The sequence below is a fragment of the Muntiacus reevesi genome, chromosome 9 (assembly GCF_963930625.1).
Source record: "Muntiacus reevesi chromosome 9, mMunRee1.1, whole genome shotgun sequence".
NCBI lineage: Eukaryota > Metazoa > Chordata > Mammalia > Artiodactyla > Cervidae > Muntiacus > Muntiacus reevesi.
In genome coordinates, this window is record NC_089257.1 from 74,349,122 (window position 1) to 74,855,491 (window position 506,370).

The 506,370-nt window shown below is 37.9% G+C and overlaps 1 protein-coding gene and 1 pseudogene across 1 annotated transcript; one reads left to right on the forward strand and one right to left on the reverse strand.

Moving 5' to 3' along the window:
* Positions 1-37,872: 37,872 nt before the first annotated feature.
* Positions 37,873-442,684, reverse strand: GUCY1A2 (guanylate cyclase 1 soluble subunit alpha 2). The gene is made up of 8 exons (XM_065945273.1): positions 442,385-442,684; positions 393,262-393,323; positions 364,181-364,302; positions 300,367-301,082; positions 164,347-164,832; positions 123,024-123,167; positions 88,885-89,039; positions 37,873-38,080 (listed from the first exon to the last, which is right to left on the reverse strand). The coding sequence occupies exons 1-8, from the start codon at positions 442,682-442,684 to the stop codon at positions 37,873-37,875; spliced, it is 2,193 nt and encodes a 730-aa protein (XP_065801345.1).
* On the forward strand, positions 156,245-156,632 carry LOC136174792 (large ribosomal subunit protein P1 pseudogene; annotated as a pseudogene).
* Positions 442,685-506,370: the final 63,686 nt, after the last annotated feature.

Here is a 506,370-nt window from a genome sequence, read left to right on the forward strand (position 1 = left end):
AAATGTTTTTGTGGTATCTTGCTGTATCTCACTGTACACAGTTTGTTGAACCCAGGGTAGGCAAGGTGTGAGCTAAGAGGCTGGGAGAAATTGTGGGGAGCCATAGGAACTGCAGACACTTTATTGTCTCCTGGATGGCACAGCAGCCTTGACAGCATTCTTTTCTGGCTGACGCAGCAGCCATCACGTCATGTCACGTCACGTCACGTCACGTCACATCATATCACATCACATCATATCGCATCTTGTAATATAACAGCATAGCATAATATAGCATAATGTAGCCATAACACAAACTTCTCGCCTGGCTAACACAGCAGCTGTAACAGCAGCCACAACATAACCTAATCATAACATAGCCCCAAAGCAGTCTAACCTTTTGGCTTTCCAGGTGAAGCTTGTATATGCTTAGAGAAATGCAGTAGCCCCTGGCCAAGCAAGTATCTCATGATGCACATGCACAATACTGTAAGTGATCGCAGCTGTTACGTAATCATTATTTACAAAATGTGAAGCAAGAGTGAGAGGCTGTGGGGCAAAAAGCCTGACCAAACCATCTTGATTAATTTACTCTTTTCCTACATATGGCAAATGCAAAGATGCGTTCCCCTAGAAAGGTCTTCTGTTTGCTTCTCAGGTGCTTAGGATGCAGCCAGTCTGAGATGACACAAAAATAATTCTTCCTTTAAGGTTATTCATTCAATCCATGTAGTCAGTTTGGCTTGCACACCTGCATTATAACCATAATGTAGTTATAATTGCTCAAAGGAGATTTTTATTTCCTCTTGCAATCAATACCAAAGAATGAAACAGATGGTTTTGTTATTTTCTGGGTAATAAGATCCAGCAGGGGGAAGAAACCACATTTTAGTTTATCCTTACATTAAAAGGTATATATAGCTCTTTGCAGTTTGAGTTCATGGAGCAAAGGCAAGGCCCTGGATTCAAATTCTGCTAACGAAAATCATGGCATCTGGTCCTATCACTCCATGGTAAATAGATGGAGACACAATGGAAACAGTGACAGACTTTATTTTCTTGGGCTCCAAAATCAATGCAGATGGTGACTGCAGCCTTGAAATTAAAGGATGCTTGCTCCTTGGAAGAAAAGCAATGCCAAAACTAGACAGTGTATTAAAAAGCAGAGACATAACTTTGCCCTCAAATGTCCATATAGTCAAAGCTATGGTTTTTCCAGTAGTTATGTATGGATGTGAGACTTGGATGATAAAGAAGGCTGAGCATCAAAGAATTGATGCTTTTGAACTGTGGTATTGGAGAAGACTCTTGAGAGTCCCTTGGACTGCAAGGAGATCAAACCAGTCAATCCTAAAGGAAATCAATCCTGAATATTCATTGGAAGGACTGATGCTGAAACTGAAACTCCAGTACTTTGGCCACCAGATGCAAGGAGCTAACTCATTAGAAAAGACCATGATGCTGATTATGAAAGAGCATGAAAGATTAAAGGCAGGAGGAGAAGGGGAAGACAGAGGATGAGATGGTTGAATGGCATCACCAATTTGAGGGACATGAGTTTGAGCAAGCTCTGGGAGTTGGTGATGGATGAGGAAACCTGGCATGCTTCAGTCCATGGGGTCGCAAAGAGTCAGACCTGACTGAGTGACTGAAACTGAACTGAATGATTTGTTGTTATTGTTCATTTACTAAATTGTGTCTGACTTTTTCTGACCCCATGGATTGAAGCACGCCAGGCTTACCTGTCCTTCACTACCTCCCAGAGTTTGTTCAAATTCATGTCCATAGAGTCGGTGATGCTATCAAAACATCTCATCCTCTGCCACCCAATTCTCCTTTTGCCTTCAATCTTTCCCAGAATTGGGTCTTTTCCAATGAGTCAGCTCTTTGCATCAGATGGCCAAAGTATTGGTGTTTCAGCTTCAGTATCAGTTCTTCCAATGAATATTCAGGGTCGATTTCCCTTAAGATTGACTGGTTTGATCTCCTTGCAGTCTAAGCAACTCTCCAGAGTTTTCTCCAGCAGCACAATTCAAAAGCATCAGTTATTTGGTGCTCTGCCTTCTTTATTGTCCATCTCTCATATCATTACATGACTATTGGGAAAACAAAAACTTTGACTACAGGGATCTTGGTCAGCAAAGTCTTGTCTTTGCTTTTAATATGCTTTCTAGGTTTGTCATAGGTTTCCTTTCAAGGAGGAAGTGACTTTTAATTTTGTGGCTGCAGTCACCATCTACAGTGATTTTAGAGCCCAAGAAAATAAAGTCTGTCACTGCTTCTACTTTTTCTATCCTATTTGCAATGAAGTGATGGGACTAGATCTTAATTTTTTGAATGTTGACTTTTAAGCTCTTTAATTATACAAATCTTCAGCTCACAAATGTTCAGTTTCACTGGGCATAGCAAAGTGTTCAATAGGAAATTTGGCTCTATTTCAGAATATAATTTATTTCATATGCATGTATGAATATTGTTATATATAAAATGTGTAAATATAGTACAAATAAAATAGCACTATTTTTTAGCTTTTCAGGAGAAGGCCCAGGTACATAAACTGCCATATTTCCAGAAGTTGAACAAGTCATTTTTCTTTAGTATCTAGGGTAAAAGTTCTCTTTATATGAACTGGTAATATTGATTTCCATCATGGTCATTAATCACTTCAATATTTGGATTTATATACATTTTACACTGTACTTTTAAACTATGCTTTTTTATTATCATTTCCTATTTCTTTGATCTATGTTCCTTTAGTCCTTCTTCTCTCTTTTACTTTTTATATTTGATAGTTTTACAACTTATTTTCATTGCTATTGAATTTACCTTTAAATTTGAACAGACATAATTAATATAGAAAGTCTAGTGTCAAGCAACACACATCTTCCTCTCAAACAATATAACATCATTTACTCCCATCTTATGTCATTACTTCTTATATTCTTTCACCTTGATTTTTCAAAAGTCTTGAATTAGCATTATAATTCATATCTATTTATATAGCAAATATTTTTTGGATTTATTAACATATATATTTTTATCTTTGCTCCTTATTCTTTTTATATCTCAGAAAGTCTTTCTGAAATCCTTTCATTTAACATTATATATATATATATATATATATTTCCATTTATTTTTATTAGTTGGAGGCTAATTACTTTACAATATTGTAGTGGTTTTTGTCATACATTGACATGAATCAGCCATGGATTTACATGTATTCCCCATCCCGATCACCCCTCGCACCTCCCTCTCTACCCGATCCCTCTGGGTCTTCCCGATGTACCAGGCCTGAGCACTTGTCTCATGCATCCAACCTGGGCTGGTGATCTGTTTCACCCTAGATAATATACATGTTTCGATGCTGCTCTCTTGAAACATCCCACCCTCGCCTTCTCCCACAGAATACACAAGTCTGTTCTATATATCTGTGTCTCCTTTTCTGTTTTGCATATAGGGTTATCATTACCATCTTTCTAAATTCCATATATATGTATTAGTATACTGTATTGGTCTTTATCTTTCTGACTTACTTCACTCTGTATAATGGGCTCCAGTTTCATCCATTTCATTAGAATTGATTCAAATGAATTCTTTTTAATGGCTGAGTAATATTCCATGGTGTATATGTACCACAGCTTCCTTATCCATTCATCTGCTGATGGGCATCTAGGTTGTTTCCATGTCCTGGCTATTATAAACAGTGCTGTGATGAACATTGGGGTGCATGTATCTCTTTCAGATCTGGCTTCCTCAGTGTGCATGCCCAGAAGTGGTATTGCTGGGTCATATGGTAGTTCTATTTCCAGTTTTTTAAGAAATCTCCACACTGTTCTCCATAGCGGCTGTACTAGTTTGCATTCCCACCAACAGTGTAAGAGGGTTCCCTTTTCTCCACACCCTCTCCAGCATTTATTGCTTGTAGACTTTTGGATAGCAGCCATCCTGACTGGTGTGTAATGGTACCTCATTGTGGTTTTGATTTGCATTTCTCTGATAATGAGTGATGTTGAACATCTTTTCATGTGTTTGTTAGCCATCTGTATGCCTTCTTTGGAGAAATGTCTGTTTAGTTCTTTGGCCCATTTTTTGATTGGGTCATTTATTTTTCTGGAATTGAGCTTCAGGAGTTGCTTGTATATTTTTGAGATTAATCCTTTGTCTGTTGCTTCGTTTGCTGTTATTTTCTCCTAATCTGAGGGCTGTCTTTTCACCTTACTTATAGTTTCCTTTGTTGTGCAGAAGCTTTTGTTTCATTAGGTCCCATTTGTTTATTTTTGCTTTTATTTCCAATATTCTGGGAGGTGGGTCATAGAGGATCCTGCTGTGATTTATGTCAGAGAATGTTTTGCCTATGTTCTCCTCTAGGAGTTTTATAGTATCTGGTCTTACATTTAGATCTTTAATCCATTTTGAGTTTATTTTTGTGTATGGTGTTAGAAAGTGTTCTAGTTTCATTCTTTTACAAGTGGTTGACCAGTTTTCCCAGCACCACTTGTTAAAGAGGTTGTCTTTTATCCATTGTATATCCTTGCCTCCTTTGTCAAAGATAAGGTGTCCACAGGTTGATGGATTTATCTCTGGGCTTTCTATTCTGATCCATTGATCTATATTTCTGTCTTTGTGCCAGTACCATACTGTCTTGATGACTGTGGCTTTGTAGTATAGTCTGAAGTCAGGCAGGTTGATTCCTCCAGTTCTATTCTTCTTTCTCAAGATTACTTTGGCTATTCGAGGTTTCTTGTATTTCCATACAAATTGTGAAATTATTTGTTCTAGTTCTGTGAAAAATACCTTTGGTAGCTTGATAGGGATTGTGTTGAATCTATAGCTTGCTTTGGGTAGTATAATCATTTTGACAATATTGATTCTTCCAATCCACGAACACGGTATTTTTCTCCATCTGTTTGTGTCCTCTTTGATTTCTTTCATCAGTGTTTTATAGTTTTCTATGTATAGGTCTTTTGTTTCTTTAGGTAGATATACTCCTAAGTATTTTATTCTTTTTGTTGCAATAGTGAATGGTATTGTTTCCTTAATTTCTCTTTATGTTTTCTCATTTTTATTGTATAGGAATGCAAGGGATTTCTGTGTGTTAATTTTATATCCTGCAACTTTACTATATTCGCATTTAACATTATATTTTGAAGTCCCTCTTCTGATACGTTCATATGCCCTAATTCTTGAATTCTAAAGTCACAGTCTTCTTCACATTAAATATGCTTTTTTATGACTTATGTTATGACTGTAGAGAAATGTGGTATCTGTCTAATTTTTTTCCACTGTAAGAAATATTTTTCCTTAGGTTGCTTTTAAATTATGCTCTTGTGTAAGATTGTTCCATTCTATTAACTGAGATCAATAATGCCCACCTTTTCCTCCCCCTGCCATTGTTTATTTGCTTTTTCTTGGTGACAATTTCCCCCCTTCCTCTATGTTATACAATTTTAGATTTGGCAATGCTTTATTGATAAGGATTAATTTATTCTGGGTTGCAGGAACTGCAGAGATGTTTTGTATTTTCTTTTGATAGGCATACAAGGAGTCTCATCAGTGCAGCAGTACAGGAACATTTTTTATAGTGGTATAATTAAAAAAATCTTGTGATCTGTATTTATCAGTTCTTAGGAGAAAATTTTGTCCCATGTGAATAATACTGAGACAGAAAAACGTCCAACATTCAACTTTAAAGCAGAAGGTGGAGCATTTTTTTTTTTTATTCACTTTTTTTTACTGACAGTGCAATCCCATGTGATTGCTGGCTTTATCCTTAGAGTATCCAATTCCCTGTGGCCTATCCTTATATGCCTATTGGGTGTTAAACAGCTAAAGTCCCTTGTTTAATGAGAGCCTCTTTGCTTACTCTTATTCCCCTTCCTCATACCACCATAGGCTTTCTGCACCCTTGTAGGCAGACAGGGTAGTGGGTCTCCAGATGAAGAGAGTCAGACATGACATCATTTTTGATGTAAAATAAGCCATTTTGGTCTAAACCCTTTGTGACCTAAATGAAAAAAAGTGTTAGTTGCTCAGTCCTGTCTAACTCTTTGTGACTCCGTGGACTGTAGCCTGCCAGGTCCTCTGTCCATGGAATTCTCCAGGCAGAAATACTGGAGTGGGTAGCTACTTCCTTCTGCAGGGGATCCTCCTGACCCAGGATCAAACCCAGGTCTCCCACACTGCAGGCAGATTCTTTACTGTCTGAGCCACCAGGGAAGCCCTAAGCCTGACTACAAATGCCTGCTCTTGAACAGGTTTTGGTAATTAATGATCTTAAGGGAACACAGGAATGTAAGAACAGAGAAAAAGCAGTCAAACAATAGTGCAATGGAAAAGCAGAGTCCCTGGTGGTTCAGTTGGTAAAGAAGCCTTCTGCAATGCAGGAGACCCAGGTTCAATCCCTGGATTGGGAAGACCCCCTGGAGAAGGAAATGGTAACCCAGTGTTCTGGGTCTCCAGTATTCTTGCTGGAGAATCCCATGGACCTGACAGAGGAACCTGACAGGCTATACTCCATGGGGTCGCAAGGAGTCAGACATGACTGAGTGACTAAACAGCAAAGCACAATTTAGTTCCTCCTCAAGGGATATACCTAATAATATATCTTTAAGTTTGACAGGAACTAAGGCCCCTATCCACCTGCATGATGGAATAATGATGACCTTCCTAATGTCAATCAACTAAGACTTGGGCTTGGTCAACCTTTGTCTTAGTTCTATACTGAATTCTCCTCTGCTCAAGTCTCTTCATAAATATGCATGTACCCTTAGATTAAAACTTCTCCAATTTTGCTGTTTGGGAAGACTGCTTTGAGAGAGATCCCTGGTGTTCTTCTTACTTGATGTAAGTAACAATCAATCATTTCTTCTCCCAGTCTTTGGCTCAGTTATATCTATTGGTCAAATGACTAAGAGGTGAACCCAGCTTTTGGGTAGCAGAATCAACTCAAATGTTTCTTTTATTTTCTAGTTCATCTTTTTGCTTTTCCATCAAATTATCAATTTTGCTCTTCATTTCCAGCTCTTTTTTAGAGGGATGTTTTCAGGTTTTCTCCTCTATCACAGTGCTAGAGATATAGGTTTTCTCCCAATATTTTTCTGTAGAATTCCTACTTACCCTTCAGATCTCAGCTCATAAGTTACATCTTCAGTGATGTATGTTTTCATCCCTATCACATGCTATCACAGAACATTGTAAGGTTTCCACTTCATATTTTTTGCAATTTCTATTTATATATTGTACAACTCTAATTAATCTTTGTGTCACCTATAATCCATTAAGTTGACTAAAAATTTTGTTTCTTCATCATGGTCCCAGAAACTACCACAGATCCAGGCATAACATTTATGTTCAGCAAATATTTGAATGGGACCTAGCACAGAGTTCAGATTCACTAATAATCATAGCCCTTTTCCACCTGGAAACTTTAAAATAGAATTTTCTCATATGCAAAAAAGTTAATAGGCTCATCCTTTAGAAGTCCCCCCCCCCCCCGAGTATAAAGATGTACAAGAATTAGACAGCAAGATTGAAGGTGATTTGTATGTTTCTGCTGTACAATTCCATATGGGGTCACTGAGATTATGTGGGTTTGAGTTATCCTGTTTTATGGTAGAGGGGGTGGATTAGGTGACCACTTAAATCTTTCCTACCTATGAAACTCAATCAGTTGCACACAACCAGTGAGAACAGCAAAGGTTCTTTGAGGATTTCTTTCTCCCTTAACTGGCTGAAAAGATTATTCTATATTTAAAAGTGTTACCCAGTCAGTATCAGGTATTTAAACCACTTCTTACTCTCTCACATTAGCATTAATAAGCTCAGAGTTAATTATCATAATGAAGCATATTGATAATGAAGTGCTTCACCTGCAACACTGAAAAAGAAAAAGACTTCTGGCCCTATAGGCGGACAGTTGTTCCCACAAGTTCAGAATTCTCATTGAATATAGACCTACTTCCGGAAGGAGAATGCATCATTCCTTGTGAAAGATGAGGAGTGGAAGGAAAAGAGAGAATCTTCAAACATCTATTTAAGATTTTATTATCTCTTTACACAGTAGTTTCTACCCTAAAGGTGTTGCCCTCAATGTGGTTAATATTTTTAAAAAGGTATGATTTAGCAGTGATATTAAACCTTTCATTACATTTTGTCTGCTCACAGAACTGATTTTAAGCATACACAGAGCAGAAAGATACCTGCATGATATGATATAGAGGCCATCAGAAATAATCCCTTCATACTGAAGTGTTAATCTCTTTGCTGAGGAATGCATGCATTTCCTTCATTAGTTTCTTCACATGGTGATAAGTAACTATTTATGACCCTCTTCCTTTTTATGAACCATACAGTAAAAGAGATTTATTTACAACCCTCTCTCTTTGATATGGGTCACCTTCTGTTTCCTTGATAATTTGTAAGTCTGGACTTCTGATTTTTATCTTTGCTGAAAATAGCTACCTTGTAAAACAGTATATATACCCACAATATGTTGAATAAAACACCTTTGCTCCATCAGAGGTTGGGTCCCTGTGTCTTTCTCTCCTTCTTTCTCAGGCTAATTCTTTGGAGTGCGGAAGCCCACTGAACTCACTTTCTTGCCCAGGCTTCTAAGACCCTCTCGAGAAGGCGCATTGTACCTTCACCCCCTCAAGAGGGCGCCCGGTGCCTACGTGAAGCTGTGCAAGCTCTGTGTCAAGAGCTTTATTGGTTTTCTGCGTAAACCAAGGATTATCAGCCTCTTTCTCTCTCTCTTTTACTTTCTTATCATCGACTCCGGACCCCCAGGTTCTGGTCCATTAAAGGACCTCAACAGTTTCCACAAGGGAAGCCATTCTAAGGACCAAGTCAATGCACAAAGAAGGGTAAAGTCACATATAAATACAGTCTGTGTTTACCACACCTGATGCCAGAATTTTTAATTTTATGAATCAATGTTTTCTTTACAATTTTTAATATTAATTAATTAATTTTATTTTTGGTTGTGCTGGGTCTTTAGTGCTACACACATGCTTTCTCTAGGTGTGGCAGGTGGAGCTACTCTCTAGCTGTGGTGTGTGGGCTTTCTCTTGTTGCAGAGCACAGCTCTGGAGATACAGGCTTCAGTAGTTGTGGTTCTTGGGCTTAGTTGCCTTGTAGCATGTGGAATCTTCCCAGACCAAGGATCGAACCCATGTCCTCTGCATTGGCTGATATATTCTCAACCACTGGACCACCAGGGAAGTCTGGTTTCTTTACATTCAAAGCCCACTGAAGTTGAATTTTCTATTTGCCAGTATGCCCATCTAAAGAAACAAGGCTTGCTTTTTAATTATTGGTTAACTAAATCTGCTCTGTTATTACTGTTATTTCAGTCATACTCCACAGTGGCAGAAAAGGTACTGGGGAGTAGATAGGGAAATTTTCATAAAGGAACCAATTCAAGAGGTCACTCTAAGGAATGAATAATGTCCTTGGGGCAAGGGATAACTATCCTTCATGGTACCAATGATTCTACATGCAGGGCAGCAAAGAAGACGTAGACATAAAGAACAGACTTTTGGACTCAGTGGGAGAAGGAAAAGGTGGGATGATCTGATAGAATAGCATTAAACATATTCATTAACATATGTAAAATAGATGACTGGTGCAAGTTCAATGCATGAAGTGGGGCACCCAAACCGGTTCTCTGGGACAACCCAAAAGGATAGGGTGGGGAGGGAGGCGGGAGAGGGCTTCAGGATGAGGGAGACACATGTATACCTGTGGTTGATTCATGCTGAGGTATGGCTGAAACCATCACAATATTGTGAATTAATTATCCTCCCCTAAAATAAATAAAAAATCTATTCCTGAAAATAAAATATATAAAAAAAGGAAAAAACTCTTGCCAACATTACCTCTCAATATAGCTAAACTAAATTATCTGTTAATCTCCAAATTAAAAAGTTTTTCAAACAGTTGACTTAGATACATGAAAAACTTTTCCTTTTCTAAGATGTTTTATGAGCAAAGTTTTTACAGACAGGAGTTATACCAGGACCAGTGCTTATGAAGCATTTGTCTACATAAGAGATAATCACACAGGCAATATCAATAAGGGCAAGAACTAAGATGCTTTTGGTGAGGTTGAAGAAATATCTAAACCAGTTACTTTAGGATTTGGTAGCAGCAAACACATGTTGTATGTTATATTGAATTATGTCACTGATTTTATCTTATGTAACCTCATCTATATAAACTGAGCAACATTTTAAAAATTCAAGTCCTCTTTCTAGAGTTTTAACATGGCTTTATAGGTAAAATAGAGGAGGGCATCCCTTCCTGCAATTGGGTGTAAAATTCACCAACTAAGATTTGGAGGACCAGCTATCACATGGTCTTCATTAGAACAGCTCTTTCAGCTTTGGCTTTTTGCATTTCTTCCTATAAGAGCTCATACTTATGCTCTGGAGCCAGATTGGGGAGAACAAACCATATTGTTTTCTCAGTTTCTAGTTTTCATCAGTCTTTTCTCTTAGAACTGTGAAAGTATCTCTTGCCATGTCAATAAACAAAAAATTATTAACAGCCATCAGTGATTTCTGGTCTCCAAATGTGAATGAGAGTTCCCAATACTGATCCAGCAGGTGCTGCCGCCCCCCCATGGTGATTGATGACAAGCTGGGGAATGCAAGAAGCAGCCATCTGTCACTTTTTAAGGTGTAGAAAGAAACAGGATTGGCCCCAGATAGCTGAGGTCCTTATGAAAGGAATGAATTGAGTGAGCCCAAAGGCTTGCATCTTTCCATACAGAGAATGTTAATTCCTCAACTTGATACCTGACCTTTTATAGTCAGATTGTCAGTTCCCTTTGTTGCATATCTGTATGTAGCCTGACTTCCCCTCTGGCCTCCTCTGAGCAGTTTTCTCAGAGCTACTGGGATACTGTCTCCTGGACTCAAGAGTCCTAAACATTCCCACCAAATAAAATAACTCTCTACTTTCAGGTTGTGTATATTTTTTTAGTTGCCAGAACCCATGTACTGTGTATATTTTTAGTATATGTAGTATATCTTTACCCATTTTTAGTATATAAATAAATTTCTTCATATAAGTCAACTCTTGCAAATAGATAGGTTCATTTATACAATGACTTCTTAAGCTTATAAGTAATAATCTGTGGCCTATTTACCCTAATTGGGGTACTAGACATTTATACAGCAGAAATGCATTAATATATTAGAACCAAGACTATAGTGAGATGATGACTGAGCTGCACCTATATTCTGATGAATATACTACCAGTTATTTACTACTAACCAACATTTATTTAGTTATATATCATATGAATAAATTTTAGAGGTTATAATTTACAGACAGCCAGTATTGTAAACTAAGCCTTTGAAAGGAGATGTAATTGGTCTAGTCCTGCATAGTTCATTCTTTTCACATCAACTATAATAAGTTTCATGAGGAATCCTGAGATGGTGATCACCTGAATTTCTGTTCTCAAAAGATATTTGCACATAATTCACTTAAAATCATCAGAGTCCCTTGCATTCATTTGTAATTTAAAAACATGTGATTTTAAATTGCCCCTCAAGAATGCTACTTTGAGACTCAAAGGCTTGTTAATCATAAATATATCATCAGAGTGAGGTAGAAATTGCTAGGCAGTCAGTGTAGGACTCTGAGACCTCAGTCTTTAGCTCAATAAACATCTCATTCTAGTAACCTAAAGATACACCCTTTGTTCCAGTTTCCTGACCTTCAGAGGAATGTATCCCTGGTCTGGTAGGTTACAAAATGCTCAGATCCAGGACTGGAAACCATTAACTCCAGGCCCTCTAATCTATAAGAAAAACAATGGGTAGACCAACAACTTTTGACCCATATCTGGTCATTTGCAAAAGAGGTCATAATGAAATGGGAATATGAGCTCCATCCACGAAGCTGAAGAATGAACTCCACAAACATGGAGACACTCACACAGGCACAGTCTGACTTCAGAGAATAGTACAGTGCTCCCAGCATAGACACTAAGAGGAAGGAAAAGTGTCCTGAAACCACAGGAATCACAACAGTTCATATCTTTACCAATATTGACCTGTTCATTGTGGGTTGGCTCAGGGGTCCCTGACCAATGAGTTTAAAAATCAGCATGTCCAGCTTTTAAATTTTGTGACTTTCTTTGATTTTCCAGTCCTTGGATTTCCCTAAGACTTTGAGTCTCCAGCACCTGACCTTTTCTCATGATCTCAGGCCATTGTTCAAGAACAAAATGTATATTTTTAAAGTTAATGGCCCACCTGGTGTTCTTCCCCTTGATGAGTTGGATACCAGTTACTGATTGTTCTGTCATGGATTCAAGTGTTTTATGGCTTCCGGGCCAGGGAGGCATCCCTCTGAATGTCAAGGAAGAGGAACAGTAAGTGCTGCTATAGTTTACTGGAGCACTGGAGTGAGACACTTGCATGAAAAAATAGGTGGATATTGGAACTGAATTTTTAGGAGGAGAAACCCAGGCTTTAATTCCTACACGGATTACCTAGTGACTTTCTATCTGAATAAGATAGGATCATGGTATGGTGATTCAAAGCCTGAGGAGACTTAGAAACTGGGGATCCAAAGAAGCCATAAAAATGGCAAGTTAAGCATTTTAAACTGATTGGTTAGAAATGACATATGTTAAGGACAGCAGCCAAACAAAAATGTACAGGTCAATACTTGTAAGGATATAAACTGCTGTAAGTTCCACCTTTTCAGGGCACTTTACCCCCTCTCAGTGTCTATGCTGAGAGCTTTGTACTTTGTAAATTCTATTTTCTTGCTACTGTTAAGTGTTTGTGTGTTCATGAAGTTCATTCTTCGACTCCATGAACAAGAAGCCAGATTCCCATTTCAAAAGAACATTTGAAATGTAAGCCATTACCTCCTTTAAGGTGAAAACATCAGATAAATTACATACTAAGATAAGGAAATTTATAGCTTCTAAAACAGATTTTTCTTGTTATAACAAAGAGACATACTGTTCTTCTCATGTTGCGATTTAGCAAAAAGGATGGGAAAAAAAGTTTTCTTTCCTTTAGTGGAAATCTATGCTGAGAGAAGCAAAATTGTCAAACTGAATAGGAATGTTTTCTTAGTGTTTCCACTAATCACACAGCTGGGATTGGACCCAGGTCTGTATGTTAACAAGTCCAAACTTGCTCTGCTCACCACATGAGGGTTTAAGACAAGCAGGGGACTTTATTTGGGGAGCTAGCTGACTGAGAAGATGGCAGGTTGGCACCTCAAAATAACCATCCTGTCAGGGTCTGGATGCCAGGTTCTTTTGTAGAGTTAGAGAGAAAGAAGCAATGAGGAACTAAAGTCAAAAGGCAGAAGAGAGAGAGAGAGAGACAGTGGGGAAGTAAATTGAAAGGGTCTTCAGTCTTACAAAATATAACCAAGGGAGTGGCCAGCCTTTGGAAGAGGTGTGTTAATCTCTTCTTTACAAAGATGGGCCGCATCAGATTATCTCCCTATGAGCTGAAAAAGGCACTTTAGTTTACAGTCAGACAGAGGGGAAGAGGCAATCTATTAAGTATGATTATAATAAAAAAAGCAATGAAAAGCAAGTCAAAAAAACAGTTTCCAACATGGAGTCAGAATTGGTTTCCTCTCTGCAACAGGCATAATTCCAAGTATCGCATACTAAAAATCACTTGTGCTTACTTCTTTGCATATATGTTTCACTTCAGTCCTGTCCAACTCTTTGTGATCCCAGGGACTGTATTCCGCCAGGCTCCTCTGTCCATCGGATTCGCCAGGCAAGAATACTGGAGTTGGTTGCCATGCCCTCTTCCAGGGTATCTTCCAACCCATGTCTTATGCCTCCTGCATTGCCAGATGGGTTCTCTACCACAGGTGCTGAGGTAGAAATTTGTAGGCAGTCAGCATAGGACTCTGAGACTTCTATATTGTTTTCAATAAAACATCTCACTCCATTAACCTAAAACTATATCCTTTGTCCCAAATTCCTGGAATGTGTCCTTGGTCTGATAAATTATCAGCACTTAGATCCCAGAAAGGGCAATAGTTAACTTCTGTTCTATATGCCTGGTGGAGAAACAACTATGAGCATTAATCTTTAGGCTGGTCCATTGTAAAATGGCCAAGGGGCATGAAAGGGTGGCAACTTAATCCGAGGATCAAGAGAAGCCGTAAAGGTGTTAAGCTAAACACTGTGACCTTTAAACGGATTGGTTAGAAATAACATATTTTAAAGACAGGAGCCAACCAAAAATGTACAGATCAATACCAGTAAGTGTATGTGCTGTGCCTTGCTTAGTTGCTCGGTCATATCTGACTCTGTTAGCCCATGGACTGTAGCCCACCACACTCCTCTGTCCATACTGCTGTAGGTTGAGAGCTCTGTACTTTTCTTTTCTCTAAAATAAATCCTATTCACAAATATGTGAGTATTTTCTTTTCTCTAAAATAAATGCTATTCACAAATATGTGAATATTTGCATGTTCATGAGGTTCATTCTTTAGCTTCATGAACAAGAACTCAGATTCCCTCTTCAGGGCCACCTGGGAAGCCAAGTCTTTCTGTAATAATAATAATAATTAATAATAATAAAGCTGTTATGTTTCCATAATAAACTTCACATAAAAGGCTTAAATTTAGATCTAAATTTAGTAAAGTGCTTCTATATAACTTCTCTATTTTGAAAATTGAAATCTCATGGACATTGTCTTTTCATAATGGAAAATGTCTTGGGCTTAGCTTGAAGTCCAAAACTAAAAATACAAAAGTGTGTATAACTTGAACAGTACTGAGATGATTAGGGATTTCTTACCTCCCTTGTTCTTCCAGTCATTGTAATTCTATTTAACATAATGTAGAAGCCCCCTTTTGGCACTTTGTATATTCCAGGTTTTCCTTTCAGCTAGATCATTAGTCCCTTTTTACATGCCTGGCGCATATGCATTCCTTCTGAGGTATGTATGTTATTTTCGTCTTTTTATTAGATCACGGAAATGATGATATTTTGCAGTGGATCCTTTCTTGATTATCAGAGTCCACTCAACCGAAATCTGGGAACCTTATGGGAATCTGTGATCTGGTCAGTTGATGTCATTGGGGGATTTGCTTGAAGATATTAATCATTGATTTGTTTAGAGTATCTCTTTCTATGTGAATTAGAGAAATAAGATAACCCCATAGTTAATATCAAAAGCATGATTTCTCAAATAGTTCAGCTGTTTTAAATAGAGAAACAGTCTTAACCTTGAGATGATTAAGTTTTCCCCAAATAAAGTAATAAGCAATGTCAATCTAAAAAAAATTATTGTGGCAGAAATAGATAACTGTTCATCAAAATTTGTAGATACAAATTGGAGTGCATTCCCCATCCTATCTTGCTGTTAAGTGTAACTGTGTAATTGAGTTCATAGGCAGGAGTGTAAATGAAAGTCATGTATGCAGTTACAATGGCTAGCCTATAAAGTCCTACCAGACAAAGCGACCACCTGGGTCCCTGAATAACAGCAAGAAGCAGATTTAATATGACCTAGAACCTCTTCACACTGATATATGCAATACACAATTATGCTGATCAACCGTGGGCTGATAATGGCCCAACAAACCAGTATTCATGTCAATTGTTTCATGGCTGGGGATGACACACCTCGTGCCATCTTATCTCAAAAACCCATGTTGTGGGAGAGGGGCCTGGCGAAACTCTCTGGGCCTTGAGGTTTCTCCCTTATCTGGTTAATAACTTTCTAACAGACATAAAACACCCTGCCAAAAACTAGCAAGGGGCACTCTTTCTGTTCCCTTCTGATGTCTATGTTAGAAGCTTTCCCTATCTCTATTATACTTTAATAAAATCTTGCTACACAAAAGGTTCCAAGTAGTCAAGCCTCGTCTGTGACCCCAGATGGAAATCCTCTCCTCCGGAGGTCACGAATCCTGGCATAGCACACAGCTTGCAGCAGCGACCTTTCATCTTGGGGTCTTGTCTGGGATCTTCAACACAAGGTTAGGACGCTTGAAGCTCTAGTTCTTTGCTCTCCCAGTAAACACGTTTCCTTTTGGGCTTTACTAACTCCACAGTGTGCCTGTCTGTGTAAATGCAGCATGAACGAGACATGGAATTGGCCAGGAAATGAGCACTGAGTCCTGCTTTGCAGTTTTGCGGTGCCTCATAATGACTGATGGAGAAGGCAAAGGCAACCCTCCGGTACTCTTGCCTGGAAAATCCCATGGATGGAGGAACCTGGTAGGCTGCAGTCCATGGGGTCTCTAAGAGTCTGACACGACGGAGGGACTTCACTTTCACGTTTCACTTTCAGGCATTGGAGAAGGAAATGGCAACCCACTCCAGTGTTCTTGCCTGGAGAATCCCAGGGACGGGGGAGCCTTGTGGGCTGCTGTCTATGGGGTCACACAGGGTCGGACACGACTGAAGTGACTTAGCAGCAGCAGCAACAGCAGCATAATGACTGAAAGCAGCCCCAAGGGGAGCCTTGTCGGGGGTTTATACCGACCTGCCAATGCCAAGAGGCACTCAACATCTCTGCAAGGGGAGTGGCCAGAAATGGGCAAAGTGTGTGGACCAAATTTCCTTTTCTCAGTCACCTTTTCCTGGTCTCATTGACCACTTCATAACTGCCTGAGGAATTAGAACTACTAACCAAACCTGTCGGATCACAGACTTTCAAGGGACTTGTGATCCATGCTGTTGTTTTATCATGCATTACGGACAAGAGCATGTTTGTAGTTAGGTGGAGTTCTAGCTCCAAGAACGTCTCTCAGGCTAGAAGTTGCTCTCCTGGCTGCCTGCCTCAGGGGCTAGCGACCTGAATGTGTCTTTATCTTGGCTGTGCCTCCGATCTATGTGGATAGGAGCACTGCTGGTGACCATGAGATTTTTGAGGACACAGGTTGGGAGTCCAGGATCTGGTCAGATTGGAAGTGCAATGGCCCAGACTGGGACCATAACACAGCTAAAGGAAGATGGGATGAGTCATTTTTGTCAGATGTACTCTTGAAGGACTCAGGCAAGCATGTGCTAAAACTTCAAACTATGCCAAATTGGCAAACATAGAGCAGGAAGAGAGGGAAGCACCTGGTAAATTCCTAGATAGACTTTGAGAAGCCCTTCACAGATTCACTGAGCTTGATCCCCAAAATGAAGAGGGGAAAATGATCTTAAAGGATACGATTTCTCACTCAGTCAGCTCCAGATATCCACCGTAAGGTACTAAAACAGGCATATGAACCAAATCAGTCTTCAGATAGTCTGTTGCGACTAGCTCAGTTTATTATGGCAGGAAATATGAGGAGAGGAAGGAAAGGCAGAGGAAGACCAAGGAACAGACTGAAATCCTAATAATGGTGGTCAGAACTGTTCTGAGGCAGTCTGAAAAAAGTGCCCAGAGGGACCCAGGTGGAAAGGGAAGAATTTGCTATAACTGTTGAAAGGAGGGGCACCTCAAGTGGGATTATGCTCAGGCTTCTAAGCCACCCCCGGGTCCATGTCTGGTCTGCAAAGGACCACACTGAGGGAGAGACTGCCCCTAGAGGTGTAGGCCCCAGGGATTGGACTCTCAAGACAATCAGGACTGAAGGTGCCTGGGGGTCCCCACACAAGCTTCTGTTCCTAATTATACCTGAGGAACCCCAGTATTAATAACTGTGGGAGGCCAATCAGTCAATTTCCTTTTGGACACTGGGGCTACTTATTCTGTGATTAGGGAAGCCCCTGGTATACTTTCTCCCCGATCCACTACTGTAAGGGGCTGAGCCAGACGTTAGCATTTCAGTTGTCCTCTAAGCTGCAGCTGGACTCTGTGCTGTTTTCACACGAGTTTCTGATCATGACAGAGTGTCCCTCATCCCTTTTAGGGAGGGATATACTGAACAAGTCATTGCCTCTGTTTTCATGAATACAGAGGCTCCGCTTTCTCTCCCATGAACTGAACAAAATGTAAATCCTAGAGTGTGGGTTGATGGAAAAACTGTGGGTTGAGCACAAAATGCTATTTCTGTTTTTGTCAAGCTCAAAAACCCACACATATTTCCACATAAAAAGCAGTATCTTCTAAAACCCGAGGTTAAGGAAGGGTTAAAACCTATCATTGAAACTTCAAAGGAACAGGGGCTATTTAATTCTTTGTGAGGAGGCTTAAAAATAGCTGTGAAAATAAGAGAAGTGAAAAGCAAAGGAGAAAAGGAAAGATATACCTATTTGAATGCAGAGTTCCAAAGAATAGCAAGGAGAGATAAGAAAGCCTTCCTCAGTGATCAGTGCAAAGAAATAGATAGAGGAAAACAATAGACTGGGAAAGAATAGAGATTTCTTCAAGAAAATTAGAGATACCAAAGGAACATTTCATGCAAAGATGGGCTCAATAAAGGACAGAAATGGTATGGACCTAACAGAAGCAAAAGATAATTAAGAAGAGGTGGCAAGAGTACACAGAAGAACTATACAGAAAAGATCTTCACAATGAGATAATCATGATGGTGTGATCACTCACCTAGAGCCAGAAATCCTGGAATGCGAAGTCAAGTGGGCCTTAGGAAGCATCACTTTGAGAAAAGCTAGTGGAGGTGATGGAATTCCAGTTGAGCTATTTCAAATCCTAAAGGATAATGCTACGAAAGTGTTGCACTCAATATGCCCACAAATTTGGAAAACTCAGCAGTGGCCACAGGACTGGAAAAGGTCAGTTTTCACCCCAATCCCAAAGAAAGGCAATGCCAAAAAATGCTCAAACTACCACACAATTGCACTCATCTCCCACGCTAGTAAAGTAATACTCAAAATTCTCCAAGCCAGGCTTCAGCAATATGTGAACTGTGAACTTCCAGATGTTCAAGCTGATTTTAGAAAAGGCAGAGATACCAGAGATCAAATTGCCAACATCTTCTGGATCACCGAAAAAGCAAGAGAGTTCCAGAAAAACATCTATTTCTGCTTTATTGGCTATGCCAAAGCCTTTGACTGTGTGGATCACAATAAACTGTGGAAAATTCTGAAAGAGGTGGGAATACAAGACCACTGACCTGCCTCTCGAGAAACCTGTATGCAGGTCAGGAAGCAACAGTTAGAACTGGACATGGAACAACAGACTGGTTCCAAATAGGAAAAGGAGTACGTCAAAGCTGTATATTGTCACCCTGCTTATTTAACTTACATGCAGAGTACATCATGAGAAACGCTGGGCTGGAGGAAGCACAAGCTGGAATCAAGATTGCCGGGAGAAATATCAATAACCTTAGATATGCAGATGACACCACCCTTAGGCAGAAAGTGAAGAGGGACTAAAGAGCCTCTTGATGAAAGTGAAAGAGGAGAGTGAAAAAATTGGCTTAAAGCTCAACATTCAGAAAGCTAAGATCACGCACGGCATCCAGTCCCATCATTTCATAGCAAATAGATGGGGAAATAATGAAAACAGTGACTCTATTTTTTTTGGAGCCAAAATGACTGCATATGGTGGTTGCAGCCATTAAATTAAAAGAGGCTTGCTCCTTGGAAGAAAAGTTATGACCAACCTAGACAGCATATTAAAAAGCAGAGACATTACTTTGCCAACAAATGTCCATCTAGTCATGCCTATGGTTTTTCCAGTGGTCATGTATGGGTGTTAGAGTTGGACTATAAAGAAAGCTGAGCACCAAAGAATTGATACTTTTGAACTGTGGTGTTAGAGAAGACTCTTGAGAGTCCCTTGGACTGCAAGGAGATCCAACCAGTCCATCCTAAAGGAGATCATTCCTGAGTGTTCTTTGGAAGGACTGATGTTGAAGCTGAAACCCCAATACTTTGGCCACCTGATGTGAAGAACTGACTCATTGGAAAAGACCCTGATGCTGGGAAAGATTGAAGACGGGAGGAGAAGCGGATAACAGAGGATGAGATGATTGGCTGGCATCACTGACTCGATGGACATGAGTTTGAGCAAGGTCTGGGAGTTGGTAATGGACAGGGAGGCGTGGTGTGCTGCAGTCCACGGGATCACAGACAGTCAGACACTACTGAGTGACTGAACTGAACTGAATCACATTTGAAGGGGTGAGGGCCTCGAGAGAATTAAGCCTAAACTAAAACATCCCCTACCTACAACTTTAAGACCATTGAGAGGATTTGGGGGCATCACAAGCTCCTGTCGCATCAGATTCCAGGTTATGGGGAATTTGCCCAGCCTTTATATAAACTTATAACTGAAACTCAACAAGCTCAGGCCAACAAACTGGTTTGGTCTCTAGATACTCAAAAGGCTTTTAAGGCTCTTCAAACTGTTCTGTAAACTCCCACTTTGGGCTTGCCCATAAGGTCAGAGTTTGTTTTTCACTGAAAGAAAAGTTATGGCCTGGGGAGTTATGGCACAACCCTGAGGGTCTCACCAACAACCTATAGGATACATGAGTAGAGAATTAGACTTAGTGGTATAAGGCTAGCCACACTGTCTAAGAGTATTTTTTGCTATTGCTTTACTAGTACTGTAAGCTCTTAAGGTTCTTAATGGGCCTGAAAGTCTATATGGGCCTGCTTCTGTTGACTCCAAAATTCCTGAGTCTGCCATTTGAGTTTGATCCTTAAGGCCTTCCTGTCCTGGGCTCATTCCTCCACTGCATTCCATAATCAGTCTAATTGCTGGGTCTGTGGAGCACACCCTTCCTTATTGATTGAAGGCTTCCCATCATGGCCGTTTCCACTTCAGGGACAGGACTTTCTCCGTCTGCAACTACCTTCACCAACAATTATATGTGATGCCTCTTCTTTATCTAGTGACATCTAACAATCCTAAAATGGACTGCTGTTACAATTTTTACCTTAACAGTGGACATAATGTGACTTTTTACTTTGATTATACTTTGTCTTGGTTTAATGACTCTTTTGCTACACATAAGAAGACAGACAGATCTAGAGCTATGGTTTTTTACCTGACGTTTATCAAATATCGGATGAGGTCATATGGCTAACTCCTGAAAAGGGATGCCTAATGTCTACCCCATATGCTGGGAACAAATAGAGTCATCCTCAGAAGTTAGCTGACAACTCAGTTATAATGACTGGAAACAATTGGGGGTTTTGCCTCAAGAAATATGCAATGTAATCATTTCTGTGCTTTCTAACCCCAGTTCAGGTCCTCTTTTTGCCTGGCCAGGCACTGATTGGGACTGGATCCTTCAGTCACATTGGCTTGCTCCAAAAGGGACCTACTGGATATGTGGGGCTCTTACCTAAGGGCGTGGCTTCCCACTGACTGGATAGAAGATGCACCCTAGGTCTAGCTTTTACTCATGGCTTCACATTTTCAGAGCCTCCGGAGAAGCCTGCTAATTTGCCACACCTTAGAATTCATTGAATAAGGTCTATATTTCACTGGTATGGTTATTTGGCTGCAATATTTGTTCCCTCCCTGGGAACTATAGACATTATGCTAAGAGTTGATGCTCTAACTACTCAACAAGCCGTACAAGATTCTCAAAAAGCTATTTCAGCCCTTAATGCTGGACAAATACAAATTAGAAAGGTGGTTTTACAAAACAGATTGGCCTTAGATATTCTAACAGCCACACAAGGAGGAACTTGTGCCATTATTCATACCCAATGTTGTACATATATACCAGATAGCAGCACTAATATTACTCACTTTACTAAACACATTAACACAATGATTCAGGCTATGGATGATCCTGAAGCCTCAGCTGCTTCACTTTGGGAGACGTTAACTAGTTCCACATGGTGGAAAACGATCTTAATTGCAATAATTCTGATTTTCCTGCTTTTGCTGTTTACTCCCTGCATCTGTAACTGTGTAGCTGGGTTTGTTTCCAGCTGCATGAAGGCTTTTAAGTTGTCCAAACTCCAACAAGTAACACAGTTCTTCCAACTACTAATTAAGACCTCTGGATCAGAGACCCTAAATATGAGGGTTAGGAGAATATGTTGCCTCATCAATTTAGGAATGACACCCCTTATCAGCTCAGAGGCAGTTATGGAATGAGAAAGCCGCCCCTTTCCCTAGACAACATAATTCTCCTAAAAGAAAAGGGTGGAATGAGAGGATAAGAGGTAGGAAGGCCAGAGGTCCCCAAGGAGTAGGAGGAAGTAAACTGCAAGCGGAAGACTTTTTTTGTTTTTTGAAGACTTTTTTTCCCCTTCTCTGTTGATGAAACCAGTTCTGCCTAAGATTAAGTTTTTTTTTCTTTTCTCAAACCTTGGGCTGATAATGGCTCAACAAACCAGTATTCATGTCAATTGTTTTATGGCCTGGAACGACACACCTTGTGCCATCCTATCTCAAAAATGCACATTGTGGGAGGGGGGCCTGGTGAAACTTCCTCAGCCTTGAGGTGCCTCTTTTATCTGATTAATAGCTTTCTAACAGACATAAAACACCCTGCTAAAAACTAGCAAGAGGGCTTTGCTCAGAGTAATGTCCATTGTGTCACTGATACTATATAGCCATCTCATCCCCTGCCACTCCCTTCTCATTTTGCCTTCAATCTTTCCCAGCATCAAGGCTTTTTTCCATTGAGTCAGCTCTTCACATTAAGTGGCCAAAGTACTGGAGCTTCAGCTTCAGCATTAGTCCTTCCAATGAATATTCAGGGTTGATTTCCTTTAGGATTGACTAGTTCTATCTCTTTGCAATCCTAGGGACTCTCAAGAGTCTTCTGCAGCACCACAATTCAAAAGTGCCAATTCTTTGGCACTCAGTCTTTTTTATGGACCAACTCTCACATCTGTACTTGATTACTGGAAAAACCATAGCTTTGACTATAGGAACCTTTGTCAGCAAAGTGATGTCTCTACTTCTCTATATACTAAAGAACCCAAAACCTTACCTCAGTGAATCACTGAGTTTCTTCCCTTCCTCATTTTTTTTCTTTAAAGACTGTCATGGTTGAGCAGAGTCCTTGGAGTTGATTTCTGGAAATGAGTTCACCATCTCCCCAAGTTGCAGACTTTTCTGATTAAAGCATCTTTCCTTTCTACTGACACTTGCTCCTTGAATTATTGGATTCTGAGTGGCAAGCAGCCAAATAAGAATTTGGTAACATGGAGAGCCAGAATACTGTGTATTGGCTTCTTCTTGCATTTAATAAAGTACCAAGAGAAGAAGTCAAGTTTAGGACAGAACTGTGTGGTTTGCACACAAAATTTGGAGAGGCTAATAACTTATGCACTCAAAAACAAAAACAAAAACAAAACAAAAAAAGAGAAGAAAAATAGAAAAAAGAAAAAAGGAGATAGATTGGAAAAGAGTAAGAAAAAGACAAGACTGAAACAAGCATTGGAGACCCATTAAACTCCTCAGTTTACAAAGTCCTGTGGCAAAGATCAAATTAAGAGTACTGCCTTCCCTCTCAAGCCTTCTCTCCAGTACTGCGGACATTGAAGTTCTGGAAGATATTTAATAATTAAGGAGAGTTTTCATATTATAAAATAATTAAAAATTGGTCTTGCCTGATGTTGTGTCAGTAGCATCATCTTTAGTCATAATGATAACACATTGTGAACACTCCATTCACTCATTTACTGGTTCCCCATTCTTTATTATTCATTCATATTCTAAGTCATTGTCAGTCATGGTATGAAAAAATACACTAAGAACGATCTATAGTCTTGTCTGTTTTGGTATTGTTTATTGATTTAAATATTTTATAAGCGACAGTTTTGACTTATAAGGTAAATAAATGTTTGGTTTAAACAGAGAGTTTTGCAATGAATTATGTAAATATAACACACAACTGTTAATTCTACTTTGTTTTATAAGAATCCCAAGTTTTTAATCACTGATTTTTCATATACAAATTTATCTTATTTTTCAGTCTGTAAATACAAAGACATTTTACATAATGAAATATACTATTTACATCATGCACGATTTAGAATAACAATAAATAAGCACAATCAAATGAATAAAAAGTGGTGTTACATCAGAAGCAAAGACATTTATAATCCTATAAGTGCTTACATACTTTTACACACACTAATATTCTTAAACTTCTATGAAATGAGACATATTTTATCTCCTCAATCAGAAAGCTTCTCTAAACTTATACTATTGAGTAAAGAAAAATATCTTAAAATATAATATGAAACATCAAACAAACTTTTAAAATTAATGCTACATGTTTAAGGGATGCAATCATCTTTAAAAATAAAAAATAGCTTGACATTTCAAAACACATGTAATTTAACCATGCCCTATGAATATATTAGTATATATCTTAGTATTATTTTATGACATTGTAATTTAAGTTTGTGATAACTAGATTTTTAAAAGTAATGATTTACAAATTATAATTTGATAATAAAAAAAGCAAATGGAAAATACTATTTACATTACAGGTCAAAGCAAAAATTTAGACACATGAAATTATAGCAAATGAATTGGACAAAATATTAAAATAATTCTGTTATCTGGTTAAGTAAAACCTACCCCATGCAGAGGAACTGAATGAAGGCCTAGCACAGTATACTCATGTGATTTTATTAAGTGGGTTGGGGAAACCTGTTTATATTTATATAGCATTTGAATGTTTGATAGCAATGCATTGGCTACTTACATGTTAAAATGAGCAGGCAGATTTTTGTTTGTTTTTGTTTTTATCTAAATACTGTTAGGGAAATGAAAACCTTTGGCTTGGTAAAATGGGAATTCACAGTTGAAGTGTCAGAATTCAGGTAGATTGATTGATAAATGAAGAATGATATGTATTATTTCTGAAATACACTTAATTGTCTATGGCCATACCACCCTGAACATGCCCGATCTCTTCTGAAATGCACTTAATTGATAAATTTTAAAAGCTTAATGAGACAGCTTTGTCACTTGATTACCAAAATTGTAATGTGATTAAAGGCAGTTATAAAATTACAGTTTGTCCAAGGAAAACTTTTCAGGAATTTTTTTTTTTTAAAGAAAAAAAGCTGCTAATTCAACTCTAAGAAAATCAGAAAGTCGTTTTGCCCATGAGCTGTTTTTCTATTTGAACTTAACCTGACTTTCCTAGTAGTAATAAGCTGCCATTATTATGTGAATCAATTTCCACATAGTTGAAATAATTTTTGCTTATCTCTAAATAATAAAAGGAGACAATGACTAGTAGTTGTTATTTTTGCCAGTCTGGGCCTTCAATATAAATTTAGCAGGAGGCAACAAAATAGAGGGAGGAAATGGGACTGTAGCTCACAGCTGTTCAAATGTCATCTTATATTTCATCTGTTTTCCTCAATCATATTTCTTCCATTTTTACATTTATTACTGAAAACATTTCTCTCAACAAATAAAAATGACAAAGATACTGAAGGTCATATTTCTTAAAAGAAAAAAAAGTAAGTATTAAGGTCTATCATTTCAAGACAAAGGTTTTCTTAACACTGAAAAATATAGGAAGAAAGAACTTCGCATTTTCATAGATGTCAATTTATATGGAAGCTGCCTATTTTTTCACAATTTCAAATGAATATCAATGTGGAATAAATAAAAATTGACTGACATAGAAATTCTTCCCTTTGAAGTTCTAAATTTTCTGATTTTTTCATATCCTTTCCTTTGACAGACTACCTGATTTGTTATAGTAGAAGATCCCTGAGGTGTTCAACAAAGTTCAAATGTGAAATAAGTACCAAAATTCAAAGGTATTTGACTTACTGAAGCAAATCTTTCCAGAGAGAAAACATAGCTATATCATTTCTACATAGTTTGCTGTTAATGAACACAAACAAATGTGTCACATAGAAAACTTATTAAAGAGCTTGAAATGTATATTAATACACAACAAAAAATTAATAAAATTTTCAGTTTTGAGATTAAATATTCTTTAAATCTTGTTCAAGACTTGTTCAAATTATTGTGGTATTAGGGATATGTAAAATAGAAGTGCATACTCTTCTGTCTTTCTCATTATTCCTTTAAATGAGACACTTCACTTCTTTTCCTTTATGAATCATATTATCTGCTAGAAATTATTGAATTTCCCCTGGAAAAAAATGGTTTTAGATTGGGATTTGTAAACGATTGATCCCTCAATATAGCTACCATAAAATGATCCAACCTGTGTTTTTGTACCTAAGATTATGGTAATTTATTAATTCTAGTGAATAACTCAAAACTATGATTATAAACAACTATCTGAATACATGCCAAAGTTTAAAGGAATAGAGCTAAGGAATTTGCAATACATATTATGTTACTTTTTCGATACAGTACACATGAAATTGATAGAAAACATTTTCAAACCCTCAAAAAAGAACCCAAACACCACATTATGTCAAAGTGAGTTACAGAAGGGTATACAGGAAGCAACACAGTATATCAGTCATCTCTAGACAAAGAGCCAATAAAATCAAGTAATACCTGGGAAGTAGTTTTTGAAAAAAAATTCCCTATAGATAGAAGAAGCTTCTTTTCTATTTTTATCTTTAGCAGTGTGGTACCCAAGAAAAGATTTACCATTTGAAAATAAGAGGATTTTTTCAAATTAAGATGTTTATAGGAGGAGATTGCCCAAAAAGGGTGACCCTGATATTTCTTGAAATCGTGTTTAAATTCAGTAAAAGAAGAGCATTTTAAAAAGAAAACAAAAACTCATGTTTCTCTTAACTGATGAAATGTTTACAGAAGCCAAGGTCTCAACTGTCTCAATCATTTCTATACCCAAGTGATCTATATTTGAATAGTCACCTTTTCTTCCCTACCTCATGAATTCACAAAGTGTTCAATCATGTGAAAGTGAAAAAGCAATCTCAACCATAGTAATAAAATACTATTTTTTCTCCTACTTTATAAGAAAAAGAAAAAAAGGAAGGAAGGAAGGGGTGAGAGGGAGAGGGAGAGACAAAAGGGAGCAAAGGAGGGAGGGAGAGATGGAAAAGAGATGCTGAGAATGCTGACAAACCTAACAGCCTAAATATTTTCTGCACATAATACCTATAGATGTAGCCTATTCATTTTACACTCAACAATAATCTTACTCAGAAGTAACATCAAACTTTATTCAAGTTATAGCCACACTTGATATTTGGACTCTTGCATGGTTTCTTATTAACATAAAGACTATGCTAATATTATATTAGATCATAATGCAAGTATTGATGAAAGACATAGTACCAAATATTCCCAAATTCTGCACTGATGGGCACATATGAAACAAGATTTTTTGCTTCTTTAAGTCTTTTTATTCCAATTAGCATATTTCCTATTTCTTGATCAAAATTTTGACATGCTGAATTTTATGATATTGTTATGTATTAGTAGTGTGCTAAAAATAAACTATAATCAGTTAGCCTTCCCATCTATTTTCAACTTTCTTCTAAGTTAAGAGGGTAGAGCTATTTAGACAATTCAATGTAGGCAAAGTGATTTTTGTCTCTTGTAATCTTCTGTGTAGGTGTCTCTTTTTTTTTGGTTGCAGTCCAGTTGAAGTAAAATGGGATACTTCCTATAGTCAGATATTCATTTGCATTTTAGTAGGAGAAATTTTCTTTAGACAGGAAAAAAAAGTATTTTAAGGATTAAAAGAAAAAGCAATGAGTACCAACTATTTCAGGTCACTGAATTGCATAACAAATGAAAGGGATGGATTTTATAATTGTCTGGTAACATACTTGAAACAAATTAAAAGGATAAGGATAATAATTTTGGCCACCATTCACTAGTAATTATCATTGCACAAAAAGAGCAAAAATAATTTTTAAAAAATTCCTTGAATTATTGTCGATAATTATACTCATCCAGTTTATCTATACCCGCTTTGCTAGAATGAGATCTAACATAACAAATTTCTTATTCTTGATAATACTTTCTAGTCAAATAATACAAAAACAATTTATCTGAGACTTCAATTCCAGGTTAGGCTCTCATTTTAACCAGGTAATTTATATCAATAAAATTTGGAGGGGGGGGGTTTCATGTTGATAACATCTGGCCACTCCAACATGGAATTTTATTTAACTATGGAGATTTGAACTAAAAACAAAGCTTAAAAAGTTGGGGGGGCAGATTTTAAATTATTTTACAGAAATAATTGGTGCAGATCATCCTAGTCTCAGGTATTATGTATCATCCCATACTCTCTCACCAGCCTTAAACGATAGTGATACTGATCATAAAGGAAAGCTTCTTGGGAGTCAATAAAAACAGAATTGTTCTAGGAATTGAGATTTTATTAAGTATAGAAATGCATACCTTCTTGTTAGTCAGAAGACATATAGAATAATATATTTATTGTTCAAAAATTTTGAACATAAATTAGTTTTCATTTAGGTTTTATCCTGAGAAGTTGAGATACTTTGTTCTAGATCCATATATAGATGAATGGGAATACAGTATACTTGAATGTTATCCTCAACCCTCATATTATTAAAAACAGTTTATTATTTTAAGTAAAATAATGTTGCCAAATTTGCAAACCATAGCTCATTGCCAAAATTAATAACTTTGTCTTATTTATGATATCTTCTACATCTTTGTTGCAACAAATGGAAAACATGGAGAAAAATATCAAAATGTAATTTATAATTCTTTGTTTTCTTTTTCTTTCTCAGTGCTGAATCACTTGATAGCTTTAGAAAGCTTTCAAAAATCTTTAGCATTCTGAAATTTTGCTATAAGTAACTTGGCTTTCAAGACAGCAACTTTTTGTCCTAAATTATTTTTCTAACAGAGGGAGCTCAACCTGGTGCTCTGTGACAACCTAGAGGGGTGGGATGGGGGCTTGGTGGGAGGGAGATTCAAAAAGTAGAGAATATATGTGAACTTATGGCTGATTAGTGTTGTTGTTCAGCAGAAACCAACACAATATTGTAAAATAATTCTTCTTCACTTAAACATAACTTTAAAAAACAGTCTAATAATTCTGATTAAAAATTGGTCATGTTTGCTTCTTCCTTTTAAAATTTCAGTTCTAAAGAAACTCTGCTTGAATTAACTACCCACATATAAAGTGAAACATCTTTGAATGATGTTTATAGACTATCTAACCCATTTAATTTTAAAAGACTGAGAGTACATCTTCATCTCTCCTTCAGAACATCATCAAATGCTGTAGGTAATTGTCTCCCCAGTTCCAGGTCTCCGGAGCATCCCAGAATAAGATGGAAAGGCCTGGTGTCATAAAGTCTTTTATTTCCTCTAAAGTTGAACACCTGCTTTGCTTGCAGCTAAAGCTCAATTTGGAAGCAATGTGAAGAAGAATACGGAATATAGTATAGCTCCCCCAAGCCATTTTATAGATGTATGCTACACAGAATAAATATTTCCTAATCTTTGTGATTAGATTTTCCAGTTAGGGAATGATATAACTTCTATAACGTCAGAACAACAACAACAAAAATGAAGTACAAAATCAAATTGTATTCTTCTTTCTGACTGTTAGCTCAGCCAGGCTTGTTATAAAAGGGAAAATTATGTTTTGTTTTTTAGTATTGCTTGAACACAGATAGTCTTTTGTGCTAATTTTCACAGGCTTTCTGTGATATACCTCTGACCTGATCTGACCTGGTATTTGTTCTGTGCTCCTTAAGTTCCGACATTCTGACATTTCATTGATCTTAATCATTGTAACCAAAACTAGCTCTATCTACCACCTTCAGAGTCTCTATATATAGCTTTGCGAGTTTCTAATTCCAGTTTCACAGATGTGTGCCCCTGCTAAGAGGTTGTTACTACCTCTGAAGAAAACTGAAAATAGCTCATGATGGATATTTTTCTATTTTCTTTTTAAAATAAAAATGAGCAAATCATTTGGCTTTCACTAAAACACATGTGTCTATTATGAAAACTGCCTCCTTTTAGGAGTATGTACACCTTCATAAAGAAAGAAGTTCAATCTCTAACCAACCTCATCTAAAGCTCCTGCTCATCCCACCCTTCCATCTGTCCCCGTGTCCTGAGTCTGATGCCAGGCAGCAAAATGGGAAGAACTGTCTTTAAAAATCAAGGAGGTATGAGGAAACAATTTTGCAGAATTCTGATTTTTATCCCAAATACATTACTGTTCTACTTATTAATTACACTTAATAGCCCACAGTAAAAATTCATTTAGTAGAATCCCTTCTTTATCTCCAACTAGCCAAAAGGCCACAGAGGAAGATTAAATATAAACCAATTCCTTTATTTAAAAAATATATATCAAAAGAGTTAGAAACAAGCTGCTACTTAAGCTCATCATTTAGTTTTTCTTGTCTCTTCTGCTTTCAAATAATTAGCAATAGTACTTAAGTCTAACATTAAGAGTGGTCTGATCAGCAACTACATGAATTAACTGAGGAAATAAATTCACTGTAATTTTTCGTGGACTCAAATATTTTTATTATTTATTATCAAAAGTTTGCTTATTAAGGTGTAAGCTTCCAATGATATACAGAAAGATGATCATCAAATGCTTTCTCAGTAGAAAAAAATAAAAAAAAGAAAAAATAAACAACTTTTTCAGTGACTCAACACACCCTGTTTAATTTTTATAGGGAAATTTTATAAACTGTGTGTAGGAGGATGTTAATTTGAGCTTTGATGTTGGTAGTTGAAAGGTAAAATACTAGCAAGTTCACTCATGATTCTAATTGTGTTCAGATTCAAGATTATAAGGGAGTTTATCCATCTAGACGAAAATAGAAGCTGTAATCTCATGGACAGAGGAGCCTGGCAGGTTACAGTCCACGGGGTCATAAAGAGTCAGACATGACTTAGCGACTAAACGACAATCTCATTTAGAGGCTTAGACATGGATTCTGACCTTATATGATTTTGCTAAATAATAATCAGATGATTAGAAGTACCTCGGTGTACCATAAATTTACCTGTTACTTTTAATTGTAATCCTGATACATGATTCTAAATGAGGGAGAAGCAATTTAACTACTAAAGGACTGATTATTATTAACCATGCTATATCTGATTAAAATTATATTTTAAGAAAATAGAAATATGAATTAATCATTTTGAAGCCTGTGCGCTTTAGTGTAATCGTCAAATGCAAAGTAGAGAATATTTTAGATATAATTACACAATAATTTTCAGATATTTAAAAATTATACTACAGATGAATTTCAATCAATCACATTCTGAAAGCCAAAATATTGTACCTACTAAACATTCAGTATCACAGAAAACAGTGAAAATGACTCTTTAATCTTTCATTTTATCAGACAGACCTTATAAAACAAACAGTTGAATTAATTAGCTTATCCCAAGGTGTATCTATATTTTTGCCAAGCCTACGCTCTCAATTCATCCAATCCATTCTATACTTTTGCTCATTTATCTATACTTAAATATTTCTATTTAATATATACTATAAAGATTTGAAAATCTGGGCAACAAAACATTCACAATGCTTTCAGAGGAATAGAAATCATATTATAATAGGTATCAATAATCAGAAACAATCTGATCAGAATATATCAATTACTTCATAGCATGTGTGCAAATGAAGGACTTATGAGAGAGATTAAGCATGTTACCTGCTCAGATAATTTTTTATCTATCCCTTGCTGCTCATTTTGCTGTAGTAGAATGGTGAATATCATTTAAAAGTCCACACCACTTATATTATTGCTTATGTAAGACATGTCTCTATTTCCCTAAACTTGCATAGGAGTGCAAGTTTCATACATCATCATCATAATGGCTTAGATTATTGCTTAAAGGTTGTTGTTATAAAATATTGCTAGGAAATAATTTTTAGATGAATGTATGATTCAGTGTGAAAAGTGCAGAGTGAGACTAAGCATCAAGTTGGTGATGTTTTAGAACATAAAAATCAAAGCACTCAGAAGTAAGGCTGTTACTTTGACATTTACTTCTCTGTCCAAACATTCATAGTTCATATCTTGGTGGTAAGTGTCAGCAAATATTGTGATGTTTTCTGCACAGCTCTGGCAGTTTCTAAGAAAATCTTACTGTGTCTAGAATGCCTAATTGTGAGCAATATTCGTCCCTCATGCTTATCAGTATTGACTTAAGTCTGTAATAAATTTGAAGACTTATGCTCAAAAGGTGGACTATAAATTTGAAACCAAAGCTGAAAAATTAAAACTTGTGAAAGAAATAATGCTATGAAGCCTGAAGCATTTGCTTTTCAAAATAACTACAAATAAAATAATATATTTCTATCTCAGTCAGCTTGTATTTATTCCTAGTAACTGGGATTATTTGAATATTCTTCAATGATCCCCAAATCTGGCTGTATATTAGCATAACCTAGAGTGATTTTCTAAATACAGATTCCTAGGCCTTCACCTGAAACCTACTGAATACTGAATCCAAATCTTAAAGGTAAAGCCCAGTAATTTGTGTCCCTAAAATTTCCTCAGGTCTTCCTTCATCGCTCAGTTGGTACAGAATCTGCCCTCAATGCAGGAGACCTGGGTTCGATTCCTGGGTGGGGAAGATCCCCTGGAGAAGGAAATGGCAGCCCACTCCAGTACTCTTGCCTGGAGAATCCCAAGGACAGAGGAGCCTGGCAGACTACAGTCTATGGGGTCACAAGAGTTGGACATGACTTAGTGACTAAACTACCACTACTGCTAAAAAGCTTCCTAAGGCAGTCAGATACTGCCAAGCTGATGAGTTGAAACACTGAACAGGATCATTTCTTAGTAAGGATGGAACTGGCAATGAGGCACATGGCTGAAGCTGTGGTCTGTGAGTCACAGCACAATAGAAATAAAGACATAAACTTTACTTCTCTACATCCCAAGTCCTTCCAAAATGCCATTCCTTTTAATCATGTAATATCTACATTCAGGGCACACAAATGCACATTGTTTATTACTTTATAAAACTAAAACTATTCTATAACATAAGATTAGCTGTGATTCTCCCTGCTTAGAAATGTACCAATGACTTTTTAATGAAAGGAAGAAGAAAGAAAAGAAGGAGCAATGACTTTTATGAAAGGAAAAAGGAACTTTCATGAAAAGAAAAAAGGAACAAAAGAAGGAAGTAAACAGAAAGGTAACATAATACTCAGGCTTCAACTTTTTGAATCAAGTGTAAGGAATTTTGCACACTGTCTCAAAATGCTCTGACAAAATTTATGTTATTCAGTATATAATATCAGTGTCTGTTCTTCATTCAAGACCATGAGGAGCATGAAATTGAGTCCACAGCCGCAGTCAGTTTATCCATTTAACAATAAAATTTGTTCAATCATGTTAACACAATTTATGTACATGTTAAGTCAGCTAGTTGTAAATTAAGTGTATTCATATCAAGAGCAACTCTTAAAGAATCATCATCCAGAACGTAGTATGTTAAACTTTAATAATTAAGCCTCTCATGCATTGTGTTCTTCAGGTTACATCTAATAAGATATGCTCATAGAAGCCTCTGAAATGACATATAAATTTTGTAGCTGAATATTTGTTATTGTTTTTCAGTCACCAAGTTGCGTCCGACTCTCTGTTACCCCCGTGAACTGTGGCATGCCAGGCTTTCCTGTCCTTCGTTATCTCCCTGGGTTTGCTCAAACTCATGTCTGTTGAGTTAGTGATGCATCCAACCATCTCATCCTCTCTTGCCCCTTCTCTTCTTGTCCTCAATCTTTCCCAGCATCAGGGTATAATCTGAGAGAAATACCCAGACTATAATACAGGGTTTAGGTCTTAGACTTGAATTTATAGGTATTGTTGGCTGAGAGACATCTGATGCCACCCAGAGCCTATTCAGAGCCATGTGTAATTCATTCTGCAGGAACATTTATTGAAATTGCACAAAGTGCTTAGAGCCAGATTGTATTTTGAAGAGAGCAGAGAAAGAAGCTACAGGTATAAGCAATGCTCCAGCTCAACTAAGAATGGTTAGTTCACTTGAGATGCACTTTGTTACTTGGGTCTGGAGTTTTGTGTATCTTCCAATCTGCCTAAAATAGGCATCTGCAACTCTTTCTATGGCCATGTTAGGTTCAGTGGTACAGAAAAATGAGGTTTGATGGAGCCAAACTTGACTTGGTATGATGGTTTCCAATGACAGCATGGAGTAAGAGAGGATCTGGGCATGGGTTAAGTTGTGCTGAAAATGCAGACAAACAGAAACCTAAAAATAGAAGTTTTACTGTCTTCTCTAATAATCCACAAACTTGTCTTGAGTGAGTTAGGAATACAAGGAATCTTCAATAAATATATTTAAGGATGTTCATAATCTTGAGCTCCCTCTTTATACCTCATGATATCAAATATGCCACTTCAATTGAGATCAGTATGATTCTGTAGAAAAAGACAGCCTGGCAGTTTTCCAAATTCTCTGTGATTTTGCGTTCTCTATTCATCAATGTAATTTTGCTTTATTGCTATAACTCTTTGGAGGAATTTGCCAAATTAAGACTTGTGAATGAGATTTTGCTTAAGTTGTTGTTCTATTTTGCTCCTGGAGAGACACACAACTTTGCACTTTGACAATAAAACGCTATGCTCCTGCTACTATTGTTACTAGATAAGAAAAGTGTGAGATCTTGAGAGTACATACTTGAAGCACTGGATCCCCCATAAACCGCCTCTCAAGCCTTAGGCCATCAGTGCCTATCTCAGAGTGTATGACCGCTGGATTTCACACATAATCAGACATTAAAAGGGAAATCAAAAAATATTTCAAGGCCAATTTTAGACAGCTGGACTAAACTGTCATCTAGAAGTTGTTTCTTCCTTCCCATCTCTACTCAACACTACACAGTCAAGAGTCCCAACTATATGTGTTCCTCAGGCATTGAGTATTATTCTTTTTATTATGGCTGTTCCTTATTTATTAAGGTTCACAGAGCACAAACTGTGCAGTATGTTTTGGGTACCTATGGGGGGTTTCTGGCTTTGTTATATAACTCATTCATTTGTAAACAATGACATTCTCGCCATTAAAATCATATTGATGCCAACATGAAGGTTTGGTACTGCTGGCTAGTCATAAAGTAACGTCTTCAAATCAGTTGCTTGAAAGAATACTGAAACAGAGGACTATAAGTGCCATTTTTTCCCTTAAGGTATCCCCTTTAGAGTGGGTAAAGCCATTTCCCCAATTTAATACCACTTGATTTCTAAAGGGATATTCATTTAAATCCCTTCCAATCTGTCACACTAAAACACGTGATGGATGTAATAGTTTGTCCATGCAAATACTGTATAGATATTTGTCAAATGAAATACCAAATGCCACCCATTATTACAATCACAATTGCTAATGGAGGATACATGTATTGTACTCTATAGGACAGATAAAAATATAATGCTTTTTCACAGCCTCTAAATTCTATGATTGCAGCTAGAATGAATTGCCATTTTATACCATGTTTTGCAAATACATATAGGAAGAGTGTAGCTATAATAAGTCAGCTGTACTAGGTTGGAAAAATGGTAATAGATCAGAATATTGCTTCAGACTATATCTTCAAAGATATATATTGTATGAAAAATGTAGTTTACATCCTGTTTGTGATATTGATTAGATCTCTGGAATATTCTTCATTGTGACATTTGTGACAATGTAAATAGCTACTTTTCTCTAAGTAAAATCATATAAACTAAGAAAGGGCTTGTTATTCTTCTGACAAATTGAATATATATACAATTCTTATCCCAAGCCCTATCAGCAACTACTAGATAATGATAGATTGTCAAGGATGCTTTTAAAATATGCTTCCCACAGATAGTTTTAAGTATAGAGAAAATAACCATATGTTTAGAATAGTTGCTTAGACATATCTTTACAAAAAGCAGAGAAATAGATTGGATGATTCCTGGAAGTCCCTTTCAGCCTTATGGTCACAAAACACATTGGTTATGATTAAAATACTTACAATTTACTATTTCACAATATGCTTTAAGTGACTGTGCAGAATAAGCATAAATGACTTCAGTGAGTTTGGTTCTTCCCCATGCTCCTGCGTTATAAGAAGACCATTGGCATAGCTAAGGCATTTCCTAGTCTCAGCAGGAGGATTAAAGTGCTCCCAGAGCCTATTCTTTCCACACTGACTGTAAACTTGCCCTCTATTCCCTATGGAAGAAGTGAGTTAATCTTCGAGCCCACTAAAGAAATTCTATTGAGTAATTATTCGAATGAGAGCACCTTATCCTCTGCCTCCACAGGCTCCTATAAACACTCTGGCCGTCTTGCTCAGATGTGGTTAAAAAGAGAGATCTAGATCCAAGGAATGGAGGGACAGGCATGGATTCAGAGAGCTCAGGATCTAGGTCCTATTTCCACATGAAAAGTGTTACACTAGTGTCCTCTTATGCTCCAAGGAGAGACAGAGTTCAATAATTATAAAAATGATAACCATTATAACAAATATTTTGCATATCTTAAAGTATTTTCTAGCTGTATACTTAGGGAACTTGAAAACACTAATCCTCACAGACTACATTGGACACTAATTAATATATTCCTTAACTGAGTTATGCAAGAACCAAATCATAATGCAGTCAAAACCTAAACAGAAAAATGTGTTTTATTCAGTAGACAGAAGCTACCAGTGTATATACCCACTGGAGTAAGAAATTAGCCACCACAAGGTTTCAAGGAAACAATACTTTCCAACTAATTAGACTGAAGAGAAACTTAGTTTTTATATATGAACCAAATTAGGAAAATTCTGGATACATTGTGTTCCTAATTTCAGGGTGAGTCTGTAATAATATCTTCATGCATTGTTAATCAGAACATGCAATGGAAGCCTATCTGTAACTACTGTGACTACTTAGTATGAAGGTTAGGCATAATTCAGTGTCAATGAAGGTGATTCACGGAATTAAAAAGTCACATCAAATAAAGTACAGAGGAACATTAAAAAATCTCAAATTCATAAAGCACATTTTCCCTTGTTTTTATTATGCAAGAATAAACAACATCCTTGGCAAAATAACCTACACTTCTTTCTCACTAATGCCAGTGTTTAGTAATTTATCCCCAAGTGTGGCAGTTAGCCTTTAGGAAGCATACATTGAAGAAGGTGACAGGGCAAGGGGGAAAGACTTGCATGTCTTTTAGTAGGATGCTATTTGTTATAATTTAACATATTGTAAAAACTGTGTATATTTAGAAGTGCTAAGTTGAAAGGGTCCAGTGTAGCAAAGCATTTTATTTTCACTGATATTTCTTAGAAAATAGCAAAAAGATCTTTAATCTTGGTTACAGATACATACGTTTGCTATTAGGAAATTCCATTTCCTTTGGATTCTGTGCTACATTAATCAAATCTAAAAGATATAATTACTAAGTAGATATACAATGCTTTCTCAGCATCTGAAATTCTAGGTTATGTCTAAGTTTAAGTGAAACTATATTTAACTTATAAGTTAGAATTATATAATGTATCAACTATACAATAGCATATTCTGAAAAATCTAATAGTGCTGCATGAAATAATATAGAGGTATGTATAAAAATAGGTAATATCCCTAAAATATTTTGCAGTTACAGTTTTTCCTGCTGGGAAGTTTACCACACTGCCAAGATATATGTATGAAATGTTTGCTCAGAAAAACAAAATTAGAAAATATTCCTCTCATACCAACTCACTAAATGTAGGAATATATAATCAAAACTGGCTTTCAAAAGCAATACAAATATATAAAGATACCTATATGTGTGACAAACAAGAAAACATGGACTGTTGATTAGTTCTGAATGGGCCCCACATTTGTAATTAATTAAAATACATATATATGTATTATACATATATAATATATATATGACCAAAATCACTCATAAGAACGAATACATTGCCCCCTTGCTCTCCAGGGTTTTGTTGACCGTCATCACCCATCTTTTTCCAGGATTATTGCCTGACATAACAGAAATTCCACTGTTTGTTCTCAACAAAGCAGTGAAAGAGAAATATCTCTCTTCATTCTCCTGTCATGACCCATGTTCTGGGCTTGTGCTTTTGGAGGAGTCTTTGATCTGCAGCAGGTCTCAGAGGCTTGTCTCCCGGAGGAACATAGTGCCAATGTTGTAGGAAACCTTTTTTATTTTCGATGAAGAAAGAGAAGGCTTTGGCTGCTTAGGACCAGTTCTTACCTCCAGGAAATAGCAGATCCCAGGGATTTCTTTTGGAAAGTTGTCTGGAAGCTCTTCACGGGACCGAGGAATGAATGTGAAACTTTCTTCTCGCTTTAATAATCTAAGAAGAAAATATATAATATGAATGATATAGGCATAAGAGATGGGAAAAACTGGACACAAACTTTAGAGAATCAGGAAGCCTATAAAAGACTGTGTGTGCATATGTGCTCAGTAGTGTCTAACTCTTTGTGACGGCATGGACTGTATTCCCCCGGGCTCTTCTGTCCATGGGATTTTCCAGGCAAGAATACTGTAGTGGGTTGCCATTTCCTCCTGCAGGGTGTCTTCCCAACCCAGAGATGGAACCGGTGTCTCCTGCATTGGAAGGCAGATTCTGTACTACTGAGCCACCTGGGAAGCTCAATAATAATAAATTAAAAAAGCAAAGTTGCTCCTGGTACTACTTGAAAATATTTGTTCAAAGTTGATTTGATTTTTCTCTCTAAACAAAAGGCTAAAGAAACTGCATAATACACACTTTTATTCAAACATGCAAGATTTACCCTTCTGTTTTAAAAATCTGCCTAAATTCTGGAACATTCCTTCAATGTTTTATAGACTCTGAGTAAGCTTTAAATCCTATGTGTCATTCACATAAATCAAGTTTAAAAACTTTGTAGAACAGTCATAACTCAATGTATGTGTGCTATCTGGTTACTATTGTCTAGCAATACATATTTTGTAAACTTATTAGCATTTATTTGTCAAACAGATTTACTCTTCCAGTCATACAGACAATTTTCTAGTATACTAATATTGGAGATTTATTCTTGTCCAGTTCTAGGAAAGGTTCAGTTTAATAACCATACATAGAAAAGTGTCCTAGCATTTCAATTTTTAAAACTATTTATTTATTTATTTGGCTGCATTTAGTGGGTCTTGGTTGCAGCACACAGGATCTTCACTGTGTCATGAAGGATATTTCCTTGTGGTATGTGGACTCTCTAGTCGTGACATTCGAGCTCCAAAGGAAATGGGCCCAATAGTTGCAGCTCATAGGCTCATTTGCTTCAGGGCATGTGGGATCTTAGTTCCTCAACAAGAGATCAAATCTACATCCCCTGCATCATAGGCAGATTCATAACAACTGGACCACCAGGGAAGTCCCCAGCAATTCAATTTAATTCAACAACTCTTTTTTTTCCCATTTATTTTTATTAGTTGGAGGCTAATTACTTTACAATATTGCAGTGGTTTTTGCCATACATTGACATGAATCAGCCATGGATTTACATGTATTCCCCATCCCGATCCCCCCTTCCACCTTCCTCTCTACCCGATCCCTCTGGGTCTTCCCAGTGCACCAGGCCGGAGCACTTGTCTCATGTATCCAACCTGGGCTGGTGATCTGTTTCACCATAGATAATATACATGTTTCGATGCTGTTCTCTCAAAACATCCCACCCTCGCCTTCTCCCACAGAGTCCAAAAGTCTGTGCTGTATATCTGTGTCTTTTTTTCTGTTTTGCATGTAGGGTTATCGTTACCATCTTTCTACATTCCATATATATGTGTTAGTATACTGTATTGGTCTTTATCTTTCTGGCTTACTTCACTCTGTATAATGGGCTCCAGTTTCATCCATCTCATTAGAACTGATTCAAATGAATTCTTTTTAATGGCTGAGTAATATTCCATGGTGTATATGTACCACAGCTTCCTTATCCATTTGTCTGCTGATGGGCATCTAGGTTGCTTCCATGTCCTGGCTATTATAAACAGTGCTGAGATGAACAACTCTTATAGGTTGCTAATTATTGCCCTAGAAAAGTATCCTAGATACTCTTGTGAATATAATGATAGGCAGAACACAACAATCTAAGAAGCTTAAAGTTTTGTCAACAGACACAGACACAGAGAAAAAAAAAAAAAAACAGAAAGTAAAAACTGAATAAGCAAAGAAAAGTCACAGTAATATAAAAGTGATATAACACAATAGACTAGGGACTTCCCTGGTGGTTCAGTGGTTAAAGATCCAACTTCCAATGCAGAAGACACAGGTTTGATCCCTGCTTGGGAAACTAAGATTCTGCATGCCGTGGGGAAACTAAACCTGCACGCCACAACTTCTGAGTCTGCATGCCTCAAGTAGAGAGCCTGCTCACTGCAAATGCTGAGCCCATGACCCTGAAGCCAATACCACAGTGAGAGATAGGCCCATGTGCTGCAACGAAGAGCCTGCATGTCATGGAGATCCTGAGTGTCTCAGCTAAGACTCAACACAGCCTACAAATATATAATATATATATACACACACACACATACACACACATATGGGATTCCCTTGTAGCTTGGGTGGTAAAGAATCTACCTGCAGTGCAGGAGACTCCAGTTCAATCCCTGGGTTGGGAAGATCTCCTGGAAAAGCGAATGGCTACCCACTCCAGTATTCTTGCCTGGAGAATTCCATGGACAGAGGAGGCTGGTGGGTTACAGTCCATGGTGTCATAAAGAGTCAGACATGAATGAGTGACTAACACACACACACACACACACACACACACATCAATTAATTAGCTAAAAATGACCAAAAGGCTAGATGCCATAAAAAAAGGTGAATCCACAAAGGTGTGGAAGTTCAGAGAGCATTTACAGTGGGAGGGCTATTAAACTTTCATGAATGAAATGGTATTTAAAGATGGGCAGAACTTCAACAAATGAATGTAGGGAGCAACATAATCAAAGATTTAGACACAAGAAAATTATGATCAGGATCAACATGTTCTAATCATCGGATTTTATTTTAGAATGACATAAGAGTGAGAGTTAAAGCTGAAGCAGTAGGTTAAGACAAACTTTGAAGTCTGAAACTTTAGACTCTATTTGGAGGCACAGTAGAGCTACACCTATCACCTTTTCCCTAGAAACAACTCATTTTCCTAAGACATGTAAATGTTAACAGGAGATTGAATTTATGCAGGATAAGAGATAGGTTGAGAAGAAAAGAACTATTGTGACAGAGAGAAGGCAAAGTCAAAAAAGCAGGTAGTGCAAGCAATGTTTGAAAAATGTAAGATCATTACACAACAATAATAATCATCTTTACACTAAAGAGGGAAAAAACATGTCTTCTCAAATATTCTTAATGGATAAAAATATTATTTGAAAATAGTAGTAGGCAGTATTAAGAATTCTTAAAATGTGAGCAATCTATATTTACTTTTAGGAATGGCAGTTGAAGTATTTTGTCTTATAAAAGTTATTTTAAAAATATTTTATTCTTATTTGTTCAATTTATTTATTTAATTTGATTTTTATTTCATATTGGGTATAGTTGATTTACAATGATACATTAATTTTAGGTGTATAACAAAGTGGTTCTTTTTCAGATTCTTTTCCCACATAGGTTATTATAGACTATTGAGTAAAATTTCCTGTGCTATAAGTAGGTCCTTGTTGATTATCTATTTTATATAAGTGGTGTATACATGTTAATCTTAAAACTCCTAATTTACCACTCTGCCTCATCATTCTCCTTTGGTAACTATAAGATTGTTTTTGAAGTCTCTGATTCTGTTTCTGTTTTGTAGATAAATTCATTTGTATCTTTTTAGAGTCCACATAGAAGGGATAGCATATGATATTTGTCTTTCTCTGCCAACTTCATTTTGTGATAATCTCTAGGTTCACCCTTGTTGCAGCAATTAGCAGTATTTCATTCTTTTGTATGGCTCAGTAACATTGCATTGCATATATTTACCACATTTTCTTTATCTATTCATCTGTCAATGGACATTTAGGTTGTTTCCATGTCTTGGCTATTGTAAACCGTGGTGCTTGTATCTTTTGAATTATGGTTTTCTCCAAATATATATTTAGGAGTAAGGCAGTGTTGGCACTGGAAGTAGAATCCAGACCTGTTAATTACTAATCAAGCTTAGTCGTACAATAAATAATAAAACTACACTAAGATATTTTTTCTTAAATAGTGTTCAGTTCAGTTCAGCTCAGTCGCTCAGTCGTGTCCAGCTCTTTGCGACCCCATAAACGGCAGCACACCAGGCCTCCCTGTCCATCACCAACTTCTGAAGTCCACCCAAATCCATGTCCATCTAATCAGTGATGACATCCAACCATATCAATCTTCTGTCATCCCCTTCTCCTCCTGCCCTCAATCTTTCCCAGCATCAGGGTCTTTTTAAAGGAGTCAGCTCTTTGCATCAGGTGGCCAAAGTATTGGAGTTTCAGCTTTAGCATCAGTCCTTCCAATGAACACCCAGGACGGATCTCCTTTAGGATGGACTGGTTGGATCTCCTTGCAGTCCAAGGGACTCTCAAGAGTCTTTTCCGACACCACAGTTCAAAAGGATCAATTCTTCTGCACTCAGCTTTCTTTATAGTCCAACTCTCACATCCATACATGACCAATGGAAAAACCAGAGCCTTGACTAGACGGACCTTTGTTGGAAAAGTAATGTGTCTGCTTTTTAATATGCTGTCTAGGTTAGTCATAACTTTCCTTCCAAGGAGTAAGCATCTTTTAATTTCATGGCTGCAATCACCATATACAGTCATTTTGGAGCCCAGAAAAATAAAGTCAGTCACTGTTTCCACTGTTTCCCCATCTATTTCCCATGAAGTGATGGGACTGGATGCCATGATTTTAGTTTTCTGAATGTTGAGCTTTAAGCCAACTTTTTCACTCTCCTCTTTCACTTTCATCAAGAGGCTCTTTAGTTCTTCTTCACTTTCTGCCTAAGGGTGGTGTCATCTGCATATCTGAGGTTATTGATATTTCTCCCGGCAATCTTGATTTCAGCTTGTGCTTCCTCCAGCCCACCATTTCTCATGATGTACTCTGCATATAAGTTAAATAAGTAGGGTGACAGTATAGAGCCTTGACGTACTCCTTTTCCTATTTGGAACCACTCTGTAGTTCCATGTCCATTTCTAACTGTTGCTTCCTGACCTGCATACAGGTTTCTCAGGAGGCAGGTCAGGTGGTCCAGTATCCCCATCTCTTTCAGAATTTTCCACAGTTTATTGTGATCCACGCAGTCAAAGGCTTTGGCATAGTCAATAAAGCAGACATAGATGTTTCTCTGGAACTCTCTTGCTTTTTCAATGATCCAGTGGATGTTGGCAATTTGATCTCTGGTTCCTCTGCCTTTTCTAAAACCAGTTTGAATACCTGGAAGTTCATGGTTCATGTGTTGCTGAAGCCTGGCTTGGAGAATTTTAAGCATTACTTTACTAGCGTGTGAGATGAGTGCAACTGTGTGGTAGTTTGAGCATTCTTTGGGATTGCCTTTCTTTGGGATTGGAATGAAAACTGACGTTTTCCAGTCCTGTGGCCACTGTTGCATCTTCCAAATTTGCTGGCATATTGAGTGCAGCTCTTTCACAGCATCATCTTTCAGGATTTGAAATAGCTCAGCTGGAATTCCATCACCTCCACTAGCTTTGTTTGTAGTGATGCTTCCTAAGGGCCACTTGACTTCACATTCCAGGATGTCTGGTTCTAGGTGAGTGATCACACCATCGTGCTTATCTGGGTTGTGAAGATCTTTTTTGTACAGTTTTTTTGTGTATTCTTGCCACCTCTTCTTAATATCTTCTGCTTCTGTTAGGTCCCTACCATTTCTGTCCTTTATTGAGCCCCTCTTTGCATGAAATGTCCCCTTGGTCTCTCTAATTTTCTTGACGAGATCTCTAATCTTTCCCATTTTATTGTTTTCCTAGAGTTCTTATTGAGGTATAATTGACATACAGCACTGTATAATTTTAAGGTGAACAGCTGAACTTACTTACAAAATAAAATAGCTACCACAGTTTAGTGACCATCTAAGTTTAGTGAACATCTTATGCATACATGCTCAGTCGCTTCAGTTGTGTCCGACTCTTTGTAGTCCTAAGGATTGTAGCCCACCAGGCTTCTCTGTCCATGGGATTCTCCAGGCAAGAATACTACAGTAATCCTCTGCCCTCCTCCAGGGGATCTTCTGGACCCAGGGATCAAACCTGCAGTTCCTGCATTGCAGGAAGATTCTTTATCATGAGCCACTGGGGAAGCCCAGTGAACATATCATAAACATACAAAATTAGAGAAAAAAGAAATCCCTTTGATGAGAACTGAGGGTTTACTCTTAACAACTTTCAAATATAACATACAGGCCTGTTAATTACATTTTTTTGGTATTGCATCTTACATCCTCTGTACTTATTTTTCTTATAACTCTTAGTTTATACATTTTGACTGCATTCATCCCATTCCTGCTCCCTCCAACCCCTTCTGGTAACCACAAATCTGATCTCTTTTTCTATGTTTGTCTAGTTTTGAAGTATAGTAGACCTACAATATACTATTTTGGCTTCTGCTATACACAGTAGTGATTTGATATTCTATATACATTTCAAAATAATCACCATGATAAGTCTAGTTACCATATGTCATCATATAAATATATTACATAATTATTGAATTATATGCCCACATATATATATGCCCACACTGTACATTTGATAATCATAACTCATTTATTGTGTAATGAGAACTTTGGGCCTCTTAATCTTCTTCAACTATTTATCCTGCCCCCACATCTTCCTCTCTGGTAGCTATCTGTTTATTCACAGTATCCATAATGATGTTTTTGTTTGTTATGTTTGGCCATTTGTTTTGTTTTTTAGATTCCACATAAAACTGAAATCATGCAGTATTTTCATTTTCCTGTCTGACTTATTTCACATAGCATGATACCATCTAGAGCCATCCATGTTGTCCCAAATGACAGAATTTCATTATTTTTTATAGCTGAGTAATATTCCATTGTATGCATATATCATATCTTTTTTATCCATTCATCTATCGATTGACACTTAGTTTGCGTTCATATTTTTGTCATTTTTATAAAGCTGCAAAGAACATAGCGGTGCATATATCTTTTCTTGTTAGTGTTTTTGTTTTCTTTGTATGAACATCCAGGAGTGGAATTTGTGCGTCATATGACAGTTCTGCTTTTAATTTCTTTTTCATTTTTAATTGTAAAGTAGGATACTTGCTTTACAATACTGTGATGGTTTTTGCCATACATCATCATGAATCAGCCACAGGTACACACATGTTCCCTCCCTCTTGTATCCCCCTCCTACCTCCCTCTCCCACCCCACTCCCTCCCTCTCCCTGTGTCATGCAGCAAGCTCCCACTGGCCATCTGTTTTACGTATGGTAATTTGTATGTTTCAGTGTTATTCTCTCATATCATCCCACCCCCTCCTTCCTCCATTGTGTCCAAAAGTCTTCCTTTATTTCTGTGTCACCTTTGCTGCCCTGCACGTGGGATCAGTACTATCATTCTAGATTCCATGTGTATGCATTAATACATGATATTTGTCTTTCTCTTTCTGACTTACTTTGCTCTGTGCTATAGGCGCTAGATTCATTCACCTCATTAGAACCGACTCAAATGTATTCCTGTTTACAGTTGAGTAATAGTAAGAGTTGACTCATTGGAAAAGACCCTGATGCTGGGAGGGATTGAGGGCAGGAGGAGAAGGAGACGACAGAGGATGAGATGGCTGGATGGCATCACTGACTCGATGTGCATGAGTTTGAGTAAACTCCGGGAGTTTGTGATGGACAGGGAGGCGTGGCGTGCTGCGATTCATGGGGTCGCAAAGAGTCGGACACGACTGAGCGACTGAACTGACCTGAACTGAATAGTCCATTGTGTCTGTGTATCAAAATTGCCTCATGCATTCATTTGTTGATGGACATCTAGGTTGCTTTCATGTCCCAGCTATTAATAGTGTTCCAATGAACACTGGGGAACACGTGTCTTTTTCAACTATGATTTCCTCAGGCTCTATGCCCAGTAGTGGGATTGCTGGGTCATATGGAGTTGTTGTTTGTTTTTTTTTTTTTACAATGCAATTTTTTTTTAATTATTATTTTTTTATTTTTCAGTGGGTTTTGTCATACATTGATATGAATCAGCCATAGAGTTACACGTATTCCCCATCCCGATCCCCCCTCCCACCTCCCTCTCCACCCGACTCCTCTGGGTCTTCCCAGCCCACCAGGCCCGAGCACTTGACTCATGCCTCCCACCTGGGCTGGTGATCTGTTTCACCATAGATAATATACATGCTGTTCTTTCGAAACATCCCACCCTCACCTTCTCCCACGGAGTTCAAAAGTCTGTTCTGTACTTCTGTGTCTCTTTTTCTGTTTTGCATACAGGGTTATCGTTACCATCTTTCTAAATTCCATATATATGTGTTAGTATACTGTATTGGTCTTTATCTTTCTGGCTTACTTCACTCTGTATAATGGGCTCCAGTTTCATCCATCTCATTAGAACTGATTCAAATAAATTCTTTTTAACGGCTGAGTAATATTCCATGGTGTATATGTACCACAGCTTCCTTATCCATTCATCTGCTGATGGGCATCTAGGTTGCTTCCATGTCCTGGCTATTATAAACAGTGCTGTGATGAACATTGGGGTGCACGTTTCTCTTTCAGATCTGGAGTTTTATGCCTAGTTTTTAAAGGAATATCCATACTGTTCTTCATAGTGGCTGCATCAATTTGCATTCCACCAACAGTGTAAGAGGGTTCCCTTTCTCACCACACTCTCTCCAGCATTTATTGTCTGTATATTTTTAAATGATGGTCATTCTGACTGGTGTGAAGTGATACCTTATTGTAGTTTTGATTTGAATTTCTCTAATACAGAGTGATGTTGAGAATCTTTTCACTTGTTTATCAACCATCTTCATGTCTTTGGATAAATATCTGTTTAGGTCTTCTGCACACTTTCTGATTGTGTTGTTTATTTTTCTTGTATTGAGATGGATGATCTACTTGTATACTTTGGAGTTAATTCTATGTTTGTTGTTTCATTTGCTATTATTTTCTCCCATTCTGAGGATTGATTTCACCTTTCCCACAGTTACCTTTGTGTGAAAAACCTTTTTAGTAGGTCCTTTTGTTTTTATTTCCATTACTCTAGGAGTTGGGTCATACAGACTCTTGCTGTGATTTATGTCAGAGAGTATTCTGCCTAGGTTTTATAGTTTCTGGTCTTACATTTAGGTCTTTAATCCATTTTGCATTTATTTTTGTGTATGGCATTGGGACATGTTCTAATTTCATTCTTTTACACTTAGCTCACCAGTTTTCCCAGCACAAATTGTTGAAGAGACTGTCTTTTCTCTTTTTATATTTTTGCCTCCTTTGTAAATGATAAGGTGTCCATAGCTGCATGGATTTACCTCTGGATTTTCTATCTTGTTCCATTGGTCTATATTTATGTTTCTGTGCCAGTATCATACTGTCTTGATAACTGTAGCTTTGTAGTATAGTCTGAAGTCAGGAAGGTTGATTGGAAAAAGTCAGTTTCCATTCCAGTCCCAAAGAAGGGCAATGCCAAAGAATATTCAAACTATCATATAATTGCACTCACTTCACATGCTTATAAGGTTATGCTCAAAATCTTTTAAGCTAGACTTCAACATATGTGAACCAAGAATGTACAGTCTGGATTTAGAAAAAGCAGAAGGGCCAGAGATCAAATTGCCAACTTTCATTGGATCATAGAAAAAGCAAGGAAGTAACAGAAAAACATCTACTTCTGCTTCATTGACTAATTTAAAGTCTTTTACTATGGGGATCACAACAAATTGTGGAAAATTCTTAAAAGATGGGAATACCAAACCATCTTACCTGTCTCCAGAGAAACATGTGTGCAGGTCAAGAAGCAATAGTTGGAACCAGACATGGAACAATGGACTGTTTCAAAATTGGGAAAGGAGTATGACTGAGTTGTACACTGTCACTCTGCTTATCTAACTTATATGCAGTATACATCATGTGAAGTGCTAGGCTGGATGAATCACAAGCTGAATCAAGATTGCCAGGAGAAATATCAACAATCTCAGTTAGGCAGATGATACCACTCTAATGGCAGAAAGTAAAGGAGGCTAAAGAGCTTCTTGCTGAGGGTGAAAGAGGAGAGTGAAAAAGCTGGCTTGAAACTCAACATTAAAAAAACTAAGATCATGGCATTTGGTTCCGTCACTTCATAACAAACAGAATGGGGAAAAGTGGAAGGAGTTACAGATTTTATTTTTGGGGGGCTCCAGAATCACTGTAGATGGTGACTGCAGCCAAGACATTAAAAGATATTTGTTCTTTGTAAAGAAAGCTATGACAAACATAGAAATCATGTTTAAAGGAGAAGACAAAAAAAAAAAAAAAGAAGACATCCTTTTCCTGACAAAGGCTTCTATAGTTGAAGCTATAGTCTCTCCAATAATTATGTACAGATTTGAGAGTTGGCACATAAAGAAGACTGAGTGCCAAAGAACGGATGCTTTTGAATTGTAGTGTTGGAGAAGACTCTTGAGATTTTCTTGAACAGCAAGGAGCTCAAAGCAGTCAACCCTAAATGAAATCAACCCTGAATATTCATTGGAAGGACTGATGCTGAAACTGAAGCTCCAATACTTTGGCCACCTTATGTGAACAGCTGACTCTTTGGAAAAGATCATGATGTTGGGAAAGATTGAAGGCAAAAGGAAAAAAGAGACAACGGAGAAAGAGATGGCTAGATAGCACTGACAATGGAAATGCATTTGAGCCAAGTCCAGGATATAAAGAAGGACAGGGAACCCTTGCATGCTGGAGTCCACGGAGTCAAAAAGTGTCAGATATGACTTAGTGACTGAACAAAAACAAAGTTTAAAGATGACTTCTCAAAAAATGGGCCAAAGAACTAAACAGACATTTCTTCAAAGAAGACATACAGATGGCTAACAAACACATAAAAAGATGCTCAACATCACTCATCATCAGAGAAATGCAAATCAAAACCACAATGAGGTACCATTACACGCCAGTCAGGATGGCTGCTATCCAAAAGTCTACAAGCAATAAATGCTGGAGAGGGTGTGGAGAAAAGGGAACCCTCTTACACTGTTGGTGGGAGTGCAAACTAGTACAGCCACTATGGAAAATAGTGTGGAGATTTCTTAAAAAACTGGAAATAGAACTGCCATATGACCCAGCAATACCACTTCTGGGCATACACACTGAGGAAACCAGATCTGAAAGAGACACATGCACCCCAATGTTCATCACAGCACCGTTTATAATAGCCAGGACATGGAAGCAACCTAGATGCCCATCAGCAGATGAATGGATAAGGAAGCTGTGGTACATATACACCATGGAATATTACTCAGCCGTTAAAAAGAATTCATTTGAATCAGTTCTAATGAGATGGATGAAACTGGAGCCCATTATACAGAGTGAAGTAAGCCAGAAAGATAAAGAACATTACAGCATACTAACACATGTATATGGAATTTAGAAAGATGGTAATGATAACCCTATATGCAAAACAGAAAAAGAGACACAGAAGTACAGAACAGACTTTTGAACTCTGTGGGAGAAGGCGAGGGTGGGATGTTACGAAAGAACAGCATGTATATTATCTATGGTGAAACAGATCACCAGCCCAGGTGGGAGGCATGAGTCAAGTGCTCGGGCCTGGTGGGCTGGGAAGACCCAGAGGAGTCGGGTGGAGAGGGAGGTGGGAGGGGGGATCGGGATGGGGAATACGTGTAACTCTATGGCTGATTCATATCAATGTATGACAAAACCCACTGAAAAAAAATAAAAAAAATAAAGATGACCTCTCATAATATATTCTATTTTCTTACCTTTTAAAATGCATTCTCATAATAAAAATTATGGTCTTTTTTGAAATTAAAGTTCTTTATTTTGTGAGGAATTGAAACATACTTATTTACTTAATATAGCAATCTAATATATTAATATTGCAATATAAAATTTTCCTAATTCCTTTAAAGAGCAATGTGATAAAGGATAAAAAGTGATAAACAGAAATTGACTTGGAAAAGTTTGATTACCTGCCAAATCTTGAATTTTGAAAGAAAAAAATAAGTTCACATGGCATTATTATTTTTAAAATTTAGTAAAAATGACATTACAATACATAGAATGGCTATGTGATTTTGCCTGGTTAGCTCTGTTCCTCATTTCTTTAAAGATATTCATATGTTAGAAAATTTCCTTCTGTTCCCACAACCTCAGTCTTAGCTCAAGCCTGGAACTGTAATATTGTCTTCTCATAGTTATATTTCCTCTAGTTTTCCCTATTCCCTCCATGTGAAACATTACCTCTAAATAAGTTTTTCTTTCATCATGTTGCTTGCAGACTCAAAAGTATGCAATGGATCTCTAATAGCATATATATAAGTTGAAAATAAAATAAATTCTCAACCTCACTAGATATACTTTATATTGGAATAATTTTAGATTTAGAGAAATAGTGAAAGGATAGTATAATGAGTTCTCCTATACTATTTACTGTTTTCCTAGTGTTAACATTCTACATAACTCTGGTATTTATTTGTCATAACTAAGAAATCAATTATAGTAGGTTGTTAATATTAACTAAACTGAAGTTTTTATTTAGATTTCACTGCTCTTCCACTAACATCCTTTTTCTTTTCCATGATTTAGTGCACAATTTTTGGAAATAATATAGACCTACTGATTTTTTTCTAACTCATGAGGAAACAGAAGATAAGATTATTCACATGTCTTACCTAGGGTCATAAACTAATTAGAGGCAGAAAACTAAGGTGAATTTGAATTTCCTGATATTGATATGTTTTAATTTACCCATTCATTTATTTAATCAGTCAGAAACCATTAAGGAATCTTCCAAACTATGGGTCACTTTGGAAATCTAATGTATAAGAAAAAAAACATTTTTCTAGAAAAGTACACACAATAGTGTTGTATCACTGATTGTGCTCGGGACGCTGATTGTCTTTTTGTATCTCACTGTGTGTACTATTCACCGCAGGCAGGGTTGGCAAGGTGTGAGCTAAGAGGCTGGAAGAAGACTTGAGGAGCTATAGAAACTGCAGACATTTTATTCTAAGCCAGCCATGACACAGCCTCTCTCCTGGCTGACGCAGCAGCCGTAGCAGCAGCCGCAACATAACCTCATGTAACCATTCGCATGATGCCGCTGCAATGTAGTCCCGATGCAGCAACAGCCAGGGCTTTCATGGTGAAGCTCATACAAGCATACCACACAGAGTAGCCCATGACCAAGTGAGTACGTGACATGCATGGGCAGTGTTATAAGGGATCTCAGCTGTTACACAACCATGCAAAGTCATTGTTACAGAACATGGGGCAAGAGGGCAAGAGAGCATGGGGCGACAGCCTGACTGGCACCATCCTGATAACTTCCCCACAAGTATGCTTAGAAAATATGTCAGGGAACTCATAAACATGCTAACTTTAATATTTACCTAAATAGTATACCATCGCTCAATACCTTAACAATACTGTATTTATCTATGTTCTACTTTAGATATTTAAATCAAATTTCACTTAATTGGCTTCATAGTTAACAAATGCTTAAAAATTTAGCTTAGACTTTTTAGCTTAAATGTGAACATCTAAAAAATTCTAAATAAATAAAGTGTTCGTTATTCATTATTAGTTCCAAAATAAACATTTGCCACCCAGTCACCTACAACAGTGCCATTTTTAGTGAAGAAGAGAAAGATGTGCATTCGATTTCCCTCTTGCTTTAGAGGGAATTATGCTCAATTATTTTAGCAACTGATTTTCACTGCATAGTGATCTAGAAAATATGAAGAATTTAGTTAATCTTGGTATTATTTGTAAAGATATTTATGGCCAATAAAATAGCTATTTTTTGTACTTCATTGAAATTCCTCTTTTGTGTGAAATTAATAGATATCTGCCAAATTAGAACTATTGACATAAAACAGACTCATGTCTTTAAATTCTGCACCCTTAAATAGGTAATTAACTTTGTAGCATTACTGTCATGGGAAAAGAGAAACACCCTTCATACAGAGTAAAGAATGTGTCCTAATATAGCAATATTTCTGCATTCAATCTAGAGCCTTATGATATAGACCAAACCTATGCCAGTCAGTCAAACTATAGTAAGAATGTCAAAATTGCCAGTCCCACTTTTCATTTCCTATCTATGAAAAATTGCTGTTTAGTTGCTAAGTCGTGTCCTACTCTTTTGCGACCCAATGGACTATAGCTCACCAAGCTTCTCTGTCCATGGGATTTCCCAGGGAAGAATACTGGAGTGGACTGCCATTTCCTTCTCCAGGAGATGTTCCATATCCAGGAATTGAACTCATGCATCCTGCACTGCAGGCAGATTCTTTACCACTGAGTCCCCAGGGAAGCACTAGTTAGCCATTATTACATAATACTTACTTATATATTTTTGTATTGATTCTGACAACCATAAGCAATTAGACTTACAGAAGTGAATAGGTAAATATATACAACTGTTACTATAAAAATAACTACAACATTATATTCTTATCCTCAAAGCAAGATAAAAATGTCTTTAAGTAGAATATCCCAATCAATTTTGCTCTATGTGACTTTTATTGACACTTTTAAAAAGATAATGTCAATATTAGTCTTTGCAATTGAAAAAAGATATAATTCTTTCTTTTTTTTCCATTTATTTTTATTAGTTGGAGGCTAAGTACTTTACACTATTGTAGTGGTTTTTGCCATACATTGACATGAATCAGACATGGATTTACATGTGTTCCCCAACCAGAACCCCGCTCCCACCTTCCTCCCCATCCCATCCCTCTGGGCCATCCCGGTGTACCAGCCTCGAGCATCAGCAGACGAATGGATAAGAAAGCTGTGGTACATATACACAATGGAATATTACTTAGCCATTAAAAAGAATACATTTGAATCAGTTCTAATGAGATGGATGAAACTGGAGCCCATTATACAGAGTGAAGTAAGCCAGAAATATAATTATTTCTTTATAAATAAATTAATTAATTATAATTGGAGGCTAATTACAATACTGTGGTAGTTTCTGCATACACCAACATGAATCAGCCACGGGTGCATATGTGTCACCCCATCCTGAACCCCCCCTACCTCCCCCCCAACCCCATCCAGAAATATAATTCTTGAGTCACAGCTTAATTTGTTATTTTGGAAAGAGTATTGCCATTTGTATTTACTAATTATTTTTTATTTTGTAAAATATAGTGTTTACTATCTTTGGTGCCTCTTTGAAGAATAAGATGATCAATAAAGTCACTTAAAAGATTTACAGGACAAGAAAATACCAGCCCAAAGATTAAAAAGAAATAGTCACACACACAAAAAAAATAGTCACTAGTGTAGATGAGCATTGTGATTTTTTAAAAACCAGAATCTATATATACTAGACAGAATTTTCTGAAGCCCTTTGAATGTATTTCCCCTTATTAAGTATCTATACTAAGAAACATAAGTATTTACAATGTAATATCTCATGCTTATGTAATAATAATATTGACAAGGAATAGAAGCAGATTTTATGTGTAGTGGTGCAAACTATTCTAGTATTCTTGCCTGGAAAATTCCATGGACAGAGTAGCCTGGAGGGTTACAGCCCATGAGGTCCCAAAGAGTCAGACAAGACTGAGTGTACACACACACACACACACACACACACACATACAGTAACTATTAACTTTCACATGCAAAGAAAAATATACCAAGTAGGTTAATCGTTCTTGTTTTTCCATGCATATTTCAATATACTAGAAACATGCATTCCTCTAAATTGTAAAGTAAAATTCTGAATATATGCCTATATTCACTGTGATTTTTGTTATATGCATTAAATACACAGTGTTTTAGCATTACAAACACAAAAGATAGTTTTCTGTTTAACATGAAGGCCAAGGCATTCTAATTCTGGTTCACTTAGCCACTACTGCATCCTTTTTAAAAAATTTTTTTTTATTTTTATTAGTTGGAAGCTAATTACTTTGCAATATTGTAGTGGTTTTTGCCATACATTGACATGAATCAGCCATGGATTTACATGTATTCCCCATCCAGATCCCCGCTCCCACCTCCCTCCCATCCCATCCCTCTGGGTCATCCCAGTGCACCAGCCCCGAGCACTTGTCTCACGCATCCAACCTGGACTGGCAATCTGTTTCACACTTGATAATATACATGTTTCGATGCTCTTCTCTCAGGTCATCCCACACTTGCCTTCTCCCACAGAGTCCAAAAGTCTGTTCTATACATCTGTGTCTCTTTTTCTGTCTTGCATATAGGGTTATCATTACCATCTTTCTAAATTCCATATATATGCGTTAGTATACTGTATTGGTGTTTATCTTTCTGGCTTACTTCACTCTGCATAATGCCACTACTATATCCTGCTCCATTGTACATCTCCTGATATGATGAGCTATTTATACATCACTGGTTAGAAGGTAACTTGGTGTGAGCTGAAGAAAGGGTCTCTTACAGTCACTGAAAATAGGCATTTTGAAAAGTCTATAAGTAGATCAATTGTAAAATATGAGAAAAGAAAAATGCTTAAAAGTTAAGGAAATTTTACATAAGTAATTAAACAGTCTTTCTACATTGTTAGTTTGCACTTAGCAAGGAAATACAATTGATTCTGCTAAGGCAAATAATTTGACTATGCATGCCATTTAAAAATTTGCTGAAAATGTCGTTAATATAAGCAATTATTTCAGATTCACAGATCAGCAACATGATGTTAGAGCAATTGCTTGCAAAATGTGGATTATTTAAAAATTTGAATCAATGGGAACAAAGATGAGGGCAAACAGCATCATTCAGAGAGAAATGAAAACATCAAGCATGAAAAATTCAATAAAAATTTCTTTTTGTCTAAAAATGAAACTAGCAATAAAGTGCTCTAGATGAAAAAGAAATTATCCTTGAGCATTATGCAGGCAACAAGATGACTCACACTAAGTCTAAAAAAATAAATACTATGATATAAAAGTTACAGTCTTGATTTCAAAATATTTATTCCTATGTCGAAATGAATATTGAAGTAAACAACATCTAATCATTCCAATTCTAGCAACCTAGAGGAAACTCAATTACTTATATCATGAAATGAAAATAGCTTAAACTTATGTAATGATCATAGTGATCATGTCATGTTCATAGGAACATACTTTGTAATAATTAAAAAGAACCTAAGTGTTCATCAGTATAGGAATAGATGACTGAAAATTGAAACAGCACAGTCAGACCCTGGAAAGTTGAAGCATGATTAAAATGATGAACTAGAGCTATGCATGTCTCAGCAAGTATGGATGCTAAAACATGACATTTTTTAAAGGTCAAATAAAGGTTTATACAGACATAGCATTTATGCAAATTAAAATAAAATTCTGTTGTTTATGGATACATATGAGAAAGTCAGTGTATAAAACACTAGACTTTGAAAGACACCAAATTCATTAGGGTATTTGTCACAAAGAAAGGAAGGAAAAATTTCAAAGGAAATGTCTTTATTTTTATTAAACAAGATTTGAAACAAATATAAAGTCTCAAACCAGTGGTGAAATCATGGCATTATGTTATTTATTTTAAACTTAACACTTTAAAAATATTTATAAAAGGGTTATTTTCATCAAGTATTTAGACATTTCAGGCAAAATGTATTTGGAGTGAATTACTCAGAAAATTATTTCAATTTATCATAATATGCAAACTATACACACTTTCAAAGTCTATGATAATTATGTAATCTTTCTAAAAATAAATGAAAATAAACTTCTCTGAACGAGGGGAGGGGATCAAGATGGTAGTCTTGATCTTGTCTTACTCAAGGGTAAGACATAGAGTTCACCTTCTCTCTCAGAAACATTGAAAATACATCCATAGTGGAATAATTCAGACAGAACAGCTACTGATAGTCAGCAGAAGACTTCACACATCCAGGAAAACAAGAAAACCTCCACATAACTGGGCAGGACAAAAGGAATCAGAAGAGAGCCTGCACCCTAAGGATGGGGCTGTGAAGGAGGAAAGATCCCTGCACCCTGGGAAGTCTTCCCACTAATGGGGATATCAGCCTAAATGGAGGGGGAGCTTCACAGCCTAACAGGAGAGAGCAGCAACAGGATTATGGAAGGTAAAATGAAGAGTACCCTGCACAGAGATTCAGCACTTCTGCCCTTCAGTTCCCAACCTGACAGTACAGGTGGGGACCAAGTGCTGAAGCTCAGGATCTGGAGGTCAGATCCGGAGAAGGACTAAGGTTAGATGTGCAGGAACAGTCTGAAGAGGTCAGGCTGTGGGAACTGAGGGTATGGTCTGAAGAAGCCCGGGGCCTGCCAGCGGGGCAAGCCACCATTATTTAAAAAAAGGCTCACAAAGAGACAGGCAGGGTCACCATTATTAAAAAAAAGGCTCACGAAGAGACAGGCACGACCACTGTGAGTGCTTTTTTTTCCCTGTGAGCACTCCCAGGCAACAAAGCACCACCTATAGGAGCTCTAGGGGCAGGTGTAAGTCACTGCTGCCATCTTAGGCTCCAGAGGCATGCACTGGCTGCCTCTATCAGACTTGTGAGTAGATGCCATGTCCTGCCCTCACTGTCCAAGGACAGTCCATAGCTTCTGCCACTAGAAAATCCATGTGCAGGTGTCAGGACCTGTCTCAGCTGTCCCTGGATGGTATGGATAGATTCCACAACTAAAAAAATCTGTAAACAAGTATCAGAGCTTCCTTCCATAGTCCCAGGACTATGTAGATAGCGCTTGCCACTAGGAAATCCATGAGCAGGAGCCAGGACTTGCCCCCACTGTCTAGGGAAGGGTTGCTGTACCTTCACACTGAATATCAAGGGGATAGTGGCCAGCACATGCTGAGGAAAGAGGCAGCAAGCATTCAAACTTAAAGCAGCCCCTTGACTCTGGAAAAGAGGACAGAGTAGAAGGATCTGAGCTCATCTCCTCTCAGAAAAATGCCAAAATCAAAACTTCTGAATAGCCATCAATAAAAATAACTAGAACTAACCAAAAAGATATTTTACATTAAAAAACTAAGAAGCCACAATGAGATGAAAGGAGGGACACTTTCATGATATGATCAAATCTCATATGCACTGGGTGAGTGACCCATGAACTGGAAAAAAATATCACAGAGGTTCTCCCACAAAATGAGAGCTCTGAGCCCCACGTCAGGCTCCCCAGAGTGTGGCAGCAGGAGGAATAATCTCCAAAGCATCTGGCTTTGAAGGCCAGTAGAAGTAGAGGACAGGAGCTCCACAGGACTGGGAGAAACAGAGAACCTACACTTGGAGGGCAAAAACAAGGTTTCACATACACTGGAATGTGGCAAAAAATAGCAACTCCATAGAGGCCAGGGCTGTATCTTCAAATGAAAATTGGAGGGTATCCTGGAGAGGTGGGGGTTGGCGGTGGCTAACTGGGGGTGGGGGGCGTGAGGGGACAAAGACACTGGTGAAGCAAGTCCCAAAGAAGAGTGATCACTGTCCTAGCACCAAGACCCAGCCCTGGCCACAACCTGCAGGCTCCAGTACTAGAACACCTCAGGGAAAACAACCACAGCAGGATAGGAATATAGGCCTACTTATCAGCAGACAGGGGGCCTGAAGCCACATGGAGCTCACAGCCACCTTTAAACATGTCCATTGACGTAGCCCTGCCCACTAGATCAACCAATGAGTGAGCAGGCACCAGTCCCTCCCAACATAAAGCCAAACAAGTATCAGAACCAACCTCACCCACCAGAGGGCAGATACTAGAAGCAAGAAGAACTATGACCCTCCAGCCAGAAAAATAGGACAATATAAAAAAGCTAGAGAAAATGAGATAGGAAAGAAATAATTTGCAAAGGGACAAGATGAAAACCCATTAAAAACAACTAGATGAAGAGGAAATAGGAAATCTACTGGGAAAGAATTTGGGCTAATGATAGCAAAAATGGTCTAAGATCTTAAAAAATGAATTGAGGCACAGACTGAAAAGTTACAAGGGATATTTAACAAAGGATAGAAGATTAAAGAACAAAAAAACAGATGAACAATATAATCCTGAAATGAAAAATACACTAGAAGAAATCAATAGCAAAATAACTGAGGCAGAAGAATGAATAAATGAGCTGAAAGACAGAATGGCTGAAATCACTGCCATGAACAGAGTAAAGAAAAAAGAAAGAAAAGAAATGAGGACAGTGTCAGAGATCTCTGGGACAACATTAAACACACCAATATTCACATTATAAGGCTCTCAGAAGGAGAAGAGAGAAAGGGTCAGAGAAAATATTTGAAGAGATTGTAGTTGAAAACTTCCCAAACATGGGAAAGGAAAAAAATCACTCAAGTTCAAGAAGTACAGAGAATCCCATACAAGGAAAATCCAAGGAGCAACGTGCCAAGACACCTGTTAATCAAACTGGTAAAAATTGTAGACCAGTTATAAATAAATAAATAAATAAATACAACCAGAGTGACAGATAACACACAGAGAAGGCATGAAGTGGTCCAGAAGCCTCAGTACTCCCTGAGTCATTGTCTGGGTGGTAGAGCAGGTTCTGTGAGTGTGAACTGCCCTGATCTGCACCTGCATGGCCATGGAGGGGACCAAGAAGCACCCAGAGTGCCATTGCTTCTAGGTCCAGATCCCATCCAGGATTTTTTGGGAACCCCCACCCACACTCCAGGCCTTCCACAACCTCCACAGTAATAGCCACAACCACTTTGTATGATTTAAGAGACCTGCACTCCTACTGAGTCCTTTCAATGTCACTGTGGGTAAAGGATGCTAGTGCAAGGCCATGGTTGCCGTTCTTTGGGAGGTATGTGGAATAAGCGTAGGGCACTGCAGTGGGAGAGGTGGAGCTTTTTGATACTGGGGTAAGTAACAATTTCTCTTTTCAAAAAATGGAATGGTTCACATTGACAGTAGGGTGGACCTTTCCTGCTCCCCACCCAGCAGAATTCTCCACCTTTCCTAGGAACAGAAGCCTATTTCTGTACTAGGGCAGGAATTCCTTGATATCAGGAAGGGAAGTCCTTCCCCCAATTTCAGGGACCAGCAAACCTATTTCCTTTTGCTAGGAACTGGGAATTAGTTTGGGATAAGCGTGGGGTCTCTTCTGGCCAATGACAGGTACAGGGATGTTTTGTATCTCAGGATAAAAAGCATCATTAGGAGAGTTTTTGGCTTTCCTTGTCCTTTCTTGTTTGGGGGATATTTGTGTGAGGACATGATACCTGAGCTCTATCAGCCATCTTTTTAGCATGATGAAAGGCCACAGAAATAAAAAGCCAATTCTCTGAGGATGGAAGTTCTGGAAGAAAAAAACCTGGTTTGTGGAGCATCATTGAGCAGCTGAGCACCTTAAACAGTGCACATTGAACAGTGAGTACCTACTTCTGGGCCTTTGTGTGTGTGTAAGAGAGAGAAAAAGCAAACCCCCATATACATAAATCACAGAGTCAGACATGAAAGTCTAGGACATTAAAAAACAGCTGCATATATGGGAAGATTAGGAAGTGAAAATGCATGCCCAGAGAAAGGCTCAGGAAAGACCTGAGGAGATTTAAGCTTATGCTTCAACTGATTCTCAGCACAGAGATTCTACAACAACCAAACAACAACAACTACAAACAATAAGAGAGAACAGAAAACCTTGGGGAAAGTTAAGAATCTGATCTCCAGGTTTAACGTATTATGAGACTCAAATATCTAGTGATTAACAACAAAGTACAACACACACACAGTTACAGAAAAGTACGGCCCATTTAAAGAAAAAATAAATCAACAATAGATCAACTTTGTCCCTGAAAAAGACCTAATGGCATCTCTACTAGACAAAGACTATAAAACAACTGTCTTAAAAATAATCAAACAAATATAGGAAAGATGTGGAGAAAGTCAATAAAACAATGTATAAACAAAATGGAAATATGAAAAAAGAGAAAACCTAAAGATAAAAGAAATTCTGGAATTGAAAATTACAATAACTGAAATGAAAAATTCACTAGAGGGATTCACATACAGATTTAAGCAGGCAGAGAGTCAGTGAACTTGAAGATAGGCCAGTGGAAAATTTCAAATTTGAAGAACAAGAAAAAAAAGGATTGAAGAAAAGCAAACAGAGCCTAAAGAACTTGTAGGAAATTAGTAAGAGGATCATTATACACATTCATGAGAGTCCCTGAAGGCCAACAGACAGAGAAGGGGCAGAGAGGATATCTGAAGTAATAATGACTGAAAGCTTTCCGAATTTGGTGTCAAGACATGAATATACACTTTCAAGAATCTCAGTAAATTCCAAGTAAGATAAATTCAAAGAGATCCACACTGAGACACATTATAATCAAGTTTTCTAAAGGCAGAGGCAAGGAGAGAGTCTTTAAAAACAGCAGGAGTAAAACAAAGAAATCCCTGCCAGTTCAGTGGTTGGGACTCTGCACTTTCACTGCCAAGGGTGTGGGTTTGGTCCCTGGTCAGGAAGCTAGGATCCTGCTGACATGACAACCACCCATCCTCCCAAGAAACACACAAGAAAACAAAGAAACACATGACCCCACTATAAGCTATCTACAAGAGACCCACTTGAAATCCAAAGACACAATGATTCTTTGTGACCCCTTGGACTATATAGCCTGCCATGCTCATCTGTCCATGGAATTTTGCAGGCCAGAACAATGGAGTGGGTTGCCATTCCCTTCTTCAGGGGATCTTTCCAACCCAGAGGCTGAAACTATGTCCTCTGCATTGCAGGCAGGTTCTTTACTTTGTGAGCCATTCAGGGAATCCCTAACCAGGTTGAAAGCAACCAAAAGAAATCAGGAGTGACTGCATTAGTTTCAGACAAAATAGACTTTAAATCAGAAAAGGTTACAAGAGACAAGGGACATCAAATATTAATAAAAGATTTGATTTAGCAAGAAGATATAATAATTATAACATACATGTACCTAATGACAGACTATTAATATTTATAAAACAAACACTTACAGGATTAAAGGGAGAAATAAACAGTCCTAAAATCATAACTGGAGATGTCAATACTCCACTCACAATAATGATAGAACAAGACAAAAGGTAAGTAAGGAAACAGAGGACTTAAACAACACAATAAACCAACTAGAGTTAATAGACATATATGGAACACTACCCTACAACAACAGCATATACATTCTTCTCAACTATATATGTATCATTTTCCAGGATGGACTATATGTTAGGCATAACATTAAATCTCAATAATTTTTTTTACTTTACAGCCATCCATGTGGGATCTAGGTCCCCTGACCAGAAGTTGTGTCCTTTCCACTGCAGTGGAAACATGGCATCTTGACCACAGAATTGCAAGAGAAGTCTCTAAATAGATTTAAAAGTACAGATATCATATGAAGTATCTTTCCTGATCCATGGAATAAAGTCAGAAAGTAATAACAAAAGGAAAATTATAAAATTCACAATATTGTGGAAATCGAACAACACCTTTTTAAACAACTAACAGATTAGAGAAGAAACCACAAGGGAGATTATAGAATACTTAGAGACAAATGCAAATGAAAACACAACATACCAAAATTTTGTGGATGCAGTGAATGTAGTACTAAGAGAAAATACTACAGCAGATTATTTATACATTAAAAAAATTTCACATCAACAACCTAACTTTACAACTTCAGGAACTAGAAAAAGAAAAACAAACTAAACCCAAAGCTAGCAGAAGGAAGTAAATAATACAAATTATGGCAAAGATAAACAAAATAGATAACATGAAAATGATAGATAAAATCATTGAAACCAAAAGTTGGTTCTTAGAAAAGACTAAGAATATTGACAAAGCTTTAATTAGGTGAACTAAGAGAAAAACAGAGAAGACTCAAATTACTAAAATCAGAAATGAGGGAGTTCACTCCAGTCCAATGGTTAGGACTTCATGCTTTCACTGCGGGGGGCACAGGTTTGATCCCTGGATGGGGAACTAGGATCCTATAGATTATGGGGGGTGGCAAAAAATAATAAAATGAAATAAAATAAGAATTACTGCATATTCTACAGAAATGAAAAGCAGATAAGATAGTACTGTAAAAAATTGCACACACAAAAAAATTGGATAATCTAGATGAAATGAATAAATTCTTAGAAACACCAAACCTGGTAAGACTAAATCTTAAGCTAATAGAAAATTTGAATAGACCTGTAACAAGTAAGGACACTAAATCAGTAATCAAAATCTTTCAGCAAGCAGCACTGTTTACAATAGTGAAGACATGGGTACAACCTAAGTTGTATCTATTAAAAGATAAATGGTTTAAGATTATGTGGAACATACATATGATGGAAGAGAACTCAGCCATAAAAAGAATGAAATATTGCCATTTGTAGCAACATGGATGAACCTAGAGAATATCATATTTGGTGAAGTAAGTCATACAGAGAAAGACAAATATTGTATATCACTTATATGTGGAATTTTAAAAATAACACTAATGTATCTGTATACAAAACAGAAATAAAATCACAGACATAGCAAACAAACTTATGGCTACCAAAAGAGAAAGGGTAGGAAGGACTAAATTAGGAATGTGGGATTAAAAGATACAAACTACTATACATATAATAGATAAACAAGGACCTACTGTACAGCATAGGGAACTATATTGAATATTTTATAATAATCTAGTGGAAAATAATCTGAATATATATATGTGTGTGTACATATATACACAGTGAACTTTATGAAAATTTTCAAAATTTTTCTATCAAAGGACACTATCAACAGAATAAAAGGGCAACCCATAGAATGGGATAAAATATTTACAAACCATATATCTGATAAAGGGTTAATATCCAGATAATAGCGAGAACTCTCATAAGTTGATAAAAAAGTAAAACAACAAAAAACACTTCAAAAATGTGCAAAGAACTTGAATAGACATTTCTCCAAAGAAGACAGACAAATTGCCAATAAGCCCATAAAAAGATGCTCAACATCAATAGTCATGAGAGAAGTGCAAAATAAAACTATGAGATAACATTCCACACACATTAGGATGGCTACTATCAAACAAACCCAGAACTATCTCCCAATAAAATGGATAACTTGGAAGGAATGGATAAATTCTTAAAAAAGCATAATCTTCCAAAATTGAACCAGGAAGAAATAGAAAATCTTAACAGACCCATCACAAGCATGGAAATCAAAACAGTAGTCAAAAATCTTCCAACAAAATAAAGCCCAGGACTAGATAGCTTCACAGGTGAATTCTACCAAAAATTTAGAGAAGAGCTAACAGCTATCTTACTCAAACTCTTCCAGAAAATTGCAGAGGAAGATAAGTTGTCAAACTCATTCTATGAGGCCACCATAACCCTAATACCAAAACCAGACAAAGATGCCACAAAAAAGGAAAACTACAGGTCAATAACACTGATGAACATAGATGCAAAAATCCTCAACAAAATTCTAGCAAACAAAATCCAGCAACATATTAAAAAGATCATCCCTTTATCCCAGGGATGCAAGGATTCTTCAATATTCACAAATCAATCAATGTGATACATCAGATTAACAAATTGAAAGATAAAAACCACATGACTATCTCAATAGATGCAGAGAAAGCCTTTGACAAAATTCAACACCTATTCATGATAAAAATCCTCCAGAAAGCAGGCACAAAAGGAACATAACTCAACATAGTAAGAGCCATATATGATAAACCCACAGCAAACATTATCTTTAATGGTGAAAAATTGAGAGCATTTCCTAAAGTCAGGAACAAGACATAGGTGTCCTATCTCACCACTACTATTCAACATAGTTTTGGAAGTTTTAGTAACAACAATCAGAGAAGAAAAACAAAGAAAAGGAATCCAGATTGGAAAAGAAGTAAAACCCTTGCTGTTTGCAGATGACATGATCCTCTACATAGAAAACCCTAAAGACACACACCAGAAAATTATTAGAGCTAATCAATGAATATTTCAAGATAAAAAATTAATATACAGAAATCCATTGCATTCTAATATACTAATGATGAGAAAACAGACAGAAATTAAGGAAACAATCCAATTCACCATTGCAGTGAAAAATAACAAAATACTTAGGAACAAATTTACCTAAAGAAACAAAAGACCTATATATAGAAAGCTATAAAACCTTGGTGAAAGAACTCAAAGATGACACAAATAGATGGAGAAAGGTACCATGTTTATAGATTGGAAGAATCAATATAGTGAAAATGAGTATACTACCTAAAGCAATCTATAGATTCAATGCAATCCCTATCAAGCTACCAACGGTATTTTTCACAGAACTAGAACAAATAATTTCACAATTTGTATGGAAACACAAGAACCCTGGAATAGCCAAAGCAATCTTGAGAAAGAAGAATGGAACTGGAGGAATCAACCTGCCTGACTTCAAGCTATACTATAAAGCCGCAGTCATGAAGACAGTATGGTACTGGCACAAAGACAGAGCAAGGATCAATGGAACAGAATAGAAAGCCCAGAAATAAATCCATGCTCCTATGGACACCTTGTCTTTGATAAAGGACGCAAGAATATACAATGGAGAAAAGACACTCTCTTTAACAAGTAGTGCTGGGAAAACTGGTCAACCACTTGTAAAAGAATGAAATTAGAACACTTTCTAACACCATACACAAAAATAAACTCAAAATGGATTAAAGATCTAAATGTAAGACCAGAAACTATAAAACTCCTAGAGGAGAACATAGGCAAAACACTCTTTGATGTAAATCATAGCAGGATCCTCTATGACTCACCTCCCAGAGTATTGGAAATAAAAGCAAAAATAAACAAATGGGACCTAATTAAACTTAAAAGCTTTTGCACAATGAAGGAAACTAACCAAGGTGAAAAGACAGCCTTTAGAATGGAAAAAATAATAGCAAATGAAGCAACTGAAAAATAATTAATCTCAAAAGTATACAAGCAACTCCTGCAGCTCAGTTCCAGAAAAATAAGTGACCCAATCAAAAAATGGGTCAAAGAACTAAACAAACATTTCTCCAAAGAAGACATACAGATGGCTAACAAACACATGAAAAGATGCTCAACCTCACTCATTATCAGGGAAATTCAAATCAAAACTACAATGAGGTACCACCATCTCACACTGATCAGAATGGCTGCCATCAAGATGCCTACAAACAATAAGTGTTGGAGAGGGTGTGAAGAAAAGGGAACACTCTTACACTGTTGGTGGGAATGCAAACTAGTACAGTGACTATGGAGACAGTGTGGAGATTCCTTTAAAAACTGGAAATAGACCTGCCATACGACCCAGCAATCCCCCTGCTGGGCATACATACTGAGGAAACCAGAATTAAAAGAGACACGTGTACGCCAATGTTCACTGCAGCACTGTTTACAATGACTAGGACATGGAAGCAACCTATATGTCTATCAGCAGATGAATGGATAAGAAAGCTGTGGTACATATACACAGTCGGATATTACTCAGCTATTAAAAAGAATGCATTTGAGTTAGTGCTAATGAGGTGGATGAAACTGGAGCCTATTACACAGAGTGAAGTAAGTCAGAAAGAAAAACATCTATAGAGTATATTACACATACATATGGAATTTAGAAAGATGGTAACGATGACTTTATGTGCTAGACAGCAAAAATGACACAAATGTAAAGAACAAGCTTTTGGACTCTGTGGGAGAAGGCGAGGGTGGGATGATTTGAGAGAATACCATTGAAACATGTATATTACCATATGTGAAACAGATGATCAGTCCAAGTTTGCTGCATGCAACATGGCACTCAAAGCTGTTGCACTGGGATGATCCAGGGGGATAGGATGGGGAGGGAGGTGAGAGGGGGGTTTGGGATGAGGGGGACACATGTACACCCATGGCTGATTCATGTTGATGTATGGCAAAAACCACCACAATATTGTAAAGTAATTAGCCTCCAATTAAAATAAATAAGTAAATAAATAAAACAGAAAACACGTGTTGGTGAGAATGTGGAGCAATTAGAAACCTTGTGCACTACTGATGGGAAATTAAAGTGGCACAGTCACTGGAAGACAGTATAGTGATTCCTAAAAACTTAAAAATAGAATTACCATATGATCCATCAATTGAACTTCTAGATATATGCCCAAAAGAATCAAAAGTAGGGTCTAGAAGAGATACCACTGACAGGTGAATGAATAAGCAAAATATGGTATATGTGTAAAGTGAATAATTATTCAGCTTTAAAGAAGGAAATTCTGCAAGATGCTACAACATGGATAAACCTGGAGGACATCATGTTAAGTAAAATAAGCCTGCCACAAAAAGACAAAAACTGAATAATTCCACTTACACAAAGTACTTATAATCATCAAAATCATAAAAACAGGAAGTAAGATGGTGGTTGCCTGGGGCTAGGTGGAGGGCAAAAAGGCATTTTGGTTTAATGGATATACAGTTTTACAAGATAAAAAGAGTCTTGGATACAGATGGTGGTAATGGTTGCCCAACATTTTGAATGTCTTTAATACCACTGAAATGTATTCTTAATTGTTAAGATGGTAATTTTTATGTGTAATTTCCCACCATAAAAAATGCCCAATGAAAGTGAAGAGAATTAAAAAAAAAAACATACAAGGGAAGCCTAAAAAATCAGAACTTTTTAGTAGAAACTCTGCAGGCCAGAAGAGAGTGACATTATATATATATATATATATAGTTGTAAAGAAGAAAACCTATATTCAAGAATACTCTACCAAGTAAGGCTCTCATTCAGATTCAAAGGAGAAATCAAAACTTCTTCAGATAAAAGCTATCAGAACAAACACATGAAAAGATGCTCAACATAACTCATTATTAGAGAAATGCAAATCAAAACCACAATGAGGTACCATTACACGCCAGTCAGGATGGCTGCTATCCAAAAGTCTACAAGCAATAAATGCTGGAGAGGGTGTGGAGAAAAGGGAACCCTCTTACACTATTGGTGGGAATGCAAACTAGTACAGCCACTATGGAAAACAGTGTGGAGATTTCTTAAAAAACTGTAAATAGAACTGCCATATGACCCAGCAATACCACTTCTGGGCATACACACTGAGGAAACCAGATCTGAAAGAGACACATGCACCCCAATGTTCATCACAGCACTGTTTATAATAGCCAGGACATGGAAGCAACCTAGATGCCCATCAGCAGATGAATGGATAAGGAAGCTGTGGTACATATACACCATGGAATATTACTCAGCCATTAAAAAGAATTCATTTGAATCAGTTTCAATGAGATGGATGAAACTGGAGCCCATTTTACAGAGTGAAGTAAGCCAGAAAGATAAAGAACATTACAGCATACTAAGACATATATATGGAATGTAGAAAGATGGTAACGATAACCCTACATGCAAAACAGAAAAAGAGACACAGAAGTACAGAACAGACTTTTGAACTCTGTGGGAGAAGGTGAGGGTGGGATGTTTCAAAAGAACGGCATGTATATTATCTGTGGTGAAACAGATCACCAGCCCAGGTGGGATGTATGAGACAAGTGCTCGGGCCTGGTGCACTGGGAAGACCCAGAGGAATTGGGTGGAGAGGGAGGTGGGAGGGGGGATTGGGATGGGGAATACGTGTAACTCTATGGCTGATTCATATCAATGTATGACAAAACCCACTGAAATGTTGTGAAGTAATTAGCCTCCAACTAAAAAAAAAAAAAAAAAAGCTTTCAGAATTCAGCACCACCAAACCAGCATTGCAACAAATCCTAAAGGAATTTTGCTAGCCAGAAAAGAAAAAACCACAAGTAGAACCAAGAAAATTATGCATGGGGAAACTTCTTGGGAAAGACAAACATAAAGTATAGGTAGGAATTCATTCATAGACAAATATAACATCAAAAACAGTAGTCATGAGAAGGGGAGAGTATAAATGCAGGAAATGCAGTGTAAACTAAGAGACCAGTAAGTTAAAACAATCTGGTGTGTAGTCTGCTATATCTAAAGTTCATGGGAATTGCAGACTAACAATGTATAATAGACAGACATACACAAAAGAAAAAAAAGCAATCCAAACACATCACTAATACTAGGCATCAAATCACAAGAAAATAAAAAAGGAAAAGAAAAAAGGCCTTTGAAAACCAATTCAAAATAAGAAGCAAAATAGCAATGAGAAAATTCATGTTGACAATTATGTAGAAATGGATCAAATGTTTCAACCAATTGACAGACTGACTGAATGGGTCAAAAAACAAGAACCATATATATTCTATCTAAAAGAGACACACTTCAGATCTTAGGGACACATACAGACTGAAAGTGAGAAGATGGAAAGTGTATTCCATGAACATATAAATCAAAAGAAAGCTGGAATAGCAATATTCATATAAGACAAAATAGACTTTAAGATAAAGAATGTTATACAAGAAAAATAAGGATACTTCATAATGATCCAGGGATGAATCTAGGAAGAAGATATAAGAATTGTAAATATATATGCACCCAACACAGGAACACCTCAATATATAAGGCAAATACTAACAGACATAGAAGAAGAAATCAGTAGTAATAATGTAATAGTGGGGGGCTTTAATACCCCACTTACACCATGGGACAGATCATCAAGAAAGAAAATCAATAAGGAAATACAGGACTTAAATGACACAGAAAAGCAGATAGACTTAGTAGATGTTACAGAACATTCAATATGGACGTAGCTGAATACGCTTTCTTCTCAAGTGCAAACTGGAACATTATCCAAGATAGATCACCTCTGGGACCATAAATCAAGCTTTGGTAAATTTAAGAAAAATAAACCATACAACCAATGGATCACTGAAGGAATAAAAGAAAAATGAAAAAAACATACTTCAAGACAAATGACAACAAAAACATAATAAAACAAAATGTGTTGGATATAGCAAATCAGCTCTAAAGGGGAACTTGCTGGAATAAAATCTTACTTCAGGAAAAAGAAATATCGCAAGTAAAGAAACTAAGCTTATATTGAGAGCCACTAGAGAAAGGAAACAAACAAAACCCAAAGGTAGAAGGAAAGAAATCTAAAGATCAGAGCAGAAATAAATGAAACCGACATGAAGAAAATGATAGCAAAGATCAATGAAATGAAATAATATGAGAAAATATACACAATTGATAAAGTTTCACCAAACTTGACACTGTTAACAGCCTCAGTAGGGAGGCCAGAGGTACCCAAGGGAAGGACGAAATAAACTGCAAGTGGCAGATGTTTTTCTCTTCTCTATTTACAACACCTGGTTCCACCTGAACTAAAGTTTTCTCAAACCTTGAGCTAACCAATGTGCTATTCTTATGGAAATGCTTTTCTTAAACTGTTAATGAAACTATATATTTGCTTTGGAATCCACCTTTCTTCAAATCAGTTCTGCCTAAGATTACCTTTTTTAAATTTTCTTAAACCTTGGGCTGATAATGACTCGATGAACCAGTATTCATGTCAATTATTTTATGGCCAGGGATGACAGACCTTGTGCCATCCTATCTCAAAAATGCATACTGTGGGAGAGGGGCCTGGTGAAACTCCTCTCAGTCTTGAGGTGTCTCTATTATCTGATTAGCAGCTTCATAACAGACATAAAATGCCTTGTTAAAACTTGCAAGAGGGCACTATTTCTGCCCCTTCTGATGTCTATCAGGTTTCCTATCTCTACTTTAATAAAACTTTGCTACACAAAAAGCTCCGAGCAGTCAAGTCTTGTCTCTGGACCCAGATCGAAACCCTCTCCTCCAGAGGTCGTGAATCTCGGCTTCGCACATGGCTCACAGTCACAACATTTCAGACTCATCAGGAAAAAGAGGGAGAAGATTCAAATTAATGAAACTAGAAATGAAAAAGGAGAAATTACAACTGACACCACAGACGTACATAGGATCATAAGAGAATAATGCAAACAACAATAGACCAATAAAATGGACAACCTAGAAGCAATGGACAAATTTTTAGAAAGATACAACCTTCCAACACTGAACCAAGAAGAAAGAGAAAATAAGAACAGATCAAATATATTAATTGAAATTATGATTAAAAATCTTCCAAAAAGAAGTCTAGGACGAGAGGCATCTCAGGTCAATTCTATCAAATATTTGGAGAAAAGTTAACATCCATCCTTACGAAACTCTTCCAAAAAATTGCAGAGGGAGAAACACACCCAAGTTCATTCCAGCAGGCCACCACCACCCTGATACCAAAGCCAGTGATGCCATAAAAAAAGAAAATTACAGGCCAGTATCAATCATAAACATAGATGCAAAAATCCTCAACAAAAGACTAGCAAACAGAATCCAAAAATGCATTAAAAGAATCATATACAATGACCAAGTGTGATTTATCCCAGGGATTCAGACATCTTCAATATTCAAAAATTAATCACTGTGATACACCAAATTAACTAACAAGAATAAAAACATATTATCATCTCAATAGATGCAGAAAAGCTATCGAGATATTTTACAACTATTTAAGGAAAAGTTCCCCAGATAGAGGGAATAAAGGGAACTTAACATAATAGAGATCATATGAGACAAGAGATGGAAATACCAGACCACCTAACCTGCCTCCTGGGAAATCTGTATGCAGGTCAAGAAACAACAGTTAGAACTAGACATGGAACAACAGACTGGTTCCAAACTGGGAAAGGAGGACGTCAAGGCTGTATATTGTCACCCTGCTTATTTAACTTATATGCAGAGTGCATCATGTGAAATGCTGGGCTGAATGAAGCACAAACTGGAATCAAGATTGCTGGGAGAAATATCAATAACCTCAGATACGCAGATAACCCCACCCTTATGGCAGAAAGCAAAGAAGAACTAAAGAGCTCCTTGATGAAAGTGAAAGAGGAGAGTGAAAAAGCTGGCTTAAAACTCAATGTTCAAATAATGAAGATCATGGCATCTGACCCCATCACTTCATGGCAAATAGATGGGAAAACAATGGATACAGTGACAGACTATATTTCTGGGCTCCAAAATCACTACAGATGGTGACTGCAGTCATGAAATCAAAAGATGCTTGTTCCTTGGACGAAGAGCTATTACCAACCTAGACAGCATATTAAAAAGCAGAGACACTACTTGGTCAACAAAGGCCTGTCTAGTCAAAGCTACTGTTTTCCAGTAGTTATGTATGGATGTGAGAGTTGGACTATAAAGACAGCTGAACGCCGAAGAACTGATGCTTTTGAACTGTGGTGTTGGAGAAGACTCTTGAGAGTCCCTTGGACTGCAAGGAAATCAAACCCAGTCAATCCTAAAGGAAATCAGTCCTGAATATTCATTGGAAGGACTGATGCTGAAGCTGAAGCTCCAATACTTTGGCACCTATGTGAAGAACTGACTCATTGGAAAAGATGCTGATGCTGGGAAAGATTGAAGGTAGGAGGAGAAAGGGATGACAGAGGACAAGATGGTTGGATGGCATCACTGACTCGATGGACGTGAGTATGAGCAAGCTCCGGGAGTTGGTGATGGACAGGGAAGCCTGGCGTGCTGCAGTCCATGGGGTTGCAAAGAGTCAGACACAACTGAGCGACTGAACTGAACTGAGACAAGCCCATTGCTAACATCCTTCTCAATCGTGAAATCCTAAAAGCATTCCCTCTAAGATTAAGAACAAGGCAAGTATGTCTATTGTCATCATTTTTATTTAACATAGTTTTGAAAGTCTTAGACACAGCAATCAGAAAAGAAAAAGAAATAGTAGAAATTCAAATTGAAAAAGTAGACATAAAACTGTCACAGTTCTCAGATTTTTGTTGTTGAGTCGCTTAGTTGTGCAGAACTCTTGGCAACACCATGGACTGCAGCACGCCAGGCCTCTGTGTCCTTCACCATCTCCCAGAGATTGCTTAAATTCATGTCCATCGAGTCAGTGATGCCAGCCAACCATCTCATCCTCTGTTGTCCCTGTCTCCGCCTGCCTTCAATCCTTCCCAGCATCAGGGTCTTTTCCAATGAGTTGGCTCTTCTCATCAGGTGGGCAAAGTATTGGAAATTCAGCTTTAGCATCAGTCCTTCAGTGATGGACTGCCACAAGGATGGTGCCATCTGCATATCTGCCATTATTGATAGTTCTCTTGGCAGTTTTGATTATAGTTTGTGATTCATCCAGCCCAACACTTCATATGCTGTGCTCTGCATGTAAGTTAAATAAGTAGGGTGACAATATATATGGTCCTGACATATTCCTTTCCCAACTTGGAACTAGTCTGCTGTTCCATGACTAACTGTTGCTTCTTCTTTTTTTTTTTTTTTTAACTTTTTAAATTATTTTATTTTATTATTTTTTTAATCTTTCTCCCCCATTTATTTTTATTAGTTGGAGGCTAATTACTTTACAATATTGTAGTGGTTTTTGCCACACATTGACATGAATCAGCCATGGATTCTAGCAAACAGAATCCAACTACATATTAAAAAGATCATACATCATGACCAAGTGGGCTTTATCCCAGGAATGCAAGGATTCTTTAATATCTGCAAATCAATCAATGTAATACACCACGTTAACAAATTGAAAGATAAAAACCATATGATTATCTCAATAGATGCAAAAAAAGCCTTTAACTGTTGCTTCTTGACCTGCATATAGTTTTCTCAAGAGGCAGGTAAGGTGGTTTGGTATTCCCATCTCTTTAAGAATTTCCCACAGTTTGTTGTGATCCACACAGTAAAAGGCTTTAGCATACATCGTCAATGAAGCAGAAGTTGATGATTTCCTGGAATTCTGTTGTTTTTTCTATGATCCAATGTATGTTGGCAATTGGATCTCTGGTTCCTCATCTTTTCTAAATCTAGTTTGTACATCTGTAAGTTCTTGGAGGTTCACACACTGTTGAAGCCTAATTTGAAGGATTTTAAGCATGACCTTGCTAGCATGTGAAATGAGAGTAATTGGGTGGTAGATTGAGCATTCTTTGGCATTGCCCTTCTTTGGGATTGGAATGAAAACTGATCTTTTCTAGTCCCATGACCACTGCTGAGTTTTCCAAATTTGCTGGCATATTGAGTGCAGCATTTTAACAGCATCACCTATTAGGATTGAAAAAGTTCACGTGAAATACCATCACTTCCACTAGTTTTCTTTGTAGTGATGCTTCCTGAGGCGCACTTTAAATCTGGCTCTAAATGGGTGATCACACCATCATGGTATCTGGATCAGTAAGGTCTTTTTTGTATAGTTCTTCTGTGTATTCTTGCCACCATTTCTTAATATCTTCTGCTTCTTAAGGTTCATACCATTTCTGTCCTTTTTTGTGTCTATCTTTACATGAAATGTTCCCTTGGCATCTCTAATTTTCTTGACTACATCTCTTGTTATTGTTCCATCAATCAGTCATGTATGATTCTTTGTGACCCATGAACGCCTGCATGCCAGGCCTCCCTGTCCTTCACCATTTCCTGGAGTTGGTTCAAACTTATGTCCATGGAGTCAGTGATGCTATTCAGCCATCTGATTCTCTGCTGTCTCCTTCTCCTCCTGCCTTCAATCTTTCCCAGCATCAGAGTCTCTTCCAATAAGTCAGCTCTTCGCATCAGGTGGCTAAAGTACTGGACCTTCAGCTTCCACATCATTCCTTCCAATGAATGTTCAGGGTTGATTTCCTTCAGGAGTGACTGATTTGATCCCCTTGCTGTCCAAGAGACTCTCAAGAGTCTTCTCCAGCACCACAGTTTGAAGGCATCAGTTCTTCAGTGCTCAGCCTTTCTTATTGTCCATCTCTCACATCCGTACATAAGTACTGGAAAAAACCACAGCTTTGACTACGCGGACCTTTGTAGGTAAAGTAATGTCTCCGCTTTTAATATGATGTCTAGGTTTGTCATTGCTTTTCTTCCCAGGCAAAATCCTCTTCTAATTTCATGGCTGCAGTCTTCGTCCACAGTGGCTTTGAAGTCCAAGAAAATAAAGTCAGTCACTGTTACCATTATCCCCCATCTATTTGCCATGAATTGATGGGACTGGATGCCATGATCTTCATGTTTTGAATGTTGAGTTTTAAGCCATTTTTTCACTCTCCTCTTTCACCTTCATCAAGAGGTTCTTTAGTTCCTCTTCACTTCTGGCATAGAGAAGACATCCCTGGTCCTTCCCATTCTATTGTTTTCCTTTATTTCTTCACGTCGTTCACTTAGGAAGGCTTTCTTATCTCTCCTTGCTCTTCTTTGGAACTCTGCATTCAGACGGGTCTATTTTTCCTTTCCTCCTTTGTCTTCCACTTCTCTTCTTTTTTCTACTATTTGTTAGGTCTCTTCAGCCAACCACTTTTTTTTTTTAAATTTTTTATGTTTTTTAAATATTATTTTATTAGTTGGAGGCCAATCACTTCACAACATTTCAGTGGGTTTTGTCATACATTGACATGAATCAGCCATATAGTTACACGTATTCCCCATCCCGATCCCCCCTCCCACCTCCCTCTCCACCCGACTCCTCAGGGTCCTCCCAGTGCACCAGGCCCGCTTTTGCATTTGTTTTTCTTAGAGATGGTTTTGGTCACTGCCTCCTGTACATGATACTATATACAGAAAAATCTAAAGATGTTACCAGAAAACTACTAGTGCTTATCAATGAATTTGGTAAAGTTGCAGGATAAAAAGTTAAAGCACAGACATCTTTGTCATTTCTGCACACCAACAAAAGATTAGGCTCCCAAGGTGGTTCTGAGGTAAAGAATCTGCCTGCCAGTGCAGAAGCTGCAGGAGACATGTGCTTGAGCCCTGGGTCAGAAGGATTCCCTGGTAAAGGAAATGGCAACCCCCTCCGGTATTCTTGCCTGGAGAATCGCATGGGCAGAGAAGCCTGACAGGCTACAGTCCATGGGGTTGTAAAGAATCAGATAGGACTGGGTGACTGAACACATGCATCAGCAAAAGATCAGAAAGAGAGATTAAGGAAATAACCCCATTTACCATTGCTTCAAAAAGAATAAGATACCTAGGAATAAAGCTATGTTAGCAAACAAAAATCACTACTCTGAAAAGTATAAGATGCTGATAAAATAAATCAGAGATAACATAAGCAGATTTTCTTGGATTGGAAGAATCAATATTTTCAAAATGACTATAGCACCTGATGCAATCTATAAACTTAATGAAATCCTTACCCAAACTCCAATGTCATTTTCCCCAGATCTAGAGGAATTTTTAAAAAATGTTGAAAAAAAGATCCTAAATTGTCAAATCAACCCTGATAAAGGAAAAAAAGGTTGCAGGAATCAGAGTTCTTGAATTCAAACTATACTACAAAGATACAATAATCAAAACAGTATGATACAACACAAAAATGGAAATATGGATGGATGAAATAGGATAGACAGCCCAGAAATAAACTCACAAACCTATGGTAGTTAATCTACAACAAGGGAGGCTAGGATATACAATGGATAAGACAATCTTTCAGTAAATGGTTCTTGGAAAACATAGAAAAATATGAAATTAGAGTATCACCTGATACTGTACAGAAAAATATACTTAAAATGGATTAAAAATTTAAATGTAAAGGCAGATACTATAAAACTCTTAGGGAAAAACATAGATGGAACACTCTTTGACTCTTTGACATAAAATGCAGCAAGATCTTTTCTGATCAATCTCTGACAGCAATGGGCTTTCCTGGTGGCTCAGATGGTAAAGAATCTGCCTGCAATGCGGGAAACCCAGGTTCGATTCCCGGGTTGGGAAGATCCCCTGGAGAAGGGAAAGGCAATCCACTCCAGTAGTTTTTCCTGGAGAATACCATGGACAGAGGAGCCTGAGGGGGCTACAGTCTACTGGGTTGGAAAGAGTTGGACGCTGCTGAGTGATTTTCATTGTGAGAGTAATGAAAATAATGAAAAACAAACAAACAAACAAAAACAAATGGTACCTCATCGAGCTTAAAAGCTTCTGCACCATAAAGGAAACTGTCAACAAAACAAAAATACAACCTACAAAGTAGGGGAAAATATTTGCAAATGATATGACCAAGAAGGGATTAATCTCCAAAATATGCAAACAGCTCATGCAACTCTATGTCAATAAAACAAACAACCCAAACAAAAAATGGGCAGAAAATCTAAAAAGCTTTTGGAAGAAGACATAGAGATGACAAAAGGGCACATGAAGAGATACTCAACACCCCTAATTATCAGAGGAACACAAATTAAAATTATAATGAGTTGTCATCTCACACCTGTCAGAGTGGCCATCATCAAAAAGTCTACAAAGGGCAGAATCAAGTTGGTAGAGTAGGAGGATGAGAAGTTTATATCTCCTCACAATTAAAGCACCTACAAGTCACCTGTGGGTGACCTCAGATATCTAAGGGGATGGGAGGAATCTGCCTGAACTGGTATGACATGAGGAGGATGAATATTTGAGATGTGAAAGTTCCAACACTCTCGAGGGGTGGATGGGGGCAGTGAGGGTTTGCCACGCTGGGAGGTGTCCACCCACAGTGCTGGGATCAACAGGGAAAGGGAGAGACCTTCAGAACACTGGGGAATCAGAGAGGAACACAGTCAGTGTCTCCCCTGCCTGGTCAGGTCCCGGCAACCCTACTGGGGTCCTGGGTGTGACTATCAGCCCTCTGTCCATACAGGTCCTGGGGGCTTGGGAATGATTTGGAGCTGGAAAAATGGAGGCAGGAGAGGACCCAGAACTCCTGAAGGGCAGCAGGGGACTGAGAGTGTTTCCCACACTTAGAGGAGCCACCCTACAGTGTGGGAATCAGTGGGGATGGTGAGAGACCTTCAGGAGATCAGAGGTTGGAAGGGAACACGGCCAGTGTCTCCACTGCCCACTTGGCCCCAGCGAGTCTGCTAGGGACCTGGGCCTGAATCTCTACCTTCTGGGGCCCCTTATGGCCATGTGGGTCCTGAGCTTAAGATTTGCTCCGCCAGGGCCTCTTCCAGCGGAGAGGGCCCCAGGTCTGAGCCCCACCTCTCTTCACTGCCAAGACCTTTTAGGCTTTTATTTATTTATTTATTGCTGTTGTGCTTCTGTTTTGCTTTGGTTTTGTTTCCTTTTTATTTTTTATAATATTTTTTCCATTTCTCTAATTTTATTTTATTTTTCATTGTTGTAGGTCTGCTCCTTTTTGTTTGCTTCCTTTTCTTTTTAGTCACATTGAGTGACTTGTGGGATCTTGGTTCCCAGTCTGGGAGTTGAGCCTGAGCTCCTGTAGTGGGAGTACTGAGTCCAAATGGCTGGACTAACAAAACACCTCAGATCCTAGGGAATATTAATTAGTGTGAGCACTCCCTGAAGACCTCACCTCAGTGCGGGGACTGACTCTACACAATTACCTACAAACTAAAGTGCTGAAAGTCTTAGGAAAAACACCAGCAAGACAGGAACACAGCCCCAGTCATCAAAAGGACTGAATTAAATATATATATGGTACAGACAATGGAGAAAGTAAAAACTTACAAGACCAAATAAATGAAGATGAAATAGGCAACCTGCCTGAAAAATAATTCAGAGTAATGATAGTAAAGATGATCCTAAATCTTGGAAATAGAATGGAGATTGAGAAAATATAAGAAATATTTAATAAGAACCTAGAAGAACTAAAGAACAAACAGTAAAGAATAATACAGTAACTGAAATGAAAAATAAACTAGAAGGAATCAATAACAGAATAACTGAAGCAGAAGAACAAATAAGTGAGCTGGAAAATAAACTGGCAGAAATAACTGCCACAGAGCAGTTAAGCAGATAAAAGAATGAAAAGAAATGAGGACAGACAGTCTCAGAGACTACTGGGACAACACAAAATGCACTGTTGTTTGAATTATGGAGGTCCCAGAAGAAGAGAATGAAGAGATTGGGTCTGAGAAAATATTTGAAGAGATTATAGATGAAAGCTTCCCTAAGATGGGAAAGCAAAAAACTCACCCAACTCCAGGAAGTGCAGATCCCACACAGAACCCAAGGAGAAACAACCAAATAAACATATTAATCAACTGGATAAAAAATTAAGTTCAAAGAAATAATATTAAAAGCATCAAGGGGAAAGCACAAACAACATAAAAATGAATCACCAAAAGGTTAGCAATTTCTCCACAGAAACTCTGCAGGTCAGACGGGAGTAGCATGATATATTTAAAGTGGTGAAAAAGAAAAATCTACAACCAAGATTGCTCCATCCATCTAGGATCTCATTCAGATTCGATGGAGAAATCGAAAGTTTTATAGGCAAGCAAAATCTAAAAGAATTCAGCACCATCAAATCAGTTTTACAACAAATGCTAAAAGAACTTCTCTAGGTGGGAAACACAAGACCCCCCAAAATAAATCTAAAACAATTAAGAAAATGTTAATAAAAACATACATATGGATAATTAGCTTGAATGTAAATGGTTTAAATGCTCTAACTGAAAGACACACTGGCCAAATGAACATAAAAATAAAATCAGTATATATGCTGTCTACATGAGACCCAGTTCAGATCTAGGGACACAAACAGACTGAAAGTGAAGAGATAGAAGAAGGCATTCCATGCAAATGGAAATCAAAAGGAAGCTGGAATATCAATACTCATACCAGACAAAATAGATTACGAAAAGAATGCTGTTACAAGAGTCAAGGAAGAAGATATGACAATTACAAATATTTATGCACACAACATAGGAGTATATCAATACATAAGGAAAACACCAACAGCCATAAAAAGGGAAATCAAGAGTAACACAATAATAGTGGGGGGCTTCATGTCCTACTTACACCAATGGACAGATCATTCAGACAGAAAATAAATAAGGAAACACAAGCCTTAAATAACACAATAGATCAAATAAACTTAATGGATGTTTACAGGGCAATTCACCCAAAAGTGGCAGAATACACATTCTTCTTAGGTGTGCAAAGAACATTCTCCAGGATATATCACATCTTTGGTCAAAAATCAAGTGTTGGTAAATTTAATAAAATTGTGACCATATCAAACATATTTTCTGACCACAATACTATGAGATTAGAAATCAATTACAAGAAACAAAAGTGTTAAAAAACAGAAATATATGGAGGCTAAAAAATACGTTACTAAAAAAAAAATGTTACTAAGTAACCAAAAATCCACTGAGGATAATAAAGAGGAAATTAATAAAATAGAATAAAGTGGCAAATAAAACATGATGACCCAAAACTTTTGAGGCACAGCAAAAGCAATTTTAAAAGGAACGTTTATTTTCAATCTTACCTCAAAAAAAAAAAAAAAAAAAAAAAAACCAAAGAAAAGGAAAGAAAAAAGAAAAATATCAAATTAACAACCTAACTTTACACCTAAAGCAACTAGAGAAAAAAAGAACAAAAACAACATCAACAATAATAATAAAAGCAAAACAACGCCCAAAGTTAGCAGAAATAAATAAATCATAAAGATCAGAGTAGAAATAAATGAAATAGAAATGAATAAAAGGATAAAAAAGACCTAAAATAGTAAATTAAATATATGTAAAAGTTGGTTTCCAAGAAGATTAAGAAAATTGACAAACAGTAGACAAATTCATCAAGAAAAATGAAGACTCAAGTCAGTTAAATTATAAATGAAAAAGAAGTTACAACTGATACCACAGAAATACAAATATCCTATATTTGTATTTATTGGCTAATACAAGCCAATAAAATGGACAAACTCGAAGAAATGGAAAAATTCTTAGAAAGGTACAAACTTAGAAGGTACAAACTTCTAAGACTGAACCAGGAAGAAATAGAAAATATAAATAGACCAATCACAAATAATGAGATTGAAACTCTAATTAAGAGTCTTCCAACAAACTAAAGTCCAAGACCAGATGTCTTCACAGGCAAAATCTATCAACTATTTAGATAAGAGATATCACCTATCCTCAAACTCATCTAAAAAATTGCAGAGGGAGGATCACCCCCAAACTCATTCTATGAGGCCATGATCATCCTGATAGGAAAGTCAGACAAAGATATAACAAAAAAGAGAAAACTACAGGTCAATAACACTGACGAACATAGACACAAAAACCCTCAACAAAATCCTAGGAAATAGAATCCAAAAACACATTAAAAGCATCATATACCATGATCAAATGGGATTTATCCAGTGATTCAAGGATTCTTTAATATATGAAAATCAACCAATGTGATACACCATATTAATAAATTAAAGAATAAAACAATCTGATCATCTCAATAGATGTAAAAAAATCTTTGGGCAAAATTCAACATACGTTTATGATAAAAACTCTCCAGAAATCAGGAATAGAAGGAACCTACTTCAACATAATAAAGGCCATATATGACAACTATAGCAAACATCATGCTCAATGTTGAACAACTGAAAGCATTTCCTCTAAGTTCAGGAACAAGAGAAAGATGTTCACTCTTGCCACTTGTATTCAACATAATTTTGGAAGTCCTAGCCACAGCAATCAGAGGAGAAAAAAGAAACAAAAAGATTACAAATTGTAAAAGAAATAAAACTGGTTTTGTTTGCAGATGACATGAAACTATACACAGAAAATCCTAAAGATGTCACCAGAAAACTACTAAAGCTAATTGGTGAATTGGCTAAAGTTGCAGGATACAATATTAATGCACAGAAATCTCTTGCACTGCTGTACATTAACAAAAGATTAGAAAAAGAAATTAAGGAAACAATCCTTTTACTATTGCATCAAAAAGAATAAAATACTGGGGAATAAACCTATGAGAGGAGGCAAAAGACCTTTACTGAGAAAACTATAAAACACTGATGAAAGAAATCAAAGACAACACAAAGAGATGAAGAGATAACTATGCTCTTGAACTGAAAGAATCAACATTGTTAAAAGGACTATTACTACTCAAAGCAGTATACAGATTTTAGTGTAATCTCTATCAAACTACCAATGGCATTAGAACAAAAAATTTCACAATGTGAATGGAAACATGAGACCCCAAATAGCCAAAGCAATCTTGAGAAAGAAAATGGAGCTGGAGGAATCAGGCTCCATGACTTCGGACTATACTACAAAGTTACAGTAATCAAGATTGTACAGTACTGTCACAAAACAGAAATAGAGATCAATGATACAGGATAGAAAACTCAGAAATAAACCCACATACCTATGCTCACTTAATGTATGACAAAGGAGGCCAAGACTATAGAATGGAGAAAAGACAGTCTTTTCAATAAGTAGTGCTGAGAAAATTGAACAAGTAAGAATGAAATTGGAACACTCCCTAACACCATACCCAAATATAAACGCAAAATAAGTTAAAGACCTAAATGTAAGACTGGACACTAACAAACTCTAGAGGTAAAGAAAGGAAAAACACTTTTCACATAAATCACAGCAAAATCTTTTTGACCACCTCTTGGAGTAATGAAGAAAAACAACGCTCTGGTAATTTTCTGGAAGAGTCTTTAGGGTTTTCTATGTAGAGGATCATGTCATCTGCAAACAGCGAGAGTTTCACTTCTTCTTTTCCTATCTGGATTCCTTTTACGTCTTTTTCTGCTCTGATTGCTGTGGCCAAAACTTTCAACACTATGTTGAATAGTAGTGGTGAGAGTGGGCACCTTTGTCTTGTTCCTGATTTCAGGGGAAATGCTTTCAATTTTTCACCATTGAGGGTGATGCTTGCTGTGGGTTTGTCATATATAGCTTTTATTATGTTGAGGTATGTTCCTTCTATTCCTGCTTTCTGGAGAGTTTTAATCATAAATGAGTGTTGAATTTTGTCAAAGGCTTTCTCTACATCTATTGAGATAATCATATGGTTTTTATCTTTCAATTTGCTAATGTGGTGTATTACATTGATTGATTTGCAGATATTAAAGAATCCTTGCATTCCTGGGATTAAAGCCCACTTGGTCATGGTGTATGATTTTTTTTAATATGTTGTTGGATTCTGTTTGCTAGAATTTTGTTAAGGATTTTTGCATCTATGTTCATCAGTGATATTGGCCTGTAGTTTTCTTTTTTTTGTGGCATCTTTGTCTGGTTTTGGAATTAGGGCGATGGTGGCCTCATAGAATGAGTTTGTGGAAATAAAAGCAAAAATAAACAAATGGGACCTAATGAAACTTAAAAGCTTTTGCACAACAAAGGAAACTATAAGTAAGGTGAAAAGACAGCCCTCAGATTGGGAGAAAATAATAGCAAACGAAGCAACAGACAAAGGATTAATCTCAAAAGTATACAAGCAACACCTGCAGCTCAATTCCAGAAAAATAAATGACCCAGTCAAAAAATGGGTGAAAGAACTAAATAGATACTTCTCCAAAGAAGACATACAGATGGCTAACAAACACATGAAAAGATGCTCAACATCACTCATTATCAGAGAAATGCAAACCAAAACCACAATGAGGGACATGCCAGTCAGGATGGCTGCTATCCAAAAGTCTACAAGCAATAAATGCTGGAGAGGGTGTGGAGAAAAGGGAACCCTCTTACACTGTTGGTGGGAATGCAAACTAGTACAACCACTATGGAAAACAGTGTGGAGATTTCTTAAAAAACTGGAAATAGAACTGCCATATGACCCAGCAATACCACTTCTGGGCATACACATTGAGGAAACCAGATCTGAAAGAGACACATGCACCCCAATGTTCATCGCAGCACTGTTTATAATAGCCAGGACATAGAAGCAACCTAGATGCCCATCAGCAGACAAATGGATAAGGAGGCTGTGGTACATATACACCATGGAATATTACTCAGCCGTTAAAAAGAACTCATTTGAATCAGTTCTAATGAGATGGATGAAACTGGAGCCCATTATACAGAGTGAAGTAAGCCAGAAAGATAAAGAACATTACAGCATACTAAGACATATATATGGAATTTAGAAAGATGGTAACGATAACCCTATATGCAAAGCAGAAAAAGAGACACAGAAGTACAGAACAGACGTTTGAACTCTGTGGGAGAAGGTGAGGGTGGGATGTTTCGAAAGAACAGCATATATATTATCTATAGTGAAACAGATCACCAGCCCAGGTGGGATGTATGAGACAAGTGCTCGGGCCTGGTGCACTGGGAAGACCCAGAGGAATCGGTTGGAAAGGGAGGTGGGAGGGGGGATTGGGATGGGGAATACGTATAACTCTATGGCTGATTCATGTCAATGTATAACAAAACCCACTGAAATGTTGTGAAGTAATTAGCTTCCAACTAATAATAAAAAAAAGAAAAAAGAAAAACAACGCAAAAATAAACAAATTGGACCTAATGAAACTTAAAAGCTTCTACACACCAAAGGAAACCATAAATAAGATAAAAAGACAGAGTTTAGTTATTTTGCAAACAAAATAACTGACAAAGGATTAACCTCCAAAATATGCAAACAGATCATGCAGCTCAATATCAAAAAAACACACAAAAAACTCAATAAAAAAAATGGGCAGAAGACATAAATAGGCGTTTCTACAAAGACGACATACAGATTGTCAGAAGCATGTGAGAAGATGTTCGATATCACTAGTTATTAGAGAAATGCAAATCAAAACTAAGGAAGTATTATCTCACACCATTTAAAATGGTCATCACCAAAAATCTACAAATAGTAATGCTTCCCTGGTGGTTCAGTGTTAAAGAATTCGCCTGCCAGTGCAGGAGACATGGTTTGATCCCTGTTCTGGGAAGATCCCACATGCAACTAAGCTCATGTACCACACTACTGTGTCTGTGACCTAGAGTTCAGGAGCCACAACTACTACGCCCACGTGTCACAACTTCTGAGGCCCATGCCTCCTAGAGCCTGTGCTAGACAGCAAGAGAAGCCCCCTCAATGAGAAGCCCACATACCGCAACTAGAGAAAGTCCATGCACAGCAACTAAGGCCTAGCACAGCCGAAAATAAATTATTTTTCAAAAAAGATATTCTGGAAGGGAATCTCTTAGTTTAAAAGAAAAAAAAAAACTACAAACAATAAATGTTGGAGAAGGTGTGGGAAAAAGGGAACCCTCTTGCCTTCTTAGTGGAAATGTAAACTAATGTACCCACTACAAAGAACAGATGGAAGTTCCTCAGGAAACTAAAAATAAAACTCCTATATGACCCAGAAATCCAATTCTTGGGCATATATCCTGAGAAAACCACAGTGCAAAAAGACACGTGTATAACAGTGTTCGTTGCAGCACTATTTATAATAGCCTGGACATGGTGGCAGCCTAAATGGCCATCAACAGAAGATTGGATAAAGAAGATTTATTACACATATACAATGGAATATTACTCAGCCATTCAAAGGAGCAAAATAGTGCCATTTTCAGAGATGTGGATATACCTAGAAACTGTCATACAGAAAAAATAAGTCAGAGAGAAAAAATATCATACATTAATGCATATATTTGGAATCTAGAAAACTAGTATAGACGAACCTATTTGCAGGGAAGGAATAGAGGTGCAGATGTAGAAAACAGACATGTGGATATAGGTGGAGAAGGAGATGGTGAGATAAATTGGGAGATTAAAAGAGACACATGTGCTTTATCACTTGTAAAATAGAGAGCTAGTGGGAACCTGCTCTGTGGCACAAGGGGCTTAGCTTGGTGATCTGTGATGACCTAGACGGGTAGGATGGGGAGGGAGTGGGCAGGGAGTCCAAGCGGGAGGGGGGTATATATATACCTATAGCTCATTTACTTTGTTGTACAGCAGAAACTAACACAGTGTTGTAAAGCAACTATACTCCAATTAAAAGAATTTGTCCAAAAAATATACAAATAATGCTGGAGAGGGTGTGGAAAAAGGGAACCTTCCTATGCTGTTGGTGAGAATGTAAATTGGTGCAACCACTATGGAGAACAGTATAGAGGTTCAAGCTAAAAATAGAACTACAATATGGACCCATCAATCCCATTCTTGGGCAAATATCCATAGAAAATCATAATCCAAAAGCATACATGTACCCCAATGTTCACTGCAGCAATATTTACAAACAGCCATGTCACTGAAGCAAGCTAAAGTTCATCAATAGAGGAATGAATAAAAATGTGGTACATATGGTATACTTAGATATGGAATCTAGTTTCTAAAAAGATATAAATTAACTTATTTACAAAACAGAAGCAGGCTTACAGATACTGAAAACAAACTTACAGCTATCAAATGGAAACCTGCGGCATGGGGGAATAAATCAGGAACTTGGGATGAACACATACGCTCTACTATATATAAGATAGATAACCAACAAGACACGGGAAACTATCCAATATTCTGTGATAAACTGTATAAGAAAGAATCTAGAAAATGAATATATTTATAAATATAACTGAATCACTTTGCTGTACATCTGAAACTAGCACAACACTGTAAATCAAGTATACTCCAATAAAATTAAAATGTTTAAAATTTTTTTAAAAAACTTGTCTGAAAATTTCAAAATAACCAGTCAATATTGGACACTTTACAGTATTTAATTCAGGAAGTACACCTGGAAATTTCCAGTTCTTAGGAGCTTAATACTTAGCTTTAGTTCACAGATTCCTATTTGCTTTAACTTCAGTTTTATGTTTATATTTCCTCATAGGGAATGTCCCTGAAAAGTCCATCAGGCATTTCACTGTGAGTAAAATGGAAAGGGAAGTATACTCTATACTTGTGGATTCATAAATCACCTATACTGTGTGAAATAGAACAATTATACACAGCTGAAGTGTATACATTGGTATGTATAAAACCAACACAAAGCACTTAGTCACAAACACATCCATAATCTGAAAACCCAGTCAGCTGAGATCATATACTTAAATTTAGTGTTCTAGAACCAAAGTAAATTATTTTTGTATCCAAGGGAAAGGAAAAAAAAAAAAAAAAGGCTTCCCTGATAGTTCAGTTAGTAAAGAATCTGCCTGCAATGCAGGAGACCCCGATGGATTCCTGGGTTGGGAAGATCCGCTGAAGGGATAGGCTACCCACTCCAGTATTCTTGGGCTTCCCGTGAGGCTCAGCTGGTAAGGAATCCATCTGCAATGTGGGAGACCCGGGTTCAATCCCTGGGTTGGGAAGATCCCCTGAGAAGGGAAAGGCTACCCACACCAGTATTCTGGCCTGGAGAATTGAATGGACTCTATAGTCCATGGGGTTGCAAAGAGTCGGACATGACTGAACGACTTTCACTTTCACTTTCAGATGAAAATGGGCTTCTCAGGTGGCCCTAGTGGTAAAGAACCCATCTTCCAATGCAGGAGATGTAAAAGACATGGGTTCGATCCCTGGGTCGGGAGGATCCCCTGGAGGAGGGCATGACCCACTCCAGTCTTCTTGCCTGGAGAATCCCATGGACAGAGGAGCCTGGTAGGCTACAGTCCATAGGGTCGCCAAGAGTCAAACATGACTGAAGTGACTTAGCACGCAGCAGGCAGATAAAAATGGATGTCAACAGTCATTGAGTTCAGCTGCTCTTCTAAAACATGGGAAGACAAATTGAAACATCAAATAGTTTGGGTTCTAGGATCTCAGTAATTAGCTACATTCCCATCAAGGAAATGGGAATGACTACTTCCTTTCAATCACTGGCTTGGTGCCCTTCATAATCTGTTCTCTTTTTTACAACCTTGGAAATCTTTTCAAAGTACAAATCTGGCAAGTCACTCCTATGCTTATAACTCTTCAATGTCTTTCTTTGCTCTTAGGGTTAAGTGGAAACCTCTTAACATGTAACATAGCTTCAGTTGGTCTGATTTCAGTCTGTCTCTTCATCCTGATTTTAGTCTACTCCTCTTACTCTAAAACTGTGTTCAGGGTTTCTTGACCTCAGTACTAGTCTGTCGTAATAAAGTGTTAACTTTTGGTTTGTGGTCTCCTCCATGAACCTGGAAGTCATATTTATGCTGTTTATTGTAACATTAGTGCCTATCATAGTGCTTGGAATATAGTAGGTACTAGACAAGTATTTGTTGAAAAAAAGAAAGGAGGGAAGAACATACAAACAGATAAGAGGAAAAGGGTTGTTTTGAGGATAAACATAAAACTATTTTTATAAAGCATTAGAAATTACAAGATTTGGGACCAGTAGGAGAAAGTATCTTTTACAGTCTACACAGATGGCAGCTCAATGTGTTCATCTATGCCCCATTTATGTTTTTATCAGCAGGAAGTGGTTGGAGGTGGGGCAGATCATAATAGAACAAAATGTTTCTATGCTTGCTATATTTGAAATGATTCAACTTTTTAGACATTATAGATTACCAAGTATCATTACAAACTTCCACCAATGTGATAAAGATTATGAAAATTTAAAGACAGCACCAAAATGCTCAGACTCTGTGTGACTTGTGGGGTTTCCTTTATTGGTTACATGTAAACAAAGCCAGCTACAGCAATGACAGTTAAGCTCAGGGTATGAGCTCCTGGCATGGTTGATCCATTCTTAACACATCATTTTTTAAATAATGGACTTTCTGTAAATCTACACTGACTTATACAAGCAGGAAACATAAATATTAGCTCCATGATGGGAAAAATCATAAGCATGGTAAAAGGATATAAGTTTGGGGATTGATCCTCAGGAATTTTCCTTACCCTGTGGTCTAGAGCACAACGTGTACTTAACTTGAGAAGCTTCAGATCAGTGTTGAAACTTTTGAAGAGATTTAATATGTAAATCTTTGTGACATCATCTATATTATGCCCAAAATTGTATCAGAAAAATTGGGAGAAATTGAAAAGAGGCAATACCCTTATATAAATATCCTAAAATGATATGTAGTTCTTAGGAAACATTTTCTTGCTTTTATAATTATAATTTCTTCCCTTTCTCATGTGCTCCTCAGGAATCAGGAAATATTTATCTTTCATCTAAAAAAACTTAATTTTCTTTTATGTAGATGTGGTACCAAAAGCTTCAAAATATCACCATTTTGTTTCTTATTATAAAGCAACATTTATTATCTATAAATTTAAACTTTCTGCTCCTGGGGTTTTTGCTGTTGTTTTTGTTAGCCTGAGTAAATGTGGTAGCCATGTTAATAAAAAATATCAATGGTGCTATTTCTACTTTACAGTTTTAAGAGTGTGATATCTGAGTCATTTAAACCATGGAACTAGTGAAATAGCTTTTACACCAAAGCTTACTTAACATTGGTCCTCCCTTGTGGCTCAGCTAGTAAAGAATCCGCCTGCAATGTGGGAGACCTGGGTTCGATCCCTGGGTTGGGAAGATCCCCTGGAGAAGGAAAAGCCTACCCACTCCAGTATTCTGGCCTGGAGAATTCCATGCACCATGCACTGTATAGTCCATGGGGTCGCAAAGAGTCGGACATGACTGAGTGACTTAAACACACACACACACACACACATTACTTAACATTTAGCCAAAAGCAATCAGGAGATAGTCATATCATTTTCTTAGTATAGAGATGCTTATCTTACCAATGCATTTATTCACTAATAAATATTTATAGAGGGCTTGTTATGTGCTAAACATTTTTTGTAAGTTTTGGAGATATAATGATGAACACATAAAACCTTCTCTGCCCATATGGAGCTTAACATCTAGTGGGTGAGACGACATCTACCAGGCACAAAATAAAGTTGATTTCAGTTGTCAAAATGTGTGGAGTTGTCAGATATGACCTTTAAGATAGATAAAGTTTGAAGTTTTACTGTGTACCCAGTATATATTTAGAAAGTCTCTATTTATATTCATTATCCAGAAAAATAAAAAGAGACAAATATCTTTTCTATCCAAAGTCAAATGACTTTTATAAATGTGGAGAAACATTTTGAAAGTATAAGAATTTCCAGTGTGATGCAGACTCTTAATATTTTCTCTCCTGTATTTTAAACAGGAATATCTAAGAAGGACAGAGACTGTAGGAAATGACAAATCTGATTTACCTCTCAATCAAGTCAAGTTTTCTGTGTCTTTTCTTAGGGTGCAATTTAAATTTTGTGTCATAATTGCTATCTTTCAGACTGGATGGATCTACTCATTATTATCTTAGAGAATAACAGGATCAAGAAAAAATAGAGTGTCACAAGTGACAGGCTATTAGCATTAGGAAATGGCAAAGAACACTTACTGGTAAGTGGTTGGGCTGACATTGATGCGTCGCGGGTGACTTCCTGATTCAAATTTGCTTGCCAGAGTGACATTATTTCCAAACAGGCAATATCGTGGCATTCTTACCCCAACAACTCCAGCCAGCACAGAGCCTGAGTGAATGCCTATCCTCATCTAAAGAAAAGGAAAAAGACAAAGGGATATGTTTATGTTTTCATTTCATATGCAGTTATTTTAATGAGAGGTTGTTGTTACTGTTGTTCAGTCACTATGTCCTGTCCAACTCTTTGTGCCCCCATGGACTGCAGCATGCCAGTCTTCCCTGTCCTTCAACAGAGTTTGCTCAAACTCATGTCCATTGAGTCAGTGGTGCCATCCAACCATCTCACCCCCTCCTCCTTCCCCTCAATCTTTCCCAGAATCAGGGTCTTTTCCAGTGAGTTGACCCTTTGCATCAGGTGACCAAAGTATTAGAACTTCAGCTTCAGCTTCAGCACCAGTCCCTCCAGTGAATCTGAAAGGGCTGATTTCTTTTAGGGCTGACTGGTTTGACCTTCCTGTCCAAGGGACTCTCAAGAGTGCTCACAAGCACTGCAACTTGAAAGCATCAATTCTTTGGTGCTCAGCATCCTTTATGGTCCAACTCTCACATCCATATATGACTACTGGAAAAGCCATAGCTTTGACTATGCAGACCTTTGTCAGCAAAGTGGTGTCTCTGCTTTATAATACACTGTCTAGGTACTGCTGAACTATTTAACTCCTAGCTTCTCAAAGAGAGGAACTGGGGGTCTTCGTCATTTTTATCAGCCATATCTGGACTATTATACTATCAGTGAACACAGATGTTGTGGAAAAAAATGAATGAATGGATTTATTATAAGAAAAAACACTACATTTAATTTTCTCCATGAATCCAGTTGTCTTTTATGTTAAATCAGGTTTTATTTGTACCTAATATGCTCTAAATGTTCTCCCTCCAGTTATTTTCACATAAAACCTTCCTTTTTCCTTCATAGCATTAAACACAACTATAAATTAAATGTTTATATTTCTTTTTTTTAAATTTTTATATTTCTTTTAATCTGTTCATTTAAAATATTTCCTTTCTATTTTAGATTTCTATTTCTAAGTTTACTAATCTTCTCTTTGAAAAACCTTATCTTTTTCTAATCACATCCAATGCATTTTTCTTTTTAGATATTGTGATTTTCATTTCTTAACATTCAATTTGAACATTAAAAAAATCTTTCAGGTATCAAATTAATTTTTGAACATACAGAATACTAGTAAAATAACTGTTTTAATACTTTTGCCTACTAATTCTAACATAGGCTCCAGTTTTGTGTCAATTTTGATTGACCAATTTTTCTCATTATTATGGTTTATATTTTTCAGTTTTTCTGCTTAGTAATTTTTGGTTAGATATCATGAATTGACTTTGTTGAGTGCTGGGTATTTTTATATTCTTATATATATTTTTGAGTTTGGACCTTGGATGGGGTCAAGGTACTTGGAAACAGTTTTTCTTTTTTCTTCCAAGTTTTGGTTTTTAAAATTTGTTAGGCAAGTCATGAGCTGTTTTTCATGTGGGACTAATTATTTGCCACTACTGAAGGAAGAACCTTCTGAGTATTATACCAAATGCCTATGATTTATGAGGTTTTTCAGTCTTCCTGGTGGGATTAGACATTTTTTTCAAGTCCTGTGTGAGTTCTGGGAATTTTTTCCTAATCTTTTCAGGTGTTTTTCCCCCACTGGGCTAAGGTAGTTTTGTCACATACAAACAATTAGCAGTAATTTAAGGAACATATAGGAGGCCCGTTGGAAGATCTCTGGTAGTCTCTCTGCAACTCTCTTCTTAGCAGTACTCTGTTCATGCATTCTAGCTTTCTTGATCTTCACAGACTCTCAGCTTCAACTCTTCAACTTGGGGAGTTTGTTGAGTTCCTCCTGATTTGTCTTTCCCTGAATAACTTGAACATATCCCCCCAAAATATGCCAGGGAAATCATATATTTCCTCTTATTCTCTTGACTCTCAGACATCACTGCCTTCCATTGCCTAATGTCCAACATCATGAAACTGTTCTTTTGTATATTTTGTCCCTATTTTTAACTGTTGATGGTGGGAGTATAAATGCAGCCCCTGTTTTTCCACATTTGGTGGATGCAGAGATGAGCCATATTTTATTTTAGGAATGCAAGTTACCTTAAAAATTTAGGTCTATTTCTGATGAGAGATTGTCTATTTGGATTTAAAAGTTTAAAAAGGTAATTTTTAGCATAAGCTCCTATGCCTGACACAAAGTGAGGCCAAACAAACCAAAATGTTGCAGTTTGGAGCAGAGAAAGTTTTGTTGCTGAGTGATGCAAGGAGACAGGTAGCTCATGCTCCAAAAAATCTTCAAGGTCCACAAAGTATTTCAGCAAAGTATTTTTAAAAGTCAGGTGAAGGGGTGCGTTGCCAGTTATATGTATTTGATCAGTTCATGTACAGTTCTCTGATTGGCTGATGGTGAGATAACAGGGTCGTGTCGCAACAATTAACATTATCAGTCCTTAGGCACCAGGAGGCACAGGGCTATGAGTCCATGGTCATGAAGTAGCTAACAACTTCCATTTGGTGAGGGGCAGGGGTTCATAATTGTAAAACTCAGGAAATGCATATCAAACAATATTATCTAGGTACCTCAGAGAGACATGCAGGAAGGCCTGTCCCAGGAAAGCTCCATAGGGTCCTGCTCAGTTATATAATGAAAGGTAGTACTCCTTATAAACAAGCATAAAGCACTGTTTTCTAAAATTAGCAAAGCATTTTGACAAAATATTATTATATATTTTGGGGCTTCTATTTGCTTGCAGAGGGTTTATTATATTAAATTAATTTTAGGACTGCCTAAAAATAACCAGACCTTAAATATTGTCAAGTTATTGATAATTAAAGGTTGACAAATAAAGACGTCAGGTTGGACCTATGATCTTTTTAAGTGGAAAGACAGCAGAAATTATCAAACAGGTACATTGTACAACCTCTATATTCTGTGTTTTTAGTCTCAGAAAAAGACTCCGTACCTCACACCCAACTATATTGAAGGGTTATATGGTACCACCTCTGCCTCCTTTCAAAACACCTGAGGCTGTTTCTTGTTTTAAAAGCAAATTATCATAATGATAATTATTATAACAACAAAAAAAAATACTGAAGATTAAAACCCTGGTATTCTTAAGAAAGGTTGATGGAGAAATGGTCATTTTGGAAAACCCTTATCTCTTCAGTCAGTTCAGTTCAGTTCAGTCGCTCAGTCGTGTCCGACTCTGCGACCCCATGAATCACAGCACTCCAGGCCTCCCTGTCCATCACCAACTCTCAGAGTCTAGCCAAACCCATGTCCATCAAGTCGGTGATGCCATCTAGCCATCTCATTTATCTCTTAGAAGACTACTATAAAATATGCACAAGGATATCAACAAACACAAAAATTGCTCAGATTCACTGTTTCTGTCACTATTGTATAATGGAACAGGACTCAGAAAATTATTTACTCTTGGATGTAATGAGATACCATTAAGAACTTACAAGTTTAATCATAAGACTCTATTTATTATTTTATTTTTACTTTTTTTTAAAACAACTTTTTGAGATTTCCTAGTAATTGTTACCTTATAAAGAAGTCACTGATTGCCACATTCAGAATCTGCCAAAAGCATGTAGCAGGTAGGCAAAGGAGAGAGCTACTTTTAGCTGTCAGTGAGGGATTTAGATTCACTTTGGCAAGATTAAACTTTAATTGGTTAACCATCGGTAACATGTGCATCCCTCTGGTCAGTGCGCCCTAGTTAAAGAGGACTGTTCTGCACTAAAGCAGCAGTTGTCACCTGCGGCCGTCTGTGCCCCTCAGCAGACATCTGACAATGTCTGGAGTCTTTTTTTTTCCACAACTGGGATGGAGAACTACCACTGGCATCTTTTCAGTAGAGCTTGGGCTTCCCTTGTGGCTCAGCTAGTAAAGAATCCGCCTGCCATGTAGGAGACCTGGGTTAGATCCCTAGGTTGGGAAGATCTCCTGGAAAAAGGAAAGGCTACTCAGTGAAGTATTGGGGCCTGGAGAATTCCATGAACTGTGTAGTCCATGGGGTAGAAAAGAATCAGACACGACTGAGCAACTTTCACATTCATAGAGATTCCTTGAATACCTTCCTCATGTGAAAGAATTTTCCAGTCCAAAATAGCAATAGTGCTGAGGTTGAGAAACCCTGCATTAGACAGATATACAATACATGCTTTAATAAGATCAATGCTTTGGTGAATAACATTAGACTTCACTTTTTAGAGAAAGTTTATGAAAAAAAATTGTGTTTGCCCTAGGGATTTATTGAAAAACACATAACTTTAAGATCTATCTTGAAGTTAGGATATCTATTACTCAATCTTCCATACTTATATACAATGTATGAAATAATGCAAAACTTAGTGGTATATCAAAATTTCCAATAATCAAAAGGTCCAGCTATTTTCATTATATTCTACTGATTATTTGTCAAGGAACATAAACAACTGCATTTTTAAAAAAATTTTTTTATTAGTTGGAGGCTAATTACTTCACAACATTTCAGTGGGTTATGTCACACATTGACATGAATCAGCCATGGAGTTACATGTATTCCCCATCCTGATCCCCCCTCCCACCTCCCTCTCCACCCGATTCCTCTGGGTCTTCCCAGTGCACCAGGCCCGAGCACTTGTCTAATGCATCCCACCTGGGCTGGTGATCTGTTTCACTATAGACAATATACAAGCTAAACAACTGCATTTTAAGATAATATTTCTTTGAAAACTCTTAAAATGAGAAGACTTACATAGTTCAACCTCATCTAGTCAAAACTGTTCTGATTTAGTTAAGTAGGAATGTTTGGATTGGGAGGACAGCACAGATCCATTAGTCTAGCTCCCTCAGTTTACAAATAAACTAAAGTCAAAAGAAGCACAATGAAAACAACAAATTAGTGGTAGAGCTAGCTATGGACCACAGGTTAGTTGACTCTGGGTTTAGTGCGCTATAAAAAACACACAAACTAAAAAAAAAAAAAAAAAAAAATTCTTGGGCTGTTTTTACAAGGCCTATCAGACCAAAGAATACAGTAAAAAAAAAAAAAAAAAAGATTTAAACTGGTTTGCCTACTTTATATACACAGAGGGGCTAGCACTTTACAATCGAAATTAAAAAAAAAAAAAGTTATACACTCATAAGTCCAGGATCAGAAGACTTCCACCCCTCTTCCATCCTTGTTCATGCTTGGGTGTGTGCTCAGTCGCTTCGGTCATGTCTGACTCTTTGCGACCCTATGGACTGTATCCTGCCAGGCTTCTCCGTCCATAGGAATTCTCCAGGCGAGAATACTGGAGTGGGTTGCCATGCCGTCCTCCAGGGGATCTTTCTGACCCAAGATCAACCTGCATCTCTTATGTCTCCTGCATTTGCAGGTGGGTTCTTCACCACTAGTGCCACCTGGCTTCTCCACACTAAACCTTTCTAAATCTAAACTAAATCTTCTAACTAAATCTAAATCTAATCTTTCTAAATCTATGCCTACTCACCATATCCCCAAAATGCCTAGTGTACCCATTCCTCTGAGTTTTTACTCATGTTAATAGCCTCACCTGAAATGCCATCCAGACGCCTTACTAGATACTTAGGGTATAAAGAAGAACCAAAAATGTATGTACCCTTTCTTCTGGGAGTTTTCATTTGAAGTAAAAGAATAGCTAATTGAAATTAAAGTAAATGCTAAACAACTGAAGTGTTTTTTAAAAGCACTTTTTAAAAAAAGTTTTTTTGTTTTTTTTTTTTAAGAAGGCATTATGTAGGCAGTAGAGGGGTAGGGTTGACCAAGTCAGGACATGAAATTGCCCTTAAATAATCTTTGAGCTTAGTGCTGAAGAAGGAATGATTTTGGCTAGGTGGAGAGGGGTGGAACAGTTGTAGTTAGAGGAGTGGGAGGTAGAATGAAAATAACAGGCAAAGATCCTAACACCTGAAGAGCTTTGGTACATTCCAGCACTGAAGGAAGGCAATTCAATGTGGCTCTTGCTTAAAGAAAAAGTAAGAGAGAGAGACAGGCAATAAAGCTGAGGGAGTATGCCTGGCAGATCATACAGAATAAGATTTCTCAGTCTTAGTTCTATTGACATCTTGTGTCAGATAATTGCTTTAGGGGAGAAGTTGTGTCGTACATTGTAGGACGCTAAGTGTCCCTGGCCTCTATTCATTAGATGCTAGCTGTAGATTGAAAGCAGAGAATATGTTTGGGTAGTTTTGCTGAATAACCTAAAAGGTATAGATGTTATTAGCATCCCCAGTTTCATTATCTACTTAATAGTGGAAAGCATTCTCAAGCCAATAGCACTATGATTTTCTTTGGGCCATTTTCTTTCTCTACTCCAGGTCCGGTAGTAGACCCTAACTGGCAAGTGTGCATCAGGCCTCCAGTGTTAGTAATTCACTTAAATAATGTAACTCATTTAAATAATTAACTTAAAAATTTAAAGTGGCATTTTAAGCAAGGTTATTAACATGAGTAAAAACACAGAGACATGGATATACTAGGCAATTTGAATATGTGGTGAGTAGGCCAGTCAGAAAGATTTAGTGTGGAGAAGCATGAACAAATTTATGTGAGAGCTCCAAGAAGAGACCTGTTTTCCCCAAGATGGTGTGTTACACATTTTAAACAAAACACGGTGTCCCATTTTGGAACTATGATGTTGAGGCTTGGAGCTTCAGGGGACCACCTTATGGAACCTGAGGAGGAAGTCAACATTGAGTAGGCAAACCAAAGGGAACAAAAGAGAAACCAAAGTCATAGCAACCTCAAATTTTTAGTTGTCTCTAGCCTCAGGTGAAGTTAGTCCTACCTCTTAGCTTTTCAGTTATGAGTCAATGCATTCCTTCATTGCTTGTGTCATCTTTTTTATTCTGTCATTTGCAAAACAAGGACTCGAGTCTTTCTGTTCACTAGCTATGTGGTTTTAGTCAAGTTAACTAGCCTATCAAAAGTTATGTGTAAAATAATAATCATAGTATCTTTTCAGAGGCCTGCTGGCAAAATCAAATGGGGTAAACTATAGGACAACAGTAGGCCCTGAAAAAAAAATTTTTCCTTTCCACACTTGATGGTAGCCATTGCAATGCTTATGGTGTGAAGGATGAAGTCACATGCTTATTTATAATTTAGTAAATAGTAGTGGAGAAGACTCTTGAGACCAGTCAAACCTGAATATTCACTGGAAGAACTGATGCTGAAGCTGAAGCTCCAATACTTCGGCCACCTGATGTGAAGAGCCAACTTGTTGGAAAAGACCCTGGTGCTGAGAGAGCTAACTTAGGCAGGTTGATAGGCAGTCTAGGGTCCTTTAAGGAGGAGATGAAGATTCTCCCTCAGGCTTTCCTTAGGCCTTATGTAACAATGTGTCTTGCCTGAGAGAACTGGCTTTTCTTTAGATCTGAAGCTAATGAATACACAGCAGTCATACATTTTACTCATGGAAAATGCTTTTCTTACACATCATTATGCTTTTCTTAGTCTCTGTGTTAATGATTATAATGGCAACAAATCTTGCCTGGGAACCTGTTTCTCAGCAAAATATATCTCATCCAGAAACATGTTGTCCAGAACTCATTCCTTCTGGTTAATCTTGTACTAAAGTTGTCTCAGGATGTATGCCTTGGGAAAGGGTCTGGTGGAACTTTTATGCCCTTGAGACTTTCTTTGTATCTATTCTCAGCAGCCAGTGGAAAATTATAGGATGCACTGCTTAAACTAGTGGGGTGGGTCCTCTCCTACCCCCTTCCTATGCCTTTTACTGGAAGACTGCTCTATCCTTTTTCTCCTTAACGAAACGGTTACAGGAAGCTCTGAGTGACTGAGACAGTGTCTCAGTGAATTCCTCTCCTTTGGAGACCATGAATACTGGCACCATTCACCAGAAACTATCAATGCTGGGAAAGATTGAAGGCAGGTGGAGAAGAGGATGACACGGTTGATGGCATCACAGAATTAATGGACAGGAGTTTGGGTAAACTCTGGGAGATGTGAAGGACAGGGAAGCCTGGTGTGTTGCAGTCCATGGGGTCGCAAAGAGTTGGACATGACTGAGTGACTCAACAACAACAATAAATAGATTTACTAATTCTGGAACGTCCAAGTGAAATTAAAATCATGATTAACATTATGCTCCTGAAATAGTCCTATTTGAGCAAGATGAAATAAATACTCAAATCAAAACAGAAAATACGCAGTAGAAAAAGAAGGAAAATTTCTAGCAGAAAATTGCCAGTTAACTGTTTACTGATGTATGCATTTAAGCAATGGTCCTTTGATTAATGTGACTAAGATTTTAAGCTTTGATGAGTGGCCAAGATGGTGGAGTAGGAAGACTCTGAGGGCACATTTTCTCATGGGCATACCAAAATTACAGAGCAACTTATCCATTGATAAGAAAGACCCTTAATGGAAAAGATCATGTACAACTAGAGTGTCAAGAAGGAGCCACAACAAAACAGGTAGGAAGATCAGACACACAGAATAGTCAAGATCAACACCCCAAGTGGGCAACCCACACATGAGAGGGTTGTTACACGGCACAGGTTCTCCCCAAGGAGTGAGAAGTGTGAGCCTCACTCCAGGCTCCCCAGTCTGGGGGTCTTACACCAGGATGACAAGCCACCAGAATACATGGCTTCAAAGGCTGAAGGGGCTTACTTTTGCAAAAGCCAGAGGGCTACGGAAAATGTAAATGCTACTCTGAAAGGGCACACACAAAATCTCGCACACTCTGGGACCCAGAACAGGATCAGTAATTTGAAAAATGACGGGTTCAGATCCACCTACTGATTATGGAGAGAGGCACGCGACAACTGGGTCTCACCTGAGGGACATAAACAAACACTGTGGCAGCAATTTGGGGGGATTCTATGAGAAAAATGATGGTGCTGGCAAGCACAATTTTGGGACCCTCCCTCTAGCTTCTGTCATTAGGACTCAGCTCTGCCCCTAGCATGTCTGCACTAAGACTCGGATACCACAGGACAAGCAGCTAGCTGGCCAGGGGCAGAGGCCGTCCCAGCAGCAGGACACTGCCTTAAGGCCCCCTGGCCCCCAGCCATCGTGGGGCCCAGTCCCACCACCAGCTGGCAGACAACTACCCCAAGACCACCAGGACCCTGCAGCTAGAGACTCAGACCAAGCTCTTCCGACTGGTGGGCTAACACCAGCCTCAAAATTCTCCTGGGACCAAGCCATACCTCTTCCCACCAGTGGACAGCCACCAGCATCAGGACTACCGTAATCGCACAACTTGCTGTGTCAGGACCTAGCCAATCCACTAGCAGGCTGAATCAGCCCAAGGACCCCTTGGGCCCCAGTCTCATTCACCAGCAGGAGAAAACCAGCTCTGGGACATCCTTGGGCCCCACAATCCCTAGGATCCGGTCCTACCCATTAGCAGACTTACACCAGCTTTGGGGCACCTATGCTGCAGCCAGCTGTGTGAGGAATTGGTCCTGCCCAACACCAGGCTAACACAAGATCCGGAACTTCCAATTCCATAACTACCAATCTTGGAACCAAGCTCCACCCTCCAGTGGGCCAGAACTAACCCTGGGGCCCCCCAGGACCCTGTCACTAGCCACTTTGTGACCTGACCCTGCCTGCCATGGGCTGGTAGCCACTGCAAAAGCAGAGTCCGGCAACTGAGCAGAACAAGGCCAATCATGCCTACCAGACCACATGCAGTAGTCAGTCAGTCACAAGGGAAGAATCTACATGGCCCACAAAGGGGGCACCCCTAGAGCGCAGAGATCTGGTGACCAGAGGGGAGTGGACTGCTGAGACACATAGAAAGTCTCCTACCAAGGCCACTTCCCCAAGGTGGGAAAATGTTATCAACCTACTCAATATTAACACATGGAAATAAAAACAACAATTAGGCAAAATGAGACAGCAGAGGATTATGATCCAAACATAGGCACAAGATAAAGTCCTAGAACTAACAGAAGCTGGATACGCAATCTCCCTTATAAAAAAGGGAACTACTGACCAATATCACTGATGATCATAGATACAAAAATAAAAAAATTTAAAAAATGTTAGCATACAGAATTTAAGAAGAAGACACACCAAAATCAAGCGGGATTTATCCCAGGATGCAATGGATGGCTCAATATCTGCAAATCAATCAATATGATACGCCATATTAACAAATTGAAGAATAAAATCATGTAATCATCTCAGTAGCTGCAGAAAAATTTTTTTGACATAATTCAACATTCATTTATGATGATAAAAATTTTCAACAGAGTGGTTATTGAGGGACTATACCTCAACATAGTAAAGGTCATATATGACAAACACATGGGCTTCCCAGGTGGTACTAGTGGTAAAGAACCTGCTTGCCAGTGCTGGAGATGTAAGAGACACAGGTTTGATCCCTGGGTCGGGAAGATCCCCTGGAACAGGGTATGGCAACCCATGCCAGTATTCTTGCCTGGAGAACCTGATGAACTGAGCCTTGCAGGCTACAATTCACAGGGTCACAGAGTCAGACACTACTGAAGTGACTGAGCAGACACACATGACGAACCCATTATTATACTCAACATTATACTCAACAGTGAAAAGAAGAAAGTATTGCCTCTAAGATTTAGGAATAAGACAAGGATGCCTATTCTTGCCACTTTTATTCAACATACTATTAGAAGTTCTAGCCATAACAATCATTAAGATAAAGAAATAAAAGGATTCCAAATTGGAAAGGAAGATGTGAAACTATTATTGTTTGCAGATGATATGATATTCTACATAGAAAATTCTAAAGATGCCACCAAAACCTATATAGCACTCATCAATGAATTCAGAAAAGCAACAGAAGATAAAATTAATATATGAAAACCTGTTGCATTTGTATGTTCTAAATCACAGTATCAGTGAAATTAAGAAAACAATCCTATATATAATTGCATTCAGTTCAGTTCAGTCTCTCAGTCATGTCCGACTCTTTGCAACCCCATGGACTGCAGAAAGCCAGGCTTTTCTGTCAAGAATAAAATACCTAGGAACAAACCTAATTAAGTACTCAGAAACTATGAGACACTGATGAAAGAAACTGAGGAAGACACACACAGATGGAAAGATACACCATATTCATGGATTGGAGGATTGAAAATTGTCAAAATGATCATATTATCCAAGGCAATTGGATAATGCAGATCAATGCAATTCTTATCAAAACACCAATGGCATTTGTGGAAACACCAAAGGTTCTGAACAGTCAAAATTACTGTGTTGTGTGACAGGAATTTGCATACTGTTGAAGGTCAATTATGGTTTTAAAAAAAACAAAACCCCTCAGAAGCAGATAATTTTTTGTGGTTACCAGTGGTAGGAATTAGAGTAGTGAGAATTGGATGAAGAGAACCAAAAAGTACAAACTTCTAGTTGTAAGACAAATAAGTACTAGAAGGTGTAATGTACAGCATGATCAATATATGATCAATATTGTTAGTATTGCTCTATCTTACAAAAGCTGTTAAGAGACTAAATTTTAAGTGTTCCCATCACAAGGATTTTTTTCTCTGTTTTAAAAATTTATATATATATATGTATATGAGATGTTCACTAAACTTACATGTTCAATAAATCATTACAGCATAATGATTTGACTTATGTGGTATCCTTTATACTTATCAGTGTTGTATGTCAATTATATGTTAAATAAACTGGGAAAAAAGATTTCAAGCTATTGAAAAGTTTTTAATTGTTATAATAGTAAGGAGATTAAAATGATTATTCACATTTTTAGGCAAGATTGAGGAAAACAAGTACTTCATCCTTATACCAGAATTGGTTAACATTTATGTATTATAAAGTTTTATCATTAAATTTTCCTTTACCAATAAAATCAGATTAATAAAACTTCCTTTTACATAGTTTTATCTTACTCTGTTAGTCAAAACAGTATATTTCTGACAAGAAACAGTCAATTAATGTTTTAAGTTCTAATTTCAAAAGCTCAGAATTCTTAGGAACAATGCTATCAACTCACATAATCTATGCAGCTTTCACAATTTCCTCTTGTTTCCCTGATGTGCAAGAAAATGGGGAAATATTCTCTTGTGACATTTTTTCTTTTGTCAGTGGCTTCAGTCTCCAGTCTAGTGACATCAACAAACAGCATTTAGGGCAAAATGTCTTACTGGGTTCATTTTGATTATTACAGAAGTGCCAATCATAGATAAATTTCACTTTATAGGAAGTATTTGACCAAAAAGTGATTCTTATCACTGGTATGGCAACATACAATTTCTATATTTTTAATAGGGAGTATATTACCATGTGAAAAATGACTAGGAGGGCATGCCTAGAATTTATGGTGGATGGAACTGAAAACAATATTAGATACTGCTGGGGAATACAGCAATGTGGCTCAACTTCACCACTGCCTTCTTACAAGACATTAAATAATGCATATGTGGTTATTCAAGTACATGTGATACCTGATAAAAGATTTAAATTTGCCCCAACTTTTAAGAGTATTTTTATTAAGGACAGTAAGCTAAATCTGAAATTTTCTTCATGTATAAAAAATGCTTAAGGAAATGTTTTTCAAAGTATGAAACTGACAAACTAACTGAGATACTTAAGCTAATTATGTAAGTATTTAGAAATTACGAGCATATCATTTCACAGAACATGTTATTTTGTGCTAGAAATACCAACCATTGATAGATCATCTAACAACATAGTGTCATAGTTTAAACACATATGGAAATGCTTTTTATAATAAAGACTACCAGCAAAATTAAAAGATGATAAAGATATTAAAGAAATTTAGAAAGCCATTGACACTATTTTCTATCAGCATTTGACTTTTATTCTGATATGTAAAAGAGAATTAAAAACCCTTTTCTGATAGCCAGTCTTTGATTATCTAACCAGTGATGCTAAGGAAATGTTTCTTCTACTAATCTTATCTAAAATATTAATCAAAATATTCTATGATCTTTTAGTCTATTAAACACATCATCATTATTTAATTGTACAGTTGAAATATATTTCTTACTAATTTCACAAAGGAATCCCTTTGTTAATTTTAAACAAAGTCTGTTAACTGATAAAACTTCAAAGCTCTTAGAAGTTTCTATTTTGAAACTACCACTAGAAAATATTGCTACTGACTTCCTAATTTTCTCCTTTAATTGACAGAAATTCTTTTCTGTCAAAATGCAGACCTTAGTAACAGGCAATCTGGAACAAATTTCCAGTACAAAAGAAATTGTACAATATTGTGGACTCAGAAAAATGATTTAAAAAGCTCAAGTATGTAGAAATATAATCCTTTGAAATGAATAAAGGGATTTAGAAAGAATCCATTATTATGGATTCTTTATGTACACTCCATTATTATGAAGTGTGCATTTATCAATTATGAGCTAATTCATCTAAGCTATCAAACATACATGTATGTATGTATGTATTCATTTATTTGAATTTTATTCTCAAGACCAAGGACTACATTCAACCAACAGAATAACTTTCCTTAAAAAAAATACCCCTTATTTGAGTCATTTTTAATAGTAACCTGAGAGATGCACAGATTTAAAGAACGTAAAATAATCTCTGCTCTGTCATCCCATGAAGGAAATGTGAACCATAAAACGTGGGGCCTTGTCCACCTTTCACCCACACTTTCCCTTTGCTTCCTTTGCTTTCGTATCCCTGTCTCTCTTCCCAAGATTATTACAGGGCAATGCAGTCTCAGACACTTGCTAGGCACTGTGAATTTTAAAAAGAATAAAAGACTATTCTCTTCCTTCAAAGAATATGAAATCTTAAAATGATAAGATGAAAATCTTATTCCTTAAGAAAAAAGGTATATGTGTTCAACAAATATCCAAAATTTCAGATATTAAAATTTCTATTTTACAATTTTATAAATATTAAAAATAAAACCTTCCAATATGTGATTTTCCACTTAGATACTACTTAATAAAAAAAAACTATACCATATGAGAAAGTGGCATATATTATAATGATGTCCATGCTTGCTGTTGATAACTGAATTGCTTCAAGGAAAATTTAGTTCATTTGAGGTCTCAGAAGTTCTGTATCTCAGACAAAAAGTAATGCATTTGATAGAAGTATAAAAAAAGATTTTAAAAATTGAGTTTGAGTATTAAACATTAAAAATTGTTATCATCTTTTGTAAGCCATACCTTTTTTTGGCTAATATTATAAGATTATAGCATAGACACATTACTTCTGAGTTACAGTGTAGAACTCTTAGCTACATATTTTAATGAACTGCTGCTGCTGCTGCTGCAAAGTCACTTCAGTCGTGTCCGACTCTGTGCGACCCCATAGACGGCAGCCCACCAGGCTCACCTGTCCCTGGGATTCTCCAGGCAAGAACACTGGAGTGGGTTGCCATTTCCTTCTCCAATGCATGAAAGTGAAAAGTGAAAGGGAAGTCACTCAGTCGTGTCCAACTCTTACCGACCCCCTGGACTGCAGCCTACCAGGCTCCTCCATCCATGGGATTTGCCAGGTGAGAGTACTGGAGTGGGGTGCTATTGCCTTCTCTGTTTAATGAACTGGGGAACTATAAAATTGCTTTTTGGATCTCCCTTCAAGAGATTTTGATTTAACAAGTCTGAAATAAGGCTTGACATTGGGATTTTTAACCCTCTCTAGGGTTTCCAATGTGCATCCAAAGTTGAGAACCACAAGCATAGAAACATTTTTGTACGTTTCACAGATATTTTTACAAACTATCACAACTGCAGGAGTGAAGTAGTTTACATAGCTCTACCCTTTCCTAGCAAATAGTTTAAGCCAACACTGTGTAAATTCCTCCACAAAGTATACACAGATATATACTGCTTTACAATTTGGGAAATGAAATGTTTTCTGTTCCCAGAAAACACAGTATACCTAGATCCTTCTTAAAAACATTTTAAAAATTATATATATAACTAAAATATTAGGAAATATGACAAATTGTGAATACTCCTTGAAATTTCAGCACATCTGTTTTTGGATGAGTAGAAACCCAGTCTCATCTATACCATTTCATATCGTCTCACATGCTGCAGGAATAAAATAAAAAGTTTAGCAACTGATTTTAGCTAAAATCACTCAAAACTCGAGACTTTTTTTAGTGCTGCTATAGTCCATCTGTCCACTTTTTGTTTTGAGGGTATCTTTTAGTACAAAAAAGATAATCAATGAATTCACTAATCAATGAATCCATGGAATAGACTAAGTCATCCAAATTAACTCTACTTTTAACCTGGACTTTGAGAAAAAAGTTGAAGTTTGAAATGAAAAGTTGTGTATTACTTATTTGTAATTAGTGTACCACTGATCTCATCCAAGGAAACAAAAAAAGAGAGATTAGAAAATTTTCCCCTTCAAAAAGTGAACTTGGTAAATAAAGAGCCCACACAAAGTAGTCGTCAAAGACTAATTCTGTATATGTTGCCTGTGCATACAAGGTCAATTTTAAGGAATCTCTTCACACATGAACTAGAATTGTCAAGTGTGTACTATTTGTTTTGTTTTGACTACATTCCCTCTGACACATGAAATTCAGAACAAGAAGTCTTAGTTTAACCAAACAAACCTCTTTAATGAAAGATGAATTTCTGGTTATTCAGTTCAGTACAGTTCAGTTGCTCAGTCATGTCCGACTCTTTGCGACCCCATGAACTGCAGCATGCCAGGCCTCCCTGTCCATCACCAATGCCCGGAGTTGACCCAAACTCATGCCCATCGAGTCGGTGATGCCATCCAGCCATCTCATCCTCTGTCGTCCCCTTCTCCTCCTGCCCTCAATCTTTCCCAGCCTCGGGGTCTTTTCAAATGAGTCAGCTCTTCCCATCAGGTGGTCAAAGTATTGGAGTTTCAGCTTCAACATCAGTCCTTCCAGTGAACACCCAGGACACTCCTTTAGGATGGACTGGTTGGGTCTCCTTGCAGTTCAAGAGACTCTCAAGAGTCTTCTCCAACACCACAGTTCAAAAGCATCAATTCTTCTGTGATCAGCTTTCTTTATTGTCCAATTCTCACATCCATACATAACCACTGGAAAAACCATAGCCTTGACTAGACGGACCTTTGCTGGCAAAATAATGTCTCTGCTTTTTAATATGCTGTCTAGGTTGCTCATAACTTTCCTTCCAAGGAGTAAGTATCTTTTAACTTTATGGCTGTAATCACCATCTGCAGTGATATTAGAGCCAAAAAAATTAAAGTCAGCCACTGTTTCCACTGTTTACCCATCTATTTGTCATGAAGTGATGGGACCGGATGCCATGATCTTAGTATTCTGAATGTTGAGCTTTAGGCCAACTTTTTCACTCTCCTCTTTCACTTTCATCAAGAGGCTCTTTAGTTCTTCTTCACTTTCTGCCTAAGGGTGGTGTCATCTGCATATCTGAGGTTATTGATATTTCTCCCAGCAATCTTGATTCCAGCTTGTGCTTCCTCCAGCCCAGCGTTTCTCATGATGTACTCTGCATATAAGTTAAATAAAGCAGGGTGACAATATACAGCCTTGAGGTACTCCTTTTCCTATTTGGAAACAGTTTGCTGTTTCATGCCCAGTTCTAACTGTTGCTTCCTGACTTGCATACAGGTTTCTCAAGAGGCAGGTCAGGTGGTCTGGTATGCCCATCTCTTTCAGAATTTTTCACAGTTTATTGTGATCCACACAGTCAAAGGCTTTGGCATAGTCAATAAAGCAGAAATAGATGTTTTTCTGGAATTCTCTTGTTTTTTCGATGATCCAGCGGATGTTGGCAATTTGATCTCTGGTTCCTCTGCCTTTTCTAAAACCAGCTTGAACATCTGGAAGTTCTCAGTTCACATATTGCTGAAGCCTGGCTTGGAGAATTTTGAGCATTACTTTACTAGGGTGTGAGATGAGTGCAATTGTGTGGTAGTCTGAGCATTCTTTGGCATTGTCTTTCTTTGGGATTGGAATGAAAACTGACCTTTTCCAGTCCTGTGGCCACTGTTGCATCTTCCAAATTTGCTGGCATATTGAGTGCAGCTCTTTCACAGCATCATCTTTCAGGATTTGAAATAGCTCAACTGGAATTCCATCACCTCCACTAGCTTTGTTCATAGTGATACTTCGTAAGGCCCACTTGACTTCACATTCCAGGATATCTAGCTCTAGGTGATTGATCACATCATCATGATTATCTGGGTGTGAATATCTTTTATGTACAGTTCTTCTGTGTATTCTTGTACCTCTTCTTAATATTTTCTGCTTCTGTTAGATCCATACCATTTCTGTCCTTTTTTGAGTCCATCTTTGCAAGAAATGTTCCCTTGGTATCTCTAATTTTCTTGAAGAGACCTCTAGCCTTTCCCATTCTATTGTTTTCCTCTATTTCTTTGCATTGATCAATGAAAAAGGCGTCTTATCTTTCCTTGCTATTCTTTGGAACTCTATATTCAAATGTGTATATCTTTCCTTTCCTCCTTTGCTTTTTGCTTCTCTTCTTTTCACAGCTATTTGTAAGGCCTCCTCAGATGGCCATTTTGCTTTTTTGCATTTCTTTTTCTTGTGGATGGTCTTGCTCCCTGTCTCCTGTATGATGTCATGAACCTCCGTCCATAGTTCATCAGCAGTCTGTCTATATGCAGAATATATAGACAAGCTGGGTGAAGCTCAAGCTGGAATCAATATTACTGGGAGAATTATCAACTATATCAGATATGCAGTAAAACTAGTCCAATAGTAGAAAGTGAAGAGGAATTAAAGAACCTCTTGATGTGAGTGAAGGAGTAAAGTGAAAAAGCTTTCTGAAACCTCAACAAGATCATGGCACCAGGCCTAGAACTTGCAAATAGAAGGGGATAAAAGTGGAAAAAGTGGCAGGTTTTCTCTTCTTGGGCTCTAAAATCACTGTGGATTGTGATGGTTGCCATGAAGTTAAAATGCACTTCCTCGTTGAAAAGAAAGCTAAGACTAACAAACCTAGTCAGCATATTTAAAAGGAGACTTCACTTTGCCAACAAAGGTCCATATATTCAAAACTATGGTTTCTCCTATAGTCATGTACAAATGTAAGAGATGAACCATAAGGAAGGCTCTGCCCTGAAGAGTTGATGCTTTGGAATTGTAGTGCTGGAGAAGACTCTTGAGATTCCCTTTGAGCACAAGAAGATCAAACTGGTCAATCTTAAAGGAAATCAGCCCTGAATATTCATTGGAAAGACTGATCCTGAAGCTGAAGCTCTGATACACTGGCCACCTGATGCAAAGAGCCAACTCACTGGAAAAGACCCTGATGGTGGGAAGCATTGAAGGCAAAAGGAGAAGGGTGCAGCAGAGGATGAGATGGTTAGATAGTAACACTGAGTCAATGAACATGAATCCAAAGAAACTCTGGGAGATAGTGAAGGACAGAGTAGAATGGCATGCTGCAGTCCATGGAGCTGCAAAGAATCAGACATGACTTAGCGACTGAATAGCAACAACAAAGTAAAACTCACATTGGCCCATTTGCATGCCATATTTCTGTGTTAGAATGTTATGGATTACTTTAGAGTTATGACTGACCAGAAAGAGTATATACTAAACAAGTTCTTAGTGGACATTGAGTGGTAATGCTGATGGAAAGGAGGGAACTTGTTAGAGAGATATGTGGGTGGCAAGTTGACAAGATTCGGTGACTGGATGCAAAAAAAATTAAAGAGACTTACAAGGAAGGATGCTCAAAATGCTGGATTAGTGTGCTGTGTTCATGAATTGAAATAAGGGGTAAAAGACAAAGTATAAGTTCTCTTTTGGTGGGACTAAGATGGTAGTTAATTTTGGATGGGAGAGTTAAATATGAGTTAAATTTGATTTGGGAGATATCAGCTTTGAATTGGTTGTAGAAACCATGGCTGTGTCAGATTTACCAGTGTGTATAATATGGGGAAAAAAAGAGATGGGTAAATAAGTTTGAAGAAAAGAAATATTTAAAAGATTCACAATCAATCTGAAACAAAGGATCTGAAGATAAGTAGAGTCTGGAATTTTAAAGCAGACAGTAGAGTTTGCAGGTGAGAGCAAAATAGAGGGAACAAACCAGGAATTAGGAGATGCATAAAGAAGTTACGAAGTTTGAGACAATGAAAAAAGAGACCTCAGTAGTAAACTAAACCTGTTAGGACAATAGTCAGCCCCTTAGCAGAACCTAAGGATCTGGGGAAAGAAGAAAGCAGGTAGAAGGACATGCATGTTATGGTGAGGGAAGTCAGGGGCCTGGCCCAATAAGGAGATACCAAATTCAAGAGATGTCCAGAGAGTAGCAGTCCATCTTGTGAGCTTCTCCGCTCACAGTCCTCTGAATCAGACTCATTGAGTCTGGCAAAAATAATCTGTGTGCTTAGTTGCTCAGTCATGTCTGACTCTTGCTACCCCACAGACTGTAATGTGCCAGGCTTCCCTGTCCATGGGATTCTCCAGGCAAGAATACTGGAGTGGGTTGCCATTTCCTTCTCCAGGGGATCTTCCCGACCCAGAAATAGAACCCAAGTCTCCTGCATTGCAGGCAGGAGAAAAATGATCTAGCTACTGGCATTTTCCCACATCAACAAGGTGAGCTTCCCTGGTAGCTCAGCTGGTAAAGAATCTGCCTGCAATGCAAGAGAGCCTGGTTTGATTCCTGAGTCAGGAAGATCCCCTGGAGGAGGGATAGGCTACCCACTCCAGTATTCTTGGTCTTTCCTGGTGGCTCAGATGGTAAAGAATCTGCCTGCAATGTCGGAGACTTGAGTTCAATCCCTGGGAGATATGGGTTCAGTCTCTGGGTTGGGAAGATCCCCTGGAGGAGGGCATGGCAACCCACTCCAGTATTCTTGCCTGGAGAATCCCCATGGACAGAGGAGCCTGGTGGGCTGCAGTCCATGGGGTCGCAAAGAGTCAGACATGACTGAGTGCCTAAGCACAGTCCAGCACAAGGTGAGAATATGCAATGGATGACGTAAGCTTCTCAGTTTGATGGCCTTAATTTCCTGATCCTGGATTGGAAACCACATACATTCTTAATATCAGAAGGGTTTGAAAAAATTTCAATCTACTGAACATAGTATTAAGGTCACCTTTTTGTATTTTCCATTGCCCAGATCATTTCAACATAATTCAACACAAAGAAGAAACCCATAAAATAGAAACAACTCATATTCAGAAACTGAACACTGGAATCACTTAGGAAGAATCCTGTCAATCCTATCTCCTGTTTCTCTTTTTAAATAACTTCTCATCTCCCTTCCTACTGTTTCAACCTTAGCTGGTGGATCTCATTCTCTCCTTGGACTATCACACTAATCTCCTGACTTGTCTATCTATCTGTCTCTAGTCTATTTCTTCTTCAGTCTTCCAATATGTAGTTGCAGATGGTACTTCCTAAAATTTTTTAATACATTCACCTCAATAAGGTTTTCCCCAATTAGAATCTCTCAATGATTCTTAATTTCCTACTGTATAATATCCAGATCTCTTTGTAAGCACTTCATGATCCCTAACGGCCTGGCTCTTAGTCAATATCCCATTTCATCTGACACTTCCAGCTTTATAAATTTTTGCTCTTAAAACACCAGATGACTGTTTCTTTCTAAATTCATGGAATAATTTCCCATTTCTGGGCTTTTGCACTTGCTATTTCTTCTGTTTGTACTGTCTTCCTTACCTAAATCACCTGACAAATTCCTACTTAATCTATTAACTTTCAATATTCACTTCATATTCCCTCTTAACAAACTTCCCTGACACATTGCCTTTTGGTCTCCCACACTTCATCTGCCACAGTGATAGCATATTCTCTGCTATCTTGATATCTTGTACATTTCTTTATTTTAGCATGCAATAATAGACTCTAAATTCTACTGAAGAGGTGAAGTGAAGAGGAAATACCTTTGGAAATCCAAACAAATCTTTGAAAAGCTCTGAATTCACAATGCCACAGCAAAAGTTTTTCTCAAAATGCTTATCTAAGAATGAAATAATGCAACCCACGTGGATGTGCAGATGGTAAACAGTAATCTAAGATCACTGACTAGATCCTTACATTGCAGCATGGTTGATTTAAATGCATCTCTTGGCAAAAACTTTTTTAGTTTGTATCACAGCTCTGAGCTCACTTGTGAATTGTTGATACTGTGAGTGCAAATTTTACAAAATACCAAGGGCCAATATTATAGCACTTTCTCGTTTATGCATTTCTCACCTCCTATAAATCTACATCCTATGAGGGGAGAGACTATGTCTATTCTTTTTTCTGTTAGAAATAGATTTTCAACAAATATTAAAAGAATGAATCATATACCTGAAATTCAGTTACACTATCTAAACAACCACAAAATGTTTATTCCTATCTTTGTAACATGTTTCTATTTTAAAAATCTATGATTGCTAGAGGAAAAGATTTACTTCATTCAATAGTGAGTTATTTCACTTATTTATTCATTCACTCAACAAATATTTGTCAATTTCTTAATATATGCCACACATTGCTCTATGTTTTGAGGACAGTACACAGTAGATGAGGACTCTCCCCCTTTTTTTTTTTTATTAGTTGGAGGCTAATTACTTCACAATATTGTAGTGGTTTTTGTCATACATTGACATGAATCAGCCATGGATTTACATGTATTCCCCATCCCGATTCCCCCTCCAACCTCCCTCTCCACCCGATTCCTCTGGGTCTTCCCAGTGCACCAGGCCCGAGCACTTGTCTCATGCATCCAACCTTGGCTGGTGATCTGTTTCACTATAGATAATATACATGCTGTTCTTTCGAAACATCCCACCCTCACCTTCTCCCTCAGAGTCCAAAAGTCTGTTCTGTACATCTGTGTCTCTTTTTCTGTTTTGCATATAGGGTTATCATTACCATCTTTCTAAATTCCATATATATGTGTTAGTATGCTGTATTGGTCTTTATCTTTCTGGCTTACTTCACTCTGTATAATGGGCTCCAGTTTTATCCATCTCATTAGAACTGATTCAAATGAATTCTTTTTAATGGCTGAGTAATATTCCATGGTGTATATGTACCACAGCTTACTTATCCATTCATCTGCTGATGGGCATCTAGGTTGCTTCCATGTCCTGGCTATTATAAACAGTGCTGCGATGAACATTGGGCTACATGTGTCTCTTTCAGATCTGGATTCCTCAGTGTGTATGCCCAGAAGTGGTATTGCTGGGTCATATGGCAGTTCTATTTCCAGTTTTTCAAGAAATCTCCACACTGTTTTCCATAGTGGCTGTACTAGTTTGCATTCCCGCCAACAGTGTAAGAGGGTTCCCTTTTCTCCACACCCTCTCCAGCATTTATTGCTTGTAGACTTTTGGATAGCAGCCATCCTGACTGGCGTGTAATGGTACCTCATTGTGGTTTTGATTTGCACTTCTCTGATAATGAGTGATGTTGAGCATCTTTTCATGTGTTTGTTAGCCATTTGTATGTCTTCTTTGGAGAAATGTCTGTTTATATCTTTGGCCCATTTTTTGACTGGGTCATTTATTTTTCTGGAATTGAGCTGCAGGTGTTGCTTGTATATTTTTTAGATTAATCCTTTGTCTGTTGCTTCATTTGCTATTATTTTCTCCCAATCTGAGGGCTGTCTTTTCACCTTACTTATAGTTTCCTTTGTTGTGCAAAACCTTTTAATTTTCATTAGGTCCCATTTGTTTATTTTTGCTTTTATTTCCAATATTCTGGGAGGTGGGTCATAGAGGATTCTGCTGTGATTTATGTCGGAGAGTGTTTTGCCTATGTTCTCCTCTAGGAGTTTTATAGTTTCTGGTCTTACATTTAGATCTTTAATCCATTTTGAGTTTATTTCTGTGTATGGTGTTAGAAAGTGTTCTAGTTTCATTCTTTTACAAGTGGTTGACCAGTTTTCCCAGCACCACTTGTTAAAGAGGTTGTCTTTTATCCATTGTATATCCTTGCCTCCTTTGTCAAAGATAAGGTGTCCATAGGTTCATGGATTTATCTCTGGGCTTTCTATTCTGTTCCATTGATCTATATTTCTCTTTGTGCCAGTACCATACTGTCTTGATGACTGGCTTTGTAGTGAGTCTGAAGTCAGGCAGGTTGATTCCTCCAGTTCCACTCTTCTTTCTCAAGATTACTTTGGCTATTCGAGGTTTTTTGTATTTCCATACAAATTGTGAAATTATTTGTTCTAGTTCTGTGAAAAATACCGTTGGTAGCTTGATAGGGATTGCATTGAATCTATAGATTGCTTTGGGTAGAACAGTCATTTTGACAATATTGATTCTTCCAATCCATGAACACAATATGTTTCTCCATCTGTCTGTGTCCTCTTTGACTTCTTTCATCAGTGTTTTATAGTTTTCTATGTATAGGAGGACTCTGCTTTTATGGTGGTTTCATTCTTATGGAGACACACAATAAGCAAATAAATAAAAACCCCACACTACCACACATTTATATTATTTTAAATGTCTCTTTGTTCTTCCTTAAATTTGGTAATGATTTAGATATGGGGGCTGAAGTTAGCCAGGAAGAACTGGTGTGTCCTGCTCTTTACTGCTGCCACTACACGATACAGTCTTAAAGCTCTGCAATTTCAGAATTTGAAGATTTTTCAAATCCTTGTAGTTTTCTTAACCTGTTTGTATAAAAAGCACTGCCAAATGAATACCTAAAATAATTTTTCATTTATGTGGACTGGAGGTATGACTTTGCAAATGAGCAACTTTGCCAGGAAACTGATGAGAGGTATATTTTAAAAGGTCTTAGTCCTATAATAGAGACCATGTCCTAGTTGAGAAAACTGAAGGGAAAAACATACAGCCCTAGAGTGAAAACTGCTCTTTAGAAGTCAGTAAAATCTAATCAGAAACCATTTTCTGCAATGACATGTGTCAGCCTACTACTGAAAAATCAGCAAGGGAAAAAAAAATGATTCCTTCAATGACAAAAAACCTCTTTTTATAAATTCAGAAAATGTCATATCTGACAGAGTTGTCACAATTAATTATGGAAGGCTAGGAAGATTAAAAATATCATGACAGTTTCTCGCAATTACCCTCTCACTTGGAATAATTTCCCCTCTACATGTCCTTCAAGATCCAGCAAAGGGAACCCATCTTTTGTGAACTCCTTTTCTGAACCCTTTTCTCAAAACATTTACTCTTTCCTCAGTTACTAATGTACTTTATAGACAGTTCCACTAATTCAAAGAATACATTGCATTTTAATTATATTTTATAAATGTTCCTCCTCGATTGTAATCTTCTTGAGTCCATGTATATCATAAATCTCCAGAAGCTATCTTTCTGCAGTGAATGGAATAAATAATTATAGTCTATTGTCTATATTTGCATAAGCAAGCATATTATTCTAAAGTGAATTTTTTTTAAAATGTCACTTTTAAAATGGCTAAATAGCATTGCTTAATTAAGTTTACATTTTTATATTTCTATTCTCCAATTTTATGTGGGTAAAATTAACTCCATAAGGCACTTATCTATCTTTATCAAATTTGTTCAGTATGAGGAAATAGAATATTTAATACATTTTAGTGTATCATAAAATATTTTAATTTCAAATATTATAGTTGTCTTTCCATACTGACAGCAACATATTTAGACAATGATGATAATGATGATGAAGTATTCCCTTGAAGGAAAACAAATATGTTATCCCTAACAATAAAATACTTAATGGAATTTGACAGCAAAAAACCATATTGGGAGCAGGAAATTCTTTAAGCTCTATATTTAGGATGAACAACTTGTCTTACTACGGAAAGTAAGAAATGGCAAACAACTGGCTTATTTGTGAACAAGGCAAGTGGATACAGAAATAATTTTTAACTAAACCTAAGTGATAAGGAAGTCCAAGATAAGATAAAAAGACAGTAGAAAATGGATCGGAAGAAAATATGGACTAGATTTTATAATAAAAATATCCTTACTTTCCCTTCCTCACTCATTTGCTACAAAATCATGTGTAGAAAGTTGGTTCCTGAAAGACAAATAACAGAAATGGAAAATTCAGATTTGGAAAAATCAGACAATTACAGTCTAAGATTATTTGCTACACTTTCTCTTAGCACTGTAATGCTTTCTGAAATATTTATTTTTTAGCAAAGTAACTTATAGGCTACCAAACATATTTGAGATCAAGCTTGTCAAAAGGATTTCTTTTCTAAATCAGTGTTTCTTAAACTGCTGGTCTGGGGGCAGGGACTGGGAGGAAGGCTCATGAGGAAGGGGAGATATATATATAAAAAACTGATTTTCACTGATGTATGGCAGAGACCACTGCAACACTGTAAAGCAATTATCCTCCAAAAATACAAATAAGTTGTTGGTCATAATCTTTTAGTGAGTTGTAAGATTTAGCATTGCTTTATTAATATTTTATTTTAATTTTGTATACTTTATATATAAAAATAAACACAAATGTGTGCTCTGTGTCAAATGCATTTGATTTTTTTGGTGTAGTAAAAAAATTGGAAGCTATCATAAGAGCCTCAGTAATTTGACTATGTTTAATGGAAACATTTGAATTCCCTGAGGCAAGATTAACTCAAGGTATAAATGAACTAAATGAATGCTTATAACATGTTGACTGAGGAATATAAGCAATATTTCCTCAGGAATTTAACTCCTCAAATAGTGGTCGAAGCACCACACTCTTTCCCTAAAGTCTCATCATCAGTACTTGTTTTTTTCAGTTTTATGGAACTATAATTGACATATCGTTTATGTTTAAGGTGTACAATGTGTTGACTTGTCAGATCTAAAAATTTGCCTTCAGTATTCATGGATCAATCAACCATGGATGAAAAATATTTGGAAAAATCTAATTTCAGAAAGTTTCAAATGGTGAAACTTGAATTTGCTATGTATCACCAAAATTTTAAAATGCATTTACATTGTATGGTTGCCAGGAGGGGAGGATGGAGGAAGGGACAGTTAGGGAGTTTGGGATGGACATGTACACATTGCTCTATTTTAAATGGATAACCAACATAACCTGCTGTATAGCCCAGGAAACTCTGCTCAATGTTATGCAGCAGCCTGGGTGAAAGAGGAATTACAGGAAAATGGATACATGTATATTTATGGCTGAGTCCCTTTGTTATCCACCTGAGACTTTCACAAAACTGTTCATTAGCTATACTCCAGTACAAAAGAAAAAGTCTAATTAAAAAGATAATATAAAATAAATAATCCAGTGATGATTTAAAGTATATGGGAGGATGTGCATAGGTTATATGCAAATAGTACATAATTTTAATAAGGGAATTGAGCATCCACAGCTTTTATATACAAACTGGGTCTTGGAAATAATCCCCTGCAGATACCCAGGAATAACTGTACTCTCTTGGAACGTTTAAGTATATGATATAGTATTATTAGCTAAAGTCACCATGCTATATATTAGATCTCCATATGTTAATTTTATAACTGTAAGTCTCTACCCTTTGTGCAATATCTGCTCATTTCCATTGATACTTCTTAAAGATTATAAAAAAGACTGCTTCAAATCATTTTAAAGAAATAATTTTATCAAAATAAGATGAATTTTAAGTCTAGTTATGATAGTGGCTATTTTATTAATAGTAGAATGAAGCCACAGAAAGACTGGCTTTGAGGGGATAAGAGATATAGGGCATACATACCATGTCTTCCTAATGAGAGAGCCAGTAAGTTGAGTGATGGGGCCTAGCAAGGGGCACTAACTGGGAAAGGAGGAGGAGCTTGCACAGGAAATATGGTCCTTAAGAGCCAGAAGGAAAGAGTAAGGATACAGGGCCAGGAGAAGGAGGACCTGGCAGTGTGATGCCCAAACCTGAATATTCTAACTTCTGGATACTGAAATGTTTGGCTACAAGTAGTCTGTAGATTATAACTTTACAGCCATAGTGAATAATTTTAGGAATGATAGATAACAATATATTAATCTCCCTCCATATTATTTCCTCTAGACAAATATACCGGAGTTTCCTTTTTATCTGTAAAACAACAGAAAAAAAAGACCAATATCAGTTAATAGGAAATAATATTGCAGAGTGTTTCTCTAATGTGCTTTTTAAATAACGACTTTCTGAAGAACATAAAGTCAGTATATTATTACCCCCAGATAAAAATCAGAGTTATTACGAATCACACAAGTTCACAAACCTAGCAATTACTGGGGCAAAACTAAAATCTGAGTCTTTGCACTCCAAATCCTTTACACTTTGATTGCATTAACCTGCTTTTCCATTTGAGAGCAAACAAACAAAAATTAAAGGTACATTTTGGTTACCTCATAGCTTTGCCTGTGGCCTGCTACAACTTTAGGACATACTAGAATATCCTATAAACCTGTGTAAATTTTTTGCCCTTTGATTATTCATTCTCTTTTACTATTGGTTGAAAAATACTGCATTTCATAGAATCAAAAACTCTGCAAATTATAAAATCCAAGGATTAATTTTAAGTTCGATTAAGAAGAAAAAAACATAAGCAATTGAACCACATATAATGCTCTCATATCTCTTAAAATGTCCTTTAACAATTACTTAGAGTTACTTAGCTAACTGTAAAAATCACATTTTTATGACATTTTCTCTCAGTTCAGCTTAGTTATTCAGTTGTGTCCGACTCTGCGACCCCATGGACTACAGTACGTCAGGCTTCCCTGTCCATCACCAACTCCTGGAGTTTCCTCAAACTCATGTTCATTGAGTCGGTGATGCCATCCAACCACCTCATCCTCTGTTGTCCCCTTCTACTCTATGTAGAGTATATCATGAGAAATGTTGGGCTGGATGAAGCATAAGCTGGAATCAAGATTGCTGTGTGCTGTGTGCTGTGCTTAGTCACTCATTCATTTCTGACTCTTTGCAACCCATGGACTCCTCTGTTCATGGGGATTCTCAAGACAAGAATACTGGGGTGGTTGCCATGCCCTCCTCCAGGGGATCTTCCCAACCCAGGGATCAAACCCAAGTCTCCCACATTGCAGGGCATTCTTGCAACCATCTAAGCCACGAGATTGTGGGGAGAAATATCAATAACCTCAGATATGAAGGTGACATCACCCTTATGGCAGAAAGCAAAGAGGAATTAAACAGTCTCTTGAAGGTGAGAGTGAAAAAGCTGGCTAAAAACTCAGCATTCAATAAATGAAGATCATGGCATCAGATCCCATCACTTAATGGCAAATAAATGGGGAAACAATGGAAATAGTGAGAGACTTTATTTTCTTGGGCCCCAAAATCACTGTGGACAGTGAATACAGCCATGAAATAAAAAGATGGTTGCTCCTTGGAAGAAAAGCTATGCCAAACCTAGACAGTGTAGTAAAAAACAGAGACATTGCTTTGCTGACAAAGATCTGTATAGTCAAAACTATGATTTTCCCAGTAGTCATGTAGAGATGTGAGAGCTGGATGATCAAAAAGGCTGAGTGCCAAAGAATTGATGCTTTTAAACTGTAGTGTTAGAGAAGACTCTTCAGAATCCCTTGGCCAGCAAGGGGATCAAAACCAGTCAGTCCTGGAGGAAATCAACCCTGAATATTCATTGGAAGGACTAATGCTAAAGCTGAAGCCCCAGTAGTTTGGCCACCTGATGTGAAGAATTGACTCATTGGAAAAGACCCTGATGCTGGGAAAGATTGAAGGCAGGAGAAGAAGGGGATGACAGAGGCTGAGAAGGTTGGATGGCATCACTGACTCAATGGACACGAGTTTGAGCAAACTCTGGGGGATGGTGAAGGACAGGGAAGCCTGGAGTGCTGCAATCAATGGGGTCGCAAAGAGTCGGACACAATAGAGTGACTGAACGATGACGATTCTTCCATCACTCGCTTCCTTTGAACAATATTATGTTTCTGACATCCATCCATGTTGATGTTCAGTAACTGAAGTCATTCTTTTTCCTTGCTGTAATAGTATACTGAAGTATAAATGTATCATAGTTTATCCATTCTATTTTTAAATGGATATTTGAGTTATCTCGAGACACTTTGGGGCCTTTATGAAAGTATCACTGAATAATCTTGTGTGTGACTTCTGCTGCATATGCACACCAACTTTCTTGGAGCAAACATTTGAGAGAGGGATTACTGGGTTGTAAGAAAGGCACGAGTTAAATTTTACTAGTTAGTGCCAAGTCAATTGTACCATTTATACTCCCACCAGCTCTGTATGAGACTTCCTGCTACTTCAATTCCTCAGCAATTAAGTCACTGTCAGACCTTCAAAGTTGTGCCAAACTCATATGTAGGAAAGCTACATTATAGTGTTATTAATATATCTAATGTGAATGTTGATGAGGTTAACCAATGATATTTTATTGCTTATATGTATTGCAAAATATCCTAGCTGTGGTTAACTTTTCCTTCTCTTTAGGTGTTCTCTGACAAACAGAAAGGTTTTACTTTTAAAGTAGAAAAATTTATCCATATTTTCTTTTATGATTTGAAAGTTTTGGACTGCCTAGTCTCCAAAAAGTTCTCTACCCTCATTCAAATTTCTGATTATATCATATTATATGCAAATGTCAAATCACTATGTAGGACACCTGAAACTGACATGCTGTATGTTACACTTTAGCAAATAAATCACTGAGTTTATAAATTCCTAATTATAAAGTAATAATTGTATACTACAGCCTATAATATTTAATCCACCTGTAATTGTGCAGACACATGAAGTAGGGAAGTAACTACATATTTATTAAACATGGATAACCAATTGCCCCCCAAAACACTTATTGAATAGGCCATCTTTTCCCTACTGATGACTGTCACTATTGTCTTTTATCATGTCCTCTTTTTCTCTCTTGCACTGCAGTCTCATTGTTGCTCTGTCACTCAGCTGTGTCCAACTCTTTGTGACCCCATGAACTACAGCACGCCGGGCTTCCCTGTCCTTCACCATCTCCCAGAGTTTGCTCAAACTCATGTCCATTGAGTCAGTGATGCCATCCAACCATCTCATCTTCTGTCACCTGCTTCTCCTCTTGCCCTCAGTCTTTATGAGCCTCAGGGTCTTTTCAGATGAGTTGGCTCTTTGCATCAGGTGGCCAAAGTATTGGAGCTTCAGTTTCAGCATCTGTCCTTCCAATGGATATTTAGGGTTGATTTCTTTTAGAATTGACTGGCTTGATCTCCTTGCTGTCTGAGGTACTCTCAAGAGTCTTCTGCCGCACCATAGTTTGAAAGCATCAATTCAGTGCTCAGCCTTCTTTATGGTCCAACTCTCACATCCCTACATAACTAATGGAAAAACCATAGCTTTGATTACACTAACCTTTGTCAACAAAGTAATGTCTCTGCCTTTTAATATGCTGTCTAGGTTTTCATAGATTTTCTTCCAAGGAGCAAACAGTCTCACTAAGATATGCCTAGTTTTGTTAAAAGGTTTTGCATAGCAAAGGAAACCTTGGACAAAATGAAAAGACAATTTATTGAATGAAAGAAAATATTTGCCTATAATATGATTGATAAGCAGTTAATATATAAAATATATAAACAAAATACATAAACAGCTCATACAACTCAATGTCAAAAAATAAACAATTCAATTAAAAATGGGGAGAAAACTTGAACAGATATACTTCCATCAGGCATATGAAAAAAAATGCTCAACATCCCTAGTCATCAGAAAAATGCAAGTTAGAACCACAAGAAAATACCACTTCATACCTGTCAGAAGGGCTCTGATCAAAAAGACCACAATAACAAATGGTGAGGATGTTGAGAAAAGGGACTCTTGTACACTGTTGATGGAAATGTGAATTTGTGTAGCAACTGTGTAAGACAGCTTGGAACCTCCTCAAAAATTATAGAAGTATCATATGACCCACCATTTCAACTCCTGGGTTATAAATAGCTAAAGAAAACCAAAATACTTATTTGAAAGGATATGTGCACCTCAATGTTTATGGCAGCATTATTTACAGTTATGAAGATATGGAAATATTCTAAGGGTTAATCAACAGATTGTGGTATATATATACTACAGAATACTACTCAGAAATAAAAAAAGGAATAAAATTTTGCCATTTGCTACAAAATGGATGGACCCAGAGGATATTATGCTTAGTGAAATAAGTCAGACAGATACCGTATTTCACTTGTATGTGAAATCTAAAAATTAAAACAAATTAGTGAATATAACAAAAAATAAATAGACTCACAGATATAGAAAAAAAAAACTACTGATTACCTGTGGGGAGAAGGAAGAATGGAGGGGAAAAATAGGGATAGGGGAGTAAGAAGTACACACTACTATGTATTAAATAAATAAACTGTAAGAATATAAAGTGGGCTTCCCAGATGGTGCTAGTGGTAAAGAACCTGCCTGCCAACGCAGGAGATATAGAGAAGTGGGTTCTAACCCTGGGTCAGGAAGATCCCTGCCTGGAGGAGGGCATGGCAACGCATTCCAGTATTCTTGCCTGGAGAATCCCATGGACAGAAGAGCCTGGCTGGCTCTGGTCAATAGGGTTGCAAAGAATCTGACATGACTGAAGCAACTTAGCATGCACAAGCATGCGAGGATATATTGTACAGCACAGGGTATATAGCCAATATCTTATAATAACTATAAGTGGAGTATAATCTGTAAAAATTTTGAATCACCATGTCATACACATGAAATAATAAAATATTGCAAATCAACTGTATCTCAAAAAAATATATATATATATATCCCATCATACACATTGCAGATGTGTCATGAAATTAAGTACAAATGAAGTAAAACATTAAAAGTAAACTAAAATACATTTTATTTAAAAAGTAAAATTAACACATTAATGTAAAAAAAAAGATATAGTTTTGAATTCCGATGATTTCTCTTTTGTAGAATTCTTTAAGATTACTGTGTCTGAGACCATATTTGTGTCTTTCAATAATTCCAGAAACTTTTAAAAATATTTTCTCTATTATCTTCATGTGCAGATAATTCCAACTGAACTTATAATGTCTCCTACATATTTTACATTCTTTTATTCATATTTCCTTATTTTTAATTCTCTGGACAAATTTATGGATATTTTCTTTAGCTGTATCTAATCTGCTTCTATGGAGAAGGAAATGGCTCAACTCCAGTGTTCTTGCCTTGAGAATCCCAGGGACGGGGGAGCCTGGTGGGCTGCCGTCTATGGGGTCGCACAGAGTCGGACACGACTGAAGCGACTTTGCAGCAGCAGCAATCTGCTTCTAAACTCGTCTACTGAGAATATTTTTGTTTTGGTTTGCTTGATTTTTTATTTTTGTTTGTTTTGGTGTAGTGTTGATTGCCTAGAAATTCTCTGGTTCATTTTCAAACCTAGCTTTTCCAGCCTTGAATTTTTAAGCTTCTCTTCATTTCTTTAATTATACTAAGGAATGTCATTTAGACTATGTACAACAATTCTGATATCTGATAATAGTCCAGGTCTGTTTTTCTCATCTCCTGTTTCTATTGGTTCTTTCTCTTAGTACTTTGCTTTCCTATGTGAGTGTGTGTTTTTTTTCCCTTTGTTTTATTTTGCTTTGTATTTAATATTAGACACTCATTTTTTAGAGAACTTTATCTATGGAAATTCTTTGAAGAGGGAATTGAGGTTGATTTTCCTCGTGGAGGGATAGTGTTTTCTAGTATCCTGTTATCACTTCTAATGATAGAGTACTCTAATTCACCACTTAAATTTTGTTTATATATACATATATATAACTATCTATATCTATATATCTGTGTTCAGTAATATGCTTAGTAGTTTCCAAAAAGCTACTATTTGTAAACTATTTAACACCACATTTTAATAATTTTATTCAGAAGGGTCACTCAGAATATCTACTTTGCCATAGTGCCAAACTAGAAATATATTCATATTTTGAGGCATTTTCTGTATTTTTTAACCCAGCATTGATGAACTGTTATTAAAGAGATGCCTTGAATTCAAGGTTACTTTGCCAAATACAAATTTTGGTTTATACATATTCATAATAAAAGTATTTCTGGGATCTGTCAGGTGCTTTCAGAAATATGGCTGGGTGACTTAATCCATTCTCAGATGTAAATCCCAAATTGCCGACAGCTATCAACATCAAAAAGAGTACAATACACTGGAAACTACATCTTCCAGCTTTTGATGTTTCCTCAATCTTGGGCTTGTCAAGCACAAATTCGCACTTGCCATTGGCACTTGCCATCTGCCTCTATGAGGATTGAAACGTGTGCTGCTGCAGTTGCCGATTTTCAACACTCCCTGAAGAGTTCAGGGTGGAGAGGAGAAATGAAGCACTCTGTGCTCAGGAAAAAACTGACTGGCAGATCTTCAGATAGCTATATATTTTCAGGAGCTGATTTTATTACCCAATTCTTGTATCTCCTCATACCTAGAAAAGCACTAAATTCCTTCATGGTGATGATTGCTCCTTGCGTCTAGCAGAAATCATCTGCCAAAAAATATGTGCTTGATTGCATGTATTCCCCCTTCACCAAAAATCACATAATACTGACCTTTGCCCCTGCCTATTTAGAACAGTTCCTCAGATCTATTTGAGGTGCTATATCCCAGTCTGCAGTCCTCATTTTGCCTCAAATAAAACTAAACTCACAACTTTCACGTTGTGCATTTTTTTTTTTTTTAAGTCTGCAGGTTCCAACGTTCAAGCTCTGAAACAAAAAACAATTCAAAAGTAACCCTGAGCCCTGAGCTTCATAAGAACACCTGTACACTATCTACAGGAAGTTGTCCAGGTCCTTCAACTTCTCGCTTCTTATTTCTTGCTCTATGGATTATCTCTCAGGACCAATTTTTATCGTCACCCTTCCTTGGTGGGGGTGAACTGGTCACTGACAGCAGGTTCCTTCCTTGGTTTAATCATTTAACTTTTTTCCCCATGGTAATTTATCTTCCTCACACTTTTTCCTATTCTGGGTGGGTCATATTTCATTTGTTCCTTTCCTGGGTTTATAAGTTATCTCTAGTAATCCCTTCTTCTTAAGCAACTGGCTTATCTAGACCTGTAAGCTATAGTAAGTAGAATTCAGAAAGGAATTTCTTGCCTTCTTCAGTTACAGGTGCATTACTATGCAAACAAAATTGTTGAGAGGCTTACCTGAATTGGTCTTCCATCAGGTGTCAACACCTCTTCTGAAAGTTCCATCATCTTCAGGGCCATCAGAGCAATGGGTTTAGCATGGCAAAGGCTTTTTCTATGGAGCCCTGCAGCAACACAGTATGCATCACCTATTGTTTCCACCTGCAGCAATCAGACAGAGTAAATGCAAATGTATGATAATGAAGCAAAATAGAAATATTTAATTATCTGTGATCACAAGTGTTGCTGGAAAATATATCAGCAAAGCACCAATAATTAAACAATTAGAAAACTTGAGTGTAATCATAGCAGAGTCAAATACTAACATCCAGAGCTGTTTGTTCATCAACATTATCACCATAGATGATCATTAAAACGAGAAACAACTAGAATATAAAGTAATTATCCCCAACAAAAATAGGATTGTCACTATTTTGCCTGGAAAATTTCCAAATAATGACATTTTACAAAGACATTCTTATTTCCTCAAACCTTCAAGTAGACTTTCACTGGAAAGTAATTCTCTGCAGTTTTTCCAAAATACTCCACAGCTTTTTAGTATTAAAAGTTTTTAAATTTTAATTGAAGTATAGTTGATTTACAATGTTGTTTTAATTTCAGGTATAACTATGTTTGATATATCTATAATTTATTGTCTAGCCTATTCTTAACTCTTAATAATTCTAACGCTGAACACTTCTTGAATTCATACTCTCTACCATTAATAGCATCAACTGCTTAACACACATTATTTCATTTAATCCTTGCAAATATCCCAAGTGGAAGAATTAGTATTGGTTATATTTGAGAGATTACAAATTGATGCACAGAAACCCCTCTGAAATCTTACAGTTAAAGAGTTAGCAGACACTGTCAAGAGTCTTTCCAGATTCTGTTGTAATTCTTTTTTAAATTTATTTTTTAATTGGAGGAAATTTGCTGTGTAATGTTGTATTGGTTTCTGTCATATGTCAACATGAATCAGCCATAGGCCCATACACATGGATCAGCCAAAGCCCATACACATGGGCTTTCCTGTAGCTCAGATGGTAAAGAATTTGCCTGCAAGGCAGGAGACCTGGATTCCACCCCTGGGTTCGACGATCCCCTGGAGAAGGAAATGGCAACCCACTTCAATATTCTTGCCTGAAGAATCCCATGGACAGGCAAGCCTGATGGGTTACAATCTACAGGGTTGAAAGAGTTGGGCATGACTAAGTGACTAACACTACTATTAGTACTATACATATGTCACTTCCCTCTTGATCCTCCCTTCCATCTTCCACCTCATTCCATCCCTCTAGGTTGTCATAGAGCAACGGTTTGAGCTCCCTGCTTCATATAGCAAATTCCCATTGGCTACCTGTTTTACATACGGTAATGTATATGTTTCAATGCAACTATCTCAATTTGTCCCACCCTCTTTTTCCCATTCTGTGTTCACAAGTGTGTTCTCTATGTTTGCCTCTCTATTGCTGACCTAGGAATAGGTTCATCAGTATCAGTTTTCTAGATTCTGTATATAAGCATTAATATACAATATTTGTTTTTCTCTTTCTGACTTACTTCATTCTGCATAACAGGTTCTAGGTTTATTCACCTCACTAAAAGTGGCTCAGATTTGTTTCTTTTTATAGATGAATGACACTCCATTGTATATATGTATCACAACTTCTTTACCATTCATTTGCCAATTGATATCTAGGTTGTTTCCATATCCTGGCTATCGTAAATAGTACTGCAATGAACACTGGAGTACATGTGACTTTTCCAGTTATGGTTTTGTCAGGGTTTGTACCCAGTAGTGGGATTACTGGGTCATATGGTAGCTTTTCCCCTAGTTTTTAAAGAAAATTCCATACTGTTCTCTATGGTGACTGTATTAATTTACATTCTCAACAGTGTGTTGAGATTCCCTTTTCTCCACATCCTTCCCAGCATTTATTGTTTGTAGATATTTTGATGATGGTCATTCTGACTGGTGTGAGGTGATACCTTGTGTAGCTTTGATTTGCATTTCTCTAGTAATAAGTGATGCTGAGCATCTTTTCATGTGTTTATTAGTCATCTGTAAGTCTTCTTTGGAGAAATGTCTGTTTTAGTCTTCTGCCCATTTTTTGATCAGATTGTTTTTCTGATATTGAGTTGCATGAACTTCTTGTATATTTTAGAGTTTAAATTTTTGTCAGCTATCTCATTTACAATTATTTTCTCCCAATCTGAGGATTGTCTTTCATCTTCTTTATGGTTTCCTTTGCTGTGCAAAAGCATTTAAGTTTAATCATGATCCGTTTGTTTAGTTTTGTTTTTATTTCCATTACTCTAGGCAGCAGCAGCAGGAGGTAGGTCAAAGAAGATCTTTCTATGGCTTGTGTCAAAGAGTGTTCTGTCTAAGTTTTCCTCTAAGAGTTTTATAGTTTATGGCATTACATTTAGGTTTCTAATCCATTGTGAATTTATTTTTGTGTATTGTGTTAGGAAGTGTTCTAATTTCTTTTCTTTTTTTTCTTTTTTTAAATTTTATTTTATTTTTTTCCATTTATTTTTATTAGTTGGAGGCTAATTACAATATTGTAGTGGTTTTTGTCTTTTATTTTTTTATGTATAGCCATTCAGTTTTCCCAACACAATTTATGGAGGAGACTGTCTTTTCTCCATGGGATATTCTTGCCTCCTTTGTCAAAGCCAACATGCTCATATGTGTGTAGGTTTATCTTTGGGCTTTCTACCTTGTTCCATTGGTATATATTTCTTTTTTTTTTTTTGTCAGTACCATACCATCTTGATGACTGTAACTTTGTAGTACAGTCTGAGGACAGGAAGATTGATTCCTCAAGCTCCATTCTTCATTCTCAAGATTGTTTTGGCTATTCAGGGTCTTTTGTGTTTCCATATAACAAATTTATTCATTTTTATGGCTTAGTAATATTCCATTGTATACATATACCACAACTTCTCTATCCATTCATCTGTCAATGGACATCTAGGTTGCTTCCATGTCCTAGCTATTGTAACTAGTGATGCAGTGAACATTGGGGTACATACGTCTTTTAGAATTGTGACTTTCAGGGTATAAGCTCAGTAGTGGGATTGCTGGGTCATATGGTATAATTATTCCTAGTTTTTAAAGGAATCTCCATAATGACTCTATCAGTTTACATTCTGACAAACAATGCAGAAAAGTTCCCTTTTCTCCACCTCCTCTCCAGCAATGACTGTTGGCAGATTATTTGATAATGTCCATCCTGACTGGTGTACTTAATTCTGATTTCAGCATCCTTTGTGATTCTTAAATATTGCAAGTATTTACTCACAGTTAAAACTGCCCAAATTTCAAAGAATATAACATGGTATAAAAGTTAGGAATAACTCATTTCTAGAGGAAAGTTTTCTAATAATCAAGGTAAATAATCAAGGTGACTAAATCCTAAAAAAATCTAATATTTTAATTAGAGCAAAGTGATGAGATATTGTATTAAATGTCCAATTCCAATATCACGTTTTCTGTGAATCACTCCATGGCTCTTCCATTAGTTCTTAGTAGCAAAACTAATCCTTTCTTTTACTTTCAACAACACTTTCCACATCTCTATACTAGAGCTTTCATTATAAGTTTTAATCAATATGCATCAATGCATAATCAATATGTATCCCCAGCTACAAAATAAACTCAAAATGGATTAAGGACCTAAACATAAGGTCCTTAAGAAAAGGATCATGTATTTTTAATGTCTGTACTCATAGTGATCATCAATGTGTCTTAAATATAACTATTTAGTAAATATATACCAAGTGAATACATAAATTTATTATATCTAGCTATTAATATAATTAAAATAGTTCAGCTCAGTTTAGTCACTCAGTCATGTCCAAGTCTTTGTGACCCTATGTACTGCAGCATGTCAGGCTTCCCTGTCCATCTCCAACTCCTGGAGTTTACCCAAACTCATGTCCATTGAGTTGGTGATGCCATCCAACCATCTCATCCTCTGTCATCCCCTTCTCCTCCTGCCTTCAATCTTTCCCAGCATCAGGGTCTTTTCCAGTGAGTCAGTTCTTCGCATCAGGTGGCCAGAGTCTTCAGCTTCAACATCAGTCCTTCCAATGAATATTCAGGACTGATTTCCTTTAGGCTTGACTGGTTGGATCTCCTTGCAGGGACCCTCAAGGATCTTCTCCAACACCACAGTTCAAAAGCACCAATTCTTCAGCACTCAGCTTTCTTTATAGTCCCACTTGCACATCCATACATGACTATTGGAAAAACCATAGCTTTGACTTGTTGGACCTTTGAGAGTAATCAAATCCCTAACTGAAAATGGATACTGAAGACTAGACTCTTAAAGATACAAAATTGATAACAAATATAAAAAAGCAGAGATTAAAAACCTAGATAGACATGAGAGTTTCAAAAATACAATATAAAAAATACAAAACAAAATCTATCCCCCAAATTAAAAAATATATATGCAATTGTTTTTTTTAAAATAGGTTTTTTTTTTGAAAGGTAATAAATAGTAGGCTATAAAAATGAAAGTTAAAGGAGTACTAAAGAACTAAAAGTTTTTAAAAATTGAAAAGCTATGATAGTAAAAATATATCTAGGAATTTCTTTGGATATGCTGTGTGGTGTCAGTTCAGTATCAGTCCCTTGTTCAGGCTTGTACTTGTTCTCAAGATCTATAGTTGCCCCTCAAATGCATAGTCTCAACATTAACTGCAGTTTTAATCTGTTGTATCTGTCACTTCCAGAGAAGTTCACCCTTCTTTGCTTATTTTGACTTCTGTTTGCAAATCTCTTCAGTATCTAATTTCTGCCCTGACACGAGGGGATGAAGGTGGCCACTCATTTAGGCTCACTTGTTCAGTTGTGCTGTGGACAGAGATGGACACTACAAACAAATTCCACTGGCATGTGTGGGGAATGCCCACATTGGATGGACCACACTGGGTTTGCCACTGTCCAAGGCAGCATGCATTTCCTGGGTCCACACTGCTCAGGCTCCAGGGTGCTCTGCAATGGCACTGTCCCACGTGGACCCTGTGTTTCATGTACTTCCCAGGTCTAAGCCGCTCAGGTTCTCGGGTAGTTCTGCAAGGGCACAGGCCCAGATGGGCTGTGGGTTTTGTGCCCTTCCCAGGTCCAAACTGCTCAGGCAACCGGGCGGTTGGCAAGCGCACTGTCCCAGGTGGGCCTTGCATCTTGTGCACTTCCCCAATCCTGGAGGCTCAGTTTCCTGGGTGCGCCATGAGGGCACAGTCCCAGATGTCCCATGCGTCTTCTCTGGGGAGCTAATCTCAGGCTGTGACACTCCTGGCAGATGTGATCCTTCGAGGATCCTATCCCAGGAAGACATCATTATCAACTCACAACCTGCTCACAGTTTGGTGGAAGATGCGGTCTCTGGGACTGATTTTGCAGGAGCCCCTTGCCTTCCGTCTCTGGCTGTTGTGCATCTGCCTCTCTGCCTCTGGGGAGGGAGGGCCCTAAAGAGCAGCTGGCTTGCTCTCCCTTGGTATTCACTAGGGCATGCACAATCCTTTATTCTGTGGATGCGCCAGGAGTCACCATGTTAGAGTCTTCCACAGGAAAGGTCCTTTTTTTGTGTGTGTCTCTGGTGATCCCACAGTTTGGGTTGCTATGGCACATGAGCAATACAGATTATCCTCAGGGTATTCAAAGGTGGTCCTTATGCTAAGGATCAATGATGCAGCCCATACTTCCCTGTTCAGACCCCACTTGCCGTTGGCAGATGCAAGCATCTAAGCCACTTTTATGCAAGTAGTTAAGGTTAGGTGCATGTTCTGTGGTTCCCCTCCCCCCCCCCGGTTTTGTTGCTCTCTGAGATTCCAAAGCTCCCCACAGACATGCCTGTGAGAGGGTTTCCTATTGTGTGGAAACTTACTCCTCCTTCAAACTCCCTCACCAGGATGAGTCTCCATCCCTAAATCTTTTGTCTCTGTTTTTGTCTTTTATATATTGTCCTACCTCCTTTTGAAGAGATCAGGCTGCCTTTCTGGGTGCTGGGTATTCTCTGCCACCATTCAGAAGTCATTTTGTGGAAGGGGCTCAGTATTCAACTGATCTTTTGATGAATTTGTGGGAGAGAAAGTGGTCTATTCCTCCATCTTCTTGGGACCGCCTCTTTTTTTGGGGGACTCTTGCTTTTTCTATGATCCAGTGGATGTTGGCAATTTGATATCTGGTTCTCTGCCTTTTCTAAATGCAGCTTGAATATTTGGAATTTCTCAGTTCACATATTGTTGAAGCCTAGCTTGGAGAATTTTGAGCATTACTTTGCTAGTGTGTGAGATGAGTGAAATTGTGCAGTCGTTTGAGCATTCTTTGACATTGCCTTTCATTGAGATTGGGATGACAACTGACATTTTCCAGTCCTGTGGCCACTGCTGAGTTTTCCAAATTTGCTGGCATATTGAGTACAGCACTTTCACAGCATCATCTTTTAGGATTTGAACTAGCTCAGCTGGAATCCCATTACCTCCACTGACTTTGTTTGTAGTGATGCTTCCTAAGGCCCGCTTGACTTCACACTCCAGGATGTCTGGCTCGAGGTGAGTGGTCACACAATCGTGGTTATCTGGGTCATTAAGACCTTTTTTGTATAGTTCTCTGTGTATTCTTGCCACCTCTTCTTAATATCGTCTGCTTCTTTTGGGTCCATGCTGTTTCTGTCCATTATTGTGCCCATCTTTGAATGAAATGTTCTCTTGGTAGCTAAAATTTTCTTGAAGAAATCTCTAGTCTTTTCCATTCTATTGTTTTCCTCTATATCTCCGCATTGATCACCAAGAAATGATTTCTTATCTCTCCTTGCTATTTCTTTGAACTCTGCATTCATATGGCAAAGCTTTCTCCTTTGCCTTTCACTTCTCTTCTTTTCTCAGCTATTTGTAAGACCTCCTCAGACAACCATTTTGCATATTTGCATTTCTTTTTCTTGGGCATGGTTTTGATCGCTGCCTGCTGTACAATGTTATAAACCTCCAACCATAGTTCTTCAGGCACTCTGTCTATGAGATCTAATCCCTTGAATCTATTTGTCACTCCCACTGTATAATCTCAAGGGATTTGATTTAGGTCATACCTGAATGGTCTAATGGTTTTCCCTACTTTCTTCAATTTAAGTCTGAATTTCCAATAAGGAGTTCATGACCTGAGCCACACTCAGCTCCTGGTCTTGTGTTTACTGACTGTATCGAGCTTCTCTGTCCTAGGCTACAAAGAATATCATCATTCTGATTTCTGTATTGATCATCTAGTGATGTCTATGTGTAGAGTCATCTCTTGTGTTGTTGGAAGAGGGTGTTTACTATCACTAGTGCATTGTCTTGGCAAAACTCTGCTAGCTTTTGCCCTGCTTCATTTTGTACTCCAGGACCAAACTTGCCTGTGACTCCAGGTATCCCTTGACTCCCTTCATTTGCATACCAGTCCCCTATGATGAAAAGGACATCTTTTTTTTTTTTTTTTTTTTTTTTTTTTGGTGTTAGCTCTAGAAGGTCTTGTAGGTCTTCACAGAACTGTTCAACTTCAGCTTCTTCAGCATTAGTGGTTGGGGGCATAGACTAGGATTACTGTGATATTAAATGGTTTGCCTTGGAAATGAACAGAGATCATTTGGTTGCTTTTGAGATTACACTGAAGTACTGCATTTAGGACTCTTTCATTGACTATGAGAGCTACGCCATTTCTTCTGAGGGATTCTTTCCCATAGTAGTAAATATAATGGTCACCTGAATTAAATTTGCCTATTCCATTCCTATTCCGGCAAGCGGCGGCTGTGGTCCAGGACTGACTAGGGCGGTTGGGCGGTGCAGGAGTGGCGAGTGGCAGAGAGGTCACATCCAAGGTCAGGAGCAGCGGCTGCACTTTTCTGGAGCAGACGTGAAGAGATACCCCACGTCCAAGGTAAGAGAAATCCAAGTAAGATGGTAGGCGCTGACAGAGGGCATCAGTGGGCAGCCAGACTCAGCCAGACTGAAATCCCAATCACAGAAAACTAGCCAATCTGATCACATGGAACACAGCCTTCTCTAACTGAATGAAACTAGGCCATGCCACGTGGGGCCACCCAAGATGGACAGGTCATGGTGGAGAGGTCTGACAGAATGTGGTCCACTGGAGAAGGGAATGGCAAACCACTTCAGTATTCTTGCCTTGAGAACCCCATAAACAGTATGAAAAGGCAAAAAGATAGGACACTGAAAGATGAACTCCCCAGGTCAGTAGGTGCCCAATATGCTAATGGAGATCAGTGGAGAAATAACTTCAGAAAGAATGAAGGGATGGAGCCAAAGCAAAAAAGAGAAAACAAACAACAAAAAAAAAACCCAGTTGTGGATGTGACTGGTGATAGAAGTAAGGTCCGATGCTGTAAAGAGCAATAAAGCATAGGAACCAGGAATGTTAGGTCCGTGAATCAAGGTAAACTGGAAGTGGTCAAACAGGAGATGGAAAGAGTGAACGTTGACATTCTAGGAATTAGCGAACTAAAATGGACTGGAATGGGTGAATTTAACTCAGATGGCCATTATATCTACTACTGTGGGCAGGAATCCCTTAGAAGAAATGGAGTAGCCAAAATAGTCAACAAAAGAGTCCAAAATGCAGTACTTGGATGCAATCTCAAAAACGACAGAATGATCTCTGTTCGTTTCCAAGGCAAACCATTCAATATTATGATAATCCTACCCTATGCCCCGACCAGTAATGCTGAAGAAGCTGAATTTGAAGGTCTACAAGACCTTATAGAACTAACACCCAAAAAAGATGCCCTTTTCATTATAGGGAACTGGAATGCAAAAGTAGGAAGTCAAGAAATACCTGGAGTAACAGGCAAATTAGGCCTTGGAGTACAGAGTGAAGCACGGCAAAGGCTAATAGAGTTTGGTCAAGAGAATGCACTGGTCATAGCAAACACCCTTTTCCAACAACACAAGAGAAGACTCTACACATGGACATCACCAGATAGTCAACACTGAAATCAGATTGATTATATTCTTTGCAGCCAAAGATAGAGAAGCGCTAAAGTCAGCAAAAACAAGACCAGGAGGTGACTGTGGCTCAGTTCATGAACTCCATATTGCCAAATGTAGACTTAAACTGAAGAAAGTGGGGGAAAACCACTAAATCATTCAGGCATGATCTAAATCAAATCCCTTATGACTATATAGTAGAAGTGAGAAATAGATTTAGGGGACTAGATCTGACAGACAGAGTGTCTGATGAACTATGGACGGAGGTTCATGACATCATACAGGAGACAGGGAGCAAGACCATCCCCAAGAAAAAGAAATGCAAAAAAGCAAAATGGCTGTCTGAGGAGGGCTTATAAATAGCTGTGAAAAGAAGAGAAGTGAAAAGCAAAGGAAAAAAGGAAAGATATACCCATCTGAAGGCAGAGTTTCAAAGAATAACAAGGAGAGATAAGAAAGCCTTCCTCAGCGATCAATGCAAACAAATAGAGGAAAACAATAGAATGGGAAAGACTAGAGATCTCTTCAAGAAAATCAGAGATACCAAGGGAACATTTCATGCAAAGATGGGCTCAATAAAGGACAGAAATTGTATGGACCTGATAGAAGCAGAAGATATTAAGAAGAGGTGGCAAGAATACACAGAAGAACTATACAAAAAAGATCTTCACAACCCAGTTAATCATGATGGTGTGTTCACTCACCTAGAGCCAGACATCCTGGAATGAGAAGTCAAGTGGGCCTTAGAAAGCATCACTATGAAGAAACCTAGTGGAGGTGATGGTATTCCAGTTGAGCTATTTCAAATCCTAAAAGATGATGTTCTGACAGTGCTGCACTCAATATGCCAGCAAATTTGGAAAACTCAGCAGTGGCCATGGGACTGGAAAAGGTCAGTTTTCATTCCAATCCCAAAGAAAGGCAATCCAAAAGAATGCTCAGACTACTGCACAATTGCACTCATCTCACACGCTAGTAAAGTAATGCTCAAAATTCTCCAAGCCAGGCTTCAGTGATACGTGAACCATGAACGTCCAGATGTTCAAGCTGGTTTTAGAAAAGGCAGAGGAAACAGAGTCCAAATTGCCAACATCCGCTGGATCATCAAAAAGCAAGAGAGTTCCAGAAAAACATCTATTTCTGCTTTAGTGACTATGCCAAAGCCTTTGACTGTGTGGATCACAATAAACTGTGGAAAATTCTGAAAGAGATGAGAATACCAGACAACCTGACCTCCCTCCCTCTTGAGAAACCTCTGTATAGGTCAGGAAGCAACAGTTAGAACTGGACATGAAACAACAGACTGGTTCCAAATAGGAAAAGGAGTATGTCAACGCTGTATACTGTCACCCTGATTATTCAACTTATATGCAGAGCACATTATGAGAAACGCTGAGCTGGATGAAGCACAAGCTGGAATCAAGGTTGCAGGGAAAAATATCCATAACCTCAGATATGCAATTGACACTGCCCTTATGCCAGAAAGTGAAGAAGAACTAAAGAGCTTCTTGATGAAAGTGAAAGAGGAAAATGAAAAAGTTGGCTTAAAGCTCAACATTTAGAAAACTAAGATCTTGGCATCTGGTCCCATCACTTCATGTCAAGTAGATGGGGACACAGTGGAAACAGTTGCTGACTTTATTTTTGGGGGGCTCCAAAATCACTGCAGATGGTGACTGCAGCCATGAAATTAAAAGACGGTTAATCTTGGAAGGAAAGTTATGACTAACCTAGACAGCATATTAAAAAGCAGAGACATTACTTAGCCAACAAAGGTCTGACTATAGTTTTTCCAGTAGTCATGTGTGGATGTGAGAGTTGACTATAAAGAAAGCTGAGTGCTGAAGAATTGATGCTTTTGAACTGTGGTGTTGGAGAAGACTCTTGAGAGTCCCTTGGACTGCAAGGAGATCCAACCAGTCCATCCTAAAGGAGATCAGTCCTGGGTGTTCACTGGAAGGACTGATGTTGAAGTTGAAACTCCAATACTTTGACCACCTGATGCGAAGAGCTGGCTCATTAGAAAAGACCCTGATGCTGGGAAAGATTGAGGGCAGGAGGAGAAGGGGATGACAGAGGATGAGATGGTTGGATGGTATCACTGACTCAATGGACATCAGTTTTCGTAGGCTTTGGGGGTTGGTGATGGAAGGGAGGCCTGGCGTGCTGCAGTTCATGGGGTCGCAGAGTTGGACACGATTGCGCAACTGAAGTGAACTAATTTCAGTCCATTCTAGTTCACTGATTCCTAAATGAAAATGTTCACTCTTACCATCTACTGTTTGATCACTTTCAATTTACCTTGATTCTTTGACCTAATGTTCCAGTTTCCTATGCAATGTTTTTCTTTACAGCATTGTACTTTACTTCCATCACCAGTCACTTCCACAACTGGGCATTTTTTTTTGCTTTGGTTTAGCCTCTTCATTCTTTCTGGAGCTATTTCTCCACTCCAGGACCATATTGGGCACTTACCAACCTGGGGAGTTCATCTTTCAGTACTGGATCTTTTTGCCTTTTCATACTGTTCATGGAGTTCTCAAGGGAAGAATACTGAACTATTAAATATAATTAAAATAACACATAATTATAAAAGATAAACTATAATGCATAATATAATTTTAAAATTATAATTATAAATTTTAAAAACAAAATATAATTAAAATAAGTTATTTCAATCATTTGCTCATTTGCCTCATTTATTTTATAAACACCATGTAGTCTTGTGTACAATGGAGATCTGGATATGATAAAAAATACCTCTAAATTATTGGAGATGCTTCTATTATAAGAAGAATTACAATATGTTCTATTGGGTAAGATTTAATTTTGCTGTTACCATTGTTTAGTCGCTAACTGTGTCCTATTTTTGTGACCCCATAGACTGTAGCTGCCAGGCTCCTCTGTTCATGGGATTTCCCAGGCAAGAATATTGGAATGGGTTGCCATTTCCTTCTCCAGGGAATCTTCTTGACCCTTATTAGGAATAAATAGATTTCATATGAATGCATCCTAACACTTTACCATTAAAAAGCTTTATTGTATTAAATTCTATTACATTTAGAAGAAAATGAAGAAAACACTTATGAATCTCATGAAATAGGGATAGCAAAATTATCACTTGATTTTCAGAGTCATTCAAGAAATATGCATCAAAAAATGATTCAGATATCCTTGGGCCTATCATGAATTTCTGAATCTTCACTTCAAGATCCATATTCTGATGCTAGAAAATGGAAATTAAGACTGTATGATAAGAACAAAGAGATGATGCAATGTGAGTCAGCAAAAGTTTTATCCTAAACACTAAAATATATTTCCACCAAAGAACTGGGGAAGAGTGGCCATTTACCATTTTCCCTTAAAAACTCAATGTCTTTTGCTAACCACCACTTTTATCTCATACCTTAGTATTTCTATACAATTAAAAAACCTAGAATGCTGTTAGTTATATAATTAGAAACTTACTTCTGATTTTCTAATATTAGAACATATAGGCAGTAAATTATTTGTATAAATTGAAATGCTCTCCAGTCATTCTGAACATGCATGTTCCTGGAGTATGATCTCTTCTTGGAGTCTCTATCATCAGCAAACTTATCAGCATCTAAAAGTGTATTTCTAGAATTTGTAACACAGGAATATATAAAGATTAGTTAGGTGTATGTTGTACTTTCTTCTGAGGTATATATCTTGTAATAGTATGGATGAGATAGAGTAATATGTTATCGAATGATATAATAAATAAATCCAATGAGGTGCACAACATAAATATAAGAAATTCACATCAAAGTCAACATGTGATCATGTAAGATTTCATAATATTTAGTTTCCAAATATTTAAAGTCACACTGGCTATCAGAAATAATAGGATCAAGAACTTGGTTTAGGGTAGACATAAAAAACCATACATTCAGATATGAAATTCTCAAAGTTACTCTAAAAAGATTATTTATTTATTTATGGCCTTGCTGGGTCTTCACTGCTGCACACGGGCTTTCTCTAGTTCTGACAAGCAGGGTTTATGCTTCATTGTGGTACTCAGGCTTCTCACTGCAGTGGTTTCTTTTGTTGTGGAGCACAGGCTCTATGTGTGTGTGCTTCAGTAGTTGCTGTCCACAGGCTTAGTTTCATGTGGGATCTTCCTGGAGCAGGGCTCAAACTCATGTCCTTTGCATTAGCAGGTGGATTCTTATTCACCAGGGAAGTTCCACAATCATTCTTAGACACCCATCATAAAGAAAAAAGAATCTAAATGATGTTTTTTTCATCATGCCAACCTAGATTATGCTTCAGTGTCAATACAACCTTCAAATCATAATGCACTAAAATAACAAAGGTTTATTTCTGATTGATGTTACATATTCATGTGGGTTAAAGAATTGGGGTAGAGGAGAGAAATCTGGGGCCACATTTCTTCTCTCCAGGGATAATGCTAACAGAACCTCCTCATCTGAAGTTGGTTGCCATGGCTGAAGAAAAGAGGTTCTGATTGTACACTAGCTCTTAAAGTTTCATCCCAAATGTGACAAAAAAACTTTTCTCATGATTAACTCACAACAGTAAGTTACATGATGACCATTTTTAACATAATGAAGATGGGGAAATCAACCAACCTTGTGCCCGGAGAAGGGTCAGGGATACTTGGTAACTAGTATTAATGAGAGAATGAATGAATATGTAATCTTTCAAAAGTTTTCAAATAAATAGGTGTATGTAAAGTGCAAGTAATACATCCTTGTGATGTTTTTCTCTTCTTGAAAAAACCATACATATCTTTCCTTGAAGATATATTTCACATTTTCACCTGAAAATCTTGAGCGAAACACCTTAGTAATGCAGCTTTCCATTAAAGCTCAATTCTTCTCTCTTTTTCCTTCACATCAGTCAGATCCATACAGGCTCAGCAGAACTGGATACTTGTGAAAATTTTAGTGGATTCTCTTCAAAACAATGTCAAGTTTGCTTTCACAAGGAGCAGGGAAAGTGAAAGAATTACATACCAATTAACTTGCTCTTTAAGCTCTTTTCCTAAGTTAAAGTTAAACAAGTAGACATTATAAACATACCATAGCAGCAACAACAAAAATCTGTCCAAATAGATGACTATGATCTGTATTCCTTTATAATTATCCCAGTCTTTAATAGACACATCTAAAATAGTGCATCTCATTTACTTTCAGGATCCCTAACCTGTTCTTAAATGACATTAAATAAAAATAAAGATGACTAAACTAAGTTTGGAGATGGAAAAGATAGCACTTATGCAAATGTCAGAAAAATCTTACATCCTTCTCTGAACATAAGAGAAGGCTTAAATACTAAAAATATTATATAACAACTGCTCTCCCACACATTATTAAATTTGCTTTTATCAAACTTTAAATTCATCTATCTCAGTATATCTTCTCAACACTTTATAATCAAAGCCCCCACATTATTCCAGAAATAAAGATGATATAAATAAACTTCTTAGATAATATATTACATTATTTTAGCTTTAGATTAATTATTTAAAATAATTTCTTTAGACTTTCTTTTAGAATATCATCCCCGAGAATGTTCAAGTAATATCTGGGAAATTTCATGGAAATTTGGGCACAGTGGGGAGGAGAAAAATGTCATTGGTAATTTGATAGGGATTGCACTGAATCTGAAGATTGCCTTGTGCAGTATAGTAACTTTGACAATATTGATTCTACCAATCCATGAACATGGTGTATCTTTCTATCTGTGTGTTTTCCTTCATCAGCATCTTGTAATTATCAGAGTACAGGTCTTTATATCCTTAGGTAGATTTGTGCTGTGCTGTGCTAAGTCACTTCAGTCATGTCTGACTTTAGCCTTCCAGGCTTCTCTGTCCATGGGATTCTCCAGGCAACAATACTGGGTTTCCATGCCCTCCTCCAGGGGTTCTTTCTGACCCAGATATAGAACCCACGGTTCCTGTGGCTACTGCATTACAGCAAATTCTTCACTGTTGAGTCACTGGAGAAGCTCCAGGTAGATTTATTCCTATTTTATTCTTTTTTATGTCATGATAAATGGAATTTTTCTTGAATTTTCTTTCTTATCTTTCATTATTTGCATACATAAATGCAACAGATTTCTGTGTATTAATTGTGCAGCCTTCAACTTCACCAAAATAAGTGATGAGTTCAAGTAAATTCCTGGTAGCATTTTTAAGATCTTTTATGTATAGTATGTCAGTTGCAAACAGTAACAGTTTACTTCTTTTCAATTTGGATTCCCTTTACTTCTTTTCTTCTCTGACTACTGAAGTTTGGACTTTGAAAGCTATGTTGAGTGACAGTGGTGAGAGTGGACATCCTTGTCTTCTTATTTAGAGGGGATGCTTTCAGCTTTTCACCATTGAGTATAATGTTAGCTGTAGGCCTGTTTTATATATATGGAGTTTTTATTATGTTATGTTCCCTCTAACCCACTCCAGCATTCTTGCCTGGAGAATCCTGGCAGGCTACAGTCCATGGAGTCACAAAGAGTTGGACACGACTAAAGCAACTCAGCATGTATGAATGCATGTTCCCTCTGTGTTCAGTTTCTGAAGAGTTTTTTTTTTTTTTTTTTTTTTCATCATAAATGCTGAGCTTTGTTTTGATTTCCATATATATATAGTATCATTGTCTGGCTTCAGGATAAGGGTGATGGTGGCCTTACAGAATGAATTTGGAAGTTTTCTTTCCTCTGAATTTTTTGGAACAGTTTCAGAAGGATAGTTATTGACTCTTCTCTAAATGTTTGATAGAATTTGCCTGTGAAGCCATCAGGTCCTGGACTTTTGTTTGTCGGGAGTTTTTAAGTCACAGTTTCAGTGCTTGTGATTGGTCTGTTCATATTTTCTATTTTTTCATGGTTCAGTTTTGAGAGATTGCACCTTTCTAAAAATTTGTCCATTTCTTCCATTTGTCCATTTTATTGGTATACAGTTGCTCTTAGTAGTCTCTTATGATCCTTTGTATTTCTGTGGAGTCAGTTATAACTTCTTTTTCATTTCTAATTTTATTTATTTGAGTCCTTTCCTTTTGTTCTTGATGAGTCAGTCTAAAGGTTATAAATTGTATTTACCTTTCCAAAGAACCAGCTTTTAGTTTCACTGACCTTTGGGATTGCTTTCTCTGTCTCTATTTCATTTATTTCTTCTCTGATCGTTATGATTTCTTTCCTTTTTACTAACTTTAAGTTCCGTTTTTTCTTCTCTATTTGTTTTAGGTATAAGTTTAGGTCACCTATTTGAGATTTTTCTTGTTTCCAGAGGTAAGATTGTATTGCTATAAACTTCCCTCTTAAAACTTCTTTTGCTGCATTCCATAGGATTTGGACTTTTGTGTTCTCATTTTCATTTGTCTCGGTATTTTTTTATTTCCTCTTTGATTGCTTCAGTGATTCACTGGTTGTTTAGTAGCATATGGTTTAGCCATCATATGTTTCTGTTTTTTATAGTTTTTTTTCCTTCTAGTTTATTTCTAATTTCATAGCATTGTGATTAGAAAAGATGATATGACTTCAATTTTTTTTAATTGGCTAAGGCTTTCGTTTTGGCCCAGCATGTGTTCAATCCTGGAAAATGTTCCATGTGCACTTGAGAAGAATATGTAGCGAGTTGTTTTTTATTGGAATACTTTACAAATTTCAATTAAGTCCAATTGTTCTAAAGTGTCATTTAAGATCTGTGTTTCCTCATTAATTTTCCCTCTGGATGATCTGTCCATTGATGAAAGTGGGTTGTTAAGATCTCCTACTATTATTGTGTTACTGTTGATTTCTCCTTTTATAGTTTTTAGTCTTTGCCTTAGACACTGAGGTACCTTTATGTTGGGTACATATATATTTATTGTTGTTATATCTTCTGCTTGGATTGAACCCTTGATCATTATGTAGTGTCCTTCTTTGTCTCGTATAACTATCTTTATGTGGATGTCTATTTTGTCTGATATGAGTATTGCTATTGCAGCTTTGTTTTGATTTCCATTTGCGTGAAATACCTTCTCCCATTACATTATTATCAGTATGCAAGTGTCCCTCCATCTAAGGTGGGTCTCTTGCAGACAGCATATATACACATCTTGCTTTTGTATCTACCCAGCCAGTCTATGTCTTTTGGTTGGTGCATATAATCCATTTGTATTTAAGGAAATCCATTTACCTTTAAGGTAGTTTAAGGTAATCATCAATATGCATGATCCTATTATTATTTCTTAATTGTTTTGGGTTTATTTTTTGTAGGTCTTTCCCTCCTCTTTTGTTTCCTTTAGTATTTGTTGTAAAGGTTGTTTGGTGATGCTGAATTCTCTTAACTTTTGCTTTTCTGTTATGTTTTTGATTTATCCATCATATCTGAACAAGATTCTTGTTTGTTAGAGTATTCTTGGTGTAGGTTCTTCTCTTTCATCCCTTTAAATATATTATGCCATTACCTTCTGGTTTATAGAGTTTCTGTTGAGAAATGTGCTGATAAAAGTATGGGAACCCCATTGTATGTTACTTGTCATTTACTCCTTTTTGCTTTTAATATTATATTTTGCCTTTATCTTTTTCCCTCCCAAAATTAAAAAATCCAAGAAACTCCCAAGCTTGATTACTATGTTTTTAGCATCTTCCTCTTTGGGTTTATCATGTCAGGGACTCTCTGCACCTCATGAACTTAATTGACTATTTCCTTTTCCATGTTAGGAAAGTTTTCAGCTATTATTTCTTCAAATATTTTCTTGGGTCCTTTCTCTCTTCTTCTAGGAGCCCTTTAATGTGAATGCTGATGTATTTAATGTTGTCCCAGAGGTCTCTTAGGCTGTCTTCTTTACATTATTTTTTCTGTATTCAGATTTGTGGCAATAATTTCCACCATTCTGTCTTCCAGATCACTAATCTGTTCTTATGCCTAGTAATTCTGCTATTGATCCCTTCTATTATTTGTTCATCTGTTTGTTTCTTTTTAGTTCTTCTAGGTCTTTGGTAAACTTTTCCTGAACTTTAGCCATTCTTTTTCTGAGATAATGGATCATCTTCACTATCATTATTCTGAATTCTTTTTTGGAAGGTCATATATCTCCACTTCACTTAGTTGTTTTTCTGGGGTTTTATCTTGTTCTTTCATCTGAGAGAAATCCTCTGCATTTTCATTTTATTAACTTTCTGTGATTGTAGTTTTCATCAGGAAGCTGTGGGATTGTAGTTCTTCTTGCGTCTTCTGTCTGCTCTCTGGTGGATGAGGCTAAGAGGCTTGTGCAAGCTTACTGATGGGTGGGACTGGCAGTGGCAAAAACTGGGTGCTGCGCTGGTGGGCAGGGTAATGCTCAATAAGACTTTAATACAATTGTCTGCTGATAGATGGGGCTGCTCTCCCTCCTTGTCATTTGCTTGTCCTGAGGCAACCCAGGCCTGGAGTCCATAGGGAAGAGGGCTCATCCAAGGGGCACCACCCAGGACTGCTGCTTTCAAGGTCCCCATCCCCATGGTGGGCCACTGCCAACCGACACCTCCACAGAAGGTCCTCCAACACCAGCAGGTAGGTATGCTACAGTCTCCTGTAGGTCACTGCTCCTTTCCTCTGGGTCTTGGCGTGCACGATGTTTTGCTTGTGTCCTACAAGAGTGGAGTCTCTCCACCAGTCCTGTGGAAGTCCTGCAATCAAACGGCCCTGATCTTCAAAGCCAGGTTCTCTGTAGATTCCTAGTCTTTTTGCCAGATTCTCTCACTGGGAAGCCCGACATTGGGCTCAGAGCCTTTATAATATTAAGAAAACTTCCTTGGTATTGTTGCTGTCTAGCTTGTGGCTTGTCCCCCCTCGCCCCAATGGGTATGTGGTTTGATTTTATAATGATCGCACCCCCCTACCATCTTTCTGCAGCTTCTCTTTTGCCTTTGGGCATGGGTTATCACTTTTTGGTTGGTTCCATGTCCTCCTGTTGATGGTCTTTCAACAGCTAGCTGTGATTTCAGTGCTCTTATAGGGGGAGATGAGTGAATGTCCTTCTACTCTACCATCTTCAACAGGGATGTCTTAGTTGAAGCCCTAAATTCATCCATTTTTTTCATTGAGGTTGAAACTGTCCATTAAGCAAGTCTTTCAAATGCAAAATTTCAGAATCAGCAGAGTAAGAATCACTTAAATAGTACTTATTAAAAATTAGATCTCTAGACCCCATCTAGGTCTGTTAAAATCTAGGTATAAGACGAAGCTATCTGCATAGTAAAGCAATGCTCAAAATTCTTCAAGCTAGGCTTCAACAGTGAACCAAGAACTTCCAGATGTACAAGCTGGATTTAGAAAAGGCAGAAGGAGCAGAGATTAAATTGCCAACATCTGCTGGATCATAGAAAAAGTAAGAGAGTTCCAGAAAAACATCTACTTCTGCTTCATTGATTATGCTAAAGCCTTTGACTGTGTAGATCACAAGAAACTGGAAAATTCTTAAAGAGATGAAAATACCAGACCACCTTACCTGCCTCCTGTGAACCCTATATTCAGGTCAAGAAGCAACAGTTAGAATTGGACATGGCACAATGGACTGGTTCCAAATTTGGAAAGGAGTAAGTCAAGGCTGTATATTGTCACTCTGCTTATTTAACTTACGTGCAGAGCACATCATGCGAAATGCTGGGTTGGAGGAAGCACAAGCTGCAAGAAAAGCTATGGCAAACCTAGACAGCGTATTAAAAAGCAGAGACATTACATTGCCTACAAAGCTCTGTATAGCCAAAGCTATGGTGGTCACGTATGGGTGTGAGAGCTGGACAATAAAAACGACTGAGCGCCAAAGAATTGATGCTTTTAAACTATGGTGCTGGAGAAGACTCTTGAGAGTCCCTTGGACTGCAAGGAGGTCAAACCAGTCAATCCTGGAGGAAATCAATCATGAATATTCAATGGAAGCACTGATGCTAAAGCTGAATGTCCAATACTTTGGCCACCTGATGTGAAGAGCTGACTCACTGGAAAAGACCCTGATGCTGAGAAATTGAAGGCAGTAGGAGAAGGGGATGAAAGAGGATGAGAAGATTGGATGGCATCACTGACTCAGTGGACATGAATTTTAGAAACCTCCAGGAGATGGTGAAGGACAGGAAAGCCTGGAATGCTTCAGTTCATGGTTTCACAAAGAGTCGGACACGACTGAGGACTGAACAACAACTTCTGCATTTTCACGGGGTAGCAGGTAAATTTTATGATTCTCAATGCTGAAGAGTTCTGATGTGTGATGTGAGTTAAAAATATACAAAATCTGCCCAGATTTTTTTTAAAGTGCCAATAAGCCTTTAGAACGGAGGAAAGCAGTCCTATTCTGAACTCCAGCCATTCCCATATAACCCTCCTCTGACTTTCACCCTAATCATGGGTATAAAATCTTCTACAGCTATTTCCTTATTTTTCAGAACTTTAGATTAAAACCCCCAGTTGACCTCTCCCCAACCCTACACACACACACACACACCAAATGCTTTAAGTCATGTGGCATAGTAGGTATCCAATGACCCAAAGTTTGTTATTAAATACATCCAAGTATATTCATTGTGCATAATGGTTTAACAGTTCAAATGAAGACAAGTTTAACTAAGGAGTTACTGATAAAACTACTTCAAAAAACTCCTCATTCGTTAAAAAATCTAATTACACTCATTTTGATTGGTATTTCTGACCCAAATACTACTTCTTTCAAGAATGCCTCTATAGTGCTCAAGTGATACAGCACATTGAAAAAGAGGTCATGGATATAAATAGAACAGTGATTTAGCCTGGAAACTACTCCCAAATGAGGGGAAAAGGGTTCCAAATGCCTACCTAACAATGAAAGCTCTTCTGATAAAACTCTTAGTAGCTCTATTAATGCAAATTCCAGTTACTGCCTAAGAATGACAATCATGTGGAAAACAATATTGCCAAGCCTTAGGTCATTTATCACAAGGGTTATTAAATATCGAGATATGCCAGGATATTATGTATAGATATAGATGGGCTTCCCTGATGGCTCAGTGATAAAGAATCTGCCTACAATGCAGGAGACATGGATTCGGTCCCTGGGTTGGGAAGATCCCTTGGAGAAGGAAATGGCAACCCACTCCAGTACTCTTCCCTGGGAAATTCCATGGACAGAGAAAAAGCCTGGCAGCTTATAGATTATGAGGTTGCTAAAGTGTCAGCCATGACTTAGCAACTAAATAACTATGATAGATATAGATGATAGACAGATAGATAATTTTTTTTCTGGTCAAAATTTTGTTGTAAATCCTCCAGTTAGATGTGGCAACTGAAAATTTCTTTCTGCTACATAGTAGACTCTCCTGTAAGACCTTCAATAATATGGCTCTAATATCCTACCCTTATCCATCACTGTCATCCTAATTTATTCCATGCTTCAATTGATATAAATAACTCAATGTTCTCTGCAAACTTTCTGTACTCCCACCACCTATATTTATATCCAGTTATTTCTCTCCCTGGAATCCACACATTCACTGTTTATAAAATAGTTATTGAGCCTATGATTTTTTAGAAAAAGTTTTCCAGAGATTCCTGATTTATCAGAACTTTAAATGTGTCCCCAGAGAATAGTGAATGTTTGCTGTATTTTCAGTAAATACATAATTAGTGCTAAATCATGTTAGTTGATGTCACAAAAGTGAAAAGCTTCAAGACTTACTACATGGCTGATTCATGTCAACGTATGGCAAAAACCACTACAATATTATAAAGTAACTAGCCTCCAACTAATAAAAATAAATGAAAAAAAACAAAAAAAGACTCACTACAAAGCTCCAGTAATTTGGACAATGTGGTATCAGCAAAAGAATACATAAATAGATAGGTGGAACAGAATAGAGTCCAGAAGCAGACCCCATAAATATAGTTCACTGACTTTGACAAAGGGGCAGAGGAAACACAATGGAGCAAAGAGAGTGCCTTTAACAAATTGTGCTGTAACAACTGGACATCCACAAACAAAAATATGAATCTAGACACCTATCAAAAAAAGTAACTCACAGTGGAGGGTAGATCTAAATGCAAGATAAAATGCTATGCAACTCCTAGAAGATAACATAAGAGAAAAACTAGATGACCTTGGCTATGGTGATGCTTTTTTTTTTTTTTTTTTTTTTTTGATAACACCACCAAATATACAATCTATGAAAAAAAGAACTGATAAACTGGACTATATTAAAACTAAAAATTTCTGTCCTGAGAAAGATAATGTCAAAAGTATTAGAAGACACATCACAGGGAGAAAATATTTGGGAAAATATATCCGATAAAGGATTATTATCTAAAATATTTAAATAGCTCAACAATAAAGAAAAAAAAGCAGTGTAAAAATTAGTCTAAGACCGTAATACACACTTCACAAAGAAGATATATAGATTGCAAATAAACATATTAAAAGATGGTCCATATTATATATCATCAAAGTGAAAGTGAAGTCACTCAGTCATTCCAACTCTTTACAACTCTATCAACTGTAGCCTGCCAGGCTCCACTGTCCATGGGATTTTCCAGGCAAGAATACTGGAGTGGGTTGCCATTATTTTCTCCAGGAGATCTTCCCGACCCAGGGATATATCATCAGGGAAATGCAAATTCAAACACAGTGAGATACCACTATAAACTTATTTGAATGATGAAAATCCTGAACACTGACTGTGTTGCTGGTAAGGATATGGAGCAACAGGAACTCAGTCATTGCTGGTAGAATTAAAAACGGGACAGCTTCTTTCTACTGGGAGAAATATCAATAACCTCAGATATGCAGATGACAGCACCCTTATTGCAGAAAGTGAAAAGGAACTAAACAGCCTTTTGATGAAGGTGAAAGAGGAGAGGGAAAAAGCTGGCTTAAAACTCAACATTCAGAAAACTTAAGATCATGACATCCAGCCCCATCACTTCATGGGAAATAGATGGGATAACAATGGAAACAGTGACAGATTTTATTTTCTTGGGCTCCAAAGTCTCTGTGGACGGTGACTGCAGCTATGCAATTAAAAGACACTTGCTCCTTGGAAGAAAAGCTATGACAAACCTAGACAGTGTATTAAAAAGCAGAGACATTACTTTGCCAATAAAAGTCTGTCTAGTCAAAGCTATGATTTTTCCAGTAGTCATGTACAGATGTGAGAGTTGGACCATAAAGAGGGCCTCAGCACTGAAGAATTGATGCTTTTGAATTATGGTGTTGGAGAAGACTCTTGGACTGCAAGGAGATCAAACTAGTTAATCCTAGAGGAAATCAACCCTGAATATTCATTGGAAGGACTGATGCTAAAGCTGAAGCTCCAATACTTTGGCCACCTGATGCAGAGTTGACTCATTGGAAAAGACCCTGATACTGGGAAAGATTGAAGGCAGGAGAAGAAGGGGATGACAGAGGACAATATGGTTGGATGTCATCACTGACTCAATGGACATGAGTTTGAGCTAAACTGGGAGATGGTGAAGGACAGGAAGTCTGGAGTGCTGCAGTCCATGTGGCTGCAAAAAGTCTGACATGACTGAGTGACTAAGCAACAATAACAGCCTCTTTGGAAGATAGTTCGGTTCTTATACAACTATACAAATTCTTATGACACAATCTTTTCAGCAATTAGTATTTACCCAAAGGAGTTGAAAATATATATCTGTGCAAAAATTTACACATGGAAGCAAACGAGATATCCTTCAGTAGGTGAATAAATAAACAAACTGGTACATTCAGACCATGGAACATTATTAAAGAAATGTTATTGAATCATGACAAGACAGAGGAATCTTAGATACATGCTACTAAGTGAAACAAGTCAATCTGAAAGGTCTACACTTTATATGATTTCAATTATACAACATTCTGCAAAGACAGAATTATGGAGAAAATAAAATTTGGTTGCTGGAGGTTGAGAGATGAATAGATGAAACACAGAGGATTTTCAGGGCAGTGGATATATTCTATACAATACTATAATGATGGATACACATCATTATATATTTGCCCAAATCCATACCCAACTTGGTGATTATGACATGTCAATGGGTTCATCATTGGTCACTCATCATTCTAGTGAGTAATGTTGGTAGTGTAGAAGGCTACGCATGTGTAAAGGTACAGGTATTATGGGAAGTCTCTGTAAAGCTAAAACCACCCTAAAAAATAAAATCTTTTTTTAAGTGAATAGTGTAGACAAATTAGCAAATCAAATGGAAATACTCCACTAAGAATTTGATTTTTAAAAAGATAATCAAACTTCTATAAATCCTACCATCCTCAGATTATCAATGCAAATCCTAGTTTTTATCCCCTTCAATTAAATATGGTTTTAAAAAATAGATTTTTCCCAACCTATCTTTCATGAGTCAAACTTGGCACTTTCTTTAAAATCCATCTCCATGCCATATCTTTTCTGAAAGCATTTGCAGTCCTTCAATAGGATGCCATCGTTGCTTCTTTTAGAACACCAATAAAGCCTGGTTTCTCCGTCTCTTACTCTGCAGTCATTTGTGTTCATACTTTCTCTAATATCATCCTGTCTAGACTGTTAAGCCTAATTTTGAAGGCAGAAATAAGGCCTTAGTTATCTTTTCATTTTAAAAATATTTTTCTATTTTATTTTTTACTATCAAGACCCCTGTTTTCTTGTTTAGACTATTATTTTTATTGAAGCATAATTGCTTTACAATGTTGTATTAGTTTCTGATGTACAACAAGGTGAATCAGCTACATGTGTACACATGTCCCCTTCTTCTTGAATCTCCCTCCGGTCCACACCACCCCTCTAGGTCTTCACAGGGCAATGAGCTGAGCTCCCTGTGCTACACAGCAGCTTCCCAGTCAGTCCAGTTTAGTTCAGTTCAGTCGCTCAGTCGTGTCCGACTCTTCATGACCCCATGGACTGCAGCACACCAGGCCTCCCTGTTCACATTAACTCCTGGAGTCTATTCAAACTCATGTCCACTGAGTCGGTGAGGCCATCTAACCATCTCATCCTCAGTCATCCCCTTCTCCTCCTGCCCTCAATCTTTCCCAGCATCAGGGTCTTTTCAAATGAGTCAGCTCTTCGCATCAGGTGGCCAAAGTCTTAAGAGTTTCAGCTTCAACATCAGTCTTTTCAATGAATATTCAGGACTGAATTCCTTTCAGATGGACTGGTTGGATCTTCTTGCAGTCCAAAGGACTCTCAAGAGTCTTCTCCAACACCACAGTTCAAAAGCATCAATTCTTTGGTGCTCAGCTTTCTTTCTAGTCCAACTTTCACATCCATATATGACTACTGGAAAAACCATAGCCTTGATTAGATGGACCTTTGTTGGCAAAGTAATGTCTCTGCTTTTTAATATGCTGTCTAGGTTGCTCATAACTTTCCTTCGAAGGAGTAAGTATCTTTTAATCTCATGGCTGCAGTCACAATCTGCAGTAATTTTGAAGCCCCCCCAAAATAAAATCTGCCACTGTTTCTACTGTTTCCCAACCTATTTGCCAAGAAGTGATGGAACTGAATGCCTTGATCTTAGTTTTCTGAATGTTGAGTTTTTTTAAGCCAACTTTTCACTCTCCTCTTTCACTTTCATCAAGAGGCTCTTTAGTTCTTCTTCACTTTCTGCCATAAGGGTGGTGTTATCTGCATATCTGAGGTTATTGATATTTCTCCCAGCAATCTTGATTTCAGCTTGTGCTTCATCCAGTCCAGCGTTTCTCATGATGTATTCTGCATATAAGTTAAATAAGCAGAATGACAATATACAGCTTTGACATGTTCCTTTTCCCATTTGGAACCAATCTATTGTTCCATGTCCAGTTGTAACTGTTGCTTCCTAACCTGCATACAGATTTCTCAAGAGGCAGGTCAGGTGGTCTGATATTCTCATCTCATGAAGAATTTTCCACAGTTTGTGGTGATCCACACAATCAAAGGCTTTGGCATGGTCAATAAAACAGAAATAGATGTTTTTCTGGAACTCTCTTGCTTTTTCCATGATTCAGCGAGTGTTGGCAATTTGGATTCTGGTTCTTCTGCCTTTTCTAAAACCAGCTTGACGATCCGGAAGATAACGGTTCACATATTGCTGAAGCCCGGCTTGGAGAATTTTGAGCATTACTTTAGTAGCATGTGAGATGAGTGCAACTGTGTGGTAGTTTGAGTATTCTTTGGCATTGCCTTTCTTTGGGACTGGTATGAAAACTGACCTTATCCAAATCTGTGGCCATTGCTGAGTTTTCCAGATTTGCTGGCATACTGAATGCAGCACTTTCATAGCAACATCTTTTAGGATTTGAAATAGCTCAACTGAAATTTCATCACCTCCACTAGTTCTGTTCTTAGTGATGTTTCCTAAATCCCACTTGACTTCACATTCCAGGATGTCTGGCTCTAGGTAAGTGATCACACCATACTGATTATCTGGGCCATTAAGATCTTTTTTGCATAATTCTTCTGTGTATTCTTGCTACCTCTTCTTAATATTTTCTACTTCTGTTAGGTCCATACCATTTCTGTCTTTTATTGAGCTCATCTTTGCATGAAATATTCCCTTGGTATCTCTAATTTTCTTGAAGAGATCTCTAGTCTTTCCCATTCTATTGTTTTCCTCTATTTCCTTGCATTGATCGCTGAGGAAGGCTTTCTTATCTCTCCTTGCTATTCTTTGAAACTCTGCATTCAGATGGGTATATCTTTCCTTTTCTCCTTTGCTTTTCACTTCTCTTCTTTTCACAGCTATTTGTAAGCCCTCCTCAGACAGCCATTTTGCTTTTTTGCATTTCTCTTTCTTGGGGTGATCTTGATCCCTGTCTCCTGTACAATGTCACGAACCTCCGTCCATAGTTCATCAGGCTCTCTGTCTATCAGATCTAGTCCCTTAAATCTATTTCTCACTTTCACTGTATAATTTCAAGGGATTTGATTTAGGTCGTATCTGAATGGCTTAGTGATTTTCCCCACTTTCTTCAATTTAAGTCTGAATTTGATATCTTTCTTTTTCTTCTTTGCTTTTCACTGCTCTTCTTTTCACAGCTATTTGTAAGGCCTCCTCAGATAGCCATTTTACATTTTTGCATTTCTTTTTCTTGGGGATAGTCTTGATCCCTGTCTCTTGTAGCTCCACCCATCAACAGAAAATTGGATTAAAGATTTACTGAGCATGGCCCCGCCCATCAGAACAAGACCCAGCTTCCCCCTCAGCAGTTTCCCACTAGCTATCTATTTTATGCATGGCACTATATATATGTCCATGCCAATCTCCCAAATTGCCCCATCACCCTTCAAACCCTCTCTGTGTTCACATGTCTGTTCTCTATATCTGTGTCTCTATTCCTGCCCTGCAAATAAGTTCATTTGTACCATTTTTCTAGATTAGTTATATTTTAAGTCCAATAGGGCCTAGCACCTTGCTAACATAGTAGACATGTAGAGAAATATGATTGAGTCAAATTGCATTATAAATGCTTATAGGAAGAGCTAGGTCAATATAGACAATGTGCGAATTACCTTTACAAATCATAGTCATTGTTACATGGCTGTAAAACATTCAGTCAGTACAGTTGAAGCCTACATAATTCCAAAACAAGAACATATTCAGGTGACCAGGTGACTTTCATGAATGATGAAAGAGAAATACTTCCAATATTAAGTAGATAAAACTGACCACTTACTTCAGGATTCCAGCACTGACTCTTGTACCTGTCTAATTAGTTTAGGTAATGCTACCACCATTCTTCAACTGAATTATGGCATTAATATCTTTATGTTCGACTGTTTCCCACCCACCCCTCCCATACTACTGTTGAAATGATTTCTTTTAAAGCAAATCTACTTGGGTCACTCTTGTGTTCAAAATTCTTCGATGTCTTCACCTTGCTTTTATGACTAAGAACATAAACACTGAAATAGCTAAGATACCTACACATTCTACTTCCTACCTACTTCTATACATTTAGCTTGTCTTACTCTTCTTTCTCTTTCATGGAACACTGCCTTTTCACAGCAAAGGGACTTTCTTAACTCTATGAAGCTATGAGCAATGCCACCCAAGGCAGACAGGTCAAGTGGAGAGTTCTGACAAATTGTGGTTCACTGGAGGAGGAAATGGCAAGCCATTCCAGTATTTTTGCCACCAGAAACCCATGAATGGTACAAAAAATCAAAAAGATACAGCAGATACAAAGATATAAAAGACACAAAAAGATACAAAAAGACATCAACAGATGAGCCTCCAGGTTTGAACGTGTCCAATACTCTACTGGGGAAGAGCAGATACAATTACTAATAGCCCAAGAAAGAATGAAGTGGTGGACCAAAGTGGAAATGATGCTCAGTTGTCAATGCATCTGGTGGTGAAAGTAAAATCTGATGCTGTAAAGAACAATACTGCATAGGAACCTGGAATGTTAGGTCCATGAATGTGATCAAGCAGGAAACGGCAAGAGTGAACATCAGATCCTAGGAATCAGTGACTAAAATGGATGGGAAGGGGCAAATTTAATTCAGATGACCATTATATATCTACTACTATGGGCATGAATCCCTTAGAAGAAATGGAGGAGCCCTCACAGACAACAGAAGAGTTTGAATCCAGTACTTTGGTGCAGTTTTAAAAATGACAGAATGATCTCAGTTCATTTCCAAGGGAAATCATTCAACATCACAGTAATCCAGGCTATGCAGCAACAAGTGATGCTGAAGAAGCTAAATTTAACTTGTTCTATGAGACCTACAAGACCTTTTAGTGGTGGTGGTGGTTTAGTCACCAAGTCGTGTCTGACTCTCCTGACTCTATGAACTATAGCCCACCAGGCTCTTCTGTCCATTGGATTTTCCAGGCTGCAGTGGGTTACCATTTTCTTCTTTTCTTCTTCAGGGGATCATCCTGACAAAGGGAACCAAGCTAGGTCTCCTGCACTGCAGACAGATACTTTACCAACTGAGCCACTAGGACTTTCTAGAACTAACACCAAAAAAAAAAAAAAAAAAAGTCCTTTTCATCATAGAGGATTGGAATGCAAAAATAGGGGGCAAGTTTGGACTTGGAATACTAATGAAGCAGACAAAGGCTAACAGAATTTTGCCAAGAGAACACACTGGTCATAGCAAACACCCTCTTCCAACAACACAAGAGATGATTCTACACATGAACATAACCAGATGGTCACTAGGAAAATCAGACTGATTATATTCTTTGCAGGCAAGTTGAAGATACTCTTTACTGTCAGCAAAAACAAGACCTGGAGCTGACTGTGGCTCAGATCATCATCTCCTTTTGGCAAAATTCAGGCTTAAACTAAAGAAAGTGGGGAAAACCACTAGGCCATTCAGGTATGACCTAAATTAATTCCCTTATGATTATACAGTACAAGTGACAAATAAATTCAAGGGATTAGATCTTATAGACAGAGTGTCTGAAGAACAATGGATGGAGGTTTGTAACATTGTACAGGAGATGGTGACCAAAACCATCCCCAAGAAAAAGAAATGCAACAAGGCAAAGGGTTGTCTGAGGAGATCTTACAAATAGCAGCAAGAAAAGAAGAGAAGTGAAAAGAGAAGAGAAGGAGAAAGGAAACAAATACCCATCTAAATGCAGAGTTCCAAACAATGGCAACGAGAGGTAAGAAAACATTCTTAAGTGAACAATGCAAAGAAATAGAAGAAAACAACAGAATGGGAAAGACTTGAGATATCTTCAGAAACGTAGAGACCAAGGGAACATTTCCTGAAAAGATGGGCTCAATAAAGGACAGAAACAGTATGGGCCTAACAGAAGCAGAAGAGATTAAAAAGAGGTGGCAAGAATACACAGAAGACCTATACAAAATGGTCTTAATCACCCAGATAGCCACAATGGTGTGATCACTCACCTAGAGCCAGACATCCTGGAGTGTGAAATCAAGTGGGCCTTAGGAAACATTACCACCAATAAAGACGTGGAAGTGATGAAATTCCAGATGAGCTATTTAAAATACTAAAAGATGATGGCGTCAAGGTGCTGCAATCAATATGTCCAAGCAAATTTGGAAAACCCAGTAGTGGCCACAGGACTGGAAAAGGTCATTTTTCATTCCAATTCTGAAGAAGAGCAATACCAAAGAATGTTCAAGCTACTGCACAACTGCACTCATTTCAGATGCTAGCAAGGTCATGCTCAAAATCCTTCAAGGTGGGTATCAACAGAATGTGAATTGAACTTCCAGATGTACAAGCTGGATTTAGAAAAAGCAGAGGAACCAGAGCTCAAATTGCCAAGATCCACTGGATCATAAAAAAGCAAGGGAATTTCAGAAAATCATCTCCTGTTTCACTGAGTAAATGAAAGTCTTTGACTGTGTGGATCAAAACAAACTGTGGAAAACTCTTAAAGAGATGGGAATACCAGACCACTTTATCTACCTCCTGAGATCTGTATGCAGGTCAAGAAACAACAGGTAGAATTGGACATGGAGCAACAGACTGGTTCCAAATTGGGAAAGGAGTACATCAAAGCTGTGTACTGTCACCCTGCTTATTTAACTTATATACAGAGAACATTATGTGAAATGCCAGGCTGGATGAAGCTCAAGCTGGAGTCAAGATTGCTTGAGGAAATATCAATAACCTCAGATATGCAGATGACATTATCCTAATGGAGAAAGTGAGGAGGCGTTAAAGAGCCTCTTGCTGAAGGTGAAAAAGTGAAACAGCTTAAAACTCAACATTCAAAAAACTAAGATCATGGCATCCATTCCCATCACTTCATTGCAAACAGAAAGGGAGAAGTGGAAGCAATGACAGATTTTATTTTCTTGGTCTCCAAAATCACTGTGGACAGTGACTTTAGCCATGAAAAGAAGCTTGCTCCTTGGAAAGAAAACTATGATAAACCTAGACAGCATATTAAAAATCAGATACATCACTTGTTGACAAAGGTCACAACTATGGTTTTTCTAGCAATCATGTACAAACGTGAGAGTTGGACCATAGAGAAGGTTGAACACCAAAGAATAGATGCTTTCGAACTGTGGTGCTGGAGAAGACTCTGGAGAGTCCCTTGGAAAGCAGGATTTCAAGCCAATCCTAAAGGAAATAAACCTTGAATATTCATTATAAGGACTGATACTGAAGCCGAAGCTCCAATATTTTGTCCACCTGATGTGAAGCATTGACTCATTGGGAAAGACCCTGATGCTGGAAAAGACTGAAGGCAAAAGGAGAAGGCTTCAGCAGAGGATGAGATATTTAGATAGCATCATCAACTCAGTGGACATGAATTTGAGCAAAATTCCAGGACAGAAGAGCCTGGTGTGCTGCAGTCCGTGGGGTCACAAAGATTCACACACGATTCATTGACTGAACACCAACAACAAGACGTAATAGTCCATCTAAAATTATCACAAGATTGTTTTATCATTCACTTACTGTCTGGCAAAAAAAATGCGACATAAATGGTATTTCTAAAGTCACTATATAACTACATGGTCTATTGGTTGGATAAGTGAAGCAATACTGAGTGACATAATGCAGTACTTTGATGGTGAAATGAAAATTGTCCATGAATGGTGGGTGACCAGGAACACTGTTTAGCAACAAAAAAAATGCAGAATGGAATGCCCTTCTCCAAGCAATATTTATCTCTGGGATAATGTGGTTTAAAGATCAGTACTGGACAATGACATCTGTAACCCAGGTTTTGGGCTTACTCTTCTGCACAAGAGGAAGAGACCCCTTGGCTATGAGTTTAAGGGTTTTGAGGTTTTCTGAATAATAATCTAAAAGAGACTTCAGCTTCATATCAACAGAAGCATTGCCATCAAACAACAGAGTCAGCATATCCTTTGCTGCTTTCTGGACTGGCATTAACTTTTCCTCCTGGTGTAACTTTGGTCTGGCATTTTCTTCCAGTACAATCTTGTCTTATCCACATTAAGAACCTGCTTGGGTAAATACACACCTCAATCCATAATTTCTCAAAGCATTTCAGGAATTCCTGAGCAGTCACTATATCTGCACTTTCTTCTTTGCTACTTACTTTTAATTTGTGAAGTTTGGTTCAAGCCTTAAACCAATAAAGCCAGTCATGGCTGGCATTAAAAAATGTTCCCTCTGATTCTTTGCCATGTTTATTCTTCAAGTCTTCATAAAGACTATTAGCTTCCTCTTGAATCAGCATTAAGCTGAGTGGGACTCATTGCCGATGCTTATTCTGCATCTGAGAATTTTCTCCGCATTGAGAATTTTCTCCATCTGCTCCGTCATTCTCAACATCACTGGCACAGAAGACTTTACATGTTCCATGATCTTGTTCTTTAGTATCATGCCAATGGTTCAACAATTCATGTTATAAGAATGAGTGATGTCTACCATCTTTTTTGCCTCACTTCACTCTCTCAATTATTTCACCTGTGTTTCCATTGCTATTGCTTGGCTCTTCTTAGCAGTACCAGCTATATCACCACTGCTATTACATTTGCTTTTACACTTCCAGATACCTTGGGCTTGAAGTAAAGATACCATCCTACTGTACTCTGTATACTACTGTCCAGTACAGTACACAAAAGCACAACCACTTGTAGAGGCACATGCTGGTACAATGTATGCCAGACACATGGACTAACTTACATGACTGGACATGTGAATGCAAATTCCCATCTTTGAAAGTTCACAATTTGAAGATTCATATGTAGGTGATGTACAGTACCAGTGGACAGCTCCTAGGGAGGAATATACAGTGGGATATGCATGGAGACTAAACAAAATATCAGTGGGCCAACAATGAGGTCAAAGAGGAGATCAGAAAATACTTCAAGACAAATGACAATGAAAACACAACTGTACAAAATCTATGGACTTCAGCAAAAGCAGTCCTAAGAGGCAAATTCATAGCAATATAGGACTTCCTCAAGAAACAACCTAACCTACAATCCAAAGGATTAGGAAAATAACAAACAATATTAATTCAGCAGAAATAATAAAGTTCAGTGAGGAAACAAATCAAATGGGGGAAAAAGCACAAAAAATCAATTAAAAATATATAGAATAACAGAAATCACCCAATCAGAAAGCAGAGAGAAAGTTTAAAAAATGAAAGCAGCACATGAGACCTATGGGATAATATAAAGCATGGAATCTACATTTGGTAGGAATCCCAGAAAAAAGAAAAAGAAAATGGAATAAAAAATGACTCCTCTTTCCTCCACTGCCGCTAAGGAGCTCGGTTCTTCCGAGGAAGCTAAGGCCGTTTTGGGGTGAGGCCCTCACTTCATCTGGCAACTAGCACCGCACCCGGCAGCCCCCACCTAGCACTCGCCCGCATCATGGCCTCCGTCTCGGAGCTCGCTTGCATCTACTCTGCCCTCATTCTGCACGACAATGAGGTGATGGTCACGGAGGATAAGATCAAAGCCCTCATTAAAGCAGCCGGTGTAAATGTTGAGCCTTTCTGGCCAGGTTTGTTTGCAAAGGCTTTGGCCAATGTCAACATCGGGAGCCTCATCTGCAATGTGGGGGCTGGTGGACCTGCCCCAGCAGCTGGTGCTGCACCAGCAGGAGGTCCTGCCCCAGCCACCACTGCTGCCCCAGCTGAGGAGAAGAAAGCAGAAGCAAAGAAAGAAGAATCTGAAGATTCTGATGATGACATGGGCTTTGGTCTTTTTGACTAAACCTCTTTAGTAACACATTCAGTAAAAAGCTGAGCTGTTAAAAAAAAAAAATGACCCTAAGTTGGCCATCACCTATATACCAAAACGAGACAAAGATACTACTAAAAAATAAAATATAGCCCAACATTTGAATATAGATGAAAAGAATCCTCAACACAACATTAGCAAACCAAATACAATAACACACAAAAAAGATTATACACCATGATCAAACTCAGTTCACTTCATATCACAAGGATGGCTAAACATATGCAAATCAATAAATGTAGCATACTGCATTAAGAAAAGACAAAAACCACAAGATCATCTCAATAAATACAGAAAAAGCATTTGATAAAATTCAGTATCCATTCATGATAAAAATTGTCACCAAAGTGGGTACTGAGGGAACATATATCAGCATAATAAAAGTCATTTATGACAAACCCACAACCAAAATAATACTCAACACTGAAAAACTAGAAGCCTTCCTGCTATATTCTGGAACAAAATGAGGATGCCACTCCCACCACTTCTATTCAACGTAGTGGTGGATGTCTTAGCCAGAGCAATCAGACAGGGAAAAGAAATAAAAGATAACCAAATGTGAAGGGAAGAGGTAAAAAAATCATGTAGATGACATGATACTCTATATAGAAAACCTGAAAGACTCCACACAGAATTTATTAGAACTGATAAATAATCAATGTAGCATTATTAAAAGTTAATATACAGAAATATTTTGCATTTCTTTGCACTACAATGAAATATTGGGCTTCTCTGACAGCTCGGTTGGTAAAGAATCCACCTGAAATGTAGAAGACCCCGTTTGGACTCCTGCCTTGGGAAGACATGCTGGAGAAGGGATAGGCTAGCCACTCCGGTATTCTTGGGCTTCCCTGTTGGCTCAGCTGGTAAAGACTCTGCCTGCAATGTGAGAGACACGGGTTCGATCCCTGGGTTGGGAAAATCCCCTGGAGAAGGGAACAGCTACCCACCCACTCCAGCATTCTGGCGTGGAGAATTCCATGGACTGTATAGTCCATGGGGTCGCAAAGATTCAGACATGACTGAGCGGCTTTCACTTTCACAAGAACATCAGAAAGAGAAAATTTTTAAAAATTCTTAAAATAAGATAAAAAGTAAAATAGAATATCTGGGAGTAAACCTGGCCAAGGAGGTGAGAAACTGATATGCTGAGAACTATAAAACATATACAAAGGGAACTGAAGGTGACTCAGAGAAATGGAGAGATATCCAATACTCTTGGATTGGAAGGTTTAAGATTATTAAAATGGCCATACTACCCAAAGAAATCTATAGATTTAAAGTGAACCTTATCAAATTACCCATGAAACTTTCACAAAACTAGATCAAATAATCCTAAAATGTATATGCAACCATAAAAGACCCAAGATTGTCAAAACAATACTGAGAAAAAAGAACAAACCTGGATGAAAATCCTTCCAGACTCCAGACAATACTAGAAAGTCACAGTAATCAAAACAATGTAATATAGGTACAAAAACAGATGGATCAATGGAACAGACTAGAGAACCTAGAAATAAACCCACTCAATTAGTCTTCAACAGAGGTTAGAAAATGCAATGGAGAAAAGACAGTCTCTTCAACATGTGGTGTTGGGAAAACTGGCCAGCTACATGTAAATCTGTGAGGTTAGAATATTCTCTCATACTGTATAAAAAATAAATTCAAAATGGTTTAAAATTGTATATATAAGACATGATACCATAAAACTCCTAGAAATGAACATAGGAAAAATGCTCTTCGAGATAAATCATAGCAATATTTTCTTAGATCATTTTTCCAAGACAAAATAAATAGAAACAAAATAAACAAATGAGGCCTAATCAAACTTAAAAGGTTTTGTATAATAGAGGAAACCATAAACAAAACAAAAAGACAGTCTACAGATTGGGAGAAAATATTTGCAAACAATGTAATTGACAAGGTCTTTATTTCCAAATAGATATATAACTCATAGAACTAAATACATATATACATATATGTTGTATATATATAATATACATGCAGTATATCTATTTATACACATATAAACAAACCAGTCAATAAATGCATGGAAGACCTAAATTGATTTCTCCAAAGAAGACATACAGATAACCTCAACATTGCTACTTCTTAGAGAAATGCAAACACTTATTAGAGAAAAGAAATCAAAACTAAAATGAGGTTTTATTACCTTTTACCTGTAAAAATGGACATCATCATACAAATAATAACAGCTGGAGAGACAACAGAAAAAAGAAAACCCTGCTACACTGTTGATGGGAATGTAAATTAGTGCAGCCACTATGGAAAACAGTCTGGAGGTTCCTTCAAAAACTAAAAATAGAGTTATCATATGATTCAGCAATCTCACTCCTGGACATATATCTGGAAGAGAAAGAACTCTAATTCAAAAAGCAATGGACTCCAATACTCAAAAAATGAAAGCTACCCAACTGTCCACCAACAGAGAAGTGGATAAAGAAAATTTGGCTTATATACACAATGGAATACTATCAGTCATCAAAAGAATGAAGTATTAATACTACCATTTGTAGCAACATGGATGGAACTACAGATTGTCTTACTGAGTGAGGTGAGTCAAAGACAAATAATATATGATATCACTTATATGTGGAATCTAAAATAATAATAGAAATGAACTTATTTACAGAACATAAATTGAGTCACATACATATACATACTGCTGCTGCTGCTGCTGCTGCTACTAAGTTGCTTCAGTAGTGTCTGACTCTGTGCAACCCCATAGACGGCATCCCACCAGGCTCCCCCATCCGTGGGATTCTCAAGGCAAGAACATTGGAGTGGGTTGCCATTTCCTTCTCCAATGCATGAAAGTGAAAGGTGAAAGGGAAGTCGCTCAGTTGTGTCTGACTCTTTGCAACCCCATGGACTGCAGCCTACCAGGCTCCTCCGTCCATTGGATTTTCTAGGCAAGAGTGCTGGAGTGGGTTGCCATTGCCTTCTCCGATACATACTAGTATCAGAGATAAACTAAAAACACCTGGCTTGGTTGATACATTCATTTGCTGTGCAAACTATTTTAAGTTTAATTATTCGCTTATTTTCTGCTTTTGTTTCCATTACTCTAGGTCCTGGATCTCAAAAAAACATTGCTGAAATTTATGTCAAACAGTGTTCGATGCTTTTCTGTAGGAGGTTTATAGTATCCTGCCTTACATTTAAGAGCTTAATCCATTTTGAGCTAACTTTTGTGTATGGTGTTAGAGAATGTTCTAATTTTATTCACTTACTAGTAGCTGTCCAGCTTTCCCAGCACCACTTATTAAAGAGACTGCATTTTCTCTATCATATACCCTTGCCTCCCTTGTCATAGATTCATTGACCAAAACTGTTGGAAAATGGGCTATTCTGTTCCACTGAGCGACTGTCTGCTTCTGTGCCAGTCTCATACTCTTTTGATGACTGTAGCTTTGGAGTTATAGTCTGACGTTAGGGAGCTCAATTCCCCCAGCTCTGCTTTTCTTTCTCAAGATTATTTTGGCACATTGAGGTCTTTTGTATCTCTTGACATGAATTTTAAAATCATTTGCTCCAGTTTTGTAAAAAATGTCATTGGCATTTTGACAGGGATTGTTTTAAATCCATAGATTGCCTGCATAGTACAGTCATTTAGACAATACTGATTCTTCCAACTCAAGAACATGATATATTTTTCTATTTCAGTTTCTTTCATCAGTGTTTTTCATCAGTTTTCTGAGTGTGGGCCTTTTACCTCCTCAGGCAGATTTATTCCTAGGTATTTTATTCTTTTTGATGCAATCGTAAATAGGATTACTTCTTTAATTTCTCTTTCTGATATTTAACTGTTAGTGTAGAGAAATGTAGCAGATTTATGTATATTAACTTTGTATAACTTTATCAAATTCATTGATGAACTCTAGTAGTTTTCTAGTGGCCTCTTTAGAATTTTCTATGTATAGTATCATATCATCTGCAGACAGTGAAAGTTTTACTTCTTTTTCAATTTGGATTCCTTTTATTTCTTTTTCTTATATGACTGTTGTGGCCAGAACTTCCAAAAATGTAAAAGTGGTGAGAGTGGACATCTTTGTCTTATCTTGACCTTAAAGGAAATACTTCCGTATTTTCACCATTGAGGACAATGTATAATGTTAGATCTCAGGTTTTCATATGTGGCTTTTATCATGTTGAGGTATGTCCCCTCCTTGCTAATATACTGAACAGGAAGAGATATTTTCAGATGATATGACCAATAAGGGGTTAATATCCAACATATATAAACATCTCATAAAGCTCAACATCAAAAATATGAGCGACTTGATAAAAATGGATGATCAACAAGCACATGAAAAGATGCTCAGTATTGCTAATCAATAGGGAAATGCAAGTCAAAACCACAAGGAGATATCACCTCACAGAGGTCAGAATAGCTATCATTAAAAAGAAAACAAAATATAAAAGTTGGTGAGGATGCAGGGAAAAGGGATCCCTCCTACACTGTTAGTGGGAAAATATTGATAAATTGGTGCAGCCACTCTGCAGGTAAACTGGCACAGCAGTAGCCAATTTTGAGGTTTTTCAAAAAACTAAATATAGAATTACCATATGACCTAGGAATTTCACTCCTGGGTATATATCAGAAAGAAACAAAAAGACTAATACAGAAAGATTCATGAAGCCCCAAGTTCCTAGGAGCATTATTTATTATTTATAATCACCAAGGAATGGAAGCAACCTAAGTGTCCAACAACAGATGAATGGATAAAGATGTGTTTTATGTAGACAATAGAAGACTACTCAGTCATAAAAACAATCAAATTTTCCCATTTGCAATAACGTGAATGGACTTAGCAGGCATTAATCCTAGTGAAATAAGTCAAGCAGAATAGAAAAATACTGTATGATATCACATATTGAATCTTAAAAATACAACAAATGTGTGAATAAAACAGAAAAAAAAGGAGACTTTTCATAGATACAAAGAATAAACTAGTGAACTAGTGGTTTATCAATAGGACGAGTGAAGGGAATAGGGTTGAGGGTAAAAAAGGGTTTCCTGTGGTATGATATAAAATCATGTGTATGAAAATTTTGAAAAATTGTAAAGCACTATAGAATTTAAATAATTTTACATCCAATTTTTTAAAAAATTTAAAAAACTGGCTCTGATATCATTTTACCCTAAAATTTATCACTAAAATTTCATAAGAAAGTTCAGTTTAAGATAATTTGTGAACCAAAATTGCTTGTCTTTTTTTTTTTTTTTACTTTTAAATTTATTCATTTATTTTGGTACCCTCGGCAGTTATCACATTTCTTATCACAAAACCAAACTTATATGTATATTTAAATCAGAGATTTCTATTTTTTACCATAAGACAATATATCTATATTTTTCACACTCATTTAGTTTTACAGACTTAGGGCCACAAAAAAGATAACTACTTTAGCTGAGGAAAAAATGAAAGTGAGTGAAAGTTGCTCCGTGACATCCGACTCTTTTGTGACCCCATGGGCTATACAGTGCATGGAATTCTCCAGCTGAAGGAAACTAGCATGGCAAGTCAATGATTTGGAAGGGAGAGATTGAGGTCGCAGTGCTTGGTGCAGTGATGCACAATTCTGGGAATTCGCTGGCTACCCAGTGATTAATACTCTGTGCTACTACTGCTTCAGGAGTTCAACCCCTGGTTGGGGAATTATGATCCTGCAAGTCAGCTGTCCCCCAAACTAAACAGCGTACAAAGTCTGAAGGAAAAATAGTGCTGGAAATTCAGGACAACCTGCTCTCTTTTCTGGCATTGACAGTGATAGATTCATTATGTCTCTATTTAGCATCAGACATTTGGCTACCTCTACCATAAAGTACATAAAAATAAAATATAAGAAAATTAAAGATAATTTATAAAAACTCTTATTTTATATAACAAAGCAAATCCCTCATACATACATTACACTGAATGTTTACTACTCAGAAGAGGCTTTCTAAAATATTTAACATTGGCTATGTATCATGCATAAGTCACCTCTAGTGGCTCAAGTGGTAAAGAATCTGCCTGCAATGCAGGAGATCAGGTTCAATCTGTGGGTTGGGAAGACCTCTTGAAGAAAGGTTTAATGAAACTAGTGAATACCTTTCCCTAAAGGAGATATACCTTAATGAAAACACCCCCTGGACCATAATATGAAACTAAAATGCAAAACAGGTTCTTTTTGAATCTGCTTATGTGAAGATCATACTATGAAGAGAAGTTTAGCTGATGTAAAAAAGAAAATAAATTCACTAGTTCAACTAGTTTGTTTTTACTAAAAGTAATGGCTGTCCTCCATATTAAAAAAAAATCATACATTATGCAATCCATGCACAATGTAAAGTCACAGTTATACATTAGATGGATGGAAAGCTGAATCACTCAAAATACTGCTATAATTTTATTAAGAAATTAAAACCATAATTGTTTTAAATTATGACACATGACCCAATGTTCATTGCAGCACTATTTACAATAGCCAGAACATGGGAGCAACCTAGATGTCCATCCACAGATGAATGGAAAAGGAGTTGTAGTATGTATATATATATATACAAACAAACACAAAATGGAATATTAGTCATAAAAAGAAACAAATTTGAGTCAATTCTAGTGAGGTGGATGAAACCAGAGCCTTTTATACAGAGTGAAGTAAGTCAGAAAAATAAAAACAAATATCATATATTAACACATATATATGGAATCTAAAAAATGGTACTGATGAACCTATTTGCAGGGCAGAAATAGAGACTCTATAAACAGAGAACAAACACATGGACACAGAGCGGGAAGGAGAGGGTGGGGCACATGGAGAGAGCAGCACTGAAGTACATATACTACATAAAAAATAGAGAGCTAATGAGAAGTTGCTGTTAACACAGGGAGCTGAAGCTAGTGCTCTGGGACAACCTAGAGGGGTGGGATGGAACGGGAAGTGGGAGGGAGATCCAAAGAGGGAGGGAACATATGCATACTATGGCTGATTCATGCTGGTATAAGGCAGAAACCAACATAACATTGTAGAGCAATTATCTGCCATTTAAAAATAAAGAAAAAGAAATTAATGAATAGTTCACCAAATCAGGCTAACAGACGGTGACCTGTACACATTTTCAAAACTCTTCCATCTAGTAACTTGGAAAATTAAGGTGCTTCTACTAAAAATCATTGGCTATTTGGACAATAACTAGAACATTTACATGCATTTTTTTCAGAATGAAAATGATCTCAATTCTCAATGAAGTAGAAAATACTGGTTAACTGTGATTTAGTTAATAATAATGATAATGCAATGACAATGCACTGATAATGATAATGCAATGCATGTTTTAACATAAATTGCTGTTTCAACTACCAATATAAAATTTTTAGTTTATATTGTAATCCTACTCTTTAAGGAAAACTAATTATGTGGTTAAAAGTTGCCTATATTTCGGCAAGTTTATTTTATCTTTTTGATAATAATGAATTTAGAAGACTAGTTCCATAGCATTTTTCCTTTCTGTTCAAATATATAAATCAACTCATAGCAAAAATTCACTCAAAGATCAGAAATACTTGTATTCTGAATATTTCTAAATGAAAATTATCCATCACTTATTCTTGTTTAAATAGAAAAAATATTGTATGCTTGTAATTTAATTAAGATCATAATTTACCACTAAAAATTCTTTTATATAAATAACCAAACCCCATTACCTTATAAATATCCAAAAATCCACACTGGTGGTCGAATCTTGTGTACAGTTCATTCAGCATGCTGATGACCTGCATGGGGGTACACTGGGCACATATGGCCGTGAAGCCAACGATGTCTGAAAACAGCATGGTGACATCATCAAACTTTCTGGCCTGCACTTGCTGCCCTTGCCACAATTGCTGGGCTACATCACCAGGGAAAATGGAATACAGAAGATCCACTGTTTTCTTTTTCTCTTCTTCCAGGGCCTGGTGAGTTCTTTCTAAAGTTGCTTTTAGTTTATCCATCCTCTTCTTCAGCCCATCCTGGGCCTTTGCCTGCTCGCCAACCAAGATGACATCTCGGGTAGCATCATGGATGGGGATGTCCGAGAGATGTAGCCCTCGCCCCATGAGTTCATCCAACTTGTCCACACATGGAGAACCCAAGAACAAAATGGAATTTGATTCCGAGACATGGATCATTTGTCCTTTAACTTCCATCACCTGCAAAATTAACATGGAATTTTAGTCAGCACGCTTCACATAGTAGGTTCACAAAAATTAATCTATTATCAGATGGAGAAGAAGAATAAGAAATTAGCCTTACAGACTTTCTCCATGAAGGCAAATCTAAATGTGATTTGGGGCCAATGTAAGTTATGATTCTAAACAGAAATATTTGTTATTGTTTCCCACTTGGTCACTTTCTTAAGACAATGATCAAATGGAAAGAGAGATCAATGAGAATTGAAACAGAAGACCGTTTTCATTTAAAATGAAAGTGTACCCAGGTGCATCACAAAACTGGTTCACCAACCAGTTCAAAAACTTTCAACCTGCTTAGTAATATTAGAAAATGGATAATTCCACCTGTCAAAATACTAGATTTAATTGTCATTAAAATAAAACTCAGAAAATAAGTCCAAGAGACTAGATGAATCCAAATAATTGTTTAGTCTTATATAAGTCATTTTTTTCATCTGTTGTAGTCCTATTAAAGTATATTGGTTCTTGCACTGACTAGATTAGTTGACAATTCATTTGGTCTTAAAAATAAAAATTTAAGCTAGATTTCATTAATAAGTATTAGCAGAAAATGACTACCAATTAACTAGCATATTCAATATAAGCTAAAAGTAGCCCCCTCCCCCAAGTCAGGATAGTATTAAAGAAACCCAGTTAGTAAGATAAAAAATTTGAATATATAGTAATTTAAATCTATCCCTCCCTTCTGTGCTTTTTGGAGAATTTGGAGAATTGATGTTTAATGAAAAACTTCATGAACACTGGCTCATGCTATCTTAGCTTAACGCCCTAAGGAACACTCAGAGCAGATGAATACCAGCAGGAAGGGAAGGTGGCCTTAAGCTATATTTGTCCAAATATACTCACCTGGATTAAGATAGGATATTTCAGCACATCTCAAGAGGAAGCTAGTTGTAATTACCTGAAGAGAGTGCTAAGTGCTAAATTGCTTCAGTCCTTGTCTGACTCTTTGCGACCCCATGGACTGTAGCCTGCCAGGCTCCTCTGTCCTCTGTCCTGGAGTGGGTTGCCACTTCCTCCTCCAGGGGATCTTCCAGACCCAGGGATCAAACTGATGTCTCCTGTCTCCTGTACTGGCAGGTAGGTTCTTTACCACAAGCTCCACCTGGGAAGCCCTGAAGAAGACTGCCTACAAATTGACCAACTGAGATTGTGTATCAGTTTTATTTATGTCACTTTCCACAACTACATGGAATGTGCTCAATAAATTTATTATTTTTTATCTTCATATCATGAAGTAGTTAGGTTAGTTGATGAAATTGGAGGCATAGAACAAACATAGGGTAAAACTACAGAGATTTTGACTTCTAAGCCCGAAAATATTTTACTTTTTTCCCCCTGCAACATTTACCAAGATCTAGTCTATATAAGGAAAAAATGAATCCTTGCTTCATATCATAAATTTTATGAAACAAAACGTTCATTTTATATACAAAGTCTGCTAATGTTTAGTATTTCATCATTTTATACATAATTTATTCATTGAAGTGTTTATTGAGTGTTTTCTATTTATCAATACTGCCCTGGCTGATAACCATAAAAAGATAATACAAGGTTCCCCTTTTAAAAGATATCACACTATGGAAATGAGAGACCCACAGAATAGAATGAAGAAACACTTCAATTCCCAATTTAAGATGGGCTATCAAAAGACTGCAGGCTATTGTTTGAATACAAAGAAAGCAATTGTCCTGAAAAGTATTTCCAGATTATTTCATATATGCTGGGTATGCTTTTTGGGGGGGTTGTTAATGATACATATTTGTTATACTAATAGAAGTCCAATAAAGAAGATACATGAAATGTACAACCTCATAGCTTGAAAATTAGTACAATCATTTTTTTTTCTTAAGATTTAAGGTAAAAGCAAACCTCTGATGCTCATATAGTTAGACCTCCATCTGGTCTCTTTCTCCTCACATTTCTTTCTAATTATTTTCTTTTTCTTATACATCTTGCTTTTTTCTCACTTCTTCCCTTTGTTCTTTGGACTTACTCTTTTGTTTTCTTTTTCAACATCCTATCTTCATTTACTCTTTATCTCTCCTGCTTGCTTGGCCTTCTTTGTCATCACTGGTTACTTCATTTCCTTGTTGGTTCTTCATTTTTGTTTCTCTTTTTTTCCCTATGTATTAACCTTCACATTTCCTATTATAAATTGACCTTTTTCTTTTCTGCCTTTGCTTCCACCTCTTTTTGTTTAAAATATAAATCAGTATATGTATATAGGCATAAATAATATTATATATTATTTGCTATATGTAAAAAATATTTTTTTCTTTAACTTACAAAGAAGCTAAATGGAATATGTTATATTCCATCTCAAAAAACCCATAAATATATTCCTGATTTTTATATGGCATAGTTCATTTTTTTGAAATTTCTGACAGAATAAAATAATTTCTTTTTTAAATTAATTAATTTATTTTAATTGAAGTATAATTACTTTATAATATTATGATGGTTTTAAAAATATATTAGGACTTCACTGGTGGCTTGGATGGTAAAGTTGGTAAAACCCTATTCAATGCTGTGAATCTTGGCAGTTGAATAAGCAGAATTAAGGAGATTAGAGTAGAGAAGGAACTTTCTATGAAGAGCTGCAGAATCTAGTTTTTATATAGAGGATTGAAATTTTTACACAGAGGATTGTTCCCAATAGATATATCTATAACAATGGAAAATATGGCTAGTGGGACTAAAGAATGACATTTTAAATTGTATTTGATTTTCATTAATTTAAATTAAAATACCTATAGCCACACCTGGCTAATGGACTAAACAGCATACCTCTGAAGTAAAATTTGTGACTCCAATATTTGATTCATCATTTGGTAAAAGTATTATCTCTCATTTGTTTCTGGGCAAGAAACTATTTAATACTTGGACCACATGTTTTTTTCTTTTAACAATGCCATAGAAAGTTTAAAAAAATATTAAGTATAAGAACTTTACTCAGTTCTAAAGATGGAGTTGAGGTTAAGACAGTTATGGTCTCTGCCCTCATGGAGCATATATTCTAACAAAGGGGAAGATATATATATATATTATATTATATATATACATATTAAAAAGGGGAAGATATATATATATTATAACAAAGGGGAAGATATATATATTATAATATATATATAAGATATATAGTATATCTTATATATATATAAGATATATAATATATATATTAAGGAGAAGATATATATATATTATATATATATATATATTAAAAAAAAAGAAATAACAGGTTATGGAGGGCTGTGGGACTCTCTGGCTGTAGAACAATTAGATACTTACTTTAAAAAATACTTATGAGTCATCTCTTAAGAGGCAGAGGTTTCCAAGTATATTCCATATACACGCACTAGCAAAAGGAACAAACAAATTAAAACAAGGCAAACAAACAAAAAGTGAAACCTTGATCTGAACCCCCAACAGGAGCAGAGAGAAACCAGGGTGTCCTGAGAGTCATGTGGAAAGGACACTTTTATTGGAATTCTGAGACTTGGAACACTTGTAAGATTAGAGAGCCTAGTCAGAGATTCTTGACTTGAAGATCCATCCTCAGAGAGAATTAGAGAGATCTTCAGTCAACTGGCACCTAAAAATTTCCTCATCTTAGGCTCTCAAGACTCTCGATATGATTAAGCTCAAGCGATGAACAAAAGCAAATAATGAACACAAGATTTAGAGGACAAAAAACTGAGTGACGGGAATGTCAGCTTCAGAATATACAGCAGCTATTTATTTACAAGTAAAGACACAATTACAGAGAAAGATAAAGGACAGAAATGGCACAGACCTAACAGAAGCAGAAGATATTAAGAAGAGGTGACAAGAATACACAGAAGAACTATCCAAAAAACTCTTAATGACCCAGATAACACCAATGGTGTGATCGCTCACCTAGAGCCAGATATCCTGGAATGCAAAGTCAAGTGGGCCTGCGGAAGCATCACTACGAACAAAGGTGCAGTGGAGGTGACGGAGGTAACGGAATTCCAGGTGAGCTATTTCAAATCATAAAAGATGATGCTGTGAAAGTGCTGTGCTAAATATACCAGCAAATTTGGAAAACTCAGCAGTGGCCATGGGACTGGAAAAGGTCAGTTTTCATTCCAATCCCTAAGAATGCTCAAATTGTGCTCAATGCACAATTGCACTCATCTCACATGCTAGCAAAGTAATGCTCAAAATTATCCAAGCCAAGCTTCAACAGTACATGAACCATGAACTTCCAGATGTTCAAGCTGGATTTAGAAGAGGCAGCGGAACCAGAGATCCAACTGCCAACATTCGTTGGATCATTGAAAAAGCAAGAGAGTTCCAGAAAAACATCTATTTCTGCTTTATTGACTATGCTAAAGCCTTTGGCTGTGTGGATCACAACAAATTGTGGAAAATTCTTCAAGAGATAGTACTACCAGACCACCTTACTTGCCTCCTGAGAAATCTGTATGCAGGTCAGGAGACAACAGTTAGAATTGGTCATGGAACAATGAACTGATTCCAAATTGGGAAAGGAGTACATCAAGGCTGTATATTGTCACCCTGCTTATTTAACTTATGCGGGGTACATCATGCAAAATGCCAGGCTGGTGAAGCACAAGCTGAAATCAAGATTGCTGAGAGAAATATCAATAACTTCAGATATGCAGATGACACCATCATTATGGCAGATAGTGAAGAGGAACTAAAAAGCCTATTGATGAAAGTGAAAGAGGACAGTGAAAAAGTTGACTTAAAACTCAACATTCAAACAACCAAGATCACAGCATCTGGTCCCATCACTTCATGGCAAATAGATGGGGAAACCACGGAAACAGTGACAGACTATTTTCCTGGACTCCAAAGTCACTGCAGATTGTGACTGCAGCCATGAAATTAAAAGACATTTGCTCCTTTTAAATTAAAAGCAAAGCTATGACAAACCTAGACAACATATTAAAAAGCAGAGACATTACTTTGTTGAGGAAGGTCCATATAGTCAAAGCTACGGTTTTTCCAGTAGTCATGTATGGATGTGAGAGTTGGACCATAAAGAAGGCTGAGTACCAAAGAATTGATACTTTCGAATCTGTGATGCTGAGAAGATTCCTGAGAGTCCCTTGGACAAGAAAGAGATCAAACCACTCAATCCTAAAGGAACTCAGCCCTGAATATTCATTGGAAGGACTGATGCTGAAGCTGAAGCTCCAATACTTTGGCCAGCTGGTGTAAAGAGCTGACTCATTAGAAAAGACTCTGATGCTGAGAAAGATTGAAGGCAGCAGGAGAAGGGGGCAACAGAGGATGAGCTGGTTGAATGGCATCACTGACTGGATACACATGAGTTTGAGCAAGCTCTCGGAGCTGGCGGTGGATTGGGAAGCCTGGCAAGCTGTAGTCCATGGGGTTGCAGAGTTGGAAATGACTGAGTGACTGAACTGAACATAGAAAGATTAGCACCAAGAGACTATAAGCAAGGAGTAGGCAGTTAAAAACTCAGAACAGGTCATAATGTAAATGATAGTAGTATTTACCTCAAATAATTGTAATGAAATAATTATATACAGGCCTGTTTACCATGTTGAGTATGATATCTGGCACAAATGAGCCTTTGGTAAGTATTAAGTGACCTTACTGTGGGTTTTGAAACTACCTCAAGCCTCCTATACCAGAACCCCTTGTTGTTGAACTCAGAAACTGATTTTTTTAAAAATAAAGAGTACATGTGATCCTGAAATTTCACTAGACAGGAATTATTGTCTCAAATGTCATCTTACACAATCTAATTGTAAATGAAGTATAAATAAAGAAAATAAGGGATGGAAATGAAAGACAGATTGCATGGAATAACAAGCCAAGTTGGTAAAGGGTAAGGACTTGAACCAGACCTCTTGATATACACAGCCACAGTGTAGACTGTCAGAAAGAATGTTTTGGATAAAACAAAGAGTGAAATATGAAGTTCAGAGATGACTTAAAGCTTGGACAGGAACAAGACCACCAAATTCCCTATGAATATATTAATCAAAGGTAAATCACAAAACTGTTTCAACAAATGTTATAGACAGCTTTGTTTTAACAAATTTATAAATCACTTTCCTTCATATCTGTGGACACATTCAAGATGTAAAAGGATCAATTACATTTTTTCATTGGCATGGTACTACATTTTATGAGAGGAATTATGTAATTTTGTTATACAATTTGGGTATTTGAGTCTCCCATAAATGTTTGCCAAAGGTTTGCTTGACAAATCCTATTTGGAATCCAATAATGTCTCTTAATTGTCCCTTAGTTTTATAACACAATAGCATTTTCAAAATGCTTCCACAGGCATCGCTGCATTTTGTCTTCTTGACAGTGTAAGCTGCACACAGAGTTGCTATAATTGAAGAAGCTAAGGCCAGGGAAGGTTGAGTGAGTGGCCAGAGATCACACAGTTAAGTTAGAGAGCCTTGAACTGCCTGACCCAGTGTTCTTGTCATACATAGTGTAAAGAGCTGAAAGGAGTGAGAGCTTTTGAAACTAAAAACGTTCAGAGTTTAAAGCCTAGTTTCACCACTGGCTGGCTGAGTCACCATAGGTGGATCACATGGCTTCTCAGAGATCTAGTAACATCATCTGCAATGATGGAACATAATGATGGAATAAAGGCAATTTTATAGAACAGCATTAGGATAAGTTTAAATGAAATAATATATATAAAATTTTAGCCTAATACTCACAAAGGCATTCATTCAATTTCTCTCAGTTATTATTGTTACTGTTATTAATCATTATGAAATAAGATAATGATGATTTGGTTGGTGCCAGAGAGATATTACAAATAGGAAATAATAATAATGCAATTATGTTAGAGAAATCATAGTTATAATATAATTTATGAAGCTATATTACATAGGCATGGTTTTCAAATTATTTTCAGTAACAGTGAAAAGCTATAAGCAACTTTCATGTTTATAAATGCATTTCTACTTAAATGTTTTATGATCTGTCAGTTAAAAAAAAAGTTTCACAAACCATACAAAATGCTATAATAATTAAAATAACACAATGAAGGTTGACTTTGAATTGGCAAAATGTCTCAGACATGCATTATCAGAATTTGTCTTGTAAACTTCCCCATGAACATGAACAATGTATAAGAATTCCTTGTCAAGACAATAGCATTTAGCTGAAGAAACATGCCCTGGAAGCTGCCTATCATAGTGGAAAATGTAATAGTTTTTGGAATATGACAAGGGAAGTATTCCAAGATGAGTAAAGGAAAATTCAAATCCCCAGAGAGAAAGAAGAGCATAGCATATTTGGGGCATTTATGAAGGACCGGTATGATTACAACAGAGAGCAAAGGGGGAATGACCAGGGTCTAGTGAGGTCAAGGCCGTGCATCTGAATTGTGATAACTGGAATGTGAACCTACTCCTTATAATTCTCCAGTCCTCTCTACTCTTTCCTCTATTACCATGAGAGCCACATGTCAAAGATGGGGGAAGTGGAAGAAGGAGCCTGGGTTCCAAAGTCTCTTTTGCAGCAAGACTGCTCAGAAGACACCTAACCTGCCCCAGATCTATGATGTGAGCAAGAAATAAATTTTTACATAGTTAATGGACTTGGATTTGAAGATTCTTATAGCAGTTAGCATTATTAATCTTGACTAATATACCAGGTCCTGGTAAAAGATCAGTTTCAGCCATCTCCATCACACATTTGCGATGTGGTCTAGGCTTACACCTACTTCACGCTAGGATCTTGGTGAAAAGAATCCATCATGATTCTTTTCCATTCAACCCAATTACAGTCACCATCATTCCCATTTACAATTCTATGAGACCAGTGAATTAAGGATTGGTCCTGAGATCAACACATAGTTGAATCTTTTAAGTATGAATCCAAAGCTTTGCTTAAAGGACTGGTTGGTTTTATGCTTATCCAACTTGAATCAGCATGAATTGTAACTTCATATGTTTTTTTATCCTATTGAAGCTAAATTACATGTGCATTTTATATTCCAGTAACATGATGTCAAAACTTTTAAAGTATAAGTCATTTTTAAGTATACTATAAATTATTTAAATAGCTTCTTAGATACAAATGTTCACAAACACTGTAGAAGTTAATACATTTATTTGGGGGGGGGGGGATATTAAGGAGATATTCCTCCCAAAACTGAAAATCTTCAGTGTAAGTTATTTATTCCTTTTTGATGTTTATTTTTAAATTTAAATATACCTGATTTAATTATATAGTAAGCCAGCTTGTTTAAGTGTAAGAATGGAAATTGAAAAAAAGTTAAGTGATGTGTCCAAGGTCTATATAGCTAAGGAAACATAGAGATGGGACTATAACATGGGTTTCTCACCTTAGGTATGTATACCCTACATATTTTCCGACATATTTCACTCTCACCATAAAAGGGACTTCTAAAAATTGTAATGAGTACATGTGTTACGGGAAACCTTCAGTAAATTCTTCTGTGTCAGACCTAAGAATCTCTGCACTGTTATATAATGTTTGCATAAATGTTTTCCTGCTTTCAGAAATAAATGGCATGACCAAACTGACCCCACACTTTAAAATGGAAATAGTAATTAAATCTACCTAATAATATTGTTATTAAAATACACGTGGATAAACATTTACAAAGTACTCAGCACAGTCAACAATATATAATAAACAAGTATATGTTTAATTAAAATTGCCTGGCTTTCAGTTGCTATAAGTAGTTTTAGAACTCTATAACTCATCATCTACTATTGTCCTGCAGAAAAGTTAAGCTTTAATGACAATGAATACAGGCTGTATTAGTTTTCTAGGGCTACTGTAATAAATTAACACAGAATGAGTGGTTTGAACACCAGAGGATTATTGTCTTAGTTCTGGAAACTAGAAGCCCAAGATCAAAGGGCCAGGACCTTCCGTCTCCTAACTTTTAGCTGTGGCACCATAAGCATAACATTCACATGCTTCTCTCTCTATGTACATGTCTCTCTCTGTGAACGAATGTTCACATTTTATGAGGACATTAGTAAGAAAGTGGCCAAGGTGGTAGAGTAGAAAGACCCTGGTTCATCTCCCCTCATGAACACACCAAAATCACTATCATCTTCAAAACAATCATCAGTTAAAATGATTGGAAACTGTGAGAAAAAATCTTTTAAAACTAAAGACATAAAGAAAGAACCACAATGAGATGAACAGGAGGGGTGGACTTGAGATATAATCAAATACCATACCCCAAGGGGGGCGACACACAAGTTGGAGAATGATTATATTGCACAGGTTCTCTCACATGAATGAAAGTTCTGAGCCCCACGTTAGACACCCTTGGATAATAGGTCCTGCACCAGGGGGATGATTCCCAGAGCATTTGGCTTTGAATTCCAGTGGAGCTTAATTTTGAGAGTCCCAAAGGACTGAGAGAAATAGAGACTTCACTCTTAAAAGATATATACACAAAATTTCACGCACACTGGGACTTTGGGCAAAAGCAATAATTTAAAAGGAACCTGGACCAGATAGAGCTTCTGGACTTGGAATGTCTCCCAGAGAAACAGTGGGGGAGGCTGTGGCTCATCCAGGGGACATTAGACACTGGTAGAAACCATATTTGGGAGCATTCTACCATATGAGCACTACTACTGGTAGCTGCCATTGTGACTCATTAGAGCCCCGACCTGGCCACGCTGAAAACCCAGCTGCCCTGTAGGCAACTGCTCAGATGCCTTAGGTCAAACAACTAATTGGTCAGGGACACAGTCCTACCCATCAGCAGAAGGGTTCCTAAAGATTTCCTGACCCCACAGCTACCTACAGACATGCCCCTAGATATGGCCCTGACCACCAGAGGATCAAGACCAAGCCCCACCCACCAGTCGGCAGGCACTGGCACTTCCCTCCTAGAATCCTGTATTAGCCACTAGACCAGTCTCACTAACCAAAGAGCAGACATAAGATGCAACAAAACTATGATCTCACAATCTGAGAAACCAGCCCACTCACAGCAGGACAGACCCAACCCTGGGACCAGCTAGACATGGGCCCAGTGCACTAGCAGGCCAGTGAAAACTTCAGAACACCATGGAGCAAATACCAAATTGTCAGGAACCATCACTCACCACCACCAACAATCTCTAATGAGCTCTGTGATCCCTGACTCCAGAGACCAAGTTCTGCCTGCCAGTAGCCCAACACTAGCCCCAAGACCTGGTTTCTCCTGACAGTGGATGAGCAACAACCACAGAAGCTTCAAGATCCTGACTCAGCTCAACAGGGAGTTAGCACCAGCCCTGGGGCTCCACAGGGTTCTGCAGCCAGGCACCTCATGGCCAGGCCCCATTAAACAACGTCCAGCAGCATCCACATGAGGCAGGACCTGGCAACTCACCGGGCTAGGAGCCCGACGACTACTAGACCCCCACATATTTAGCCTGCCACAATAGAAGGATCCACAGTCCTCTCAGGGGAAATCCCTAGAGCATATAACTTGGTGACAAGAGGGGCGTGCACTGTTGGGAAATACAGGACGTCTCCTACTGAAGGCTGTGTTTGCAAGGTTGGGAAAGGTACCAATGTACCACATACATAAATATACAAATGGCAACTTATTAACAACAATAAAAAAGAAGCAGAAGAGAGAGTATCAGATGAAGGAACAAGATCAAGCCCCAGGAGAAAAAGTAAGTGAAGTCAAGAGAGACAACCTATCTGAGCAAGTGTTCAGAGTAATGATCATAAAGATGATCAAAGAACTTGGGAGAAGAATGGATGCACACAGTGAGAAGTTAGATTTAACAAAGAGTTAGGGGAAAAAAAAAACAGATGAAACTAAAATGAAAAATACAATAGAAGGAATCAAAATTAGACTAAATGATACAGAGGAACAGATCAGTGAGTGGAAGAAAAGTAGTGACAATCACTGCCGCTGAAAAGAAAAAGAAAAAAAGAGTATGAAAAGAAATGAGAGCAGTTTAAGAGACCTGTAGGAACATCTAACCCACATTCACATTATGGGGGTCCCAGAGTTCAGCACCAGCAAACAAGCTTTTAACAAACTGAAAACAAAAATTTCCAGGTGAAAACGTCCGTAAATAGAGACAAAAAAATGTGAGTTGAAAAAGTTCACTGGTAAAGGAAAACATACAGTAAAGACAGGAAGTCATCCACACACAAAGTGAGTAGAGAATGAAAAAAGACAAAAGTGTAAAATCATTTATAGCCACAATAAGTAGTTAAGGCATATTCAAAACAATTGTGTGCAAAATATAATTTGAAATTGTCTAAACTATCAAAGTCATCAAAAACAGCAATTGTAAGGAGAGGACAACATGAATGCAAGGTTTTTAAAATGCATTTGAAATTAACAGAACAGTAACTTAATCATGTTTATATATAGATTGTTACACAAAGACCTCATTTCAGCTGCAAACCAAAACTGTATAATAGATATACCTTCCGAAAAAAAAAAAAAATCCAAACCTGACAGTATAGATAGTCAACAAATCAGAAGAGAATAGAACAAAAGAAGAAAAGGGGGAAAAAACCTACAAAAACATATCCAAAACTATTAATAAAATGACAGCAAGGACATACATATTGATAGTTACTTTAAAGGTAAGCCAACTAAATGCTTCAACCATGTCTCCAAAAGACAGAGAATGGCTGAATGGATTAAAAAAAAAAAGACCCACATATATGCTGCCTTGAAGAGAGTCACTTCAGATTTAGAGGCACATACAAACTGAAAGTGAGGGGATGGATGGAGAAAGGTATTCCATGCAAATGGAAACCTATAAAAGCCAAGACAGCAATATGTATACCAGACAAAATAAACTTTAAAATAAAGACTATTACAAGAGACAATGAAGGACACTACCTAACAATCCAGGAATCAATCCATGAAGAAGATATAACAATTGTCAATATAAAGGCACCCAAATACAGAACCTAAATATATAAGGCAAACATTACCAGACAAGAAAGAAAAAACTGAGAGAAACATGATAATAGTAGGGGGCTATAACACTCCACTTTCCAATTTGGTGTATCATCTTCAGTTTCTGTCATCAGTGTTTCATAGTTTTCAGAATATAGGTCTTTCACTTCCTTAGTCAAGTTAATTTCTTTATGTGATTTTAAACAGGATTTCTTTTTTATTTTCTTTCTGTTGATCATTATTAGTATATAGAAATGCAACAGATTCCTGTATAGAATCTTGTATCCTGCAACTTTGCAGAATTCACTTATCAGTTCTAACAATTTTGAGATGGAGATTTTAGGACTTTCATGTAAAGTATTGTATTATCTGGAATAGTGACAATTTTACCTCTTCCCTTTCCATTTGGATACCTTATATTTTGTCTTCCTGTCTGATTGCTGTGGCTAGGAATTCCAATAATATGTTAAATAGAAGTGCCAAGAATGGGCATTCTTGACTTCTTCCTGGCCCACAAATGGGAGGTAGGTAATCCACAAATGGGAGAATAATTACAAATGCATAGGTTCTCCCTAAGGAGCAAGGTTTCTGAGTCCCAGACCAGGAGTCTCACACCAGAAAGATGAGTCCTGAGCAAGTTTGGCTTTGAAGGTGAGTGTCAGTTACTTTCAGGAGCACCAGAGGACTATGGAAAAGAGACGCTCCACTCTTAAAGGACACACACAAAATCTCACACACTTTGGGACCTAGGGTAGAAGCAGTAATTTAACGACAGCCAGGATCATATCCACCTGCTGATCTTGGAGAGTGTCTCAGAGAGTCAGGAAGTGACTGTACCTTATACCCTAAGGACATAGACACTGGTGGCAGCTAGTTTTGGGATCTTGTTTACCATAAAGTCACTGGTGCTGGAAACCATCATTTTGGAAGCATCCCTCTTGCTTATTATCCCTGGAGCCTAGCCCTGCCCATCAACGTGTCTGCCCTGGTAACTGGGACACTGCAGATCAAGCAGCTGGCTGATGGGGAAACAGCACTGCTCAATAGCAGGCCAGCTATGTGAAGACCCCTGAGCCCCTACAACTTCCTTGAGACACAGCCTTGTTCCCCAGAGGGCCCAGGATACAGTCCTGCACACCAGGCCACGAGGAATAGGGTGAGGACCCCAGGGCCCTGCAGGCAAAGACTCCACACACCCATCTGTAGGCACCAGCCCAAGATCCCTAATGGCCCTGGTCTTACCCAGCAGCAGTCCAACATGCCAACTCCAGAATGCCCAGGGGCCTGCAACCAGAGGTTTCCAGGACCTAGTTACCTGCAACAGAGAGCCAGGACTAGCCTAAGAACATGGCCTCATCCACCAGTGGGCTGGCACCAGCCTTGAGACCACTTGGGCTATGACCCCACCAACTAATAGATCAATACCAAATCTGGGACATCTAAAGAACCTCAGGCAGCCACACAGGGACCCAGTCTTACATGTCAGTGGACTGGCACAAACTTCAGGAAACCACAGAACCCACAGCCAACTGTGTCAGGAACCAGACGCACATACAAGAGAGCCGACATCAGCTTTGCAACTTTCAGGACCCTTTAGACAGAAACCAAGTGATATGGATCTACAAACCAGTGATACAGCACTATGCCCAAGATCCCTTGGGACTTATCCCTGATCACAGCCAGGCCAACAACAGCCCTAGAATATGACTCCCATTCCAGGCCATGGCCCAACCCATCAGCAGGCCAATACCAGATCTGAGACACCGTGGACCTTTCAGCCAATGGCCCCAAGATTCAGCACCACTCACCAGTGAACTGACACGAGCTTTGGGACAACCCAGAAACTGTAGCAATCTGTGTCAAGAGCCAAAATTCCCACCAGCAGCCTGACAGTAGATCCAGGACTCCAGGCACCACAACCATCCACCTCAGAATTGATCCAGTTGCCAGTGGCCAGCCCTAGTCCCAGGACCATGCAGGAAGATGCTGCCATCCACCTTGTGAGCTGGCCCCTCCTACCACTGTCTAGCTCTCTACACACAGGGCAGGAGCTGGCAACCTACCAGGGCAGAGATCAGCAATACCTACCCTCCCACCCACAGTAGTCAGCCCCACACAGTGGAAGGACTCGTATAGGCTACATGGGAACTACAGGGCGCTCCTAAAGCATACAGCCCTCATGACCAGAGAACAGCGTGCTGCTAAGATGCACAGGAAATCTGCAACAAGCCACTTTTTTTTTCCATTTATTTTTATTCGTTGGAAGCTAATTACTTTACAATACTGTAGTGGTTTTTGCCACACATTGACATGAATCAGCCATGGATTTACATATGTTCCCCATCCCGATCTCCAAGGAAGTGATGTTGTAAGAAATTTAACCAACGTAGCAAATATATAATATAAAACAGCAAATTAGTCAAAATAAAGTAACAGGTAAATAGGTTCCCAATGAAGGAACAAGATAAAACCGCAGAAGAAGAACTAACTGAAGTGAAGATAAGTGATCTACCCTATAAAGAGTCTAAGGTAATAAACATCAAGGTGTTCAAAGAACTCAGAAGAAGACTGAATAAAATGAGAAAACTTTTAACAGAAAAAAAATAAAGGAAAAACCAAAGATGAAAAATACAGTAATGAAATAAAAAAAAAAAAAACTAGGAGAGAAATAGCTCAGTGAGTTAGAAAACAAGAGTAATGGAAATCACTGAAGTTAAATAGAAAAGAATAAAAATAGAATTTAAAAAATGAGGACAGTTTAAGAAATCTCTAAGACAATGCCAAATGTACTAACATTATAAGGGTCCCAGAAGAAGAGAGAAAGGAGAAGAGAATATATTTGAAGACATAATAGCTGAAAATTTTCCTAACTTATGAAATGCTTTCATAATAGCACCATTAGTGAAAAAAAAATGTGCTGTCTGCCAAGGAAATTCCTAAGAAAGATGCTTATTTGAATGTTTGGTCCTTTACTGAAGATTCCACCTTATTGTAATATTTGTTGTTTAGTTGCTAAGTCATTTGCAACTCTTTGTGACCTGTAGCCCACCAGGCTCTTCTGTCCATGGGATTTCCCAGGCAAGAAAACTGGAGTGGGTAGCCATTTCCTTCTCCAGGGCATCTTCCCAACCCAGGGGTAGAACCTGAGTCCTGCAGGGCAGGCAGAATCCTTACCACTGAGCCACCATGGAAGCCCCCAACCCCTATGGCCATCTCCAAACAGACAAAGCCCTAAAACTTGCCTGTGAGTCACACAGACTGCCAGAAGGGCCAAAGGAGACCTTCTGGAACAAAGTCGGCCCTTGATACATCTTAGTGTTTATTAGTGTTCCTAGATCTGCCCCTCTCCAAGCATCCACATCTGGAATAAATAAGTAGATAAGTTCATTTGTATCTTTATTTTTCTGTTTTTAGATTCCAAGTATGATGACATTATTCTATCTATGTCTGACCTACTTCACTTAGTATGATAATCTGCAGTTCCATCCATGTTGTTGCATGTGGCATTATTCCATTCTTTTTAGTGGCTAAATAATATTCCATTGTATATAAAGACCACACCTTCTTTATCCATTCATCTGTTCCATCTATGTTTTTGCAAATAACATTATTTTCTTTATAATAGATGAGTAATATTCCATTGTTTATATGGAAAACATTTTTATCCATTCATCTGTGGATGGACATTAAGGTTATTTCGATGTCTGGGCTATTGTAAACAGTGTTTCAGTGAACACTGCGGTGCATGTATCTTTTTTTTTTTCATTTATTTTTATTAGTTGGAAGCTAATTACTTTACAATATTGCAGTGGTTTTTGTCATACATTGACATGAATCAGCCATGGATTTACATGTATTCCCCATCCCGATCCCCCTCCCACCTCCCTCTCTACCCGATCCCTCTGAATATGACCCAGCAATCCCATTTCTGGGCATACACACCAAGGAAACCAGATCTGAAAGAGACACGTGCACCCCAATGTTCATTGCAGCACTGTTTATAATAGCCAGGACATGGAAGCAACCTAGATACCCATCAGCAGACAAATGGATAAGGAAGCTGTGGTACATATACACCATGGAATATTACTCAGCCATTAAAAAGAATTCATTTGAATCAGCTCTAATGAGATGGATGAAACTGGAGCCTATTATACAGAGTGAGGTAAGCATGTATCTTTTTAATTATGGTTTTCTCTGGATACATGTCCAAAAGTAGGATTGATGGATCATATGGTATCTTTTAGTTTTTCTTTAAAGGAAACCCCATACTGTTTTCCATAGTGGGTGCATTGATTTTCATTCCTACAAACACTGGAGAAGAATTCCCATTTCTCTACACACTCCCCAGCATTTATTGTTGGAAGACTTTTTTATAGTAGGCATGATGACTGGTGTAGGGTGATTATCTTATAGTTTTGATTTGCATTCGTCTAATAATTTGCAATGCTGAGCATTTTTTCATTTGTCTCTTGGCCATCTGTAGGTCTTCTTATTTTCGAGAAAAGTCTCTTTCAATCTTCTGTTCATTTTTTATTGTGTGGTTTGTTTCTCTTGATACAGAGCAAAATGAGCAATCTGTAAATTATGGAGACTAATCTTTTGTTGGTTGCATCATTGGCAAATATTTACTCCAATTCTGTGAATTGTCTTTTCATTTTGCTTATGGTTTCCTTTGCTGTGTAAAACTTTCAAGTTCAATTAGGTCCCATTTGTTTTGTTTTTATTTCCATTATTTGGGGAGACAGATCAAAATGGATATAGGCAGAAAAGAATGTTCTGCCTATATTTTCCTTTAAGAGATAGTATCTGGTTTTACATTTACATCATTAATCCACGTTGAGTCTTTTTTGTGTGGGATATTAAGGAACATTATAATTTAATTTTTTTACATGCAGCTATCCAGTTTTCGAAGCACTATTTATTCAAGAGGCTATCTTTCCTCCATCTCCAAGTCTCCTCTCCTTTGTTGTAGATTAACTGATCATAGGTCCCTGGGTTTATTTCTGGGCTTTCTATCCTGTCCCATTGATCTACATTTCTCTTTTTGTGCCAGTACAATACTGTTTTGATGACTGTAGCTTTTATTTTTTTTAATTCATTTATTCATAAATTTATATTATTTGGTTGTGACAGGTCCCAGTCACAGCATGAGGGATCCTGGTTGGGTCATGTGGCATCTTTAGCTGCAGTGTGTGGGCTCAGGAGTTGCAGCGCACAGGCACAATTACCCTTTGGAACATGAGATTCCAGTTCCTCCACCAGGGACTGAACACACATCCCTTGCACTGCAAAGTGGACTCCCAACCACTGGACCACCACTGTAGCTTCACAGTATAATTTGAAGTCAAGGAGCCTGATTCCCACACCTCCATTTTTCTCTCTGAAGATTGCTTTGGCTATTTGGGTCTTTTGTGTCTCCACACAAATTTTAAGATTTTTTTCTTCTCGTTTTGCAAAAAATGCTGTTATTTTGAATCTGTATACTGCCTTGGGTAGCTTTCAATCCAAGAATATGGCATATCTTCCATCTGTTTGTGTCACCTTTGATTACTTTCATTAGCATTTTATGGGTTTTAGAGTACAGGTCTTTCGTTCCCTTAGGGAGCTACATTCCTAGATATTTTATTCATTTTAATGCAATGTTAATGAGGTTAACTTCTTTAATTTCTCTTTCTGGTCTTTTGTTGTTAGTGTATAGATTTCTGTCTATTAATTTTGTATCTTGCAACTTTACTGAATTCATTGATGAGTTTTGGTTTTCTGGTAGAATCTTGTATCATATCACTTGTAAACAATAACAGTTTTACTTCTTTTGCAATTTGGATTCCTTTTATGTCTTTGCTTCTATGATTGTCATGGCTAGGACTTCCAAAACTATGTTGAATAAAAGTGGCAAGAGTGGATATACTTTTCTTGTTCTTGATCTTAGAGGAAATGCTTTCAGCTTTTCACCATTGAATATGCTGTTAGCTGAAAGTAGGCTTTGTATAGTATTTATTATGTTGAGGGAGGTTCCCTGAATGCTCATTTTCTGGAGTTTTTAGTCATAAAAGGGCATTGAGTTTTGTCAACAGTTTGCTCTGCAAACTGTTGACATGATCATGTTGAAATGATCATATGGCTTTTAATTCTTCAATTTGTCAATTTGGTGTATGAAACTGATTTATTTGTGAATATCATAAATCCTTCCATCACGGGGATAAATCCCACTTGGTCATGATGTATGATCCTTTTAATGTATTGTTGGATTTATATTGCTAGTATTTTGTTGAGGATTTTTGAGTCTATGTTCATCATTATTATTGGTCTATAATTTTCTTCCCCCAGGGTGTCATTGTCTGGTTTTGGTATCAGGGTGAGGGTTACCTCATAGAATAAGTCTGGGAGTATGCCTTTTAATGCAAGTTTTTAGAAAAGCTTGAGAAGGACAGTCTTCTCTAAATGTTTGATAGAATTCTCATGTGACGCCATCAGTTCCTGGACTTTTGCTTGTTGGGAAGGAAACTTTTAAATCAGTTTCAATTTCAGGATTTGTTATTGGTCTGTTCCTATTTTCTGTTTCTTCCTGGTTCAGTTTTGGGAGATTGTGCCTTTCTACGGGCTTGTCCATTTCTTCCAGGTTGTTCATTTTACTGGCATACAGGGACCTTTAGTAGTCTTTTATGATCCTTTGTATTTCTCTGGTGTCAGTACTAATTTCCCCTTTTGTACTTCTAATTTTATTGATTTGAGCACTCTCCCCTCTTTTCTTAATGACTCTGGATAAAGGTTTATCAATTTTGTTTATCTTTAAAAAAAAAAAAACCAGCTTTTAGTTTCACTGAATTTTCTATTATTTTCTTCACATCTACTTCATTTATTTCTACTTTGATCTTTATGAGTTTGTTCCTTCTGCTAACTTTAAGTTCTGCTTATTCTTTCTCTAGTTGCTTTAGGTATGAGGTTAGGTGGTGCATTTTTTATTTTTCTTGTTTCCTGCTGTAAGACTGTGTTGCTATAAACTCCTCTCTTAGATCTGCTTTTGGTGTGTTGCACAGGTTTTGGATCATCATGCTTTCATTTTCATATGCCTCTATACATTTTTTATTTCTTCAGTGTTGTTTAGTAGCATATTGTTTAGCCTACATGTGTTTGCTTTTTATTTTTTCTTGTAGTTCATTTCTAAGCTCGTAGCTTTGTGGTTGGAAAAAGATGCTTAATATGATTTCAATTTTCTCAAATTTATTGAGGCCTGCTTTGTAGCCCAGCATGCAGTCAGTCCTGGAGAGTGGTTCATGTACACTTCAGGAGAATGTGTATTCTGCTGCTGCTTTTGGATAGAATGTCCTATAAATATCAAATAAAGTTCATCTGGTCTAATGTGGCATTGAAGGCCTTTGTTTCCCTGTTGATATTCTGTCTGGATGACCTGTCCATTGAGGAAGTGGAGTATTAAAGTTCCCCAGTATTACTGTGTCACTGTTGAGTTTTTCCTTTATGGCTTTTATTATTTGCCTTTTATACTGAGGTGCTCCTATTTTGGTTGAATATATATTTACAATTGTTATATAATCCTTTTGGTTTGATGACTTGTGTCCTTCCTAGTCTCTTATAATAGGCTTTATTTTAAAGTCTATTCTTTCTGATATGAATGTTGCTAATCTAGCTTTCTTTTGATTTCCATTTGCATTAAATACACTTTTCTTCCCTTTTCTTTTCCATTTATCTTTATTAGTTGGAGGCTAATTACTTTACAATATTGTAGTGGTTTTCGCCATACATTGACATGAATCAGGTCAACCACTTGTAAAAGAATGAAACTAGAAATATACTTTTCAGCCCCTCACTTTCAGTCTGGATTTGTTCCTAGATCTAATCTGTGTCATTTATACACATATCATATGTGTATATTTTTTATACACATATCTTTTATACACAATACACACAAGCTTTGTTTTTGTACCCAACCAGTCAGTCTAAGTCTGCTGGTTGGAACATTAATATGTTTATGTTTAAGTTAATTATTGATATGTATGTTTTTATCACCATTAATTGTTTTGGAATTGCTTTTGTAGGGTTGTTTCTTCCCTTCGTCTTTTGTTCTCTATTCCTGTTAATTGATGAATAACTTTAGTGCTGTAACTGAATTCTTTTGTCTTTTTTGTGTGTGTATCTGTGTTGATTTTCAAGCATTTGTGATCTCTTACAGTTGCTGGTTTTGATATTGTATTTGTGTGTAGATGATTTCTTACATGACTGTATGTTTTCTTTTACTGATGCACTTTTCCATTTGCAATTTTTCCTGTTTGTAATTGTGGCCTTATCTTTTCTGCTTAAAGGAGTTCCTTTAGCATTTGCTGTAGAGCTATTTGCGTGTTCCTGAAGTCTCTTAGTTTTTGCTTGTTGGTAAAGTCTTTGATTTCTCCATCAAGTCTGAATGAATGCCTTGCTTGTTTAAAGAGGCAGGGATGTAGGTTCTTCTGTTTCATCACTTTAAATATATCATTTCATTCCCTTCTGGTTTGCAGAGATCCTGCTGAGAAATCAGCTAATAACCTTAGAGGAATTCCTTTTTGTATGCTATTTGTTGCATTTCCCTTGTTGCTTTTAATATCTTAAAAAAATGTTTTTTTATTATCGTTTTGGCATGTTCCTCACTGAGTTTATCCTTCCTGGGTTTCTCTGTGCTTCCTAGACTTGAGTGACTGTTTCCTTTTAAATGTTAGGGGAGTTTTCAGATATTATCTCTTTGAATATTTTCTCAGTTCTTTTCTCTCTCTTCTCCTTCTGGGAGACCTATAATGCAAATGTTGATGTATTCAGTATTTATCCCAATGGTCTTTTAGCTGTCTTTACTTCTCTTCAGTATATTCTTTTTATTCTGTTCCATGGCATGGTTTCCACCATTCTGTCTTCCACATCACTTATCCATCTGCCTCAGTTATTGTGCTATTTAATTCCTCCTAGTGTACTTTTAATTTCAGTTATTTTATTGTTCAACTCTGTTCATTAGTTCTTGTAAGTCTATGTTAAACATTCCTAGTATCTTCTCAGTTCTTGCCAAAATTCTCTTTCTGAGATCTTCAATCATCTTCAGTTCAGTTGCTCAGTCATGTCCAAATCTTTGTGACCTCATGGAGGTTGAAAAAAGGCCTGTAGCACTCCAGGCCTTCCTGTCCATCACCAACTTCTGGAGTTTACTCAAACTCATGTCCGATGAGTTGGTGATGCTATCCAACCATCTCATCCTCTATCGTCCCCTTCTCCTCCCACCTTCAATCTTTCCCAGCATCAAGGGCTTTTCAAATGAGTTAGTTCTTCACATCAGGTAGCCAAAGTATTGGAGTTTCAGCTTTAGCATCAGTCCTTCCAATGAATATTCAGGACTGATTTCCTTTAGGATTGACTGGTTGGATCTCCTTGCTGTCCAAGGGACTCTCAAGAGTCTTCTCCAACACCACAGTTCAAAAGCAACAATTCTTCAGTGCTCAACTTTCTTTGTAGTCCAACTCTCACATCTATGCATGACTACTGGAAAAACCATAGCTTTGACTAGACGGACATTTTTTGGCAAAGTAATTCTTTTTTTCTATGGGTTGCCTATCTCCATTTCACTTCTTGGTTTTTCTGGGGTTTCAACTTGTTCATTCATCTGGGATATATTCCTGAGTAATCCCATTTTGTTTGACTTTCTGTGATTGCAGTTTATATTCCGCAGGTTGCAGGACTGTAATTGTAGTTCTTCTTGCTTCTTTGGTCTACTCTCTGGTGAATGAGGCTATCGTAGAGGCTTGTGCAGAACTCTGGAAGGTACTGGTTCCCGCCTACTGTTGGGTGAAGTTGGGTCTTGTCCCTCTGGTTGGCAGTGCTGAGCTCAGGAAGACTTTTAGCTGCTTGTCTGCTAAAGAGTGGGACTGTGCTCCCATACTGTTGGTTGCTTGGCTTGAGGCATCCCAGCACTAGAATCTATAGTCTTGTAGGGTGAGGCTGACGCTGGTCTCTGGGACAGCCAACACCAAAGTTGTTGTTCACTCTCTCATTCATGTCTGACTCTTTGTGACCCCATGGACTGCATAACGCCAGGCTTCCCTGTTCTTCTCCATCTACAGGAGCTTGCTTAAACTCATGTCTGTTGAGTCGGTGATGCCATTCAACCATCTTCTCCTGTCATCTCCTCCTTCTGCCTTCTATCTTTCCCAACATCCGGGTCTTTTCCAATGAGTCGACTCTTAACTTCCAAAGTATTGGAGCTTCAGTGTCAGAAAAAGCACTTCCAATGCATATTGAGGGCTGATTCATCTGAGGATTGACTGGTTTGACCTCCTTGCTGACCAAGGGACTCTCAAGAGTCTTCTCTAACACCACAGTTCAAAAGCATCAATTCTTCAGCGCTCAGCCTTCTTTATGGTCCAACTCTCACATCCATACATGACCACTGGAAAAACCATAGCCTTGACAAGACAGACATTTGTGGACAAAGTAATGTCTCTGCTTTTTAATACGCTGTTTAGGTTGGTCATAACTTTCCTTCCAAGGAGTAGGTGTCTTTTAAATTCATAGCTGCAGTCACCATCTGCAATGATTTTAGAGCCCAGAAAAATAAAGTCAGCCACTGTTTCCCCATCTATTTGCCATGAAGTGATGGGACGGGATACCTGATCTTAATTTCCTAAATGTTGAGCTTTAAGCCAACTTTTTCACTCTCCTCCTTCACTTTCATCAAGAGGCTTTTTAGTTTCTCTTCACTTTCTGCCATAAGGGTGGTGTCATCTGCATATCTGAGGTTATTGATATTTCTCCTGGCAATCTGGATTCCAGCTTGTGCTTCCTCCAGCCCAGCGTTTCTCATTATGTACTCTGCATATAAGTTAAATAAGCAGGGTGACAACATACACCCTTGATGTACTCCTTTTCCTATTTGGAACCAGTCTGTTGTTCCATGTCCAGTTCTGACTGTTGCTTCCTTAACCTGCATACAGGTTTCTCAAGAGGCAGGTCAGATGGTCAGGTATTCCCATATCTTTCAGAATTTTCCACAGTGGATATTGCTAATTTGATCTCTGGTTCCTCTGCCTTTTCTAAATCCAGTTTGTACATCTGAAAGTTCTTGGCTCATATCCTGTTGGAGCCTAGCTTGGAGGATTTTGAGCATGTCCTTACAGCATGTGAAATGAGTGCAATTGTGCAGTAGCTTGAACATTCTTTGGCATTTCCCTTCTTTGGTATTAGAATGAAAACTGACCTTTTCTCCTGTAGTTGTTCAGATTTCTCACCACCATTTTTTGAAGAGACTGTTTTTCCAAAATTGTGTATCTTGCCTCTTCTGCCATAGATTAAGTGACCATAGGTGCATATATTTGGGGGCTTCCCAGGTGACACTAGTGGGAAAGAACCTGCCTGCCAATGCAGAAGTCAAAAGAGATGCAGGTTCAATCCCTAGGATGGGAAGATACCCCAGAAGAGGGCATGGGAACCCACTCCAGTTTTCTTGCTTGGAGAATCCCATGGACAGAGGAGCCTGGTGGGCTACAGCCCATGGGGTTGGTTGCAAAGAATTGCACATGACTGAGTGACTATAACACTTTCACTTTGTGTCTCCATACAAATTTTGAGATTTTTTTTCTAGTTCTGTGAAAAATGCCATTGGTAATTTGATAGGGATTGCATTATATCTGTAGGCTGCAACCAGTCCACTCAAAAATGGACAGAAGACCTAAACACACATTTTTCCAAAGAAGACATACAGACGGCCAATAGGCACACTAAAAGATGTTCTTCATCACTAAGTATTAGAGAAATGCAAATCAAAACTACAATGAAATATCACCTCACACCACCCAGAATGGCTATCAACAATAAATCCACAAATCATAAATGCTGGAGAGGGTGAATTCTACACTGTTGATGACAATGCAAATTAGTATAGACACTATGGAGAACAGTATGGAGGTTCCTTAAAAACCTAAAAATAGAGTTAACATATTATCCTGCAATCTTATTTCTGGGCATTTATCTGGAGAAATACATGATGCTAAAGGATACATGCACCCAAATATTCATTGCAGCACTGTTTGTAATAGCCAAGACATGGAATCAACCTAAATTTTCATCAACAGAAGAATGGATAAAGAAGATGTGGTACATATATATGATGGATTACTATTCAGCCATTCAAAAGAATGAAATAACATCATTTGCAGCAACATGGATGGGTCTAGAGAATGTCATACAGAGGAAAGTAACTCAAAGTGAGGAGAAATATTTTATGACATCCCGAAATGTGGAATCAAAAAAAGAAATGTTACAAACAAACTTACTTACAAAATATAAAGAGACTCACAGATTTAGAGAATGAACTTATGGTTGCCAAGGGTAAGGATAGGGGGAAGGGATAGTTAGGGAATCTGGGATGGACATGTACATATTGCTACATTTAAAATGGATAATCAGCAAGGACCTTGTTGAATTATTTTTTTTTCCATGACAAACTAAAGTTTATATTATACCAGTGGACTGTGTTTAGTCATTCAGTCATGCCTGTAGCCTGCCAGGCTCCTCTGTCCATGGGAATTCTCCAGGCAAGAGTACTGGAGTGGGTTGCCATGCCCTCCTCCAGGGGATCTTCCCAATCCAGGGATCAAACCCAGGTTTCCTACATTGCAGGCAGACTCTTTACTGCCTGAGCCACCAAGAAGGCCCATATATACCAGTAATACAAAGTAATTAAAACTAGCAAAAATTAAGAAATGAACAATCCAAAGAAACAGAGGACAACAATAAAATGGGAAAGACTAGAGATCTCTTAAAGGAAACTGGAGGTATCAAGAGAGCATTTTTTGCAAGGATGGGCATGATCAAGGACAGAAATGGAAAGGATCTAACAGAAGCAGAAGAGATTAAGAAGAGGTGGCATGAATACACAGAAGAACTATACAATTAATGTCTTAATGACCAGGATAACCACAGTGGTGCTGTGACTCACCTAGAGTCAGACATCCAAGGATGTGAAGTCAAGTGGGCCTTAAGAAGTATTACTGCAATCAAAATTAGTGGAGGTGATGGAATTCCTGCTAAACAATTTAAATTACTGTAAGATAATGCCACGAGAGTGCTGCATACAATATGTCAGCAAATTTAGAAAACTCAGCAGTGGCCACAGGATTGGAAAAGGTGAGTTTTCATTCCAGTCTCAAAGAAAGGCAATGCCAAAGAATGTTCAATTACAGTAAAATTGTGTGCAATTCATGTGCTAGTAAGGTTATGCTCTAAAACCTTCAAGGTAGACTTCAGCAGTACTTGAATCAGGAACTTGCAGATGTTCAATCTGGGTTTAGAAAAGGCAGAGGAACCGGGGATCAAATTGCCTACATTTGTTGCATCATAGAGAAAACAAGAGAATTCCAGAAAATACTTCTACTTTATTAAGTATGCTAAAGCCTTTGATGATGTGGATTACAATAAACTGTGGAAAATTCTTAAAGAGATAAGAATATCAAACCACCTTAGTTGTCTCCTGAGAAACTTGTAAGCAGGTCAAGAAGCAACAGTTACAATCAGACATGGAACAATGGACTGATTCAATATTGGGAAGAGAATACATTGTCACCCTGCTTATTTAACTCATATGCAGAGCACATCATGCAAAATGCTGGTCTAGATGAATCACAAGCTAGAATCAGGATTGCTGGGAGAAATAACAACTTCAGATATGCAGATGATAACATTCTAATGACAGAAAGTGAAGAGGAACTAAAGATCCTCTTGATGAGGGTCAAAGCAGACAGTAAAAAAGCTGACTTAAAATTCAACATTCAAAAAATGAAGACCATGGCATGTGGTCCCATCAGTTCATGACAAATAGACGGGGGAAAAGTGGAATCAGTGACAGCATTTATTTTCTTGAGCTCCAAAATCACTGCGGATGATGACTATGGTTATGAAATAAAAAGATGCTTGCTTCTTGGAAGGAAAGCTATGACAAACCTAGACAGCATACGAAAAAGCAGAGACATCACTTTGCCACAAAAGTTCGTATAGTCAAAGCTATGATTTTTTCAGTAGTCATGTACAGATGTGAGAACTGGACCACAAAGAAGGCTGAGCACTGAAGAATTTATGCTTTCAAATTGTTGTGCTGGAGAAGAATCTTTTATATAGCAAGGGGATCAAATCCATCATTCCTAGATGAAAGAAATCCTGAATATTTATTGGAAGGCCTGATGTTGAATCTGAAGTTTGAATACTTTGGTACCTCATGCAAAGAGCTAAATCATTGGAAAAGACCTTGGTTCTGGGAAAGACCAAAGGCAAAAGGTATGGGGACAGTAGAGGATGAGATGATTAGATAGGCTCACCAATTCACTGGACACAGATTTGAGCAAACTTCAGGAGAAAGTGAAGGACAAGGGAGCCTGGCATGCTCCAGTCCAGGGGGGTGGTAAGATGTCCAACATGACTTAGTGACTGAACAACAACAACAATAAAATCATGAGTGGCCCTAATAGACCTATTTACAGAATCCAGAAAAAGGTCAGAACATGCTACACCCAAGTTAGGCAACATATTAGTTGCATTAGCCAAAGCTTAAGGTTGAAATGTTCCTAGAAGAACATGATTAATAGGTAAAATGACTGGAATTTTAAGTTTGGAGAATTAAAAGGTAAGGAAGAGTCACCTTTAAATATCTGGAAAATGGATATATAAAGTGAGGAGTAAAACTAAAGTTAAAGTAATGCAGTTGAAAATATTACCAGTGTATAAATATCAGAGGCAGATCTTAGCAAAATATGTAGGTAGAAATATCTGGCAATAAGCACTATTCAAAAGTATGATTGCTGTTTTGTGAACTCTGAATGTGATCATGGTATCTGGATGACCTGTTTAAGTCTCAGCTCCTCAGAATGGCACATGCAGAGATAAAAATAGCCTTTTGTGGTTTAGTCTTTACCATTTCCTATCATGTCAATCTACTCATAATTCTTTAAATTTTCTGTGTTCTCTTCTTGTCTGTCTTTGAATATTACCTGCTTTACTTGGCATGCTCTTCACTGTTGTTGTTCAAGACATGTCTCAAATGTTATTCCTCAGAATGAATTTTCCAGCTTTCACCACACGTGTCAAGTATCCTACTCCAGTGTTATTATAGCTTGAATATATGCATCTATTTTATTCTTTATTACAGAGTATTGTAGTAGTCTGTTCACTTTATTCTTCTTTCCTACTAGATTGTGGGCTTCGATGGGGAAAAGATGTCTTGATTTTATCTATCACTGGTGTCCAACACAATGCTTGCTAATTAATAGGTGAAAAAAATATGCTGAATAAATTGTGTCAAGTGCATTCCCCTACTGAATAGAATGTTGTGTTTGAAAATCTTTAGGTGATCTTTAAAATCCAATAGAATGTAGCTTTTGCATATATAGTAGGATTGAATACAGAAACCAAATATTCTAGGAATTTATTAATACAGAAATAGTAGGTATAAGTGTTGAGGAATAACATTAGTATGCATTCAGATACCTGATGTTAACTTAAAAGTGGTCTATTTATCCAAAAATAAAATGTTTGAATCTTCCTTTCTTTTGCTTATTCCTATTATTGTCAAATACTTCAAAGCAGGGTAGTTTTGAGTAGTCATATACAGCACGCTGTTGTTGTTGAGTCCCTGAGTTGTGTCTGACTCTGTGACCCCATGGACTACAGCATGTCAGACTTGCCTATAAACCACCGTCTCCTGGCATTTACTCAAGTTCCTGTCTATTGAGTCAGTGATGCTATCTGACCATCTCATCCTCTGCTGCCCTCTTTTCCTGTTGCCTTCAATCTTTCCCAGAATCAGGATCTTTTTCCAATGATTTGGCTCTATGCAGCACCTGGCCAAAATACTGTAGCTTCAGCTTTAGCATCAGTCCTTCCAATGAATATTCAGGGTTGATTTCCTTTAGGACTGACTGGTTTGATTTCCTTGCAGTCCAGGGGACTCTCAAGAGTCTCCTCTAGCACCCAGCCTCCCTATGGTCCAACTGTCAAACCACAGCTTTGTCTATATGGACCTTTGTTGGCAAAGTGATGTCTCTGCTTTTTAATATGCTGTCTAGGTTTGCCATAGCTTTCTTTTCAAGAAGCAAGTGACTTCTAATTTTATGGCTGCAGTCACCAACCACAGTGATTTTAGAGCTCAATAAAAGAAAATCTGTCACTGCTTCCACCACTTTTCCCTCTTCTATTTGCTGTGAAGTGATGGGACCAGATACTATGACCTTAGTTTTTTTAATGTTGAGTTTTAAGCCAGTTTTTTCACCCTCCTCTTCACTCTGGAATAACCATACACTGCACAGATATAGGCAAAGTGAGGGAGATCCAAATTTTATAAATATATATATATATATATATACACACAAAAATTTATATATATATATGAATTTGCTGTACATCTGAAACACTGTAAATCAACTTAACATCAATATAAATAAATACATGAATAAACAAAAAAAAATAGAATTCTATAGCCTTGACACAACTCCCCCAAAATCACAGAAATTTTAACTCCTTATCCAATTAATTATTTACTGTTTCCAGGTAAAAGTAGTAGTAGCAATAAAAACCTCCAGTTAATATGCATTTAAAGTTAATTTTCAGGGGAGACCTTCAAGATGGTAGAAGAATAGAATGGGGAGACTGCCTTCTCCCCCACAAATATATCATAAAAATCATCTGCATGGGGTACAATTTCCACAGAACATCTTCTGAATGCTGGCAAAGGATCCTAGATTTCCAGAAGGCAAACCAACCTCCTTCCAATGAGGTAGTGCAAAAGATAAAGGCAAAATGGAAGGCAAAGGAGCTCAGGACCGGGCCCTCGTCCGGGGGGAGGGAGTCATGAAGAAGGAATACTTTCTGCACACTAGAAAAACCTCACAGGTGGGGCCCATGGGGGTGCTTCAGAAACTCAGAGGGGAGCACAGTGAGACAGATGTTCTGAAAGCAAAATGGAGAAAACTCACCACAGAGATCACACCAAACAGCACTTCCCAACCAAGAAGAGGCTCACACGCTCACGTCCACCCACAGCGAGATGGGGCTGGGTGCAGAGGCTAAGGCTTCTGGGGTCAGTCCTCAGGGAAAGGACCAAAACTGACTGTTGTGAAGGTACTCTGAGCGGTATAATGTGACGCTACAGAAGCAGCCCAAGAAAAACCCTGGGGCCTCCAGAGAAGAAAAAGATCATTCCCACAGGAAGGCTCTAATGCTCTGCTCTAATTCACATGCTCACAGAACAAAGGACCCCGCCCTAATGAATGCTGAAAGGGGGCAAACTTTCTGCAGTCTATGGACCGAAAGGCAGAGAAACAGGTGTGAAGGCCAGAGGTGAAAGGAAGGGGACCGCTATGGTCCCAGTGCCAGTGATCGCAACTACTGCCAAGCTGGGAGTGACTGCAGATCACCACTTACGTCTTCCTGGCGTCCTGAGTGTCTCAGCTCTGCCAAGGGTATCACAACCCTGACCAGCTCTCCTGCGGAAGTGCAGGACTCACCTCAGTCTGGGGGCGACCTCCCACAGAAACTAGCTGCAGTGAGTACTCCCCTCACACCCTGTGGCATCCGCTGTACTGCTCCCCTTCCCAGCAGAACTGAGCAAGGAAGCGGCCTTAGCCCTAGGAAGCGGCCACTTTTGCACTCTCGTGTCTGGGTAGAGAACAGGACACTGTAGAGACTTACGAACAGAGGCAGGCCCAAACCAGAGTGAAATTCCAGGGGCTGCGTAAGCAAACGAAAGAAGGGGAAATGGCCAAGGAAGTAGCAGGTGCAAAGCTTTAATTTCTTGCCGTTAGCCTGAGACTGTGTGCTTCAGGGGAAACTAGACTTTGAGAACAAGTATAAGCTGGAGCAAGGGAAGATCTAAGTCTGATCCAACCCACACCACCTACAACAGGTTTAGAGACCTTCTTGGATATGCTGGAGGACTTTCTGAGTAGGCAAATCTACTGGAGCAGGAAAATGGAAAAATAATTTTGGCATTCCCCTCTCTACCAGTCTATATATATATCCCTTCTTTATTTCCCCATTTCACTGTCCTAATGTGGTTCTTTATTGGTCTTTCAATTATTTTATAACCTACATTTTCCTTTAAAAAACTATTTTAAAATAAAATCCATGTTTTATATTTTTATTTTTGATGTTTTGATTTTGATTTTGTATTTTTGAGAGTTTGATTATTGGTTTGACTGCTCTTTTCCCTATTGACTCCCCTTCTTATCCTTTTCCCCACTTTTTGTCTTCTTTCCCTCTTTCTTCCCCCTATCTAAGGGTGTGAATCTCTATGGGTGTTCCTGACTGCTGAGAACTGTTTCACAATTAGTCTATGGGTTTTCTCTCCTATGCTGTGTGGTCTGTAAAGTCTTGATGGTACAGTTAAGGGGTCAGGCCTGAACCCCAGAGGCAGGAGACGTGACCCAAGGACTTTGGACCACCAGAGAACTCCCAACTCCATGGAACATTAATAGTCTAAGGCCCTCCCAAAGGCCTCCATCTCAACACTAAGACCAAGATCCACCCAAAAGCCAGCAAGTTCCAGTGCCAGGAGCCCCACATCAATCCTTCAAACAGGGACACAACTCTGCAGATTAGCAGAGAGTTGGCTCAAAGCCATACCAAGCCAATGGATATCCCACAACACACCACGGGACGTGGCACTGCCCTCCAGAAAGACAAGACCCAGGCCCATGCATCGGAATGCAGGAACAAGTCCCCCATCCAGGAAGCCTTCACAAGGCGCTGGCTCAACCCCACCCATGAGAGGCAGACTCCACAGTTACGAGGAACTACAACCTTCCAGCATGAAGAAAGGAGACTTCAAACACAGTAAATTAAACAAAATGAAAATACAGAGAAGTATGCAACAGATAAAGGAACATGGTAAAAAAAAAAAAGAGAGATTAAACAAATGAAGAGGAAATAAGCAGTCTAACTGAAAAAGAATCCAGAGTAATGACAATAAAGATTACCCAAAATATTGAAGATAAAATGGAGGCATGGATAAACAGACTGGAGGCACAGATTGAGAAGATGCAAGAAATGTTTAACAAGCACCTAGAAGAATTAAAGAATAAACACTGATGAACAATGCAATAACTGAGATTAAAAATATACTGGAGGGAAGATGGTGGAGGAATAGGATGGGGAAACCACTTTCTCCCCCACTAAAACAACAAAAGATCATTTGAATGTGGAGCAGCTTCTGCAAATCAACTTCTGAATGTTGGCAGAGGACACCAGACACCCAGAAAGGCAACCCAGTCCCTTTGAAAGGATGCAGGACAAAAGATAAAAGACAGAAGGAGAGATAAAGGATTTAAGGACAGAGACCCATCCTGGGGAGGGAGTCATGAAGGAGAAACGTCCACACAATAGGAAATCCTCTCATAGGTTGGGTCAGTGGGAAACTTTGGAAATCTCAGAGGGCAACATTACCAAAAGAAAAAAAAAAATTACCACAGAATTCGTGCAAGCTGCAATTACCAGCAGAGAAGCAGCTCAGATGCTCATGGCCACCAGCTGTAAGTGGGGGCTGGGCACGGAGGCATGGACTACATACACGGTACTCCGTGTAAGGATCAGGCTTGAATGCCCTGAGGACAATCTGAGGGGGCTCATGTGACATAGGAACCCAAACCACTGAAACACCAGAGAAACAAAGAAAAACAAAGGACCTTTCCCGCAGGAAGGCTCTAACACCCCACAGTGACCCCTGGCACCCTCACAGAACAAATGATCACACCATATTGAATACCAAAGGAAAGTAAGCCTGCTGCCTTTTATGACCTCCAGCCATGGAGCCAAAGAGGCAGGTGTGACAGCCAGAGGTGGAAGGCAAGGGGCTGCCTCTCCCGCCAAGCTGTGAGCAGGCTGCCAGTCGTTAACCATGTCTTCACGGGATCCTGGACAGTTCCCATTGGCCAGGAGTGTCACAGCCTGAGGCCAGCTCCCCTGAGAAGACTCAGGGCCCACCTGGGTCAGCAGCGAGTATCTGCTCACCTGAGCAATCATTTCTGCTAACCCTAACCAACATGCTACTGAAGAAATCAAAAAGCAAATCAGTATCTGCCTAGAAACAAATGACAAGAAATCACAACTCAAAATGTTGGGATACAGTAAAAGCAGTGCTAAGAAGGAAGTTTACAGCAATAGAAGCTACCTCAAGAAACAAGAGACACATCAAACAACCTAAACTTACACCTAAAGCAACTAGAAAAAGAAGTACAAAAAAAAGTTAGTAGAAGGAAAGAAATCATAAAGATCAGAGCAGAAATAAAAAATAAATGGAGACTATAGAAAAGAGCAATAAAACTAAAAGTTGGTTCTTTGAGAAGATAAAATGGAAAAACCATTAGCCAAACTCATAAAGAAAATTCAAATCAATAGAATTAGAAATGAAAAAGTTGAAATTACAACAGAAAGCACAAAAATATAAAAGATCATAAGGGACTACTATGAGCAACCATATCACAATAAAATGGACAACCTGGAAGAAATGGACAAATTCTTAGAAAAGTGTTAATTTCCAAAACTGTACAAGGAAGAAATAGGAAATAAGAACAAACAATCACAAAGATGGAAATTGAAACTGTCACCAAAAATCTTCCAACAAACAAAAGCCCAAGGCCAGCTGACTTCACAGGTGAATTCTACCAAAAACTTAGAGAAGAGCTAATACCTATGCAGCTCAAACTCTTTCAGAAAATTGCAGAGGAAGGAAAACTCCCAAATTCATTTTAAGAGGCTACCACCAACCTGGTAACAAAACCAGACAAATATAACACCAAAAAAGAAAACTACAGGCTAGTATCACTGATGAATATAGATGCAAAATCCTCAACAAAATTCTAGAAACAGAATCCAACAACACATGTCAATGTCTGGCAAAAACCACTACAATATTGTAGAGGAATTAGCCTCCAACTAATAAAAATAAATGGGAATAAATAAATAAATAAATAAATAAAAAGATCATACATAATGATCAAGTGGGCTTTATAACCCAGGGATATAGCCAATATACACAAATCAATCACTGTGATACACCATATTAACAAATTGAAATATAAAAATAGTATGATCATCTCAATAGATGCAGAGAAAGTCTTAGAAAAAAATTCAACACCCATTTTTGATAAAAATTCTCCAGAAAGTATTCTTGCCTGGAAAATCCCATGGAGAGAGGAGCCTGGTAGGTTACAATCTATAGCATCACAGAGTCAGACATGACCGGAGTGACTTAAACCAGCACACACTTCAGAAAGTAGGCATAAAAGAAACATACCTCAACATAATAAAAGCCATATATGACAAACCTACAGCAAATATTATTCTCAATGGTGAAAATCTGAAAGCATGTTCACTAAAATCAGGAACAAGACATGGGTGATTCTTGCCTGTATTATTCAACAGAGTTTTGGAAGTCCTAGCCACAGCAATCAAAGTAGAAAAAGAAATAAAAGGAATCTAGATTGGAGAAGAAGAAATAAATCTCTCTCTATTTGCAAATGACACGATTATTTACATAAAAATCCTAAAGATACCACCAGAAAATTACTAGTGCTAATCAATGAATATAACAAAGTCACAGGGTACAAAATTAATACACAGATATCCCTTGCAGTCCTATACACTAACAATGAAAAATCAGAAAGAGAAATTAAGGAAACAATCACATTCACCACTGCCACAGAAAGAATCAAGTACTTTGGAATAAACTTATCTAAAGAGACAAAAGTCCTATATGCAAGAAAACCAAAAGATGCTGATGAAAGAAATTAAAGATGACAGAAACAGATGGAGAGATATACCATGTTCTTGGATTGGAAGAATCAATATTGTGATAATGACTATACTACCCAAAGCATACAGCTGATTCATGTTGATGTTTGACAGAGAAAAAACAAAATTCTTAAAGCAATTATCCTTCAATTAAAAAAATAAATGAATTTTAAAAAAGAAAAAAGAAGCAATCTATAGATTCAACACAATCCCTATGAAACTATCAATGGTGTTTTTCACAGAGCTAGAAATATAATTTCACAATTTGTATGGAAACACAAAAGACCCCCAAAAAAGCCAAACAATCTTGAGAAAGAGGGATGGAGCTGGAGGAATCAACTTTCCCAACTTCAGACAATACTACAAAGCTACAATCATCAAGACAGTATGATACTGTCACAAAACCAGAAATATGGATTACAGGGATAAGATAGAAAGCACAGGGATACATTCATGCACCCATCAGCATCTTATCTTTTTAAAAGGAGGTAAAAATACACAATGGAGAAAAGACAGTATCTCCAATAAATAGTGCTGGGAAAAATGGGCAGCTACATGTAAAAGAATGAAATTAGACTACTTCCTAACACCATACACAAAAGCAAACTAAAAATGGATTATAAACCTAAGTGTAAGACCATAAAATATAAAATTATTAGAGGAAAACATAGGCAGAACACTCTTTGACATAAATCCTCTATGACCTACCTCTTAAGAGGAATGGAAATAAAAATAACAATAAGCAAACGGGACCTAATTAAACTTAATAGCTTTTAATAGCAAATGAAACAACTGACAAAGAAATCATCTCCAAGTTGTATAAGCAGCTCACTATGAGAAAAAGAAACAACCAACTCACAAAGTGGCAGGAGACCTGAACAGACATTTCTCCAAAGAAGACACACAGATGCTAATGAACTCATGAAAAATCAAGGTCAGCTTGCATCTTGTATCTTTTGGGTGTCTCTCCTTGACACTCTTCCACATGCATTCTTCTATTGCTCTTGCTGAGTTAGTTCCTTCATGCTCTCTTAGAACATTGCGCATATATTTACTCTTTCAACAAATAAATGTCTGCTGAGTAACCAGCACTGTATATCTTTAGTATAACCATTATATATACTGCAATTGATGCGTAAAAATCGGTTACTCATAGTGCTAAAGAGAATACAGAGAGTATATTTTCCCATTTCTTTCAGCCTTAACACACTATGTAGATATTAAGTAATTGATTAACCAATTCATTATTGGAAGTCAGCTTTACCTACAGTTCAACTAGATGACACATCCAGCACCCTGTTGTCATAGTTCCTTGACTTCATTTATTTCATTGACCTTCCTCTCTCTACTTACATGGCATCAATTTAGACAGTATTATCCAGAGACAAAGATATCTTTAATCTCAAAATCTGAAAGCTATCCATAAAACTCCTCCAGCTGTCTCTCAACCGCAAAACCTCCACTTAATTGTACAGTCCCTTGATTTCATGCTTTTCCCCAGACACCAAATTCTCACTTGCTTCTTTTCCTTTATTATCCAGCTTGGACCTCATACAAATCTTTTCAATTCCTTTTATTTTCACTATTTAGTCCCAATTTATCTCATCTTTATGTTGTGTCACATCTACCCAATCATTGCAACGAGTTCAAGTTAATTATTTGTTTACAATGCTGGGTGCTACTAGGAGAAGAAAAGGTAGCCTGTGACAGAGATGTGGACTTTTAGCTTATGGCAAGCATCAAGACTAAAGTAAGACATCTCTCCATGCTGAGATATTCTAGGATAGTTACACTGAGCAAAAGCCACAGAATTAGACCCTTCAAGACAGAAGCAATTCCAGCCTTATATTGTCATTATTCCACTAGAGATTTTCCAACGACTGCAATTCATAATGTCATTTTGATCTTTTGCCAGTAGGGCCAGAGTCCTACCTCGTTTTTCATCAGGCTCTGAAGGTTATTACCACAGTGATTCTGTATATCAATCACTTTAAAAGTTGCCTGAGGAGGCTCTCTTTGAAGGGATAAGTGAACAAACAAACAATCGCCTGTGCCTTGCTAGTGTGCCCTGAGTGTAAGCTGTCTAAAAATGTCTTTTAAAGATGCTGAAAATTAAAACTGATTCTGAATGAGAAATCTACTTTTACTGTACAGGCTTTGAATATAAATTTACCAACACATGCTGTCAGAAAAGTAGCACAATTTTTTTATTTCCCTTGTCTTCTGCTTTTTTTTTTTAAAGGGCTGTACTTTTGTTTTATAGCTGACAGGTCTTTCTACCACCATTAGTATAATGATTTAGTAAATATTTAATCATTTCTGGTTGCTGGATAGAATGGTTAAAGCAATTACTTGCTTCTCCTCAAAGAATAGTTAGAAAAGCTCATTTCCTTGGTGTTATATTCTCCTTGATTGTTGGAAAAGCAATTGATTTCCTTTCCAATTTGGCATCATGATATATACTCCTACTTTGGCCCATTCCCTACTTTAAAACAACCTGTTCTTGTAAGATTTACCAAAGACCAGGTAAGCTGTAGATAGTACTAAATGGTTACTCACAACAGCAACAAAAGTTCTCTTCAAAAGCACAACTTACAAGGTTATACTTTAACCCAGTACTCTTCATTAAAAAAAATATTCAAAACTTTCCATTAGATAAAAAGAAATTATGTGCAATGCAGTGTGCCTCTTCTTCACATAATACATATAAATTAAGTGAAAGCTATATTCCATGAATGTTTCTTTACTGTCATACTTCTTGGCTTGCATTTTCTATCTCTTATTCTTTTTGATCATTTAAAGTCATTTAACAATATTCTTGGATAAAATATGCTTTAACTCCTGCCTCTCAGAAGATAATTGCATTTCTGGAAGGCTAGACATAGTATTTTTAGTATTTTTATTTTTTTCTCTAGGATGAGCTTCCATGTGTTCAAAAAGATCCAGAAAGACAAAAGGCTCAGAAAGAAGGCCAAATCAGTCAGCAAGTCATAGACAGAAAGTAAATCACTTGGTCATAACAGATTCTCATAACCTTCTGAAGAGGTATACATAGAATCTTAGCTTCCTAGCCTTGAAACTGTGTAAATACAACCTATGTGGCAAGCGCTCTCAAAATCTGTTTCTACTGTTTCATAGCCTACTTCTGTAACAAGGAAAAATCCAGTACTAACATTTATTATAGGACCTTTGAAACCTGAAGAAATTTTAGAGCAAAGATGAAACATCATTTTATTTTATTCAAGTGCTAACATTTTTTCAAAATTAAAATCTCTTCACATGTCCACAAAACTACTGTACTTCTTCACTGCTGCTATCCAATAAAATTTGTTCATTTTGCAGTATCAGTAACTGATACCTTATACCTGTGATTTTACATATTTGCTGAAAAGTGTCAAAGAAACAGAAGCCTGTATTAAAGTTACTTTAATGTGACAAAGCATATTAATTCTGAGCATTGTGTAACTTATTATCTTCAGAGGACTTTTAATAAGGATTTTATAATTTACAATAGAAAAAGTTACCAAATAAACTAGCTTGCATAAACTTTTATACTAAAAGCACATGTCACATAAATAAAAATCTCTTAATTCCTTAGACCCTCAATGCTATTGGATACATCTTCAACTGTGTGCCACACTTCCCTTGTATTATATACTCTACATATTCTCACCAAATTCATTAATTTTACCTGCCCCAAACTACCTCTTCTATTTGTAATCATCCCAATTATGTAAAAATAAATTGTCACTTGATCTCCATTGCCATTAACTCTACCACTGTTTATTTTGTCCTGTCCTTAAGGACACAATCTATGAATTAATTATCTGTGACCCCCAATTTAATTATCTGTGACCCCATGGAACAGCGACTGTGCGGTGCTGGAGGAGCTGTGAGGAGTCACTCCACATCCAAGGGTAGAGAAGCCCCGGCAAGATGGTAGGAGAGGCAAAATCATATTTAGAATCAAACCCTATATCCACCAGAGACGTTCAATTATCTGTGACCCCCAATTTAATTATCTGTGACCCCATGGAACAGCGGCTGCGCGGTGCTGAAGGAGCTGTGAGGAGCCACTCCACATCCAAGGGCAGAGAAGCCCCGGCAAGATGGTAGGAGAGGCAAAATCATATTTAGAATCAAACCCTATATCCACCAGAGATGTTCAGAGGGATCAAGCATACCTTGTGTGCACTAGGACCCAGAGATCCCACAGAGACTGAGACAGACCTGTGTTTGGGTATCTCCTGAGGAGGTACAGGTCAGCAGTGGATGCTGCGGGGGCAGAGGCTCTGGGTGCAGCAGACCTGGGTGTGGCATAAGCCCTCTTGGAGGAGGTCACCATTGACCCCACCAGAGAGCCACCAGAACTTACAGAGGTCTTGGGAAACAGACTCTGGGAGGGTACAAACAGAACCTTGTGTGCACCAGGACCCAGGAGAGGGAAGTAGTGACTCCACAAGAGACTGGCCCAGACTTGCCCTTGAGTGCCCAGGAGTCTCTGACAGAGGCGTGAGTTGGCGGTGGCCCACTGCAGGGTTGGGGGCACTGAGTGTAGCAGTGCATGCATGGGACCTTTTGAAGGTCTTCATTACCTGCACCATAGTTTGGTCTCATGTCAAATAACAGGGAGGGAACACAGCCCCGCCCTTCAATAGAAAATTGGATTAAAGATTTACTGAGTACGGCCCTGCCTATCAGAACAAGACCTATCAGAACATTTCCCCCTCAGTCAGTCTCTCCCATCAGGAAGCTTCCATAGCCTCTTATCCTTATCCATCAGAGGGCAGACAGACTGAAAACCACAGTCACAGAAAACTAACCCATCTGATCACATGGACCACAGCCTTGTCTAACTCAATGAAACTTTGAGCCTTGTCCTGTAGGGCCACCCAAGACAGACAGGTCATGGTGGACGGTTCTGAGAAAATGTGGTCCACTGGAGAGGGAATGGCAAACCATTTCAGTATTCTTGCCTTGAGAACCACATAAACAGTATTAAAAGGCAAAAAGATAGACACCCATCTACCCAAGTGGGTAGGTGCCCGATATGCTACTAGAGATCGGTGGAGAACTAACTTCAGAAAGAAAGAAGAGGTGGAGCCAACGCAAAAACAACACTCAGTTGTGGATGTGACTGGTGATGGAAGTAAAGTCCGATGCTGTAAAGAGCAATATTGCATAGGAAACTGGAATGTTAGGTCCATGAATCAAGAAACTGGAAGTGGTCAAACAGGAGATGGCAAGAGAGAACACTGACATTTTAGGAATCAGTAAACTAAAATGGACTGGAATGGGTGAATTTAACTCAGATGACTACTATATCTACTACTGTGGACAAGAATCCCTTAGAAGAAATGGAGTAGCCATCATAGTCAACAAAAGAGTCTGAAATGCAGTACTTGGATGCAATCTCAAAAAAACAACAGAAAGATCTCTGTTCATTTCAAAAGCAAACCATTCAATATCACAGTAACCTAAGTCTATGCCCCAACCAATAATGCTGAAGAAGCTGAAGCTGAATGGTTCTATGAAGACCTACAAGAACTTCTAGAACCAACACCAACAAAAGATGTCCTTTTCATTATAGGGGACTGGAATGCAAAAGTAGGAAGTCAAGAAAAACCTGGAGTAACATGCAAATTTGGTCTTGGAGTACAGAATGAAGCAAGCCAAATGCTAATAGAGTTTTCCCAAGAGAACACACTGGTGAAGCAAACACCCTCTTCCAAAAACACAAGAGAAGACTCTACACACAGACATCACCAGATGGTCAATACAGAAATCAGATTGATTACATTCTTTGCAGCCAAAGATGGAGAAGCTCCATACAGAAAGCAAAATCAAGACCAGGAGCTGACTGTGGCTTAGATCATAAACTCCTTATTGCAAAAGTCAGACTTAAATTGAAAAGTAGGGAAAACCACTAGACCCATTCAGGTATGACCTAAATAAAATCCCTTACAACTATACAGTGGAAATGACAAATAGATTCAAGGGATTAGATCTGATAGACTGAGTGCTTGAAGAACAATGGATGGAGGTTCATGACATCATACAGGAAGCAGTGATCAAAACCATCCCAAAGAAAAAGAAATGCAAAAAGGCAAAATGGTTGTCTGAGGATGCCTTATATACAGCTATGAAAAGAAGAGAAGATATACCCATTTAAATGCAGAGTTCCAAAGAATAAAAAGGAAAGGAAAGAAAGCCTTCCTCAGCAATCAACGCAAGGAAATAGAGGAAAATGACAGAATGGGAAGGACTAGAGATCTCTTCAAGAAAATTAGAGATACCAAGGGAACATTTCATGCAAAGATGGGCTCAGTAAAGGACAGAAATGGTATGGACCTAACAGAAGCAGAAGATATTAAGAAGAGGTGGCAAGAATACACGAAGAACTATACAAAAAAGATCTTCGTGATCTAGATAATCACGATGGCATGATCACTCACCTGAAGCCAGACATCCTGGAATGCAAAGTCAAGTTGGCCTTAGGAAGCATCACTATGAACAAAGCTAGTGGAGGTGATGGAATTCCAGTTGAGCTCTTTCAAATCATAAAAGATGATACTGTGAAGGTGCTGCATTCAATGTCCCAGCAAATGTGGAAAACTCGGCAGTGGCCACAGGACTGGAAAAGGTCAGTTTTCATTCCAATCCCAAAGAAAGGCAATGCCAAAGAATGCTCATACTACCACACAATTGCACTCATCTCACACGCTAGTAAAAGTAATGCTCAAAATTCTCTAAGTCAGGCTTCAACAGTATGTGAACCGTGAACTTCCAGATGTTCAAGCTGGATTTAGAAAAGGCAGAGGAACCAGAGATCAAATTGCTAACATCTGCTGGATCATCTAAAAACCAAGAAAGTTCCAGAAAAACATCTACTTCTGCTTTACTGACTATGCTAAAACCATTGATCGTGTGGATTATGATAAACTGTGGAAAATTCTAAAGAGATGGGAATACCAGACCACCTATCTGCCTCCTGACAAACCTATATGCAGGTCAAGAAGCAACAGTTAGAACCAGACATGGAACAACAGACTGGTTCCAAATTGGGAAAGGAGTACATCAAGGCTGTATGTTGTCACCCTGCTTATTTAACTTGTATGCAGAGTCCATCATGAGAAATGCTGGACTGGATGAAGAACAAGCTGGAATCAAGATTGTCAGGAGAAAAATCTATAGCCTCAGATATGCAGATGACATCACCCTTATGGCAAAAAGTGAAGAAGTACTAAAGAACTTCTTGATACAAGTGAAAGAGGAGAGTGAAAAAGTTTGCAAAAAAGTCAGCATTCAGAAAACTAAGATCATGGCATCCGGTCTCATCACTTTATGGCAAATAGATGGGGAAACAGTGTAAATAGTAACAGACTTTATTTTTTGGGTCAGATGGTAACTGCAACCATGAAATTAAAAGACCGTTGCTCCTTAGAAGAAAAGCTATGACCAACCTAGACTGCTTATTAAAAAGCAGAGACATTGCTTTTCCAACAAAGTTCCATCTAGTCAAAGTTATGGTTTTTCCAGTAGTCATGTATGGATGTGAGAGTTGGACTATAAAGAAAGCTGAGCACTGAAGAATTGATGCTTTTGAACTGTGGTGTTGGAGGACTCTTGAGAGTTCCTTGGACAGCAAGGAGATCCAACCAGTCCATCCTAAAGGAAATCAGTCCTGAATATTCATTGGAAGTACCGATGCTCAAGGTGAAACCACAATACTTTGGCCAACTGATGTGAAGAACTGACTCATTTGAAAAGACCCTGATGCTGGGAAAGATTGAAGGCAGGGGAACAGGACAACAAAGGATGGGATGGTTGGATGGCATCACTGACTCAATGGACATGAGTTTGAGCAAGGTCCGGGAGTTGGTGATGGACAGTGAGGCCTGTGGTGCTGCAGTCCATGGGGTCACAAAGAGTTGGACATGAGTGAGCGACCTAACTGAAGTGACCCCCAAATCTACCTCATAGCAATTCAATTCCCCATTTTATGTTTCATGAGTCTTAAATGGATTTGTGAATGGTTAATTAGCAATCTATCCTAGCTAAACAAAATAACTTCTCCTTTGTCATGCTTCTCAATCTTTCTACTTAATAACAATACTAAGAAGACCCTAGAATACAATTTTTTTTTTTTCTGCTGATACTCTTTAAGAATGTTGGTTTTGGCTCTTTGGTTAACTCTTCTTTACTCTTTCCACTTAAAGCTTCTATTCTTTATGTGTGCTGACTTGCTTCAGTCATGTCCGCCTCTTTGAGACCCTATTGACTGAAGCCCACCAGGTTCCTCCGTCTATGGGATTTTCCAGGCAAGAATACTGCAGTGGGTTGCCATTTCCTACTCTAGGGGATATTTCCCACCCAGGCATCAAACCTGTGTCTCTTACGTATTATGTTGCTTCTCTACTCTTTAGGAAATTCAAGATTCTAATTTATTCTATAACTAATATTCACGACCTTACCCATCTACACAAATTTTATAATTTTAGCATTTATATCTATGCTTATGATCCACCTTGAATTAACTTTTGTTTTTTATTTGAGATGAATGTCAAGATTCATTTTCTCCACACATAAATAGCCAATCACAGCAATACTATTTTATTTAACGTTCTTCTGCTCATTAAATTGCTCTGTTGCCATTATAAAAAATATAATATATGTTTGGGCCTATTTCTGATGTCTCAGTTCTGTTTCATTGACCTATTTATCTGTGGAAATTGCTGTAACACACTTTACCAACTACAGCCACTTTATAAGGTATTGAGTCCGGCATATTCTCCAACTTTGTTCTTTTGGTTCAAGATGCTCTTGGCTATTCTAGGCATTCTGTATTTTCATATAAAATTTAGAATCATCTTCTACAAAAAGTAACTGGATTTTGATTGGGATACTATAGATCAATGTGAGGAGACTGGCACCTATTCATTTATTGTTATTTATTTTCACGTTTCAATGGTTTGCTGGTAACATAGACTTGTCCATGGTGATACAGTAAATATTAACTAAAAATTTAAGGATGTTTGACTAATATTAATTCTATCTCTCTGGGCTGTTAATATATTTACAGACATCATCCTAGATATATTAAATTTAACTTTTATAATCATTTCTTGCTTTCAGACTTGCCAACTGAATACTGAAATTACGTTTTTTTTTTTCTTTCTTAATTGAGATAATTCAGCTTTCCCAAGAATATTCACTTATCAAATGCTTCTTTCCAGAAAAGACCAGGAACAATATTTAAGAGGTGATTTAAGGTGATTTGTTCTTTTTGACATTTTGAGTATACAAGCCAAAACCAAATACATAATTTTAAAAGACCATTCCTGATATTCTCTGTAGAGTCAGGAACTAGCATTACACATATGACATAAGTACATTGGCTTCATGGCATTCAGTTGAACTCAATATATTCAAACTCTCACACAATAAAATACAAAGTAGCGTATTTCTTTAAACTTATTCAATATCTGGAAAAGAAGTTTCCAATAAATTCTCTTTGTTTTATTATTTGTATCACATAATATTTCTAAGCTCTAAGCTAAATGTGGCATCTACTGAAATACAAAATTGTAAATTACAACATGAGATATCCACTTTAAGGTGACTTAAGGTTTCTGGTGCAGAATATAAGATATTTGGAAGTTGTCACTTTTCCCTGACAACATGAAAAAAGCTGAACAAACTGAAAAATCAACAGCTCTTCTTAGATCCATGAAGCATGACATCATATGGCAAATTGCTGTTATCAAAATTTAAGAGACAGGTAAATACAGGAAATCATAGCAAACCAGAGAAGAAACTCATAAATTGAAATCTCCACAAGAGCAAGTGCCAGAGTAGGAACATTTGAACTGTACTTGACAAACTGCTGGAGACTCAATCTGTTCAAGTCTGACTGATTAAAAACTATGGGGGTGGGGTATGCAACTCAATCATGGGCAAGGGAAACATTTTGTGAGTTTTACCTTCTGAAGCTTTACTAGTTTCTCACAGCAAATATCAGAGGAAAATCCCCTGGTGCTATTAATTGGTAAGATGAAAAGGAACCATTTTGAAACACACCAGAACATTCTGTTCTTTTCAACAAGGTTGACCCACAGGATAAGATGTTTTACCTGAGCTTAGCCAAAAGAGGTTTTATCAGAGCCTAAATGACCTGGGGAGAAGGGGAATACCCAACTCTAGACAGCTGTAACCTTCCTTGTGGAAAAAAGAGAATGTTTAACTCCAGTGTACTTGAATCATCCTGTCCCTGCTAAGGGTAAAGTCAGGGAGACAGAAACTAAGAATTGTGAATTTCACAGTTCAGAGACACAGGTTCACTAAAAGACTGAGACATAATCATAGGAAGATAGAATGCTTCCTCTCTCATACATTTCCATCACATTACTAAAAGTCTACTTACAGTGGTTCCTTTTATTCAGTATATGATATCTGGATATCAAGGAAAATTACGAGGCATACTAAAAGGCAAAGAAACCATTGTTTGAAGATGCAAAGCAGAAATCATAACTAGACTCAGATATGGCAGAGATTTTGGAATCATCAGGCAAGGGATTTAAAAAAAAACTATGATAAATATGCTGAGTGCTAATGGATAAAGTAGATGTCATGCAAGGCCATTACAGATGGAAATAAATGTAAGCAGAGAGACAGAAATTTCAAGAAAGTATGGAAAAGAAGTGCTAGATCAACAGAACTGTGACATAAATGAAGAATGTCTTTGATGGATTTACCAGTAGCTTTGTTCCGCTTTATCCAAGAGCTGAGATACAGCTACAAACAGTATAAAATACATGTAATTGGAATACCAGAAAGGGAAGAAACAGAAAAAGGGACAGAAGAAATATTGAAACAATAATAACTGAGGATTTATATCAAGACACAGATCCAGGAAGCTTCAGTTCAGTTCAGTTCAGTTGCTTAGTCGTGTCCGACTCTTTGCCACCCCAGGAAGCTTAGATAACACCAAAAGGATGAATGCCAAAAAAGACACTTAGTCATATCAAACTATAAAAAAACAAAGATTAAAGAAAAAATCCTGAAAGAAGCCAGAGAGGGGGAAAAGTTTTACCTGTAAAGAAGAAAAGATAAGAATAAGATTTGACTTCTCTCAGAAACCACACAAGAAAGAAGAAAGGGTTTCCCAGGTGACTTAGATGATATCTGGGTTCAATTCCTAGGTCAGGAAGATTCCCTAGGTCAATTTCTAGGTCAGAGAAGGGAATGACAACCCACTCCAGTATTTTTGCCTGGAGAATTCCATTGACAGAGGAACCTGGCAGTCTATTGTCCATGGGATTCCAACGAGTTGGACATGATTGAGTGACTAATATACACACATTCTCTCAGGAACCATACAAGAAAAAAAGTAGAATAAAATATTTAAAGCACTGAGAGAAAAAAAAAAATCCACTAACCAAGGATTCTGTGCCCTGCAGTGTTATCTTTTAGAAGTGAAGGAAAAATAAAGACTTTCTCTCAGACAAAAACGGGAAACTTATGGCCAGTAAATCAACCCTGTTAAAAGAAATCCTTTAGATAGAAGGCAACAAATATATGTTACAAACTAGGGTCTACATAAAGAAAGGAAAATATTAACAGCAACATGTTTGGTGGCTCAGATGGTATAGCATCTGTCTACAATGCGGGAGGCCTTGGTTTGATCCCTGGGTCAGGAAGATTCCCTGGAGGAGGAAATGGCAACCCACTCCAGTACTCTTGCCTGGAGAATCCCATGGACGGAGGAGCCTGGTGCAGGCCACAGTCCATGGGGTTGCAAAGAGTCGGACATGACTGAGCAACTTCACTATGTATAGGTGAAATAAATAATAGCAGTGACACAAGGAATGAGAGGAAAGAATGAGGAATATTTTGTTATTATAAAGTACTCATATTACCCTTGAAGTAATATAGTGTTATTTGAAAGTGAACTTGGGTTTGTTGTAAAAGCATGTTGTAGACTCTAAAGCAACCATTAACATTTTCTTAAAACAAAAATAACTGCTATACTAAGAGAGATAGTAAAATGGAACCACACAAAATGCCCTATTAAAACAACAAAATGCAGAAAAAGACTGGAAGAAAAATATGAAGAACAATGGCAACAAATAAATAACAGTAATAGATACGGTAAGTATTAATCTAACCATGCTGTGCTTAGTCACTCAGTTGTGTCTGACTCTTTGGGACCCCATGGACTCTAGCCAGCCAGGCTCCTCTGTCTCTGGGGATTCTCCAGGCAAGAATACTGGAGTGGGTTGCCATGCCCTCCTCCAGGGAATTTCCCAATTCAGGGATCGAACTGGGGTCTTCTGCATTGCAGGTGGATTCTTTACTAGCTGGGCTACTGGGGAAGCCCCAGTCTAACCATATCAACAGTCATTTTGAACATCAGTTCACTAATTAAAACACAAACTGTCATAATAGATCAAAAACTAAATCTAACTGTGTGTTGTCTACAAGAAACTCACTTTAAATAGAAACATACTGAAGTAAATGAAGGAAAAACATACTGAGTTAACATTATTCAAAAGACAGTAGGAATAGCTCTATCAATTTCAGACAGAACACTTCATAGCAAGTAAAATGATCAGAGATGAAGAGGGGCATTGCATTGTGATTAAGGGATCAAATCCCTAAGAAGACATAACAATATTTAATAAGCATGCATCTATCAAAAATATGTGAGACAAAAACTAACAGAACAGTAAAGAGAAATAAATGAATCCACTATCATAGTTGGAGATCTCAAATTCCCCTATTAGAAATGGATTAATTCAGCAAGCAGGTTTAGTAGGACATAGTTGAACTCAATAACACTATCAATCAACTAAACTTAATTGATATCAGTTGATTTCTTCATCCAATAACAGCAGAATACATGTTTTTCTTAAGCTCACATGGAACATTCACATTCCAAGCCATAAGACACACCTTAAGAAATTTAAAATAATGAAAACCATATGATGTCAGCTCTCAGACCTCTATGGAATTAAACTAGAAATCAATTTCCAAATCAAATCAACTTGGAAATCTCCAAATGCTTGAAGATTCAACAAAACACTTCTAAATAACCCATGAGACAAATGAAAACTCTTAAGAGAAATTCAAACTAAATGAATATGAAAATGCAACTTATCCAAATTTGTGGGATGTAAATAAAGCAGAGCATAGAGTAAATACACAGTATTGAATACAATGTATATGTTAGAAAGGAAGAAAGATCTATATTTAATAATCTAAGCCTTTACTTTAGGAATCCACAAAATGAGGAGCTTATTAAATCCAGAGTAAGTATAAAAAAATAAATATTGGAGAAAATTTCTAAATAAATAATAAAAACAAAATTGCAAAAAGGAAATCAATAGAGAACAATCAACAAAATCAAAATCTGGTTCTTTGAAATGATCAAAAAATAGACAAGGCTCTATTCAGGCTAACTAAGAAAAAAAAGAGAGAGCATACACATTATTTATATCAGAAATGAAAATGGAAGCATCACACAGATTCCATGGACATTAAAAGGATAATACAGAAATACTATGAAAATTGCTATATGTGCACATTTGATAACTGGTTCATTTCATAATGAATCAGTTCCTTAAACTTCAACTAGAAGAAATATGCAAACTATATGTATTAAAGATATAATGAGTAATCTTTGAAAACAGAAAGCACCAAGCCCAGATAAGTAACTGGCATATCCACCAAACATTTCAAGGAAAAAAAAATTATACCAATTCTCTACACTCTTTCAGGAGACAGAAGTAGAGAGAATACCATCTAATTCATTCTGTGAAGCTGTGGTTCACTAACACCTCAATACCAGAACTACACAAAGACATTACCAGAAAACTGTAGACCAATATCTATCATGTCCACACATGCAAAAATCCTCAACAAAATATTAGCAAATTAAATGGAAGAATGTAGGGCAAGAATTACACACCCCAACCAAGTAAAATTTATAACAGGTTCAACATTTCAAAATCAATTAAAAGGCTACATACAAAGGGAAAAAAAGTTACATGTTCATATCAATAGATGCAAAAAAAAATAATTGACAAAACCCAGTATCATTCCTGATAAAACTCTCAGTAAATGAGAAATGGAGAGGAATTTCCTCAACTTGACAAATAATATGTATAAATCCTACAGCTAACATTGTACTGGTGCAAAAAAAGATTCTTTCTTACTGAGACCAGGAACAAGGGATGCACAGCCCCTACCACCCTCTGTTTCAAGACTGTACTGAAAGTCCGTGCTATATGGAACAGGAGACGAAAAACAAATTAAAAAGTATGTGGATTAGAAATGAAATAAATCTATCTTTTTTCATGGACAAGAAAACTGTCGATGGAGAAAATATAAAAGAACTGACCAAAAATCTCCTGGAACTAATAAGCAATTATAGCAAAGTGGCAGGATACAAGGTTATCTCCCAAAAGCCAAACCCTTCCTTATTTACCAGTAATAAACAAATGGAATTCGAAATTAAAAACACCATACTTACACTGGTACCTAAAAAATGAAATACTTATGTATAGATATTTTTAAAACATACAAGAATATACATGCAAAGTATATATATACATATGTAGTTAAGATTGGTGAGGAAAGCTAAAGAATGTTGATAAAATACGTCAAAATAGAACTAAATAAATGGAGAGATATTGCATGTTTATGAGTAGGATTAATCAATATTGCCAAGATGTCAGTTCCTCCTAACTTGATCTACAGATTCAATGCATTTCCAATCAAAATCCCAGGAAGCTATTGCTGAATACCAACAAAATGATTCTAAAGTTTGTATGGAGAAGGCAAAGGCCCGGAAGAGCCAATACAATACTGAAGGAGACAAAAAACCTTGGAGGATTGACACTATCCAACTTTAAGACTTACTATAAAGCTACAGTAATCAAGATAATAAGGTATAAAAGAAAAAAACAATAATAAATAAACCAAAAACCCAAATAAGTCAGATCAATGAAACAGAATAGACCACTCATAAGTAAATAGACCTCCATAAATATGGTCACTGGTCTTTGACAAAGGTGCAAAGGCAATACAATAGGGAAAAGATAGCCTTTTCAACAAATGGTGCTGGAACACTTGGACAAAAAAAAAAAAAAAAGCCTAGACACAGTTCTTAGAGCCTTCACAGAAATTCATGCAAAGTGGATCATAAAGCTAAATGTAAAATGAAAAACTATCAAACTCCTAGAAGATAAGAAAAAAATCTAGTGACTATGGATTTGACAATGACTTTTTAGATACTACACCAAAGGTATGGCCCATGAAACAAAAAGTTGATAAACTGGACTTCATTATAATTAAAAATTTCTACTCCACAAAAGATACTGTCAAGCCTGGAAGCAAGCAGTAATGAAAGACATATATGATAAAGGGCTGTTATCCAAAACATACAAACAACTTAAAAGTCAACCATAAGGCTACAAATAACCCATATAAAAATTGGCCAAGCCCTTAAGAGACATTTCTTTAATGAAGATGTACAAGTAGCAACTAAGTATATGAAAAGATGATCCATGCCATATATCATCAAGGGGATGCAAATTGAAACTATTGATACAAGGAGATCACCATACACCCATTTGTTGTTTTTTTTTTTTAAATTTTATTTTATTAGCTGGAGTCCAATCACTTCACAACATTTCAGTGGGTTTTGTCATACATTAACACGAATCAGCCATAGAGTTATACGTATTCCCCATCCCGATCCCCCCTCCCACCTCCCTCTCCACCCGACTCCTCTGGGTCCTCCCAGTGCACCAGGCCCGAGCATTTGTTGTTTTTTATTCACTAAATCATGTTTGACTCTTTTGCAACTAACCTAAATCCAGGACACTGACACTAAAAATGCTGGTGAGGATGTTGCACGACAGGAACTCTCACTTATTGCTGGTGGGAATGCAAAATGGCACTATCTCTTTGGAAGACACTTTGGTGGTTTGTTACATAAATAAACATAATCATGACACACACTGATCCTTAAATCACATTCCTTTGTGTCTATCCAAAGAAGTTAAAAACGTATGTTCACACATAAGCCTGCACACGGATGTTTATAGCAGCCTATTTCATAATTGGCAAAATGTAGAAACAACCAAGATGTCCTTCTGCAGGTGAATGGACAATACACTGTAGTATTTTAATTCAGACAATTGAGAGTTAGTAACAAAAAGATATGAATTGTAAAGTCATGACAAGACATGGAGAAACCTTAAAGGCTTATTACTAACTGAAGGATGTCTATCTGAAAAGGCTACATATGGAACAATTCCAGCTGCATGACATTCTGGAAAAAGCAAAAGTATGGAGATAGTAAAAAGAGAAGTGGTTGCCAGGGTTTGGGGGAGTTTGGAGGGAGGGATGAATAAGTAGAGCATAGAGGACATTTAGTACAGTGAAACTACTTTCTATGGTCCTATACTTGAGGATGCATGTTGTTATGAATTTGTTAAAACTTACAGAACATGTAACATCCAGTGAGCCCTAATTAAATCTGTGAATGTCGGCTAATGATGTGTCAAGGTAGGTTCATCAGTTATAACAAATGTACCTCTTTGATGAGGGATGCTGATAATGGGGAAGGCTATGCAAGTGTTGAGGCAGGGAGTATATGGCAAATCACGGTACCTTTGCTTGGTTTTGCTGTGAATTTAAAAATGTTCTGAAAAAAATAATGTGTTAATAAGGAAATACGTCAAGTCATGCATTTAATATTATCAGCACTTTTTTATATGTTATACCTTAACAAATTTAAATGTATCATGCAATATGTATGTAATAAACACTTTGTAATGAAGCCCTCAAAATGAGGCTTTTTTTGAAGAGGATACCAGGAAATATCATTAGAAAATATACAAACAACAAAAAATGTGACTACATGACAAGGAAATTAATCTATACATTGGAATCTTGACTCATTCAAAATGTATTTTTCAATACAATTAAACTTTATTACATTTTCAAAAAGAGTTCGAATGAAACAAAATAATATAGAAGAATATATTGTTGAATATAAAGAGGAAGTGTCCTACATGTGGAAAATTTAGTAGCAGCCTAAAGCATGCTGTTTCCATGGAGCAATAAATAGAAGAAGCATGAGTGAATTTCATTTACTGTAAATTAATTCAGACAATTAAAGGATTTGTGCTTTGTCTACATAATGTCAAATTAACAGTTATAGTTAATTCAAGTAACCAGATGTTTAATCTCTTATATTAAAAACTATATTTTCCTCCCCATAGAATTCAAATACTGTATTTGCAGACAATTCCATAAATACAGAATAACTAGGAGTATTTTTAGGAAAACTTTTAGATAATCTAATAGATCTTCACCCAATAAAAATAATCATGTACCAAACTTTTTATATTAGTAATTCAGGGGGTTCAGGGAGCTCCTGAAATACATCTAAATTAAGAACTTATGTTGGAAATGGTCCCAAGACGGTGGAGGAATAGGAAAAGAGACCACTTTCTCCCCTGCAAATTCATCAAAAGATCATCTGCCTCTGGAGCAACTCCCACAGAACAATGTCTGATCACTGGCATAGGATCCCAGATGCACAGAAAGGCAAAACAATCTCTTTAGAATGAGGTAGGGCAAAGGATAAAGATGAAAAGGGAGACAAAGGATTTTGGGGATGGAAACTCTCTCCTGGGGAGGGAGTCGTGAAGGAGGAGAAGTTTCTACACAATAGGAAACCTTCTCAAAGGCGAGGTCAGTGGGGACTTAAGGAACCTCAAGAGGAAGCATAACAGAAAATTCACAACAGAAATCACGCTGAATGCCAATTACCAGCTGAGAAGCTGCTTACATGTCCACGCCTACCTGAAGCAAGTGGGGGTTGGATGTGGAGGTGTGGGCTGCCTCTTCAGTCCTCAGGGGAAGGACTGGGGTCGAATGCCGTGAGGACACTTTGAGGGAGCTAATGTGACTTAGCACAGACAGATGGGGGAAACTGTGGACTTGACAGAGAAACAAAGGAGCATTCCCACGGAAAGGCCCTAACACTACACTCTGACTCCCGGCCTGCTCACCGAACAAAGGATCGTGCACTAGTGAATACTGAAGGGGAATGATCCAGCTGCCATTTATGGCCCCTGAAACAGAGAGGCAGGTGTGTGACAGCCGGAGGCAGGAGGCAAGGAGTCGCTGCAATCTCAGCCCCAGAGACAGCATCTGGAGCCAAGCTGTGAGTGGACTGCCAGTTGCTACCCATGTTCTCCTGGGATCCTGGATGGCTCAGATCTTCCAAAAGTGTCACAGCCTGAGATCAGCTCCCCTGAGGAGACACAAGGCCCACCTGCAACTGTGCCCTGTGGAGCACTCAGGAGACTGAGCAGCTTGGACCTGGAAGGTTGGAAGGTGCACCCCCCCTCGCCCCCCCCCCCCCCGCCCCCCTTGGCTGGGGCAACTCCCATGTGGTCCTGCCACTGCAAGTGCTCCCCACACATGCCAGCGGCATGTGCAGTGCTCCTACCTCGCCACAGCACAAGTGAGCAAGTGGGCCCGAATAAGTGGCTGCTTTTGCTCCCTTGTGTCAGGACAGAGGTCAGACACTAAAGAGAGACTTGCAACCAGAGGTGGCCAACATGAGCAAAGATAAGGGAGAACTGCCCCATAAATGCAAGGTGCAACAGATTCAAATCCTGCAGTTAAACTGAGACTGTGCACTTTAGGGGCAAGGGGAGACTTCGAAAACAAGTACAACCCAGAGAAGGGAATATCTGAGACTGATCTGACTCCACGCTGCCCACAACAGCTCCAAAGACCTTCCTAGATATATGGGAGGATCTTCTGAGGAGTCAACTAGATTGGAGCAGGAAAAAGAAGGAGCATTCATCTCACAATCACCATATATAATTACACACTCTCCACCTCCTACAAATTTTTTCATTATTATTATTTTTATTTCTATTAATTTTTAAGAATTGTATTTTATTTTCCTTTCTTCCCCCTTTTTATTTTTTCCCCCTCATACTGTCCTAGTATGGTTCTTTATATTTTTTATAGCTTATTTTTTAAAATATAGCCTACTTTTACCTTTCTTAAAAAACACATTATTTTTATTTTTTTTATTTTTTTTTTTTTATTTTTTATTTTTTTTTAATATTATTTTATTAGTTGGAGGCCAATCACTTTACAACATTTCAGTGGGTTTTGTCATACATTGACATGAATCAGCCATATAGTTACATGTATTCCCCATCCCGATCCCCCCTCCCACCTCCCTCCCCACCCGACTCCTCAGGGTCCTCCCAGTGCACCAGGCCCGAGCACCTGACTCATGTATCCCACCTGGGCTGGTGGTCCGTTTCACCATAGATAATATACATGCTGTTCTTTCAAAACATCCCACCCTCACGTTCTCCCACAGAGTTCAAAAGTCTGTTCTGTATTTCTGTGTCTCTTTTTCTGTTTTGCATATAGGGTTATCGCCACCATCTATCTAAATTCCGTATATATGTGTTAGTATACTGTAATGTTCTTTATCTTTCTGACTTACTTCACTCTGTATAATGGGCTCCAGTTTCATCCATCTCATTAGAACTGATTCAAATGAATTCTTTTTAACGGCTGAGTAATATTCCATGGTGTATATGTACCACAGCTTCCTTATCCATTCATCTGCTGATGGGCATCTAGGTTGCTTCCATGCCCTGGCTATTATAAACAGTGCTGCGATGAACATTGGGGTGCACGTGTCTCTTTCAGATCTGGATTCCTCAGTGTGTATGCCCAGAAGTGGTATTGCTGGGTCATATGGCAGTTCTATTTCCAGTTTTTTAAGAAATCTCCACACTGTTTTCCATAGTGGCTGTACTAGTTTGCATTCCCACCAACAGTGTAAGAGGGTTCCCTTTTCTCCACACCCTCTCCAGCATTTATTGCTTGTAGACTTTTGGATAGCAGCCATCCTGACTGGCGTGTAATGGTACCTCATTGTGGTTTTGATTTGCATTTCTCTGATGATGAGTGATGTTGAGCATCTTTTCATGTGTTTGTTAGCCATCTGTATGTCTTCTTTGGAGAAATGTCTGTTTAGTTCTTTGGCCCATTTTTTGATTGGGTCGTTTATTTTTCTGGAATTGAGCTTCAGGAGTTGCTTGTATATTTTTGAGATTAATCCTTTGTCTGTTTCCTCATTTGTTATTATTTTCTCCCAATCTGAGGGCTGTCTTTTCACCTTACTTATAGTTTCCTTTGTTGTGCAAAAGCTTTTAATTTTCATTAGGTCCCATTTGTTTATTTTTGCTTTTATTTCCAATATTCTGGGAGGTGGGTCATAGAAGATCTTGCTGTGATTTATGTCAGAGAGTGTTTTGCCTATGTTCTCCTCTAGGAGTTTTATAGTTTCTGGTCTTACATTTAGATCTTTAATCCATTTTGAGTTTATTTTTGTGTATGGTGTTAGGAAGTGTTCTAGTTTCATTCTTTTACAAGTGGTTAACCAGTTTTCCCAGCACCACTTGTTAAAGAGATTGTCTTTTTTCCATTGTATATCCTTGCCTCCTTTGTCAAAGATAAGCTGTCCATAGGTTCATGGATTTATCTCTGGGCTTTCTATTCTGTTCCATTGATCTATATTTCTGTCTTTGTGCCAGTACCATACTGTCTTGATGACTGTGGCTTTGTAGTAGAGTCTGAAGTCAGGCAGGTTGATTCCTCCAGTTCCATTCTTCTTTCTCAAGATTACTTTGGCTATTCGAGGTTTTTTGTATTTCCATACAAATTGTGAAATTATTTGTTCTAGTTCTGTGAAAAATACCGTTGGTAGCTTGATAGGGATTGCATTGAATCTATAGATTGCTTTGGGTAGAATAGCCATTTTGACAATATTGATTCTTCCAATCCATGAACACGGTATGTTTCTCCAACTGTTTGTGTCCTCTTTGATTTCTTTCATCAGTGTTTTATAGTTTTCTATGTATAGGTCTTTTGTTTCTTTAGGTAGATATACTCCTAAGTATTTTATTCTTTTTGTTGCAATGGTGAATGGTATTGTTTCCTTAATTTCTCTTTCTGTTTTTTCATTGTTAGTGTATAGGAATGCAAGGGATTTCTGTGTGTTAATTTTATATCCTGCAACTTTACTATATTCATTAATTAGCTCTAGTAATTTTCTGGTAAAGGAATCCAGATAGGAAAAGAAGAAGTGAAACTCTCGCTGTTTGCAGATGACATGATCCTCTACATAGAAAACCCTAAAGACTCTACCAAAAAACACATTATTTTTAAAATAAATTCCATATTTTTCTATTTCTGTATTTGATTCTGTGGTTTTATATTGTACTTTTAGGGGCTTCCCAGGTGGTGCTAATGGTAAAGAACCTGCCTACCAATGCAACAGATGTAAGAGACATGACTTTAATTCCTGGGTTTGGAAGATCCCTTGAGAAGGGCATGGCAATCCACTCCAGTATTCTTGCCTGGAGAATCCCATGGACAGAGAAGCCTGGTGGGCTATGGTCCACAGGGTCTCAAGAAGTCAGATACAACTGAAGCAACTGGGCATGTACTTTTGAGAGTCTAATTTTCCTTCTAGGTTTTAAATTTTCACTTGCTGATGTTTTCTTATTAATTTTGTATCTTTAAGAGTTTAATTTTTAGTACCCATTTTCACTTAGGGATTTGATTATTGATCTGATTGCTCTCTTCCCTTTTAACTCTCCCTTTTGTCCTCCTTGTCACCTCTCTGTCCTTCCTCCCTCTTCTCTTCTCTATGTAACATTGCTAATCTCTGTGTGTGTTCCTGGATGTGGAGAGTTGTTTAACCACTAACCTAGGGATTTTTTTCTTCTGTGATGTGTGGACTGAGAAGTCTTGATGCTACTGTAAGAGATTGGTACTGAAACCCAGAGGCAGAAGGCTCAACTGCAAGACTTTGGACCATCAGAGAACTCCTGACCCCAGGGAACATTAATAGACGAAAGATGACCCAAAAGCCTTCATACATATACTAAGATCAACCTCCCCATAAGAGCCAGCAAGCTCAAGTGCAAGACACTATACACTAATCCTCCAATAAAAACAGGAATACAACTCTGAATATTAATAGACAAACTGCCCAAAGTCATACCAAACCCATAGACACCCCAATGAATACAGTAAATTCAATGCTATAAAATTAATATACAAAAAACCCCTGCATCCCTAAGCACTAACAATGAATAATCAGAAAGAGAAATTAAGGAAACAGTCCCATTCACTTTTGTGACAACAACAAAAAAATAAAATACTTAGGAACAAATGTACCTAAAGAGACAAAAGACCAATATACAGAAAACTATAAAACGCTGATGAAAGAAATCAAAGATGACACAAATAGATGGAGAGATATACCATGGTTTTCAATTGGAAGAATCAACATAGTCAAAATGAGTACATTACCCAAAGCAATCTATTGACTCAATGCAATCCTTATCAAACTCTCAATGGTGTTTTTCACAGAACTAGAACAAATAATTTCACAGTTTGTATGGAAACACTAAAGACTATGAATATCTAAAGCAATCTTGAGAAAGAAGAGTGAGACTAGAGGAATAAATCTTCCCAACTTCAGACTACACTACAAAGCTACAGTCATCAGGACAGTGTGGTACTGGCACAAAGAGAGAAATATAGATCAATGGAACAAATTAGAAAGCCAAGAGATAAATACATGCTCCTGTAGACATCTTATCTTTGCCAAATGAGGCAAAAATATACAATGGATAAAAGACAGTCTTCAGTAAGTGGATCTGGGAAAACTGGTTAACTACATGTAAAAGAACAAAATTAGAATACTATCTAACACCATACACAAAAATAAACTTGAAATGGATTAAATACCTAAATGTAAGAGCAGAAACTATAAAACTCTTAGGGGAAAACATAGGCAAAACACTCTCTGACATAAATCACACAAAATCCTCTATGACCCACTTCCCAGAGAAATGGAAATAAAAACAAAATAAACAAACGGGACCTAATTAAACTTAAAAGTTTTTGCACAATGAAGGAAACTATAAGCATGGTAAAAAGACAGCCCTTAGAATGGGAGAAAATAATAGCAAGCAAAACAACTGACAAAGAATTAATCTCCAAAATATACAAGCAGCTCATGCAGCTCAATACCAGAAAAATGAACAACTCAATCAAAAAGTGGGCAGAAGACCTAAACAGACATTTCTTCAAAGAAGACATACAGATGGCAAATAAACACATGAAAAGATGCTTAGCATTGCTCATTATTAGAGAAGTGAAAATCAAAACCACAAGGAAGTATCATCTCACACCATTCAGAAAGACCATCATCAAAAAGTTTACAAATCCTGGAGAGGGAGTTGAGAAAAGGGAATGCAAACTGATACAAACACTATGGAGACCACTATGGAGATTCCTTAAAAAATACTAGGAATAAAACTACCATAAGACCCAACAATCCCACTGTTGGACATATACGCCACGGAAACCCAAGTGAAGAAAACACATGTATCCCAATGTCCACTGCAGCACTATTACAATAGCTAGCACATGGAAGCAACCTAGATGTCCACAGCCAGAGGAATGGATAAGGAAGTTGTGGTACATATACACAATGTAATATTATCCAGTTATAAAAAGGAACATATGTGAGTCAGTTCTAGTGAGGTGGATGAACACAGAGCCTATTATACAGAGTGAAGTAAGTCAGAAAGAGAAAGACAAAGAATCTAGAAAGATGGTACCAATGATCTTACATACAGGGCAGCAAAGGAGACACACACAGAAAGAACAGAGTTTTGGACTCAGTGGGAGGAGAAGGTGGGATGATTTGAGAGTGTAGGACTGAAACGTGTACTTTACCATATGTAAAACAGATGACCAATGGAAGTTTGATGAATGAAGCAGGGCACCCAAAGCTGGAGCTGTGTAACAACCTGGAGGGGTAGGGTGGGGAGGGAGGGGGGAGGAGGGTTCAGGATGAAGAAGACACATGTGTTTCTATGGCCAATTAATATTGATTCATGGCAAAAACCATCACAGTATTATAAAGCAATTATCATCCAATTAAAATAAATTTAAAAAGTAAAGGGCTCACAAAAGTGGTATGAATGAATTCAATCAGGGTTCCATTACATCTCTTGGAGAGGTCGTTAAGACTTTTGTAATAAATGTGGAACAGTTAAAAAAAAAAAAGGAACCTATGATAAATGTAGTCAATTAATGTATGGTATCTGGTAACTGATATAATGTTTTGACAAAAAACCAAGCATAACCGGCTATTAATCTCTTAGCCATAATTGCAAGGCTCAATTTAGCAAAGAAAGTAATAATAAAATATCTATATTCAAATAAAAATATGATATTTCTCATAAATCAAAAGGACGGTGGTGTTTCAATAAAGAATTTATTTTTCGGATAATTTCTGAAAACATTTTATACAGCTCCAGTTTTTTCCTGTATTTTCACACAGCACATTTTAAGAAAATGTATGAAGTTTATTTTCATCAACATTGAAAAAAATCCTTATTTATTCTTACCCTTAATAAAAATACTGTGTAAGTAGTATTTTTCCAAATAGGTATTGTAATCCTTCTAAAAGACAAAACTGGAAATTTTAACATTAAAGAAAATAAATAAATATTCCTAGTGCTATGGAATTTAGGGAGTTTTTAAATAAGAAATGTATAGTTTAGATCAAACAGAAGGAACAGTTAAAGTAAAAGAAAGTACACTCTCTCTTTTCCTTGGATAAACTAGGCCTAAAACGTTCATACTTAAAACATGTCCTCAAACATCCAGGAATTTTAGAAATCATGTCAGGGAATCCATAACATCAAAATTGTTTTCAAAAATAATATCAAGAATTAATTGTGTTTTTCACTGAGTTAACATTGAATAAAACTGCTGGTACCTTAACACGTATCAAGGGAGTGACTCCAAACTCTACCAGATGTCTAGGACTACAATTTTCCATTATAATCATGAGAATATTCACATATATTTTTCTTATGAATCTATGCCTGGCAGAGAGTGTTCAAACATAAAAATTAATCCAACTTTCAACATGTGTCCAATGACATTCTGTCCTAAAATGCTGATTTCATTCAAAATTAATTCCAATTTATTGCATAATATTAAACAGATGTGACAAAAGTCCCAAGCACAGGAGAGTACTAAATAAATAATTAGAACATTCATTGAAATTATAAAAAATTTCCATTACTAATTTCTGAAGCTTTTCACAGCCAGTCAATTTATTCTCTAATCCTGTTTGCTAAGTTGCTTCAGTTGTGTCTGACTCTTTGCAACTCCATGGACTGTAGCCCTCCAGGTTCCTCTGTCCATGGGATTCTTCAGGCAATAATACTGGAGTGGGTTGTCATTTCCTTCTTTAGGGGATCTTCCTGACACCGGGATAGAATGCATGTTTCTTACATCTCCTGTACTGGCAGGTATGTTCTTAACCACAATATCCAGTTGTCTTGGTTCAGTTGTACTTCCTCCCTATTTCAATTCAATCTAACTTTGATCCTTAGCGAACTGTCTCTAGAGGAACAATATAGAATCTCTTTGTATTACATTTCAGCTTACATGATCTATTATGGCAGTATATTGCACCAGAACATAACAGCAAGACCACCAGTAACCCTTTAGGATTTCCCTTGGAGGCCAGTACATTTCTATTTACCCCAAAGTATTTCTCTTGTAAATTTCTCAAAGTCGGTTTGGATTTAATCAGAACCAAAATTCCATTACAGACAAAACCATGAATCTTTCAACAGGATTCATTTTAAACTAGCATATTTGTCAGGCCCTGGTGGAAATTGTAACTAACTCCAAATGCAATAGAGGTTTCTATTCCTAGAGTAGCTAGATTGAAATTGTCATGCTGTGCGCTTAATTGCTCAGTCATGTCCAACTCTTTGCGATCTCATGGACTGTAGCCCGCCAGGCTCCTCTGTCCATGGGGATTCTCCAGTCAAGAATACTGGAGTGAGTTGCCATGCCCTCCTCCAGGGGATCTTCCCAACCCAGGGACTGAACCCAGGTCTCCTGCATTGCAGGTGGATTCTTTACTGTCTAACCCACCAGGAAATTGCTATATGCCACTCAAATGAAGATTTGGGACTTTTCAGACTTATTTTCAGAGAAGTTTTAGGTTCGCTGTTAAACTGGGTGGAAGATAGAAAGATTTTCTTCATGTCTCCTGCCCCATCGATGCGTAGCATAGCATCCCGTGTTATTAGCATCCACTACCATAGTGGTATATTTGTTATAATTGATGAACCTATATTGACACATCATAATAACTCAAGTCCATAGTTTCCATTACCATTCACTCTTAGCATTTTGCATTCTATAGGTTTTGATAAATGCATAATTACATTGGCACTGATTATCATATCATACAAACACTCTAAATACTCTTTGTGCTCTACCTAGTTATCACTCCCTGCACCTCCCACCACCAAGTGTTGGCAACTATTACTCTTTTTATTGTCCCCATAGGTTTGCTTTTTCCAGAATGTCATGCAGCTGGAATTGTTCATTAGGTACCCTTTTCAGATAGACATCCTTCAGTTAGTAATAAGCCTTTAAGGTTTCTACATGTTTTGTCATGACTTTACATTCATATCTTTTTGTTACTAACTCTCAATTGTCTGAATTAAAATACTACAGTGTATTGTCCATTCACCTGGAAAGGACATCTTCGTTGCTTCTACATTTTGCCATTTATGAAAGAGACTGCTATAAACATCTATGTGCAGGCTTATGTGTGAACATACGTTTTCAACTTCTTTGGGTAAACACCAAGGAAAGTGATTGCAGGATCACTGTGTGTCAAGATTATGTTTAGTTTATGTAACAAACCACCAAAGTGTCTTCCAAAGAGATAGTACCATTTTTCATTCCACTAGCAATAGGTAAGAACAGAATTTTTTAAATAAAAATTATTTTTATTGGTACGTCCCTGGAAGTTCAGTGGTTAAGACTTTGCTTTCCAATGCAGTGGGTGAGAGTTGGATTCCTGGTTGAGGAGCTAAATCTTTGTGCCTTGTGGCCAAAAAAATCAAAACACAAAACTGAAACAATATTATAACAAATTCAATAAAACCTTTAAAAATGATCAACCTCAAAAAAAAAAAAAGATTCTGATTATATATTTTATCTAAAGAGCAAAAGAGACAAAAAAATTGCCAAGGGTAGGGAAGGTGCTGGAAAATGACAAAGGGATTTAGGTGAAATGTATTATCTCTATTCCACATTACCATAAAACTAGAGTCTGGTCACTAGTTGAACAATTATAGACAATTGGGTAAAATTGTCTTTAATTTCTTGTAAACATTTTTGTAAGGACATTTAGAACATAGTACACTGTAATTCTCAGATAATAATAAAAAGATGACATAGTTAATGTGAAATTTTTCCTTAGAGAATAAGAAGCATTTTTCTAATTCAGCATTAGGCTCTTTATATTACAAACTCTAGCTAAATAATGGAAACTGAAGTAATCAGAATTATTTTCTTCTTCAAGAAAAAATCATAGAATTTTATAGAATAAAAATATAAAAGGAAACTATCAAGTTACTCATAGCTATTATAGTTTAACCTAAGACTATTTCCAAGCAACCAAATTTAACTGACAGTGAACACAGAGTCAGAACTACTTTAAAAACGCTAAACAAACTATCCCCCATTTGCTCTATACCATCCTCAGAGGAAAACAGAGGAAAACTTTTTCACAATATAGAGTGGAACTCTGCAGGATTTTACCTTTATCTCATCCAAAATGGATGTGAGTAATATCCTGAAAGTGTTTATCACAAGTTTTTACTGCTTTCTTTACCTCCAATGGCAATGACAGCATTTACATTTCTATAATGTTCTCTTAATATTCCATCATGTTGACTAAATAAATGTTTAGAATGTATAATCATGGATTATTTTGTTAATAAACATGTCTACCTGGTAACTCAGAAGTGATCATTGAATTCCTTTGGAAAAGTCTGTCTTAATTATTATTTGAGAAGCACCTTAAAAATCAATTTCAGAATGGCTCAAATTCTTACATAAATTAATTTTGATATGAAGTGTTTTTAAAAAGTGTTTTATATTATGTAATAAATATCTACCTATTTATAGTTCTAATATTATGTTTAAAGCCTGAGGTAGGCATTAAAGTTAAATAAAGATAATTTTTTTTCTATATTTATGACCAAGGCTATCTTTTATATAAGCCCCAAATCTACTACAAATTTAACATATTCAATGTAAGAACGAAGTCTCAAATAGAGATTTGAGAACACATCAGATTACTATGACATATTGCCTTGAGTAAAAAGTGTGCATGATGCCAACTAATATGGAAAATTGGTGCAATTATCTAATTTTCAAGATGACTTTGACTCCTTAAATGGCCCCTCTGACACAAAAAAATTAAGATGTATAAGCAATACTATTTTGGATTCCAGAAGCCCAGCTTATTAAGTGACTCAGGTGTCCTCATTGAATCAGATAGTGAAATTTTATATCCTGATGTCAGAAAAGGTAAGAAATGATACATAAAGCCTATCCAAGATATAAGACATTGAGATGCCTAGAAAAAGAGTTTCCATTATTTCACAAAGTTGTTCATTATGACAGGGTTATGGAGAAAGCATTGGCACCCTACTCCAGCACTCTTGCCTGAAAAATCCCACGGACGGAGGAGCCTGGTAGGCTGCAGTCCATGGAATCGCAAAGAGTCGGACACGACTGAGCAACTTCACTTTCGCTTTTCACTTTCATGCATTGGAGAAGGAAATGGCAACCCACTCCAGTGTTCTTGCCTGGAGAATCCCAGGGATGGGGGAGCCTGGTGGGCTGCCGACTATGGGGTTGTACAGAGTCGGACACGACTGAAGCGACTTAGCAGCAGCAGCAGCAATAGTCAGGAAAGCTAAGGGTCCCCAAGTGGAGGAAATACACTGCAAATGTCAGACTTTTTTTATCCTTCTCTATACAAAATTAAAAGGAGGTTTCTTTTAAAATTCTGTGTTGCCATGATGACACCTGGTTCCCCGAACTTAACTTTTCTCAAACCTTGAGCTAATCAATGCATTTTTCCTATGGGAATGTTTTTCTTAAGCTATGTTAATGAACTATGAATTTACCTTAGAATCTGCCTTTCTTCAAGATTCATGTCAATTGTTTTATGGCATGGGATGACTCACCTTGTGCCAATACTACCTCAAAATGCAAGCTGTGGATGAGGGACCTGGTGCCACTCTCTGAGTTCTGAGACATTTCCTTTCTCTAATTAGCAGCTTGCTAATAGGTATATAACTTCTTGCTAAAAACTAGCAAGGGGGCACTCTTTCTGCCCTCTTGTGATGTCTATGTCAGAAGTTTTTTCTATCTCTTTTATACTTTAATAAAACTTTATTACACAAAAGCTCTGAGCAATCAAGCCTCATCGCTGGATTGAATTCCTCTCCTCTGGAGGCGAAGAATCCCAGTGCTGTTCACAGCTCAGCACAACCTTTCAATTAGGAGTCAGAAAACACAGAAACATATGCCCAATGGCTCATTTACTATAATGTCAAAACATCCTACAAGAAAAATGATTTCTAATGGAAAGCTGACTCATAACTCTCTCCACCAGGGCATTAAATAATAAGGCTATCTTACTCAGCTCAAGCTGCCATAACAAAATACCATAGACTAGATGACTTAAACAATAGAAATTTATTTTCTCATAGTCCTGGAGGATGTAAGTTTGAGATCAGAGTGCCAACATGGCTACCTGTTGGTTAAACTGCTCCTTCTTTCTTGCAGACAGCTGCATTCTTGCCATGTGACTCACATGGCAGAGAGAGCCCTGGTGTCTGCTGCCTGCAGGCCAGAGCAATTTTGTTTTCACTATGTAAGTTCCTTTAGGTGTACTAGTTATGTAACCAAGCTATACTCTCATGCTTATTTAACTTATATGCAGAGTACATCATGAGAAACACTGGGCTGGAAGAAGCATAAGCTGGAATCAAGATTGCCAGGAGAAATATCAATAAACTCAGATATGCAGATGACACCACCCTTATGGCAGAAAGTGAAGAAGAACTAAAGAGCCTCTTGATGAAAGTGAAAGAGGAGACTGAAAAAGTTAGCTTAAAGCTCAACATTCAGAAAATTAAGATCATGGCATCCGGTCCCATCACTTCATGGCAGATAGATGGGGAGGCCTGGCGTGCTGCAGTCCATGGGGTCGCAGAGAGTCGGACATGACTGAGCGACTGAACTGAACTGAACTGAAAAGCAGAAAATGAGGGCATGGAAACAAGGAAAGTTCTCAGCTGTTTGCTAAATATATAACTGTTTGCTAGGAATAGTAGAAAGAAAGAAAGGGACAATTTCCTAATAACATTACAGAAAAGTCATCAAAGAACAGAACATTTATTAAATGGAAAGTACTAAAGCTACATGGCAAGTTTCATACAGTATTGCTTTTAACAAAATGTTGTATCTTGAGGTAACTGTAGATTAATATATGTTTGTTAAAAATAATAGAGATCTCATACAGCATTTACACAGCTTCCCCAACAATAGCATCTTGCAAAATTACAGTACCATATCACAAACTGAATACTGACATTGATGAAATCCACCACCAGTCTTCCACTCACAATCTTCCCATTTGCACTCAGTTATTTGTGTATTTAGTTCTATGCAATTCTATCATATATACATATATATATACAGATATATATGTATGTATGTATGTATGTACCACCACTCAGGATGCAGAATAGTTCCAACCTCACAAGAATTCCTTGTGTTGCCCCTTTATACTAACGTTTGGCCCTCCCTGTATATCCCTTACCCTTAACCCATGGCAAGTACTAAACTATTTATGATTTTTTTCTCACTTCAAAAATTCATATAAATGGAATCATGCAGCATTTTATTTTGGGGATTGTTTTTTTCATTCAGCATAATTCTCTGGAGATTCATCCAAGTTTTGCACTTATCAATATTTTCATCCTATGATATAGACAGACCACAGGTTGTTTCTTTTTTCCATTTCCTCTGTATCTTTTTTAAAATTGACATATAACTGACATATATTACCTTAGTTTCATTATATTAGCTGTACAACATAATTATTTGATATATGTATATATTTTGAAATGATCACAGTAAATCTAGTTAACATTCATCACCACATGTAGTTATACTTGTGATGAAAACTTCTTTTTTAAGTTGGAGTGTAATTGCCTTACAATGTTCTGTTGGTTTCTGCTAAACAACAAAGTGAATCAGACAAAAAAGTATACATATTAATATATCCTTATGCCAGTGCAGGAGATGCAGGTTTGATTCCTGGGTTGGGAAGATCCCCTGGAGAAGAAAATAGCAACCCATTCCAGCATTCTGACTTGGAAATCCCATATACAGAGGAACGTGGCAAGCTATAGTTTATGGGATTGCAGACAGTTGGACACGATTTAACAACTAAACAACAACAACAACATACATATATCCCCTCCCTCTTGAACTTCCATTCTATTTTACCAAACTCAGCCTTATAGGCTGTCACAGAGACGTGGGTTGAGTTAACTGTGTTATACAACAACTTTCCACTAGCTATTTTACATATGATAATACATATGTTTCAAAGCTACTCTCTCAGTGCATCCCACCATCTCCCTCTCCAGTTTTGTCCACAAGTCCCTAAGTCTGGGTCTCTATTTTTGCCCTTCAGATAGATTCATCAGTACCATTCTTCCAGATTCCATATATATGCATTAATATATGATTTTTTTTCTCTCTTTGACTTATTTCACTATGTATAACAAGCTCTATGTTCATCCACCTCATTATAACTGACTTAATTTTTCCCTTTTTTATGGCTGAGTAATAGTCCATTATCTATGTGTACCACAATTTCTTTATTCACTCATCTGTTGATGGATATCTAGCTTGCTTCCATGTCCTGGCAATTGTAAATAGTGCTGGCTTTGAACATTGGAGTACATGTGTCCTTTTGAATTATGGTTTTCTCAAGGTATGAGCTCAGTAGTGGGATTGCTGCCTAATATACAAGCAGCTCATGAAGCTCAATGCTAGAAAAATAACAACTCATTCAAGAAATGGGCAAGAGACCTAATCATACATTTCTCCAAAGAAGACATACAGATGGCCAACAAACACATGAAAAGATGCTCTATATTACTTATTATTAGAGAAACACAAATCAAAGCTATAGTGAAGTATTACCTCACACTGGTAAGAAGAGCCATCATCAAAAAATCTACAAACAATAAATGCTGGAGACAATGTGGAGAAAAAGGAAACCTCTTTCACTGTTGGTGGAAATGTAAATTGGCACAGCCATTAGGTATAACAGTATGGAGGTTCCTTAAAAAACTTAAAACAGAAGTACCACATGACCCAGCAACTCCATTCTTAGGCATATACCCTGAGATATATGGATAATTCAAAAAGACACACGTACCCCAATGTTCATAGCAACACTATTTACAATAGCCAAGACATGGAGGCAGCCTAAATATCCATGGACAGATGAATGGATAAAGAAATTGTAGTACACATGCACAAGGGAATATTACCCAGCCTTAAAAAGGCTTTGAGTCAGTATAATTGAGGTGGACCAAAATTTAATCCTTTGCCCATTAAAGAACACCTGGCTTATTTCCAGCTTTTATCTACTATGAATAAAGTTTTTATGACAATTCCAGTATAGATATTTGTATGAACATAAGTCCTTGTTTCTCTGGGATAATAGTCAAGTGCAAATAGTCAATATTTGCACATTGGGTCATCTGCACATTTATTCCTGTTTAGAAAAAGTGTTCCTTGCTAGAAAGTATTTTTGTTTTTAAAATTGAAAACTAGTTATAATAGAATGTATCTGTGTGAAAGCTAGGTTAGTTTTGGCTCAAGATGCTCACCCATGGCTATGGATGCATAAATGTTAATTGTATATCAAATCTATTCCCCACTTCTTTCCATTCACAGGACTAGATTCCATTTCTCAGTTTTCCTTGCAATTAGCACAAATATGTGACTGCAAAATGTGAATGGAACTTAAATGTACTGTTCCCAGTCCTGGTTCATAAACCTGTCCTGCACAGCACTCCATGATTTCTCCCCCTCACATGGGCTGAAATGGCAAAGACCCAAGAAGCCAGACATTAGATTGAGTCCCTTACTAACTATGTAGAGAAGGGACCCATCCTCTTAATTTGCAACATTTATTACCAGAAATTGTTCCTTGAGAAAGACTTCTGCTTTGCTTGAGCTATTGCATGATGGCCATACAATGTAGACTACCCTAGCTAATATAACTCTGAGGGAAGAACATTTTATCTACACCAAAGTCAGCATAACTTACACCTGCATAACTTATATGCAGAGTACATCATGCAAAATGCTGGACTGGATGAATCACAAGCTGGAATAAAGACTGCCCAGGGAAATATCAATAACTTCAGATATGCAGATGACACCACCCTTATGGCAGAAAGCAAAGAGGAATTAAAGAGTCTCTTGATGAAGGTAAAAGAGGAGAGTGAAAAAGCTGGTTTAAAACTCAACATCCAAAAAATGAAGACAATGGCATCCGCTCCCATCACTTCATGTCATAGATGGAGAAACAATGGAAACAGTGACAGACTATTTTCTTGGGTTCAAAAATCACTGTGGCCGGTGATGGCAACCATGAAATTAAAAGACACTTGCTCCTTGGATGAAAAGCTATGACAAACCTAGACAGCATATTAAAAAGCAGAGATATTACTTTGCTGACAATGGTCTGCATAGTCAAAAGCTATGGGTTTTCCAGTAGTCATATATGGATGTGAGAGATGGACAATTAAAAAGGCTGAGCACCAAAGAAAGGATGCCTTCGAACTGTGGAATTTAGAAAGATGGTAACGATAACCCTATATGGAGAAGACTCTTGAGAGTCCCTTGGACTGCAAGGAGTTCAAATCAGTCAATCCTAAAGGAAATCAACTTTGAATATTCATTGGAAGAACTGATGCTAAAGCTGAAGCTCCAATACTTTGGCCACCTGTTTTGAAGAACTGACTCACTGGAAAAGATCCTGATGCTGGGAAAGATTGAAGACAGAAGGAAAAGTGGACAACAGAGGATGAGATTGTTGGATGACATCATTGACTCAATGGATGTGAGTTTGAGCAAACTCTGGGAGATGGTGAAGGACAGGGAAACCTGGCATGCTGCAGTCTATGGGATTGCAAAAAGACAGACACAACTGAACAACAACTGCAACAATGCCAGTCATCTGGGTATAAAAGTATTAATACCAACAAAATTATTTGATTATGCCTTTGGCTAGCCATAAAAAATGAAACTTCTTCCAAGGCATCCTACTGTTAAGGCATATATCCCTGGCACAAAGATAAGTATTTTTAAATAAACAGAGGGAGGGAAGGGGTAAGGAATGGAGGGAGAGAGGAAATAAAGGGAGAAAAAGAACTCTCAGGGAAAGTGAATATGGTACTGCATGCAAACTGCACAATTAAATAAAGTGTTTACCCAGAGGTAACCTCTATATGAGATAAAAATGCATTACAAAATATTTTATGTTCTTGAAATGGCCACTTCTACCAAAGACTACCAGGAAACTAAGTCCAAAGCAAAAACAAATTCTTGATTATCCAGAAAAATGAGGAACATAAGCTATCTGACAGCCATAGATCATATTAAACCCTATTTTATCCACTTTTTAAAAACCCTTTCTCCAAACATCTGCCATAAAAGTACCTTTTATTTGTCTCTTTTGCTCCTCTAGGAAGACACTAGTTAAAAATGAAATAAACGATAAACAGAAGCAGCAGAAATTGAAGCATGGGATTTAGATAATCCTCCTATTTGATAATCATCCCTTCAATGCCCAAACATTGGTTTGGCATGTAAATTACAATTTGAAAATTCCTAGGGTTATAAGGCTTAAGGGTTTCACAAAATGATAACAAATTGTTTGCAAGAATCTATTTGTTTACCATCAAGAAGAAAAGACCTTATTTTTTTGTACAAATAAGAACTGTTTCAAAAATATTTTTAAATGGTCACTTTAAAGCAAACTATGAAAAGTCATACATAATACATAAAATCAGCTTGAGAATTTAGAGGTTTCTAAAATAAAACTTTGTTACACTATATAATCATTCAGATTATATTTTGGATGACAAAATAACCAAATATTATAATATTTCTGGTACTTCAGTTAACCCTTTGCATCAAATTGCTTACTCTTAAATCTATATAAAGTATTTAGAAGAATTGATATGTTTACTGATAAGAATTAGCCTAAACAGAAATCCAAAACTGCAGGAAATTTGTTTTCCAAAGTCACTGCCTATTCCTGTTTCTTTAAGCTCCAGCAAGCTAGCTGTTAAAAAAAATAAAAATGAATACAAGTCATAGCATATACTTCATATTAACTCATAGGTTCTTATTAATTCATACCTAAATTCCACATCAACATCCATTTTTAAAAATTCAGCTCTCAGTGTAAATCCACCCTGAAAAAGACTGATTTAATTTTCTCAAAAACAGTTCTCATCAAGCTTAGAATACTGCCTCCTACTTAAAAAAATATTTTAAAATACTTGAGCCATACACTGGCTCATTAACCTTCCAACCATTCTGAAATTACATCTGTGGGGAGAAGGCCAAAATTCCATTTAAATTCAAGTCTTTCCCTCTGAACCAGATAGTCACTGTTTAAAAAATATTTTCTGTTAAACCACATGCTGCTGCTGCTAAGTAGCTTCAGTCGTGTCCAACTCTGTGGAACCCCACAGACGGCAGCCCACCAGGCTTCCCCATCCCTGGGATGCTCCAGGCAAGAACACTGGAGTGGGTTGCCATTTCCTTCTCCAATGCATGAAAGTGAAAAGTGAAAGTGAAGTCGCTCAGTCATGTCTGACTCTTCGCGACCCCATGGACTGCAGCCCACTAGGCTCCTCTGTCCATGGGATTTTTCAGGCAAGAGGACTGGAGTGGGTTGCCATTGCCTTCTCCTTTAAACCACATAAATAGCTACAAAGGATAGTGTACAATGTAAACCTCTATTCTAGGATGTTTCTCTATCTATAGTCAGTCATAAACTAAGTTTTCTTCTTAAATTTAAGATATCTGCAATGGGGTGAATCTTTATGTTCTTAATTCTGTGATTCTTTATGTTCAATCATGATGCAGGTTTGGATGTACCTCAGTACAATCTTTCAATGTAATATACTAAATGATTTCTCTAGGCCCTAAAACACTTCAGTTTAGTTCAGATGCTCAGTCGTGTCTGACTCTTTGCAACCCCATGGACTGCGGCAGACCAGGCTTCCCTGTCCATCACCAACACCCAAAGCTTGCTCACACTCATGTCCATCAGGTCAGTGATTCCATCCAAGCGTCTCATCCTCTGTTGTCTCCTTCTCCTCCTGCCTTCAATCTTTCCCAGAGTCAGGGTCTTTTCAAATGAGTCGGTTTTTCACATTAGGTGGCCAAAGCATTAACTTCAGCTTCAGCAGCAGTCCTTCCAATGAACATTCAGGACTGATTTCCTTCAGGAAATCAATGATCTCCTTGCAGTCCAATGGACTCTCAAGACTCTTTACCAACACCACAGTTCAGAAGTATCAATTCTTTGGAACTCAGCACTTTTTATTGTCCAATTCTCACATCCATACATGATTACTGGAAGAAAACCATACCTTCAACTATATGAATCTTTGTCAATAAAAAATGTCTCTGCTGTTTAGGTTTGCAATAGCTTTTCATCCAAGGAGCAAGCGTCTTTTAACTGCATGGCAACAGTCACCATCTGCAGTGATTTTGAAGCTCAAGAAAATAAATTCTGCCACTGTTTCCATTGTTTCCTCATCTATTTGCCATGAAGTGATGGAACCAGTTGCCATTATTTTTGTTTTTAAATGTTGAGTTTTAAGTCAACTTTTTCACTCTCCTCTTTCATTTTCATCACGAGGCTCTTTAGTTCCCCTTCACTTTCTGCCATAAGGGTGGTGTCATCTGCTTATTTGAAGTTATTGATATTTCTCCCAGAAATCTTGATTCCAGCTACTTCTCCATCCAGCCTGGCATTTCGCATGATGTACTCTGCATATAAGTTAAATAAACAAGCAATATACAACCTTGACATACTCTTTCCCCAGTTGGAACCAGTCCATTGTTCCATGTAAGGCTCTAACTCTTGCTTGTTGACCTGCAAACAGATTTCTCAGGAGACAGGCAAGGTAGTCTGGTAGTCCCATCCTTTAAGAATTTTTCACAGTTTGTTGAGATCCACACAGTCAAAGGCTTTGGCGTAGTCAATGAAGCAGAAGTAGATGTTCTTTTGGAATTCTCTTGCTTTTTCTATGATCCAACTCCAGGGTATCTGGCTCTATGTGAGTGATCACACCATTGTGGTTATGTGTGTCAGTAAGATATATTCTGTATAGTTCTTCTGTGTATTCTTGCCACCTCTTCTTAATATCTTCTGCTTCTTTTAGGTCCATACCATTTTTGTCCTTTATTGTGCCCATCTTTGCATGAAATGTCCCCTTGGTATCTCTAACTTTCTTGAAGAGATCTCTAGTCTTTTCCATTCTATTGCCTTCCTCTATTTCTTTTCGCTGATCACTTAGGAAGGCTTTCTCTTTTTTTTTTCCTCTCCATTTTTAAAAATTTTTTTTTATTTTTTTTTTTCAGTGGGTTTTGTCATACATTGATATGAATCAGCCATAGAGTTACACGTATTCCCCATCCTGATCCCCCCTCCCACCTCCCTCTCCACCCGATACCTCTGGGTCTTCCCAGTGCACCAGGCCCAAGCACTTGACTCATGCATCCCACCTGGGCTGGTGGTCTGTTTCACCCTAGATAAAATACATGCTGTTCTTTCGAAACATCCCACCCTCACCTTCTCCCACAGAGTTCAAAAGTCTGTTCTGTACTTCTGCGTCTCTTTTTCTGTTTTGCATATAGGGTTATCGTTACCATCTTTCTAAATTCCATATATATATGTGTTAGTATGCTGTAATGTTATCTTTCTGGCTTACTTCACTCTATATAATGGGCTCCAGTTTCATCCATCTCATTAGAACTGATTCAAATGAATTCTTTTTAATGGCTGAGTAATATTCCATGGTGTATATGTACCACAGCTTCCTTATCCATTCATCTGCTGATGGGCATCTAGGTTGCTTCCATGCCCTGGCTATTATAAACAGTGCTGCGATGAACATTGGGGTGCACGTGTCTCTTTCAGATCTGGATTCCTCAGTGTGTACGCCCAGAAGTGGTATTGCTGGGTCATATGGCAGCTCTATTTCCAGTTTTTAAAGAAATCTCCACACTGTTTTCCATAGTGGCTGTACTAGTTTGCATTCCCACCAACAGTGTAAGAGGGTTCCCTTTTCTCCACACCCTCTCCAGCATTTATTGCATGTAGACTTTTGGATAGCAGCCATCCTGACTGGCGTGTAATGGTACCTCATTGTGGTTTTGATTTGCATTTCTCTGATAATGAGTGATGTTGAGTATTTTTTCATGTGTTTGTTAGCCATCTGTATGTCTTCCTTGGAGAAATGTCTGTTTAGTTCTTTGGCCCATTTTTTGATTGGGTCATTTATTTTTCTGGAATTGAGCTGCAGGAGTTGCTTGTATATTTTTGAGATTAATCCTTTGTCTGTTTCCTCATTTGCTATTATTTTCTTCCAATCTGAGGGCTGTCTTTTCACCTTACTTATAGTTTCCTTTGTTGTGCAAAAGCTTTTAATTTTCATTAGGTCCCATTTGTGGGACCTAGGAAGGCTTTCTTATCTCTCCTTGCTATTCTTTGGAACTCTGCATTCAGATGGGGATATCTTTCCTTTTCTCTTTTCCCTTTTCTTTTCTCAGCTATAACATAGATGAAATATCATACTATGAAGAGAAACAGCATTAATGAAAAAGAAATTGCTGGCTCTGTCCTTTAATGATACTGCTGTTTCTCTGTTTGACTAAAGTTATATCTATACAGCATTAGAATAACCATCTGAGCAGTTACTCAAATTAACTAACAGTTTGATCTACTTGCCTCCAAACAACTTACACTGACTTATACCACTGAATTTTTTATAAAAGACAAATATTTTTACATTATAAAGATACAATCTATTTGCATTTGGCTGACACACTCTGAAAATGTTTGCCAAACCTAGGGTAGGGAACTATAGGTACAAGTGAAATGAAAGATAATAACATTTTAAAAATGAAAAATCTAATAAAACTAAGAATGTTGTACAGATGTTTGGAATTTTCCAACTGTATTTTGAAGGACAAAGAATAAGTCAACGTACATAAGCAGGACCCTATAGGGTCTTCCCAGGACAGACCCACATGTTCTCCACTTACCTGTTGCTTATAGAAAACTTCAGCCTCCTAAGCCTTCCATGTTCCAAAGAATAAATTTAGTCAAAGTGAGAAAATGCAGAAACAATGGAAAACAATCTAAGTAAGAGATCTTTAGTTCATCCTTAAGGAATTAAAGATAATATCGATAATATTCTGAGCCATACCCTTGAACTACTTAGCAGATACTGAAACCTCCAACAAGTGGAAGAAGTTAACTGCATGTTCATTACCACCAGCACCTAGACCAGTTAGAATCAGAAGGCTGATGATACTGACTCACCACCAACCAATCAGAAGAGTACTCCTGAGCTGATCACACACCCCATAACTCTCTCCCTCACCCTGTCTTTAAAAAACTTTCCCTGAGATCCATCAGAAAGTTTGAGTCTTTTGAGGAAAAGCTGGCCACACTCCTTGCTTGGTGTCTTGCACAAAATGATTCACTTTACTTCCTCAGAACCTGGTGTCAATACATTAGATTTACTTCATGCAGGCTAGTGGAAACAAGTTTGATTCAGTAACAACATGGGGACTTCCAGTTTCAGCATTGAATGTAGAGTCTGGAAGTTGCTGCTCCATCTTCCAGAAAGAAAAATGCTAGACAAACTGAAACTCAATGACTTATCTTGGATCAATTGCTCAACTGATTGAATCAATTGCTCAAACTACCTCACAATTATACTCATCTCACACACTAGTAAAGTAATGCTCAAAATTCTCCAAGCCAGGCTTCAACAGTATGTGAACCGTGAACTTCTAGATGTTCAAGCTAGATGTAGAAAAGGCAAAGGAACCAGAGATCAAATTGCCAACATCTGCTGGATCATTGAAAAAGCAAGAGAGTTCCAGAAAAACATCTACTTCTGCTTTATTGACTATGCCAAAGCCTTTGATTGTGTGGACCACAATAAACTGTGGAAAATTCTGAAAGAGATGGGAATACCAGACCACCTGACCTGCCTCTTGAGAAATCTGTATGCAGGTCAGGAAGCAACAGTTAGAACTGGACATGGAACAACAGACTGGTTCCAAATAGGAGAAGGAGTACGTCAAGGCTGTATATTGTCACCCTGCTTATTTAACTTATATGCAGAGCACATCATGAGAAACACTGGGCTGGATGAAGCACAAGCTGGACTCAAGATTGCCGGGGGAAATATGAATAACCTCAGGTATGCAAATGACACCACCCTTATGGCAGAAAACAAAGAGGAACTAAAGAGCCTCTTGATGAAAGCCAAAGAGGAGAGTGAAAAAGTTGGTTTAAAACTCAACATTCAGAAAACTAAGATCATAGCATCTGGTCCCATCACTTCATGGCAAATAGATGGGGAAACAGTGGAAATAGTGAGGCTTTATTTTGGGGGGCTCCAAAATCACTGCAGATGGTGATTGCAGCTATGAAATTAAAAGATGCTTGCTCCTTGGAAGAAAAGTTATGGCCAAACTAGATAGCATATTAAAAAGCAGAGACATTACTTTGCCAACGAAGTTCCATCTAGTCAAAGGTATAGTTTTTCCAGTAGTCATGTACGGATGTGGGAGTTGGACTATAAAGAACGCTCAGCACCAAAGAACGGATGCTTTTGAACTGTGGTGTTGAAGACTCTTGAGAGTCCCTTGGACTGCAAGGAGATCCAACCAGTCCCTCCTAAAGGAGATCAGTCCTGTGTGTTCACTGGAAGGACTGATGTTGAACTGAAACTCCAATAGTTTGGCCACCTGATGCGAAGAACTGACTCATTGGAAAAGACCCTGATTCTGGGAAAGATTGAAGGCAGGAGGAGAAGGCGACTACAGAGGGGTGAGATGGTTGGATGGCATCACCAACTCAATGGACATGAGTTTGAGTAAGCTCTGAGGGTTGGCGATGGACAGGGAGGCCTGGCGTGCTGCAGTCACAAGGAGGTGGACACAACTGAGCTGCTGACCTGAACTAATCTTGGATCAAATTATGCAAACAAGAAGAACAGAATGAAAAACTGGTGTTGACATATTTTAAAAATCAACCTAGAATTCTATGTTGTAATATTTGAAAAATAAAGAAGAAGTATAAACTTTCTCAGACAAACAAAAACTCAGAGAATTCACTACCAGCAAATCTGCCCTTCAGGAAAATTAAAAGCTTTTAACTTTAATCTTTTACAAAACTTAAAAGAAGTTCTTCTGGAACAAAGAAAATGACATAGGTCATAAACTTGCATCTATATGAAGGAAGAGCACTGGGGAAAGAATAAAGATAAAATAAAATCCATTATTTTTCTTATCCTTATCTCTTCTACTAGGTATCTTTATTCAACAAAGTAATAATAGAAATGTCTTGTGTGATAATAGCACATAAATAAGAGAAGTGAATGACAGCAATGGTACAAGGAATAAGGAGGGAAGAATGGGGCATATTCAGCTAAAATACTATTATATATATATATACACATACATACTATTATATATATGCACTATTTATAATACACTAATACATATATATATACACTATTATATATATGTGTATATATATACTATTATATTTATACACTAGGTATGCATGCTAAGTCACTTCAGTTGTGTCCTAATCTTTGCATCCCTATTGACTGTAACCCACCAGGATCCTCTGTCCATGGGATTCTCCAAACAAGAATACTGGAGTGGGTTACCATGATCTCCTTCCTGGCCCAGAGATCAAACCCACGCCTCATGTCTTCTACACTGGCAGGTGGGCTTGTTCCCACTAGAGCCCCCTGGGAAGTCCGTGTTCACTATGTTATAGATTACAGATATATATTATAACATTATATACCAGTCATGAAGCAGCGTGGTGTGTCCTTTGAAAGTGGACTTCAATTAGTTGTAACTATATATTGCAAAATCTACGGTAACCACTAAGGTTAATTTACAACACATGTGAAAAGTGCCATGTTTATGCAATTGACAATTTGTCAATGAGAGGAAAAAGAAAACCTTTGATTGTGTAGCTAGAACACTGCATATCTGTGGGCTTGGTATTAATCCTAGGTAAGGTAAATGCTTACTTAAGAACATGAAGTGAACATAGTGACTGCCTTGCCCCAGATTCAGTAACTACTGAAGCATTTCTAAGTCATTTCTGGAGATCATTGAAAGAAGAGGTTTCTTGTTTCAACCCAATTTTGATATAGATGAACCACGTAAATCAAGTGAAAAAGGGTTATGCCTGATTTAAGATTCCACACTGATGGTATATTTAAAATCTCACATCTATTTGTTGGAAACTCAATTGGGCATTGCAAGCTGAATTCCCTTAAGACACTTTGGACTTATTAACAATGAAAAAGAAAAAGACAACTTTTGGAACCTAACTCAAAATACAGGAGCTTCTATACCGAGCACATTTTTATATATCATGGTTAACATCACTCTTACTGCAAAAATATATGGAGAGCGAAAACCCTCTGTGTGTGTGTGTGTGTGTGTGTGTGTGTGTGTGTGTGTGTGTGTGTGTGTGCAGAGATACTGTCTTCCATTTAGTAGTATTTTAGAATTTTAGTTCATGAAATTAAACTTTAATCTTCTCAAGAACTTCTGGTTTCTACTTTTCTAAAGCTCAGGGTGCTTGTCTAACTCTACCCATTGTTTCTTTTCTTGGCTATTATGAACTCTAGGACGATATGATCATGTTCTCCTGAGATTTTTATCATTTCCATTTTTGCAACCAACCATCCTTGCTAGAAAGAAATATATTCAGAGAATTAATCAATCAATTTCCGTAATTTTTTAGATGTGTTCTAGAAGATGGAATTGTCATCAAAGCAAGTAAAAACATTATATCAAGTCCTCTGCTCTCAGCAAAATGTCAAGAGACTGTCAACTGACATCTGGGAAACTAAGATGCTACATGTATCTTCATTTTGTGCTAATTTAACAATTTCTGTTAGGAAGTTCAGTTCAGTTCGGTTGCTCAGTCGTGTCCAACTCTTTGCGACCCCATGGACCACAGCAGGCCAGGCCTCCCTGTCCATCACCAACTCCCAGAGTTCACCCATTCCCATGTCCATTGAGTTGGTGATGCCATCCAACCATCTCACCCTCTGTCGTCCTCTTCTCCTCCTGTCCTCAATCTTTCCCAGCATCAGGGTCTTTTCAAATGAGTCAGTTCTTCGCATCAGGTGGCCAAAATATTGGAGTTTCAGCTTCAGCATCAGTCCTTCAAGTGAATATTCAGGACTGATTTCCTTTAGGATGGACTGGTTCAATCTCCTTGCAGTCCAAGGGACTCTCAAGAGTCCTCCAACACCACAGTTCAAAAGCATCCGTTCTTTGGTGCTCAGTGTTCTTTATGGTCCGACTCTCACATCCATACATGACTACTGGGAAACCAATAGCTTTGACTAGAGGGACCTTTGCTGGCAAAGTAATGTCTCTGCTTTTTAATATGCTGTCTAGGTTGGTCTTACCTTTTATTTTTAAAAATTTTTATTGGAGTATAATTGATTTACTATGTTAGTTTCTGCTGTACATCCAAGCGAGTCAGCTATATGTATACATATATCCCTTTATTCTGGGACCTCCCTCTCACTGCAACCCCTCTGTCTAACCCATCTAAGTCAGAACAAAGCACAGATCTGAGTTCTCTGTGCTATACTGCAGGCTCCAACTAGCTAGCTATTTTACACATGGTAGTGTATTTATGTCAAACCTAATCTCCCAGTTCAACCCACCTGCCTCGTCCTCCATGTGTTCACACATCCACACTCTACAGCTGCATTTCTATTCCTGCCCGTTGGTTCATCTGTATCATTCTCTCTAGAGTCCTCATAAATGCGCTAATATACAATATTTGTTTTTCTCTTGGGGCTTCCCCAGTAGCTCAGCAGGTAAAGAATCTGCCTGCAATGCAGGAGACCCCAGTTTGATTCCTGGGTTGGGAAGATCCACTGAAGAAAGCATAGGCTACCCCACTCCAGTATTCTGGGGCTTCCTTGCTGGTTCAGCTGGTAAAGAATCTGCCTGCAGTGTGGGAGACCTGGGTTCAATCCCTGGTTTGGGAAGATCCTCTGGAAAAGGGAACAGCTACCCACTCCGGAATTCTGGCCTGGAGAATTCCATGGACTATATAGTCCATGGGGTCACAAAGAGTGGGACATGACTGAGCAACTTTCACTTCTGATTTACTTCACTCTGTATGACAGACTATACGTTCATCCACATCTCGACAAAAGACCCTATTACATTCCTTTTATGTCTGAGCAAAGTATTATTCCATTGCATGTATATACCACATCTTTATACAGTCATCTGCTGACAACTTAGGTTGTTTTCATGTCCTGGGTATTGTAAATAGCACTGCAATGAGCATTGCAGTACATGTGTTTTTTTTGAAGTATGGTTTCTCTCAGGATGTAAGCCCAGGAGTGAAATCACTGGGTCATATGGTAGTTCTATTTTTAGTTCTTTAAGGAACTAATTGTTCTCCATAGTGTCTGCACCAGTTTGTATTCCCACCAACAGTACATGAGGGTTCCCTTTTCTCCATACCCTCTAGCATTTATCATTTTAGATTTTTTGATGATGGCCATTCTGACCAGTGTGAGGTGTTACCTCATAAAACTCTTAGAGGAAAACATAAGAAAAACACTCATTGACATAAAACTACCTATCTTTTATTTTTTTATTTTTATTTTTTTTTTAATATTATTTTATTAGTTGGAGGCCAATCACTTTACAACATTTCAGTGGGTTTTGTCATACATTGACATGAATCAGCCATATAGTTACATGTATTCCCCATCCCGATCCCCCCTCCCACCTCCCTCCCCACCCGACTCCTCAGGGTCCTCCCAGTGCACCAGGCCCGAGCACCTGACTCATGTATCCCACCTGGGCTGGTGGTCCGTTTCACCATAGATAATATACATGCTGTTCTTTCAAAACATCCCACCCTCACGTTCTCCCCCAGAGTTCAAAAGTCTGTTCTGTATTTCTGTGTCTCTTTTTCTGTTTTGCATATAGGGTTATCGCCACCATCTATCTAAATTCCGTATATATGTGTTAGTATACTGTAATGTTCTTTATCTTTCTGACTTACTTCACTCTGTATAATGGGCTCCAGTTTCATCCATCTCATTAGAACTGATTCAAATGAATTCTTTTTAATGGCTGAGTAATATTCCATGGTGTATATGTAGTTCATCGCAGCACTGTTTATAATAGCCAGGACATGGAAGCAACCTAGATGCCCATCAGCAGATGAATGGATAAAACTACCTATCTTTTAAACTCTACCTGTAATGCTTTCATGTTTTGATTGATTGGTTTACATAGAGATCTCCATAACTAATCTTCTATTTCTCTTACATCTGTTTTCTAAGAAAACAGTTTACTCTTCCATTGCATCACAATGCTGCTAAGTATTAGTGATAGTATTCACAGGACTGTAATGTATTAAGCTTCTTATTTCAATTTATTACTAATAAAATATGTATCAATGTATATCTATCACAGACCACAGCAATTGTTCTTGACGACTCTTTCCTGCTGCTTTTTACTGTCAGTTACTGTACAAAGGCATTTTCTTTCTATGTCTTTTGATATTTAGATGTCCAAACTTGCTGAAGCTTCACTTTAACTGCTACCTTAAATTTCATTTAAAAGACCTCACGATTAGATCACTGAGCAGCCTGCTAAACACAATCCTTGCAGTCTCTGTGAGCTGCACTCTATTCCTTTCTAAAGCGGAGTTCCATACGTCAGGAGCCACAGTGTATAAAACGCAGTCCTGGTCCTCAGCACCTCTGTTTGCACCTGACTCTTCTCACAATGCTTCCTTTTCCTTATATAGGCACTGACACGTGACTGATGCAAGAATGAAAATAGATTTAAACATATTTACAGTCTTTTCCTCTATAAATATGATCTGACTTCCTTGAATTATTAGAAATGGTCAGTATCAGTAGAGTCAATGAATCTTAGGACTGTGCACTATTCCAAGCCAAAGCTATATTTCAGGGCCTCGTGGCGCTCAAAAAGAAACCACACACCATTATTAGTACCTCTTCCTTCCAGAGTTGGGAAAATGATCCCTTACAAATGTTAGTACTCATAAAGCCTTCTGTAATTCTGTAACTGAGGGCAGCCAGTATTAGGGCCAAAAACATGATACTACAGGTTATCTGGGAAAATTAGTTCACTGAGCTCCAGTTTCAACATTTGTCAAGGAAAAAAAAAAAAGAATATTTCAAACCTCATAACACTGTGGTTTTATGTGGCAAGAATTAAATTAGTCACAATTTCTGTAGCTACCATTTCCTGGCCCATAGGGTATACTCAGTATATGTTGAATGAACTAAGGGCCTGGCAGGGGGCCATCCTTTAACGATCTCATTCCCTCCATCCCTTTCCTTTTAGTTTATATCACATTCTTCCACTTACCTAACTTTTGTTACAAAGTTGATTCAAACACATGGCTGGTAACTGTCTTGTGTAGGAAGTAATGGCTTACACTTTATGACTGGTCACTCAAAAACCTCCTGTGGTGACCATCCCCACAGTGCCTCGGCTGAATTCAGTCAGATGGCTCCCTGAAAACTGTCTGTTTGCTGCACCTGTTTACCACAGGAATGCTGAACTTCTGTAAACACCAGCTTTATATCAAGGCCACAGCTCCCATATGCTGAATTCTGCTACATGTCCGCAATCATTCCTCCTAGCCACGTAGAAATACAACCTATTTAGGCAGATGTATTTCTCAGAAAGTCACTCACGAAGTTATTCATCACTCTGTCCTGGCAACTGGCTAGGTTCCTGCCCTGTTGACTCCTAAATTCCCACACAGAAGAAATAGTGACAGCAAAGGTCCTGAGATAGGACCCAACTGGGTACATCCAGAGATAGAAGGAAGCTGGACATGGCTGAAGTACAGAGAGCAAAGAGGGAAGACAGAAAACAGTGTGGGTAGAGTCAGATGATACAGAGTATTCTAGGCTCTGGCATGGGGTTTGATGGAATGTACTACTACACCTCCGATGGAGAGTCTTTGAAGGCAGAAATGAGCTAAATTTATTGAATATTTACCACATTCCTGCTACTACTACTCCAAGCACTTTATACCACATATTTAACCTTTCCAACCAATTTGTATATTCGAATGCCCGTTTTACAAATGGAACAAGTACAATGTAGAGAGGTGAAATGACTGCCCAAGCCTAGTAATTAGACCTAGAAACCAAACTTAAGTCTCACTTCCTTGCCTGTGTACCTGCCTCTCTGTCCTAGCTAATTGCTGGATCAGTGGTACAAATATTTGTTCAAAAGACATGGGTACCAATTATGTTACAGCTTGCAATGGTATTCACATTTTTAAAAAGAGGAAGCCAGTGTTGGAAGCAAAAAAATGTTATGGCAATGTTAAAAAAAATCAATAAAAGTTGCCATTTTCTCTTTTTTTAATTGAAGTATAGCTGATTCTCAATATAATATTAGTTTCAGACATATGACATAGTTATTCAGTATTTTTATATGTTATACTCCATTTAAAATCATTATAAAAAAATGGCTATACTTTCCTTGGTGCTTATTTACTTTACACAGTAGTTTGTATCTCTTAATCCCTTAGCCTATCTCCTCCCCCTTTCCTCTCTGTGCTGGTGACCACTAGTTTCTTGTCTATATACATGAGTCTATCTGCTTTATTATTCATTCATTTTATTATTTAGACATCACATGCAAGTACGTTGGAGTACATGAATCCTTTTGAATTATGGTTTTTTTTGAATTACGGTTTTTATTTTTTCTGGACATGTACCCAGAAATAGGATTGCTGATTCACATGGAAGCTGTATTCCTAGGCTGTTTTTAAGGAACCACTATCTTGTTCTCCACTGTGGCTGCACCAACTTGCATTACCACCAAAAGTACAGAAGGGTTCCCCCCTTTCTCCACATCCTCTCTAGCATTTATTTGTAAACATCTTGATGGTAGCCATTCTGATAGGTGTGAAGTGATACCTCATTATACTTTTGACTTGCCTTTCTCTAATAATTAAAAATGTTGATCATCTTTCACATGACTGTTGGCCATCAGTATATCTTATTTGGAGAAAAGTACATTTAGCTCTAGCTGGAAGGATTTTGAGAATTCCTTTGTTAGCATGAGAAATTAGTGCAATTATGTGGCAGTTGGAACATTCTTTGGCACTGTCCTTGTCTGGTATTGGAATGAAAACTAACCTTTTCCAGTCCTGTGGCCACTGCTGAGTTTTTCAAATTTGCTGGTTTATTGAGTGCAGCACTTTATTTATTTAAAAAAAATTTTTTTTATTATTCTTTTATTTAATTTTATTAGTTGGAGGCTAATTACTTTACAACATTGTAGTGGTTTTTGCCATACATTGACATGAATCAGCCATGGATTTACATGTGTTCCCCATCCTGATCCCCCCTCCCCATCCCATCCCTCTGGGTCTTCCCAGTGCACTAGCCTTGAGCACTTGTCTCATGCATCCAACCTGGGCTGGTGATCTGTTTCACCCTTGATAGTATACTTGTTTCAATGCTATTCTCTCAGAAAAGAATTCATTTGAATCAGTTCTAATGAGATGGATAAAACTGGAGCCCATTATACAGAGTGAAGTAAGCCAGAAAGATAAAGACCAATACAGTGTACTAACGCATATATGTGGGATTTAAAAAGATGGTAACAATAACCGTATATGCAAAACAGAAAAAGAGACACAGATGTACAGAACAGACTTTTGAGCGCAGGACTTTAATAGCATCATATTTTAAGATTTGAAATACCTTAGCTGGAATTCCATCACCTCCACTAGCTTTGTTCGTAGTAATGCTTCCTAAGGCCCACTTGACTTCACACTCCAGGATGTCTGGCTCTAGGTGCGTGATCACATCATTGTGGGTATCTGGATCTCAAAATTCTTCAAGCTAGGCTTCAACAGTATGTGAACTGAGAATTTCAAGATGTACAAGCTGGGTTTTGAAAACACAGAGGAATCAGAGATCAAATTGCCAACATACGTTGGATCATAGAAAATGCAAGGGAATTACAGAAAAACATCTACCTCTGCTTTATTGACTATGCTAAAGTCTTTGTGTGGTGGTGGTGGTGGTTTAGTCGCTAAGTCCTGTCCAACTCTTGTGACCCCATGAACTGTAGCCTGCCAGATTCCTCTGTCCATGGGATTTTCCAGGGAAGAATACTGGAGTAGATTGCCATCTCCTTCTCCAGGGGATCTTCCCAACCCAAGAATTGAACCTGGGTCTCCTGCACTGCAGGCAGATTCTTTACTGACTGAGCTATGAGGGAAGCCCATGTGGATCACAACAAACTGTGGAAAATTCTTTAAGAAATGGGAATACCAAAGCACTTTACCTGCCTCCTGAGAAACCTGTATGCAGGTCAAGAAGCAAGAGTTAGAACCTTACATAGAACAACGGACTGGTTCAAAATTGGGAAAGGAGTAGGTCAAGGCTGTATATTGTCACCCTGCTTATTTAACTTATCATGTGAAATGCCAGGCTGGATGAAGCTCAACCTGAAATCAAGATTACTGTGAGAAATATCAATAAACTCAGATATGCAGATGACACCACCCTTGTGGCAAAAAGTGTAAAGGAACTAAAGGACCTCTTGATGAAGGTAAAAGAGGAGAGTGAAAAATTTAGCTTAAAACTCAAACATTCTGTATTGGTCTTTATCTTTCTGGCTTACTTCACTCTGTATAATGGGCTCCAGTTTCATCCATCTCATTAGAACTGATTCAAATGAATTCTTTTTAATGGCTGAGTAATATTTCATGGTCACATATATATGGAATTTAGAAAGATGGTAACAATAACTCTGTATGCAAAACAGAAAAAGAGACACAGATGTACAGAACAGACTTTTGGACTCTGTGGGAGAAGGCGAGGGTGGGATATTTTGAGAGAACAGCATCCAAACATATATATTATCAAGGGTGAAACAGATTACCAGCCCAGGTTGGATGCATGAGACAACTGCTCAGGGCTGGTGCACTGGGAAGACCCAGAGGGATCAGGTGGAGAGGGAGGTGGGAGGGGGGATTGGGATGGGGAATACATGTAAATCCATGGCTGATTCATGACAGTGTATGGCAAAAACCACTACAATATTGTAAAGTAATTAGCCTCCAACTAATAAAAATAAATGGAAAAAAAAAACTCAAACATTCAAAAAACGAAAATCATAGCAACCAGTCTCATCACTTCATGGCAAATAGATGGGGAAACAATGGAAACAGTGACAGAATATATTTTCTTGGGCTCCAGAATCACTGTGGATGATGACTACAGCCATGAAATTAAAAGATGCTTGTTTCTTGGAATAAAAGCTATAACAAACCTAGATAGCATATTTAAAAAGCAGAGACATCACTTTGTCAACAAAGGTCTGTATAGTCAAAGCTATGGTTTTTCCACTAGTCATATATGGATGTGAGATTTGGACCATAAAGAAGGCTTGCTGCTGCTGCTAAGTCACTTCAATCATGTCCGACTCTGTGAGATCCCATAGATGGCAGCCTACCAGGTTCCCCCATCCCTGGGATTCTTCAGGCAAGAATACTGGAGTGGGTTGCCATTTCCTTCTCCAATGCATGAAAATGAAAAGTGAAAGTGAAGTCACTCAATTATGTCCGACTCCTAGTGACCCCATGGACTGCAGCCAACCAGGCTCCTCCGTCCACAGGATTTTCCAGGCAAGAGTACTGGAGTAGGTTGCCATTGCCTTCTCTGTAAAGAAGGCTTAGCACTGAAGAATTGATCTTTTCAAAATATGGTGTTGGAGAAGACTCTTGAGAGTCCCTTGGACTGCAAGGATCAAACCAGTCAATCCTAAAGGAAATCAACCCTGCATATTCACTAGAAGGACTGATGCTGATGGTGAAGCTCCAATACTTTGGCCACCTGGCGTGAAGAGCAGACTTATTGGAAAAGTCCCTGATGTTGGGAAAGATTGAGGGCTAGAGAAGGTCATGACAGAAGATGAGATGGTTGGATGGCATCACTGGTTCAATGGACATGAGTTTGAGCAAACTCTGAGAGATGGAGAAGGACAGGGAAGCCTGGTGTGCTTCAGTCCATTGGGCTGCAAACATTCGGACATGGCCGAGCAACTAAAGAACAATATTTAGGTCTTCTGCCCATTTTTTGATTGAATTGTTTGCTTTTTGATATTAAATTGTATGAGCTGTTTGTATGAACTATTTGGGTATTAACTACTTGTTATCAAAATCATTTGCAAATATTTTCTCCCATTCTGCAGGCTGTCTTCTTATTTTGCTGATTGTTGTCTTTGCAGTTCAAAAACTTGTAAGTTTTAATAGGTCCCATGTAGGGATTTTTTTTTTTTTTTCATTTCTTTTGCCATGGGTGCATCTTGAGGCTTGATCCGTGCATGCTGTCATGTCCAAGTCTTTGTGACCACATGGACTGTAGCCCACCTTGCTCCACTGCCCATGAGATTTTCCAGGCAAAAAATACTGAATAGATTGTTATTTCCTCTCCATGGGATCCTCCAAAGCCAGGGATCGAACCTGCATCTCCTACACTCCTCCATTGGCAAGCAGATTCTTTCCACTTGAGTCAACTATTGCTATGATTTGTGTCAGAGAATGTTTAGCCTATGTTACCTTCTAGGAGTTTCATGTTTCCATGCCTTATATTTAGATCTTTAAACCATTCTGAATTTATTTTTGTATATGATATAAGAGGGTGTTATAATTTCACTGATTTACATGTAACTGTCCAGTGTTCCCAATACCACTTATAAAAGAGAATGCATTTCTCCAATGAATATTCTTAGTTCCTTCCTTATAGATTGATTATAGGAATGTAGGTTAATTTCTGGGCTCTCTTTTGTATTCCATTGCTTGTATCAGTATGCCACTGTTTTGATTACTGTAGATTTGTAATATAGTCTCAAGTCTAGAAGGGTAATACATCCAGCTTTCTTCTTTCCTACATTAATCTTTGGCAATTCTGTGACTTTTATTTTGTTTTGTTTTGTCCTGGGTATAGAAATTGCATGAAATCTGTAGATTGCTTTACCTGCTATGGCTATTTAACAATATTAATTCTTTTAATTTATGAGATTTCTTTCCATCTTTTTAAATCATCCTGTTTTAATTAACAATGTTCTATAGTTTTTAACATAAAGGTCTTTCACCTCCTTGGTTAAGTTTATTACTAGGTATTTTATTTTGTTGATGCAATTTTAAATGGGATTTTTTTTTCTCTTGCTGATATTTCCTTATCAGAAATAGACTAGTGTAAAAAATGCAACTGATTTAGGTTTATTGTATCCTGAAACCTCACTGAATCCATTGTTAGTTCAAATAGACTTCATGTGGAGTCTTTAGGATTCTCTATATGGAGTATCATGTCAGCTGCAAATAAAGTCTTTATTTGAAATTCCCTTCAAATTTGGAAACATTTTATCCCTTTCCTTGTCAGATTGCTATGGCTAGGGTTTCCAATAATGGGTTGAATAGAAGCAGTGAGAATGGGCATCCTTATCTTGTTCCTGAATTTAGCAGGAAGGCATTCAGCTTTTTAGCATTGAGTATAATATTGGCGGTGGTTTTGTCATAAATGACTTTTACTATGTTAAGATATGCTCCCCCAATGCCCTCTTTAGTAAGAGATATTTTATGAATGCATGTTGAATTTTATCAAATGTTTTTCTGTCTGTTGAGATGATCACGTGGAATGTCTTTTGTTTGCTAATTAGGTATATCACATTGATTTCCGTATGTTGAACCATTCTCATGACCAACTTGATCATGGTGTATAATCTCTTTCATATATTGTTGGATTCAGTTTGTTAATATTTTATTAAAGATTTTTATATCTATATTCATCAAAGATATTGATCTGTCATTTTCTTTATTGTCGTCTCTGCCTGGCTTTAATATCAGTGTGATTATGGCTTCATAGAACGAATTTGAGAGTGTACTCCTCTCTTCAATTTTTTTTTTTGGAATAGCCTTTTTTGTGGAAGGTGTGTATCACTATGAACTTCCTTCTTAAAACTACTTTTGTTGCAACCCATAGATTTTTGCAAGATTGTGCTTTCATTTTCATTTTCCTCTGTTTTGAGATATTTACTGATTTCTTTTTTTATTTCATTATTTACCCAGTTTTAAATAACATGTAGGTTTGCATGTATTTGTTCTTTCTCCTTCCCCACCTCTCCCCTCAGTGGTTTATTTCTAGTTTCAAATGGTTGTGATTAGAAAAAAATACCTTTGCTGCCATATTGATCTGATTTCCTGTATGAATAATTTGACCATTAATGTCAGCGGGATATTGATGTTTCTTACTATTATTTACTCTTATTGTTAATTTATCCCTTTATGATTTTTAATATTTGTTTTATATATTTAGGTGATCCTATATTGGGTCCCTTGGAGAAGGAAATGGCAACCCGTTCCAGTACTCTTGCCTGGAGAATCCCAGGGACGGGGGAGCCTGGTGGGCTGCCGTCTATGGGGTTGCACAGAGTCGGACACGACTGACGCGACTTAGCAGCAGCATACTGGGTACCTGTGTGGTAATGAATGTAACCTTCCCTTCTTGTATTGATTCTTTTTATAATGCTCTTCTGTGTCTTTCTTTATGGCCTTTGTTTAAAAGTCTAGTTTAACTGATATGAGTATTGTGACCATTAATTTCTTATCATTTCCATTTTGATAAAATATCTTTCTCCATCTCCTTCAGTCCATGTGTGTGATTGCCACTGACAATGGCAATGCCGACAATGGCAAATGACTCACTCATAGGCAACATATTTAGGTTCTTGTTTTTCATTCACTCTGCCACTCTATGTCTTTTGATCTGAGCATCTACTCCATTGAAATTTAAATAATTATTGATAGGATGTATGTATTGCTGTTTTATTCCTTTTTTTTCCAGTTGTTTTTGCACTTCTTTGTTCATTTCTTCTTTTTCTTTTTCTTTTTGTTGTTTAATGATTTTCTTTTCCAATTTTCTTGAGTTCTGTCTTTGTGCATCCATTGTATATTTTTCATCCGTTGTTAATATGAAGTTCAAATAATTTCGCCCAATATTATATAGCTTCTTTAAGCTGATAGTCATTGAAGTTCAAAGACATTCTAGAAGATATATATTTTTATACTCCCCTCGCCATTTTGTTATTTTTTTCATGTGTTGTTTTAAATGTTCATATATTCTTTTTTACTCTGTATTGTAGTTATAATTGCTTTTTAAAATGTTTTGATTGCTTTTTAATTTATGTATTAGCTTATTTAAGTGATCTTCAATTATTTTATATATTTTTCTTTTCTATAGTTTTTTCCTTTTCCTATTTACTCTAGCATCTTTTTTATATAGAAAGGACCCTTCACTTCTGCTTTGAGGGTAGGATTATTATTGCTGAATTCTTTTAATTTTTGCTTGTCTATGAAATTCTTTCTCTCTCCTTATATTCTAAATGTTAGTTTTGCTGGGTAGAGAATCCTTGCTCACAAGATTTTCCCTTTCAATACTTTAAATATATCATGACGATCCCTTCTAGATTGTGAAGTTTCTGCAGATAAATCTGCTGGTATTCTTATAAGGCTTCCCTTGTAACCGTCTACTGGTTTTTCTCTTGCTGCCTTTATAATTCTCTGTTTAACTTTTACCGTTTTCATTATGTCTTGGTGTGGGTCTCTTTGGTTCGTCTTGTTTGGGCCCTTCTGTGCTTCCAGTACCTGGATATCTGCTTCCATTTTTAAGTTTGGGAGGTTTTCACTCATAATTCTTTCAAATACAGTTTAGATCGCCTTCTCTCTCTGTTCTTTTTCTGTATTATGAATGTTTGGTATGTTTTATCTTATCTCATAGATGTCATATGTTGCTTTCTTCTCTTCTTTTTTTTTCATTTGCCTTTCTGGCTGCTGTTTTGATTGGGTGATTTCCATCACTCTATCTTCCAGATCACCTGTTCATTTTTCTGTGGCATTTATCTGCTACTCATTGCTTCTAGATTCCTTTCATTCTCAGAAATTGAATTATCTTTTTAGTTTCTACTCTGCTCTTACAGTGATCTACATTTCCATGGATAATCTTAATTCAATTAGCACTTTTCTTACCACCTTTTGGAAGTTGGGTTCTGGTAGGTTGGTGAGTTCTGTTTAATTTTCTGTTCTTTCAGAGGATATTCTTTGCTTTTTTAAGTGGAAGTAGCTCCTCTGCATTTTCATTTTACTTAACTTTATCTCTCCATGTGAATTTAGAAAAATCAGTTATCTGTTGTGGTTCTAATATGATATTTTATATCAGAGTGCCCCTGTGTAGACTGTGAGTGTTCACTGATTTTGGCATGATGGTTACTTCTGACGTGGACACCAATCACATCTTCCTTCAGGGTGTGCTGGCCATTATTCCCTTGAAAGGGAATGTGGTTGATGTTGGAGAATCTAGAGCCTGTGCAGGATGTGAAGTGGTACTTTCTCTCTGCTCCCTGGCTGTCACTGCACCGGCACTCCCTAGTTGTTGGATTAGAAGCCCTGAGGATAATAAGGTTTGATCAAGTTCCATTTCCCTGGAGTGTGTTCCCTGGTTCAAAGAAGATGATTGCTGAAGCAAGTGTGTCCCATGTGGTCATGAAATACATCCCCTGTGCAGGCATTTCTTATGTGATTCTTCTCAGAAGGAGCCCGAGGTCACATCCTTCTCTCTGTTGTGTTCCTCCCAGGTCTAGTGCAAGGTTGCCAAGTGGATAGGCTAGGCCTCAGGTTTGGGGCTTTGAGGCTGCAGCTGCCATTGAGATCTGGTTTGCTTTTGTGACAGTCTTCTCCCAGGACCCGTCTGCCCCAGATCTAGCACTATGCTGTGATGTGGAGCAAGGTCGCTCAGTGGGAGTCTCCTGAGCATGTTGACATGGCCATCACTGCCCCACCTGTACCCAAACCCAGGATATCTGGGCTGTTTCTGCATAGTCAGCTGAGTCATCTCCCAGGGCCTCTCCCCAGAATTCAGCTCTTGGCTGCTGTGTGCTCTTCTGGCACTGCCCACGTGTGCACTGACATTGGCTGCCGCTAGCCTCGCCTGCCACCCCATGTGCACACTGCCAATGGCATTTGCGGCTCCATTCAGCCCACACCCTGGGCACCGCAGTCTGTCTCTGTGTAGCTTGATCAATTCTGCTCAATTTTGTGACAGGCTGTTGTGTGGAGTGAGCTGGGCCAAAGTACTCATCCATTTGGTTTGGAGAATCAGCAGCGTGGAAGCTGCCAACGCATGGCGCTCTCTACAATGACTATTGGCAAGGCAGTAACTCACCCCTCACAAATAGAGTCTAGGCTTCTTTAGCCCTTTTGTCCATCTCAGTGGGTCTTCCAGCAGGCAAAGGGGCTTCTTTTCTCCATTCAGGATCTCATGACTGAGATGTGGATTGTGACTTGACCTGCTTACTCCTAAGGGCAAAGTTCTGCCTGGACAGACCTTCTCTTCATTACAGATCCCTCTCAGGGGTGCTGGTCTGAACATGATGCTTTTTATTCTACCACATCTGGTTACATGGAGGTCTTTCTTGGAGTCTCAGTTGTACAGACATTCTTCTGCCAGTTTTTACTTACTTATCTGTGAGAACTGTTCCACGTACAGATGTATTTTTTGAATTTGTTGGGGAAGATGAGATCTATATCCTTCTATTCCATCATTTTAAGGTATTCTCTTTTTTTTTTTATTTATTTATTTATTTTTTTTAATTTTTATTTTTCAGTGGGTTTTGTCATACATTGATATGAATCAGCCATAGAGTTACACGAATTCCCCATCCCGGTCTCCCATCCCACCTCCCTCTCCACCCGATTCCTCTGGATCTTCCCAGCCCAACAGGCCCGAGCACTTGACTCATGCCTCCCACCTGGGCTTAAGGTATTCTCATAATGTGTTTGTCATAGTATTTCCCTATTATATTTCCTCCATTTCCCTTATATTCCTAAACATGTCCTAAAATCCATATTCCAGAGGAATATATAATGCAACAATAACAGAATAAATCTTCAAACATATTTTAATAACTATAGCAATATGCTAAAACTAAGGAGATAAGATTTAACAGTGATAATTTACAAAGATGAAATTCAAAAGCAGAAGAAATGTTTTGAAACAGCTTACTTTAAAATGAAGAGAATTCCAGAAAAAACATCTACATCTGCTTCATTGACTACACTAAAGCCTTTGATTGTGTGGATCACCACTAACTGGAAAATTCTTAAAGAGATTGGAATACCAGACCACCTTACATGCTTCCTGAGAAATCTGTACGCAGGTCAAGAAGGAACAGTTAGTACCGGACATGGTCAACGGGCTGGTTTCAATTTGGGAGAGGAGTACATCAAGGCTGTATATTGTTATTCTGTTTATTTAACTTCTAGGCAGAGTACATCATGCAGAATGCTGGGCTGGATGACGCACAAGCTGGAATTAACATTTATGGGAGAAATATCAATAACCTCAGATATGCAAATGACACCACCCTTATGGCAGAAAGCTAAGAGGAACTTAAGAGCCTCTTGATGAAAGTGAAAGAGAAGAGTGAAATAGCTGGCTTAAAACAACATTCAAAAAATGAAGATCATGGCATCCAGTACCATCACTTCATGGCAAATAGATGGGGAAACAGTGGCAGGTTTTATTTTCTCAGGCTCCAAAATCACTGCAGATGGTGATTCCAGTCATAAAATTAAAAGATACTTGCTCCTTGGAAGAAAAGCTATGATAAACCTAGGCAGCATATTACAAAGCAGAGACATTACTGTGCCAACAAAGGTCCGTCTAGGCAAAGCTATTTTTTTTTCTGATAGTCATGTATGGATGTGAGAGTTGGACTATAAAGAAAGTTGAGCACCAAAGAATTGATGCTTTTGAACTGTGGTGTTGGAGGAGACTCTTGAGTTCCTTGGACTGCAAGGAGATCAAACCAGTCAATCCTAAAGGAAATCAACCCGGCATATTCACTGGAAGGACTGATGCAAAGCTGATACTTTGGCCCCCTGATGCAAAGAACTGATTTATTAGAAAGCCCCTGATGCTGAGAAAGACTGAAGGCAGGAGGAGAAGGGGACAACAGAGGATGAGATGGTTGGATGGCACCACCGACTCAATGGACATGAGTTTAAGCAAGCTCCGCAAGTTGGTGCTGGACAGGGAAGCCTGGCGTGCTGCAGTCCATGGAGTCGCAAAGAGTCGGACACAACTGAGTGACTTCAGAATTATCGAGGCATGGTAATTGACTACTAATTCAACATGAACCCAAAGCATATGCTCCTGAAGAAGAAAAAGCTCACCAGTCACATTAACACAATTCCGGTTTCCACATCAGTCACTCTCAATCCTTTTTGGCCAGATCATATCTAGATTATGATATTTGATTAATGATGTAATGACAAATGAAAACCTGTTAGAGGGCAAGCTGGAAGAAGCAATCTCGGAAAAACATATCACATGGGCAGGAGCTTTAGAAACTAACAAGTCTTTTCAGAAAGAAAGGCTTTAGAGTTATAAACAGCTGCTTTCATGATCTTTCAACAGATAACTTAAGAATAGATCAGACTGTCCACAGTTACCTAGGTTTAATTCACATACACAGAGAAATTTAAGACAGATAGACTGACCCAGAACTTGTCTAGAACTAAACTAATCAGCTTGCAGAAATGTGGAATAATTACTTTACTTTTACCTTTGGAAATAAATGAATAAATCATTAAATCACATCTCACAATTTCAAAAATTTTAATAAATCAGTGTGGATGAAGTAGTATAAATTAATTAGATTTCACTAAAAGTATAAATAAGATTGTATTTCACAGCACTTTTAATCTATTAAAAGAAACTGTACCACATTTAATGGCTCAAATATTTCCAACTGTTTGCTATTTATACCACATAATTACATATGACTCATATACCAATTTGAGCAAAGCCCGGTAAATTGCTTTTGTTAACAATTTGTTAGCAATGCAAGTGAAGAGTAGAACACTACATTATTGCTCTCTTTCACAATACTGAATAAAGTCGTATTCTTTTTTTAATCTGCATTTTATGAGTTCCGCTTACTCAAACAGTCCTTATTGTTTTCACTCTCAAATAATGGTACTTCAGGGTTTCCCAGGTGATGCTCATGGTAAAGAACCTCCCTGCCAACACAGGAGACATAAGATTGTGGGTTTGATATCTGGGTTGGGAAGATACCATGGAGGACAGCATGGCAACTGACTCCAGTATTCTTGCCAGGAGAATCCCATGAGCAGAGGAGCCTGGGGGGCTACAGCCCACAGGGTTGATCAGAATCAGACACAACTGAAATGACTTAGTATGCATGCATGCAAATGGTACTTCAGTGTTTCAATAACTATGAAACATTGAAAGCAATGACATCATCATAATGAAAACAAATGGAGCCTCTGCTTTCTCAGATAATTTTTATCATATTCAGAATTCTATGAGCTTCATTTTAATTTTTCTTTTCAAATTTTATGATCAAGTCATAAACATAACACTTGCTAACGTCAGTGAAATGGACCTTAGGAAGCATCACGATGAACAAACTAACTGGAGATGATGGAATTCCAGCTAAGCTATTTCAGATCTTAAAAGATGATGCTGTTAAAGTGCTGCACTCAATGTGCCAGCAAATTTGGAAAACTCAGCAGTGGCCACAGGACTGGAAATGGTCAGTTTTCATTCCAGTCACAAAGAAGGGCAATGCCAAGAAATGTCAAACTACCACACAATTGTACTCATTTCACATACTGGCAAGGTAATGCCAAAAATCATCCAAGCTAGGCTTCAACAGTATGTGAACCAAGAACTTCCAGATGTACAAGCTGAATTTAGAAAAGGCAGAGGAATCAGAGATCAAGTTGCCAACACTGGTTGGATCATAGAAAAAGGAAGAGAACCTCAGAAAAACATCTACTTCTGCTTCATTGACTACACTAAAGCCTTTAACTATATGGATCACAACAAACTGAGGAAAATTCTTAAAGAGAGAGGAAAACCAGACCACCTTAGCTGCCTCCTGAGAAACCTATATGCAGGTCAAGAAGTAAGAGAACCATAAATGAAACAATGGATTGGTTACAATTTGGGAAGGGACTATGCCAAGGTATATTGTCATCCTGATTATTTAATTCATATGCAGAGTACATCATGCAAAATGCTGGGCTGGATAAAGTACAAGCTGGAATTGAGATTGCCAGGAGAAATATTAATGACCTCAGAAATGCAGATGACACCACCCTTATGCCAGAAAGCTAAGAGGAACTAAAGAGCCTCTTGATGAATGTGAAAGAGGAGAGAAAAAAAGCTGGTTTAAAACTTATCATTCAAGATACTAAGATCATATCATCTGATCCCATCACTTCATGGCAAATAGATGGGGAAACAATGGAAATAGTGACAGAATTTATTTTTTTGGGCTCTAACATCACTAGAGATGGTGACTGCAGCCACAGTTAAAAGACACCTGCTTCTTGGAAGAAAAGCTATGACAAACCTAGACAGCATGTTAAAAAGCAGAGACATTACTTTGCCGACAAAGATCCATCTAGTCAAAGCTATAGTTTTACCAGTAGTCATGTATGAATGTGAGAGTTGGGCCATAAAAAAAGCTGAGCACCAAAGAATTGATGCTTTTGACCTGTGGTGTTGGAGGAGACTCTTGAGAGTCCCTTGGACTGCAAGGAGATCACTTCAATCAATCCTAAAGGAAATCAACCCTGCATATTCACTGGAAGGACTGATGCTGAAGGTGAAGCTCCAATATTTTGGGCACCTGATGTGAAGAACTGACTCATTGGAAGAGACCCTGATTCTGGGAAAGATTGAAGACAGGAGGAGAAGGGGATGACAGAGGCTGAGATGGTTGGATGTCACCACCGATTCAACAGACATTAGTTTGAGCAAGCTACAGGAGACAGTGAAGGAAAGGGAAGCCGGGTGTGCTGCAGTTCATGGGGTCACCAAGAGTTGCACATGATTGAGCTACTTAACAACAAAATGCAGTGAAAGGTATTAGATTATGAGGTCTATTGTTATACAGTCTGCTTTATTCAGTGCATGTGCAGTAAACTCAACTTCTTTTATCCTGAAATATTCCAAGACTAGAAATTGTATCATGATTTCTTCTCTTATTGGACCTGACCAGAAAATCTGGAAGATGTTTCCACACTTCCAACCACAAGGACCATCCTGATATCCTCTCCTCATATATCCAAGGACCCATGCCAGACATAAAATTTTCATGACAAAATGTGATCCAAAAAATCTTCAAAGATAATTGGAAGACAAAAATTCTGTTTTTATTGAGAATATTCACTCTTTTATTAAGAATAGTCCTTAAATATGTTAGGGCTCTTCTTTGACCAATATGATCAGTTCATTCTACTCCTAAATTCCTTCTCTGATTCTTCTATAAAGAACCAATCAGATACTCTCATGACACAATAGTTTTATTTCTAGCTTTTCATTTCTAAAATGAGAATAGCGATTTGACCTTATAGGACTGACAGAATTACTAAATGAGACTTTGCATATAAAGTGTTTAGTCTAAGACCTTGATCATAGTAAGCACTTGATAAACAGTAACTAAGTTAACAAGCAAAAAACAAACCTCTTCTATTTAAGCAGTTGCTACAATGTATTAGATATTTACCACAATTAATTTGTTCTCCTTCACCAGTGTGGGAGCTCACTAACAACAGATGACTCATTTATTATTGAGTTCTTAACATCCACCACCACACAGTCACTAGTACAAAATAGGCTCTCAAGAATTAATGAAGCTATTGAATTTAACAAGAAAATTGTTGTTTCCAATTCCAGGTAGGAGCTTGTCATCAGGTACACACTGACTAAACCCTAAAGAAAAAAAAGAAGCGTTTATTTCATAAAAGTTGAAAAATTAACCCTTAACATTCCTATAATTAGCTTTTTGCATAGGTTGCTTTCTCATAAACATGATTTCGGACAGGCAGGCTGCTAGCAGGCTTCATGCATGCTAAGCTGCTTCAGTCATATCTGACTATTCATGACCCTATGGACTGTAGCCCTTCAGGCTGTCCATGGGATTTTCCAAGCAAGAATACTGGAGTGGGTTGCCATTTCCTCCTTCAGGGGATCTTCCCAACCTAGGGATCAAACCAGTATCTCTTGCATCTTCTGCATTGGCAGGCAGATTCTTTACCTCTAGCGCCACCTAACACAGTGTATAGTGAATCATCTCTGTCGTTTGCTTCCCTGTTTCCTCAACTATAAAATATCTGCTCTCCTACTTTAAAAGGTGATAGTGAAAGAAGAATTTGAATTTATATGTGCCCTTGCAATAAAGGATAAAAATCTTCATCAGTTTGTTCATTTAATCAATGATTGAATGCCTATTTTATGCCAGCCAATGAACGGGGTGCCTAAGAAGTACAAGTAGGTAAGATACAGAATGCATTTTTTTTAAATTGAGGTATACTTGATTTACGATGCCATATTAGTTTCAGATGTATAAAACAGTGATTCAAAATATTTTATACATTATATTGCATTTATAGCTATTATATAGTATTTGTTATGTGTACACTACAATATATCATTGTAGTTTGTGTTGTGTTTCCAGAAGTGGGCTTTAAGAAGCATCACTTCCAGAAGCTTTGGGCCTTAGGAAGCACTACTATAAACAAAGCTATTAGAGGTGATAGAATTCCTGCTGAGCTATTTCAAATCTTAAAGGTGATGCTGTTAAAGTGCCACACTTAATATGCCAGCAAATTTGGAAAGCTCAGCAGTGGTCACAGGACTGGAAAAAGTCAGTTTTCATTCTAATCTCAAAGAAAAACAATGCCAAAGAATGTTCAAAGTACCTACAATTGAACTCACTTCACGTGCTAACAAGGTAATGCTTAAAATCCTTTAAACCAGGCTTCAGCAGTACATGAGCCGAGAACTTCCAGATGTACAAGCTGGATTTAGAAAAGGTAGAGGAACCAGAGATCGAGTTGCGAAAACCTGTTGGATCACAGAAAAAGCAAGGAAATTTCAGAAAAATGTCTACTTCTTTTTCACTGACTGCTAAAGCCTTTGAAGGCGTGGATCACAACAAACTGTGGAAAATTCTTAAAGAGATGGGGATACCAGGCCACTTTACCTGCCTACTAAGACACCTGTATGTAGGTCAAGAAGCAAGAGTTAGAACATTACATGGAACAATGCATTGTTTCCAAAAGTGAATCAGTACACCTTGGGAAAGTCACATGTCAAGGCTGTATACTTTCATCCTTCTTATTTAACATATATGCAGAGTACATCAGGCAAAATGCTGGGCTGGATGAAGCACAAGCTGAAATCAAGATTGCTGGGAGAAATATCAATAACCTCAGATATGCGGATGGCTCCAGCCTGATGGCAGAAAGCAAAGAGGAACTAAAGAGCCTCTTCATAAAAGTGAAAGAGTAGAGTAAATAAGCTGGCTTAAAACTCAACATTCAAAAATTAAGATCATGGCATTCAGTTCCATCATTTCATGACAAATAGATGTGGAAAAACAATGGAAACAGTGACAGACTTTGTTTGCTTAGGCTCCAAAATCACTGCAAATGGTGACAGCAGCCATGAAATTAAAAGACACTTGCTCCTTAGAGGAAATGCTATGACAAACCTAGACAGCATATTAAAAAGCAGAGACATTACTTTGCCAACAAAGGTTCATATATTAATAGCTATGTTTTTTTTTCCAGTAGTCATTTATGGATATGAAAGTTGAATCATAAAGGCTGAGCACCAAAGAATTGATGCTTTCAAACTGTGGTGCTGGAGAAGACTCTTGGGAATCCCTTGGACTGCAAGGAGATCAAACCAGTCAATCCTAAAGAAAGTCAACCCTGAATATTCATTTAAAAGAATGATGCTGTAGCTAAGGCTCCAATACTTCGGCTACCTGATGTGAAGAGCTGACTTAATAGAAAAGACCCTGATGCTGGGAAAGATCGAGGACAGTAGGAGAAGGGGGTGACAGAAGATAAAATGATTGGATGGCATCATCAACTAAACTGAGCAAGCTCCAGGAGATATGAAGGACAGGGAAGCCTGGCGTACTGCAGTCCATGGGGTCGCAAAGAGTCGGACACGACTCAGCGACTGAACAACAAGAGTGTAAATATGTATAAAATAGCATGCATATTATTTCAAAGAATAATAAATTCATGATAGGGAATTGGCCTCTAAAGACACAAAACAGAGTCCAATCATAATGAAACCATTGAAAATAATTGTCACAATTTGCTCTTAAAGATCTTATGATTAGAAGAAATCAAAAGCTATGTTGGCAATGCATCATAGTAGCACAGAAGCTTTTTAAAGTAAAATGCTATAAGAATTTCTTTATAGGCCTTGTTTGCTGAAATTCTAACATTAGAGCTACACTTATTACATTTCTGACAACATAATTGAAAATTATATATGTATATATATTCATGGAGATAGATTTTCTGACACCTTTCCTAAAAGGGAAAGATTTCTGAAGCTGACATTGAATGATCAACAGACAATTATTCATTCAGTCATAATTTTGAGAGATATGGACTTGAAATCTCAGTCCTTTTATGGAGCTGTGCTGAGCTTAGTTGCTCAGTCATGTCTGACTCTTAGCAACCTCATAGACTGTAGCCCACCAGGCTCCTCTGTCCATGGGGATTCTCCAGGCGAGAATACTGAAGTGGGTTGCCATGCCCTCCTCCGGGGGATCTTCCCAACCCAGGAATCAATCCCAGGTCTCCCGCACTGCGGGCAGATTATTTACCATCTGAGCCACCAGGCAAGCCCTTTATGGAGCTGTACATAATATCATAAGCATCCTTAATGCTAACATCACAGATAAGTCTGTCTTCACAAGAAATGTAGTTCTTGACCTCTCCTTCAAAAGAAAACAGTCTGGGGATCAACTTTCTTCCTCTGCTTATTTCCTGCAATAAGATCAGATTTTTCATTTTGACTCCACTAAATCTTCATGAATCACACACACACACACTGTCTTGAGGGGAAAATGAAAACAAACAGAGACTGTCATGTGATTCAAACATAAATACCCTGATTCTTCTCTGAAGAAAATGTGCAAACTCTACTCATTCTCTTACAAAATAAGGAAATTATCTTAAACGTTCTCAAGGGTTCTGGATCATATTTTCAAGTATGATAGAAACAGGTCTATCTAATAGGAAATTAGTCTTAAACTACTAGAAATGTCAAAACTGACTTCATATTTTCCAATAAGCCTGAAGTAAACTCATCAAAGATTCATCTCCTAAAAAGACTTGTTTACTATCTCAGAAATTCCCTAAAGGTCCAATTTCATAGATGCTAAAAAGCATAAATAAATAGCTTTCTTAAAAAGCAATCCTATAAGGTGAGGATATTTCTAAAACAGCCTTTACAATATTTAAGTATTCACAACTGGTCATAAACAACAAATTTTCTTTTCATTTTGAGAAATGGAACATTTTAAAACACAGAACCCAAATATAAGTGGCATTTCAAAGATACTCTATTGAGTAGAATTTTGAATGGCACCATATTCAAGTATATGAAAGAACAGGGATTGCTGAATAGAACTTCAGCTTTTACAATCTATCACATAAATTCTTTTTTAGCTTTTTTCAGATTAAATTTTATCTCCTATAAAAATAAAATGATATAGGAATATTTTTGACACTGTAGCACAGAAAGTCTATAAAATGAGTACTATTCTTACTACCTGAAAATAGCATTATAAAAACAAGGTGATCATGTTATTTACATTTTAAGATTTCTAGGTTTCCTTTAAGAATCTTCAATAAAATATTCAATATCATTTTGAACTTTCAAGTATTGTATAGCTCACTATCTCACAAAGCAGTTCACTCTGTTTTTAATATCACCAATTTTCATAAATTTCCTCTTAATTCTAAACTACATATAAGGCATATGCTAACAAGCATGAAAGGGGAAATTAACAGTAATACAGCAATAGTGGATGTCACCAGAAAATTACTAATCAATGAATACAGTAAAGTTACAAGATATAAAATTAATACATGGAAATCTCTTGCACTTCTATCTACTAACAGTGAAAAATCAGAAAGAGAGACTAAGGAAACAATCCCATTCACCATTGCAATGAAAAGAATAAAATACTTAGGAATAAATTTACCTAAAGAAAAAAAAGGCCTGTATATAGAAAACTATAAAACACTGATGAAAGAAATCAAGGATGACATGAATAGATGGAGAAGTATACCATGTTTGTGAATTGGAAAAACAAACATAGTGAAAATGAGTATACTACCCAAAGCAATCTATAGATACAGTGCAATCCCCCTCGAACTACCAACAATATTTTTGACAGAACTAAAACAAATAATTTCACCATTTGTATGGAAACACAATAAACCTCGAATAGCCAAAGCAATCTTGCAAAAGAAGAATGGAACTAGAGGAACCACCCTTCCTGACTTCAGACTATACTAGTCATCAAGACAGTATGGTACTGACACATAGACAGAAATACAGATCAATGAACAAAGTAGAAAGTCCAGAGATAAATTCACACACCTATAAACACCTTATCTTTGACAAAGCAGGCACAATATACAATGGAGAAAAAACAGTCTCTTTGACAAAGTGGTGCTGGCAAAACTGGTCAACCACGTGTAAAAGAATGAAACTAGAATATTTTCTACCACTACACACAAAGATAAACTGAAAATGGCTTAAATATCTAGATGTAAGACCAGAAACTATAAAACTCTTAGAGGAAAAGGTAGGTAGAACACTCTTCAACATAAATCACAGCCAGGTCCTCTATGACCCACCTCCCAGAGTACTGGGGGAAAATAAATAAATAATTAAACAAATGGGACCTAATTAAACTTAAAATCTTTTGCACAATGAAGGAAACTATAAACGAGGTGAAAAGACAGCCTTCAGAATGGGAGAAAATAGCAAATGAAGCAACTGACAAAGAATTAATCTCCAAAACATACAAGCAGCTCATGCAGCTCAATATCAGAGAAACAAACAACCCAATCAAAGTGGGCTAAAGAACTAAATAGACATTTCTCCAAAGAAGACATATGGATGGCTAATAAAGGCATGAAAAGATGGTCAGCATCATTCATTATTAGAAAAATGCAATCAAAACTATAATGAGGCATCATCTCATGCTGGTCAGAAAATCCTCTTACACTGTTTGGTGGGAATGCAAACTGGTACAGCCACTATGGAGAACAGAGTGGAGATTCCTTTAAAAAACTGGGAATAGAGCTGCTATATGACCAAGAAATCCCACTGCCGGGTATGCACCCCAAGAAACCAGCACTAGAAGACACACCTGTATCCAAATTTTCATTGCAGCACTATTTACAATAGCTATGGCATGTAAGCAACCTAGATGTCCATCGGCAGATGAATGGATAAGGAAGTTGTGGTACCTATACACAATGGAATATTACTCAGCTTTAAAAAGGAACACCTTTGGGTCAGTTCTCATGAGGCAGATGAAATTGGAGCCTACTTTATGGAGTGAAGTAAGTCATAAAGTGAATTAATGTATATTAATGCATATATATGGAATTAAGAAAGATGGCTACCACAATCCTACATGCAGGGCAGCAAAAGAGACACAGATGTAAAGAACAGACTTTTGGACTCTGTAGGAGAAGGTGAGGGTGGGATGATTGGAGAAAATAGCACTGAAAAATGTATATTACCATATGTAAAATAGATGACCAGTGCAAGTTCAATGCATGAAGCAAGCATCCAAAGCCAGTGCTTTGAAACAACCTAGAAGGATAGAATGGGGAGGGAGCTGGAAGGGGCATCAGGATGGGGGGACATATGTATACTTGTGGCTGGTTCATGTTGATGTATGGTATAAACCACTGTAATACTGTTGCTATTGTTTTTGTTGTTCAGTTGCTTAGTCCTATCCGACTATTTGCAATGCATGGACTGCAACATGGCAGGCTTCCTGGTCCTTCAACATCTCCTGGAGCTTGCTCAAACTTATGTCCATCGAGTCAGTGATGCCATCTAACCTTCTCCTCCTGCCTTCAATCTTTCCAAGCATCAGGATCTTCTCTAATGAGTCAGCTCTTTGCATCAGCTGGTCAAAGCACTGGAGTGTCAGCTTCAGCATCAGTCTTTCTGATGAATATTCAGGACTGATTTCCTTTAGAATTGACTGGTTTGATTTCCTTGCAGTCCAATGGACTCGCAAGAATCTTCTCCAACAACACAGTTCAAAAGCATCAACTCTTTGGTGCTCAGTCTTCTTTATGGTCCAGCTCTCACATCCATTCATTATGACTGGAAAAACCATACTTTTGACTAGATGGACCTTTCTGGCAAAGTAATGTCTCTGCTTTTTAATACACTGTCTAGGTTTGTTATAGCTTTTCTTCCAAGGAGTAAGCATCTTTTAATTTTGTGACTTCAGTCATCATTTGCAGTGAATTTGAGCCCAAGAAAATAAAACCTGTCACTGTTTCCATTGTTTCCCCATCTATTTGCCATGAAGTGATGAGACTGGATACCATGATCTGAATTTTTTGAACACTGAGTTTAAAGCCAGCTTTTTTCACTCTCTTCTTTCACCTTCCTCAAGAGGCTCTTTAGTTACTCTTCACTTTCTGCCGTAAGGGTGGTGTCATCTACATATCTGATATTATTAAAATTTCTCTCTGCAATCTTCATTCCAACTTCTACTTCATCCAGCCCAGCATTTCACATAATCTAATTATCCTCCAATTAAAGTAAATTATTTAAAAATAAATTCTAAACCAAATTTACTTCCTTATAAATCTACTCCCTGATCCTGGTTTTTCTGAAACAAAATAGAATAAGTAATATTCCTCTTCTGTTTTGTAGCAATTCAAATATGTGAAAGGAGTCTCCACTTCTTATGAATATTTTTATGCCAGGACTTAATATTTTTCAATATTCCATGCACTGCCCTAAGTACCTTGCATGAAAAAAATCTATTGGTATATAATATACATATAGATATATGTACATTCTTTTAAAACATTAAATAACATTAAGAATTAATGATAACTAAATGTAACAAAGGCAGTAGGGGTTAATAACTAGTAAGAATGAAAAATAAGGATAACAACCAAAAATAATTAAATAAGTTTGGTAGTAAAAAATGAAACAAATAGTAAATGCACTTGAGAAAGTCAGAAGTATGTGACAGTTGTAAGAAGAAAGTGAAGTTGGCATGAAGAGCAAATTTTTAAAAGTCAAGCTGCTTGAAGCCATTCATTTATTAATGACAGAGACAGCATTTGAAATTGGGAATATTTTCTCCAGAGACTGTATTAATTTTTATCATTTAAATTGACTTATTTTAATTATAGGATAATTACAATATTGTGATGGTTATTCCTATACATAAAGATGAACTGGCCATAGGTATACATGTGTCCTCCACACCCTGAACCGCCCCCCACCTCCATCCTGAACATATCTCTCAATGATGTCCCACAGCAGCAGCTTTGGATGCCATGCTTCATGCGTCAATCTCACATTGGTCATTGTTTTACATATGGTAATATTTATGTTTCAATGCTATTCTCTTAAATCATTCCACCCTTTTCTTCTCTCACTGAGTTCAAAAGTCTGTTCTTTACATTTGCGCCTTATTTGCTGCTCTGCATGTAGGATCATCAGTACCATCATTCTAAATTCCATGTATATGTGTTAATATACAGTATTTGTCATTCTCACTGACTTACTTCACCATTTATGTTGTTGTTGTTGTTGTAGCTCAATCACTCAGTTGTGTCTGATTCTTTGCCACCCCATGGATTACAGCATGTCAGGCATCCCTGTCCTTCATCTTTCAGAGTTCGCTCAAACTCATCTCCATTGAGTCGATGATGCCATCCAACTATCTCAGCCTCTGTCATCACTTTCTCCTCCTGCCTTCAATCTTTCCCAGCATCAGGGTCTCTTCCAATGAGTCAACTCTTCACATCAGGTGGCCAAAGTATTGGACTTTCAGCTTCATCATCAGTCCTTCCAGTGGATATTCATGATTAATTTCCTCCATGATTGACTGGAGTGATCTCTTTGCAGTCCAAGGGACTCTCAAGAGTCTTCAATAACACCCCAGGTTCAAAAGCATCAATTCTTCAGTGCTCAGTCGTCTTTATGGTCCCACTCTCACATCCATATATGACTACTGGAAAAGCATAGCTTTGACAATATGGATCTTTGTTGGCAAAGTAATGTCTCTGCTATATGCTGTCTAGGTTTGTCATAGCTTTTCTTCCAAGGAGCAAGCTGGAAAAATTTCATGGCTGCAGTCACCATCTGCAATGAATTTGGAGCTCAGGAAAATAGTCTGTCACTGTTTTCCTTGTGTCCCATCTATTTCCCATGAAGTGATGGGACTGGATGACAAGATCTTCATTTCCTGAATGTTGTTTTAAGCCAGCTTTTTCACTCTCCCCTTTCACTTTCATCAAGAGGCTCTTTAAATACTCGTCATTTTCTGTGATAAAGGTGATGTCATTTTCATATCTTAGAGGTTATTGATATCTCTCTTGGCAATCTTGATTCTGGTGTATGCTTCACCAGACCGGCATTTTGCATGATGTAATCTACATATAAGTCAAATAAGCAGGGAGATGATATACAGTCTTAACGTACCCCTTTCCCAATCTGGAACCAGTCCATCATTCCATATCAGGTTCTAAGTGTTGCTTCTTGACCTGCATACAGGTTTCTCAGGAGGCAGGTCAGGTGGGCTGGCATTACCATCTCTCAGAATTTTCCAGTTTGTTGTGTTCCACACAGTAAAAGGCTCTAGCACAGTAATGAAGCAGAAGTACATGTTTTTCTAGAATTCTTTTGCTTGTTCTATGATCCAACGGATGTCAGCACTGGATCTCTGATTCCTCGGCATTTTCTACATCCAGTTTGAACACCTGGAAGTCCTCGGTTCACGTACTATTGAAGTCTAGCTTGGAGAATTTTGAGCATTACTTTCTAGCATGTGAAATGAGGTTGTCTGAACAATCTTTGGCATTACCTTTCTTTGGTACTGGAATGAAAACCGCCTGTTCTTGTCCTGTGGCCACTGCTAAGTTTTGCAAATTTGCTGGCATATAGAGTGCAACACTTTAACAGCATCATCTTTTAGGATTTGAATATAGCTCAGCTGAAACTCCATCACCTCCACTAGCTTTGGTCATAGTGATGCTTCCTAAGGCCCACTTGTCTTTGCACTCCAGGCTATCTGGCTCTAGGTGAGTGAACACACCATCATGGTTTATCTGTGTTAGTAAGATCTGTTGTGTATACTTCTTCTGTGTATTCCTGCCACCTCTCCTTAGTATCTTCTGCTTCTGTTAGGTCCATATCATTTCTGTCCTTTATTATGTCCATCTTTGCATGAAAAGTTCCCTTGGTATCTCTAATTTTCTTAAAGAGATCTCTAGTCTTTCCCATTATATTGTTTTCCTGTTTCTCTGCACTGATCACTTAGGAATGCTCTCTTATCTCTCCTTGCTATTCTTTGGAACTCTGCATTCAGATGGGTGTATCTTTCTTTTTCTCCTTTGCCTTTCACATCTCTTCTTTTCTCAGCTATCTGTAAGACCGCCTCAGACAACCATTTTGACTTTTACATTTCTTTTTCTTGGGGATGGTTTTGATCACTGCCTCCAGTACAATGTTATGAACCTCCATCCATAGTTCTTCAGGCACTCTCTACCAGAGCTAATCCCTTGAATCTATTTGTCACTTTCATTGTATAATCATAAGGTATTTGATTTAGGTTATACCTAAATGACCTAATGGTTTCCCCTTCTTTCTTCAAATTAAGTCTGATTTTGCAATAAGGAGTTCATAATCGAGGCCACAATCAGCTCCAGGTCTTGTTTTTGCTGACTGTATAGAGCTTTTCTATATTCAACTGCAAAGAATATAATCGACCTGATTTTGGTATTGACCATTTGGCATTGTCCATATGTAGAGTCGTCTCTTGTGTTGTTGAAAGAGCGTGTTTGCTATGACCAGTGCATTCTCTTTGCAAAAGTCTGTATAATAGCCTCTATGTTCATCCACCTCATTATAACTGACTCTAATGCATTCCTTTTTATAGCTGAATAATATTCCATTGTGTGCACCACAACTTCTTTATCCATGCATCTGCCAAAGAAAATCTACATTGCTTCCATGTCCAAGTTATTGTAAATGGTGCTGCAAAGAACATTGTGGTACTAGTGTCTCTCTCAATTCTGGTTTCCTTGTAGGATATGCCCAGCAGTGGGGCTGTTGTTTCATATGGCAGTTCTGTTCCAAATTTTTAAAGGAATTTCCTCACTGTTCTCCATAGTGACTGTACCAGTTGGCATCCCACCAAGAGGGTAAGAAGGTTCCCTTTTCTCCACACCCTCTCCAACATTTATTGTTTGTAGACTTTTTGATGATGGTCATTCTGAACAGTGTGAGATGAAACCTCATTGTGGTTTTGATTTGCATTTCTCTGATAATGTGTGATGTTGAGCATCTTTTCATGTGCTTATTAGCCATCTGAGGTATGCTTTGTAGAAATGTCTGTTTAGGTTTTTTTGCCCACTTTTTGATTGGGTTCCTCATTTTTCTGGTAGTGAGCTACATGTGCTACTTGTATATTTGGAGATTAATTCCTTGTCAGTTGTTCTGCAGGCTTTTTCACCCTGCTTAAAGTTTCCTTTTTTATGCAAAATCTTTTAAGTTTAATTTTGTCCAATTTATTACTTCTTTTATTTCCATTACTCTCAGAGGTGGCTCATAGAGGATTTTGCTTGTTCTCCCTATGTTTCCCTCTAAGAGTTTTGTAGTTTCTGGTCTTACATTTAGGTATTTGAGCCATTTACAGTTTATTTTTGTATATGGTATTAGAAAGTATTCTAGCTTCTTTTACACATGGTTGACCAGTTTTCCCAGCACCACTTGTTAAAGAGACTGTCTTTTGTCCATTGTATATGTTTGCCTCCTTCGTCAAAGATAAGGTGTCCACAGATGTGCGGATTTGTCCCTAACTCTATTCTGTTCTACTGGGCTATATTTCTGTCTTTGTGCCAGTCCCATACTGTCTTGATGACTGTAGCTTTGTAGTATACTCTCAGGTCAAGAAGGTTGATTCCTCCAGTCCCATTCTTCTACCTCAGGATTGCTTTGGTTACTCAGTCTTTTGTGTTTCCATGTTGTGCTTCAATGCTTAGTCATGTCCGACTATTTGCAACCTCATGGACTTCAGCATGCCAGTCTCGTTTGTCCATAGGGATACTCCAGGCAAGAATACTATAGTAGGTTGCCATGCCATACCTCCAGAGGATCTTCCCAACCCAGGGATTGAACCCAGGTCTCCCACTTTGCAAGAGGATCTTTTACTATCTGAGCCACCAGGAAAGCCCAAGAATACTGACAAGGGTAGCCTATCCCTTCTCCAGGTGAACTCCCTTGCCCAGGAATTGAACCAGGGTCTCCTGAATTGCAGGCAGATTCTTTACCAGCTGAGCTATCAGGGAAGCCCTTATGTTTCCATACAAATTGTGAAATTATTTGTTATATTTCTGTGAAAATACTGTTGGTAGCTTGATAGGGATTGCATTGAATCTAGAGATAGCTTTGGGTAGTATGTGTGCTGTGCTTAGTCATGTCCAACTCAGTCAGTCATGTTCAACTTGCTCAGTCATGTCCAGCTCTTTATGACTCCATGGACTATACCCCACCATGCTCCTCTGTTCATGGGAATTCTCCAGGCAAGAATTCTGGAGTGGGTTTCCATACCCTCCTCCAAGGAATCTTCCCAATCCAGAGATTTCACCCAGGTCTCCTGCATTGCAGGCAGATTCTTTACTGCCTGAGTCACCAGGGAAGCCCAAGAATAATGGAGCAGGTTTCCTATCCCCTTTCCAGGTGAACTTACTGACCCAGGACTCAAATCAGGGTCTCCTGCATGGCAGGCAGATTCTTTATCAGCTGAGCTACCAGGGAAGCCCTTGGATAGTATACTCATTTTCATCATATTGATTCTTCCAATCCAAGAACATGACATATTTCTTAATGTTTCTGTTATCTTTGATATATTCAATTAATGTCTTCTATATACAGGTATTTTATTTATTTAGGTAACTTTTATTCCTAAGTGTTTTATTCTTTTTGATGCAATGATGAATGGGATTGTTTCCTTAATTTTTCTGCCTGATTTTTCATTCTTAGCATATAGGAATGCAAAGGATTTCTGTGCATTAATTTTATATACTGAGACTTTACAATATTCATTAATTAGCTCCAGCAATTTTATGGTGGCATCTTCAGGGTTTTCTATGTACAGGATCATGTCATCTACAAACAGTGAGAGGTTTACTTCTTCCTTTCCAGTCTGCATTCCTTTTATTTCTTTTTCTTCTCTGATTGCTCTGGCTATAACTTCCAACTATGTAGAACACTAGTGGTGAGAGTGGGCACCTTTGTCTTGTTCCTGATTTTAGAGGAACACTTTCAATATTTTGCCATTAAGGATCATTTTTCCTGTGGTTTGGAAAAATATGAATTTCATTTGCTGAGATGTGTTCCTTCTGTTCTTACTTTCTAGAGATTTTTTGTCATAAGTAGGTGTTGAATTTTGTCAAAGGCTTCTCTACATCTATTGAAATAATCATAGTTTTTATCTTTCAATTTGTTAATACAGTGTATTGTATTGATTTGCAAATATTGAAGAATCCTTGCAAATCTGGAATAAAGCCCGATTGATCATGATGTATTATATTTTTAATATGTCGTTGGATTCTGTTTGATAGAATATTGTTGAGGATTTTTGCATCTAGGTTCATCAGTTATATTAGCCAATAGGTTTTTTTTTTTGTTTGTTTCATTTTTGTCTGGTTTTGGTATCAGGGTTATGGTGGCTTGTAAAATGAGTTTGGGAGTTTCTTTCCTCTGCAATTTTCTGAAACAGTTTGAGTAGCATGGGTGTTAGTTCTTCTCTAAATTGTTGGTAGAATTGACCTGTGAAGCCATCTGGTTGGTTTGCTGAAAGATTTTTATTACAGTTTCAATTTCCATTCTTGTGATTCAGTTCAGTTCAGTTCAGTCGCTCAGTCATGTCTGACTCCTTGCGACCCCATGAACTGCAGCACATCACCATTCCCTGTCCATCAAAAAATCCCGGAGCTAACTCAGATTCATATCCATTGAGTCAGTGATGCCATCCAACCATCTCATTCTCTGTCATCCCCTTCTCCTCCCACCTTCAATTTTTCCTAGCATCAGGGCCTTTTCAAATGAGTCAGCTTTTCGCATCAGGTGGCCAAAGTACTGGAGTTTCAACTTCAGCTTCAGTCTTTCCAATGAATATTCAGGACTGATTTCCTTTAGGATGGACTGGTTGGATCTCCTTGCTGTGCAAGGGATTCTCAAGAGTATTCCCCAACACCAGAGTTCAAAAGCATCAATTCTTTGGTGCTCAACTTTCTTTATAGTCCAACTCTCACATCCATACATGACTACTGGAAAAACCATAGTCTTGCCTAGATGGACCTTTGTTAGCAAAGTAATGTCTCTGATTTTTAACATGCTGTCTAGGAGGGTCATAATTTTTCTTCCAAGGAGCAAGCGTCTTTTAATTTCACGGCTGTAGTCACCATCTGCAGTGACTTTGGAGACCCCAAAAATGAAAGTCTCTCATTGTTTCCATTGTTTCCCCATCTATTTGCCATGAACTGGTGGGACCAGATGCCATGATCATAGTTTTCTGAATGCTGAGCTTGAAGCAAACTTTTTCACTTTCCTCTTTCACTTTCATCAAGAGGCTCGTTAGTTTTTCTTCACTTACTGCCATAAGTGTGGTGTCATCTGCATAACTCAGGTTATTGACATTTCTCTCTGCAATCATGATTCCAACTTGTGCTTCATCCAGTACAACATTCCTCATGATGTACTGTGCACATAAGTTAAATAATCAGGGTGACAATATACAGCCTTGACGTACTCCTTTCCTGATTTGGAACCAGTCTGTTGTTCCATGTCTGGTTCTAATTGTTGCTTCTTGACCTGCACACAGATTTCTCGGGAGGTAGGTCAGGTGGTCTGGTATTCCCATCCCTTTCAGAATTTTCCACGACTTGTTGTGATCAACATAATAAAAGGCTTTGGCATAGTAAATAAAGCAGAAGTAGATGTTTTTCTGGAACTCTCTTGCTTTTTCAATGATCCAATGGATGTTGGCAAATTGATCTCTGGTTTCTCTGCCTTTTCTGAATCCAGTTTCAACATCTGGAAGTTCTCAGTTCACCTACTGTTGAAGCCTGACCTGGAGAAGAGCATTACCTTGCTAGAATGTGAGATGAGTATAATTATGTGGTAGTTTGAGCATTCTTTCTCATTGCCTTTCCTTGGGATTGGAATGAAAATGGACCTTTTCCAGTCCCGTAACCAGAGCTGAGTTTTCCAAATTTGCTGGGATATTGAGTGCAGCACTTTCCCAGCATCATCTTTCAGGATTTGAAATAGCTCAACTGGAATTCCATCACCCCCATTACCTTTGTTTGCAGAGATGTTTCCTAAGGCCCACTTGACTTCGCATTCCAGGATGTCTGGTTCTTGGTGAGTGATTACACCATCGTGGTTACCTGGTTTGTGAAGATCTTTTTGTGTAGTACTTCAGTGTATTCTTGCCACCTCTTTTTAATATCTTCTGCTTCTGCTAGTTCCATACCATTTCTGTCCTTTATTGTGCTCATCTTTGCATGAAATGTTCCCTTGGTATCTCTAATTTTCTTGAAGAGATCTCTAGTTTTTCCCATTCTATTTTTCTTCACCATTTCTTTTGTTTCCTCTATTTCTATTGTTTTCCTCTATTTCTGACAAAATGTGGTCCACTGGAGAAGGGAATGTTAAACCACTTCCATATTCATGCCTTGGAACCCCATGAACAGTATGAAAAGGCAAAAAGATAGGACATTGAAAGATGAACTCCCCAGGACGGTAGGTGCCCAATATGCTACTGGAGATCAGTGGAGAAATAAGTCCAGAAAGAACAAAGAGATGAAGCCAAAGCAAAAATACCACCCACTTTTGGATATGACTGGTGATGGAAGTAAAGTCCAATGCTGTAAAGAGAAATATTGCATAGGATCCTGGAATATTAGGTTCATGGATCAAGGTAAATTGGACATGGTTCAACAGGAGATAGCAAGACTGAACATCAACATTTTAGCAATCAGCAAACTAAAATGGACTGGAATGGGTGAACTTAACTCAGATGATCATTATATCTACTACTGTGGGAAAGAATCCCTTAAAAGAAATGGAGTAGCCATCATAGCCAAGAAAAGAATCTGAAATGCAGTACTTGGAAGCAATCTCAAAAACAACAGAATGATCTCTGTTTTGAAGGCAAACCATTCAATATCACAGTAGTCCAAGTCTATGCCCCAACCAGTAATGCTGAAGAAGCTGAAGTTGAACAGTTCTATGAAAACCTACAAGACCTTCTAGAACTAACATCCAAAAAAGATGTCCTTTTCATTATAAGGGACTGGAATGCAAAAGTAGGATGTCAAGAAACACCTGGAGTAACAGGCAAATTAGGCCTTGGAGTACAGAACAAAGCAGGGCAAAGGCTAACAGAGTTCTGCCAAGAGAACACACTGGTCATAGCAAACACACTCTTCCAGCAGTACAAGAGAAGATTCTACACATGGACATCACCAGACGGTCAATACAGAAATCAGATTGATTAGGTTCTTTGTAGCCAAAGATAGAGAAACTCTATACAGTCAGCAAAAACAAGTCTGGGACCTGACTGTGACTGAGATCATTAACTCCTTATTGCAAAATTCAGTGTTAAATTGAAGAAAGTCGGGAAAACCACTAGACCATTCAATTATGACCAAAATAAAATCCCTTACAATTATACAGTGGAAGTGACAAATAGATTCAATGGATTAGAGCTGATAGAGAGAGTGCCTGAAGAACCATGGATGGAAGTTCGTGACATTGTACAGGAGGCAGTGATTAAGACCGTCCCCAACAAATAAAAATGCAAAAGGGCAAAATCATTGTCTGAGGAGGTCTCACAAATAATTGAGAAAAGAAGAGAAGCAAAAGGCAAAGGAGAAAGGAAAGATATACCCATTTGAATGCAGAGTTCCAAAGAGTAACAGGGAGAGATAAGAAAGCCTTCCTCGGGATCAATGTGTGTGACTGGTCTGTTCAAATTCTCTATTTCTTCCTGATTCAGTTTGGAAAGTTAAATTTCTTATGAATTTGTCCATTTCTTCCAGGTTGTCCATTTAATTGGCATGTAGCTTATTCATTGTACAGGAGGCAGTGATCAAGACCTTCCCCAAGAAATATTTCTGTATTGTCTTTTGCAGTTTTTCCATTTTCATTTCTATCTTTACTGAGCATTCTCCCTTTTATTCTTGATGAGTCTGCCTAATGATTTGTCTATTTTATCTTCTCAAAGAACAAGTTTTTAGTTTTATTGATCTTTGCTACAGTCTCCTTCATTTCCTTTTGCACTTATTTCTGCTCTGATTTTTATGATTTTTTTTTGGTTCTACTAACTTTGGAGGTTTTTTTTTTTTAATTCTCTTTTTCCAGATGCTTTAGGTGTATGGTTAGGTTGCTTATTTGATGTTTCTCTTGCTTCCTGAGGCAGGCATGTATTGCAATGAACTTCCCTCCTTTTAACACTGCTTTTACTGAATCCCATAGGCTTTGCATTTCTTTTTTTTCATTATCACTTGTTTCTATGATTATTTTGATTTTCTCTTTTACTTCTTCAGTGGTCTATTGATTATTCAGAAGTGTGTTTTTTAGCCTCCTTATGTTTGCTTTTTATAGCTTTTTTTTTGTACCTAACATTTAATATTGCAGCACTGTGATTAGAAAAGATGCTTGAAAAGATCTCAATTTTTAAAAAATTTACCAAGGCTTGATTTATGGCTCAGGATGTGATCTATCCAGAATGTTCCATGTGCACTTGAATAAAAGGTGAAATGCATTATTTTGGGGTGAAATGCTCTGTAGATATCAATTAGGTCCAAGACGTCCAATGTATTATTTAAAGCTTTTGTTTCCTTGTTGATTTTCTGTCTGGATGATCTGTCCATTGGAGTGAGTCGGGTATTAAATTCCCCCACTATTATAGTGGTACTGTCAAATTCCCCTTCAATAGGAGTTAGCATTTGCCTTATGTATTGAGTTGCTCCTACGTTAGGTGCATATATATATTTATAATTCTTATGTATTCTTCTTGGATTGATCCTTTGATTATTATGTAGTGTCCTTTGACTCCTATGATGGTCTTTATTCTATTTTATCTAATGTAAGTATTGCAGTGGTGTGATAAGTTACTTTAGTCATGTCCAACTCTTTGTGACCCCATGGACTGTAGCCTGCCAGGCTTCTCTGTCCATGGGGTTTTCCAGGCAAGAATACTGGAATGGGTTGGCATTTCCTCCTCCAGGGAATCTTCCCAACCCAGGGATTGAACCATCATCTCTTTGTTCTCCTGCTCTGGCAGGCAAGTTCTTTACCACTAGCGCCACCTGGGAAGCCCCATAAGCACTGCTACTCCCACTTTCTTTCGGTCTCCATCTGGACGACATATCTTTTTCCAGCTCCTCACTTCCAGTCTGTATATGTCTCTTTCTCCCCCCCGGCCCCATTTTAGGGAAATTTTCAACTATTATCTCCGCAAATATTTTCTTAAGTTCTTTCATCTTCTTCTTCTGGGGATGCCTATGATTTGAATGTTGGGGTGTTCAACACTGTCCCAGAGGCCTCTGATGTTGTTCTCATTTCTTTTTATTCTCTTTTCTTTTTCCCCTAGGTTTGAGGTGGGTCTCTTGTACACAGCATATATAACGGTCTTGTTTTTCTATCCATTCATTCAGTCTTTGTCTTTTGCTTAGAGCATTTAGCCTATTTATGTTTAATTATTGATATATATGATCTGGTTACCATTTACTTTATTGTTTGGGTTCATTTTCATAAACCTTTTCTCTGTTTCTTGTCTAGACAAGATCCTTTAACATTTATTCAAGAATGGTTTGGTGTTGCTGAATTCTCTTAACTTTTGCTTATCTGTAAAGCTTTTGATTTCTTCTTCAAGTGTGAATGAGATTCTTGCTGGCTACAGTAATCTTGTTTGTAGGTTTTTTCCTTTCAACACTTTAAGTATATCCTGCCATTCCCTTCTGGCCTGCAGAACTTCTCCAGAAAGATAGCTGTTATCCTTGTAGGGATCCCCTTATATGTTACCTGCTGCTTTTCCCTTGCTGCTTTTAATGTTTGTTCTTTGTTTTTAAGTTTTGTTAGTTTGATTAAACGGTGTCCTGGCATATTTCTCCTTGTGTTTATCCTGTATGGAACTCCCTGGGTTTCTTGAACCTGGGTGGCTCTTTCCTTCCCCCATTTTAGGGAAATTTTCAACTACTATCCCCTCAAATATTTTCTTACATTCTTTCCTATTGTTTTCTTCTGGGAATGCCTATGATATAAATACTGGGGTGTTCAACATTGCTCCAAAGGTCTCTAAGGTTGTTCTCATTTCTTTCTTTTTTTTCTTTTTCCACTCTGCTTCATTTATTTCCACTATTTCTATTTTCCAGCTCACTTTTCCTTTCTTCTCCCTCAGTTAACTGTTGGTTCCCTCCAGAGTGCTTTCAATTTTAGTTATTGCATTGTTCATTACTGATTGACTATTCTTTATTTCTTTTAAGTCCTTGTTAAGCATTTCTTAGATCTTCTCAATCCATATCTCTAGTCTACTTAACTGTATCTCCAGTTTGTTTTCAAGATTTTGGATCATCTACCTTATCATAATTCTCAATTATTTTTCAGGTAGACTTCCTACCTCCTCCTCTTTCATTTGGTTTGGTGGGTTTTTATCATGCTGCTTCTCCAACTGGATATTCCTCTCCTTTTTCATTTTGTTTAGTTTGCTGCCTTTGGGGTCTCCTTTCTGCAGGCTAGAGGCTTGTAGTTTCTTAATTGAGGGGTTTGCTCCCTGTAGGTGGGGTTGGACCAGTGGCTTGTGAGGGTTTCCTCATTGAGGGGACTTGTGCCTGTATTCTGGTGGATGGAGCTGGGTCTCTCCTCTAGAGGGCAGTACAATATCCGGTAGTGAGTTTTGGGGTTTCTATGGGTTTTGATGGCTTTGGATAGCCTGTCTCTAATGTTTAGGGTTGTGTTCCTCTTTGGCTATAGGATTAAAGTGGGGTATTTTGCACTGGAGTTTGATGGGTCTTGGGTGGAGTTTGGTCTCATGTAGGTATGGAGGCTTTTGTGTGAGATCTTGTCTATTAACATTCCCTGGGGTCAGGAGTTCTATGATGTTGCAACTATTGAAGTTGAGCCTCCTGCTTCTAGGTTTCAGTACCAATCTCTTACAGTAGCATCAAGACTTCTCTGTCCATATAGCACAGAAGATAAAACACCTAGGTTAGGTTATTGGTGAAATAACTCTCCTCAGCCAAGAATAGCCAAAGAGATTCACAGAGTTATACAGAGAAGAGAAGAGGGAGGAAGGAAAAGGAGGTGGTCAGGAGGTGAAAAGGGAGAGTTAAAAGGGAAGAGAGCAATCAAGCCAGCAATAAAATATCTAATTGAAAATGGTTACTAAAAATTAGATTTTTAAAGATTTAAAATTAATAACAAAAGATAAAAAACCAAAATTAAAACCTTAGAATTAAAGTTAGACTTTCAAAATTACAATATTAAAAAAATAGAATACAGAAGAAAAAATTATGAAATTTATTTAAAAATTAAGGGTTTTTTTTAGAAAGGTAAAAATAGGATATAAAAAATAAAGTTAGAGTAATAAAAATTCATATTAGGATAGTATAAGAGAAGAAACAAAAAGAGGAGGAGAAGAAAGGAAAATAAGAGAAAAATTAAGAATAAAAATTAAAAGAAAATTTAAAAGTAATATAATTTTTAAAAATTAAACAATAATAAGAAAAATTTATTTTTCTTTTTTAATAGGAGGCATGAGAATATATACAGTTGTATGAGATGAATATTCCTGTGATTCCTACATTTTCCTACTCCTGTCGAGTTGTCTACCTAGAAAGTCCTCCAATATATCCGGGAATGTCTCTGGAACTGTTATGGACAGTGTGAAGTCATTTCAAAGTCAGATATTCCCTTGTTCTGGCTTGTAATTATCCTCAAAAACCTAGAGTTGCCCCACAAATGCAGTCTCAGCTTAACTGCAGGAGTTTAATCTCTTGCACCTGCCGCTTCTTGGGCACTTGCCCCTCCTTTTCTCCGCTTAGGTTGGCCTCGTCTCTCCCTTCAGCATCTGATCTCTGCCCTGACACGAGGCTGAAAGCAGCCGCTTTTTCTGACTGACTTGCTCAGCTCTGCTGTGAACAGAGAGGGACACTGCAAACAAACGCTGCGGCTGTGTGTGAGGAGGGCTTGAAGTGGATGGACCACACGGGGGCTGATAATATTCCCCCCCAGCAATTTGAATATGCAATGCACTGTTTTTCTATCTTTTCCTATGTAATATGGGGGCAGAGCCATCTGTCTCTCCCCACTCTTAGGATACTCACCAAGCACTGGGGGACCTCCAGCGGACAAGCTGACAGGAGGAGCCCCCAGGGCAACCAACTATTGGGTCAGGAGAATAGGGAGAGGATGAGGCTGGGGGGCAAGCAAATGAGGGGTTGCTGGGTGAGGGGGAGTGCTTTAGGTGCCAGAGATGGTTTAGCACTGAGAGTGCTTTGGGCGCTGGGAACAGTGTGCCTGCTCGGCTGGGATGGGGTGTGATCCCTGAGGGGATCAGAGGACCCATTGGGGAAGCCTTGTGGTTCCTATTCATTTGGCCCCAGGGAGCCTTCTGGGGCCCCAGAAGCTGGGTCTCTGTGCTCTGGGGCTACCTCTGCCCTCCAGAGCACTCTATACCAGGAGGGAGGGGAGACAGACCATGTCAGCTGGGGAAGGTTACTTCTGGTGGTGAAGGAGACAAGAATCCATCTAGTCTTGCCTCACCCACTCTGACCGGGGGAACCTCCTGGGGTTCCTGGCCTTATCCTGTACAACCCAAAGGTGGAGGCATGACACAGGCCCCTTCTGCAGGGTAGAGCCTGGGACACCTGTTACCCCACCCAAGACCTTTTCTGAAGGCCTGGGTCCTGGTGAGGTAACCACTCCTGCCTAAATCCCACCTCCACTTAAACACTGCCACCTCCTAAGCCCTTGCTCACCTATGCCCTGGCCTTCACAGCCAAGGTTTCTTCTGCCTTTTTGTTTTGTTTTGCCAGTGGAGTTCTGTACTACACTCCAGTGGTGGTTTCATACATATTCTTATTTTTTCCACTACTTCTGCTCATTTTCTGAACTTATTTTATTATTTGTCAATCTTCTTTATTATTCTGCTTTCTCTAATTTTTCTGTTTTTATTTATATATATTTTCTCTTTTTTTCTCTATCTTTGCTATTGGAATACAGCATTATCCTTTGGGGGTTGTTATTTTTTTATCCTTTGTTATTACTCTACTTTTTTTTTTTTTTTCTGTTTTCTCTTTTTTTGTTGTCTCATTTGTTGTCCACATGCCCCACAGCTTTTGGGACCCTGATTCATGGGTCAGAGATCAGTCCTGAGACCCCAAGGCAGGAGTGTTAAGTCCAAACAGATAGAGTAACTGAGTAATATTCCCAGAGAATATTAATCAAAGTGAGGTCCACATCTCAGCACTACCTGATTGTAGCCAACTGCCCAAAAACTCCACTGCAGGAAAACTCAGGCCAAAAACTAGTAAGACAGGAGCACAGACCCACTTGTCAGAAAAAGAAAAAAGAAAAAAACATGTTACAGATGAAAGAGTAAGATTAAAAAATTATAGGATCAAAGAAATGAAGAGAAAATAGGCAACCTATCTGAAAATGAATTTAGAGTAATAATATTAAAGAAGTTTCAAAACATTTAAAATAGATTGGAGAAAATGCAAGAAACATTTAACACATTTAACAAAGATCTAGAAGAAATAAAGAAAAAACAGTGATGAACAACACAGTCACTTAAATTAAAAATACTCTATAAATAATTAAAAGCAGAATATCTGAGGCAGAAGAATGGATAAGTGAACTCAAAGATAGAATGATAGAAATAATTGTTGAGTAGGAGAATAAAGAAAAAGGAATGAAATGAATTGAGAACAGATTTAGAGACCTCTTGGACAATACTGAGTACGTCAACATTCAACTTACAGGGGTCCTAAAAGAAGAAGAGAAAAAGAAAGGGTATGAGAAAACATTTGAGGAGATTATAGTGGAAACCTTGCTTAACATGGGAAAGTAAACAACTGCCCAAGTGCAGGAAGCACAGAGAGTTTCATACAGGATAAATCCAAAGAGAAATATACCAAGATACACATTAATCAAACTAACAAAAATTAAGCAAAAAGAAAAATATTAAAGGCAGCAGGAGAAAAGCAAAAAATAACATAAAAAGGAATCCCCAAAAGACTAACAGCTGATTTTTCAGCAGAAACACTGCAGACCAGAACGGAGTATTAGGATATACTTAAAGAGATAAAAGAGAAAAATCTACAACCAAGATTACTTCACCCAGTAAGGAACTCATTCAGATTTGAAGGTGAAATCAGTAGCTTTACAGACAAGAAAATGCTAGGCTCCACCAAATCAGTCTTAAAAGAAATGTTAAAGGGAACTCCTCTAGCAGGAAACACAAGAGAATAAAAAGTCCTCCACAAAAACAAAAACAAAACCCTGAACAATTAAGAAAACAGTGATAGGAACATACATATAGATAACTACCTTAAATGCAAATGTCTTAAATGCTTTAACCAAAAAACAAAGATTGACTGAATGAATACAGAAACAAGACCTATGCACATGCTGCCTACAAGAGACCTACTTCAGATCTATGGCCACATAGAGACTGAAAGTCAGGGGATGGATAAAAAAATACTCCATGCAAACAGAAATCAAAAGATAGTGGGAACAGCAATGTTCAGACAAAGTAGATTTTAAAATAGAAACTATTACAAGAAATAAGGAGGGTATCATTTAATAATCAGGGGGTTAATCCAAGAAGAAGATATAACAATTATCAATATTTATGTACCCAACATAGGAGTACCTCAGCACATAAAGCAAATGGTAACAACCATAAAAGGGGAAATCAAGAGTAATACAACAATAGTAGGGGACTTCAACATCCCATATACATCAATGAATAGATCATCTGGACAGAAAATTAATAAGGAAACAGAAACTGTAAATCACACATTAGACTAGATGGCCCTAGTTGATATCTTCAGGACATTCCATCCCAAAACAGAGGAATACACTTTTTCCTCAAATGCACATGAAATATTTTCTAGGATAGATCACATCTTGGGTCACAAATCAAGCCTTAGTAAATTCATAAAAACCTGAAATCATATCAAGCATCTTCTCTAAACACAACACTCTGAGACTAGATATCAATGACAGGAAAAAAGAAATGTAAAACAATCCCACAACACATGGAGGCTAAACAATATATTTCTAAGAAACCAAAGAGCATGGAACTTATAAAAAAGGAAATAAACAAAAATTACCTAGAAACAAATGAAAACAAAAATATGATGATCCAAAAACTATGAGATGCAACAAGAGGGACACTTACAGCAATACAAAACTACCTCAGGAAATGAGAAAAACGCCAAATAGACACCTTGACTTTACACCTAAAGCAACTAGAAAAAGAAAAACAAAAATACCAAAGTTAGTAGAAGAAAAGAAATTGTAAAGCTCAGAGCAGCAATAAATAAAAATGAAATGAAGGAAACAACGCAAAGATCAATAAAACTAAAAGCTGGTTCTTTTAGAAGACAAACAAAATAAACAAACCATTAGCCAGACTCAACAAGGAAAAAAAAAAAAAAAGAAGATTCAAATTAGTAAAATTAGAGATGAAAAGAAGAAATTACAAAAGCAATGGAGAAATACAAAGGATCATAAGAGGCTATGAGCTCCTACAGGCCAAAAAAATGGACAACTCGGAAAAAATTGATAAGTTCTTAGAAAAGTACAACATTCCAAAACTGAACCAGGAAGAAACAGCAAACATCAACAACCATTCACATGCACCAAAACTATGATAAAAAAAAATCTTCCATCAAACAAGAGCTCAGGGCCAGATACCTTCACAGGTGAATTCTACCAAAAGTTTAGAGAACTAACACCTATCCAGCTCAAACTTTTCGAGAAAGCTTGCAGAAGAAAGAAAACTCCCAAACTCATTCTAAAAGGCCACCATCACTGTGATACCAAAACAAGGCAAAAATACCACCAAAAGAAAATTATAGGCCATTACCACTGATGAACATGGATACAAAAACCCTCAACAAAATCCTATAATCCAACAACACATAAAAAGCATCATATACCATAATCAACTGGGATTTATCCCAGGGATGCAATGATTCTTCAATATATGTAAATCAATCACTGTGATACACCCTATTAAACTGAAAGATTAAAAACAATATGATCATCTCAATAGATACAGACAAATCTTTGGGCAAAATTCAACACTCATTTATGATACAAACTCTCCAGAAGGTAGGCACAGAAGGAATATACCTCAACATAATAAAGGCCATATCCAACAAACCTATAGCAAACATATTCTCAATGGTGAAAAACTGAAAGCACTTCCTCTAAGATTAGGAACAAGACAAGGGTGTCCACTCTCGCCATTATTATTCAACATAATTTTGGAAGCCCTAGTCATGGCAATCAGAGAAGAAAAAGAAATAAAAGAACCAGATTGAAAAAGAAGTAAAACTCTCCCTGTTTATAGATGATATGATACTCTACATAGAAAACCTAAAGAATCCACCAGAAAATTACTATAGTAAATCAGTTAATATAGTAATGTCACATGATATAAAAGCGATACAAGAAAAATCACTTACATTCTTATACACTAACAATGAAAACTGAAAAAGAGAAGGAAACAATTCTATTCTGCACTGCAACAAAAAGAATAAAATACATAGGACTAAACCTATCTAAAGAGACAGAAGACCTGTATTAAGAAAACTACAAGACATTTATGAAAGAAGTCAAAGACAATACAAACAGATGGAGATATAAACGATGTTCTTGAATTGGAAGAATCAATATTGTGAAAATGACTACACTACCCAAAGCAGTCCATAGAATCAACAAAATCTGAATCAAATTGCTAGTGGTACTGTTCAGAGAATTTGAACAAAAAAATTCACAAATTGTATGGAAACAAAACACAAAACCCCTAATAGCCAAAACAATCTTGAGAAAGAAAAATGGAGCTGGGAGGATCAACCTTCTGGACTTCAGAATTTACTACAAAGCTATATTCATCAAATAGTATGGTACTGGCACAAAAACAGAAATATAGATCAATGGAACAAGATAACAAAGGCCAGAAATAAACTCATGCACCTATGGGCACCTTATCTTGACAAAGCAGTCAAAAATATGAAATGGTGGAAAGACAGCCTCTTCATTAATATTGGTGGAAAAATAGGACAACTACATGTAAAAGAATGAAACTAGAACACTTCCTAACACCATACATGAAAATAAATTAAAAATGGATTAAAGACTTAAGTGAAAGCCCAGAAACTATAAAGATCTTAAAGGAAAACATAGGCAGTATACTCTTTGACTACATGATCCTCTATGACCCATCTGCTAGGGTAATGGAAATAAAAATAAACATATCGGATCAAATTAAACTTAAAGCTTTTTCACAACAAAGGAAACAATAAAAAGATTAAAAGATAACCCTCAGGATGGGAGTAAATAATTGCAAATAAAACTGACAAAGGATTGATCTGCAGAATATATATGCAGGTCATATGGCTCAACTAGGAAAACAAACAGTCCAATGAAAAAAGGGCAAAAGACCCAAAGAGATAATTCTCCAAAAAGACATAGAGATGGGCAAAAGCACATGAAAAGATGCTCAGTATCACCAATTATTAGGGAAATGAAAATAAAAATTAACTGAAGTATGACCTTATACCAGTCAGAATGCCCACCATCAAAAAAATCTACAAAACAATAAATGCTGGAGAGGGTGTGGAGAAAAATGGAACCCTCTTGCATTGTTGGTAGGAATGTAAATTGATACAACCACTAAGAAGTACAGTTTTCCCTACAAAACAAGAACTAAAACTACCATATGATTCAACAACTTCACTACTGGGCATATACCCCAAGGAAATCATGATTGAAAAAGACACATGTACACAAAGGTTAACTGCAGCACCATTTACAATAGGTCAGACATGGATGCAACCTAGATGTCCACTGACAGATAAGTGGATTTAGATGCTGTGATACATATGTACAATGGAATGTTACTCAGCCATAAAAAGGAACACATCTAAGTCATTTCTAATGAGGTGGATGAAGCTAGAGTCTATCACACAGAGTGAAGTAAGACTGAAAGAGAAAAACAGATATCATATATTAATGCATCTATATGGAATCTAGAAAGATGGTACTGATGAACTATTTGCAGAGCTGAAATGGAGACACAGTGGGGGAGGGAGAGGCTGAGACAAACTGAGAGAATAGCACTGAAATATGTACATTGCCATATATGAAAAGATAGCCAATGGGAAACTGAGATCCCTGTATGATCCATGGATCTCAGACCTGGTGCTCTGTGACAACCTAGAGGCGGTGGATTATGTGGGAGGTAGGAGGGAGGTTCAAAGTGGGGAGATGCATATACCTATTGTAGAGTAAAGCTGATGTATGGCAGAAACCAGCACAACACTGAAAGCTTATCCTCCAACTAAATATAAATTAGGGTATATACACTGCAAGGGGTCCAACCAGTCCATCCTAAAGGAGATCAGTCCTGGGTGTTCATTGGAAGGACTGATGTTGAAGCTGAAACTCCAATACTTTGGCCACCTCATGTGAAGAGCTGACTCATTTGAAAAGACCCTGATGCTGGGAAAGATTGAGGGCAGGAGAAGGGGACGACAGAGGATGAAGCAGTTGGATGGTATCACCAACTCAATGGACATGGGTTTGGGTAAACTCCAGCAGTTGGTGATGGACAGGGAGGCCTGGTGTGCTGCAGTTCATGTGGTTGCAAAGAGTTGGACATGACTGAGCGACTGAACTGATATACATAATATATAATTATGATCATTATATACATAATTATTATATTATATATAACAATCACATCAATTATTATAAATAATTGGATTTATAACATGCAGAATACTACTACAAATAGGACAAAGTGGAGGGAGGGGCAATAGGGAACAATGTAAGATTAAAACTGTTATAGTCCACGAGTGCTAGGTCAGCACAAATTTGAAGGGTACTGCAATATTATATGGGCTTCCTCAATGGCTCAGTGAATAAAGAATTCACTTGCCAATACAGGAGACACAGGAGATGTGGGTTTGATCCCTGAGTCAGGAAGATCCTCTACAGCAACCCACTCCAGTATTCTTGCCTGGAGAATCCCATGAACAGAGGAGCCCCGTGGACTACAGTCCATGGGGTCGCAAAGAGTCAGACACAACCGAGCACAATGCATAGATACCTACGTGATATTATATGGGCTTTCCAGGTGGCACCAGTGGTAAGAACCCACCAGGCAATGCAGGAGACACAAGAGACCAGGGTTCGATTCCTCTGTTGAGAAGATGCCCTGGAGGAATGCATGGCAACCCACTCCAGTATTCCTGCATGGAGAAGCCCATGGACAGAGGGGCCTGGCAGGCTATATTCCACAGGATTGCATAGAGTTGGACACAACTGAAGTGATTTAGCATGCATGAACACATGAGATATTATATACTGTAATCTGTAAAGCAACCACTAATAAAATTAAAAAAAAAAAACAGTTAAGAAACTAAAATGGCATTCGAAAAATGTTTAATCCAAAAAGGTATTAAAGAAGGAATATAGGAACAAGAAGATATGAGACATAAAGAAAACAAATTGCAATATGTTAGATAAAATCCAACCAAATCAACAATTACATTAAATGTGAATATGCTACAATCCAATCAAAAGGCAGAGATTATCAGACTGTATAAAAATGTGAAAGTCAACTATAGGAGTCAATAAGAAGTGACACACTTTAGAATAAAAAATAAAGGTCCAAAAGAATAAAAAAAAAATAGAGGTCCAAAGGAAAGGGGTAGAAGAAGACAAACCATACAATGTTAACTGTACATCAAATTTGAAAAGAAGAAATGGTATTAACCCAATGTATTTTATAAAAAGGGTTTTAAAAACAAATACTTCTCAACTAATTTTTTGAGTCCATAGATGTCACAAGAAGAAGTAAAGACTGGAAGGAAGAAAAAGATTCAAAAATAGACTGAAAATGAATAAAGAAACTGTTTGAATTCTTGGATTATATGACCCTCTATGTAAAAAGTCCTAATGAATTGACCCATCCAATTCAATATCAAACTATTCTGAATTTAGGAAGGTCATAAGACTTAAGATCAATATACAAATATAATATATATTCCATTATTATAAGAAAAATAAAATTTCAAAACATCCCATTCATGATAAAATGAAGAATAAAAATAAACAAAAACGTGCAAGAACTGTACACTGAAAACCATAAAACATTTCTTGACAAAGTGAAAGCTCCAAAGGAGTTGAGAAATATTCTCATGGAATGGAAGGCAACATTGTTAAGATAACTACACTTTCCAAACTGATCTATAAATTCAGTACAATCCCTATCAAAATTCCAAATATATTTTATGAATCTAAAGGCAGATCATAAAATTATGTGGAAACACAAGGGATCTAGAATAGTCAAAACAATTTCAAAAAGGAATAAATTTGGAAGACTTAAAATATCTAGTTACAAAACTTATTTTGATACAGTAATCAACACACTGTGCTGTGAGCATGAAGTCAGATATTTTAAAATAGAAAATAGGAAACCTAGAAATATTTTAGTCAATTAATTTTGACAAAGTTACAGAGGCAATTCATTGATGAAATGATAATTTTCTCAAAAACTGGTGAAACAATTTGATGTCTATGTGTAAAAAAAAAAAAAAACAAAAAAACAAAAATTTGGGCACTTATGACATACCCAAAATATACCTCAAAATGGATCTAAAATCTAAATGTAAGAGCTAAGATTATAAAACATTTAGATGGAGAAAATATCTTTGATCCTGAGTTATACAAAAGTTTTATTAGGTAGCATACTAAAAGCATGATCCATAAAAGGAAATAATGTTACCATCAAAATTTAATCTTTTATATTTCAAAGACAGCACTGTTTGAAGTCAACACAATACTTAGAATGTATATTATTTTTAAGAAACTATAATTTAGAAATAGAGAGATAAAAAACACAATTAAATATAGAAAAAATATTGATTATACATTTAACAGAAAAAAATATACCACTAGCTAATAAGCACAAGAAAAGATGCTTAACATCATTAGTCATCAGGAGAATGACTGAACATCATTAGTCATCAGGGAAATGTACATTAAATCCCCTATCACTCAGAATGTGCTAGGATGATTATGATCAAAAAGAGTGATAATATCAAGATCCAGTGAAAATATAAACAAAAATTAAATCTGCATACATTACTAGTGAAATGTGAAATGCCATGGCCTTTTGGGTAAACAGTGTGGCAATTTCTTTAAAAACTAAAACATATACTTACCATATCACATAGCAATTCCTCTCCCAGGAATTGAACTAAAAATAGAAATATATACAACAAAACTCTTGTATTCAAATGTTCATTGCAACATTATTAATAGTAACCAAAATGTGAAAACAATCCAGTGTCCATCAACTCTTAAACAAACTGTGAGTATATCCATACAATGGAATACTATTCAGTACTAAAAGGGAAAAAAATTGCTCATACATGGTACAACATGAATAAACTTCAAAAACATTATGCCAGACCAAAAAAAAAAAAAAAGACTACAATTTTATGATAACATTTATAAGAAACGTGTAGAAAAGGAATCTCTAGAGATGAAAGTAGGCCTGCAGTTGGGAGTTAGAGCAGGGATTGACTGTAAATGGGCACAGGACTTTTGGTGTGATAAAGTATTCTAAAATGGAGTCTTTATCGTAGTTACACAATTAAATACATTTACTAAAAATAATTGTACCATATATTTATAAAAAATGTTAGTGTGACTAGAGAGCACCATTAAAAATCAGGAAGTAGATGACACACTCAAAACAGCTGCTCAAATTTTAATTTACTGAATCTGAAATCTACCAGGTAAATAAAATGATACTGTTAAAAACAAAAGGAACAATTAAAGAAAAGTTCTGAACAATTTTTAACTAAAGGGGCTCATTTCCCATTCATCAGAACCTACATTAGAACTAAATAATATCTGAAAGTAAGAGCACTTTCTTTTGTAAGTTCAAACATGTAGACTTTCTCGCCAACAAAAATAAAAACACAGCAAAATGCATATATTAAGCATGAGGATTACTGTAAGGAATTTATTATTCACCAGGCAATCACCTACCTTGTCCTTTAAATATACAGAATAAGTAACTATACAGTAATATAACATACAGAATAAGTAACTATATAGTAATATAACATCTACTATATAGTAATTTTAACATTACTGGCATTAAAAAGAATCAAGAAAAAATACCAGGATAAGCCTCAGTAATATCTGCAACAGAATTTCAATTTGGAAGTAGTGATATCAAGGCTACAGAGTAAGTGGATGTGGCATTCATCTTTCCCCGAAAAACACATCAAAAATAAATATGTATGTTGACAAATTCTCACTGAAAACTAACTCTAGACTAGCAGAAGGACTCCTGTTTAAACAAAAGTGTAAGGAAAATAAATATGCAATAGAGCAGGAAGGGTAGAGAAGCAATTGAGTTGGGATTTGTGTCTAGGGAGGGGACTCGGATAAAAAGGTCAATTACATGAGTCAACACTCAAGTGAAAACCCTGGTGAGTAAGCATGTGAAGTCACAGGCTGGGCATCCCAGTCCTGGACCTATACGGAGAAGATACACCCCTGAGTCTAGGTGGAGGTCCACTGCAACAAACAGAAAGTTAGGGAAAAGATTGGACTCTGTTCCTGAAGTGTGCACACATGCTAGGTAGTCCTTGAGGCAGGACAGTGATAGGTCTGCTCTGCTGGGGATCCTGTAACTGACTCTCAACATGCCCCAAAATGAACAAAGTGAACACCCTACACTTGCTTATTCCATGTCACAGCATGGTACTAAATCTAGGGTGAGAAGGACCAGAGAAAAGATTTGACCATGGGACATGGAGGCAACCCAGTCCCAAGAAGGAAGTTGGTGCTTACTCAAGCAGTACCTCAGAAGCAGCCCAGATATCTGATGGTGAGCACTAGACCACAGCTAATTCAACACACACCAAGAATCCACCTAGGACCCCACCAGCCCAGGAAAGAAGCTTCACAAGAGAGTGGGGATGATGGAAGCAGAGGGTAATGATTTTCTGTGAGTAACAAAGGAGACTTGCACCAGAGGCTATAGACACCTACACATGCAGTGCATCAGACCTCTGGGCACTATGCAACTCCTCTGATGCAAAAAGTCTCTGGGCAGAGAGAGGGGAAAATATGTACCTAACAGAGCCACAACAAGGCCAACCCTCAAGGCTTCTGCTCCTGGAACTTGAGACAAAACTTCTACCTCTGGCAGGGCAGTGATAGCCACTGAGCAGAGAGGAAGTCCCACTTCACATACAGTGCTATCTCTAGCCACTCTATCTGGATCCCCAACAGTTATTAATAACAAGGTGATAGACACCAGCACACATCTAGGAAAGATGTGATTGTTGTCCATGTCAAGTTCAGTCCTCCAGGCAAAGGTGCACACTTTGCATAGATATGTTTCCATATAAGAAAATACCTTCAAAACTGCAGTAGGTAATTGTTTTAACTAAATTCATAGAAGTAGAGAAAGGTAACTAAAGTTATAAGGCTGAGGAACTACTCTTAATTGAAAGGGCCAGAGTAAACCATTGGAAAAAAATAATGAAACAAACAATTCTTTAGATAAAGAATCTAAAACATTGGTAATAAAAATGTTAACTGCATTAGGGAGAAGAAATGATCTAAACACTGATCATTTCAACAAGGAACTAGAAAATATAAAAAGGCCCAATCATGAATGAATATAATAGCTGAAATAAAAAACATACTACAAGGAACTAAAAGCAGACTAAGTGATACATAAAGAACTGAAGAATTGATGCTTTTGAACTGTGGTGTAGAAGACTCTTGAGAAGCCCTTGGAATGCAATGATATCCAACCAGTCCATCCTAAAGGAAATCAGTGCTGAATATTCATTGGAAGGACTGATGCTGAAACTGAAGCTCCAATACTTTGACCACCTGATGTGAAGAACTGACTCATTAGAAAAGTCCCTGAGGCTGGGAAAGATTGAAGGCAGGAGGAAAAGCGGATGACAGAGGATGAGATGGTTAGATGATATGGAAAACAGAATGATGGAAATCACCCAATCGGAAGAGCAGAGAGAAAATAAATCTCAGAAAAAGAAAATTAAGAGATTTTTAAAACAAAGTTAAGCATTCCAAAATTTGCACTACAGGTGTCCAGAAAGGAAAAAGAGAGGGAAGGGGATTGAAAATGTATTTGGAGAAATTATGACTGAAAGCTTCCCAAACCTATAGAAGGAAATAGATATCCAGGCACAGGAATCACAGAGTTCCAAACATGATGAACCCAAACAGACCTGCACCAAGATATATTATAATTGAAATGACAAAAGTTAAGGAGAGAATTCCAAAGACAGCAAGATAAAAATAAAGATACATAGGAAATATATATATGAAATTAAATATATATATATATATTTATATGAAAGATATAAATGAAACCCTCATAAGGCTTTCAGCTAATTTCTCTACAGAAATTTTACAGATCATAAGGACTATATGTATATGGTCTACAAGAAACTCACTTTGGACCTAAAGATACATATAGACTGAAAATGAGAGGATAGAAACATATATTCCAGGCAAATGGGAAGCAAAAGAAAGCTGGAGTAGCAATCCTCATATCAGACAAAATAGACCTTAAAATAAAGAAAATTTCAAGAGATAAGGGGGGACACTACATAATGATCAAGGGATCAATCCAAGAGGAAGACATAACAATTGTAAATACCTATGCACCCAACACAGGGGCACCTCAATACATAAGACAAACACTAACAGACATAAAAGGAGAAACTGACAGTAACACAATAATAATAGGAGACTTTAACACCCCAACTCACACCAATGGACAGATCATCAAAACAGAAAATTAATAAGGAAACACATGTCTTCAATGATACATTAGATGAGATGGATCTTACTGATATTCTCAGGACATTCCATCCAAATGCAGAAGAATACAGCTTCTTCTCAAGTGCACATGGACATTCTCCAGGATAGACAACATCTTGCATCACAAATCAATCCTTGGTAAATTTAAGAAAATTTTAATTGTATCAAGTATCTTCTCCAACCACAATGATATGAGACTAGATATCAATTACAAGAAAAAAACTGCAAGAAACAGAAACAGATGGAGATTAAACAACATGTTTGTAAATAAGCAACAGGTTACTAAAGAATCAAAAGGGAAATAAAAAAAATTCTAAAAACAAATGACAATGAAAATATGAGAACTCAAATCCTATAGGATGCAGCAAAAGCAGTCCTAAGAGGGAAGTTTATAGCAATACAATCCTACCTCAAGAAACAAGAAAAACATTTGAATAAAAACCTAATTTTACACCTAAAACAACTGGAAAAGAACAAAAAAAAAAAAAAACCCTCAAAATTAGTATAAGGAAAGAAATCATAAAGATCAGAGCAGAAATAAATGAAAAAGAAATGAAAGAAACAATAGTAAAGGTTAATAAGACTAAAAACTGATTCTTTGAGAAGATAAAAAAATTGACAAACCTTTAGCCAGACTCATCAAGAAAAAAAGAGAGAAGAATCAAATCAACAAACTCAGAAATGATAAAGGAGAGGTTATGACAGAAAATGTAGAAACACAAAGGATTGTAAGAGACTATTATGGAAAATTATATCAAACATTTAGAGAAGAGCTAATGCCTATCCTTCTAAAACTCTTTCAAAAAATTGCAGAGGAAGGAACACTTCCAAACTCATTCTATAAGGGCACAATCACCCTGATACCAAAACCAATTCAGAGACAACACACAAAAAAAGAAACCTACATGCCAATATCACTGATGAACATAGATGTAAAAATCATCAACAAAATTTTAGCAAACAGAATTCAACAACACATCAAAAAGCTCATATACCAAGATCAGGTTGGATTTATTCCAGGAATATAAGGATTCTTCATTATATGTAAATCAATCAATGTGATACACCATATTAACAAACTGAAAGATAAAAACCATATGATAATCTCAATAGATGCAGAAGAAGCCTTTGACATTATTCAGTACCAATTTATGATTAAAACTTCAAAAAATGGACAAAGAAGGAACCTTCCTCAACATAGTAAAGGCCATATATGATAAACCTATAGCAAATATTATTCTCAATGGTGAAAAGCTGAAAGCATTGTCCCCAAGATCAGGAACAAGACAAGGGTGTCCACTTTTACCACTATTATTCAACATAGTTCTGGACATCCTAGTTACAGCAATCAGAGAAGAAAAGGAAATAAAAGAAATACAGACCAGAAAAGAAGAAGTAAAACTCTCACTGTTTGCAGATGACATGATACTGTACATAGAAGGCCCTGAATATAGTATCAGAAAATTACTAGAGCTAATCAGTGAATTTAGCAAAGTTTCAGGATACAAAATCAAGACACAGAAATCACTTGCATTTCTATATACTAACAATGAAAAATCCAAAAGAGAAATTAGGGAATCAATCCCATTCACCATTGCAACAAAAAGAATTAAATATCTAGGCATAAATTTATGTAAGGAGACAAAAGGACTGTGCACAGAAAATTATAAGACACTGATGAAAGAATCAAAGACAACATAAACAGATGAAGAGATATTCCATGTTCCTGGGTAGGAAGAATCAATATTGTGAAAATGTCTATACTACCAAAGGCAATCTACAGATTCAATGTGACCCCTATCAAATTACTAATGATACTTTTCACAGAACCAGAACAAAAAATTTCACAATTCATATGGAAACACAAAAGACCCAGAGTAGCTGAAGCAGTCTTGAGAAAGAAGAATGGAGCTGGAGGAATCAACTTTCCTGACTTCAGATTATACTACAAAGCTACAGTCATCAAGACAGTATGGTACTGGCATAAAAACAGAAACATAGACAAATGGAACAAGATGGAAAGTCCAGAAATAAACCCATGCATCTATGGGTAGCTTATTTTTGACAAAGGAGGCAAGAATAAACAATAGGGCAAAGACAACCTCTTCAATTAATGGTGCCGGGAAAACTGAACAACTCTGTGCAAAAGAATGAAATTAGAACACTTCCTAACACCAAACACATAGATGAAATGAATTAAAGACCTAAATGTAAGACCAGAAACTATAAAACTCTTAGAGGAAAACATAGGCAAACACTTGATGACATAAATCAAAGCAAGATCCTCTATGACCCACCTCCTTGAGTGATGAAAATAAAGACCAAAGTAATGGAAATAAATAAAGACTAAGTGAGACCCAATTAAACTTAAAATCTTTTGCACAGCAAAGGAAACTATAAGCAAGATGAAAAGACAACCCTGAGAATGGGAGAAAATAAAAGCAACTGAAACAACTGGCAAAGGATTAATGTCCAAAATATACAAGCAGCTCATACAACTCAATACCAGAAACACAAACAACCCAATCAAAAAGGGAGCAGAAGACCTAAACAGACATTTCACCAAAGAAGACACACAGATGGCTAACAAACTCATGAAAAGATGCTCAACATCACTCATTACTAGAGAAATGCAAATCAAAACTACAATGAGATATCACCTCATACCAGTCAGAATGGCCATCTCAAAAAGTCTACAAACAATAAATGCTGGAGAGGATGTGAAGAAAAGAGAACACTCTTGCATTGTTGGCGGGAATGTAAATTGACACAGCCACTATGGAAGATGGTATGGTGGTGGTGGTTTAGTCACTAAGTCGAGTCCAACTCTTGTGACCCCATGGGCTGTAGCCTGCCAGGCTCCTTTGTCCATGGAATTTTCCAGGCAAGAATACTGGAGTGGGTTGCCATTTCCTTCTCCATGGATCTTCCCGACCCAGGAATCGAACCCAGGTCTCCTGCATTGCAGGTAGATTCTTTACCAGCTGAGCTATGAGGGAAGCCCAGAAGATGGTATGGAGATTCCTTAAAAAGCTAGGAATAAAACCACCATATGACACAGCAATCCCACTCCTAGGCAAATACTCTGAGGAAACCAAAATTGAAAAAGACATGTGTATCCCATTGTTCACTGCAGCACTGTTTACAATACCTAGAACATGGAAGCATCCTAGATGGCCATTGACATGAATGGATAAAGATGTTGTGGTACATAAACACAATGGAATATTACTCAGCCATAAAGGAATGCATTTGAGTCAGTTCTAATGGGGTGAATGAACCTAGAACCTATTATACAAAGTGAAGTGAGTCAGAAAGAGAAAGATAAATATTGTATTCTAATGCATATATACAGAATATAGAAAAATGGTACTGAAGAATTTATTTACAGGGCAGCAATGGTAAAACAGACATAGATAACAGACTCATGGACATGGGGAGAGGGAAGGATAGGGTGAGATGTATGGAAAGAGTAACACGGAATCTCACATTACCATATGTAAAATAGCCAATGGGAATTTGCTGTATGGCTCAGGAAACTCAAACAGGGGGTCTGTATCAACCTAGAGGGGTGGGATAGGGAGTAAAATAGGAAGGAGGTTCAAAAGGGAGGGATATATGTATACCCATGGCTGATTCATGCTGAGGTTTGACAGAAAACAAAATTCTGTGAAGCAATTATCCTTCAATAAAAAAATAAATAAAAAAAAAGAAAGCTAGGGACTTTAAAATAATGATAGTCTGTACATAAAAAAGTAGATTCAAACAACAATCCTATAGAATTTGTAACAGTCTTCTAGTCATTATTAAGACGATAAACCCAAATCATATTTCATGATGATGTTAGGCAGACTTGGTACTTCTCCAAAATTATTCAACCTACTCATCTCCAGTACTTACTTCCACAAGGCAAGAAGAGGAGAATGGATAGGAAGAATGTTATAAGAGGAAAGGAACAATAATTATAACAGTGGTAGAATTAATAATAATGAGCATTTAATTGACACTTAACCCTGAAGCCAAGGCTATAAGAATTTTACATGGATTATATCACTTAATCTTTTCAGATAACTCTCTAAGATAGGCAGCCTAAGTTGTCAGAGAATTATTTAACTTAGTCTTAATAACAGATTGAGCTTTTCCTGGTTGAAAATCAGATTCCCCTTTGCTTCTCTTTGGAAATCTATTAGATCCCTCTCAGTGACATTCTTGCTTCTGGTCATCAACACATGTCTTTAGACCTTATTACTGCAGAATAAAGATATAAATTCTCTGAAACTAAGATGATGACTACCTCACCAAATTGCTCACAGGAGTATTCTACCTCTAGCTATATAGTTAACCCTAACTGACAACACAAAATGACAAAGATCATGGTTTAGCAAAAGCAACACAGTTCACTCTGAAAATGATTTACCATCATTCAGCTGTATGATTAGCTCTTATTTTTTTGTTGCTTTTCTTTTTGATGGAGGGGGGTGGTAGCTAACTGATAGTATGTGCATAGCCAAAACAGTTACATTCCAATGAAAGCCTTCACTGTAGACTAAAGAATAAATATCTTACACTGTTGAAAAATAGCACTTTCTTATAAAAGTCCAATATAAAACTGGAAACTTCAGACAACTATTAACAAGGCCAGCAATTATGGAAAAAATCATGAATCAAGGCCAAATTTATCAATAGGATCATAATTTTTAATTCTGATTTTCTTCTTTTCATGTTTTAGAAAGCTATAATTTTGGCACTAAAATAACTGAAAAACATTACTCATCTGGTTAAGATTCCATGTCATAATTTTATTGACTATAATTTTGTTTGGGCTAACTGTAGCCTCCTGAATGTCTCATTCTAGCAAACCCAGGTGGATAAGTAGAAATGTAAACAGAATAAGAGGACTGCTATCCCTATTTTAAATAAAAATACTGTCTATTGCTGCTTTATTTTTAAACAGCCACTAACATATTTAAATTATAATTGGATTTTCTTAATGAGCAGTTTCTTATTATTGGAACTTGCAGGGGGTCTTGACATTTGAGTCATCATCTTATTGTGTCTATTTCTTACTGTGATATACAAATTAAACAGACATACAAGCCAGATTAAATATAGGGGGGGACTTGAAGCGGTAACTTTAAATTGAATTGACTGTTCTAAAATCTATAAAATATATAAAGCAATCAACATTGACAACAATACATTTTACTTCAAGCACATTTTCAATATTAACTTCAATTTTAAGGCCCAAAATACTTCAAACCCTCCTAGCCAAATATTGTACTTCTAGAAAACAAAACCGCAGCTTTAATATTCCCTAAACTTAAAAAATAGAATAATTCCAGTGTATTCTCTCAAGGAGTGAAAATGTTCTAAAGAAATGCCTCTTTTTCAACACTAAAATTTAATTAAAAGTTTTGATAGTCACTTAATATATTATTCTGCATATTAAGAAAAATTGGATGCAAACCAGAGTTCCTAGGTTGTGAAATTTAGAGCATAACATATTCAAAGTGTAGCTAGTTTTTACTTGTATTTATTTAAGGATAAGGCAAGCAATTCCCACAATGTTGAAGTGAGTCTTACTATTCCTCTCAGAGCTTGACTCAATCAGTGGAAATATTCATGGATTTATAGTATCAGGTCTTTAGTAAATCCTATCATTTTTGTAATTACTATGGCTAGTGATAATAAATGTCAGCTTTTTATATGGTGAAATAGATTAATGAAAGAGGCAGACAGTATGCAAAACAGCTGGGAATAGGTTCAAATCTCTCTACATATATCCAGAAACCAGTAATTTTCTAAATGGCATTCTAGGTTCTCTTGCCTAAATAATTATAAGTACCACCTGCACGTAATATACTAAAAGAATTATGAAATCTCCCAGTTCCTATCACCCATATCAAGTCCATGGCCACTTACCTTGTCTTTATTCTCAGTGCCAGAAGCCTCAGGCTTGGTCCTAATCACAAATGGGGTGGACAGGCGCAGCAGAACCCTTTCGAAGGTGGCATTAACCTTCGGAGAAATGATCTCAAAGCAGTCCTCAAACTTGAGCACTTTGTGAGTGTCACATCGGAGCTGCTTCCTTAGGCCTTCCCCCAGCTGAAGGACTGACATGTGGGGGTCAAACATCAAGTGAAAAGGGAAGGCTCTGCAGAACGTGTTGATGCTAATTCTGAGGTCCGCAGGAACTTGGGATGTCCCGTGTGGAAGGTTCTTCGTGATATTAGCATTTTCACATTGTCTGATAAGGAAAGCAAGGCCATTACAGTTGCCTGGGTTTGAACCATCAGAGCACAGTTTCTCAGCAACCTGGTTCACTTCCACATCCAGCCGATAGATCTTCTTTCCTGCAGCCTTAATCATTCCAAGCATTGCAAACCCCACAATGTGGTGAGGGTGGAAGTAGTGGAGTATAAGAGTACCTTCGGGGAGTTCTTTGCATAGGAAAGATGGTGACTCTAGAGTGGCCTGTTTTCCAAAAGAAGTTCTAATATGTTCCAACAAAGCATCAAAGCCATTAAAAAAGTCCTGCAATGTGCCACCTACAGCTCGAAGGACTCTCTCATTGTCATCAAAGCATATATTAAAGAATTCCTCACCAAATCTTTCTTGGATTTCCTCAAACTTCAAACCTAGAGGTAAATGGAAGCAAATGTTAATAAGATATAATGCAAGTAACTGAATTTATAGCTTTTTAAATGTTTATCAGAAGAGGTAGCTAGTGACCAAAGCAAGAGAAGCAGTCCCCTTGGGTACACAAATTTCCCAAATAGGTTAAGTCACTCATTTTGATTTAGAGAAAGTAAATTTCAGTTCATCTTCTGGATGCTTCTAAGATGTTAAAGAGCATAAACATTTTGTTGTTGCTTGATCTTAAATATACTATTTTTAGAGTAGTTTTAGATACATAGGAAAACTTAGCTGAATATAAATATATGTATAAATACATGTACCCCCTGTTCACTTCCCACACACAACCTATTCCCCTGGAAACTTGATATTGTACACTACAATGGTACATTTGTTACAATCAATGAACCTATATTTATATAACATTATCACCCAAAGTTCATAGTTTACATTAGGATTCACTCTTAATGTTATATATCCTTGAGTTTTGACAAATGTGTAATAATATGTACCCACCATTTCAGTATCATGCAGAGTAGTTTTGCTGCCCTGAAATCCGTTGTGCTCCACCTATGCATTCCTGGATCCCCTCAACCCCTGGAGCATGATCTTTTTAAAGCTGCTAATCTAGCTATTCACTTTCCTTTTCAATATTATATCCCATTTGCTGTAATTGCCATGAATATTATCTTTTACTTAGCAATTTCCCTCACCATTGAAGAATTTTTAAGAGGCTGTTATGTCCATTAAATATAATTTAATTATTATTAATTGTCACAATTCATTTGTTAAATGGGAAATATAACCAGAGGGGGAATCTATGGTACACAAGCAGAGACAAGCATCAGGTTATCTTGCACAAACAGAATTGCTTAAGTTACAATAGTAATGTCAAAGAAAATCCAACAGATCAGCTAGACCCCAGGAAGGAAGAGAAAAAACAAGGAATTAAAACTGTGGAATGATCTTCATTCATTCTTTCATTCACAAAAATGAAAGCAGACAAAACTGGAATAGGAATCTGACCAGATAGAGCTAAAAGTCTTCGCTAAGTTTTCTCAGTTCATACTCATTCCCAGATGCCATGGCAAAAGGAAATCTACCTTTAATAATGGAATTACAATGATAAATAAATACACACAACGCATTATATGGTAATTTCAAGCAGGATCATACGTGATCTATCAATAGTAAGATCCACGCTGAGGAAGAACACTGCACAGATGAGAGCTGAGTTTGTATCATAAATAAACCTTCTATGTAGAGTTACCCTATTGCTTCTCCTTTGACTTTGGCTGAAATCAGTTATGTGTTGTTTACATATACTCATGTTTTGTTTCTTATCTATCTCATCTTATAAGGAGGGCCCAAAAATCTGACAGGAAAAGACAGGTCCCTTTGCCAGTGTCCTGTTAGAATGCAAACCAGTCTATGTTGTCTATGGCTTAGTTTGCTATTCCCTATAAGTTCTCCCCATCCAGAAGTGAGGGGATAAAACAGAGTCAGTAATATCATTATAAAACATAGTCCAAATACATTATATACTTTTGAGAGCTTACTATAGAGTCTAAATATTGTGGGAGCCAAGTTAAGAGGTTGGTTTGACAAAGAAGTTCTTAAAATCAATGTAAAATGAGAAGTAGAAAGTTTAAGCTAAAAACAGCATATTAGTATTTCACATATATTTTAGTGTAATAGATTTGACAGAAGCTGAGAAAGTCACCTACTAGAACAAAAACATCACCACTCATTTCATACTGTCATGTTACAAGACTGAACTTCAAAATATGCTGCATTCACTAACAATAATGCCAGTCAGAATTGATAATAATACCAATTTTCTGTCTAGTTCTCAAGTGTGAAAGAAAGAAAACAAGATAGATGATATTCACTGCAATTTGGCTCCTTCTCCAACTGCTCCATTGAAACTGATTTTGTAATTAGTTAATCCAGTATATCATATTTTGTCCTTATCTTACTCAACTTTGGTTGATTTTTTTCCCCTTTAGTCTGACAGTGTTCATCTTCTCTTCCTCTTAAATCTCTCTTCTCTCTTGGATTATAAACCATTATCTCCTGGTTTGGTTAGTAGCTGTCTGAAATGCCCTTCCCTAAAACTTCTTCCTATATAAAATCCTTACATCATCACCACTATACTGTAATTAAAAAATTCTAACACAAATTAAACTTATGTTCCTTCAATGACAATATTCAGTGTTGCTATTATTTTTTTAAATTATTAATTTCTTCTTGTTGTTCAGTCACTCAGTCGTGTCCGACTCTTTGCGGCCCCATGGACTGCAGCATGCCAGGCTTCCCTGTCCTTCACCATCTCCCGGAGCGTGCTCAAACTCATGTCCATTGAGTTGGCGATGCCATCCAACCATCTTATCCTCTGTCGTCCCCTTCTCTTGCCTTCAATCTTTCCCAACATCAGGGTGTTTTCTAGCAAGTCAACTCTTCTCACTAGGTGGCCAAAGTATTGGAGCTTCAGTTTCAGCATCAGTCCTTTCAATGAGTATTTAGGGTTGATTTCCTTTAGGACTGACTGGTTTGATCTTCTTAATTTAATATTTAATTCTTATTAAACATGAAATTCAGAGTAAATAAAATTCTTATAATCTGACTACATTGCTGAACAACAAAACTCCATGCACCACTGAAAATACCCGAAGGATTTCTTCTATATTTTGAAGACTTGTATCTTAAAAGGACTTAGGGTCTTCACGCACAGGTGAGAAAATGAGAATTTCTTCTAACTTGCATCTTTCATAACAGTAAAAATACTCTCACAATTGTTAAGAACACAGAGAAAATACAGTAAGCTTATGTCCTATTTCCAATGCCATAGTCACCCAAAATCATCCAGAAAATAACAAGTAAGTATAATTCACCAGAGGCAACAATTAAAAAACTGTTTTGTAAGTACAGCAGTCTATGAACTTAAAATTCTTGTTGCTCTAAAAAGCTCTTCTGAACTTAACATACAATGGTTAAGACTCAAATCATAATGTTAAGGCCTACAATTGTGCTAAAGCAACTTGTATAAGTAAAGAAAAATTACATTATTTTGAATACTATATGCAAATACTATACATAGCAATTCTATACAGACCACCATATTAAATAAACTAATAAATATTTGTGGTTTCACACTTGTTAAACTGGGCAAGCTTAGATAAGAAAAAAATTCTTACAATGTGAAGAATCAAAACTAAGGAATGATCACTTCAGCTTTTGCAAATATGCTATGATCCAATGCCCAAGATGTCCACATTAAACATCTCAAAATTTAGAAAGCAGAGAGCAAGTAGTTTAGCTCAGTGTCACATCCAAGATTCCACTCATGATTGATGCAAACCCTCTAATTATAGTAAATCACTTGAAACATAGAGATAATGCTCATCTACTCATATCACAACAAGCTAGAACAGTTTGAAATTTGGGTATATAAAAATACATTCCTTAATGAGGCAAAACTTCAATGAAACTGGTTTCACTAATAGATAAGTTCAAAGAATATTTTTTTTAAAATTTATTTATTTGGCCATGTCAGGTCATAGTTGCAGCACATAGGAGCTTTCATTGCAGCACGTGAGCTCAGCAGTTGCGGCGGGTTTAGCTACCTATCCCATGGCATGTGGGATCAAACATGCATCCCCTACATTGCAAGGCAATTTTTAACCACTGGACCATCAGGGGAGTTTCAAGAATGTTAAATTACTGTTAATTCATTTCTTCGAAACAATGAATAGGCTAAATCTGACATCCTTTAACTATAAATGAAATAGTATGTTCATTCATGGCATGAATTTTCTGTTCTTCATCCAATTTCACATTGTGTACCTCTTGAGGCATACATAACTGCAAACTATCACTAGTATAATGCCAAACACAGGGAGACTAAGCATTCATTCATAGAAACTAAACATTCATCTAGAATCAAGCTACAGTTGTGCCACACCAAAGGATATAAAGACAACAAGACATAGCCTTTTATCTCATGGGCCCCCGCAGATAATTAAGTTACAAACGATTGAACTGTAACGGAGGCACACAGGACCTATCAGTTCAGTTCAGTTCAGTTGCTCAGTCATGTACGACTCTCTGCGACCCCATGAACCACAGCACGCCAGGCCTCCCTGTTCATCACCAACTCCCAGAGTCCACCCAAACCCATGTCTATCGAGTCAGTGATGCCATCAAACCATCCCATCCTCTGTCGTCCCCTTCTCCTCCTGCCCTCAATCTTTCCCAGAATCAGGGTCTTTTCAAATGAGTCAACTCTTCAAATCAGGTGGGCAAAGTACTGGTTTCAGCCTCAACATGAGTCCTTCCAATGAACACCCAGGACTGATCTCCTTTACGATGGACTGGCTGGATCTCCTTGCAGTTCAAGGGATTCCCAAGAGCCTTCTCCAACACCACAGTTCAAAAGCAGCAATTCTTCGGTGCTCAGCTATCTTTATAGTCCAATTCTCACATCCATACGTGACCACTGGAAAAACCATAACCTTGACTAGATGGACCTTTGTTGACAAAGTAATGTCTCTGCTTTTTAATATGCTGTCTAGCTTGGTCATAACTTTCCTTCCAAGGAGTAAACATCTTTTAATTTCATGGCTGCAATCACCATCTGAAATGATTTTGGAGCCCAGAAAAATAGTCAGCCACTGTTTCCACTGGTTCCCCGTCTATTTGGCAAGAAGTGATGGAACTGGATGCCATGATCTTAGTTTTTTGAATGTTGAGCTTTAAGCCAACTTTTTCAGTCTCCTCTTTCACTTTCATCAAGAGGTTCTTTAGTTCTTCACTTTCTGCCATAACGTTGGCGTCATCTGCATATCTGAGGTTATTGATATTTCTCCTGGCAATCTTGATTCCGGTTTGGGCTTCATCCAGGCAAGCATTTCCCATGATGGACTCTACATATAAAAAGTTAAATAAGCAGGGTGACAATATACAGCCTTGACATACTCCTTTTCCTATTTGGAACCAGTCTGTTGTTCCATGTCCAGTTCTAACTGTCGCTTCTTGACATGCATACAGGTTTCTCAAGAGGCAGGTCAGGTGATCTGGTATTCCCATCTCTTTCAGAATTTTCCACAGTTTACTGTGATCCACATAGTCAACAGCTTTGGCATAGTCAATAAGCAGAAATAGATGTTTTTCTGGAATTCTCTTGCTTTTTTGATGATCCAGGGGATGTTGGCAATTTGATTTCTGGTTCCTCTGCCTTTTCTAAAACCAGCTTGAACATCTGGAAGTTCACGGTTCACATATTGCTGAAGCCTGGCTTGGAGAATTTCGAGCATTACTTTACTAGTATGTGAGATGAGTGCAATTGTGTGGTAGTTTGAGTATTCTTTGGCACTGCCTTTCTTGGGATTCAAATGAAAACTGACCTTTACCAGTCCTTTGGCCACTGCTGAGTTTTCCAAATTTGCTGGCATATTGAGTACAGCACTTTCACAGCATCATCTTTCAGGATTTGAAATAGCTCAACTGGAATTCCCTCACTTTCACTAGCTTTGTTTGTAGTGATGCTTCCTAAGGCCCACTTGACTTCACATTCCAGGATGTCAGGCTCTAGGTGAGTGATCACAGCATTGTGATTATCTGGGTCATGAAGATCTCTTTTGTACAGTTCTTCTGTGCATTCTTGCCACCTCTTTTTAATATCTACTGCTTCTGTTAGGTCCATACCATTTCTGTCCTTTATTGAGCTCATCTTTGCATGAAATGTTCCCTTAGTTTCTCAATTTTCTTGAAGAGATCTCTAGTCTTTCCCATTCTATTGTTTTCTTCTATTTCTTTGCATTGATTGCTGAGGAAGGCTTTCTTATCTCTCCTTGCTATTCTTCGGAACTCTGCATTCATTTTTGTTGTTGTTGTTGTATATATTTTTTACTGCAAAGTGTTTTTAACTGGCCTTAATAATTTGCTTTTTATTTTTTTCTTTTCCCAGTTATTTTTTATTAGTTGGAGGCTAATTACTTTACAATATTGTAGTGGTTTTTGCCATACATTGACATGAATCAGTCATGGATTTACATGTGTTCCCCATCCTGAACCCCTCTCCCACCTCCCTCCCCATCCCATCCGTCTGGGTCATCCCAGTGCACCAGCCCCAAGCATTTGTCTCATGCATCCAGCCTGGGCTAGTGATCTGTTTCACCCTAGATAATATACATGTTTCGATGCTGTTCTCTCGAAACATCCCACCCTCGCCTTCTCCCACAGAGTCCAAAAGTCTGTTCTGTACATCTGTCTCTTTTTCTGTTTTGCATATAGGGTTATCGTTACCATCTTTCTAAATTCCATATATATATGTTAGTATACTGTATTGGTCTTTATCTTTCTGGCTTACTTCACTCTGTATAATGGGCTCCAGTTTCATCCATCTCATTAGAACTGATTCAAATGAATTCTTTTTAATGGCTGAGTAATATTCCATGGTGTATATATACCGAAACTTCCTTATCCATTTGTCTGCTGATGGGCATCTAGGTTGCTTCCATGTCCTGGCTATTATAAACAGTGCTGCAATGAACATTGGGGTGCACGTGTCTCTTTCAGATCTGGTTTCCTCGGTGTGTATGCCCAGGAGTGGAATTGCTGGGTCATATGGCAGTTCTATTTCCAGGTTTTTAAGGACTCTCCACACTGTTCTCCATAGTGGCTGTACTAGTTTGCACTCCCACCAACAGTGTAAGAGGGTTCCCTTTTCTCCACACTGTCTCCAGCATTTATTGCTTGTAGACTTTTGGATAGCAGCCATCCTGACTGGCATGTAATGGTACCTCACTGAGGTTTTGATTTGCATTTCTCTGATAATGAGTGATGTTGAGTACCTTTTCATGTGTTTGTTAGCCATCTGTATGTCTTCTTTGGAGAAATGTCTGTTTATATTTTTGGCCCATTTTTTGATTGGGTCATTTATTTTTCTGGAATTGAGCTGCAGGAGTTGCTTGTATATTTTTGAGATTAATCCTTTGTCTGTTTCTTCATTTGCTATTATTTTCTCCCATTCTCAAGGCTGTCTTTTCACTCTGCATTCAAATGGGTATATCTTTCCTTTTCTCCTTTGCTTTTTGCTTCCCTTCTTTTCACAGCTATTTGTAAGGCTTCCTAAGATAGCCATTTTGCTTTTTTGCATTTCTTTTTGCTATGGAAATATGGGAAAAATGAACATCTGACTTTCTCCTCAAGGAGATAAAGTTTGACAGGCAATTTGTAGAAAAAGTAGGTTTTCAGAAGGCCAACAAGGAGGGAACAAGAACTCTAAAAGACAGACGGTAATGAAATATGAATGAAGCAGGTAGGTGGAAGAGTCCAGCCTAGTCAGGAGAGGGCAAGTAGTAAGCGCGAAATGGTTAGGGAAAGGGGTAGTGGAATGAGTTGCTAATTAATTAGCAATGTAGAAGTTAGACTTCAGAGTGAAAAGAGCAGAGTCAAAGATACCAAAGAAATGCTGCAAAGTCTTTAAAAGATTATATTTATTGAATTAGATAGTTCCAGTAAGAATGGAGAAATTAGTGCCAAGTGGTATGCCAAATATTTTTATAGGTTAATACTTTTTAAAACTCCCATCAAGTGGATATTTTTAATGACTCCCATTTTAAAAGTGAGGAATGCTAAGAAACTTGACCAAGTGCATACAATTGTAGGTAACAGACCCAGGTCTCAAAGTGAAGTCTGTCTAATACTAGATGATGTATAATATACTGTGATATTGTACACAATATTAAATGAGTAAAACATTTGCATGGAAGAAAAAAGAAATGCATGTCTTGCTCATTGATATATCATCAATGCCTAGCATTCTGCCTGACTTCTGTTGTTATTGCTCAATCACGAAGTTGGGTCCAACTCTTTGCAAACCCATGGACTGGAGCACACCAGGCTTCCCTGTCCTTCAACATCTCCCAGAGTTTGCTCAAACTTATGTCCATCAAGTCAGTGATGCCATCCAACCATCTCATCCTCTGTCACCTGCTTCTCCCCCTGCCCTCAGCCTTTCCCAGCATCAAGGTCTTTTCCAATGAGTTGGCTTTTCACATCAGGTAGCCAAATTACTGGAGCTTCAGCTTTAGCATCAGTCCTTCCAAAGAATATTCAGGGTTGACCTCCTTTAGGATGACTGATTTCACCTTCTTGCAGTCTAAGGGACTCTCAAGAGTCTTCTCCAGAACCACAATTTGAAAGCATCAATTCTTCAGTGCTCAGCCTTATTTACGGTCCAACGCTCACATCCATACATAACTACTGGAAAAACCACAGCTGTGACTATATGGACTTTTGTTGGCAAAGTAGCATATCTGTTTTTTTCATACACTGTCTAGGTTTGTCATACTTTTTCTTCCAAGGAGCAAGCGTCTTTTAATTTCATGGCTGCAGTCACCATCCATAGTGATCTGTGTATGTGCGTATGTCGTTTCAGTCATATCCAACTTAACAGTCGCCTCAGTTGTGTCTGACTCTTTGTGACCATATGGACTATAGCCTACCAGGCTCCTCTGTCCATGGGCTTCTCCAGGCAAGAATACTGGAGTGGTTTGCCATTTCCTTCAGGGGATCTTCCCGACCCAGGGATCAAACCCATGTCTTCTATGTCTCCTGCATTGGCAGGTAGGTTCTGACCACCAGTGCTACCTGGGAAGCCTGGAAATGATTTTTGGAGCCCAAGAAAATAATATCTGCCACTGTTTCTGCTTTTTCCACATCTATTTGCCATGAAGCAATGGACTGGATGCCATGATCTTAGTTTTTTTAATGTTTCACTTTAAGCCAGATTTTTCACTCTTCTCTTAACCCTCATCAAGAGGCTCTTTAGTTCCTCTTTGCTTTCTGCCATTATGAAGATGATACCACAACTGTATTTCAAGTCCAAGAGATTTAAACATTTTAAGGAAATAACTATCTTCTTAAACAAATTTTCCAGCTTTATTTAGATATATAACATGGTGCAAGTTTAAGGTCTACAAGGTGTTGATTTGATACACTTAAATACTGCAAAATGATTAGCACTGTAGCATTAGTTTGCACCTTTGTCATTTCATATAAGTACAATTTCTTCTTTTTGTGGTGAGAATATTTAAAATCTGCTCTTAACTTTCAATGTATAATGCAAAATTATTAACTATAATCAAAATGCAATGCATTAGATCTCCAAAACTTAGTCATCTTCTAACTGGAACTTAGAATAGTTCCCCATTTCCCCTAGTTCCCCAGTAACCACCATTCTACTGTCTATGAGTTTGGCTTTTTTAGATTCCACATATAAGTGACAGCTTATAGTATTCATCAAGAAAAATTACTTTACCTAGCAAGATGATAAGACATTTGTCAACTATGTTTGAGACCAGATGACACTTTTTAAAGAATATAATTCTATTGCCATGACAATATACAAATAAATAAGTCTTTACATCCCAGAGTTTAAAAGGAAATATCATATATGTCTCAGACATGGCCAACTCTTTGCAACCCCATGGACTATATGGCCCATGGAATTCTCCAGACAAGAATACTGGAGTGGGTAGCCTTTCCCTTCTCCAGGGGATCTTCCCAGCCCAGAGATCGAACCCAGGTCTCCAGCATTGCATGCAGATTTTTTACTATCTGAGCCACCATATAATTAGAGATGCTTGATGCTTGCTCCTTGGAAGAAAAGCTATGACAAATCTCAACAGCATATTAAAAAGCAGAGACATTACTTTCCAACAAAGGTTCATCTACTCAAAGCTATGGTTTTTCCACTGGTCATGTATGGTTGTGAGGGTTGGACTATAGAGAAAGCTGAGCATTGAAGAATTGATGCTTTTGAACTGTGGTACTGGAGAAGACTCTTGTGAGTCCCTTGGACTGCAAGGAGATCAAACCAGTCAATCCTAAAGGAAATTGGTCCTGAATATACACTGTGAGGATTGATGCTGAAGCTGAAACTTCAATACTTTGGCCACCAGATGCAAAGAACTGACTCAATGGAAAAGACCCTGATGCTGGGAAAGACTAAAGGCAGGAGGAGAAGGGGTCAACAGAGGATGAGATGGTTGGATGGCATCACCGATTCGATGGACATGAGTTTGAGCAAGTTTTGGGAGTGGTGATGGAGAGGGTAGCCTGGTGTGCTGCAGTCCATGATGTCTCAGAGTTGGACCCGACTGAGCAACTAAACTGAACTGAACTGACTATATATGTCTAAAAATAACAAAGAAAGACAAAATAAATCTCACTGCCCAAAGTGCAATTTTAAAGAAAATTGTTTTGAATCTGAGCTATCAATATAGTCTCATTTGCACCTTGGTGAGGTGGGATAAAAACTTTTAGCTTGAGTACTTAATATTAAATAAGTAAAACTGTTGGGATAATAGTAAAAAAGAAAGATTCTTATCAATGAAGGGTTAATATAAGGTTATGAAGGGTTAGTTAAATAGAAAATTTCTATTATTTTACGAGAATTTCTTTCTTATTGCATGTGTGGCATCTCTTTCCCTCTCCAAAGAACACAGCATATGTCATATATTTAAGTGTAGTTAAACTAAACTAAATTTTACTGTATATCTACTTAAATTCCTGAAATACAGAGATAAGAAAATCTTTTAAGTTGCAGGAAAGAACAAGCAGTTTTTATTCTCATTTGCAATTCCTGAAGCTACATGATAGTAAAATAATATATATGGAATACTGACAGAATTTAAATCTAATGATTCATTACATAGCCAAGATATCTGACAGAGATTCAGAAATAACTGAGAAAATACTTTAACCAAACAACAAATACAGAAGAGGTATTCTGGTAAAAGAAGATGGAAAAAGTAAAAACATCAAGGAGTAATGAACCCTGCAACACACAATCTGTCAATGACAGCTTTTTTCGTTGTTGCAAATTTGTAATGTAAAATGTAAATATAGATTACTGAAATAGAGAGAAAGTGAAACAACTGACAACCACAAGGTAAATTTTATTGATAATCTGGAACTAAACAACCTCAGCAATACCCAAGATTTGGGAGGTCTCAAAGAAACAAAAGTGAAAGTTGCTCAGTTATGTCCAACTCTTTGCAACTCCATGGACTATACACTCCATGGAATTCTCCAGGCCAGAATACTGCAGTGGGTAGCCTTTCCCTTCTCCAGAGGATCTTCCCATCCCAGAGATCGAACCCAGGTCTCCCACACTGAAGGCAGATTCTTTACCAACTGAGGTATGAGGGAAGCCTGGAAGAAACAATGGGGAAGGGGAAAAAATAAAAAGCACTAATAAAATTCTAAAGGCCTCTTTTAATGGGATCTGGCAACTAGGGAAAAAAAATACATTTTTAGTAGGGAAATTAGTGATATTTTGTTTTTAAAAGATGAAGAAAGCACACGGATCTAACTTTAGTAACAAGAAAGGAAAGTTAACTAGTAATGAAATGGGAAAACAGAACTTTCAAACTACAAAGGTGAAAAAAATATATATTCAACACGATCAAAACACAAAAGTAAGGAAAATTTAAAAAGTAAAATATTAATAAATGATTATCATAAATAAAGACTGAAGAAAGGAAGCCATTATTTATGCATTTCATTAAGTGTAAAAAATGAATATGCCAATCAAATGGTAGAAATTTTCAATCCATTATATAAGAATAACATATATAAAAAAAAGAATTACATATATAAAAAATAACTTTTAAATTAGAGAAAATAAGATGAGTTTAAAAAAAGATTGAAGATAAATGTTAGACAAAAATTTCAAAGAACTAAAAGCAAGCTAGAAATAGTATTAATATCAAGCAAGCTGGAATTAACATTAAAAGTGCTAATCAGGAGCGAGCCATTACACAACAAAAATCACAATTTACAAATAAGACCTAAGAAACATAAACCTGCAAAATCATAGCTAAATATATTAAGCATTAGCAATTAGGAATTGATTGCTAATGAGTATGGGATTTATGAAGTAATAAAAGATTCTAAAATTGATTGATATCAGCTGCACATTTATCTAAAAACCCACTTTAAATGAGTGAATTTTATTATATGTGAATGATATTTCAATATAGGTGCAATACATTTTAAAATTTAAATTTAATCTAATGAAAAAAATCTATAAAACTATAGAGGAAATTTGAGTTGGGTTACAGTGAGAAACACTAATATATCACTCTCAGAATGAAACTGATCTCAGAAAAAGAGCAAAATCATAGAAAAATTAAATAAAAATAAATACAACAAAATATTCAATAAAATAAAAATTTAATAAAAATCATATGTCATTAGTAAACTGTAACAAGCCTTTTACAGAACTAAAAGGATCAAAGATTAAAAAACAGTCATAGATAAATAAATATCAAGAACTATAAAATTGCAAAAAGTATTAGAAAAATGACATTAACATAAATCAAATTCAGTAACAAAGCCAATACATGTACATATATGTATACGTATGTACACAGGTATGCATATTTATAATGTTTGAAGAAATTACAAAAATTGCTGAAGTACTTAGCCACAAAATTTCAATAACATAATTTTAAGTACAATTTGCAGATCACAATTTCTAATAATAATATCAATAACAATAATAAACACATTAAAAAGGTAATCAAAAATCTATTTAGAAGTGAAACACCACCCTTTCTTGAATTAAAAGAAAAAATTGAAATTATAATTTCTAGAAATCAATGAAAAGGAAACTAATTCATTCAAAATTCTATGAGGCAAAACAATCACTGTACTCAAATAAAAATATGTGTCATAAATATTTTCAGCAACAATATAAGTAAATAAAAACTTTCAATTAAGAAAACCAATATTGAGCTTAAAAGATACTTTTCCCTTCCAACTAATAAAAAATAAAGGAAAAAAATAAATAAATAAATTTAGTTATTCAAAAAAATTAGATAAAAACTGAAATTAATAGATTAAAACTAAATTAGGAGTAAGAAAGAAGATATAGTTCCTATTAGGGAAAATAGAGGAATCACAAAAGAACCATACAATGTTCTGCCAACAAACGTTTAAGTGTAATATAAATGGATAATTTTCTAGCAGCACATAAATGACAAAAATTGACCCAAAATGAAATGGGCAACCGGAATTTTGGATAGCCTTTAAAAATGTATAATTCCAAAGTTAACTATTTTCAGGCCATAGGAAACAATTAAAACCACTCAATACTTTTTTATTTAGCCCACATAACCTTAATGCTAAAACTTGATATAGTATACTATTCAGTATACATATACAGTATACTATACAGTATTCATATTCTCTTATGAATATTTGTTATTAATAGTAGCAAATAGAGTCTAACAATCTATAAAAGAATGATGCATTATTACCAAGTAGTACTCATATCACAAATGAAAAAGTAGTTTAATAGTAAATAAGCATAAACTACGGTACCTTTAAAACTGAGAAAATAATACTGTTTTATTAGTAGATTCTGAAAAGTCTGAAACTGAACAGTTCTAATAAAAATTTTAAGCAAAACAGGGATATAAAGAAACCACTCAAATATAATAAATGTTACTATTCAAAAATCAGAAGAACATTCCAAATAAAACCAGAAATGGGCAAATAAGCTTGTTACCACAAGTGTTCTTCAATATCATCTTGGAGATTCTAGCAGATGCTATGAAATATAAGAAACAAAATAATCTGGTTTTGCTAACAAAGAATGTACACTTAGAAAACCTAGAAAGTCTTTTAATTTCAATGCTCTTTCTTGCATTTTTGTCCATTAATATACAATAGAATTTTATAAGAAAAAACACCTACTAGAACTAAGCAAACACTGTTAAGTAACTGAATATAAAATAAATAGAGAAAGAATCAATAGCTTTTTTTATATTAGCAGTAAAGATCAAGAAGTAGAAATGTGGAAACAGCCTATTCAAAGTAGCAATGAAAGCTGTAGAAATCATAAGAATATACTTAATAAGAAAGGCATACAAGTTACCCTACAAAAATTATTAAACCTTAACAGAAAACAGAAACTGAAGAAATAAAAAAAATTCCACATTTCATAATACAAAGACTCAACATTATAAAATTATCAATCCTCTCAAAATAAATATATGAGTTTAATGCATTTCTAATTATAGTCTCAACATGTTTTCTTATTTATACAGTAAATCTTAAAATTACTGATTTGTATAAAAGAATAAATACCTATAGCAGTCAAAAATTCATAAACAGGACTACCAAGGAAGAATCAGATACTGGAATAAATAAAATGCACTATCATAAAAATTTTTATTTCTATAGAAATGAAGATTATTAGGTCAAAAGGAAGAATTGAAAAGCAAATCTGTGTATGTAATTTTTAATATATCAGAAACTAGTATTTTAAATCAATGGAGAAAGAATGGTCAATTTACTAAATGACATTAGCCTTCTAAAAAACTTTAAAAATTAAATACCATCACACAACACTGAAAAAGATGAAATTTTGAGACTAATTAAAAGTCTAATTTTTTTTAAATAACAATAAATATTTTATAGGATAATCTAGGAGGAAATACATATGTCCTAACCAAAACTGGCAAACATATACACATACACAAAGTACATACATATACTGGCAAAAAACAACCCTAAAGATATATGTGATTTTTCATGATAAAAAGTTGTTAAAACTGTCAGAATACTGTATAGAACACAATTTTATTCTAGTAAAAATATAAATGTGTGTGCACGTGTTTGTGTGTGTGGGGGTGTATGAGCGTGTGCACGTATGGGGTCTCTCCCCTGACATTCTTTTGTTGTTGTTGTTGTTGGAGTATGATTGGTTTACAACACTGCATTAGTTTCTGTGGTACAAGGAAGTGAATCAGCTATATGTATACACGTATGCCCTCCCTTTTCGACCTTCTTCCTACACCCTCATCCCACCCATCATCCAGGTCACCACAAAAGCATGTAGCTGAGTTCTCTGTTCTCTAGAGCCATGTCCCACTGGATATTTGTTTTACACATTATAGTGCATATATGTCAACCCTACACTCCTAATTTGTCCCACCATCCCCTTACCACCGTGTGTCCATGTCTGTTCTGTATATCTGCATCTCTATTCCTATCTTAGAAATAGGTTCAACTGTACAGCTTCTCTAGGTTCCACATATGAGTTAAAATATGATATTTTTTCTATTTCTGACATATTTTACTACGTATAACAGACGCTAAGTCCATCCACATCTCTACTAATTGCCCAACTTCATTCTTTTTATGGCTCAGTAATATTCCATTGCATATTTGTATCGCTTCTTCTTTATCCATTAACCTGTTGGCAACAACTTGGGTTGTTTCCATGTCCTGTCTATTATTGTAAGCAGTGCTGCAATGAAGAGTGGGGTACATGTGTCATGCTGAAATATTGTTTTCTTAGGGTATATGCCCAGTAGTGGGATTGCTGGATCATACAGTAGTTATACCTTTAGTTCTTGAGAAACCTCCATGCTACTCTACATGGTATCTGTATCAATTGACATTCACACTAACAATGGAAGAGGGTTCGCTTTTCTCCAGACCCTCTCAAGCAACTATTCTTTACAGATTTTTTTGATGATGACCATTCTGAGAGGTGCAATAGTTTTGACTTGAATTTCTCTAATAATTACTGATGTCAAGCATCTTTGCATGTGTGTATTGGCTATCTGTTCGTATTCTTTGGAGAGTTGCCACGTTAGGTCTTCAAACCATTTTTGGATTGGGATGTTTGATTTTTGATATTGAGTCCCATGTTGCTGTTCAGACACTCAGTTATGTCTGACCCTTTACGACTCCATGGACTGCAGCACACCAGTCTTCCCTGTCCTTCACCATCTCCTGAGTTTGATCAGACTCATGTCCATGGAGTCAGTGATGCCATCCAACATCTGTCTCCTTCTCCTCCTGTCTTCAAACATTTCCGGAATCAGGGTCTTTTCCAATGAGTCAACACTTTGCATCTGGTGGCCAAAGTATTAGAGCTTCAGCTTCAGCATCAATCCTTCCAATGAATATTCAGGACTAATTTCCTTTATGGTTAACTGGTTTGATCTTCCTGTAGTCCAAGGGACACTTAAGAGTCTTCTCCAACACCACAGTTCAAAAGCATCAATACTTTAGCACTCAGCTCTCTTACGGTCCAACTATCAAGTCCATACATGACTACTGAAAACACCATATCTTTGACAATATGGAGTTTTTTTGGTAACACAAAGTCTCTGCTTTTTAATATGCTGCCCAGGCTTGTCATAGCTTTTCTTCAAAGGAGCAAGGGTCTTTTAATTTCAGAGCTGCAGTCACCATCTGCAGTGATTTTGGACATATTCCTTTCCAAATTTTGAACCATGTGAACAAGCAAGAGAGTTCCAAAAAAAAAAATCTATCTCTGCTTTATTGACTATTCCAAGGTCTTTGACTGTGTAGATCACAACAAACTGTGGAAAATTCTTAAAGAGATGGGAATACCAGACTACCTTACCTGCCTCCTGAGAAATATGTATGCAGGTCAAGAAGCAACAGTTTGAAATTGACATGGAACAACAAGACTGGTTCCAAATTGGGAAAGGAGTACGTCAAGGCTGTATATTGTCACCCTACTTATTTAATTTCCATGCAGAGTACATTATGCAAGATGCCAGGCTGGATGAAACACAGGCTGGAATCAAGATTGCCTGGAAAAATATCAATAACCTCAGATACGCAGATGACACCACCCTTACAGTAGAAAGTAAAAAAGAACTGAAGAGCCTCTTAATGAAAGTGAAAGAGTGAAAAAGTTGGCTTAAAAGTGAACATTTAGAAAACTAAGATCATGGCATCCAGTCCCATCAGTTCATGGCAAATAGATGGGGAAACAATGGAAATGGTGACAGAATTTATTCTTTGGGGCTCCAAAATCACTGCAGTTGGTGACTGCAGCCATGAAATTCAAAGATGTTTGCTCCTTGGAAGAAAAGCTATGACCAACCAAGACAGCATATTAAAAAGTAGAGACATTACTTTACCAACAAACGTCTGTCTAGTCAAAGCTATGGTTTTTCCAGTAGTCACATATGGATGTAACAGTTGGACTATAAAGAAAGCTGAGCACCAAAAAGTTGATGCTTTTGAATTGTGGTGTTGGAGAAGACTCTTGAGAGTCCCTTGGACTGCAAGGAGATCAAGCCAGTCAATCCTAAAGGAAATCAGTCCTGAATATTCGCGTTAAGGACTGATGCTAAAGCTGAAACTCCAATACTTTGGCCACCTGATGGGAAGAAATGACTCATTGGAATGTTGCTGTGAAAAATGAAGGCAGGAGGAGAAGGGGACAACAGTTGGATGGCATCACTGACTCGATGGATATGAGTTTGAGTAAGCTCCAGGAGTTGATGATGGACAGGGAAGCCTGGCATGCTGCAGTCCATAAGGTCGCAAAGACTTGGACACAACTGAGTGAACTGAACTGAACTGATCTTGCAAATACTTACACCCAAATTCCTCCAGAAAACTTTCTTTGACACTCATAAGCTGAAATGGATGCCTCCAATTCTTCGATTTCCAGAACACTTCAGACACACAATAGCTACTAGCAGGTCCACACCCTCAACCAGAGAATCTCTTTGAAAATAAACATTATGCCCTTTTGACTATTCATTAATTTATTTTAAAAAACTTATAACACCTGCTCTGTATCAGTCTCAGTGAGCACTGAAGAAACGATGGTGTTCAGAATAGATGTGGATCTTACCCTTATTGAGCTATGTGAAAGATAGTATATCCCAGTAATTGTATATATAATCCAACAACTGTACATAGAAATCACATTATGATAAGTGTTAGGATGATAAGGTACAGAATGTTATGAGAGCATATAACTGGGACCTAATATAATCACTGGGTCAAAGAAAATATCCTTTAAAAGGTGACACACCTGAAAGATATATAAAAGTCAACTAGGCAGCCAAGAAGGAAAAGAAAAGTCATTCCAGACCAAAGGAGCATGTACACAGGCATCTTGGAAGAGAAACTAAGGTGACACTTTTGAGAAACTAAACAAAGACCACAAGGTGGTCCTAATCCCTGGTGCAGCCCCTGTTTCTAGTAACTTTTTTGAATGAACAGATGAACGTATCAGTCAGTTAAACAAACAAGCAAATATGGCTGTGTGTGACTGACCACATCTCTCTATATAATACATACATATCACATAAGATATATATTATGGAATATCTGTGATGAATATAGCTGCTTGTATGGGTGCATGGGCATACATATAGTTTTTCATTGCTATTTTTCATGCCCTCCAATGTTCACTGGCAGGTGTTTTTACATAAGTGTGGGCAAGTTTAACTAAATGACTAATTTAATAGGTGTGAATGCTTCTCATTTGACAAATTCTTGTCCCTTTGCCAAACAGCACAGGTGAGAACGAAGAAATGGACAGACTCAGGGCAGCACATCTACAATCACATGGCCTTATCGGGGCGCTCTGCTATGCTTGCCATCAGAAGCTGCCCACCTTTCAGCACACTTCACAGTGTCCCTTCCTTAGCATCCCGGCATGTTGCTGTGTGAGACACTAGGCCAACAGCCCCACAGCAGTGTGGTACAGTCAGAGAATGCACAAAGATGAGCTCATTAAAAGGAGCGGCAGAAGCATCTGCCTCAGCCCTGTACCCACACCTGGTCCCTGCTTCTGAAATGCACCAGCCACACTGTGAAAGTATGTCAATGTCTCACAGGCTTTCAAATTTCCCCCCAGAGATGTACTCTTGGCATTTCTCATGCCTGCACTTTTCACCAGTCTTTTACTTGGGGGCTAAGAATTTAAGGAAGAGAATTATCATGCAAATGCATGGATTATGATTTCTGCTAATGATAACTGGCCCAGTTCAAATTGGAGGACAGAATGCATGACTGTGTGCTAAGATGCTCAGTCATCTTAGACTCTTTGTGGCCACATGGTCTGTAACCCACCAGGCTCCTCTGTCCATGGAATTTTCTAGGCGAGAATACTGAAAAGGGTAGCCATTGCCTTCTCAAGGAGATCTTCCCAACCCAAGGATCAAACTCAGGTCTCCTGCATTACAGGTGGATTTGTTACCACTGAGTCGCCAGGAAAGCCCAGAAGAGCATAATTTTCACAAGGATGTATCCTAAGAGGGCTTACTCAGAGCTGTTCATCACTGTTAATGACTTTTTACTAGGCTTTTTACAAACACTAAATTGTGATTAACCCTCCTCAACTGCTCCAACAGTCTTAGGAGCTATGCCTCTATTCAATTTGTGCAGAGAGGATTAACTTTTGTGTGTTTTGTTTTGTTTTTTTCTTTTTCTTTTTTTTGAGGATTAACTTTTGGAATAAAAGTTGTGTTGTTGAAAATAAATAAAATTAACAAAAATCTGAATTTTTATAATTTCAAACTGTTTTTCAGTATCACATTTGATTTATTTACCCTGTTCCATTCACATTTTTCATTCCTAATTTCCTTTTGATCACATACATATAAGATGTTATGCTGGGTATGAAAGTAATTTAAGGCTGTGAGAAAAGTATCAATGGCATACATAGGGACTGAACCCATAACCATTGCCTCTTTTGCCTCATAGGTGAGGCCACCCCAGGAATAGTTGAAACTGGCCGAAGCTGCAACTGTTCATATGTGTTACTATGTTAAAGTGAGTCTGACAGGAACACTGAGCTATGTTTGTCATACCACACCTGAAGATATTCTACAAATAGAGCACAGAAGAAAGCCTAAGACATTCAATAATTAATAAAATGGTAATCTTTTAAAATTGGGAGATAAGGAGACAACATACACCTGAGTTCTTCTAATACTGTAATGGAAACTACACTATTTTTCACTTAATGGCTTATTTGACAAAAAGTTATGTTCTTAGGAATTCTCTCACTTTTTTTTTTTGGCCACACTGCCTAACATGCAACCAGAGGTCAACCCGAGCCCTGCTGCAGGGGAAATGCAGAGTCCTAATTACTGGATCACCTACTTCAGTTTTGTAATACTGCTGTGTTCATTTTTCTGTGTCCTCTCCCAATTATTGTACGTACTCATACATTTAGTCCCTGGAGAAGGGAACAGCAACCCACTCCAGTATTCTTGCCTGAAGAATCCCATGGACAGAGGACAGCCTGGTGGGCTACAGTCCATGGGTTGCAAAGAGTCGGACATGACTGAGCGACTTTCACTCACTCACTCAGTCATATATGTATTACAGTGGAATTCATAATATAATAATGTACATGAAACATTTGTGTGGTGTTTTTTCTTTTTGTGTCATATTTCATCTGTAGTAGATGCTGGGAGCATATGAAGCTATCAGCTCCAGGCTGAGTTTTGAGTCACTCAGTCATACATGTATTACAGTGGAATTCATAATATAATAATGTACATGAAACATTTGTGTGGTTTTTTTTCCTTTTGTGTCATATTTCATCTGTAGTAGATGCTGGGAGCATATGAAGCTATCAGCTCCAGGCTGTCTTGAGTCTGGGAACTGCTTTCAACTGAAGAGAACTGCCTGGCCCAATGTCCATCCTTTCCCCAGGTCAGTCTGAATCCAGAAGTTAGTTTGGGAGGTGGCAAGCTGTAATACAAAGGCAAGACATCCTTGCCTCAGTGGGGGACAATTCTGAAGAGATTAGCTGAGACATTTGTTGTGATTGTGCCTTTGCAAAGCAGTTTAACTCCCCTCTCCCCCATTTTACTTTCTTCACAGGGAAATAGTCATAAAACTGCTAAACTTCAAAGACATGCTCTCTTGCATTAAAAAAGGATGACTAAAGGGTAGCATTATGAACCATAAAGGACTATTCTCAGGTATTGAAACCTACTTTGGTTTGTCTTGTTGGGTCATTGATCCTGAGAGCACTATCCAATAGCCTTTCTGAGCATAGGTCTCCATCACAGAGCCTGTTTACTAGGGGAACAGACCTATGATAACATTATAAACATTTTCCTATGCTGAAGAATAATCTTGCCACACAGTTCTCAATGAAACAGTTGTTTAATGCTCTTATAAGCCATTTATCTTATTTTAATTGATCATTTCCTTATAGCTTGATGGTTAGTTGTTGCCAATATTTTGTGAGAATAAAGAGCATTAACTGAAGAGGATGAAGACATTTTTGATGTTCACTATCTCGGAGAGCAAGATCAAACCAGTCAATCCTAAAGGAAATCAACCCTGAATATTCACTGGAAGGACTGATGCTGAAACTGAAGCTCCAATACTTCAGCCACCTGATGCTAAGAGCCAACTCACTCGAAAAGACCCTGATGCTAGGAAACATTGAAAACAAAAGGAGACGGGGGCAACAGAGGATGAGATAGGTGGATTGCATCATCGACTCAATGGACATGAGTTTGAGCAAACTCCAGGAGATGGTGAAGGACAGGGAAGCCTGGCATGCTACAGTCCATGGGGTCACAAAGAGTCAGACATGACTTAGTGACTGAATAACAACTTGTTATTTTAAACTATTTCTTTAAAAAGTCAAGTGTGGGCCATTATTAAGATAATAATAAAAAGGTTTTCTATTGATATGAAAAGTGAAGTAAACTAAAGTGAAAATCGCCCAGTCATGTATGACTCTTTGTGACCCCATGGACTATACAGTTCATGGAATTCTCCAGGCCAGAATACTGGAGTGGGTAGCCTTTCCCTTCTCCAGGGGATCTTCCCAACCCAGGGATCAAAACCAGGTCTCCAGCATTACAGGCGGATTCTTTACCAGCTGAGACACGAGGGAAGCCCATTAATATTCCAGGATTTATAAATCACAGCATTCCAAACATAAATCCAATAGAAAGATAAACCACCAGAATTCTAAGGAACTCAGACATATTATTTTATATATATTGTGTCTTTTATCTAAGACTCAGAATAGGATGCTTGAAAAGCCCAAAGAGAAAGAGTGAATAGAATGGTCTATAATCAACTTCTGCAGCTAATTCTCCTGTAAACTGGGCTGAAGAAATCAGAATCTACACAGTACTAGCACCCAGTATATAGTAAATATTTGTTGAATACAAGTATGTATGAATGAAAAATAAATATTCAGTTTGCTTTAAATTTTAATTTAAATACAGAGAAGCTCATTAATGTGAAAATGTATGTAATGTATAAAATATGGACTACATACTGAGACGCACTGAGCTTTAAGTTCTTAAATTGTTTCCATTCACAAGCAAAATTGATGGTTGTGGTAGCAGTAATAATACATATGGGTATGTAGAAGACAGTAGAGGGACTAAGATGAAAGAGTTAAAGAGGAATAAAATAAAGTTGTAACTGATAAAAGCACGCAAAGTCAACCAAGAAAACAGTAAGCCAAGTTTATTATTGCACCAGGACATATGTCACAAACTCATGGAGAGAAATCTCAGAGACTAGAAGATACTAATGAATATTCAAATTTTAAACTTGGGGTAGATGAGGAATGAGGGTCTGGCATATCTAGTGAGATGCACTGGCAGCACTATAGACACAACACAAGATTTATCCCCTTTCTCTCTTAAAATGCCTCAACAAGAATCATTTCTCAAACCAGGCTGTCTCTTCGATGACTCATGAGCACATCTTGCTCATTGCAACATGTGTCCTGTCACTCACAGCGCCTCTCCTGGTATCCTCAAAAGAGAGCCACCCCCACTGCACAGGCTTAAACAAGCGGACAAAGAGCAGAGGAATCCACTTCTCATGGAGGAGAGGGAGAAAACAGCACATCTTCTAGGAGGCTGGCAATAGGAAACACAGAAGCAGGAGAAAGTAAACTGTACCAAAGGCTTTTAGTTTATTCTAACAGAGTTGCTAATAGCTAATCCTAGAGCCTTACCTAGAAGAGATATAAAACAAAAATGTCTGAATTTGGGTCTTTTCTTTTTCCCACAAACGTCTGTCACTTCTCCAACCCTCTTTAAGTCCTAAAGAAACCAAAAGGTTATATAGGAGATCTTTTATAATATCTCAAAGCAAACAAAAATAGCATCATCCAAAAGGACAACCACATTGAGCACTTGACAGGAAAAATACACTACAAAGCAATAAGATATTGAATTCACATACAGTGAAAAATGCCCTATTCTTTTCAAAGCACTTCTTTACTACACTGCAGAAGAGAGTCATACTTAAACATCAAAACGCATGCTGACTTTTCTCAGTCCATTCCCACACCTTGCCAGAATATTTCTGCTATTTCCTTTCTAACTTCCAGAAGAATATCAAAGGTCAATATAGTTCGTCTGTCCAACTAACAGTGAAACGATTGGCCAGGTGGGCTAGAAGGAAAATAGATATTTGAGATTTTTTTTTAGCCTTGTGACTATGTGAACGTTGCTCTAAGTGCAGATCTCATGAAGTAGGCAGTCTTCTTTTTAATCAATGAGCCAAATGTGAATTCTACTGTCTGCAAAATCTATACTACAGTAACACTTACTACAAACATCTCTGTTTCAGAAGTCAGAACTAACCAAAGACTTATATAAATGAGCCAAAATTGAAGACACACGAAGCCAAGTTCCCATGTGGTAATACCAAGATTTGCTCTAACTCACAAATCCCTCCTATTTGCCTAACATCTACACTAAGGTGAAAGCAGGGACATTTGTTTGTGAAAGGTACTGCTACTTGGATGTTTGCCCCCCATTAGCAATTAGATTCATCCCATCATTTAATTAAAACTTTTGTCCCCCCCAAAAATCAAGATCGTGATTCATAATAGCACGAAAACATAAATTTGAGTGTAGTGCTTGAGGTGAGGGGGAAGAAAGTTAAGGGGACATTAGACATAACTAAGACCTGAGATGATATCCATCTGCCTCATATGTTTGCTTAAGGTCATCATAAGTTTGAAATTTGAGTATAATTCACTTAAATCCTAATTAAAGTTTTAAAGAATTAAATATGTATATGTATCTAAAATAAAACCATTTTATAAAATACTTTGTCTATTACAACAAGAAAAGAAATGAATATATAGTACATGCTGGATGCTCTGACCTGATATTAATTCTAAAGTATGAGCTGTGCTAATGATTTTAACCATTTACAGCTATAGTCACTGGGCTTTCCATCATCTCCTAAATAGTTTGCTTTTAACTTCTATTAACTCAATTTAAAAAAACTAAACAGTTACTTTAGTGTGATATCTTGCTTCAGATGAAGATTCTACTTAGTTAACTTTGTACAAACTACCATATAGAGATGCAGAAAGCACTGCTATTAAATATAGAAACACTTCTTTAACACATTGCAATATTATCTAATGACTCATGACAGACTCATGAACAAATATACACCTTTGATATTTAAAATGTCAGGGAAGCAATAAAAAATCAGAATCTAAAGAAAAGATTATGTCAATGAAGTCATAACATCACTGTTATGACAAAAATGTCATAATGTAATGGTAAGAGAATTATAAGAAGAAAGGAACAGGTCCTAGTATAGATGTCACTCACTGTAGTATCCAAAAATACGTAACTTGAGCAGTAGAAGTAGTCAGTAGTTTTATCATTAAGTCAGGTCATAAGGCCACAAAACTTGAGGAAAATAAAATCTATAGTTGGATATCAATTTGGACATTGATTACATATTAATAGAATTGATGCTTTCATAGATGACATTAGAAATAGCAAAATATACTCAAGTATAAAAATAGACTACAAAAGCTTGTAAACTCATTAATTTTTGTTATTTTAATTTCAGATTTTTTTTTAATTGGGGTTACAACCAAGTAGAAATAGGTCCCTTTGGATCAGTGATCTATTTTAAGACCAGTCCCTTTGAACCAGTCCCAAGAAGGTCCCTTTGGACCAGTTATCTATTTTAAGCATAATTTTATTCATAGCTTTCAGAAATGTTTTATTTTGATCAATTTTAAATTTAGAGGAAAATTGCAAGATTAGTATAAGAGCTTTCATATTCTTTTACCAAGATTTACTGATTTGTTAAAAATTTTACCCCATTTGCTTTATTATACTCGCTCTCAAACACATGAAGACACACAGCATTTGAGAGCAAGTAGCAGACATTATGCCCCTAATGCCGCTAAATACTTCAAAGTGTGTTTTCTTAGAACAAGGATGTTCCCTTACATAAACTCAGTAAAATCACAAAGATGAACAGATTCAACATTGTTGTTGTTCAGCGGCTAAGTCCTGTCCAACTCTTTGCAACCCCATGAACTGAAGCAGGCCAGGCTTCCCTGTGCTTTACTATCTCCCTGAGTTTGCCCAAGCTCATATCCATTTGAGAGAGCTACTTCTTAGGCAGGTTGATAAGGAGTCCGGGGCCCTTAAGGAGGAGAAAAGAGTAAGTGTTTTATTCTATATGTCAGAAGTTTTCTTTTTTCCTTTTTTCTCTGTAATAAAACTTTTGCCACACAAAGCTCTGAGTGACTGAAGCTGTGTCTTTGGTCCTGAAGTGAAATTCCCTCCTTCGGAGATCATGAATCCAACACCATCTACCATAAGTTATCATCTTAGGTGATCATCCAGGATCTTCAAGACAAGCAAGGCAAGGACACTCGGAGCTCTAGCCTCTCTGCCTTCTCAGTATACCCATCTTCTGCTTTACTTTACTAGCTCTATGGTGTGCCTGTGTGTGTGACTGATACAGAGCCTGAGGCATACAAAAACAAGTACAAAAATCTCTTTTTCCTCACTGGCCAATCATCTACCACCTCTTTTGCTATCACACATACTGGTGTGGCAACACTCAGAAGAGACATCTTGGTTCTTTGTTGTTATTTTTGTTGTCCATCCCTTCATGACTCACCACTTGTACTGCGGTCAGGACTATGCCCGGAAGATGGATGCATCCCCTAGGGGTCTTAGCTTGGGAAATATTCCAGAAAACTACTCTGTTACACTCCAGGTGGCATCAGAGAAAAAAGGGCAAATCAAACAGAGGTCTTGATGGTAAGGAACTGGAAACCAATCTGGGATGCATCAGGTCCACCGCTGCCCCACCTCAATGGCAGAATGAGGACAGCTGAGGGGAACGAGCAAAGCGCCTGCACGGGTAAGATCAGACTGAGTCTGACCAGGGAAGGAAAGCTTCAGTGGAAAGTCTGTCTCCACCTCCCCCATCTAGAACAGGGAGGGGACACCCCAGTGGGAAAAAACAAGGGTGCTGGACGTCGCTTTTTTCTCTCTTATAGATGGGAGCTAGCAGTTCCAGAACCCCCTCTGAAATGTATTTTAAAAACTGGGATAAGTTTGATCCCCAGAGCTTAACCTTACTTGGGTATATCTTGGGACAGATGTTGTCCCCTGACTCAAAACCTTGAGTTTTGGGGGAAAGCTGTTGCCTATGGAGATGAGTGACTTGGTAGCAAATCAACAAAAAAGAGGGAAGATGAGATAGGAGACCCTTCCTACTGGGAATCAGGCCATCCCCACAACAGAGCCAGCCTGGGACTATAACAGGGCAAAAGGAAGGTGGGATCAGAGCCACTTTGCCACATGTATTCTTGAAAGACTCAAGCAGATGCATGCTAAGACTTTAAACTATGCTATGTTGGCTGACATAGAACAGGGAGAGAAGGAAGTTCCTGGTAAATTCCTGGATGGACTACAAGAAGCCCTTTGCAGATTCACCAAGATTGATTCCCTAAAGTACAGAGGGAGGAGTGATCTTAAAAGATAGATTTCTCACTCAGATATTCTCTGTAAGTTACTAAAATAGGCTTATGGACCAAATCATTCTTTAGATAAGCTTTCACAACTGGCTCAGACAGTTTATTATGGCAGAGAATAGGAAGAAAAGCAAAAACAAAAAAGACTAGAGAAAGACTGAAGTCTTAGTGATGGCTATCAGAAATATTTCAGATGGCTCTGAAATAGCCTGGAGAAAAACACCCAGAGGGGCACAGGTAAAAAAGGGGTGGGCTTGTTATTAAGGAGGAGCATCTCAAGTAGGGTTGCCCTTAGGTGTCTAAGCCACCCCTGGCTCCATGTCTGGTCTGCAAAGGACCACAGTGGAGAAGAGACTACCCTCAGAGGCATAGGCCCCAGGGGTCATGCTCTCAAGACAATCAGGACTGAAGGTATCCAGTGGTCTCCATACAAGCTCCCATCCTAATCACACCTGAGGAAACCTGGTTATTAATAACTGGGGGGCCAAACAGTTGATTTCTTTTTAGACACTCGGGCAACATGCTCTGTGCTTACTAAAGCCCCTGGCCCACTTTCTCCCCAATCCAATTCCATAATGCAACTGTCTGGATGAGCCAAATTGTATTATCTAATTATCCTGTAAGCTAAAACTGGGACTCTGTGCTGTTTTCACATGAGTTTCTGATCATGCCAGAGTCTCCCCCACCCCTTTTGAAGAGGGGTATACTAAGCAAGGTCCATGCCTCTGTTTTCATGAATTTGGAGCCCTCTTCTTCTCTCCCATTAATCTAACCAAATGTAAATCCTAGAGTGTGGGCTGATGGAAAAACTGTGGTCAAGCAAAAATGCTGTTCCTGTCATTATCAAGCTCAAAGACCCTCACCTACTCCCACACCAAAACAGTATCCACTAACGCTGAAGTTAAAATACATCATTAAACATTTAAAGGAACAAGAGCTATTAATTCTTTGTAACAGTCCACACAACACTCCTATTTGGGGAGTAAAAAAGTCAAATGATAAATGGAGACTGGTTCAAGATTTACAAATAATAAATGAGGCTGTGGTTCCTTACACTCTGTGGTGCCTAATCATTACACTTTATTGTCTAAAATTCCTGAACTAGCCAAATATTTTCCCCCTACCTATGACTTTAAGACAATTGAGAAAATTTTTTGGCTACAGCCTATTGCCACATTTGGATGCCAAGTTACCGGGAATTCGCCCAGCCTTTATATAAACTTGCAAGTGAAACTCAATAGGCCCAAACCAACAAGCTAGTTTGGTCTCCAGAGACTCAAAAGGTTTTTAAGACTCTTCAAACTTCTCCTGCAGGCTCCTGCTTTAAGCCTGCCCACAGGTCAGAGTTTAATGTTTGTTACTGAAAGGAAAGATATGGCCTTCAGAGTGAGGACACAACCCCAAGGACCTCATCAAAAACCTGTAGCGTATCAAACCAAAGAATTAAAAAGGTATGAAAAAAGAGGGGCAAAGATTACTGATAAAGGATGGCTATAGTCCAAGGATGGATGATGGGTGATTCCTGAAAATGCTCAGTGGGAAATTCCTAAAGGTTACATCAGTGTTTTCACTTAGGTATTGAGAATACTTATCAGATGGTTTCTCTCTTATTTGAAGGAAAAAATGTAATGAAAACCTTAAAGAACATTATCAAGAGATGTGAGGTTTGTCAGAAAAACAACCCAAAGACTGAAAAGCTAGTGAAACCTGGGTTACAACAAAGTGGGAAATATCTTGGAGAGGACCAGGAAATTGATTTTACTCATATGCCAAAAGCAAATGGATTTTCTTGCTTACAGGTTTGGGTAGACACCTTTACTGGATGGATTGGGGCTTTTTCCTGCCATACTGAACAGGCTAAGGAGGTTATAAGGGTTTTAATCCATGAAATTATTCCCAGATTTGGGCTTCAGTGGAGACTCCAGAGTCACAATGGCTCTGCCTTTAAAGTTGCTGTAACTCAAGGGGCGCCAAAAGCTCCAGGAACACAATATCACTCACAGAATTCCTGGAGACCCCAATCTTCAGGAAAGGTTCAAAACGCTAATGACATTAAGAGACCTCTGTGCAAGCTAACATAGGAAACATAAGACAGTTGGTTAAAAGTCTTACCCATAGCTTTAAGGAGGGCTCAGATTGCCCCTAAAAAGAAGGGACTGTTTTTATGCACAGTTATTGTCATAGATCCTAAAGCCTTAGAATTAACTAACTATGCGACCCAACTTGCAGCTTTTCAACAGACATTACAGAAACTCTGGGAGCTGACTCCTGACCCAGCCTCTGAGCCAAACAAGCCACTGTTTGAACCAGGAACCGAGGACCTGATAAAGACTTTGGCATCTGGGAGGCAATCTCTCTAACCCCTCTGGGAAGGCCCTTACCAAGTTATCCTTTCTTCTCCAACAGCTATCAAGGTGGCAGGAATTGACTCTGGTATACCACACTTGAGTTAAAAGGTGACACCCTGACACAGACTAAGTAATGTCATTTTTATGTCTTTATTCTCTATGCTTTTTAACTTTTTACTTTTCAGGTGAGCCTGATAACCTATGTGGGCTTGCTTCTGCTGACTCCTAAAATCCTGAGTCTGACCTTTGACCCTCAAGAAAATGCCCTCCTGTCCGGGGCTCATTCCTAGCTGCATTCAACAACTGGTCCAATTGCTGGGTCTGCGGACTGCTCCCCTTCGAAAGTTGAAGGCCTCCCATGGTGGGTGTCACCACTTTATGGAAGGGACTTTATCCAAGTCTTCTACTACCTTTGCCAACAACATCACATGTGATGCTTCTTAATCTGATGACAACTAAGAATCCTAAAATAGACACGTTGTATCTTAACTATGGACATAATGTGACATTTAATTGTAATTATGTTTTTTCTTTTTGCCTTTTTCCCCTACATCTGTAATTGTGTAGCTGGTTTTGTTTCAGCCCTCTGAAGGCTTTTAAGTTACACATGGTTATTAAAGCTCCTAGGGGTGCCACAGCCTCCTCCAACTATTACTTGCGGCCCCTGACTCAGGGACCCTCAATGTGAGAGTAAGGATAGTAGGCTGCCTCAACAATTTAGGAAGCTCACCTAGCCAGCAGGAAGCAGCTACATAAGGAGAGTGCTGCCTCTTTCCCTGGGAGTCATATTCTCCTAAAAAAAAAAAAAAAAAAAACGGAAAATAAGAGAGCTAATTCTTAGGAAAGTTGATAAGGAGTCTGGGGCCCTCACAGAAGATTAAGGGGACTGGGGCCCTCAAGGAGGAGAAACAGACAAATTTTTCTTTTTAATCTTCCTTTGTCATAGTTATATAAGAATTTTTTGTTTTTTCTCTTGAGCTCTGAGTTTCCTGATAGAGGAAAAAATTCTCACAACATAGAAGAGTGCTGAATCTCAAATTTTCTCAGTTAATGTGGAGGTGGGGATCCCAGTTCTCTTGGATGACTGTCTTCCAGTGGCCACATACAAGCATCATTTCATTCTCTCCACTAAGTATATAAGCTCTATTCCATCTGTCATGTGGCCTTTCCATGATCTTCTAAACTGACAGTGCTAGAAGTGCAGAGATCATGTCTGTTTTCAGACAGTTCAGTCGCTCAGTCATGTCTGACACTTTGTGACCCCACGGACTGCAGCATGCCAGGCCTCCCTGTCCATCACCAACTCCTGGAGCTTACTCAAACTTACATCCATCGAGTCTTTGATGCCATCCCACCATCTCATCCTTCGGTGTCCCTTTCTCCTCCTGACTTCAGTCTTTCCCAGCATCAGGGTCTTTGCTAGTGAGTCAGTTCTTCTCATCAAGTGGCCAAAGTATTGGAGCTTCAGCTTCAGCATCAGTCCTACCAATGAACATCCAGGACTGATCTCCCATAGGATGGATTGGTTGGATCTCCTTGGAAGTCCAAGGGACTCTCAAGAGTCTTCTCCAACACCACATTTTAAAAGCATCAATTCTTTGGCACTCAGCTCTCTTTAGACTTCAACTCTTAAATCCATACCTGACTACTGGAAAACCATGTCTTTGACTAGACGGATCTTTCTTGGCAAAGTAATGTCTCTGTTTTTGAATATGCTGTCTAAAATGATCATTTTAGCTTTCCTTCCAAGGAGCAAGCATCTTTTAATTTCAAGGCTGCAGTCACAATCTGCAGTGATTTAGGAGCCCCAAAAAATAAACTCTGACATTTTTTCCATTGTTTCCCAATCTATTTGCCATGAAGTGATGGGACCAGGTGCCATGATCTTAGTTTTCTGAATGCTGACTTTTAAGCCAACTTTTTCACTCTCCTCTTTCACTTGTGTTAAGAAGTTCTTTAGCACTTCTTCACTTTCTGCCATAAGAGTGGTGTCATCTGCATATCTGAGGCTATAGATATTTCTCCTGGTAATCTTCATTCTAGCTTGTGCTTCATCCAGTCAGGCATTTCGGATGATATACTCTGCATAGAAGTTAAATAAGCAGGGTGACAATATGCAGCCTTGATGTACTTCTTTCCTGACTTGGAACCAATCTGTTGTTCCATGTCCAGTTCTAATTGTTGCTTCTTGACCTGCATACAGATTTCTCAGGAAGCAGGTCAGGTGGTCTGGTATTCCCCTCTCTTTAAGAATTTTCCAGTTTGTTGTGATCCACACAGTCAAAGGCTTTAGCAGAGTCAATGAAGCAGAAGTAGATGTTTTTCTGGACCTCTCTTGCTTTTGATGATGATACAACAGGTGTTGGCAATCTGATCTCTGGTTCTTCTGCCTTTTCTAAACCCAGTTGAACATCTGGAAGTTGACAGTTCACGTACTGTTGAAGCCTAGCTTGGAGAATTTTGAGCATTATTTTGCTAGCGAGTGAGATGACTGCAATTGTGCGATGCTTGAACATTCTTGGGCATTGCCTTTCTTTGGGATTGGAATGATAACTGACCTTTTCCAGTCCTGTGGCCACTGCTGAGTTTTCCAAATTTGCTGGCATATTGAGTGCAGCATTCCACAGCATCATATTTCAGGATTTGAAATAGCTCAGCTGGAATTCCATCTCTTCCACTAGCTTTGTTTGAAGTAATGCTTCCTAAGGCCCACTTGACCTCATACTCCAGAATGTCTGGCTCTAAGTGAATGAACACAACATCATGGTTATCTGGTTCATTGAGACTTTTCTTGTATAGTTACTCTGTGTATTCCTGTCACCTCTTCTTAATTTCTTCTGCTTATTTTAGGTCCTTACCATTTCCGTCCTTTGTCGTGCCCATCCTCCATATCTCCAATTTTCTTGAAGAGTCTCTAGTCTTTCCCATTCTGTTGTTTTCTTCTATTTCTTTCCACTGTTCATGTAAGAAGGCCTTCTTATTTCTCCTTGCTATTCTCTGGAACTCTGCATTTAGTTGGGTATGTCTTTCCCTTTCTCCCTTGCTTTTTGTTTCTCTTCTTTTCATAGCTATGTGTAAAGCCTCCTCACACAACCACTTTGCTTTCTTGTGTTTCCTTTTCTTTGCAATGGGTTTGGTCACTGCCTCCTATACAATGCTATAAAGTTCTGCCCATCCCTAGTTCTTCAGGCAGTCTGTCTTCCAGATTTAGTCTCTTGAACCTATTCAATAGACATAAGTGTGCATATATATTTTTTAATTAGTGGTATTGTTTTCTTTGGATAAATATCCAGGAGTGGAATTACTGGATCATATATGGTTGTATTTTTAATTTTTTGAGTACTCACCATACTGTTTTCCATAGTGGCCAAAACAGTTCCAACAGACAATGAAGGTTCCCTTTCCTCCACATCCTCACCAACAATAATTGCTTGTTGTCTATTTGAGGATAGCCATTCTGACAGGTGGGAGGTAATATTTCAATGCTCTTTTGATTTGCATTCACCTGTGATAGTGATGCTGAACATCTTTTCATGTTCCAGCTGGCCATCTATATATCTTCTTTGGAAAAATGTCTATACGGATCCTCTGCACACTTTTCTAATCAGTTGTTTGTTTGTTTGACATTGAATTGCAAGTGTTCTTTGTATGTTTTGGATATTAACCCCTTATCAGATATATCATCTGCAAAGATCTTTCTTATTACATTAAGTGGCCTTTTTGTTTTTCTGATAGTTTCCTTCGCTGTGAAAACACTTTTTAGTTTGATGTAACTTCATGTATTTATGTATATTTTGTTTCCCTTGCCTGAGTAGACATATCCAAAAAAATATTACTAAGACTGATGCCAAAGCACATACTGCCTATATTTTCTTCTAGAAGGTTTATATTTTCAGATTTTAAATTTTAGTCTTTAATCCATTATGAGTTGATTTTTGTCTACAGAATAAGAAAACAGTCCAGACTGATTCCTAGAATATAGCTGTCCAGTTTTTCCAACACCATTGATTGATGAAGCTTTACTTTTCTTGCTGTGTATTCTTTCCTCCTCTGTCATAGTCTAACTGCTCATTAAATGTTGGTGCATTTCTGGGCTGTCTGTTCTGTTCCATTGATGTGTGTATCTGTTTTGCACCAGCCCCACACTGTTTTCATGACTGTTGCCTTGTAGTAGCATTTGAAATCAGACAGTATGATACTTGAACCTTTGTTCTTATTTCCCAGGTTGCTTTGGCTATTCTGGGTCTTAAGGTGTATACTTGCCTATGTGATAGAATCAAAGGCCTGGGTGGGCTTGCCTGGCCCCTCAGCTTCTCCTGGCATGCAGCAGCAGCAACAGTAACTGCAGCAGTGGAAGCAGGGCTACATCATGCAGCAGCAGGCAGCACTCATAGCTGGGCAGGACCAGCCCTGTCTCAGCTCAGCTGGGTCCTGCTGGGCTAGTTGGAGGGAGGCTGCCACCAAGTGCATGAGAGCCAGAGCCCAGCCTGGAAGGTGGCTTTTTCCTTTCCTTTAAATAAATATATTTGTTTTTAATTGGAGGATAATTTTTCTACAATATTGTGCCAATTTCTGTAATACATCAACATGAATCAGCCATTAGTATGCATATGTTTCCTCCCTCTTGAAACTCTCTCCCACTTCCCACCCCAACCCACCCCTCTAGGTTGTCACAGAGGGATGGGACAGGGTGGGGTTGCAGCCCCCTGAGTCACAGAGCAACTTCCCACTGGCTGTCTGTTTTATATGCGGTAATACATATGTTTCAGTGTTGTTCCTTCAACTTGTACCTCCCTCTCCTTCCACACTTAATCCACAAGTCTGTTCTCTATGTGTGCATCAACACTGCTGCCCTGCGAATAGGTTCATGATTACCATCTTTCTAGATTCCACATATATGCACTTAGATAAGATATTTGTTTTTCTCTTTCTAACTTACTTCACTCTTGATAATGGGCTCTAGGTACATCCATTTCTTTAGAGCTGATTCATATGCATTCCTTTTGGTGGCTGAGTAATATTGCATTGTACATACATACTAAAACTTATATATCCATTCATCTGTTGATGGACATCTAGACTGCTTCCATGTCTTAGCTACTGTAAATAGTGCTGCAATGAATATTGGGGTACATGTGTCTTTTTCAACTATGGTTTTCTCGGGGAATATTCCCCATAGTGAGATTGATGGGTCATATGGTAGGTTTGTACAGATGTGAGAGCTGGACCATAAAGAAGGATGAGCACTGAAGAATTGATGCTTTTGAACTGTGGTGTTTGAGAAGACTTTTGAGAGTCCCTTGGACAGCAAGAAGATCAAACCAGTCAATCCTAAAGGAAATCAACCCTGAATATTCATTAGAAAGACTGATGCTGAAGCTGAAGCTCCAATACTTTGGCCACCTGATGTGAAAAACCTACTTATTGGAAAAGACGCTGATGCTGGGAAAGACTGAGGGGAAGAGGACGACAGAGGATGAGATGATTGGATGGCATTATCAACTCAATGTACCTGAGTTTGAGCAAACTTTGGGAGATAGTGAAGGACAGGGAAGCCTGGCATGCTGCAGTCCAAGAGGTCGCAGAGTCAGACACGACGGAGTGACTGAACAACCATAATAATGGTAGTTTTATTCCTAGGTTTTTAAGGACTCTCCATACAGTTCTCCATACTGGCTGTATCAATTTACATTCTCTCCAAGAATGCAAGAGAGTTACCTTTTGTCCAAAGCCTCTCCAGCATTCATTGTAAAACTTTTGAAGATGGCCATTCTGACCAGTGTAAGACAATACTTCATTGTGGTTTTGATTTGTATTTCCCTAATAATGAGTGATATTGAGCATCTTTTCATGTGTTTATTAGCGATTTGTATGTCTTTAGAAAAATGTCTGTTAGGGTTGTCTGCCCACCTTTGATTGTATTTTTTTAATCTGGTATTGAGTTGCATGAGATGCTTGTATATTTTGGAGACTAATCCTTTGTCCAGAGAAGGAAATGGCAACACACTCTAGTATTCTTGCCTAGAGAATCCCGTGGACAGAGGAGCCTGATGGGCTGCTGTCCACAGGGTCACACAGAGTCAGACAGGACTGAAGCGACTTAGCATGCGTGCATGCCTTGGAGAAGGAATGGCAACCCACTCCAGTATTCTTGCTTGGAGAATCCCAGGGATGGAGGAGCCTGGTGGGGTGCCGTCTATGGGGTTGCACAGAATTGGACACGACTGAATCAACTTAGCAGAAGCAGCAGCAATCCTTTGTCAGCTGTTTCATTTGTTACTATCTTTTATCATTCTAGGAGCTGTCTTTTCACCTTGCTTATAGTTTCCTTTGCTGTGAAAAAGCTTTCAAGTTTAATTAGGTCCCATTTGTTTATTTTTGTTTTTATTTCCATTATTCTAGGAGGTGGGTCACAGAGGATATTGCTGTGTTTTATATCAAGGAATGTGCTGCCCATGTTTTCCTCTAAGAGCTTAATAGTTTTTGGCATTGCATTTAATTCTTTAATTTATTTTGAGTTTATTTTTGTGTATGGTGTTAGGAGATTTCATTATTTATATGTAGCTGTTCAGTTTTCCCAGCACCACTATTGAAGAGGCAGATTTTTCTCCACTGTATATACCTTCCTCCTCTGTCAAAGATAAGATACCCATAGGTGTGTGGGTTTATCTCTGGGCTTTCTATCTTGTTCCATTGGTCTATATTCCTGTCTTTGTGCCAGTACCATACTATTTTGATGACTGTAGCTTTGCAGTAGTGTCTGAATTCAAGAAGCCTGATTCCTCCAACTCTGTTTTCCTTTCTCAAGATTGTTTTGGTTATGTGGGGTCTTTTGTGCTTCTATACCTATTGTGAATTTTTTTTTTTTTCTCTAAGTTATGTGAGAAATACTATTTGCAGTTTGATAGGGATAGCATTGGCTCTGTAGATTGCTTTGGGTAGCACAGTCATTTTCAGTACTGATTCTTCCAGTTCAAGAACATGGTCTATCTTTCCATATGTTTGTGTCATTTTTGATTTCTTTCATCAGTGGCTTATAGTTCTCTGCATATGGGTCTTTTGTCTCCTTAGGCAGGTTTACTCCTGGCCTTTTCTTTTTATGTAGAGAGATCTCAATAACATTTCTTATAAGGCTGATTTGATGGTGCTGAACTATTCTAGCTTTTGTCTGTAAAACATTGGTTCTTTCCATAGAATTTGAATGAAAACCTTGCCAGATAATGCATCCTTGGTTTTAGGTGTTTCTCTCCCATCACTTTGACTATATCAAGTCACTCCTTTCTGACCCTCAGAGTTTCTGTTGAAAAGTCACCTGATTGCCTTACAAGTGTTCCCTTACACCTAAAATGTTGCTTTCCCCTTGCTAGCTTTAATATTCTCTCTGTATCTTCAACTTTTGCCATTTCAATTATAATGTGTCTTGGTATTTTCCTCTTTGAGTTGATCATATTTGAGATGCTCTGTGCTTCCTGGGCCTGGATCTACTCTGTCTCATGTTAGGGAAGTTTTCAGCAATTATGACTTCAAATACATTCCCTGATCCTTTACCTGTCTCTTCTCTTTCTCAGACCCCTATAATGCAAATGTTAGTACTATTGATGTTGTTGTAGAAATCTCTTGAATTTTCTCAGTACTTTTTATTCCTCTTTTTTTTTCTTTTCTCTGTTCAGCTTCAGTGATTTCCACTACTCTGCCTTCCAGCTTGCTGATCTGTTCCTCTGTATGATCTAATCTACTCTTGACTCCTCCTAGTGTAATTTTTGTTTTAGTTATTGTATTCTGCAGCTCTGTTTTGTTCTTTATATTTTCTAGCTCTTTATTTTAAATTTCTAACTTTTCACTCTATTTATCCAATCTTCTCCAGAATTCTTCAAATAACTTTACAGTCACTACCTTGAAATCTTTATCAAGTAGACTGCTTATCTTCACTGCACTTCATTCTTCATCTGGTTCTTTCATTTGGAACATATTCCTCTGCTGCTTCATTTTGCCTAACTTGTTGTTCTGACTTCTATGTATTCGGTAGGTTGTTACATTTCCTGACCTTGGAGAATGACCTTGTAAGGGAAGTCTTGTGCTTTCCAGTGGTGCACTCCTTCCTGGTGACCAGAGTTGTAGGTTCTAAGGTACCCCCTGTGTGGGCTGCGTAGGTCTTTCTGTTGGTGCAGGCTGACTGCTACGGGCAATCTGGCAGGCGTGGTTGGATCCCAGTTGGCTTTCTTGCCATGCCTTGTACAGAGGCACTGGCCCCTGGTGGGTGGGGCTGAGTCACAGGTGACCGGCCGCAGAGTCCCTGGTGGTTCAGGGCTGGCATTGGTCAGTGCGTGCGCTGAGCAACATCTTGCATGGGTGGTTGTAGGGACGGGGTTCCCAGACAGAGTGTCAGTCTGCTGATGGCTGGGGCTGATACGGGACACAGCTGACTGTGGGACTCACAGGGTCCTAAACTGGGGTCAGCCTACTGTTACTGATGAGGGTTCGGGCCAGTGCACTACTGTGCGGGGCCAGGTCCTAGGCCGGCTAGTGGGCAGAGCGGGGTCCTGGGGTGGCAGTGAGCTCAGGAGGCCTTAGGGCAGCTGGCCTGCAGGCGGGTGGGGGTGTGTTCCTGCCAGGGTAGCTACTTACCCTGAGGGTAGTACTGGCACTGATAGCCTAGCAGGCAAGGCCAGTTCCCAGTGCTAATAATCCAGAGGACGGATCCCACGTGACAGCACCAGCATCCTCATGGTAAAATAATCTCCAGAAAATGGCTGACAATGATATATTCCCAGGGTAAGCTTCAATTTCCTCCTGCCTTTTCAGCAGTGTCTCTATGATCAGCAGGTGTGTCTGACCCAGGTTCCTTTCAAATAACTGCTTCTGCCCTGGCTCCTAGAAGATATGAGATTTTGTGTGTACCATTTAAGAGTGGAGTCTCTATTTCCCACAGCCCTGTGGGCTTCCTGAAAGTAATCTCTGCTGGCCTTCAAAGACAAACATACTGGGGCTTGTCCTCCTCGTAAGGGCCCCAAGAATGGGGAGTCCAATATAGGGTTTGGACGCCTCACATTTTGGGAAGAATTTTTACAACTATAATTATTCTTTCACTCGTGGGTCGCCAACAAGTATGGGTCTTGTCCATACTACATCTCAGCCCCTCCTACTCATCACGTTATGGTTCCTTCATTATCTTTAATTATAGAAGATCATTTTTGCTAGCCTTCTGGTCTTTCTCATTAATAGTTGTTCAGTAAATAGCTATAACTTTGGTGTGCCTTTGGGAGAAGGAGAGCTCAGGATCATACAAATCTGTAGTCCCTGTTCTAGATACGATGAATCAGAATATCTAGATATACTGTGTACAAGTCTCTATTTTTTCCAGATGATATTTTTTTTCAATTCACTAGAAGAATCTACTCTTCTAGAGTCTAGAGTAGAGAGAGTTACTTCTGGGATTAGAATTCAAAGCAATAATACCAAAAAAAAAAAAAAAAAAAGTCTCTCTCAGGAGGACAAAAGCATAAATTTATAAATGTTAAAATAAATATACATACACTCAAAGTTGGCTTTTCTTCTCTTTTTCTTCATCTAGCTCTGGAAAATGTTCAGTCCTGACCAATATGTATGAGCCAGTAATTATGTCAGCATTCTTGCTTATGAATATAACACTTCTTTGCTTCCTTCAACTGACTGATATACATGCTTCATTGATTTCTTTTCAAATCTACCAACAGTACTCTGCTTACATCAAACATTCCATCTCATATCACCAATGATTCTTCTCTCCTGTGGGGACTCACAGCTAGTTATTCTGACTCCTTTTTTCTACCTGGGAAGGGAAGCCAATTCTTCCTATTTCCAACCATTCTCTAACTCCCAACAATCTACTCCAACCAAGTCTAGACAACAACAGTGGGGAATAAGAGTGTAGAAGCTGCCCAAAAGCACTACATTAAAATTCACATGTATCACAGGGAAAAATTCTAGCTAGTATTTCCACGTCTACATTACCTTTCTTCACACAGGAAAATTGCCATTTCTTGTCATAAAGTTATTTATTGATTTAGAAAAGGAAGAGGAACCAGAGATCAAATTGCCAACATCTGTTGGATCATAGAAAAAAACAGGAGAATTCTAGAAGAATTCATAGGAGAATTCCAGGAAAACATCTACTTTTTTGCTTCTACAATTTGCTTTATTGATTATGCCAAAGCCTTTAATTGTATAGATCACAATAAACTGTGGAAAATTCTTCAAGAAATAGGAATGTGGGAAAAGGCAATGGCAACCCACTCCAGGACTCTTGCCTGGAAAATCCCATGGACAGAGGAGCCTGGCAGGCTGCAATCCATGGGGTCACGAAGGACACGACTGAGCAACTTCACTTTCACTTGTTTCTTTAGTTACCCACCTCTAACATGTGTAAGTTCCTCTCATACAAATTAATGTTGGCTACCCTGGGTCACTTGCTAATGTAAACTTGAATGGAAAGGCAACACCCTTAATCTCATCTTCCCCTCAGAGGAAAAAAAAAAATAAAACAAAGAAATAGGAATGCCAGACTACCTTACCTGCCTCCTGAGATATCTGTGTGCAGGTAAAGAAGCAACAGCTAGAACTGGACATGGAATGCGGGGCTGGTTCCAAATTGGGAAAGGAGTATGTTAAAGCTGTATACTGTCATCCTGCTTATTTAACTTATATGCACAGCACATCATGCAAAATGCCAGTCTGGATGAAGCACAAGCTGGAATCAAGATTTCTGGGAGAAATATCAATAACCTCAGATACTGATGACACCATCAATATGGCAGATGACACCATCCTTATGGCAGAAAGTGAAGAAGAACTAAAAAGCCTCTTGATGAAAGTGAAAGAGAAGAGTGAAAAAGTTGGCTTAAAGCTCAGCATTCAGAAAACTAAGATCATGGCATCAGGTCCCATCACGTTATGGCAAATAGATGGTGAAACAATGGAAACAGTGACAGACTTTATTTTTTCAGGCTCCAAAATCATTGCAGATAGTGACTGCAATCATAAAATTAAAAGATGCTTGTTCCTTGGAAGAAAATCTATGACCAACCTAGACACCATATTAAAAAGCAGAGACATTACTTTGCCAACAAAGATCCATCTAGTCAAGCTATGGTTTTTCTAGTAGTCATGTATGGTTGTAAGAGTTTGACTATAAAGAAAGCTGAGAGCTGAAGAAGTGATGCTTTTGAACTGTGGTGTTGGGGAAGACTCTTGAGAGTTCCTTGGACTGCAAGGAGATCAAACCAGTCAATCCTAAAGGAAATCAGTCCTGACTATCATTGGAAGGACTGATGCTGAAGCTGAAACTCCAATACTTTGGCTACCTGATGCGAAGAAGTGACTCACTGGAAAAGACCCTGATGCTGGGAAATATTGAAGGCAGGGGTAGAAAGGGTCAACAGAGGATGAGATGGTTGGATGGCAACACCAACTGATGGACATGAGTTTGAGCAAGTTCTGCAAGTTGGTGATAGACAGGGAAGCCTGGCATGCTGCAGTTCACAGGGTCACAAACAGTCAGACATGACTGAGCAACTGAACTGAAATGATCATAAAGTTAAGATCAGACTTGGTGGAAAAGCATGATAGGCAATGAATTGGAAGTTTGGGCTCCATCATACTACATTTGAAAGGAATCTCATTTCACTTCAACTACCTACCATTACAGGTAACAGAAATAGGGAAAAAGAACGCCAAAACACCTATAAAAATCATCCACAATACATAATCATAGCTCCCCACATGGAAAATAAACATATGAGGATTTTAACTGAACAGGCTCATTAAAAAAACAAAGAAAAAGATTAATATTTTATTTTTGAAAGATAAGACTGAAGTGAGATAGTAAGGTGGATACACCATATACAACAAGCCTCAATTTGAGCAACATCTTTATTCTGACTCATAAAATTCTATTCACCAAATTAATTTAAATAAATGGTGATAGAAATGCTGTCAAAAACACTTAAAATTGACTGAACATCTAAACTCAAGGTTAATAAGAATGACAATTCAGCATAGAACATAGGGTATTTGAATTTAATCTTACTTAAAATTTTCATTAATTTTCAGAATACTTAAGTAGCAAATTAATAAAATGCATAGTCCAAGTTAGAGATCTATAGTAAGGAATAATAAGAACAGAGAATGTAAGGGGTCAAAAAAAAAATGGTTGACCTAAGTAAAAATTTAATGAATAAAAGGCATAAAATAAAAAGGGGGAAAAAAGGGGTGAAGAAAAGGCTGTATGTTCATTTGAACTAAAATATTCAGAAGGAATGAACACAAACATGTTATTTAAATTTAAAAAGTAAATATGCCAAATCAATGTGATTTTTTTCCATCAGATGGTAATAAAAATGAGTTTGACATAGGAAGTGGTATGGGCCCACAACCACCTTTCATCATACTAAGAAAAGGATGTACTTCTTTCTGACTCAGAGAAAAAACAAAAATTGTTCTTTCACAATAGAAGCAGTAAAGAGGTCAATAAGGAATGCAGCACACTCTTACATCACAGCCTCACAGACTTCCTACCTTCCTCACATGCCCACGCAAAAAGCCTGACTTAACTCTGCTTCCACTTATTCTAAGTTACAGATCATTTTTTTCTAGGTTAGGAATTTTCCAATATTAAATGGAAGTGATACTATTTCCTGAGGAAAGAGCAACAGGAGATTGTTTAAGAGGCTTGCAAAACCTGCTTATGAGAATGAAATGAGTAAAAGAAGTTTCCATTAAGTGAGTGCGACTCACTAGCCACTGATGGTGTTGAAAGGAATTCAAACGGTAGCAATCTGAGGATGAGGGGAGCATAAGCATAATTATAAAGACTGTGAATATCTTATATTTTTAACATCTTCAATAAATAGTATTACAAGTCATATCACTTTGAAGTTCCACCTAAATCCCTCAATAATCATTTTCCACTATCTAAGAGTGGCTGACTCCATTCCCGGGGCTTATTTTTACCAAATCAGAGGGAAATATTCTGCCTATTAGAACTACGGATAATTTCTGGTATGACTTTTAATCATATTATGATTTTCAATAATTTTTAAAACAGTTTAATTCATCCTAAATTCATTCATATAATCTCAGAAAAGCACTCATATTAAAAAGAGAAAAACAAAATTCTCATCTATAGTTTGTATATGTTTAAATTATAAGGAGAGAGTGGGTGTACATGTAGTAGCATGACTAAATTAGCAAAGAAATCTGACAATACCAGTTTCTGGAGAGGATAAGGAGCAAGTGATACAATCATTTTGGAAGACACTGTGGTAGTTTCTTACACAGCTAAACAAAGTGCAACAGTCACATTCTTAGGTACTTACCTAACTGATTCAAAAATATGTCTACATAAAACCCGCAGGTGAATGTTGATAGCAGGCTTATTCATAATCACCAAAGATGGAAGCAACTAGCTGTCTTTCAACCAGTGAATGGATAAGCAAACTGTAGTATATTATTACAATGATATACTATTCAGACAGAAAAAAAGGAAAGAGCTATCAAGCCACACAAAGGCATGTACTAATCCTAAACACACACTGCTAAGCAAAAGAAAAAGAAAAGAAGGTGAAAAGGCTACATGCTATTTGATTCCATTTATATAACATTCTGGAAAAAGCAAAGCTATAGAATGACAAAATGACGGAGGCAGAAAGTATACAAGATGAGTTTGGAGCATCTTATAATATAAGATTGGAAGTCCTCAAAACACACACACACACACACACACACACACACACACACACACACACACACACGCGCGCGCGCGCGCGCGCGCGCAAAATAATGATGGACATATGTCAAAGTACCACAGCAGGCAAATGAAAGCAAGCAGACGAGTATTCTTTAAAACCATCAACACCATCAAAAACAAGGAAAGTCTGAAAAACTGTCACAGCCAAGAGAAGACTAAGGAGACCTAACAACTAAATGTAGTATATCCTGAGTGGGATGCTGGAAAAGAAAAAAACATATATATATACACACACACACACATATATATATATACATACATGGGTAACAACTAAGGATATCTAAATAAAGCATGAAGTTTAGTTAATAATAATGTATCAATACTGGTTCATTAACTGGGACCAAAGCATCACATTCATGAAAGATCTCAATAATAGTGGAAATTGGTGCCAAATGTATGAGAACTTTGTATACTATTGTCATACCTTTCCTGTAAATTTGAATCTGTACTAAAATTAAAAGTTTATAATTTTTAAAAACATAAAGGGAAAAGAAAGTAAAAATCTACTTACAAAAAATATTCAGAAAAGAGCAAGAGATGGTCTGAAGAATTAAGGATGTGTGTGGTTGCCCTCCCACACAAAGAAGAGGTCCAGGACAGAAAGCTACTAGTGATAGGGAAATAATGTATTAGAGATAAAGAAGAGTAATAATATAAATAAACAAATAAAAAAGAAAGGTGACTGTCACATTTTTCCAGTAAGGAATGGAAACTTAGTATGGGAAATTTAGAAGGATAAACGGGAAAAGGTTCATCAAAAGATTCAGAAGAAAATGCTCCCAAGAGAAAAAAAATTATCTAGGGGAGTAAAGAAAGCTATCTACATTTCATCTCAATCATCATATCTTCTAAAACTGGCCTGTATAATTTAAGGATCAATTTTTATTAAAATGTCCTATAATTTTACACATATTGGAGGAAGTGTTCACATTCAGTGATCTCATTCTTTTTCAGGCCTACCTACTACGTCTCATTTCAGAAAAAAGTATGCAAGCAGAGAGCAGAAAACAGAAGTTATTGCTAATATACAGAGAATCACTACTCAAATTTCTATTAATAATAATTAATTGAGGGTGGTGGTGTTGGACAGGTCAAGAGGGTCAGAAGTGGAGGAGTTTCTGAAGAGTCCCAGCGGTGTGATAGATTAAAGATCTGAGAGGGAGGCATCAGTGGCAGGATATGATCTGGGAAGAGATCAATCCCTGAGCCTTTAGAGTAGGAGCACTGACTCCAAAACCCTAGACTACCAGAGAACTAACCCCAGGGAGTATCAAACAGTGAGAACTCACACAAAGGAAACCACTTGAATACAAGACCCAGCATCACCCAACCACCAATAGCACCCTGTGCAGGACGCCTCATCTAAACAACAAACAAAACAAAAATGCAAACCCAATCATCAGCAGACAGGATTACCACCTCACTCAGCCCTGCCCATCAGAGGAAAAGCAAACAAACAAAACCCTAAAATCTCACCTTATATGAAGCTTACAGAAACCACTGGACCAACATTAGGAGGGCAGAAACCAAAAGGAAGAAAAAATTCAACCTTGAAGCCTGGGAAGAGGAGGCCTCAAACACAATAAGTTTAAAAAAAAATAATGAAAAAGCAGAGAATACTACACAAATGAAGGAACAAACTAGGAACACAGAAGGAACCTTCCTCTACATAGTAAAGGCCATATACAATAAGCCTACAACAAATATTATTCTCAATGGTGAAAACCTATAAGCATGCCCCCTAAGATCAGGAACAAGACAAGGGTGTACACTTTCACCGCTATTATTCAACATATTTCTGGAAGTTCTAGCTACAGAAATCAGAGATGAAAAAGAAATAAAAGGGATCCAGATCAGAAAAGAAGTAAAGCTCTCACTGTTTGCAGATGACATGATACTGTACATAGAAGACCCTAAAGATAGAACCAGAAAATTACTAGAGCTAATCAGTGAATTTAGCAAAGTCGTAGGGTACAAAATCAAGACAGAGAAAACACTTGTATTTCTATATACTAACAATGAAATATCAGAAAGAGAAATTAAGGAATCAATCCCATTCACCATTGCAACAAAAAGAATTAAATATCTAGGGATAAACTTACCTGAGGAGGCAAAAGAACTGTACACAGAAAATTATAAGACACTGATGAAAGAAATCAAAGATGACATTAACAGATGAAGAGATAGTCCATGTTCCTGGGTAGGAAGAATCAATATTGTGAAAATGACTATACTACCAAAGGCAGTCTACAGATTCAGTGCGACCCCTATCAAATTACCAATGACATTTTTCACAGAACTAGAACAAAAAATTTCACAATTCATATGGAAACACAAAAGACCCTGAGTAGCCAAAGCAGTCTTGAGAAAGAAGAATGGAGCTGGAGGAATCAACCTTCGTGATTTCAGACTATACTACAAAGCTACAGTCATCAAGACAGTATGGTACTGGCATACAAACAGAAATATAGACCAATGGAACAAGATAGAAGGTCCAGAAATAAACCCATGCACTTATGGGTTCCTTATTTGTGACAAAGGAGGCAAGAATATACAATGAGGCAAAGACAGCCTCTTCAATTAATGGTGCTGGAAAAAGTGGACAGCTGCATGTTAAAGAATGAAATTAGAACACTTGCTAACACCTTACACAAAGGTAAACTCAAAATGGTTTAAAGACCTAAATGTAAGACCAGAAATTATAAATCTCTTAGAGGAAAACACAGGCAAAACCCTCGACATAAATCAAAGCAAGATCCTCTATGACTCACCTCCTAGAGTAATGTAAATAAAAGCCAAAGTAAACAAGTGGAACCCAATTAAACTTAAAAGTTTTTGCACAGCAAAGGAAACTATAAGCAAGGCGAAAAGACAACCCTCAGAATGGGAGAAAATAATAACAACTGAAATAACTGACAAAGGATTAATGTCCAAAATATACAAGCAGCTCATACAACTATTGCCAGAAAAACAAACAACCCAATCAAGAACTGGGGAAAAGACCTAAACAGACATTTCTCTAAAGAAGACTAAAGATGGCTAACAAACACATGAAAAGATGCTCAACATTGCTCATTATTAGAGAAATGCAAATCAAAACCACAATGAGATATCACTTCACACCGGTCAGAATGGGCATCATCAAGAAGTCTACAAACAATAAATACTGGAGAGGGTGTGGCAAAAAGGGAATGCTCTTGCACTGTTGGTGGGAATGTAAATTGATAGAGCCACTAAGGAAGATGGTATGGAGATTTCTTTAAAAACTAGGAATAAAACCACCATATGATCCAGCAATCTCACTCCTAGGCATATTCCCTGAGTAAGCAAATATTTAAAAAGACACATGTATCCCACTGTTCATTGCAGCACTATTTGCAATAGCTAGAAAATGGAAGCAACCTAGATATCCATCGACAGATGAATGGATAAAGAAGTTGTGGTACATATACACAATGGAATATTATTCAGCCATAAAAAGGAATGCATTTAAGTCAGTTCTGATGAGATGGATGAACCAAGAACCTATTATACAGAGTGAAGTAAGTCAGAAAGAGAAAGATAAATATCTTATTGTAACACATATATATGGAATCTAGGAAAATGGTACTGAAGGATCTATTTTCAGGTCAGCGACGGAGAAACAGACATAGAGAATAGATTTATGGACATGGGGAGAGGCAAAGAGAGGGTGAGATGTGTGGAAACAGTAATACAGAAACCTACATTAGCATATGTAAAATAGATAGCCAAAGGGAATTTGCTGTATGGCTCAGGAAACTGAAACAGGGGCTCTGGATCAATCTAGAGGGATGGGGTGGGGAGGGAGATAGGAGGGAGGTTCAAAAGGGAGGGGATATATGCATACCTATGGCTGATTCATGTTGAGGTTTGACAGAACACAACAAAATTCTCTAAAGCAATTATCCTTCAATAAAAAAAAATTACTATTTGAGATACAATAAGAACATTACTAAACTTAACCATTAAAAAAAATCAAAAGCATTGTAAATATAGCCTTTTTCAACCTTTGAGTTAGGCCAATTATGTCTAACATTAAACTAAACTCCCAAGATCAGCTTGATTTTAAACTTGTGGCCGACAGGACCAGCACAGGGTTTGCTACAGCATAACTATGAAACCACATTTGTGTCATGAGCCAAAGACCATCACTCTTAATTTATACTGTCATCACAAGAACTATGAAAAAAATTTTTTTTTTTACTTAGTAATGAACTAAGCAAATGAAAAAACATGACAATTTTCATAATTCAGAGAACTAGAAAATCCATGTAATTAGCATTGGAGGTGTGATGTAAAATGGTCTCAGTCCAATGACCCTTCAAGGTAGCATGAAGCAGGGAAAGTTATGGAATTAGACTGACCAAGGTTTAAATTCTGCTTTTCTGGCTTGTCAGCATTAACTTAATAACAAGTTAATCTCTTAAAATATGTTCCCTTATCTACAAAAGGGAATAATATTTATCGCCCAGTTCTGATGCAAACATTATTTTGTGAATATTCAATAATAAGTGCAAACACTTTAGCATTTGTTATTTATCAGGTAGCTATAAGTATTTTATATAAATTAACTTACTTAATCTTCCTAACAATTCTTGTAGGTATGTAAATATATTATCCCCATTGTACAAATGAGAAATATTTAGTTTGAAAAAATTGAGGAACTTGCTCCAGTTCATACAATGAGCATGTTCTTATAACTATGTAGTCTGACTCTAATCTTTGCTCAAAATTACTACATAATAATATCATTATTAAATCAGTTAACAAAACAGATCTCATTGAAATACTGACATTATTTACTTCTAATTTACTTTTAAAGAAAGAGAAAGCTGATCAGTTACCAAGTTACAGTAATAAGAACTATATTGAACTATATTCAACATCCTATGACTAAGCACATAAAAATACATATAAAACAATATAAAAAAGAATCTGAACCACTTTGCTATACAGCAGTAATTAACACCAGACTGTAAATCAATTATACTACAATAAAAAATAAATTAAATAAAACAACATTGCCTCCCCCAAAAGAACTATATTGGAAGAATTTATATATTGCTATCAATTTTACTTCATCAATAAAAAGATATGTGTTTATTACATCAACTAGTTCTCCAAATTGCTAAATGTGTTAATTATATTCTAATTCACTAAATAACTACATATTTTAGAGTTATTTTAAGAAAACCCTCAGGTAATCTTAATCCTAAAGTAATGCTAAGTAACTCATTAAAGTATTATGACCAACTAAAAGGTCGCTAACTGCACAGTCCAAATCATATTAAAACCAAAAAAAGTGTATACAAGTTAACATACAAGCAATAAACTATTGCTTATATAAAAACAAGTGAAAATTAAAAAGTCTCATGTCAGCTAGTGACTCTGGAATCAGTGGGACTTTATAGGGAATCAGATTTCAGAGTATTTCAGAGTCCCTGATACCATGAAAATATTGTGAGGTACATGCACCAAACGTCATCCTCTGTATCCTCTTCATTACCATGTTCCCAAGAAATCCCAAGAAAACATTACTCAAATACTGACTTTAAATGGCACCAAGTTTTAGAGACAACAAATCCCCACTCTAGCAGAAAATAGAAATAGAAAAAAAAAAATTCAATGAATATTCTTTCACAATTCATGCCCTTCATTAATTATTTTGAGAGAAAATGCACTTAGCAAAGGCAGAATAAAGCCAAACTTTACTATTTTAATAAACTTATTAAGTTACCTTGGATCTCTCATTTCTCATTTCTATTTGATGTCTATCCTACTGAGGAATGGCTATCCTACTCCATCTATGCATCTATATTTTATGGCTCTTGACATTCGACAATGAAACACTCAGAACCCTTATAATAGTATCAAAACCTTTTAAAACTGAGTATCAAAATGTCATGTTGAAAAAAACAAAAATCTCATGTTGTTGTTGCTGTTGTTTCATCTCCAAGTTTCATATGATTCTTTGTGACTCCACGAACTGTAGCCCACCAGGTTCCTCTGTCCATGGATTCTTCAAGCAAGAATACTGGAGTGGGTTGCCATTTCCTTCTCTGAAATTCTCATAATCCTCATTTATTTTAAATTGTACTACACAAAGGGAGTTAAATCATCCTTCTCCCTTTAGTCTCCCTACTCAATTCTGCCTTCCTTTCCTCAACATTACCCAAATCCAAGATACAGGACCAGGTGGCAACATTTCAGCATAAAGTACAGTACAGATCCTTTAATGCTTCATCACAGACACTTCATTATACCAATCAACTGTTACAATTTTCAAGAAAATACTCAGTGCTGTACCTCATAATACTATAAGCACATTTTATACTTAATTTGAGCTAAAAAACGCACATCATGGCTGGAAAGGTTTACATTTTTCAGACAATTAAAATTAGAAGACAGGGAATGGCAGAGGAGTAGGTGGATGTGGAGTACATCTCTTTCCATAAATGCAACCAGGAATACACCTTAAGATGCAGAAGATCTCTCAAAACACCACCGAGAGTGGGCAGGAGTCCCTGAACACAGGTTAGGAATATACAGATCAGTGCAAAACTTGGAAGGACAAAGGAAGGCAGGGAAAAAGAGGAGAGTGAGCAGGACTGGACCCGCACCTGGAGGGTGAGATCCCCAGGGCATCCCCACATCAGGGCAACTGTTTGGACAGAGGAGAAGCATTTGAGGCTGCTGGAAAGTAAAGCAGCTGATCTGTGACAGTCAGAATGGAGAACTACACAGACTATCCTTGGTGCAGCCCTACATACTCTGGACAGGAACACAAGGCCCCTGGAATGCACAGTGGCTAGGAGCTGGAGTATATAGATTGGAGAGCAATCCCAGGGCGAAGTCTACTGTTGCCTGCAGAGAGATGGCCCAAAGGGCCACGAGGGAGGAGACTGCGCCGGGGAATGCCTTTGGAGGAAAACCGAGCAGCCATGGGGGCAAGGTGATGTTGCTGACTCACACAAGGGGGTGGAGCCATCATCACTGAGCCTCTCTCTCCCCATGTAACTCCAGACCTGGTAGCTGGCCGAGAGAGAAAGACATCAGAGAGGGTAGGCCTTTAAATGCCTGATGCACTGAGCAACAGAGAAGGACCCCCGCCAGAGAGGTCATTCGAACACCAGCTGCCAGAGCTAGAAAAAGACTCTAAGAGTCCCATAACATCTGCACCTGAGGCAGCCAGCATACCTGCACACTGACGCTGCCAGAGTCCGTCCTGCAATCCAAGTGGCAATAAAACTCCACACTCAGTCTTCAGTGGGACAGAGCTGCCAGAGGCTAGAAAAAACCCTAAGAGTACCATATCTCATGCTCCCTTGGCCACTGGCTGCCCTGCCTACCTGGCACTGCCAGTCTCTGTGATCCAAGCAGCTGCCCCATCTCCACACCCAGCCCTCACTAGGGCAGACCCAGGTCCTCCAGGGAAGCCTCAGGAGCAAACTCCTGTGGATGACCCACATGCAAGGTGGGGATAAAACCACAACTGAAACCCAGGAGCAGTGTGGCTGAGGAGGAGGGCTGAAAATCTTCCCCAAACCTGTACAAGATGTAGATTAAATCCACATGATTAATTTAGGCAGCCTGTCTATGGAATATACAAAAAGACAATGAGAGTTCCCACAAAAGAAAACACACTGACTCTGGCAGCTGTGGACATTGGAGGCAAAAACATGCAGGAGTAGGGCCAGATTAGAGTCTGAGCTGTCCCCACAATAGGTCAAGAGACTAGGCCCATATTGAAGGACATCCTAGGGAGGCAGAGGTGGACTGTGACTCACAGTGAGGGAAAGGACGCTGACAGCTGAGATACGAGAGAAACATTTATTATTATGCTTATATTTTGATTTGTTCTGAAATTTTTTTTCTCTGATGCTGTGGTTGTTGATTTTATTACTACTATTAACTCTACTTAAAATTTTGAAAGCTTTTTTAATTACAGTTTTTATATCCTTACATATTTTTACTGCTGTGTCTTTTTGAGGGCCTGTTGGGGGGGAGCAGTTCTGTCTTTTTAAAACTTTTTGTTTGGTTGGTTTTGGTTTTCTGTTTTTCTTACTGTTCTTTTCTTGTTTGAGCTAGTCTTTAACACATATAAATCTTCTTTATGTACTTCTATTTAACTTTGCTTTTCTATTATTTTTCTATTCTTGATTTTCTTTTTTTCCCCCACCATGTTTGTTAGCTTATTTTGTTTTATCTGCTTTATTCCCTAGTTGGCACTCTGCATTAGTTTCATTTTATGGTTTGTTGTTTAGTTAGTTTTGTTTTTAATTGGGCAATATCATCTTTTATTTCCTTTGCTCACCAGGTCACTGTCATGTACATTCTTTTCTTTGGACTGCTTTGGTTTTGCTCGTGTATGTGTATGGGTGTGTGTTTATGCTCCTTGTTTTTGTTCTTATTTGTCTGATTTTGTGCTTACTATTTGCCCTGGTTTGCACTTGTTTCTTGCTTTGTTTTCTGTTTTTGTGTGTTTGTTTTAATTCCCTTTAATGCCATAACAAATGGCTTTTGTAATAATAATAAATGTTTTTCTCATATCTCAGCTGTCAGCGTCCTTTCCCTCACTATGAGTCACAGTCCACCTCTGCCTCCCTAGGATGTCTTCCAATCTGGGCCTAGTCTCTTGACCTATTGTAGAGGCAGCTCAGACTCTAATCTGGCCCTACTCCTGCATGTTTTTGCCTCCAATGTCCACAGCTGCCAGAGTTAGTGTGTTTTCTTTTGTGGGAACTCTCATTGTCCTTTTATACATTCCATAGACACAGAGTCTGACTAATTCATCATGTGGATTTAATCTTCATCTTGTATAGCTGTTGGGAAGATATCAGATAACAGGCCTGAACCTTAGGAGTAGGAGCGCTTAGTCCAGGACACTAGACTGCCAGAGAACTCTTGACCACAGGGAGTATTAATTAGTGAGGACTACCACAAAGTCCTCCACATGTATCCAAGACCAAGGATCACTCCCCTGCTGGCAACACACAATGCAGGACCTTCACCCAAACAACAGACAACACAAAAACACAAAGCCAATCATCCTCAGAAAGGCTTCCCAAAGACACATCAAAATATAGGACTCACACACCCCTGACCATCAGGGGGGCGTAAAAAAAAAAAACAAAACCCTCAACTTCTCCCACCAGAACACAGGCACAAGACTCTCCCAACACGAAATCTACTCAAACCACTGGACGAACCTCGCCCATTGAAGGCAGAAACCAAAAGTAATAAGGAATGCGGCCCTAAAGACTGGAAAAAGGAGACCTCAAACACAGTAACTTAGAAAAACGAAAAGACAGAGAAATATTTTGCAAAAGAAAGAACAAGGTAAAAACTCACAAGATCAAATAAACAAAGAGGAAAAAGGCAAACTATCCGATAAAGAATTCAGAGTAAAGATAGCAAAGTGAAAGAAAGTGAAAGTGAAGTCACTCAGTTGTGTCCGTCTCTTTGCCACCCCGTGGACTGTAGCCTACAAGGCTCCTCCATCCATGGGATTCTCCAAGCAAGAATACTGGAGTGGGTTGCTATTTCCTTCTCCAGGGATCTTCCCGACCCAGGAGTCAAACCCCAGTTTCCCACATTGCAGGCAGATGCTTTAACCTCTGAGCCACCGGGGAAGCCCAGAGATAGTAAAGATGATCCAAAACTTTGAAAATAGAATGGAGAAAATGCAAGAATCAATTAACACATTTAACAAGGAAGGAAAAGAAATCAAGCATAAACACATGAACAACCAAATTACTAAAATCAAAAATACTCTAGAAGGAATCGATAGCAGAATAACTGAGGCAGAAGAGAGAAAAAGTGAGCTGGAAGACAAAATGGTGGCTAGAACTGCTGAAGAGCAAAATAAATGAAAGAAAATGAAAAGAGGATAGTCTCAGAAACCTCTGGAACAATATTAAATTGAACTGTATTCAAATTATAGGGGTCTCAGAAGAAGAAGAGAAAAAGAAAGGGTATGAAAATTTTTTTGAAGAGATTATAGTCAAAAACTTCCCTAACACAGGAAAGGAAGTAGTCAAGCCCAAGAACCACAGAGAGTACCACACAGGATGAACCCAAAAAGAAAGACACAAAGGCACATACTAATCAAACTAAGATTAAACACAAAGAAAGAATACTAAAAGCAATGAGAAAAGCAACAAATAAGGGAAGCTCCATGTGATTAACAGCTAATCTTTCAGCAGAAACTCTGAAGGCCAGAAGGGAATGGCAGGATATAGTTAAAGTACTGAAAAGCAAAAATCTGCAGCCAAGATTACTCTAACTGGCAAGGATCTCATTCAAAACTGATGGAGAAATCAAAAGCTTTACTGACAAGCAAATATTAAAAGAATTTAGCACCACCAAATCAGCTTTACAATAAATGTTAAAAGGAATTCTATAGTCAAGAAACTCAAGAGAAGGAAAAGATCTACAAAAATAAACCCAAAACTACTAAGAACATGCCAACAGAAGCATATATATCTATAATTTCTTAAAATGTAAATTGATTAATTTAGTCACCCAGAGTTAGACATTCTAAAGTGCAAACTCAAGAGGGCCTTAAGAAGCACTGCTGTTAAAAAAGCTAGTGCACGCTATAAAATTCCAGCAAAACTATTCAAATCCCTAAAAGATGATGCCATCAAAGTTCTGCAATCATTATGTCAGCAAATCTGAAAGACTCAGCAGTGGCCATAGGATTGAAAAAGGTCAATCCTCATCCCAGTTCCCAAGAAGGGTAGTACCAAAGAATGTGCTAATCATTGAACAACTGCACTCATCTCCCATGCTAGTAAGGTCATGCTTAAAATCTTCCATGTTAGGCTTCAGCAAATATGAACCAAGAACTTCCAGATGTCCAGACTGGTTTAGAAAAGGAAGAGGAACTAGAGATCAAATTGCCAACATTCGCTGGATTATAGAGAAAGCAAGGGAATTTCAGAAAAACATATATCTCTGTTTCACTGACTACACTAAAGCCTTTGTGTGGATCATGACAAACAGTGGAAAGCTCTTAGCGAGATGGGAATACCAGACCATCTTACTTGTCTCCTAAGAGACCTGTATGTGGGTCAAGAACCAACAGTCAGAACCCTGTATGGAACAACTGACTGGTTCAGGATTGAGAAAAGAGTACAAAAGAGCTGTCTTCTGTCACCCTGTTTGTTTAACCTATACGCTGAGCACATCACAAGAAATGCTGGGCTGGATGAGTTACAAGCTGGAACCAAGATAGGTGGAAGAAACATCAACAACCTCAGATATGTGGATGATACTACTGTAATGGCAGAAAGTGAAGAGGAACTAAAGAGCCTCTTGATGAGGGTGAAGGAGGAGAGTAAAAAAGCCAGCTTAAAATTAAATATTTAAAAAACTAAGATCATGGCATACAGTCCCACTCCTGCATGGCAAATAGAAGGGAAAAAGGTGTCAGATTTCCTCTTCTTGGGCTCCAAAATCACTATGGACAGTGACTGCAGCCACGAATTAGAAGATGACTGCTTCTTGGAAGGAAAGCAATAACAAACCTAGACAGTGTGTTGAAAAGCAGAGGCGTTACTCTGCTGACAAAGGTCCATAGGATATGGTCTTCCCAGTGGTCACATGTGGTTGTGAGAGCTGGACCATAAAGAATGCAGAACACCAAAGAATTGATGTCTTCTAACTGTAGTGCTGGAGAAGACTCCAGAAAGTCCCTTGGATAGAAGGAGATCAAACCAGTCAATCTTAAGGGAGATCAACCCCGGATATTTGCTGGAAGGACTGATGCTAAAGCTGTAGCTCTGGTATTTTGGTCACCTGATATGAACAGCTGACTCATTGGAAAAGTCCCTGATGCTGGGAAAGATTGAGGGCAGAAGGAGAAGAGGGCATCAAAGGATTAGATGACTTGACGGCATCACCAACGCAATGAACATGAACTTGAGCAAACTCCAGGAGATGGTGAGGGACAGAGAGGCCTGGCATGCCACAGTACATGGGGTTGCAAAGAGTCAGACATGACTGAACAACAATAACAACGAATTGATTAAACACTCCAAAGAAAAGACACAGATTGGCTGAATTGATACAAAAACAAGACCCATATATATGCTGTCTAAAGAGACTCACTTCGGACCTAGAGACACATACAGACCTAGAGACTGAAGGTGAGACAATGCAAAGAGATACTCCATGCAAATGGAAATCAAAAGAAAGCTGGAGTAGTAATTTTCATATTGGACAAAATAGACCTTAAAATAAAGAATATTATAAGAGATAAGGAAGAACACTACATACTGATCAAGGGATGAAATCAAGAAGATATAACAATTGTAAATATTTACACACTCAATATAGGAGCACCTTAATACATAAGGCACACTAACAGACATAAAAGGGGAAATTGACAGTAACACAACAGTAGCAGGGGACTTTAACACCCCACTTGCACCAATGGACAGATCATCAAAACAGAAAATTAATGACATACAAGCCTTAAACGTCACACTATAACAGATGGACCTCATTGACACTTCAGGACATTCCATCCAAATGCAGAAGAATATACTTTCTTATCAAGTGAAAATGGAACATTCTCCAGGATAGACCACTTCTTGGGTCACAAATCAAGCCTTATTAAATTTAAGAAAATTGAAACCATTACAAGCATCTATTCTGGCCACAATATTATGAGACTAGATATCAATTACAGGAGAAAAAAACTGTAAAAAACAAAAACACATGGAGATTAAATAATATGCTTCAAAATAATAACAGGTTACTGAAGAAATAAAAAGGAAAATAAAAAAATTATTAGAAACAAATGACAAAGTAAACATGATGACTCAAAACCTATGGGATGCAAAAAAAAAGCAGTTCTAAGAGGGAAACTTATGGAAATACAATTTTACCTCAGGAAATAAGAAAAACATCAAATAGAGAACCTAACTTTACACCTAAAACAACTGGAAAAAGAAGAACAAAAAAATCCCCAAAGTTAGTAGAAGGAAATAAATCATAAAGATCAGAGCTGAAATAAATGAAAAAGGAATGAAGGAAATAAGATTAGTAAAACTAAAAGCTGGCTCTTTAAGAAGATAAATAAAATTGACAAACCATTAGCCAGACATCAAGAAAAAAGGGAGAGGAAACAAATCAACAAAATTAGATGAAAGAGGTAAGGTTACAACAGAAAATGCAGAAATATAAAGGATCAAAAGAGACTATTACAAGCAACTATATGCCAACAAAATGGACAATCTAGAAGAAATGGAAAGATTCTTAGAAAAGTTCAACCTTCCAAGATTGAACCAGGAAGAAATAGAAACTATGAACAGGCCAATCACAAGCACTGAAGTCAAAGCTATAATGAAAAATCTGCCTCCCACCAAAAAAAAAAAAAAGAAAAGAAAAAAGTCCAGATGGCTTCACATGTAAATTCTATCAAACACTTTGAGAAGAGTTAATGCCTATGCTTCTGAAACTCTTCTGAGAATTGGAGCGAAAGGAACACTTCCAAACTCATCCCACGAAGACACCATCAACCTGATACCAAAAACAGACAAAGACATCACACACACACACACACACACACACACACACAAAATTATAGGTCAATATTACTGATGAACAGAGATGCAAAAGCTCTCAACAAATTCTAGCAAACAGAACTCAACAACACCTTAAAAAGATCTTACACTATTATCAAGTTGGGTTTATCTCAGGAATGCAAGGATTCTTCAACATATGCAAATGAATCACTGTGATACACCATATTAACAAAGTAAAAGATAAAAACACATGATCATCTTAATAAATGCAGAAATCACTTCTGACAAAATTCAGCACCTATTTATTACAAAAACTCTTCAAAGAAAACTGGGCATAGAAGGAACCTATCTCAACACAATAAAGGCCAGTTATGATAAATCCACAGCAAACATTACTCTCAATTTTGAAAACCTGAAATCATTTCCTTTAAGATCAAGAACAAGCCAAGTGTGCCTACTGTCACCACTATTACTGAACATATTTTTGGAACTACCAGCTGTGGCAATCAGAGAAGAAAAAGAAATAAAAGGAATCCAAATTGGAAAAGGAGAAAAACTCTCACTGTTTACAGACTGCATGATACTATATAGAGAAAACTGTGAAGATACTATCAGAAAATTACTAGAGCTAATTTTGGGGCTTCCCTGGCAGCTCAGCTGGTGAAGAATTCACCTGCAATGCAGGAGACCCCAGTTTGATCCCTCAGTTGGGAAGATCTCCCCACCCCCAACTCCAGTATTCTTGGGCTTCTCTGATGGCTCAGATGGTAAAGAATCTACCTACAAGGTGGGAGACCTGGATTCGATCCCCGGTTTGGGAAGATCCTCTGGAGAAGGGAATGACTACCTACTCCAGTATTCTTGCCTAGAGAATTCCACAGACAGAAAAGTGTGGTAGGCTATGGTCGCAAAGAGTCAGACACGACTGAACAGCTTTACTCACTTCACTAATCAGTGAATTTAGTAAAGTCTCAGGATACAAAATCAACACACAGAAATCACGTGCATTCCTATACCCTAACAACAAAAATCAGAAAGAAAAATTAAGGAATCAATCTTATTTACCATTGTGCAAAAAGAATAAAATATCTAGGAATAAACCTACCTAAGGAGACAAAAGCTGTACACAGAAAACTATGACACTGATGAAAGAAATCAAAGATGACACAAACAGATGGAAAGATATTCCATGTTCCTGGGTTGGAAGAAGTAATATTATGAAAATGATGATACTACCCAATGCAACCTACAAATTCAATGCAATCCTTATCAAATTACAAATGGCATTTTTCACAGAATTAGAATAAAACATTGCACAATTTGTATGGAAAAAACAAAAGACCCTGAATAGCCAAAGCAATCTTGGGAAAGAAGGATGCAAATGGAGGAATTCTTTGACTTCAGACTACACTACAAAGGTACAGTCATCAAGACAGTATGATACTGGCACAAAAACAGAAATATAGACCAATGAAACCAGATAGAAAACCCACAGATAAATCCCCACACCTATGGGAAACTTAATATACAATGAAGAAAAGATTGTCTCTTCAATAAGTGGTTCTGGGAAAACTGAACAGCTATGCAGTAAAAGAATGAAATTAGAACACTTTTTAACACCAAGCAGAAAAATAAACTCAAAATGGATTAAAGACCTAAATGTAAGACTGGAAACTAAAAATACTCTTAGAGGAAAATATGGGCAAAATACTCTATGATATAAATCATGGCAAGATTCTGTATGACCCATCTCCTACAGTAATGGAAATAAAAACAAAAATAAATAAGTGGGGCCTAATTAAACTTAAAAGCTTAGGCAGAGCCATGGAAACTACGAACAAGGTGAAAAGACAATGGGAGAAAGGCAAAAGGCAATGAGAATGGTAGAAAATAACAGCAAATGAAATAACTGACAAAGGATTAATCTCCAAAATATACAAGTAGCTCATGCAACTCAATACCAGACAAACAACCCAATCAAAAAGGGTACAGAAGACCTAAACAGACATTTCTCCAAAGAAGACACACAGATGACTAATAAACACATCAAAAGATGCTCAACATTGTTCATTATTAGAGAAATTCAAACAAAAACTATAATGAGATATCACCTCACACCTGTCAGAATGGCCATCATCAAAAAAATCTACAAACAATAAATGCTGGAGAGGGTGTGAAGAGAAGGCAACCCTCCTGCATTGTTAGTGGGAATGTAAATTGGCACAGCCACTATGGAAGACAGTGTAGAAATTCCTTAAAAAACTAGGAATAAAGCTATCATATGAAAAAAAAAAACGAAACTATCATATGACCCAGCAATCCCACTACTGGGCATATACCCTGAGAAAAGCAGAATCAAAAAAGACACGTACCCCAACATTCATTGCAGCACTATTTACAATAGCTAGAACATGGAAGCAACTTAGATGTCCACTGACAGATGAAAGGATATAGAAGCTATAGTATATAAACACAATGGAATATTACTCAGCCATAAAAAGGAATGCATTTGAGTCCATTCTAATGAGGTGGACAAACTCAGAACCTATTACAGAGTGAACTAAGTCAGAAAAACAAACATCATATATTAATGCATATATATGAAATCTAGATAAATGGTACTGATGAACCTATTTGCAGGGCAGCAGTGGAGACACAGACATAGAAAACAGACTTGTGGACAGGGTAGGGGGAAAGGAGAGGGTGGGACAGATGGGGAGAGTAGCATGGAAACACACACTACCATACATAAAATAGATACCCAGTGGGAATTTGCTCTACAACTCAGGAACTCAAGCTGGGGCCTCTGACAACCTAGAGCGGTGGCATGGCGTGAGAGGTGGGAGGGAGGCTGAAGAGGGAGAGAACATGTATGCCTATGGCTGATTCACGTTGATGTATGGCAGAAACCAATACAATAATACAAAGCAAGTATCCTTCAATCAAAAATAAATTTAGTAAAAAGTAAATAAAATCATACACCTTGGCATGCAAATTATTTACTAAATAAAGCAATACATTTAAGACTTCTAAAAGCCTCCAGTAGGGAGGGCATTGTTCACAACTATCTCTCTTTAAATACCCTTTTTACAGAGTTTAAAGCCTCTTTAGATGACTTTACTATATCACAGTGTATACCAGAGTATCAAAATAAGGACTAGTCTGTACTTTTTTTTTAGCATACTTTTTCCTATATTACTTTGGTATTGACAATCTTTTTTTTCACTTATTTTTATTAGTTGGAAAATAATTACTTTACAATATTGTAGTGCTTTTTGCCATACATTGACATGAATCAGCCATGGATTTACATGTGTTCCCCATCCCGATCCCCCCTCCCACCTCCCTCCCCATCCCATCCCTCTGGGTCTGTCCCTAATTTATAAATAATGAGACAATATAACAACAACTAGCTTCTAAGTCAACAAAGGAAAATCAATGGCAAAAATGTTGATGTCTACAAATAGTTCTTTCCCATTATTGAGGGTATAAACCACTCTGGAAAGTGCACATTTCCAGGGAGTCCTAGGGAAGAAGCAATGGAAAAATGAAAGACAGAGGCATAACTGGTCCTCTGCAACAATCTTTCTCCTTCTCTTCAGGTTTCTAATTTTATACCATGCCAGTCACTAATCTCAAACTTTAACCTGAAGAGCCAGTAAATGGTCAAACTAGAGTTTATACCAAGTCAATAGAGATGGTCATTTTGAAAGGACGAAAAAATTGCTACTCTGATCATATTTTCTGACCTATGACTTTAAAAGTTTTTTATGACATGTGAAATATAAGTACATTCATATGAGTGAACAAACAATTCTAGTCTCTACCGTGTGTGTGTACTAGTCGCTCAGTCTTGTCCAACTCTTTGCAACCCCATGGACTGTAGCCTGCCAGGCTCCTCTGTCCATGGAATTCTCCAGGCAAGAATACAGGAGTGGGTTGCCATGCCTTTCTCCAGGGGATCTTCCTGACCCAGGGATCAAACCCAGGTCTCCTCAATTAGCAAGCAGATTCTTTACCATTTGAGCCACAAAGTAAGACCCAGTCTCTACTATACTCTCTAATAAGTTAAGACAGTGAAAGAAATATATATTCCCCAATTTCAACCCACCAATACTCTAACCAGACTACCCAAAGCTGGTAAATATAAATCATAGATTTGTAAAACTGTCCTCTGGCATCCACAGAGAAGAGTACCAGGAAACAACATTTTTCTTTAGTTGAAACTCTATTTCTCCATGCTAAACTCTCCAACTCAAAACAGGTTCCTTTTCTTTGTGGTGGTTTTCTTTCCAAGGTAATCAGTTCTTACCTTTGCATAATCATCGCACACGAGATTTTAAATGTAATTTCTTAAAAAGGTAAGATCTAAGCAAACCAAGATTAATCCATACTTCAGTGACTTGTTAAAAATAAAGCTTTCATTGAATACAACTAGTAAAGCTGCTATCTTTGTCTTTAGTCTTTATTTCAAGAATTATGAAAGGACATTATTCAAGAGAACAGCTACAGCTTAGGCACATGCCAGCATCTAGTGAACAGGTCACAGTCATTTACAAGATTGTGTTTTATACATTTTGAGAACTACCCATCATTGCTTACAGGGAAAAAAATCAGATTTAATATCTCTGTTTTAGAAAAACCTGAAGGTAATGAAAATCTAAACTCTGTTACATAGCCCCCTTCTAAATTATACTTACTTATTTAAAAACTACCCCTTCCCTAATGTCATCAGGCAGCATACTGCCTATGCTGTTTTCACTCACTAACTTGATCTACCTCATGGCACCTTCTGAAAGGCAACTAAACTGAACCAGGCCTCCAGTATCACCTGTGTGTGTTACGCTCAGTCACTTCAGTCATGTCTGGCTTTTTGCAACGCTATGGACTGTAGCCTGCCAGGCTCTTCTGTCCATGGGATTCTCCAGGCAAGAATACTAGAGAGGGTTGCCATGCCCTCCTCCAGGGGATCTTCCAGGCCAGGGATCAAGCCTGCATCTCTTGTGCCTCCTGCACTGGCAGGCGGGTTCTTTACCACTAGTGCCACCTAGGAAGCCCCAACAGTGTCGGTGACACTGGTGGTTAATGCAACAAATTATCTAATAATCTTGTAGGAATTGTGCACACTTATGTGCAAGTTACAGTTAGAAAGAGTCTTTAGTAATTCTTACATATTCTTCATCTTGTACACCTTTTACTCCCTCTAATAGCAATTCTCAAAGTGGGGAGCATAAGGAAAGGAAAGGAGATGTGAGGTTCAGGCAATCATTTAGAACTGGCAAGTAAAGAGCATTTTTTTCAATATAATAAACATTGCTTGGCCAAGATTCTGATGCATTCCTCATAGTGGGACACCATCTCACCCCATTCATTCAAAAATCACAATGCATCAAAAGTAATTGATATTGCTTATGAGAGAGTCCTAGGAAATACAGAATCAGGAAACTATAAACAGTTCTTGAATGATATTCAACCCCATCCCACTCTCAACCTTTATCTTCTCCAATAATAATGTTTGTCTGGGTAGCATTTCACCCATGTAGTTGCACTAAGATTGATGTAAGTAGATCTTTGACCTTCCTTTCCACTGCCCAATACTGTCTTGGACAAGCCACTTAGAACTATATGCTCCCCTCACAAAACTTTCATATTCTTATGATAATATTTTATGTTTAAGAAAGTTACCCAGGAAGAAAATGTAGTCAATGTGTAGCTGTAGTCCCAGTTTGCCTATTAAAGCTAAGTGTGCCTCTGGAAGTCGCACATGTTTAGAAAACTCTGGTAAACTCATGAGCTGAGGTCACCTGAAATCTGTTTGTAGGAGGGACTCAGATGTCTCCAGGGAAAGCATTTACACTAAAGGGAAAGAAAGGGAAGCAAGTTTTCCCTAGTCTCCAAAACCTGATTCTGAAAGACAGGTGATTCTGAGTTTTGTATGGAGTCAGTCACTAAGATTTGCTGTCCCCCACTACCACTCCCCACCACGCCAAGGATTTCTGTCTGAGTCATAAGGCAAAAAGAAGATGCAAAAAACATCAAAAGAGGTATATTTCCCCCAAAAAACTCTGTAAGATATTAGAGCAAAAGGTACTCCTGCTATGTTATCTACTTTGCATATAATAATATGTAGCTCCCACACACCAAGAACTGCAGATCACAAGACAGTACATCTCACTTACGGTACCTTATGGCCTCATGAATCAGTGCAGCATGAGTAATCCTTACCATGGTGCGAGCGTCTAAAAACAGGCCTCTGTCATAAATATTAGTATTTTCAAATAGACACTCCTCAACAAGTAGGACACAGAGACGTCCATGGATGGCCTGCTTCACTGCCTTGGAGTTGCAGAACCTACTATGAGTACACGTGATCCACCCTCCAGCACCAAGCAGGCTTTCCAGAAATAATGAAATAATAACAATAATTATTTTTCTCAAAGCAAAGGCTTTGAGAAAAGAGGAAGATCTCCAGTTTCAACTGAGCTAGAGCCAGAGAAATATGGATTACAGGAGGCTAATAATACTAACATATGAGTACCTAGAAAAGTTTACCTGGAATGTGTTTTTAAAATAATGTTTTCCAATCTCCAAGTAAATGGCATGCAGGTAATTTTCATTTAAACATCATCAGAAGTATTGAAATTAAATCACTTAAAGACAAGGTCTTGGTCTCAGTTCACTATAGTCTTCAAATCTCCCTTTAGTGAAACTGACACACTCTTTTCCTTTCCTCTTCTCCCCTCACTCATTCTCTCTCAATCTTATAAATATATAGTTACTATACCGAGTACATTAGCAGTACACTGAAGAATTCCTGAGACCTCTTCAATGTCCTCTTTGTTGGAATGGTCTGCATAGGAGCATCTGTTAGAGATATTGTAGAAATTCTTTTCTGTATCCCTATAACTAAGAAGAAAACAAAATTAGCATATGGAGAAATTTTTTAAAGCCTCTGAAAATGCATTCCTATACATACACACAAGCATATGTAGCTTATACTCTTGGCTTGATGATATTTGGAAATCACTGAAGCTTTAAAATACAATTTCTGGCATAACTCACCATTAATATCAGCATAAGGAATGTGGACCTGGAACTGGAAGCAATTATTAATAAGAAAACAATGTGTAAAAAAAAATAGCGGGAACCAGAAAATATATCAGATTGTATAGCTAATGTTTCTTTAACTGAGTTCTCCGCAGCCACTGGCAATTTGTTTCTACAATGAATTTTCCTGGAAAAACAATTACTAACCATGATAATTTGCATTGGCATAACTGTGTTGAAAGTAAACACATCTTAACTTCTATCACAGTCAAGAAGATAGAAGTATGGTGCATGGATAACAAGCAAACAAAGTGTTTGGTATCTGACAGAATTTGAATCACAGTCTTACCTTTATCTGTGAGACTTTGGGCAATTTATCTAATCTCTGTTAGTCTAACTTTCCTCCTTATAAAATGGGAGGTAACTCCTAGATTTATTATGAGGACTGAAAGACAAAATACCTGCATTGACTGAAACTTTTCCAATTTTGTTTGAATTAAAGCTAAGGCGCCAAAGCTGGAGATAATAGTGGTCAGGGTCAAATGCCCTAATGTTCCAAAAGAGTAGCCAAGACCAGACATTGCCTTCAGAAATTAAGAAGTGGCTAAATGTCACTATCACCTCACCACCAGCATACAAAAGCAAAGGAATAGAACAGTTTGAAAGAAAATAATCAGAAGAGTGAGTTATAATAATTAGGAGAGTACAGCTGTTCTCCCCATCACACCCCCATACAAACACAAGTAAAAGAGAGAAGGAGAATGTTCCCTGCAGAAATCCAGTTGGTGAAAGAGGGATCCACTCTGATAGAGACTGAGGGTTAAGTATCTCATCCCTCATTAAATATCTGCTGAGGTAGTGGAATTTCTGAACATCCTGTTATATCTGAATAGAAGAAGGAGATTCCAAAGAGACTTAAGCAGGGAAAATAGAGCCAAACTGGGATTGGTCTACAGTCCTACCATTTGATGAGGTAAAAACACATGAGTTTCTCATGGGTTAGGGAAATGCCACTAAAGAGAGGTTTGCAGGGGGTGTCCCATCCTTACTGCTTTCCCATTCTAGAAGCTGCAGCTAGGGGCAGGGATACCACTAGCAAGACCGTGGAATGAAATCCACAGAGCCAAGAGCCAGGGAATCTGAAGCAGTAAAGGCAGAGCCTGTATACGTATCTCGCTGAGGGCATCACAGCCAAGAGAGGATTATTACAACCACCAGTGAAATAAACAAAGATTCTACTATTTTCCATTTTATTCATGCCTCTCCAGGTGGCTCAGTGGTAAAGAATACAGGAGACACATGTTTGATCCCTGGATATGGAAGATCCCCTGGAGGGGAGCTGGCAACCCACTCCAGTATTCTTGCCTGGAAAATCCCATGAACAAAGGAACCTGGCAGGCTGCAGTCCATAGAGTCACAAAGAATCGGGCATGACTGAGTGACTAAGTATGATATAACACATCAGAAGAGAAAAGGAATCAGAAAGGATTGGCCTAAGGCAGAGGATTCAAAAATACATGACATCACCTCTACATTGGATTCCAAGTTTCTCAGGCCAAGGCCTGACCCAGGCAGAGAGGGACAGAGAATTAGACAGGATATGAGACTGAAGATCTGATTTGGTCTGGAGTGGACTTTATACTCCCTGAAATTACTTGGAAAACAGAGCAATCTTCTCCCAATCTAGTATCAAAGAGGGCTTCTTCTAGCATGTTTGAAATGACTGGAGAGAAAAAGATAAAAGGGCTTAATGTTTGTACACCTCACTAAGATTAGACTCCAAAAATCCAGTTAAGCAAAATGCTTACTACAGTTTCTAGAATGCAGGAATTACTCAGTGAAAGGTGGAATGGGGAGCATAGCCATTAAGTACAGACAAAAGCAGGCTGATTTTTAAATCAAACTTCACCATTTTAATGAGTGGCTTTAAACAGAATATTTATTCTCACAATCTCAATTTCCTCATCTGGAAAAATATATATATATGAACCTAATACAATGATCCTATGAATTAGATTGTTAGTATTAAATAAAATACAAAATACAAAGTACCCATTTGTGTGTGCTTCGTCATGCCCAACTCTTTGTGATCCTATGGAATATAGCCCACAAGTTTCCTTAGCCCATGGGATTTTCCAGGCAAGAATACTGGAGTGGGTTGCCATTTCCTCCTCCAGGGGATCTTCCCAACCCGGGGATTGAACCTGTGCCTCCAGCATTGGCAGGTGGATTTGTTACCACTGAGCCACCTGGGAAGCCAATAAAGCACCCCGTATGTTACTCCAAAAACAGACAGCAATCAATAAGTATTATCTTTTATTTAACTTATTGTTTTTATTCAGTAAGATACATTGTCTATGTAAATACATCAGAAAGAAGCTAGATGACTTTTTAGATAAAATAATTTACAGGCACTAAATCTGACCATGACAAGCTTATGGTATTGATATGATATTAAGTAATATCACTGAAGTTTGTTAAACAAAATAATCAGGGTTAACTCACCCTTACTTTCACTTCTAATATTCTACAGAAACTATTGTAGCTTAATCTTTATTCAAGGGAAGAGAAGAGTTGACTCATTAGAAAAGACCCTGATTCTGAGAAAGACTGAGGGTAGGAAAAGGGGACAAGAGAGGATGAGATGGTTGGATGGCATCATCAACTCAATGGACATGAGTTTGAGCAAACTCCGGGAGATAGTGGAGGACAGGGAAGCCTGGTGTGCTGCAGTCCTTGGGGTCATAAAGAGTCAGACATGATGAATGACTGAAAAACAACAATCCACTATATACATACCTCTGTGTACATACCATTAAGGTACAAAATATTAGTTTATTCACACTTCTCCACTCCCAGCCCCCAACAAAAACTGTTAGTTCTTCTTGTAAATACCAAGCATTTACAAAGATACAATTACATATAATAAAAATAAACAAGATAAATAACAAAATAAAGAAATAATTAAGATAATATAAGCTAATGATAAGCCCTATAAAAAGAGATAATACAAAATAATGTAGTAGAAAATCCTTGGGGTAGAGATTGAGGTAGAGGATTGAGGACTACTTCAGATTGATTGTTATATCTTCCTCAGGATATGAGATTTAAACATAGACATACCTGTATAAAGAATAATCCATGCAAACATTTGAGGATGGAGCATTCCAGGAATATGAAATTGTACGTGCAAAAACCTTGAGGCTAAGCAAACTTGGCATAGTAGAGAAACAAACAGCAGGCTGGAAATGGCTGGAGTCGATGGAAACATGGGAAGTAGAGTACTATGAAATCAGAGAGGTAAGCAGAGGCCCAGATCACAGGAAGAGCTCAGATTTCATTCTATCACAGTACATTATTGTATAGTTTTTAATGGATTTCAAACATGATCCCTGAACCAGTTGCATCAGCAGTATCTGGGAACTCCTTAGAAATATCAATTCTTGAGCCCCAGGGCAATGTGGGAACACTGGATTCGATCCCTGAATCAGAAAGATCCCCTAGAAAAGGAAATGGCAACCCAAGAATTCCATGGACAGGGGACCCTGGCGGGCTGCAGTCCATGAAGTCACAAGGAGTCAGACACGACTGACTGACTAACATTTTCACTTTCAGACATGCTTAATCAGAAACTAGAGGAGTAGAAACCAGAAAACTATTAACAGAGTGGAACCTCTCTCTCAGAGACGATGGTGACAGTGTAGATCAAGAGGTGAAGATTTATTACACTGCATGAATAAATTATTTAAGCACTTATTCTCCCAACTTGAATAAATGAACAAATGAATGAATAAGTTAAGGCATAGAATAAATGTTTAAAGATAAAGTCACTGAAGTACTGAGAGGTTATTTTACTTCCTAACAAGAGCCTCCATCAGCTACTCCCTCCCAATCCTCCATCTGTCTGATCCTTTGAACAGCTGCTCACTGCATTCAAGCCTAGGTCTCACAGACTAAAAAAGCCTTGGAGAGTTCCTCTGGGCTACTGGTATTTTAAAAATTCGTTAAGGAGCAAGATTATACAATCCTAGAGCTCTGATAAATAGCACAGATCCAAAGGCAGAATACCAAAACAGAGAAACAGAAGGATAGGAAGGTTAGCAATTAGAGACTGAACTAAAAGTTAAAAAGAAGATGGTTAGCTCCTACTCTCTGTTATCCACTGTGATTCCTCATCCCAATCCAAGGCACCTAAAAACTGAATTACTTCAGCTGCCTAGACTAGCTTTAGGCAAAGCACAATTTCAGAAATTAGGGAGGGAGATTGGTTCAAGACGATGGAATAGAAGGACATGTGCTCATCTTCTCCTGCAAGAGCACCAAAATAGCTGTTTAACAGCCATTGACAGGAGAATGCTGGAACCTACACACAAAAAAAGATATTCCATATCCAAAAGCAAAGAAGAAGCCACAACCAGATGGTAGGAGGAATGCAAACACAATAAAATCAAACCCTATATTTGCCGACTGGGCAATCAACAATCTCAAGAACAATAATACCAAGGAAGTTCTCCTACTGTTGTGAAGGTTCTGTGCCTCCTATCAGGCTTCCCAGCCTGGGATATCTGGCAAACAGACTGCGAATCCTCAGGGAATCTGACTTTGAAGACGAGTGGGATTTGATTACAGGACTTCCACAGGACTGGGGGAAATAGAGACTCCACTCTTGGAGGGCACGAACAAAACCTTGTGTGCACTAGGACCCAGGAGAAAGGAACAGTGACACAACAGGAGACTGAGCCAGATCAACCTGTGAGTGTCTGAGGACCTCCGGCAGAGGCATGGGCCAGAAGTGGCCTGCCATGGGGACAGGCGCACTGGCAGCAGCAGTCCTGGGAGATGCGTAAGTCCTCACCGAGGTTGCCATGAGTCCTACCATAAAGCCTCCAGAATCCAGAACTGGGTGGCCTCAGGTCAAACAGCTAACAGGGAGGGAGTGCAGCCCCACCTATCGGAAGACAATAGGATTAAAGCTTTATTGAGCAAGGCCCTGCCCACCAGAGAAGGACCCCCACAGTCTTCCCCACAGCCAACCCTCCCATCAGGAAGCTCGCACAAGCCTCTTATCCTCACCCACCAGAGGGCAGACAGAAGAAAGAAGAACTACAAGTCCACAGTCTAAAGAACTAATACCACAACCACAGAAAGCTAACCAAAATGAAAAGAAATAGAATTATGATAGAATTATATGTCCCAGATGAAGGAAAAAGATAAATCCCCAGAAAAACAACTAAATGAGGTGGAGATAGACAACTTTCCAGAAAAAGTATTTAGATTAATGATAGTGAAGATGATCTAGGATCTCTGAAAAAGAGTGGAGAAGATGCAAGAAATGTTTACCAAACATTTCTAAAGAACAAAGAAACAGAGATAAACATTACACTGCTGCTGTTGCTGCTGCTAAGTCACTTCAGTCATGGCCGACTCTGTGCAACCCCATAGACGGCAGCCCACCAGACTCCCCTGTCCCTGGGATTCTCCAGGCAAGACCACTAGAGTTGGTTGCCATTTCCTTCTCCAATGCATGAAAATGAAAAGTGAAAGGGAAGTCGCTCAGTTGTGTCCGACTCTTCGCGACCCCATGGACTGCAGCCTACCAGGCTCCTCCATCCATGGGATTTTCCAGGCAAGAGTACTGGAGTGGGTGGCCATTGCCTTCTCCAAACAATACACTAGAAGGAATCAAAAGCAGAATAACTGAAGCAGAAGAATGGATAATGGACCTGGAGGACAGAATGGTGGAAATCACTGCTACAAAACAGAATATAGAAAAAAGAATGAAAAGAAATGAAGACAGCCTAAGAGAACTCTGGGACATTTAACACACCAACATTCACATTATAAAGGTCCCAGAAGGAGAAGAAAGAGAGAAAGAACCTGAGAAAATAATTGAAGAGATAATAGTTTAAAACTTCCCCAACGTGAGAAAAGAAATAGTTAACCAATTCAAGGAAGGGCAGAGAGTTCCAGGCAGGATAAATCCGAGGAACACAGCAAAACACATAGTAATCAAAGTGACAAAAATTAAATAAAGACAAATTTAGAATATTTAAAAAAAAAAAAAAAAACAAGAGAAAAAGACAAATAACACACAAAAGAAATCCCAGGAGGTTATCTCAAACTGATTTCTCAATGGAAAGTCTACAAGCCAGAAGGGAATGGCATGATATACTCCAAGTGATGAAAGGGAAGAAACTACAACCAAGACTACTCTATCAAACAAGACTCTCAATAAGATTTGATGGAGAAATAAAAGCTTTGCAAACATGCAAAAGTTAATTCAGCACCACTAAAACAGTTCTACAATAAATGCTAAAGGAACTTCCCTAGGCAGTAAACACAAAAGAAGAAAAGGTTCTACAAAAAGTAAACCCAAAACAATTAACAAAATTGTAATAGGATCATACATATCAATAATTTCCTTAAATATAAATGGATTAAATGCACCAACCAAAAGACATAGATTGGCTGGATGGATATAAAAACAAGACCCATATATATGTTGTCTACAAGAGACTCACCTCAGACCTATGCACACTTATAGACTAAAAATAACAGGATGGGAGAAGGTATTTCATGTAAATGGAAATCATAAGAAGGCTGAAGTAGCAATACTCAGATCAGAGAAAATAGACTTTAAAACAAAAACTGTTATAAGAGACAAAGAAGGATACTACATAATAATCAAAGGTTCAATTCAAGAAGAAGATGTAACAATTATAAATATATATGTAACCAACATAGGAGCAACTCAATATTTAAGAAAATACAAATGAACATAAAGGTAGAAATCAACAGTAACACAGTACCAGTGGACGACTTTAATACCCCCACATTCACGAATGGACAGATCATCCAGGCAGAAATCAATAAGGAAATACAGGCCTTAAGTGACACTTTAGACAAGTTGGACTTAGTTGATATGTATAGAACATTCCATCCAAAAGCAGCAGACTACACATTCCTCTCAAGTGCACACGGAACATTCTCCAGGGCTGACCACATGCTGGGCCACAAGGCTAGCCTATGCAATTTTAAGAAAACTGAAATCATATCAAGCATTTTTTCTGATCACAATACTATGAGATTAGAAATAAACTAAAAGAAAAAAAAACTCTAAGATTAAACATGTGTTGGCTAAATATGTTACTAAACAAACAGTGGATCACTGAAGAAATCAAATAAGAATTTAAAAATCCCTAGAGAAAAAAGAGAATGAAAGTCCAACAGTCCAAAATTTACAGGATGCAGCAAAAGTAGTACTAAGAGGGAAGTTTATAGCAATACAATCCTATGGCAAGAAACAAGAAAAATCTCAAATAAACAACCTAACCTTAAATCTGAAACAATTAGAAAAAGAAGAACAAAAATAAAATTAAAAATCAGCAGAAGGAAGGAAATCATAAAGATCAGAGAAAATAAATGAAATAGAAACAAAGAGAACAAAATCAATGAAACTAAAATCTGGTTCTTTGAAAAAATAAACAAAATTGATAAACCTTTAGTTAGACTCAACAAGAAAAAAGGGAGAGGACACTAATCAGTAAAATTAGAAATAAAAAAGGAGAGGTTACAATTGACTCCACAGCAATACAAAAGATTACAAGAGACTACTATAAACAACTGTATGCCAATAAAATGGACAACCTGGAAGAAATAGACAATTCTTAGAAAGTATAGTCTCCCTAGAAGAGGAAGAAATAGAAAATATGGAAGAAATAGAAAATATGAACAGACCAATCACAAGCACTGAAATGGAAACTGTGATTAAAAACCTCCCCCAAAACAAAATTTCAGGATCTGATGGCTTCACAGGCAAATTTTATCAAGTATTTAGATAGTAGGGAACACTGAAAATTTAGATAAGAGGAAACACTGATCCTTCTGAAATTGTTACAAAAAACACACAGAGGAAGGAAAGCTTGCCAACTTATTTTATGAGGCCACCATCACGCTGATAACAAAACCAAACAAAGACACCACAAAAAAAAAAAAAATTTACAGACCAATATCACTGATGAACATAGATGCAAAAATCCTCAACAAAATACTAGCAATTCATATTCAACAGTACATTTAAAAGATCATACACCATGATCAAGTGGGATTCAACCAGGGATGCAAGAATATTTCAACATCCACAAATTAACCCATGTAATACACCTATTAACAAACTGAAGAATAAAAACCATATGATCATCTCAATAGATGCATAAAAAGCTTTTGACGAAATTTAGCACCCATTATGAAAACTCTCCAGAAATTGGGTTGAGGGTATAAACCTCAACACAATAAAGGCTATATATGACAAACCTACAGCTAGCCTACACCATTCATACTCAATGGTGAAAAGCTGAAAGCAATCCCTCTAAGATCAGGAACAAGGATGTCAATCTCACCCCTTTTATTCAACATAGTTTTGGAAGTCCTAGCTACAGCAATGAGAGAAGAAAAAGAAGTAAAGGGAATACAAATTGGAAAAGAATAAGTTAAACTGTCTCTGTTTGCAGATGACATTTTAATATACATAGAAGACCCTAAGGATGCTACCAGAAAACTACTAGAACTCATCAATGAATTCGGTAAAGCTGTAGGTTACAAAATTAATGCACAGAAATCAGTTGCACTTCTATAGACTAACAACAAAAGATCAGAAAGAGGCATTCAAGAAGCAATTCCATTTACCATTACATCAAAAAGAATAAAATATCTAGGAATAAACCGACCTAATCAGAAAAAGACCTGTACTCCAAAAACTGTAAGACGCTGATGAAAGAAACTGAAGAAGTCATAAACAGATGGAAAGATATACCATGGTTTTAGATTGGAATAATCAATATTGTCAAAATGCCTATACTGCCCAAGGCAATCTACAGAGTCAGTGCAATCCCGATCCAATTACCAATAGCATCCAGTATTCTTGCTTGGAGAATTTCATGGACAGAGGAGACTGGTGGGCTACAGTCTATGGGATCGCAAACAGTCGGACACAACTTAGCAACTAACACTTCCACTTTCAGAACCAAAAAAAAAAAATCTCAAAATTTGTATGGGGACACAAAAGACCCAGAATATTCAAAGCAATCCTGAAAAAGAAAAACAGAGCTGGAGGAATCAGGCTCTCTGACTTCAGACTATACTACAGTTATCAAAGCAGTATGGCCCTAGCACAGACAGACATACAGATCAACGGGACAGGACAGAAAGCCCAGAAATAAGCCCTGCACCTGTGGTCAATTACACCATGAGAAAGGAGGCAGGACCACACAATGCTGGAAAGACAGTCTCTTCAGCAAACGGTGCTGGGAAAATTGGACAAGCACATGAAAAAAAATGAAATTAGATCATTCCTTAACCCCATACACAAAAATAAGCCCAAAATGGATTAAAGACCTAAATGTGAGACCAGACACTATAAAACTCCTAGAGGAAAACATAGGTAGGACACTCCCTAACAAAACTCACAACTATATCTTTTTTGATTCACCTCCCAGACTAATGGAAATAAAAGCAAAAATAAACAAAGGGGGCCTACTTAAACTCAAAAGCTTTTGCACAGCAAAGAAAACAATAAACAAAGCAAAAAGACAACCCACAGATTGGGAGAAAATCTTTGCAAATGATTTGACCAATAAGGGATAGGTCTCCAAAATTTACAAACAGCTTACGATGCTTAATAGCATCAAAGCAAACAACCCATTCAAAAAATGGGCAGAAGACCTGAATAGACATTTCTCCAGAGGACAAACACATGGACAATAGGCACACGAAGATAGTCAACATCATTTGTTATTAGGGTTTCCCTGTTGACTCAGATGGTAAAGAATCTGCCTGCAATGTGGGAGACCTGGGTTCAATTTCTGGGTTGGGAAGATCCCCAGCCAATAGAACTGAATGGCCACCCACTCCAGTATACTTGCCTGGAGAATTCCATGGACAGGGGACCCTGGCAGATTACAGTCCACAGGTTTACAAAGAGTCAGACACAACTGAGTGGCTTTCACGCTAGTTATTAGAGAAATGCAAATCAAAACTACAATGAGATATCACCTCACACCAATTAGAATGGCTATCATCAGAAAAATTCACAAACAAATGCTGGATAGGCTGTGCAGAGAAGGAAACCCTCATACACTGTTGATGGGAATGTAAATTGGTACGGTCTCTATGGAGGACAGTAAGGAGGTTCCTTAAAAAACTAAAAGTAGCACTAACACATGACCCTGCATTCCCACTCCTGGGCGTATATCTGGAGAAAAACACGATCCAAAAGGATACATGCACCCCAGTGTTCATTACGCCACTGTTGACAATATCCAAGACATGGAAGAAACCTAAATGTCCACTAAGAGAGTAATGGATAAAGAAGAAGTGGTATGTACATCTGACAGAATATTACTCGGTCGTTAAAAAGAATGAAATAATTCCATCTGCAGCAACATGGAAGTACCTACAGTGTAATACTGAGTGAAGTATGTCAGACAGAGGAGAAATATCACATGACATCCCTTATACGTGGAATCTAAAAAGAAATGATACAAAATGAACTTACTTACAAAACAGAAAGAGACTCACAGACTTAGAAAGCACACTTATGGTCGCCAGAGGGAAGGGATAGTTAGGGACTTTGGGAAGGTCAAGCAGGCACTGCGATCTTTGAAATGGATAACCAACAAAGACCTAATGTATAGCACATGGGGCTCTGTTCAGTGTTATGTGCCAGACCGATGGGAATGGCATTTGGTGGAGAATGGCTACATGGATGTGTATGACTGAGTCCCTTCACTACTCACCTGAAAATACCACGACATTGGTAACCAGCTATACTCTAATACAAAATAAAAGTTTAAAACTTGGGACAAAGAGATTAGGAAAAGCACCTTCACCTCCCCAGAAACATGTGAAATATACTTGCCAGCATTTATTCTCAATTGCCTGATATCCCTTAAACTGGAAGAAACACATTCCTTTTCATGGAGTTACAACTATGTTTCATAAAGAGGAACAACACATATGAGTAAATACATGTTAAATTTAAGTGTTAGTGATCACAGATGCTCTCCATTTTCGTATGGCTAAAGGAACTTGAAAGCAGAAAGATGGACTCTAAAAGGCAAATGGACAGTTCCTCTTATCAAGAAGCTTGCACAAGCCTCTGAGATAATTTCATCCGCTAAAGGTAAGACAGAAGAACCAATAAGAACTACAATCCTGCAGACTCTAGAACAAAAACCACAATAAAAGAAAAGTTAAACAAAATCAAAAGGCAAAAGATTATGTCCCAGATGAAGGAATACGGTAAAACACCAGAAAAATAACTAAATGAAGAGGAGACAGGCAACCTTCCAGAAAAAGAATTCAGAATAATGACAGTAAAGATGATCCAGCATCTCTGAAAAAGAATGGAAGGAAAGATAAAGAAAATGCAAGAAATGCTTAATAAGCATTTAGAACAATTATAAACAAACATGGATGGACAATACACAAAATGAAAAAAAAAATAAACTAGAAGGAATCAATAGCAGAATTAATGATGCAGAAGAATGGATAAGTGACCTGGAAGACAGAATGGTGTAAATCTCTGCCACAATATAGAATAAAGAAAAAAAGAATGGAAAGAACCTAGAGATCTCTGAGACAACATTAAACACATCAAATTTCTAATCATAAGGGTCCAAGAAGGAGAAGGGAAAAAGACCTGAGATGATATTTCAAGAAATAATAGTGAAAATGTCCATAACACAGGGAAAAATCAGTCAATGAAGTCCAGGAAGCTCACTGAGTCCTAGGCAGAATAAAAACAAGCAGGAACAGGCCAAGAATCAAACTGACAAAATTTACACATAAAAAATTAAGAGTAAAAATAGATTAAAACATTAAGAAAAACAAAGATAACATACAAGGAATTCCCATAAGGTTATCAGCTGATTTCTCAGCAGAAACTCCACAAGGCAGAAAGGAAATGGCACAGTATATTTAAAGTGATGAAAGGAAAGAACACAGAACCAAAAATAATCTACCCAGGGAGGCTGTCATTCAGATCTGAGGAGAAAGCAAGAACTTTAAAGACAAGCAAAGTTAAGAGAATTCAGCATCACCAAATGAGCTTTACAACAAGTGTTAAAAGAATTCCTCTCGTCAGAAGACCCACCTCAGGCTTAGGGACACATACAGACTGAAAGTGAAGGGATGGAAAAGGATATTCCATGCAACTGAAAATCAAAAGAAAACTAGAGTAGCAATTCTCATATTAGACAAAATAGACTTTAAAATAAGAATATAACAAGAGGCAAGGAAGGACACTATATGATGATCAAAAGATTAATCCAGGAAGAAGACATAACAATTGTGAATACTTGTGCACCCATCTGAGTAGCACCTCAGTCTCAATATATAAAACAAATACTAATAACCACAAAGGGAGAAATCAACAGTAACTTAATAACAGTACGGAACTTTAACACCCCCATCTTTGTCAATAGATCTGTCAGACAGAAAATTAATAAGGAAACAAGGCCTTAAATAACACATTAGGCCAGATGGCTTAATTGGTATTTACAGAGCATTCCATCCAAAAGCAGCACAATGCACATTCTTCTCAAGGGCACAGAATATTCTCCAAGGTCGACCACAAGGCCAGCCTGTGTAAATTTAAGAAAATTGGGATCATATCAAGCATCTTTTCTGATCACAATACTATCAGATTAGAAATAAACTATGAGAAAAAAAACTATAAAAATACAAAAGAATGGAGGCTACAATATGCCACTGCCACTGCTGCTAAGTCGCATCACTCGTGTCCAACTCTGTGCGACCCCAGAGACGGCAGCCCACCAGGCTCCCCCTGTCCCTGGGATTCTCCAGGCAAGAACATTGGAGTGGGCTGCCATTTCCTTCTCCAATGCATGAAAGTGAAAAGCGAAAGCAAAGTCACTCAGTCGTGTCCGACTCTTAGCGACCCCATGGACTGCAGCCCACCAGGCTCCTCCGTCCATGGGATTTTCCAGGCAAGAGTACTGGAGTGGGGTGCCATTGCCTTCTCTGAAAATATGCTACTAAATAACCAATATATCACTGAAGAAATCAAACAGGAAATCAAAAAATTACTACAGATAAATAAAAATGAGAGTACAATACTCCAAAACCTATGGGATGCAGCAAGATCACTTTTAAGAGGGAAGTTTACAGCAATAAAACCTTACCTCAAGAAGCAAGGAAAATCTCAAGTAAATAATCTAACCTTACCCCAAAAACAACTGGAGAAAGAACAAACAAAATATAAATTTCTCAGGAGGAAAGAAAACATAAAGATCAGAACAGAAGCAAGTGAAACAAAGATAAAGGAAACAATAGCAAAGATCGATGAAATTAAAAGCTGGTTCTTTGAAAACATAAGCAAAATTGATAAACCTTTAGCCTGACTTATCAAGAGAAAAAGGGGAAGAATTCAAATCACTGAAATTAAAAATGAAAAAAAAAATGTTACAACTGATACCACAGAAATACAAAGGATCCTAAGAGACTACTACAAGCAACTGTATGCCAATATAATGGACAATCTGGACGAAACTGACAAATTCTTAGAAAGGTAGTCTCCCAACTGAACTAGGAAGAAATAGAAACTATAAACAGACCAATCACAAAAACTGAAATTGAAACTGAGATTTAAAAACCCCTGGAGGTAAAACCAAGGTGGCAGAGAGAGAAGACAGGGCGTTCCTGCCCCCTCACATCTAGGATACTCAGCAAATTCTGGTGGGGGACCTCAAGCAACCAGGCAGATGGGAGGGACCCCTGAGCAACCAGGTAGGATCCAGAGGGGAGCAAGGGGCAGGGGGTGAAGTGGAGGCTCAACAGGCCTGGCACAGCTGAGGGGAGGCTGAAGGAGGGGGGGCAGTGGTTCAAGCATCAGAAGAGGCATGCTTGCTTCCAGATCAGTGGGGAGGAGGAGGGACCCTCAGAGCAGGAGAACTGGGGGGAACACTCTTGGTGTTCCCCCACCCACTCATCCCTAGGAAGTCTTCTGAGGCCCCGAGCCTGGTCCTCCAACCTCTGGGGCACTCTTTGCCCCAGTAAGGCCTCTGGGCATGAGGGCAGGGAAGGAGAAAGAGCCAAACCAGCTGGGGGAGGGCTCCCCGGGATACCCTTAGGAGGCTCCTTGGGACCTCTGTGGGACCACTCTCCCCAAGGAGCACCCTAAGGCTCCAGGCTGGGATCCTGCCTCACAGGGCCCCTCGGCCTTCCAGGGCCCCTCCACACCCCAGGGCCCTCTCGGCCACGCAGGTTCCCCTCGATCGCCTGGGCCCCCTCCATCCTTCAGGTCCCCTCCACACTCCAGGGCCCCTCCACACTCCAGGGCCCACTCGGCCACGCAGGTTCCCCTCGATCACCTGGGCGCCCTCCATCCTTCCAGGGCCCCTCCACACTCCAGGGCACTCTCAGTCATGCAGGTTCCCCTCGATCGCCTGGGCCCCTCCATCCTTCCAGGGCCCCTCCACACTCCAGGACCCTCTCGGCCACGCAGGTTCCCCTCGATCGCCTGGGCCCCCTCCATCCTTCAGGGCCCCTCCACACTCCAGGACCCTCTCAGTCACGCAGGTTCCCCTTGATCGCCTGGGCGCCCTCCATCCTTCAGGGCGCCCGCCACACATGTAGCTCCTGTGGGTATGAGTGGAGGAACTGGCCAGGTTTACGTGGTGTCAGGGTGCGAAGGAGCCAAGTCAGCTCCTTGGATGGTCCCTCTGGGCTCAAGGAGCAGGGAAACTGCCGGTATTCCCCCAGCCACTTGGCCGTGAGGAGCCTCCTGAGGCCCCAGGCCCTGGCCCTCCATGCCCTGGAGCCAGAGGCATTCTGAAGGACCCACTGATTAGGCTGAGCCTAGATAGGAGTTCATCACCTATCTCCACCCAGGGCCTTTTCTGGGGCATGGAATGAGAACCAGGACTCTGACACCACCTAAATCCAGTCATCACCTAAACCCTTCCCCACCTAAACCCCAGCCCTCAAAAGACAAGGTTTTTCCTTCCTTCTTTTCTTTTGGTGCGAGGGGTTTGTTTTTTGCTAGTGGAGTTTACTTTCACCCTCCACTGGTTGTTTCATAAGCAGTCTTCTTTTTTCTAATTTACCTGCTAGTTTTCTGAATACATTTTACTTTTTATTCTTTGTTATTGTTCTGCTCCCTTTTATTTTTTAAATACTATTATGTTCTTTCTTCTTTGCTACTGGAGTTCAGTTTTATCCTCCACTGCTTGTTTCATATAGTTTCCTGATTTTTTTCTCATACATTTGTTAGTTTTCTAAATGTATTTTTTTTTCTTCTTTATTATTGTTCTGTTTCTTTTGTTGTTATTGTTGTTGCTGCACTCTGCACCTAGCAGGATCCCAGCTCTTAGGCCAGAGATCAGGCTTGAGCTCCTATTGTAGGAGACATTAATCGAAAGTACTGGAGTAACAGATAAAGTCAAGCCCCGGGAAATATGAATCAAAGTGAAGTATCCCAGAGGTCCATATCTCAACACCAAGACCCAGCTCCACCCAACAGCCTGCACATCCCATTGCTGGAACCCTGAGGTCAAACTCTTGGGGAACAGAGTCCCACCCATCAAAAAACAGAGGCAACAAAAAAATGTTACAGGTGGAAAAGCAAGGTAAAAGCCTACAATACCAAATAAATGAATAGAAAATAGGCAGCCTATCTCAAAAAGTATTTAGAGTAATGATAGCAAACAAGTTCAAAATAAAGTTCAAGTAAAAACCTTCAAAATAAAATGGATAAACTGCAAGAAGCATTTAATGAGGATCTAGAAGAACTAAAGAAAAAACAGTGACAAACAACACAATAACTGAAATTAAAAACACTCTAGAAGGAATCAAGGACAGAATAACTGAGGTAGAAGAACCAATAACTGAGCTGGAAGATACAATGATGTGAATAATGGCCAAGGAGCAAGATAAAGAAAAAAGAATGTAAAGAATTGAGAACAATCTCAGAAAATTCTGCAACAATACTAATCACAGAAACATTTGAATTATAGAGGTACAGAAGAAGAAGAAAAAGGGTTGGAGATACTATTTGAAGAGATTATAGTAAAAAAGTTCACTAATATGGGAAAGGAAATACCACCAAAGAATAGCAAGTACATAGAGTCCCATGCAGTAGAAACACAACAAGACACATATTAATCAAACTAACAAAAAACAAATACAAAGGAAAAATATTAAAAGCAGCAAGGGAAAAGCAAAAAACAAATACAAGGGAATCCCCATAAGGCTATCAGTTGACTTTTCAGAAAAAACCCTGCAGGCCAGAAGGGAGTAGCAAGATAAATTTAAAGTGAGAAGAGGGAAAAATCTACAATCAAGATTGTTCTACCCACCAATGGATCTCATTAAGATTTGATGGAGAAATCAAAAACTTTACAGACAAGCAAAATTTAAGAGAATTCAGCGCAGCAAACCAGCTTTACAACAAATGCTACAGAAACTTCTCTAGGAAGGAAACACAACAGAAGCAAAAGACCCACAAAAACAAACCCCAAACAATTAAGAAAATAGCAATAGGAACATACACATCATAATTACCTTAACTGTAAATGAATTAAAAGCCCCAACCAACAGACACAGACTGGCTGAATAGAAAAGCAAGACCCGTGTATATGCTGCCTTCTTCTTGTTGCTGTTCAACCGCTAAGCCACGTCCAGCTCTTTTCCATTCCATGGACTGTAGCATGCCAGTATCCCCAAGTGACTCTCAAGAGTCTTTTCCAGCACCACAGTTTGAAAGCATCAATTCTTTGGCACTCAGGCTTCTTTAAGGACCAGTTCTCACAACTGTATGTGACTATCAGAAAAACCATAGCTGTGACTATATGAACAGTCGTCAGCAAAATGTTGATGTTGTTCAATTATTAAGTCATGTCCACCTCTTTGTGACCACATGAAAGCAGCACACCAGATTTTCCTGTCCTCTGATATCTCCCAGAATTTGTGCAAATCCATGTGCATTGAGTCAGTGATGCTTACTAACCTTCTCATCCTTTGCCATCCCATTCTCCTTTTGCCTTTAATCTTTCCCAGCATCACGGTATTTTCCAATTAGTTTGCTCTTTGCATCAGGTGGCAAAAGTTTGGGAACTTCAGCTTCAGTATCAGCCCTTCCAAGGACTATTCAGGGTTGATTTAATTTAGTTTTGACTCGTTTGATCTCCTTGTAGCCCAAGGTACTCTCAAGAGTCTTCTCAGAACCACAATTTGAACATATCAATCCTTCAGCATGCAACCTTTTTTAAGGTCCAACTCTCACATCCATACATGACTACTGGAAAAACCATAGCTTTGACTAGACAGACCTTTGTTGGCAAAGTGATGTCTCTGCTTTTTAATATGCTGTCTAGGTTTGTCAGAGCTTTCCTTCAAAGGAACAAGCATCTTTTAATTCCATGGCTGCAGTCACCATAAACAGTGTTTTTGGAGCCCAACAAAATAAAATCTCTCACTGCTTCCACTTTTTCCCCTTCTATTTGCCATAAAGTGATGGGACTGGATGCCCATGATCTTAGTATTTTTAATGTTGAGTTTCAAGGCAGCTTTTCACTCTTCTCTTTCACATTCATCAACAGACTCTTTAGTTCCTCTTAATTTTCTGCCATGAGTGGTATCATCTGCATATCTGAGGTTGTTCTCCCAGCAACCTTGATTCCAGCTTGTGATTCATCCAGCATAGAATTTTGCATGATGGCCTCTTCATATAAGTTAAATAAGCAGGGTGACAATACACGGCCTTTTCATAGTCCTCTCCTAATGCTGAACCAGTCAATTGTTCTATGTTCAGTTTTAACTGTTGCTTCTTGACTGCATACAGGTTTTTCAAGAGAGATAAGGTGGTCTGGTATTCCCATCACTTTAATAATTTCCCACAATTTGTTGTGATCCACACAAAGACTTTGGTGTACAGTCAGTGAAACAGCAGTAGATGTTTTTCTGGAACTCCTTTGCTTTCCCCATGATCTAACAAATGTTGGCAATCTGATCTCTCGTTCCTCTGCCTTTTCTAAATCCAGCTATTACATCTGGAAGTTCTCAGTTCATGTACTGCTGAAGCTTAACTTGAAGGATTTTGAGCATAACCTTGCCAGCATGTGAAATAAGTGCAATTGTATGGCAGTTTGAACATTCTTTGGCACTGCCCTCCTTTGGGACTGGAATGAAAACTGTCTCCAGTTCTGCAGCCACTGCTGAGTTTTCCAAACTTGCTGATATACTGAGTGCAGCACTTTAATAACGTGATATTTTAGGACTTTAAATAGCTTAGCTGGAATTCCATCACCTCCACTAGCTTTGTTCATAGCAATGTTTCCTAAGGCCCACTTGATTTCACAATCCAGCACGAGTGGCTCTAGGTGAATGACCACATCATTGTGGTTATTCAGGACACTAAGACTTTCCTTGTATAGTTTTACTGTGTATTCTTGTCACCTCTTCTTAATCTCTTTTGCTTCTGTTAGGTCATTACCGTTTCTGTCCTATATCATGCCCATCCTTGCAAGAAATATTCCCTTGGTATCTCCAATTTTCTTGAAAATATTTCTAGTTAATTTCCATTCTATTGTTTTTGTCTATTTCTTTGCATTGTTCATTTAAGAAAGTGTTTTTATCTCCCCTTGCTATTCTCTGGAACGCAGCACTCAACTGGATATATCTTTTCCTTTCTTCCTTGCCTTTCTCTTCTCTTCTTTCTTCAGCTATCTGTAAACCTCCTCAGACAACCACTTTGCTTTCTTGTACTTTTTTTTTTTCTTTCAGATGGTTTTGGCCACTGCTTCCTATACAATGTTATAAACTTCTGCCCACAGTGCTTTAGGCACTCTGTCTACCAGATCTAATCTCTTGAATCTATTTGTCACTTTCACTGTATAATCATAAGGGGTTTGATTTAGGTCATACCTGAATGGCCTAGTGGGTTTTCCTACATTCTTCAATTTAAGCCTGGATTTTGAAATAAGGTGCTCATGATCCAAGACATAGTCAGCTCAGGATCTTGTTTTTACAGATTGTAGAGAGCTTCTTCATCTTTGTCTGCAAAGAACATAATCAGTCTGATTTTGGTATTGACCATCTGGTGATGTCCATGTATAGAGTCATCTGTTGGGTTGTTGCAAAAGGCATTTGCTATGACCAGCATGTTCTCTTAACCAAACTCTGTTAGCCTTTGTCCTGCTTAATTTTGTACTCCAAGGTCAAACTTGCCTGTTACTTCAAGTATCTCTTGACTTCCTACTTTAGCATTCCAGTGCCCTATGATGAAAAGGACACTGTTTCTTGGTATTAGTTCTAGAAGGTGTTGTCGGTCTTCAAAGACCTGGTCAACTTCAGCTTCTTTGATATCAGTAGTTAGGGCACAGACTTGGATTACTGTCATGTCGAATGATTTGCCTTGGAATTGAACAAAGATTACTCTTTCATTTTTGAGATTACAAACAAGTACTGCATTTCAGACTCTTTTGTTGATGATGAAGGCTACTCCGTTTCTTCTAAGGGATTCCTGCCTGCAGTAGTAGATGTAACGGTCATCTGATTTAAATTCTCCCATTCCCATCCACTTTAGTTCACTGATTCCTAATATGTCTATGTTCAATCTTACCATCTCCTGCTTGACTACATCCATTTACCTTAACTCATTTGACTGAGCTACAAAGCCCCTTCATAGCAACAAAGTTGAGATTCATGAAGGGGATATGCTGCCTACTAGAGATCTACTTAAGATCCAGGGACACACTCAGACTGAAAGTGAGGTGATGGAGAAAGATATTCCATGAAAATGGAAATCAAAAGAAAATTGGAGTAGCAATGCTCATACCAGTCAAAATATTCTTTAAAATAAAAATTTGTTTCAATAGATAAGGAATGGTACTACACAACAATCTAGGGATTAATTCAAGAATATAACAATCCTAAGTATGTATGCAACTAACATAAAAGCACCTCAATACTTAAGCAAATGATAAAAATCATCAACGGAGAAATTAACTTAAACACAAAAATAGTGGAGGGCTTTAATACCCCACTTACACCGATGAACAGATATCCAGACAGAAAATAAATAAGGAGACACAAGCATCGAATGACACAATAGACCAGATAGATTCAATTGATAAGATATTCCACACAAAAGTGGCAAAATACACTTTCTTCTTAAGTACCCATGGAACATGCTCCAGGATAGAAGAAATCTTGGGTCACATATCAAGCCTAGGAAAAATTAAGGAAATTGAAACTTATCAAGCATATTTTCCAACCATAATGCTACGGTTGGAAAAAAAAGTTGTTAAAACAAAACACATGGAGACTAAAAAGTATGCTGCTAAATAACCAAATGATCACTACAAAAATTAAAGAAATGGTAAATATATAGAAACAAATGGTAATGAAAACACAATGAATCAAAACCTACTGGATGCCTCAAAAGCAGTTCTAAGAGTAAAGTTTATAGCCATTCATTGCCACCTCAAGAAACAAAAAAAAAACCCTGAAATAACAAACTAACATTACACCTAAATTATCAACTAGAGAAAAAAGAACAAAGAAAACTCAAAATCAGTAGAATTAAAGTATAAATATTAGAGCAGAAATAAATGAAATAGAAAAGAAGAAAACAATAGCAAAGACCAGTAAAGGCAAAAGTTGGTTCTTTGAGAAGATAAATGATAGAACTTTAGCCCGAATCCTCAAGAAAAAAAAGGGAGAGGACACAGACTAATAAAATTAGAAATGAACAAGGAGAAATTACAACTTACACTGTAGAAATACAAAGGCTCATAAGAGACTACTATAAGCAATGATATGCCAATAAAATGGGTAACCTGAAAGAAATGGACAAATTTTTGGAAAAGTACAACCTTCCAAGACTGACTCAGAAAGAATCAGAAAATGTAAACAGCCTAATTACAAGTAATGAAATTGAAACTGTAAATAAAAAATCTTCCAACAAACAAAAGTGCAGGACCAGATGACTTCAAAGGTGAATTCTATCAAACATTTAGAGGAGAGTTAACACTGACCCTTCTAAAACTTTTCCAGAAAATTGCAGAGGGAGGAACACTCCCAAATTCATTATACAAGGCCACCATCACCCTGTCACCAAAATCAGACAAGGATATTAGAAAAAAAGAAAATTATAGACCAATATCAGTGGTGAACATGGAGCCAAAATCCCTCAACAAAATATTAGTAAACAGAATCCAGCAACACATTAAAAGGATTACACACCACAAGCAAGTTGGATTTGTCCCAGAATGCAAGAATTCTTCAATATACACAAATCAATGTGATGCACCATATTAACAAATAAAGAATAAAAAATCATATGATAATCACAATGGGTACAGAAAAAGCTTTAAAAAATTCAACACCCATTTATAATAAAAACTCTCCAGAAAATGGGCATAGAGGGAACATCCCTTAATATAATAAAGGCCATATACAACAAACTCACAGTAAATATCATACTCAACTTTGAAAAACAGAAATCATTTCCCCTAAGATTAGGAACAAGACAAGAACCACTCTTATTACTCTTATTCAATATAGTTTTGGAAGTCCTCACCACAGCAATCATAGTAAAAGAAATGAAAGAAATATAAATTCTAAAGGAAGAAGTATAACGATCACTTTTGCAGATGCTGCTGCTGCTAAGTTGCTTCAGTCATGTGTGACTCTTTGCGACTCCACAGACAGCAGCCCACCAGGCTCCGCCGTCCCTGGGATTCTCCAGGCAAGAACACTGGAGTGGGTTGCCATTTCCTTTTCCAATTCATGAAAGTGAAAAGTGAGAGTGAAGTCATTCAGTCGTGTCCAACTCTTCATGACTCCATGGACTGCAGCCTACCAGGCTCCTCCGTCCATGGGATTTTCCAGACAAGAGTACTGGAGTGGGTTGCCATTGTCTTCTCCGGTTTGCAGATGACATATTACTATACATAGAAAATCCCAAAGATTCTACCAAAAAACTACTGGTCCTAACCAGTGAATTTGATAAAGTTGCACTATACAAAATTAATCCATAGAAACCTCTTGCATTCCTATACACTAACAACAAAAGAGAAAAAAAAATCTATTTTCCATTGCAGCAACAACAAATACCTAGGAATAAATCTTATTTTTTTGTTGTTACAATGGGATAAAGCTGGGGCTTCCCGGGTGGTTCAGATGATAAAGAATCTGCTGTCAGTGCAGGAGACCCAGATTTGATCTCTGGGTCAGGAAGACCCCCTGGAAAAAGGCATGGCTATCTATCCACTCCAGTAGTCTTGCCTGGAGAATTTCATGGAGAAAGGAGCCTGGCAGACCACAGTCCATGGGGTTGCAAAGAGTTGGACATGACTGAGGGACTAACACTTCACTTTTCACTTTCAGGGATAAATCTACCAAAGGAAGCAAAAGACCTATACTCAGAAAACTATAAAACATAGATGAAAGAAACCAAAGAGAAAACAGATGAAAAATATACAGTGTTCTTGAATTGGAAGAATGAATATAATACCCAAAGCAATCTATAGAATCAATGCAATTCCTATCAAACTGCCAATGGCATTCCTCACAGAAATAGAACAAAAAAATTAACAATTTATATGGAAACACAAAAGACCCAGAAGAGTCAAAGTATCTTGAAAAAGAAAAATTGAGCTGAATGCATCAGCTTCCCTGTCTTCAAACTATGCTGAAAAGCTACAGTAATCAAAGCTGTATGATACTGACACAAAAGCAGAAATAAAAACCAATGGTACAGGATAGAAAGCCCAAAGATAAACCTATACATCTATGGCCAACTAATCTATGACAAAGGTGACAAGAATATACAATGGAGAAAAGGCAGCCTCTGGAGTAAGTGGTGCTGGGAAATCTGGACAGCAGTAATGTAAAATGATGAAATTAGAACATTACCTAACACCATGCACAAAATAAGCTCAAAATGGACTAAAGACATAAATTAAGACTGGACACTATAAAACTCTTAGAGGTAAACATACAGAAAACACTCTTTGACATAAACCAGAGCAAGATCTTTTTTTGACCCACCTCCTGAAATGATGAAAATGAAAACAAAAATAAACAATTGGGAACTAATTAAACTTAAAACCTTTTGCACAGCAAATAAAATAATGAACAAGACAAAAAGACAACACTTAGAATGGGAGAAAATATTTGCAAATGAAACAACAAAGGATTAATCTCCAAAATATACAAACAGCTTATAGAGCTCAATATCAAAAAAATATCCAATCAAAACTGGGTGGAAGATCTAAAGAGGCATAACTCAAAGAAGATATACAGATGGCAAAGAGGCCCAAGAAAAGATGCTCAACATCACTAATTATTAGAGAAATATAAATCAAAACTACAAAGAGATATCACCTTTCCACAGTCAAAATGGCTGTCATCAAAAAATTTACAAATAACTGCCAGAGAGGGTACAGAAAGAAGGGAACTCTCCCTTACACACTGACTGTAAATTGGTACAGCCACTATGGAGACAGTATGGAGGTTCCTTAGGAAACTGAAAATACAGCCACCATATGATCTTGTTATCCCACTCCTGGGATAAACACAGTCTGAAAGGATACAAACACCCCAATGTTCAACGCAGCACTGTTTACAATAGGGTGTCAGCAAATGGTGACAAATGATTACATGGAAGAAACCTAGAAATCCACTGAGAGAGGAATGGATAAAGAAGATGTCGTACATGTATACAATGGAATATTACTCAGCCATTAAAAGAATGAAATAAACGCAACATGGGTGCACCTTGATTATCATACTGACTGTCAAATAGAGAAGGAGAAATATATCTATGATATCTCTTGTATGTGGAACCTCAGAAGAAACAATACAAATGAACTTATTTACAAAACAGACTTTGAGAACAAATGTATGGTTCCCAGCAGGGGCAGGATGGGAGGAGGGATAGTTGGGTGAGAAGGGGTACATGTATATCTATGGCTGAGTCCCTTTGCTATCCACCTGAAACTGTCACAATATTGTTATTCAGCTATAACCCAATATAAAAGAAAAAATTAAAATAAGTAAATAAAAGGCAAAGAGGGTACTAGACAAGGAAATCATGACCCTTTTGTCTTCAGCAATATGAGCACAAAAAAAGATAGTGAGTAAAGGTGCTTCAAATTCTCAGAGGGTAGTCAACGCTTAAGCAAAAATATGCTACCAGGTCTTAGAACCAATAGGACATTAATATACCTCTTTATATGGAAATCCTATACCCTGCCTGTTTTTTAAATTCTGTGGCTGCACGGAACAGAACTAGGGAAGGACCATTTAGGCAATACACAGATTGAAGGGAGAGTTGAGGGAGTTATTTAGATAAAAGAGAACTCCATCCTACTAACAGAAAAAATAATTTTCTGCTGACTATAGAAATACAGTTTAGTTATATATTTTGATCATATTCTTAGGATTCCCACTCCAACCTGCCACAAAGACATAGTTTAGTGCACAAATATGACTACTTCATCAGTTATTATTTGATTTCAAAAATGGAGAGGACAGTCATAATTTTAGAACATAACTTGCATTTCATTACTGCTTGCTGCTGTTGTTGTTCAGTTGCTCAGTCATGTCCGACTATTTGAACCCCATGCACCTCAGCATGCCAGGCTTCCCTGTCCTTTACCACCTCTCAGAGTTTGTTCAGATCATGCCCATTGGGTCAGTGATCCCATCCAACCATCTTGTACTCTGTCATCCCCTTCTCCTCCTGCAGCCATGCAGCATCAGGGTCTTTTCCAATGAGTCAGTTCTTCCCATCAGGTAGCCAAAAAGTACTGGCGCTTCAACTTCAGCATCAGCCCTTCCAATGAATAGTCAGGACTGATTTCCTTTGGGACTGACTGATTTGATCTCCTTGCTGTCCAAGGGACTCTCAAGAGTCTTCTCTAACACCACAGTTCAAAAGCATCAATTCTTTCGCACTCAACCTTCTTTATGGTCCAACTCTCATATCCATACATGACTACTGGAAAAACCATAGCTTTGACTAGATGGACCTTTGTCAAAAAAGTAATGTCTCTGCTTTTTAATATGCTGTCTAGGTTGGTCACAGCTTTTCTTCCAAGGAACAAGCATCTTTTAATTTCATGACTGCAGTCACCATCTGCAGTGATTTTGGAGCCCAAGAAAACAGTCTGTCACTGTTTCCACTGTTTTCCTATTTGCCAACAAAAGATGGGACTAGATGCCATAATCTTCAGTTTTTGAATGTTGAGTTTTAAGCCAGCTTTTATACTCTCCTCTTTCATCTTCACCAAGAGGCTTTTCTGTATCTGCCACAAGGGTGACGTCATCTGCATATCTGAGTTACTGATATTTCTCCTGGCAGTCTTGATTCTACCTTCTGCTTCATCCAGCCTGATGTTTTGCATTTGAACAAAATTGGAACCAGTTTCCAATTTGGAACCAGTTTGTTCTTCCATGTCCAGTTCTAACTGTTGTTTCTTGACCTGCATACAGGTTTCCCAGGAGGCAGGTAAGGTGGTCTGGTATTCCCATCTCTTGAAGAATTTTCTACAGTTTGTTGTGATCCACACTGTCAACTAAAAGTTTTCTCACAGTCAATGAAGCAGAAGTAGACACTTTTCCAGAATTCTCTTGCTTATTCTATGATCCAATGCATGTTGGCAATTTGATCTCTGGTTCCTCTGCTTTTTCTAAATGCAGTTTGAACATCTGGGAGATCTTGGTTCACATACTGTTGAAGTCAGTTCACATACTGTTGAAGCCTGGCTTGGAAAATTTTGAGCATTGTTTTGCTGACACGTAAAATGAGTGCAATTGTGCAGTAGTTTGAACATTCTTTGACACTGCCGTTCTTTGGGATTGGAATGAAAACTGACCTTTTCCAGTCCTTGACCACTACGGAGTTTTCCAAATTTGCCAGCATCGAGTGCAAGACTTTAACAGCATCACCTTTTAGGATTTGAAATAGCTCAGCTGGAATTCCATCACCTCTACTAGCTTTGTTTGTAGTGACGCTTCCTAAGGCCCACTTCACTTTGCACTCCAAGATGTCTGGTTTTAGGTATGTTACCACACCATCATGGTTATCTGGGTCATTAAGATCTTTTTTTGTATATTTCTTCTGTGTATTTTTGCCATTTCTTAATATCTTCTGCTTCCATTAGGTCCATACCATTTCTGTCCTTTACTGTGCCCATATTTGCATGAAATGTTCCCTTGTTATCTCTAATTTTCTTGAAGAGATCTCTAGTCTTTCCCATTCTATTGTTTTCCTCTATTTCTTGGCCTTGTTCACCTAGGAAGACTTTCTTATCTCTCCTTGCTGTTCTTTGGAACTCTGCATTCAGATGGGTATATCTTTCCTTTTCTTCTTTGCCTCTCACTTCTCTTCTTTGCTCTGTTATTTGTAAGGTCTTCTCACAACCATTTTGCCTTGTTGCATTTGTTTCTCTTGGGAATGGTTTTGATCACCGCCTTCTGTACAGTGTGACAAACCTCTGTCCATAGTTCTTCAGGCACTCTATCAGATCTAATCCCTTGAATCTATTTGTCACTTTCACTGTATAATCCCAAGGAATTTGATTTAGGTCATACCTGAATAGCTTAGTAGTTTTCCCTACTTTCTTCAATTTAAATCTGAATTTTGAAATAAGGAGTTCATGATCTGAGCCACAGTCAGCTCCTGGTCTTTTTTTTTTTTTTTTTTTTTTGCTTGCTGCATAGAGGTTCTTCACCTTCAGCTGCAAAGAATATAATCAATCTGATTTTGGAACTGACCATCCAAGTCCATGTGCAGAGTCATCTCTTGTGCTGTTCAAAGAGGGTGTTTGCTATGACCAGCACATTCTCTTGGCATAACTCTGTTAGCCGTTGCCCTGCTTCATTTTGTACTCCAAGGCCAAAGTAGCCTGTTATTCTAGGTATCTCTTGACTTCCTACTTTTGCATTCTAGTCCCCTATGGTGAAAAGGACATCATTTTTTGCGTGTTATTCATTTTGGTATATTGTCATTAACATATTAAAAATTTAATGACAATAAATATGGGGAATTCCCTGGTGTTCCAGTGGTTAGGACTCTGCATTTCTGCGGCAGGTGGCATGAGTTCAATCCCTGTTCAGGAAACGAAGATCCCAGATGTCAAGTTACACTGCTGATATTGTCATTAAAATACTTAAAAATATAATGATAATAAATATAAGAGTAAACAAGCATGTGGTGCTTACCATGTACCAGAAACTATTCTAAATACATTGACTAATTTAATCCAAACACCACACTTTGAAAGCAGCAAATCAAAGGAGAATGATTGCTTTATTTTAGAGTACATGGGAAGAGATCAATTTACATTGTTTATCTCCCTTAAAATGAAGCATTTAGATGACAGCCTCAAATTAAAAGCCATTCATGAGTTTAAGTAATGTTTTCCCTAGTACTGTACTCTTGAGGATTGATATGACAAAGTTTCAGGGCAATTTCCTTTGAAATGATACTTAATATACTAATCAAGCACTTAAAGTGTATGGTATTATACCAGATACTGAGATTATTTTTCCCCTATGCTTTCCTCCCTTCTATTTTGTAGGAAAAAAAGTTACAGTATATCCTAATAGCCAAAAATATGTTCTTGATCCCTATGACTTATGACTATGACCCATAAGTGTTATATGATTTCCTATAGCCTTTCAAGAGATACCAGGATTTGAATCTTGACTTCTCAGAAGTTCTTCAACTCCTACAAAGATAAATAGCTGTGGTACATTGTACATTTAATTTAAATAGCTAGGCTACATCAGAAAGTGAATTTAGGCTTTTAGATTTGCCAACTGCTTTCTGTCATAGCCAATCAAATATACACCTTACACTTATTTGGAGGTTTCTGCTTACAAAATACTTACATTAAAATTACCTCATTTAATAATGACAAATAATCCTTGATATAGTTATAATCATCATCATCACTGTTTAAAACAGATAAAGTTACTTTTAAGTTCTATTCCCTAATGAGACCTTGAATTCCTGTCTCATGACGTTAAATCTTCTTTCTTTACGCCAGACCACACCACTTCAAAAAGAGGGGAATAAATAAAGGAAACTCTCTAGCTCAGGTCTCTAACTAAACAAAACAAATACTTGTCACTCAACTGTACTAAGTTTATAGTGATATTGATTAAACTTGACTGAAGGATCCTAAAATTTCCTTTAAAACCTTACCATATTATGAAGACAAAATATGAAATTCGATGAATGAGAATGAGAAGGTAAGAGCTTAAGAAGGAAAAAAAAAGGAAAGCAATAGCAAAAGGGATTTTATTAAGAAGGATTTAACACAAATAATCCTTTGACAGAAATAATTCCAATAAACACAGAGCCCCTATGAGCCCCCACTCCACACTAAGCACAACCACTGTGCAATAAGGTTGACTTGGGTGGCAGAAAACCACATGTTCCACAACTACATTTGAGTAATTATTCTTTTTAAATTTAGTTATAGTAATTTATGTTAATTTCTACTATACAGAAAAGTGATTCAGTTACACATATACACATCCTTTATATACATATTACTTTGATTATGATTTATAACAGGATATTAAATATAGTTTCCTGTTCGATACACTAGGACCTTGTTGTCTATCCATTCTATATATAATAGTTTACATCGCCTAACACCAACCGCCCACTCCATCCCTCCCCCAACCCTCTCTCCCTTAGCAACCACAACTCTATTCTCTACATAGGAATTATCTTTAACTTGTTCCCAATAAAAACCAAAATCCATTTTTCCTTACCCTGTAACTTGGTGCTCATAATATTGCAGTGTCCTCTTGAGAGTCTGCTGTATCATCTGGGGCTACAGAATAATAATAATACATTATCAGCAAATCAGTGTCATTCCCATTCTGAGTATCATAAGCAGATATGTAGCTTCTGAGTCATCTCATAAGAATTTTCACTTTACAATATCAACTCATTGTGAATTTTGCCATGTATTTTCCCCACAAGAATATGAGACACTCAGTAATTACTCCGAATTTCCAAATTTCAAGTATGATAGCATTCCTTAGCCATATTTTCCCCAAAGCTTTTGCACCAGCTAATAAGTTCAAAGAAATACTCATTGAGTACCTACAATAAACCTAGACGTTGGTCAGGGGGGCAGTGGAGGAAGGGTGTTCTAGAGAAGAGTAATGCCCAGGTCAAACCTGACTTTCTCAAGAGATCTCAAGCAACGGTTCCAGAGTCTCCTGAGTGGGGGGGGCCACAGTGTTTGGGGCAAGAACTAGGATCTGCAGAAAATAACTAAGCAGCTCATGACTGGATTTTATAATCCCCTCTTCTTCATAACAGCTGAACACAGTTTCCTAAACTCAGACCAAGAATTATTCCAAGACATATTTAGGCAATGAAGCCTCAACTTGGAGTCTCAGACCTAAGCAGGCATGAGTCAAACAAAAGCGTTAAAGCACAGATTTTATTAACAAATTATAAGAACCAAATTCTCAGTGACAAGAGAGTGAATTTTTTAAATAATAAAAATCTCTAATCAATCAAGCAGGAAAAAAAGCTTATCAAAACACTGAGCCATTATAGCCATGGATGAATTTTATATTTTCTTGGGCTGCAAAATCACGGTAGATGGTGACAGCAGCCATGAAGTTAAAAGAATTTAAAAGAATTAAAAATTAAAATGGAGATGGTGAAGGACACGGAAGCTCTGCATCCTGCAGTCCATGAGGTTGCAAAGAGTCAGACAAAATTTAGTGACTGAATAGCATAACAAAATGACTCTAACACAGATCCTTCAAGATATGAGGGCAGCATGATAGTTTGGTAATCTCATGGGCTGCCACTAATTAGCCCCTTGGAAGAAAAGCTATGGCAAGCCTAGACAGTGTATTAAAAAGCAGAGACATCACTTTGCCAACAAAGGTCGATCTAGTCAAAGCTATGGTTTTTCCAGTAGTCATGCATGGATGTGAGAGTTGGACCATAAAGAAGGCTAAGCACTGAAGAATTGATGTTTTTAAATTGTGATCCTGGAGAAGTCTCCTGAGAGTTCCTTGAACTGCAAGGAGATCAAACCAGTCAATCCTAAAGGAAATCAACCCTGAATATTCATTGGAAGGGCTGATGCTGAAGCTGAAGCTCCAATACTTTGGCCACCTGATGCGAAGAGCTGACTCACTGGAAAAGACCCTGATGCTGGGAAAGACTGAAGGCAGGAAGAGAAGGGGATGACAGAGGATGAGAAGGTTGGATGGCATCACTGACTCAATAGACATGAGTTTGAGCAAGCTCAGGGAGATAGTGAAGGACACAGAAGCTCGGCATCCTACAGTCCATGGGGTTGCACAGAGTCAGACACAACTTAGTGATTGAACAACACAACAAAATGACTCTAACCCAGATCCTTTAAGATATGAGGGCAGCATAGTAGTTTGGTCATCTCATGGGCTGCCACTAATTAACTACATAAACCAAGGTAAATCTAAAAAAGGTAATCTGTAGAAGGATCTAGCACAATGCTGGTACTAAGAAACAGTTAATAAATATCAGTTTATTTCCCATCCCTAATCCTTCAAACTGATTTTCTTTAGGATATAAAGGATTTATGATTTAAAGGACTCTACACAGTTTTTTGTCAGGGTTTTCCTGAACTTCTTCCATGTTTACCTCCCTATGAAAATGCCCAGCAGACATGTAAGAATCTCCCTACCTAATACTCAAAAGTTTCAACAACCTCCTTTGTAGAAAATGGTTGTCTTAGTTTTGGGGAAGGAAAGAAAAACTTACAGACCTCTTTGATTTTCTTTTCTATGATAGGGACAGTGGATTTTGTCTCATTCCCAACCCTTGTCTCTCCAATCTTGTGGCATGCAGATACAAAACTATGTAGACCATCTAACTCTCTTGTCACACATTCTTTGTGTCCTAGGAAGGGGGTTGATAGATTGCTTCTTATTCGTTATATACAGCATGTTGCCTGAGGTCCTGATCTTATCTGTGGTGCATCAGTGTCCTAAAGCCTACGCCTGGCTTTATGTCTATTTTCAATCTCACTTTTGAGAATTCTGCTTTTGTCACCATCTCTCTGCACTGATCTGAAGGTTTTGTGGGAAATATTTGTAAATTCAGCTTCCATTTTCCTATTTTCCTCTATTGTAATAGGCACCATCTTCTCATTATTAGTATTAGTGATAAGTCTACTAATTTTTTAGGTGATGAGGCTCTTACATTACACTTGTGGGTGGGTGTTCTAAGATAAACTCTGTGCTCCTCCACTAGATTTTGAGACTCTTGAGGGTAGGAACCATGTTTTCAGCTGAACAGAGTCATAACTATCCTTTATTTAGCACCTACTATGCTCCAGAGACTTCATTTCAATCAGTTACCTTAAAAATAATATATACATGAGAAATCATTTCAGATATCCTAAGTAAACTGTCCAAGGTCATCTAGTTTGTGAGTCAGAGTTGGATTTTGACTCAGTTTGATCTTAAATCCTCTTTTATAAAAATCATCTTTCCAAGATCCTTCTTAAAGGAAAGGACAGATACAGAAAACAGGAATGGGATTTTAGCCTGTATAAGGTTACATGGAGAAGTTTTTTTTAAAAAGCTTGAGAAAAGTGAGTTTCAATTAAATCAAGAGCAACCACTGAGAACTATTCTATACTACCATTTGGAAGAACATCTTCATTGAGCAAATAAAAGAGTTCAGATATATTCTTCACTTTAGTCAAGCCATTTCAGAAATTAATTTGAGGAAGAATCAGCCTCCAAGTGTTCAGGGAAAGAGGTACAGGGTGATTTCTCTCAACCTGTTTTTCATTTATACTGGGATAAGATGTTCATGAGGCCTCAAACTCGTATAGATGTTTCTGTTCAACAGAACAGAATCAAAACAGAATAACATACCTAGAAAAGATATATTATTCCTGACCCAAGCAATGAGGCTCTTGAAAAATCTGAAGAGAGTGAACCAGACACGGCAATCCTAATGCACATTAAAAGTATGTTTTAAAAACCCAACTCATAGCCAACCTAAAGCAAGTCATTATCAGTCACTGGCTCAGTACTTCTGTAATCTCAGTCTCTTGTACTGGTTTGGCAGTTTCTGAGCTAAGATAACTTTCACTTTGGCAACATGCTCTAAAAGCAGTGAATATCCACAGAGGGATTATCTTTCCAATAACCTCTAGTGACAAAACATGGAACATAAAGCAAGAACCAGAGTGCATAGGGACAGTTAAGACCAGAATGACCTAATTTTTGCCAGAGGAAACTTTTTTCCTATACAGGAATTTCCCAGTCATTAGAAAGCAAATGTTCATGAAAGGAGTTAAGCCTTTTAAAGAACTGACTTTTTATTTTTTTCTTTTCTGAAGCAATTACTTTTACTCCCCAAAAGGAATTCTATTTAGAGTTTCCAAATACATTAAATGGAAAATGTTCTCCGGGCACATTCAACAAAGCTTCAGCTTCATAAAGGTTTATATACTTCTATCACTGGCCAAGTCCAGTGGGCACGTTCTGGTGGTCTGAATTACAAGCAGAGATCCTTGGATCTTCAGTAAGCCAAGGGTGACGTCAAAGCAACCCTGACTCCTCACCATGGATTATAATCATGGATTCACTCCAATTTTCTTCAGAGACACATAATCTGAGTCTCTCTGACATGAATAAAAAGCACACAGTGAAGACATGCACACGGGAGGGGTGACTCCTGCCTTGAAAGTTGAAGGACATTTGCTACATGTCCATGTACGCCAGTAATGCAAGTCAGTGGAGATGAGTGAGAAAAGCAAGGGCTCTGAAGATATGTGGATCTCCTTTCCTTTTCTTTAAGAATGCAACTCCACATCAGTTTCATCAGCCATCTACAGCCCAAAATCCCATTCCTGTTGCCTGTATCTATCTTTTCCTTCGGGCTTCCCTGGTGGCTCAGCTGGTAAAGAATCCGCATGCAATGCAGGAGACCTGGGTTCAATCTCTGGGTTGGGAAGATCCCCTGGACAAGGAAAAGGCCACCCACTCTGGTATTCCGGCCTGGAGAATTCCACGGACTATATAGTTCATGGGGTCTCAAAGAGTTGGACACAACTGAGTGACTTTCCTTTCCTTTAAGAAGGAGTTTGGAAAGATGATTTAGAAAAAAGGATTTAAGATCAAACTGAGTCAAAATCCAACTCTGACTCACAAACTAGATGACCTTGGACAGTTACTTAGGCCGTCTGAAATGGTTTCTCATGTTTATATTATTTTTATGGTAATTAATTGAAATAAATCAAAGTCTCTGGTACATAGTAGGTGCTAAATAAAGGATAGTTATGACTCTGAACTGAAAACATGGTTCCTACCCTCCAGAGTTTCAAAATCTAGTGGAGGAACACACAGTTTATCTTAGAACACCCACCCACAAGTGTAATGTAAGAGCCTCATCACCTAAAAAAAGCAGTAGATTTATCACTGATACTAACAATGAGAAGATGGTGCCTACTACAATAGAGGAAAATAGGAAAGTGGAAGCTGAATTTACAAATATTTCCCACAAAACCTTCAGATCAGTGCAGAGAGATGGTGACAAAAGCAGAATTCTCAAAAGTGAGACTGAAAATAGACATAAAGCCAGGCGTAGGCTTTAGGACACTGATGCACCACAGATAAGATCAGGAGGACCTCATGTATCATGCTGTATATAATGAATAAAAAGCAATCCAAGAAACTCTTTCCTAAGACATAAATAATGTGTGACAGGAGAGTTAGATGGTCTAAATACATTTATAGCTGCATGCCACAAGATCGGAGAGACAAGGGTTGGGAATGAGACAAAATCCACTGTCCCTATCATAGAAAAGAAAATCAAAGAGGTGTGTAATTTTTCTCTCCTTCCCCTAAACTAAGATAGAGATAGCGACTTCCTACTGTCCCTACTCAACACAAAGAAACACTGCATAGGAAGAGAGCTGGGGAGAGAAGGCAGCCATCTGTGTATGGCACATGTTCTGTCTCGGCCTCAAAGAGGAAGGACACAAAAGCTTCTGCTATGTGGCAACCGGAAGCCATCTTCATCTCCAGTCTCATTAACAGCTCGACTCTAGTCAGTCAGCAGTGACAGATCCCCACAAACTATATGTTATGCTCATGAAGAGTCATGGCATCCAAACAGCCAGCCATGAAATAGTCCAGAGTCAGAGAAATGATCCACGAACGGCAGGAGAAAGAAGTTCTCAGCAACTGGCCCTGCAAGCTCAGACAGCCCTGCAGAAGCTCCCACACAATCCCTGCTCTGCATATCCGCACCAGACAGTATGCAGATCAGGCAGGAGGCAGGGAATGAACAGTGTGTGTGTCACACGAAAAGGAGTCAACATCATACAAAGTCCACACTCATCTCAACTCTACAGAGATGAACTTACGGCTCAGATTGATTAAGTACCCCAAGATCATAAAACTTGAAAATGAATGAGACACTGCAAGCCAGGATTTGCTTCAAAGTGTACAATCTTTCTACTAGATGCCTTGCATGTCCCTCTCACCTTTAATATTATGTGATTCTATATACATTTTTAAAATATATATAGCATTTATCAAGCCAAAAACAAAAAACCACAGATAATTTAAAAGCAAATAAACTTCTCATTTTTGCTTTATAATACATATCCACGAGCTAGGGAATTAATGGAACCAATAGATCTTCCTTTAAAGAAATATCCAGAAATAGCCATGTTATCTTATTTACTTAAATATGAGAAAAACTATATTTTAATGTCAGAAACTAAATGATATGGATATATATTTAGTTACTATTGCCTGAGGCAACATGTGAAGAGCTGTTTCACTGGAAAAGACTCTGATACTAGGAAAGATTGAGAGCAAGAGGAAAATGAGGCAACAGAGGATGAGATGGTTGGATGGCATCATCGACTCAATGGCATGAGTTTGAGCAAACTCCAGGAGTTAGTGAAGGACAGGGAAGCCTGGCATGCTGCAGTCCTTGGGGTCGCAAAGAGTTAGACACAACTGAGCAACTGAACAACAAGAAATAGGCCGACAATTTTCAACTTTGCCTACACATTAAAATCCCCTGGGGAGCTTTTAAAAAATACCAATGCTGAGTACCACTCCCAAATTTTCCAATACAACTAGGGGGACCCATTTACTTCTAAAGTTAGTCAGGGTTGAAAATCTTACATTTAAGATAAAAACATGATGATCGAGACCAATACTCTATAAAAGTTACCTAAGTCAGCAGTAATGACAGTAGTTTCATTTTTCAAATATAAAAGAAGCAAGCTTCTGAAAGATGTTCACATGTAACTGCTAAATCAACACAATTTCACTAATAGTTTAAAATTAAATATGATTTGTAAACATAGAGAATTATATTGCTTGAAGCATTTACATAGGATTTGAACATTTTTCCAAGTAACTAACTCCCACAGATTTATGTCAGCATTTGATTTTGTGCCAGCATACACATAACAACAGCTTATACTGTATTGTATTATTGACTGTTGCACTTAATTTATGCAAGGCACTGGGCTTTAAGCCCATTACAAATATTAACTAATTTGATTTTCATATTAACATTATGAGGGAGATTATTATTTTATAGATGAGAAATCTGAGACACAGAAAGTTTATGTTGTCCTATGTCAAACAAGTAAAAACAGGCAAAGCCAGGGTTGAAACTCAGATAGTCTGTTCCAGAATCCAAACACTTAATCTCCAACCTGAATGTCACATAATATTTAACATCTTGTATTTGATTGAGCACTTTATATTTCATGTTTTTAATGTACCAATCCAGGGAAATAGACTGATATTATCACCATTTGACCAAAAAGGAATCAAAGCTAGAGAGACTAGAAGCCTTCCTCTACAAAAAGTGAAATTTTAAAGTTGACATAAAAATGAAGACTTACATGGATTCAAATTAACTGTTTGCTTCTTGACAACACATTTAATGTTCTTTAAATCTATGTACACAAAGAAGACCATAGATAAAAACCCTGACTGTCCTGTCTTAGATGTACTTCATTTTTTTTTAATATAAGCATTTTTTTAATTTTGTTTTTCTGATTGTCATTAAGTCATGTCCAACTCTTTGTGACCCCATGGACTGCAGAACACCAGTCCTCCCTGTCCTTCACTATCTCCCAGAGTTTAATCAGATTCATGTCCATTGGATCAGAGATGCTAGCTAACCATCTCACCCTCTGTCATCCTCTTCTCTTTTTGCTTTCAGTTTTTCCCAGGAACTGGTCTTTTTCAGTAAGTAGGCTCTTCACATCAGGTGACCAAACTATTGGAACTTCAGCTTCAGCATCAGTCCCTCCAATGAATAGTCAGGGTTATGACTAATTTTGTGACTAATTAATTTAGGACTGACAGATTTGATCTTGCAGTCCAAGGTACTCTCAAGAGTCTTCTCCAGGACCACAGTTAGAAAACATCAGTTCTTCAGTGCTCAACCTTTATGGTCCAACTCTCACATCTGTACGTGACTACTGGAAAAACCATAAGTTTGACGATAGGGACCTTTGTTGGCAAAATGATGTCTCTGATTTTTAATATGCTGCCTAGGTTTGTCATGGAGTTCCTACCAAGGAGCAAGCATCTTTCCATTTCATGGCTGCAGTCACTGTCCACAGTTATTTTGAAGCCCAAGAAAATAAAATTTATCATATTCCACTTTTTTTCCTTCTATTAACCATGAAGTGATGAGGCCAGATGCCAGGATTTTAGTTTTTTTAACACTGAGTTTGAAGTCAACTTTTTCACTCTCCTCTTTCACTCTCATCAAGAGGCTCTTTAGTTCCTCTTCAATTTCTGCCACTAGAGTGGTATCATCTGCATATCTGAGGTTGTGGATATTTCAAGATTTCTGACAATCTTGATTCCAGCTTGTGCTTCATCCAGCCCAGCATTTTGCACGATGTACTCTGCATATCCGCCTGCAACACAGGAGACCCATGTTCGATCCCTGGGTCGGAAAGATCCCCTGGAGAAGGAAATGGCAACCCACTCCATTAATCTTGCCTAGGAAATCTTATGGATAGAGGGGCCTGGCAGGCTTCAGTCCATGGGGTCAAAAAGAGTCAGACTTGACTGAGCAACTATCACTCACACCCTGCATATATGGCTTCCCTGGAGGCTCAGTGGTAAAGAATCTTCCTTCAATGCAGGAGAGACCTGGGTTTGATCCCTGGGTTGGGAAGACCCTCTGGAGGAGGAGATGGCAACCCACTCCAGTATTTTTGCCTGGAGAATCCCATGGATAGAGGAGCCTGGTGGGCTACAGTCTCTAGGGTTGCAAAGAGTGGGACATGACTTAAGTGACTTATCACACACTCACGCACTCTGCATATAAATTAAATAGGCAAAATGATAATATACAGCCTCGTAGTACTCCTTTTCCAATTTGGAATCAGACTGTTGTTCCTTGTCCAATTCTAACTGTTGCTTCTTGACCTGCATACAAGTTTCTCAGGAAGAAGGTAAAGTGGTCTGGTATTCCTAACTCCAAGAATTTTCCAAGTTTGTTGTGATCCATACAGTCAAATGTTTTAGCATAGCCAATGAAGCAGAAGTAGATGTTTTTTGGGGATTCTCTTCTTTTTTTATGATCCAATGGATGTTGGCAATTAGATCTCTATTTCCTCTGCTTTTTCTAAATCCAGCTTGTACATCTGGAAGTTCTCAGTTCATGTATTATTGAAGCCTAGCTTGAAGGATTTTGAGCATTACCTGGCTAGGATGTGAAATGAGAGCAATTGTATGGTACTTTGAACATTCTGTGGCATTGCCCTTCTTTGAGATTGGAATGAAAACTAACCCTTTCCAGTCCTGTGGCCACTGCTGAGTTTTCCAAATTTGCTGACATACTGTGTGTAGGACTTTAACTTAGATTACTGTGATGTTGAATGGTCTGCCTTAGAAACGAACCAAGATCATTCTATTGTTTTTGAGATTGCACCCAAATACTGCATTTCATACTGTTTTGTGACTATGAATGCTACTCTATTTCTTCTAAATGATTCTTGCCCACATAGTAGATATTCGTCATCTGAAGTAGATTCACTCATTCCTGTCCATTTTAGTTCCTGTTTCCTATGCTAATAATGTTCACTTTTGCATCTCCTTTTTATTCTGGGCTTTGCTGAGTCTTCTGAGAAGGCCTTCTCTAGTGGTAGTGATCAGGAGCTTCTCTCGCTGTGGGACATGGGCTCTGGGGTGCATGGGCTTCAGCAGCTGTGGGGCAGGGGCCCAACTGCTGCTGTTCCTGGGCTCAAGAGCACAGGCTCAACAGCAGTGAACTAAGCTCAACATGGCTTAGTTGCTCCTCTGCATGTGATATCTTCCCAGACCAGGGATCAAGCCAGTGTTTCCTGCATTGGCAGGTAGATTCTTTACCACTGAGCCACTAGGGAAACGTGTGGGTACACTTTCACTTCCTCTTCCTTAGCTTTCCCTCACCCTCTTCCCTACCCTCTGAGTGTCCAGTTAATTTATGCTGCATTCTGATAGGACAAATCCCCACCACCATCATCTAAACTCCCCAAAACAGGCCTCCAAAAATCATCATTGCATATTCTTTCCTTCCTTCATCAAAATTTGAAATCCCCTTAGTACTCTCGCCCCAGATGGTACTCAGGAGAAATCTTACCTTAATATATTGAAAAACTTGATCCTCAATCCTTACTAAGGTAGATGATAGTATAAATGGGCTCTCCTACCTTATATAAGATGATCTGAACTACTAAAGGTAGAATTGTGGTAAATAGGCTTGTCAATGAGAGATAAATTGCAGAGCAAGGAATCTTTCCATCACCTTCCAAATTACAATCCAAAGATCACTTTCTTTGTAACAAAAGAGCACTTACTTATAAGGGATTTGTATATGTCAAATTCCTTCACTTATAGTGATCAAAATGATAATATCTTACATTTATGGGTTGGTCTATGGAAACCAATGGATCAAAATATATGATTGGTATTTTTAATACATTTCAAATAACCAGTGTAAGTACTTCTGAAAGGCATGCAATTGTGGTAATTATCAGTCTTGCTAAAGATCCTGGCATAATATGAATTTTCCTAGCTTCTTACTAAGCTTACTATGCATAAACCAAAAAAAAAAAAAAAAAAAACCACTGCAAATTAAATATAAAACTTTGAGTTAAGACCTCTGTATTTCAAGCCCAGCTGTGCTACTGACCTTTTTTATAAAATTGGCCAAAATCCCTTCACCTGGAAGTAAGGAAATTTGGGGAAAATGCCTCCATTTTCCCATCTAAAAACACATATAAGAAGTTCATAGTTCTCAAAGTCATTCTGAAGTAAAGAACTGTAAAATTAAGCACTTGCAAACAGAGGGTCAGAATGTACCAGTCATTACACCACCTCTCAGGAAACCTGGAATACCATTTGTGAACTACAACAGTAGTTTGCTAAACAAAATTGGTAGACCAGACAATTACAAAAATAAAAAATGGTAAGTATGCTAAAAGAAAAAATAAAAGTTGGAGATGCATTATAATATATAGTTCTATACATACTGGTTGAAAATCTGCATGATTTCATCTAGTCTCCACTTTATTCTCCTTGTGAACACGGTGCACATTTCAGTAGCCTCATGAACGCTTATGGTAGAGACTGACATTATGCTAATTGACCCATAAAAGGGTTCAAATTTATAACCTCAGCCTTGTTAGAATCATGTTCTAATTAGCAAAGCACAGTGTTCATCATCATTTAATTACTGACTTTAAACTGAAAATACCTAACATATACTCAATGTGATAAGGCTTTCTATACAAAATATCTTTGTTTTCCAGTAATTTCCCCTTTGTTATTTTTTAATGCCTTTTCAAAAGAGCCACTGAATTTCAATTTGACAAGACCTAATGCCATCAATACTGATTTAATCTGAAAACATATATTCCTTGAGCTAAAATAGAGCCAAAGGGCTATTTATTAGTTCTCCTCCACCTCAGGAAGAGCACATTCAAGTAATCTAAGAATTTCTGTTTTCAGTGAACTACAGAAAATAACACCACCTTCAGTTTGTGTAACATTTCACAGTTTACAAATCACTTTTTTTCCTTCATATCATTATATAGTCACAACAACCTTTTAAGTTTCAGATATAATTATCCACATTTTACAGATGAAAATACTGAGATTTAGAGAGATCAAGGTGTTTTGCTCAAGTTACATGCTGGAAAGAGATGTTAACTAGACAAAAACTTAGATCTCCTGTGCTTTTTCTCCCACAGGCTGCTGCCTGCTTTGTTAATTTATCTCACTTTACTGACCATTGGTAAATTATTCCACATACCTAACTAAAATCTCATTTCCTATTATTCCTTTTAGTGATGGACATGAAAACAATGCTGAAAACTATTTTCCCAAATTTGTAAATGTTGTTATTGTTATTTAAAAAGTTCTGGTGGGATCATTAACTAATTAATAGTGAAACTTCAGGAAAAACATGCTTTCCTGGTTACCATCTTGGCTAACTGAATAAAAATTCTGACTTTGAGACAAAATGGTACCACTTCTAGACATCTCAGGAAAATTGATGGTGCTTTACTGCAAACCTTTGGAGAAACATGATTTCAGTCCTAAACCCTTAAACCAGACAAGACCCCGCAGATGGCACAGGGCTGACTCAGTCTCCAAAGTGAAACAAGAGTACGTCTTCTGGATTCAACACTATCATATCAGTTAAATGCTATGTGTTGAACGCTAACTGTCAAACACTTGGCCGAGCATGTTACATGCCCCAACTCATTTAATCCCCACAAAAATTCTGTAAGAGAGGAATAAAATTTCCCCCAATTACATAAATGTGAAAACTGAACCTATAAAAATTAAAAAAGAAAAGTGCCCAAAGTCACTTAAGTAGCAGCTAATATTGTCTATTTAATGTCTGATCTATATCTGACTACCTCCAAAAGTTAAACTGTTAATCTGCTCCTCTAAACTGAAATACAATGTTCTATATTTACCAAGGTAGAAAAGGTTACAGTTGAAAGGGGTAATTAAGCCTTAGCTAAATTATATGATTTTGGATACTGCATTTATTTTTCTGAACCTCTTTTTCCTTTACTATAAAATAGGGGAATTCCTAGCATAACAGTTTCTCAGGGTTGGTAAGTGCAAAATGAAATAAAGCTATTAATTACTATACACACAAATGTTATATGTTAATTCCATGCAAAAATCTATTGATGAGAAGCTGGTCAAAAAATTGTTAAATTGAACTAAACTGACCATGTATAACACCTGGAACTGTTGCCAGGCATGCCTCAGAACCCAAAGATTATAATTATATGCTGCAAAGCTAATTAGTGCCACTTCAACTCATGTAGAGCAATGGTCTTTGTGTCAGAAAACAATTTCTAGCTTTTAAAACATCTTTGCAGCCTTCACCTGAGCATTTCCAAAGAATTCCCTCTTGTTTTCAGTACTTGGGAGTTACAGTGAGGTGTTTTCCAAAAAGGACCTGGAAATAAGAGAAGTGATATTTCTGTCTGACAGTTGTTATAAAATTAACTCATAAAACAGGGAAATGCTTTGTCAACCATAAATGCACCAGCTTAAGCAATAATTTGTAAATCGGTGGCTGAGAATTACCTTCAAATATCAGCCAAGGTATCGCTCCAGGCAAAGTGGGCCACTGAGTAACAAAAGCAGGTGAAATTAGAGAGAGCAAGCCACAGGAAAGAGAATGGAGGGGAATAGTTTATGAAACATTATCTCTAATACTGTTCAAGGGCATATTGGTTCTCTATCACACTGAGAAAAATTATTCCTAAGGTAAGGAAAATTCTTCAACCATCTTAGCTAAAATGAAAGTTTTATGAATGAATGTGGAGCATCAGATCCCATTGTCATTGTAAGATGTCCCTTACAACCAGACAGATCCCTAAACTAGATTAAAGAATTTGGCATGAAATTAATTTTGCTTTGGCTCTACCTGGTCTAAAGCAAACTTGTGGTTCTGACTTGATTCCTCAAGGAGCCTGAACAGGTAAGAAATGTGCTGACCATGCAGACTTTGAGTAATAAACTTCATTTCACAGTTATTGCTCGCTGTAAATAACTGTCATTCAGACGCCAACCAAAATGCAGGAGACATTTTGTTTAGCCAGTCAGTGGCTAGCAATCTGATTATTTCGGGACTCTGACCAGACCAAGTCCTTGGAGTTTAAAAGTTTCAGACGTTGAAACATACAGAAACCATCAAAATACTACCCAGGGACAGTCTTGCTCAGCTCCAATGCTTCAGTCTCTCTTGGAATATAAAACTCAGCAAGGTTATAAAGATAATCAGATCTAGTATTGACTACAATCTGATTATCTAAATGGATACAAAATCTGCTTATTAGGCAGATGCTTGGCAGACAGTGACTCCCATGTCATCAGTATTTATGATAAACTACATTTCTAACTAGAGGTACAGAATAATCACATTTCTTTCTGGAAAACAATATGCAAGTCAAAGAATACTAATACTTCATGACATGAAAAGTCTTATTTTTATTCAAATCTATCCAAGCGCATTTTTTAACATAAGTTATTTCTGCTACATCAAGTATTTGAACATATATTTTATTGTACATTTATCAAGTTAAACACTCTGCAAGCTAAAATATAATAACAAAATAATAATAATGAATGCTCTCACCTTAAGTGTAAAATCATCCAAAATGTGTATTTTATTTTAGGAGTAACGGGAAATTGAGTAAAGGAGTAACACTATCAGGTTTAAGTTTTAGAAGATTCAATCGACAGCTGTGGGGGGTCAACTATCAGGGATTGGCAGTGGGAAAATTGGAAACACCCAGTGGGTTAGGAAGCTAAGCAGTTCTCCAGAGGAGAGGTGAAGGCTGGCTTGGATTATGGCATTAGTGGTACAGGTTTTATTTTATTTTAGCATTTTATTCTTTATTACTGAAAGAAAATAGCTTTACAGAGTTGTGTTAGCCCCTGCTGTACAACAAATTGGATCAGCTGTATGTATACATCTATCCCCTCCCTTTTGAGCTTCCCACCTACCCACCTCCAATCCCATCTCTCTATGGCATCACAGATCACTGAGTATCTGAGCACATTTTTTAACCTAGGTATCACTCCATTTTACAGTGTCTATTATACTGCTTCCTCATTCCTTCTCTGCAGAATAATTATGTACAATCTATTAAGAAAAATACATACCCTTATGAATAACCATTTCTATGATAAGCATGACTTCCTTCATATTCAGAAACCAAATGATAAGTAATATAATCACTGTTCCCAGATTCTGCAGCAGAAGTTAAGCTGTTGGCAGTGAGGATGGCTTCTGTCACTCTGTTCATAGCTGCCTCACCCATGGGAGCCTGGAGCATGACAGTGGATAGGCAAACTAGGTCAGCCTAGAGGCAGAACCCTGCCGAAGAAAGAACCCGTTGTCATTTTTAACATAAGTCTATGTTATAAGAACTCATAGCACAGTCAGGAACTAAACAATTGGTAAGAGGAGGTAAGGTTCAAGAAAATCAACAGGAAATTACTATCAACTACTCCTTAACAAGTTACAAAGTAGGGGAATGAAATAGCAAATAAGGAGTCTATTCTGAACAATATTATATATTGCTAAATTGAAGCTGGAATAATTCATGGACATGTTGCAAGGCACATCAAGGTGAAAAGGGCTTAGGACCTGAAACAGGAAAATTTAACTTACACTAAAAGTTAACTATTTAGGTTGGTGCAAAAAGTAACTGAGGTTTTACACTGTTGAATTTTTCTGCTTGATATTGGTATATATCTGTAAATAAATGTGGTTATGCTATACATCATTTTAATGTGCATTTCTCACTTTTTTTGGCTAATGACATTACTTTCTGTTCATTTTGAATTTATTTTAGACTAGGGAAATGATGCTAGACAAAAAGCAAATTTGAGCAATTTTCTTGTTTGAGTTCAAAATGGGTCGTAAAGCAGAGGATACAACTCACAACATCAACAACGCCTTTGGCCCAGGAACTGCTAACAAATGTACAGTGCAGTGGTGGTTCAAGAAGTTTTGCCAAGGAGTTAGATCCCTGAAGATGAAGAATGCAATGGCCGGCCATTGGAACTTGATAACAACCAGCTGAGAGGATCATAGAAGCTGATCCTCTTACAACTACATTCAGCTCAGTTCAGTTCAGTTCAGTTGCTCAGTTGTGTCCGACTCTTTGTGACCCCATGAATCACAGCATGCCAGGCCACCCTGTCCATCACCAATTCCCAGAGCTTGCTAAAACTCATGTCCATAAAGTCAGTGATGCCATCCAACCATCTCATCCTCTGTCAGTCCCTTTCTCCTTCTACCTTCAATCCTTCCCATCATCAGGGTCTTTTCCAAGAAATCAGCTCTTCACATCAGGTGACCAAAGTATAGGAGTTTCAGCTTCACCATCAGTCCTTCCAATGAATATTCTGGACTGATTTCATTTAGGATTGACTGGTTGGATCTCCTTGCTGTCCAAGGGACTCTCAAGAGTCTTCTCCAACACCACAGTTCAAAAGCATCAATTCTTTGGTGCTCAGTGTTCTTTATAGTCCAACTCTCACATCCATACATGGCTATTGGAAAAACCATAGCTTTGACTATATGGACCTTTGTTGGCAAAGTAATGCCTCTGCTTTTTAGTATGCTGTCTAGGCTTGTCATAGCTTTTCTTCCAAGGAGCAAGAATCTTTTAATATCATGGCTGCAGTCATCATCTCCAGTGATTTTGAAGCCCCAAAAAAATAAAGTCTCTCACTGTTTCCACTATTCCCCCATCTATTTGCCATGAAGTGCCATGATCTTAGTTTTCTGAATGTTGAGTTTTAAGCCATCTTTTTCATTCTCTTCTTTCACTTTCATCAAGAGGCCCTTTAGTTCTTCTTCACTTTCTGCCATAAGTGTAGTGTCATCTGCATATCTGAGGTTATCGATATTTCTCCTGGCAATCCTGATTCCAGCTTGTGCTTCATCCTACCTGACATTTCTCATGATGTACTCTGCATAGAAGTTAAATAAATAGGGTGACAATATATAGCCTTGACGGGCTCCTTTCCCTATTTGGAACCAGTCTGTTGTTCCACGTCCAGTTCTAACTGTTGCTTCTTGACCTGCATACAGATTTCACAGGAGGCAGGTAAGGTGGCCTGGTATTCTCATCTCTTCAAGAATTTTCCAGTTTGTTGTGATCCGCACAGTCAAAGGCTTTGGCATAGTCAATAAAGCAGAAATAGATGTTTTTCTGGAACTCTCCTGCTTTTTCGATGATCCAACAGATGTTGGCAATTGGATCTCTGGTTTCTCTGCCTTTTCTAAATCCAGCTTGAACATCTGGAAGTTCATGCTTCACATACTGTAGAAGCCTGGCTTCTTGAATTTTTAGCATTCCTTTGTTAGCGTGTGAGATGAGTGCAATTGTGCAGTAGCTTGAACATTCTTTGGGATTGCCTTTCTTTGGGATTGAAATGAAAACTGACCTTTTTCAGTCCTGTAGCCACTGCTGAGTTTTCCATTTTGTGGCATATTGAGTGCAGCACTTTCACAGCATCATCTTTCAGGATTTGAAATAGCTCAAACGGAATTCCATCACCTCCACTAGCTTTGTTCATAGTGATGCTTCCTAAGGTCCACTTGACTTCACATTCCAGAATATCTGGCTCTAGGTAAGTGATCACACCATCGTGATTATCTGGGTCATGAAGATCTTGTTTGTACAGTTCTTCTGTGTATTCTTGCCACCACTTCTTAATATCTTCTGCTTCTGTTAGGTCCATGCTGTTTCTGTCCTTTTCTGTGCCCATCTTTGCATGAAATGTTCCCTTGGTATCTCTAATTTTTTTTAAGAGATCACTAGTCTTTCCCATTCTACTGTTTGCCTCTATCTCTTTGCACTGATCACTGAGGAAGGCTTTCTCATCTCTCCTTGCTATTCTTTGGAACTCTGCATTCAAATGGGAATATCTTTTCTTTTGTCCTTTGCCTTTGGTTTCTCTTCTTTTCTCAACTATTTGTAAGGCCCCCTCTGACAACCATTTTGCCTTTTTACATTTCTTTTTCTTAGGGATTGTCTTGATCACTACCTCATGTACAGTATCACGAACCTCCATCCATAGTTCTTCAGGCAGTCTATCAGTTCTAATCCCTTGAATCTATTGTCACTTCCACTGTATAATGGTAAGGGATTTGATTTAGGTCATAGCTGCAGGGTCTAGTGGTTTTCCCTACTGTCTTCAATTTAAGTCTGAATTTTGCAATAAGGAGTTCATGATCTATACATAATCAGAACATGTTTAGTTTGATATAAAAAAGACCATGTAATTCACATTATCATATTATCTCAATGCAGTTAAAATATTTAATAATATCCAGTAGTTATCCTTGACAAAATATTTAGCAAAAAGGAGTAAAAATGACAACTTAATTCAATTAATAATTTAGCATAATTACAATGCACGCAGTCCAAATTGTCTGGTGAAGAGACTCATAGCAGATTTTTGTGGCATGAGAGTTTGATGTAGGAATCGAGAGATAGGATGGAAAAGGGGAAGAGAGAGAGAGGCTGAGAATAGGGATAACCAAAAGTAAATGCTTCTACTTTGCAGTTTTTTCTCAAACTTAACCCACAATATATCAGAGTTTACACTAATATAAAATGCCAAGGTAGAAACTGTAATATGCTTGATATTGACATGACTTCGCTTTCATTTCTATTAGCTGCTCTAGAAGAACACAATAATGACCTTTGTTATTTGAGGCTTTTAGTTTCTAGGCAGGCATATCTTTTTAAAATTTTTTTAATTGAAGGATAACTGCTTTACAGAATTTTGTGATTTTCTGTCATTCATCAACAAGAATCAGCCATAAGTACACCCATGTTCCCTCCCTTCTGAACCTCCCTCCCATCTCCCTTCACATCCCACCCTTCCAGCCTGTCACAAAGCCCCTGTTTGAGTTCCCTGGGTCACATAGCAAATTATTCCCATTGGCTATCTATTTTACACATGGCATTGTCAATTTCTGTGTTACTCTCTCCATATATCTCACCTTCTCCCTCCTCCCCTCTGCCCATGTCCATAGGTCTGTTCTCTATGTCTGTTTCTCCATTGCTGCCCTGATAATAAATTGATCAATACCATCCTTCTAGATTTCACATATATGCATTAGCATACAATATTTATATTTCTCTTTCTGACTTACTTCTCTCTGTATAATAGGCTCTAGGTTTGTCCACTTCATTAGAACTGACTCAGACACATTCCTTTTTATGACTAAGGACTTCCCTGGTGGCTCAGAGGTTAAAGTATCTGCCTCCAATGTGGGAGACCCAGGTTCAATCCCTGGGTCAGGAAGATCCCCTGGAGAAGGAAATGGCAACCCACTCCAGTATTCTTGCCTGGAGAATCCCATGGACGGAGGAGCCTGGTAGGCTACAATCCACGGGGTCACAAAGAGTCAGACACGACTGAGTGACTTCAGACTTCAGTATTCCTTTGTATACAGGTACCACAGCTTCTTTATCCATTCATCTGTCAATGGACATTTAGGTTGCTTAAAACGGATTAAAGACCTAAATGTAAGATGAGAAACTAAAAAACTCTTAGAGGAAAACATAGGCAGGATGCTTGGTGACATAAATCAAAGCAAGATCTTCTATGATCCACCTCCTAGAGTAATAGAAATAAAAACAAAAATAAACAAGTGGGACCTAATTAAACTTAAAACTTTTTACACAACAAAGGAAACTACAAACACGGTGAAAAGACAACCCTCAGAATGGGAGAAAATAATAGCAAATGAAACAACTGACAAAGGATTAATTTCCAAAATATATAAGCAGCTCATACAACTCAATACCAGGAAAACAAACAATGCAATAAAAAAGTGGGGAAGAAATCTAAAAAGATACGTCCCCAAAGAATACATACAGATGGCTAACCAAGCATATGAACAGATGCTCAACATCACTCATTATTAGAGAAATGCAAATGAAAACTACAATGAGATACCACGTCACAGCAGTCAGAATGGCCATCATCAAAAAATCTACAGACAATACACGCTGGAGAGGGTGTGGAGAAAAGGGAATGCTCTTGGGTTGCTCGTGGGAATGGAAAGGGATACAGCCACTATGGAAGACGGTACGGAGATTCCTTAAAAAGCTAGGAATAAAACCATCATATGACCCAGCAATCTCACTCCTAGGCATAAACCCTGAGGGAACCAAAATTGAAAGAGACACAAGTATCCCATTGTTCATTGCTGCACTATTTACAATAGCTATAACTAGGCAGGCATATCCTGATATGAGTTATAGATCACAAAAAGTGGCTGAATACCATAACTAATGGCCAAAAATTGTTGGTCTGATCTTATTTTTAGATTCATATTTATAGATTCACATTTTATAGTTTTATAATTTTAACAATTTCATTGACCTGCATTTGAACGTGACTTACTCATATGTATCCTTTGAAAAATTATGTCTCTTGGGATCGCTGTTGTTGTTTGGTCACTGAGTCATGTTTGATTCTTTGCGACCCCATGGACTCCAGCACGTCAGGCTTCCCTGTCCTTCACTATCTCCCAGAGCTTGCTCAAACTCATGTCCACTGAGTCAGTGATGTCATCCAACCATCTCATCTTCTGTCGTCCCCTTCTCCTCCTGCCTTCAATCCTTCCCAGCATCAGGATTTTTTCCAGTAAGTCAGTTATTCGCATCAGGTGGCCAAAGTATTGGAGTTTCAGCTTCCTTATCAGTCCTTCCAATGAACAGCCAGGACTGATCTCCTTAGGATGGACTGGTTGGATCTCCTTGCAGTCCAAGGGACTCTCAAGGGTCTTGTCCAATACAACAGTTCAAAAGCATCAGTTCTTCAGCACTCAGCTTTCTTATGCTTCAACTCTCACATTCATACATGACTACAGGAAAAGCCATAGCTTTGACTATACAGACCTTTGTCAGCAAGGTGATGTCTCTGCTTTTTAATATGCTGTCTAGGTTGGTCATAGCTGTTCTTCCAAGGAGCAAGCATCTTTTAATTTCATGGCTACATTCACCATCTGCAGTGATTTTGGAGTCCAAGAAAATAAAGTCTCTCACTGTTTCCATTGTTTCCTCATCTATTTGCCATGATGTGATGGGACCAGATGCCATGATCCTAGTTTTCTGAATGTTGAGTTTTAAGCCAGCATTTGCACTGTCCTCTTTCACCTTCATCAAGAGGCTCTTTAGTTCCTCTTCAATGATAACTTGTAGTAAAATGTTTTTTCCAGTCAAAATAATTGAGTATCTATCTATGTTTTCCCAACTATATATCCAATGGAATTGTTAATTTCATTTGTCATCATTAATGCCATTGATTAATCTGATATATCCCATTGCTACAATCAAAATAATTGGGAATCTATGTTAACTATGTGTTTGAAATATTTCTCAATAGTCAAAATTGCTAAGCTAGTGGTGAAAAATTACAACTTAAAGGACTATTTGATTTCCTCCACAGTCCCCCGCTCCCATGCCAAGACTGCAGCTGAATAAGGAGAGCTGCCTAAGTGCTTAAAGAAGCAGCAGGCACCAGTCGCACGAACCGCAGTTCTCACAGGCAGCCCCTGGCAAGCTGTGGATGTATTTCACCCATTCTCCTTTGGCAGGAAAGTTAGCTTTGTACTTTGCAAGCACACGTTTGAAAAAATAATTTAATTCAGAACAAAAGGAGAGACTGGTTTTCTTTGAAATGTGTTTATAATGGCAATGAGTTAACACAGCAGGGGGAAAAGGGGGAGGATTTATAGCTTCTAAACGCTGTCATGTCTACCAAGTGTTTACTGACCTTTATGTCAGGACAACAAATCTTTCTTCCAGCATCCACACTAGAAACTTCCTCATGTCTGTCTGAAGCTTCAAGTCAAATTACAATAATATGTAGTCAAATGTATTCTTTCCTCAGTCTTTGTTTCATTACAAAACAATCCCATCATTATCACTGCTTACAATAAACGCCTTAGGAGGGCAGATTCTTTGTTAACGTGGTAAAAGACATTTTCATTACTGTGGAAAGTTCTTTAAAACACAAAATGAAAGAAAATTTTCCTACTTCAGATTTCTATTGAATTATATTTTTAAATTCAGAATCAAACAGTGTCATTTTTTCTTTTCCCTATAAAATCAATAATAGGTCGATGATCGATTTCAAAAATTACATCACAAATATATGATAAAAATACAATTTGTAAGAATCTCTGTATTCTTTCCTTTCTGAAAACAAATAAATTCCTTAGATTAGAAAGCAAATTTTGTAAGACAATGTTCAAATATCAAGTCATCTCCCATATGCAAATGAAACTGATCACAGGAGGGAAAAAATGAAATTGGAAGACAGGCTCAGAGTAACCCTGTACTGAGAGAATTGGTCAACAGGCATTGAAACTAGATATATTTGTCTTTTTTTGAGATCTACAGAAACTTACTAAATAACAATGACAAGCTTCTTACTAGTGCAGCAACAGGTACTCCCTAAATTTTCTGCTAAGTTAATGTGAATTTTTCTTTCAAAAGTTCTTGCTTCCCTGGGAAAAGTTAAGGTAAGCAAAAACTTTATACAAATAATAATAATAATAAAGAGGTTGAAAAAAAGATAAAACCTTTCTGAAATATTATTCCTGAAATGTTCAGAATCACAACAAAAAATGGTAAGGTGGGGGGAGAGGGGAGCAGTGGGGAGGGTAGATTATAAAGTATTTTCTACAAATGAGATATCTCAAACTCCTGACACAGAAAGGGCCAACAACAAATATTTGCTTAATGTGTGTATGTGTCTGCTTGGTCATCAGTAGTGTCAGACTCTTTGTGACCTAATGGACTGTAGCCCACCAGGCCCCTCTGTCCATGGGCTTCTCCAGGCAAGAATACTGGAGTAGGTTGCCATTCCCTTCTCCAGGGGATCTTCTGGGCCCAGGGATCAAATCTGTGTCTCCTGCATTTCAGTTGGATTCTCTATCATCTGAGACATCATGGTAGTTCATCTGCTTGCTAACTAATGTTTTTTTTTCTTAAGTATATTTAGATTATGTAGAAAAAATTTATTCTTTCCAATATGTAAGTGGACTAGTGTAGCAAATTACAACAGTATTTAAGGAAAATCCAGTACATTTTATTTTTCAACCCTGAGTTATGCAGACCCTGAGTTTGTGTTCCATAGATCTTATGTTTTCAGTTCAGGATACAATAAAGTCAAACATGCATAGAAGGTGAATAATAAATATATGATAAAGCATAATAGGACATAATAATTATTTACATTTCTATAATATGTTTTGTCTATTTTGCTCTTGTTACTGAGAGTGATTTTATTTTTCTAAAATGCATTTGTATTTACTATCCTACTTGTTTCTTATTTGTATAGTATTGTTAGAATAAATATCTTTATGTTAACTCTAAATTTAATCATTTAACAAATGCTTACTGACTAGCTACTATGTGTCAGGCACTGGCAGACTTGGGATTTGGCAGTATATAAAAACAGATAAAAATAGTTGCTGATATTGAGCAAAATCACCCCAAAAAATGAAAAAGGAGAGAGCCAAGAAGCTACGGTCAATTGTGTATATCTTGCTTGACCTTATTTTGCCTTCCACACTATATTTCAACTGCATGAAATATATTCAGTACAACAACAAAGTAGACTCCTATTCACTTGGCTCCTAATACCTCAGGAGTTCCTTCCTGTAGTGACTTTTTCATCAATGTCAAAAAAAGCTCTAGTGCTAAACAAAGCCATATCAGACACAGAGATGGTAGGAATATGGGTTATATATATAAAGTGTATATCAAATTACCTTTAAAACTAAAAAAAGAACAAGCTAGCATGAGCACAAATCAAAAGTTTCCTCCACATGGCGTTCAATTTATAAAGACTTATCTTTAGAAGAATAAGAAAAAATCTGCAGTTTTCAAAAAGTGATCTACAGTGGAATATACCCAAAAAGGTACACTCTACAGTTTAAATACAAAATTTCTAAAGAATGAATTACTAACCTTTCAGACCTCATTTAACATCCCTCGGTCAGTGTAGCTGCCACAACTAAGGTACGCCTGTTGCTGCGCCTAGTCATCAGTCCCGTCTGACTCTTTGCATCCCCATGGACTGCAACCTCCCAGGCACCTCTGTCCATGGGGTCTCTCCAGGCAAGAGTACTGGAGTGGGTGGCCTTTCCCTTCTCCAGGGGATCTTCCCAATCCAGGGATCAAACCCAAGTCTCCCGCATTGCAGGCAGATTCTTTACCATCTGAGCCACCAGGGAAGCCTCTACGGAGTACATCACAATGTCTACCATACTCACAGAAGTATACCTAGAGAACTGCAACTTAAATTTGAGAGTCAATAAAATATACAAAACTACTGACTGATCACTGAGTTACAGTGATAAAATCAAGATAAGGCTGTAATAAATTAGGTGTAAATAAAACCAAAATCAGATAGCTGTCTTTGCACTAAATACTGCACCCCCCTTAGGTGCACAGAAAAGAAGAGAAACAAGCATCCTCATTTCTGGCAAAAGAGCCACAAAATGTCTCTTGCTCAACTCCACCCTTTCCCAAATCCTATGTATCTCATTCATCTATAGCTTTTTTTGATGACTCTATTACCTTAAAACATGTGTTTCCATTTCCTTTTAATAAAGTTTGATTTGGCCTCACAGGCCTTGCCAACTACCTCACTTTACTTGCATTGCCAAAAGTCTTGGAAGACAAATGTACGCTCATCATATCCTTTGTTTACTCATCTTGTTAAAGAGCTCTATCTCAGTTGCAGGACTGACATCACTTCTGAAGACAATCAGAAACCTCATTCACACTTGGTTTGAAAGTACATTCTTAAATTCACATTGTTTTTCAAATATCAACCACTACAATCCTTGCTCCCAGCTGCCCTCCAGCCACCTCCCACCACACAAACAGGCAAAAGCATCCTAGCACCTATATCTCTTCAATTCCCTTTTGTATACTGCTTCTCAATTCTCTATCGTTCTTATTTTTCCTGTCTTTCAATTAGAGATTTCAATTTTCAAGATATTTGCTATTACCTCCATGAGCTGTCACCCAAACTCCAATCGTAAGTCTTTAAAGGTCGGTTTATTGAATGCCTACAGTGTGACAGGCACTCTTTTGAGGCTGGTGATCCAATAATAACAAGTTCACAAAGAACTCACAGTCCAGAGCCAACCATTTCCACATAAATTCAAAAAATACAAATCAAGGTTATCATTATACTCCTTTCAAATACCACTTTCCCATACTACTTTTGCACTTGTATCAACGCCATCACAATTCTCAAACTCACTACTGCAGGCAGAGTTCCCTGGAAAGCAGACTATGAGATGATTAGCATTCAGAAAGATTATTAAGGGATACTCCAAGGATCAATATCCACGAAAGAAGAAGTTGGACTGCCATGCCATCTCAATGGAGGCACAGCTGACCCGACATGGAGTTATAACTTCAGAGTTGGCTGAACTGGGGCAAAGGGGGAAAGTCTTCATACCCATGTGCTGATCAGTCACTGGAATGGGGAAGTACGTTGGGCAAGGCATCTCTCTTCAGTCCGTGCGTGCGTGCTCAGTCCCTAAATCGTGTCTGACTCTTCGCGACCCCAAGGACTGAAGCCCACCAGGCTCCTCTGTTCATGGTATCCTCCAGGCAAGAATACTGAATAGGGTTGCCAATTCCTTCTCTAGAGGATCTTCCCAACCTAGGGATTGAACCCATGTCTTCTGCAAGCAGCAGGAAGAGTCTTTACCAAGGAGCCACATGGGAAGCCCTCTCTTCAGTCCCAGCAATACATATAGGAGACTGACAGGTGAGGGTGACTGTTAGCAGCACTCCTAGCATCTAGGGACATAAGTCCATCATTACTAAAGTAGGGGCATCTAGGCAGTGCATCACAATGCCTACCATGCTCACAGAAGTGTGAAGTATATAAACATGGCAGGAGAAACAGTTTTGAGCTAAACAGACCAAGATTCTAATCTTATCCCCATCACTAAGTAATTAACTGTGATCGCAGGCAAGTTACTCAAATTTTCTCAATTTCTTATAAAAATATTTTGAAAATTCAATGATACATATAATTAAAACACTTAATGCTGGATCCACAGTAGTTGCCTGGCACACGTTAATTCTCCTTCTTCTATGCTGTAAGTTTTTTTAACTATGCTCTTTCTCTTCCAGGTATTAAGACTGACTTCAAAATGATGTATATTCACTCAGTCAATAAAGAGGTACTGATAACTTGCCTTTAGCCAGGGCTATTGGAGGCGCTACAAAGACCACTCTGAGCAACTCAGACAAGGTACCTCCCCTTGAACATCTTAAATTACAATGAGGGAAGACAAGTAATGCATAAGGGAGCAAATAAATAAAAAGATAACTTCTGATTGTGAGTGCTATGATGGAAATAAACAATGACATTAAAGAGAATGTTTGGTGGGGAAGAGCTACCATCTGCTGAGGTGACATTGAGCTAAAATCTGAACTGGAGTGAGGGGGTATTTCTGACATAGAGGATATAGAAGAAAAGTTCTGAGGCAAGATAATACTTTTCTGGAATGTTCGAACCGTGTGTGGATTACAGTTCATGAGGTAATGTCAGAGGTAGTTTTTTGGTATCTTGTAGACCATGGTAAGGCATCACTCCTACATTACTGTTGTGAGTGTGAAAACAAATTAAAATGTGTAGAGTATTTAGTACAGATAAGTCAGCAGTTGTTATTAATTCTGTCTGAATGCCCCATTTCTCGTGTGTATTTAATGCATATTGATTGCATGATAAATGAATCAATAAATGCTCACTTGCTAAATAAATGCTGTCTGAAAGAATGAATGTGAGGGGTCAGAGAATGAGTGAATAAACAAGTGACCAGTAAGATCACATTAATTTTTAAGACTTCTGGGAGATTTCATAACTCTGAAATGTTATGAACCCAAGATAGTTAAAAATATTTCCTATAAAAAGCAAGGGAAATCTAAGCAAGAACTATAAAGAAGAAATTTCTACAGATTTTGGAAAAGATGTGGCTGGAGAAGGAAATGGCAACCCACTCCAGTGATCTTGCCTGGAGAATCCCAGGGACAGGAGAGCCTGGTGGGCTGCCGTCTATGGGGTCACACAGAGTCAGACACGACTGAAGCAACTTAGCTGCAGCAGCAGCAGCAGCAGCAGCAGCAACAGCGGAGGTAACTCAAAGTTATCAGGAGATGTGATTTACAATACGCAGATCAGTATAATACCTGATAAGCAGCAATTAATGAAAGCCATCAAAATTAATTGATCATTTTCTGTATTCCAATTACTATATAGGCATTACACTTTTAATCTTCACAATATTTTAAATTATTATCTTCATCTTATAGATAAGAAAATAAGCTTTATAGAGGCTTATCCAAGAATGCACAATATAATGACCAGCATTGTGTCTGACTCAAACCTGTTATTTTCCCAGAATGTAGAGAATGAAGGAATCTGAACCACTGCCATCTTCAAGAAATCAGCATATCATCATGATGAACTAACAGTTAAACACATTGCCTTCAGTTCACTATTTACAATCTATGACATATTTACCCTTGAGTGAGATTATTATTATATATGATTTCAGAGATGTAAGACAGAGACAGAAAAGTTATTTCCCCAGAGTAAAATTAAAACAAAAATCAGAATGCAGCATTAATTGCATTGTAACCTCTGCCACCAGCATCCCACCTCCCCACCCATGATGTACACACACATATACTAACACGCATTTTTCAAGAAAAATAAGACATGCACATTAACCAAATATAGACAGAACACTAAATTTTTTTTTAAACCCCAACTTTTTTCAAATCACATCTAATATGCCACCCATTGCCTGTGACTCTCTGATGGAAGAGGAGAAACTGCGCATGCATATTAACTCTTTCAGGCCACAGGATCATCTAGTTCTTTAGTGCCTCTATGTAGAGGAAATTTCATATTACAAAGCACTTGGTTATCTAAAACATTCCACTTACATGGTAACTAGCCTTATTGTGATGCTCATTTTTAAATGCAATAGAAATATCAAATCACTATATTGTATAAAAGGAACCAACAGTGTTGTGGATCAATTATATTTCAAAAACAAACCCTAAAAGAAAGATCAGATTTGTGGTTACCAGAGTCAAGTAATGAGAGGTGGGATGGAGAAAGATAGTCAAAAGGTTCAAGCTAACTTCGAGTTATAAAGCAAGTACTAGGGATGTAATTTGGAGAAGGAAATGGCAACCCACTCCAGTGTTCTTGCCTGGAGAATGCCAGGGACGGGGGAGCCTGGTGGGCTGCCGTCTATGTGGTCGCACAGAGTCGGACACGACTGAAGTGACTTAGCAGCAGGGATGTAATGGACAACAGGTTAAATATAATTAGCACTTCTGTATGTTACATATGAGTTGTTGAGAGTAAATCCTTAGTTTCCAAGTATTAGTTCTAACTTTCAAAACATACCGAGTCACTTTGCTGATTGAAGAAACTAACACATTATAAATCAACTATAATTGAACAAAAAAAAATGAAATATATATGAATATAATGAATATATTTAAAAAAAAAAAAACATAATGAAAATCGTAACCAGGAAGCTAGGACTGAGTTTCTCAAAGACTAACTAGTTAGCAGTCATCAGTCTGGTAGACGGAGACCCAAGGGACCAAGCAGCTGTTCTAAGAGAATGAATAGTGAAAGAACAGGACCTAGATTTATATTAAATAAGCTTAATGTTAGGTATCTGTCCAATACCAGAAGGCTAGAAATGCTTCTGAATATTGTGGTCTGCCCCATTTGATATTCACTCCCACTATTTCCAAGATATAACCTTCCTCACAATTGCTCCTTAATACTTCAAACTGACTTATACAATTTTAATATACAATATATACTTTCACCTTTTTATACTTCTCCAAGTCATACTCATCCTCTCAGTTTAGGCTACAGATTCATCATCTCCAACCTCACCTGTGCCCTCAAAAAATGCCCAATAATAAGCTCCAATTCATACTAATCTTCTCACTTTAGACTACAAATCCACTATTGTCACCTGCAGTTGGGCCTTCAAAAAATACCCAACAATACATTAACCCGTTCTTGGTCAGTTTTCTGCCTCATTCTTTAAATCAATGATTTCTGACTTACCATGTTTCCCAAGGACTCTAACACTCTAGTACCATTATTATGTCTATAATGGTATCTATGAGATAGATATGTGGATGTGCTGGTTTGTAGAGATTTTTAATACAATGTTTCATAACACAAGATTTCTTATTATACTGAAATAATAATGAATAGAAGAGCATGATAGAGATATTGTCTCTGTATTGTATAAGAACACTTATCAGAGGCAACACATTATGCTCTCCCAAATAGTTACTATGTCTATGGACATTTTCTGATAATCATACTAACCAAAGTTAAAGATAACTGGCAAAAAATCTAATGACTCCTGAAGCTCCAATAAAATACCAAATAAGTGAGTTTCTTAAGAATGTTACAGCATTCTAAAAAATGCTTTAATTATCTCTACACTTATTTGTAGCTGAAAAAAACTACAAACACAGCAGTTAAAATAATGAACTAAAATATGACAGCACAAAATCACTGTAGCCTACAGAGCATTAGTAGATATACCACACACCACACAGAATTGATGCAATTATTTATTCATCCTAACATTTATTTAGTGCCTTTGTAAACCAGACTTTCTGTCTTAAGAAGGCAGAATTAACCAAAATCACCAGTCAATACCATAAGTTCTATTATACAGATTTGAGTAATAACTTAGTATTCTATAGGGAAGATATGCAGTGACAGAAAACAAGATAGATGTGTACGGGTATGTGTGGGCACAAAACTAATCAGAAAAACCATTCTGTCCCAATATTAAATTGAAGGGCCCATGCATGAAGGAACATAGGTATAAAGCAGCAAAGAAAAGTGCTTTGTTAGCATATGTTAATTTTCTCTGCTGGGCACAACAGATCCGCACATCACGAATACAGAACAGGGGATAGTAAAGGAGTCGAGTGGACTTCAAGGACTAGCAACCAAGGGGATATCAGGACTTCCACACAGACAGCCTCCTCCCGTGACAGGCTGGCTCCAGATTTCTCTGCAAATGTTGGATCATGATTCAGTTAAAGATTTCAACTAGATCCCTACCCACCTTAGCCACTGAATGAAAGAAAGATTAATTAGCTAAGGATATAAAGTTTAGTGACCATTATTCAGAAGCCTCTCTGGTGGCTCAGATGGTAAAGAATCTGCCCAAAATGCAGGAGACCCAGGTTTGATCCCTTGGTCAGGAAGATCTCCTGGAGAAAAGAATGGCAAACCATTCCAGTATTCCTGCCTGGAGAATCCCATGGACAGAGGAGCCTGGTGGGCTACAGTCTGTGGGGTCACAAAGAGCCGGACACAACTGAGCAACTAAGACACACATTATATCTGTATTTTGGTAGAGTTTTAGAGGTGGTTCTGTAATCTGATATCTGAACCTCCTACTGTTTCCTTTCTAGGCAAAAAAAAAATTCTTTTTCATCTAGATGTTTCTTCTCTCTTCACCTTTAAAAGAAATTTTCATTGGCACATGAACTTGTGTGCCACATTACTTCAAAATGATCCAGTTGGCTCATTTGTGAAATGTTATATTGATCTTGCTCTAAAAAACACAGATACTGATAATAAAATCAGATTGACAATCACAACAACCCTTGTCCTTTCTTCTCTATCAGCCCTAACATTTCTGAATAGCTGTTTCTTTATTTTGAATAAAGAGGCCACACGACATGTACACCAATGACATGTGACCTATTAAATATAAACTTTAGGGGAGACTCCTCAGGAAAAATGAGAAGAGTCTGTGAAAAAAAGTACAAATGCTCGAACTTCAAATAGCTTCCAACAAAGAGCCAAAAAAATTATTTTGAACATGAAGGATACGGGAATAGGATGAGTCTGAAAGTCACCTTCTCTATTCTCTCTCTATTAGGGCAATAATTGCCTAGGATACATTGTTCCAAAGGAGCAACTTCCAGGATTGTTCTTTCCCAAATAAATGAATCTACATAACTCACTGAGCCTATACCAATGACCCAGAAAGTGTGTAATTCATTAACCTTTAAGCATAACTTTGCTGGACCTAGCAATCACCTGGAGTTTGTTAAAAATACGTAGTCCAGGCCTCATCCTAGAGCTATTAAACCAGATCCTCTGAACACATCCATATGAAATCTATGGGACACAGCAAAAGAAATTCTTAGAGGAAAGTTCATAGCAACACAGGCCTTCCTCAAAAAACAAGAAAAATCTCAAATAAACAATCTAGCACACTAACTACAATAATTCAAAAAACAACAAACTAAACCTAAGACATATCTTTTTTGCCTTTTCATACTATAAAAAAGATACAACTTTAGGTTTAGTTTGTTATGGCAAACTAAACTAAACCTTATGGCAGGAAGCAAAGAAGAACTAAAGAGCTCTTGATGAAAGTGAAAGAGCAGAGTAAAAAAGCTGGCTTAAAACTCAACATTTAACAACACCAAGATCATGGCATCTGGTCTCAACACTTCATGGCAAATAGATGGGGAAACAATGCAAATAGTGAGAGTTCTTATTTTGGGGGGCTCCAAAATCATTGCAGATAGTGACTGCAGCCATGAAATTCAAAGACGCTTGCTCCTTAGAAGGAAAGCTATGACCAACCTAGACAGCATATTTAAAAGCAGAGACAATACTTTACTAACAAAGGTCCATCTAGTCAAAGGTATGGTTTTCCCAGTAATCATGCATGGATGTGAGACTTGGACTATAAAGAAAGCTGAGCACTGAAGAAGTGACGCTTTTGAACTGTGGTGTTGGAGAAGACTCTTGAGAGTCCCTTGGACTGCAAGGAGATCAAACTAGACCATTCTAAAGGAAATCAGTCCTGAATATTCACTGGAAGGCCTGAAGCTAAAGTTGAAACACCAATACTTTGGTGATCTGATGAGAAGAACTGACTCCCTGGGAAAGACCCTGATGTGGGAAAGATTGAAGGCAGGAGGAGAAGGGGATGACAGAAGATGAGATGCTTGGATAGCATCACTGACCCAACAGACATGAGTTTGAGCAAGCTCCAGGAGTTGGAGATGGACAGGGAAGCCTGGCATGCTGCAGTCCATGGGGTCTCAAAGAGTTGGACATGACTGAGCAACTGAACTGAACTGAAACCTAAAATCATAAGAAAGAAGGAAATAATCAAATAGACAACCTAGCTTTACACCTAAAACAATTGGGAAAAAAAGAACAAAATACCCCAAAAATTAGTAGAAGGAAGGAAATCATAAAAATCCAGGCAGAAAGAAATGAAAGAAATAATAGTACAGACTAATAAAACTAAAAGCTGGTTCTTTGAGAAGATAAACAAAATTGAGAAACCTTTAGCCAGACTTACCAAGAATAAAAGAGAGAAGAATCAAATCAACAAAATCAGAAATGAAAAAGGAGAGGTTACAACAGACAATGCAGAAATACAAAGGATTATAAGAGACTATTACGAACAACTATATGGTTATAAAATGGATAATCTGGAAGAAATGGATAGATTCTTAGAAAAGTTCAATCTTCCAAGACTGAATCAGGAAGAAATAGAAGTAATGAACAACCCAATTACAAGCACTAAAATTGAAACTGTGATCAAAAACCTCCCAAAAAACAAAAGCCCAGGACCAGACGGCTTCACAGGAGAATTCTATCAAACATTTGCAGAAGAGCTAATGTCTATCTGTCTAAAACTCTTTCAAGAAACTGCAAAGGAAGGAACACTTCCAAACTCATTTTATGAGGCCACCATCACTCTGATGCCAAAACCAGACAAAGACAACACAAAAAAAGAAAACTACAGGCCAATATCACTGAGCAAAAATCTTCAACAAAAGTTTAGCAAACAGAATTCAGCAACATGTCAAAAAGCTCATACACCATGATCAAGTGAGTTTATTCCAGGAATGTAAGGATACTTCAATATATGCAAATCAAGCAATGTGATAAACCATATTATCAAATAGAAAGATAAAAACTATATGATAAAATCAATGGATGCAGAAAAAGCCTTTGACAAAATTCAGCACCCATTTATGATTAAAACTCTTCAAAAAATGGGCATAGAAGGAACCTACCTCGTTAAAGTTGTAAAGGCTATATATGACAAGCCTACAGCAAACATTATTCTCAAGGTGAAAAACTGAAAGCATTCCCCCTAAGATCAGGAACAAGGCAAGGATGTCCACTTTCACCACTATAATTCAACATAGTTCTGGAAGTCCTAGCTACAGCAATCAGAGAAGAAAAAGAAATACAAGGAATCCAGATTAGGAAAGAAGAAGTAAAGCTCTCGGTGTTTGCAGGTGACATGATACTGTACATAGAAAATCCTAAAGATAGGATCAGAAAATTACTAGAACTAATAAGTGAATTTAGCAAAGTTGCAGGATACAAAATCACTACATAGAAATCACTTGCATTTCTATACACTAACAATGAAAAATCAGAAAGAGAAATTAAGGAATCAATTCCATTCACCATTGCAACAAAAAGAATTAAATATCTAGGAATAAACTTACCTAAGGAGACAAAAGAACTGTATACAGAAAATTATAAGACACTGATGAAAGAAATCAAAGATAACATAAACAGATGGAGAGGTATTCCATGTTCCTGAATAGGAAGAATCAATATTGTGAAAATGACTATACTACCAAATGTAAACTACAGATTCAAAGCTGCTGCTGCTGCTGCTAAGTCGCTTCAGTCGTGTCCAACTCTGTGCGACCCCATAGACAGCAGCCCACCAGGCTCCCCGATCCCTGGGATTCTCCAGGCAAGAACACTGGAGTGGGTTGCCATTTCCTTCTTCAGTGCATGAACGTGAAAAGTGAAAGGGAAGAGGCTCAGTTGTGTCCGACTCTTAGCAACCCAATGGACTGCAGCCCACCAGGCTCCTCCATCCATGGGATTTTCCAGGCAAGAGTACTGGAGTGGGGTGCCATTGCCTTCTCCAACAGATTCAAAGCAATCCCTATCAAATTACCAATGGCATTTTTCACAGAAGTGAAGTAGCTCAGTTGTGTCTGACTCTGCGACCCCATGGACTGTAGCCTACCAGGCCCCTCTGCCCATGGGATTTTCCAGGCAAGAATACTGGACTGGGTTGCCATTTCCTTCTCCAGGAGATCTTCCCATCCCAGGGACTGAACTCAGGTCTCCCACATTGTAGGCTGAAACTTTACCATCTGAGCCACCAGGGAAGCCCTGGTGGATTTCACAGAACTAAAACAAAAAATTTCACAATTCATATGGAAACACAAAAGACCCCAAATATCCAAATCTTGAGATCCAAATATCCAGTCTTGAGAAAGAAGAATGGAGCTGGAGGAATCAACCTTCCTGACTTCAGATAACACTACAAAGCTACAGTCATCAAGAGAGTACAGTACTGGCCCAGAAATAAACCCATGTACCTATGGATACCTTATTTTTTACAAAGGAGGCAAGAATATACAGTGGGACAAAGACAGCATCTTCAATAAATGGTGCTTGGAAAATTTAGACAGATACATGTAAAAGAATGTAATTAGAAGACTTCCTAATGCCATACACAAAGATAAATTCAAGATGGATTAAAGACCTAAATGTAAGACCAGAAACTATAAAACTCTTAGAGGAACACATAGGCAGAACACTCAATGACATAAATCAAAGCAAGATCCTTTATGACCCACCTCCTAGAGTAATGGAAATAAAAACTAAAATAAACAGTTTTACTAAAGTAAAACTGATTAAACTTAAAAGCTTTTGCACAGCAAAGGAAACTATAAGCAACCTTAAAATTGGAGAATATAATAGCAAATGAAACAAGTGACAAAGGATTAATGTCTAAAATATACAAGCAGCTCACACAACTCAACACCAGAAAAACAAAGAACTCAATCAAAAAGAGGGAAAAAGACCTAAACAGACATTTCTCGAAAGATGGCTAACAAACATATGAAAAGATGCTCGACATCACTCCATAAAAGAGAAATGGATTCAAAACTACAATGAGATATCACCTCATACAGGTCAGAAGGACCATCATCAAAAAGTCCACAAACAATAAATGCTGGAGAGGGTGTGGAGAAAAGAGAACACTCTTGCACTGTTGATGGGAATGTAAATTGACACAGCCACTATGGAAGATGGTATGGAGATTACTTAATAAACTAGGGAAAAAACCATCATATGACCCAGCAATCCCACTCCTAGGCAAATACCTGAGGAAACCAAAATTGAAAAAGACACATGTATCCCACTGTTCATTGCAGCACTGTTTACAATAGCTAGAACATGGAAGCAATCTAGATGTCCATCAGGAGATGAATGGATAAAGAAGTTTTGGTACATATACACAATGGAACATTATTCAGCCATAAAAGGAATGCATTTGAGTCAGTTCTGATGAGGTGGATGAACCTAGGACCTATTATACAGAGTGAAGGAAGTCAGAAAGAGAAAGATAAATTACCATATTCTAATGCATATATACAGAATCTAGAAAAATGCTACGGATGAATGTTTTTGCAGGGCAGCAATTGAGAAAAAGACATAGAGAATAGACTTATGGACATGGGGAGAGAGGAGGCGAGGGTGACATGTATGGAAAGAGTAACATGGAAACTTACGTTACCATATGTAAAATAGATAGCCAACAGGAGTTTGCCGTATGGCTCAGGAAACTCAAACAGGGGCTCTGTATCAACCAAGAGGGTGGGATGGGGAGGGAGATGGGAGGGAGGTTCAAAAGGGAGGGGGTATATGTATACCTATGGCTAATTCATACTGAGGTTTGACAGAAAACAGCAAAATTCTGTAACCCGTCAATAAAATAATAAATTTAATTTGTGAAAAACTGAATGAAAAAAAAGGCCATTCTGGCTATCCTAAGCTTAAGAAAAGAGCTACAGAATTATTTTTTAAATGTAATATTCTTGAAATTAAAATTTTTGAAATTAAATTTAAAAACTTGAAATTAAATTCTGTCCTATCACCATCTTAAACAAAACAAAAAACTTCTAAAATTGAATCCAAAAATAAAATACATAGGAATAAATCTGAGCTATATATATATATATATATATATATATATATATATGAGGGCTATAAAACATTAACAAAGGAAAATGAGGATGATTTAAAGAAATAGAAAGCTATCTCATATTCTTGGATTGAAATAATTAATTTTATTTAAATGGCCATACTATCCAAAGCAATCTACAGAGTTAATGTGGTCCCTATCACATTACCCATGACACTTTTTGCATAAATGGAACAAATAATCCTAAAATTTATATGGAGCCATTAAAGACCCAGCATTGCCAAACCAATTGTGAGGAAAAACCAAAGCTGGAGGCATAACCCTCCACAGACTTCAGACAATAATACAAAGCTAAAAGAGTCAAAACAGCATGGTATTTGCACAAAAACAGGCATATGGAACAATGGAATAAAGAGCCCCAAATAAACCAACACATTTATGGTCAATTAATCTTCAGCAAAGGAGGCAAGAATATACAATGTGAAAAAGACAGTCTCTTTAGCAAGTGGTGTTGGGAAAGTTGAACACCTTCATATCAATAAATGAAGTCAGAACACACACACACCATTCAAAAAAACAAACCCAAAATGGCTTAAAGACTTAATCATAAGGCATGACACCATACAACTCCTAGAAGAAAACAGAGGCAAAACATTTTCTGACATCAATAGTACCAACGTTTTCTTAGATCACTCTCCCAAGGCAATAGAAATGAAAGCCAAAAGTGGGGCAGGGGTGGGGGGCACCTAATGAAACACACAAGCTATTGCACAGCAAAGGAAACCATAAACAAAACGAAAAGACAACCTGCAGAATGAGAAAAAAATATTTATGATACTACTGACAAGGGCTTAATTTTCAAAATATACAAACAGCTCATAAAATTCAACAACTGAAAAAACAAATAACTCAGTCAAAAAAAAAATGGGCAAAAGACCTACAGACATCTCTCCAAAAATAACATACAGATGGCCAATTAGCACATGAAACAATGCTCAACATCACCCTTCTTCAGGGGATCTTCCTGAACCCAGGGATCAAACCTGTGTCTCTTATGTCTCCTGCATTGGCAGGTTGGTTCCACTAGCACCACCTGGGAAGCCCAATGATTAGGGAAATGCAAATAAAAACTACAGTGAGATACCGCCTCAGAGCAGCGAGAATGGCCATCATTAAAACTAACAAATGCTAGAGAGGGTGTGGAGAAAATGGGATCCTCCTACATTGTTCGGGGGGGATGTAAAACACTATGGAGTTTCGTCAGAAAACTAAAATTTGGAGTTGCCATATGATCCAACATTCCCACTCCAGGGCACATACCCAAACAAAAACTATAATTCAAACAGATACAAGCACGAGTTCAAGATGGCAGAGTAGAAGGATGTATATTCATCTCCTCCTGCAAGAACACCAAAATTGCAACTAGTTGTTGAACAACCATCAACAGGAGGACCTGGGAACCCACCAACAAAACATACTTCATGTCCAAAGACAAAGAAGAAGCTGCAGCTAGATGGTAGGAGGGGCACGATCACGATAAAGTCAAATCCCATACCTGCTGGGTGGGTGACCCACAAACTGGAGAACAATAATACCAAAGAAGTTCTCCCACTGCTGTGAAGGTTCTGAACCCCACATCAGGCTTCCCAGCCTGGGGATCAGACAAAGGAACTGAATCTCCAGGGACTCTGGCCTTGAAGGCCAGCATGATTTCATTATAGGTCTTCCACAGGACTGGAGGAAACAAAGACTCCAGTCTTGGAGGGCACAAACAAAATCTTGTGCATACCAACATCCAGAGGAAAGCAGCAGGGACCCCACAGGTGGCTGAACCAAAACTACCAGCTACTGTTGGAGGGTCTCCTATAGAGGTGAGGATCACCAGGGGCTCACCACAGGTCACCTCAGGCCAAACAACTACCAGGGAGGGAGTGCACCCCACCCATCAGCAGAAATTTGAATTAAAGCTTTACTAAGCAAACCCTGTCCACCAGTTTAGTTCAGTTCAGTTGCTCAGTCGTGTCCGACTCTTTGCAACCACATGGACTGCAGCACGCCAGGCTTCCCTGTCCATCACCAACTCCAAGAATTTACTCAAACTCATGTCCATCGAGTTGGTGATGCCATCCAACCATCTCATCCTCTGTCATCCCCTTCTCCTCCCACCTTCAATCTTTCCCAGCATCAGGGTCTTTTCTAGTGAGTCAGTTCTTCGCATCAGGTGGCCAAAGTATTGGAATTTCAGTTTTAGCATCTGTCCTTCCAATGAATATTCAGGACTGATTTTCTTTAGGATAGACTGGCTCTTGCAGTCCAAGGGACTCTCAAGAGCCTTCTCCAACACCACAGTTCAAAAGCATCAGTTCTTGGGCATTCAACTTTCTTTATAGTCCAAGTCTCACATCCATACATGACTACTGGAAAAACCATAGCTTTGACTAGACAGACCTTTGTTGGCAAAGTAATGTCTCTGCTTTTTAATATGCTGTCTAGGTTGTTCATAACTTTCTCCAAGGAGCAAGCATCTTTGAATTTCATGGCTGTAGTCACCATCTGCAGTGATTTTGGAGCCCAAGAAAATAAAGTCTGTCACTGTTTCCATTTTTTGTCCATCTATTAGCCATGAAGTGATGGGACTGGATGACATGATCTTAGCTTTTTGAATGTTGAGTTTTAAGCCAGCTTTTTCACTCTCCTCTTTCACTTTCATCAAGAGGCTCTTTAGTTCCTCTCCACTTTCTGTCATAAGGATGGTGTCATCTGCGTATCTGAGGTTATTGATATTTCTCCCAGCAATCTTGATTCCAGCTTGTGCTTCATCCAGCCCAGCATTTTGCATGATGTACTCTGTATTTAAGTTAAATAAGCAGGGTGACAATATACAACCTTGACATACTCCTTTCACAATTTGGAACCAGTCTGTTGTTCCAGGTCTGATTCTAATTGTTGCTTGTTGACTTGCATACAGATTTCTCAGGAGGCAGGTAAGGTGGCCTGGTATTCTCATCTCTTGAAGAATTTTCCACAGTTTGTTGTGATCCACACAGTCAAAGGCTTTGGCATAGTCAATAAAGCAGAAGTAGATGTTTTTCTGGAATTCTCTTGTTTTTCTATGATCCAGCAGATGTTAGCAATTTGATCTCTGGTTCCTCTGCCTTTTCTAAATCCAGCTTGAGCATCTGGACATTCATGGTTCACACACTGTAGAAGCCTGGCTTGGAGAATTTTGAGTATTACCCTGCTAGTGTGTGAATGAGTGCAATTGTGTGGTAGTTTGAACATTCTTTGGCATTGCCTTTCTTTGGGATTGGAAACCGGTATATACAGGATGGATAAACAAGGTCCTACTGTATATAGCACAGTGAACTATATTCAATATCCTATGATAAACCATAATGGGGAAGAATAGAAAAAAGGACATGTATATATAACTGAATTACTCTTCTGTATAGCAAAAATCAGCACAAGATTGTAAATCAACTACATTTAGAAAACAAAAAAAAAAACAACCAGGTGAAAAAAAACAACAGGCCCACTGAGAAAGAAGCCCAGTAATCTGCATTCCAACCATTGTTTTTAGGTATTTCTTTTATTCACTGACGTTTGATAACCTCTAGCTCAAATGAAGAACTGTTTAATAAACCCCAAATAAAGCCTAGGCAGGAAGTGATTTCTCACTGTTCTATTTATAAGAATGTTCACTCTTTCTTAGTTCCACCAAACAGCCATAACAAATCTCCAGTCTTCCAAGATATTTCCGGCTCCCCTACTTCCTATATCACTGTACGCTGAAATTTTCAATTTTATGAGATGCTCTGAGCTTACAGCACATAAGTCTAGATCTTCAGATCCTGTCCTGAAGTGATATTTAAGGAACAAGGTTTTTTCACTCTGTCTAATAATGCATTTTTGGTGACAGCAGCCCACTTACTGACAAACATTTCCCACCAGAAAGAGAGCTGTACAGAATATATAAGCAGACTTCTACAGGAGACTGGGAGAGTTGTTACATTTACCTAATTTCTTAAAATATAAATGGGCCTCTCAAGGAGTTACAACAGAGGGATACTTTTCCATTTTCTTTCTTTTTAGCACAACTTCATTCTGAAGTTTTGCTTTAAGAGGCAAAAGTAAGTAAAATTCAAACAGGTTTGCATACCTGAAAGTATCTCTCAGAGACCAGGTATGAAATCTATTTTGTTTGATTGAACGAAACATAACACAGGAAAAAATTAAACAAAAGAGAAATAACAATAATTGGATAAACAACAATAATATTAATAAATTATTAATATAATAATAATTCTTAAACAAGAACATCTTTCACTTATTCTGAACATTTAATTGAAAATCCATTAAGTATTACATACCATACTAAATGCAAGATAAAAATAAGAGCACTGAAATGAGTCAGAATTTAAATAGCAGAACTTTGATTTTTGACCTAATCATTGGTTTAAGCATCAAATATGGGCCTGCAAAGAAGGTGTAGTTCTTAAAGGCCTAGCCAGCTCTTGTAAATATTTTCCCTACTTATGCCACATAATTTTTTTCTTCCTAGATGTGTGTGAAATTCACAGTAAACTGTTTATATCTAGAGATAACCCACTAATTTTACTACCATATTCAAAAAAAAATGTAGGTTTTTTAAAAAGAATTTTACCTTCAGCTCCACATGACAGAGGCAACAAGATAAAACAAAAAAGGACTTTCCTGGTTGTCCAGTGGTAGAGAATCTGTCTGTCAACGCAGGGAAAAAGGTTTGATCCCTGGTCCAGGAACATTACATGTACTGTCGGGCAATTAGGCCCATACTCAACAACTACTAAAGCCTACACATTCTAGAGCCCATGCATTGCAACTACTGAGGGCTTTGCCACTGCAACAAGGAGCTGCAACTAGAGTTAACTCTGCCCAGTTGTGGGTATGTCTGGTGGTACAAGTAAAGTCTAATGCTGTAAAGAGCAATATTGCACAGGAACCTGGAACGCTGGGTCCATGAATCAAGGTAAATTGGACGTGGTCAAACAGCAGACGGCAAGAGTAAACATCGGCATTTTAGGCATCAGTGAACGAAAAAGAACTGGAATGGGTGAATTTAATTCAGATGACCACTATCATCTGAATATCATTATCATCTTACCTACTAATGTGGGCAAGAATCCTTTAGAAGAAATGGAGTAGCCCTCATAGCCAACAAAAGAGTCCGAAATGGAGTAGTTGGTTGCAATCTCAAAAATGACAGAATGATCTCTGTTCGATTCCAAGGCAAACCATTCAATATCATAGCAATCCAAGTCTATGTCCCAACCACTGATGCCAAAGTAGCTGAAGCTGAACAGTTCTATGAAGACCTATAAGATCTTCTAGAACTAACACCCAAAAAAGATGTCATTTTCATCATAGAGGATTAGAATGCAAAAGTAAAAAGTTAAGAGATACCTGGAGTAACAGGCAAGTTTGACCTTGGAGTACAAAATGAAGCAAGGAAAAAGCTAACAGAGTTTGGCCAAGAGAATACACTGGGCATAGCAAACACCCTCTTCCAACAACAAGAGTTGACTCTACACCTAGACATCAACAGATAGTCAATACCAAAAGCGTCACTGATTACATTCTTTGCAACCAAAGATGGAGAAGCTCTATATGGTTAGCAAACACAAGATTTGGAGCTGACTGCCACTCAGATCATGAGCTCATTTCAAAATTCAGATTTAAGTTGAAGAAAGTAGGTAAAACCCCTGGGCCATTCAGTTACAACCCAAATCCAATCCCTTATGATTATACAGTGGAAGTGACAAATAGATTCAACAGATTAGATTTGACAGAGTGCCTGAAGAACTATGGACACAGGTTCACTGCATTGTACAGAAAGCAGTGACCAAAACCATCCCCAAGAAAGAAATGAAACAAGGCAAAATGCTTATCTAAGGAAGCCTTACAAATAGCTTAGAACAGAAGAGAAGCAAAAGGCAAAGGAGAAAGGGAAAGATATACCCAATTGAATGCAGAGTTCCAAAGAACAGCAAGGAGAGATAAGAAAGCCTTCTTAAGTGAACAATGCAAAGAAATAGAGGAATACAATAGAATGGGAAAAACTAGAGATCTCTTCAAGAAAATTAGCAATTCTAAAGGAACATATCATGCAAAGAAGGACACTCTAAAGGACAGGAACAGCAAGGATCTAACACAAGCAGAAGAGATTAAGATGAGTGGCAAGAATACACAGAACAGTACAAAAAAGGTCTTAATGACTAGATAATCACAATGGTTTGGTCACTTATCTGACATCCTGGAATGTGAGGCCAAGTAGGCCTTAGGAAGCATTACTAAAAACAAAGCTAGTGGAGGTGATGGAATTCCAGCTGAGCTATTTATAAAACTATTTATAAATCTAAAATATGATGCTGTTAAAGTGCCCTGGTGGCTCAGATGGTAAAGCATCTGCCCACAATGCGATCCCTGGGTTGGGATGATCCTCTGGAGAAGGAAATGGCACCCCACTCCAGTCCTCTTGCCTGGAAAATCCCATGGATGGAGGAGCATGGTAGGCTACAGTCCATGGGGTCGCAAAGAATCAGACATGATTGAGCGACTTCACTTCACTTCACTTCAAAGTGCTACACTCATATGCCAGCAAATCTGGAAAACTCAGCAATTGCCAGAGTACTGGAAAAAGTCAGTTTTCATTCCAATCCCAAAGAAGGACAATGCCAAAGAATGTTCAAACTACCACACAATTGCACTCATTTCACATGCTAGCAAGGTAATGCTCAAAATCCTTGAACGGTATGTGAACAAAGAACTTCCAGATGTACAAGCTGGATTTAGAAAAGGCAGAGAACCAGAGACCTAATTGCCAACATCCATTGGATCATAGAAAAAGGAAAATACCTCGTGCAAAATGCTGGGCTGGATGAAGCACAAGCAGAATCAAGATTGCCAGGAGGAATATCTACAACCTCACAAATGCAGATGACACCACCTAATGGCAGAAAGTGAAGAGGAACTAAAGAGCCTCTTGATGAATGTGAAAAAGAAGGACAGGAAAGCCTGACAAGCTGCACTCCACGGGGGTTGTAAAGAGTTGGACACAGCTCAGCAACTGAACAACAATAGCAACCCCTCTCACACGCCTCAGAGTACTTCAAGGTAGATAAACTATATAGTAAAAATGATTATATAATTACGTTACCTCTTCTCACAAACTAATAATCATGATGTCATTTCCCATAGTCAAAATTTATCTTTAAAATGAAGGTCCAACAACTGAGCTGGCAGAATAAAGTGCCTTACACAAAACATAAAAGTTATTACTTGGGTCACTGTTGTATCTCACAGCCTAAGCCTTTGAACATACATACAAATTATTTTGAATGCAGTGGATGGGGAACTCTTGAAATTCTCAGGCAAGTGAAATAAACAATTTTTCTTTCAGCTAATGATTTTTCCTAAGTTAAAAATAATTTGCATTGAAATACCTATATTCTACCAAATACATATGTTGTAGTATTTTTATGGAATTTATAGTAATAGTAGTCATACTGCCACATAACATTCAACAGTTTGACAGAAAGTTTTGAATCTGTAATGATTACACATTTTATGTACTCACATGAGTCACAGCCAGGGAGCCAAAAATGGGCTCCACTTTTAATTTTTTAATGGATAGACTGGGCAATGCCAATAAAATTTACACCTTATCAATTCTTTTAAGTTCATGTCATCAGTTGACCTATGAACTCTTTTAATAAGGTTGTTATTGTTGTTTAGTCACTAAGTCATGTCTGACTTTGGGACCCCAGGCTGCCAGGCTCCTCTGAGAAATCATGGGATTTCTCAGACAAGAATACTGGAGTGGTTTGCCATTTCTTTACTACTGAGCCACCAGGGAAGCCCTTTTTAATAAGGTTATTAATAAGTAAGGTCTTCCCAGGCGGCACTAGTAGTGAAGAATCTGCCTGCCAACGCAGGAGACAAAAGAGATGCGGGTTCAATCCCTATGTCTGGAAGATCCCCTGGAGGAGAACATGGCAACCCAATCCAGTATTCTTGCCTGGAGAATCCCATGGGGAGAGGAGCCTTTACAGGCTATAGTCATAGCACTCATACACTCATAAGTAAGTTACTGAGAAAAAACAAAAAATTATAGATCATTTGGAGGCATTTAAATTTGACTGAAGTTAATGAATCACAGCTTGTAACTATCATTTATCAAGTTCAAGAAATTTTACAAGAAATATTCCTCCTCTTTCACAACACAGCTATAAGGTAGTCATGATTCCTACTTCACAAAATAGAAAACTAAGGTTCTGAGAAGGTAGGAGTTGGCTCTCCCAGGGTCTTAGATATAGTAAAGGGCTCAGAATGGAGTTATTCAGACTGTCTGTCAAAAAACATATGCTTGTACCTTCAACTCTGCCATGTTATTTCTGATGACTAGGGATGAAGTAGAGAAAAGTAATAGAAATAGAAAATAGAATATTGAAATATTTCTATAGAAACAGAAAAGGCCATTAAATTCTGATTTCAGATTGTAGTATCTAATTTATACAAAAGTGAAAACATTAAACTGCTAGAATACATTTTGTTTAATTTTTAATTTTAATGAATCTATTGCTCAAAAGTTTACAACCCATATTAACTTCAAAATCTTACAATTCCAATTAAAACGTATAAATGTGTCAAATATCTTACTTCACAAATATATTTTATATACTTTTCATGATTTACATGTTAGTTACACTTACAATTTCTAAGGTTTTATTTAAGGCCTTATACATCACAGAGTTCATTTTATTTAGTGAGACGCTAAATATGTATTTTTTATGCTCTTTCAATTTTTCATTGGCATATATCAATAAAATTTCCTTTCCAAAACCAATTTTGCTTTTTTGCTACTTAAAGTCAAGCTTCCCTTCCTTTTTCTTTCCTCGCTGTTCTTTACTTCTTGGACTAATCCTTATGTAAGTAGCTTTCCTCCCCTTACATGCCATCCATGCAATTCTGTTACTTTTCTTCCTGTCATTCTGCTATCTATGGCTTCAGAAGTCTTCAAAGCCACCTGTAATGTGCCTGGAGGGCTACAGTCCTTGGGGTCACAAACAGTTGGACAAGACTGAGCAACTGAGCATGCAAACAAATGTTTTAACAGCTAGTAGTGCTCAGACAAGCGACCTAAGAAAGTCTTGCCCCCAGGTGATTTCTGAGAGTATCTTCACTGATAGGCTGACATTAGCAAACCCAAAACTGAGGTCAAAGTGATAGGGGTCTAAGCAATCATCACTCATAAAAATAAAATGAAAATAAAATGAGATCCCAAATTTACCCTTGATGCAAAAAGTTCCAGCTATTTCTTCGTATGTATTCCCAAGTAAATTATTGCAAAATAAATAACATAATAAGTGGTTTATACCAGATCTTTAGGATTATTTTTCTTTTTATGGCTGCACCCCAGAGATCTGCTGTGAACAAAACAAACCAAAGTGGAGGATAAAATTTTCCCTAAATATCTCCGCAGCAACTGGAGTTCTTATATTTTCCCTCAATACAGTTTACTTTGAATAAAAGCTATAATTAAAGTTTCATGAGGTTGAAGAATGGGAAAGTTTTATTTGGCAATTCTATCACCAACACTTTGCACAATACTTGCCACATAGCAGACCCTCAAATATTTTTTTAACAACTAATTGGAAAAAATAGTACTTTGATGCCCCTACTTGAGAAAATAATCTACTTTCCTCAGTTTTAAAACTCATATGTCCTTGCTTTTTATTTCATATACCACTGTGAGAGTTTATTGAAAACTTATTTAACTTACATGCTTATTTAACTTAAAACTTATTTAACCTATACCCAAAATGCTGGGCTAGATGAAGCTCGGGCTAGATGAAGCTCAAGCTGGAATCAAGACTGCCAAGAGAAATACCAATAACCTCAGATATGCAGATGACACCACCCTAATGGCAGAAAGTGAAGAGGAACTAAAGGGCCTCTTGATGAAGGTGAAAGAAGAGAGTGAAAAAGCTGGCTTAAAACTTAACATTCAAAAAACAAAGATCATGGCATCCAGGCCCATCACTTCATGGCTAATAGATGGGCAAAGAATGGAAACAGTGACAGACTTTATTGTCTTGGGCTCCAAAATGACTACAGATGGAGACTGCTTACTCCTTGTAAGAAAAGCTATGAAAAATGTAGACAGCATATTAAAAAAGTAGAGACATCACTTTGCCAACAAAGGTCCATATAGTCAAAGCTATGGTTGGAGTCATGTATGGATGTGAAAGTTGGACCATAAAGAGGGCTGAACCCAAAGAATTGATGTTTTCTAACTGGTGTTGGAGAAAACTCTCAAGAGTCCATTGAACTGCAAGGAGATCAAACCAGTCAATCCTAAAGGAAATCAACCCTGAATATTCATTGGAAGGACTGATGCTGAAGCTGAAGCTCCAATACTTTGGCCACCTGATAGGAAGAGCCAACTCATTGGTAAAGATCTGGATGCTGGGAAAGACTGAAGGCAGGAGGAGAAGGGGACAACAGAGGATGAAATTGTTGGATGGCATCTCTGATTCAATGGACATGAGTGTGACAAGCTCTGGAAGATAATGAAGGACAGGGAAGCCTGGTGTGCTGCAGTCCATGAGGTTACAAAGTGTCAGACATGACTGAGTGACTGACTGAGTGACTGAACAACACTGAAAGCGTGATGATACCTGTCTTCATAGAATGCCAGAACAGGGAGAGGCTTTAAATGTAACAATTCACAGAAAAGAATGATCCTAGATAGTAAAAGTGATATACACAGTGATATACATGTATTTAGTTATCCAAGGCACAGTGAATGAGAACCAGGTCTTCTGAATTCTGGATTTTTTTTCAATTTCATCAGTTCAATTTACTTTTATTATTAAAATGTTATGAAGTATTATAACTTGTATAGCTAACACCAATGCAGCTATTAGTATCTCTTAAAATATCGAAAACCTGAGTTTGAATATTCCATTGACCAAATTACTAGCTGAATTACTTGGCAATATCATAGTATTTATTAAATGTATTTTCATTTCCCTACTTGCAAATTATTCTGCATAAAAAAGAAAGAAATCTCCAGTGATCAAGACAACATTCCACAATGAGACCACTATGAAGACAAGAGCTTCCATAGCAATGCAAGAAGGTTTGCAAAACTCAAAACAATTAGAAATTTCCATCTAAGAATGCTCTGATAATGGTTATTCTCAGAGTTTTTTGGGTTTGGGTTATTTTGCTTATTCATTCATTTTTAAGTTGTTCAGCTCTAATGAAAGGACACTGGATAGGACATAAGTGTTTCCAGAGGAGTTTAGAATGCTGACAACGTAGGAGAACAAATTTACAGTAATTTTTTGAAGTAGTGTTCTAGTTTGCCAAACAAAAGAAAATGGGGGTAGAGAACACAGAATAGTCACTGCTTTGAAATATACTGTTTTGTGTTACCAAGTCCACTGTTGATATGGTGAGTCAATGAGAACTGGTTTATACATGTCTTAGGAAGTTGGAATTGTTACACTATATTCACCTATATGTTTTCAGCATTACAGGTGAAAAAGCTTTTTCAAAATAGAAAAGAATTACAGAATGGAAAGTACATACAGCTGTTGCTTATTTCTGATTATCACAATTATTTTCAAATTTCTTATCTAAACATCTGATTACATGTTTTTTTAATCTGGCAAAGAGCCAAAGTCATTCAAATTTTATGTTTATAAGAGGTAAAAGTCAGAAACTGTTTCTTCCCTCTTATTTTGGCAATAAATAGTAGCATTCAGTTTATTTTATCTTTTTCTAACATAAGTCACTGAGAGTAGTCTTATGTTAAACTGGCATTACCAAAGTAGTCTTATGTTAAACTGGCCACAACTTTTGAAAAATTTGTAAATTGATTTTCAGGGGAAAAAAAAAAACCTCCCAGAATTATAAAAACAATTACCACAAAAATCTAATACTTATCTTTAGTAAAATTATCATATTAGATATGAATCTGTTACAATGAAGAATTAGTATATTGCACAAATGTTGCTTTGGACACTGACACAAAACTACATATGCACAGGATTACTGGACTCCTTTTATAAAGGCTTAAGTTCAACAATTTGCAACATCAAACAGTTCCTAAAAGTGTGCTTCCTGGGAAATACCTGCATTAACAATAGCAAACAGTAGCTAACCTATTTTGAGTTTTGTGCCTAGGTTCTCAATGGAAGAAGTGGCAAAAAGGTATTTGAAGGGAAAATGCACAAAAAAGGAAGACGACTGAAACAGCAGTCTCATTGCTACAGGAAAAGGCCATACTCCATCAAGGCAACAGCCCCAGGCTATTTGCAGGACTGCCTGGTACAAGCCCCCAGTCTCTCTGGATCCGATTCTTTCTCAAGGCCCTCCTACCATCAACTGCAAGAGCACTTTCAAGAGGGAGATTGAAGAGTAGGCAAACAAGATCACTGTTCAGATTCACTTTGAAAACTTGAAAGAAGTAAAAGTCTCAGAAATGGGTAGTTAAAAGTGCTTTCCGAAGTTGAAATCCTTGTAACCAATCAAGGTGCAAATAAAAAGCAGCTTTGGTTTAACAGTGAATCTCTTTAGGATTCTGTCTGCAATGGAGTTCCTTCAAAACAGAGCTCACACAGTCTGAGAAAGACTGAAACAGAACTCTGGCATTGCTGCAAAGATTAAAAGTCAAGAGAAGCTGAAATGCTTGACCAGGAAGCAGGCGGAGTGCTCTGGAAAGATGCCAAGAATCATAGGGAGTCTGGAGTACACCTGGAACTGATGACCCAGCCATCCCGAATGAGCACAAGTTAGAGCTAGGCAGGTATTTGTTCATTCAACAGATAGTTACTCAGGGCCTAATATAAGGAAACTGAAAAACTGAGGGAGACTGCACTAAAGAATCCAGGGGACAGAGAGTAAAGGATGAGGTAGGGGTGCGAGAAACAGAAGAGAGAGTTTAGAAAACCAAATACCCGGGTTACCCACAGAAGAAGATAGAGCCAATAAATGACCAGTGACCAAGAAAAAACACATTAGGTGGTGAGAAAACAAGAGATGAGAGGGCTCTTCATCAAAAGGCAACTCAAAAAATTATCTGACAACCGGTCCCTAAAGACTGAGAAAAGGAATGCAACATATGAAGGCAGTTAGCTTGCAGAATTCAAAGATGTCAGAGAGGGTCATGCTAAGAGCAAGAGAGTGGCGGGGGGAGGCGGGGCGCGAGGGGGGTAAGACGGGAAGAGTTTCCTGCGAGTAGGGGTTCCTGTGGGATGCTGGAGAAGAGAGGAGACACAGCGCCTGGGAAAGTTTGGGGGAAAGAAAACAGGTGGGTGAGAAGGAGCCGTCGAGCCGTCAGGGTGACGGCGACGAAGGAGGTTGCAAATGCTGGAGGTGGGCAGACAGACCTTTGAATCAGGATCCCCCCCGGAGGAGTGAAGGCTCACTCCATGCCCGTATCCCAGTGCCCCCTTCCAGCAGGGCCCGAAGTCCAGGTCTCTTCCGGGGGTCATCGGGAACTAGGCCGGGCTAGGCCCCGCCACCCCCCGGCGGCGGGGCTCTTAGCAGGCGGCGGGACCAGCCTGGCGCCCACCTGCCCGGTCCGCGTCCTTCCTCCCGAGGCTCGGCCCTGCCCCCGTCTCTACTCACCGAGGGCGCCGTCAGACGGCTGATGCTCTCGCCCAGCGAGTCCAGGTTGACCCGCCTGCGGCGCTGCGCTCGCCTGGCCCCGGCCGTGGCGGCGCTGACTGCGGCGGCGGCTGCTGCGCCGGCCGCCGGGGCTCGGGCGGAGACGTGCGCCGCGCTGGGCTCGAGCGGCCCGGGCGCGCTGCGGCCGCCGTTCCAGCAGAGCCTGGACAACGGGCACTCCGCCTCCTCCTCGGGGCTGGTCTCCAGATAGTCGGAGCCCAGGGAGCTGAAGGACTCGGACGAAATCTTCCTCCGAGACATGCTGTCGGCGCTGCGGCGGCCGAGGCGGCGGCGGCGGCGGAGATACGGGCGGCGGCGGCGGTTGCACCGGCGGCGTTAGGGGCGCTGCGGCCGCGGGGCGATGGGGCAGGGCTGCTTGGCCGGGAGGGCGGCCCCGGAGCCGCGGAGCCTCGGGAGCCGACTGCTCATGGCGGGAACTTGCAGCGCCGCGCTGCCCTGGGCTGGCGTTTGCCGGCCGCTGCCGCCTCGGCGCGCGCCTGGACGCGTCTCCGCGGTCGCTCTCCGGCTCGTCGGGAGGCTGCGAGCCCGGGGGCGGCCGGGCGGGGAGGCGGCGGCCGCGCGGCCGCGGAGGCAGAGGCTCGCGCCGCCCGCGCGCCCAGCTCGCCCCTGGTGCCCCCGCTCCGCCCGCCCTTCCCTCCCGCCTCCCCTCGCCTCGCCGCCCGCCTCCTGCCTCCGCGCGCCCCCTCCTCCGCGCCGTCTCTCCGCAGCCGTCACGTGTCGTCTTCGCACCCACTGGAAGTCTCTGCCTCTGTGCTGTCGCCACGTTTCGGGAGCAACGGGGACACTTCGGCGCCGTCCTCTGAGCGCCACCCCAGCTCCCGCCGTCCCCACCTCCTCGCGGAAGAGGCAGCTGAGGAGCAGACGGGGCCCCCGGGGCCCTAAGACAGGGGGGCACCCGGCTGGGACGGAACACCTGCCTCTGCAGCCGCCTCGGGGAAGCCTGAGGGTGTGGGACTGGGGTCCATCATTTAGAGTCCATCATCGATCTTTCCCTCCGAGTTCATTTGGGAAGTCCTGAGGCCAAGAGGGAAAGGCCGAGGGGTCCCGCCCGCCCATGCCCAAGGAGTCGCTTACAAGGGAAGGGGAGGGCCCACCCACCCTGCTGGAGCAGCAGCTGGTGAGGACGGGTGTTCTCCTCCTCGGCCGAGGCTGCGTGGGCTTGTAGATAGCCCAGAGCCGAGAGGCAGTGAATGAGGACAGCGTCTGCTTGGGCAAGAGCCTTGTTGCCGAGCATCGACCTGGCTGGGCGAGCCCGGCCTCCTGGCCCCCGCCTCTGTGCTGGTGCTGGACAGCTCCGCTGGCCACCTGGACCCGCGGTTGCAGACGCAGTCCCTCCACGGACTCCACCACCTAGGAGCCGGGGAATGACACTACCCTTCATTCTCCTGGCGCTTTGCTCCAAATATGCGATCTGTTCGGGCTCGGCTGCAAATGCTGCTCTGGAAGCCAAGGGGAGTGAGAGAAAGACTTTTCAGAGCCCAAGAACAGCCTCCCAGGTTTGCTGTGGAGCTGCTTCATTCCAAAGCTTGGGCTGCGCTATCGTGTCCCACTCTTTGCGACCCCATGGACTGTGTAGCCTGCCAGGCTCCTCTGTCCATGGGGATTCTCCAGGCAAGAATACTGGAGTGGGTTGCTATGCCCTCCTCCATGGGATCTTACCAACCCAGGGGGCGAACGGAGGTTTCCCTTGTTGCAGGTGGATTCTGTACCGACTGAGCTACCAGGGAAGCCCCATTCCAAAGCCTGCCTCTTGGCAAAAGAACAGTGGCGCTTAGTGCCTCTCCCCATTGTGGTTGCTTTAGCTCCACGAAAGCCTGGGACTTGTTCTAACACTGAGATGGGCAAATAAGGGTCCCTGGCTCTGCTTCCCTCTGCAGCAAAGCACCTGAGCACACTTCCCACCATTCCTCTTCCCTGGAAAGAAAAGTTGACAGGTTCTGGCTTTCGCTCTGTAGAGACACAAAAGCAAAAGCAGTTTTTCTTTCAAAGGTTCTTCCAAGGTAAAGGCAGATAGGTTTCTGGATTGTGTCTATTTTAAAACTAACAGATAAAACAAAAACCCCTTGCTACAACACAACCTCAATTTGTTTTTAATTCTAAATCTTCCCGTTTGTTTATGAGAACCCAAATAAATGTAAATGCTGTCTGAAGATTCCTTTTACATTTGGGGAAAATGCCCTCAAATTGATTCAGAGATATGCCTTAATCAGGTTTTAAATAGATGTTAAAGATATGAACTTGCACATTACCACACACATACTCCCATTCAAATACATACATACATACACACACACACACACACACATATATATATATATATATATATATATATATATATATATACATATCAGTTCAGTTCAGTTCAGTTGCTCAGTTCAGTTCAGTTGCTCAGTCGTGTCTGACTCTTTGTGATCCCATGAGTCGCAGCATGCCAGGCCTCCCCGTCCATCACCAACTCCCAGAATTTACTCAAACTCATATCCATCAAGTTGGTGATGCCATCCAGCCATCTCATCCTCTGTTGCCCCCTTCTCCTCCTGCCCCCAATCCCTCCAAGCATCAGGGTCTTTTCCAATGAGTCAACTCTTCACATCAGGTGACCAAAGTATTGGAGTTTCAGCTTCAGCATCAGTCCTTCCAATGAACACCTAGGACTGATCTCCTTCAGACTGGTTGGATCTCCTTGCAGTCCAAGGGACTCTCAAGAGTCTTCTCCAACACCACAGTTCAAAAGCATCAATTTTTTGGCGCTCAGCTTTCTTCACAGTCCAACTCTCACATCCATACATGACCACTGGAAAAACAATAGCCTTGACTAGATGGACCTTTGTTGGCAAAGTAATGTCTCTGCTTTTTAATATACTATCTAGGTTAGTCATAACTTTCCTTCCAAGGAGTAAGTGTCTTTTAATTTCATGGCTGCAGTCACCATCTGCAGTGATTTTGGAGCCCAAAAAAATAAAGTCTGACACTGTTTCCACTATTTCCCCATCTATTTCCCATGAAGTGATGGGACCAGATGCCATGATCTTAGTTTTCTGAATGTTGAGCTTTAAGCCAACTTTTTCACTCTCCTCCTCCACTTTCATCAAGAGGTTTTTTAGTTCCTCTTCACTTTCTGCCATAAGGGTGCTCAGTAGTGTCCAACTCTTTGCAGTCCCACGGACTGCAGCATGCCAGGCTTCCTTGTCCATCACCAACTCATGGAGCTTACTCAAACTCATGACCATTGAGTCGGTTATGCCATCCCACCATCACATCCTCTGTCATCCTCCTGTATGTGTATGTATATACATATGTATGTATATATATATTCTTTCTCAGTTTGCTAATTGCTAACTGCATAGTTTCTCCTCTTAGCAGAGGAAATCAGGCCTCTTTTTAAAAATGATAATAATAGTTATTATTTATTTGTAACTACTAAGATTTTGATTTTATGGTGTATCTACTGTTGATTTTCCTACTACTTCACTTAATTCTACATACATTTGTTTCCACTGGAAATTAGATACACATTAAATTTTTATCATAAAGTTTATTCATCAGTTCTGCTAAAAACTTTCACTGGCCTTTTTTCCTTATTTTGGGGGAGTAAACTACATTATTACAACATTGGGAAAACTGTTTAATATTCTCATTGTGCAGTATCAATCATAGCATAATGCTAGAATTTTTAGTTCTCTTTTTCAGTAATAATGATATAACTGTCAAGTTCTTTACAGTCATATAATTTTAGATCTTCTATTCTGGATAGTAAACAGCATATGCCTTTTATATTCTTTTAATAACTACTGTAGCTCACACACTCACACAAATGTTCTTTTTTGGTAATGGCAAATGACCTTTACATTGAACTTAAAATCAAAACTTTTACTAATCATTCATACTCTTGTCTCAAAGTCAAATGCCTGAGGTCAAGGCAATAAATATCATTCATCTCCAAAATTTACAGATAGCTCAAGAGTCTTCTTGTTTACACTGAAGGTTTGTTGCCAGAAAGAATTCTGCACCTATGGGACATTTTTGCTTTGTGTGAACCATTTGAATCAGGCTCTTCATGGTATCTAGCCAGAAGAAGTGGATCTTACAGTTTTCTGTATGAATTGATGATCGCAATTTCCCCACTGATTTTTTAACTATAAATAAATGGAGGACTAGATATAAACAGTATATCAATCTATTTTACTTTCAAGGGTTTCCTTCATATTTCTGCTCAGGAGGAGGGTTCAAAACTTCTCCGTATGAACAATGTCGTGTGTTATACTTGAATTAACATCTTTAAAAGGTAGCACAACCTCCTCCATAAAATGAAAATTTAAAGCCTTAGAACTATTAAAAGGAATCCATATATTTTAGGAAAGAGTAGTCCACTGAAAAATGAAAGATTTGTTCTCTGATTTTAGGGGGAAAACTTGCGCAGACTCATTCCCACAAATTCAGTCCTGCTAAATATATTGTGTTTCGATAAATTCCTCAAAGTATAGTATCCTACTGGAAAAAGAAAATGCAGGAATGTACTTGGTTTGTTTGTGAAGTCAGTGAGGGCAGTTGAGGACTCAACTCAGAATGATCAAGCATTGGGAGGGATTCCTTAAGAGAGTAGATTCCTCATCTTAATTAAAATGGTGACTAATTCCCCTTTAAACCTAAAAATAAATTGTTGTGTATGTCTTACCTTCATGTACAACATTGCTGTTTATAAAGTCCTTTCACTTACATTGCCTCATTTGATTTGATTTTCATTCTGTCCAGAAAAGTAAAGAAAAATTACCTCTGTCGAGTTAAAAACAAAAGACAAACAAACAAACAAAAAACTTACCTCAGTCCTCAGTCTCCAAATTCTTTGCAGTTCAGAACTTCAAACTCTTTCCTAATTTCTTTTCATCCACCCAAGTCTTCAGCAAGAAAACCTGCAACATCTAACTACATATGTGTTCTGTGAAACAGAGTTCTTGCTTGATATCAGAAGACTGAGGAAATCACTCCTTGTAGTCAATCTTTACATAAATTTAGCAATTTACAGGAACTGTGCGTGTAATAGTAAAGCTAGTTCTTCAAAGAAATATAGCAGCAGGTGAATTCTTAAGTAGGACAAATTTTTCTGTATCTCTGACTCAAAAAAATTACCACACATATACACACACACATATTCCATATTTGCAGGTTAACCCTATGTACACGTTTCCTAAATGAGATCTGTCTACCTCTCCCACTTTCTCATAATCCTTTTTTATAAGAGGGAAAACATACTTTCTCAGTGAAAGACTGAACAAATAAGAGCAAAGATATCATGCTTCATGTTCATGCATAAGTTTATAACTAAGGACTTCCCTGGTGGCTGTGTTTAAGAATCCACCTGCCAGTTCAGGAGACGCAGAAGACGTGGATTTGATCCCTGGATCAGGACGATCCCCTGGAGGAGAAAATGGCAACCCACTCCAGTATTCTTGCCTGGGAAATCTCATAGACAGAGGAGCTTGGCAGGCTACAGTCCATGGGGTCACAAAGTGTCGGACACAACTGAGCTGCTAAATAACAACAACATTAAGTATCAAAATGAGATCAACTATCTGCTTTGTTCACATGTAAAGGGATACCTGGAAGATAGTGCAAACAATCATTCTATGATTAAATTTTATCATAATACCTTCAAGAAGTACTTCTTGCTCAAAATAAGAAGGACGTTGGAGGGGAAGAAATAAAGCCAATGCAACACTTGGTAGATTCGTACCAAAAAGACCCTTGTAAGTGGGACAATTGCATCTTTTCTTTATACTGCCATATCCAAGAAAGAGGAAAAGTAATCATTGTGCCTCAGACAGGTGCCTCAGACAGGTAACTCTCTCTTCCTCAAGTGGCTGTAAATGGCTTTGCACTCTCAATTATGCACTGCAAAGATCTATCCTCCTCTGAGGAGACTCTATAAGTCAATGACTCCTACAATTTCCAGCCTTTTTGTCTTCAGAAGTATTAACTCTCTACACCCTTTATCTGAGATTCTTTTTCAGGTACTAAGTACAGATTATATTGGAAGATTATTGTGTTTTTACATATTTTTCTAAATCACAGTTTTGTCCTTATATATCTAATAAGAGCAATACTTTGTACTAAGTGATTCAACTGTGGTCCACTATAGCCTTTAATCATTTCCCTAAATATTTCTTCCCACATTGTACTCAAACCTTTTGCCTTTCAAATTATTTCCAAAGGCTTGCCTTCCAAATCTAAGTGAAGATGAATTAACATTTGTTGAGAATCTACTATGCACTAGGGTGTTTTTACTTTTTGCTTCATTTAATCTTTACAATGACACTATTGGATGTATTTACCCAGTTTTACAAATATGAAAATTTTGCACAGAGGTTTTAAATACTTTCCTCAAGATCATGGAGCTGATAAGTATTAGTCAGAATTCCAGTCCTACTCCTAAGCCCATATATTTCTATTGAAACCTGTTTCCTGCCTTCATTTTGTAATTGACCTCAAATGTTTGAAAAATACAAAGAAAAATCTGATGAATTAAAATCACAATGTGAGTGGTTTATTGCATTACAAATACATATTATACATTGGAATTATTCTCTGGAACACAATGTCATGAAAAAGCACTGATCTGTGCAGAAGCTTTACTTAATAGTAACCACTCGGCTAATGACTGGCCATGTGACCCAAAAGTAAGATGCTTAACCGCTCTGGGTCACAGACCCCACATCTATAAACTAAAAGGGTTGAGTAAAATCTTCAGAGTATCATCACTCCCCAAGATTTAATAACCTTGTTTTCTATTTGTGGAGTCATTAATTTTATTTCCAGGTATGTCTTGTGCCTAGAAAAATTTCACCTCACGTATTATAGGGTCAGTTCCTCTTTTTCCTCCCTTATCACATCCTTTCTGAGAATGCAATTTCTCCTCAAATCCCTTCTTTAATTGCCTGAGAGCTTCTTAAATGAAGCTGCTATGAACATGGTCCACAGAATTAAATGGATAAAAAAGGAAAAATTTTCAACTCAATTGTATTTGGTTAGATGTTCACCATCTCTCTGTCTTTTCATAACCTAATTCTTCTGTCTGCTTTATTATATTATAGAAAGGAATCATATTTTCCTGTCTGCAACTTATTAAGCTTGACAGCTAACAAGAATTAGTATGAATTATCAATGTGTGTCTTTATATAACCTTGTTAATGTTAGTAGACATTTACTTAAATATATTCAATTTGTCGTGTATATTCACTGAGTCCATGGGGTCACAAAGAGTCAGACGTGACCGAGCAACTGAACTGAACTGAACTGATGCACTCTGCCATGTAATCATTATTTTAAATTAATAATCTATTTTTAATCCAATTTTAATATAAATACTAGAATTCTTAAAAGTTTTAGCATTCAGAATGAAATATTATGCCGTTGTCACTAGATATAAAATAAACACTAGTAAAGTGTTACTAATGTTGATTAAATGGCATTGTACTTAGATCCCTTATAGTAATTAATAGAAAAATATTTGTTTAAAATTAAGAAAAAAGTCACAATTTATACTCATTTGCATGATAATCTTTGGAACGCATTTCAGGGTGATATTGAAATAACTGATCTCAATAATTAATAGATCAGTTCAAGTCTAAAAATATTAGTTAAAATAATTCTAAATTTTTTATCCACCAAAAGACACGAAATTTTAAAGTAAAACATATGTTTACTCATTTCTAACAGTTCTCCTTTTAATAAGCACTATAAGTGTTAATTCCTCTATTGGTATACTAAAATGGACAGGCATTTATACCATCACTGTGAACTAAAATTAAAGTGTTCTTTTCTTGAATTCATACAGGGACTTATTATGGTCACATAAGTAGAATTATCCTTGTTTCCAGATAAATAGCATGTGATTGCACTAATAGTCATTCCAAAGCCTGTGCACCAAGACCACACAAGTGATTCTGTGTCTCCCTGCAGGTAATGTAGACATAAGCTGAGTCTATCTTTGCCCAGTTCCATAAGGTCTTTCCACTTCTTTCTCAGAGAAGACTCAAATTTTCTTGGTTTTTAGGTTTTCAAATAATTTTTAATATACCCTAAACCTAGAGAAATACTTAACAATTCAGGGTATAAGGCAGTTGTACCGAAACAATTTTATTAGGATTTATGTCCTAGCAACTTAGTAGCATTTAAAATATGTACCTTTTATATTTTTGCCATCTTTGCTATGCAAGATAGCAAATATACTATCTTGATTACTATAGCTGTGTAGTATGGCCTGAAGACAGAGAGCATGATTCTTCTAGCTCCATTTTTCTTTCTAAGGGTTGCTTTTGCTATTTAGGGTCTTTTGTATTTCCATACAAATTGTAAAATTTTCTCTGTTGGTGGGAATGTAAATTGATACATCCACTTTGGAGAACAAAATGGAGCTTCCTTAAAAATCTAAAAATAGAATTGTCATACTACCAGGCATATACCCAGAGGAAATCATAATTTAAAAAGACACATGTACCCCAATTTTCATTGCAGCATCTTCACAATAGGCAGGACATGGAAGCAACCTAACTGTACATCAACAGATGAATAAGATGTGGTCCTTATATACAATGTCATTACACATTATACATTATATTAAATTATACATTACACATTATATTACACAGTAATATTACACAGTCATTGAATGCAATGAAATAGTGCCATTTGCAGAGACATGGATAGATACAGAGAATGTCATACAGAGGGAAGTAAGTCAGAAAGAGAAAAACAAATGTCATATATTAACACATATCTAGAAACAGGGCACAGATGAATCCATTTGCAGGACCAGAATCCAGAGGCAGACAGATGGACATGTGGACACAGCAGGAGCAGGAGAGGGTAGGAAGAACTGAGAGAGCAGCACTGGAACATATACAAAACTATATGCGTAATAGAGAGCTAGCTGCTGTACCTCACAGGAGCTCAGCTCTGTGCTCTGTGATGACCTGGAAGGGCGGGACAGGGGGTGAGTGGCGAGGAGGTTCAGGAGGGAGGGGAGAGCTGATTGACTTTGCTGTACAGCGGAAAGGAACACAACTTTGTAAAGCAATTATACTCCAATAATAGAATGTTTAAAAAATAAAAAAAAACTTTAATGATATAGATGATCTTATTTACAGAACAGAAATAGAGACATGGATGTAGAGAACAAGTGTATGGATATCAAGGGGGGAAAGAGGGGTGAGATGAGTTAGGAGACTGGGATTGACATATGTATATATATGTACTACTGATACTATTTATAAAACAGATAACTAGTGAGAACCTACTGTATAGCTCAGGAAACTCTGCTCAGTGTTCTGTGGTGAATGAATGGGAAGGATTACAGCTGATCCATTTTTCTGTATACTAGAAACTAAGCCAGCATTGCAAAGCAACTATACCTCAATAGTGAGAGGAGAAGCTAAAGGCAAAGGAGAAAAGAAATGATATACCCATCTCAATGCAGAGTTCCAAAGAAGAGCAAGCAGAGATAAGAAAGCCTTCCTCAGTGATCAATGCAAAGAAATAGAAGAAAACACTAGAATGGGAAGGACTAGAGATCTCTTCAAGAAAATTAGAGACACCAAGGGAACATGTTATGCAAAGATGGGCTCAATAAAGGACAGAAATGGTAGGGACCTAACAGAAGCAGAAGATATTAAGAAGTGGTGGCAAGAAGACACAGAAGAACTGTACAAAAAAGATCTTCACGACCCAGATAATCATGATGGTGTAATCACTCACCTAGAAGCAGACATCCTGGAATGCAGAGTCAAGTGGGCCTCAATGAACAAAGCTAGGGGAGGTGATGGGATTCCCCTATGAACAAAGCTAGGGGAGGTGATGGGATTCCAGGTGAGCTATTTCAAATCCAAAAAGATGATGCTGTGAAAGTGCTGCACTCAGTATGCCAGCAAATTTGGAAAACTCAGCAGTGACCACAGGACTGGAAAAGGTCAGTTTTCATTCCAATCCCAAAGAAAGGCAATGCCAAGGAATGGCCAAACTACTACACAATTGTACTCATCTCACATGCTAGCAAAGTAATACTCAAAATTCTCTAAGCCAGGCTTCAACAGTATGTGAAGCATGAACTTCCAGATGTTCAAGTTGGATTTGGAAAAGGCAGAGGAACCAGAGATCCAATTGCCAACATCGGTTGGATCATAGAAAAAGCAAGATAGTTCCAGAAAAATGTCTACTTCTGCTTTATTGACTATGCCAAAGCCTTTGACAATGTGGATCACAATAAACTGTGGAAAATTCTGAAAGAGATGGGAATATCAGACCACCTGACCTGTCTCCTGTGAAATCTGTATGCAGGTCAAGAAGCAACAGTTAGAACAAGACATGGAACAACAGACTGATTCCAAACTGGGAAAGGTGTACGTCAAGGCTGTATATTATCACCCTGCTTATTTAACTTATATGCAGAGTACATCATGAGAAACACTGGGCTGGCTGAAGCACAAGCTGGAATCAAGATTGCTGGGAGAAATACCAATAATTTCAGATGTGCAGATGACACCACCCTTATGGCAGAAAGTAAAGAAGAACTAAAGATCGTCTTGACGACAGTGAAAGAGGAGAGCAAAAGGCTGGCTTAAAACTCAACATCCAGAAAACTAAGATCATGGCATCCGGTCCCATCAGTTCACGGCAAATTGATGGGGAAACCGTGAGAGACTTTATTGTTTTAGGCCCCAAAATCACTGGAGATGGTGACTGCAGCCATGAAATTCATAGACACTTGCTCCTTGGAAGAAAAGCCATGACAAACCTAGACAGCATATTAAAAAGCAGAGATATTGCTTTGCCAACAAAGATTTATCCAGTCAAAGCTATGGTTTTTCCAGTAGTCATGTATGGATGTGAGAGCTGGAACATGAAGAAGGCTGAGGCTGAAGAATTGATGGTTTTGAACTGTGGTGTTGGAGAAGACTCTTGAGAGTCCCTTGGACTGCAAGGAGATCAAACCAGTCAATCCTAAAGGAAATCATTTCTGAATACTCATTGGAAGGACTGATGCTGAAGCTGAAGCTTCAACACTTAGGCCACCTGATGTGAAGAACTGACTCATTAGAAAAGACCCTGATGCTGGGAAAGATTGTAGACAAGAGGAGAAGGGGATGACAGAGGATGAGATGTTTGGATAGCATCACCTACTCGATGGACAGGAGTTTGAGCAAGCTCCGGGTGTTGGTGAAGGACACGGAAGCCTGGCATGCTGCAGTCCATGGGGTCGCAAAGAGTTGGACATGACTGAAATACTGAACTGAACTGAACTGATACGGCAATAAAAATTAATTTTATAAAATACAGTGTATAAATATATATATATATATATATAGTGGAAATTTTTATTTCATTCTTAAACAATTGTAGTTATTTAGTTAGTTATTTTGTAGCTGGGCCTTGGACAGTTTCTCAAAACTTGAGATGAGGTTGAACATTGCCACTTAATTTCCTGCTCCACACTTTTTCCTGTGGCAGCCACTTCAATAAATAAACCTAGCTTGCAAATGTATGAATTGATCAAAACAATGTAGCACAATTCACTGTTAAACTAGAAATTACCTCAAAATTTTCTAAATTTTCAACAGATGTCAAATTTTATTGTGTTTCCCTCAAAATTTTAATTTATCCTTCTGCACTCCTATGTATTCATTACATTCTCCCAGGCCCTCTCAGTGTATAGTTTGGAAACTGTGACTTTGGTTGTTTAGCCATTCCAAAGTTCTCAAGTCTTTTATCTTAATTATAGAGTCTGATTAAATAGACAATAAGAACTTGAAAATGTAAAATAGAAATTATACATTTTAAAGTTATTTTCTGTTGTAATAAGTTTGTATACAGGATACTACCTAAAGTATAACTTGTGTATAGTACATTATTCTGTAATTTAAGTCTGTTTTATGTTTTAACTTATTAATCATTGTCAATTAAGCTTTGAATACATAATAAGAAACAAAATAATTTGAAAAGACAATAAAATATTTGCTTTTGATATTTCTTATACATATAATCTTTTTACCAAGGGTTGTGTTTGCCAAGAGTATAGCAAAACAATATTATCCCACACAAAACTTTTAAAGAGTTTAAAATATTTTTACTTTTAAAAACTAACCCTGAGGAATTCCTGGTGGTCCAGTAGTTAGGACTCCACGCTTCCATTGCAGGGGTCACAAGTTCAATCTCTGGGGGATCTAAGATCCCACAAGCCACACAGGACGGCCAAAAAAAACAAAAACATAAACAAACAAAACTGACCCTGAAATGTTGATGACTAGTCTTTGTTTGAAAAGAACAAGAAAGACAAGGGTAAGTTTCTTTATTCCCTGTAACTTCTGTTGTCAGGAAAGGGAAAGAAGGTCCTTCATTGCATTTTGTTGACAGAGAAACAGAGACATCCAAAGACTGAGGGACCTGTCCGTGGCCCAATGGCACACAGTTAATCCCAGGTAGAGCTATTAGAGCTCTCAGCTGGCTTCCCCTCTGACTCAGCTGGTAACGAATCCGCCTGCAGTGCGGGAGACCTGATTTCGATCCCTGGATTGGGAAGATCCCCTGGAGAAGGGAACGGCTACCACTTCAGTATTCTGGCCTGGAGAATCCCGTGGACCGTATAGTCCATGAGATCACAAAGAGTCGGACACCACTGAGTGACTTTCACTTTCAGAGCTCTTAGCATGGCAAAATCTCATTCCATGTTTCTGTTGTAGAAGACTGTACCTAACAATGACTACCCCTTGAGAAGGAAAAGAAAGAGTCTGGTTCATTATTTGTAAAGAATATCATTTGAGTTGTATTCTCAGATAGTAAGAATACCAATTATACATAACCACCATGGAGGAGAAGGGGGAGATAGAGGATGAGATGGTTATATAGCATCACCAACTCAATGGGCATAAATCTGAGCAAACTCCAGAAGATAGTGAGGGACAGGGAAGCATGGCATGCTGTAGTCCATGGAGTCACAAAGAATCACACACAACTTAGCAACTGAACAACAGCAACTGGCTAAGTAAATTCATCCATATCCATTCATCTCAACACATATTTGAGTAACTAAAATTTAGTATTAAACCAAGCACAGTAGAGTTTATAGAGATATCATCCCCAGTTTTGGAAAATTTACATTAATAAACCTAAGGAAAAGTTATATAACATCAAAAACAAATGGCCATACAAAATAGAACCAGATTAGACGTGACATGGAAAATCAGTTATAATATTTTAAAAGAAAAAGAAATGTGAATTCTATTTTCTTTTGAAGGGAATGGGACTTGAACTGATCTTTGAAGAATGGGCAAAATTTGAATAGATGAAAATGAATAAATTGGACATGGAGAAGAGAGAGAATGTTGTGTTTGGAAATACTGTGTATGGCATTCAAACTGGATCAGAGAATAAATACTAAGGAATCATGAGAAGTTGAATGAGAAAATAAAGACCAGATTAGACAAGGCCTTTACTATGGACTTTCTCTTGTAGGCAGTGAAAAATTAACTTTTTGACCTGGCAAGTGACATAAAGAGAGTGTTTTATGGGTCAAGAAAATCTACCTATATACACAAAATTCTTCCATACAGTTGATTATTCCCAAGAACATAAAGTAGCAGGCAGACTGCTTCACTTGTTCAAGAAATCTGTCCATACCATTAAAACTAAGGTATATGGCCTCTTCATGATTCTTCCTCTCCACGTAAACACACATACACAGAGCCATTTTCTGTATCATTCAAACTTGAGGCATATTTGCTACATATTATGTGCTTATGATGCTGTCCTAGAATATAATCCAAGTCACTAAGATAAATATATCACTTCCCTATTTCAACATATAATTTTCTAAAATGGCCAATTTTCAAAGCATATCAGTAATTAAATCAATAGTAGGAAAGATATTCCCTATAGAAACAGGTTTTAATTGAACTCCCAAAATATCCAATAAGCATTACCTCTGTGTTCGGGTTAGTGGTGTGTCTAGTACTTAACAAATAGGCCCTGCAAATCCTTTATTTCATGTTCTAAGACTGTCACTTGGTTGATTCAATGAAGAAGAGTCTAAAATGGGTTGATCAAGAAAAATCATCCCACCTTGATTCATATAAAATATATTGTGTCTTAAATTCAATCTAATACATTTTCTTTCTCTATCAGAGAATGATTTTCAATTTACCACCTTTGTTTCCAACAATTGAAAGAGAATGTTCATCCATACAAACTGAGAAGACTGGCTTTCAGCAATTTCTTGTCAGTTAATGGACCAGACCAAATACACACTTTAAAAGCATTGTCAACCAGGTCCAAGAGACATAGAGCCAGAGGGGAGATTAGAAAAGATAGAGAGATAGCTATAGAATATTCAGGAGGGCTACCATGTGGTCAACAATAAATACAATACTAGAACAAACTGGTCAACAGAACTGAGGATGCAGTATTTGAAATGAACACGTTGAAAGGATACTGAGGCATGCAAGTTTGCCAACTGAACACAAGATGAAGAATGAAAATTTTGATGAATGAGGTCTTTGTTTAGAGATAGTACAACTGAGAGTAATTACTAATTGTGTATGAGAAAACAAATGAAAAATGGTTTCAAAATTAAGTCATCTCAAAAATTTCCCATATTTTTTCTCCATTTTTATAAGGCAATGGCCTCCATTTTCAACTTTGTATTTTTGAAGTACCTCAAAAAATACTTCAAATATTTTGATTACAGTGTTAATGCAAATACCTCATTTGAATATCACAATTAAATAATTCTAATATTTTTAAAAGATAACTAAAGTATTTTGAAATCAAAGTAGCATAGAAGTCACCAAGGGAAATGCTCAGTTTGCTCCCTATTGCTCTTCTCATTGAGCTCTTCTCATTGCTCCTATGTGTCTCTTAGTTTAAATGACGCTTGTATTTTCAGGAGGTTATTTAACAAACTGTAATAAAATTAATTGTCCCCAGACTGATGAAGTCATGGATTCTCAGTGTTCTTGATTTCTAATTACTTTAGCAGAAATCCTTTCTCAGTTGTTCCCTGGTTTATTTGATGTCATATTTATAAAATGAACACTTTTGCTTTTTGCTGTTTGCCTTTTGTTGGTAGTTTTCCATCAGCAAGAAAATCAATTCCTTATTATTATTATTCAAGTGGTATAATATAATTTCTGGGCTGTCTGACAAGACTTTTTAAAGACAGATACTAATCACCAAAAACACTATCAATATATAAAATAGTTTATAATCTTTTTCATATACTTGGGAATTAAATAAACATGAGCATTGCCAAAACTTGACTGTCACTCAAATTTGTTGAAATTTAGCAATCATTACCAAATTGATACTCTGCCAACTTGTGGCAAATCCCAGTGTTTTAAAGCAAAGACATACAGTCTTTTTGCAAAGAAAAAGAATATTTTCCCCCAAGTTACTGATACCTGGTTCCTAAGATTAAAAAAATAGATATATTTCTTTTGAGTAAACTGACAATTTGAAATGTTATTGGTACTTTCATATTTGAATGAATACAAATACAAACAAAGAAAGATTTCATGCCTATCATTATTTGTGAGTTTAAATTGCATAAATAAATATTCTTTATCTTCATTATCCCTTCACTTATTTATATTGAATAGGAAAAAATAGAAAACCTTTTCTTACAGGTAATATAAGAATTCTTCTTTCTATTAATCACTATATAATGACTTATTTTTGCTATTCTGTGTAAAGCAATTTCTTATTAAAACAAGGAACCATATCACAGATGGAATCAGTTTTGTTTTCTTCAGTATGGTAGTTGCCTCTACTATGATTATTATCTAAAGACAGTGATAATGGCTCCACACCAAAAACACAAAAAGTGTTTCTGATTTTACTGAGAAAAATAATAAAACCAACAAATATACATTAATTCATTCCTTCAAACAACAAGCATTTATTCAGTAATATTTTGTGTCAGGTACTATAATAGGTATTGTGAAGGAAAGGAGCATAAAACAGTCATTTTCCTCAAAGACCCAGTAATAGAGTTAAAAAAGAAATACTTTGGAGAAACAAATACAAACTGATATAGATTTTAAAATGGTAAGTTTAATAATGGAGATATACATGGGATACAGAAAGACAACAAATACAAACTTAGATAAGTTTTAAAATGTCTTCTTGGGAGGTCAAGATGTCTAAGCTGAGTTTTAAAAATAAATAGAATTTTGAAGAGGTCAGGAAGAAGATGGCAGAGGAGTAAGACAAGGAGATCACCAACCTTCCCACAAATACATCAAAAGTTCATCAAGATATGTAACAACTCCTACAAAGCAACCTCTAGACGACAGCTGAAGACCTCAGGCCTCCAGGGGGCCGGGCTAAGCTCCCTGAAACGAGGTAGGAGAGACGATGGAGATATAAAAAAGGAAAAGACAGAGAACTTCTGGACAGGAGCTTGTGCCTGAGGAAGGGAGGGAGTCCTGGAGCAGGAGAAGGGTCCGTGCACTGGGACGTTCTCTCGCAGGTAGGTCCAGGGGGGAGCTGTGGAGCCTCAGAAAACCCGGGCAGAGCAGGGACTTCAGTTCAGTTCATGCAGAGCAGGGACTTAGACGGCAGAAAACAGAAAAACTTGCACTTCTCAGCCGTGACTTCTCGGCCCTTGAACAATTCGGGGACTGTGGCCCCAACCAGACTGTGGGCTCAGGGAACCGAGAGAAGCCCAACGAAACCCCGCAGCACAGAGGGCAAACCGTAGCCAAGTGTGGCGCGGCGTGCAAACCTCGCCAGCGCACACAAGCCTTGTGGCGCCAAGGGCAGGCCAGGGTGCCGAGAGGGGAGACGTGCAAACCTCGGGCGGTGCACTCGTTACTCGTCTATCAGTTAAGCTCTGAATACATAATAAGAAACAAAATAATTTGAAAAGACAATAAAATATTTGCTTTTGATATTTCTTATACATATAATCTTTTTACCAAGGGTTGTATTTGCCAAGAGCATAGCAAAACAATATTATCTCACACAAAACTTTTAAAGAGTTTAAATTTATTTTTTCTTTTAAAAACTAACCCTGAAGAATTCCTGATGGTCCGGGGGTTAGGACTCCACGCTTCCAAAAAAAAAAAAGAGAGAGAGAGAGAGTTTTTGGAGCCCCAAACTCGTGCTGCACAGAGGGTGGGCCTGGGGAGTGAAATGAAGAACACACAAGAGAGGGAGAGGGAGGGAGAAGAGAGGGAGGGTCCAGGGACCCGAAACCAGTGCACACCTGCTCTGCGGCGCAGAGGGCAGGCCCGGGGAGCTGAAAGAAGGGCACGCAAGCCCCACAACGCAGAGGGAGGGCTCAGTGGGCAGAGGGAAGCCCCACACAAGACAGCGCAATGCAGAGGGCTTGGTCAGGGAGCTGAGAAAATCTCCGCACGTGCCCCTATCTAGCAAGCTTCAGCCAACAGTGCAGGGTAGGACAAGGGACCAGAAGCACCCCCAATGATGCCAGGGACAAGTAGGGTGCTGGCGGCAGTAATACAAGCTGAGAGAGCCACTTTGAAGCAGCTGTGGAGACAGACGTGTCTAACACTGCCAAAGCCAGAAGGACTGCCCAAAGACATACTGAACCCTTTGATAGCCTCAAACCTACTACTGGACACTGCGCTGCTCTTCAGAGAGAGAAGAGCCAGCTCCACCAACCAGAACACAGGCACAAGCTCCCCCAACCAGGAAAACCTCACGGGACACTAACCCAACACCATCCAAAGGGGCAGACCCCACAATCAAGAAGAACCATAACCTTGAGAACCATGCTTCTTTCTTTTTTTCCTTATAAGTCACACTGTTTCTCTCCCCTACACATTCTCACCTGAACATTAACCTTTTGTGATGCTGTGGAGTTTTCCTCTTTGCTTTTCTTGTTAAAAATGTTTTCATTAAAGTATTTTTCACCCCTTTTTAAAATTTTGTTTTGTTTTGTTTTGTTTTTTTATATGTTCAACTGCTTATCCTATAGTTCTGTATGGTCTGTAGCTATTCCTGAATATATAGAAAAAAATTTTCACATACGTCTATTTATCTTTGCTTTTCTATTATTTCTTTTCTCTCTCTTTTTCTAACCATCTTTCCCACCACCTCCTTTTCACTTTTCCCTGCCTTCTCCTCTTCTTTTTCTCTTGTTTTCCTTCTCCCTTTTTTTCCTGCGCTCTTTCCTTTGTCACCAAGTGAGTTAAATTGATGTGCCCTCTTTGCTATATTCACCAGTTGGCACTCTGCTCATGCTCAGTGTTCCAGACTCAGCATTAGCTAGCTCTGCTTTTAATTGGTCAATATAAATTTTGATTTCCATTGTTCCCCAAGTCAATCTCCTATACTCTTTTCTTTAGAATACTTTGGTTATAACTGTATGTGTGGAAGTGTGTGTATATGTCCCATTATTTCTGCAATTACCTGCTTGATATGCTTGATCTCCTCCCTATGTTAGAACACAGGCACGTCATGCCTAACAAGAAATCAACACAAACCACTTAGCCAACCTTTCCCTCAAGGGCAAAAACCAAAAGGAAAAAGGAATAAAACCCTAAAGCCTTGGAAATGGAGACCTCAAGTGGAGCAAATTAGGCAAACTACCTGAAAAAGAATTTAGAATAGTGATAGTAAAAATGATCAAGAACCTTGAAAACAAAATGGAGAAAATGCAAGAAGCAATTAACAAAGACCTATGAGAGTTAAAGAATAAGCATTCAGAGGCAAACAATTACTAAAATTAAAAATACTCTAGAAGGAAACAATAGCAGAATAACTGAGGCAGAGAAACGGATAAGTGCACTGGAAGATAGAATGGTGAAGAAGAGGAGAATAAAGGGAAAAGAATGAAGAGTTGCAGATAGCCTCAGAGACCTTTGGAACAATATTAAACACACCAACATCCAAGTTACAGGACTCCCAGATGAAGAAGAAAAAAAGAAAGGCACTGAGAAAATTTTTGAAGAAATTGTAGTTGAAAACTCCCCAACATGGGAAAGGAAATAGTCAATCAAGTTCAAGAAGCACAGAGTGTCCCTTACTGGATAAACCCAAGGAGAACACATCAAGACACATATTAATGAAGTTAACAGAGATTAAGCACAAAGAAAAAATATTAAAAGCAGCAAGCGAAAAGCAACAAGTAACATACAAGGGAAAAACCCATATTATTAACAGTGGGTCTTTCAGCAAAAATTCTGCAGGCCAAAAGGGAATGGCGGGATATATTTAAAGTACTGAAAGAGAAAAATCTACAACCAAGATTACTATATCCGGCAAAGATCTCATTCAAAGTTGATGGAGAAATAAAAAGTTATACAGACATGCAGAGAAAAAGCATAAAATTGAGAAACAACAGATGTACACCAAAAAACACAAGGAGTTCAGAATTGCTAGAGTGTGGAGTTAAGGCTCAGCAGAATAAAGTAAGACAGGTCCCAGATTGCAGAGATACCTCATGGAAGAGTCATTTTGCATATTAGAAAAATCATGTAACTATGTGAAGAATACACTTGAAGAGACAAAACTAAAAAAAGATATGAGGAATTTAAATAGAGCTGCAGAAGCAGCTCGATGCTGTGTTTAAATCCCAACTCACTTCTATGTAACTTTGCACAAGAACCTGATACCACTATGCTTCAATTTCTTATCTGTAAAGTTGGCGTAAAAATGGCTACAAGAATTGTACACTATCATCCCATTTTGCAAATGAGCAAACTGATAGCTGAAATAAGGATTAGAGTGCAGACAATTTCAGATAAGTATATGGAAGTTAAGTTAGCAGGACATGGTAACTGATTTAATATAAGAACTGAGAGAGGAATGAGATTTAAGAATGCCACCATGTTTCAGTTTTGGAGACTATCAACTGATATTGAGAACAGAGGAGGAGGAAATGGTGAAAATGATAAGGTTTATTTCTTATAACTGAATTTGAAATAGATCCAGATGAAAATATCTAGCAAGCAGTTAGATACATAGATGTTGAATACAAGAGAGAAAGCTAGGTAGGAGATGAAGATGTGGAAATCATTGTTGTTGTTATTTTTCAATTGCTCAGTCATATGTGACTCTTTGTGACCCCATGGACTGCAGCACGCCAGGCTTTCCTGTCCTTTACTACCTCTCATAGTTTGCTCAAACTCATGTCCATTGATTTGGTGATGCCATCCAACCATCTCATCCTCTATCGTCCCCTTCTCCTCCAGCTTTCAATCTTTCCCCTCATCAGGGTCTTTTCCAATGAGTCAGTTCTCAGCATCATTAGCATTTTGGTATTCATCAAAACCATAAGAATGAAGGAAATGAAGAAGAGTACAGTGGGACTGAACAAAACCACTCAAAGATCTCCACATCTGAATCCCTGAAATTTATATGCTGCCATATAAGGCGTATGTCTCCTAGATGTTCAAGCTGAATTTAGAAAAAGCAAAGGAACCAAAGATCAAATTGCCAACATTTGCTGGATCATAGTAAAAGAGAAATCCAGAAAAAAACATCTACTTCTGCTTTGTTGACTATACCAAAGCCTTTGATTGTGTGGATCACAACAAACTTTGGCAAATTCTTGAAGAGTTGGGAACACCAGATCACCTAACTTGCCTCTTGAAAATTCTGTATGCAGGTCAAGAAGCAACAGTTAGAACCAGACATGGAATAACAGAGTGGTTCCAAATTGGGAAAGGCGTATGTCAAGGCTCTGTATTGTCATCTTGCTTATTTAATTTATATGCAGAGTACATCTTATGAAATGCCAAGCTGGATGAAGCACAAGCCAGAATCAAGGGTGCCAGGAGAAATATCAATAACCTCATATATGCAGATGACACCACCCTTATGGCAGAAAGTGAGGAGGAACTAAAGAGCCTCTTGATTAAAGTGAGAGAGGAGAGTGAAAAAGCCTGTTTAAAACTCAGCATTCAAAAAATGAAGAACATGGCATCTGGTCCCATCACTTCATGACAAATGGATGGGGAAACAATGGAAACAGAGACTTTATTTTCTTGGGCTCAAAAATCACTGCAGATGGTGACTGTAGCCATGAAATTAAAAGATACTTGCTCTTTGGAAGAAAAGGTATGACCAACCTATTACTTTACTGTCAGGGAACGTTTAACAGGAGGATTCCTACATGCTGTTTCTCATAAATCCTCTGTTCCTTATCAGTTCCTGGCAACAGGAATGAGTGGAATGGCACGCCGCTCCCAGGACTGAGGTCATAGGATGAAACACATACATGAATTTCCTTCAGTAAACATTCTCCTTAGGACAAAACTGCATAGTCTAGATTCTCTTTCTTGAGATATGGATTGTCTCCTGACCTTATAACCATTGTTAATCCTGTGTTCCCTTGGTAACAGTTGCTGTACGTTTGGTTTTCTGGTCTTTATCATTGTCGAAAGAAACTCCTTGTACAACAGCCTATATATACTCACAGATCATTAAAGCACCCTTGCTCCACCAGAGGCTTGGGTCCCCGTGTCTTTCTTTTTCTCTCTCTCTCCCTCCCTCCAGCTAATTCTCTGGAGTGTAAAAACCAGCTGAGCTCACTCTTCTGCCCGGGCTTTCAAGACCTCCTCGAGAGGGCGCCCTGTGCCTTCGTGAGTGGTGCAAGCCCTGTTCTAGGCTTTTATTGGTTCTCTGCATAAACCAGGGAATATTAGCTTCTTTCTCTCTTTCACTTTCTTATCATCAACTCCAGACCACCAGGTTCCAGTCCATTAAAGGACTGCAACACTTTCCCAACAAAGGTTCATATAGTCAAAGCTATGGTTTTTCCAGTAGTCATGTATGGATGTGAGAGTTGGACCATAAAGGAAATTGAGAGCGAAGAATTGATGCTTTTGAACTGTGGTGTTGGAGAAGGCTCTTGAGAGTCCCTTGGACAGCAAAGAGATCAAATCAGTCCATCCTAAAGGAAATCAGTCCTGAATATTCATTGGAAGGACTGATGCTGAAGCTGAAGTTCCAGTACTTTGGCCCCCTGATTTGAAGAACTGACTCATTGGAAAAGACCCTGATGAATGAAGAGTTCCAAGAATACAAAGGAGAGACAAGAAAGTCTTAGTAATGAACAATGCAATGAAATAGAGGAAAACAATAGAATGGGAAAGACTAGAGATTTTCTCAAAAAAATTAGAGATACCAAGTGAGCATTCATGCAAAGATGGACATGATAAAGATAGATAGACAGACATTTATATATTTTTAGTGTATATGCACATGCCTTAGCTCAGTCCTCAGAGAAAGCCTAGAGGCAATGACATCCCAGTAGCAATAAGCACATCCAGTACTCAGATCTTGAAACTCTAAATATACATTTTCAATAAAGGAACTAGGCATCTTTAGAGAAATGGCTGATTCTAGAACTAGTTTAGGGAAAAATGCAAGATGAGCTTATAGGATCTTCTAGCGCCAGAAAATGAAGAAGTGCTAACAAGAAAGGTAAACAAATGTCTGTTTGTCAAAGGTATGTGTGTCAAAAGAACACTGGAGCCAGCCTAAAAGAGCTTCCAAAGGTCAAAGGTGGAAGAATTTGAAGATTAAATAATGTATTATTAGATATAACCCAAAGTATAAAATAAATATCCACTAGTTCATACTGATCGGAGAAGGCAATGGCACCCCACTCCAGTACTCTTGCCTGAAAAATCCCATGGACGGAGGAGCCTGGTGGGCTGCAGTCCATGGGGTCACAAAGAGTCAGACACGACTGAACGACTTCACTTTCACTTTTCACTTCCATGCATTGGAGAAGGAAATGGCAACCCACTCCAGTGTTCTTGCCTGGAGAATCCCAGGGATGGTGGAGCCTGTGGGCTGCCGTCTATGGGGTCACACAGAGTCGGACACGACTGAAGCGAGTTAACAGCAGCAGCAGCAGCAGTTCATACTGATATAATTAAATTACTGAATAAACAAACAAATGGAGAGAAGATATATATCTTTCTTACAAAAAATTCCAAGTAATATATGTAGATACTCCTTCCTCCATCCTTTAACCTCCATCCTTTCTTTACCCTCACCACAGGCAGACATGTGTTTAGTATGGACTGCACTTAATGACACGTTTTCAAAGAATGGAATGTGAAAAGGGGAAAATAGTAACCTCAAAATAGAGAAATCTGACAGATACAAATATCACTAGTAATAAGTCATGAAGGGATCATGTATCTCTGACATCATGTGATGAGATGGATATTCCACCCATGTGGTCTTTATTCTCCAAATCTGTAACTCCAGTTTAATCATTTGAAAAGCATCAAATAACCCAAATTGAGGCATGTTATACAAAATATGTAACCAAGGATCTTCAAAACTATTAAGACCATAAAAAGCTAAAAAAGACTAAGATATTGACACAGACCTGGGAAATCCAAGGATACATGACAACTAACTTCAATGTGGTATCCTAGATTGACTCCTGAAAAAGACAAAGCATATTAGTGCAGAAGCAGGTGAAATAAAAATAAAGTCTGAAGTTTAGCTGGTGGTAACATAACAATGTTAATTTCTGTTTGAATAAATACACCATGATTATTAACTTGTTAACATTAGGAGAATCTGGGTGACGGGTATATGGGATCCTTGTATTATCTTTGTAACTTTTCTATAAATCTAAAATTATTCCAAAATAAAAATATTTTTAATAAACTTGGTTGACAAATTTTAAAATCCAGAATCTAGCATTTGAGATCATTAAATGCAACCACAGTGATGAGCAATTTTTTAAATGCCAAGATTTAAATATCCATCATATCTATGACCAGTATGTGTCCACTAAAATGCTTTGATGATCTGTAGTAACAATAAAATATATGTTCTCCTTACAGTAGGCATCTCGTCCATACTATGATGAGAAGATCAAAGGAAGCCTCCTTTTCCAGTTATACTTAAAAAAGAGGTTTCAGACTTCAATATCTCATCTCATAAATGATTCTGGGTAAAAAGGGCAAAATCTTATAAGCGATTCTGGGTAAAGAGTGCAAAGTATGCACCACATACCTGCTCCTAATTGCACTTTTAATGACTCTTACCCCTTTTTCTTAACTACTTAACATGAAAGGTCTTGGTTACTTTCATTCTCCCCATATAGTCTCATGTATATGCTACTTATTTTTTTTCTTCTCCAAGATCTCTCTTTTTACTCTTTATCTCACAAATTTTCCCACCATGCTCTCTAAGGTTTTTGTAGTATTGTTAATAATTGAGTTAGGTGCACATCTTCACAATGAAATACTAGCATTTATATCCAGTAGCATGGCTAAATTAAGGCTGGTCATACCAAATGTTGTCCAGTATGTGGAGTACTGGAAAATTTCTTATATTATTGTTGAGACTATAAAATGGTATAACTACTTTGGAAAACTATTTGGCAGCTTCTTGTAAAGTTAAAAATGTACCTACACTAGAACTCAACAATTTCGTTTTTAGGTATATATTCAAAAGAAATGAAGGCATATGTCTACAAAAACTGTATACAAGAAAGTTCATAGCATCTCTATTCATGATAATAAAATATTGTTAGTAACTGAAGTGATCATCAAGAGTAGAATGAATGAGCAATTTGTGTTATACTTATATAATAAAATGTTATTCACAATAAAATATTAATATTAGTACATACAACAACATGAATAAATTTCAAAAATGACATGCTGAGTGAAACAAGATATGCATAAAAGCACATTTCATTTATATAAAGTTGAAGAAGAGGCCAAATTAATCTATAATGATAAAAATGAAAATGGTTGATGGAGACAGGGGGTACTCAGGGAAATTGAACTAAAAGGGCATGAGATCACCCTAAGGTGATTTAATCACCCTAAGGTGATTAAAATGTCATGTCGTGACTTAGATATCAGATACATAGTTAATTATTTTTGTCAGAACTTGTCAAAGTAAAAACAGATCTGTGCATTTACAAAAACTGATTAGGAAAGAACTCACATCTGTTTTATTAATATATGCTTGTTGCTTTTGTTCAGTTGCTCAGTCATGTCACTCTTTGTGACACCATGGACTGCAGCCCACCAGGATTCCATTTCCTTCACTATCTCCCAAACTTATGTCCACTGAGTGGATGATACCATCCAACCATCTCATCCTCTGTCACCCCTTTCTACTCCTGCACTCAATCTTTCACAGCAACAGAGCCTTTTCCAATGAGTTGGCTCTTTGCACCAAGTGGCCAAAGTATTGGAGCCTCAGCTTCAGCATCAATCCTTCCAAAGAATATGAGGGTTAATTTCCTTTAGGATTGACAGGTTTGATCTCCTTAAGGGACTCTCAAGAACTTTCTGCACTACAGTTCAAAAGCATCAGTTCTTTGACACTCTGCCATCTTTATGGTCCTAATCTCACATCTGTACATGACTATTAGAAAAACCATTGTTTTGACTATATGGACTTTACTGTCAAAGTGATGCCTCTGCTTTTTAATATGCAGTCTAGGTTCGTCATAGTTTTCTACCAAGGAGCAAGTGTCTTTTAATTTCATGACTGTAGTCACTGTCTGTGGTTATTTTGGACTGCAAGAAAGCAAAGTCTGTCACTATTTCCATTGTTTCCCCATCTATTTGCATGAAGTGATGGGACTGAATGAGATGATCTTCATTTTTTGAATGTTGAGTTTTAAGCCAGCTTTTTCAACTCTCCATTTGCATATTCATCAATAGACTCTTTACTTTCTCTTAACTTTCTGCCATTAGGGAGGTGTCGTCTACATATAAGAGGCTATTGATATTTCTCCCAGGAGTCTTGATTTCAGCTTGGACTTAATCTAGCCTGGCATTTCACATGATGTACTCTGCATAGAAGTTAAATAAGCAGGGCAAAAATATACAGCTTTGACATACTCTTTGCCCAATTTTGAGCCAGCCCATTGTTCCATATCCAGTTCTCACTGTTACTTCATCACCTGCATACAGGTTTCTCAGGACGCAGGTAACGTGGTTTGGAATACAAATCTCTTTAAGAATTTTCCACAGTTTTTTTGTGATCCACACAGTTAAAGGCTTTAGATAGTCAATGAAGCAGAAGTAGATTTTTTTTTGGAACTCCCTTGCTTTTTCTATGATCTAATGGATGCTGGCAATTTGATCTCTGGTTCTTCTGCCTTTTCTAAATCCAGGTTTTATACATGGAAGTTCCTGGTTCATATACAGTTAAAGTTTAGCTTGAAGGATTTTGAGTTTTACATTGCTAGCATGTGAAATGAGTGCAATTGTGTGGTAGTTTAAACAGTCTTTGTTGTGGTCCACACAAAGGCTTTGGCATAGTCAATAAAGCCAAAGTAGATGTTTTTCTGAAACTCCCTTGCTTTCTCAATGATTCAACAGATGTTGGCAATTTGATCTCTGATTCCTCTGCCTTTTCTAAATTCAGCTTGAACATCTGGAAGTTCATGGTTCATATACTGTTAAAGTCTGGCTTGGAGAATTTTGAGCATTACTTTACTAGTGTGTGAGATGATTGCAATTATGCGGTAGTTTGAGCATTATTTGGCATTGCCTTTCTTTGGGATTGGAATGAAAATTGACCTTTTCCAGTCCAGTGGTCACCACTGAATTTTCCAGATTTGCTGCCATATTGAGTGCAGCACTTTCACAGCATCATCTTTCAGGATTTGAAATAGCTCAAATGGAATTTCATCACCTCCACTAGCTTTGTTCATAGTGATGCTTCCTAAGGCCCACTTGACTTCACATTCCAGAATGTCTGGCTCTAGGTTGGTGATCACACTATTGTGATTATCTGGGTCATGAAGATCTTTTTTGTACAGTTCTTCTGTGTATTCTTGCCACCTTTTCTTAATATCGTCTGCCTCTGTTAGGTCCATAGAATTTCTGTCCTTTATTGAGCCCATCTTTGCATGAAATGTTCCCTTGGTATCTCTCATTTTCTTGAAGAGATCTCTAGTATATACCATTCTGTTGTTTTCCTCTATTTCTTTGCATTGATCACTGAGGAAGGCTTTCTTATCTCTCCTTGCTATTCTTTGGAACTCTACATTCAAACGGGAATATCTTTCCTTTTCTCCTTTTCCTTTCACTTCTCTTCTATTCACAGCTATTTGTAAGGCCTCCTCAGAGAGCCATTTTGCCATTTTGCATTTCTTTTCCTTGGGGATGGTCTTGGTCAGTACCTCCTATACGATGTCACGAACTTCTGTCCATAGTTCTTCAGGCACACTATCAGATCTAATCCCTTGAATCTATTTGTCACTTCCACTGTATAATCATAAGGGATTTTATTTAGGTCATACCTGAATGATCTAGTGGTTTTCCCTGCTCTCTTCACTTTAAGTCTGAATTTGGCAATAAGGAGTTCATTGTCTGTGCCACAGTCAACTCCCGGTCTTGTTTATGCTGATTGTATAGCTTCTCCATTTTGGCTGCAAAGAATATAATCAATCTGATTTCAGTATTGTCATCTCCTGTTTGACCACTTGCAATTTGCCTTGATTCATGGACCTAATATTCCAGGCTCTTATGCAATATTGCTCTTTACAGCATCGGACTTTACTTCTGTCACTAGTCACATCCACAACTGGGTGTTGTTTTTGCTTTCTCTCTTCATTCTTTCTGGAGTTATTTCTCCACTGATTTTCAGTAGCATATTGGGCACTTACCAACCTAGGTAGTGCATCTTTCAGTGCCCTATCTTTTTGCATTTTCATTCTGCTCATGGGGTTCTCAAGGCATGAATACTGAAGTGGTTTGCCATTCCTTCTCCAGTGGACCACATTTTGTTAGAACTCTCCACCATGACCCGACCGTCTTTGGTGACCCTACATGGCATGGTTCATAGTTTCACTGAGTTAGACAAGGCTGTGGTCCATGTGATTAGATTGGTTAGTTTCCTGTGATTGTGGTTTTCAGTCTGTCTGTCCTCTGATGGAGAAGGGTAAGAGGCTTATGGAAGCTTCCTGATGGGAGAGACTGACTGAGCAGGAAATTGGGTCTTGTTCTAATGGGCAGGGCCATGTTCAGTAAATATTTAATCTAATTTTCTGGTGATGGGTGGGGCTGTGTTCCCTTCCTGTTATTTATCTGGGGCCAAACTATTGTGGAGGTAATGAAAATAATAGAGACCTCCTTCATAAAGTCCCATGCATGCACTGTTACCTTCAGTGCTCCCAGCCCTGCAGCAGGCCACTGCTGACCCACGCCTCCACTGGAGACTCCTGGACACTCATGGGCAAGTCTGGGTCAGTCTCTTGTGGGGTCCCTGCTCCTCTCTCCTGGGTCCTGGTGCACACAAGGTTCTGTTTCTGCCCTCCCAGAGTCTGCTTCCCCAGTCCTCTGTAAGTTCTGGCCACTCTGTGGTGGGGTTAATGGCGACCTCCTCCAAGAGGGCTCATGCCATGCCCGGGTCTGCTGCCCCAGAGCCCCCGCCCCACGGCAGGCCAGTGCTGGCCCGTGGCTCCGCAGGAGACGCTCAGACACAGCTCTGTCTCAGCCTCTGTGGGGTCTCTGCGTCCTGGTGTGCACAAGGCTTGTTTGAGCCCTCTGAACGTTACTGGCGGGTATGGGGCTTGATTCTAAAAGCAATTTTGCCCCTCCTGCCATCTTGCTGCAGCTCCTCCTCTCTTCTTGGACGTGGGGTATCTTCTCACAATCGCTCAAGTGCAGCGCAGCCGCTGTTCCAGCGCCTATCATCTTGTTGGGGCTTCTCTGTCTTGGACGTGGGTTATCTCCTTAGGGCCATCTCCAGGCCACACAGCTGCCGCGCAGCCTTCACTCCAGCACCTACCATCTTGCTGGGCTTCTCTGAATGGAGTTTGGAGAGAAGCATTTGAAAGGTGTCTCCTCTGTGAACCGTTTCCTCACTTCTTAAGGAGGTTAGAATACCAGACCACCTGACCTGCCACTTGAGAAATCTGTATGCAGGTCAGGAAGCAACAGTTAGAACTGGACAAGGAACAACAGACTGGTTCCAAATAGGAAAAGGAGTATGTCAAGGCTGTATATTGTCACCTGCTTATTTAACTTATATGCAGAGTACATCATGAGAAACGCTGGGCTGGATGAAGCACAAGATGGAATCAAGATTGCCAGGAGAAATATCAATAACCTCAGATATGCAGATGACACCACCCTTATGGCAGAAAGCAAAGAAGAACTAAAGAACCTCTTGATAAAAAGGAAAGAGGAGAGTGAAAAAGTTGGCTGAAAGCTCAAACACTCACAGACAGGGCTGGCTCATTCTCTTGGGGAGTGGTCACTGCTCCTTTCCCTGGGTGCTGATGCCACAAGGTTTTGTTTGTGCCCTTCAAGTGTCACTGGTGGGGATGAGGTTTGATTTTACACGTGATTGTGCCCCTCCTACCATCTTGTTGTAGCTTCTCCTTTGTCCTCGGGTGTGGGGTATCTTTTCTGGTGAGTTCCAACATCCTCCTGTTGATATTTGGTCCGCAGCTAGTTGAAATTTTGGTGTTTCCACAGAAGATCAGCACACATCCTTCTACTCCACCATGTTGGTATATAGGTTTAATACCTACAATTTATAGGTAGGTAAGTATAAACTAAGCAATTTATACTTAATACTTATTAAATAATATTTTAATATATAGTATAATACTTAGCCCAGAATCAATTGATTAATAAATCATTGTCCATATATTTTGATTTTCATCAATATCTGGCACATAAGATCAGAATCCAAATCCTCTTAATATACACTCCTTCAACCCAGCAAATTTCTTGTTCCATCTGAAACTAGTTCTATCTTATTTCTAGCCCAGCCTTGCCATTCACAGTGTTGGGAAGAGGTATAGGAAGTGTAAAAACATACTTAGCATGTTAGTCATCTGGTTAAAATGGGAGACATATGGAAGAAAGGAGACAGAAAAAGAAGGAGGAGGGGGAAGGAGAAGAAGGGATAGAGAAAGACACAAAAACTAGGAAGAGGTATTTTATACTAAGAAATGTTATAAAAATTTCTTTTAAAGTATCATTGTATGTTATATACACAGATATATAGTGAATCAGTACAATAATTCAGAATACTTGTATGTCATTAGTCACTCAGCTATGTCAAACTCTTTGCAACCCCATGGATTGTAGCACGCCAGACTTCCCTGTCCATCACCATCTTCCAGAGCTTGCTCAAATTCATGTCCATTGAGTTGGTGATCCCAACCAACCATCTTGTCCTCTGTCATCCCCTCCTCCTCCTGCCTTCAATCTTTCCCAGAATTAGGGTCTTTTGTAATGAGTCAGCTCTTCACATCAGGTAGCCAAAGTATTGGAGGACTTCAGCTTCAGTCCTTCCAATGAATATTCAGGATTGATTTCCTTTTAGGATTTACTGGTTTGATCTCTTTGCAGTCCAAGGGACTCTCAAGAGTCTTCTCCAACACCACAGTTCAAAAGCATCAATTCTTCCTATATAGTAAATGCAAAAACTTCGATTCACTATTTGGCAAGCAAAAAGCATATACATCCATTAAAATAAAGACTATCTAGAAATAAAAATTTCTTCCACAGTCACTTTATAGGCATTTTAATTGCTAGCTAAGTTTATAAATTTTATATTGTTACAAACTAATTTTCCCTCTCATAACAGGAACAACAGTAAAAATAAAATTAGGTAACTACTTACTCTGATAGGCAAGAGTTAGCCGTCCACTTTAGCCCCATCTTGTGGTAGTCTAGGAAACTGTGACTAAACTCTCATTTTCTTTTGGAATTATGGTTTGCTCTGAGAATATGCCCAGCAGTGGGATTGCTGGGTCCTATGGTAGCATTAATTCTAGTTTTTAAATAAATCTCCATAGTGACTGTACCTGTTTGCATTCCAGCCAAGAATGCAAGAAGATTCCCTTTTCTCTACACCCTCTCCAGCATTTATTGTTTGTAGTTTTTTTGATTACAGCCATTCTGACAGGATGGTGACTGCAGCCATGAAACTAAAAGATGCTTTCTCCTTGGAAGAAAAGCTATGACCAACCTAGATAGCACATTAAAAAGCAAAGACATTACTTTGCCACCAAACGTCCATCTAGTCAAAGCTATGGTTTTTCCAGTAGTCATCTATGAATGTGAAAGTTGGACAGTAAAGAAAGCTGAGCGCTGAAGAATTGATGCTTTTGAACTTTGGTGTTGGAAAAGACTCTTGAGAGTCCCTTGGACAGCAAGGAGATCCAACCAGTTCATCCTAAAGGAAATCAGCCCTGAATATTCATTGGAAGGACTGATGCTGAAGCTGTAACTCCAATACTTTGGCCACCTGATGTGAAGAAGTGACTCATTGGAAAAGAACCTGATGCTGGGAAAGATCGAAGGCAGGAGGAGAAGGGGATGACAGAGGACAAGATGGTTGGATGGCATCACTGACTCGATGGACATGAGTTTGAGCAAGCTCCAGGAGTTGGTGATGGACAGGGAAGCCTGGAGTGCTGCAGTCCATGAGGTCACAAAGAGCAGGGCACGACTGAGTGACTGAACTGGGAACTGAGCTTATTCTGACAGGTGTGAGGTTACACCTCACTGTATTTTGATTTGCAATTCTCTAATAATTAGTATTATTGAGTATTTCTCATATATTTGCTGTACATCTGTATGTCTCCTTTGGATAAATGTCTATTTAGGTCTTTCACACATTTTGATTGGGTTTTTCTATATTGAGTTGCATAAACTGTTCCTGTATTTTGGAGATTAATCCTTTGTCAGTTGCTTTGTTTGTAAATATTTTATGCCATTCTGAGGGAAGTCTTTTTGTCTTGCATATGGTTTCCTTTGCTGTGTAAAAGCTTTTAAGTTTAATTAGGTCCCATTTGCCTTTTTTTTTTTTTCATTATTTAAGGAGGTGGGTAAAAAAAGATCCTGCTGTAATTTATGTCAGAGTGTTATGCCTCCATTTTCCTCAAAGAATTTTATACTGTGTGGACTTACATTCATGTCAATAATCCATTTTGAATTTATTTTTTGTATGGTGTTAGGAAGTGTTCTAACTTCACTCTTTTACATGTAGCTGTTCAGTATTCCCAGCACCATTGGTTGAAGGGACTGTTTTCCCTCCATTGTATATTCTTGCCTTTTATGTCATAGATTAGGTGACCATATGTGTATGGGTTTATCTCTCGGCTTTCTATCCTGTACCATTGGTCTATATTTCTGTTTTTGTGCCAGGATCATACTATCTTGATTACTGTAGTTTTATAGTATAGTCTGAAGTTGAGGAGTCTGATTTCTCCAGCTCCATTCTTCTTTATCAAGATTACATTGTTTATTTGGGATCTTTGGTGTTTCCATACAAATTGTAAACATTTTTGTTCTAGTTCTGTGAAAAATGTAATTTGATAGGGATTGCTTGAATCTGTAGATTGCTTTGAGTAGTGTAGTCATTTTCACAGTATTGATTCTTCTACTCCAAGAACTCGGTTTATGTCTCCATTTGTTTGTGGTCTCTTTGATTTCTGTTTGTCAGTATCAAAAAAGACACATGCACTCCAGTGTTCATTGCAGCACTATTTACAATAGCTAGGACATGGAAGCAACCTAAATGTCCATTAAGAGGGGAATGGATAAAGAAGGTATGGTATATATATATACCTATATATAATGTAGCATTACTCAGCCATAGAAAAGAATGAAATTGGATCATTTGTAGAGAAATGGATGGACCTGTCATATGGAGTGAAGGCAGAAAGAGAAAAAATGAGTATTATATATTAACACATATATATGAAATCTATAAAACAATGGTATAAATGACCTTGCAAAACAAAAACAGAGGCACAGACATGGAGAAAATGCATGGACACTAAAGAGGGGAACTGGAGGGAGCAATAAATTGGGTGGTTGGGATTGGTATATACACGACTGATACGATATACAAAATACATAGGGAGAACTTACTGTCTAGTTCAGGAAAATCTACTCAGGGCTCTGTGATGACCTAAATGGGAAGGGGAAAAGATGGGATATATGTACGTGTTTAACTGGTTCACCTTGGTGTACAGTGGAAACTAACACAGTATTGTAAAGCAACTACACTCCAATAAAAATGCATTTAAAAAGTAAATTTAAAAATAAGGAAATAAAAGCACTCATTGTCCCATTGTGTTTTTGAAACTTTAAGCATAAATGATACTATCCTTAGCAATGGTTAGGGCAAACAAAACTGGGCTAAGGTAAATAAGTGGTCAGTGAGTCAATGGTTTCCTACTTCTTAGTTATATCAATAAAACACTCAAAAGTGTTTGTGAACTATTCTGGATTGCTTGGAAAAAAAAAAAAAGAACCACTTCTTTCAGTATAATTGTTTTCATAGAAGACCTGTGCTAAATAAAGAAAATCTTCATGTAAATACTAGGTCAGAAAATCAGAAGCAAAAAAAAAAAAAAAAAAAACCCTCAAAAGACATTTTGAGAGCCATTCAAAAAAGGACAGCATGATGCTGTTCTACCATCTCTATAGTTATTATAATTTTGAAGCAAAAGATAATATACAAAGTTATTAAGGACTATATTTTAGCAAAGATTCATACAGATCAGTGACATTCAGCTAAAAGATGAAGCTGGAATTTACTTCTTTTGTTTCCATTTTATTCCCTTCAAAATTATGTGAAAAATATAATTTTTTTTCCCCTTCTTTTTTTTTTTTTAATATTATTTTATTAGTTGGAGGCCAATCACTTTACAACATTTCAGTGGGTTTTGTCATACATTGACATGAATCAGCCATATAGTTACACGTATTCCCCATCCCGATCCCCCCTCCCAATTTTTATCTGTCTTTTGGCAATAAAAGCACTGCAGTTTTTGGAAGTGCCATTTAGAAATGTCTGTCGCCTGACCTTCAATGCTAAATAAAACTTACTCTATGCAATTCACAATATAATTTCTATCTAATTTAGACAGTTAACCATAGTATCATTTTGAATATCATGATTATTCATATATAATTATGTAAATGAAAATTACTTGGATACATAACTGAACTCAATTGAATTACATACTTAGTAATTCACACAGAAAGGCTTTTATTTGGACTGTGTCATTGTGGTGTTTTGTGGAAAGTTTTGCTTTTGTTTTAGGTTCAAAGGATTTATTAACAAAAGAAACCACTCATCACATACACAATAAACAAGTTCAATATTTAATAGAGGATTGTTGGACTTGATTTCAATACATAGTTACTAAAAGAAGGGAAATAGAAACAATAGAAAAAAGTAACAGCACATACATTGCCAAACTAGGCCAACAAACATCCAGACTTAAACAGTACTCACTGGGAAGTCCCTTGTTAACAGCAATTTGGAGCTCCAACTGGAGAACAGACTCAGGGTGTGCTTTCAGTCCATTGGTGAAACTTCACATTGTGGTTTTGGGGACTCCAACTTATAATCTCAGGCCACAAATTAATATCACAATCAGTTTCTGAACAAAAATGCAGCTCTGTTTTTACTTTAACTTTTTTACAGCTGTTTATTTCTTCATATGATTCACTAAATTTTCCACTGCCTGGGGGGCTAACCAGCCTCCAGAGGCTTAAGAAAATTCCAGGACCCATTCCTTCTCTTATCTAAAGTGTTGGTTGACTTGCTGGTAACAACAGTGTGCTCACCCAGGCAGTGTTCAGGCAGGTCAGAACCAGGTTAGAGGTCTGCTGTGCTGTTCCTGAAGCCTGAACAAGACTATCTGATTTTAATTTTCTTAACAGTTGACCTCAGGATTGTTTAGGCTAAAGAGCATAGGAATAAGGCAAAATAACATAAGCAGTTTTCATAAGTCAAATAACAATTCCAAATAGAAGAAACATAATCAAATAAACAAGTAAGGGATTAAACAAAGTATAAACCCATATGTGAACAGTAGGGAACATGTTGAATAAAAAGTCCCACCATCAATGAGAAGTATGTTTTTGAACATTAAGTCCTATATCCATTAACTTATTGGCTGTCATAGTAATAATAGAATGTTCTATCAAGGTACAAGTACATCTATCTATGAACTCTTTAGTTCCCTACAAAATACTACATAAAGATTCTAAGGAGAAACTAATATTAAAAACAGACAACATCGGGGAATAACATTTGGGTCCACAAGACCTGAGTTTTCACAGGGAGAAAGTAGTAAGTGGTCCTTTCCCAATATAAATGATCAATATGTGTTAGACATCTGGAAAAATGAGATCCTAAGTGATACACAGAAATTGTGTTTAGATTATCAGTCACAATACACACTAATTGAGGAGCTATTTTAAAAAAACATATTATAGGATTTAGGAAAAACAGCCCATTCACAATGCTTGATGGAATGTTCCAATAAGTAGGTCTCCCAGGTGTGAAAATTTGCTCCACATAGAAGTCCTTCAGTAGTTTTATCACAGTCAGTCCATAAGTGCATGTTATTATCAAACTGTAAATAATTCCCAGTAAAATGTAACCAATGCTGTGTGGTGTGCTTAGTCACTTAGTCATGCTCAGCTCTTTGTGACCCACAGACTGTAGCCTGCCAGGCTCCTCTGTCCATGGGGATTCTCCAGGCAAGAGTACTGGAGTGGGTTGCCATGCCCTTCTCCTGGGAATCTTTCCAACCCAGGGATTGAACCCAGATCTCCCCCACTGCAGGCAGATTCTTTACTGTCTGAGCCACCAGGGAAACTCAAGAATACTGGAGTGGGCAGCTTATCCCTTCTCCAAAGGATCTTCCCCACCCAGGAATTGAACCAGGGTCTCCTGCACTGCAGATGGGTTCTTTATCAGCTGAGCTACTGGGGAAGCCCTAATGTAACCAATATTCTTTGTTAAATATAACAAGTAATGCATGAAATTGGCCCATGAATTGTGTTAGCTATATTATAATAATATATGGTTCCCTGGTACATGGTTCAGTGCACTTAGTAATGCCTTTGGGAATAAGAAGCCTGGAGAATGGAAAGGCTACTGACTCCAGTATTCTGGCCTGGAGAATTCCCTGGGGTCACAAAGAGTTGGACAAGAATGAACAACTTTCAGTTTCAGGAATGAGAACCCAATGGTTGTCAGTAATCCATTCTTTAAATAAGTCCTTTCATGCATGGGAATTGAAAGTGAAAGTTTCTCAGTCATATCCAACTCTTTGTGACCCCATGGACTATAGTTTGCCAGACTCCTCTGTCCATGGAATTCTCCAGGCCAGAATACTGGAGTGGGTAGCTGTTCCCTTCTCCAGGTGATCTTTCCAACCCAGGGATAAAATTCAGGCTTCCCGCAATGCAGGTGGATTCTTTACCATCTGAGCCACCAGGGAAGACCAAGCATAGGCATTAGTAGACACCAAAATCCCCTGGGCTTTATCTCTTTGTGCTAGGTAATATATTAGCTGTACAGAACAAACAGTCCAATCAAACATATAATTAAGGATTAGTTTGGTTTAGTTGAATTATTATTGAATCATTAAGCAACTATAAAAAGTCTTTATCATACCTTAAGCTGAGTTCCTGTGGCTTTAATGTGGCATGTTTCCATTTAGCATTAAGGGTTAAGGCCTGGGCTATATCCTTGCCAGCAATATGTAATCTAGTGGCCAAGGTTTCTCTGTTGACAGCACCATTCACACACTTACCAGTACCAACCAGTCCTAACAGAATGTCATACCATGCTTGTTTGGCCTACATTCAGGGCAGGCAGGAAAACTAACATTAAAATATGGTATAATCCTGTTCAAGATGGTGGAGTGGAAGGACATGCACTCATCTCCTGCAAGGGCACAAAATCACAGCTAGCTATTGAACAACCATCAACAGGAGGATGTTGGAATCCATCAAAAAAAAAAAAAAAAAATAGATACCCCATGTCCAAAGACAAAGATGAAGCTGCAACCAGATGGTAGGAGTGCAAGCACAATAAAATCAAATCCCATACCCACCATGTGGGTGGCCTACAATCTGGAGAACAATGATACCAAGGAAGTTCTCCCACTTTTTTGAAGATTCTGAGCCTCATATCAGGCTTCCTAGCCTAGGGATCTGGCAAAGGGACTGGGAATCCCAGGGAATCTGACTTTGAAGACCAGTGAGATTTGATTACAGGACTTTCACAGGACTGGGGGAAACAGAGATTCAATTTTTGGAAAGGGCTCAAATAAAATCTTGTGCATGCCAAGACCTGGGGAAAGGAGCAGTGAGTCCACAGAAGACTGAACCAGACCTGCCTGTGAGTGTTTGAGGGTCTCTTGTGGAGGTGTGGGTCAGCAGTGGCTCGCTGTGGGGATGGGAGCACTGGTAGCAACAGTTCTGGAGGGGCCCCTTGGCTTAAGTCCTCTTGGAGGTCACCATTAACCCTACCATAGAGCCCATAGACTTCAGGGCTGGATTGCCTCAGGTCAAAAAAATAACAGAGAGGGAAAGCAGCCGCACCTATCAGCAGACAATTGTATTCAAGTTTTATTGAGCACAGCCCCATCTACCAGAGCAAGACCCAATTTCCCCCACCATCAGTCCCTCCCATCAGGAAGCTTATACAAGCCTCTTAGTCTCATTCACCAGAGGATAGACAGAAGAAGCAAGAAGAACCACAATCCCACACAGCTAGAACCAAAACCACATCACAAAAAGTTAACCAGAATGAAAAAGCAGAGGGCTTTGTCCCAGATGAAGGGACAAGACATAATCTCAGAAAAACAATCAAATGAAGTGGAGATAGGCAGCCTTCTAGAAAAAGAATTCAGAATAATGACAGTGAAGATGATCCAGGGACTCAGAAAAAAGAATGGAGGCAAAGATTGAGAAGATACAAAAAAAGTTTACCAAAAACTTAGACCAACTAAAGAAAAAACAGAGATGAACAATACACTAGAAGGAATCAATAGCAAAATGTCTAATGTGGAAAAATGGAAAAGTAACCTGGAGGACAGAATAGTGGTAATCACTGCTGCAGAATAGAAAATAGAAAAAAGAATGAAAAAAATAAAGACAGCCTAAGAGGCCTCTGGGACAACTGTAAACCACCAGCATTTTCTTTATAGGGTCTCAAAAGAAGAAATGGGAGAAAAAGACCCAAGAAAATATTTGAAGAAATAATAGCCAAAAACTTCCCATATCATGGTAAAGAATGTATTCAACCAAGTTCAGAAAGCGCAGAGAATTCTAGGCAGTTATAAACCCAAGGGGGATCACATCGAGACACATAGTAACCAAAATGATGAAAATTAAAGACAAAAATAAAATATTAAAAGCATGGGAAATATGACAAACAGCATACTAGAGAATCCTGATAGGGTTATCAGCTGATTTCTCAACAGAAACTCTAGAAATCAGAAAGGAATGGCATGATTATTTATCCTACAACAAAGACTACTCTTCGCAGCAAGACTCATTCAGATTTATTGGAGAAATAAAAAGCTTTCCAGACAAGCAAAAATTAAGAGAATTAAGCACCACAAAACCAGTTTTACAACAAATACTAGAGGAACTTCTTTAGGCAGACACACAAGTGAAAGAAAAAACCTATATAAAACAAATCCAAAACAATTAAGAAAACGGTTTATTTTATTATTGTTGTTCAGTCGCTCAGTCGTGTCCAACTTTTTGCGACCCCATGGACTGCAGCATACCAGGCTTCCTTGTCCTTCACCATCTACCAGAGCTTGCTCAAACTCATGTACATTGAGTGGGTGATCCCATCCAACCTTTTCATCCTCTGTCATTCCCTTCTCCTGCCTTCAATCTTTCCCAACATCAAGGTCTTTTCTAATAAGTCAGCTCTTCACATCAAGTGGGCAAGGTATTGGAGCCTCAGCTTCAGCATTGGTTCTTCCAAAGAATATTCAGTGTTGATTTCCTTTAGGATTGACTAGCTTGATTTCCTTGCAGTCCAAGGGACTCTCAAGTCTCCTCCAACACCACAGTTCAAAAGCATCAATTCTTTGGTGCTCAGCCTACTATATGGTCCAACTCTCACATTCATACACAACTAGAAAAACCATACCTGTGATGATACAGAATTTTGTTGGCAAAGTAATGTCTCTGCTTTTTAATATGCTGTCTAGGTTGGTCACAGCTTTTTTTCCAAGGAGCAAACATCTTTTTAATTTCATGGCTGCAGTCACCATCTGCAGTGATTTTGGAGCCCAAGAAAATAAAGTCTGTCACTGTTTCCATTGTTTCTCCAACTATTTGTCATGAAGTGATGGGACTGGATGCCATGATCTTAGTCTTTTGAATGTTGAGTTTTTAGCCGGCTTTTTCACTTTCCTCTTTCACCTTCATCAAGAGGCTCTTTAGATCCTCTTTGCTTTCTATAATTACCTTATCTGTAAATGGATTAAATGCATCAACCAGAAGACATAGACTGGCTGGGAGAATGAGTGAAAGACAGTGAAAGTCACTCAGTTGTGTCTGACTCTTTGTGACCCCATGGACTATACAGTCCATGGAGTTCTCCAGGCCAGAATACTGGAGTGGGCAGCCTGTCTCTTCTCTAGTGTATCTTCCTGACCTAGGAATCAAACCAGGGTCTCCTGCATTGCAGGTGGGTTCTTTACCAACTGAGCTATCAGGGAATGAGAACATTGAGTATATATGTACTTCCACTTACCACATCACTCTACTTAACCCCTCATATTGTATGTAATTTTTCCATATTGTTCGGTTAATTCTGTTTCCATTATGGCTTGCAATTGTAATTATCTTTTTTGGTCTGGCTATTGATTGTGAAAACTGATATTTTATTTTATTATTGCAATATGTAACTATTATTTTCTTAGTTCTCATATTTTCTTTTACTATTGTGATTATGTAACTATTATTCACTTAATACCATTTTATCATGATTGGTCAACAGAAAATTATAGAATTCTGTATCACTAAAACTACCATCTAATAGAAAAATTTGTAATTGCTTTTTAAATCTTTTTAATATAAATTTATTTATTTTACTTGGAGGCCAATTACTTTACAATATTGTATTGGTTTTGCCACACATTGACATGAATCTGCCATGGGTGTACATGTGTTCCCCATCCTGAACTCCCCTCCCACCTCCCTCCCCATCCCATCCCTCTGGGTCATCCCAGTGCCCTAGCCCCAAGCACCCAGTCTCATGCATTGAACCTGGACTGGTGATTCATTTCACATATGATAATATACATGTTTCAACTCCATTCTCCCAAATCATCCCACCCTTGCCCTCTCCCACAGAGTCCAAAAGACTGTTCTATACATCTGTGTCTCTTTTGCTGTCTTGCATACAGGGTTATCGTTATCATCTTTCTAAATTCCATATATATGTGTTAGTATACTATATTGGTGTTTTTTTTTTTCTGGCTTACTTCATTCTGTATAATAGGCTCCAGTTTCATCCACCTCATTAGAACTGATTCAAATGTATTCTTTTTAATGGCTGAGTAATATTCCATTGTGTATATGTACCACAGCTTTCTTATCCATTCATCTGCTGATGGACATCTAGGTTGCTTCCATGTCCTGGCTAGAAAAATTTGTAATTGCTTTTTAAAATCCAGATGCATAAGAGAATCATTGTGGAATTTTTTGGAAAATACAAATGCCCAAATATTGTTATTTTTCTCCAAAGGTCCAGTTGTATTTCTTTTTTAAACAAGAGATTTATTTCTTTTAATTAGAGGATAATTACTTTACAATATTGTGGTGGTTTTCGCCATACATTGACATGAATCAACCACGGGTGTACATGTACCCTTCTGACCCGAAGCCCCCTCCTGTCTGTGTTGTCCAGAGCACTGGCTTTGAGTACCCTGCTTCATGCATCGAACTTGCACTGGTCATCTATTTTACATATGGTAATATGCATGTTTCAATGCTATTCTCTCACGTCACCCACCCTCACCTTCTCCCACAGAGTTCAATAATCTGTTCTATACATCTGTGTCTCTTTTGCTGCCTTACTTATGGGACTGTCACTACCATCTTTCTAAATTCCATATATATGTGTTAATATTCTGTATTGGTGTTTCTCTTTCTGACTTACTTCACTCTTTCTTATATCTGAGTAATATCCCACTGTGTATATGTACCACAACTTCCTTATCCATTCATCTGCTAGGTTGCTACCATGTCCTAGCTATTGTAAATAGTGCTGCAATGAACATTGGGGTCCATGGGTCTCTTTCCTTCTCGGCATGTATGCCAAGCAGTGGGATTGCTGGGTCATTTGGCAGTTCTATTTCCAGCTTTTTAAGGAATCTCCACACTGTTCTCCATAGTGGCTGTACCAGTTTTCATTCCCACCAACACTGTAAGAGGGTCCCGTTTTCTCCACACCCTCTCCAGCATTTACTGTTTGTAGACTGGCATGAGATGATACCTCCTGGAGGAGGAGGGAGGGCCCTACATGGCAGCCAGCTTGCTCTCCTTTGGTATTCAACCTTGCGGCATTAGTCTTTCACAGGAAAGATCTTTTTTTTTTTTTTTTTTTGTCTCTCTGGCGATCCCATGGTTTGGGTTGCTATGTCACATTAGTTCCCTCAGATTGTCCTCAGGGAATTCAGGCCCAGTCCTTACCCTAAGGACTGACGATGCAGTCCACACCTCCCTGTCCAGCCCCAACTCGTGGGTAGTGGATACGAACATCTGAGCCCCTTCTCCACTGTTAGTTGCAGTTACATGCATATTCTGTGGGTTTTGTTTTTTTTTTGCCCCCGTTTTATATTGCCCTCTGAGATTTCAAAGCTCCCCACAGACAGGCCTGTGACAGGGTTTTCTACTGTGTGGAAACTTCTCCTTCACAGTTCTCTCCCCAGGACAGGTCTCTGTCCCTAAATCTTTTGTCTCTGTTTTCATCTTTTATATTTTGTCCTTCCTCCTTTCAAAGAGATTGGGCTGCCTTTCTAGGTGTCTGGTGTCCTCTGCCAGGATTCAGGGGTTGTTTTGTGGAGGTTGCTCAACCTTCAGATGATCTTTATATGAATCTGTAGGGGAGAAACTGGTCTCCCCATCCTATTCCTCCACCATCTTGGGGACTGCCCCTCTCCAGATCTGTTTCTAATGAGCAGTTCATGTTTTAAAGCAACTGGAGTATATGATGATCTTTTACCTTTATCTAGGTTGTTTCCCTTTTTCGACTTCATATTCAGTACTCCCATTTCACTAAGTTTATGTTTTCCAATTTCTCCATCTCTTTTTGTTGTTGCTGTTTTTCTTTCTCAAGCCTTAATCAAGCATAGTAGAAAAGCTTTTGTATATACACACATATATAGTTAATTGCTCAGTTGTGTCTGACACTGCTACCCCATGGACTGTAGCCCACCAGGTTCCTCTGTCCATGGAATTCTTCAGGCAAGAATACTGGAGTGGGTTGCCATTTCCCTCTCCAGGGGCTCTTCCTGACCCGGGATCAAACCGAGGTTTCTTTGTGTTGCAAGTGGATTCTTTTACTGTCTAAGCCACCAGGGAAGCCCAATATATATATATACAGTATGTATAATATATATATATTAGAAAATTTGTGAACCTTTGCCTAGCTAAAAAAAAAAAGTATGACATTTTGATTTCACTTGTATGACTTAGTATGACTAGAATGCTAGATTTCTAATTTATTTTCACTCAAAACTTTCATATAGTTCCACATATTTAGGCATCTTCTATTACTACTAAAAGTCTAGAATATTTATTATCTTAGTGAATTTAAAAAATTGAATGAGGCTTGAAATTTCAATCCAATTCTGAGAATGTAAAGAAAACTGTTATAAAAAAGGAGGTAATTAAAAAGTGATATAGTATTATTAACTAATGTACAGATTTTGTTCAAATTTCACAAAATGTTATGCTAGTGTTCATTATTTGTTTTCATGCCTTATTCAAGACTTCACAATGTATTTAATTTCATTGACCAGCTTCAGCTGCATGCAACAAATTCTGGTAAATTCTCTTCATTTTTATTCTATTATAAATAATTTCTAATTTTCCTTGTTATGGCTTCTTAGATACACCCTCATTTAAGAGTGGACATTTAATTTCCAAATACATAGGATTTTGTTTAAAATATCTTTAATGTAAATTTCTCATTTTGATAATAATTTCTTAAATTCTTCTTCTATGCAATCACCGTCTGTGTTTTTTTCAATCTAACTTTTTTGAGGCTTTCAATGGCTAAGTCAAACATCTCTTTTAGTAACTGTCACATTGTAGTTGAAAATCTGTGGGTGATTTTCAAATATCTTTTGATATTGAATTTGATATTCAAATATCTTTTGAAATATCAAAAGGTATTTCAAAGATCTTTTGACATTGATTTCTAACATAATTCCAGAGTAATAACAACATCTGTATAATTTCAAATCTTTAGACTATGAAAATTTCACACTGTGTTTTTTTGTCCCTAGTCCCTAGTCTCCTATGTTCCAGTGTCTCCTAGTCTATAGTCTGTGATATCTTGAATAAAATTTGTATCCTACTGTTGTTTAAAAATCATATAAATCTTAATTGTATTGAATTGGTTCATGGTGATTTTCAGGTCTACTATAACCTTCTACTTCTCTATTAATTCATTCTATTGAATTAATTAATTCATTCATTCTATTAATTTTTGAGAGTTTGATATTGAAACTCCAACTAAAAAAATTTATCTAATTAAAATTAATCAATCTAAAATTTTTATTTAATTTTAATTAATTTTAATTAATCTAAAATTTTAATTTAAATTTAAAATTTTAATTAAAGTTTAATTTAAAATCTAAAAATTTTAATTAATCTAAAAATTTATCTAATTAAAAATATTTATCTAATTTATCTAATTAAAAATATAATTGCAATATATAGTGGCTGCTACTGCCGCTAAGTCACTTCAGTCGTATCTGACTCTGTGTGACCCCATAGACAGCAGCCCACCATGCTCCCCCATCCCTGGGATTCTCCAGGCAAGAACACTAGAGTGGGTTGCCATTTCCTTCTCTGATGCATAAAAGTGAAAAATGAAAGTGAAGTCGCTCAGTCATGTCCGACTCTTTGTGACCCCATGAACTGCAGCCTACCAGGCTCCTCCGTCCATGGGATTTTCCAGGCAAGAGTACTGGAGTGGGTTGCCATTGCCTTCTCCGAATATATAGTGGAACTATATGTAAACTTGTTCCATTATATTCCAAATCTCCTATAAATGTGTTATCATACATTCATAATTTTTAAAAATGTTACAAATATAATGCAAACTTTTGATAATGTTGAGCTACTTGAGTACATGGTGAGGAATCTTGACTAATAAGTGGGGCATAACTTTAGGGGGATAGCTTACGATGATAATGAGATTGCTCAGAGACTTCTTCCATAAATTTGTGAATTATTCAATCATACGAAGACAAAAATCTGTGTTAAGGATACATTCTGTGCAGTATCTCCATTGTATAGCTGCAAAGCAGTAACTTTTTTTTTTTCAATTATTTTTATTAGTTGGAGGCTAATTACTTAACAACATTGCAGTGGGTTTTGTCATACATTGACATGAATCAGCCATGGAGTTACATGTATTCCCCATCCCGATCCCCCTCCCACCTCCCCCCCCCCCCCATCCGATTCCCCTGGGTCCTCCCAGTGCACCTGACCCGAGCACCTGTCTCATGCATCCCACCTGGGCCGGTGATCAGCAGTAATGTTTTTATAGGAATTTATACTTGTGTGCATATGGTGACCAGCAGGATCATCAGAAGGAATTTTTAAGATATTACAGCACATTATTAATGCACAAGGAGTTAATTCAGCTACCAAAAAGGAGGTGTGTGGAGATCATACAGTGACTCGGTCACATATGCTGTCAGGATTTATCCCTGACCAGACAGATAAACTTTGTCCATAGTAAGTTACCATTAGGAGTGGACAGTGCTGCTTTCCCAGTAAGGTGAAATTATCTTGAGTTTGAACCTGGCTTGCATTTATTTCTCCAGCGGAAAATACTATAGTGGTCTCCTATGTCTTTTCTTCTTATTTGCAGCATCACTCAAAAATGGAGGCGTAAATGACAATACATATTACAGTGAGGCTTCCAAGAATAATCAATTCATGAGAATAACAGTGGGTTAATGGCACATTTTTCCTGTCTGGGGATCATTACTGACATGATATTGTCTTTCCCATGCACAGTCACATCAGCGGCTATAGGAGTACTGTTAGGCTGCTTCACCCAGACTTTAGTTCCAATTGCAGTTATTTCATTTGTGGATCCAGACACTCTCTCGCTTTTAAATGTTAGTAAGGTGAGAGGTTCTCCTTTTTGTACTTTGCCAATTACACATGGAAGAATCAGCAGTTAGGCAATTTGATCAAGTTTACTAATAAATAGAGCAACCTTTCTCTCATTTTGTAGAGTTACTCTGATTTCTCCTCGGTAGTCTGGGTCCATAACTCCCTATGGACACAAATCCCTTTTAACACTAAACGGTAGCATCCTTTGATTAATTCAGTGTCCAGGAGGCGTTTGATTCCAATACTAGTTGAAATAGCACATATCAATCTTTTAGTAAGCATATGTTCAGATATAGAGTAAAAATCCAGTCTGGTGGCCTCAGGAGTACCTTGGAAAGGGCTAATTTCTTAATTGTTTCAGAATGGAAGTCTATTTTATGAATCTGTACATTTGGAAAAGTCATTTTCATTAAAAGAATTTCTGATTTTCTTATAGGTCCATTATTTAAAATACTGAGGGCAGAATTCAGGTCTTGCAATTTTTATACACGTCCTCTCCAAGTTTAATTAATTGCTGTTTAAGCAAACTCTTCATTTCACTTAAATCAACAGCTTGAGGATAATTAGGAATATAAAAATTCCACTGTATGTTATGTTCTTGGACAAAGTTTTATATTAGCTTACATTTAAAATGTGACAAATTTTCACTTTGAATTTGAAGTGGAACACCATAATATAAATTAATTATCTCCAAAGTTTTAATAGTATTAGTCTGATTGGCTTTCCCAAAGGGAATGGCCACCAAACATCTAAATTGGTGTTCTCAAATATCGATAATACGTGTCCACACTTATTGGCATCCTTTATCTTGAATTAATAGACCAATGTAATCAATTCACCATATTTGCCTAGGCCAACTTGCCACATACCAGGCTGTCCTTTGACAAGCTGTGGCAAGCTGCTATGCTTAACATATTGACAAAATGGACATTGTAAAATAACAGAGTTAATTAGATTCATAGTTAAAGAGATACCTCAATCCTGAGCCCACCTGCATGTTGCTTTTTCTCCCAGATGACCACATTTTTGGTATGTTCACAAAGTCAAGCCTTTTAAGTTATTGGAGTCTGGATCAACTTCTACAGCTTGGATTCAGGTTGTTCATCTGTAATAGAGTTAGACCAGGGTTCTGTAGAATTTGGAACACTGTGAGCATACACATGAAACAATGAAATTTTAGTAGTTTGAACAGTTTCCCAAATATCAGACCAAAATTCCTTTCCCCATAGCCCTTTGGAGTGAATTTTCCATTATTTTTTACCCATAGGGGGAACCAGGTGGCCAATCAATTGGCTACTGACCATGAATCTGTGTATTTGTGACGTTCAGTTAAATTTTCTTGCTTTAGTACCTATGAACACCATATAACTCAGCAAACTGGCTAGTTTTTACCTTCCCCAGTAGTTGTTAGCAATTTAGTAGTGACTGAATCATATGCTGTCAGGGGACGTTTGACTTTAAGGAATCCAATATGTTGCCATTTCTCAAGGATTCTCTGTTCCTTATCAGTTCCTATTCCGGGAACAAGTGAAACAGCACGCTGTTCCCGATTGAGTTTATAGGATGAGACATGTATGAATCCCCTTCAGTGACTCTTTTCAGCGTCAGCGACCTTGTATGTATTAGACTATCCATATTGTGACTATTGATAAAATTTCATCCTGTGTAATAGCTGAGTAATCATCTTACTAAAGATATATAAGCCTGCATTTCAGCTAATGAAATACCCTTGCTCCATCAGAGCTTGTCTGTCTTTCTCTCTCTCTCTCTCTCCCTCCCTCCAACTCTCTCTCTTCCTTATCGTCGACTCTGGACCACCAGGTTCCAGTCCATTAAAGGACTGCAACAATATGCCACCATTTTCCAATAGCGAGTGGATTCTATATATTTAGCTGACCCATCAGTGAACCATGCATGCTGTTTTTCTTGTGTAGTTTACAAAACCCACTGAAAAATATTTTTATTTATTTTTTTATTTTTTTAAATTTTATTTTATTAGTTGGAGGCCAATTACTTCACAACATTTCAGTGGGTTTTGTCATACATTGACACGAATCAGCCATAGAGTTTACACGTATTCCCCATCCCGATCCCCCCTCCCACCTCCCTCTCCACCCGACTCCTCTGGGTCCTAAAAAAATAAATAAAATAAAAAAAATAAAATACGAATAAAAGAAAAAAAAAAAAAGAGTCAAAGGGCTTTCTCCATTTTACAGGTGAGTCAGTTATCTTAGGCCTAATTATAGCCTCTTGCTCACAGCCTTCTATTGGAATTTCAGAAAGCTTTTCAGGTAAGGCAGTGACTCCATGTGGTCCAGGTTTGGTTCAGTCCTGAATATATCATTTCCATTTTATTATGATGGACACTTTGACTTGCCCAATCCTGTGGTACAAGGATGGTACCCAATGGTACTTCATACCACTGTCTGGTACTTTGTACCAGACAAACTTTGTACCACTGCATGATTGGCACTTAAAGTCTCAATATCATAGTGTGATAAATAGTCAATTAGGGCTTTCCAGATGGCTCGAGTGGTAAAGAACCTGCCTGGTGATGCAGGAGACTCAAGAAACACAGGTTTGATCCCTGGGTTGGGAAGATCCCCTGGAAAAGGAAATGGCAACCCACTCCAGTATTCTTGCCTGGAGAACCCCAAGGACAAAGGAGCTTAATGGGTTACAGTTCATTGGGTCACAAAGAGTCAGACACAGCTGAGCAACTAACACTAATATTAATATAGTCAATTATTTTCTATCAACCAAAAGCTAATAACAAACCAAAAACTTTTCTTAAGGTAGTGTAATTTCTCCTGACCTTTGGGAATTTCTTTTCAAACTACTGCACAATTACACTCAACTCACATGATAGCAAAGTAATGCTCAAAATTCTCCAAGCTAGGCTTCAATAGTACACGAACCAAGAATTTCCAGATGTTCAAGCTGGATTTAGAAAAGGCAGAGGAACCAGAGATCAAATTGCCAGTATCTGTTGGGTCACCCAAAAGCAAGAGAATTCCAGAAAAATATCTACTTCTGCTTCATTGACTATGCTAAAGCCTTTGACTGTGTGGATCACAAAAAACTGTGGAAAATTCTTAAAGAGATTGGTATTCCAGATCACGTTACCTGCCTCCTGAGAAATCTGTATGCAGATCAAGAGGCAACAGTTAGAACTGGACATGGAACAATGGATTGGTTCCAAATTGGGAAAGGAGTACGGCAACGCTGTATGTTGTCACCTTACTTATTTAACTTATATTCAGAGTACATCATGTGAAATGTCAGACTAGATGAAGCACAAGCTGGAATCAAGATTGTCAAGAGAAATATCAACAACCTCAGATATGCAGATGACACCACCCTTATGGCAAAAGCAAAGAGGCAGCAAAGAGGAACCAAAGAGCCTCTTGATGAAAGTGAAAGAGGAGAGTGTTGGCTTAAAACTCAGCATTCAAAAAACTAAGATCATGACATCTGCTCCCATGACTTCATGGCAAATAGATGGGGAAACAATGGAAACAGTGAGAAACTTTATTGTTTTGGGCTCCAAAAACACTGCAGATGGCGACTGCAGCCATGAAATTAAAAGACACTTGCTTTTTGGAAGAAAAGCTATGAAAAACTTAGACAGCACATTAAAAAGCAGAAACATTACTTTACCAATAAAGGCCTGTATAATCAAACCTATGGTTTTTCCAGTAGTCATCTATGAATGTGAGAGCTGGACGGTAAAGAAAGCTGAGCGCTGAAGAATTGATGCTTTTGTGAACTGTGGTGTTGGAGAATGCTCTTGAGAGACCCCTGGAATGCAAGGAGATCAAACCAGTCAATCCTAAAGAAAATCAGTCCTGAATATTCATTAGAAGGACTGATGCTGAAGCTGAAACTTCAATACTTTGGCCACCTGATGTGAAGAATGTACTCATCGGGAAAGACCCTGATGCTGGGAAAGATTGAAAGCAGGAGGAGAAGGGGACAACAGAGGATAAGATGGTTGGATGGCATCACTGATTCGATGAATATGAATTTGAGCAAGCTCTGGGTATCGGTGATGGACAGGAAAGCCTGGCTTACTGCAGTCCAGGGGGTCACAAAAAGTCGGTCACAGCTGAGCGACTGAACTGAACTGAACTGGGAATTTCCTACTCTAAAAGCCCAAAGATATTCTTCTGTCTTGCTGTTTTTGCCATAAGCTCCAAAGTAGTATACTGTTCAGTTATAGAAACATACAATTATGTCTTGCCAGGTTATATTGAGCATAAGTCCAAAGCACACTGTATTGACTTTTAGTTGCATCAAAAACCTGTTGTTCCTGAAGAGCCCATTGAAATTCATGCTTTTTCCTAGTTTCTTTGTAAAGTGGACTCAATATCTGGCCCAAGTGTGGAACATACTGTCTCCAGAAACCAAGTAGCCCTACAAATTTCTGAGTCTCCCTCTTTTTGGGGGGAGTTTTAAATTCCATTATGTTTTGTTTAGCCTTAGGCAAAATCTCTCTGTGTCCTTTAGCCCATTATATTTTTGAGAAAACTTTACAGTGTGGGTGAGTTCTTGAACTTTGGAGAGATTTCATCTCCCATCATTTGTTTTTTAAGATATTAATACATTGGTTTAGAGTTTTTAGTACTATTTTCTCTGTTGGTCTTTGTATCATATCATCAATATAATGAGATATTTGTACATCATTGTATACTTATAGGTGATCTGAATGTTCAGCAACAAACTTGTGACAAATAGTAGAATTATGTACACAACTTGTGGAAAGCAGCTGAACATATATTGTCTCCCTTGCCCATGAATACAAATCAATTCCATAATTGTTCTTCTATGGGTATAGTAAAGAAAGTATTGACAAGATAAAGTATTGAGAGGGTAACAGGCAGGAAGGCCAGGGGTCTCCAAACGGAGGAAATAGGCTGCAAGTGCCAGACATTTTTCTCTCTCTTAAGCGGCAGGAGGAAACAAACTAGAGATTTTTTTTTCCTTCTCTATACAAATTTAAAAGGAAGTTTCTCTTAAAATGCTGTGTTACCATGACACCTGGTTTCACCTGAAGCTAACTATTCTCAAAACCTTGAGTTAACCAGTACGTTTTTTCTTATGGAAATGTTTGTCTTAAGTTATGTTAATGTACCCCAGACTCCGTCTTCAAGTTGGTTCCACCAAATGGCTCAAACTACTTGACAAACCAGTATGCTACACTCAGATATTGTTCGCCTAATCTATGTAAATGAAACTATTTGTGTGGTGGATTCAAGTCAATCGTTTTATGGCCTGGGATGAATTATCTGGTGCCATTCTGAATTTTAAGACATCCCTTTCTTTTCATTAAAAGACTGCTAGTGACTATATAACATCCAGCTGAAGACTAGTAGGGGGGTACTCTTTCTGCCCCCTTCTGATGCCTATGTCAGAAGCTTCCTCTATCTCCTTTATACTTTAATAAAACTTTATTACACAAAAGCTCTGAGTGATCCAGCTTCGTCTCTGGCCCCAGATTGAATTCGTCTCCTCTGGAGACCAAGAATTCCAGCGTCTTATCGTCCGGCAGCAGCCTTTCATTATTGCATATCATTGTCCAAGATGGCTATGTATTTGTTCTATTAAAGCTATAGTATCAGAGATTGCAGCAGAGGTAGAGTTACTTTGTGATCCTAGGGAGTGTAGCACAACAGGTTGCTCTGTCCATGGGATTCTCCAGGCAAGAAAAATGGAGAGGATTGCCATACCCTCCTCCAGTGCCTCTTCCTGGCCCAGGGATTGAAACCACATCTCTTAACTTCTTCCTGCACTGGCAGGTGGGTTCTTTATCATTTGCCCCACCTGAGAAATCCAGCGGCCATACAGAGTTATTCACTTTAGTAAACGTGTTCTGTATAGTTTTAGTAATTTCAATTTCCCTGTGGGAATTCAGTATTGCTTCAGTTTAACTAATTTTTCAGTGGCTGGCAATTTTATGGGGCACAACTAACTTTTCCACAATTTCAGGAAATGCAGTTTTAAAGTACATACTTCAAACTGATATCTTCTAGATTCAAGACTGAAAGTCATGCTAGCCAAAATGTCAATCTCCATTATTTATTCTGGAATAGAAGCGATCATTTCTGATTAAGTTCTTCTAGATAACTGCCCCATTTTAAAATCAATTTTAGTTTGTACAGCTTCTGTTTACCCCCAAAGCCAGTTCTTATCACTTTCCCTTTCTGTCCTTTAAAATTCTTGGGATTTCCAAGATGGCGGAGGAATAAGACAGGGAGATCACCTTCCTCCCCACAAATACATCAAAAATTTATCTACATATGGAACAACTCCTACAGGACACCTTTGGAATGCTGGCAGAAGACCCCAGACTTCCCAAAAGCAAGTCAATCTTCTTTGATTGAGGTAGGGAAAAAGATTTTAAAGAGAGAAAGAATTTCAGGACAGGGATCTGTGCCCCAGGGAGGAAGACGTGAATGAGGAAGTTTCCCACACTCAGAAACCACCTCATAGGTGAGGACAGGAGGGAGCTTCCAAACTTCAGAGGGGAGTGCAATGGTGGGTGCTCAGGAGACAAAATGGAGAGCATTCACCACAGAGATCATTGTTGAACAGCACTTTCCAGCCAAAAGTGGCTCTCAACATTCACACTCACAGCAGAAAGTGGGTGTGGGATGCTCAGGCTCAGGCTTGGGTGTCAGACCCAGGGAGAGAACCAGGGTTGGCTGCAGTGAGGATATTCTGAGAGGGCTAGAGAGCCCAGGGAAAACTGGGTGTCCCAGAAAGGAAAGATATTGCTGTAGATGGGACACAGTAACTCCGTGCATTCATAGACAGTGGCTGTGGGCCCCAACGGCCACCAAAACTGGCAAAACCAGTAGGAATGCCAATGGCAGAATTAGATCCATCTGCAGTTTACAGTCCCAGAGAGGGAAATGTAAGCCACAAAGTCAGGGAAAGTGCCTGAGGCAGCAGGCAAAAACATTGCCACTGCAGTCCCAAATCCAGAGGTGGCAGCTGCCACCAGTTTGTGAGCAGACACAGGTGCCTGCTCACACCTTCCTGGGAGCCTAAGCTTTTCTTAGGTACCCATGATTTGGAGCCAATTCCTCTGGAAGAGTGCATGGCCCACCTCAGGCCAAGTCTCTACCATTGCAGGCACTCCTGGTATATATCAACTGTGGCTTTAATATCCATTCCTCTCCCCAGGTTGAGTGAACAAGTGAGCCATAACAAGCCTTAGCCTTGGTCCTCTTGTGTCTGGGAGGGAACAGACACCAGAAGATGGCCTACAAGAAGAGCCAGGCCCCAGATCAAAGTAGAACATCAGGGGCTGTATGACCAAGAAGAGAATAGGAGTTAGCAGGTACACTGGATTCAGTGCAGTTCAGTTCAGTCGCTCAGTCATGTCCGACTCTGCAACCCCATGAATCGCAGCACGCCAGGCCTCCCTGTCCATCACCAACGCCCGGAATTTACTCAAACTCATGTCCATCGAGTCAGTGATGGCATCCAAAATCTCATCCTCTGTCGTCCCCTTCTCCTCCTGCCCCCAATCCATCCCGGCATCAGTGTCTTTTCCAATGAGTCAGCTCTTGGCATCATGTGGCCTAAGTATGGAGTTTCAGTTTTAGCATCAGTCCTTCCAATGAACACTTAGGACTGATCTCCTTTAGAATACACTGGTTGATCTCCTTGCAGTCCAAGGGACTCTCAAGAATTATTCGGCACTCAGATTTCTTCACAGTCTAACTCTCACATCCATACGTGGCCACTGGAAAAACCATAGCCTTGACTAGACAGACCTTCATTGGCAAAGTAATGTCTCTGCTTTTTAGTATGCTATCTAGGTAGGTCATAACTTTCCTTCCAAAGAGTAAGTATCTTTTAATTTCATGGCTGCAATCACCATCTGCAGTGATTTTGGCGCCCCCCCCAAAATATAGTCTGACACTGTTTCCACTGTTTCCCCATCTATTTGCCATGAAGTGATGGGACCAGATGCCACGATCTTAGAAAACATTCAGTTTTCTGAATGTTAAGCTTTAAGCCAACTTTTTCACTCTCCTCTTTCACTTTCATCAAGAGGCTTTTTGGTTCCTCTTCACTTTCTGCCATAAGGGTGGTGTCATCTGCATATCTGAGGTTATTGATATTTCTCCCAGCAATCTTGATTCCAGCTTGTGCTTCTTCCAGCCCAGCGTTTCTCATGATGTACTCTGCAGAGAAGTTAAATAAGCAGGGTGACAATATACAGCCTTGACTTACTCCTTTTCCTATTTGGAACAGTCTGTTGTTCCATGTAGAATTCTAACTATTGTTTCCTGACCTGCATAGTTTTCTCAAGAGGCAGGTCAGGTGGTCTGGTATTCCCATCTCTTTCAGAATTTTCCACAGTTTATTGTGATCCACACAGTCAAAGGCTTTGGCATAGTCAATAAAGCAGACATAGTTGTTTTTCTGGAACTCTCTTGCTTTTTCGATGATCCAGCAGATGTTGGCAGTTTGATCTCTGGTTCCTCTGCCTTTTCTAAAACCAGCTTGAACATCTGGATGTTCACGGTTCACGTATTGCTGAAGCCTGGCCTGGAGAATTTTGAGCATTACTTTACTAGCATGTGAGATGAGTGCAATTGTGTGGTAGTTTGAGCATTCTTTGAGATGGCCTTTCTTTGGGATTGGAATGAAAACTGACCTTTGCCAGTCCTGTGGCCACTGTTGAGTTTTCCACATTTGCTGGCATATTGACTGCAGCACTTTCACAGCATCATCTTTTAGGATTTGAAATAGCTCAACTGGAATTCCATCACCTCCACTAGCTTTGTTTGTAGTGGTGCTTTCTAAGGCCCACTTGACTCCACATTCCAGGATGTCTGGCTCTAGGTGAGTGATCACACCATCGTGATTATCTGGATCGTGATCTTTTTTCTATAGTTCTTCTGTGTAGTCTTGCCACCTTTTCTTAATATCTTCTGCTTTTGTTAGGTTCATACAATTTCTGTCCTTTATCGAACCCATCTTTGCATGAAATGTTCCCTTGGTATCTCTAATTTTCTTGAAGAGATCTCTAGTCTTTCCTGTTCTATTGTTTTCCTCTATTTCTTTGTATTGATCGCTGAGGCAGGCTTTCTTATCTCCCCTTGCTATTCTTTGGACTCTGCATTCAAATGGGTATGTCTTTCCTTTTTGCCTTTGCTTTTCACTTCTCTTCTTTTCATAGCTATTTGTAAGGCCTCCTCAGACAGCCATTTTGCTTTTTTGCATTTCTTTTTCTTGGGGATGGTATTGATCCCTGTCTCCTGTACAATGTCAAGAATCTCCGTCCATATTTCATCAGACACTCTGTCTATCAGATCTAGTCCCTTAAATCTATTTCTCACTTCCACTGTGTAATCATAAGGAGAAATGCAAATCAGAACTACAATGAAGTATCACATCACACCACTCAAAACGGCTATCATCAAAAAATCTACAAGTAATAAAGCTTGGAAAGGGTGTGGAGAAAAGGGAAAACTCTTTCATAGTTGATGGGAATATAAGTGGATACAGCCACTATGGAGAACAGTATGGAGATTCCCTAAAGAAACAAACAACTAGTAATCACACTACCACATTACTCAACAATTCCACTACTGGGCATACACCCTGAGGAAGCCATAATTGAAAAATATGCATATATCCCAATTTTCACTGCAGCACTGTTTGGATAAATGGATGAATGGGTAAAGAAGTGGTACAAACATACAATGGAATAATAAACAGTAATAAATTTGAGTCAATTCTAATGAGGTGGATGAACCTAGAGCCTATTATCTAGAGTGAATCAGTCAGAAAGAGAAAAACAGATATTGTATGATAACACATATATATGGAATCTATAAAGATTCTACTGATGAACCTGTTTGCAGGGCAGCAGTGGAGATGCAATCATAGAGAACAGACATTTGGACCCAATGGGGGAAGGAGAGGGAGGCACGAATTTAAAGAGTAACATCGAAACATAAATATTACCATATGTAAAATAGACAGCCAGTGGGAATTTACTGTAAGATCCAGGGAGCTCAAACCCTGTGCTCTGTGAAACCCTAGAGGGGTGGGATGGTGTGGGAGTTGAGAGAAAGTATCAAGAAGGAGGAGACATATGCCTATGGCTGATTCATGTTTATATATGACAGGAACTAACACAATGTTGTAAAGCAATTACCCTCCCATTAAATATTTTAAAAATTCCTTGGATTTCATAGATTAAAGAGGCTTCTGCCTTGGTGTTTTTTAATGCCCAACAGTCTAAAGAGGCTTCTGCCTTGGTGTTTTTTAATGCCCAACAGTCATTTCTGAGCCATTTTCTAAAAAGCATTATTACTTTTACATGAGGCTACCTATCTTTTCTAGTCCAAGAATCTATCAGATCTTGACCCTCAAGTCATTGTTTCTTTTCATTTTTCTTTAAATCCTTCCAAGGATAAATGGGATTGGGGAATAAATCTAAGTTTTTAGATTCATTTTCTCCATCTTCATTAGTAAATGAACTATTTCTTCTTGGTCACCTGTTTCCTTCTTCTTTCTTATCCATAACAGTATCCTGAGACGCCTTTCTTACATCTAACCCTCACTTACAATTCATATTTCATAATTCTTTAGCATATATTCTGTCACTTTTCTCTTTAGGGACTCTTTCTTTAAGGAGAGCCATAAATATATCTTTTCTAGATACTTTGTTAATTGCTTTTGTTGCATTCCCTGTCTTCCATTTCTTTCAAAATTCCATTTTACTAAATTACCCAGTTGCTGGACTTTATCAATTACTACATTAATGGGAATGCCCATCTCATTTAACAGAAGGGTTAAAATGACATGCTTGTAATTGGGAAGAGCCGTTTTAAAGATCTTGTTTCTCATCTGTGCTATTAAAAGCATTTGTGACATTTCATCTACATGCCCTGCAAAGATGGCACTTTTCATTCATAGCCTCCTCCTTCAGTCTCTGAACACAGTGGTTTAAAGTATACCAAGGGTGATCACTTCCAGCCAAGGTGGGTTCTAAAGAATAATGCACCCTTCAATCACCACTTCTAGCAGATTTGAGTTTCCAGGACTTTCTACTTCTATTTCTAAAAGCTTGTTGCACAAAAGAATCATTGCTGATAGTGTCAAATTTATTTGTGTCATCCTCATCTATGAGAATTTCAGTTGTATCATATATGCACACTACTCAGGAAAAGAGGGCTTTCCAGACCTCTTAACAGATCTGCTTATGACGTCATTAATTTCATGCTGGGTGTAAGCCTCAAAGGTGTCTTTCCTAAGTATCATTATAGATCAACATGCATGAACAACATGGAAATCACAAATCAAACACATACAATAGAGTCACAAATGCCAATTACACAATAGACCAGTTAGACTTAATTGATATCTGTAAGACACTAACTACATTCATAAAAAGCAGAATACACATTCTTTCCAAGTGAACATGGAATGTTCTCCAGGATAGACCAAATTTAGCTCACAAAACAAGCTTCAACAATTTAAGAAGATAGAAAATATACCAAGTATTGTTCCAGACCACAACTGTATGAAACAAAAATCAACTACAGAGAGAAGAAAGATTTAAAAAAATTATGGAGACTAGACAACATGACACTAAAAAAGTCATTGGCTCAGTGATGAAATCAGAAAACATCTCAAGAAAAACATCAATGAAAGCATTATTTTAAAAAATCTATGAGATATAGCAAAAGCAGTTCTAAGAGAGAAGTTCATAGCAATACATGTGTTACTCTAGAAACAAGAAAAACTCATATAACCTAACTGATCACCTAAAAGAATTAGAAGAAAACAAAGCCTAAAGTCAGCAGAAGGAAGAAAATAATAAAGATCAGAGAGGAAATGAACAAAGTAGAGATTTCAAAAAGTAGAAAAGATCAATGAAAGCAAAAATTATTTTTTTGAAAAGATAAAACTGACAAACCTCTGGCCAGAGTCACCGAGAAAAAAATGAGAGATGGCCCAGATGAACAAAATAAGAAATGAAGGAGGAGAACTAACAACCAATACCACCAAAAAAAAAAAAAAAAAAAAAAAAATGCCCAACAAGTTGGGTAGCCTATAAGAAATGGATAAATTTCTACAAACTTATAATCTGCTAAGACTGAGTCAAGAAGGAGCAGATAATCTAAACAGATTGATCAGTAGAAGTAAAACAATCTATAATTTAAAAACCTCCCTGCAAACAAAAGTTCAGGACCAGATGGCTTCACAGAGGAACTCTTCCAAGCATACATAGAAAAATATATACCTATCCTCAAGCTGTTTCAAAAAATTAAAAAGCAGGGAACACTATTATCTTGACATCAAAATCAGATGAAAACACTAAAAAAAAGAAAATTATGGCCAATATATTTGATGAGTATAGATTAAAATTATCAACAAAATATTAGCAAACTGAACCCAACAATGCATACAAAGGATCACAAACCATCATCAAATTGAATTTATTCCAAGGTCACAAGGATGCTTCAATTTATGCAAGTAAATCAATATAATACACCACATTAACAAAAAGGAAAGACAAAAACTATACGATTATCTCAATAGATGAAGAAAAGGCATTTAACAAAATTCAACATCCATTTATGATAAAAAACTTTCATCAAAGTGGGTATAGAGGGAACATAACTCACCATAGCAAAGGTCTTTTACAACTAAGTCACTGACACTATAATACTAAAAGCTGAACTCCTCACTAAAATTAGGAACAAAACAAAGATGCCCACTCTCATTGCTTCTATTTAGCATAGTATTGGAAGTCCTAGCAACAGTAATCACACAAGGAAAAGAAGCTATCCAAATTGAAAGGAAGAGATAAGATGGTCACTATTTGCAGATGACAGGATACACTATATAGAGAACCTTAAAATTTCCACCCTAAAACTATTAGAACTAATACATGAATTCGCCAAGTTTGCAGGATGCGAGGTTAATATAAAAAATCTGTTTGGCTTCTACATATTAATAATCAAATATCAGAAAGGAGAGTAAAAAAAAAAATACCATTTTAAAAATAACTAGGAATAACATTAACCAAGGAGATGAAAGATCTATTTACCAAAACCCATAAAACATTGATAAACAAAACTGAAGATGATTCAAATAAATGAAAAAAATATCCCATGCTCTTTTGATTAGATTGGAAGAATCAATATTATTAAAATAAGCAAACTACCCAAAGAGATCTGCAGACTTAATGCAATTTCTCTCAAAAATACCCAGAAGAATTTTCATAGAACTAAAACAGATAATTCTGAAATTTGTACAAAATCTCAAATTGCCAAAGCAATTCTGGGAGAAAAGAATAAGGCTGGAATTATAATCTTCCAGACTTTAGGACTATAATCCCAAGCTATGGTAATCAAAATAGGGTGGCATTAGCACACAGAAAAAAACAGAACATCAGAACATAAATAAATGGAACAGAAATAGAGAGCCCAGAGACAAATCCACACATCTATGGTCAACGTATAAAGGGGGAAGACTTTATAATGGATAAAAGAGAGTCTCTTCAAGAAAAGGTACAGAGAATGCTGGGCAGCTACATGTGAAACAATGAAATTAGAACTTTTCCTCAAACAATATACAATACTAAAGTGAAAATGGTTTAAAGACCAAAATTTAAGACACGACACCATAAAAATACTAGAAGAGAACATGGGCAGAACACTCTTTGACATAGACTGTAGCAACACAGCTTCAGATGGGTCTGCTAGGGCAAAATAAATAAAAGCAAAAATAAACAAATGAGACATTTAAAATTAAAAGAAATTACATAGCAAAGGCAACCATCAACAAAACAAATAGATGACCTATAGAATGGGAGAAAATATTTGCAAGCAATGCAACCAACAAGAGGTTAACATTCAAAATATTCAAATAGCTCATGCAATTCAATATCAAATAAGCAACCAGTTAAGCAGGGGGCAAAAGACCTGACTAGACATTTTCTAAAGAAACCATATAGATGGCTAACAGGCACATGAAAAGATGCTCAACATTGCTCATATCAGAGAAATGCATATCAAAAGCACCATGAGATGTCACCTCACACCAGTCATAATAGCCATCATCAAAAAGCCTACAATTAATAAACGCTGGAGAGGGTGTGGAGAAGAAAAAAAAAAAAACACACTCCTACACTGCTGCTTGGAATATAAATCGGTGGAGCAGTCTGGGAAACAGTATAGCGGTTCTTTAAAAATCTAAAAGTAGAACTATCATATGATTCAGCAATTCCACTCCTGAGTATGTATCCAAAAAAGAGGTTCTCAAAAATGCAAATGAAAACAAATCTCTGACTATAGCAAACCATAAGCCGATGTCATGTAATTAATTTTTTTATACAGTAATGAGTTTTGCAGCAGAAAAATATTCTAATTTAGTTCTGCCAAAGTCAAGTGAGACCATATCACACCTTCCCATTTGGCACATACAAAATTACCCTCAGCTCCTTGTCCATTTTACAACATCCTCATGCTCTTGAGATGTGACAGATCAACAGTGGAGCAAACATCAAAGATAGAGTGATTTAGCTACTTGCCTATGACTTGATAGAAAACACAGGAGCTGTGTAGCAAATTACAATGAAGCTTCCCAGTTCCAGTAATGAGGTTGGGAAAACTTCTTTTGTGCTTGCCTTTTTTTTTCTGGAAGGCCCTTAAACTTGCACCTGTTCCCTTCCCAAGAAAGCAATGCCTGCATACCAACTTACTAGGCAAACAGTCACACATGACTATTAAGAAACTAGATACTCCTCTGTCAGTTCACATGGAGCACTTTATTAATGACACATTTGAGTCAGTCTTATTAAGCAAACAGACTAGTTAAGAGCTCTGGCACAGAGCACTGATGCACTCTGCGAGGTCCATGATTTGCATTTGAAGGATAAGTTTCAGTGTTCATAGTCAATCACAAGTGAAACTACTACTTTGAGGGGCATATTAAATACACCAGTAATCCTGGCATCAAGGTACTCATACTTTGAGCTCTAGACGTGTTCTTTCACTGTCACTTAGACAAGCATGAAGTCAAACTGATAAGACTTGGTGAAAACAGTCCTTTTATGTGAGGTTCCACCAACAATTTTTATTCATTTCTTTATAAAGATAATGAGCTTGTAGTACTAAAGACTGATGGAAATTAATAGCACAAAAACTAAACCCGCCTCCACCACCATTCAATTTTCTTCCCCAGATTCTTCCCAAACCATCACTATATAAAAGACCCCAAAGAAAAGTTTTTCAAAAACCACTAAAATAACCAAGGAACCAAATCATACTAACCTTTTGAGTGATTTTTAAGGCACTGATCTCAGGAAATCTCACTATAGTTCTCTCCATGCAGATCAAAGCTGAAAATGAGCAACAGCACTGAGAAGCAGTATGTGTGGTCAAAACAAAAGACAAAAGAATGGTGAGCAGATCTGGGTCAACAGAATTTGGTCTGAATATGAAAGTAGAAAGCGTTGCACATTTAAAAATTTTTGGTCACCAATGAATGACAATGATTATGTTCTAAAAATCTAGGTTTTCACACAATAAACCTATTCCCTATTAAATATATATGACAGCACTTGACTTTTCCAGCTAACAATTATAACTTTTTTCTTCATCAATCTGCTTCCTGCTATGTCCACAGCAAATTATTCCCACTTTTTTATTGTTGCAATTAACTGTATGGTTTAATTGATCCTTCCGCTGTTTGGATATCTTTTTCCAAATTGTTACTATTCCTTTTAAATTGTGATTTGGTATTTAGGAAAATTTTACTTTTCAACTGCACAAAAACAAAATGATAATAACTATATTCTTGAGCCTCTTTTTGATTTTTGGACCCAATTCCCACCACATCAAAAACAAACAATTCTAGGCTACCAAGAGAGTGTCTGAGAATTCAACTCAGTTGTGACACTTTCTACCCAGGGGCAGCATCACATTCTACAGGTCACGGATTCAAGACTACAAGGCTAAATTCAGATGGCAGTCACATGCCCAAAATGCTGCTATAAGTAAGAAGTCCCCATGACCCCTTATGGCAGAAAGTGAAGAAAAACTAAACAGCCTCTTGATGAAGGTGAGAGGAGAGTGAAAAAGCTGGCTTAAAGCTCAACATTCAGAAAACTAAGATCATGGCATCTGGTTGCATCACTTCATGGGAAATATATGGGGAAACAGTGGAAACAGTGTCAGACTATTTTTGGGGGCTCCAAAATCACTGCAGATGGTGATTGCAGCCATGAAATTAAAAGACGCTTACTCCTTGGAAGGAAAGTTATGACCAACCTAGATAGCATATTAAAAAGCAGAGACATTACTTTACCAACAAAGGTCCATCTAGTCAAGGCTATGGTTTTTCCAGTGGTCATGTATGGATGTGAGAGTTGGACTGTGAAGAAAGCTGAGTGCCGAAAAATTGATCCTTTTGAACGATGGTGCTGGAGAAGACGCTTGAGAGTCCCTTGGACTGCAAGGAGATCCAACCAGTCCATCCTAAAGGAGATCAGTCCTGGGTGTTTATTGGAAGGACTGATGCTGAAGCTGAAACTCCAATACTTTGGCCACCTCATGCAAAGCGTTGACTCATTGGAAAAGACCCTGATGCTGGGAGGGATTGGGGGCAGGAGGAGAAGGGGATGACAGAGGATGAGATGACTGGATGGCATCACTGACTTGATGGACATGAGTTTGAGTAAACTCCGGGAGTTGGTGATGGACAGGGAGGAGTGGCGTGCTGCGATTCATGAGGCTGCAGAGTCGGACACGACTGAGTGACTGAACTGAAGAGGCTTACAGAAGCTTCCTGATGGGAGAGACTGACTGATGGGGAAACTGGGTCTTGTTCTGATGGGCAGGGCCATGCTCAGTAAAACTTTAACCCAATTTTTTGTTGATGGGTGGGGCTGTGTTCCCTCCCTGCTATTTCAGTTCAGTTCAGTTGCTCAGTCATGTCCAACTCTTTGCTATTTACCTGGGGCCAAACTATTGTGGAGGTAATGAAGATAATGGAGACCTCCTTCAAAAGATACTGATACACTGATGCTGATACACTCAGTGCCCCCAACCCTGAAGCAGGCCACCACCAACCCACACCTCCACTGGAGACTCCTGGACACACACAGGCAAGTTTGGGTCAGTCTCTTGTGGTGTCACTGCTCCTTTCTTCTGGATCCTGGTGCACACGAGGTTCTGTTTGTGCCCTCCAGAGTCTGTTTCCTAGTCCTGTGTAAATCAAATCCCTTATGATTATAGAGTAGAAATGAGAAATAGATTTAAGGGACTAGATCTGAAAGACAGAGTGCCTGATGAACTATGGACAGAAGTTCGTGACATTGTAAAGGAGACTGGGATCAAGACCACCCCAGAGAGAAAGAAATGTAAAAAAGCAAAATGGCTAACTGAGGAGGCCTTACAAATACCTGTGAAAAGAAGAGAAGCCAAAAGCAAAGGAGAGAAGGAAAGATATACCTATTTGAATGCAGAGTTTGAAAGAATAGCAAGGAGAGATAAGAAAGCCTTCCTCAGTGATCAATGCAAAGAAATAGAGGAAAACAATAGAATGGGAAAGACTAGAGATCTCTTCAAAAAAATTGGAAATACCAAGGGAACATTTTGTGCAAAGATGGGCACAATAAAGGACAGAAATGGTATGGGCCTAAGAGAAGCAGGACAAAAAAAAAAAAAAAAAAAAGAGAAGCAGGACATATTAAGAGGTGGCCAGAATACACAGAAGTACTGTACAAAAAAGATCTTCACAACCCAGATAATCACAATGGTGTGATCACTCACCTAGAGCCAGATATCCTGGAATGTGAAGTCAAATGGGCCTTAGGAAGCTTCACTACAAACAAAGCTAGTGGAGGTGATGGAATTTCAGTTGAACTACTTCAAATCCTAAAGGATGATGCTGTGAAAGTGCTGCACTCAATATGCCAACAAATTTGGAAAACACAACAGTGGCCACAGGACTGGAAAAGGTTAGTTTTCATTCCAATCCCAAAGACAGGCAATGGCAAAGAATGCTCCAACCTCCATACAACTGCACTCATCTCACATGTTAGTAAAGTAATGCTCAAAATTTTCCAAGCCAGGCTTCAAAAATATGTGAACCATGAACTTCCAAATGTTCAAGCTGGATATAGGAAAGGCAGAGGAACCAGAGATCAAATTGCCAACATCTGCTGGATCACTGAAAAAGAAAGAGACTTCCAGAAAAACATCTATGTCTGCTTTATTGACTATGCAAAAGCCTTTGACTATGTGGATCACCACAAACTGTGGAAAATTCTAAAAGAGATGGGAATACCAGACCACCTGACCTGCCTCTTGAGAAACCTGGATGCAGGTCAGGAAGCAACAGTTAGAACTGGACATGGAACAACAGACTGGTTCCAAATAGGAAAAGGAGTACGTCAAGGCTGTATATTGTCACCCTGCTTACTTAACTTATATGCAGAGTGCATCATGAGAAACACTGGGCTGGATGAAGCACAAGCTGGAATCAAGATTGCCAGAAGAAATATCAATAACCTCAGATATGCAGATGGCACCACCCTTAGGGCAGAAAGTGAAGACGAACTAAAAAGCCTCTTGGTGAAAGTGAAAGAGGAGAGTGAAAAAGTTGGTTTAAACTCAACATTCAGAAAACTAAGATCATGGCATCCAGTGTCATCACTTCATGGCAAATAGATGGGGAAACAGTGGAAATAAACTGACACTTTATTTTTGGGGGCTCCAAAATGACAACAGATGGTGAATGCAG

Coding starts and splice junctions, on each gene's coding strand:
- GUCY1A2 (XM_065945273.1), bottom strand. CDS start 442,684: ATGTCTCGGAGGAAGATTTCGTCCGAGTCCTTCAGCTCCCTGGGCTCC. Junction 393,324..442,384: donor GCCGTCTGACGGCGCCCTCG/GTGAGTAGAGAC, acceptor ATTATTCTGTAG/CCCCAGATGATACAGCAGAC. Junction 164,833..300,366: donor GCACTGAGAATAAAGACAAG/GTAAGTGGCCAT, acceptor TTAATTTTGCAG/GTGATGGAAGTTAAAGGACA.